The sequence below is a fragment of the Siniperca chuatsi genome, linkage group LG2, assembly GCF_020085105.1.
Source record: "Siniperca chuatsi isolate FFG_IHB_CAS linkage group LG2, ASM2008510v1, whole genome shotgun sequence".
Lineage (NCBI taxonomy): Eukaryota > Metazoa > Chordata > Actinopteri > Centrarchiformes > Sinipercidae > Siniperca > Siniperca chuatsi.
In genome coordinates this window covers 32,946,431-33,523,146 of record NC_058043.1, presented here as the reverse complement: position 1 = coordinate 33,523,146, position 576,716 = coordinate 32,946,431, and the positions used below count along the sequence as shown (strand labels likewise).

The following is a 576,716-nucleotide window of genomic DNA, read 5'->3' as shown; positions in this document are numbered from 1 at the left end:
TTGGAGTTTTATTGCTGTTTTTCAGAGGCAGAAATAATATCAATGGATGAGTTAAGTTAGTGGACAGAGCCAAAGAACTAAATGTGTAAACTCAAAATAAGTCAAATGAATAAAAAATTAACTGTCTGATATTTTTCATTATGTATAATGCATTAAAAGGTCAATGGGGAAACCTTGCGAGAATAGTGTAGGTCGAGTGTGAGCTAATGCTGCGTTCATGTCATATTGTACCGAGTTTAATTACAAGCGGCCAAATAGGAAAAACTGTTCATGTCAGCCTCCTGGTTGTAATTCCAAGCCTGACCATCAGGAATTTGAGCTATGATATCTCCCACACGGCAAAAAGAACTACAGAAATCGACAAACTCATCACAAAACAGCTGCAAAGCCATTATCGCTGGCAGTTACATCCAAATAAAATCCAGTATGTCTAATGCAGTTGAGTATGGTAATTAACGTTTACCTGGTGTGACTACAAAGCTAGCAGTGGGGGTAATCATCAGGTATTAATGCAGGAATGGTCCCCATTTCATAAAGGTTTCCGTCCTGTACTCATTGTCTGTTAACTTATGATAATATAAATACCAGAAATGAACTGTCACCAATTAGGAATCTCTTGCAATCACTGGAAAACAGCATGGCTATTTTTTTCTGTTAGCAGTGAGTGTGCTTGCTTCACATTCTTTTTTGCTTGGCTTCATGAGTGTTGACAGAAAAATTGTGGCTCCTTCTGTTATTTAACCACAACCAATGAGATTACCTCTGCCCCAAAGAAATGTTGTATGACTTCCGTTCTGCTCACACACACTTACACACATAATTTGCCATAAATGTCTACCTTCCCACACTCACTCTCTCTCTCTCTCTCTCTCTCTCATAAATTGCACTCTGTGTCACTCTGTAACCTTCCCAGACAACACCTGTGTGTATGAATCATGTACACGTGCTGCCAAATACCAATTAAGTTGATCCATGCTGCCAATCAGATCACCCGGGTGAGGCAGGCATTGGCTGGACGGGCATGACCCTTTTCCCAGTCTGGGTTTTGTAATGAGTCAGCAGCTGTGGTAAGGTACCGGAGCTCACGGGAACAGGAAATGAGTGTATGTGAACATTTCTGTACATAACTACACAGTTGTAGCTCACGCTGACTTGCTTGTCAATCCTCAGCCCATTAGTGGTCATACAACTTTTTGGACTTGACAGGTGTATGTGTGCAGGAGTGCTGAATGAGCTTTATCTCCAATGCATCTGTTCAGGCCTGTTTGGTTTGACATTTCAGATGAGTCTATAGTGCTGTTTGGAAAAGGGCACATAAATGTGCAACAGTTTACTTGGTCAAGTTACAAGCTGATTTATTGTTGTGTTGCAAATATTAATATTTGTTTTGTTTTCATTTTAATTTCAAATTCTTGTTACAGATTGCATATGCATATGTGACAAAGAAGAAGAAGAGGCAAATTAAACTATACTCAAAACCATTTTTTCCCCTAATCTGATTGTGTGGGTTTATTCTTCAGTTAAACCTCTAACTTGGTCTAAGATGGCTTATAGATGCTGCAGTAGTCCTGAAACAGATCAGGGTACTGCATTAGTTTTTTTTTTTTTTTTTTTTGCCATTTGGGGGCTGAAGTACTACAACTGACAGACAGCTCTAACATAACATCTTATGAGGTTGTTCATGTGATAGCAAACAGTTCCTTATTTACACATCCAGCAGACACATTGCCATTTATTTGGAGTTCTGTGTCTGGTCATCTGATGAATGTAAATCCAATATAGTTGTGAAGTGGGATGCGCTACTGGTTTTTCCTCATTCTGTATTCCCATGTTGTCTGTAAATAATATTGTCAGTGTTTCTTAACATAGAAACACGGGACTCTCCCGGATAATGTCATACATAACGTCATATAGGTTTCAACGCAAGTTTTAATTCTTTCAACTTGTTTCCAAGAAATCATGGTTTGTCCATCATCTTGGCTTGGTGGACGGCTCTAAATACTTCAATGCCCATGAATCTCCAAGCTCCAAACCAAGCCAGTCACAGATGCGAATCAGTGCGGTAGTTTGTGTTTTGAATTTGTGAACAAAACACAGTGACATTGATGAATTCATTCAAAACGTATCCAGGATTCAAAGTGAACTGATTTCAGATGCAGATTGTATTGTCAGTTTTCTCAACAGCGTAAGCTTCCACCCACCGTTAGCAGCACATGTATCCAAATTTTAGTGGTGGTGATTGGATGTTTCTTCCCTGAATGCACCTTGGTAGTTGTCGTTAACTTCTTCACTGAAGCTTTTTATGTACACAGGCTTGTAGCTTTGACTTTTTAATCAAACTAGCAGATATTTTCTAACCCAGGTGTTCAATCTTTTGTATTGATGATTTAACTGGGAGAGGTTTATACCGTTCCAAGCCGTAGAAATGCTCCAACTGTGAGTCACTTAACATTGTCTATGGAAAAAATATTGGGACTATTACTTCTGGAACCAACTCCTCCTACTTAGAATATATTTGCTCTCCTTTTAGCTTTGTTTTGGTCGCCTCCAACTTACAAGAAAAATATCTGGGTTTTTAGTTGATGTTCGTCTTTCTTCACTAGCCAGTGGTTAACTTTGTCTTAAGTACCGTACAGTAGGTTTAAGAGAACTCTTTTTTGGGGCTGAAAACAGCTGCCTGCTGTGGCATGAAACAGTTTTGATGAGATCGGTGAGAGTGAACCTTATAGTAAATGTGTCATAAAACTAAAACAATAAGCTAAAAAGACTAAAAAGCTTCACAGAGCTTGTAATGACCTTTTTCACAATGCATTTGATTCCTGTCACTTGATTCATTGTTAATATAAAGCATTCTGATTAGAGTAGGTTTAAGTTTTAAAGACATTTTCTGTTGCTCAGCTATACACAGGCCATATATGAAGACTCGTAAGATTTATTTATTATCCCCCCAGCATCTGGTTGAAACATCAGTTAGATCAATTTAAAACACACTGCAATGCATGATCAATCCATCAATCGCTTTTTAATACACCTATGTTGATTTTATATATACCATCAAGTAGCCCAACATTTTAGAACATGCACTGGTGAACTATTAGATCTCTGTTTTCACATCCACGGTTACTTCTATAATCCTACTTTCAATAAACCAGCCTGGTAGCATCAATACCCCAGTATCAGAGAGACAATGAATAGCACTTTGCATTAAAGGTAGGGTATGCGATTCTGGAGAAATCCAATACAATGACAAATACCATGATACAGAGTGAACAACCGCCCAGCAAGTAATGTAACTGACATTAGTTAGGTTGTGGGTGAGCTTAGCTAGGTTGTGTGCCTACAGTTGCTGCTGCAAAGATAACAGCCAGAGAGGACGAGACGGTTTCCCAGAGCACACTTCACCTTTAGGAGCGCCATACATTTTCAATTGCTCTGTGATTCGGATTTGTTTACATTGTGGAGACCCTAACCCTGTCCTACAAAACAGATCAAGGTCCAGAGATTTCTGTGAATTGTGAAAAGCAAAGGCATAACTGAAGACAATTGTCAATGAGAGACAGCACATAAGGCAATGATTTGTCTTCCATATTTGGAACATTTTCTCCACTCTTGTTACCATCTCTAATCTGATAAAATGAATAAGACTACTCTTGAAGAGACTACAATTAACAAATCTCAATGTGAGTTTCACCTAAATGTTATTTGAGCTTTTTAAGATTGATAATAGTGAAAACATGTTCTCCAAGTGGACACGCCAAAACTACTTATGTTGACTGAGTTGAAAAGCTGAGCAGATATATTAGCAGAGTGGTGCTCAGAAAGAGACTTAGGCATCACAGCGTTATTCTGTCATGGTCATTTCCTGCTTCCTCCTGCTGCTGTTTGCCTGAGAATGAGTCTGGTTTCATCTGTCAATAATATGTGGAATCTCAGATGCTTATGCTCTGTTAAAGGCTGATGGTGTAATTTTTTTCCTATCAGCAATAATTCCCCTGAAGAGATAAAAACCAACAGTGAATTTATAATACTAACAAGTGTAATCAAAGCCTGAAATAGCTGATGCCTCTGTGCCATTTTGATGTGATTAAATTTTTCACTTTATTATCAGTATATTATCTGAAATTTGTCTTGCGTCCCAAGGTGTACACTGTTTCACATATGTAACAAAACCATTTAACCAAAACAGCAATACAAATACTACAAACATATATTACATTATATATTACATATTATATTATATTACATCAGACATTACAAATGAGTAGCTGCATAGTCGTCGGACACAGTCAAAAACATTTACCTCCAACAAAAACTGTTCTGTTAGCATTGTGACTTGTTCAAATCCTTGTACCCCATCATAAACTCCAACTTAGAATTCATACCATTAATGTTTTTATTTCAGTGAAGGATATCCTCCAGATTATAATGCAATTATGTCTAATTTTCAAACATTCACATATCCAGACATCTAATCTTCATCTTCCCAACCATTTTACAAGTAGAGGTTACATGGGCATATTCTCATTTTTAAGAATATTCCATCTTTCTTAAAGCTGCATTAATTTATTTTTTTGGCCACTTAGGGTCAGTGCAACAAGCTGTAAACACAACATCATATTATCACCTTATTAAGTTGATATGACAAACCTGTTGTCACAAACTGTTGCCTAAATACACATTCAGCAGACACAAAGCAACATTAGCATTCATTTAGAGTTGTGTTTCTGTCCACCTGATAAATATGTCTTTGTTGTGAATTCCTGTGTTTTTGTCCATGCTCATACTGTATAAATTATCTTGTGCTCAGGTGTCTCTTGAAAAAGAGATTTTGATCGTATTCAAACTCAGTGACCTGATATTTTACTTTATATAATGAGCTATGTACTGATGTTATCTGATCTTGAATGTATGGACAGACACATATTAACTACATAACCCTTCAGTTTTAAAGAAGAAATGAATGGCTTAGTTTGTTGAGTCACTTTACAGCCCACAGAGTTACAAATATAACAGTGACTCAATCACTGGCCTTTTGTTTTCAGTTCTGTTTCAAGAGAGAGGATATTGTAGAAACACCAAGTCAATTGAAAGACAATGACATTTATGTTGATGAGTTTTTAGCTACGCTAGCAGCATGACTCTAGGGATGGCATTGTCGGTTGGTCCACCACCACAGTCGTGACTTTTTTTTCCCCTCTGGTTTCCATGGTAGTGCACATCCCACTGGCTTGTAGAGCAAAGGAAACAAACAAAGCGGTAGTGAGTATATTTGTTTGTAGCCTCATAGTAAAAACAATACTAACAAGTTTGACTTTGTATATAGCCATATACTGTACTATGGTTAAATAGAAAACATTTCAGCTAGGCATAAAGGCTCCTTTCTTGAGTAAGAGAAGCTCAGAGATCACCCAAGAACCATCTATAACTGACACCAATAATTACACCACATTGAAGACAGCAATTCTACTGATAATAATTACAGCCTAAAAACCACAATTGTACAATGGAGGATTTAGATTTTCATTTAGACCCCAGATAGCAGAACAACTATGGCTAACCCCCAACTGGCTCACGACTGAAGTTGGTCTCTCAGCCAGTGAGAGCAAGAGTGAAGGATGGACACATGAGAGTTCTCCCAGCTGATGTGACCTGTCACATATTTCAAATCCACTGCCTCTGTTGATAAACACATCATGCTTTTACAAAACCAGCAGGTCATTGTGGAACCTGTGCAGATCACTTCCAGGGAGACCTCTTGCTAGTTGCTGAGGCCATAGTACCAACAATTTACAAAAGCATCTGTAAATGGATTTGCCCCACCCATGGCATTTTGTCCACCTAAATTCCAAATCAAGATAGGAAATGTCTGGGAGACTGAGGCATTGGTGGACTCAGCAAGATTCATTAGTCCAGATTTTCAATCTTAACCCTAGTAGTTCCCTGGGTTGTTACTGAGTACATCCATATAAGTAGGATAATAGGACTGTTAAAGAAATCATACATTTCATCTGCATGGTTAATTTAATTTAATTTTACCTTTATTTAACAAGATAAGTCAACTGAGAACCAATTCTCATTTACAATGATGACCTGACCAAGAGGCAGCGACCAAGAGTCAAGTCGATGCAAGACATTAAAACACAGATACAGCTAGTGCAAGAAAACAATATTAGACAAAATTAAAACATCACAATATATACAACAACAGTGATCTGTGTTCCAAGGAAGTAATTTCAAAAGCAGGTGCAGTGATCAGAAACTAATGGAATGTATGGAATGACGGTGTGGATTTTTAACATCTTTTGCAAATCATTCCAGTCACTATGAGCGACAAACTGGAATGCATGACAGACTGCAGGTGCAGACTTTAGGAATTACCATACTAATGATTTTGCTGGAACGTAAATTATGTTTACTGTTGGAGATATTGAGTAATGAACGGAGATATGGAGGGGTTTTGCCAACGATAGTTGTAGAAATGAACTGATACCAGTGGATCTGTCATCTGGTATGGAACGATGGCCAGTTGACTAGAGAGCAGAGAGCACAGGTTACAGTGTTGAAAGGGGCACCGATGACAATGCGAATGGCCGTATGGTACTTGATGTCCAGTTTATTGAGAGGATTTTTGGAGGCAAACCTGTACATTAAGTCGCCATAATCCAAGATTAGGAGAACTGTCATTTTAACCAAGGTGTGCTTTGCAGAGTGGGTGAAAGATGCTTTATTACGGTACACAAAACCTATTCTTATTCTGACTTTGGAGAGCAGCGTGTTGATGTGCGTTTGAAAGGAGAATGAACTGTTGAGCCAGTTGGCCAGGTATTTATTCGAGTTCTGACCCATCCAGAGAGGAGATTTTGAGGTGGCAGGCGACTTGAGATAAGTTCCGATTGAAGACCATGCATTTTGTTTTATTAGTATTTAGGAGGATGAAGGTGAAGGTTGGAGAAGGCATAATGGATACTATTGAAGCTGTGTTGCAGGGAAGTCACGGCAGTGTTCAGGGAAGGAGTTGTGTACAAAATGGTGTCATCAGCATACAGGTGGATGTGAACGCTACCAGCACCATGAGCAACGTTATTTATGTAGATCTTGAATAGCATTGGACCTAGTAACCCCTGAGTAACTCCCACGGACAGGGACAGTGGGTCAGATAGGAAACCCTCAGCTCTCACAGATTGTACATGTCCGGAGAAGTAGCTGTTGAACCATGCCAGACATTCCTCTGTGAATCCTATGTCTTTGGGCCTGCAAGCAAGATGTGATGATCCACAGAATCAAAGACAAGGCCTTATGCCACATCTAGACAGTATTCTTTTCATGTTGATGGCACATATGATGTCATCAACAGTTTAAGTGATGCAGAGACACACCCATGGCCGGTTCCAAAGCCAGACTGCATGCCGGTGAGAATACTGTGAGACTCCAGGTGGTGGGTGAGCTGTTTATTGACCAGTTTCTCAAAGACTTTGGAAAGGCAAGGCAAGATGGATATAGGTCTGTAACAGTTTAGGTCTAATTTGTTTAGTGGGATGACAGCAGAAGATTTCCAGTCCTGGGGGAATTCATAGGTCTACAGGGACAGGTTGAACAGAAAAGTGATGGGAGCTTAGATAATATGAGTTGCTAACTTAAAAAAGAAAGGGTCTAGATCATACAGGCCTGATGATTTAAAAGGATCCAGTCTGACCAGTCAAGTGTTGTTGAACTTGCTGTTTATGTGTAATTATGCTCATTGGTCTCAGGTAGCATCTTGCTACCTTCCTGGCTAACAATGCCAGTAAAGTCTGTTCAAACCAGACCTGTGACGCAAGCAAGTGACGCAATTTCTGACATATCTGTAGTTTAAATTAAAATTTAAAATTTGATTTAAATTAACAGCAATATGTTGAGGGTAAACTTTTCAGCTTTTGCAGTGACTGATTCATAAAAAGTCAGTTTTTTCTGTCTTTACACTATGTTCTTATGAGCAGCTATTGAATATACTCTACATGCATGTCAGTGGTCAGTGCAACTTCATTCATTAATTCAAGAGAAGAATATTAAATTAATATTAAATTTGAACAACTCATCCATCTGCAGACCATAGCAACTGTGTTCCTCTCTATAGTCATGCAAGGTCATTTGGAAGCCATGGTGCGTGTCAGCATGTGTGTGTGGGTATTAACCCCAATACATCAGGAGGTGAAAATGATTTAAAACAGACATATGTTGTGCTTCTGTCTTACTCCCTGTGTTTTGGCATTTCATCTTTAAAAAGTGTGTGAAACTTACAGTACAAGACACCTCATTTACATATTATTTATAGCTGTCTGTCATTATTTACGATAGGTCCAGTTCTAGTCTTGACTAATATTGCTTATAACCATTAATTAATGTTTAAATTACTGCTACATTGATTCAAACAGCTTGAAATGTGCAAACGTTGGGAGTGAATCGCAGAAAAATATAAGCTTCAGTGTAATGCAATCTCCAATATGGCATTTGCATTTGTCTTTCTGTCTATCAGTCCTCCTGTGAGTGGGAAACCTTAGTCTGTACATATATACTTTCACTCAGACACACAGAAAACGAAGAATCGTCACTGTGTGTCAGCTGTGTGAGCTGTGCCCTATAGACCCCCCATTCCTTCCACTCTCATGGAATCCTGTCACCCATACCAGGCCCCAGCTCGCTGTGTATACATATTAATGGATATTAGTGCATATTCACAAACAAATTTGCAAGTCAGTTGACAGATAGGGACTCTGGGATCTTTGGGCCCCCTGGGGGAGCAGTTACCCAGTTTGGCCTTTTGGTGTATGCACTGTAGATTCATATTCGATTTAGAAATTGCAATTGCAGCCATGCCAATGTTCCTCCTACAGTTTAAAGTCATGCAAGTTTGAATTGGAAACTCTACATTGCCTGTAGGTGTGAGTGTGAAGTTGTTTGTTGCTCCATATGTGTTAGCCTAGACAACCTGTCCTGGGTGAAAGCTGCCTCTTACTCAACGTGTGCTGGAATGGACCCCAGCCCTCTGCGGCCCTGAACAGGATAAACGCTTTAGAAAATAAATGGATGGAACACTTGTAAGTCATTGAGTCATTACACCTGGGTCCTCACTTTAAGTATGGCTTACACTTAACGCAGCATGGCTGTCAAATAAAAGACACAGGGCCTGAACTGCCTTTTAGACAAAAGTAAACAGCATGTGCCCCAGTAGTGACCCACATACCCTGAAGTGGTAATTTGAATCTTTATTTTGAAACTTTTGCAGATGTACATTTGTACTCATATAGCAGACTGTTCTTTCAGAGCTGAGTTTACAACAACCACTTTTCAGAGATCTGCCCACATAGTTGCAAGCTTTTGAGTCACGTGATTTCTGGTAGCGTTGTCTCACAGCTTGGTCTGAAACTCTGAAACTCCAAAAACAGATGGTCTGGGGGGGAAAATGGTCTTGACCTATTGTTTGCGCTCTGCTGAAGTATAGTCCAATCATGTGTCATATTTACTGGGTTAGGTGGGATTGACAGACTACTCCGCCAATGACTGATGTGCACAGGATACACAAACAGGATGCACGGTTCTCTGTGCTGTCTGGCTATCCCTGAGCAGTGCCTGTGGCAGGACGCATTGAAGAAAATCTGCAGTAGATAACCAGTTAACTTACTGCAGATTTGATTAGGTTTTCAGGCCTGTGGTAGGCTTGGGGGGCTCAGCGGTGAATGCTGGTGGGGAGAGGCGCCGGAATGGGCACCAGAGCTGGAGCCGGGCGAACAGGCAATGGAACCAGGCTCATCAGCCTCCTAGTGAATACGGCTGGACTGGACCGAACACAGCCTCCGAGACTGACCATTTTGACGACAGGTAATACAGTACCATGCCACGTTCACTGGGAGGCTGCTGAGCCCGGTCCCGCTGCCTGCTCGCCTGTAGGCTGACAATTACATGCTTGCTGCCGCTGGCTGACAGATAAGCAGTGCACTGGCAAACTAAAATGGTGCGGACTCCTTGTAGCTGTCATGACTTTTTTTTCAGATTGTCTGTTTCAGACCAGAGCTGCAAGACAACACAGCACAATGGCTGACTACACATTAACATATTTAGTCTGTATCACCCAGGACTTGAACTCACAACCTTAGACAACAAGGGCAAGTCATGATCTTGCTGAGCTACCTGCCAAACAAGAAGCCAGTTGTTAGTTTGGTGTCAATTGAGCAAAAAATGTGAGAGGAAGCACAATTATGAGTTAATAATTAAAATCAGGTGTGTCACCAAAACATGGCATGTTGTGATCTCATTGTTCACTCAGGTCTTGAAGTCACAACTTTTGTCACCAATGGCATGTTGTGATCATGTTGAACTACTCACAGAAATAGGAAAATTACATTTATTTTTACGAAGACTGATTGCTCCATAAATGACAAACTGATGTTTAAAGATGCTCTATTTCCATTGACTGCAATTGTTTGCATGAAGATAGAATTCAAAATGCTGTCAAAAAATTCAGTTTTTGAGATGCAATTCTGAAATTTACCACACTACATCCACCATAACTACAAAATGTTGTAATTTTTTTCATAAACATCTGAGATTTATTTTATCAAGAATTTGCAGTAGATGTTTACCGAACTGTTTACGGTAATACATTTTGATGCACTGTGGGCTCAATTTTTAAAATTTCAAAAATTTGAGTAAAAAATGTAGGAGGGGAAAGGTTTAATTAGTTTTACAGTTTTTGAGAAAAACAGAGTGATGGACTACATAATTCCTGGCAGCTCAAAGCATGTGAACTATTCTGCTCAACTGGACCTACATTTTGGTGAAAGTTGCAAAATGGTAGCACGTATGACTGACTTGTTGTGAATTTTCAAAGTTTTAAACTTTTGACGGTTGCTGTAGCACACCATCAGGACTATTGGCCCACAATTCCTCTTGAGGATGTTTGGCATAGGACTGGACCTACGTGCAAAATTGCTGCCCGTCTGCCCGTTTTTTTTTTCAGTCTATCAAAACATTATGCAAGCCTTCAAAGCATAGTTTCAACCTTTGGCCTCTTGGCATCTCATACAGGCTTTCTTTCACTGATATCCTCAACATTTCTCAAAACTAAAACATGTGGTTCTCCAATGGGACTGATGCATCTTATAGCGCCACAGTCAGGTTAATATTGGAGTAAATGTATGGCCGGAGCAGTTCCTCTGAGTGTCTAATATTGTAGCGGATGGTTTGACATTGGAGTTAATTTAAAGCCTGGTGCGTCTCATACAGACGCCAAAGGGTACCTTGTGAGACGCCAAGGGGCGTGACAAAATGTTGGTATTTGATGACCTGGGAATGAGAATGTGTTGAAATATGGCATGATATTCATCCCATACAGAAAAAGCTGCATTGGCATATTATCCATATTATGACTTCCTTAAAGGGACAGTTCACCACAAAATCAAAAATACATATTTTTCCTCTTACCTGTAGTGCTATTTATACATCTAGATTGTTTTGGTGTAAGTTCCCGAGTTTGGAGATATCGGCCGCAGAGATGTCTGCATTTTTTGAATATAATTGGACGATATGGCACTCGGCTTGTGGTGCTCAAAGTGCCAAAAAAATACATTTGAAAAATTCAACAGCAATGTCTCTTTCCAGAAATCGTGACCCGTTTAATCTACAGATTTGTTGTGAGCAGTTTCATTTAGGAACTATTTTCTTTTTTTTCCTATTGAGAAACACACAAGCAGAGTATTTTTATAATAATAATAATAAAATCCAAAATATACAAAACATAAAACAAGATAAAATAATTTCAACAAATACCATCAGTTAAGAAAAAGCCATAAGATAAAGTAAGTGAGTTTTAAGAAAATATTTAAAAGATGATACTGAGTTTGCCTGCCTGAGATCTCCAGGCAGGGAGTTCCACAGCTGCGGGGCCCGGACAGCAAAGGCCAGGTCTTCTTTAGGGACAAGTTGAGATTTTGGAACCATTAGTAGGGCCCTGCCGGAGGATGTCAAGCAGCGATCAGGCTCATAGGGAGTTAGCAGATCACAGATATAGACAGCAGCCTGACCATTCAAGGCTTTAAAAACAAGCAGTAAAATCTTAAAACCAATTCTAAGACTCACAGGTAACCAGCGAAGGGCAGCAAGGATTGTTGTGATGTAGTCGCTTCTCTTAGAACATGTTAAAAGCCTGGCAGCAGCGTTTCGTATAAGCTGCAGTCTATGGATGTTTCACCTGCTGATACCAGAATAATGTGGGTTGCAATAGTCGAGTCTGGTGGAGATAAAAACATGGATGACTATTTCTAGAACTGCAAATGAAAGGAATGACCTGATCTTGGTTAAATGATCCGATATGAAATCTGAATCCACCTCAATGTCTCTACAGTAATGTTGCATAACAGCTCAGTATGATATATGTTATGATATAACACTTAAAGGGACACAAAAATAGTAAGGTTTAATCAGGAACTTTTCATAAGAAAGTGTTCAGTATGAAGATTCATATGAACCATTAGACACTAGTTCAAGAATATAGTAGCAGTCTGTTAGTTAGTCCGTAGTAACACACTTGATTCAGAGTGAGTCATCAAGAATTACTTGATAGCTCCTGATTTCTATTCTACTGATTCATTACTTCCAAATTTATTTACCTTATTGTAATGTTCCCATAAGTTTTTCTTTTTTTATTGGTTACAAACAACATGTCATTGTGATGAAAAAATAGCCAAGAGACAGAAAGTAACACAGTAAAACTTGACATAGCAATGACAAAGTGTGTCATAAAAGTACAATGAAGAGTATTTATATTAAATACTTAGCGGTGTGTCAAAGGAATAGTTTGACGTATTGGGAAATACGAGTCAGATGAGAAGATTGATGCTACTCTCATGTCTCTACGCCAAATAATGAAGCTTCCAGGAGCCAATTAGCTTAGCTTAGCATAAATACTCAAAGAAGGGGAAACAGCTAGCTTGGCTCTGTCAAAAGTTAAAAGAAATCTTCCTTCCAGCACCTCTAAAGCTCACTAATTAACACCTCATATCCCGTTTGTTTAGACAACTCTGACATTAATTTTGACTCAATTCATTCTGATCTCAGCTGACTGCCTGGACTATAAAACTCTACATAACACCCATAACTGAATAGTTATTGATTATGGCTTAAAGTCTTAGAGTGATTAACGCCTCTGTTGCAAACACTTCCTTCCTCATAGTGACTGAGCACTGACTGCAGCTCATGAGAGTTATGAAGGTTAAAATAGCTCTGTTATTCATCACACCCTGAGTTGATTGTAGGCAGGATCTGACTCAGGAAAAGTCTGGATAAAATACCAAAACCCATTACTGTGTATGGCCCATGCTGAGATGGGATCACTGACATATTTAATGTTATCCAGAAAAATGACTTAGTGTCTGCCTACTTTTTACTGTATAATAGCACAGAAAGGCGTTGCATTTATGAAAGAAATAAATGGAGCACCCGAAGGAAACCCACGCTAACACCGGGAGAACATGCAAACTCCACACAGAAAGGCCCTGCCCCAGCCAGGATTCAAATCCAGGACCTTCTTGCTGTGAGGTGACAGTGCCAGCCACTGCCTTGTGAGCCTTGTGAGCTCTTTTAAAGTCACATTGACGTTAATGCAGTCACATTCAATATTACAGATGGCTAACCTTGCCCAAAAGTATATTGTGTAGTTCACTCCATTTTTCTAGACAGGGGTGGTAATTAAAATAAAATTGTTTGTTAAATGTTCCTGTTTAAAGCTGCTTTAACAAACACCATTTCCCATTATTGAACCTTCGTAGTTTAAACGTCACCTGCACAAAATAATGGGTGAGTTGAGTGGTCGTTGTTAGTCTAGACATGCTATAATATCACAAGAACACAGATGACCTAAAGGTAAAGAAATTTTAAATGGTAAATGGACTGTACTTGTTTAGTGCCTTTCTAGTCTTCTGACCACTCAAAGCGCTTCACACACTACATATTGCATTCACTCCATTCATATACTGGTGGCAGAACTGCTCATCGGTACAAAGAAACAAACACTCACACACTGAAGGTGTTTCCTTTAGCGCCATCAGCAGGTAAAAGTTTTCACTTAAGCTGTTATTATATTCCAACATCTACTTTATGGATTGGCACAAAATTGGGTACAGATATCCATGGTGCACAGATAATGTAACCTGCTGACTTTTCCTCTAGTGCCATCATGAGGTTGACATTTTAGTTCTTTATTAAAATATCTCAACATCTTTTGGGTTGGATTGCTGTGAAATTTGCTACACACATTCATGGTCACCAGAGACTGAATTGTAATAACTTTGACCTCCTGACTTTTCATCTAGTGCCATCATCAGGTCAAAATTTCTGTTTGTCCAATACTTTGGTTTATGACCAAATACCTGGAAACCTCAGGACATTCCCATCAACCTCAGCTGTACTTTGTGTTTAGTACTAATTAGCAAAATGCTAATATGCTATTAGCAACAAGTAAACATTATACATGCTAAACATCAACATGCTAACGTTATCATTGTAAGCATGTTATTATGCTGATTATTTAGCTCACAGCCTGACAGAGCTGCTAGCATGGCTGTAGACTCTTAGTCTTCTTTGTTGCCAACAATTAACTGTTCTTCAATTTTGTTAAGCTCACACAGGTTGCAACTTCTAATAGCAAGTGCTGTATTTTATCTGAATATGGATAGTAAACCCCAGGAACACCTTTCACTTTTTCAGAAAGACATATAAAAGAAACCCTCAATGAGAGATTGCATTTAGAGAAGCTAGTGGAATGGTGGCTAAAAGGAAGAGGCGTCAAGGCTTTGGCTCCAGTGCATAGACTGTATATAAAGATGGACGACGCATCTCCACTTTCTCCCACTATACAAAAATTAAGCCAAAACATCCCGGATACGGGAGGTGCCATCTTGTGCTGGTGACATCATTTGGTGAGTCTGCACAGTAGTGATCGGGGTTGGAGCCGCGGTATCACGGTCCAGCTGTCAATCATGACGTGTAACCCCCCTTTTTTTTAGCATCAAATAACTAATTAAAACCAAACAAAACCAATCGTCGTGATAAGAATGACCTAAAATGACCTAAAAATGTATTTGACATGTACTTTGATTTTTTAGTTTGGCTCATGTCCCTTCCGCTAACATTGAGGGAACTGGGTTTATGACCTATTCTTCAGCCAGCCACCGGGGGTGATCAAGATGTTTTGGCTTCACTTTTGGGGAGCTGTCATGTTGTCCATCTTTATATATAGTCTATGCTCCAGTGTTGCCAACTTTGTGACTTTGTCACTAGATTTAGTGACTTTTCAGACCCTCTTAGCAGCTTTATTTCTAAAAAACGACTAGCGACAAATTTAGCAACTTATTCAGACCATCAGGGAAAAGGCGAGAAATATATTCAAATATATTATATTATAATTCATTCCCATGCATGCTGCGGCTCTTCTGCCAACAGTGTCTCTCTTCCTCTCCTCTTGCGCTGTGCGCAGGCAGTCAGTGTGTGGCGTGTGGGGCAGCTTCACTCTTTCTCTCCGGATCTCTGGATTAGGACGTTATAGCTTGTAAATATTTAAATAGTTCGTTTGTGCTTCTCTGCTCTCTTTGTAGATTTTTTAATTTATTTTTGGACTTTTTTACTTCAAATGTCCCCATAGTGAGTTTGTGATTATTTGGCCAAAGATCCTGGCCTCTATCTACCTTCTACATGTCTTAAATTAAGGTGATCTCTCCCTCACTGCTCTAACCTTAATTCAAATGAATGCTTGATGATGTCATCAACATGCAAATGAGCGTATGGCGTCATCTGGTGACTTTTAGAGACTTTTGGAACTAGTGCTAGCTACTTTCATTGGAAAAGAGTTGGCAACACTGTTTGGCTCCTTATAAAATCTGTTGGTAAACGCTCTCCATCACATTACACAATAGAAATAAATATAGTGATTAGTGCAGCTTTAAGAAGAGTGATTTTACCCACAGCAAGTTTTCTTTAAGAGCCAAATTTAGACTCGCCACATACTGAGATTTGAGTATAGCTGATCTATGTGCTACAGAAAAATTTTTTTGCAGATGAATATTTTATATTCTCATCCCACCTGTGAATTTCATTTGAATCTGAATGCACCTCAACATTACCACACTACAATATACCAAAATCTAATAGATTTGAATCAACAGTTTTTTGACATCGAACATGAGTATGAGTTTCAAATTGGTAGAATGTGTTGTAGGATTGTTGTACAGTGTTCATTCCCCAATGACTAATATGACTCATTTTGAAAAGCTGGTGGATCTCAGCTTTAAAGAGCCATGTTTCAGGACATAGTTTTTGTATGATTTTCATGCCTCAGCAAGACCAATCTTGTGATAAATACCTTGACTCTGAGTAATCTGTGTCTGTGTGAGCCTTAGTATGACTACATATTATTTATAAATAGGCTACACTATATGCCCTTACATTTAATGTTACTGTAAATGTGACCTTAGTGTATAGTCTGGTCCAATCAAGGATAGATCACTATGGTCAAGTCCACACAGGTTCTAACTAGTGACTTTATAGAGTCAAACAAAGGACGTGCTGCGAAGGTCTGGTGGGCCCCATACCAAGTGTTTTGGTAAGATCATTTCCCTATGAAACTATGTGAAATGGGGACTCTAATTGCAGTCCATGCATTCCCATTCTTTTCAAGGTAACTTGTGAAAGACATTCCCCAACCAGCGATGCACTCCAGGGCTATGTACCCTGGTGGGAAGAGAACCACCATTGTGACCCTGAAAACCCAGGGTTAAACCTGAAGTGACCTCGCTAACCCCAAATCCTGCTTTGTAGTACAGGCCTCAGACATTGTCACATCTGTGTGTTTTCTGTCAAAATACCACTGGGCTCTAGAGTAAGATGCAGGCTGAGGTTTGAATTGAACAATTCTTGGCCTGCAGTGACTTTTACGCAGGGCCAGCTGGAAACTTGATGACAAGCTGGAAGTTAACTTAACATTTAACATCAACCGTTAGAAGTTGATGTCACCCACAGCAATATACAGCGGAGTGATCCCCAGTGAAAAAAGCCCTAGCATTTTTTTGTTATAGTTAGAAGATACCATATGAATGCCAAAAGAAGGAAATGTTTATCCTGCTTCTTTGGAAGAAACAACAAATTCAATTCAACAAAGTGGTGTGGGGTGTGTGTGTGTGTGTGTGTGTGTGTGTGTGTGTGTGTGGGGGGTGTTAATTATTTGTGAAAGACATTCCCCAACCAGCGATGCACTCCAGGCTTATGTACCCTGGTAAGAAGAGAACCACCGTTGTGACCCTGAAAGCCCAGGGTTAAACCTGAAGTGACCTGCAAATCCTGCTTTGTAGTACAGGCCTCAGACATTGTTACATCTGTGTGTTTTCTGTCAAAATACCACTGGGCTCTAGAGTAAGATTGAATCGCAGAAACAATAGCTTGAGACCACTGTTTGCTTTCCATTTTAAGCATGTCATATGGACATTTGTAACGTTTCTTGTGGCGACAAAACCGGCTATTTTAACCCAACTCATGATTTTCCTAAGTCTAACCAAGTGGTTTTGGTGCCTAGATCTAACCAGACCTTAACCGCAACGTCCCCTTCTACGGAGGCAGTTTCTCCTACACGCTTGGAAGGGCAGGGTGATGTGAGCGGTATTCAAATGGTTGTAAACTGCAATTTCACCGCTAGATGCCACTAAATCCTACACACTGCTCCTATAAGTGATTGTATAAAAGTGTGTAATGTGAACAGGCTTGGACAGGGAGTCTAGTTTTAGATCTTTTGCAATTTTGCAATGAAGTGTTCAAGGGCAGGGTTTTTGTCCTGTGAAAAACCCGCATCTGGGTGTGTTTTAGACAACAGACACGTATAGCCGGATTAACCCACTACGGGGCCCTGCCACAAAAATTAACTATGGGGTCCCAATGATTCCCCATTTCCCCCTCTCTGCATTTTGTATGTTACATGTCAGCTTCAAGTACTCATCAACTACAGAGCACACAGCAGACACATGAAAACTTCACAACATTTTGCACAAAGCCACAAACCAGAAAACCACCTGGTGTTTGTTTTAAACACAACCATCAGCATGGAGCTTCGCACATTGGCACGATCGCAATTACTTAATTGTGTAGGTTTGTGGGTGGGCGCGTGCGTTAATGGAGCCTGCTGCAAGAACCATGCAAGTGGCCGGACAGGGCCCCAAAACTACATAATATGACCCGCTTTTAGGGTCTTTGTGTTTTATTTTGTGCATATTCAAAAACAATGCAGTATAATGCAATTTGCTGTTGATCAAATTACCAAAAACCAACTGACAGACAGTGAACCTAGGGCCTTTTTTAGCCCCCTGGGACCCTAGGACAGTTGCCTGCTTTGTCCTGAATGGTAATCAAACCTTGCAAATACTATTAAAGCTTTTATTTAAATAACCTCCTCTCCGTTTGGTCCACGCAGACCTCTGATCTGATAACTTCAAATGAATGAACAACATTGAAATAACAATGATGCTGGCCTGTTTGTCATTTGGTTGTGGAACCCCTGCAACTCCCTCGCGGCCCCCTGGCAGGTTTCTGAACCATGGCTTGGGAACCGCTGTGACAGACTGTCCCTGAAGAAGGGCGACCTCAGTCCTCTGGCATCATTGAAGCCCTGCCTCCAGCTAGTGGTACTCTGCAGGCTCAGCTGCATCAAAGCATCTACAAATAACCAGAGCAAAGTGGAATAATTTTGTTTTCAAAATAAAAGCATAAAAGAAGTACAAATAGTAAAAATGTAAAGTCAATTTTTTAGTGAAATGAATGCATTTCACATACATAAAATCAAAGTAGCGAACAATGATTGTCATATGAATAACCAAATAATAAAAAGAGGATTTGTCTTTTCTGGAATTATAATAGAATTACTGAAAAACTAAACTATTGCTTCTTGAACAGGTGATGAATCAGGCAGAAGAGAACAAAAACGTTTGCAGTGAAGGGACCATTTTGTATTAATTATCTATATTTGATTTCACTTTGGTGCTTTGTATTAATTGTTCTTTGCTTTAATCATACTGAGTTAGAAACCTGAGTATGTGATGGGAATGTCACCAGTTCGATTGTCTGTATAGATGGAGAAAATAAAACTGAACAATGTTTACTCTCCCTAAACAGTGTTTTGGTTTTGTGTCTGTAATATGTGACTGTACTGTAAGTAAACTAGCCACAGTTTCAAACTCAGCTAGCAGAGAGATTTGTCTTTGTAGCAAAATCTGGGCACTGGATGATAAAATCGAATACCATATGCTAATTTACATTTTATGAGGCCAGCCTTATAGGTAGTTAACACTGAGGCTGAAGCAAAAAAAGCTAAGTCTAATTTAAATATAACTCTATAGATAGCTGCTATGGTAGGCTACATTATTTGGTCATGGCATTAAGGTCAGCAGTTGCTAACTGGGACAGCTCCTTTATTTTGAAAGCTGCATGAGGAAGTCTGCTGCTGCTGCAGCTGACTTGTGTCTGAGCTGTCAGCTCGCAACAAAACCGGCTGAGGGACGCAGAGGCGCAGCAGCGCAGCTCTGCACGCGCTGGGATGTTTTATCAGGACTCTTAACTTCAGAGAGAAACACAGAAGCAAACCGGCGAACGCTTTGGACGTTCATTTTTTTTATTTATTGAATTTTTTTTTTATTGAAATTTCTAATGTTTCATGTGTGATGGCTAATGTGTCATCGGTTGATGTAGGAGTTTTGTTTCTTATCATGGTGACAGCATCTTTGGCAAACGGTGAGTAGTACAGTGATGATATTTTTTTATCATGGGGCTTTAATACAAAAATAGTGTTCACACAGACCAGTTGTTATGCACATAATGATAGCACAAATACTACATGGATGACTAAACAAATGGTGATGGAGAAGCCTAACAGATGAATCAAGCAATTCATGCAATTAGCCTGTTATCTATAATTAGTTAACAGTGGGCAGTAAAGAGCTGTTACTGCCATTCTGTTATAGCATTCAGAAGGATACTGTGGAAATAATCAGCACTCAAGGAGTTAAAATTATAAGGCACTATAGGATCACAATTCACATTACTAACACCTCACAGAACCAACATAACAGTAAAATTGTGAAAGTCTAGTAGGTGTTAGGATTAGTGCTGCAACTCACTATTATTTTCATTATGTATTTATCTAGCCATTTTTCTCAAATAACTGATTAATCATTGAGTCGAGACAATGTAAAGATAATGACAAACGCTCATCTCAGGTAAACAGAGCCCAAAGTGATGCCTTAGAACAGATCGATAACCCACAGATTATTCATTTACAATGATGTGTAACTGACAATACAAGCCTTTCATCACACCGGAGTCATGACCTGCGAATGTTTGGTATATTTACTGTTTAAATTACTTAAAACAGTTAATCCATAATTGAAACTGTCATCAGATAATTCATTGCCAGTTAACTAGTCTACCAATCAGATCAGCACTTTGCTTGGAACAGAAATTGCAGCCAGTGTTGATATTACACTGAGTTTGTAATGTCATTATCATTTGTACTAAAAAGACACACTATATGTCCCCACAGGGGTGTAGACCTGGTTTACGTTCAGAAATGCTATTTCAGGCCAAAGATATGAAAGGAAGCTTTCAAACGCTTCTCAAATTGCTGTGACCCTGCAGGTTCCTCATCCAGCAAAGATGTGAGCCAGAGGAGGGAGGTGGAAGCGGTCAAGCTGAGCACACTCCTGCCCGGCGGTGTGGACGGCCACGCCGGTGAAGCGAAGCCCTGCTCTGCCTGTGACCCACCGGGGGCACGAAGGCGTGCAAAGAGATGCACATGTTACACTTACAAAGACAAGGAGTGTGTGTATTACTGCCACCTGGACATCATCTGGATTAACACACCAGAGTAAGAGTCATTATCCAAATATTCTCAGTTTGCCTCAGTTTTTAAGTGAGTCATTTTAGATTCAATATGGCTGCAGTACTTTTATGTTACTATGATGCCCCTATAGGGACTTTACACTATGTCTGTGCTGTCCATGAGTACATAATGACATCACTGTGCATCATGGTATTACTGTATTGCTCATGTACTTCCACCAGTATCACTTTAAAGTTTACTGCATCTTAGAGGCTAGTGTCATGTCACGATCTCTCACACGTTTGCTGTACGCTGTACTCATACTGTAGTCTTTAATCATAGACTTTACAGTTGAGACTTTCAGCTTCAGTCTTTTATTATCTGAACATTGTATGTGCTGGAAAGCTATCACCATTGGTACAGGTACACTGTAGGAGGCACAAATATGTGCGTTATGGAGAAAAGAAAGCCCTGAGCTTTGTGCTAAAGGAACACTCATTTTAAGCCATGAAAGGCCTTTGTGAAAACTGGGCTGCAAAACAAACCAGGATTTTTCTCATATGTCAGTATTTCCTGTGACTTTGTGAACTGTAAAGATTTGATGTAATCCAAAGTGGTCTAGACTTTGAGCTCTCAGGTATTTTAATTCCACTGAGGATTTTTGACAGTGGCAAACAGGCAGCAGGGGGGTTCAACCTTTCGGAGACGTTTTGATTACTGACTAGCCTTAGAAATGTAGACAGAAGGAACCCTTTGCAAATTAACAGAATTCCTTTTTTTCCTGCAGCCAATTTAAAATTTATTTTAAACAAAAAGTCTGATAATAGGGAAGGTTCTTCATTCTATTATACCAAAACCAACACCCCTCAGGAGGGTCTGACTAGCCAAGAACACTATTTACCTCATCTGTAGTTCACTCATTCAGCATTCTTGTTTGCATTCCTGTAAATATTTTTCTTTAAAATCAGCTTCACAATCTTCAAATGTGAAACCTCAAAATCTTGCACTTGACTTGCTACAGGTTGGAAAGTCCTTTTTAATTTCTTTTTGATCTCTGGCATGTAAAAAAAACCCAACAAAAGCTAATCACCTGCTTTGGAAGATGCCAACAGATGCCTGTCTACAGCATAAAGTAGATTAGTTGACAGATTAATCTGTTCTTTTGTTGACTCCAAACACTGGGCCTCAAGGCGGCTCTAGTTTAATTGGGTTCTCGAAGAGTGTGTAAACACTTTCAGCCAGTCTCAGTTTAGGAAGATGTTAAAAAGTTAGAGTGGGGCATGATATCAGGTCATCCATCTCCTATCAGTTCTTTGATTACAAAGCCTTTGACTGAGGTGTGGCCACAAGTGCAACAGAGTTAAAGTTTTCAGCCTGCAGAGAGCAGTGCAGCAACAGTTTTGTGCTCCTACAAGCACATGCAGAACATTGGAATTAAGCTGAAAATTGGCTGGGTGCAACCTTATAGATTTATCTTCCCTTGGTACCCAAAAGTTATACCATGTGGAGTGAATCAAGCTGCAGCAGGAAGGTATTTATTCTGCTGTCACTTGGTGTGCAAATTTATTGCAGATATTGATTGCTAATGGGTCACAGAAGGTCGACAGCTCCTGCTTAGACTTAGCGTGAAACCAAATTAGTATATTTTTCCACTTCAGTTTTTTGAAAAGTTGAAAATGTACTTGCATGGTGGACAGAGGGACCCGGTCCACCATATGGTAAATGGACTGTACTTATATAGCGCCTTTCTAGTCTTCTCTGACTACTCAAAGCGCTTCAACTACAAATCACATTCACCCCATTCATACACTGATGGCAGGTGCCAACTGCTCATCAGTTGAAAGAAAGTAATGCACTCACACACACTCACACACCGAAGGCACAGCCCTCGGGAGCAATTTGGGGTTCAGTGTTTTGCTCAAGGACACTTCGACATGTGGGCTGGGGGAAGCCGGGATCGAACCGCCGCCACTAAGCCACAGTCACCCCTCATGCCCCATATGAGCAGTATAATGCAGCCCATACGTGCTCTGTGTAATGACGGACTCAAATGCACGACTCAGAAACAGGATGGTGGAAACGTAACAGTCTTTACGTTTGGTAAACAGGTGATCAGTCAGAGACAGGAAAACAAATGCAGTGAGGAGTAGGCTAAGGCGAGGTCAGGGAAAACAGGCAAAAGCTAAAAAAAAACAAAAACAGGAATATACTAAGCACAGGGAAATAAGGCTGGAATGCTAGACAGAGTGAGGGAAACACACAAACTAAATACTCAAGTGAGGGGAGATAACAAGACACAGGTGCAACTAATAATGGTGGGGCAGAAAATCAGCCAGGTGGAAAGAACACAAGGTCAGGAAGTGAAGTGATCTGCAATGAGAGGAGAGGTGAGTAACAAAGTAAAACAGGACATACTGAATGAATAAATGACTTAGGAAACAGGGCGGAATGTATCACTCTGCACCTGTTCACTTTTTAACTTGTTTGAGTTCTCAGCTTTCATCTGAGCTATAATTCCACAATTCCATGTTTATTGGAAATGAATTCCATTTTTACTTGAATTGAAAAGTATTTCTAACCATTTGGCCTCAATAGTCACCCTTTGACGTTAGAATTTAGGCTTTACAGTGATACAGCGTTAACCTCCACCTCAAGTCGAAAGGTAAAGCTCAAACATAAGGGTCAAATACAGACATGATTTCAGATGTGTAGCTTACTAGCAGCTGGTGATCACAAATCTTTAGCTGCGATTGAAGCTTTTGTTAGTAGAGGATGAATTGAAAAAGGGTTAGATTTGCTGCACTCAAGACTCTGGGTGCAGGTTACCTAAAATGACAGTAAAAAGTAAATGGTTTCAGGTTTGCACACACTATATATATATATATAATCAGAAAATGTCTTGCCCTGTCTCATCTCCTCATTTACAGTAATATATTGATTGAAACCCCTTTGGCTTAGATTGTTGTCTTTACTAACCATTTACTGTTTAGTGGAGGTTGAAAAATAGTTGGACATTGGCGTTTCAGAATAATGGGCCATTGGAACAATGGGCAGTACCAGACCATCTGGGATTATCTTACTGGACCTTGAGAAGTGGTGTGGTCCAAAAACAACAGGTGGTACGACATGGTTTTTAGTTCACTGTGAAGTTCAGTAGTTTGTTCCATTTTTCATAACTTGTTCTTTATAGCAATTTACAGCCATGTGGAGAGAAGATAACAAGACTCGAGTGCAGGGTCAGTGTGATGAACTCACCACGTGCATGTTGTGTGCATGCTGTGAGAGCAGCAAAGCACACAAGCTGCATGTCTGAAATGAAAGAAAAACTGGTTTGTTGGATGTTATTTTTGTGGTTTTGGTCATCATTCCTTCTGGTAATGATAGCATTGTGCTCACCAAGTTAACTGCAGAGATCTGGGAACGTGGTGGCAGCGCCACAACAAAGTCCGGCGGGGCAAGAGACACGAGCAGCCGATCCGATAAGTTGTAAACAAACTTAGTGTTATCGAAGTGTTATCATAACAGATAAAATTGATGACCAAAAATATGAAAAGAAGACCCAAGTTGTAATAAACTGGAATTATCCTTTAACCTGTTTCTCATTCTAGTATTTTCTAGCTCTCTTTATGCATGAAAGCTGCTTGGTCATGCTGTTCAGTACAGACACTGACTAACATCACTGCCTCTATGTTTTTCCTAACCTTGAAATGCCCTTTAGTTTGGTATTTTCACGTCCTGCCCAGCACGCATGGTGTAAAAGTGTGGGGCGCTCAGAGTGAGCTGTAGACAGAAGGTTTTTTATAGACAAGCATCACACAGTGTGTGAATATGCCAGACCACCAGGGCTGGGGGCAACTGTCTTGAGTGATAATAATGCCAGCTCTCAATATGCAATGAAATGTATTTTTTATGCTGTAATGATTGTAAAAAAGAGACAGCCTGACCTGATCAAAGTTACCGGGCATCATCAAACATGAATTTACTGGTTTAAATCATTTTAAAACCTTGAACCTTTACAACTTTTACCTTTTCCTGCCATCTGCCAAAGTAACCTTGTGTAAAAGGGAATGTTGATTTGCTTACTTTAAATCTACTAATGTAATGAATTTAAAATAAACTGACTTACCAGTTTAGTAGGTACACCTTTACAATCTATACAATCCAACAACAGTTCTCTAATAAATATAAATACCTGTGCGAAGCTTATGTTAAATTGTTGTAGACACTATTTTTGAAGTGGTTAAATATGATAATTTTGGTCTCGATCTGCTCTGTGCAGCTTGACGCAGCTTCCGTCAAAAAATAGACTAGGCGCGTATTTTCGGGGCCGCTTCTGAAACGCACCGCGACACATCTGGTGGAATCGCAAGCATTGTCTAGAGTGGCCGCGATCAGCTCTGGTGGAATCAAGTCGTTATTCTGAATGATGTTTCCTGTGTTCTGCCCCCATCTTGTATCCAAATGGTGGTGGACAAAATATTAGAAACACCTCTCAGTATAATGCAGCCCTTTATACCACTGCCACTGACAACAGCCCTCTAAAAAGCACTATAGAGTCAAAATTTCTCCCTGACGCAGTATCAGAAATGAACATTAAAGCCTTGTAAAGAAGTATACCCTTGCCTTAGGGCTGTACAGGTGAAGTATAATATCAAGTCTAATGTACAGGGGTTCCTACTGTATCTGTCTGGTCACTCAGTGCACTATATGTGTGTGTCTTTTCTTAGGCACACTGTACCATATGGTATGTCCAGTTACCACGGTTCCCTGCGTAAAAGGCGCTCCACTGGGAATGAGCGTGGGAGGAGGGGGGCAGTGGCCCAGCGCTGTGTGTGTGCACAACAGACTGACTCTGACTGCAGCAGCTTCTGCATGGACAGGTAACTGTACCACAACAAAAAAATACGACATTCAGTGGAAATTTGTCATAAATAATACAAAAATGTTCTTTTTAAGGAGATGCCAATAGTGAACATGTCTTCAACCCATAACACCATAGCTTCTGAAAACACACATATTGAATTGATCAAATCAAAAATTAAAACCACCGCTCCAAATCAGTGCACAAGGTATATTTACCTGTAGGTAACTATCACAACAATGCTTATCCTGCATTACCGGTTAAAGGAGTTTTTCAAGTCTATCTTTATACAATATTGACATGGCCATATGTGCACTGAAAGAGTTACTGGCCACTGTAATCGTTTCTCTTGTCCATACTGGCCATGAAGTGGGGGACAGTCTTCAGCCATTGACTCTTTCAATGTGTTATGGGCATGAGAGTATTGTATAAAGACAGATGTTAAAAAATCTTTCATGTGTGAAACTAACCCTAACCATTAGTTAAACAAAATATAAACACTTTCAAAATTGGACAAAGATTTAAACATATTGGAGGAAAAGCTGTTGGTTCATGGTGGTCTTTACCATTTTGTGAATTATGGCTAAATTAGCAACACCTAATTTTATGTGTCCTTAAGTGTCTCTGTGTATTTTCTTTCCCATCAGGCAGAGGAGGCCACCCCTAGCAGCGTCTGAAATAGACAAGAGGACAGCAACTCTGCACAGTGGGCCTGCTATGAAATGAACATATAAGTGCCATGCTCATAATCCGAAAGGTGGACATACGTTGTCTTTACACAAGGCATCCCCTTATTTGGAAAAGTAGCATGTATATCTACTTTTCTGTAGATGGCTCAGTGCGTTGTCATCAGACTGATGGATGAATAATCGCGAAACTGCTTGCACAAACAATGAACGCAAGGGGTACCAGCTGTGTCTGTTCTGCAGGTGTGGACATTGCTTTTCATTATCCTGTCACAATTGAGGATGGTTTTCATAGCCAGTTTGTGTCGACCATGAAAGACTTTGGTTGAGCATGTTGCTCACACATGTGCATGTTGTGTGATGTGGAGGCTGCTGCCATCTGACTCCACCACCTCAACCCATATTGTTGAAACATCACCACAATCACATAACTGTGTTTTCTCCACAGGGACAATATTTAACCTGCCTCTCTACATCAGCATACGCTCACAAGCAGTAACTCAGCATTATTTTTTAAAACTCACAATTTGTCACAGTCACTGAAACATTCAACATATTATTTTGATTATTATGTTGTTCCCTTATGAATGGGGTTAGTTTAATCAGTAATTGTTGAAAGCACACATCAATATTTCAGTGAATGAATGAATCCATTTCAAAGCCTTGTGTATATTAAAATGTGTTCCAATGCATAAATTATATTTTTGTACAATACCTATATGTACAATAAAGGTGTATAATAGCATGTTGTATATAAAATTGTATATGTGATCATGCTAATCAACAGTCCTCTGTGGTAAAGAACCTAGTCAGCTAATACAGTACATGGGCCACCAACTAATTCCCCAATTAACCTACCATCTGCACAGGAAAGATGTTAAGAATGACAGACAGCTAGAACAAGTGGTTTATTGTAAGTTGGGCATTTCTGCCTATCAAAGTTTTCTCCAGAAAAGCACCAACACATTATTCAGTTTCAGTCTAACAAAAGGAAGACATGGATTCCTTGCTTTATATCTGAAATATTCTGATGCACATCTGACTTTATTTAAGCATATTTAAAATGAAATTGTTACCCATTTAATGTGACAGAGAGAATAGTAAAGAATTTCTTCTTTTCAGACCAGACTACAGGCTCCGTTTGCATTTACAATATACTGAATTCATATCAGGAGAACACTGAATTAGGCTAGCCTTGAGCCTACAGTGGTGTAAAAAAGTGTTTGTCCCCTTCCTGATATCTTATTTTTTTGCATGTTTGTCACACTTAAATGTTTGAGCATGAACTGCCTTTTTAAGGTCATGCCACAGCATCGCAATAGGATTCAGGTCAGACTTTGACTAGGCCACTCCAAAGTCTTGATTTTGTTCTGGGGTCTCTGAATGGCTAAAGAAGAACAAAATGAAGACTTTGGAGTGGCCTACTCAAAGTCTGACCTGAATCTTATTGAGATGCTGTGGCATGACCTTAAAAAGGCAGTTCATGCTTGAAAACCCTCCAATGTGGCTGAATTACAACAATTCTGCAAAGATGAGTGGGCCAAAATTCCTCCACAGCGCTGTAAAAGACTCATTGCAAGTTATCGCAAATGCTTGATTGCAGTTGTTGCTGCTAAGGGTGGCCCAATCAGTTATTAGGTTTAGGAGGTAATCACTATTTCACACAGGGCCATGTAGGTTTGGATTTTGTTTTCCCTTAATAATAACAACCTTCATTTAAAAACTGCATTTTGTGTTTACTTGTGTTATCTTTGACTAATATTTAAATTTGTTTGATGATCTGAAACATTTAAGTGTGACAAACATGCAAACACTTTTTCACCCCACTGTATATTTGTCCTGATTCAAGCCAGCGTGTCAGCACACCATGCTTATTGCATTGCACAGTGCTGTCAGGCACATTTTATCCATAATGTCATCCTGGATTTCAGTAATTGAAATATGCAGATATGTAGGTTGACACTAATGATGATATAGTTGTTTATATATTGTATCTGCTTAAGGACTTATGTCTCTACACTATGCAAAGATCAAACTATCTATTGAAACTACACTCTATTGTATATGTTGAATACTCCCAGCCAAGTCAACATTAATACAGAATAGTATGCATATAAACTCTAGGAAGGCCATATATACAAAGGGCTTGAAATCACCAACCAGCAGCTTATTATAGATCATAGTATTACCTGTAGCTCAAGCCTATAGGGCAGATTTACTACACAAAGTATATCATATTGATCCAATCTGCCCTGTGTCCCAAGGAATTCCGTTCATATTAGACGATTGTGCAACGCATGATTTCAAGTCTTTGGCATTGTTCACTGCATTCACTGCACATTGCAGGAAGTAGTGTGCTCTTTCTGAAGCAAGGCAGAAAGCAAGGGAGTGTAGGTTGGGGTGATGGATGGATGTGTAGCACATCCAACTTTACAGCAGAAGGCCGAAGAAGAGTTTACATTCTGTTACAATCCAACAGTTAATGTTTAACTTTTTAAATGTAACTACAATAACAATAATAATAATAATAATAATAATAATAATATTATATCTTTTACTTGCCTAACCCTGGCCATACCAGGCTGTGGAGGTTGGGGTGGTAGGGCCTGTAGCGCATCTGACTTTCTTGCAGGAGACCAGAGTTTGTGTCCTGTCACAATCGAACTTTGGTTTTTAAGTGTATCCACAATCTTTCCCTAACCTTAACCAAGTGTTTAGTTGCCTAACCTTAATCATGGTTTATTTGTCATAACCACAATCGTAGACATATCATGGTTGCCATGCGCAGATGTTGAAGAAAGAAATAATTTTAAATATGTTAGTAATGGACACAATAACATAATCCATGACTTTGCAGAATTGTTCAATATCAACGTTCTGTTTTGTTGTTATGTTCAGCATGGCAGAGGCTTGTGTCTTCAAGAAATATCAAGCAGTTCATTCTCATTTTCTGTTGGTAAACATTCTGGGACTGTTGCCAACAAAGAAGAAAACAAATCAAGAATTTTCCACATAAATTCTCAAGTACTCACTTTGCCCACAAGTGCTTATAATGACACACCAGAAACGTTTGAGTAACAACGGTAGATGAAATCATTATGTGAATAAAACAATTTTTGTGGTTTTTCCTGATATTCTCTGGAGGACCATCTTAAACCAAATAACATGTTAAGACACATGGGAATCAGTCCTGGATAAATTATAATCAAGTTGAGACTTCTTGAGTTTTTTTCATTACCTTTTCATCTTCTAATAACACTTGGTATGAGTCATGCTTTTGAAGGTATAATGAAAGTGGGATTGTTTGTTGTCAGGAATGTGCCGGAAAGAAACTCAAACATAAACACAGTGCAGTTTTCCTGTAGAACACTGCATTTGACGCTCCTGCTGGGAATTGAACCTCAATAATTTTTCAGTACAGGCCGAACTGTGTTTGCAGTTATTGCTGTATTGAAAACTACAAAGTAATGAAAGTTGGTACTTAATGCTGAATCTTATTCTTAGATATGTTACTTATTCTTTGATTAGATATTGCCCCACTTTGATCACTATTTTGTTAAATTTTATACTGTATATACACAAAATAGTTTTAAGGTTGTTCTCATAAAGACAACTAGTGATACATTTGAGAAGTTTGGTGTATTTAGTGAAATTTTTGTAGAAAAACATGTTTATACTCAGCAAAGTAAGGTAGTGGAAATAACTTGTTTGCAGGTTCATAAAGTATACAGTATGATGAGCCTCTACCATCAGCAGTCAGTGCTGTTGTTTTTGGCTGGAGAAACAATTTCTATCATGACAATGAGTGATGACTGGAAGAAGCTAAAGGGATTTTAGCTGTGCACTCAGTCTCACCTGGATAAACTCACATCACTGTATGTTCTTCAACATACACAAAATATAATCAAGGTAAAGAAATATATTTTATAACTGAAATGTCCTTGATGTTATGCATGCCAAGAAATGGAAATCATTATTTTTCTCAGACTGTTTATATTGATTTTGGAACCAGACCTCCTTATGCAATGAGCTGCATGTGCAACTGAACAACACAAAATATCACATCTGGATTGTCTGTCAAAGAAGACACGAAAGTCTCCGCTCTAATTCTGTCTCGTCATAGGCTAGTGGCCCCACTCTGCCTTTTCCGCTGCTACTGCAGACATGTTAGCAGAGTAACTTAACTTTCCATTTCTGACTTTTCTACCAGGTAATTGGGAATATTTTTACTAAATGTTCAAAAATAAAAGAAACATGATAAGGACATGACTTTTCTTGTGGACATTCAACATATTGGATGTGTCATGGACATGACTGAATTACGAATCCAAGCCATCACTATTTTTGTATTGGGGGGTCACCACATGAAATGGGTACAGGTAAATTCTTCCAGGGCAGGGCTGGGTCTCAGCCAAACATTTCTGAAAATCCTCCCAGATTAAAAACCTGATCACAGTTGTCCTAAAAGACATGTCAAACTCAAGGCACAATTTTTTGTGTGATTTTCTATTAATAGCCCATAGGCTACTGGCCCGATTCCACAACAATCCCCAGCAACATTCTGCTTTCTAAACCAACCGGCCTTCTGCTGAAAATGTAAGTGTTACAAAACAGCAGAACAAGTGGGGTCTGTGCGAGATGTTGCCATGGTTACCCTTTTAAAAAAACAGTGCTCTGACGACTCAACGATCAATCACTCACTCACTCACTCATTCACTCACTTAAAAAAACAGCAGCTCAGCTCATTAAAACTTTTTAAATTAAATAAAATGGCTAAAAGAAAATAAAGAAAAGTTGATACTGAAAACAGGGGGTTCCAAGGTAGATGGGAGATTGAATACCTGTTTACCTACAACAGGGATGAACCACTTTGTCTTGTTTTGGGGGGACGATGTAGCTGTGATATAACGAGGCATTATGAAACAAAACACTTTTAAAGAGGACTCTTTCGGCACAGCAGGGCAAAAGCTGAGTGATGCTGCAGTGAACGCCAGTTTCATAGTGGCAGAAGAAATTGCCAAATCAGGCTGACCATTTACTGAGCCTTGTATGCTTAAAGTTTGGGACATAGTGTACCCAAAAAAAAAAAGAAAGCATTCGCAAACGTCAGCCTAAGGAGGAATACAGTAGCTGATTGAGTGGATGAGTTAGCCACAGATCTTCAAGACCAGCTCTCTATATATACAGTGGTGTGAAAAAGTGTTTGCCTCCTTCCTGATTTCTTATTTTTTTGCACGTTTGTCACACTTAAATGTTTCAGATCATCAAACAAATTTAAATATTATTCAAAAATAACACAAGTAAACAAAAAAATTTTAAATAAAGGTTGTTATTTTAAATAAAGGTTGTTATTATTAAGGGAAAACAAAATCCAAACCACATGGCCCTGTGTGAAATAGTGATTACCCCCTAAACCTAATAACTGGTTGGGCCACCCTTAGCAGTAACAACTGCAATCAAGCGTTTGCAATAAGTTGCAATGAGTCTTTTACAGCACTGTGGAGGAATTTTGGCCCACTCATCTTTGCAGAATTGTTGTAATTCAGCCACATTGGAGTGTTTTTTCGAGCATGCACTGACTTTTTAAGGTCATGCCACAGTATCTCAAAAAGTTTCAGGTCAGGACTTTGAGTAGGCCACTCCAAAGTCTTCATTTTGTTCTTCAGCCATTCAGAGGTGGACTTGCTGGTGTGTTTTGGATCATTGTCCTGCTGCAGAACCCAAGTTTGCTTCAGCTTGAGATCACAAACAGATGTCCGGACATTCTCCTTAAGGAGTTTTTGGTAGACAGCAGAATTCATGGTTCCATTTATCACAGCAAGTCTTCTAGGTCCTGAAGCAGCAGAACAGCCCCAGACCATCACACTACCACCACCGTATTTTACTGTTGGTGTGATGTTCTTTTTGTGAAATGCGGTGTTACTTTTACGCCAGATGTAATGGGACACACACCTTCCAAAAAGTTCAACTTTAGTCTCGTCAGTCCACAGAGTATTTCCCAAAAGTCTTGGGGATCATCAAGATGTTTTCTGGCAAAAATGAGACGAGCCTTAATGTTCTTTTTGCTCAGCAGTGGTTTTCGTCTCGGAACTCTGCCATGCAGGCCATTTTTGCCTAGTCTCTTTCTTATGGTGGAGTCATGAACACTGACCTTAACTGAGGCAAGTGAGGCCTTCACTTCGTTGGATGTTGTTGTGGGGTCTTTTGTGACCTCTTGGATGAGTCGTCGCTGCGCTCTTGGAGTAATTTTGGTCGGCCGGCCACTCCTGGGAAGGTTCACCACTGTTCCATGTTTTCGCCATTTGTGGCTAATGGCTCTCACTGTGGTTCGCTGGAGTCCCAAATCTTTAGAAATGGCTTTATAACCTTTTCCAGACTGATAGATCTCAATTACTTTCTTTCTCATTTGTTCCTGAATTTCTTTGGATCTCGGCATGATGTCTTGCTTTTGAAGATCTTTTGGTCTACTTCACTTTGTCAGGCAGGTCCTATTTAAGTGATTTCTTGATTGAGAACAGGTGTTGCAGTAATCAGGCCTGGGTGTGGCTAGAGAAATTTAACTCAGGTGTGATAAACCACAGTTAAGTTATGTTTTAACAGGTGGGGCAATTACTTTTTCACACAGGGCCATGTAGGTTTGGATTGTGTGTTTCCTTAATAATAACAACCTTCATTTAAAAACTGCATTTTGTGTTTACTTGTTTTATCTTTGACTAATATTAAAATATTTTTGGATGATCTGAAACATTTAAGTGTGACAAACATGCAAAAAAAAAAGAAATCAGGAAAGGGGAACACACTTTTTCACACCACTGTATATATTTTATTTAAAATTTAGAATAATTAGCTTGTTACACAATAACTGTATCAAGTGTAAGGTTAATGGGAGTTTACTCATCCAGACTACATGTGTTTTGTGGACTTGGAGAAGGCTTACGACCATGTCTCCCAGGGCCATTGCTACGAGCCATCCGGCCCTTATATAACTGGAGTAAGAGCTGTGTCCAAATTCTCGGCAGGTAGTCAAATATGTTTTCAGTGGATGTCCGACAGGGTTGTCCCTTGTCATTGATTCTGTTTGTGATTTTCACAAATGTCTCTGTTCTTTGCAGATGATATGGTTCTGTTGGCTAAGCTATGCTTATGTTAGGAAAAGAGATCATATCTTTCTAATATTAACTTCTCTGCACTGACTCCCTGCAAAATTTAGAATAGCATTTAAAATCCTTCTCCTCATATACAAAGCTCTTAATGGTCTGGCACCATCGTATCACCAGCTGGGAAGAGTTCCCAGTGGCCAGCTTTTATGTCCTGACAGTCAGGTCGCGAAAATGCAGCAAATAAAGTGAATACAATGCGGGACAGCTACGTTTACTCAGAACTAAGTAGTAAAACTAAGTAGTAAAAAAAAAGTGTCGTATACCATAGTATTTCAGTTGGCAGCACATTTTCTATGGGCGCGCATTGTGCATCTACATGAAAGTGCAGACTGATTATTATGCTACTCCTAGGAGTGGTAAATACCTGAAATTAACAGTTGAATTGAGACGGAGGCTTCAAAAAAAAAAAAAAAAAACGGTCAGTGTGGGATAACTGCCACGAGTGGCTATTAACTGATTATCTCTTTTCAGCTTCTCAACCTACAATAAGAGTTATGGCAGAACCACTTTATCATAATGATTAAAAAGTTCAATACCTCAGGGTGCTTGCACCCCTTCATTACTCAAACAAAACACTAAACTGAATATAAAACGTAATTGATGATAAAAACCACAGGTTTGGCTTACTAGAGCCACAAGTGTATAGCGCAATAGTCCCACCAACATGGAGGGAGCACACAAAGCACCATAATCTCAAAATGTGGAGGCAGCCTGCAGTCTTGCACACCTGCTTCCCATTAGCCTTCTTATTAGTTTGTGACTCTCACCTGATTGCATAATGCCTCTACATGGGTGCTGCTGCAATTTTACATAAACATAATGTAAGAAAGCAAGTCCTGGACATTAAAATGTCTGAAAGCCGAACAACATAGGAAACCCTGCATTGTCCCTGGTAATGATGATACTGAAGTGTTAAAGTTGCCACCGGCCACAGTTCTCCTGCCTGGTCTGAGCCCATCCTGCAGTCTGATTTGCCCCCCGGACCACAAACAACAACCGCAGGTGTGTCTTAATACATAATATTACTCAGTTTGTTCATTCAGTGGCAGCTGATAACTGCCCATTTATTTATTATTTCAAATACAGTGTTGCTGGAATATGTGTTTAAAATTGGATGGAGCATTTTGTTATTTTTGCCATCAAAAAGTTTTTTTTCTTATTAAATGCATTTTCCATAAAAAGGTACACCACCTAAAAGTATTTGACTAATGATAAAATGGCACTTCAGTCAGATTACAGGCTAGAATGACTTTCTTAGACATTGTTTAAATATAGTTTAAAAAAAGAAAAAAGTATACACTCAGTGACCACTTTATTAGGTATACCTGTAAAATCTAATGCAATACAATACAACAGCTTTGCCATCAGTTCTACCTTTACAAGTGATGATGTTCTTGATTGATACTGTCAGAGGTATTCATTTAACTACATGATTATTATTGAGATTGTAGTTTGCAGTGGGGTGTTCCAAACACAAGGGGGGAAAGAATATTACTAAACTATGAACATCAGTGTTGTGTCAGCACCATATGATGGGTGTTCCCAACATTGAGAAATTTATAATAGGTTGTATGAACTGATCTGGACTGAGACTTTTGTTTTCTATTGCCCGTGATAAACTGAAAGTTAAGAGACCGAAGTGGAAAAGGAACAAACGAAGAAATGGTCGGCGATAAGGTCAATACTGTCGTGTTTTACTGCTTTCCTCCATTATTGTTGCTATGACTTGCTTGTGTTGTGGTGGCTACAAGCTTCTCCGTGATAGCCACAACCAGCTGTAGGCCTGGCCTACAGTAAAACATTCTCAGCAACAGTGAAAGACTACTTTGAGGACAAGCAGGGGATTTGGGCATGAAAACACAACACACAATTTTCATTAGTCAAACAAATTGAGAGGAATTTTCAATAATTGCTTTGCACTCACATTGCTTTGCACGCACACTTGTTAAAAAATTAAAAATAAAATTGAAACATTGCCCTGCCACTGTGATTGAACAAGCACAAATATAATGAAACCATTTTTTACTCCTGTGTTTTTAGTGTGGAAAACTCCCAAATCTGCAGTCAGGAAAGATGCGGATAATTTATTGTGACTGGTGTGGTGGATCATTGTCATTACATCATTATCATTCCTTGAGCATAACACTAGCCCCGAGGGACCACCATCTCATATGACATCTAAACACTTCAGGTTGTGGCGCCGTTGTGATGAAGAGTCTTGCTTTAAGAGTGAAGAGAGGTGAGCAAAATGAATAATAAATAATAAATCTCTACACTGCTCTTTCAAAACATGCAGACATCAGTCAGTTGATCTATTATTGTTACAGGTCCCACAGTTGGTGCCACAGAAACAAAAGAGAAGTCTGTAAAATATAGATAAGGTTTAGCAGCAATGAAGACATGGCCTGTTCAGTTTGTCATCCAGATTGCATTGGGGGTGTGGGCGGAAGTTTTACCGAGACAACCCGAGTGGCAACTGCTCCCATGCCAAGAGTTCCACCTGGGTGCTGCTAACATTTACCATTCCTCTTCACACAATACATATGAAAAATAAAATAATGTGATTGTCACCTATATTAGGGATGATATTAGACCCTGGAAATCAAAGAAAATGACTAAGCTAACTTAAACAACAAGCTAATTAAAAACAAAAATAGTCGCACAATTTTGTGGTATACCACACACATACACTCGCCCACAAACAAAAGTGGCTACAGTTAGTTAGTAATTCAATTTAAAAATATTCCGTTAAGCTGTGTGAACTCTCAATAACATACAAAAATATCAAAACACACAAACCTATAGGATACCCAAAATCTGATGGCATGTTATTAACGTAACCTGTTGTGTGGGTGTCATACAGGGAAACAGGGAATAGGACCCAAAGGCAGATTTAGAGGCAGAGCAGACACAGTTTATTATAAAGGAAAGGCTTACACAGATAGTCAGGCAGGCAGAGGTCCAAATTGGGAAGGCAGTCCAAGACAAGCAAACAAATTCGACAAGGAGCAGGCAAGGTAGAAAATCCCAAAATCCATGCAAGGTCAAAAAGGAACAGAAGAAAAATCCAAGCTGAGTATAAGGGAAACCACATGCAATGTGCAAATGACAAACTGACACTGAACAAAGGAAAAACTTGGACTAAATACACTTAGGTAGGGGAGACAACAAGACACAGGTGCAATTAATTAGGGCGGGGCAAAAAAATCAAAACTGATGGGAAAAGCAAACAAAGACAGGAAGTAAAACAAAGACATGCGAGGAGAGGAGAACATTTCAAAATGTAAGGCACTGAGTGGGGAGGCGTGCACGACCGTCAGGGACATGGGATGTGTGTGCTGTGCTCAGTGGCGACGCAAGGTTGTCCGATGCTGCAGATAGGGAGGGGGAACCAGCGGCACCTCCACAGGAGACGCTGCAGACTCCTGTGTTACCCTCCACACAAGATTTTCCACTGGAGCAGTCTCGTGACGACACACTCTGCCTTCGACCAAGTGATAAAAATTGATGGTCATGTGGTGCGCCCTGACGCAGCCCAGTCATATCCACACTTTTCAGTGATCAGGGACAGACTGCAGGGACAGACTGCCATCGGGAAATAGTTTTCCAGGCATCTCATTACGCCTCGATGGCCGGGCATATGGGGTGTAGTAAAACACTAGACCAGATAATGGCCCGAATCTATTGGCCTGGGATTTGGGGAGACGTTCACCATTGGTGTGCGTCTTGCCCCAAATGTCAGATGGTTAACCAACCAGCCATCCCGAGAGCGCCTTTGCACCCATTACCATTGATGGAGGTCCCATTTGAACACCTCATCGGGCCATATTACCGGAGCACACGTGGATATCGCTTTGTGCTAGTGTTAGTGGACTACGCAACCCAATATCCTGAAGCAGTGCCATTGCGCACCATCTCTGCAAAGAGTGTGGCGCAGGCACTGTTTCAGGTCAACTCCCGAGTCGGGATCCTGAAAGAGATCCTGACTCACCAGGGCACCTCATTCATGTTACGCACACTGAGAGATCTTTATGGATTATTGGGCATCAAGTCGATTCGAACCAGTGTATACCATCCTCCGACCGATGGGCTCGTTCAGCATCTGAACAAAACTTTGAAGTCCATGATCCATAAATTTGTGCACGAGGATGAGCGCAATTGGGATAGGTGGCTAGATCCTCTGTTGTTTGCTGTGCGGGAGGTACTCCAGGCCTCCACGGGATTTTCTCCCTTTGAGCTGCTGTTTGGCAGAAACCCACAGGGGGTCTTGGACCTAGTTAGAGAAAACTGGGAGGTTGGTCCAAGCCCCAGTAAAAACAAAGTTCAGCACGTCCTGGACCTGAGAGCAAAACTCCACACGTTAGGGCAGTTGTCAAGGGAGAATTTGCTCCAGACTCAGGAGCGTCAACAACGCCTGTACAACAGAGGGGCTAGATTAAGACAATTCTGGGAGATAAAGTGCTTGTATTGCTCCCTTCGTCTAGCTCCAAATTACTCGCCAGGTGGCAAGGACCCTGAAGGAGTCTGATAGGGGAGGGGCAATGCAGATCTTCCACCTCAACCTCCTAAAAGCATGGACAGAGGCAGAGCCTGTTGCTCTGGTGACAACGGTGAGTGAGAGAGATGAGTTTGGGCCTGAGGTTTCAAAATCGGCCAGTGCCGCCTTGCTCCCTTTTGACAACCATCTCACACTGTCTCAGAAAACAGATGTTGCCGAGTTGCAACAGCGTTTTGCCGACGTGTTCTCTCCCCTTCCAGGTCGCAACAACCTCATAGTGCATCACATTGAGACTCACCCGGGAGTGACGGTGCGTTCACTGCCCAACTGGTTGCCTGGGCACAGATGGAAAATGGTTCAGGAAGAATTAAAGGCCATGCTGATGATGGGGGTAATAGAGTCCAACACTGCCTGGTGTAGCCCCATCGTTCTTGTAGGCAAGAAGGATGGGACCATACTGATCTGTGTGGACTACCGCAAAGTGAATGATGTGTCACGATTTGATGCCTATCCAATGCCTTGGGTCAATGAGCTCCTGGATCGGTTAGGCACTGCTCATTTTTTCACAACGCTAGATTTGACCAAGGGCTCCTGGCAGATTCCCTTGTCTCCAGGGTATAAGGGAAAGACGACCTTCTCCATACGGGTTGTACCAATTTACCACACTTTACCCAATTTTCCACCTTCCAACGTCTCATGGACCGAGTGCTGTGTCCGCACGCTGCATATGCGGCCGCCTACCTAGATGACCTTATCATCCACAGTGACAGCTGGGTGGAGCATATGCGGCGGGTGGCTGCGGTGCTCGGGTCATTGAGGCAGGCCGGTCTCACCGCCAACCCGTTTAGATGGAGGGAGGTACGGTATCTGGGGTACTATTTGGGTGGAGGGCAGGTGCGCCCCCAGGTAGACAAGACGGCTGCAATTGCCGCCTGCCCGAAGCCCAAGTCAAAAAAAGAGGTGAGGTCATTCCTGGGGCTGGCCAGCTATTACCGCCGATTCATTCCCAACTTTGCAGAGCTGACCAGTCCCTTGACCAATCTCACCCGGTGAGGTGTCTCTGATCCGTTCCAGTGGACGGAGCGGTGCCAACTGGCGTTTGAGAGGGTAAAACAAGCCCTCTGTGGGGAGCCTCTCCTCCACACAGCTAACTTTTCTCTCCCTTTTGTTCTGCAGACTGATGCATCGAACAGAGGAGTGGGGGCTGTTTTGTCCCAGCAGGTGCAGGGTGTTGGCCACCCTGTTGTATACATCAGCCAGAAGCTGTCAGAGAGGGAGCCCAGGTACAGTACAATCGAAAAAGAGTGCCTGGGTAGTCGAGGCCCTGTGGTATTACCTCCACCTCCAGTGGCTCCACCGCATGAAGGATGTCAACGCCCGGATCACCCGGTGGTATCTGGCTCTCCAGCCTTTTCATTTCAAAGTGATCCATAGGCCGGGGGGAGTAGGTTAGGCTGGATGGCTCGCCAGCCTAAGTTGGGCGGTGGGGATGGGTAGCTGTCAGTTGCAGAGGGAGAGGTGGTGGAGTGGCTCAGGTGAGCAGCATCAGGGAGAGGTAATTGGCACAGCTGAACCCGGTTAACTAATTATGCTCTCCCTAAATACAGTAGCATACTGGACACAATGGGGGAGAAGCAGAGGCAGTTGGGTGCTGACGGAAAGATTGCATGTGGAGAAAAAGAAATAAATAAAGAATATAAACTGAAAATGTGGTCTCAGCATGTGTCTCAGGGCCAAGGGAACTCATGGTAGCACGATTCCGCTACAACCGGTGCATGTAGGCGTTGATGTCAAGGGGACAACAAGAAAGGGTGTCTTCAGTTTGGCTTGTATCTTGTTTCAAAGCAGAAGTCTGAAAGCTTCCCTACCCAACGATGGCCCACTGCATTCAGCTTAGCAGTGCTCATCATGTAAGTCAGGGGATTGTTATCAGTATGGACGAAGAACACAGGTAGTTCCTAAATTTGTCACATACTGCCCACTTCAAGGTCAGGAACTCAAGCTTGCCACTGTGAAGACGGTAACTTTGCTCTGCTGGTGTTAGTGTGCGGGACCGATCGGCCTCATCTTTCCATCCTGGTTTTGGTAGAGGACTGCTCTGAGGCCCTGATAAGAGGCATCGGTGTGGAGTATGAAGGGATGGTCGAAGTCTGGGTACACTAGTACTGGTGGGTTGGTTTTGATGTCTATGAAGCACTCAAGGATCTGCTGGTGCTCATTGTTCCACTCTACTGGGGTGCGTCAAGGCAGTTGAGGGCCCTTTGTTTTTCCCCTTGTAGGCTTGGGTTGTGGTGAACTGGACTTCACCTGGAGCAGCTGATATGGCAGTCTGGCTATGCATGAGAAATCTTGCACGTATGCTCGGTAATAGCTCAGGAAACCCAGCAGCCTCCTAACACCCCTACTGTCAGTGGAGTCTTCTCTTTCAACACCTGCACTGCCTCCACATCTTTTGGATCCATCCCCACCCCGTCTGCAGACACCAGTCGACCAACATACCTTACCTCCTTTCAAACTAATTCACACTTTTCTGGCCTCAACTGGGGCAGGACTTGGAATACATGGCCCAGAACCTCGACATGCTCTTCAAAGGACCTGGAGAAGCAGAGGACATCGTCTAGATAAGGGATGCAACACTCATCCCTCAGTGTTTCAAGCATTTACTCCATGTTTCTTTGGAAGGCTGTTGGCAGATTCGACAACCTGAAGGGTATTCTGACCCATTCATTTAAACCCTAAGGGGTTGTGAAGGCATTCAGGTGCCTGGAACCCTCAGCAATGACGCCTTGGTGATAGGCTTTGCCCTTGTCAAAGATGGAAAACCAGTAGCCTCCAAGCAAGTCAATCAAGTCCTGTATGCGGGGGAGGGGGTGTTTGTCACAGGCACAGTCTTTTTGTTGAGCAGTCAATCCCCTCTCTTCAGATGTCAAATGTCACTGCTGTCACAGGCAAACGCTGCAGATCATGTCAATGATGCTTACTTGTGAGCCAGAGTCAAATAGCACTGTTGCTGCATAACTGCTGATGAAACATTTGAGCAGATTGTTATTTCATCTTTATTAGTGAGCATGTCCTTGAAAGCACCTGGCTTAACAATCCTCAGCACACCTCAGATAACCTCTGTCTCTTTGAAGTCCTCCCTGACTCCCTCGTCTATCTGTTTGCAGATACTGCTACATGTGACGTCAATGAATTTCATTTCGTCTGTATCCTGTGAGACTAAGAGAATCACTATCCATAAACTTTCAATAACCAAAAAATACTTAATCAGTTTGCCTTAAGGAAAAATAACCAGCTGCTCTATCCTACCCAGACTGCTCCTGAGAGAGTGAAACGGTGCATGGAAGGTGAATTCGATAGACCTCGTGCTGTCCTGTGTATTATCTGGTTGTTTTAACTGCAATTTTCAAAGCAAAGTCTACAGAGGAGGTCAGTCTCGGTAAAGTGTCTGTTATGTTGATTAGCACTTTTTGAAAGACACTGATGGTTAGATTTCATGACCCTTTGCTTGTTTTACATTTGCACAGAATCACCATGCAATTCTTATTCTGCCAGGAGAGACATAACCAGTTTATTGTTCATTCCATCCAAGGAGTCAGCATTTCTGTGTCGAGTTAAAGTGGTGTAAATCATTGCTACTGGCATGAGTTGAAACAATTTATAATACAATAAAGACTGAAACCAAACTCTGTGACACATTATTCCTCTTTTCTTTTCTTTTTTTTTTGCTTGCCGTGCTCCTGCACAGTTGTGTCACAGCCTGCAAAGTAAGGAACTCACAGGAGACTGCAGCTCTGACTTCACTGTGCACACAGCTTTCCAATTACATTTGACTTGGAAATCCAACCCAGCTGTGGTCTTAACAACATAAGCCTCTGACTGGTGGAGAGGCAACAGTGGAGAGATAAGACGGGAAGTCAGAGACAGGTTAGAGATGCAGAAAAAGTAACTTGATGCGAGATACAGTCTTGTGTTTTTGGTGTCTTTATTAGAACATTAGGACTCTCTTCTCAGAATGCCAGTATTTACAATTGGACAATCTACCATCATGAACCATCACTCTTCTCAACATTTGAGCTGAATATTGTATTGTGCTGCAGTGTTGGGTAAGTTAATTGAAACATACAATCAATTACTGATTTCCTATTACTCAACAGCAAAACCAATTAGTTACATTACTTACATTGCTATGTATTACTCAGCCCAGCTCCGTCAAATGTGCCTTCCAACAACTCCAAAGCCTCCACATCAACACGTTGGATCTCCTGTATTTAGAAATAAAAACGAGACATAGTGGTTTAAAGGTCGTGTTGTGCTTGAAACAGACTAGTTTGTACAAGGTGTCGTCCAACCACGTTTGAAGGCAAAAGTGTTTGTAGCTGCTCCAAATGAACAGCAGATCTAACTGCAGGGTTCCTACAGCTTAAGGCAAGTTAGACTTAAATACTTTTAAAGACTTTTTTAATGCCAATAACCAAAATTGATGAAAAATAAAAGAACATTTGACTTGTACGCTTGGTGTTTGTCACCATGTTCAGACACCACAGTAACTCTGCTTTTTGTGTAGGCATATACCCGAATGTTGTTTCGAGATATGTTGCTGCTGACCCTGGTGCTGGTATCATAGAGGGGGGTGGAGGCGTGGCGGAGACGAGGGTAGAAGAGAACTGGGAAATACCTGACGTTTGTTGGTGTGTTTTCTTGGCAATTTTATGTTTCTCACTCTGCATGTGGGATTCCACTGCCTTCATTCCCATCGTGCTGAGTTTGAAAAACCTTTTGCATAAAATACACACCAAGCCTCGTATGTATTGCCTTGTACCGGTTTCCGCCATGCCGCGAAATCTTGGTTAAATAGCCAATTTTCATTGAATTTGCACTTCCCCATGTCGTCCAGGATACAGTGACAGCTAACTTGCAGACAGTGGATCCTCTGCTCTGAGCATCCCGACTGGAAACAAAACATGTGTTGTTGGTTCTGCTATCCTGATCTGCGTGACGTTAATGCGAGAGGCATCGGTAAATTATTTAAAAAAAAATAGATGTTACCAATTATTTTTAGATTTTACAATGCAACTTCAAAAAATAACGATTCATAAAATCCTACTTCCCATGTCTTAGCATTTTTAAGACTTTTGAAAGATTTAAGCCATTTTAGTGCCAATTAAGGCCTTATTTTTAGATTCATGAATTAAATGCCTTTTAAGACTTTTTAAGGATGTGCAGGAACCCAGAATTATTAAACCTGAGATTAGTGTGTAACCATTAAGGCTGAGTCCTTACCACACCCTTTGCTGCATGTCATCCCCTCTTTCTCTTCTGCCTTTCCTGTCTCTCTCTGAAGCTGTCACTATTCAATAAAGGCAAAAAAGCCCCCCCCCAAAAAAAAAGATTAGTGTTGTGTTGTTCACGAATGACTTGTTAAAAGAAAAAATCTTTTGTGTGAATGAAGTGAACGAAATCACTTCCTGAAGCGATCTGTTTATTTCTCAGTCGTTTCAGTTGAGCTCTCAGTCAGTTGCGAGAAAAAGTGCAGGGATCATTCACTCACTAAGTGAGTGATTCAAGTCAATTGTTCGCAGGAGGAATGGGGTGTGTTCAAGACAGCAAATGCACAGCTGCAATGGTTCAACAACATTGGTCTTAGACTGCAATCCAGACATATGACATAATCTAGACTGATATTATATGTAAAGGCTAACATTTAATGTTACTGTGCACAGTGCCGCGTGTGCGCACACACACACGTTAGGCCTACTGTTTTGAAAAGAGGATTTATAGAATAAAATTTTGTATCTAGTACCTTCAGTACGGTGTAGTCCCTCATTCGTCCAGGAGTGTTCCATCGTAGAAATGGTTTCAGTCGTTTCGGGAGCCAAAATGTCTTGATTCTGAAAACAGTGTCCAGATGACTACGACTGAAACCTTTTCTACGATAGTACCTTCAGTGTTTGTTTATTGAGTTTATGGAGTGGTTGCATTGTTGTGTTGCTTGCCTGAGACAAAATGGTGACACAGTATGAGAGATGGGATAATATCATAGACGGTTCCTAAAGGCAAGTTAGATTTAAGACTTTTTAAGACTTTTTTTAGGCAATTACAAACAACATGTTTTGTCATTTATTTTGGAGGACTTGGGAGATGACTTTTACTATTATTCAGATCTAAACAGTAGGTTCAAAATTTGCATATCATATCTTCTGAAACTTTAAATTCTTGATTATGATTTTTCTTTAAACCTCTCACTTCGACAGAGTATTGCCTGCTGGTTTCACAGCTGCAACAAACATTCCTGCAGGCAAGCTCTCTATTGCTTCATATTTGTTTTGTTTCTTATAAGACTTAGTTCAAAAAAAGTAATTTTCTTCAGTAATCCATGTTGCTAATTCTTCTTTGTCATTTCATTTTGTCATTTCAACTCCTTCACTATAGTATGTGTAACACGTATGATTTAAAGTGTTGGTTTGAGATCTTTTCTCAGGTCGCTCTGGGAGTGAATGAACCAAGGCTAATGTTCTTAGTTTGCCAAATACTCAACTGGCCAACAACATATGAGAAACAGCATATAGGAAAATAACAAACTAAAATAATAAATCAGAACCCAAATGGTAAACCAGTATTTTTTTCTCTCAGTTAGTCAAATTCAGTATATTGTCTTTCAGTTTACTACCCGGTGTAGTGTATGTCTGTAGGCTTTAAGCCTTGAGCTCTTATCTGTATCCTTGTCTCCTGGTGGGATGATTGAAGAAGCCTGGATGCTGCTCCACACCCTGCATGGGTGACTAGAGATCGCTGGCTCAATCAAAATCCAAAAACACAAAAAACAATCTGCATACAGAGGAATAGAATCAAATGCTGTACAGTATTTCTCTTCATATCTTTCATGTATCCTTATGTACAGTAAATGACCTATTTTCACTGCAGTACACAATAGTATTATTACATCTGCATAGAATAGTCAATATTAACATGCCAATATATATTCTTAGCACGACTCAGTTACACATGAACTTAATTCTCAATAGGATCTATCAATTATACCTAACAGGCATTATTTGAAATACCACAGTTAGTGAGCAACATATTCACACATTCAACACCATTTCACAATCCAAACTCTTCATTCGGGCATTAAGCCTCAAAACTATCTCTCAGAGTTACCTCTCGGCTGAAAATATTCTCCCACGTGTAGCCCAATAAACCCACACCACTTACCTAGCCCTGTTTGCATACATGTAGCCACAAAGTCACAATTACATTCATAAATCTTAACTCACATTACATTCATCTCCGATTGTTTTTTTTTGTTTGTTTTGTTAGTTATGATAAATACTCTTAGACGAATTAAATAATGGCATCATATAACTTCTCCCCTTGCCATATCTTCACAGACGATATGCTAACTGTTAGCAAGCTACATCAACAACTCACCGGAGATTCCACACAGACTGTATGAATAGAAAAGGGCTGTGGCATCAATGAAAAATTGCTTCATCAGAAGTCTATTTGGATAACTACAAAATAAAAAAAAACTCCTCAATAACTGTTCATTTGCAAAAGGGAATTCTAAAGTGGGATAGCTCCTGATGTTCTGTTTTCGCTCGAAGTCTAGAGGCTTGAACTAAAACATTTCACACAAGAGCAACCCTCTGGCATTAAATATGCAACTTTCAGTGGGATCGCAATGTACTCTACAAGTCCATTAATCTATGGGGCCCACTGACATTTTTCTGACTTTCTGTGTTTGAGAAATGACTGGACTCGAACACGTGGTGATTGTTTTTAAAGTTGAAGGTGATGAGAACAGACTACAGACAGGCTACTGTGACAAATGGCTGCTCTGGGTCTCCAAAGGAAGTCATTCATCTATCAAAGACCATCATGTGGGAGGCAGAACACAGCAAGCCAGAGATGAACTTGTTAAAGTAAACGTTCCTTATTTCACTGAATGTTTTACCTTGTCTTGTCTTCCTTAGTTAGGATGTGTCTCTGCTTTCTATCTCTGACAGTAGAGAGATATTCTCCCAATTTATAATCTCTTTTTAGGGTCAGATAACATTCTGATCTACTTTGGCTTTTAGTTTCTTTTTTCCAATGGTCCAAATAGGTTTCTTTACATTGTGTTATAATTTGGTTGACTCTGATTGGTGTTTGGAAAGCAGTGTTGTTATGAGACTCGTCCGAGTATGTCTGAGAGGGGGCAGTTAGTCTCAGCACCAACTGACATCGGGGACTCTTCTGGGCTCAGCTCTTGGGTTTGGAGGGCTTTGGAATGGAGGGTGTCTAGAGGGCTGGATTTAAGGTGATTAAAAAATTAGAGCACTCTCTTTTGAATGTTAATCATCAGTGGGTATCTCCCTAACTCTGCTTTACATGCATTTGTTGGTGTTTTGTGTATGCTCTCTTACCTCCTGCTCTCTCTCTCTCTCAACCCAACACGGCAGCGGCAGATGGCCGACACCCAGAGCCTGGTTCTGCTCGAGTTTTCTGCCATTGTCGCCAAGTGCTTGCTCATGATGGGAATTGTTGGCTCTCTGTAAATGATATTATACAGAGTACGGTCTAGAACTGCTCTATATGATAAGTGCAATGAGATAACTTCTGTCATGAATTGGCACTATATAAATAAAATTGAATTGAATTGAAAAATTAAACTTCCATCAGCAAACAACAGACATAGGTAGTACGTACTAACTACTGTAGACTACAATACAGATTACGTAGGTTACTGGTACTTTTATTGAGATATTTCAACAAAACAAGATAAGAAGAAAATTTATAATATTCCACTACATTTATCTGACAGCTATATGAGTTAATGTTACTTTCCAGATACAGAATTGACTGGGAGAGGGGGCAAGGTGGGCTGCGTAGACGCTCTATGGTTAGCTGGCCTAAACTTTCCAGAAAATTCAGTTTTATACCAAGATTTGCCTGACAGAACCTTTCACAACTACATTTGATGACTACATGTCAATTGTCCATTTTGATTAGTATAGCATCTAAGTCACCAAACAAATATGTTAAAGAAGCAAAGCGTCTGTTAATAACCCCCAAAAGAATGAAGACAGGTCAGATGGAGTCCGATCAGATATCTAATGCTACCCTGCTAATTGACATTCAGTCCTTGATTTATCATCTTGACAAACAAGACCAAAAACTTGAAGAAATAAAGGCCAAGTTAAAAGAAAACTGTGCATTGCACATTACATTGAGTGGAGGAGATGCTCAAAACTTTGTCGCCGCTGACAAAGGAGAATGATGAATTGAAGGAGAGAACCTGAGAGATACAAAAGACGATGGAATCTGAGAATCAATTGATTCAAAGAGAGGAAGGGAGAAAACACAAGAGAGGATGTCATCCACCTCCTTTGCCGAATTGTACCACATCTGATGCCAAAAATGAAGGATGTTGTGGACACTGTTCACAGAAGTCATTGTGCACTTCACCAAACACATTCACGGCACAAGGTGTGTGGGAAGCTGCAGATCTGCTTTGTGGAAGATTTGACCAAGGAGGACAAACTTGCCGAGACATACTGGCCCACAACTGAGAAGGCAAGAAAAGCAGGGAAGAAGGCCGGCTTCAGAGGTCCACTCGCCTTTGTGGATGGCAAACGAGCAATCTGTTTGCTATTATGCTAACCATTAAAAGCAGCTAGTTAAAAACAGTCCAGTGCATAGCACTCAATTTAAGAAATGTTTCATGTGGCTAAAATGTTCAGTTCTATTTTTAAATTTAAAGTGGCTCTAATTTTATTTTATCCTTAAAAAATCTACTTTTGTTTATTTTATTAAATACTAATGATCTTCAGGATAAGAACAAAAGAAAAGATATTTTTCTATATTACAAGGGTCAGAATGCTCATATTAATTTTCTTCAAGAAACACATTCGACTACTGATGAAAAATTTTGGATTAATCAGTGGGGTAACAAAATTTATTTCAATCACAGTACTTCAAGATCAGCTGTTGTAGCAAATTTACCTGTAGTTACCCTGTCACTAAATGTAACAAGGGGAGAACTACCACCGCATATATATCTAACTTACTCTGTAACTACAGAGAATTATCGGAGAACAGTTTGTTTCGATTTTACTTGCCTCAAAACATGGAAGAAAAAACTAACTGCACATGTTGCTGTCAGAAGTGTATATTAACCAGATACTATAGTATATGCGTTGTGATTCATACCTTGTGTTTTATCTTGCTATATTTGTATTTAATTCCTGGGATGAAAGGAGGCCGTGCACATGCAGAGCTGAAAAAAGATAAGCTTGCACATTGAGGAGCTGTAATGCTGGTCGAACACAATTGTCAGGAAGAAGACTTTTAACATTTTAACAACTTCAAAATTGCGGTTCCACCAAAACACAAGTGAGTGACATCTAGGGTGGGTGAATTCCGTCCACCGATGGCAGGCGGAGCCACGAGGCCATAAACGAGCATCCAGTAATGAAGTTTGCTGGTGAGGTGAACGACACTAAGACAGTCTTCAGAGGCCGACAGTAGGCCTATCGATGACAATACACTGTCTCCGGGACCTTTGTTCTGAAGTAAATGCACAGATGTACCCTGTAGTTATTTTAAGTAGGCTTTGAAACAAAATCACATCAGATTTATATTAAGTGATGCAGAAGTCATTACTCCATTTTCCCTGAAATGTCCAGATTTTTGTTCAGTTTTATGGTCATACTGTACCCAGTACTAGTAATAGAATAGGTACCCAGTAGTTAAATAATAACTACAGTATAAATTCTCTCTAAATTCCCCCCAAAGCAAGCATAGACTGGTTGTGAGCTGTAATCTAAAGCATTACCCATTTCACTTTAACATATCTCATTAAAATCAAGAAATGTTCCTCATTATAATATGATAAGATGGTATGTTGGTATCCATTGGACACTTTTAATGAGAAATGTTGACTCGCATATACATATAGAAGTTATTCCCACAAAGAAAACCACACTCAATCTGACTTGAGATAACAAGTCAAACTAAAAAAAAATTGTATTTACTCCATACAATAGTAACAAAATAATAACATGTTAGCCCTGTCTTATATTCTGAGCCTGGGATCTACATCAATAAGCCTGCTATTCCTAAATCAGGAATGTGTTAGACAAACAGTTACAAACACAGACTGCACACACAGCTCATTTATAAAAAAGGGAACATTTCCATATCTCAGGCAGGAGGTGCATCAGGACACTGTAAACCATTCAAAACGTTGTTTTCACAAGTGGAAAGTGATTGCAGATGTCCCACCTTGTTTACCATGTCTAGTGATGAAGGCCAGAGGTGAGCAGCAGAGCCGGGACTGGTATCACTGGAAGCTAAGGAAGCAGCTCTCTCAGCGGAAACACACTCAACACACAGGGTAGCATGCAGACTAAGAAGAGACATTTATAATCTGCTTTTCCACCAACCCAGGTGTTTGATTTTTATTTTTCGCATTGTTTGAAAACAAGATATCCGGTATTTAAAAAAACTAGCAAGTTAATTGCTGAGTAAATTATCACACTTTGACAGCTCAGTCTCTTTATTTCATTTTCAAGAGTATTAGTTCAAAGGGTCAGTCGACCAAAATCACAAAAAAGTCAAATTTCCAACTTACCTCTACTGGTGCTGCTGTAGCTGTGCAGTTATACTATATGGCCTAAAAGTATGTGGATGCCCAAACATTACATACAGTACATATGACTGTTGAACATGTGATTCAAAAACCATGGGCATTACCTCCTAAGTCCTGAGCTTTGATTCTGTATGTATTATTAATTTCTCTAAGATATTTGGGATTAGAAGGACCTGATAAGCATTGTCTTTGAACAGGAAGTAGTTTTTGAAAAAAAAAGTCCTCATATGGGGACAATGGGTTTATTTTACTGTATAACACACAGTGTATAACACCAGTGTGCAAAAAAGTATAAAACTGGTTATTTCAATGACTGAACATGGTTTCTGCAAAAACAAAATTGCAAACAATGTAACACATCTAAAAGCCTTGTGATTTGTTCAATGTTTTGTGACTCTGTAGAAATCTTCCTTGCTCCATACTCCAAACTATTTTTTTAGGAATATCCTAGACTGTAGGAACAGTCTGTCACACCTATTGGCCTGTGTGAAATGCTGCAAAACACAGGAACACTATATGTCACACACCGCACAGGCGGTGCAATGCATTGGGTTTTCAGGTTGACCATCTCTGAAAGATGTTTAGAAAAAGTTGTGTGGACTGAGACATGGAGTACTGGAGTTACCTGATGTTTTGTGCCGTGTTGCGAAAGGTGTGCATTCTCTTCCTGCACATGTTCGACATCAGTGTTACACTTGCTCGAGTATTCCTGAGTCACTGTCATGAGAAGTTCAAGGAACTGCAATATGCCTTGTCTTGGTGTACCACATTCAGTGTTGTCTTGGCAGTACAGTAGCCACTTGTTAGCTAAAGCGAGATCAGTAAAGTGCATCAGCATCCGAATTGTCCACTTGGTTGGGACGCTCATTTGGTAGTAAGTCATCATCCTATCTACTGAGTCAACCCCACCCACTTGGAGTTGTACTCGCGCACAATACTTGGTCGTGTGACAGTCACATATTGTTTGTCTTTCTTGGACCATCGCTGACAGGTGTCTTCTGGCTATTCAGCATGAACAGTGGAAAGCATCAAAACTGGTTTGTTGTCATACCACTTCACTACACATACCTTCCCATCTCTCCTAGTAACTGATGCTGAGGCACCTCTTCCTTGCTGTTTCATGGTTTGGTGACTTGGTAGCTTCTGCAGTGCTTTGATGACCCTCTTCATTACTGTACCAGTCAGGGGTACACCTGGTTCTCCAGCATTTGATCCACAGCTTTCATGGTTGTGAAGAACCGATTACAATATACTTTTGTACCAGGATGCAGAGTTTTAGCCAGACGTGCGATAACCAAGGCTCCCAAACCCAGTCCCTCTTCACACTTCAAAGTCCAGCACAATGCCACCTGCCGAAGTCAGCACAAAGTTCTTCATGCCAAGTGGATTGGGTTTTAGTGGCACATACTGTTGAAATGGACATGCTCCTGTAAATGGGATCATCTGCTCATCAATTGACAAACATTCAGGTCGAGTCTGAAGCAAGCCTTTGTGAATGCGATACATAAAAGGCCTCGTTAGTTTTCCTCTTCTGAAATGTCACTATCAATGACTACTTTTAGATGTTTCCTCAGTTTGAAAAATCTGTCACGCTTGATTTTGTCACTAATGGCAGGGATTTGTGAGGTATTGGACCAGAACTTCCTAATTTGTGGGTAAGGCACACAAGACATCAAAACTGATGCACCAAAAAATGGATTAATCTCATCAACTGAAGTGTTGAGAGAGCTACCACTGTTAGCTAGTGACATAGCATTTGTGCAGTTAGCAATGAGTTTCATCAACACTGTGTCGATATACTGCTCCACATAGTCCAGTGGCTGCCAATCTTGTCTGAAGTCTAGAGTAAATGCAGCAGACTTCCAGCGCTGTCAGCACATTTACCATGCTGATGTCCTCTGGATCTCTGCTCATGGTGACTGTAATCATGTTTAGATGTACAGTATATGGATGGAATTGTGGCTCACTGTCACTATTATCACTGCTCTGCTGATCAGATCCTGATGAATCAGGTGGAATATAATCTTCATCACTTAGTTGTTCCCCACCAGGATCATTTCTCTAACTCCAATAACTCCAAACTTTTTGTTTTCAAACTTGTAGTCTTCAGCCCCAAATGATGCTGACTCACGTGACATCACTTGAGGCAGTTTATCTTGGAAATAACATTGAAAATAACATTTTTCACATATGCAGTGGTCCTCCTTCAAGACCTGTAAACAGACTTTGAAGTATATAAACAGTGGAGTTCCCCTTTAATCTGCTGTCATAACACCCTCCACTCTTTTCAATTCTTTCCACAAGATGTTGGAACCTGGCAGCCACAAGAGCATTAGTTAGGGTGGCCACTGATTTCAGGTGATAAGGCCTGAGTCCCAGTTGACGTTCTAATTCATCCCGAAGGTGTTAAAGCTCTGCTTTGTGGAAGAGGGCATTGTCATGTTGAAATAGGAAAGGGCCTTCCTCAAACTGTTGCTACAAAGTTGGAACCACATTATTGTCTAAAATATCATTGTGCGTAAAATGATCAGGATTAAGGGGCTCACCCCAAACCACGAAAAACCATGAAAAACAGTCATAGACCATTATCTCACTTTTCATTTGGCACTTTGCATTCAGGCAAGTAGCGTTCGAACCCAGATTTGTCCATCACACTCCAAGATCCAGACAGACAACATGTTTCCGCAAGTCCAATAGCAGAGTGCTTTACAACAACCCAGCCTATGACTGGCATTGCAGACTTTCATCTTAGGTTTCTGTGCCACTGCTTGGAAGTAGAAACCAATGTCTTGACATTCTGAATATACAGTTCTTGTGCTGACATTCCTATCCGAGGTAGTTTGGATCTTGGTAGTGAGTGTTGCAATGGAGGACAGATGTTTTTTACGTGCTCGTACTTCAGTACTCGGCAGTCCCATTCAGTGAACTTGTGTGGCCTACTGAGCTGAGCAATACTGTTGTTGTCTGTGTGCAGTAGTGGCTTTAAATGTAGATCAAGTTCAGCTTCTCATTAGTTCCTATATGAAACTCCACTCTATCAGGTAACACTGGCTTATTCTTATTCTAAGTCTTATTGTTGCACATGAATTACCCTTGTTTGCTAATTTAGGAATCTTATCAGGTCAGTTCACCCGGATCACAATGACAAAAATTATGGCTGGTAATATGAGGTCGAAAATTGTTCAATGAAAAATGTATACAGTGACGTCTGTGGATCATTGAAGGTAATTGGGAGAGAGACATTGCTGTTGAAATGTCATTTCAGTGCTGTGTGCACCACGTATAAAATTCACCTCCATTGTACTGAGATGGGAGCAAAAGTAAGGCTGTGTATTGTTTGATCATTTTTGATACGATATGTATTAATTATGATTTGAATCTGCATTAATACATTTTTCTTTGCTCACTTTGGGGCTGTACTCCACAAAAGGCTGTAAATCACACATATGAAGTGTTGGAGAATTTGGGGAGTCATAAAAGGTTTAGGGGTGTAATAGAATTTATGGTAATGGGTCTAATAATTGTTTGTTGTAGAGAAGGCCTCAGGCTCTCCTACAGCCCTGTGATTATGTTGTTATGGGTCAACAGGAGCCAGCTGTCTGAATTTGTAGATAAGGTGTGCCTTGGGAGTAATCTGTTGAACTCTTTCTGTTCTGATTAGGTTACACACACTGATGTATCTCTAAGTTCTGTGTTGGCTGTGCCCTGTGTACAGGCTGCCGCATTGTTTCTCTGTTGACAGATTTGTTTGTAATACACATATATTCAAGTAACACCAAGTGGGGCCCATCGAGTTATTCCTTTAATCAATTAATTAATTAATCAAGTATTATGGCCTTATTAAGTTGACATTGCTAATGTCTTAGAAGAAAAATGCTTAAACATTAGAGTTTGCATTTTTGTAATCAATAGCAAATAAATTCAAGTTCTCTCACAAAGAGCAACAGCTGTTGGATATGTTTGTTATAGATCTTTTTAATTCAAGTGTTGCAGCAATATTACTGCTTTCTGGCACACATACTAGTGTCTGGCCTTCAAACTGTGATTAATATGTGAATACTGCTAAAGCACAATTAGTCATAGATTGTCTATACTGCCAAACCCACTATAACTATAAACCCACACAATTTATGGATTTATTTTCATTCCTCTTGGGGGTGAATAATGTTGCTCTTGTAGTCTCGTGGAGGCAAACAATATCATTGTATGATTAATCAGCAGTTTAGAATGTCTTGATTTGTAGTTTCACTGGTGGAAGACAAATGCTGAGTGTCAGTGTGTCACTTTCTTAACATAGCACTGTTGCGTGTCTTGTTTGATATAATTATCAAACACTTGAGATGATCAGCAGGTTCCAATCCTTTGACTCATAAATTCATCACTCAGCGTTGGTTCCAGGTCTGTGAGCTGTGGCACGCAATCTAGTCTGAGGAGAGAGTGAACCAAAAACACCACCACCACCACCTCAGCACACACAAACAATCATACCTATTATGTGACTGTTGTTGTCTCTCCCATTCTCCCGTTGCCTGAGGCTAATCATGTCTTCTCATGCTCCATGGCAAATCAGAACAAGGACTTACACTGCAATACACCTATTTACAGTTTATTCCCCCTCAGGACAGCACACTGGTTGTTTGTCACTCACATTGTGACTCAGGATGTATGGTATGTCTCATTCAAAGAAAAAAAAAAACAGAGACAGTAACACATACTGAATGCGTAGTGTGAGTAACTGTGAACTCTCACAGCACAAAAAATACAACTCATCCAAAATAATAACATATAGACAATTTATAGACAAGATGGTAAATAAAGGACAAAAACCTGACCAAAAAAAGTTACTAACAATATGAAAACAAATATTTCCCATTATGCACTGGTTAACACAATGGACATGCAAAGTTTAAGGATTTTGTTTAACTTCTAAGAACAAATTCTGTTGTGTATTACATAGCCTATTATAAACAGTGCTGCATTAATATCAGGGTATTTGAAGATTGGTTGTGAGGCTGTGGAGGCAGTGAGTGAAACTGTCCTTCTGCTGTACACTTGCACTGCCACCTTGTGGCCATTCACCAACTACATGGCCTGAATTCCCACTCAAACTATACAGGACATAACGTCAAACAATCCTCCTGTAGAATCCCACACAGTTGAATTACACCTTGGGTTTTATCTTCATAGCTCTGGTCCTCGGTTCTATTGTTATATTATACTCACCAAAATTAACTCCTGAGATCTGGGAACGTGGTGACATCACTAAAACTAGGGCAATGACACAAGTCGATCAGACAGGTTGTAAACAAACCTAAAAGGTTAGCCAATAGACACTTACTTGGAAGAGAAAACAAAAGCAAATGATCAAATTATTACCCAGATTGCTCATTGTAAACATAAATCACCCATAACTTACCAATGTCATGCTTCAACTTTACTGTACTTACCTTGGCTGTGCGCAGTTTTCCTGTGAAATGAGGAATTATTACTGACTTTCAGCTGCTTGTTAGCTGCAACCAGCAGCTCTATAGCTCGGTACACATACATTTCCCCACCCTTTGGCGGCCACAGTTTTCGCCCTAGGAGGCTGAAATTTGGCATGGAGGTTAAGTGTTTTGTGTGTGAAGGTATGTTAATGCAAGTTGACGTAAAAGAGGCGTGGCAGTGGGAGTGGCCTATAGCAAAAAGGCACATAACTTCCAAATGAATTCACAGACTTGCACAAGATTTTGTAGAAAGGTTGGTCATGAGCCAAAGGACAGCTGATTAACTCTTCATGCAAATAATTGGTAAAAAGGGGGTGTAGCAATGGGCGTGGTCTGTAACAAAAAGGGACAGAACTTCTAAACGGATTCACGGAACATGGCCAAATTTTGTAGAAAGACACACACACACACACACACACACACACACACACACACACACACACACACACACACACACAGATAGACAGACATACACATATACACACAGACACTTTCATTAGTAATGGTTTGGCCGGCCCCTATACTTTAGCCACGTCATAACTCATTCATAACTCATACATAACAAAGAGTAGTTTTTCTTTCTTCGGCCAAATATACAGTATAAAAGGAATTTCACTTTCAAACAAGTACACAGTATTTTGCATAATGCATGTACAAGTAGCTGCATTAATGCATATGGTGGCAGCTATTGCGAATTTGCGCTTGTTTACAACCTGTGTTGTCTCACCGCTTGTGTTTTTTGCCCCGTTGGACGCCTTTTTAAAGAAGCTTCCGCATTCTGAGATGTTAGCAAGCTCTTTAGTGAGTTCAATGTTCTCATAAATGATTAATCCGATGGCTGCAGTTACGAAAATAAAACCCAAGTTGCAATGAACTGTAGTTTTCCTCACATATTTTTTTTACAGTTTGCCTGAAATTTGCTTTTCAGTTACATTATTTGAAATGTTTATGATATGGAACTTGCTGTGTTTGTGGCTAGCAGTGAACCACCCACAACACTAGCTGTCAAGGTGAGGCCAGTGGCTACAGAGCACAAAAGCCACAGCACCAGCTATGGTATGAACAGTCAAACACAAAATAACCAAAGACAGCAGACAAGACTCCAAAATAACATCAGTGTTGCTTTGTGTACACACAGTAGTGGTGCTTGCCCTCTGCTTTTTTCAGCACCTTTACAAATGCAGGTTACCACTGCCTCTGGTGAGGAAAGGGGGAAGGGCTAAATACACTTTCTGTCTTAAATGTGTTTTTCTTTGGATTTAAGACCTAGGATACAATGTTTGACAAGAATTTAAAAACTGTCCTAAAGGCAGGTTATGAAGATGTCAATTACATCCATATCGTCGATCATCCAGGAGACTAATTTCTTGAGATCAGATCATCCAGAGGTTAGCATGTTACAGTACCATCTGCATGGCTGAGACCTGCAGGTGAGGCTCTTTGGCATCTTGTCAACATGTTTTCTTTGTCCTTAGCAGATCTGATGTCATCTCTTTAAAAGGCTGTTAATAGCTTTGATTTCATCAGTTGACAGAGGAGAAAGATTGTAGCCTCTCAGCTCAGGTTTTCCTGCAAACAAACAAAAAGACACACATCATAGTCACCTTTCAGAAGACGCCTGGGAGGAAATTCAATCTAGTGACAAACCAGTTTTGACTTCTAAGGACATATTGTTCACAAAATAGTAGCAACTGAAATGTTTCCACTTGCATTGGATTTGATTGTGACTGAGACCTTTTTCCAAAAATAACATTAAGGATTTTCCCTTTTTAACTGCTTTACCAGAAGAAGAATTATTGAGTTGAAACCCCTCCCTGTTTATTCCTCCAAGTCTAGAGCTATCTTACTGAACCCAGACTGGGCTCGGTTTCCACTCCCTCTTCCAACAACTGAACCACTGGGAGACATTCAGAGTTTAACGACACATCAGCATCTATCGGCGATCTATCAGAAAACTGTATTTTCAGTACAAACACAAGTTACTGGTGACAAGCCACTCTTCCAGTGTAGGCTGCAGATATATTTCAGACATGATGACAGTGGTTCTCTACTTGTTTTTCCTCTCAGCTTTCACAGGCCCAAAGTGTCAGGAATGTCCAAGTGAATACAAAGCATAAATTAGCTAAATGTTGCAAGTGGCCAACTGAACAGCCAAAATACTCTTCATACCTTGCATCTCATTGAGACGATTGACTTTTGCTTTCAGTCCTTTGCGAAGGTCGTTTATCTCCTTGTCCAGCTGCTCTTGGTCTACAGATGAGAAACAAATATCAAAGAGTTTAGGATGATCTCATATGGAGCTACAATATGTGTACAACAAATCTATTTATATTCAAATTTATAGTGGAAATCTATCCAATACATTTAGATTTTATTAACTGGAATTTTTTACCTCTCTGAATCATCTCTCTTGTCTTCACTTTGGGAAATTTGATGAACATGCTTCCAAAGCAAACCTTCACTTTCTCTGCAAATGACAGCAGTGTTTAGTATCATTTCGAGTACAGCGACGTCAACAACCAGTATGACAACTATACGCCTGACTCATATCCAAATACTAAACTGTTGTATCCACTGTGAAATCACTGGGAGAATTGTTTTCATAACCTAAGCCAATGTGTCCATGATATTACTGTTTGAATGTTTGAGCAAAGATGTGTTGTTACCACTGTGACTGAAACAGAACACACTGAAACGGCCACATTGCCAACATTCTGTCATGAAGGGTCACCCACCTGAATCTGACATTTCATGTTTCAGTGCATTCAGTGCCTCTCTGTTCCTGTTTCTCTTTGTGTCCAGGTCCACTATCTGAAACAACAGAGAACATTAGTTCTCAACATTACACATTAAGTGATGCTGCAACATCGCTTTGCTTCTTCATTATGGAATGTGAAAAGGTAAAGACAAGCTAATATCAAATTTCAACTATTTGGATTGGTGAGTAAAACATAATTAGAGTCATAGACAACAGCCATGTTTAACAGGTATACATAAGTTTTAGAATATAAATATGCAATATCATAGTGTTTCAGGGGGAAAAATCACTGTAATATTGCCATGGGGACTGTGTCAGCTTGCATTATTTTAAATGTCTGTTACTATTGTATATCACTGCAATATACTGAATGACCATCAATAGAAACTCATGTACTGCACATCATAGTACAATACAACATTCCTGTATTAAATATCACCTTAATGAAGAACTGTGTCAACTTTGAGGCTGTAGCTTGCGATGCATTTTATTCTATGGTGTTTCTGGTATTCGTGCTGCTTCATATTAAGTAACTGAGGTGGACAAATTATTAGAAACAGTTTCAATGTAATGCAGTCCAAGAAAGTTTCAAGCCCCATTTCCAGGTTAGCTTCTGTTACACCAGCTTCCATTGCTCCAAGTAATGTCATTTCTCACTAATGGCTTCTTTCATCAAACTTTCTGTAAAACTAAAATAGAATTCTGTGGCTTTCTGCCCATATTCTGAGCTAAATATGCATCTACTGCTGTACTGGTTAATTTGAACAACTGTTGTTGTCAACAGCAGGTCAACCCAAACAGCTGTCTACAAACCATTCATAGAGTTGGGACTCACTTTTTTCGACATTATATCCTTGTCTTCAACACAACACTCAACCAGAGTAGTAAAATAGGTAGCACCCAGTCCCAGCTGTCAGATCTCTACACCCAGAAGGTATAACACCCAGCACCCTTCACACCCCTTCATTACTCATTCCGCATGTAATTTGCATTTTTCTATTTATTGTACAGCCATTCTTACCATATTTTTTCTGTTATTACCAATTTGATCAATATGTTTTCTTACTTGTGAGCCATATCAAGGACACATTCCAATCGCTTTGTAATTGTCAATAAAGGTTATCTGATTCTGATTCACAGAGCTTGTGTGGCTGAGGCTCGAGGGGCATGTTTGTTAAATGCTAAGAAAATAATTGTCTTTTTATATTTGTTTAATGACGAAGTACTTTTTCTATCCAGTATAATAGCAGTTCACTATACATAGATATGGTACCGAGCTATGTTAGAATATGGACAGTATTATGTCTCAGATTGCAGAGATTGCCTTCCGTGAGAAATTCCATTTTCTGGCTGAGGCTAGTTGAACAGAGGTTAGCCTACAGCCTCAAAAACACGAAAACAACTAAATAGTAACGTTAGCTAGTCTTCATTAAAAACTGAACATTTTAAGCAAGTTAACGTTAGTATTAACTTACTTGCTTAACGTTATTTTTACAGTATCTACTGTTGGGCTGTAGTGCTTTGTTTAATGTCTTATGTTCTTATGGTCAGTGCATGTCGTAATTTTAATGTTTTCAACACAGATCCCATACACGATAAAGTCAATAAACTGGAAATGTAGCTAAAATAGACTGGCTGTGAACCACGACTACACAATTTAGCTAGTTAGCTTGTTGCTAACATTCTCAATTCCAGTTCCGTTAACGTGAGCTGATACATCGATCCTGGTGGCCGTGCTCTGCACATTATTAAGAGCTTATTGTTAGTGGCTACTCTTGTAAATCTTTAGTTACCTGTTGTTTAGCGGCGAGGACATCCTCAGCTGCCTCCTCAACTTCTGTCAAATAATCCAAAACACGCTGGGATACAGCGTCCATGGTAGCTGTGTCGCTATGAAAACACGTCCGGTCTGAAACAACGACTGGAAACAGAAAGGACTGCCAGGGAGCCGCACAATAATAATTCCTCAAACACTCCCTATGTAGACGTGTCTTCCATGAGTTTATTTGGATTTATTAGAACAAACACTCCCCTACATGGATTTATGGTTTTGAAATTGACCATTTAAGCATCTAAGGAAGATATACCAGCGAGACTAGGCCTACTGTACAGAAGTACTTCTTTGACATCATTAAAAAAAATGAAAACCATTAAAACCTGGCAAATCTGCAGACCTAATTGTGAATTTGTTTGCTCAGTATTTTAGCAACTTAGTTTCTCTGCCACTTACATTTTGTGAAGTGGACATTTTTGGACACATTTACTCAATATGTAATTTAGAAAGGTGTAGGCTACACAAAGCACTTTGAAAGTTTCTGTCTCCTTAATGCAGCCTTCAAAATATCATTCTGTGTATCCCAAAGTGCAGTTATCTAATAACACACACGTTTGTTTCACTGTCCCCATGGAGGACAGTCATTGACAAAATTCTTTCCCTATCCCCTTATCCTAACCTTAACTATCACAACTGGCTAACCTTAACCCTTACCCTAACCTTAACCTAATCATAACCTGTACCCTAAAACCAAGTCTTAACCCTCAAAAAGCAGTCTCTACCCATGGGGGCCTCAATTTTTGTCCCCACAGTGACACAAGTCCCCATGAGTTAGTGTGCATTCAGGTTAAAGTCCCCACCAGGATATAAGAACATGAAACACACAAACACACACACAAATATCCATATACTGTATATTACTGCCATGAATGTTCACCTCCACCCCTCAGATTTCCCTTGCAAAAAACATATAGGCTAATATCACATGAAACAGCTTTTCACGTAATAAATTCACATGTAGGCACATGGTTTTCGGAAATATATTTCACATATGAAAACATAAATTTCAAGTAATTTTTTGAAAAATTTGTTTTATTTAATTGGCATTTCCCCCCTAGTACGATCAGGTCATCAGGTTTAATTGTGAGGATGGTGTGTTTCTGCTAATGTGTGGTATGTAGTTTATGTGTCTGCTGGGTCCTGGATGCTTTATACAGCCATCACAGACAATCAGTCATTTAATATTGACAGGTGTAATTATTCATATGAATAATTACACCTGTCAATTATAATTGTTTTGTAAACTTTAATAACTTTTATGCACTTATTTTGTTGACAAACCAAAACAGAACCACTAGTAAAACTAGCGGTGTGTTGAAACATCTTGCATACAAATATATGTGCTGGCAAAGGCTTACTGGGTTGATTTTAATCATAAACTTAAAAAAAAAACTTATATAAATATCCACATGCTCATAAGATTTATGTATGATCAATAATGCATGTAAACATCCACTGTTGCATTAAATGGGACCTATTATGTTTTCCTTATTTTCTGTCATATATATAATGTTACAATGTCGGATGTTCATATTAAACATGGCCAAAGTTTCAAATAATGAGGTAAATATATGTAAAAGTAATCCCTGTGAGCAAAAAGCTCAGGCTTCAGACTGCTCTGAATACTAGATTTCCAATAGTCATCTCCTCATGATCTGCTGTAGGCACAGCACGCCCATGAAGTACAGGGACCACTCTGTTCAGGACTGCTCTTCAAGTTTTTGGAGATTGTTCAGTATGTCACGCAGAAAGTGCTTTTTCGGTTGTGAAGGAAAGTTAGTTAGTTTCTTGATAGACAGATCAAATCAAATCAAGTTAATTTATAAAGCACATTTAAAAACAACCAAAGTTGACCAAAGTGCTGGTTTTACTTGTTGCTAAAGTAACCACTAACCATTGTAAACTATAGCTGCCGTTAGCTAGTTAGGCGTGCAGCTAGCGGTCCTATTAGCTAGCTGACTCTTTCCGGACTGGAAGCTCGGAGCAGTGGGGGAGTGTTAAGCTAATAGGATTGCTAGTTGCACAGCAAACTGACCTAACTAGCTAACGGCAGCCACAGTTAGCAGCAGTTAGTGGTTACTTTAAAGCTATTTGTCCATCAGGAAACTCCGTAAATCACAGAGAGTTGAGGCAGAGCAGCCGGAGGACATCAGAGGGAAACCAGAAAATATTTTTTCCAGAAAATATGATCCAGTTTCACCAAAATCAGTGAATAAAGTTTAAAAGTCTCCACTCCGGCGGCTTCTATAGTTTTTCCAACCTAATTCTTGTCTCATTTGTGGTCTGCTAAACCAACCTGTTCTCATTCCCAGGGCGTCAAATATCGACCAAAACCTTGGTATTTGATGCCCTGGGAATGAGAACGGGCTGGATAAACATTCAATTCATCAAATTCAGTACCCCATATTGCTATTTTCCAAGCTAATTTACTGTAGCTGTCATATGCCGTCGAGCACACCAGCAAGAGGTGTTCATCTCACAAGCACTTGGTGCTGCCCCTGAGTAGGCTTCATGGAAGCTGGCCAATCAGAAGAAAGTGGGCTTTTAGAGAGGGGGCCTTAAAGAGACAGGAGCTAAAATGGCTAGTTTCAGACAGAGGATGAACTGAGGGGCTGCATAAAGGGCCAGTATAAGATAAATAAGGACTTTTTTGAACTATGAATCATGCAATGCTACTCCAGTGGAGTCCCAGAATAAAAAATATTGAGCTGGAAATGAGCATAATAGGTCCCCTTTAACTTATTTGACAGCATTGGATTAAACACAATAATGTAACTATAACGAGCAGAGAACAAAAAAATCTGCAAAACATAACATCCCCTATAGTGAAAAAATACATTTACAATCTTGCTACACTTTCTGTCAACCTGTTCAAATAAGGAAAAATCACTGAAAATATCCATTCATAATAAAATGGCATACAGATACAGACTTACAGTACTCAAGTTACTGTTATGTAACAAATTCAACCTGTTTCAGTCTGTTTGGTTTGTTTATAGGATAATTTTTGGACCCAGGTAAATTGTCCATTGTTGCAGTGACAGCATCTGGTTTTATTTCCTGTTCCTTGAGCTCAGCTGTTCTCCTCCTCTCAGTTCCTCCTCTTCTACACTCAGAACCATTCTGTCTTTTATCTGATGCACCTTGTTGTCTTTCTACTCCACCTCTTCTCTGCTCTGAGCCACTCCTCTTCCTAAACCCTCCTGTCCTGTAGTCCAACACATCCCTGCATGCTCCCAAGCGGTCCCTCACAGCCCCGACACTAGAGTCTCTGGCAGTGGAATGAGGCTTCGTGTTAATACCTTGAACAAGGTTGCGGATGTTGCCTGAGGCTTGCATTCTCCTCAGGTGGCTGTTGGTCCTCACAGGGCTGCTGAACCTCTGAGCTCGGGATGCTGAGCTCCTGTCTGAGGAGTGCACCCGGCTCTCGCTGTAGCTCCTTTTGGGGAGCGATGTGGGGCCCCTGCACTCCAGCATGGGACTCAGTCTGGACTGACGGGAGTGGCTGTGGGAGGAGCGGCAGCACGACGTGCTACAGGTGGAGTAGCGGATACGGCAGAGAGTGCAGGCACAGCCAGAGAGCAGGGCAGTGTGACTGGCCAGAGAGGAGAGGAAGGTGAGGGGGAAGGCACGCTGACACTGGAGGATACACTTTGGAGAGCTGAGACGTGACGAGGCAGCAGAAGGTGACCTGTGGCAGCTGGATATAACATCTGACCCTGCGGACTTCCCACTCTCCTCCTGGACACTCTGAATCTGGCGCCACTCCAGCTGCAGCAGTCTCTCCAGGTACCTTTCCAAAGGGCCAACAGGCCTTGGCCGAGGGGCACCCCGGCCCTCCATGTTGTAGAAGACAGCCAGCTGACTGAGGCTCCAGGAGTTAAAAGGTGGAGGGAGGAAGTCTGGGAAGTCAAACCCACCATGGTGGCGTCCTCTGGGCCTGTGGCTGCGAGAGGAGCAGTCTTCAGGCTCGAGGACCTCAGGCCTTAGTTCGAGCTGTGGAGGAACCTGGCCAGAGGGCGACACAGGAAGTCTCTCTGACTCAGACAAGTCAGTGTCACTGTCACCTTCTCCATGGCCACTCAGACTTCCTACCTCTGGGTTTGGTGACAGTCTCTCCAGCAGATCAGGACTTGAATCAGACAGGCGGTGGCAGGGAAAGGCTGGTGTGCGTCTGCTCCCTCTGAAACCTGTGTGCTTGTGTTCTCTGCGGCTGTAGTGCTGAGCAGCGAGCTGCACCTTTGGCTCCCTCCTGTCCTCTGCAGGGGACAGTGGATGGGATTTTGACTCTGAGGTTCCCTGAGTACTAGAGGGAAAAGTACATTATATTATCTTCGCATCGAGGCAGCGCAGAATGGCTTGAAATTTGCACAAACATCTCACCTGTGTTGAGAAGCATTGCGTTTGGTCGAGGGGGCGTTAGCCTTGTGCTTTCTTCTTTGCTGCAGCCTCTGTGATTACAGAGACACTATTAAGACTGCACACATGTTCTACTTATCAATAATACATGTTTATTCTTTAAACACATCATTACTTCACACTAATGCTACAACTTTTTCATTGTCGATTAATCTGACAATCTTTTTGTTTTATTAATCGATGAATCGCTTCATCTATGAATAGTCTGAAAATTGTGAAAAATGCCCATCGCAATTTCCCAGAGCTCAAGGTGACATCGTCAAATGACTTGTTTTGTCCTACCCAAAGTTCAAAATCCAAACATATTCAATTTAGAGTGAAATAAAACCATGAAAATCACACATCTGAGAAGCTCTAATCAGCAAATGTTTGGCAAACAGCAAATTTCTGCTTGAATACCAGATATAATATATAATAATCAATTATCAAAATGGTTGGCAATTAATTTTCAGTGATTGTCTAATCGATTTATTGACTCTTCGTTTCAGTTCTTCACAATTACCTTCTCATTATTATTTTCTTGACTTGGGACCGTGCACTGCGGATGCTGTGACTTCCTTTGTGACTGCCGCCTACCCATTTTGTTGCTTGAAAAAAGAGAAAAAATATTAAATATTAAACATAACCAATTACTCCAATAACACTGCAATATAGAACCAATAATATATCCCGTGACACTGTTTGCAGTGCCGACATGACGGCTGTCTTTGGTAATTACACATATGAAGCACAAATGCACAGCGTTCAGAGATCAAAGTGCGGATACTCGAACAACAAGAATCTCCGCGTGCAACTGGAAAAAGCGTTACGGAGACACTAGAGCATCTCTGTCTCCACCATTTCTTACTGAATAAAAAATAATATCTCACGCTACCTGGCCACATTAGGCCTGTTGTTCATCCACAACGCCTTCTTCTTCCATTCCCTCTCCCTGATGGAGATCCTCTCCAGGCATTGTTGTGGCACTCGCTCCTGCAGCACTGTGCCCATCCCAGCTTACAGAAGGCACCAATGAAAAGGGCGAGTGGGCTGTTCACGCGAAACACGGTGGTGTGATCATAATGAGTGTGGGCCGAAACGATCGAAAAGCTCCCCTTTCTTATAAAAATATCTCGGTGTGACTAACGCTTCAGCTGCCGTCCAAAAGGCGCAGTGCGGGTCCGTACATGATGCTCTACCTGTTCATCTTACAGGGATGCGAGGACGAGCGGTAATGATGAGAATAAACAGATCAAATAACAGCCTGTCAATTCATATATTTACACATAGGTATGGACATGTAGGCAGATTATGAGTATGTGTGTTTTTGTGCATGTGCTGTATGTAGCTACACAGGCTATAGAACAAGTGAAATAAGTAGGTTAATACAAATTTCAGGAAAAAAATATCAGAACGTTATTCTTATTATTCTTAGGCCTGATTTTCTTTCATTTATTGTTACTTTCAATGGTGGAAGAAGTACTCGGATCTTTTTCTTAAGTAAAAGTAGCAATACCACAGTGTAGAAATACTCTGTTACATGTAAAAGTCCTACATTCAAAATTTTACTTAAGTTAAAGTACAAAAGTTTTATCATCAAAATATACTTAAAGTAGGCAGCTGCCATACCTTGGAATCAGGTTTGTTTTTAAATAAATAAATAAAAAAGTTTTGTTTTTCTTTTTATAATAATTTGCAATCATAAGTCAATACTCTTACTCTAGGATGTTTTATTTGTTTTCCAGTCCAGAAAAGCAACCCTACATCATTTTTGAACCACAACTGTGCAATTGGGCTCTAAAAATACTAAAAATTACTTTGGGCCCTCTGCAGTCTACTCAGTGGTCAGACTTAATAGGTTTAAACTGGGATTTGCCTGTCCACAGTATGTTCAGCTGCTGTTCTGTGATCTAATTCCAATAGTGCTAACCCTGGACTAACCTACTATTTCTATTTTGAAGTTTTAAGAATAGCTTTGCTAAAGCAACATGCCTGTTAATTCCAACTTGTTAGAGGCATTATTGTGCACTTGACACTGAAACAGGAACCTGTTTCTATTTAAATCTGCACAGATTTTAAATGCTTAGCTTCCAATTTCTCTTACCAAAGACTGCTGATTTCTTATATTCTTATTTTGCTCAGAGGATCTTTGTCTCTTTCTGCCCTTTTACTTCTCAGTCTGGTTGAACCATTATACATTGTTTTCTTCTCCATTTACAAAACATTACTTTTTTTTGCAAACCCTTCATACAAAATAACATATATTTGTAAAGAGGACTTTCTACAACCTAAAAGCATGAGAGAGCCATCAACACATATGCCTTGCCAGTCATCAGATACCCCACTGGTATAATAAACTGGTCAAAGGAGGAGACAGAGACCACTGATATCAAGACAAGAAGCTCTTCACAATGCATGGAGGGTTTCACCCCAAATTCAGCACCCTGAGACTGTACACTAAGCGGAACAAGGGAGGAGCAGTCTTGAAAAGGTTATAAAGCCATTTCTAAAGCTTTGCGACTCCAGCGAACCACAGTGAGAGCCATTATCCACAAATGGCGAAAACATGGAACAGTGGTGAACCTTCCTAGGAGTGTCCGGCCAACCAAAATTACCCCAAGAGCGCAGCGACAACTCATCCAAGAGGTCACAAAAGACCCCACAACAACATCCAAAGAACTGCAGGCCTCACTTGCCTCAGTTAAGATCAAGACGAAAACCACTGCTGAGCAAAAAGAACATTAAGGCTCGTCTCATTTTTGCCAGAAAACATCTTGATGATTCCCAAAACTTTTCGGAAAATACTTTGTGGAATGATGAGACAAAAGTTTAACCTTTTGGCAGGTGTGTGTCCCATTACATCTGGGGATGTTTTGGTGCTTAAGGACCTGGAAGATTTGCTGTGATAAATGGAACCATGAATTCTGCTGTCTACCAAAAACTCCTAAAGGAGAATGTCCGGCTACCTGTTCCTGACCTCAAGCTGAAGCGAACTTGGGTTCTGCAGCAGGACAATGATCCAAAACACACCAGCAAGTCCACCTCTGAATGGCTAAAGAAGAACAAAATGAAGACTGAATGACCTGAATCCTATTGAGATGCTGTGGCATGACCTTAAAAAGGCAGTTCATGCTCGAAAACCCTCCAATGTGGCTGAATTACAACAATTCTGCAAAGATGAGTGGGCCAAAATTCCTCCACAGCGCTGTAAAAGACTCATTGCAAGTTATCGCAAACGCTTGATTGCAGTTGTTGCTGCTAAGGGTGGCCCAACCAGTTATTAGGTTTAGGGGGCAATCACTATTTCACACAGGGCCATGTAGGTTTGGATTTTGTTTTCCCTTAATAATAACAACCTTCATTTAAAAACTGCATTTTGTGTTTACTTGTGTTATCTTTGACTAATATTTATATTTGTTTGATGATCTGAAACATTTAAGTGTGGCAAAAAAATAAGAAATCAGGAAGGGGGCAAACACTTTTTCACACCATTGTATAGTGTATGGGAGCAGCAAACAGGTGAGCCATCTCACTTCCTTCTTATTTCTGCTGAGAGTTCCACGTGTGCAGTACCGATCGGGCACAATGTTTTTGGATGCAGCGACACTGCCAATCATATCTTTCACAAATCAACGTTTTCTCATGTGAGCTTTTCAAAACATCTGGCTACTGACAGTCACAAGTAGGAAGTGCTCTACTGAAAATATGTCTCTGTCAACCCCTAAAGGACATTTGACAATGAAAACCATCAGTTTAACCCTGCCTAGACTGGCAAGTATTGGTTTATTTTACCGCCATCTCCAAACGCCTGCTATTTTTTATTACATTCATTTGCATTTGGCATTACCAAAAACTTAAAAAAAAAGGTTTTAAATAGGCTGCTGAAAATGTCTGGCCCATCTACATTTCCTGGTTTTAAAATGCCTAGTGTACAGGAACATCTGCCATGAATATCTGCTGGAAGTCCCAAGGTCAAAATGGAAGATACCTCCTAAGGTCGTTGAGAAGGATCGAGCTAAGATCCTGTGGGACTTCCAGATCCAGACTGACAAACTGGTGATGACTAACCAACCTGACATTGTGTTGATTGACAAACAGCAGACGAAGGCAGTGGTGATACATGTAGCAATCCCAAGCGAGAGCAAGAAGAAGGAACACTAGAAAAGATGTGGAGTATATAACAGTTATATGTCTGTAGTCTCATTTGATGCTGGATTATAAACCTTCAAACATGCAACAAGGTCATGGTTCAAAGGTCAGTATCTCAAAGCAGGAGCCAAGAAGAATCTTCATACTGACATATCTTACTCTCCAGGTCGCAGCCTTTCCAACGATGTATCTGGTTTAGCTCCAATACAGTATATGAAATTAAGCTGCCTTTTTTTTTCAGCCAGAAACAGGAATCAAATGCGCCAAGTCCACTCACAATTCCCTACTTACGCGTAGCAGCATCCATAGCAACTGCTATAGCAACGATCTGAGACCTGAGAGAATCTTTGTAATAACTAACAAAACTAAGGAGCACATAAGGAGCAAATAAAATGCACATTTCAAGCTACAAATGTTATCAAAACGCAATTTAATGCAGAAACTATCTTAAAATACTCGGCAGAAGTGTGTAAAGGAGGTGCTGCTGCTGGCCATCCTGGCCCGAGTGTCTGTGTTGGCGGAGGGGAAGATCATATTTGACAGACACAACAATACAAATCCGTCTACCAGACACCCACATAAATAGGCTCAGCCCATCATCCATGATTTAATACTGCTCCTCATCATCACAACAAATGCTTGCTAGTACATAATGTTAGAAAACTACAAAAATACAGTGCGCCTTTATGACAACGGTAATTTACTCACCATTAGTAGGACACTTGAGTGATATTTATGGATGGAGGATGTCCATAACGACAAAAGGACAAAGCCAACCACGACAAACTCTTCTGACTAAAACCCCTGACGGACACCATCAAGAATGCATGGAAGACATTTTATCATCCCCACAGAGACGTGGCTGTAGATGAAAGAATGGTCGCCTCAAAGGCTAAAACTGGGATGACGCAGTACATGAAGGCAAAACCCACAAAGTGGGGATTCAAGCTGTTTGTCTTGGCTGACTCAAGGAATGGCTACACAGTGAAATTTTTCATTTACACCGGGAAAAGCAACATCCCCTCTGGACAGGGCCTGTCCTATGATGTTGTGATGTCCCTGGTGCACCCAGGTTACCATGGCACAGGCTACCACAGTTACATGGACAATTTTTATTCCAGTCCCAAGCTTCAGGGCTCTCCATGAGCAAAGATTTGCTGCCTGTGGGACCTATAGGGAGAACTGCAAGGACTGCCCTAGGGGAGAACTGCAAGGACTGCCCTAGGACAGAAGTCACAAGGAAGTCAAGAAAGAGGCTCCATAAGATGGATCCGGGATGGCCCCCTCATCTATGTGAAATGGATGGAGACGAGGGAAGTATCAGTCTGCTCCACACTTCATACACCACACTCCGGTAAAACTGTGCAGAGGAGGGTGAAACAACGAGATGGCTCCTGGACAAAGGTATCAATCCCCTGTCCCACACCAGTTACAGAGGACAATAAACACATGGGTGGAATTGATCGATCAGACCAGCTCATTCAGTATTACTCTGCACAACACAAAACCATGCGTTGGTACAGAAACCTGTTCTATCATTTTCTGGACATTGCCACCACCAACGGCTTCATTCTCCACAAGGAACTCTGTCTTGCCAAGAAAACAAACCCATGGCACACAGAGCTTTCATGGAGGAGCTGAATGCTGAGCTCTGTGGCAAGCCTCTCCACACAGCTCCTACCCAGGCACCTGCAGGTCATCTTAATGTACCTACTGCTGATGTCCATGCAGCAAGTCCCTGCGGAAAAGCCACCGTGGGTTGCAGGAGATGTGAACATTGCCAAAGCCAAGGCAAGCAAAAGGACACACCGTGGAAATGCAGGGAGTGTGACGTTGTCCTCTGCATGCAGCTGGACAGACACTGTTTTTCAGCGTGGCATGACAGTTGAAACATGCCAACATTATGTAAATATTGTAAATAGTGTGTTTTTTCTGTGTTTTTTATACATAGTAAATATTTAGTTTGAGGAAAAAAAACTCTAATGCTAAATTTTCATGTGCACACATTTCATGTCATTATTCAGTCCCATTTTATCTCAGTCCCTCTAACATTTGGTGAAAGTGAAACACTTGTAATAAAAAATAATAATTTTAGACATTTATTATGCATTTATCTACTATTTTATTCAGATATTCCACTACTTTTGTGAACCTAAGACTTTGGTTAACCCATTTCAAGCACCAAAACATTTTGTCCACATGAGTAATGGTATGTTTTCACAAGAGATTTGAAGAATTTCAGAAATCAGACCTTTCACCTTTAGGGCCAAATTATCTCTTTACACAATGCTCTAGGACATGTGGTGCCTCATTATACAGAGAACTGAGGTTCTTCTGCACATTTTGATTTAAAACATATGGGTATCATGTTATGCAAGTGCCTTTAAAAGGTGAATTTCAGAAGATATATAAAATCGAGAAAATGCCTTCAGACCTCAGAGGGTTAACAGACATAGCTCTCTCTCACATTCACAATGCATAATTTTGCATGTTAGCCTAATGCGCATTTTGTGCAGTGAAAATGCCTCTTCCATTGGCACATATTTTGTACCATGGACAGAGAGCAGAGGTCTAATTATCCTTAGTCATTTGTTTACAGACAGAAAATAGACATGCATTGAATTACATGCTAATTTCTAGTAGGCTAACCAAGAGGTGTTCAAAACACAGAAAAACAAAAGGTAAATTTGGCACAAAATAAGCAAATTTATTGTAGTTTCAATCTACTAAGGCCCAAACACGGAGGCTGATTTCAGTCTTCAATAAAATGTTTGAATTCATTCGGTTCTAGAAAAGGAACAAACAAGTTCATTCTCTGACACTCGTAGTCACTGACGGGCCTATTATGGACCTATCAGAGGTCTGTTTTCTCCTCATAGACCAATAGGCCTGAATGAGTGCAGTAGAAGGGACTCTGCTGAAACAACGCTCTTGCCCACATCTGCAGCTGTACACTGATTGACTGTAATAGTGTGGTGTAAACTGGTCCACAGGCTTTCAGGGACAGAGGGATCAGAGAATTCTAAGGTTGTATATTACAGGCTGCCAAAATAGCTTCATTACATAACACATGTGTATGTATAGGCATGTAAAACAATCACCTTTAAAGGATGAGGCTGGCGTTATGCTAGATTTTACGTGTTAGTTCATCTTTCTGACTTTCCACCCATGTCTGTGGCAACCAGTGGCTCTTACTGCAGAATGGGTTAAAAATGAGTCACATATATAGTTTCATTTTGTTTTGACCTTATTCTGATCTTAGATGCCTTTTAGTCCAATGCAGAAAATACACAGTTTCTTTACAATTCAGACAAGAGGCACACAGGGCAAGAAAAGGAAATACAAATCTCTTTGTGGTAGTTTAGGTGTTGTCACTTCCTGTTTTATTTTGTAGTGTGTTCATTCGCTGGTGTTTCTTGTGGTTTTTACTTCCTGTCTTTGTTTTCCTTCCAGTTTTGATTGTTGGTCCTTCCTTCATTGTTTGCACCTGTGTCATGTTGTCTCACCTCCCCTAGGGTATTTAGTCTGGGTCTCTTTCTTTGTTCAGTGTTGGATCATCGTTGTACACATGGTGTTGTTCATGCTGAGTATTGTTACCGTGAGTTTGTATTGGCTTCTTTGTTCTCCCTTGGACCTTGGCTGGATCCTGGAGTTTTGTATTTTGCCTGCTCCCTTGTGAACTGTTTGCCACCTTGGACTCACTCCCCTATTTCCACCACTGGCAGCTGGTAACCTATCTGCCTTTTGTCTGTTCATTACCTGTCTGCCTACCGGTCTGCCTGTACTTGCCTGCATATCACCACCCAATAAACACTGTAGTCATCCGGCTACTTCACCCTGATACCGCTTCCTGTTCATCTGCTTTTGGGTCCACATACCACTACACAGCATCATACGACACTTTTACTTACCCAATGTCCATCTTTGTTGGACTCCTTGTTCATGACACCAATTTGTTGAAGAAAAACTTTGAATATAAACAGTTGAATAAGAGAATAACTCGATGAGCCCCAGTTGGCGTCCATATATACATGAATATTTGGATTTATTATAAACAAATCTGTCGACACAGCAGCAATGTGGCAGCGTGTACACAGGGCACAACCTACACAATACTTAACTTTGCATCCAAAAGGTACACTTCTTATACCAGAACAGTGGGTGGTGGTTTACAGGTTACATCATCTATAGCTGAGACAAAAAAAAGAGACTGTCTCCGTCCCAAGTTATCAGTATAAAAAGAACAGACACTTCTATCTTATGTTAGGAACATTTACTGCCCCATAACCCAAAACAGCATAATCACAGGGCCCGAGGCCTCATTTGTGAAACCATTCTTTAGTCAAAGTGTCACCCATAAAGCCCTCAGTCACCCAAGTTTCTCCCACAGACACTGATAAACAAACAAAGGACATTATTAGCTATTACCTAGCTTAGCATTCCAGTATTTTGAATCTTAGCAAAGTGAGGATTACATAACATCCGTATATGTTCGAGGCGCACCCTGGAACTAGTATACTAGTATTCGATTTATACCATGGCCACTAGCCACCTATCAATAAAATCATTGTTAACACATACAGCAAATAACAATTATGCATGTGGTACATTGATTGGCCAATCAGTACCACCATTCTACACTGATAGTGTACTATTCACTCTTTATTAACACTGTCTTTGCTTAAAGGGTCAGTTCAAGCAAGTCTCACACATACACGCATTACGTTTTTTATCAACATAATTAATTGAACGTATCAGTAAAATGTGCTGTAACTGGCGAGCTAACCGGTAATTAAGTCAGTCACAATAGCTCCCAGAGATTCTCTCTATTTTCTCTCTACTGTTCTGTTTACTCTCCCCTGACATTTTGTTCACCATTTCACTCAATAAAAAGCTATTGAATAAGGAAAATAAAGATCTCCTTTACCTGGTTGTTAACGAGACAACAAATTCACACAGTTTATTCAAAAGATGTATTTGTACCATCGACTCCTGTCTCATAATTGTCTGCATGCCTCTGTTGTGGAGCAGTTAATATTCTGACCAAGGAGGTTAAATAAAAGTGGATGGTGACACACGGCTAATAAGATATGATAGCTTCCTCTGTTGCTATTATGAGCTCTCCGACTCTCCATCCTATTATAAAGGTCAGCACTGTCAAGATGGCTTGCTGTTGGATAACAAAGCACTGTGTCTCAATTTGCAGGTCAAAACACTTCACTAAATTCAAAATGAATTGAAAGCAGAGCACGTGAATTTGCACACCAAATATATTAAATATTAAAAATAATTGTGCAGATTTACTTTGCCCCGTGAGTGAATCCACTAATTGCAGCGATTCTATTGGAATGAAAAGTTGGTGTGACGAGGCCTTAATATAGAAAAAGTCAGGAGTGACATGAAGCACGAGGCACAACATGTATACTTTATTAACATAACTGAAACCACCATCTTTCCCTGAATTCCCTTACCTTTACCAAAGTGGTTTTGTTGCTAAAACCTGACCACATGCAGGACTCGAGATGCAAATCCCTGACTCTGGTGTCAAAGTCCTGCACTCTGTATGCCTGCCATCCACCCTGACCACCTCCCTGTCAATTTGTACTTGGATGCTTTGGCAAAAAATTTTTCAAAACTTTCATGCCAATAAAGCCTTTAAACTGAATTGAAAAAGAGTAAAGATCCCCATGAACATTTTATGCAGACAAAAACATGTTTGTCCCTTCTGTGCACACACAATTGCTGTTCAAGCTGCCTCAGTTTATCAAATCTAAAATTGTAATGGACACCAGACAGAAAACATTTTACTTATACATTAACAAAAACACAAAGGGGCTTCACCATAATTTGACTGCAGCATACTGATAATTTCATGAAGTGTGATCATTTTTACTCACTACATACAACAATATACAGCAGTTATCAGGGATAGTACTTGGTATAAAGACAGTTTCAAATATACTGTAGCTGCCGTCCATTCATTCATTAATTTCCTCACCTATCATCCTCTAATTAAACTTAAACACTTCAGAATACAACTGAATTGAGGTGGCAACTACTGGATTATGGTCTAACTTTTTACAGGTAAACTGGCCTCTGGCATTACAGTATAGACTGAACAGAACAAAATGCTCAATTTTCATTTAGTATAAATTAGAATAAACAGAAACTGGTGACATTTGGATCAGATATTTAGTAATACAACTGTGCCTGAGACTGTGTGTGAGGCCAAACCCAAAAACACTTCAACCTACCACACTGATCTCTAAAACTGAAACATAATCTAAGTTATTTTTTGTTATAATCGTTGTGGAATTAGGCTAAAAACAAAGACTAAACTCCAAACACAAAGCTGTTCAACCTATGACCTGAAGATTTATAACAGACCTGCACATACAATCAAATAACTAAAATTCAACCGTTCTGTTAAATGAGCTTGGCAATAACGTCTTTCAAAGATAAATTCTGGTGGGTGACTGACAAAAGCAGAATTATATTGAAAATATTAGCTGTTGTAGCCTTTTTATGTAGAGGATGTCCACAGAAGCCATGGTGAAGTTACTGTTGCTCAGTTTACAGGTCCTGATGAAGGTTTAGAAGGCAGTGGGGCCCAGACGCATGTTAGAAACAACAATGAGAATTCATATCGGGAAGAAATCAACAACCTTGCAGAGTGGTGGTAAGAGAACAACCTACTGCTCAACGTCAGCAAAACCAAGGAGCTGATTGTTGATTTTTGGAAAAAGACTTCAACCCTGTCTACATCAGTGGAGCTAAGGTGGAGCAAGTGAACACTTTTAGGTTCCTGGGAATCAGCATCACAGGGAACCTGTCATGGACATCACACATCTCCACGTTGGTAGAGAAAGCTCAGAAATGACTATTTCTTCAGGAAACTTACAGTTCTCCTCCAGACACGTTTTAAAGTTTGTAAAAATACTCTGCTATGATTAATATTTCGTTTAATAAGAAAAAACTCTGAAAAGGGGCTGGAACCACATCTACTCTTTCTCCCTCATTGAGAAATTCTGGAACTATGAATGCCCAGAAACTTTCACGATGCTAACTTGCTCTCTGTACTGCCAAGTCCGCTCTGCGCCGGAGGTTTCAGGTTTCTTTGCCAGTGGCATTGTGATTGGCGTTCGGATTTGTGATGTACCAAATCTAGCCCGGAGTACGTTTGAATCTCAGATTTTAGGAAAGTGTACAGATATACCCCCCTTAAGTAAAGAACAGTGAAAATACCTCTCTGGTGACACACTTTACACAGATTCAAGTAAGTAAAGTCAAGGTCTGACATTTTAGGAGACATAAACATAAGAAAAACACATTTTTGAGTGGAGGGCTACTTTAAGAAGGCAAAATCCCCGTGCCAAGTTCTTGTCAACTTTTACAGAGGAGCAATAGAAAGCATCCTGACTGGAAACATTACAAACTGGCATGGGATGTGCACAGCCCAGGACCGGAGGGCTCTGCACTACCCTCATTCCCACTATAAAAGTGTCTTCTATTTGCACCATAATTTAAAACACTCATATTAAACTGATATTACACATGTTGTATATATTTTTTGTATGTATATGTATGTATGTACATAACTGTATATAGTCCTTGTAAATATAATTTAGATTTCCTTTTTATTAGTTTATTAGTGCTACATTTATATAGTTTGTTCTATTGTATTGTTTATATTCTATTCTATTTTAAATAGGCTATATGAATATCTGTTTATACATTTTCTGTGTGTGTAGCATGGATGGGGCTACAACTGTATTTCATTCTGCAATCCTATTGTATAACAAATAAAAAACCTTGAATCCTTGAATAGTGATGGAAGTATGGAAGTTAGAAGTGAAGGGGGAGAGGGAGGGACACCAAGGGAAACTTGGAGGAAAGTGAGGAACAATTGAGGAGAGAAAAGAAATAGAGAACTGATGAAACAGGTTAAGGTGCAAGCTGTGGGTTAAAGAGCACATAAATGCAGGCCAATGGGAAACACCAGACAGATACAAAATGACAATTTAATAATAGAAAAGAGAAATCTAGAGACATTCATAACAGGACAGCTGGAGTGGAGTCTAAAACTCAAAAGATTCAGTTAATAGTAAAAGCAGCAGTTCACCCTCTTGGACTCGACTGACTTAGGAAGAGGTTAGAGAAAATCTTCAGACAGGAACCATGTGGTTAATACTTTTTATGGTAGAGAGACTCCAGTGGAATGCAAGATCTCTCATAGCAAATGGGCAGGGGTTCAAGCATTTTACCGATGATCTAGCAATAAAGCCAGATGTGATGTGTGTATAAGATACATGGTTAAAACCACATTTGGATTTTGTAATATAGGGCATTGTCATCACACAGCAAGACAGGGAGAAAGGGAATGGTGGAGGGTGTGCTACACTTGTTAAACAAGGTGTACCTTACAGAGTACTGGGAAAAGGTGAAGGTCAGGAATATGCTGTGGTGGAGGTGTAGTGTAGGGAAAGAGATGGTGATCATAAACATAATCCATGTAGAAGGTTAGAGTTGGACAAATTGCTGGACGTTCATGGTCAGGATAGACAGAATAATATAATGTGGAGACTTTAATTTCCACAATTCACTTTGGAGTGGGGGGCACATTGATGTCAATGGTCAAGTGGTAGAAGCTCTCAGAGGAAAGACAGTTGGTATGTCTGAATGATGGGAGGGGTACTAGAGTACCCTGACCCTGGCTTCTAATACTTTGGCTATAAAGTGTAACTGTGAGATATGGGTAGAGTCTTGCAATGGGAGTGATCACTATCCAATTATTACAACAGTGGATATTGAAGTAGAAGTATCAGAGCAAAGAGGGGGAAGGCAGATTGGGATATGTTTGAGGAAATCAGTGAAGAAAGAATGGCAGCAATTGATGAAAGTCAGGATGTTCACAACTTGAATGAGAATTTTTGTGCAAGAATCCCTGAGGCAGCATCAGAGTAAATTCCAAAAAGTAGAGGGAAGATGAAGAGGAAAGCAGTTCCATGGTGGACAGACATGTGTAGTAGGACTGTAAGTGACAGGAAGAGAGCCTCTAGACTTCTAAAGAGAACACATAATTATGACAATTTAGTTGCATACAAGAGAGCCCAGGCTGTAGCAATAAGAACAACAAGACAAGCAAAGAGAGCAAGTTTTTGTAGTGAAGTAGGGAGTACTACTCCAGTAGAATATGTGTGGAGTATGATTAAGAGGATGTAACAGAAGGGAATGTAGGAGGGAGAGTATTCAACTGTACAAGGACTTTATGATATATAGACCTATTCAAGTAAGGATTGGAAACGAAATATCAAGTCGATTTGTCGAGGAAAAAGGGATTCCACAAGGGAGTGTAATAAGTCCATTTATCTTTTCAGTAATGATCAAGTTTGAGTGAGTGAGTTTTTTTCTAAAATACAACTAGATCTCTTTTTGCAGATGATGGGGCACTATGGAAAAGAGAAAGGAATATCTTGCACATTAATGGAAGGATTCAGGAATCTAGTAATAAAGTTGAACAGTGGGCATACAACTGGGGATTAAAATTTTCAGTTGAGAAAATTAATACAGTAGTTTTCACTAGGAGAAGAGTTCTCCCTGACATGGGTCTGCAGATGTATGGAAGAGCATCGGAGAGGGTGAAAGTTTTTAGATTTTTAGGAATTCTTTTTGAGTTAACATAGGTTGATCATAATAGTAAAATAGTGAAAAATTGTCAGAAGTGGTGCAATGGGGAGCAAACTTCTCTCCATTAAAAACTTTCTATGTAGCAATTTGGTCTGTGCTTGATTACGGTAGTGTAGTCTATGGCTCAGCCTTAAAAACTCTTTTTGAAAAGCTTAATAAGACAATATTGTGGAGCCCCATCCCAGCCCTGCAAGTCCTGGTGGGAAAAATGACACTAGATATTAGAAGGAAGCAGTTACTGACCAAATACTGGGCTAACTTCGAAGGACATGAAGAACAACACCCCCCATAAAGTGGTATGTGCTGGGAACAAGGCAGAGGACAAAGAGCAAGCTTTTGGTGGGTTGGCAAAAGATATGCAGAGGACTTGAGGTTATTAATATCGAGCTGAGCCCAACACTAGGTATTCTAGAGGCTGAACCATGGACACACTCAACACCACTGACAGATATGTACTTGCTGGAGATGAAGAAAGCAGAGAGAGGGAAAGTCGATTCTTTTCAGTTCATGTTAGAGAGCACTACTTCCAGTATGTACAAATATATACCAATGGTCAAAAGATCCAGAATATCAGACAACTAGCTTCTTTTTCAGTTTCAGAAAGAAAAGTTGTTGGAACACATGTAAGTCTGAAGAAATGAGGCGGTGGTCAGGTTAGCAAGACAAGCTCTACAGAGTACCATTAGGCAAATCAGAGGTCAAGGGAATAGTTTGGAGTAAAGCAAAGTAGCAGAGTGGAAAGAGCAGTGGAACACTGAAATAAGGCTAAGGTTTCTGTACAATTTAAATAATAAAGTCAAATCATCATTTAGAAACATAAGTAGGTCAAGAGAAGAACAGAATAAAACGTGGCCATTCCAATTTAAATGGCACACTTAAGATAATAGGAAAGGATCCACCTGGTCATTGTGAGCATTGCCAAGTTGAGGAGTCTTCATGTAATCATGGATTGTAATAAGTATGTTCATACTTATTACAATCCATGATTACATGAAGAAAGGCAACATTTGCAAGAAGATCTCAAGAAGGCTGGAATTCAGAATCTTCACTGTCAAGTGGACCAGGCAGTAGAATTGTCTTTGATTTTATCAGACATACAGGATTAAAGGTTCAGTAGAGCTGCTTTTCCACCAGAAACTTTTATCCCCAGGAACTACTTTTCAAGGAACCAAAAAAGTTCTTCAGCCCATTGTTGTGTGCTTTTCCACCACAGTCTAAAGACCTGGGAAGAATTTAGAACTTTGACCCTTTCACAGTGTGTTTTCAGTTCGAGAAAGTTAATTGTAACATTTTGGTCACCTAAATGTGTCTTGTTCAGTGTTTCGTTGTAATAAAAGACACTAAGGAGTCGGCTGTAAATTTGTGGAAATTGTCTTGTCAAAAACAATGAGGTGGTTTCTCAAGCACAAACACTTGACCAACAGGTGCTGGTCTATTCCTAAGGTCTGTTGACTTATGAAGGGGGATAAGTGAACCATACTTATTACTACCACATTCATTGTTAAATGATCTTGATAGGTACTGTCTTGTAACTTGCTGAGTATATTCACATTAAACACTATTCATCTCATCTTTCTGCAACCTAATAAGGGCCTCTCCAACACGGTGAATGCCATTGACGCCTCCTCAGATCCTTTACCAGGACCAGGCTGGAAGGGATGAGTCATTTCTCCCTCCCTCAGGGACGATGGAAGAGCTGCTTTCACCTGGGCAGAGATAGAACTCACAATATGGGTTAGCTGCCTACAATAGGCCACTATGGCCTCATCTACAAGAATCTGGTCTGTATGTTTTCCTTTATACAGATCTTGTCCCATGGGCATAACTCTTCCTGTCAAAACTTCATGTGGTGACAAGTGGTGTCTGCCCCTCATATTCATTAACACGAGACAAGAAACCCAATCTAATTGTGTCTCTTCCATCCGTTTCGAAAGCTTGTTTTTCAACATCCCATTAGCTCTATTAATGGCACCCCCACTCTGTGGATGATAGGCACAATGGTGTGTCCTGTCATACCTGTTTTCTCTGCCAAAAATGAGATTGTATTGTTTACAAAGTGAGCACCGTTATCGGATGACAAGTTTTCTGGAATTCCCCACCTTTCCTGTAATAGCAGTTGATCTGCATGTTTACATGGAAAAGCTTCAACCCATTTAGAAAACAAATCAACCACAACTAGACAATACTTATCCTCTAGCTGGTCCCCTTCAGACACCCTCTGGGTCACAATGACCATGTTCCTCCATGCAAACTTTTCTGCAGGACTCGCCATAGCTTGGATGTCTTTGAGGGACATGTGTGGATCAAAAGATGTCTGCACCACAGCACATCAAGATGTATCTGTGTAAGTGAATGTGACTCAGATGAGTCAGCAGCAGATTTAGCAGCAGAATCTGCAAAGGCATTTCCTTTTGACACAGCATCTGCAACCTTAACATCTGCTTGGCACTTACAAACAGCCACCTGAGATGGAAGCAAGATGGCTTCAAGAATACTTTTAACGAGATGATGATGCTGGATAGATGTGCACTGTGACGTAAGGAAGCCTCTATTCTTCCACAGAGTACCGAAATCATGCACAACTCCAAAAGCATATCTATTATCAGTGTAGACAGTGACAGATTTCCCAGCTGCAAGAATATATGCTCACGTTAGAGCAAAAAGTTCTATGAGCACTCAACAAGCAGTTGAAAGAATGGATGGTGACTCCCTCCCTGTAGTTCACCTTTTGACTTATGACTAGATCAGTGTCACAACAGTGTTGGAATTTACAACGTTTAATGGGGCCCCCACTTGTGTAGGTGCGATCAATTAATTATGGAATTATCAAAGATAATCATCAATAATTAATAAAGTTCTCAGGGGCACCACTCTTCTTAAAGAGAAATGATAGCTAATTAATTGATTGAGTCTCATAAAATACATTAAACTATCAATTTGGAACTCAGATTAATAATTAAATTAATTGTTACGAATTACAGACAGGAGGGAGACACCGAGGGTGATAGGAATTAACTTTATTTAAGGACAGCCAGGAGTAGAGAGGGTTTGGATAGGGGAAGTGGTTTTGGGAAGTCACTGGAGGTAGGCCGAGACAGGGGAACCACTGGAGAAGCCACAGGAGACTGGTGAAGTCACGGAGGACTAGAGAAGCCACGGGACACACTGGAAACAGGGGAAAGTACTGGAAATCATCGTAACTAACACCGTTGGTATATTGGCGGTAGAGTCCTGTATGCGAACAAGGTCGGACACTGAGTGAAGTGGAGTGTCTTTATACTGGCTGTGATTGGGGCTGATTGAGAGCAGGAATGTAACTGAGAGCAGGTGTGGGTGATTACAGGCTGGTGAGGCCATGACTGGCCAGGCTGTGACATTAATAACTATAACCAGAATTACCACCAATAGCTAGTAGATTGATGGATATGGAGTTCAACATAGCGGAGGTTGGCAAATTACTCACTCTTGTGCAACATTAAAGAAGCCAGCATAATTATACACAAGCATATATTTAAAAGATAAACAAAGCAAAAACACGCAATATTAAGACTAACTCTAAAAACTACAGAATACAGGGTGTATGTGTGTGTGCGTGCAGGTCTGGGTGCGCGCCAAAAGGAATGTGTGTATGTTTCTTTGTTCTGCCTCTGTATGTCTCGCGTGCACAAGCATGAACCCACATGGTCAGAAACAAAGGAACATCTGAAGAGGGAGCTTTAAAGTTTCTCTCCGCTGGGTGTGTGGTTATGTTTGAGTCAAATTAGTGGTGTATGTGTATGATCTGTTTAGGATAACGGTGCCAAGATAAAAGGAGTTTGTTAGCATGCAAAGACTAACACCAACTTAGCATGAGGCTCTGCACCTAGCACTCTCCTCCTGATAAACAGTGGCAGGATTTAAGGCTTGCGCAGGGAGTCATGATCTTTGTGATGGGTGGTTCCTGTCTCCAAATGGTCTGTCTACAGACACATTGCCAGGTGATGGGCGTGATGTCCTTTGTTTGCCATCCCATGCTTCTGACACTGTGGTAGTGCAATTTCTAGCGCAGTGACCCATTTGACCACACTTCTAACAGGCATCACTTTCTTCTCTGCTGTTGGAGAGGAAGTTCCTGCCTCGCCCTCGTCCACGGCCCTTTGATTCTGCCTCCTCCTCTAATGCTGTCAGCTGGAGCACACTAGGCCAGTTGAAGCATCTGAAGCTTCTCAGCTGTTGCATTGGATTTCTTCATTTGTTGATTTCTGAAAGCTGTTAGCTGAGTTTGGTAAGCAGAGGCATTTGCAAAATTCCATGGAACAGCTGAGTCCCAATTAGCAGGCTTGACTTTTCCCCAGGAAAGAGCCATTTTGGTTACACAGATATGTTCCAGTTCCACTGAAGTAGGTCTGCACTGTACCACCATCTTCTCCAGGGCACACTTTCTTATTGTTAATTGGCTCTGGAAGTTTGTCAATAATAGCCTGTTCTGTTATCTTCCATGGTCTGTAAACATGTTGAACACCTCCAGCTCCAAGAGGACATTCTATCACTGGGGCAAGAAATGGGCTTGCCAAAACAACTAAATATGATTCTTCTTGTGCAGTTGCAGGCGAAGGGTCCGATATTAGAGCTGACATTGCAGGTTGGTAAATAGTTCCTGCCCTAGTTGTACCTGGGCCACAGTTAAAACGTGATTTTATTCTGCATTGTTACTGGACTCCATGCAGTAGTGGTAAGGCACGATGTTTCTTGAGGTGTCCACGTAGATATCTTTGAGGCTTGATCCAGCCATTTTTCAAGGCAGACAGTAACCCACTTTTTTTAACAACAATACACACAAATAACAATTTTTAATACACACATAAGCCGACTTCAAAATATCAGCTGGTCCTTCTAAAAGATCGAATGAGTTCCAAACTCACCCAGTACTTTTTATCGACCACGCTGAATGGCTCCAGAGGTCAGGGGCTACTGACACTCTCTCTTTGTGTACTTTCAGACCAGAAATTAGGCTACTTTTAGGCCAGGGAATACCGTCCCTGCTTGTTTTTAGGCGAATTCCTCTAGAATTCCCTTTAACTAAGCTTAGATCAACACACAAAACCACTTCAACCACTTCAGTGCATGCTTTAAATTATCCCATACATTTTCTATACAAATTTAGGAAAAATATACAAACACAATTTCCACACAATTAACATGCCAGTTTAACCCTCTAAATGTTATTTTAAAGTTGAGGCGACTTACTGCTGTCCCGTTCCTCAAAAGGATGACCTTCAGGCAGACAAAAAAAGAGACAAAACACAGAAGAGTTGAAGTAAATAATTGTAATTTAATGCAAGAACCATCCAAGGTGTATGTCCCCAAATACTTTCGGAAAAAACATTTTCTAGTGTTTCAAGACAAAGAACCCCACTGTGACTGGCTCTCAGCCCGAAGATAACACTTTCATCCAATTAGGAAAGGCCAAGTGTATAACATGCTCTGATCATGCAGTGTCCTTGCACTGATGTAGTCCAAGCTCATGTACAAGAACATCTGGCTTCACTCAAGAGATGTCTTCTTGCTACTGTGCAGGGGCCCCAACTTAGACATTCCAAGAGCATGACCAGAGACAGACAAAGGCACATGAGTTTCAGTTATGAATATTGCAAGAAGCTGTTACCACCGATATCATATCTTTGTTTTAGTTTTTTGTAAGATAATAATTATAATAATAATAATAAACTTTATTTATAGAGCACTTATCAAAACAAAGTGCCTCACAGAGATAGAAATATACTACATGAAGGGCAAAACCAAAGTGAGAGATAACAATAAATTAAAAACCAATAAAATAAACAGACAGCTCAGATAAGATCAAGATATGCTTTCTGATTAAAAATGCATGTCTTTTTGAAAAGAGACTTAAAAGAATACATTGACTCAGACAACCAAATTTCTTCGAGCAGGTCGTTCCAGAGCCTCGGGGCCCTGATGGCAAAAGCTCTGTCCCCCTTAGTTTTCATCCTGGACTCAGGAAGAGACAGAAGATCTGCCTGAAGATCTCAATGTCGTGGTACAGCTGTACCATTCCTAGTGTCTCTGTCTGTTTGTCCCCTGTTGGTTCCTCTCCTGTGTTTGTCTGTATGTGTTTGTGTGCTGGCAGGGTGCGGCCTCCGGCGAACTTCCAATCAGAGACTGACACATTCTGACCTGCTATTCATCTGCTGCTGATCACCTGCTCTCCATCCACCAATCAACATCTTGCAGTATATCTACCCGGCTCTTCTCACCAGTCTTCGCTAGATTGTCTGTTTACCCAAGTGGTACGAAGTCTCGGCCTCTGACTAGCTTCAGAAAGATTTTCCTGCATGTTTTCTGAAACCCTGGCTAACTCTCTGACTCCTTGTGTTCAGGTTCATTCCTCCAACCGACACCTGCCTCCAAGTTACTCACCGGCTCTCCAGAAATATCTTGGCACAGTTCCACCGCTGCTCCATCTCGGCCTACTGTCCTTGCTCCACCTGCCTGTTCTCACCAGTCTCTTGCCAGCCAGCTGTCCTCGCCCAGTCCACCTTCTCACGGCAGTTGCTTCCACACACCTGGTACCCTTAGTGCTTAAAATAAACCAAACTAACCACTCACTCTGTGTCAGTTGTGCTTTTTGGGTCCAACCTCTGTGTACTGTAACACTCAAACTACGTAAAGGTTCATAAGGGATTAAAAAGGTCTAAAATATAATCTGGAGCCAAGTCATGAAGAGCCTTAAAAGTAATCAATAAGATCTTAAAATCAATCCTAAAACAGAGAGCCAATGTAAAGAGGCTAAAACAGGTATGATGTGATCGTACCTCTTGGTCCTGGTTAAAAGCCTAGCAGCTGAGTTCTGTACAGTCTGCAGTTGCTTCAAAGTTGTTGTTTTGTTGTTGTTTTTTTTATTCAAGTGAAAAGTTACAATAATCAAGGTGTGAAGAGAAAAGCATGTACAAAAGTTCCATCACTAAAACTTAAAATAAATTGTATTTTTGCAATGTTTCTGAGGTGATTAAAAACATGATTGGAGCTGACAGCTACAACAGGAGGTGGTGCAGAGTTCAGCTGCAGGTAAAACTTACCTGACAGACTGACCTGAAGCTGTCTGACTGCTAGGAAACCCAAATGCGAGGGAGGATGAATGGGGGAGCTGACAAACGATCACAGGAGGGGACAAATAAAGGGAACATTGTTCTAAAATAGGCCACCTCTGAATTAGCCGTTCATATTGTATATCTGTGTTTACAAATTAACTGGTGACAGTAGAAATCCAGCTAATCTGAGTTTCCCTAAAAACGTGTGAAAAAAACAAATTTAATTATTAAATGCAGAGATATAGTTTGTCTCTGAAACATACAGAAAATCTAATATCCCAAATATGAATTATGCATCACAAATACTTGCTCAAACTTGCCAAGAGCTTCAACTTTCTCAACTAATGACCCCTCAAAACCCTCAAAGACACACATATAAAAGTATTACTTGTGAAATATTTGTTTCACTTCCACTGCAGTACAGCAGTTCACAGGCTTGCTGCCATGTGTAATCTTCCAAAGTGAAGCAATAGTGTGTTTTACAAATTAACAAATATTTCTCTTTATGATGCCTGAGGCTGTTGACATGAAGGTATCAGCTTGATCTGCAGGACTGGTGCTTATCCATCTTCTAGAAGATTGGAATCTCGCTTCAAAGAGAAGCTCAGTGCTTCCTATCATTACTGATGAGTTATAAACCTATAATTAAGACAAATTATGTTTATTAATAACCTGCATGGGAGCGGTTGAGAACTTAATGACTTAATATGGAGGTAGGATCAGTGAGGGGACGTCTGTGAAGACATGATAATTTAAGGAGACAGCCTGCATGCGCTCACTGTGACAATGAACAGCATGGAGCAGGTGTTGAACTTCCTGAACACAGATTTTCAGCATGCTTGTGAATGGGCTGTCACCCTCCCGTTTGCACTTTGACACATGCATTGGTGTGCAAAAGTGTTTGCCCCCTTCCTGATTTCTTATTTCTTGCATGTTTGTCACACTTAAATGTTTCAGATCATCAAACTAATTTAAATATTAGTCAAAGATAACACAAGTAAACACAAAATACAGTTTTTAAATGAAGGTTGTTATTATTAAGGGAAAACAAAATCCAAACCACATGGCCCTGTGTGAAAAAATGATTGCCCCCTAAACCTAATAACTGGTTGGGCCACCCTTAGCAGTAACAACTGCAATCAAGCATTTGCGATAACTTGCAATGAGTCTTTTACAGCGCTGTGGAGGAATTTTGGCCCACTCATCTTTGCAGAATTGTTGTAATTCAGCCACATTGGAGGGTTTTCGAGCATGAACTGCCTTTTTAAGGTCATACCACAGCATCTCAATAGGATTTAGGTCAGGACTTTGACTAGGCCACTCCAAAGTCTTCATTTTGTTTGTAGGTCATGCCATAGCTGCCAGTATTTCCTCACTGGACGCTGATCGGTGCAAACGAACCGTGGCGCAGACACAAGTGCATAGCTTGAAGCCTGGCGAGAGGGATTATCGTGATATCTTGCTCTCGCAAGTCCAGCTGCCTAGCAAGGTTAAGTAAACAAGGCAGCTTGCTCTAGCTGGGGCTCCTTGCAACGTGATGCCATCACCCCCAGCCATGAACTTCCAACAACCACAGCTGCCCACTTCCAGCTACTGCTGCAGCTTGCTCCAGCTAGGGCTCATGGCACCAGGATGCCAGGGTCTTCCGTCTCCCAGTCCCTGCAGCTCTCATCAGCTGGAGCTTTCCTCACCAGGATGCCAGTGCCCATCTTTCCTCCACAGCCCTTGCAATAGCACTTTCCTTCCATACTTAACTCTGGTCTTCCTTCACAACCTATTCCAGCCCAGCAGACAACCATTAGCTACATCACCCGTCTACAGCCAGTCCTCCCATTCATCATCCTAACTTTTATCTCCCGTCCTTCTTCAGTTCCCACCAGTCTACGCCAACAGATCATAGCCCATTTTGTGACAGCCATCAAAACATGTACTATCAAAGTTTACACTAGCGGCTTTAGCATCTCTAAACTCCTAACCGGCAGCCCAGGTCTAACCTCCAGCTATCCTCTAATAACTTCGCTTCTCAGAGGCCTTCTTCGTCAAGAGCCAGCTCAAGTCCTCGCCACCTTCCTCTTACTGCTGACCATCTGCTCTGGATATAACATCCCAATGTTGCTCAAACTGTAGAAGTCATGTCTCTCTTGCTTTCGGTTTCCTCAGATGCTCTGGATTCACTGCCTCTACCCTTCACTTCGACCCCGCCGTCACACCTGCATTTCCGACTCGTCTAATTTCTCAGATAAAACCATTGTATTTACTTAAAGCGAACCAAAACCAACCAATCCAGTCAGCTTACACCTTACTTTTACTTCAAAGTCCAATCACTGCTGAATCCTTTCGAGACCCTGAATCCTTTTCAAACTTCTTGCAATTCCCGAAATCCCAGCATAACCATGACAGATTCTCTCTGAGTCTGAAAAAGTGATTCTCGTTCCACCAGCACTTTTGTCACATATCCCCTTGTCCGGTATTTCTCCCATCCAGTACTCTGGTGTTCACGCCTTCAGAATCATAGCTGCCACCTTGGCTTCCGCAATGGCACCCCTGAGCACTTAATCAAAAAATCATGGACCATTGGTCCTCTCAAGCATACGCTACATTCGTTCAGATCTCAAAGATCTCAGACCCGCTCAATCTTGTCTCAAGTAACTGGAAGCTTTTGGGGGTTCGTCGTGCCTGGATGCTACGGCCCATGAAGCTTTCCCACACAAAGCAATAGACAGAAGAAGTACAAGAGTTCAAGCTTCACTCATAAACTTTAGTTTTCATCAATGAATCACATCTGTTGATGGTGTGGTCCTTGCTAGTGAAAGCGCAGGTAAACAGCGGGAGTAACTATGACAACATGGTAACTTCAACCCTATCACCTGGCAGAATGTTGACACTGGAAGATTTTGGATCACGTTCAGTGACTACATTTTTTTCATTTCTTTTTTATAGATTTTACAACATACATGAACAAAAGGTCAACAGTATACTTTTTGACCCATATCTAATACAGATCAATTAATCAAACAGTTCAAAAACTAAATAAATGTAACAGAGAAAAAAGGGATTGTCTATGCGAGCCAGAAAACATATTTACAAAAAAATTTGACATTCCTTTTTTTCCCTTTCCTGTCTCTCAGGCTTCAGGGCACAAATATTAAGAAGGGTGACCATATAGCATCACATTTATCCAGAGACCCTATATTAATGTAAATGACTTTCAAGTTTGGCAATTGGTGGAGTTGTATTATCTCTCCATTTACAGGAAATCAACTTTTTGGAAACAGCATAAACTATAGCCAGCCACTTATATTGGGAGTGTCACTGGACGTAAACTTCTTTAATTTCAAACTATTGCCTCTCAATGCCACTCAGATTTGTAACTTCAACATACAGTATTGTCAGTCACAATGATTCCCAGCACAAACACACCTGTACCTGTTTTGGTGCTAATTTGTGGTGAACCACTGCTTGATGTGATGCAAGGTTGGGTATTCCACCCTTGTTAATTATTTCTCTTGTAGGTCCTCTCAGTAGTAGTTCTGTTTTCATGTCTGCTTGCTGCTGAGGGCACCTCAACTTGCCTCTAATTGGCTGATGATTGAGATGAGCCCTTGGCCATCATACCCTCTGCTGTCAGCGGAGCTGTGATCTAGAACTGGGTACCATCAGGCTCTATCATGACGTCTTTTTTTATCAGTTTTCTCTCAGTCACTGTGCTAGCAGAGGCTTCAGGAAAGTGACAGTTCTTTCATCGGCCTCCTGGCAGGAAACAGGCGGAGGGCCTCTGCTTCACATCTATCTCAGTTTGCCGTGATGTAGCGTTCCTCCCCAGACAGACCCTTTGACTGATGGGGACAGCTCAGTAATTTTCCTGTTGTCTTAATCATCAGGGTACGTAAAGACATAATTAGCTTCATTGCTTTCAGACGAACGGCAAGCTTTAGTTTAGACTGTAACACTCACAACAAACATCTCACTTTTTAACTTAAGGAGATTTAAGGATTCTCTTTGATAAACACGTTTGGAGGCACATCTCATTGTTGTAGATTAGATGATTGGAAGTACTTTATTCAGTGCAGCACTCATTTGTAAGTCTGTTCACCTGCAAGGTTCCTTCTCTCAGCACATTCAATATAAAGACATTAATTTAGTTTCAAAGTGAAGCTATAGGCAGGTGATGATAGAAGAGATAAAACATTTGCCCTGTAATTCGGATCATTTATGTCATTAAAGCCAGCCTGCACCAGGTGCAGATGTGAACCGTGACCTTGATCTCTCGTAACAGTCCTCTACCAACTTCACTATCATCTTCATTCCCAAACAACTGTAAGATTTTTAGCCATTTGTACTATTTGCTTTTAGATTGTTGTTAACACTGAAATAACACTATTCTGTGTACCGAACAACAGCTCCAGAACATTTTCACACGTTTCAAAATAGCTAGTTTTATACAGCCTGTAATTGTGACAGAAGATAATCTACTCGTTTAATGAACATGGAAGTCATCAAAATTTAAAGTTCAAAGGCTTTTCCAGAGACTGACCGGCGCTGATGACTCCACTTCCTCCTCACCCCATCCTCTCTCTCCACCCTTGCAGTGCATGGAGTTTCAACTGGCGTGGGTAGCCCAATTAAGCTTTATTTAATATTTAACATGAATTGCGTATTTGATTTAATGTTAGTTATTATATAAGCTGTAACAAATTCATCCTTTAACTGCTTGGTGCTGTTTTAAAGCTCTTCTGTCCTCTCTCTCTATTCCTTCACTTCTCTCGCCATGCACATGTAAAACAATCCTCTTCCATATTTTTATCATTTGTGAAGCTAATCACTGTGAAACTATACATTTGACCCAAATATTGTTTATTTTTTGTTTGTTTCTTTATATTTTGTCAATCAAATGTGTGATTTGTTGAAGCTTATTACCTGTGTTCATGAATCAACTAAATAGGTTGTCCTTTCTCTTTTCTTTCAGTCATGACGATGCTGAGACACACACTTTCTGCCCCCTCTGCCTATAGGCAATTCTCATGTTTGTGACAATCCTACAAGAGATGACCATTTTTATGCCTATGCAGTGCAATTAATTAAATAATGTGAAGTGATCACAATGGCTGAAGCTTCAGATTTCTGTATTTTTTTTCAATACTAATTGTTCTGTCTTGACATGATGTAGCTTATTTTAGAATACAGAAAATTAACTTTTTGGAGTTATGGACATATCAAACACGCTGAATGGTTATTTCACAAAGCAGGGTTAAGAAGACAGACAGATCACTGGGAAAAAGATGCAGCTATTTTGATGATAATGATGTGAGTCCCTAAAACAAATATTGTCTTGACATATACTTTTTCAAATTGAGAATTGGTTTAAGTTTAAATTTGATTTAATACATTTTAATTTAGAAGATATTAAACGCTTTTTAAGTAATCTGGCTAATTTGCTAATCCTGCTTTGTGGAATACCCATGAGATATCTGAATCTGTTGTGAATTTGGCATACACTTACTGAAGACATTTGTAATTATAATCAGTCTTGCCAATTTGATTGTTTTTTATTAACTGTAGGTTATTTCAGTCTACAACATGCAACTGTAAGCACCAGTGTTAAAAATTTTACTTTAATACATTTTAATTTTTACAAACTGAAATTGTATACACATAACATGTTTTTACACAGCAAGTTGTAATTGCACATGAATTCATCAACACAAGAATCCATTGAAACACGCTTTGACATATCTTTTGTGTCAGAATAACACATCTCTGTGTGGACCTATTTGACAAAATAGAAGAACAAACATATAAATTGTATAAAATCTGACACTCTTGCCACCAGCCACATGCAGATTTTTACTTGAGGAATGTATCCTTGAGTACTTCAAAGAGATGACCCCAACCCTCTGCCGGCTCTTTCAGGCCTAACTGACTGATGCTGGCCCACACCAAAGTAACAAAGAAAATTGGTCTGTGTCAGAAAACCAAGGCCAAGATGTCCATGGTGGTGTTCCAGGGGTTCCTGAGAGAGTGCCCAAGCGTGAATCCCAAAACTGCTGGGTAAGTGTCTATCGTCATTTGTAGAGTTCATGGCTGGAGAGATGAGCGCCAAAACTGTCCATTATGAATTTCTACATATGGCCAAGTCCATCTTTCCATTTGGACAGTTTAACCCTCTCTGGCAAAGTATGTCTCTCTCCAAGGTGCTGAAACAGATTCTGTTCTCTCTATTTTAGGATGTTCTCCTCTCAGAACAACTAAAGGTTGAGGTTAAAATTCTTTGGGTACTTCTCAGCGTTCGTGGCTTTGATCTATGGCCACCACCCTGGTGTCATCAACATGACCGTTGTTGAAGTATGGCAGGTCAAGAAGGAACGCCAAGTATGGAAATACAGGGCTCAGGTGTGAAACATTCAATTGCACTGCCTTGTTTATATTCACATGTAAATGTTGTACTGTAGATGTCTGTTCTGAGGTTGAGCTGTCTCCCCAGTTCACTTAAAAAATGGCATTCGAAAATTGTTACAATTTATTAGCAGACAATACTCCATAAGACAAACTAGAATTTTTTTCTGAAAGGTTAAAGTGTTATGATGCCTCAATATACCTGGCTCTGGACCTCTAAATATATCAAGTATTTGTGCATCTTTCAGGCTACAGAGTGCAGGACACACTAAGAAGATATGTATCGAGTGGAAGTAAAGCAATATGCTTCATTATCCTGTCAAAATGATGTAGGTTACATAAAGCTAATAACACAAGAAATCAAGTGACTGTGTTACTGGGATAATTGTGTTGATGGTACAGTACGTGTGTGACATTTTCACAGTAAATAAACCAAAATCTACCAATTCGTATGTATGTTGTATCATGACAGTAGCAGAAATGAAGAATGATAAGTATTTCTATTGAAATACAAAACACTAACAGGCACTAAAAGTTTTCTAACTATCAACCAAACTGCAGCAGCGATTCTCGCCAAAATCCTCAGGCAGCAAGGAATAGTATACACATAATAACAGGCTAACCATAAATAATAATAAAATTTTATTTATAGAGCACTTATCAAAACAAAGTACAAAGTGCTTCACAGAGAGAGAAATAAAATACCACAGTGAATGATAAATACATAAAAACAATAAAATAAACAGACAGCTCAGGTAAGATCAGGATCTGCTTTCAGATAAAAATGTGTTTTGAGAAGAGACTTAAAAGAAGACACTGACTCAGACAACCTAATTTCTTCAGGCAAGTTGTTCCAGAACCTCGGGGCCCTGATGGCAAAAGCTCTGTCCCCCTTAGTTTTCATCCTGGACTCAGGAACAGACAGAAGACCCTTACCCCAAGATCTCAAACTACGTAAAGGTTCATAAGGGATTAAAAGGTCTGAAATATAGTCTGGAGCCAGGCCACAAAGAGCCTTAAAAGTAATCAATAAGATCTTAAAATCAATCCTGAAACAAACAGAGAGCCAATGCAGAGGCTAAAACAGGCGTGATGTGATCGTACCTCTTGGTCCTGGTTAAAAGCCTAGCAGCTGAGAGTTGTACAGTCTGCAGTTGTTTCAAAGTTTTTTGATTAAGAAAAGTGAACAAACTGTTACAATAATCAAGGCGTGAGGAGATAAAAGCATGTACAACAGTTTCTGCATCTCTAAAATTTGGTGATATGTTGCTCAAAACAACTGCTATCAACCAGGACACCAAGATTTCTTTCAACAGGCTTGACATGTTGTGACAGGAAGCCAGTAGATGGCAGTATTTGTTTAGTGATGTGTTAGGGCCCAATGACAAGGATTTCTGTTTCATTTGAGTTGAGCTGAAGAAAATTTATTGACATCAAGTTTTTTAGGTCAGACAGGCAGTCCTGCAGAGAACTCAGCATTGCGTTGTCCCAGGTATCAGTGAGCTATCATCCAAATAAATGTCAATTTGGGAGGGCTGGGATTTGCATGGGAGTCTTCGGTTATATTGAGACATAACATTGAATTAAATGCAGATGGATGTGCTTTCCTTAAATTTATTCACTGCTTGGCAGTCTTTTGACCAAATGTAATTTTTATCCTTTTAGTATAGATTCTGGGGACATTTTTGTGGCCTTTTGTGACATCAAAGGTCAATAGTGTACTATGAAAAAGTTCAACACTGATTGTTAAACCTCAGGTTCATACCTCAGGAACAACTGCAATGAGTATTTCACTTTTTCTCAACCATCCACAAATGCTACATTAATTTATCTGCTCTCCTGCATTACCAGCAATTTAAAGAATTTCACCGCTGAACAATCAGCTTTGGTCCTAATCTGCACTGAGATGTGACTGAGTATAAAAACATCATCTAATTATTAACACAAACAGGCAAGACAGTTCTCTACTGCTGTTTCATCAGTACTGTGTGTGTGTGTGTGTGTGTGTGTGTGTGTGTGTGTGTGTGCAGACACTGTGGTTGGATAACTGTTTCGGATTGTGTGGTCGTGTGTGCCTGTGTGTGCACGCATGCAGTTACTGTGTTTCCATCATTCTCTTGTCTTTTCTTTTTTGATACACAAGGGGGAGGCACTCTACCATATATCAGCTGCCTCTCAGGCTCGTGCTTCTTTATCAAAAACAGCAGCGATACCCACGTCCAACAACTAGTTAAAGATTCAGTACACCCAAATCACAAAAACACATGTTTTCAATATTTTCTCACCCACCTTGAGTGATATCTTGCTATGCAGATAATTTTTATGTGATTTGGGATTTGCTTAGGTTTTGAGATATCTGACTTTACATTTCTTATTTCCTAACCAAGTTTCCAATTGTTGAACAGTACTTGTGACACCCTGAAAGGGCTAAGGTGATCCAAATAAAATTTCAGGTCAGTGTGTCATGGGCGGCTGTGGCTTGGTAGAGCGGGTCGTCCACCACTCAGAAGGTCAAGACATTGAACCTCAAATTCCTTTGGTGTGTGAGTGTGTGTGACTGATCAGTTAGTTTCTTTGTACTGATGAACAGTTGGCACCTGTCATGAATGTGTGTGAATAGGGTGAATGTGATATGTAGCGCTTTGAGTAGTCGGAAAGACTAGAAAGGCGTTATACAAGTACAGTCCATTTACCATCTGTCAGAAGATCCTGAGAGACTTTGCTTCGGAACAAAATGTGCAGTTTTGGATTAAAATGGGAAGATGGCTGGCTAGTGATAACTGACTGACCTTTGTATTTGAACAATAACACTAACTGGATGGCATAATATTGTATCTTTACGAGTGAAGCAGCTCTTAAAGATGGTCTCCGAAGAGACAACTTTAAAGGGGCAGTCCACAGATTTTTCACATAAAGGTAATTTACTTGTCATGAAGAATGCTCAGCCTGTGAAAACAGATGTATAATTAAAGTGTGAAAGTTAATTCATGATCTTGGAAATAGTAGTTTGACAAAACAGTCCCAAGTCAAGGTCCACATACTAGCCTTTTCTGGAGCTTTCAATTGTGTCACATGAACTTCATCAGCAGAAAGAATTAGCTGAATTGTCATTTAAATTTATTTTATTAACTTTAAGCCAACACTGATGAGAAGTCCTAAAACTGCTAGTTGATATCATAACTTACTGAGCTCACGTCAAAAGATCCAACTCCACGACAACTGAATTCCATCTGCTGATGGAGACCATATGATATGACTGAAAGCTCAGAAAAAGCTAGTGAACTGACCTTGAATTGGGATTGTTTTTACAAAAAACAGTAACACTGATGATGTCATCAGGGTTATTTGGGCTTTGAGACAGATTTATAACAGAAAGCCTGCATTGCAAAACTGAAGGCATGGAGTTTGTAGGATTTGTTTATCAGAAAAGGAGCATGTAACAAAAAAAAATGCTATTGGGTACATTATGGGAAATTTAGGATCCAAGAAGTTTAAACATATGAGGGACTAAAAGTCAGGACATCTCTGTCTTTCTTCTTGGATTTGACCAAGTCTGTTTCTTGTGAGTACTGGATTACTGCAGTCCACCTTTAAGTGAAAAAATCACTGCCAGACTTCCTTTAAATGTCTTCCACTTGTCAAGTTTAGGTTACAAAGTGAACATGTCTGAGAAATGTATTGTGTGAAAAGTGTTTTTTTCATGCTAATTTTCTGAGCAGTGAGATTAATGAATCAGGGCTAAACTCGTGTTGTTGTGAGGAGGATGGTCTATACTCTGCAGTGTGGCCAGAAACTCCACATATCCATCATGCAGATTATATTTATAACTTGTGTGTGTATGTTTCTGTCCTGATTGGCTGAGAGCTCTCCAGTGGGGTCGCTGTTGTATATCCAGGCATCTGAGTGTATTTTCACACCAAACCTACACAAACCTCCACACTGCTGGAGATACACTGGCTATAAATACACACCAGGTCCTGCATCAGCGTTCCTGGAATAAACTGAAACACCTGCCTCCCAACCCAACAAACACACACACACACACACACACACACACACACACCTCTTTCTCTCTCTCTCTCTTTCTCACTCACTCACACACACACACACACACACACACACACACACACACACACACTCTCTCTCTCTCTCTCTCTCTCACTCACTCACACACACACACACACACACACACACACACACACACAGAGAGAGATACAGAGAGTCTTGTAATTAACTATCTTCAGCTTTAAAAGAAAATCTTAAGTCAGCAAACATACATACAAGCATATGGTTTCATTGCTTCTCTTCAGTTTAGTCAACAATGTGTCTCATTTGAAATCTGCCAAAGAAGAAATTCTCTCTAGTAACTAATTTTCATCTTCTTCCACAGCAGGTGAACAAATCCTTGCCAGCGTGTAAATTAGCAATTCTCACACAGCTGAAGTGCGAAAGTCAGTGACGATGGGAACTCACAAAGTTTATATGTGTGAGTAAAAAAGGGCATTATTTTGTGCTATATGTGTTTGTATGTGTTCCAAGTGTTTATGTGTTGGCATCCTTTGACTTTCTGCCCAAATCCTGGTCCAGGCCGGCCAAGTTCACCTTGGCACAGGGCAAGGGATGGCATGGCTGGCAGTCACTGGCAGCACCACAAGGTATAAAAATAATATACAGCCCAGTTAATAAAAATCCCAGGACGCTGCCAGGGGTTCAGATCAACGACTTACGTAATCCCATCCAGATGGAGAGCCAAGGGGAATGGAGGCAGGGTTGGGGGGGGGCAAGGACAACAAAGCCTGAAAATTCTTTTACTGAAATGAGATGAGGCAGTGAGAACTTCTTTCCTAAAACTGCTGAGCAAAACTCTTTGTAAGTTGCAGCCTAAAGGTGTACTCCACCAATTTTACACATCAAGGTCAGTTTACTAGTCATAAGGAGTACTACTCAGCCTGTGAAAGTGAGTTGTATACTGTCTGTATACTGACTGTTCTGTGGCTCTGGAGGAATTTAGTCAAGTCTGAGAAAATAAACCTGTTGATGTTGTTATCTCAGTTTGGACTTGGAGACTATTGGAGACAAATGTACAACAGAAAGCCTGTGTTACAAACTAGGGATGTCAAGTCCAAAAAACATGGTTCTTTATCAGGCAGGGAGAGTCTAACGAAAGATGCTATCAATTTGCATTATGGGAAGGATTTCAGGATTTTTGAAGCTTGAGCCATACTAGAGGCTAAAATTCAGCATACCTAGACACTGATGGTAGTATGTTTACTGATTCTGTTCAATGAAATGGTCAATGATACACAGCCATAGCCCACTTTATTGTCAAAATAGCAGTATGGGAGAAGTGCATTTTTGTATGGACAAGTACATTTTTGAGCACATTTTACCATAAAAGACACATAATAGGCCCTTGCAAAAAAGATACATACATTTTGATCCATAATAAAAGGTGCAAAGGTACAGTTACTAAGTCAAGAGTACAACATTTTGGAAAGTACACTTGTTTGCTTACCGGGAGTTCACCTAGATAGGAAAATTGATAACAATTTCATCTTTCATTTAATTTCTCTGTGGAACATACAGAGGAAGTTCCTGACATTTTTAGCCGAGCTTAGCACAAACACTAGAAGTAGAGAGGAACAGCTAGCTGTTAACAGCTACTTCTGTCAAAGCAAGGTGTCCCCAACAAAACAGTCTTTTTTGCATCTTGTATGTGTGTGTTTAACACGTAGAAATAGACAATAAGACATTGTAGCTTGAGCAGTTAGCTTATGCATTAAGATCAAAAACACTGCACACTTCTGTAACTCTGAACAAAACCTTTGTAATTATTGGATGTATTAGTGGCTAGCTTTCTAGCTTCAAATGTACAACGTATAAACAAGACGTTTTTGAAATTGTTGGAAGGTATATTTTTCCATTTTGGTGGAGAACAGAATTCAACAAGACCTGGACATGTTTAGCCTATGTTAGCACAAACACCAACAGAAGTGGGAAACTATTTCCCCTTTGAATACTTTTTTCTGTAGTTGGAGTCAGGGCTTAGGTCAGTTTATGGTTAGCCGTTACAGAGATGACTGTTGGGTTCAGGTTAAGGTAACGAGAAACATAAATCAATTGGGAAATACAAAACACCAGACCTATCTCACTATGGGTTACATAGATCAAATTGATAACAACCTTCTCTGCTGATTCTGTTTAAGATGGAAACAAAGCATATTTCCCAAAATGTTGAGTGTTTGTGTGAAATGAAACAGCTTGAGTTGGTCTGCCATTTGAAAGTTTGACAAAGTAAGCTTTATTTATATAGCACTTTTCAAAACAGCTTCACATTTAATAAAAATGCATAATAGTACACAGTATGAAAACAGCAAGTAAAATAAAATTTGTTTAACGAAAATAGATGCTCAACAATAAAAGCAATATAACAAGCAAAGCAATGTATAATAGTACTCAGAAATGCACAATAGTACATCGCATAAAACAGCAAGTGAAAACTACAATTTATAAAATGGAAACAGATACTCGACGATAAAAGCAATATAACAAATGAAATTAAAAGACAAATTAAACCAATAGGAATTGCAAGAAGCAAACTTATAAAAACACCAGCCTATACAAGTGTAACACACCCACCCACTGTCTCTTTTTTTGTGTGTTTTAGTTGGTAACATAATGTAATGCCAGATTTGTGGAATGCTTCAATGCTCAGAAGGAGTGCAACAAAGAGAAAAATTGAAAATCCTCCACGGTGCCATCAAATTTGAAATGAAACGTCCTCCAGCAGCAATAACCAAACAGCAGAAAATAGTAAACCAATAAAAACAGCTGCAATTAGAAACCACTGACATTATTCAATGAATAGATTACCTGTTAATTTACAGCATCTACATTATAGAAGAATGGTACATACTGTAGAGAACGATAGAGAGTATTTCTGTACTGTTCCACACTTGATTTTTGAACTTATGAATGAAATGTTCATGAGTTGCGGATGCTTGGCAGAGCATCTGATAGTGACTCTGAATTGTGCTTGAAAAATTGTGGCATTACAGTGAGAGATGTTGTTTCTGTTAAACCAATATTCAAATTTGACCACACAGTGTAAGTTCTTTTTGGATGAAGAAACATGGCTGCCATCAGCCAATTGCCCATTAACTCCCAGCATCACTATAATTCTTCTATATACAGTATAGCCAGTCCTCTTGAAACAATGCAGCTGCTAGAATTGAACCAGCACTAACCTTTCAAATTCCATATGTTACGGCCTAGGGGATTCTTCTGGGCCAACACGAGCAGATACTACGGGCTCTCTCCGACAGTAACCAAGCCATGGTCACCCAGATCACGCAGCTAACTCATCAGGTATCCAGACTCACAACTCAGCTCTCCTCGACAGTTTTGACCGCACCATCTTCTCTGACTACCCCTGCTAATCCACCGGCGACATCACCACCCCTCCGGGAATCTTACGCCTCCGACCCGGAACCTTTCATCGGAGATGTCACTAGATGTCGGGGTTTCCTGCTGCAATGTTCTCTGGTCTTCTGCCAGCGCCCCGTCACATTTGCTTCAGATCAATCTAAGGTAAATTACATTGTGGGACTATTAAGAGACAGAGCATTAGCCTGGGCAGAAGCCACACATGCTAGTCAACCCCTATCGTCGTTTTCCTTGGCTGAGTTTTTGGAAAGGATGAGGAAGATGTTTGATCATCCAGATGCCAGTGGGAACGCGGGGAAGCGACTTTTATGGATCCGACAGGGAGACCGCAGCGTGGCAGATTATTCTGTGGAGTTTCGCAGCCTGGCCGCAGATTCAGGCTGGAACGGGGAGGCACTAATCAGTGTGTTTGTAAAAGGACTGAGTGAAACTATGAAGGATGAACTGGCCGCTCGGGAGGAACCCACCGGTTTAGATGCGTTGGTCTCGCTGTGCATTCGAATGGACAACCGCATATGCGAGCGGCGTCAGGAGCGGATCAGCCGTCTGCACACCCATCCCTCACGCAACACGGCTACTACAACGCGCCTGGGAACAGGGTCGCCCAGTCCGACCGCAGCTTCAGATCTGCAGACCTATGCAACTAGACTGGACCCATCTGATGCCAGCCGAGCGTCGCCATAGACGCGCTGTGGGGGAGTGTCTGTACTGCGGTAACAAGGGTCACTTCCTGGCAACGTGTTCATTGAGGCCAAAACATTAGGCTCACCAGTCGCAGTGGGGGTTCTGGTGAGCCAAGACAACCCCCGTAACCAGGGCCCGCCTAGACTAAAAATCCCGGCCACCCTCTACAACCAAAGAGGGTCACTCCCCTTGTTAGCCCTCATCGACTCCGGAGCAGAGGGTAATTTCCTGGACACCGAGTTGGCTCGACAGGCTGGTCTCCTCACTGAAGCTCTGGACGTTCCACGCAACACTGAGGCACTGGATGGCAGACTTCTGGCTCAAGTTACCCACCGTACTGTTCCTGTGTCCTTAGTGCTATCCGGAAATCACAGAGAAAAGATCCAGTTCCAACTCATCTCGTCCCCCAACACACCTAGGCTTCCCCTGGTTACATTGCCACAATCCACACATTGACTGGGCCAACAGAAGAATCATGGGTTGGAGCCCATTCTGTCTCTCCACCTGCCTGCAATCTGCTCGGTCACCTCCAGAGGTCAGTACTCCACCGCTCAGTCCGGAACCCCTGGATCTGTCTCCAATTCCTAAAGAGTATCATGACCTAAGCGAGGTGTTCAGTAAGGACCTAGCCCTGTCCTTACTACTGCATCGTCCTTATGACTGTGCCATCGACCTCCTCCCTGGAGCCCCGCTTCCATCTACCCGGTTGTACAACCTTTTCTCGACCCGCGAGGGAGGCTTCTTCGTGACAAAGAAGGAGAAGACACTATGTCCCTGCATTGACTACAGAGGCCTCAATCAAATCACCATTAAAAATAAATACCCTTTGCCACTTATTAACTCCGCTTTTGAACCCCTTCAGGGGGCTACGGTCTTCACAAAACTGGATCTCCGAAACACCTATCACTTGGTGCGTATTAGGGAGGGGGATGAGTGGAAGACGGCTTTCAACACCCCCTTGGGTCATTTTGAGTACCTAGTGATGCCTTTCGGACTAACGGACGCCCCAGCTGTCTTACAGGCACTTGTGAATGACGTACTAAGGGACTTTCTGAATCGCTTTGTCTTCGTTTACTTAGACGACATTCTCATCTTCTCTCGGGACAAAGCCAGTCATGTTCTCCATGTCCTTCAAAGGCTTCTGGAAAATTGGTTATTTGTCAAAGCAGAAAAGTGCGAGTTTCATGTCAGTTCTGTGAGTTTTCTTGGCTACATCCTTGAGAGTGGGCAAATGAGGACAGATCCAGCCAAGACTCAAGCGGTAGTTGATTGGCCTACACCTACTACCCAGAAGCAGCTGCAGCGGTTCTTGGGGTTTGTTAACTTTTATCGGGGGTTCATTCGGGATTACAGTCGGGTGTCAGCTCCTCTTACGAGACTCACCTCTACCAAAATCCCTTTCTGGACCCCCGAAGCACACACAGCCTTGGCCCAACTCAAAGCCCTCTTCATCTCGGCTCCCATTCTAGTGCAACCCGATCCTGTACGACAGTTTACGGTGGAGGTAGATGCCTCGGATGTAGGTGTTGGATCGGTACTCTCAGCGCTCCTCCACCAACCAGAAACTCCACCCGTGCGCCTTCTTCTCCCGACATCTCTCCCCGGCTGAACGAAACTATGACATCGGGAATAGAGAACTCCTGGCAGTCAAGTTAGCCTTGGAAGAATGGCGGCACTGGTTGGAGGGAGCTGAACAACCATTCATCGTGTGGACAGACCATAAAAATCTGGAATACATCCAAACGGCTAAGAGACTGAACTCCCATCAAGCACGTTGGGCCCTGTTCTTCGGCCGTTTCAATTTCACCCTCACTTACCGTCTCGGATCTAAGAACACTAAACCCGACGCACTTTCCCGTCAACACCATACCCTGGATAGCACCCCCGAACCCGATAGTGTTCTTCTGTCCGCCTGCGTTGTGGCCGCTGTCACCTGGGAAATTGAGTCTGTAGTTAGGGTGGCCCAGTGTGACCAGCCAGACCCCGGGAATGGGCCCTCTAATCGCCTGTTTGTCCCTAACTCAGCTCGTTCCCAGGTGCTTCAGTGGGGCACAACTCTCGCTTCACCTGCCACCCTGGGGTGACCCGCACCCTCTCCTTGCTTAAGATACATTTTTGGAGGACCACCATGGAGGCTGACATCTGAGCCTTTGTAGCTGCGTGTTGCACCTGTGCTCGGAAAGGCCTCTCATCGACCACCGGCTGGCTTGCTCCGACCTCTCCCCATCCCCAGCCGTCCGTGGTCTCACATAACATTAGACTTTACTGGGTTACCGCCTTCACAAGGTAACACCACCATTCTAACCATCGTAGACCGTTTTTCTAAGGCAGTCCACTTTGTGGCACTAGCTAAACTTCCCTCGGCTCGGGAGACAGCCGATATCCTGGTGCAACACGTGTTCCGTCTCTATGGCATGTCTTTGGACATAGTTTCTGACCGGGGGCCCCAGTTCATTTCTCAAGTCTGGAAGACTTTTTGCCTAGAACTGGGAGCCACCGTCAGTCTCTCCTCCGGGTTTCATCCACAAACCAATGGCCAGACAGAAAGGGCAAACCAGAACCTTGAGGCAGTCCTACGTTGTGTGGCAGCCACAAACCCTTCAGCCTGGAGCTCCCAACTCGCCTGGGTCGAGTATGCTCATAATTCTCTAACAGAGAACTAGTTCTGCTTCTGGTCTTTCTCCTTTTGAGGCATCTTTAGGATACCAGCCCCCCCCCCGTTCCCATCCCAGGAGAGTGAGCTTGCTGTTCTCTCAGTCCAACACCACATCCAGCGTTGCCATAAAGTATGGAGAGAGACTCGAACTGCACTGTGCCGGTCGGGGGACAGGAACCGTCAAATCGTGGATCGGCATAGGACCCCTACACCAGCATACGAACCAGGTCAGAAAGTTTGGTTATCTTCCAAGAACATTCCGTTGTGAACAGAGTCCAGAAAATTGTCCCCCCATTACATTGGGCCATTCATCATTGAACGCATCATTAATCCCTCTGCAGTGAAACTCAAACTACCCCGCTCTATTAGAGTTCATCCCACTTTTCACGTGTCGCAAATAAAACCAGTCTCTGTTAGCACTCTGTGCCTACGTAACGGCACCTACTTCGAACTCAGATAAGTGTTTGATAAGCGGGCAGATAAGTGGTTCTTGTTTTTTTCCTTGTGGTAACTCAGTGCTGTCTCTGTCACAGAGTTACTCTCTGCCGGTGATCTCAGCCTCAGTCTGTCCTCAGATCTCTGCAAGTCTGTTCCTACACCGACTGCCACGTTACCCTCGCCAGCTGCCTTGTCTGCTTGGCCAACCTCACCTCCGGAGAATGCTGTCTATCGGGTCCAACCTCCAGTCTTCACGGGTCCGCCGCCTGGCCGGTTCAGCTCACTCCACTCCGCCCGCCAGTCCAGAGCCTACTTTCCCTGTCTCCATCTGTAACGTCACCACTTCTTCCTCGACCTGGACCGGTCGAGTCCTCGGGGCGACGATGAACTACGGCAGACTTCGTGCACAGATATTTGCACTGTACAATAAAGACTGTTGCAAATATACCCAGCTCTGTTCCGTGTTTTCTGCATTTGGGGCTCAGTGATCGTGCAATACGACAAAATCTTTGTCATCATACCTGTCAAGTTCTGTTAGCTTAATATGATTTGCTTTTTCTGCCATTTGGAATTTTTGGGAAAACCTATTTTTGTTAACTTCTCTTAGACTGACGGATCAGGTCATCCTCAATTTAGCACTTCAGCAAGTCTGAGAAAATAACTCTGATGATGTTGTTATCTCAGTTTGGACTTGGAGACTATTGCATACAGACTTTGTACTGATCTTCTCATCAATGATCAACTCTTGACAAGAAGGCTAATAAGCATAGGCCTATTTCTCAAAATGTCAAACTATTTCTTTAAAGCAAGACTATGTAATTTTTCCTCTTAAAAATGAAAAGTTAGTTAGTTAGTTATAAAACACACCTTTACTCACTTTAATACTCTCAGGAGATTTGCTGCTATAGTCTTACTTACTCTGGTATGACCAGTAGTGTATGGTAGCTAATGTTAGCAAACTTTAGACATATTGCTGTGTAACTGACAATGAGTAAGTTTGATGACTATATGACTCTTCTCTACTTGTTGTACCATTACCCTATGTTTTACCATTATGCTGTAATTGTCACTTACAGTGGCTTTCATTCAGTAAAAGTTACATAGTGTCGCTTTAGGAGTAAAATCCAAGTGAGCAACTGCTCTGTCCAGAGAAGATGGATTCATCAAGATTGGAGCTTTTGCCTCTCCTGTCCCTTTGGTTTTCTTTAGTATATTGTAAAAAAAATCACACATCATCCACGCAAATCTTGGTTGGCAAAATGGGTTGTATGCAGTATACTGATGACATTTCTGGGAGAAGAGAATAATGTAAACCTTTGAAGTTGTCAATCTAAAGTTTGATTCTTTTCCATCCCAACATTCTTGAAGTCCACATTGCCTACTGCTACTGGAGAGCACTGTAGCGCCACGACATCTCATGATGAACAAACTATTTATATATAACATGTATTTTTTTGTCTGAACTCTGTATTTGAGTATTTGCATCTGTATTAGCATGCACATATTTGAATGGTATTACTGTATTTTTAAAGAGTTCTTTCATGATTACACTGGATCAACTTTATCTCAATTAATTTAAATTCCCTTCAAATACAACTAGTTTGCATAAGAAAAAGATATTTTGAGGAAAAAAACAGAGAATATTTATGTCTGTCCTTTTAATATCACAGATGAATTAACTGAGTTTTCTGTGGGTTTGTTACTATGTACAACCTCTTTCACATTATACGCAATAATTTGATTCATTCTTAATGTAAAAATATTGGGTGCAGCTTTAAAATATAAGTCCTGTTGAGAAAAGCTGCTTGTCAGATTTACTAACATTTTGTCAGACTGTGACTCTGACTGGCTCATCATTTGAAGTCCAAAGACTTGAAATTATTCAATTGTTTTGAATGTGCTAGCTAGAAATATTTAGTTGGCAGACAGCTAAGGTTGGAAAAGGAAGAGGTGTTCAGGAGTGGAGACAGGGACAGATTTAGGGAGTCAAAAAGTGGCTTAGCAAGGTGGTGAGAGAAGCTAAACGAGTGTACTTTGAGAAACTCCAACACCAGTTCTCAGCCAATGGCTCTGCTTCTGTGTGGAAGGGGCTCAGACAGATAACCAACTACAAACAAGCTCTCTGTGTGTGCCTGACTCCATCTGTAGGTGGATCACAGACTTCCTGTCCAACAGGTGGCAGCATGTGAGGCTGGGGAAAAATGTTTCTGATTCCTGGACCATCAGCACCGGTTACCCCCAAGACTGCGTTCTTTCTCCTCTGCTCTTCTCCCTATATACCAACAGCTGAACCTCCTGTCCACCACCAAATCTTATGATGTAATAAATTACTGATGTTAAAAATACTTATTCTCAGCTTGCACACTTACACACACTCTTTCCCACATGTAGCCTGAACCAATTACTGAGAGCGAAGACGTTCAGACACATCAGACATGTGCGTCAGCCACCTTTTCGGCAGCCTGGATTTAACATGACTGATCCAAAGTCTCTCCTCCATTAAAGAGCAGGTGTTTCCCTTCCCAGTGCTCCCACTGTGTCACATTGAAAAGCTTTCACAGCTGTTTGTTCCCGTCTCTTCCACATTATAAATCCCCTCTGTCACACCTGCATGGTGTGACAGAGGGGACTAAAGAAATGGGTTATACACGTGGTGTATTCAGCCGTTTGTTATAGAGAGATCTTACCTGCATACTTGCCTGGTGAAAAGCAGTAGTTACATAATCTAAAGTTAGGCCGAGTCTGTCGAGAGACAGTCAGCGTCAGAGAAGGCAAGGTTAACCAAAGTCTCTGGAGCAGCAATACTTATTTTAGAGTGCAGAGTTATAAAATATGTGGTAACAGTAATTTGGTAAGACAGAAACATAGAAAGTGGCGTATATTTCAATACCCATTGTAATATTTGAGCAGTTTCTTCTGTAATACATGAAAGATGAATATATTTACTAGAATGATTAGGAGAAACTCACCATCCTGTGTCTATTTTGTGCTTCAATACTTTATTGAAAACATGTTTTCTAAATAAGAACAATTAAATTACATCACTAACCCTCTGGTGGGAGCTCCTCTGGCCTGCAGATTTATTATTTTTCCATTTCAACAGCTCTGTATCATTGAATGGAAAACAGAGTTTAAATGATCCATCTGACCTGAGGCCAATTCTGCTCTCATAGCCAAATTGAACAACATAAACATATTGTCATAACAGACTAATATAGTAAAAAATATGGTTTCATTGCTGTTTGAACTTTTCATAATTGATAATGATTTGAATCTCCTCACCCAAGGAAATCAGGGTTTTATTTCACACAGCTCTTACACTCTTTGATGGGAACAATCATGAGGAATTAAGCTTTTCTCCAACATTAAGACACTTTTGATGGATGACCTATTTTTTGTGGCTTTCCAAGGAATTGCAACAAAAACGGAAACAGGCTATCAGTTCGACAATGCAGTGTTTCTGATCAATTTGTAGCTTGCTCCTTTGCAGATGCAAGGATAAGGAGAAGTTAACCAGTTTCTACACTTCTTGGTAGCAGGACACAATGGCTAATTGCCATTGTGGAAAAAACAGAAGCTTTGTATTTAGCCATATTTTGGCAGCAAATTTTTTAAGCGTTTGGAACATACTGAACATGAGGATCATGGTGGAGAAGTGGATTAAGCTTCTATGGATGTTTTGTTACTTTTTGTGACTCTGGGTCACCATTGGATTCTATTGTAGCATCTGTGAATCCAAGCTGATTGCAGCTGCTGTTCTCCACGAAATGAGCAACCTACAAACGTTTTGCAGTTTTGGTGATGTATTCTTTTTATGGTCACATTTCTTTGCAATATTATTTCACTAGCCAAGAAGGATACGCTGGGTTTCCTCAATCAGCAGACATTATCATATTTTCTCTCAGAAATCTTTTCAGCCTGATTCATGTCTCTACAGTATAATTCTCCTCCTTTCTGCTGATACTGTGCAAAGAACGTTGAGCTGTCAGCCTCGGCCTGAGCCAAGCCTTGCATGGATCTCCAGAGGCCTGCTGAAGAAACAGCAGCCAAGCATTCCTGGCTTGCATGATAACTGCTGATGAAACGCTCTGCCTTTGTGCCACTTAGGGACAGTGGTAAAAATACTTCCCATCCCATCATCACTCCCTCCTCAGTGCATGTTGCAATAAAACTTGCTCTTGACTGAAAGTGGAGCTCTCTCTGAAGTGAGCTGTCATTGTGTCCCATCAACATGGTTCAGAGAGCAAGATTGCACAAACAACTAGGTCAGTTGATGGAGCTAAATTTACTGTACAAATTATTTGTTTCTATTTATGACCTGTGTAAAGCCACGCTGTGTGAGTGAGCAAATACACATTTTCACCAATGCATGCAATGCAAACATGATTAGTCAAACTGACAGTAAAAAAAGCCAATGCGTTTTGGAGGTTTTTAAAAAAAAAAGCTAAATGTAGTTATTCCTGCTAATTTGCAGTCAACATTGACTTGTAGTTACGTGGTCCTTGTTTTTTGGGGGGACGAGGATGATGGTGGAGGATTTGAAGCAGGCTGGCACATGGCATGTCTCCAGTGAGGTGTTAAAGATGTCCGTGAACACCAGCGACAGCTGATTAGCACAGCACAGTACTTCAGAGTGGATGGAGAGACAGAGTCTGGCCCGGCTGCTTTGCGGGGGTTCTGCCTCCTGAACAGTCTGTTGACATCCTTCTCCAGGATGGAGAGAGTCATTGTTGTGGGAGGGGAGGGGGGAGCCTCTGAGGTGGGCAATTGTAGAAAGGCCTAGGCCCCTGCTGAGGTGGGGGAGGTGGAGCTGGAGCTGGAGCTGGAGCTGGTGGATGGAGTCACGGGGGATGGTGTCAGGACTGTCCCATTGTCTCTCAAAGCGACAGTTGAACTCATTCAGTTGGTTGGCCAGGCACAAGCGCTTAATGGGGTGGGCGGCTTTTGGTTTGTAGTTGGTGATCGGTCTGAGCCCCTTCCAGACAGAAGCAGAGTCGTTGGCTGAGAACTGGTGTTTCTTAGAGTACACTCGTTTAGCTTCCACCTCCTTGCTAAGCCTGTACTTTGACGCCCTAAACCGGTCCCTGTCTCCAATCCTGAACACCTCTTCCTTTTCCAAACTTAGCTGTCTGAGTTTAGCTGTGAACCAGGGTTTGTCATTGTTATAACTCATCCTGGTGCGTGATGGTACAAAGCAGTCCTCGCAGAAGCTGATGGATGATGTCACAGCCACTGTGAACTCATCCAGACTGTTGGTAGCAGTCCTGAAAACATCCCAGTCAGTACAGTCCAAGCACACCTGATGGTCGTCCATAGCTTCACTGGTCCACTGCCTTGATGTCCTCACAACAGGTTTACAAAGCTAATTTCTGCCTGTATGCAGGAATCAGGTGGACCATGACGTGGTCAGAGTGTCCCAGTGCAGTGCGGGGGACGGCATGATAGGCACTGCTTACTGTAGTATAACAGTGGTCCAGAATATTCTCCTCTCTGGTCGGGCATTTAATAAACTGTCTGTATTTGGGGAGTTCATGGTTGAGATTTCCTTTGTTAAAGTCATCAAGCACAATAACTAAGGAGTCCGGGTTTGTCCGCTCCGCACACAGTATCTGGTCAGCGAGCATGCACTGTGCCTGTTGCATGTTGGCCTGCAGTGGAATGTAAACACCGACCAGAATGAATGAAACAAACTCACATGGGGAGTAGAAAGGTTTACAGTTTATAAATAAATATTCCAGATCAGGAGAACAGTGCTGTTGAATTACTGTCACATCGTTACACCAGCCACTGTTGATGTAAAAACAGATACCTCCACCTTTCGTTTTGCTGGAAAGCTCCGGTACTATTTGCAGGTATGTAAATGAGGTAATATGCATACATTTGGTGCAAAATTGGCCCCTTTCCATGCAAATGAGCCTCATTGAAAAACAAAGTCAAATTCACAAACACCAGTGCTAATAGCCACACACAGTTTGAATGAAATTATTAGCGTCTTCAGAGAGTTGACGGTAACTGAAGTGCATTGTGTCATGCTACGACTTTTTCAGTGATCATGGCAGCAGTGATTGTAGCCAAGCAAGCAATAGCGCATCACAGTACATCATATGCGCACAGGTGGCAAAGAAAGAGTAGGCTAAATAGACTAACTGATATTCACCATGAGGGAATGAAACTGTAAAACAACATAAAACCTGCTGCTATGTGAGATATGGAGACGATGGTTACGCACTGTAACAGTCCAGCATAGAGCAGAGTAGGAGAGACAACAGCTCTCCGTGCGCTTAACCATTTCATGTGAAATGCTACTTCAGTACACCTTAAGAACAAATATTACTGGGACGACTACAGAGAATTGCAGTTGAACATGTAATAGATAACAATAGCAAATTGCACTCAGCTGCAAAACTTGATGGGCGTGTTTGCGCTGTAATATAATTAGCGCGATATCTTTTGTGAATCGTACCTTGAGATGGTGCAGATAGCAGTTGCAAATGCGCAATTCATGGTGCTATTAGCGACTGCAAATAATTATTTGTGAATTTGCCCCTCAGAGTTTTGTCTAGCATTGTCTAGCACAAATCATGGGTCCAGGTGTGGTGATGGTAAGTATCTAAACTGTCAGTGACGAATAACAACGTCAGCCTCAAGGTGTCAAACTTATACAGTAGTGTGTTCAAAACTATATTAATATTTTAATATAAGATGGCTGGACTAGTCTGATGTTAGGCACTTGGAAATGTACAGTAGCAAACTATATTATTCACTATATGGGCCACCGTCATTGCAGGAGTATAAATTTAATTAAAATTTTAGTCAAAACAAATGCCAAGGAGTTATTGATTTCTTAGCAGAAATTAATTTTGATTTCAGCCAACTAAGTTGCTAAATCAGTATACTTCTCTGGCACTGCAGTTGTTTGGTGACAACTGTCCATTACAGCAGCAAATCCAGAAATCCTGTGCCACAGCTTAGGGCTAAACCCAGACAAGCTGTTGACTTGAAGTGTAGTGTAGCAGTCTGGACAAAATGTTCTTGGCTTTTTTCTGCTCCCCTTGCTCCTCTCACTGGCTGGCAGGAGAACACTTTGTTTTGGTGGATAATTAAGCCTTTTGCATGCTGTATATGCGTGTGTATGTATGTATGTTTGGACCCCAGGTCAGTCGATGGCTGCAGTGCCATTAACCAACCTGGGGGTTTCTCCAAATCAGCATTGTACTTGCTTTTGTGTCTGCGTGTGCATGTGTGTGTGCCTATAGGCCAGCACTCTCCAAAAAAACATCTGTTTTGAAGTGAAAATGATTCTATCAAGTTTAGATGTTTCCAGTTCTCCATTGTTTCAGGAATTTCCTAGACATGAATGTCAGTATCTTCAAACAAGAGAAAAACCTAAATAAAGCCTTGATCACACCAGAAAGTGGTTGTATATATTATCTTATTTCATCTCATTAGTTTCTCATTTTATCTCATTCTACTTCATTGTAGCATAGCTTAATTTTTATGTTTTTATGCTAAGACTCACATGTTCAACTGTACTACTGAATTCTCAACTGTATTCTTACCTCTGTATCTCTTTAAATAAGGGCCCTGTATCTGTTCCTTAACTATTTACTGCAGTATATGTGCTGGTGTGTTGTTTTATGTGATTTAAATGCGGTATCATCCATCAAGTTATCATAAATGCCCATCCTGTGTTGGTGTTGACATGCAGTGAGAAAACAGCTTAATAAAGGATATACCACATGCCTGGTTGGAAGCTGTGAGTTTACAAAGCCTTAAATACCACGGTTGGACTGCGGTCAGCTGCTGGATGATTTCAGTGCACATATCTGTGGACACAGGCCTTGCTTAGAGCAGTTTTTTGGATTGGAAAATGGTCTGAAAAATGCATGAATCGAGCCATGCTGCTGTGATGTGTTCTTACTGTTTATTTGCTTGGCAGAGCCCATGAAGCCGACCTCATTTTCAATGCTCCATATTTAACCAGAGATGTTTCTCCAACTCACCTAGGGCTTTTCTGACCCAGCACTCCACCACACTTTTAGCACGTGTTTATTATTGAGATGAAATGTATCATGGTTCCTGTCTGTTTGCGGATCTTTAATGGGTCTCAGATGATGAAGAATCTAGTTTGATGTGGGATAGAATACTATATATATATGATAGTATATTGTGCAAGCCGAGGGCTACATGTGTGTTTAGAAAAGTATACAAGGCTGTATTGTAAACCTACACCACAACATTAGTTGCTGGGTAGGGATTCAATCCTTCAACCACTCAGCCTGCAGAGTCCAGCATGAGGAGCGAAAAAAGTTCTGGGAAGTCCAAATAGGCGTGAGTTAATTTAACATCTCTGCACATAAATACGAGCCTTCAGGACATAAAGCCATTTGCAGCCTTTCTCTGGAAGCAGTTTGTCAGAACCTTGAGGAGGCCAAGGAAAGGAGGGACAACATTTGTTGTCAATTTAGCTCTGCTCTCAGATGAAAGCAGCCTGGTGGATTTATGGCACCTCAGCACAGGCAGCCATGTGCTGGAGGTATGCTGCATCATGTGGATGTGAATACTGTGCAGGCTTACACTGTCACGGCTTCCTATTTCACATCTGAGCTGTGCATGGAGTGTGGCTCTGCAATAAGTTACCTGTCCTCTGTCCAGACTGACTCAACTGCCTCTCCCAGTCTGATGTGTCATCTGGGAGACTCATTCAGTGCTTGTCTCTGTTTCAGCACAAAGTCTGTGAATCCATTTAAAGATGACGACAAAGGTGGTTGCAGCCAAACTATGCAGATTACATTATGATTTATAGTGAAAATGTGAAGCTGCTTCAAAGAAACATGCCAGCAGAAATATTAGTTGATATTTGGGCGTAGGTTTATAACATAACTAGGATGAAACCTTCGGCTTTGTACAGGCAACTCACAAACACAGATTGTGCTCTCTTCTCTTTAGTCTTACTGATGTGAAGCCACTAGGCCAGCATACTGAAGTTAATTCGGAGTCACAAGAATAGAACTAAATTGATTAAGATCAACAGTAAAAGAATGACGCTGCTTTCTGATTCCATAATGCATACTAATTGTCACAGTGTACTATTTTTGCAGAATCTGCTTATAATTAGTATGAACTATGTTAATTTGCATGTTCTATAATGTAGCTGCTCATGAACGTTTAAGTTAATCTCCAAAGGACATTTGTCAGCTTGCCATTAAATTTTGTTTAATAAATTATTGTTGCATTTTATTGCATTTCTGTAAGGATGACACCTGTCTTGTTTTTAGTAATCATATGGCTGTATGACATCAATCTAAACACTTCATTAAAACAACCTGCAGATGTTCAGGTCAGGCAAGGATATGATTTGGACCATTTTAGAACATATATATTTGGTGATTAAGGCTATTCTACACACACACACACACACACACACACACACATATATATATATATATATATATATATATATATATATATATATATATATATATATACACACACACATATATATACACACACACACCTAATGCTGCAACATGTGTATTATATGTTTTATATGTTGGACATTGGCAGCTCCCACAGAAATCACAGTCACAGGTGGTACATCATTTCATTTTGGTCAGATGTTCACACCCTTATTTGCAGGGCCGGTTTTAGGCATATGCAAGCTAGGGAGTCGCATAGAGCTCCACCAGCTGGACGGGCGGCAAAAAGGAGGAAGAAGAACTTTGTTGTAATTAATTTCAGATGCCCAATCAACTTTAAAAGTCTGTCAGTGACATACAATGTGCACATTTTAAAACCAGCCACTACTCACGCTGCCCTGAACATGTGATGCAGAGGAGTCTACAGACATGAACAGTTTATGTTGGGATACAGAAAAATTGAATATGGACAATCCATTTTTATTCTGAGGGTGAATTATTTTGGGATGTACAGACATGTGTGTGCATCGTCTGTGGAAAAAGTAACGTTTAAGACATTGAAAATGTGTTGTCATGCATTAACTGGTAAATAAAGTTGTTTCAAACAGGCATTCAGCCATCACTTCTTTTGAGGGCATGAGACTGGAAGAGGACTGTGGCAATAGACACACCACACATTAGATCTAAAACTTGTCTACAAAACCCTTCATAGAAAGACAAGTGATATTACAGTTTGTCTCTTTCATCTAGCTAGAGATACTTCAATCATCCAGCCAGAAAGTAGGAGATTCCTAAATCATCTGGCGTATAATTTCAGAACACATTTAAGATGAAACACACTGGATGTGGCAGCCACTAAGAAACTTACAATTGTTGCAATTAAAGGACCAGTTACTAATCAAAAAACAGAATGTTGTTGCTGTGGAAGTCACAATAATCCACAGTGTGGTTTGAATTGAATGTTTAATGTTGGAAATCTCTCTGCATTGCATAACCTGATTATGCATTCCTGTGTGCAGACCATGATTGTTTGTGTGTGTGTGTTAATTAGTAACACAGAGCTGCTATATCTGCTGCCTTGAGCCTTTATTTAATGTGTTTGCTGCATTTAAAATAATGACTCTTACATTCTTGGTACATTGGAGGCTTTATGTGAATGTTTAAAATGGCCAGTCCTCAGATGTCAGCGGACCTCAAGCTGAGACAGAGCCAGGGGCCCGCGTTCATTTCAATCAGGCCTGTAATCACTCACAAGCAGCAGCAGAGAACAATGAAATCCAAAATTACATTCTGGCCTGTAAGAAGTTCACCAGAATCCAAGATCCTGCACTTTATCACCGACACTTTGTCCTCCGAGTCCTCTCTAACGTATTTAGGCTCATTCAAGATGCATGCACACATGCACACATCATGTATCAGCATTTCTTGTTCCACATATGTTTGCACTTAAAACCTCTGTGCTTTCCCTTCTCCTGGCTTCTGATTCCAGCCATTTGTACCCCCACCCCCTTGTGACTTTACCGGTTTGTCACAGTTCCATCAAGTCCACCTTTTTTCTACCAATAAACAGGCAGCACTACATTCTGGGGGTTATGGGAAATTAACTAAAGTTTGCTGAATGCTAAAAATATTTCAGCATTTACATCATTTGATCTCTTATTAAATTTTACTAATAAGATTTTATCTCATTGATATCAGTTTCACTGTTAACTTTCCACAGTAATATCAGAGCTAATATACAGCTAATGCAAACCAGCCTTTCCTACTGCTGCTTCATATTAAAGCGACGGCTGTATAGGTCTATCGTGAAAGCAGCCTATTACGACCCATATTTATGTTTATTGTTTGGCCATAGCAATTATGATGGGAGCAAAGGAGAAAGTCAGGTGACATTGTATAAAGAGTGCTAATGTCTATGTTGGGAGGTGGTTGGGTCAAACAAACACGTGGCTTTCAGCCACGAGACCGGGGTCCGTGTCCCGTGTGAAACCAAGTCAATGTTGACTTATTTAAAGTTTTAAGTGATAACGTTACGTTGTTGACTTACGTCACATGACGTATGCAACTTATTTTATCCCAAACCACGATCTTTTCCTAAACCTAACCAAGTAGTTTTGTTGTCTAAACCTAACCAAACTGCGACCGTTTCACAACATTAATCACGTGCTTAAGTGGTACGCCTGTCGCTGGTACTTTCCAATGGTCATACTGTGTGTCGTTTTGGCCGTCATTGACGATCAACCTATTCTGTCGTTTAGGTATGAAGATGTGTTGTGTATTTGTTTGTGAGGCTAGCACTCATTGTGATCGTTCAATCAAAAATGCGTAAGAAAATAAGATAAGTCATTTTGTCACAGCACTGATAGTCAAAACTACAAAAATAAGACCCAAATTGTGATAAACTGGAAGGTCTGTTATTTAGTTAACTCAACGGTGCAACATCCACGAGGGACATGCCCACCACCCCCACACACACTTTTTTTAATCCAGCAAAAAGCTGTGGTAGCTCTCTAGTGTCCGATTTTCTAATGCTGGGTCCACTCGATTAGTCTACATATACGGCGGGTCACCGATATGCTTATTTGACATTAATTTGATGGCACTGGCTGATTTGGGAATGAGTAGCAGGTGAGGAGTGGGCGGACTAGGCCAAGTAACTGCAGAGCTAAAGAGAGAGAGAGTGGAAACGTGTGTGTAGATGGGTGGGACAGTCAGGTGATGGGGAAATGAGGGAAAGGGGTTGTTGCAGGGCAGGAGGGAGTGGCTGAATGTGGGAGTGAGATAACTGGGACAGGAGAAAAAGTCAAAGGGCATCTGGTGGACAGGACGAGAATGGCAATGAATGTGTTTGAGGAAGTGGGAATGTGGCTGAAGAGAGGGACCGAGGAGCAAACTGTGACAGAAATCAAGTGGACCCAGTCTCGCACTGTGAGTCACAGACAGTAAATAGAGTGGTAACGTTACTGGTAGAGTTTTACAATACAAAAATAAAAAAAATTAAGCATAGCCAACAGCAAGTTTGATGCTTTTCTTTAAAAGAAAGAAAGGAGACTTGAGTGGGTTGATGAAAAGGGAGTAAATACATAGAATGTTTTTCTAATTTTTATATTTTTAAAAAGGGTAGTAAAAAAATTAAAAAATCTGAGTTACAGTGAGAAGGTACAATCATAATGTACTCCTCATAATAAAGAGTACTAGACACATTCATTTACAATGATCTTGATAAAACTATTGACAGTGTGTGACTTAAAATATATGTATAAAATATATACAGTATATGTTTCATATTTTGATACATTTCTTATATGTTGTGATTGAAGTTGCAAATGGAACAATATCTGTTTATAGGGCCATAAATAATGTGCCATTGATCTACCAGTCCTATTCTAGTATAGCTTATGTCCTTAATTGAATATCACAGCATGTGATGTTCAGTAGGGTTCTGGGTTAAACATGCAGAGAGACAGCTTTTTCTGGCAAAATTAATAAACTATGCATGATTGTTGGGTCTCTGTAAATAATAATATAAAGAGTTTGGTCTAGACCTGCTCTATAGGACAAGTGCAATGAGATAACTTCTGTTATGAATTGGTGCTATATAAATAAAATTGTATTGAATTGAATGACAGCCATCTTAATCATAATGTGTTGCTTTTAAGTAGCTGAGAATATGATAAAAGCATGTAGAAAATGATATTCAAATCTTGTTTTTTTCTGGTGTGACACATCACAAATCTATCAAATCTCCTTATTATATACCCCCCACACTTTTAAAACCAATGCTAGAGTCTTGAACTAACTGCATAGTCAGAGAGAGAGAACATACAGTATATATCAAAAGGATCAGAAATCTTAAGGACCACTAAGCTATTATCCAAAAATATTAAATCCACACTCTGCCACCTCACTGTCAAAATTTTCCCACTTGTGAACGTATTGGGTGTGGTCCCGGGGTCAGTAGCAATATTCACGATTTATTAATGACTGTCACATTAGGCCTATGCCTGGATGGTGTGAGATTTTACTAGACTATGTTTTCTGTTATGATTTGATTAGCTAAACTAAGCATGTTACTAAACATAATTCGACATCTACAACTGTGTACAAATATGTATCTAAAGCCCTTCTCATGTCAGTGGACGCACTAAATATCTTCAGGTGGCGCAAAATAAAACTCACACACTTCAGCACCACTGCTGGAAAAAATCCTAGAGGAAACACTGAATAGATAAAGTTGACTACCTGAACTAGGTTGCAGGCTTTTGTCTTTACACCATCATTAACAATTATTATTAACAATAAATTGTAAAGTGAAATGAATGATTTAAAAAAATTACTAAAAGTATAAATGCACAAAAACTAAGCAAATACAATCATAGATTCACAGTGTCAAATCTAGCTTAAAATGAACCGGCTGCTGGCTGTTCTAGCCAACACACCTCGACTACCACCCTACCACTAAAAGATTCAGTGCCGGTACACATACAACAACCCGTCATGATCACATTTCCAACAAGAAAACACATCTGCTAATGTTGGGTCAACATAAACAACAGTTCGTTTTCTTGTAAATTGCTTCTAAATTGTTCCGGTGTGTTTGTGCCATAAACTTAATATACAGTCAATGATTTGAGCCCAGCACAGACCAGTGGGTTTTAATCCGTGCTGGAGGGAACCTCGCTGCCTTTCCAAAACTGTTTATTTACTGCTGGCTAATGTCAACTTCTGCTGCAGCTAACTCTCTGATATCGAGTGCTGTGGATTTATTGATGTCATTTACACCGGGCAAGGAAGAATGATGAATGACTACACCAAAATTCCAAACATTTTGTGGTTGGCTGACACATTACCAGCATATTTGTGATTGGTTTTCATAACCACTATTAAACTTGTTGTTTCCAGCCTTAGAAACACAGTTCCTTCTGTTACACTGTCAAAAATCAATTTTACATGTTTTAATCAGTAAACTGACATGTTTACGTAAATGAATGCTTACATCATACCTAAGGTTTCCATGGTGAAACATACACAGGGCGACACACTATCCCATAGTACACAGTACACTACACACACTGTTTTCTACCAAACAGAGTCTGACGAGCCAGCCGGTCTGTCTCCCGTGTAACGTCACCACACAGACCAACATAAACCCACTTTGGATGTAGTTTTTAAAGCAGTGATTCATAATGGTCACAGATTAAGTTGGATAGGCGGTCCCCAGTCGCGGGGCTGACTGGATGAATAAAGGGGGAACAGTAGAGTGGTTCTCTGCTGGGACAGAGAGTCTAGTCTGGTGGAAGACGGCCCCGCAGGGTTTGATATCAGCGGTAGCGGGGGGACGATCCCACCGCTCAGGCTCAAACAAACATTGGGTTGATCTTGGAGTTGCATAACAAACCTCCATCTGTTTCCTGAAAGGGCATCTGTGCATTTAAACCAAATATGTGACTGTATAGTATGTGTTGGGGAAAACCATAGGTCTGTACATGTATATGTATGTGTATTGTACATCTACTTTGAGAAAGGTTTTACCAGTATACAATTTCATCTGCACTTGAATGTTAATGATCATTATTAGCTGGAAACCTTTACTTATCCAAAAATGTCTTTCTGGCATTCTGTGGGTGGATGTGACACTACGTTGTATCTAGCTCTTTGAATACTTCCATGGCACAGTCAGAAGCTCTGGAGGCGTCCTTTTGCTGTTGCCAGTCACTACAGTCAGTCACTAAACTAGCTTAACTAAAGATATTAGCTAATGATGCTAATGCTGGTAGCTAACTAAAGTAGAAAACCTTGGAGAAACAGGCTGGAACACAACAACAACTTCAAACAACCATGGACACTGGAAGTCAGTCAGAGCTGTGGGTGCTGATAAATTCTATAATGACGTCATGCTAAATGCTGGGCGACATTCATGGTTGTTGCTTTTATTTGAATGGCCGGGATAAATTTGATCTAATAGTTATTAACAACAATTTACAACTGTTTGAGAGCATTTTACACTACACAACAGCCACAGCAACTACACAGGCAACCACACTGAACTAATACATGAGAACTGGTAAAGCGAGTCATCACAGGGTTGGCAGTTCGATCCCCACCTACTCCTGTCCACATGTCGAAGTGTCCTTGGGCAAGACACTGATCCCCAAATTGCTCCTCATGGGGAGCCAGCATCCTGCGGGACATCGGTATGTGAGTGTGAGCATGAATGGGTGAATGAGCGGCAAAAACCTTGTATAGCGCTTTGGAAAAAAGCACTGTATAAATGTAGCAATTAACCATTTACCATTTAACTGCAAGGAGAGGAAGAGGGAGTGAGATGGCGCCTGGGCGCGGGCGAGAGATGTGATCCATGACCAGATTACCAGTGGAAAGTGGAAGACATTATATACCTTTTAAACTTTTTTTTAAATAAATTGATGGTTTTTATAACGGCTGATTTTAGGGGGTGCTTCAGCACCCTCACCGTCCCTACTTACAAGAGACCCGAAGAAAGGCCTGACTGTTTTCATCCAATAGAGATAAAGCTTAAGTGATAGAGTGCATTGTGCACTCAGAGTTGTCCATTTTCAGCTTGGGGTGCTCACTTGGCTATTCCATTAACACCAGGCACACCAAGTGGATAAAAAGTGAGGTGCCCAGGACACATAAGTACCTTTAACCCTTTACAAGCAATTGGAAAAAAGGCTGCCAAAAAGGCATCCAGTGTGGTTGCCTTGTTGGCTGGTCCCTGAGTTAATTTAATAAGAGTGCAAATCTTGCTTATGGGACTGTGATTCTTTCCAAAATGATAGATTTGTCATGTGTCACACGAGGGTTTTTACAAACTTTGTCTTGAATATTAATCTCAAATTTGACAAATACACGTCACATTGTAGAGTTGTCACACTCCTTAATAAAGGGAAAGGGGGTTCTTATATGCACAATTACCACTAAATTCTCCTCACTATAGATGAGGTCAGGTGATTTATTCATAAACCATGACAGACAGTGACACTTTGAAATCAAGTTACAACACCTTTCAGATTTAAAGTCTTCTGTCCTTCACTGCAATGTACTGCGCTTAGTTTGTAAGTGACTGAATAAAGGTGGCCCTGATTGGTTAATGCCCATTGTAGCATAGCTTGCAGCTACCAAAACTCTTTGGCCATGCTAGAACACCCAAGCAGAAGACAAAACTGTTTTATGGATGAAAAATAAACAGACAACTGCAATTCATAGAACCTCACTACTTGTGGAGCAAAAAATGTTTGGCCTTAGGGTGGCACCAGAGGAAAGGTCATATTGTTACCTAAAGAGTTATCCTCTGCACAGTATCAGTCTCAGTTTTATACTTCTGTGTTAAGGGGTTAAGCTGTACCTTTGTATCTCTGTGGGAAGGCTCTGAAGCTACACCGTAGGCTACACTGTAGCTGATGTGTGCTTCCTCAAAAATGTAACTACATGTACTTTGGCAGTGACGGGGATACCATGTGGGGAACACATAAGAACTGTGACTGGTCAGCTTGGGCTTGGATTACACTGCAAACCTTATGCTCACCGCGATCCGCCGCTCTATATGAATGAATGAAAATAAACACAGCGATCTCAACTCAACTTTATATAGCACTTTAACCACAACACAGCTGATCCAAAGTGCTTTACAGCACACAAACACAAGAGAAGAAAAGTCAGAGTGATATAATAATAATAATAACAACAATAATAGTAATATTAAGGTGAAATACCTGAGCTGGTTAAGTTAGGCACAGTTAAAGGCTAGTGAATAAAAGTGTGTTTTAAGGTGACTCTTGAAAGTCTCAATAGTGGGGGAGAATGGGATGGTGGGACGAAAAGCATTCCATAGTTTTGGGGCAGCGATAGAGAAGGCCCTGTCTCCATAACACTTAGTCCTGGTCAGAAGATATCAGTTCTCTCACAGTGTGGGGACAGGAGTTCTGTAATGAAAGAGGGAGCACACCCATTTAACACTTTGTAGACAAACATCAGGATTTTAAAATTAATCCTGTAGCTAACAGGCAGCCAGTGTAGGGAGGCAAGAATGGGAGTAATGTTCTCCTTCTTTTTTGACCTTGTTAAAACTCTTGCTGCTGCATTTGCTGCACTAGTTGGAGACAGGATAAACAAAACTTGATTCTGTTAATAAATCTCAACCATTGTGGAACTGGGCGCACATGCACAAACATCCATTTGCATACTGATACTTCTGCGAGGTTCTTGCGAGGTTCTCTAACAGCACTAGAGCTGCTGTCATTACGCACTGCTATGGCTATTTATAGCACCCATACCACTAATTCATGACATGAATCTTTAAACCATCATCGTTGTGCTATCTCAGTCATCATTATTAAATGTTAGAAAGATGATTAATTAAGATAATTCACGAGGAAATTATGGCTCAAATGTAAATAAAAAGAATACTTAAATTCATCAATAATAAATAATTTAAGTTTATAAATGCACTTTTGATTGACATTTTACAAAAAGTTGTGTCGACTACAAAAATAATAACACATTTAGTGAAACAACCCAAACAAACAATGTTTTGCTATAAGGTTACCGTCACCAGATATCCCAGCTAAAACCGTGTGTACGCCTAGTCTGAAGTATGTGTGGTACTTCATTACCACACATATACCAGTTTATGTGTGGGAAAAGGTGTATGCATGGTTTTTGTGTGGACACATTGTTTATACATTTGGCCCCAGGACTGGAAAATGTATTGCATGTCCTCCATGTAACCCATTCAGCAAAGCAGAAATCTCAAAAACAGTCGAACAGACATTTGATTTTTGCACTTTATCAATATGAAATTTATCTTCAGTTGTATCCTACATTTTCTCTAACAAACCCACAGAAAAGGAAAAAAAGGACTAATCTAGCGAGCTTATCTTTAACCTTGCATCTGAATTAATGTTTAATTTATTGTTAAGAGATTTTCTTCCAGCTTTAACCTAAATATGAATTTCCATTGCAAAAAATGGACTCAAAGAACATGAGGGTGATCTCATAATACATCACTTATTATATCTCAACAGAGTCCAGCCAACATTACGTAAGAGAAGCTAGACCCACAGACTAATACACTCTCTATGTGAGTGGATATTATGGCTTGTTTTACCGTCAGCCTTTCATGTCAGGCTTTTTGAAGAACAGTGTTGCAGTGCAGTGTTCTGTTGCAGTGAGCTTGGCTGACTCACCTCACCCATCACAAGATGGAGAGCTGATACATATATACTGTATGTGGCTTCAACCTTTGATCCAAGTCCACTTTAAGCCATATTTCCCAGACCTCTTGTAATTTTCTTTGAATCGATCAACAAACGTCTGTTAGAAACGGGTGGGATTTTTTAAACGAAGAGTTGGGGAAAGGATGTACTAACAGGCAAATCGTCATCTTAAAATCTATTGTGTTTATGTTAAATAATAAAGCTAAGTTATGTGATATAAGGCCATGTGACAGAACTGAAAGAGGGAATAAAGCTGTGTATATCATGAACCCTCCAGCTATTAGTGTGATCTACACTGTAGAGGAGATATTTCCCTCTGGTCTTCATAAGCACTCATTATATTTAGTTTTTCTATAGTGATCACAGTGTTTCAGACTATTGGTGGTCTAATATTGTTCACAATTACCACACACGGTCCACTGACACTAGGTCATATGATCTAACCAGGAAAACACCTGCTTTGTTTAAAGTTAAGTAGTGGTCTTAGACAAAGCCCTGAGTGTTTTCACATGTTGAATTTCATCATGATGGGATCACACCTGTCAAGATAACTTCAATGGAAATATGGAGATAAGTACTATTAGCTCACACTAAAACATGAGTCTCACAGCAGCGTGAGAAACTTGACATGCCACTGACTTTGTTTATGAATGAAATGTGTTGCTTTCCTGGATGTGTTGGAGTTTTGAGATTTCCCCAGACAACAGCATACCTGCCACCTTCACCTCTATATCCTACCATTTCACCTTCATATTCACTTGTTCCATTACTCCTTTGCAATATTTAAAGCTGCATCAGTATTTATATATGAACAATGGGTCAGATGACTAATGTGAAAGGTGTCGCTCGTCTTGACAAAATCCACAGAGAATGATCGCCCAACTCTGTAGTCCCCGTCAGCTACACAGAACATTTTAGCTCATTGTTTTGGTTTTAGAACACCCAACTTTATTGTTTTGGTTCACTCTTACCACTTTCTTCAACTTTGTTTCCAGCAGCAGCAGCAGGCAGCTTTATTCAGTGAAAAAGCTCTGATAAACCCACTGTACACTACATGCCCGACCTCCGATTGGCGTAATTCAGGAGTCATTACCGCAGACGTGAATAACAATCTTACTGTATTTACACTTATCCTTAGCCAGCAGTTTTAAGTAGGATTCAAGGCCCCAGGAATACATTTGACAATGGTTACTGGTGTCAGGGTTTTGGGTTAGGTTCAGGGTTAACTTTACGTTTCTCAAAATGGAGCTACCAATAATCAGAGTTGGTTTCTCAGCAGGTGTGTCGCTGAGTGGGGAGAACTTGTTAGAAACGTGAACAGGTCAGTGGTGAACCATGGGCTTCTGCTTAGGGCTATGCTTCCTTTCGGACAGTTACCCAGCCTCCCTGATTTCCTGGCTGCTAGGGAGCTACTGGGGGACAGCTAACAGGAGTTACCTCTGGTCGGTCCATACCGGCTACTGGGGACCAGCTAACTACAGCAGCTAATGATTGATTTCCCATGGTGTCGAACTGCGTTTCCAATTCACTAAGCCTCGCCTCCAATGCTACAAATAAACTTACAGAGTTAACTGCTCTGCGTTAACTTGCTTCATGCTCCTGTTAGCATGTGAAGTTAGCTGGCAGGCTTTGTGTGTGGCAGCCGTTTGCGCTAAACTTTGTTGCAGAGATCTAACAGGCCTTTGCAGCGCTGCAGTAGATCAGGAGACTTTGGTTCTGCTGCGTGTTTCTGCTCCGAGCAGATTACACGGTGAAGCCAGGAGGAGAGAGTTCAGGTGGGTATCTGCTGGTGAGCATACCACGCTGAGAGGGGGACAGCCGCAGCTGTCTGCCACAGTGAAAGATTCCAGGAGAAAGAGAGACAGAACAAAGCATCGCTGACCTTTTTATTGACCTGGTGATATCCAGGTCACAGGTCAGACTGGCTAATGCTGCATTCAATGGCTCTCAGGACTGTGGGATAAAAGAGAATGCAGTCTCCTAACAAAGGTTCAGTTAACAATCACCCAAATGAATCAATTCATCTGTGGAGTCCCAACACTTGACCAGAAGTTAGAACTGGAACAAATTTTGAGTTCAACAAACTCTGAAAGCCAACATGGCTCCATCACACCCAGCTAAGTGGTGGTGTGTGAAGATGTTATCACCCCGCTGTCTGCTGAATGGAGAAAGACAGACCCACTCTAGCCAAGTCGCTACATGGGATCGAGAATGCCATGAAAATTCCCGAGAGCTCCTGGGAGCTCGACACGAGAGAGAAAAACATATCAGCTGGCCAAGCTGTGACATGGGGCGCATCCGAGAATGCCCGAGAGTGGACCACACATGAGAATCGACCTGCGTGGCCACACCTACCTCCATCAAAGAACTCCAAAGATCCCTGGGTTTTGCCAACTTTTATTGTCGGTTCATTCAAGGATACAGTAGTATAGTCCAACCTCTGACTGATCTCCTCCGCAACAAGCCCAAGTCTCTGTCCTGGCCACCCGCTGCCCATGAGGCCTTCACAACCTTGAAGGAAGCATTCACCAGTGCACCGCTCCAGGTTCACCATGATCCAGAACGACCATTCCTGGTAGAGGTGGATGGCTCTACCACCGAAGTAGGAGCGGTGCTGTCACAATCCCAGGGCACCCCGGCCAAACTCCATCCATGTGCCTACTTTTCCCGGAAACTCAGCCTGGCGGAAAGAAACTATGACATCGGTAACCGGGAACTCCTAGCCATCAAACTGGCCCTGGAAGAGTGGAGGCATTGGCTGGAGGGTGCTAAACATCCCTTCACAGTACTCACTGATCACAAGAACTTGGAGTACCTCCGGGAAGCCAAACGGTTGAACCCCCGTCAAGCTTGTTGGGCCCTCTTCTTCACTCGTTTTAACTTTCACATCTCCTATCGCCCTGGCTCCCAGAACGGTAAAGCAGACGCCCTCTCCCAGTTACATGCCCCAGACAAACTCCCTGACGAACCTGAAACCATTCTCCCCAAACAAATCATCGTGAACCCCATCCAGTGGTCCGAGACGTCTCAGCGTTCCTCCAATGCCTCCACCAACGCTCCACCAGGCTGTCCCCCAAACCGAGAGTATGTCCCCAGAACCTACCGCCCTAGTCCATTCTTCCCACACATCTCTGGGCACTGGTCACCCTAGCGCCAATGAAACCCTCTCACTGCTACAAGACCGTTTCTGGTGGCCAAATATGGCCAGGGAAGTGCGAAGGTACGTGCAGGGCTGTCAGGAATGCGCCATCACAAAAAGTCCATGCCAGTAAAGTCCATGCCTTTCATCCAGTAAACTCTGTCCACTGCCCACTCCCAATCGACCTTGGCCGCTTCCGACAACTACACTTGTATCCTGGTGGTCATGGACAGGTCCTGCCGACTACTCCCCCTCAGAGGACTACCCATGGCCATGGAAACCGCAGAACTACTGTTTAATCACTTCTTCAGGTATTACGGTATCCCTGAGGACATCATGTCCGACAAAGGGTCCCAGTTTATCTCACGAGTATGGAAGGCATTCTTTTCACTCCTCGGTGTGACTGTCAGCCTTTCGTCCAGTTACCACCCACAAACAAATGGACAGACAGAAAGGAAAATTCAAGAAATTGTGCGCTTCCTGCGTACCTTCTGCCATGACTGCCAGGACTCTTGGAACCAGTTCCTGGGTTGGGCCGAGTACGCTCAGAACTCCCTACATCAGCCTACCACTGGACTCACTCCCTTCCAGTGCGTAGTTGGTTACCAACCCCCTTTCTTCCCATGGTCGGGGGAACCTTCAGAGGTGCCCGCGGTCAACTACTGGTTCCGAGAGAGTGAGAGGGTCTGGGATGCAGCCCACCATCAACTGCAACAAGCGCTCTGCAGGCGCAGACTAACAGCCGACCACAGATGATCTACTGCTCCTGAGTAGCAACTGGGTCAGAAGGTCTGGCTGTCCACCAGAGACATCAGGATGCGCCTGCCCTGCAGAAAGCTAATATTGCTAAAAAGAAATAGGAAAAGCCAAAAATTGCTTAAGACCCAAAATTGAATAAACCAGAACTTTCCTTTAAGGCTAAAGCGTGAAGTTGGCTAACTGTGAAAAACAACAATGTTATAATAATCTTGTATAATATACATCTACATCATTCGTTTATTTTAGTGACTGATGCAGGAAATAAACTGTCCACTCAGCATACCAAGTTTAGGCTGCAAAAATACAGCGTTTATTTATATCACTCCCTAATTTCAGGCCTCATTTGTCAAACTTTGGAAGTGAACATCCAGATACTGCCTCTTGTTTACTCAGAGCTCTGTACCGTAGGTCTGCTAAGAAAATGTACATGTTTACTCTTGAAATGCCCACAGCTGCACACACACAAACTATAGTGGGCAGAATTACTCATTGAACTGTGTCATTAATGTTTGGTTATACTTCTGTGCTACCCAAGAGTCCTTTCTAAGACTAAGGACATTGTGGTGTGTGTGTGTGTGTGTGTGTGTGTGCCTGTGTGTGTTTGTGTGCAAATGTCATTTTTAGACACTGGTTAAATCCCATTGCTGTATTCTTGAAATAAAATTCCATTAAAAAGCCTCCCTTTCCAGGAAAGCAGCACAAATGGTAATCATAACAATGATAGAGAGGAAAAACTTTACATAAAACATGTGGGATGTTTGCCTTATTTTCTCTCGCCTCTATTTTATAGCGTTGAAACTGCAACATGTGTGTCTAATGTTTAATGGAAGATGAAAACATCAAAGGCCCAGTTTTAATTCTACAAATAACAAGCTAAGCAAAAAGCTCCCTCTGAGGAAAACAAATAGCATTCTCACAGAGAAACATAGCATAATCTCATGGGTTGTACCGCTGTTCCCACTTGACTTAATTTCTACAGAAACATGTAGCATGTCATGTATTAATATCTGGCTCAGATTCTGATCCTACAAATAATCTTTTATACACACACACAGACTGGACATCACTGCAGAAGAAACACACAAATTAAATCACTCTCATAAATCAGAGTCACATTACCCAGCACCACTTACAGGCCTCTACAACACATTTCAGCCTTATGTGGCATTTCTCTCTCATTCCAACCGTCCATGAAATTTGTTTCCCATTAAAGCTAAGTGTGATCAGGGGACTGTGCTCGTTCTCGCTTTCGTTGGTGCATTTCTCCCTCCCTTTGACCTGTGGCTTCCTCCAGAGAATCAGGCTGGGGCCTAGAGAGAAAAACACAAACATCATTACCATGATGGTCCAAGTCCTGGAGTGAACTTTGAGGAAAAAGAGCTCCTTTCTTCTCAGTGATTATTAATCTGCAGGGACATTTAAAGACACCCCACAACCTAGGAAACGAAAGCTTTGCACCTTAGAATATATTAATATCCTGCTGGGCCTCATGAAGGAGGGAATGTGGTGACGGCAGAGTAAGGAACAATGATTTCATTACATCTAAAGAGGTTAATGTTTTCAGTCCCACACGCTATTTTTTTAGTCTATTAGATAGCAGGATATCTTCCGAGAGTAAGAAGGAAGCTGACAAAAAATAAGGGGAGATAAAAAATTACATGCAACAAAAGTATCCGGCCAGGATGTTGCAATTACATGGTCACCACCTTCAACACCCAGGCCACCAGAATGCCTCAGTTAACTGGTTATATTACATAAGATTTACTTAACAGATTTCAGTAAACTTTGGTGGAAATTCCAGCCACAGGATAAGCAACAAGGTGGCAGGTTTATGGTGTGGATCCAAAGCAATATTGCCATCATGGGGCCATTTCTACAGCACTTGTGGCTCACAACTGAGGCCAACAAGTCCAAATTAAATAATGAGATGTGTTGTATGTCTTTGCTGTTATGGTTACAGTAATAAACATGTGGTTAAGGTTATGGAATGTGGTTATACATTTAAAAAACAACGCTGACTGACGGGCAGAAATGGGAAACAAACAGCGGTCACCTGTATTAAAGTCCAATGTTTTGTTTTTGATGTTTCTGATGATTTGATTGTCCTCCCAAGAAAAACAACAATATCAGCCATTTCAGCAAATGACCCAAAACAACATATGTTTATGTTAAGTGACAGCACCCTCAAGAGCTGTCTCCAGTGGTGGAAAGCAATTCCAATGTTAACTGAAGTTTTGCTTCTATTTCTATCCCTTTCTTTCTTTGTTGCCGAACGTGGTTTCTTGCCCTCAGGTACTTCTTCAGCTTCTTATGCTGGACTGAGGGCAGACTGGACGCTACAGTGACTCACTATCGCTTCTTGAGGTACAAAGTGGTATTACAAGACAGGACGTGCTGGGGATAGCTGGTTAACATGCTAACTTCAGTAGATATCTCTGCAAAACAATACATAGATGTCTTTGACATAACGTCAAAATGTTAATTAATTTTTGAATGTTTTAAACTAAAATTCTCACATAGAATACATTGGAATTGTGTTGCCTTGACTGTGTATGCACTCTGAGTGCTGTCTAGTTTGACTTAGTAGGAGGGAAGAAGTTCTGCTGTATATGTCTGCATAAGAAGTTTCTATGGATATGTACAGCTGTGAAATAAAACAGAACACAGATACAAGTAGTCATATGGGGCGGCTGTGGCTCAGGAGGCTTATGTCGAAGTGTCCTTGGGCAAAACAATCAACCCCAAATTGCTCCCGATGATTGGCCAGTACCCTGCATGGTAGCTTGCTGCTATCAGTGTGTGTGAGTGAATGAGCGTCAAAAACCTTGTGGTGCTTTGAATAAAAGCACCACAGAAATGTAGCCATTTACCACTTATATTGTTGGGATCTGGTAGGGCAGGTTTGCAAATATTAGCAAATACTGAATATATGTATTAATAATAATAAAATTATCAATATTATCAAAATTATTAAAATACCAAAATGGAGGACACACGCTACTTGTCCTCAAGATGGCATGGAGCATAGCTAGGCTAGGCTACCACGCTATCTGGGTTGTTTGAGATGTACATGAAGCGTGTGTGTGTGTGTTTGGGTTAGTAAAAGAGAAAGAAGGGCACACAAAGCAAAGTACAAGAGAATCCTAAATGCCACAGAACCCTTTATCACACAAGAACTTGGTAGCAAACTTGCATTCGGCAGCCGCGTTACTGGACTTTGGTTTGGTAATGCACAGTTATTTCCACGCGAAAACTAACAGCGAGTAGAGACTTTTACCCAGGGATTTTCAAAGGTCAACACTGAGTGTCCCCTGTAGCAACCAACGTCACAATGGAAAGACAGTAACGGTGCACTCTGAGTTTATAGGCTTGATGACGCCCTGGCTGCAGTCCGGAGCTTCCTGCGCTCCTGTGGCGGCTTGTCCAATAGGAATCCAAGGTTTGGGTTCAACTTAAATCTCACACTCAGGTATGAATTAATGAACCTGAGGGGATTTGGCGCCATTCGCCGTTCAGGTCTTTGTTTTCACATTCAGGCCAACTTTTCAGGCTTTACGTTTTACATACAGGCTGCTCTTTGTTTCCCCACGCATGGTGAGGCCCAACAATATGATCCGTTGCTAATATAAAAACATTGACTATAGCTAGTTTAAAGGCCAACGCAAGTGCTTTAAATTACCCTGGCTGATTAGACTTCTAGTCAGGTGGAGGTTGATTGGAGCTACACTGTGAATTCAGTGATGTCACCAAACTCTATATAATAACAATGATAACTGTGTGCCAGTCAGGTGTAGTCTGTACACGCCCACACAGTCCTGAGGAGAGGTCTAATTAAGCAACAACTGAAAACACCGGTCTGGTCTAACAGCTTGCAGGGGCTGTAGGAAGTTTTATTTCTCCCTTATCCATTATAATCACTTTACAAAATTGTAATTTTGATACAATTTTAATTATTAATTTTCTTTCTGGGTCCTCAACAGTTTACGTATATACAAAGTTCAGCTGTATAATTTTCTCAAGAACCTCTTTTGGTATGAAGGGCAGTGTAGTTGAAATACTTGCAGCCATTCCCCGCACTGATCTATCGCTCCCTTATGGCTGCCAGCCCTAAGAGGTCGCAGCGTGAATGATGACCAGGGAGACTCTTTATACCTGATGGCCTTTGTACAGCAGTCCGCCACCTCTGACCCTGACTCTGACTTTAACAACACTCAGCCCCTCTCTGGTAAGTGTTATAACCTTGTTTTTGTCTCAGGGCAGCAGCCAGCCTCCCTCTCTCTACTGCTCCGCCAGCCTGCACCTCTTTTACTGAGTTACACAACCTTGTTATTCACACAACTCTCAATGCCCTTGTTTTTGTGCTGTGCTGCTGTGAATGTTCACTATGACTACAGTATTTTGGTGACCAGCAGAACCAATGTGGATCCACCTAAACATTCACTCATGAATACAGTGTGTGTACATTCCTGTTCAGCTACCCATATGAGGACAAACTGTCCAAACTGAGATAAATATATGAGTAAATTGTCTGAACCTCCCTACTGCAAACACTAGTTTAGGCTCAGGACTTGGGGTTAGGGTTACTGAGAGATTGTATTCAAGTGTTGACCACTGGCAGTAGAAATAAAAGTTTCAGTACAACTTTCTTCTATGTTGAGCATCACCCCATGTTAGTCTTACATAGCCAGACTTTTGACTATCAAAGAGTTCAGTCCATACTGTTCTGTAATATGTTCTGTCTGTTTTGACTGGAAACGTTTGTTTGACTGACATTTGAAACAACCAGCCATAGGCCAGTGCTTATGTGACAAATCTGAAACGATGCTACAAGAAGGTCTTAAAAGCTCCACATTCTCATAGTAATATTTTGTCAACTACTCTCCCCAAAAAACCCTCAACAAGTCAACGAGTGTACAGCCGGCTCTGTGAGGCTCTGTACTGTATGGTGCTTTGAGCTAAATGCTAATGTCAGCATGCTAACATGCTGATATTTACCAGGTTTAGCAGGTATAATGTTTAACACAGTCACCACCTTAGTTCCATGTTAGCTTTACTTTGTGTTTTGTAGTAATTAACAAATATTAGCATGTTGAGTCTGATGGGAATGTCACTAGGTATTTGATCATAAACTAAAGCACTGGACAAGATTTGATGATGGTGCTAATGTCATGGGAATTCAGTCAATAGTTGTTGAGATATTTCAGTCTGGCCTAAAGTGGTGGACTGGGCATCCAACTTTTTTTTACTTCTTAAAGGGTAAGGCTCGAATGGTGCTATTCTATAATTTTTCTTATTGTCAACAAATCCCTTGAAACAAAACGGACAATGTGTTACAGTTTTTTACAATCGCTATGACAGTTTTTTCAATACATTTAACAAGTTTCCGAAACTCTTAACACAGTTAGCACAACATCCGTCTTTGTAGGCTATACAATTAACACATTTCTTGTTGCTTTGATACAAAATGCATACAGTTAACACCAATTTAAAATGCTTAAACATCTTTTACACACAAGCTCAACCAAGACCAAAACAAGGTAATTTTACAGTCAAATTTACAAATGCTTTCACACTGTATGTCAGAACAGATAACATCATGTTCTAAACATAACTTATATAGGCTAAAGTCAAAGTGAACAGCTGTTCATATTGTGAATTGAAACACAAATATATTCCCTGTATTTTATTCCATTGCTAATGACAAACAGCTTATTGCAATTATGCAAATATATAAATCACAGCTGAACACTGCCAGGGGCGGATAAGGCATGCCAAAAGATTCTTCCCACGGTGCCTTGCCAGAGAAGATATCAGGTGTGATGTGGATGAGAACATGTGGCCAAATGCAGAAGACCGGGCAGATTAGAAGATTACTGTTTTTTTTTTAATTATAATTCCGGTTCTTTTTCTGTTTGTATATCTTGCAGTAATGTCCTTTTGCAAATAAAGTCTTCACTGCAGCAATTCTGTGTCTGTATTTTTTTTTCATAAACTGTACATTTTATAAAGCTACTCTCATTAATTTTTTGTATTGAATTTCTGCAGCAAAAGAAACAAAATGCATGCATTTACTAAACCCAACAAAACAAAAATGTAGAGAGGCTTCAAAAGAAACTACAATGCAAAACACAATCTGTGATCAATACAATATACTGTCTATTGTATAAGGGCAGACCTGACACATAAAATAATGCAGTTTCTGTAATTTTAGCAGATGATAGTGTTTCTTTTGTCATTGTGCTATGATTGACTAAATGTTCCTGTTGGAAGAGAACATGTGTTAGTGTTTTGAATAATCATTTGATTTTAAAACATGTTTGCAGTGTTTTGTTAGGCATAGTGTATTGTGTTAGTTTATTATTGTATTTTGAAAATTAGTTTTGGGGTTTAGTTAACAATGTGTGATTTTGAGCATGAAATTAACCATTTTGCCAATTGTGTGTTTTAGGTGTGTTGGTGCGTCAAGAGTTTAGGAAAATTGTTAAATGTATCGAAAAAACTGTCATAGCGATTGTAAAAAACTGTAATCCATCTCTCAATACTTTCTGACTTCTCTACCCTGTCTGTGGCATTCAGCTCTAAGCCCATTGGTTTCTACTCAAGAAAACAACTCTCAAATGTAGTTTGTTTTTTCTTTAAAAAAAAAAAAAGGCTAAATGGTAATGAAGGAACATGTCACCCAGTGCAACAGTGTGGCTCATTGGTGTATTTTTAATAGTTTATGGACAACAGTGCTGCTGTTTTTAACTATTAGGTTAAATTATTATTATTAAGGTTTAATTAAACTGTTTACAGCAGTGAACATGGCGGATGAGGGTACACTGGGCAGAGAAACTGTGGTGCAGTGGCTGAATGTCTGGAGCAAGTAAAAAAAAACATCTAATTATGTATCAGTCAACAGGTTTGAACTGTTAGATGTTAATGCACCGCATCGTAAAATGTGGATAAAAAAGGAAGTAGAAAAGGGAAAAGCATTTTTTTTGTGTGATTTTATTTCTCTGCCCAAAAATCTGACATGGCCTGTGTGCCATTGAGGGCTGGCAGTTATGTAAGGAATGTTTCTAAATAATTTTTGAGGACACAAGAGTACAATTATCCTTAGTCATTAATCACTTAAAGCCCATTGTTTACACTGACTCTGTAAACCAAGGCTGCAGCTCAGAAGCAGGGTGTTGTTTTTGACACTGTCAGTGTTTCTCTCTGTGTTTTGTCTCTTCCATTAATCAAAGTGTAAGGTTACTCTGACTCTCTAAATCAAATACAACATGAGCGACTGAAAACTCAACTAGACCTTGACCTTGACTGGATTTGCACTCACAGAACTGTAACAGTCTTAAACTGCAGGCTTGTGTTGATGTAGCATACTGGCATATTGTGGAATGCTGTCTGCAGTGTATGTAGGCGTGTGCTTTCCGCAGCATTTTTACAGCTCCAGCATGACTGTGGACCAATTATTGGCCTTCAGACAGTGTGTTTGGAGAGAAGAGATGGGATGTTACGGAGCTACTCCAGAAGCCGACACAGTGGACACCCATATCAAAGGAAGGGAGAGGAAGCGATTAAGAATTAGGAAATATTTACTAACACTATATTCATGTTCTATGATTATAAATGTCCAATTTAAAATACAGGACTGTGTATATTAATTATTTTATCCATTTTCTGATTTGTAAACTAAGCCGTTTGCAATCTTCTTAAGTCGTTTGAAAATATCCCCCACAGTGATTGTGTCTGACCCGAAGTGGAGAAATGAACATTGGCAATCAAGATTACAGGTTTCCCTGATGTTTTCCTCAGGTAAATACTGCTATCATAAAATGTTAGTTTATGCATAAATACTAAGCTATCTAAAAAGTACACTCTGTTTTACGTTTATCTTTACAGGTACATTTGTTAGAAGTGACCTACAGAGCCCAGTTAAGTAGAAAGCGGTAACGTGTTAGCATATAATATTGGGTGGAAAGTATGATATGAAACAAATAGAATATGTTAAACATTAGTCAAATAATTATTTTTAGTAAAAAGACACCTAATAAACATGATCAAAGTAATAGTATAGTGATGACTTTAATCCTCTATGTACACATTAGTTACATCAGACCAGTGACACTTACCATGAGGCAGAAATACGTATACCTGGAATAGACTTTATCCTGTACCATTTCAACATAAGGTGGAATACTGATCTTACAAAGTAAATTGCTTATGTACTTGAAATACTGCTCAGTATTTTACTTGTCAGACTATTAGCATTGTATTGTATAACTTGTATTGTGATTTGTCAACACCATAATAAAGTTTGACTGTAAACCAGAGAAATGTCTTGTGTTGTTTAGTCACTATTTACTACCTGTAGTAAAGGATTACTAGCTAAACTCTTTCATTGGTTTTTCATAAAACCTTTGTGAGAGAACATGATATATATCTCTAATACCACAGGACCCTTACCACTAAATTTAAAAATGACCAAAACTCTCCTTAAAAATAAGGCATTTTATTCATAGCCAATGCAATGGAAATATACATGGCGAATATATAATGCACAAAGCAGCAAAGTCATAACTTTTATGTAAAAAGTCCAGAACATGTCCTCCATTGGGTTGAAGGGTTTCTTGTATACTGAAGTTGTGTCAGCTGGTATTGGAGCTCTCAGGTCACAGTCGTCATCTTGACATGTCCTGTGGAGACCCAGACTTCATGATGCTGCTGGCCGCTGTGTTGTCTTAAGGCCTTTGCTTGACTGAAGCATGACACCTGCCCAGCAATAACTTCCTCCTCTGATGGCTTCTCAGACTGTGAGGAGAGTCTGGTGGGGCCAGGAACACCTAATCAAACACGAGCTTCATCAGGTCACGCAGATAATCTGTAGAACATGGCAGATTCAGTGTTACTTGTACATTATACGGTCATGATGTTTTATCAGTGCCAACCATGTACGACTGCAGATAAATTTGGTCTTGAATGAAGAAAAAGCATGTAGGTGTGTGGTGATCACAGTACTAATGTCAAGGTGATTACAGTATGACAAGAGGAAACCAAAATGACAGAACATGTGTGCGTAGTTACTGACATTTAAAAAATTTTCTTCTTTAATTCGCTTTCTTTAAGGATCACTCCCAGTGTTGATGTAGCCTGAGGATTTCAACTGCAATGTGAATATATGGTCCACAGACACATAATTTGGGAATAACTATTTCCTGTACTTCCTCATATCTATGTGCCATTACAATGCCAAAAAGTTAAGGTATCAAGAGAATTTGAAGCAATATTTAACATTTGGATACCTACAAACTTTATATTTTAAACAGTAATGAAATAATAAAACTTTGCAGCTAAACATACACATTCAATTTCACTAACCTCTACTTCTGTCGTGATTCTTCAGTGTCTTTGGAAAGTTGAGTGCCAACAGATCTTTGGTCTGGCAGCCAATACTCTGGGAAGGTCTGGCCTGTGAACAAGGTCTAATGGATCCATAAAAATAAATATGTTAGGAAATGGGTCGGGTTGGAGATAGGGTGGTAGGCTAATATTACTATTCCTGTCACTACAATCAACAAAATGTATCTACACAAAATTCAGGAGCTCTGCTTTGCTCGAAGGACTGCATAATTTATTTTTTATCGCAAAATGTGGATCATAACATAGCTACATGTGCAGCTACATTCACAGTTTATACTGCTCACTAGCTCTGCACCGATCGGCACACCTCTGTCCGCCCTGACAGCAGCCACACCACGCGCTCCCTCACTCACACGCTAGTTTACCTGCACACTGCACCTAAAACACTAGTGGTACCTAAAACTAAGACCGCACAAATGGTGAAGTCCTTGCTCTTCAATACAACTGCCAACAAAACTCTCTGTCCTTAAAGTCTGTGTAAAGGAAATTCTGAAAGTTATGAAAACACACTATAAATGTTAGAAATGTATTGCTTAAACATGTTACAAAGACTGTTAACTATGTAGTACTGAATTGTGGAGTAAGACCATTAAACAGTTTTTTACTATTTTTGTGTCCAGGATTTTTTGGGTGGGGCTGAAATCATTGCTCGATGATGCACTGGAACCACAGAGCATGGACCCTCCTCTAACACTATATATTAAGTAGAGCGCATTAGCATCAGTGGTTTGCGCTCAATCGTGAGTTACAGCCCGGGACTTACAGTATTACAAACCAACTAAAATAGTAAGTGATACCATTTGGAGTCACATTACAGTTACAGCATTAGCTACCTCAGTTGCAAACAAACTAATGTTATAACGTGCACATAGCTAGCACACCGTGTTCTTACACACACTGTACACTGGGCACTGGGCTAGCTAGTGGCACAATAGTCATGTTATTAAAATGTTTTTTACTCAGCATTTCAATGATTGGGGAAGGGTCTCGGATCATTGGAATGGATCCTTTCTTCAATATTAATTTGGATAGTTCTCCAGCATCTGTAGCCCCTGATTCTGTATGCACACTGGTGTTGTGCCGAAAAAGGACTGCCTGCTGCCCCCCAACTCAGGATAGCAAAGTCTGGCATTTACCCATTTTGCTATACTTGCATGTCAAGACCTCTACTGAAGGTCCTGAAAAGTTGTACCTTAAACCTGCATTATTTCGAATGGCCAGCAGGTTGGCAACTCCACTGGTTGCAAAAAGAAGTTGTATAGAAGTTCATTTTGTAAATTATTGTTCCATTTAGAGGAAAATAGACGATAAAGCAGAGTATGCTTTAGAGCGGGACTACCTTGTGATTGACAAGTCGCTATGACGGCGATCTGTCAATCAGGATAGAGACGATGCATATCCACTGCACTGTGTACATTTAACTATCCGTGAACTTGTTTTTGGGTTGTCGATGTTTTCGTATAAGAACTTTCACAGTGTTTTTTCAGTTCATGAAAGTTAATGGTAATATTTTGGTTGCCTAAAAATGTCTTATTCAGCATTCGGTTGTATTAAAATACACTCTAAGGAGTCAGCTGTTTAGTTTTTCCGGTAAGTAGATAATGTTTTAAGCCTGTTTTTCCTAGCCAAAATTAGCATCCCAATTAATTGACCTGATGGTCTGTGATCTCAGGTCTGTTCAGTTTGGCTTGACAGCTGCTCAGATCTGGCTGAACCTTCTCAAAATTTAACTACTTTTTCAGAATGGATAGATGTTGTGACGTGCCACAAAACACTGCCAGCATGACAGGTGAATGAAAAAATATGAACTGAAAACAACTGGAGGTGAAAAGAATATGATATACATCCAGCTCACTCTGTGTTAATGTCATAATTCCATTCACACTCATCAAGATGGATATTGATCGGCTGATCCATTTGGTCTCACAGCATAGTGCTCTGTATGACAAACAACATAAAGATTACAAAGACAATGGACTCAAACACAACATCTGGGAAAGTATAGCAGTTGAACTGGCTTGTGACGCTGAGTAGCCTACAAAAGAGGGTTAAACAGTGCATTAGATATATTATAGTAGTTATGCTATGGACATTAGCTTAACGAGTTAAAAATACATCGTTGTGAAAGGTACACCTTATATATAACCTGACCATATAGGACAAACCATGGCGTTACATCAGTGAATGAATGGATGATTGTGTGCTTGTGCGAAGCTTATATTTTCAGTGGAATGCGCAGAATGCAAATATTTGGGTCAAACTTGGTGTGAAAGTTTTGAACACAAAAAACGTCAGCAGATATTCTGCATTTTCGTTTTGTTTTTTTCGTTTCATCCCCAGTGTGAAAAGTTATGTGATAATTAGGTATCTGTTCTGTATAGATTATCTTGATTTTATTGGACCCCTTTATTCACAAATCCTGACAAAGTCAAGTCTCTGAGCCTGCTCTTTGCACATATTGACTGACACTGAACAACAAGATGGCACTGCAGATGGCAGCCTCGGTACTGTGTTCTGTAGTACTTTTTGTGTTTTTGTTTTTTTGTTTAGTTTTCTGCTCTCCCTCTCTGGTCATATTCACCAGGGAGGAACTTCTGAATGTCTAAGACTATTAAATGGTAAAATTTTTTCACTGGTCTTCATCGAACCAGAAGGTTTTACCAAGTTATTAGCCGGAGGAGCAGCAGCTCTCTATAGGATTTGCTGGAGACGCTGACGTGGGAAACGAGCCGGAGCACTCGTTAAACCGCGCCAGCCACCATATTGAACTGCGCTCCCGTCAATACATATAGCAAATGTCCGCTCTCTGGCCAACAAGATGGACTAACTGCTGCTCCTCAACAGAGCAAACTCAGACAGATCTGCCTCTGTCAGCACGTTTGTTTATTTGTGGAAGAACAGTCCAGAGAAAGTCTATTTCTCAGTTTGACGTTTATTAAAGTATTGGAGGATCAAAAGCATCTTGTACATGGATCTTTTCTATTCAGAAAACCACAGCAAGCTGTTAGTCTGTAGCCAACATCCTAGAAAAGAGTACTCTTCTTAACGTTACACAGTGTTTTATAATAGAAATGTGCAGTTATCTGACTGGTTGTAAAAAGAAGGGGGGGAGCCGTGGTTTAGACTTGGCTTTCCCTTGTTGGTGCAAAGGCTGGTCCCAGCCTCTTGGCACACGGTTCCAACCATCTTGAGGTGACAGTGCCTTAGGGGGAGGAACCCTACACTTCCTCTGTCAGTGAGCAACTGCTACGTCTCCTTGTGGTCATAAGTACATAATGTCCTCAGTACATGATGTCCTTTCTGATATTCCTGTTTCTTTGTATAAGTGTAAGTTTGTTGCAACAAATATGCAAATTCTTTCATGTAGACAGTTGGTCTGCAGGAAAATGCCTTAAAGTGTTAAAAACTAACAAAACTAATACTCTGGACCATTGTTATACTGTATTAAAGGACGCCTATTGCTCTGTCCCCCGTGCAGCTTTGGTACTCTCTGATCATTGTTTGGTTCATATTCTTCCGACATACAGGCAGAAACTAAAATCTGCTAAGCCTGTGGTAAGGACTGTGAGGAGATGGACCGATGAGGTAAAGCTGGAATTACATGCCTGCTTTGACTGCACTGATTGGAGTGTTTTTGAGGCTGCATCCACAGACCTGGATGAACTCTCTGACACTTTTACATCTTACATCAATTTTTCTGAGGACATGTATGTGTCGACTAAAACCTTCTGACAATAAACCCTGGTTTACAGCAAAACTCAGGCAGCTTCGTCAAGCCAAGGAGGAGGCCTAAAGAAGTGGGGATAGAATCCTCTACAACCAGGCCAGGTCTCTGATGAAGGAGATCAGTGAAGCCAAGAGGCGCTATACTGAGAAGTTGTAAAACAGGTTTTCATCCGACCTGTGTCAGTGTGGAGAGGCCTGAAGGAAATAACCAGCTACAGGAAACCATCCCCCCACACTATAGAGAATCACCAACTGGCTGACGACCTGAATGTGTTTTACTGTAGGTTTGACATGCCCACATTCACACCCCTCACCCACTCTGACATCAAACAACCACCTACACTCCCTGCCACCCCCTCACTCCTCCTTACTGACCCCCCATCTGCAATGCGAAGAGGATGTGTGTTGGCTCTTTCAGAGACAAAAGATCAGGAAGGCACCAGGACCAGACAGTGTGTCACCCTCCTGCCTGAAAGTCTGTGCTGATCAGCTGGCCCTCATCTTCACACAGATCTTCAACAGATCACTGGAGCTTTGTGAAGTCCCCTCCTGCTTCAAACGCTCCACAATCATTCCGATCCCCAAAAAACCCTCCATCACATGATTAAATGACTACAGGCCCGTCGCCTTGACATCTGTAGTCATGAAGTCCTTTGAAAGACTGGTGTTGACCCACCTGAAGGACATCACAGGACCCCTGCTGGACCCCATGCAGTTTGCCTACCGGGCAAATAGGTCAGTGGATGATGCAGTCAACATGGGACTGCACTACATCCTGCAACACCTCGGATCTCCAGTGACATATGCAAGGATCCTGTTTGTGGACTTCAGCTTGGCGCTCAACACCTTCATCCTTCACACCAAACTCACCCAGCTCACTGTCCCATCTCCCACCTGTCAGTGGATCACAAACTTCCTGACAGACCGGAGGCAGCAGGTGAGGCACCGACTGCACCTCAGGAGACCCGTCTGTCAAACTCCTGAAGTTTGCAGACAACACAACGGTCATCAGCCTCATCCAGGACAGTGACGAGTTTGCATACAGACAGGAGGTTGAACAGCTGGGCCTCTGGTGCGGTCAGAACAACCTGGAGCTGAACACTCTCAAAACTGTGGAGATGACAGTAGACTTCAGGAGAAGCCCCCACAACGCTGCCCCCCACCACCATATCCAACAACACGGTGTCTACTGTGGAAGCCTTCAGGTTTCTGGGATCCACAATCTACCAAGATCTAAAGTGGGCATCCAACATCGACACCATCATCAACAAGGCCCAGCAGAGAAGGTACTTCCTGTGCCAGCTCAGGAAGTTCAACCTGCCTCAGGAGCTGTTGATCCAGTTCTACTCTGCAATAACCTAGTCTGTTCTCGGCACATCCATCACTGTCTGGTTTGGATAAGCTACCAAACAGGACAGAAACAGATTACAATGAACAGTCAGGACTGCAGGAAAGATCATCGGTGCCAGCCTGCCTTCCATTCAGGACTTAAACATGTCCAGTGTCAGGAAACGGGCAAGAAACATCACTGCAGATCCATCACAACCTGTTCCAATTTCTCCCCTCTGGTAGGCACTACAGAGCACTGTATGCCAAAACAACAGACACAAGAACAGTTTCTACCCACAAGCCGTCATTCTGATGAACAGTTAACACCAGTCACATAGTGTCAGGAACAATCCCTGTGCAATAACCCCTGACTACTTAGGGGTAGGAGGGGGAAGCACAATGCAAATTCCACCAAGAATTTTAAAATAATAATAATGTAATAGTAGTGGTAATAATGAATTAATTAATAACGTAATAATAATAGGAATGATAGTGATAGGAATAATAATGATAATAATAGTAATAAGGCTAATAATAACAATTGTAGTAGCAGTTGTCGAGCAGGAACGTGGGGGCAGCAGGTGGCCCACAATCACAGATCCAAACTCTGCAGCTCTGGAGGCAGAAATACCAACTGAAACCGACAAAAAGAGAGAGGAGAGAGACGAGAAAGCATGATTGCCTGATTTTGCAATGTTATGTAGGTGAAAGAAGGCTGTCCTTGAAGTTTGTTTCATGTGGGACTTAAAGGATAAATCCTGATCAAAGATAACTCCGAGGTTCTTTACGGTAGTGCTGGAGGCCAGGGCAATGCCATCTAGAGTAACTATATCTTTGGATAATCTCTCTGTAATAGGATGTGATGGTCAATGGTGTCGAATGCAGCACTAAAATCTAACAAGACAAGTACAGAGACAAGTCCATTGTCTGATGCAATTAAAAGGTAATTTGTAATTTTCTCAAGTGCTGTCCCTCTGCTAGGATCACTCTAAATGCTGACTGAAAATCCTCAAATAAACTATTGTTATTTAGAAAGTCACACAACTGATTGGCGACTGCTTTCTCAAAGATCTTAGAGAGAAAGGAAAGGTTAGATTAGGTATATAGTTGGATAACCTGTTAGCTAAGCAACCTTTTACATGAATCATATTTATTTTAGCACCATTTTCACTCTGTACCATTGTACTAATTTTCTTACTGTTTACAAATGTTACTGTTGTTTTTTGTACTTAAAAATATAAAAAATATATAAAAATCTATATCTACATTGCACATAGTAGCTTAATGTGCACATAGTAGCTTAATGTTTGTCTACCTTGTTGAGCTTGTTGTCCTTGTTTTTAGCCATATTTATGTCTATTTCTGTGTGTGTACATAGAGAGCAATGAAAAACCGGAGTCAAATTCCTTGTATGTGTACACATACCTGGCCAATAAAGCTGATTCTGATTCTTATATTCTATCATCTTTAATTTAGCTGGACAGTATTGTTAAAGGATGTTCTTCCTTTTGCTCATTATTTTTATGTCAGTTTTATTATTTTAAGATGATTTGGGCTGTGATAGCAAGACAAGGACAGTGCTCATCAATTTCCTTGTCTTGCTATGATGGCAGGAAGACTAAAATGGAAACCACTGCTTGAATTGTGCTTGTACACATGGGTACAGAGTACCAGCACATTAGATTTCTGTACAACTGAGTACTGCTACCTATTTCAATCAGGAGAGACTTAAAGAGTAACTTATTAAAATGTATTTCGCATTGTGCACAATAAGAAAGTTGAAGAAATATGAGAGGAGTCTTCGGAGACTAGACCCCATCGTGATGTCATTATTTTAAGGGGGTAGTGATGCCATGAACTGTACAGCAATATCACCCTGATGGAGTCTAAATACTGGTGGTGGTGAAGGGGTGAAGAGCAATGGCTGAAGATCTGGATGAAGCAGGACTTTTGATGAGCTCAGCGGAAGGACCCATGGGCGCTGGATGTGATGAGAACTGGAGGTGAATGGGGTGGAGGAGGGTCGCATCGATCTGACAGCAGAAGAGAAATGAACTGTTTTAAAGCTTGATTGACTGATTTGATTGGGTCAGAGAGGTCATGGCAAAATCTGATTTATTTCCAGTTTTTTATGATTGCTAAGAAACAAAAACTGGTACCTGTGGCACAATTACTGAAACCATTAACTCATGTATCTATTGACCTGGTATGCTATATGCTAACTATAAGCACATCCATTGCTTTACGCTCATTTTAGCAATTCTACAATCCCCTTTTTGCAAAACACTAAAACACAGTTCTCTACATTAAACACATCATTCAAAACTTAAATGTGTTTCTTTTGGAATACCATGCTACTAAACTCACAGAACTGCACTGTGTACTGTACTACTGTATAATACATTTACAGTAGTTCACAGTAACATCAGCATTCATTATATTTGTGAAAATACATGTATGTGTGAGTACTATGACAAACTAGTACTATGTGTAGAAAGAACTACTCATTTGATATTTGTGTGTAGAGTTTTGATGCACAAATGGATAATTTTTACAGTTAAAATAGTTTTGCCGCAGCTGCCGGTTGGGTTGAGAGAGAGAGAGAGAGATTAATTACTCAGAGGCTATTTTCTAATACATGTAGGTACACATGATTAAGTTATTTTAAGTGTTTCCTGCTGAATCAAGTCAGGAGGGGAGGCAAATATATGCAGCTGCTCTGAGATCTAGTTCAGTGCAAAAGCTGCTGGATTACCTTTCTGCTCATACCTCCAAAATCCTCTGTCCATGTATAATCCATTCAGAAACTGGCGTCTGACTTTTTTGATCATTCATTCAGATTCATTCAATTCAATTCAAGTCAGTATGCTTTATTGGCATAAGTGTAACAAAGACAATATTGCCAAAGTGTCAAGTAATAATGAGATGAAAAAATAAACACAAAAGTACAATTCATAAAATCAGGAAAATAGCAGAAAAAGAAAACAAAGAACATTTGCTCTGTGTGTGTGTGGAAGACTGTGTTATTGTGTGTTGATGTTGTTAGTGAGTGCATGTGAGTGTGTGTGTGTGTGTGTATTTGTGGTTATGTTGGTGGTGGTGGTGGTGGTGGTGGTGGTGTGTGTGGAAGACTGTGTTATTGTGTGTTGATGTTGTTAGTGAGTGCATGTGAGTTTGTGTATGTGTGTGTATTTGTGGTTATGTTGGTGGTGGTGTGTGTGTGTTGACGTTGGTGTGTGTTTGTGTGTGTGTTGATGTTGGTATGTGTTTGTGTGTGTATCAGTACCTGGACAGTGGAGGGTCTGGGTGGTTGTGTATTTAGCTCCTACATTAGACACTCAGTATCGGTATAAGAGCAAGGAGTTATTCAAAATGATCAAATAATTAAAGTATTTACAGAATTATAATTGACTAAATTGTTTATAGCAACATATATATAACCTGGTTATAAAATAAACATGTAATCATTAAATAATTTACAAGTCAAATAATATTAGTCAGGTTTTAATAAACCAGATAAATTATGGACCTACCGTTGACTGATATATACAAAATGATAATAATAATAATAATAATAATAATAATAATAATCATCATCATCATCATCATCAATTAAAAAAGAAGTCACATAGTTGTGTTTCTCAGGTTGTACGAGCTGTACTCAGGTCGTGACATGAGGTGATAGATTTTGCTGCAATCAACTCACATTTGAGAATTTCTCCAAGTAAATATGAAATAAAAATTATGTCTGTTATGCGTTCAAATTCAGGGTGTATTTTTATTATATTGGGAAAATGATGTGAGGAAGTGTACTTCGGACTCTACCTCATCTGTTTGTTGATTTATTACTAGCATTATTAGCATTGCTCACACACTCATATTCACATATACTCAATTTTTGTACATGATTCATGCGCACGCATGTGTCATGCTTGCTGCTGGTTTAGAGCACTGGCACTTTTTGTATTCTAATTCAAGCACTGACGGTAACTAAACGGCAACACGCACTGGTCACTCCTGATGCACATCAAAACATGCTGTTGGGACTCCACAGTATTCATTAATTTGGGTGATTGTTAACTTAACTTTTGGTTGGAGACAGCATTCTCTTTTGTCCCACAATCCTGAGAGCCATTGAATGCAGCATTGGCCAGTCTGACCTATGACCTGGATGTCACCAGGTCAATAAAAAAGTCAGCGATCATTTGTTCTCCCTCTTACTCTTGGAAGCCGTGGCTGTCTCCCTCTCAGTGTGGCCTGCTCACCAGCAGACACCCACTTGAACTCTCTCCTCCTGGCTTTGCCGTGTAATCTGCTTGGAGCAGAAACACACAACCGAACTGAAGTCTCCTGATCTACTGCAGCGCTACGAAGGCCTGTTATATCTCTGGAATAAAGTTTAGCAGCAACGGCTATTGCACAAAGCCTGCTAGCTAACTTTAAGAAGCACGAAGCAAGTTAATGCTGTTAGCTAAAGCTGTTAACTCCGTAAGGACAACCACAGGCAGAGCGACCGGCTTCCTCCGATCTCTACAAGCGGACACTGCACAGCAAAAGACGCTTCCATGACGGAACCACAATTCTTCCCAGCTTGGCTCGTCTACAACAGACTGACCGCCAGCAAACAGCAGCAACAAAGCCACCTCTCTTTCCTTCCCACGGACGGGTAACGTAAAAACTAGACATAGCATAGAGTAACAGTGCATATAGCTAAGCAAAGGACTGTTCAGCTTTTGTACATGTGACGTTACTAATGTGTTTTCATTGAGGTTTTATTGTTAGTTTATTTTATGAGACGCAATCAATTAATTGGCATTGGCATTTCTCTTCTTTAAGAAGAGTGGTGCCCCTGAGGACTTTATTCATTAAAGTTATTTATGATTATCTTTGATAATTCTGATAGCCATAATTAATTGATCGCACCTACACAAGTGGGTGCCCCCATTTAACCATTAAAAATCCCAACAATGCACACCCATTGATTTGTATGTAAGCCTGCATATTGGCAGTGTTTTGATGTGCGTCAGCTCACTGGGATACGTCACTTTCCTGTATCTCAGTGTTTCGTGTAAAAAGCAGCAATTGTATCACATTCACTTCCTGGATCAACACAACCCAGCTACTGCATTGCTACTACTTCTGTCTATATGACATGTTTTGTGTGTGCTATGGGTGTCAACTTACACACATCAAATTCTGCGAAGCATTGTGGCTGGTGTGTGTTGCTCTTAAATGTCCACTACTTTCCTGAGACTCCCAACCTCCAAATACGAGGTTCCTTGTCCTTACACATCCCAGTTTTCCTCCTGCACTTACCCTCTTGCTTCCTGTCTCCCGCCTTGGCCTCTCTTTATGGAAGAGGAACAGCAGTGATAGTTGAATCAGCTGGTGTAGTGTGGAACTCTGAAAGTTTTAACTATATTTGCTCTAGCACCCTTAGCCACAGCTGGTTAGCATTAGGAAGGTCTAGGCCTCCAGACCTATTCTCTATCACATTACAAGTACACACACACACACTTGCACACTTGCTTTCTTTCTCTCACTCAGTCTCTGTTTCCTGGAGAAAATCTTCCTTGCGGAACAAAGCAGCACTCTAACTTGTACTGACAACTGCTCAATGTAAACCATCCATCACAGATTCAGCCATAAGATCTGTTTGGCAGGTATAAAGTGGCGTTCACATCATCGCTGAAAAACAGCTTTTGCATGTGCCTCCATCATTATTGTGTGTGTGTTTTTTTGTAACATTTGTAAATACATGTACAATGTGACATACAACAACCATATACAGTATAGTGTACGCAGACAACTCACTACAGTGTATCTTCTCAAAAGTGGTATTCTTTATTTGATGTAACTCGTAAAATCTTTTCTTCTTTACATATAAAAAAAAAAACACCTGGAATATTGATGAGATAATTAAACATTTTTCCAATTAAGTTTCACATGACACAATGCCAGCATCATGAAACAATCTCCAGTGGCAGAATCTTTTAGTTGCTTTGCAAAAATCAGGATTTCACTCAAAAACTGATATACTGATACTTTTTCATAGTGTACTGTAAATTTTAAGTTATTATTTTTCATGCAAAATAATACTTTATATACATGCAAACTAATACTTTATATACATGCAAGCACACTTCAGCTGTTTGTAATGTGAATGGCGGAATTCTACAGTTCGCAACAACTTCGCAATCGTCAAGATGGAGGATAAAATAATTGTTTGTATTATAAACCACTGTGCTGAGTTTTGGTGTTATATATTTCAAACTCATTGATCTGTTACTCAAACAGAACTTCCTGGTTCATATTTCATCATCGCAAGGTAGTTGAAACAACATACCCCAACAAACACAGCCCCTTGTATTGTGAATGTAGTGCTGTTAGAGTAATTAGTCTAAACACCCGGTTAAATCTGATTCATAAAGGCCCTGATATAACCCAAAACGAAAGGCAGGATCGAGAGTGAATGCACATGCGTGTCTTCTTTTAAGTCTCTTCTCAAAACACATTTTTATTGGAAAGCATATCCTGATCTTACCTGAGCTGTCTGCTTATTTTATTGGTTTTTAAGTATTTTATCATTCACTGTGGTATTTTATTTCTCTCTCTGTGAAGCACTTTGTACTTTGTTTTGATAAGTGCTCTATAAATAAAGTTTATCATCATCATCATTATCATTATTATTATTATTATTATTATTAAAGTGTGCTGGCACAAATTTTGGGCCGCATGCGGATGTCTTTGTGGACATGGGCAAATGATGAAATTTATGTCACGAGAACCCTCATGAAAACATAATTTGATTTTAAAGGCATGCTGTGAGTTTTTGTAAACAGACAAAGTTATTGTGCATCTACATTCAGTGTCTCCCACCAGAACAGTGAATATCCTTGAGGCCTAATAAATGTGTTGAATGCTTTTCTTTTCTCATAAAACATTTGCAAAGCCAATTTTTGGAAGAATTAGAAACCTAAGTTGTTTACATCCATGTTTGCTTACTAGCACTCTTCTTCTTCCCTGCCTTTGTTGGCTCATTGCTATGTTTCTTGGTATGTTACTGCCATCAACTGTCAAGAAGTGGAATGGTGTGAAACCATCGGCAGGACTTTGTATCGTATCAACTCTATGCACACGGATACATAGTCGTCCATGAGCGTGTGCGCGAGATTCTAACAAAACATGCACCCACTCACAAAAACATTACTCCATAGTGCTACTAGATGTAAAAAAAACTCCACAGGGTACCTTTAAGCTTGATATTACCTGGCAGGTTGACATGTATTTTGCTCTGTAATCTATTTTGACCTGCCTTGTCAATCCACTATGTGTAGAGTTTTTATGTGAATGTAGCATTTTTCAAGAAATTCTGATGGCATATGTTTTTATATGCATAGAAAAATTTGACATGATCTGAAAATGATCTGTTGATAGTCATATTGACATAATACCAGCAACATTAACCCTTTCACTATAGTTTCAATGTTTATATCTGTAGAATGTCACAGACATGAAAAAAGTATTTTTATTTTTATTTTTACAGTTGAGCACACGCTTCTTTACCTTTTTCTGTCTCAACTAAATATAAATGAAATTTATAATGAAATGACGTTAGTGCTGCGTCTCTTCACAGAAGTTATGTAATATTTGCATCATCATTACTCCATTAGAATCTTTTAAAACAAAGTGAAACAATCTGTCGCCTCCATCTGTTGCCTTTTTTAAGAGCAGAAAGATTTTTATGAGATTTAAAGGTGGGGTATGCGATTCTGGAGAAATCCAATATCATGACAAATACCATGATATAGCGCGAACAATGACACAGCAAGTAATATAACTAACGTTAGCTAGGTTGTGGGTTAGCAAACTGTCCTACAGTTGCTGCTGCGAAGCTAACAGCCAGAGAGGACGAGACGGTTTCCCAGAGCCAGCACAGCAGCTCCAGACAGCGATACTCACAACTCTCCTGCTACTATAGCTAACATCACAACAGCAGCAGATCTTGGCAAACTAGAAAGTAAGCTGAATGTCCGTGGGCAAGTCAAGTCAGTCGTACCTTGAGGAGATATTCTCTGAATTTGACAAAAAGACGTGTATTGGATTCACATACTCCACCTTTAAGGTTTTGTCATGATAAACCTTTTTGTTGTTCAGTTTAAATAAAGGTGAAAATGTCATTAAAAGCCAGTGGCGTGAAAATAATTATAACACATCAGAGTGTAAGGCAGCATTTTACAGTGTGTCAGGGCTGGACTCAAATCTAATGTCTATGGATTTATGAGCATTCCTTCACGCACTGTGAAGAATAAACCCCTGCTTGTTCCCCTCCAGCCCCCATCCAATCCCAACTCCCACCACACACACGCACCCACACAGACACACACACTCTGGTTTCTGTTACATAACAGGAGCCCCAATACCAAACACTCACTTTTAAAGCCAGGGGGTCCCTCTTTCCCAGCAGCACTGCCACTCACTCAAACATGTAATACACATACATGTACCATGGAGAGAGAGAGGAGTGTGTGTGTGTGAGCTTTCCTGCTCGGTCTTCCTGGAAGGAACACACTTCACTCATGAGGTCACACACAAACACAAACACACAGATGTAGACATATAAATGTGCTGTACAAGAGTGCCCCCGTCTCCCTCCCCACTCTCCCTCTCTCCCGCAGTCATACTTCAATGACCTGGATTTCCCTAATGTCACATGTTGTTATGCTCTCCAAATGTCCTTGTGTGTGTGTGAAGTGGACGGACTGATAACAACAATGACAAGTCACACACACACTCACAAACATTTCAGTGTAATCAACACCCAGCAACCTCTATTTTGGTCTTTTATATTAGCTGCAAAAATATTTTCAGGCCCAGGAATGTGAAAGTCACCCCAGAATAAGAAGAGACATATGGTAAAAAAGATGTGTGTGTGTGTGTGTGTGTGTGTGTGTGTGTGTGTGTGTGTGTGTGTGTGTGTGTGTGTGTGTGTGTGTGTGTGTGTGTGGAAGGCTAACAACACCTTATATCTAGAGCTACCAATGTCACCCTGCATTGTGTGCGTACGTGTGTGTGCAAGGTCCAGTGTGTAACTTTTAGGAGGAGCTATTGGCAGATGGAATACAATATTTATAGGTACAAACCCGATTCCAAAAAAGTTGGGACACTGTACAAATTGTAAACAAACAATTGAAAATAAAAAAGGAATGCAATAATTTACAAATCTCATAAACTTATATTTTATTCACAATAGAATATAGATAACGTATCAAATGTTGAAAGTGAGACATTTTGAAATGTCATGCCAAATATTGGCCCATTTTGGATTTCATGAGAGCTACACATTCCAAAAAAGTTGGGACAGGTAGCAATAAGAGGCCGGAAAAGTTAAATGTACATATAAGGAACAGCTGGAGGACCAATTTGCAACTTATTAGATCAATTGGCAACATGATTGGGTATAAAAAGAGCCTCTCAGAGTGGCAGTGTCTCTCAGAAGTCAAGATGGGCAGAGGATCACCAATTCCCCTAATGCTGCGGCGAAACTTAGTGGAGCAATATCAGAAAGGAGTTTCTCAGAGAAAAATTGCAAAGAGTTTGAAGTTATCATCATCTACAGTGCATAATATCATCCAAAGATTCAGAGAATGCTACTGTATGGAAATCACAACATGGGCTCAGGAATACTTCCAGAAAACATTGTCGGTGAACACAATCCACCGTGCCATTCGCCGTTGCCGGCTAAAACTCTATAGGTCAAAAAAGAAGCCATATCTAAACATGATCCAGAAGTGCAGGCATTTTCTCTGGGCCAAGGCTCATTTAAAATGGACTGTGGAAAACTGTTCTGTGGTCAAACAAATCCAAATTTGAAGTTCTTTTTGGAAAACTGGGACGCCATGTCATCCGGACTAAAGAGGACAAGGACAACCCAAGTTGTTAGCAGCGTTCAGTTCAGAAGCCTGCATCTCTGATGGTATGGGGTTGCATGAGTGCGTGTGGCATGGGCAGCTTACACATCTGGAAAGGCACCATCAATGCTGAAAGGTATATCCAAGTTCTAGAACAACATATGCTCCCATCCAGACGTCGTCTCTTTCAGGGAAGACCTTGCATTTTCCAACATGACAATGCCAGGCCACATACTGCATCAATTACAACATCAGGGCTGCGTAGAAGACGGATCCGGGTACTTAAATGGTGGGCCTGCAGTCCAGATCTTTCACCCTTAGAAAACATTTGGCACATCATAAAGAGGAAGATGCGACAAAGAAGACCTAAGACAGTTGAGCAACTAGAAGCCTGTATTAGACAAGAATGGGACAACATTCCTATTCCTAAACTTGAGCAACTTGTCTCCTCCGTCCCCAGACGTTTGCAGACTGTTATAAAAAGAAAAGGGGATGCCACACAGTGGTAAACATGGCCTTGTCCCAACTTTTTTGAGATGTTTTGATGCCATGAAATTTAAAATCAACTTATTTTTCCCTTAAAATGATACATTTTCTCAGTTTAAACATTTGATGTGTCATCTATGTTGTAATCTGAATAAAATATTGAAATTTGAAACTTCCACATCATTGCATTCTGTTTTTATTCACAATTTGTACAGTGTCCCAACTTTTTTGGAATCGGGTTTGTATGTTTTCATTAGTGTGTAATCACCTGAAAATAAGAATCATTGTGTTTTCATTACCATGCCGTTTATATCCACTTCAGCGGAGGCCGCCATGTTGCACCGCCATGTTTCTATAGTAGCCCAGAACAGACAAACCAATCACTGGCTCTAGAATGGTCCGTTCGCGTTTTTTGTGAGTTTTGCGGCCACTGTAGTTTCTCCTACGCGCTTGGAAGGGGAGGGTGAGGTAAGCAGTATTCAAATGATTGCAAACTGCCTTTTTGCAGTCAAAAATCATTGTTGAAGTAATTTTAAAAATGTATTTAAAATTTATTGTGAATATTTTTTTATTATTCAAAGAAAGAATGAAAGTTATGTGGGGTAGCTATATCATAAATGCTCTTTTAGCCTCCAGGCCAAGTACACGTTTGACTGACAGCTGAGCTGACAGGTACACAAGAAACCAAGCAATCAAATTAGCGATGCTAACTGTAGCTCACAAGCTACAAAAAGATCGTGTTTTGTTAGTAGTGGTATTAATGAATGAGGACCACATTTGTATTAGCATCTAAACTGACTTATCTTGACATTTGCAATTAAGTTTTTAAACTGTTCAATGTGCTTCAGATGACGCTAATGATGCTAATTAGCTATCTAGCCTGCCAAATTATTTTAGCAGAACTCTCTTCCTTTGGTGGATGCTCGTAGAAGCAAACCAAGATGCAACACAAGACACGGAATATGTCCATGCTCGCAGATAAGGACACATTAGCTCGAAAGCTGCTGTGCGTTCTAAATCTGGGGCTCTTTTTGTGTTGTGTTGCAGACTACTATACTACTATATGCCATATCAAAGTAAAAGGTGACAATATGTCAATGTCACCTTTTTTTGCAGGTTTAAGTGTTTGCTATGTTTAGGCAACTAAAACAACTTGGTTAAGGTTTTGGAAAGATGGTGGTCATGGTTAAAAGAAACCAATGTTGACTGTTGGTTGGAGACGGGATGGGAACAACAAAGTCAGACACTTTGTACTCCAAACCATCCACCTGACCAACTCCCCAAGTGGTTTAGTGGTGCTATAGCAACATCACGCTAATTCAGAGAAAGACCGGTCATTATTTACATCACCACAACAGGACGCTTGCCAAGAAAACATAGATGTACGTGAAAATGTAGAGCTTTTCTTTTTCGGTTGATGTTCTCATCTATCAAATGCACTCTGGATCAAAAAGCTTGTTTACACTCTTCAAGAACAAACCAAGGCCACGATGCAGAAACATTCCTGCATGTCAACAAGTCATCAGAGGAAAAGACACACACACACCAGGAGACACCAATTAGTTTAATATGGTGTCCTACAGATGCGTATATGGGATGCGTGAATGGACATTACCATTTAGATAGCCGGCCATTTGTGAGGCAGCTAGGTGTTGATCTAGGCTGCCGTGTTTTGGAAATCTCCTCACAGTTATGGTTGATCAGTATTCATTGCAACAGGACAATTTCAAAGAAACCATAGTCTCTGAATGCTAAAAGATCCTATCGGCCCATCTCTTCATAATATCAGCAGATTTATTTCTACCATCTGAATGAATGCTACATTTTCAGCTGTAAAATGTGACAGAGGGAAGCTGTGTTCATATTTGACTTATAAGTCTGGGATGAACAAAGACCATTTCTTCTTAACTCGTATAGGTATGTGTTGTCTTGATTTATCTGCAACATCATTTTCTCAACTCTCGGTGTACCGCAGTTTGTTTTGGAGACAGTCATTCTTTCATATCACATTCCAATGGGACTCCAAAGAAAACCTATCCCCAGACTGGGGATATTTTAAGCAGGTTGTGAGGGACAGTGGCACTAACTGGGGTTTGGGAGTAAAGGCCCCTCTCCCACCCTTCAGCCCAGAGTGGGGGGGGGTCTGTGTCTATCATTGAATATGTGATATTCACCCGCTGCGATCAGTGACTGAAAATGATACTTGCAGTAAATCTTGCAATTTGCATGAGACATAAGGCCCTATTCCCCTGCTTTAAATGAAAAACAATGGCTAAATTGTAAACATAAATTACAAGCCTAGCAAGTTCTTATCTCATCTTCAGACTTAAGCTATTTATTTTTAGTCCCTGTAGAGAGACATTTGTAGCACTCCTGTGAGGCCAGTTAATGTAATTTTTCAAATGCCAGTATGAGTTGTCCCATGTAGCACAAAGTATTACTAATGGATGAGACTGTCCTCATCCATTAGTATCCGCACACAATAACGATGCTAGCATGTTAACACATGCTAACATGCTAGTTGTTGATTAATTTCATAAAAAACAAACATGCCAACCTCATGTTGGCACTAGAGGAAAAGTCAGGGAATTACCAAAGTCAGCATCATCTTCTGGGGACCATGAATGTCTATAAAAAAGTTCACGGTAATCCATTTCAAAGTTGTTGAGATATTTTAGTCTGACCAAAATGATGGACCAACAGACAGACACTGCCATCCATAGAGCCATGCTTCTAGAGTGGCTAAAAAGAAGAGCATCGGTTGTTCAAACACTTGAAACTTTGTCAGAAGCAAAAGAGAAAGTAGGAAAACTGCTATTTGAATCCCAACCTTTAGAAAGAGTTTAACGTTGCTGCTTCACCAGCCAACAAGTGCTCAAGTAAAACATCAAATGTGAAAAAACTGCACCAACAATCAATATTGTGATCTTTTAACCAGGACCTTTTTCTAACCTCAGCCATGAAGTGTTGTTATTTATAAAAGCATCTTCTGATCGGCCACCTGGTTCTGTGTGTGATTATGTTTAGAAAACTAACTTTTACAATGGTATTGACAACTTATGTCATCCTGCCAATAGGAGTGCCACATCAGAAAATGCTCTTATGGGTTAATAACAAATAATCTATTTTGTCTTTTAGGTTGGACCACTGTTGCATGGCTGAATCCAGAGTCTATTCCCAAATTTCCCTGTGGGTCAGTCCATGCCCAGTTGTATTGTCCCGTAAATGTCTGTGTGTGTGCGTGTGTGTGTGTGTGAGAGAGAGTGCACATTAATCATGTGTCCCTTTCATTGTGTGACAGGTGGATCAGCTGTCAGGCATCACACCACCGGACAGGAATCTCACCTTGGCCGTATTCAGATGTCTCACTCTTCTCTTTGTAGCAGCCGAGGCAAACACACAGAGGAGCACACACATAGAAAAACACTTATGACTCACATACTGGTACATACAGTACATAGCAAACACATGCCGTGACTCTCTCTCTCTTCCTATTCCTCACTCTATCCCTACACACTCAGAGGAATCCTGTGCCCAGCCATAAACAACACAGCACCCCATCTACCAGGACATGGTGTGGACTGACATGGAGAATGTGATGAAGAGGTGACCTCCCCAAACAGCCTCTGTGATGTTATAGCCGTGACGCCTGGTTCCTTGACAGGAAGCTGCCATCTGTATCCTATGTTTAGCCTGTTCTCATGTCTTCTGTCACATTCTCATTCATGGGGTGCTAATGTGTGTACTGGAGGGCAAAAACATTTAGGGTGTCATGGGTGACAATGTAGAATATGTTTAAAATTCTCAATTTGAATCCAAAAGCAAAAAGCTAAATAAAAACATTTATTAAAGCATTCTCTCAGAGTCTTATTCTTGTCAAGGTGGAGGCCTGGCACATTGGGACGACCACAGGTCAACTTACTCAAAAGTGAGAACACCAGCACCAAAAGGTTGAGGCTGCACTTAAGCAATGTGGTGCTTTAAACTCAGCTAACATGATGATGTTACAATGGGTGCATCCCAAGTCTCTTAATTGTATCCCGCACTTGCGTCTCCTCCTCCCTCCCACCGGGGTCACATGGGAGAGACGCGAGGAAACAAGGAAATGTGTTTTAAGAGAAATGAGACGTGCTTTCCTCTGAAGCGTCACATGAAGCGACGTCCGTTTCTGATGACGGCGGCAGCTGATCACAGCTGGATGAGCTGTCAGTCAGCTTTAACAGCTGTAGAGAGTTTTGATGCTGTTTGTGTCTGCACACATGTGCTAATACTAATAATGGCACACAGTTATCACTGCCAGAGCAGCAGTGTTTTCTCTCTGTAGCATGTTACCTGTTTAACAAACACCTGCACACGAAGAACAACCTGCATTCTGCATTTATTCTGTGTACTGCGTGCTGCTCGAGGAACAAGAATCATTTCTACTGGCAGAATGCGTTTACATTATTTATTCATTATTTGCATCTGTATTTTATTGATATTCTGATTTTGAATTCCTTATTGAATAACCAAGAATGTGATTGTGGTGTCTTTTGAACATTGGAAATGATTTATTACGGTAAATGTTTCATGGAAAATTGAAGTTATATAACACCGTGTCCTAACTGAATGCATTCGGCCAACAAATTGCGTCGCATCGAGTAACAACATCGGCCACTCTCTGTCCACACTGAATCTGTTAAATATGCGCTGGAGGTGTTAACCACTCAAGAACAAGATGGCTGTTCATTGCTATTTACTTTTGTACTTTTTAAACACAAATCGATCTCCCTCCAGACAGCTGCCCCCTTATTTAGGTTTTTGTAGTGAAGATGTGTCGCTCATGGCCAGTTAGGACACTCCAATAGAAAACTATGCAATCAAACTGATTTTGTCACTGATGCTCACTCGCAACACATGCAATTAGGACAGGTGTAACTCATATCAAACCCGACGCTCAGGAATTATGAGCCTCACATGTGACTGAATGGAAAAGATGATAAATGATTCAAAAGTGTTTCTTTCTGCCAGACAGACTGACTCTCCTAGTCTCTGACTTTAATTGTATCCATAATAAAGGTTAATGGGGGAAATAACATCTATAACATATCATGAAATGAAAAATCTTTCTAATAGATGAAGAAAGTTGTTAGTGGTCCTTTTGTTGTTCAAACCTACAATTAAAAACAGATTTTTAACTAGATGGTGAATCAGAAAATAAATCAAATATGAAAGTTGGGAATGATACACTTGAGTTTAATCTCTTATCTGTCTTCACTCTGGTATGAAACTCCAGTGATGTATCAGATCAGTCTGATCAGCTGCAGCGTCCAATCAATAACTGATATCCAATAAGGGGAGTGTTGGCCAGTAAAGTACTTCAGTATAGTCTGCTCTCATGTCTCCTTGCTTATCGCTCTTCTGTTGTGGTACACCATGGCTGGACCCAAAAGCACGACTAGCACAGAGGGAGTGAAGTAGTTAGTTTCATTTTATTAGGAAGTACAATGAGGAAGCAGGAGTGTGGAGGTAATCGCTGTGAGCCAGTGGACTGGGTGAAGACAGTGAGCTGGCAAGAGACTGGGGACAGCAGGCAGGCGGAGAAAGGACAGTGGGCTGAGGTGGAGCAGTGGAGATCTGAGGTGAGGTCCTCCTGGGAAGCCAGTGGGCAACTTGGAGGCAGGTGACAAGGATATAAACCTGAACATAGGAAGTCAAAGAGTTTCAGATAGAAGTCTGGGTTTCAGATAGCATAAAGGTAATTTTCTAAGAAGGTAAGTGTAAGGGTAGCAGGTGTGTCAGTCTCTGATTGGAAGTTCACTGGAGGCCACGCCCCACAGCGCACACACACACACACACACACACACACACACAGGAGGGGAACCAACAGGGGATAAACAAGCAGAGACACTAGGAATGGTACAGCTGTACCATGCCATCTTCAGAGATCCCTCCTTGCTCCTCGCTCCTCAGAGCACAAATAAGAGACTTGGGATGGCCTTCAAGATGGCGGACCAGAACGACTTCCAGTTCAAGCGAGGAGCGAGGATTGAGGAAATGACAAATAAGAGACTTGGGATGCACCCTATGACTATGCTAAATATCTCAGTTTAGCATGTTAGCATGTTAACATTTGCAAATTAGCACTAAACACAAAGTGGGAATGATAATGGGATGGGAATGTCATTAGTTTTGCAAGTATTTAGTCAGAAACCAAAGTACTGAGCAAAATGAAATTTTGACCTGACGCTAGATGAAAAGTCAGAGGAAGTTATTCCAATTCATCCTGAGGGGAACATAAATGAGTATACCCAATTTCATGGCAATCCATCCAATAGTTGTTGACACATTTAACTATAAAACAAGGAATCTCTGTCTGTATGTATGTCTGTCCTTCGCATATCTCGAGAACCATTTGTCCAATCGACTTCACACACCAAGTCACAGAAAAGTAAGTAGACAGCCAAAACACAGTTGGACCATAGACTCACATGTTTAGTATTAATACTCACGTTTCCCAGTGTCATCAGCAAATCCATGTTGAAATCATAGAAATAAACAAATGAAACTATTCTGTCAAAACACATTTTTCTTACCATCTGCGCATCTCTCCAGCACCAAACGGGAAGACGCAAACCGGGTAGATACCTTAGTAATGGCCGAAAAAACTCCTCAAATACCGTCACATGCACACATACACGAGAGACAGTGAATTAACAGTGTTTTCAGTCGGTGTTTAATTCGGCGTGTATCTGATCCACAACCAGCAGTTATTTTAGTGAGTTACTTTAGTAAGTTCCCACAGTCTTCTCCCACTAAAATAGTTTAGCTAAACAATGGAGATCGGTACGTTGAGGCTACAAAATCCAAAATGTAAAGTTTGTACAGAAATACAGTTTATCTGTATGGATTATATTGATGCCAAATTCACAAGAACACTATCGACATAGGGCGCCTTTTATCTCGTGTTTCTTGAGTTATGTGTTTTTGCGGACACGTATGGAATTGTTAATATGTCATACTTCTTAAAGGGAGTTTGGCGTAATATTTTCCAAGGAGAGCGCAAGGAGTTGAATTCAAACCGCTAATACGGTATGTTTATTTTTATAAAGTTTTGTCACAGCTACAGAAACACTAGGTAACTGCTTAAGTATGAGAAGGTTGTCTGACGTTAACTGCAGTTAGTTATTGGTTTGATTAATGGCTTACAGTTTATATCTCCTGAATGCTTTGTGCTATTGCAACCACATTTGGTGTACATGTGTAGATATGATGTCTGAGTGACCATGATTTAGGCAATCGGCTAGCTGCGAACAGGCATGCGTACCGAATGGCCACGCACTCGGAACGGGCACTGCACTAGTTAGACTCAAAGGCGCAAAAATGTGAACCATTAGGATATATCGTCTGGGAACCATGAATGTCTGTACCATATTTTATGCCAGTGATTCAAATAGATGTTGTGATATTACACAGGATAAGTGAAAACTTTGGTCTGCTGGGAACCATGTCTGCACAATATTTCATGGTGAGCCATTGAATAGTTGTTGAGACATTTCAATCTGGACCAAAGTGGTAGACTGACCAACCGAAAAACTGACATTTCCATCCATAGAAAAAAGATAAGGGAGAAACAAAAGATTCGTTAACATTTTCCACAAAATGTTAGGTTTGAGCAATACAATCTATTTGGTTTTGTTTGTGCATTTGATATGCTAATAAATGGTTCACATGAATATCAATGCATTCAATGGCTTCACTGATAGCTCAGTGTAAGCTCAGTGTAAATGTTCTTCTTACATAAATAGACAAGCAGTTCAACAGCCTTGTTTTCCAGGAAATCAACCAAATTCCTTTGTGGGCACCAGTTTGGGACAGTTGTTGGGCAGTCATTCACCAATGCTAATTGAGCGTGACCACTAGCAGCGCCTTGAGGCACCTCACCATTCCAGACATAAACAGATCCGTGCGATAAAGCGCTTCAGCAAAACACATGATAATAACTACCAAAGCTCCAAAACAGCAGTGCCAGAATGTGGAGCAATACCCAACACCACTCCATAAGCGTAGATTACACTGGAGTCACACACACATTTTTCATTCTTACACACTTTCTGATGCACAGTGTAACAAGAGATAACTTTCATTTGCCAAAGTTGTTGAGCGGTTTGCCATTTGACAGAAGAGAGGGGAGATGAAAGTGTTAATGTAAACAGATCTTATACCCCCAGTCAAATCCACTCTCACACACACCACTACATATACTACATATACATACAAATTAACTGTGGCATTATATCCACCACATCAGCAACACAACGGCAAGCATGATTATCATGGATAATACTGCACTTTAAAACATGTATGTCTGATATGAAAACTTAATTAGTTTTTCTTAATTAACTTTTTTTGCTGATATATTTAGAATGAAAAGGATTTGCAGCATCATCATTTACATTAGGGCCATCAACACAAGCAGTCGGACCATCAAGTTGTAAACTACTTCACAGTTACTTGCCCCAAATAATGTGAATTAGTGAAACAGTGGCGCTGAGGGGAAAATCTATAAGACCTGGGGACCTTTTTTGACATACTTAGATAACACCCAAACTCTGCCCTTGACACAGAAAATGACACCTGACTTCATGAAAATAGCTACATCTTTAGTTTTATTTCTTTATTTCTAGACATTGTGCCTTATACCTATTCCAGATAATCAATGTGATGGGGGGTGGGGACGTCTCATTTTATTACTGTCATTGTTTTTATTTTTATACAGTACTACGTTGGTGTATATTTTCTAACAATGTGGAATATTTCGGCCCAACCCTGGGAACTTTGTTGAAAATCTCCATAAAAAGTTTAAAAATTATTTTTGAAATAATTATTTTTGTGAGTAAAATCTCAGGTTGTAAAACCTATTGGCAGATTGCCAGGGTGGGTTAACCTGACAGTCAGACTGACTTGCCATTTCGTTTAGCTTTTTTCATTCATTCAGCCTGGCATTGTGTTCGTGTTATCCCATTTCTTGTGGGTCTTACCCCAACCAAATAGTAACGAGTGACCTGCCAACGTTACCTTCAGTTGACACTGAAGCTGTGGTAGCATTTGCAGGGGGAGTTATTTTAATGTTTTTATTATGATCGAAGACATTTTAGACTCTCATATTTGTTATTTCTGTAAACTGACTTGTAACAATCGCTACAACTATGTCAATCCTGTTTATCCATACTGGAGAAACAGTCGTAAGTGGGCAAACAATCACACCTATCCACCTTATTCCTAGCCCCATAATACTTTGCGTGAATTATGAAAGAGATTTTTAATTATTCCTGTCACTGAACTGATGTCTGTGAAAGTTAGCTGTATGCTACTTGTGTCTTCACTTCACAAGATATTTTTGGGGAAAAACAATGTGGGGACACAGCCTGTCACACCGTAAAGGTCCCATCCACCTGCAGAATTGTTGCAGATACATTTTTGGCTAATGGATTAATTGATTACATTGAACCCTACACTGAACATTCATAAATGTCAGCACTGAACATAATTAACGTAATTTTGCAGAATATCAAATAAAAAATATCTGTCAGACATAAGACTACTAAAACTTACTGTACAAAGACTAGAAAACTACAAATTAAGCCTGACTTTCATCAACATGCGCAGATTTCTTGGCAGCCAGAAAAAAAGCACATATTCAAAGACTGCTGGGGACCATGATTAGAACTTCTACACTAGTCAACCCCCTACGTCCCACAAGAACATTTTTCATTGACACCTGCCAGTAAACAATTTGTCTTGCTCATTTATGCTGCAATGTCCAGAAAAGGCACTGAGATAAAAAAACAAAAAACAAATGTTGGTGACATAATGTAGTGAGAGATGCGGCCACACAGATTGTAAACTCCCTGGAGAGAGATGGAAGACAACTTTGAACAAGGTGAACTTTGCTGAGCTGTGGCTCTGCACTGAAACCTCTCTGTCAACAGTTTTTGACTTGGAACTATTTCTTCAGTATAAAGTACTTCCAATGAAAGCTTTTGACAGTGAGGTCTGTGGATTATCCTGAGTAACTGGGACATTGTTTCTGCAATTTTTGTGATTTGGATGGAGTGAACCTTGAAGCTCTCACTGCTTCCTACTTGGTCCCAAAGTCAATGTTAGATGCTACAAAATCAGCACTCCACAAGACAGCTCACAATTTCAAAATCACAAAGCAGAAGCATTATAGACTGACAAAACACTCAAAAGTGTGCATGCAGATGGATGTTTAGCAAACACCAAAGGGAATATGAATGATTGTACTTTCCTACTAACAGTTTGCTTTTAAATATAATTACTTAATGTTAATTAGTATTTGACATTGACACCTGTTAATTGATGTCCAATATGTTTACATAAGCAGCAAGTAAAGAGAGGTCACTAGAGATTAGTTGCATGGAAGCATCCAGAAAAATATGAAGTTCATTAATGAGATGTTTCCAAGCAACACTGCTGCATATTGACCTGCTTTTATTTTGAAATATTAATAAATTAATTTTTTACACAGGGAGATTTCATGCCCTACTTCTCTTCCTTCCTTCTCCTTTGTGTTAAGTTTTTGTTAGCGTGTGTGTGCTCAGCTCAGTGCACATTAACACACACACAACCCAGCATTCTTAGAGGATTAGTTTCATTGTTTGTGTCTGTCATGAGTGTGTCACAGTGTTTGCATATGCTCATGTGCACCTACATAAATGTGGATAGATGTTTGTGTGTGTGTTGTGCAGGCATGTGTGTGTGCGAGTCTTTTCCATATTAGAGAACAAAGCACTGTCCATACATTTACATTCATGAGGAAAATCTTCTCAAAGCTACATCAGACATGCGGCAACCATTGTAAACGTGGCCCAGATTTCTATGAGTGTGTATGTGTGTCAGTGTCTGGTTTCCATTTGGGGCTCTGTTTTGACCAAACTAAGCATGACCTGGTGTGGAGGGCATGGGACTTCCAGAGCAGCAGTAGTGAAAGGACCTTTGCAGCCCAGTAAAAAAAAAAAATACTCACTGCCAACAGGAGGCCACAGACTGGTTGACTGAATCTGCATTATCATGTCCTTCACTATGTATTGTATGTTTAAGATGAGTTACTTAGATATTCAGACTGAATGGCCTTTTGGATACTGCTCCATTATCCAATGTGGCACTGATGCTGTGTCACCCAGCGTACTGTTAGCATAAGTTAAGCCAGTTTACAGAAAACTCCAGCCAATACTGACTATATATGATGCTTATGCAAAGGCCTCATATAGGTCACAGCATGATGTCTTTGTCGCCAATTTGCCAATTAAATAGACGATAACACAAGACAACATCCTCCTGATGTAGGAAAATAATAGACAGCAGTAAAACATTTCCACAAAATTAGACTGCTTTGTTTTCCTTTATAAGGACATCTCATTAGCTCTTTCATAACATGGATACCTATTAAAGAAACAGGGTAAAGCTGGGTTTAAAGCTGCGTTACAGTAATTTATTTATTTGGCCACTCGGCAGAAGAACACAACAACCACCTGTAGCCACACAAGTTGCCAAATCAACCAGGACTATAATCTTAAGAACTTTAAAGCAGTATTAATTGATTTTTTGACCACTTGGGGCAGCTTAACAACACAAATACACAACAATATGTTGTAGTTTTGGTTTATTATTATTATTATTATTATTATGGTTTATTTTGTAGTATTCTCTTTCCTGTGTCTTTACTTCCTGTCTGTGTTTTCCCTCCAGTTTTGATTGTTGGTCCTCCCTTGATTGTTGGCACCTGTGTCTTGTTATCTCACCTCCCCTAGGGTATTTAGTCTTGGTCTTTTCTTTGTTCTGGGTCGGATCATTGTTGTACACATGGTGTTGTTCCTGCCAAGCCTTGTCGCAAAGTTGTGTTGTGTTGTGTTGTGTTGTGTTGTGTTGTGTTGTGTTGTGTTGTGTTTGTGTTGTGTTGTCCCGTGAACCTTGTTTGGATTCTTGGATTCTGGATTTTTGGATTTTGGCCTGCTCCTTTGTGAACTGTGTTCCACCTTGGACTCACTCCCCTGTTTTCACCTATGCTAGCCGGTACTTATCTGCATTTTGTCTGCTCATTACCTGTCTGCTCACCTCTGCCTGTTCTTGCTTGCATTCCACCCCACAATAAACACGGAAGTTCCGGCTACTTCACCTTGAGACCGCTTCCTTGTCATCTGCTTTTGGGTCCACATACTTCTCTATTTAGCACCTCGCCATACGACACAATAACATAAGTTTGTGTGGCAAATGCGTTATATATAGCATATATACACATCAGGCTGGCACAGAGCAACATTAGCATTCATTTGAAATTGTGTGTCTGTTCAATAGTCACTCTAACTTGAACTCTTTTTTGACCTTCAAGTCCTGATAAAAACTCTACAAGAGGCTAAAGCTCAGTAGAGCTGCAGAGATGGGTGATAATTTTTTATGGGTTCATTATTACAGAGGTGGAAAATATGAATCACTTTGCTGATTCCGTTCAGTTCATTTTAAAGATTTGATGTCACATATGTAGCTAGTTCATTTTTTTTCTAAGCTAAGCGGTCGCATCATTGTTACGTTCAGTTTGAACTAAGTCTATTGAAGGGTTACGGTTTATAATATAAATAGCTTAGCACTGTCTATTTGCTACAGAGTTATCACATCATTATTGTTTTTTGTGGCTTTGAATAAGCTTTTAAATAGGAAGCAACGCACTGTGAATTACGGCTGAGCTGACAACCGTGCTGTCATTCACCAGTAGGGGTGCTCCACTGCTAAAACCGACTGTAAAAGATTTAGTGGTAAAGATTTGCTCCTCCATGTATTGAACACCTCTAGATAATTGCAAGCAACTCCTTAGACATTACACATAGTCATTTGATATATACATTTTCAGTGAAACTTTAAAAAAGCAAAGAGAAGTAATTGAGACCATCAATCAGTCTGCTATTATTTTACTAAATGGAGGGTTACAGACTGGCTTGCTATGTTTGCAAGCCAGTCTGTTACCTAAGTTAGCTAATGTTGTATTGCTGACACCCTTAGTTGACAATTATTCTCTGTCTAATGTTTTCTTATTAGGAAGAGGCATCAAATACCTTGATAAGGAAAAATTGTTGGATTTAGAAAGGAGTGGAATTGTAAAAGGCCCTGAACTGTGCATGTCTCTCTTTTTTTAAGGAAACCAGGTTTTTCATTTGCATTTCACACAAGTTAACACACTGCTGATCAACATTTCTCAGGAATAGAGTTTGGAGAGTAACACTAACTTAAAGCCAGCTAAATGAGACACTGATGTTGCAATTTGAGCTTTCATTCTTCACACCGAGGTATTGTGTAGCGTAATCTATCCCTTCTCTAATTTAAGGCCTGGGGACAGGAAAGGTAGGACAAGGAAGTAAACCTTGAGTATCAGTCACACAATTGTAAGAAGTTATCACATCTTACAACAGAATACTGGACATCACACAACCTGATCATTTTTCATGACTTGAGAAAGCACAGTATCTTGGAAACACCATTCATCCTGCACATTGCAAATATTACTTGATCACCAAAATACTTTCTGTGTGCTCTTGTAGAATTCCTATTTGATTCACTCCACTCCATTCACACCTTTTACAGTGCAGATAACAAATTTCTTCTTCATCTAGCTAATCTTCCCTCTTTTCTTGTCGCAAGGCAGAGAGACTGTAGTAAAAAAGTAAACTTTGACATATCACATGCGAATTTACAATAATGCTGTCAGAAAAGAAAGACAAGCCCACTCTCATTACTGACAACAAACACAACCCCAAAGTCATCATCTTCAGTTTAAATAATGAAGCCTCAGTTCTCAAATGTCAGGAATTTGCTTTATTTAAGAAATAATCGACTCCATTAGATCCAGTATTACAAATACAGATTCATCAACTCACTGTGATCTGCCAGTGGGTGAGCCTCCATCTACTATGGCATCCTTTAGTTTGACAACAAATGATGAAATTGGTGTCACCATCACCAAATGAAGTCATCCACATTTGCACTAGACCCTGTTCCTACCAGTTTCCTACCTGTTTAAATTCAGCTTCCAATGCATTTCTCATGAAACAACAAGAATAATCAACACATCTCCGCAATTAGGTACTTTCCGCTCTGCTTTTAAAACAGCTCTAGTATAATCGCTCCTTAAGAAGCCTGATCTGGACATTAGCAACCGTACCAAATATAGGCCTATCTCAAATCTTCCTTTTATAAGTAAACTTCTTGAGAAGATTGTATTTGAATAGTTACAAGGTCATCTGAATGCCAATAATGTTTTAGATACATTCCAGTTCAGCTTTCGATCGAACCATAGCACTGAAACTGTTATGGTTTTGGGTTTTTGTTTAGTAATTTCCTGTTTTATTTTGTAATACTGACCTCTCCTCTTGTGTATCATTGTTTTACTTACTGTCTTTGTGTGGTTTTCCCTCCACTTTTGATTATCTGCCCTGCCCTGATTAGTTTCACCTGTGCCTTGTTATCTCCCCTCACCTGAGTGTATTTAGTCTCTCTGTCAGTTGTCAAGTTATTTGTATTTGTTCCCCCCCAGTTCTGCGTTTGATCTTCAGTCCTGCAGGTTTTTCAAGTGCCTCTGTGTTCTCCCCATGTTCCTGTGTTTCCATTTTCTTCTTGGATTCCTTATGGATTAACCTTTGTTGGACCTTTTCGGGGGTTACTCTTTGTCGCACGTTGTTACCTGGACTTTTGTTTATTTCACCAGTCCCTGTGTGTCCTGTCTGCTCTTGGGTCCACCTCCTGAACTGAACTTAACAAAAACCTCTTTATTAAAAGGTAGTTAATGACTTAAGAATTTCAACTGAGTCAAACAATCAAATCAAATCAAATGTATTTATATAGCACGTTTTAAAAACAACTGAAGTTGAAGTGCTGTACAAATTAAAGTCAACAGTACAACACGATAGCGAGTAGAATGGTATCAGAAACAAAAATACACACAAGCACTTACACTGAAAGTGATAAGGCACAATAATTTTAATAAATAGCAATGATAGAATACAAGACAATATCAAAATATGTGTACAAATGTGAAACGGAATAAAATCAATCAGAATAAGATCAATTTATAAAAACTAGTATTTTAAAATACCTAAACCACTATGAGCATCCAAAGGCCATTGGAAACATGTAGGTCTTGAGGTTTGTCTTAAGTGTCAATGGATGGTGAACATTTGATCGTGAGCAGAAGGCAATTCCAAAGCTTTGGAGCTGCCACCGCAAAGGCACGATCTCCCTTACCCACTAGCCTTGATCATGGAACAGTTAAAAACAAATGTTGTGAGTAGGGGCAGATAAGTTCTGAAATGTACAGGGGTGCCAGCCCATGTGTGGCTTTAAAAACAAATAAAAGAACCTTAAAATCAATCCTGTATTTGACAGGTAGCCAGTGCAGGGATGCTACTATCGATGTAATGCTGTCTCTTTTTCTCGCTGCAGCGTTCTGCACCAGCTGCAGGCAAGACAAAGAGTACTGGCCAACACCCAGGTGCAGTGAGTTGCAGTAGTCAGGCCTTCAGGAGATGAATGTGATGGTAACAGTCTTCATATTGTTGAAAGAGAGGATGGACCTAAGTTTGGCAATGTTCCTTAGCTGAAAGTAGCAACCTTTCACCACAGAGTTGATCTGTCAAATTTCAGTGTAGAGTCAAAGATGACACAAAGATTCCTGGCATGGGCATGAAGGTTTGATGTCAATGACCCTAAGTGGCTAGCTATACTCCCTGTGGTGTTGGGGGGGTTCTGTCTTATCATTTAACTGAAGGCAGTTTTTTGCCATCCAGCATTTCACATCCTGGAGGCAGTTAAGGATGGATGTGATGGAGTTGGAAGGTATATTTACATGTCATCTGTGTAACAGTGAAAGGAGACATTGTGCTTGCGGAAGATGGAACCTAACAGGAGCATGTTCAGAGCAAATAAAATAGGCCCTAAAATGGAACTTTGAGGTACTCCACAAGTGATAGCGCCAGTAGAGGAGGAGAGGCTGCCAATCTTAACCAATGTCAAACTGGTCCTTAAGACGGTTTAATAAAATACAATATAGCAGTCCTCTTTTTGTTAGATTTGGGCACTGCATTAGATACGATTGATCATGGCATTTTAATCAATTGACTTGAGAAATGGGTGGGTCTCTATGGCACAGTGCTTGACTAGCTTCGCTCATACTGGTCTGAAAAAAAATTCTTTGTTAGTTTAGGCGACTTTGTGTCACAAACATCAAATATGGCATTCCTTAGGGAAGTATTCTGGGTTCTATTCTCTTTTCTTTGTACATGCTCCCTTTGGAGAACATAATTAATCACCATAATGTCAAATGTCACTGGTATGCGGATGATACACAACTTTACATCTCTGTTTCGCTAGACAAACGTAGTTCCTTAAATGCTCTTTTTACCTGTCTCACTGACATTAACATTTGTAAGAGTAAACATTTTCTAAAAAGAAAACTCAGTGCTTGCCAGCCTGTCCAAGCAAATCAAAACACATGTTACTGATCTGGGAGTGGTTTTAGACTCTGATCTTAATTTTACTAGCCATTTTAACAGGGTCACAAAAACAATTTTTTCATCTGAGAATTTTTTAACTCAAAAAGATGCTGAAATGCTGATACATACTTTTATTACTAGTTGCTTGGTCTCCCTAAAAAGGTCATTAAGAAAATTACAGATGTATTTTGTATTGTATTTTTTCTTTGTTCTTTCTATTGCCTTTGTTATTTATTATTGATATGATATGTCTTGTGAAGCACTTTGGGCTGCATCTTGCATGAAATGTGCTATACAAAAAAGTTATTATTATTATCTCTAAACTCTTATTCCCCTTCTCTCCCTCTCCTCCTGCCTGGCAAAACCACAGTGTGCTTTTATGACTGTAAAATATTGACCCAGGAAAAAGGGGGGCCTCTTTTCCCAAGAGGCCTGCTAGAAAGAATTGGAACAAAGGACAATGGCATCAGCACAATGTGTTGGTCTGTTTGTAAGTATAGCTGCTAGGCTCCAAGTGTAACATAGGGTCACACATGATTACATCTGTCCTGACTGTGAACTCTCTCTATTATCACATTATCATGGAAGACACGCTTTGCCTTACTCCTTGAATGCTCTGATGGAAGATGATTACGAGGCATAGAGGATTTTCAGGTGACATAACACACCCTCTGTTGGCCATAATAATAGTACTCAGCAATTGGTGGCTGAATAAATATCCACACTAATAATAGAAATACAGTGGTGAGAAAGTGTTTGCCTCCTTCCTGATTTCGTATTTTTTTGCATGTTTTTCACACTTAAATGTTTCAGATCATCAAACGAATTTAAATATTAGTCAAAGATAATACAAGTAAACACAAAATGCAGTTTTTAAATGAAGGTTGTTATTATTAAGGGAAAACAAAATCCAAACCTACATGGCCCTGTGTGAAAAAGGGATTGCCCCACCTGTTTAAACATAACTTAACTGTGGTTTATCACACCTGAGTTCAATTTCTCTAGCCACATCCAGGCCTGATTACTGCCACACCTGTTCTCAATCAAGAAATCACTTAAATAGGACCTGCCTGACAAAGTGAAGTAGACCAAAAGATCTTGAAAAGCTAGACATCATGCCGAGATCCAAAGAAATTCAGGAACAAATGAGGAAGAAAGTAATTGAGATCTATCAGTCTGGAAAAGGTTATAAAGCCATTTCTAAAGCTTTGGGACTTCAGCGAATCACAGTGAGAACCATTATCCACAAATGGCGAAAACATGGAACAGTGGTCAACCTCCCCAGGAGTGGCCGGCCGACCAAAATTACCCCAAGAGCGCAGCAACGACTCATGTAAAAGTAAAGAGGTTTTGAAATGAGGCAGACAGGAGGTTTCTGAAAACACTTTTTTTCTACCTATCACAAACATGACCAAGGCAGTTGAAAGAAATTTTAAGAGGATTTATGATTATCAATAAAGACACACAAGTCGAAGCTGGGAACACTTAATAGTGATCCAGGCACTATACGTCTGGTTTGGGTGATATTTCAGGAATGTGAATAGTTTGACCGGTCTGATCAATGGATTGGCCACTGCAGCATGAAGTCGGGTTGCGTTTCTCCAAAAGTTGATTCTGTTTCAACTGTGTGCATTAATAAGAGAGCTGAAGCAGACATTTAAAAGTAACTCAAAAGTTACTTTACCTTGTAACTAATTATTTTTATATGCAGTAATTGGTTAAATAATTCAATTACTTTAGAGAGAAGTAACTATTCAATTTTATTTATATAGTGTCAATTCATAACAGAAGTTATCTCATTGCACTTTATAATATTAATTACAGAGACCCAACAAATCCCAGCATGAGCAAGCATTTGGCAACAGTGGCAAGGAAAAACTTCCTTTTAAGAGAAACCTTGGACAGAACCAGACTCAATGGTGGGCGGCCATCCGTCGCTGCCATGTTAGGTTTTTTTTAAATAGTAGAATAGTAATTGTAGTGTTAATATTAATAAGTTAGTAATAATAGGAATGATGGGAATGACAGCTACAGGAAAAATGTCAGTATTCAACTGTAGTAGCAGTTGTCGAGCAGGAACACGGGGGCAGCAGGTGGCCCACAACCACAGATCCAGTCTCTGCAGCTCCGGAGGCAGAAATACCTGCTGAAAGCGACAGGAGAGAAACGAGACAGCACAAAACTACAGGAGAGAGAAGATGTTGAGTTAGTAACATGCAGTAATGGGATAAAAATACATATAGATGGAGAAGGAGAGAGGAAAGAGGCACGTCATGGGAAGTCTCCTAGCAGTCTAGGCCTATAGCAGCATAACTAAGGGATGGTTCAGGACTCACCCAAGCTAGCCCTAACTATAAGCCTTATGAAAGAGGAAAGTCTTAAGCCTACTCTTAAATGTGGAGATGGTGCCTCCTCCCGAACCCAAACTGGGACCTGATTCCACAGGAGAGGATTTTACAGGGAGCCAGTGCAGAGAAGCTAATATTGGAGAGATATGATCTCTGTTCCTAGTTCTTGTAAGTACACGTGCCGCAGCATTCTGGATCAACTGGAGAGTCTTAAGGGACTTATTCGGGCAGCCGGATAATAAGGAATTGCAGTAGTCCAGCCTAGAAGTAACAAATGCATGCACTAATTTTTCTGCATCATTTTGAGATTGGATGTGCCAGATTTTTTGCAATGTTACGTAGGTGAAAAAAGGCAGTGCTTGAAGTTTGTTTCATGTGGGAGTTAAAGGATAAATCCTGATCAAAGATAACTCTGAGGTTCCTTACAGTGCTGCTGGAGGCCAGGGCAATGCCATCTAGAGTAACTATATCTTTAGATAATGTGTCTCGGAGGTGTTTGGGACCAAGTACAATAACTTCAGTTTTGTCAGAGTTTAACATCAAAAAGTTGCAGGTCATTCAGGTCTTTAGGCTTTAAGGCATGCTTGAAGTTAACTGGTTAGTTTCATCTGGCTTGATCGATAGATATAATTGGGTATCATCTGCATAGCAATGAAATTTTATGGAGTGTTCCCTAATAATATTGCCTAGAGGAAGCATATGTAAGGTGAATAGAATTGGTCCAAGGAGTGAATAGAATCGGTCCAAGCAGGTCCACTAGGAACTGTAACTAATTACTATATTTCAGTAACTTAAAGCATCAGCAGCCCTCAGCTCAATTTACTGCATTTAGAGAGGAATCCTAGTGCAGGAGCGGACTTAACCATTTTGCACCTTTTGTAAGGGGTAAGAGGGGCTTTCACAATTTTTATTTTTTTTTTTGGATACAAAGTTCAGTCTCTCAACCAATTTATTCAGCCAATTTTAATTTAGTTGTGACACTCATTACTTAGAAATAAAAAATTGCAAACAAAAACAAACTTTTCATTCTCCCACTGGGTCCCTGGGTAATCACTCCTACTTTTCCCCCCACTACAATGCCCCTGGTGATATGGTGCATCTATAGTTTACCCATTTGTGTCAATACTGACCCCTTTGATAAGGAGTGCCCTCAAGAGCAGCAAGTGTGACTTCATGCAGAGTAACACTGTATGGGAATAATACATCTGTGAACACCTCCCTGAACCTCAAAACTCAACCAGTTTGATCAGCAAATAGACCTTAAATGACATGACACAGAAACTACAGTTTTAAGAGCAGTTAACTTAACAATTTTCACAAGAAACATGCAGATTTAAGAGTTGTTTTATGGACAAATAGGCATGGCAATGTCGGTCGGTTGGTCGGTCCGCCACTTTGGTCCAGACTGAAATATCTCAACAACTATGGGTTGGATTGGAAAGATATTTTGAAAGGTAACAAAAACACAACGATTCTGATTTTCAGGTGATTATGCACTAATGAAAACATACTTATAAATATATTACATTTCTGCCAATTGCTCCTCCTAAATGTTACACACTGGACCTTTAAGTATTGTTGTGCATCCATCCACACAAACACATTTACATAGACACGTCTTCTCTCAAACCAGGGAACGTCCCTTGACAGCTCATTTACATTCCTTGTGTACTGTTCACCTCATATCCTTTTGCCCCACTTATGTCAGAAGTACAAAGTAAGACCATCTCAAAACACACAGGAGCCAACCTTGGTTGACATAGCATATCTCTGCAGCCTGACATGCCATCACATTAATAAAAGACACTACACCTCCCATGAGACCTCATTAAATCTCTCTGTGCAGACAGAATGGGGCTTTTGCTTTGTACGCTGGACTACACCACTATTTCAGGCAGACGGAGAAAAAAACTGTCCACAGAATAAAGGTCCATTGTGTAATTGCTGCTTTGCTCCAACTCACTGTGTCACTGTTCATCCTTCAAACGCCGACCCTACCACAACAACTCCAATGCCAAATGTTCCTGGTCCACCGGGCCTGGGAATTTGGCAGCCAGTTTACACACTCAAAAATAGAGGTACAGTATTGTAGCCATTTTTCACAGATGCATCATAACAGGCACATAATGGGCCCTCATGAGCGCAGATGTGAACCATTTGATCCAATAAAGAAGTTTCTGATAGTTAACTACAATTTGAACCAGTTCAGCCTCTTCTAAATATACAGTAGCAATCTTCAAGCATTCAGCTGTCACCAATGACTATTTGGCACTGAATATTATTTTGGTAATCTGATGCTAAACCACATTTTCTCTCAAGTTTGAAAGTATTTTGGAGTTATGTTAACATTTAACTTTTAAAAATGTACCTTGAACAGTTTGTACAAATGACATTTTCTCTTGTGTTTGCCAATAGAAAGTCGGTGAGGGATCACATTCTTGTTGCTGCACAAGAGACTCCTACTGGTTGGTGGGGGCACTTGTGTGGAAAGGAGGTAGGATATGGGGGACATGCAATGAGCCTCTGTGCATTATACACCATAGAGGTATCCAGTACATGTACAAACTAATCTTTATCAACAAATTTTCAAAGTTGACTGACTATACTGAATCACCATTGTCACTGATCGATTCAGTGGCAGTGAAGCTCCTCACAGGTGACAGAGCACTGTTGTCAGCTCAGCTGCCATTCAAAGTAGTTTACTTCTTCATTCAAAGCATATTAAAATACCCCGAAATCCACAGAAACAATCATAATCTAATAATCGTAAATAATAAGCTGCTGAGCTATTAACCTCATGTGCAGTGCTTGTACGGGCGCACAGGTTTTGTACTGAACTGAATGTGACAGCTTGGATTAGCAACAGACTGAACGTACTGAACTGAAGACAGTTAGAAGTTAGAATGAACACTGAGCTGTATGAACATGTTTTGTTAAAGTGTACATTTTGTTGACCTGGGATAGATTACTGTACGTTTGAAGGCACAAATGGTAGGGGTTCAACATATTACTTGCAAAACAGTTCCCAAGAAGCATGCTAAAAAGAATTGGAATGAAGGACAATAGCTTCAGCACAATGTGTCGGTCTGTTTAGCTGCCAGGCTCCTCTCAAAGTGTAACATAGGGTCACACATGATTACATCTGTCCTGACTGAACTCTCTCTATTATCGCATTATCATGGAAGACCCACTTTGGCTTACACCTCGAATGATGGAACATAATAACAGCATAGAGGACTTTCACATAACACACCCTCTGCTGGTCATAATAATCGTACTCAGCAACCACTAAGGTAATGTCCACACAAATACAGAGAAATGAGCACATGTAGCCTGATAATCAGACTGAATTGCCATTAAGTTTCACATCATTATTCATTCTGACATCATGTTAATGTTATCCAATTTCTGTTTGGAAATATTTATTATTTTGCCCTAACCAATCAGTAGCAAGTGATGTATCAGTCTCTGCAGTCTCCACCTCAGTCATTTTCAGTCAACACAAAAACTGCTGCTGGCACAGTTAACAAGAAAGACTGAAATATCTCAACAATAACTGGATGGATTGCCATGAAATTCTGTACAGACATTCATGGTCTCCAGAGGATGAATCCTGATGACTCTAGTGATCCCCTGACTTTTCCTGTAATGATGTAATTTCCACTATGATGATGACATTTTGGGTTTTAACTGAAATGTCTCACAATTATTGGATGGATAGCAATGAAATTTGGTACCGATATTCATGGTGCACAGAGGATGTTTCCAAATGGCTTTAGTGATACCCTCACAGGTCAGAAATACTCACTCAACCAGTGAAATATCTCATTGGATGGAATAGTACAAATTTTGCGCAAACGTTCATGCCTCCCAGACGATGTATTATTATTTGGTGACTGACTCCCCGTAAAAAATTGTGGTTTTGGGTGAAATATATTGGTTGAATTGCCATAGAATTTAGTAAGCATATTCATGTGCCTCTCAGAATAAATTGTAATAACTCTGATGATCCTCTGACTTTTACAAAATGTGTCCAGTACTTTGATTTATGACTAAATACCTGTAAAACTAATGACATTACTATCAGCCTCAGCTGTACTTTGTGTTTAGTGCTAGTTTGCAAGCGTTACCATGCTAACCTGCTAAAATAAGATGGTGAACATGGTAAATATTATACCTGCTAAACATCAGCATGTTAGCATTGTCATTGTGAGCATGTTAGCATGCTGACATTAGAATTAAGTTCAAAGCATTACTATACCTAAGTACAGACTTACAGAGCCACTAGCATGACTGATTATTTTTCCAACCAGGGAAAAAGCCATCAGTGAGTACAAGACCAGACATTGCATTGTTGCAAAAGTCAGAATTTCGTGGCAATATATGGGCCTAGAACCGGTCTACATAGTTCAGACACATATAAAACCAGTCAGTGATCTGAGAGATCCGCCTACTCTCCAAGATGGTGGATATATGATTCTGAGGTCAGGGGACCATCAAAAAGAAAGTGAATAAAAATCTTTACTTACATCATTGATTAACAGGGGTACCCTTTCATGGGTACAGGCCCAGCAACAAGCCTTCACACTGTAAAAGGCTTTTTTCTCAGAGTATATGATGCCCTCTGCTACTCTCTGGATGGACTGTCTGGGTTTCCAGCACTGATGAGCAACACACTAACTGGGTTAGGGGAAAAATAGGGCACTCTGGGAAATAAAATAAGATCCTGTTTTGAGTCAAATCAAAGCCCTGGTTCCATGTCAACAAGCACTGTGGGGAGATCAGAAATCAAAAAACGCTATGTTAGAATCACTTAAAACACTCAAAGAACTATAGCAGGTTCTGCATGCCACTTTCTCTGTTTAATGAGCAACTTGTCTCAAAGAGAGAAGCGATTTTTCCAAAAGCAGTAGATGATTTTTCCATTTGTCTCTATTTCCATGTGGACACAGTGAATATGATAGCCAGTGTGCCTATACAGTGTTAGAACGCGCTGCAGTGAAATTGTATAGCTCAGTCAACAGCAAGTAGACGTACCATGATATCCTGGTCTACAGACACAAGCAGTAATCAGATCCCAGTGCTCTCAGCACCACTGACTTTAATGTATTTAACTTCCTCATCTCTGATCAGACTGAATTAAAGTTCACTGTACTCATAGCTATACGAAGCAGACGCAAATTAAGTACTATTAAAGTAATTTGTCATTTTTATCTTGATTCTTTATTAATGTCATTATCATCATTATTATCCTCATTATTAGTTGTTGTTGTTGTTATGTAGTAGTATTACTAGTAATGTTAGTTATTATAATGCTGTACACCACTAATCCTTAAATTGATCTGCAGTGGTTTGGCATATTTGTTAACACACACCACCACTTATGTAAGGAAAAGAGAGAGGGATCATTTCCTGTCTTGGTCTGTGTACAGTATGTGTGTGTTTGAGAGAAAGCAAGAGACGGTGTAAGAGTGGACAAGCTGACAACTTGGATTCAAGCTGCATGTGCTTAAAACAAAACTGGTTCTAGGAATACGCCCGAGGGACTAAGGAGAGCTACAAGGGAAAAATTTACACAAGCACACACACACTTGGCCTTTAGTAAAAGTACACAGTGTTTTTCTCAAAGAGAAGCCCCACTACTGATTTAAGTCCAGTAGCCTCCTGTGTGGAAAAGTAATTTCATTAGGCTCTATAACATTCAAAACATTTTTATTATTGTATTCTTATATTACATGTAGTTTAAAGTCCATATTTTGCCAATGCCCAATAATTCTGTCCATTTAAATCAACAGAAACATGTACAGTAGAATTTTATTACTTAGTTAAATGGAGTTTATAATGCCATTCAGGTGGCTCAAACGAAAAGTGAGAAAATGTGAAAAAGAGGAAAAGTAAAGAAAATGATAAAAGCAATCATGATGCAAAAATCCTGATATAGTTTCAAAACCACATCAAAAGATTTCATAGTTGTACACAGCTATGACAAATAGACCATTTTTCTGAATGCACACATGTCTTATCAGTGTTTTACTATTAGCCTATATATGTTGTTTTTGGATTAATTATTACTGCTGCATTAATATGTTACATTTTACTGCTGTGTTTGTTTTTGTCCTAATGTTAACTACTTTATATACTGTTGGGTAGTTTAATCTACAGCATTGCATCATGGTCTATAAGATCATCATACATTTTTAGTGCCGCTGTCCTGTGAGAACCACGTATCTCTAAAAAGTCAACATTTCATGAGCTCAGAAAAAGAGCCTGTTTTTTCAGCTTTGTGACGATGCATTTTCCAGCTGATCCAAGGGGGGGGTTAAATAGTTTATTTAGTTTAAGAAGTAGGAGAATGTTCTCAACCCATAAAGGAGCACTTAGTTTAGCAGAACATTTCTTCTTTCAAAATCACTAAATTTGGAGAAATGTGGTTTTCACTGGACAAGAAGGGTATGAAAAATTTTTATCTGAAAAGTAACTAGTAACTACAGCTGTCAGACAAATGTAGTGGAGTAAAAAGTACAATATTTGCCTTCAAGATGTAGCGGAGTAGAAGTATAAAGAAGCATAAATGGAAATACTCAAGTACCTCAAATTTGTACTTAAGTACAATACTTGAGTAAATTTACTTAGTTACATTCCACCACTGTTGGTCATTATTGCAGCTAAAGCAGTATTCACTTACCTGTTCACTAAAATACTATTCACTGCCTGGGTTTTGTTACAGTACAGACAGGCAGGGGACACCAAGACGGACCAGAATGTTCTTTATTGAATGACAGCCAGGTATGGTGGGTATGGAGAGAAGGATAGTCTGTAGGAAGGAGATCACCGGAGAAACACAGGAGACTAGAGAAATGAAGTGTTATACCAAATGGCATAGAGAGTCCTAAGTTTGAACAAGATCGGACACATACTGAGGTGAGTGCAGGTCTTTTATACTGGCTGTGATTGGGACTAATGGGAAGCAGGAGTGTAATTGGGAGCAGGTGTGGATGGTGGAGCCTGGCGTATCTGTGACAGGTTTAGCTTGAGACAACCAGCTAAAACATCACACAGCACTGTGATATTCCTAAACAAACAGCTAGATGAAGCTTTAAATGGTAACAACTAATCTTGCAGTCATTCCTATCGCCTTTAAACATGAAAGATAGCCAACTGAAAGTAAAGATTAACTGACTGAGATTGTTTATTGTTTTGATCACTTGGGGACAGCTGAAACAAGCTGACATATTATCACCTCATTATGATATGGCGAACTTGTTAGCAAACAGTTTCTTATTCACGCATCCTACTAATACAAAGCAACATTAGCGTTCATTTGAAGTCGTGTTTCTGGCCACCTGGGTATTGTAAGTCAAATATTCACTCCCCTTTTAGCTCTGTTTTGGTCTCCACCAACCCCTGAGAAAAATATTTGGCTCGTTAGCTACTAAAGGCCTCACAATCTACACAAGCTAGTCGCTAACTTTGTCTGTCTGCCATTTGGTGCCTGACAAGTAGTGTACAGTGCATACAGTTACCAGAGGTTTTTTGGAAAAAACTTCAGCCTGCTGCTGCTGGAAATAAGGTTAATGAGAGTGGTGAGACTGAAGCAAACATACAAACCAAAACAATGAGCCGAAAGACGTTATAAAGCTCTGTAGAGCTGAGGGGAACTGCAGAGTTGGATGATAATTATTTGTGGGTTCATCTCTAAGAGTGACACCTTTCACATTACTTGTAGCCATTTGATCTGTTGTAAGTATAAAAATATTGATTAGAGCAGCTTTAACATTAATAAAATAAAAGATGCTGCTGGATTCTGTTTAACCATCAGGAAGATACAATGTTTGTTTCTGCAAATGCATATAGGCCGTTCAGTACGACTTTACACGACTTTACTTTATTAAAAAAGTAATTAATTAATTTGTCCATTCGTAAATGTTTCACATTATTGTTTCACTTTTATTTAACAACAAAATTGTAATACTTTATATCATAGTTTTTGTTTTCAAAGGTTACTTTTTATTTAGTTTTAGTTTCATTGTGGGGAAAAAAAAACAAATAGTTTCCATTGACGAAATGACAGTTAATACATAATCAAATAGGTAGAGTAAGCTGTATCATTGTTCGGAAACACACTGGCTTTTTCTCAGTTTAAACATGCATATTTTCTAATTGTGATCGATTGGCAGTAACTGTGCTTCCATAAACCTGCTAGGCCAAATGAACTGATATTAATTGCACCAGAAAATATGTCTCCTGTGTTTAGACATAAGGCAGAAGGCCTTCAGTGGTTAGTTCATCGCTTGTTGACACATGGCAGTTTTTAAAGCTTGTAATGGAAAAGAGTATTTATCACTGCTACTGAAATAAGGGCCTGTTGATGGCTGAACGCTCATTGAGAGCCACTGGTATATTCATAAATGCATGGTTCCTGATATCTGCAAGATCAACATGTGTCCTAGATCCCTAGACAGAGCAGCTGCTGTCATGGATGACAGATACTGTACATACCTGAGAAGGCGTAGAGTTTCATAGTGAGAACCACAGTCCTGTAAAGCTCTGGTGTTATTTCTTGAAAGCTGGAGAATGGAGAACATTCCCCACTTGAACATGACTGAAGTTTTGTGTGCATTGCAAGTTTGAGGCAAAACAATTCAATGTCATGCTCTGTAATTACATGACAGGCTTTTGCTGCATTTATTTATCATTATTTATTTTATCTCTGATGTCCAAACCAGTCGAGAACACAGAAATTAGCTGAATATGAGCTCTACTTAGACTACGGGTTATGTTTTTATAGTCGGCCTTCCAAGCATGGAGAACTGCTGCTATCAGATGTCAGCATATTAACCTTTGTCTTTTGAGGCAGATTCCTATATTTGGTTTGGATTAGATTCTCACTCCCAACAAACCATAAACTTATACTGAAGTAAAACGTATGTCTTGTTTGAAAGATACTGTTATCATCTCGCCAAACAAATCAGACTAAAAGAGGAAACAATCTAGAGTTTGGATAAGCTTCTCTAAACTTGTTGGGTGTGAACATGACCTCACTGCAGAGATATCCCGTGTGTTTTCATTCAGATATTTTAAAAACATCCACATTAAGCTGCAGCCCACATGTAACAGGGTTTTGAGGGAAGCTTCCAAATGATTATGATGTCCAGCATGAGCCTGACAACTGTTTATAAAGTGAAGGGGATACATGTATGCATGTAAGTACAGCCTTTGAGCTAATTAGACATTCCTCATTTATCTTTGTCTCACCACATTTCATGAGCCTAAGCTCTGCTTTGTGTTTAGCGATAATTAGGAAATGCTAGCATGCTAACATGCTATACTAAGATGGTGAGCATGGTAAACATTATTCCTGCTGAACATCAGCTTGTTAGCATTGTTGTAAGCATGTTAGCATGCTGACGTTAGCATTCGTTAAAAGCACTACTGTGTCAAAGTACAGCCTCACAGAGATGCTACCGTAGTCTCAGTCTTGTTTATTTGTTTATTACAACATAGGTTTATTACAACTTTATCAACAACTATCAAAGGATCTCAGCTGGCAAGACAGAGCCAACCTCAACTCGGACCAGATCATCCAACACTAGAGTTTTGTCTTAACACTACCAATTTCATGTACAAAACACATTTCTACAAACAAACTAAAAGAACAGCAATGGGGTCACTCATCAACCCCCTTGTTGCTAAAGGTGGGTTCACACATATAGGTGCGGTCCCTGAATGAACCACTGCGAAGATGATACATTGTTTAAATTTTCAAACTGGTCCGGTTTGTGTTCACAACTGCAAAACTCAAATGGTCCAAAAATTGTGAACAAAAGTCTATCCTGGAGGTTTGTTGTCTGATTGCTTATAAGTTTGCCTCGTGTAAGGCGAAACCAAGCAAACAAAGGGCTGAGGAGATTCATCGAACCTATTGCTTTAATAAAGAAGAATAAAAAGGACAATCAACAAAGTGTGAATTTTGAACTGATAAGCCAATGCTGTATGCCATGTCACAAGAAATGCATATGCACTGGCTTCTGTGCATCATTTCCTGTAAATCCCTTGTGCATAGGTACACGATTTGAATCATGTTGGAGAAGTTGAACGGTAACATTCAGAGTGTTTACATGCACTGAAGTAACCAGGTTATTCTGAGAAATGAGATTTGGCAAGCAATCGGAGAACACGTTTACATTCACTGTAGTGACCAGGTTACTGTAAATCTGCATATACATGCAGCAGATCAGTTATCAGCTTTTCACCCTACCACTGACCTTATTTTGGAAGCATGGATTGCTTTGTTTAACTGTGTTAGTGACAGAAGACAATGCTTCCTCACTTTTTGTTTTTTTTAGGTGTGTGTGTCTGTGCCGGAGCAGACAACTATACTATATCTCTCTAACCCTCTGTGTCCCACAAGCACAGCTGTGTGCCTATCTCTGTCTCTCGCTGTCTTTCGGTTCAGCCACTCAGGTCCTCTGGCATGAGTCTATTGTTCCAAAGTACAGGATTAAACCTTTGGTGAGGCAGCTTTTAGCTTTTATGCCCGAGCTGCTGAAACAGTCTGTTGTCTTTTTTAATATTTTATCTAGTTTTAGCTTTTATCTAACTCTATTTCATTATTATTATTATTATTATTATTATTATTATTGCTTTTAATCTTTTTTTCATTGTCATCATTTTTATCTTATTTGGCCTCTCCTCTTCTCTCTCCGTTGTGTGCATGTTGTCCTTGTCTCTCTCTCCCTCTGTGTGTGTTTATTCTTTTCTCCTACCTGTGTGAATGGTGTGCTTGAGCTTTGCTCTTGTGAGTCTATGTAGTCTGTCCTCTTCCAGGTCTCCGTGTTGGAGATCCTTCTGGATCCATTCTTCAGATGTTTACAGTCTAGCTATAATTTTGTCAACCTGATTGTCCACACTGTGATTTATGTTGGTCCTATTCTGTACATGCGACATCTACTGTATGTCTGTCTATCCTGGGAGAGGGATCCTTCCTCAATTGCTCTTCCTGAGGTTTCTGAGGGAGTTTTTCCTTATCCGAATCGAGGGTCTAAGGACATAGGGTGTTGTATGCTGTACAGATTGTGAAGCCCTTTGAGGCAAATTCGTGATTTGTGATATTGGGCTGTATAAATAAAACTGACTTGACAGAAGTAAGTTCAATTAGGAGAGACAAGTGATTGAAGTAAAGATAAAATTTCTAAACACAGATGATGTGTTAATCTTGACAGAGTCTTTGGTACTCAGACTCCGTGAGGAGATTTGTGGTGGTGGTGGGGGGGGTCTGCCCTGAGCAGTGGCAGAATAAATCCCCCAAAGAAGGGACGCAAGCCCTTACTTCGACGCAGCCTGATAGTTCCCCAAGGAATGCTTACTTACATAGTGGGAGTGAAACAGCCACGACTGAATGAACAAGGAGACATAATCTGCTAAGAGATAAAGCATAATGAGGCATGACAAAAGCAGAACATTGGTGGTTACCACAAATAATACCCTTTTTTTGCCTGCAAAGGCTTGGATGCTTGCTTGAATGCTTAGCCTGCAAAGGCTAGACTCCTTGCTTGAATGTTTAGCCTGCAAAGGCATGCTTGCAATGAACAGTCAGCCAGCAAATAGCCATCGGATGGTGGAGACCTTGAATAATGAGCCTAGAGACAGAACCAACAACGAATGGATTTGGCCAGAGAGGTCAGTAAGGTAAGAGGTAAGATAACTGTATAAAGAGTGTGTAGTTAAAAAAAATGGTAAAAGTCATAGGGACTATAGTACAGTTCACTGATAAAAGAATAAGTTACAATGGTGTGCAAAAATGTTTGCCCCCTTCCTGATTTCTTATTTTTTTGCATGTTTGTCACACTTAAATGTTTCACATCATCAAACAAATTTAAATATTAGTCAAAGATAAAACAAGTAAACACAAAATGCAGTTTTTAAATGAAGGTTGTTATTATTAAGGGAAAACTAAATCGAAACCTACATGGCCCTATGTGAAATAGTGATTGGCCCCTGAACCTAATAACTGGTTGGGCCACCCTTAGCTGCAACAACTTCAATCAAGCATTTGCAATAACTTGCAATGAGTCTTTTACAGTGCTGTGGAGGAATTTTGGCCCACCATTGAGTCTGGTTCTGTCCAAGGTTTCTGCCTCTTAAAGGAAGTTTTTCCTTGCCACTGTCGCCAAATGCTTGCTCATGGTGGGATTTGTTGGGTCTCTGTAATTAATATTATAAAGAGTACAGTCTAGACCTGCTCTATAGGAAAAGTGCAATGAGATAAGTTCAACTTTTGTCTCGTCAGTATTTTCCCAAAAGTCTTGGGGATCATCATGATGTTTTGTGGCAAAAATTAGACGAGCCGTGATGTTCTTTTTGCTCAGCAGTGGTTTTCGTCTTGGAACTCTGCCATGCAGGCCATTATTGGCCAGTCTCTTTCTTATTATGGTTACTTTATGTATTTTCTGAAGATACGGTGATATCTCCTATACTTGAAAATACTGTAACTTACCTGATGCTACAACAAGCGTTTTGTTGATTGCAGGATTTATTCTGCTCCCTCAACATAGGAAATACTAAACCAATGACTTTCCAAGGCAGTCGGGCTGAACGCAAGCTAAAGTTTTCTGCCTCTTTGTTTCTACATGCAGTTGCATGGTTTAGGAACACACCCCTCCCTGACACCCACCACGCCAGGGTGGGGCAACAAGTGCAGCAAAATAAAGGTTAGACAACCTGAACCAGCAATCACCAGCTTTATGCTTTAGCTTACCATGGCTGTTAAGGCCTAAGAGATTTTTGCACTTGGATGATTGCAGAGGCTTCTGGGCGCACGTAGGAGGCACAAACCGAGGATGACCAGCGACCAGGTTGTTGGAGAGAAGCTGTTGAAAGACCTTGCATGGCAGCAGAGGTTGCAGCACCTATTCTAAATGAGTGTCCTGAATAATGCTTTGGGGGTATGCTACTTTTCAGAAGCATCTGTTCTAAATGATAGCTAAACCAAGATTTGCACATGGGATTATTGTCAGGGGTTAGGAGTTTGTGAATCCTTGGTGATACGGACAGAAATGAGAATCAGTGCAAGTGATGATCATGGTGCAAGCACTTCCCAATTTGGAGTGTTTGAGGAAAATGCTAAAAAAGTCTGGGTGAAAGGTTATATTTGAAAATGTGACGTCTTTAGCTGGGTCAAATGAATTTGAAGATGCGGTGAATTCCCTGCTCTTTAAAAACCCATAAAATGCTAATAGGATGGGTGGCTGTGACTTGGTGGTAGAGCGGGTCATCCAATCGGAAGGTTGGTAGTTTGATCCCGGCTTCCCCCAGACAACATGTCGAAGTGTCCTTGGGCAAGACACTGAACCCCAAATTGCTCCTGAGGGGTGACTGCTTATAGGTGTTGGGATGGCTTCTGGGCAAAGGCTCTTCAATACCTGGAAGTTAAAACAGGATAAAGCTTCAACAATGATGTTAGCATGACCTGGTACGTGATCGGCTGTGATTATGAAATTGTGCATGACTGATAGCCATGTGATGTGTCTCATGAAAGGCATGATTACTAGACTGGATAAGCGGCCTTTGTTAATATTGCTTACAACTGCTGCATTGTCGCACTGCATTGATATGTGTTTGCGTTTCCAGAACTTTCCCCACAAATGGCAAGCTACTGCTATGGGATATACTTCGTGAACAGCAGAGGAAGCCTTGAGCTTGGGGAAGGGGTAAGACAATTTGCTGGTGAAAACCCACAGAGGGAGCTGTTTCTGTGTAAATCTTTAGGGAGTCAGAGGAAAGAACGAGATCGTTGTAGAAGAAGGTTATGCCCTTCCACTGGTCCAGCAGACGGGACCAGAATTTTAGATCTGAGTGACAGCCTTCATCTACGTTATGCAGATTAGGCACTGAGGAAGCCATATCCAGCAGTCTGGAAATGAACGAGCAACCCTGGGGAATAACATGGATGGCGAAATTTCCAGTGGTATTTAATAGGTTAGTGGGGCAGTGTGTAGGGGTGTGCATTCATGACCAACAGGGACATGGGATATGTGTGCTGTGCTCAGCTGTGATGCGAGGTCGTCCGGCACTGCAGACGGGGAGGAGGAACAGGTGGGGCCTTGGCAAGAGGATTTGCAGACTCCCATGTTACCATCCAGGGAAGATATTCCAATGGAGCAGTCTCATTTTGATACTCCACGCTTTGCCTTCAACCAAATGATAAAGATTGATGGTGCACCCTGATGCACCACAGTCATATCCACACTTTGCTTTGATTAGGGACAGGCTGTACAGAGTGAGTCGAGAGGAAATTACCCACTTGCTGGTACCGACAGGCTGTTGGGAAACAGGCGGGTCATTATAACCCAGTGGCCGGGCAAATGGGGTTTAATAAGACACTAGACCTGATAATGGCCTGATTGTATTGGCCTGGGATTCGGGGAGATGTTCACCGCTGGTGCGCGTCTTGCCCTTATTGCCAGATGGTTAACCAGCCAGCCATCCCGAGAGCGTCTTCGCTCCCATTACCACTTATGGAGATCCCATTTGATCGTATTGGTATGGACCTCATCGGGCCATTTCACCGGACCATACATGGATATCGTTTTGTGTTAGTTCTGGTAGATTATGCAACACGATATCATGAAGCAGTGCCTCTATGCACCATCTCTGCAAAGAACATGGCACAGGCACTGTTTCAGGTCATCTACTGAGTTGGGATCATGAAAGAGATCCAGGGCACCTCATTTGTCACGCACACAGAGAACTTTATGGATTATTGGGCATCTCGATCTTGGGCAATTCAAACCAGTGTTTACCATCCTCAGACTGACGGTCTCGTCGAGCATCTGAATAAAACCTTGAAGTCCATGATCCGTAAATTTGTGCATGAGGATGAGCGTAATTGGGATAGGTGGTTAGATCCTCTGTTTGCAGTGGGAGGTACCCCAGGCCTCCATGGGATTTTCTCCCTTCAAGCTGTTATTCAGCAGGAAACCACGGGGGGTTCTGGACCTAGTTAAAGCTGGGAGGAAGGTCTGAGCAAGAATGAGGTTCAATACGTTCTGGACCTGAGAGCTGGACTATGAGGTTGTGCAGTCTGACAGGGGAGGGGAAATGCAAATTTACCTCCTCATCCTCCTCAAAGCATGGAGAGAGGCAGAGTCTGTTTCTCTGGTGATGACGGTGAAAGACATAGATGAGTTGGGGCCTGAGGTTTTAAAATCCTTATGACAACAATCTCACACCAGCCCAGAGAGCAGATGTTGCCGAGTTGCAACAGCATTTTGCTGATGTGTTCTCTCCCCTGCCAGGCCGCACAAATCTCATAGAGCATCATATACAGACTCACCGTGACGGTACGTTCACGGCCCTGCTGGTTGCCTCAACACAAACAAAAAGTGGTTCAGGAGGAACTAAAGGCCATGTTGGAGATGGGGGTAATCAAGAGTCCAGCATTGCCTGGTTTAGTCCCATCCTGCTTGTGGTCAAGAAGGATGGGACTATACGGTTCTGTGTGGACTATCTCAAGACGAACAACGTCCATCCATCCATCCATCTTCTTCCGCTTATCCGGGGCCGGGTCGCGGGGGCAGCAGTCTAAGCAGGGACTCCCAGACTTCCTTCGCCCCAGACACTTCCTCCAGCTCCTCCGGGGATCCCGAGGCGTTCCCAGGCCAGCCGAGAGACATAGTCCCTCCAGCGTGTCCTGGGTCTTCCCGGGGCCGCCTCCCGGTGGGACATGCCCAGAACACCTCCCGAGGGAGGCGTCCAGGAGGCATCCGGATCAGATGCCCTAGCCACCTCAGCTGGCTCCTCTCGACGTGGAGGAGCAGCGGCTCTACTCGAGCTCCCCGTGTGACTGAGCTCCTCACCCTATCTCTAAGGGAGCGCCCAGCCACTCGGGCGGAGGAAGCCCATTTCGGCCGCTTGTATCCGCGATCTTGTCCTTTCGGTCACTACCCAAAGCTCATGACCATAGGTGAGGGCAGGAGCGTGAGATTGACCGATAAATCGAGAGCTTTGTCTTTCGACTCAGCTCCTTCTTTACCACAACGGTCCGATACAGCGCCCGCATCACTGCAGACGCTGCACCGATCCGCCTGTCAATCTCACGCTCCATCCGTCCCTCACTCGTGAACAAGACCCCGAGATACTTAAACTCCTCCACTTGGGGCAAGGACTCCCCACCCACGCCAAGAGAGCAAACCACCTTTTTCCGGTCAAGAACCATGGCCTCAGATTTGGAAGAGCTGATTCTCATCCCAGCTGCTTCACACTCGGCTGCAAACCGTCCCAGTGCATGCTGCAGGTCCTGGTTTGAAGAAGCCATCAGAACGACATCATCTGCAAACAGCAGAGATGAGATCCTGTGGTTCCCAAACCGGACACCCTCCGCCCCTGACTGCGCCTAGAAATTCTGTCCATATAAATTATGAACAGAACCGGTGACAAAGGGCAGCCCTGGCGGAGTCCAACATGCACCGGGAACAGGTCTGACTTACTGCCGGCAATGTGAACACAGCTCCTGCTCCGGTTATACAGGGACCGGACAGCCCTTAGCAAAGGGCCCCGGACCCCATACTCCCAGAGCACTCCCCACAAAGCGCCCGGGGCACGGTCGAATGCCTTCTCCAGATCCACAAAGCACATGTGGACTGGTTGGGCAAACTCCCATGAACCCTCGAGCACCCGATGGAGAGTATAGAGCTGGTCCAGTGTTCCACGACCGGGACGAAAACCACTCTGCTCCTCCTGAATCCGAGGTTCGACTATCGGACGAATTCTCCTCTCCAGTACCCTGGAATAGACCTTACCGGGAGGCTGAGAAGTGTGATCCTCTGTGATTGGAACACACCCTCCGGTCCCCTTCTTATACAGAGGGACCACCACCCCGGTCTGCCAGTCCAGAGGCACTGTCCCAGACCGCCACGCAATGTTGCAGAGACGTGTCAGCCAAGACAGTCCCACAACATCCAGAGACTTAAGATACTCAGGACGGATCTCATCCACCCCGAAGCCTTGCCACCAAGGAGCTTGCCAACAACCTCAGTGACTTCGGCCAGGGTGATGGATGAGTCCGCCTCCGGGTCCCCAGCCTCCGCTTCCTCTTCGGAAGACGTGACAGCGGGATTGAGGAGATCCTCAAAGTATTCCTTCCACCGTCCGACAACATCCCCAGTCGAGGTCAACAGCTCTCCACCCGCACCGCATACAAGGTGTTGGTGAAGCACTGCTTCCCCCTCCTGAGCCGTCGGACGGTTTGCCAGAATTTCTTTGAGGCCGACCGATAGTCCTCCTCCATGGCCTCTCCGAACCTCTCCCAGTCCTGAGTTTTTGCCTCTGTGACCGCCTCGGGCTGCAGCACGCTTAGCCTGCCGGTACCTGTCAGCTGCCTCGGGAGTCCCACGAGCCAACAAGGCCCGATAGGACTCCTTCTTCAGCCTGACGGCATCCCTTACTTCCGGCGTCCACCACCGTGTTCGGGGATTGCCGCGCGACAGGCACCAGAAACCTTGCGACCACAGCTACGAGCCGCCGCATCGACAATGGAGGTGGAAAACATGGTCCACTCGGACTCAATGTCCCCAACCTCCCCGGGATCTGGGAGAAGCTCTCCCGGAGGTGTGAGTTGTAGACCCTGCTGACAGAGGGCTCCGCCAGACGCTCCCAGCAGACCCTCACGATACGCTTGGGCCTGCCAAGTCTGTCCGGCTTCCTCCCCGCCAGCGGATCCAACTCACCACCAGGTGGTGATCGGTTGACAGCTCCGCCCCTCTCTTCACCCGAGTGTCCAAGACACGCGGCGGAGGTCAGATGATACGACAACAAAGTCGATCATCGACCTCCGCCTAGGGTGTCCTGGTGCCACGTGCACTGATGGACACCCTTGTGCTTGAACATGGTGTTAGTTATGGACAAACTGTAACTAGCACAGAAGTTCAACAACTGAACACCGCTCGGGTTCAGATCAGGGGGCCGTTCCTTCCGATTACCCCTCTCCAGGTGTCACTGTCGCTGCCCACGTGGGCGTTGAAGTCCCCAGTAGAACAACGGAGTCCCCGGGTGGTGCACTGTCTAGTACCCCTCCCAGGGACTCCAAGAAGGCCTGGTACTCTGCACTGCTGTTCGGCCCGTGGCCGCCACAACAGTGAGAGACCTGTCCCCACCCGGAGGCGGAGGGACGCGACCCTCTCGTTCACTGGGGTAAACTCTAACACGTGGCGGCTGAGCTGTGGGGCTATGAGCAGGCCCACACCAGCCCGCCGCCTCTCCCCGCCCGGCAACGCCAGAGAAATGGAGCGTCCAGCCCCTCTCGAGGAGACGGGTTCCAGAGCCCAGGCTGTGCGTGGAGGCGAGGCCGACTATATCTAGCCGGTAACGCTCAACCTCCCGCACAAGCTCAGGCTCCTTCCCCCCAGCGAAGTGACATTCCATGTCCCTAGAGCCAGTTTCTGTGTCCGGAGATCTGGTCGCCGAAGCCCCTGCCTTCGACTGCCGCCCAGATCTCTCTGCACCGGCCCCTTACGGATCCTCCTGCGGGTGGTGGGTCCACGGGAGGACGGCCCCACGTCGCTCCTTCGGGCTGTGCCCGGACGGGGCCCGGCCACCAGGCGCTCGCCGTCGGGCGCCCACCCCAGGCCTGGCTCCAGGGTGGGGCCCCGGTAGCGCCAATCCGGGCGACGTAACTGGCCTTGATTTTAAATAATCCATAAGGGTCTTCTGAACCGCTCTTGGTCTGACCCGTCACCCTGGACCTGTTTGCCATGGGTGACCCTACCAGGGGCATACAGCCCCAGGCAACATAGCTCCCAGGGTCATTCGGGTACTCAAACCCCTCCACCACGTTAAGGTGGCGGTTCAAGGAGGGGACGAACAACGTGTCACGCTTTGATGCCTATCCGATGCTGTGGGTCAAAAAACTCCTGGATCGCTTAGGCACCGCTTATTTTTTCATGACGCTGGATTTGACCAAGGGCTACTGGCAGATTCCCTTGTCTCCAGAGTCTAAGGGAAAAAACTGCTTTCTCCACTCCATATGGTTTGTACCAATTTGTCACACTTCCGTTTGGGTTGTTTGGGGCCCCGGCCACCTTCCAACACCACATGGACATGGAGTGATGCCTACTTTGATGATGCTATCATCCACAGCAACAGCATGTGCGGCAGGTGGCCGCAGTGCTGGAGTCCCTGAGGCAGCCTGGGCTCGCTGCCAACCCGAAGAAGTGTGTGGTTGGTCGGAGGGAGGTACAGTATAAGTATAGACTAATGTCAATTCGCTAGTTGCATGGGATGATGTGTTTCTATTTCCACTTCCTTGAGTGTGCGCTTGTACACTTCAGGTCCCGAGATACAAAAGAGGAGATACAAAGATGGCACTGTTTTACACAAGATGCCACCAACTGAAGATTACCATCGGCGATGTACATCGGCTAGTACAAGCGGCAAGCTCAGCCCCAAACAGGAAAAGGGGAAAAGGGTTAAAGATGTGTATCTATCTACTTACATTGACAACAATAAAAAGGTAAGTTATACAACACTTGCTGGCTGGCAAGCTAGCTGTAGTTGGCTAACTTTGACAACTTGACAGGCTATTCGATTCAGTGTAAAATGTTTTGATGATGTACGATTAAGTGTATGCCTAACTAGAATGATGTCCAATTCCCCACAGTTTCAAACTAAGATTCATCAGGATTAGGATTCAAATAAGCCTAGCTAGCTGACGTTTTGCAACGGGTTGCATAGTAACAATTTCTAACATCAACTAGTAACGTTAGCTAGCTATGTGTGTGTGTAGCATGAAGGTGCCACATCTTTCTTTTCGTTTTGCAACCCTGTGTAGTAAAATGACAACCAAATGACCTAAACCTAACTTTCATGGAAAACCCAGAAACTGGTTGTGACAGCTGCTGTTCTTCACTGTATGTTTAGTGTAATCCATGCACGGTCCAGTTATCTTTATGGTTCATTGGCCAGTGGTAGGTAAGCGCTGATTTTGTACCCTACACCTATGTTATGCATTCAACGTTCACTTGTTCAACGTTCACTGTTTTACTAACACTATATGAAAGTGAGTAAATTGAAACGGGTGATAAAGGCTTATCTATTTGGATGTCCTTAGATTACAATATTGTGTGTGATGCAATTGATTACCTGACATGGTTTAGCCTATTCACATACCTACTATTTTCATTTACTGTGTTGTATTGTAAGTAGAGTCCTAAATGTGAAAACATTTTGTTTTAATGTGTTGATTGTCTTTGATGACTGCTCACCAGGGGACATTTCAGTGGCAGAGTGTTCCTGTGTGGCAATGCAACATTGTGGTTGCAGAGTGCTGTTCCAGACTGCACACTATTTCACACTGACCCTGGCTGCTGCCTGAAAACCAGGCACAAAGAATTCAAAAATGAGTTGCTCAATTGGCTACAATGAAGAGGGGATTGGCAATGGAACCGGTTGCCATCCAGGAGTACTGCAGAGTAAAAAACACAAATTACTGGCCTTGTGGGTTCATCATCCACCCAGATGTCCTGTGGTTAGGGTCATCTCCTGACAGTCTGGTGTTTGACCTGACTGAGAGCCCACCCTTCGGACTACTAGAAATTAAATGTCCCAACGCGAAGAGCTATGTGGATTGTAGCTACTTGAAAATGCAGAGTGGCACATTGAAATTAAAGCAGACTCACAGCTACTACTGCCAGGTGCAAAGCCAGCTCCTACTTACAGGGATGGAGTGGTGTGATTTTGTTGTTTTTGCAGAGGAGGATATTCTCATACAGCGCATCTACAGAGGCTGTGAGGTGGCTAAAACCATCAGGGAGAAGGGAGATTATTTTTAATTTTACATGGCAGTTTGAAGATGGTTCTCTACCACTTTTTGGCATTTAGAGTTCCCATAGACTGATGGGCAGTACATTTTTCTTTGAACAACCACTATACTGATACTTACTGATACTTCATTACAAGTCCTGTATTCAAAACCTTACTTAATTAAAGGTATGTAAGTATAATCAGCAAAATGTATTTAAAGTATCAAAAGTAAAAATAGTCATTGTGAAGTAAAATGTTCCCTGTAGTGTGGCAAAATATTTCAGTGCAGTCAAGCACCACTTGTGTGTCAGGGAAAGCTGAAAACTCTGGTGGAGGGTGAGCTCTGACAGCTTCATGTGAGATCCACAGACGTTGGCTTCCAAGCAAGTTGTATAGGAAGTGCGTCCAGGTGGCAATAATCCTGTTGGCTATGGTGCAGTGAATGCCAAACAGTTCTGCTAGATCCCTGAGAGGCAAGCCCACTGACAGATGCATGAGGAACAGCAGCAGCTCATCTATAGGTGCAAGTTTCTGTGAAAAGAAATAAATGTTAGGCCTAGACACTGTTATACACAGTGGTGGAATGTAACTAAGTACATTTACTCAATGTACTGGGCAAAAATGGCCTGCATGGCAGAGTTCCAAGACGAAAACCACTGCTGAGCAAAAAGAACATTAAGGCTCGTCTCATTTTTGCCAGAAAACATCTTGATGATCCCCAAGACTTTTTGGAAAATACTCTGCGGACTGACAAGACAAAAGTTGAACTTTTTGGAAGGTGTGTCCCCCATTACATCTGGCATAAAGTAACACCGCATTTCAGAAAAAGAACAACAACAAAACAGTAAAATATGATGGTGGTAGTGTGATGTTCTGGGGCTGTTTTGCTGCTTCAGGACCTGGAAGGCTTGCTGTGATAAATGGAACCATGAATTCTGCTGTGTCCCAAAAACTCCTGAAGGAGAATGTCCGGCCATCTATTCGTAACCTCTAGCTGAAGCGAACTTGGGTTCTGCAGCAGGACAATGATCCAAAACACACCAGCAAGAATGACTGAAGAAGAACAAAATGAAGACTTTGGAGAGGCCTAGTCCAAGTCCTGACCTGAATCCTATTGAGATGCTGTGGTATAACCTTAAAAATGCAGTTCATGCTCGAAATCCTTCAATGTGGCTGCATTACAACAATTCTGCAAAGATGAGTGGGCTGAAATTCCTCCACAGCTCTGTAAAAGACTTATTTATCCTAGTTATCGCAAACGCTTGATTGCAATTGTTGCTGCTAAGGGTGGCCCAACCAGTTATTAGGTTTAGGGGCCAATCACTATTTCACACAGGGCCATGTAGGTTTGGATTTTGTTTTCCCTTAATAATAACATTCATTTAAAAACTGTATTTTGTGTTTACTTGTGTTATCTTTGACTAAATATTTGAATTTGTTTGATGATCTGAAACATTTAAGTGTGACAAACATGCAAAAAAAAAAAAAAAAAAAATCAGGAAGGGGGCACACTTTTTCACACCACTGTAAGTACAATTTTGATGGGCTTGTACTTTACTTGAGTATTTCCATTTTATGCTACTTTATACTTCTACTACATTTTGGAAGTCAATATTGTACTTTTCACTCCACTATTTTTTTTGTTAACTTTAGTTTTCAAATGTATGAAAATGAAATGCATTGCAATGCATGAAAATCCTACACTTGGCTATTATTGCTGAAAATTGTCATTTTCTTTTCATTCTGGGGAAGGATCCAGACTTTACTCTGGAAGGGGGCTGTTTGGCTGTTATTCAGGGTATACAATCAATGTAGATAAAACAGAAGCCATGGACATAGATTGTGGAACTCCTCACTCAGTCAAATCCCAGAGTGGGTTTAAATGGCCTAAAGGAGGGATTAAAGAATATATATCACTCATTCCTTACAACAGTTATATGGGGCTAATTGTGACAAAATAATGAAATGTATTAAGAATGACCTGGAGCGCTGGACACCCCTCTCCATATCCCTCACAGGATGAATAGAGAGTGTACCTATGAATGTGAAGATATATTTGGTTCACAATTTCCCAACCACCGGCAGGACTTGGCCATCATCGTTAATCTGGCCCACTGTTTTGGAGGCAATGGTTTCTACCATATCACATCCACTCTGCCGCCAAAGCCGCAGCCTGTCTTCAGCACGCCAGGACTCATGCCGGGGCACACTTGACAATTAAATTTACTGCCACATCCTCGCCACCCGTGCAGCCTTAGCATGCTCCACATGTGGTGCCCTGTCTCATCCAGCATCTTCCTGCTCTAATTCTTCCTGCTCTAAGCAAATTTCCTCTTCACCCCATGCTGCACCAAATGCCAGCTTCTCTCCCTCCTAGGTCACCTTAACTTCACCAAAGTATCATTCTACAAGGGCGAGCCGTTATTTCTCACTATCAATCACTTTCAATCTTCAGTGAATGAACTAACCATTCCATCTCTCTGGAAAGTCCAAGCCATGCCAAACTCCGGGTTTGGTTCAACTTTCTTGCCAAATGGAATGGTATCACCTTCTTCTACAACATACAACTGACTTACCCACACGACATCTATCTGTACACTGACCCTGCTCCTTATGTTGGGTTTGGGGGTTTCTACAATGGAAGATGGTTCGCAGTAGAATTGCCCTGGAGCTCACAAAAGGAATGCTAGGTCGCTTCCTCCGCTCTCTTTGAAATCTACCCCATAATAGCCGCAGCTATTCTGCTGGGCCATGAATGATCCCGCAAGCCCATCCTCATATATTTCAACAACCTTGCAGATGTAAACATAATCGACAAAGTTTGCTCCAACGCCCCATCTATCATACAGTTCATGCATGCCTAACATGGCAATCTGTTAAACACCTATATGTTCTAAGCACAGCTCATGTTCCCGTTCATTCCAGTGCCATCACTGACTCTTCCAGTTTCTCATTTCAGAAGTTCAGAGCCTCGGCCCCTCCCGGGGATATCATCAAAAGCATATCACCATCAACTGTCTCATCTTTCTTGTCAGCTTGGAAGAATTTCCACAACATAACCACCCGTCCTATGATCTTATAACCATGACCTGTTTGGTTACCTACTCCCATATCGTGATGGGCATCAAAACACTTACTATCAAAAGTTTAACCTAGTGGCTAAGGCTTCTCTAAACTCCTAACCTGGCCTCCAGCCATCCTTAGATAACTTCACTTCTCAGAAGACTTCTTTGTCAAGAGCCAGTCCTCGCCACCTTCCTCTAACCACAGACTTGTTGTCAGTCTGCATCCACACCATCCGCTCCAGATACAACATCCCCCATGTTGCTCAAACTGTAGAAGCCTGTTCTCTCTTACTTTTGGTTTCCTCAGACGCTCACGGATTCACCGCCTCTACCCTTCGCTTCAACCCACACCATCACGCCTGCATTTCCAACTTGTTTAATTTCTCAGACAAAGCCATGGTATTTACTTAAAGCGAACCAAAACAAATCAATCCAGTCAGCTTACACCTAACTTTTACATCACAGTCCAATCACAGCAGAATCTTTGAGACCCTTGCAAATTTCCAGAAATCCCAGCAATACCATGACAGATTCTCTCTGAGTCCAGAAAAGTGCCTACTCGTTCCACCAGCACTTTCCACAACGTACTCTCCTTGGCCAGTATTTCTCCTATCCAGTACTCTGGTGGTCACTCCTTCAGAATCGTAGCTGCCACCTCGGCTACCGCAACGGCATCCCCGAGGACTTAATACAATCATGGGCCGTCGGTTCTCTCAAGCATATCACTGCTACATTCAGTCAGATCTCAAAGATCTCAGACCCGCTCAATCTTGTCTCAAGTAACTGGAGGCTTTGGGGGGTCCGTCATGCCCAGGTGCTACGGCAGATTCCCCACTGAAGCTTACCCACAACGCAGCATAGTCTGAAGAAGTACAAGAGTTCAAGCTTTACTCATAATATTTCGTTTTTATTAATAAATCATTTAAATGCATCTGTTGATGGTGTGGTCCTTGCTAGTGAATGGCCACTTGAGGCTGGCTCCAAAAGCAAGTCAATCTCTATAAGCCCCCATGTTAAAATGCACAACTTCACAGCAGAAATAAACATGTTTACAGCCTGGTACAGAAAACAGTTTTGGTCTCAAATACATGGAGAGAATTTAGGCGGAAGACTATAACCAGGTTTTTTAGAACACCACATATAACAGCTAATATTAACCCCCCTGGAACTGTGGGGCACAGGTGGGCAACTATACATATACAGCGGTGTGAAAAAGTGTTTGCCCCCTTCCTGATTTCTTTTTTTTTTTTGCATTGTCACACTTAAATGTTTCAGATCATCAAACAAATTTAAATATTAGTCAAAGATAACACAAGTAAACACAAATGCAGTTTTTAAATGAAGGTTGTTATTATTAAGGGAAAACAAAATCCAAACCTACATGGCCCTGTGTGAAATAGTGATTGCCCCCTAAATCTAATAACTGGTTGGGCAACCCTTAGCAGCAACAACTTCAATCAAGCATTTGCGATAACTTGCAATGAGTCTTTTACAGTGCTGTGGAGGAATTTCAGCCCACTCATCTTTGCAGAATTGTTGTAATTCAGCCACATTGGAGGGTTTTCAAGCATGAACTGAAGGTCGTGCCACAGCATGTCAATAGGATTCAGGTCAGGACTTGGACTAGGCCACTACAAAGTCTTCATTTTGTTCTTCTTCAGCCATTCAGAGGTGGACTTGCTGGTGTGTTTTGGATCATTGTCCTGCTGCAGAACCCAAGTTCGCTTCAGCTAGAGGTCACGAACAGTTGGCCGGACATTCTCCTTCAGGAGTTTTTGGTAGACAGCAGAATTCATGGTTCCATTTATCACAGCAAGTCTTCCAGGTCTTGAAGCAGCAAAACAGCCCCAGACCATCACACTACCACCACCATATTTTACTGTTGGTATGATGTTCTTTTTCTGAAATGCGGTGTTACTTTTACGCCAGATGTAATGGGACACACACCTTCCAAAAAGTTCAACTTTTGTCTCGTCAAGCCACAGAGTATTTTCCCAAAAGTCTTGGGCATCATCAAGATGTTTTCTGGCAAAAATTAGATGAGCCTTAGTGTTCTTTTGGCTCAGCAGTGATTTTCGTCTTGCCCAGTCTCTTTCTTATGGTGGAGTCATGAACACTGACCTTAACTGAGGCAAGTGAGGCCCGCAGTTCTTTGAATGTTGTTGTGGGGTCTTTTGTGACCTCTTGGATGAGTTGTTGCTGCGCTCCTGGGGTAATTTTGGTCAGCCAGCCACTCCTGGGAAGGTTCACCACTGTTCCATGTTTTCGCCATTTGTGGATAATGGCTCTCACTGTGGTTCGCTGGAGTCCCAAAGCTTTAGAAATGGCTTTATAACCTTTTCAGACTGATAGATCTCAAATACTTTCTTTCTCATTTGTTCCTGAATTTCTTTGGATCTCGGCATGATGTCTAGCTTTTGAAGATCTTTTGGTCTACTTCACTTTGTCTGGCAGGTCCTATTTAAGTGATTTCTTGATTGAGTACAGGTTTGGCAGTAATCAGGCCTGGGTGTGGCTAGAGAAATTGAACTCAGGTGTGATAAACCACACTTATGTTTTAACAGGTGGGGCACAACCAGTTATTAGGTTTAGGGGGCAATCACTATTTCACACAGGGCCATGTAGGTTTGGATTTTGTTTTCCCTTAATAATAACAACCTTCATTTAAAAACTGCATTTGTGTTTACTTGTGTTATCTTTGACTAATATTTAAATTTGTTTGATAATCTGAAACATTAAAGTGTGACAAACATGCAAAAAAACACGAAATCAGGAAGGGGGCAGACACTTTTTTTACACCACTGGTGTATAATGATATGAGTACTGTCATAATATGCACTATAATGAGTACCTTGATAATAGGGCAAAATAGTACAAAGGTACATATAGGATCATAATGTCACGCAGTACCAAAGATGGAGGTTATATTATTATTTTATCTCATTTCTTTGGTCTGTACTGTGCCAAAAAGTTCAAATAAAAAATAAGTTAAAAAAAAAGCTTGATATAAAAGGGAAAACCTTCATTTCTTTCAGCAGCATGAGCAAAATTTCTTTTCAGAGCACAATGCTTTAAAATGCAATTTGCTTTGTGCTCAAAATGTGATATATGCGAAATATGGTATGCTTTTTTACCAGGAAGAGATTACTAGGATGAAGCATGACTAGAAACTGCCAGTAGTTTGAAATTGGAACAGTTCAGAGGAAAATGTGTGGAGGATAGGTGGTTGGACTGGCACTACATGTTCCCGTTAACTCTGGTGATTCAGCTTCGATTCCTAACGGATGACATTAAGTTTTCTACTGGAAGCAACATTTTGATTTCCATTTAAAGGGTGTCTCACTTAATCTTGACCAAAGCCTATCCCTGATCAAAATGACTTCAGATTTCATACCGTAAAACCAAAGGTGTGTTACCCGAGAAAGACAGGTGAATATCAAGTTATGCTATTGTCATATTTCAGAGTTGGGGATTCTAATCTTCACATAACTCTTGTTCATAGTGTTTCAGTGTGTAGGCTACTTTAACATTGTGACAAAGTAGGTGAGACTCTCTGGCAGATCTAAATTTGAGATACATATATACAACAGGTCAATGACAAGTTGTTCCAAAGAACAGCTACCATTTTTTTGAAGGATGACTGATTGACAGGTTGGTATCAACTCTGCTTTCGTCATCAGTTGTTTACCTGTGTTTGTTTTGGACTTGCTTATCGATAAACAGCCAGACCTGGGGTCCTGAGGGCACCTTTTGGAACACCGTCTGCCTGCACAAATATTGACCAAAGAGCACAGCCACTATCGTCATCAGCTGCAAGCAGGTCAGTGGCACGAGGTTCGCTGAGGAGAGTCAGGAGTGTGGCATGAAGAATAGAGTGTTGCAACATGTGAGTGTTTACACACTGATAACCAGTGGTGGAAAGTAACTAAAAACATACTCTAGTACTTTACTGATTTCCACTTTTGAGGTACTTATACACTTCTTTAATATTTTAATTTTGTGCTGTTTTATACCTCTACTTCACTATACTTCAGAGTCAAGCCAAGTCTATTTTATTTATAAAAAATTTGCACATTTATTTCAGAGGTCTAAGGCCCTGATTTTTGCTGTGAGAGAGATCTTGTTGCAGTTATTTTCTGTAGGCAGTAAGCGTTTGTAACGCTTACTGCCTACAGAACCTGAACCTGAACCTTACACCCTGGGTGCCGCGCATTTTTGCAGCAGCGCTCTGAGTGCCTCGAGTTGAAAAAACCTCAACTCAGAGCTGACTGTCCAATTAATTAATTGAGAGGCAGGGCTTCTGTGGTGGTGACAACAGAGTTTACAGTTGCTTGGAATTAACAATCATGGAGGACATACTAGTGGTGGCTGTTGCTGAATACCTGAATTTTACCAACCGTAGTTACAATGATTTGAACAGAAAGCAGCAGGCCTGGAGGTAAATTAGTACAGTACTTGAGATTTGTTTTCATTCAACAAAAAAGGCAGTGCGTTGTGCCTAGCGCTCTGTCTGATCGGGCCCTAAGGATATCCTTTGTCCTCAGACTATCTAATCGGAAAAAGAAAGACTTCAAAAGAAAAGGGGGAAAAATGGAGAATATACATACATTACAATGTAGAGTGACATAATAATATAATAGGATAATAAAATATTCTTATTTTCTATTTTATTATATTAATATACAGTAATATTATCAGAATCAGAAATACTTTATTGATCCCCGAAGGGAAACTTATAATAATATTATAAGTTTCAGCCAAAGAGAACCTCAAAACTTCACAGACAAATTGTACTTTCTGCTTTACTATAATTTATCAAATAAATGTATGCAAACTTTAGATGCACTATGACATGTATGTCACGTTTTATAGTTCATGGTGTAGTGTAAAGTTAGTTATTTTCAAAGTTAAGCATCCCCTGTATCAACTACATTTAAATCATGTGGTATTTTAGAATGCAGTTTCTTTAAACACATCAACATGTAAAAAGATATACAAAAAATCTAAAAATACTAAGCAATTTTAATACTTGAATATATTTAAATGTAATACTTTATTCGCTTGTGTATATCATGTAAAGTAAAAATTTTAAATATAAAAGTAAGATTTAGCTAATTCAAGTCATTGGAAATTGAATATAATCTGCTGTATCATCCAAAACCAAGTTTTGATTGTACTCATATCTCCATGAATGAATACCACAATGTCTGGCTTTATATAATAAACATTTCTATCTATGTCATTTCCAGAGACAATAATATAAAGACAGTGCCAGGCAAAATGCTGCCATTCTTTTCAATCCAATTCCATTTTATTTCTATATCACTTTAACAAAGTGTCACAAAGACACTTTATAAACATACATACAATTCAGAATTGTAAACATTACCATTGTCCACAGCATCTATCTTTCTCTTTATCCCACTCTTACTGGCATGGCCCTTTATAGTAACTCTCTCACACTCAGCCATTACCACCCTCATATGTACTTGTCTGATGTGTCTCCTGATGCTCTAGCTCACTCTGGTCTGGAGCCTTGTGGTTGCATCTATCTTAAATTTAATTATTAGAATCAGAATTAAGAATACCATTGTCCACAGCATTTTCCATTCAAAATTTCTTGGGCATGGTAGAACTACTATTTAAAATAGCAAGTACCTTAGATATACTTCAACAATTCTAATCATTTCAATTCTGAACGTCTGACTAAATTGTCAAATTTCATCTCTACCTGCAAAAAAATGCACTAAGACAACGGAACACTTTAGTGTAGCCAGTTGAATTTTCATGGACGTGATGCTGACAGTGACTTGACTCAATGCTTCCTCGTGAAGCCCAGGAATTAGACTGGAGTAGGCTATATCTAGTTTTGTATGTAAAAATATGTACTAGAATACAGAACAATTACAAAATGTCATTTGGGATTTCATGAACATATTGTCTGGCCTTACCATCCCATATTTCACTATAGTTATTAGAAGTATCTTACTTCATATTCATATTCTACTTCATAACGGGTAAATCTTTATCATAGAATCAATATTTTTATTTATTATTCATTTTTTAATAATAATAACACCCTTCTTATTCCATTTTTATTGTAATACCATAATCATATGTTTTCATATATGTAATACCTCTTTACCTTATATGTTATCTTATATGTTATCTTATATGTTTTGTCTATATCTGTCGTATGAAATGTGAAATATAAATAAACTTGACTTGATTTTGTATATTTCCCATTTACAGAGCTAGGGCTGTGTACAGACACCAGATTTTTTTTCAGCGCACACACTGAACGGACAGCTAGTGGACCGTAAGGAGATATTCGCTGAATTTGAAAAAGGCGTCTATTGGATTAGAATCGCATACCCCACTTTTAATTATGTCGGAAATGGTTGCTTGACATTTCTATTGTAATGCTTCACCTGCTGGTAGTCTGTTTGAATGATATGGCGGCTTAATTTAGTCCAACTTTAGCAATTATGGGCTACCCGTATTTATGCAACCACAACGGCATAAATACGGCATCCTCCAGCGGGGTAGCTCAGCCAAAGAGGGCAAATGGGCTGTTGCAATTGTGTACATGCTTATGTAGGTCTGTGTAACAAAAGAACCATAAACAACTTTCTTTATTCATTAGAAAGATTTTTCTCTTCTCTTCTTATGGATAATATTATATTCTGGTAGAGGAGGCAAGTCTGTTGTCTTTCAACAATAAACAATAAATAGGCTAATGGGCTACTTCTAGAATTGTGGAAAACAAAGGTGCTTAACGTATGAAAAATAACCTGACACATCTTCCCACAAGGTACAGTTACATTGATATGGCTTATTTTCTTTAACATGAGTAACACAAACTCACAAGGCCTTTTTTCATGTCTCTGCATGCTGCGTGACGGTAAGCGGAACCTTCAGGTAGTTTAGCTCAGTTTGTGGATGTCTTCACGGATCAGATAACAGCACCACTGTACAGTAAATGTGCCGAAAAGTGTCGAAAAATTAACACGACAAACAAGTAAAAGGTGTTGAGTTAGGGAGAAATATTTTCCTTCTTCTGAACAGAGCTGCTACTGTCACTTGTGATCAAAGCTGCTAATATTTTCTGCAAATCATTCAATTTGACATAGTTTATGAGAAACATTTTTTTGTGCTTTTAATGAATGTTTCCATTGAATGCGAGTTTAATGAAAATTAATTGAGCGGTGAAAGCAGGCTTAAGTTTTTGAATACAATTCTAATAAATAATACTCTAATAATCATGTTAAGAGTGGATTGTTGCATGCCTCTGTGTTGTTTTAAATACCATTTTATCATTCAAGGCAGATAATTAAAGAAAAATTAGCATGAGTTTCCAACCATAATAAACACGACTTTTCTTTGCCAAAAGACTAGTTTCTGTGTAACTGTTTCCGCTTAAGTATAATGATGCACTAGTTTACATCATCATGAGGAATCGTTACATTATCAAATTTAAATTTTTCAAACTAACTCTGCTGTTTCATTGTGTTATTGCATAACTTTTGGCTGTTTGGGATGACTGAAAGTGTTTCCAAGGAATATGCCAGACTGTATTCTCCAAAGAGAACACGCTGCACCAGTAATGCACATTCCTCATATGGAAATCTTTATCATCATTTTTGCCCTTGTGGTATTCTTTTAAATGTAATTGAAGACATAAACTGTTTTGCTGTTCACTGAGTTCTTATGTGGACGAGGGGTTCATTTAAAGCAGGGGCATTCCTATCAGAAACATATGTTACTGTTTAGAAGCTACTTACACTGAAATTGCAGCATTCAACCAGTTATATAAAATTCTGCACGCTGAAGACCTAAAGTCTGTATATGCACAAAAGCATAAGTGTACCCAGTCACAAAAACAAACAGACACTACCTCTTGTGTTCGATGAAACACCAGGAAAGAAACCATAACGTATTGAACAAGGGGCCAGTGTTGGGGAAGCTACTTTGAAACTGTAGCTAGTGAATCTGTAAACCACTCTTGATTGGAAGTAGTTAAGCTACAGTCACACCTTTGTTAAAAGTAGTAAGCTACACTACAAGCTACTCATAAAAAACGCTGTTAAGCAATACAAGGGCATAGGTTTGGTTTTATATTTGGTAAAGAATTTTTTCCGCTGGGCAGCCAAAATGCACGTTTTATTTTATTATTATTATTTTATTAATATAGGAAAGATGAGAAATGTTTGGACTGTCACCAACCATTACCAACAGTGGGTTCATAAAGTTGTTTGGGAAAAATGACATGTCTGAGCAAGAACACCTTATGCCTGAAATCAGCCAGTGCTGCAGCTGGCCTACATTGCATAGTACAGCCTGACGGTTGCTAGATCATTAGGTCAGGTATCCACCATATCTCACTCTTTCACTCCATTAAAAAAGCTCACTCTTTGCAGACAACACACAAACCTGGCAACTATGCATAGATCTTACCGGTAACACTATGAGGACTTTAAAAGTCAAGATCATTTGAGATTGATAAAATATCGGTAGGGACAATTCAGCAGTACCTTAAAATTGATAGGGACACGTCCCAACCATCCATACACAAATCGAAGCCCATGAGGCAATATAATAAACCGATGCACCTTGCATCAACAAATATATGTTTGAACACATCATGTGGCAGACACCCACGTAGCATAAACAGAATTGCCTGTGTGTCCGCTGTTCATGTCTGTTTTGGAGTATATCTGGCCCTTTTGTGTGAGCTGGTCCAGCACCAGCTCCCACCCAGCTGGCCAGCTGTCTGTCCCACTTTCTCTCTGCACTTGCTCGATTTTCTCCTGAATCAGTAGATGTGGAGGTGACAAATCTGTGTGCAATGTGGATGCAGCACAGTCTTTTTTTCCAAGAGAAAATAAAATATTGTGATGTAGAGTTTGGTCATGCTACCCTACTATTTTGGGGGAAAAACAGCTCACTACTGGAAACATTGCATGATTTTGAAAACAGATATGCTAGGGGAGTCCTGGAAGATTAGTGGTTAAGATGCATGCCATAAGTAACAGTCAGATTTTGTGGTTCTACTGCAATACTAATTTGGGCCACACAGTGGTGCTTTGTTTAGATGTGATGGACTACAGCAGTCTTATTTGTCGGAACTCTATGCTAGCTACTGTCCTGTAGCTTCTGCTGACTACATGCTGCTAGCACTGTTCACCCAACACCAGCCCACATGACACATATACAGCATGTGCAATGTCCCTGGTCCGATTCCAGCAAGGGACCTTTGTTGCATGTCATCCACCTCTCTCTATATCTCCATGTTTCCTGTCAAGCTCTTCTTTCAATATCATTAAAATGCTATGAATGCAAAAAAAAAAAAGTAGCTACAAGCTACTGGGAAACAATGTTAAACTTGTTGCGTCGCTACTCACCAACCACTGCCAGAGGCTTTGTGGTGATGGGCTGCTTTCCCTTGCACCATCAGGTGCCCTGACATAGTCCTGTCTAACCTTACTTGGACATTAGACTCATTTTATCCTTGGTTTGGCACCATCATCTCCTTGTAATTGTGCCAAGCAGCTTTTGTAGAGTTACATAGAGTCATTAACCATGCAACAAACTGAACATAAAACAGTTCTTATGTGCATTCTTTTTGTGAGTACACTTCATGTATACATCAGTCACCTGGAGTAAAAATCATCAAATGTATAACTTGACTAGAGTTGAAGTTGTACCTTACAATGGTGCTGAAAGGGGTTGAATGGAGATCAATGCAAACCAGCCAGCAAGGATATCAAAAGTCTCTGACTCATGCAAACACACACACACACACACTTTCACCCTTGAGAAATACCTACACAGACAGCTGACACTGCATGTCAAAATTTCACAGCATACTGAATTCAGTGTCACCATGTTGTGCAACTGTCCCGTCCCTCTGAGCTCCTCTATTTGATGCTTCATTACATAATAGTCAGTGTGATGTCAGAGGGTCCAGTTAGCCTGACCTGCTCACCTTGGCTGCCCATGAATTATCAGATATTTCACAGTCTGGAAATGCATTGCATGTTCCTTGTGATCTTGTGATCTTCCACTGCAAAATGTGCAGTCCAAAATGTATAACACAACACAAACATGTGCTACACCATGGCACGTTTCAGGAGGTGCCTCTGGATTAATAATGCTACTAAAGCTGCAACTACAAACAACTACAACATCTTTAGTGGTAGTTACACATTGAAATATAATTTCCTGTGTAAATCTTGCACATGGAAAAATAATATTATTAATCTTGCATTTGTAGTCTTTTTATAAGATACACAACTGTACCATCTTTTAAAAGCTCTCTTTTCACAATAACAGAAATTTAGTCTACATACTATAGGTACACATTTCCTTTTTAGACTGGTCTCAGGGAAGCTGATATCATTTGCTGTGTAAACTTATGTATCCCAAATGTTTGTATTAGTGTGGACATACATTGGGTGAAGTATGTGCCTTGTGTCATTTGGGTGAACTGACTCTTTAAAGGAGCTATATGTAAGAATTGACCACCTATCGAATTCATACTCCAAGCTAATTGGGAGCAGCATGTCACCAGAAAGGTGTCCACCCCTTCATAAGAAACAAGGAAATGCACAGTGCTTACAATATGTCTTTTTTTCTTTCAACAAACAGCTAACTTAGCAAACATGTCAACACTGTCAGTAACATTATACAATTAGTTACCTTTATAAGCTATCGCTAAATAGCCAACGGTAGCATTAATAGCTGTTTACTTAACAGTACGCGGAACGCGGTTTCTTGCCCTCGGGGCAACGCTACTTCTTCATCCTCTCATGTTGGACTGAGGGCAGACTGGACGCTACAGTGACTCACTATCGCCTCTTGAGGTACCAAATGGTATTATGAGACAGGACAGGGCCGGGGCTAGCTGGTTAGCATGCTAACTTCAGTAGATATCTCTGCAACACGATACATAGACATCTTGGCATAATGTCAAAACTGTTAATTCTTCATATTCTGTTGATAATTTTAGCTAAATTGTGAATGTTTTAAACTAAAATTCTTACATATAGCTCCTTTAAGAGATCAAATTCAAAGATCATCATATATAAAAAGACCACTGATTGGTGTAGCAGAGAGGTCAGAGGTTAATCCAGTGATAGAAAACACTAAAATATACAGTATACACCAGATATCACATACATTATGTGAATGACAGACTGGTTTAAGTCTTTCCTGCATGAGGGAGCTTATTCTCAAAACTGACTTACAGTGGGTGAGCACAGTAGCCTGTAGCCTATAGCGTAGTATACTATAGTAGGATCAGTGTACTGCCTAACAGGGCTTTCAGACCAAAAGCGTAAGTTCGACATTGCATTTTTTTGTTTTTGACAAAAATACCAATTTTTACGTTTTGCCAACACAGTGTCCTATGCTACTGAAAATTATGACTGTTGTCCCGCAGAAGCAAAGGCAGAAGTAGCATGATGTTATTAGAGTGGCGCAAAACGCAGTAGGGAGGACGCCAGGTGGCGGGGTGTACAAAGTGTATGACTTTGACAGCGGAGATTGTTTGCATCTTGTTTCCCACCAAAAGCCAGTGTTGGTTTATTTTAACCATGATTATGATTGTTCCCTAACCTTAACCAAATAGCCTACTTTCTGTGCCTAAATCTCACCAAACCTTAGCCATAGTGACGGCACGTGAAGAAACACTCACATTGGTCATTTTAGTAGGCAATTACAAACAACAACAGCAATTGTCATGTAGTTTGGAGGATTTGTTGGCCTAACACCAGGGACACACAGGAGGAGGAAGTGCCACACTAGGTCATTTCCCCTGCGAGCAGAAGCCTGGCTGTTCACACCAGAAGTGCATTTCTCCGTGCCGGTCAACAAGCGGTTCTGCTCCTCTGCTCTTTTCTAATCACAATAAAGAGCTGATCTTTGTATTATTATTTATAATAACCTCATACATTTATAACTTAAAGCTTTTTATGTGTTCCTGCGGGGCGTCGCTTCTTCTGCAACAATGAAGTTGAAAGGATCGCCTTGTGTGATGATCTGCGAGGAGGGGCAGACTGTCTGCTCGTCTCTCTCGCTCTCTGTTTAGGGACAACTGACAAATATGTTAAAAAACCCAATCACAAACAGCAGTGATACTATTTCTAATAAATATAGTGGATGGGCAGATCTTGATCACTCCAGGAGAACAGGAGGGAGAGGGGCAGAGAAATCAAAAGGGTTGGCAAGCATGGGGTATTATTTATCAGAATCAGATCATTTATATCATATATAATATCAATTTATATCGTTTATAATAGATTACCAGTGTTTTCTTGCCAGATTCGCTCGTGGCATGCAGAAAAAATAGACCAGAAGCCAAAACTATCGCTGCTGAGTACTCAGTCTGAACAGCCCAATCGGTTAACATTTCCCCCTAAAAGGAAGCGGGTAACGCTTCAGGGTGCTTCGCTCACTTCTGCTGTCCCCGCCGTAAGGACACTCCCGCAGGAAAAGAAGCTGCTGCTAGGATCAGTCAATTCCCACTTAAGGGACGGTCTTTGTCTGATATTTTCTGGCAGTTCAATCAAGCTAAAACCCAAGAATTATAACCTCTAAACCACACTGGACAGTTGATCCCATAATGAGACATTCAGTTGAATTGATTCCAAAATATCTGAGGAGTTAACAAAGAGGTTCAACTTTTATTTTTAATATGTGTCACAGAGTTGGCTATTACTGTACTATATTTTTGAACTCAGTTTGTACGTCCTCTATTAGAGCCACAAAGATTATTTTTATTGCTAAACGTTCATGTCATGTGTTAACCACTTTGTCAGTTCTTCTTAGTTTGTCTTTTAACATCTCGCCTTAACTTTCTCCTCCTTTCTCTACACCCAGACTACTCCTACGCAGATATGCAACCTCTACTCTTTAGCAATTGTGTGTCCACTGAGACGTCTGCAGCGTCTATTTTCACTCTTATTCTCTGTCTCGTTGTGCTGCCAGTGGAAGTCATATTCTCTGCTCCTGAAACTACACAGGAAGAGAAGATTTCAGCAGTAAACCGCTGTAAATAGGACCTTACTCAAACTAGCTGGAATCAGAAGTCAGCTGGGGTTTTTTCATCACATTGTGCACTGATGCACTGATGCCAGGAGAAATATCAGGTACACATAGCTGGTGGCCTAAAACCGTATAACTTTTTCTGCCAATATACATTAATATTAATACAGGAAACTCTTAGCAAATATAGGAGAAAGGATACAAGTATAACTCAATTATGATGCTGGCAACAACTTTACACTTCATTATTTTCTTCTCTAAGTGTCCAAATAATGGCACATTTTCTGTGGTTGAAACCCCATTGAAACCAGTGTTGCTGGAACATGTAGGAACTATCGGTAGAAAGAAAATAGTCCCCACATGAAACTGCTCACAACAAATCCAGGTCATGATTTCTGGAAAGAGACATTGCTATGGAGTTTTTCAAATGTATTTTTTTTTTTTTTGGCACTTGCCACAAGCCAAGTTCCATATAGTTCCATTATATTCAAAAAATGCTGACATCTCTACGGCTGATATTTCTAAAACTCAGCAACTCACACCAAAACAATCTAGATGGATAAATTGCTCTACAGGCAAGACAGGTAAGAGGATTTTTTTGTTGTTGTTTGGGGTGAACTGTCCCTTTAAGTTAGATTATTGTGTCATTAATAGTTAACTTTGAAATTCGGGTGGGAGACAATAAGCTTCCATGTTACATTCTGTTTGAATATGGGTTGCTATAATTCGACAGGTTATGCCGTAAATTATGTTGGTGTATAGTGTTTTCAAATCTTGTTCCATGTGCCCCTTTTTAACTTTGAGCACCTGCCCGTCTAAGGGTCTCTGCACGGCCCTGATAATAATAATGAATCAAAATGCAGTGCAATGCAGTAATGACTTGTCAATGTTTAAATGCTGCACTCACAGTGTAATGGATTGTTTGATTGATGATCTCATGAGTTTGACATAAAGTCAGAAGGTTCTGCTGAATAGCAGCTTTATGATGTTCACAACAGCAAATTAGGCTGTTGTGGGAAATTCCTCTGAGTTATAAATGATTTCCTCCTACATGTTGCTACATTATAACACAAAGTGCATTTATAAAGAGGTGTAGTGAGAGCAAGTAATGGAGAATACTGCTAGCTTTGTTTCAAACTTGTTTTATTGGTAGTCAGGAGGAAGTCTTACAAACACACACTCTCACACACACACATACAACCATGTGGTCATATGCGTAATGGTCCACAGATGTGTTCTCAGCCCTTGGCTCTCCGAAGAGGATATCCTGATGACTGCCTAGTGGAGCTGCCAAAGTCTTCACAGAAACACAGCAAAAGAAATAATGCAGAGACAAGGTGCAGATGAGAACATTATTCACAGTTAAAGTGATGTTTGTAGAGAATTTTCCAGACAATGAAATTGGACTTGTTTCTGGTGGAGCCAACATACTGTACATGATGTTATTTCTTGACATGGAGCAGAGTACAATCCAGGGGGAACATCTGCATGCATGTTGGTACAAACTTAAAGGTTTATTAAAAAGTCATTCTTTAACTTGCCATGGTATCCTACATTATGGCACTCACACCAACAATAGAGCTTTTTAAGAGTCAACGGGTTTTTACTTTTTTAACTAAATATTTTAATATACATTTTTGGATTTTACAAGCCTTGGTTCAAAGTCTTCCTGAGATTAGCAGGTAGCAACAAAATCAGTCCAAATTTGTGCAAAATAACAACCCATTCTCAATCCCAGGTAGTCAAATACCGACGTTTTGTCACGCCCTTTGGCGTCTCAAGACAGACGCACAAGGTACCCTTTAGTGTCTGTATGCGGTGCACCAGACTTTCAATTAACTCCAATGTAAAACCATCTGCGGCAATATTAGACGGTCAGAGCAACTGCTCCGGCAGTTTCAATTATTTCTCCTTCGATTCTGAGAAATAAAGTTTTTTGTTGTCAGTTTTGGATTGCGGAAGGCTAGGCTACATTACCCATGATCCTTAGCCACCGCTGCAAGAGGAATCCAGCTCACTGCTAAACCTGAAGTCTGGTGGGAAACGTTCAAATTACTTAATAAAGTACTTATTGTACAATCAATTTACAGTCATAATCAGCCAGACATAGTGTGCCACATAGGTTTTTACATAGGCGTTTTTTGCATGAAATGCTCCCTGATCCAGGGGAAAACTTTTTTTCTCTTCCCATTGGCTGTTTATGGTGTCATTCAGTGACGTCATGTGGAAGCTGTAAACTACAGGGTGTTAGACTCCTGTTTTGGCTAAAATATCTTAAATAAACCACATTTTTACTTTTTTAAACATAGATTATCTTTTGCAGTGTAATTACTAGTTCGACTGTAGTAGATGTTTGATACATCTTTTTACAACCCTATTTACAACATTACTTTGAAAATCGGAAGAACTACAACTGTGGTGCTGATTTGTTTCAAGCTGCATGGCGAGCCTCTTGGGAATTGTAGTTTTTCAAAGGATTGGAAGTTGTAAATGCTGAATTGAGAGTACACTGGGGAGTTTAATGGAATGGTAAACACAGGTGATGTGTTCAAAGCAAATGATGAGGGAGGAGTATGAGCAGCCCATTGTCTCACTGTTTCCTTTCTAACAGGAAACGTGTTTCCCTCTGAAGACTGGTGTGTCTGTGCAGGCTGAGGTACCTCAGGTTGCTTGGCAAGCATATACTGTAGATACACATGCAAGCAGAACACGTGGACACATATTCAGTCACACAAACGTGTCCAAGCTAAACACAATTCCCTTGGACATACAAAGTGCAGAACACACACTCATCACCCCACACTGTATCTTTCCATCTACAGTATAAATGTTTCTGCACAGCTCTTGATAACTGCAGCTCTCTGCAACCCCCAAAGCCAATTAATCAGCCCAGACAATCTGCTCAGTTCTAACTCACTGAACTCAACTCAGACATAAGGCACCTCCTGTCGAGCCATCAGCATGTAACCTTGAGCCTATGTGAACACCATAAAGCCAACGGGAACACTGATATGATACCGCATGTGTACGCACAATATACAGCTCCCTATGTATGGCACTCGATGTTATAGAGCACAGTAATGTTACAGCACACAGTGATTGTAAAGGAGTTTTTCGGATTTTAAAGACCTTGGGCTAAACAGAAGAGTTGTGTTGTGTGAATAATTTGAAAAAAAAAAGTTAACTATGAATAAATCCAACTTTATATGCTCCTCCTGGAAACACATCCAGACAAATCAGTGTTTTTAGCTGTTAGCGTTAGCCTTGAGCTATTCTCACTGCTGTTGTTGCTGCGGTAATGTCAGATGTGTTGCCTCCTTGTTAACACCATTCAAGGAGTGCTTCATTGTACAGTATGTTTGATTTTACCATATATGTATCTTCATGGCAGCACAAAGTTCGTTTCTGACAAATATTTGTTGAAGTTTTGAGGCATGGGAGATACATTTGCTTGCATTGTTAGTCAAAAGATGTGATGCTAGTTGCTATCATTCATTGGCCAACTTGCTGTTGTCTGTATCTAGTGAGACAATCAAATGTTATTGCTGTTTCATATGTAAGGAGCATAAGAAAGTATTGGTTAGCTCTCACTACTGCTAATCATAACTGTGCACATTAGTTCTAACATACAGGCCTTCTCGCCTGTAGTTGTCCCAGAACCTCTTCAGTAACATCATCCTACAGATGAAGTTTGTCTGAGAGTGCAAACAACAAACCAAAAGCTAGACAATTTATAATTTGAAAATATAATTTATATCATACTTTATATATCCTCTTAAGTAACTAAATAGGCTGTAATTTATCTGCTGCTGCATCATCTGAAATTTGTAGAAATAAAAACAGTTTTGAAAAGGCTGGCACTATTCTGTATTTTTCTTGTCGTTAACACATTTTATGAAAAGACTCTGTGTATCCAAATCCTAAACTTTTTCCTCTGTGTTATAGAGCTCCATTGTTGTCCAAAAACTATTAAAATCACATCAATGAGCAATGAGCCACACTGTTACACTGGCATGTTCCTTCATGATCATGAACACACACACTGTAGTTTATTTTGACTCAATCCCACATACACCATCCTGCTGCCCCGAATACTCACTGGAGCCCCAGATGTGGATTAATCTGCAGCTGAAACAAATGCACTATTTCCTGCTGAGTAACATTTGCTAAAAACTACAGTGCCCAGCTGTTTTAGGAAATTACTGAGACTTTTTTAAACTATTAAACTATAAATTTGAAGATTTTTGTCTTCATCTGTAATGAATGGTCTTTAAACACTGTATTGAGAGACGGAATATTACATTGTTGTTTTAGTATTTTCATAGGATTGTAGACAATGATAAATAATAATAATAATAACACCAGCCTCATCCTTTAGGTCTGAACCATTCTGGAGACTTAAGGATGACCTCTGACTTGGACTTGCATGTTTCTTAAGAACATAAACAAATGATGAAGGGATCACCACTACCTTATTCATTATTTTCTTATATTGGGACACCTTGTAATGCATTATCTGTTTCAAGTAGCATTTGCTAATCGTTGGCTACTCAGAAGCCAGCTGAAGCCTGTAGTGGGCGGCTCCCAGTGTAAATGTATGAAATCAAAGCAAATAAGCATGCTCTGCTAATAAAATCAACGTCAATAATAAGGGTGCCTCCTGTGTGTAATGTGTATTATATGTGGAACAATGTTGCTAACAACAACTCTTTTGTGTTAACCACTATATGAAGTAGTTCATGAGCCAAACCAGGTGCGGCCTCCTGTACAGTATGTTTATGTATTTGAGCAGTTCAAGGTAAATGCTTCCACAGTGGGACGGATCATATGGGATGAATTAGCTGTCGCTTCCCCCATCTCCCAGCTCTCTGTGCTCTCAATAATCCCTCTCTCCAAAGTAATGCATGTACACACAGATGCTTACCCCCTACATACTGTACATCATTACCAATGTACAATCTCCTGACCAGATCTCTGAACTAGACCCCATCATCACCTTCATCAATTGCAACATTTGAACAGTCTCCTTATGGAAGGTGACTCAGCAGCTTCCTGCATTTGCAACTTTAGATGCAGCAACAAAGTCTGGTCCTCGTGTGTGTCAGCAGGGGGTCAACAGTGCTGGAGGTCACAACGAAAATTTTGTACACTGATGTGAATCTAAAAGGATGCTATGTTAGCTGTGATTATAGTGACCCACCTGGGACTTGTATACAAACCAGCCCTGGTTAAACAGTATGTGTGGAGTCAGACAGTGTTAGCAGCTAGGCTGTGATCATCAAAACACATGAAAGATGCATCTTGTAGGTCTAAATTTGAAATGAGTTGGTCTCAGGATGAGGTCAGGTCCTTTATTTCACCATGTAGATACAGCAGATAAAGGACAATCACCATGTATTTATACTGTAGATCAACAACTTACCACAGGCACATTCATTTCCTTGGAGAAACTTAGCTTACACGGTTGTTTCTTTTCAGTTTTATTTGTAAATGCATCTTGGATAGAACAAAGAAAATATATATATAATATATTCATATGTACTGAAACATTACGTTATGTACACATTTAGGGTTGACACTAGAAATCTTCACAACCACTGATTTGTTTTAAGATATGGTATCAGAATAGTCTCTGTGTGTTTCCTGGATGCAGCGATGTACACTCCTGCATATTTACATACATTCATAGGATGCGGTAAAACACCTGTGTTCACACAAGCATTAAAAATTCATAAATTGAATGAAAGGAATGATGTACAACGTAGTGTACCCCTGCTTGTTGTCTCTTCACATACATGAATCACACACGGACGGCATTGTCACACCCCTACATATTCACAGCGGGGCGTGGTACACATAGCAAACTATGTTTGAGAACAGTTAGGGCATTAGAACGTGTGATGGCCTCAAAAGGGAAGTTGTGACTACAATTACAGATACATACAGAAGCTCATCCTCCTGATAGTTCAGCACCAAGGTGTGTAGTGTGTCACCTCAACATAACATAACTGCCAGCTGAGGTCAAAGGCGATCAGGGTGTCTCCAGTAACAGATAAAGCAGAGTTGAGGCAGATTTTGTGTCGAGTTGTCAGCAAAATAATAGTTCAAATAATAATAGCAGACTGAGACATTCAGTTCTGTGGCTATGTGCTGACTGACATGGGCCTTATTATGACACCTTTTTAACAGTCACTTTACTTCTTATTAAAATATGGATAACTGAAAAGCCTTTTCCCAAATCATTTGGCTCTCCAGTAAGGATTTTGTGGTACTGTAAGGCCAGAAAAGCAAGAAAAAAATAGAAGACCAGCAAGTACGTACACATGACTTAGCTTAATAAAACAACGAAAAAAGGTCATGTAACACTGATCAGAAGGCCTATTTAACAATCACTGTGCACTTAACCTTTTAGTTGTGTTTCACTTTTGCATTTCTTGTGTTGCTCTGTCATTTTCCTCCTCCCTGTGTCTCAGCAGGTTCACAAAGTTGCTGTAAAATGTGATGAGAGGAGTCCCGGTAGCTTATCGTGAGATTTCCCTTACTTTGTTATGTCCACATATTAGAAGAGGTCTCTTCCTGTGCATCAACGCCAAGTTGAATAATTAAAGGTATTCTTCAACCGTACTGTCAATGAACTGTGGTGCAAGGCAGCAAAAACTAGGACAAAGTTATCAGAGAAACCTCACAGGAGAAACCTCTGTGGACCCCAGGAAGAGTAATGAGGATCCGAATGAACTTCACTCTGACTTCCTAAACATTGCATAAGATCAGGAATGTCCAAGACACTGGCAGCTTTCAGGAAGATAAAAGGCAGTTGTTTTTATCCAGATAGAATGGACATGCAAGGCTATTACCAAAATTATCACATAATCCAGACTGAATGAAAATAAGTTTATCTTATCTTCTGCTGAGGCAGGTGATAAGGACAGAACAAACATAAGGTGTACAACATACCAAAGCACCAACAGCAACAACAATCTTTAGCTGATTACAGGATGGTAACTGTGTTGGTTTACTTTTGTACAATAAATTAGAGCAATCACAGACTGCTGAAACAAAAAGCAAGGCGTGCTTCATCAAGCAAATTTGAATTTGCTTGATGAAAGCGCAAACATTTGTGCACACACCCTTACGTTCACACTCACACCTTGCTCCCACGGCCTATGTCTGATAGTGATGTCAGCATTCCCAGTGATACGAGTGATCCGAGCGGGGCGTCAGTTTGCTGAGCGAACTGTCCGACTGCTTCGTGGAAAACGGTGGACTTTGATGTGTTTTGACAGGTGGTCACTGCGGGCGAACTTCTTCTCACACACTGGACACTGGTAGGGCTTGACACCCGAGTGGGACCGTCGGTGTCGAGACAGCTCGTCCGATCGTGAAAACCTGAAAGGAAGAAGAGGAGATGTTTTATATTTGGCAAAGGCAAATGCAGAAAGTCAAAGGTGTGGACTCATGTGATATGACTTGGACTCGAGTCACGAAGCTGATGACCTTAGACTCGACTTGACAAAATCATAAAAGACTTGCAACTCGACTTTGACTTTAACACTAATGATTCATGACTTCACTTGGACTTTAGCCTTTTGACTGTGAATGACTTGATATCTTTCCAAAACCCAAAGACTAAAATTTATATCATTAAAAAGTGTGTAGCAACTCAACTTTTGTTTTTCCTGACAACGGATATACTTTTAATCAATCAAATCATCACTCATCCTAATATTGAGTGTGGATTGTGTTTTTGTAGTTCAACAAGACAAACAGAGTGGTGAGTCTTCTCCTGTGAAACAATCTAGCTGCGGCACATCAATTTCAGTTGTCAGAATCTCCCAGTTAAACTTTCATTTATATCATATCAATTATTTACTTACTGCAAGCTTGTCATATCTTCTGCTGCTCATTTTCAGGATGGGTTATGACCAAAAACTACGCTGCCACTAAAAACTGAAGTGTTTCTGTCTTCTCAGCCAACAAAAAGTACATAGTGAATAAGGATTCAGTAAGAAATTCAAAACAAGATTCAGATTTAATAAAATGCTATCGAACCCCAATGCACTCCTGATCATTTTGCTTTTGTTCTAAAATGTAGTTTAAAGCCATAAAAACAAATACTTAAAGTAATTTGTTATTTATGTAAATTTACTATACTAACTCTAAGCAGGGCTGCCAACTCTCATGCATTCACTCACGCAATTGACACTTTTCACACGCTCTCATGCCACACATCCATTTTCTCACACAATGAAAAATAAATGTATTTAACTGATAATGTTGCGGTGCGAATCAACTCCACCCAGCTGATGCAACACCAGTGTATGCCGAGACAGTAATCAAGTGGACCCACTTTCACGCTGTGGGTCGCAGATAGTTTGTGACTAGAGTTTTGTGACAGAAAAATAAAAACGTGTCGCCAACAACAGCAAGTTTGATGAATTAATCTCTGTGTCATTGATTAATTGATGTCTTTTACCATCTTAAAATGTTAAGTATGGATACATGAAGGTAAGAAGGATTATGTTCTTATATAAGCCATTAGATTTAAGACAATGAGATGGTGGCCATACAATGTTTTTTTTATATTATTAAAAAAGGGAGTTAAAAAGGCATGTATTTTGAGTTACATTGGCAAGGTATAATCATAATGTATTCATAATAAAGAGTACTAGACACTGGATTTGAACATAACAAAAGCTAACATTCATTTACAGTGATCTTGATAAAAACTATTGACAGTGTGTGACTTCTTAAAATATATATTTCATATTTTGATACATTTCTTATATGTTGTGATTGAAGTTGCAAATGGAACATTATCTGTTGATAGTGCCATAAATAATGTGCCATAGATCTTCGAGTCCTCAACTTCAAAGTATAGCTTACATCCCTAATTGAACACCACAGCATGTGATGTTCAGTAGGGTTCTGGGTTAAACATGCAGAGTATGATGAAAATTTACCACTTTTTTGGCAGAATGATTAAACTAAGCATGATAGCCATCTTAAATATTATCATAAAAGCATGTAGAAATGCTACGAGCCCTTGTGTTATGTTACGCCATTGAGGTGAGTACTACAAATTTGAAAATCAAATCATCAATAGCATCCGTTAACAATATATGTGAACAAAATTCAATCATATCCGCTCATATATTAACCCTCCAGATTCTCCTGAGAGACCCATTTTTCAATGCCAAAAAAAATGACTCCATAAATTCATTAGAAGGCAGGGAAGCTCAGATCCCCAGATACCCTGGTTAGGTTTGGTCTCCCAGTTTAGGCTATGATGTCTGGAGGTTGGCAAGTATGTATCAACCATACTTATTGATTTGGCTTTTCATCTATACATGCTTTAAAATTGTGAATTTGGCTGCTGAACTTTTTAAACAAAATTCCTGGGGGTTAAAGGGTGATAACCCTGACCCCTGCAGTGGGTTATGTCACGGAAGGCCTGCTCATAAGATGCACCAACTTCACCGATACCAAATCTCACTCCAAACTAAACTGAAAAGTTGCCAGCCTTGTCTAAGTGTGAATAAAATTCAAATGACATTAAATTTGGTGATGGGCACATGATGACTTGTTTAACACCCGAAACACAAAGTTTAGGACTTGAACTTGAGTGTTGACTTGGCTTCCTGCTTTCTTACAGTGCAGACGCTTTGCTGCTTGCTCTCGCCTCTGCTTGCATTCTTTTGCTGATAATGTTGTTTTTTCTGCTATAAATTATGAGCTATAAATTATAAATCATTAGAAATGTAATTTATTCAGATAAAGTAAGCTACTGCCATATATTCAGCACTTTTATGACCTCCTCAGTACTATGTGAGTGTGGCCTACCAACAGCACAAGCCTGTACTGCAATGACTGGATACTTAGCTAAAGCTAATTAGCAACAAGATGCCTCCCTTCTCCACAGACGACTTCCACAAACCTCTACAGAAAATTGCAGTGCTGGAAACCAAAATCCACCTGTTAAAAGTGAACATGGAAGTTTAATGGACTATGTGGTAACGACACCACTTTACTAAGGACTCAAAGCAGTGGACAAGAGCATGCTAACACACAGCTAATTAGCACCAACGAGACTACCAAGAAACAGGAGGACTGTGTACCGGGTGATAAATCTAACAGTGATAGTCCTCCCTGGAACTCTCTTGGTGCAAAGCCTAAGAGTAAATCATTTCCCTGGGAAATGGGGGGACGAGTAACAGCAGAGCCCAGCACCCTGAGATTTGTGATGCGATAGGAAGAGTTAGCAACAAACCTCCCCAACAACCAAGTGTGTAACTGCAGAACAAATTTGCTCCACTGTTGCAGGATCTTGGATCTCTGTCTGATGACCTGGATAACCTCTCATCTTCACATAGCACGGTAAGGACTGTGATTAAATCAGAAAATAAAAGGCTACAGGGAAAGCTAACTATCGGGCCTTAAACTCTGATTGTGGGTGATTTTGCTGTGGGTGATTTTGCTGTTCTTACTGCACATGCAAGAAGCATGTGCAGTAAGAACACCAAAATACTCTGCTATCCCAAGGATACGGTCTCTGACTTGACAGAAGGAATCGTGCATATCGTGGCTGAACACCCAAATGTGGAAAATAATATTCTGCGTGCAGGGACCAATAATGTTGTGAAACAACAGTCTGAAATGCTGAAACGAGACTTTACTGATTTGTTGAACGCAGTCAGCTCTTTGGTCAGAGGTGTTTGTCAGTGGCCCTCTACCACCAGTCAGACGAGGAGTTGAGAGATTCAGCAGATTGTTGGCATTAAACATATGGCTCTCAGCTGCAGGCACCGTCCATTCAGTGCACTATATTGACAATTTTAACTTTTTCTGGGACCGCAGACATCTTTTAAGGCAGATGGACTTTGCCTTAACAAGTCAGGAGTAAAATTGTTCATCTTTAACCTATTTTACTTCCTGCGTCACCCATCTGTTCCCTCTGCCAAGGACAAGACACAAGAGTGTAACAGTGTAGCTGTTCTTATCAAGTCTACCCCCAACTTCAGTTTTATGAGCAAAGCTAGAGTGCATAAGAAAGGAGGTGGAGTTGCCATTTTTTTTAATGATTCCCTCCAATGCAAGAATGCGTGAATATGAATATGAATGAATATGTGGTTCTTATCTACAGGCCACCTAAATACTGTGTTAATGACTTTACTGAACTGCCGTCTATAATCTGCATTGACTTTGACTGTGTAGTCATTGTTGATGATTTTAACATCCATGTTGACAACCTCCAGGGCAGAGGGATTAAAAACTGTGTTGTGTTCTTGATAACTATGGACTGACTCGGCATGTGACGGAGCCCACACACAACAAGGGGCACACTCAGGACTTAATCATCTCCAAAGGTCGTAACATTTCTAAGGTTGTGGTGGTTGATGTTGCTCTCTCTGATCATTCATGTGTTTTCTTTGAGAGTGCTATCTCCGTGCACACAAATGTTCAATCAGAGGTAATCAAAAAAAGGTATATCACTGAAAACACCAGTGAAATATTTATTCAGGCTTTGTCTTCCACACCCACCTTCTCTTGGGTCTGAGCTTGTAGATAATTTCAATTCTAAAATTACAAATGTTATTGATGCCATTGCACCCACTAAGGTGAGGGCTGTCTCTGGTAAGAAAAGATCTCTATAGAGAAATGCCACGCTGGTAAGAACAAAAAAAGTGTCAAAAAGCTGAATGCAGGTAGCGAAAAACAAATATCCAGGTTCATTATGACATTAATAAAAAGAGGCTACGCATTTATAATTTAGAATTGAGAAATGCGAGGCGGTCCTTCGTCTCTGACGTCATCGCCAAAAACAATGTTAATGCACATGCCTTGTTTGCTACTGTCAACAGGCTAACAAACCCTCCTGTGTCAGTAGCCTCTGAACTTCTCTCTACCAGGGCCTGCAATGAATTTGCCTCCTTCTTCACTGACAAAATTAAGAAAATTAGACAGGCAGTCAGTGCCTCCATGTCAGGTACAGGATATGTGTTGTCCCTGTGTCCACTTAAAATCAATTAAAATAGCATGACACAATTTGATCCTATTAACCATAAAAACTTGGAGGACATTATACAGCATCTGAAATCATCCTCCTGCTGCCTTGTTATTCTGCCAACAGGCTTTTTCAAAAATGTTTATAATTGCATGGCCTCAGACCTTCTACAAATTGTCAACACATCTCTTCTCTCGGGTGTCTTCCCACAGGCCCTGAAAACTGCAGTCATCAAGCCACTCTTAAAGTCACTACTTTGTGTCTATAGGTTTACACATCCAAGTGGATAAAAATTACACGTGGAGTTCCCCAAGGCTCCATTCTGGGGCCTCTTCTGTCATGCTACCACTGGCTCAGATTATGGAAAACAACAAAATATGTTCCCATAATTACATACATAACAATGTCACATACATAACAATGTTAACAGGGGACTATGGTCCAATACAAGCGCAGAGTAATTGCATTGAACAAATCAGTGATTGGATGTGCCAGAATTTTCTTTAATTAAACAAAGATAAAACTGAAGTCATTGTTTTTGGAGCCAAGGAGGAACGGTTAAAAGTCAGCTCTCAGCTTCAATCAGTAATGTTAAAAACCACAAACCAAGCCAGAAATCTTGGTGTAGTCATGGATTCAAGTCCTTTAATCCTTGATATTTTCTTAAGGTGATAGTAGGCTGACTTTGTAATTTTCTCAATGTGGCTGTTGAAATTCAGGTCTATGTCTCAGCAGGATTTGGAAAAACGTGTCCATGCATTTATCTTCAGTAGACTAAACTACTGTAGCGGTGTCTTTAATGGTCTCTCTAAAAATTCGTTCAGACAGCTGCAGCTGATTCAGAACGCTGCTACTCGAGTCCTCACTAAGACCAAGAAAATGGATCACACCACTCCAGTTCTAAGGTCTTTACACTGGCTTCCTGTCTGTCAAATAATTGATTTCAAGATACTACTGTTGGTTTATAAAAAGTACATTTCTGATCTTCTGCTATATTATGAACCATCCAGACCTCTCAGGTCGTCTGGGACAGGTCTGCTTTCTGTCCCCAGAGTCAAAGCCTAACATGGAGAAGCAGCATTCAGTTTTTATGCACCACATATCTGGAACAAACTCCCAGAAAACTGCAGGTCTGCTGCAACTCTCAGTTCTTTTAAATCAGGGCTGAAGACTTTCCTGTTTGCCGCAACCTTTTATTAAATCAAATAATGATTAACTTCTTACACTGCACTGTAACGTTTACTCTCCTGTCACTCTTTTTAAGTGTATTTAAATGTCTTTTTATATTGCCTTATGTTGCTTTTATGTTTTATGTAAAGCACTTTGAATTGCCTTGTTGTTGAAATGCGCTATACAAATAAACTTGCCTTGCACATCATAGCCAAGACTTGAGACTTACCTGTCACTTGCAAAACAATGACTTTGTCCCACCTTTGCAGAATGTGAATGATAAGAGAAGAAAAGCCCTAATTTATATGTACAGGCTACTTCACTTGTGTCAAACCAGTTACATAACACATCCAGAAACTGTTGTTCTGTTCATGAGGAAACTATTCTTCTTGGCTCTTCACAACAAACAATGACAATGGATCAGAAAACATTCGTCTTTAGATCCCTATGTGTGTTCTAAGGATATTTCACAGCTTGCCAAGTGCCTATATGATACAATCAGAGACAAAAACTTTGATCTTCCCACCGCCCTCACGCTGTTATTTTGTATTGAGTTTTGGCAACTCCCTGTTTTTCCCAACATGTACACAACGGCTGCCGAGGCCAGATATTTCCTCCCCGAGCCCCACAGTGTAATTATCTGTTATGAGCAAGAATGCTTCACATGTTGATACTACAACTCATTTGCCTGTAACTCATTTAGACAAGCAAAACATCACAGCAGGGTTAGCATGCAAGGCATACGCTACTTGGCTGGAACCACAGGGATGACAGCTCTGGGGTTTCTTCCCAGTAACCTAGTTCTCTGAAACTGACTGTCCCCAGCCAGGCTCTGCATCCCAGATGTTGCTCTGCTGACCTGACAAGATGATGAATCGATACAATTGCACCCTGTTATTAAGCAGCAACACATAAGGAGCTGCAGTAAATACCCGTTGTACTCTCAGTCATATGTAGATACAACAAGCTTATATGTAGATACAACAAGGTTACGTCTAACAGCTAAAGTAATGCTACTGTAGTAATAGGCAATGCCATTCCCTAAACAAGTTTATTTGTTGCAAGAAGTAAATATAAAAGATTCTTCATCTGCAATACATTGAAATATTCTGTCATATTGATAGTTAAAAAGTGGGGTATGTCAAGAATAACTATCCTAGTTGGATAGCAAAAATAACACCCTACTAATGAAATAGTGTGGTTAATAAATAATTACATAACTCTATACAGACACATATTTAAATTTCATTTGTATGATATAATATGAAACAAAAAATATTTCTGCTCTGTTCAAAAATGTTATTTGTTCATCGTCATGCATTTGTTTTTCATGCTTGGCTCTTAATGTTACTACCAAAATGAGATGTCTGGATCATATTTAAGAAATACATTATAGGATCATCCTATTATTCTGTCTTATTCATTTACAAAAAAAGAAAAGAAAAAAGAAATCGCTCTCAGACGGGAGCCGGCTCGCGACTGACATATCACTAGTGACCAACAGAAGTGGTACTAAATGAAGAGCCAGTTGGGAGCCAAAAGAACCGGATCTTATTGCTGAGCTGAGCCAAATGATCTGGCTCACTAAAACGAGCCGGAATTCCCATCACTGATAGGCATGATTAAGCAGTTAATACATGGAGACACTACCAATAAAACCATACCAACACCACCCAAAACCTACACCCCATAGTTGATAGTAAAAATGTGAATAAGCAGAGTCTACACAGTGACTTGGGTAGATGGACAGTTATTTGACAGAGGTTTTGACTTTCTGTCCAGTCATATTTTCTGACAAGATGAGTGAATGGGATTGGGATCCCATGAGAACCAACACATATGCTGCATGTGCAGGATATATTTACTGTAATGTGGGGCGGGCAGTCAGCATCATCATCTCAGGATGGAAGTGGGATGAAAATAAAAGAGGCTAATGGCTTAAAACAAAGGCTTCATATAATGCACTGTCTCCCAGTAAATGGTGTGCATCCAAATCCAATCTACAAACTGTTTTACATAGTTTGTAGAGATGGTCTCATTCTGTAAACAGTAACACTATGTACAGTAACACAGACTGCCACTCTGAAGTCTGACCTTCCAACATCTAGTTTGGATCTGTTGCTATGCGAAATGACAAAGTATCAGAGAAACAGACAGGATTTATAATGTTTTTATCCCAACTGAATCAGTTTCTTTCTTTTAAACGGTTTTGTTTTTAGTTCAACGGTTGAATAAATGAATTTACGTCTTCAGATTAAAAAAACATCCCAAAAGGCTACACTGCAGACTGATTTTCAATAGAAAACAGTGTTGGATTGGGTTGGCACATCTGTAGAAGCAGGCAGGAATGAAAATCAGTCGATCCTGCGCAGACCTCTTCTTCTGACATTGAAAGAGATTGAGTAACACAGCCTAAGTTTGACAATATCATGCTCTCTATGAAGCAAAAATATGTACCAGAGACATCGATTGTACTGGACAGTTATAACATTTAGGCATCTTTTAAATCTGCAATCAATGTAAAATTGCGTAGTGAATAGCTCCATGCTAACAATGAAGCAAGTTATTAGCAAAACTGACACAAGGTATGACATGATTGTTCTCAACTAGCAGGGACTACCTACCCTATTCCCATTGGATCAGTGCATGATGGGAGACTGATTTAAAGCTCTATGTGCTCTAAAGCTCTAAGTGGACTCCTACAGGATGTGACAAAGCGAAATTGTAGTGCCACATAGGAAGAGATGCTTTCATATGACTACTGACAACCCTTGGTAGATGCGAAAACGCTGATGATAATGCAAACTTTAAATTGGTAATGGTGTTTAAAATGAACAGAAATGAAAAAGACAATGTTCTTACCCTTCCATTTCCTTAAGCTATCAAGCTCCTCTCCTGTGGAATCAGGTCCCAGTTTGGGTTTGGGAGACACCATCTCCACATTTAAGAGTAGGCTTAAGACTTTCCTCTGCTTTGCTATAAAGCTTATAGTTAGTTATGCTGCTATAGGCCTAAACTGCCGGGAGACTTCCCATAATGCACCTATCTCCTCCCTCTCCCTCTGTATGCATTCTTATCCCATTATGGCATTTTACTAACTCGACATCTTCTTTCTCCCATAGTTTTGTGCTTTCTCATCTCTCTCCTCTCTCCTTCTGTCGCTTTCAGCAGATATTTCTGCCTCAGGAGCTGCAGAGACTGGATCTGTGGTTGTGGGCCACCTGCTGGCCCGGTGTTGCCCTGCTCAACAACTGCTACTACAATTATTATTATTATTAGTCTTATTATTATTACTATTGCTATCATTATTATTACTATTATTATTTTTATTAATATTAATACCACTATCATTGCCATTGCTATTATTTTAAATCTCTATGTGGAATTTGCATTGTGCTACTTTATGTTCTCTTTCCTCCTGCTCTCTCTCTCTTTCTTTCTCTCTCCCCTCTCCTCCACTCTCTCTCAACCCAACTGGTCGGGGCAGATGGCCGCCCACCTTGAGCCTAGGTTCTGCTCGAGGTTTCTGCTTGTTGGAAATTTTTCCTTGCCACTGCCGCCAAGTGCTTGCTTGTTGGCTCTCTGTAAATAATATTATAGAGTACGGTCTAGACCTGCTCTATATGAAAAGTGCAATGAGATAACTTCTGTTATGAATTCAAGTTCTCTTTGTGTGATCTACAGGCACCCTGCAGCACAAACTCTGTTTGCTGGACTGCATTTGTGAATCTGAGCATCTTTCTTTGGGTACCACTACAAAACTAAAAATCACTTCAAGGAAGAAGAGTGAATGAGGATCCCCTGTCGACACTGTGGAGTCCTTCCCCTTACTGGGCACCATCATCACCCAGCACCTCTCACCAAGAAAGCACAGCAGAGGATGTACTTCCTGCGGCAGCTATAGAAATTCAACCTGCCAAGGTCAATGATGGTGCATTTCTACACCGCCATCATTGAGTCCATCCTCACCTCCTCTATCACCATCTGGTACGCTCCTGCCACTGCCAAGGACAAGGGCAAACTGCAGCGTTTCATTCGCTCTGCTGAGAAGGTGAATGGTTGCAATCTACCATCCCTCCAGGACTCTGAGGCGAGCAGGAAAGACTGTGGCTGACCCCTCCCATCCTGGACACAAACATTTTGAGACACTCCCCTCCGGCAGGAGGCTGCGCTCCATCAGGACCAAAACCTCAAGCCACAAAAACTGTTTCTTTCCGCGTCTCCAAATCTGTCTCAATGGGTTACATTAACGCACATTTCTTGTACTATTATCTCTGCACATTGCACATATTCCTCATACTTCATACTGTGATGCAATGTAATAACTGTGATGCTGTGTGCACATTCCTTGGTCAATATTTTGCACCTTCCTGCACAAACTTTACAGCTCTTTCATTATTTTTTCATATTTTAATTGTCAAGTTTTCAATTTTATATTATACTTCTTCACTTTTGTAGTACTTGTTTTCTTCTTTTACTATGTTCATTGTTATGCAAAATATCAAAGCAAATTCCTTGTATGTGAAAACTTACTTGGCAATAGCCCGATTCTGATTCTGATGAGTGCTCACTAAATGATCCCTCCAAAAGGATGTGGCTGTATCAGCTGTGCTCAAGGCCGGATGACCAACTGGGAAAACTGCCCAGGCCCCCGCAGGGGCCCCACAAGCTCCTGGTTCACTGCATTTCACTTGGTTTTTGGTCATTTGTACAGGGGCCCTGTGTTATAACCTATATCTAAGACCTTAATTATATTAGTTTATACTATACACACATGGTGGACATTACAAAATAAATTTGTCGGGGGCAGGGGTCAATAGGGGCCTGACAGCTAATTTTTGCCTGGCGGCCCCCTAACTGTCTAAATCCAGTCCATCCATGGTTATGCTAAGTTAATAATAATAATAAGTTAATAATAATTTTGTTTTAAATTCTACGAATCTTCATGCCATATGACAAAAACAATGGTTACCAACAGTTACTGTAGATGGGTGATGCTAGTGCCCAGCTAGCATTTAACACAGTATTGGTGTTAGCATGGAGCACTGGAGCCATTGATCAACAGTACTGGGGACATGAGAATGGTTCTGGTGTCTATGTTCTCACAGTATTAAGAGCTAAGCTGACCAGCAATGAGAAATTTTGGGAGATTGATCAACTTGGAAGAAACTCTTTGCACTGTAAATTTTGTTGTGTCTGGAGTGATATTTCTATACTTGTACTTGTATATTTGAATATACAGTTCCGCACTCAGTGCCTCCTGTTCCTCCCAGCCTGAGAGGAACCTTGACTGATCCCTCTCTTCCCTTTCATGCAGTGTGGCAGCCGGACGTTCCTAGCCCACAGTCATGGTAACTATTCAACACTTTGTCTTTGTTCGCTCCACTTCCTCACTGCTGCGCCCTTCAAGTGATTGTGTGCAAAACTGAAACAGGCCCTTTTCTCCCCTTCTATCTACTCTTCTCCACCCTCTATGCCACCACCACCAGCAGCACTTTTTCTCCTGTCTTTTCTTTTTTTAAATGTTTTTTTTTTTCTCAGTTACTCTCTGCTGCTCACTCCGTTTGCTTGCTTCTCTCACATTTTTCCCAACTTTTTTTCCTTTGTTTGGCCCCATCGTTTACCCCAGCACATACAGTGAGTTACACACACAAGTTCTCACACACACTTCCATCCAAACTACATCCTGCCTTTTGTGTACAGACAAGAGCTCTTTGTTAGTTGGAACACACAGTCTGGATTACTACTGCACAAATTTCTGCAGCTCCCCTCATGTAATAGGACACACACAGCATTACAAGTATAGTACATGATTGGTGGCAGGTTGCCAGGTTGGTACTATAGTCAAATGGACCAATACAAAGCTTTTAAGGGATATTACTGATCACTCAGTACCTGCATGCAAAAGAAGGGTTTATAAATGATTGAATGTTTAAAAGAGGAGAATCCTCCAAGACTCTGCAAGCTGTGGCAGGTAGAAGCCAAATTGCATAACGGCTTGCTGGTTGGGATAGTTTGTGACATGCACATGTAAATGTAAGCATAGATCAATGTACACTTGCAAGGCACATAAAAAACACACACCATGTGAGTGTGTGTGGAATGTTAAGAGCAGTGGTCCCCAAATGGTCTAGTATTAGGGTTCATATTTCTCCTTATTCATTAAGTAATGGTTTACACACAGGCTAACTTAACACCCATTAAATTTAACTTTATAAAATAAAAATAAAGTCCAATGAAATAATTAGCATAGACTTACAAAGTGTGAGGAGCTGCTGGTATTTTTCCCCACAGTAAACTGCCATTTCAAAGTCTTTGTTAACTCATAAATCATGTTTTTTGCAATAGTTTGTTATAGCACCCATGAGCCTCAGCTGCTGTTGCTATGGAGAAGAAGGCTAGTCAGAAGCGCAAATCATAGCTGTAGCAAATTCAGCTATTTGTCGTTATAACTGGGAACACAACACTTTCACCATAGTTGCTGTGTGTGTTTGTGTTCATGCAAATTGGCTAAAAGGGGGCTTGCAATGGGAGTGGCTTATCGCAAAAAGGTGCATAACTTCCAAATTTGCCAGGGAGGTCAAGTGTGAGATTGTGTGTGTGGGTGAATGCATGGATGCATGCACGTGGTCGCAGCTATAGCGAATTCACGCTTGTGTATATGTCTGTAAGACCATAGTTGGAGGGAGCCTGAGATCTAAGAATTTCATTGCCAACAACTGCTTAACTGTAGTTGTTATTTACATGACAATAAAAGAACTTGAACGTTTGAATTTTCTAACACAATTTCTTTTTTACTGATGATTCAATGAGGGAAATTTCTATGGAAAAAATGAACAAGACATTTACTTCCAGGGAATTCCCTGGACATCAAAACATCCCCCACTTCGCAACTCTATTGCAGCAAAATATTGCTTAAAAACCAACAATATTAAAAGCTTGGAAATAGCAATTACAACTATATTAGGCTTACTCAGGCATACGTTAATAACCAGAACAGGGTTATAACAGTTGGTCTGCTAAAAAAGGATACAGAGCAGAAAACTAATTTTCAACCAAAGCTTTTCACCCAAAGCTAGTCTATGTTTGTCCAAATATCCAGTGAGTTGGCCTATTTGCCTTATCAGTAGGTTTCTTTTGGAAAAACAGTAACAGACACCCACTAGTCACTCTGCAGTAGGGCTGTCACTTTATTTTTTTACCAGTTGAATGAGGAAAAAATGAAAATTGAATTGGCACTATTAGGCATATAGTCACTTGTATAGGCAGTGTATAAGCATCACAGGCTGTGCCTTGTACTACAGTCGGGGGTTCAATAAAATTCACTGACTCTGATCTATTACACATGCCATGTTGCCCTATGAGTAAACAGGAAAATTGTTGCTCTCTTTGTTAACACAATAGAGGAAACTAGCAAGCTGTGCTGAATGGATAATCATGATAATAAACCACCTGAGAAGCATTTTGACTAAAGTAAGGCTGTCACCTGTCAACTTGTCACTCAAGTGAAGCAGTGGAGGCACCACAAATGAACAGAGCCACATCAATTTCACAGCATTGTTTAGGATTGGGCTACATGGGTTGCATTCAAATTCATTTGAACGAATTATGTTCTCACTTGTTCAAACTTCACTTACTTACAAACGACATCCCTACTCTGCAGCAGAAAATTGGAATTAAAAGTGCTGGACCGTAAATTCACTCAAATTCAAAATTATGTGTTTTTTGACAAAGTTGTCTTACACGCACACAATCCTATTGTCCCACTATTCTGAGGACCCACCAGTTAGGAACCACTAGTTAAAAAGAACATGTAGGAGGAAGTCAAACATTGCACTAACTTTAACAGTTTGCGTCAGTCTCATTTAGCTGACCTGACGTCCTCAGGAAAACGGCCAGCTCAACTCTGGGCTCAAGTCACACTCCATCACACACACACTTTCAGAGGGATGAATGTAAAAAGATGCTTCACTTTAATAAGTAACGAAATTGCCTCACTTATGAAGACATCCAAGTTCTCTCTCTGCCTTTCTCCATTACACACAGCAGGTTCCAAATTAGATCTTGCTGCTTTATTCTTAGCATACACAAATACACACACGCACGCACACTCATACTGCCCCAGCAACTGCACAGCTGTCGAGTCTCAACAGGAGGTGCCCATGTTGTGCCCATGTGACTGCAGTCCACATGCTCCGTCCCAGATTTAGTTTACATCTGCAAAAAAAGACACCCCAGCTATTCTTGCACATCCCAGATAGCTCACGCCTGACAAGAAGTGTGATTGTGCAAGCAAACCCGTCTATACAGCCACCACCTCACATCGTTCCAATTAACACTTGGGAGGCTGCATGACACCCATTAAGAGCTTTTCAGCTCCAGGGCTTAGTGAAAAGAAAACAGTATGATTGTTTTTCCTCAGCATTCTATTACAGATCCTTGAGTAACTGTGAGCGTCCTGTCTCGTTGCTGAAGTACACTGCTGGCATTCCACAAACAGAAACCCAGTAAAGCCTCGCTTCCATGGTAATGAACTCTATTATGAATAATGACATTCATGTTGTAGAGCTGTTTTTCTACCTTTGAGTTGCTTGGAGCTTTGGGAGGGTGTGTGTGTGTGTGTGTGTGTGTGGGGGGGGGCTCTCAAGACCCTCAAAGTCCCCTAGCCAGTGCAAACAGATGACCCAAAGTGACAGGTCAGTTCAAGTGTCAGTAAAAATCTGCACCACACTTGGTTCCATTCAGCAACATGACACCATGCACAGCACATAGATGTGCCTCACTGACATATAATTACTGCTGCTTCCAAATAGGCTACTCTAACAAATGGGGGTTAAGCTCTTTTAAATCCTACACATGCATGCTCAAGTCTGCTGTTATTGCTCAGTCCTGCAAATAAACAAACCTTTAAACAGGCTTTATACAACCAGTCAAATATGAGTCAATCTCTAAGACTAATCTGGTAAAATAACAAAAGCATAAACATAAAAAGCTGCAGTGTTCAATTACAGTAATTTTGAATGAGCAGAGAATATTCTGTGAATGTTTGATGCTGCCAGCTAGTGGCTTGTACATATTAAATGTACATAGAGTACCCACCTCCATCCACAGCCCTGCCAGTTGCAGGCGAAAGGCTTCTCCCCCGTGTGCCTCCTCAGGTGGGCCTTCAGGTGGCTGCTCTTGGTGTACATCTTGGAGCAGCCAGGAAAAGTGCATTTGTGCATTTTGATAAGATCCGCCACCGGGTTCTTCTGGAACTTTTGACCTCCAACAAGAATCCCTGATCCCTGGCTGGCTGAGCTCTCCTCAAGCCCAAGAGGCTTGGCAGCAATTGGGACAGGAGCAATGCGTACAAACTTAGAGGAGACGTTAAGGCTGGGGGAGGGCAGGATGTGGGGCACCAGAGCAAAGGTCTGACCTTGGATGTTGACCAGTAGCTGCGCAATTTTAATGTCTGAGGCTGGGGCAGGCTGTTGGGGCTGGGCTACTGAGGTAAGAGGAGCTACTGTGGGCTCCTGCTTGATCTGAAGGGGTTGAATCTGTAGGATGACCGGCATCCCACTACTGTTTGTGCCACTGTCTGCTGATGCCTTCTTGGCCCCTGTGCTGGATTCATGTGTGGGGTTAACTGATGTAGTTTTGGTCTCACTGGAGGCAGCAGTGGCCAGGCCAGCAGTGCTGGCGGTGGGGACAGTTTGGTCTAAACACTTGGCCTCTGGCTCTAGCTTAGGTTCATGGGAGGCCTCCCTGCACCACTCCAGGCCAACTTCTAGACCAAGAGCCTCCTCCAGTCCCACTCCCAACCCCAGACAACCCTCTCGGATCTCCTGCTTCATCGTTACCACCTCCATATTCTCCTCCAGGAATTCTTCGATCTCTTCCAGTGTGGGCTGAAAGGACCCTCCAAGTTGTTCCTCTGTCTCCACATTGGACCAGGTGAGGAAGTCAAAATTTTCTTCCTTTATTGGCTCACGTTTGGAGGGCTCATCCCTCCGTGATTCCCAGAGGAAAGTGGATAATGGTATAGGTGCCACAGACCCTGCCGGCACACTGCTGACACCTCCTAAAGAGGCCTGGGACAGCAGGTGATCCAGGATGCTGTCCTGGCTCTCAGCACTAGAGTTGCTGCCGTAGCTGGAGCTGAGCACCTGGGAGTCTGGGCTGGAACAGGAACGAGGGCTGGACGACTCACTCAAGTCATCCTCTGAAAATGGTGACGGCGTCACCTGGTAGGAGCCCAGGTCTGTCACCATGTCTGACAGCCGGTAGGCGGATGGAGACCCACTGTAAGGAAGAAAAGTCCCCTCGCTAACTGGGGAGTTATCTACCATCCCTGGATAGTGCCAAACGGCTGTCTCCTTGTTGGACTCGGAGTCTGTGTTTAGGATGATTAGTAAGAGAATTATTCCTTGTACTGCTGGGAAAGTTAGGCCAAACAAACCCAGGTCACCAAGGCCACACCTCCCACTCGGGTGAGATAGTGAAACACCTGCCGTTCACTCTGAGGGTGGAAAAAGTAAGCGTCTGGGAAACACTCTTACAATCCAAGGTCTCCAGCCAGGATACAGTATGTCTAAATAGAAAATAAACAGAGAGTGAGGAATCTGTTAATATTAATCCCACATGTGCCTACTGCTCAAATTCAAAAGGACAGAGACTGACTTTAAAGAAAGTGTTAGGTGATTATACAGTATATCTACTGAAAAATGTCTAAGCTGCCATATCTCCTAATGCATTTGTCAGCCTATATGAGATGCTGTCAGTACTTTATACTGTAGGCTACTTTGCTGTGTAAAATCACCATAACCATCATTATGAGGAGAAAATATCCATTTCACAAAACCACATTAGTAAAAGATGTGTGAATAATATATGCACTATTTTCTCACAATACATCATTCCCTAACAAGAAATCACTACAGTGATCCTATAGAAACTTGTTACTTTTTATTTTCTGTGGCATAACCATAACAGAATTTATAGAGACTCTGTGTGGACTGTGAGGATTATACCTGTGGTAGCAGTCAGAAATTAAAAATTCAGTCAATGACAGTTCAGTTTGTTTTCATTTTCTGGTATTACAAGTAGAGCTGCAACAATTAGTTGATTAATCAGTCATTCGAAAAGAAATTAATCTGCAACAATTTGAGACCCAAGCAAAAACACCAAACATTTGATGATTCCAGCCAGGTTCTCAAATGTGAGAATTTGCTGCTTCTTGGTCTTACATTCTAATAAATGTAATATTTTTAGGTTTTGGACTGTTCGTTGGACAAAACAAGACACTTGATGACATCTTGTGCTGAGGGATACTGCGATGGACATTTTTCACGGTTTCTTGTTTTAATGACCAAACGATTAATCAAGAAAATATTCAAAAGATTAGTCGATAATGAAAATAGTTGTTAGTTGCAGCCCTACAAAGTTTTTTGTGAGGACGTTTATATATGTTATGGTTTATTGTCTTTTGTCCTGTGATATTACTGTAATTTTCACACACTGTAGTGTCTTTACTTTACTTTCTTGTATGCTCAGACATCATTCTAGAGTTTTCACATACTGAAAATAGATATCTATGGTATTACTACAGTAGTGATTTTGTCATTCTTTTTTCATTCATTGTTTTACTACATGTTTTTATTAATGCTGCGCATGTGTTGTCAAGTTGGTGAAAATGTTTTCTTAATTGACTTGTGTTTTGTCTATTTGCACGTGTTTTCTTAAGTTGCAGTGGTTAGCTCGCTAAGGCCACCATGGCTTATAGATCAGTAGGCTGTAGTTGCTTTTCATGTGGCACAACAACAATTAGACTAGGCCTATAGGCCAAATAGGTTACTTTCCTGGAAAAGGAGCGTCGGTTAGCCCCCTCCCATCCCACATGCCTTTATCCGCCCCTTTCCAGGGGCCCCTGCATGATCCGAGTGACCGAGAGTAAACCCGGCCAAAAAAAAAAAAAAAAAGTCAACATTCATATGTGAAAACACCGCACGTGGCAGCCGGTAGCAGTGTGTGCTCCGCTGCATGCGTAAATCACTTGTCCTGCTTGTTTGACAATTAGAGATCAATAAATCGGTCATATGGCTGCCTCTGAAGTTGGGAAGACGACGATTTTAGATATCGGTCATCAGAATTATCATTAAAAAGTGCAGGCTGTTGGATTACTGCATGCCTTCCGCGGGGCACATTTTGATTAATTTCACATGTTCATAGAGAGGAAAGCGTGGAAATCATCTCTTATAATGACTGGGTTATACATTCTTATACAGCCGTGGCCTTACAATTATAACTAAACAAATTTAAATATTTGTATTTGCATATGCCTAATAATAATAATTACAATTATAACCATTAACTGTTCAACACCATCAGATTTTGTAGGCAGCATGGCTCGGAGAATTTATAAATCCCGATACATGCGCAGCTGCAAACAGAGACCAAAACTCGTTCAAAATTCATTCATTTAGGCTACATTCCGTTGTTAAACAGCCAGAGCAAAATCCGAACCCCATAAGAGTCCACAGTTTAGGTCTGTGTGCTGTGTTTTCCTGTCCGTCCCCACAGCGGTGCGTAACGCATGAGTAGGCGCGCGTCTCCGCTATCAACGTAAACATGTTTTCGTCCAGCCTGCTGGAGCATATGGCACCGAGCAGATGTACGCGCACTCTGCACCCTGGAGCCCATCATTATATAAAATTAACTTCCAGTCTTACCTTGTTCTCTCAAAGCAAATGTAATCCCAATGCAAAAGGCGCGGGGAGTAATATTTTTATCCGTTGCATCCGACGGGGCAGTCTGTTGCCTGAGCAGGTTTTGCCCTTGAGACTCGCCATGCAGCAGCAGCAGCGTTCAGACTGGACTGAGCGCTTGCTGAGTTGTACTATATGACCGTCACATGACTGTCCGTGTGCGTTACAGGGTTACTGTAGGGAGAAATAAGAGGCTGCTGTTGAAGGCTCGTCCCCGCTCTGCAGCCTCATTGGTGGGTTGTGGTGGGATGGAGGCGGGTCGTCTGGTCTGTCACTTAGAGGATTTGCTGCATGGAACAACATGTGGGACGCCTCGGTGAAGGAAGGAAGCTGAGTTGTAACCTGTTAACATGATAAATAACAATCTCAGGGCATGTAATAGAAGTGGGTCAGTTGGATTCAGGGATATGGAGGGTACAAGCAAGTCAGGTTTTCACAATTTTTCAAAACCTGAATGATACCAGTTTGAATAAACCAAAACACAGTATATGCACCAGATTTCTAGCCTAAATGTTGTATCTTGTTAATGAAATTTTTGATTTATGTGATTGATTTAAGCAGACCTGTTTATAAGTAGCCTAATTTGGGGCAAGTTCAAGTCAAAATAGTTTTATTTGCATCTTCCCAAAACCTGTAAACAGACTTTGGTGTGTAAAATAAGTGGAGTCCCCCTTTAATGCATGGAGCCACTAATTCAATATTCAGGTGTGTGGCTGCATGTGCAAGACCTGCATATCACTGTTGTATTTATTTTTCATTGTTCAGTGATTTTAAACTAGAGACTTCAAACCTTTTACTTTCACGTCTCAAGTCCGAGTCTCCAGCATGTCAAGACACAGCAGAGAAGTCCATGTCAAGACTCAAGTCCTTGTTTTTGTTACGCAAGTCCAATTTGAGTCAAAGTCTCAAGTCTACACCTTCGGCTAAGACACCAAATATACAGTTTCAATGTAACAAAAATAAATTGTCATGAATTACACAATCCCTACATCATGAAATTAATACTTTGCCTCTTCTAACGAACTCTGAAGATAATTTGCCACCAAAAGTCTCCAAAACAACTCATGTCTATAATAGAGTAATATAAGAGAACAGTGTCTATCTGTCTGTCTACAGCCGACTGATAATGGACTTCTCAGGTTGATACTGATATAGATATTTGAGAGTTTCAAAAATTTGACAATGACACTGTTAATGGGCCGACATTTGTTTTTTCACATAAACACACATCATCACCAAAAAGTTTTGATGAGGATGCCTTAACTTTGGTTATTAAAGAGTTGTGACCATGATATTGTACCGAGCGGGACATTTTACAGTGTAAAAACAAACTTGTCGGTGCTCTCTGGTGGAAAAACTGTGTAACACTATTTCTAAATTACCTCAAACATTTGAGAAAACAATCTTAAAATAAGGTCCATTTCATAGCTGTTCTGGTGCTTTCCATCATTTCACATGATCTTCATCAGCAGGTGAGATTTGACCAGTTGTCTTGGATTGCAGATGATCAAATTTCTTAGTTACTGTAAGGAGTGGTACACATGGAAATGAGTGCTGAAAACATATTAGATCTATTCTCAACTGATTAAACCACATCAAATACAGGACAATATATTTCTCACTAATTACTTTAAGTCTTTTGTCAACGGTGGTGTTACAGTAATTAAGTCCATTTATTCTAGTTCATGACTTAAATAAAATTTTGAGGTGACATTTCAGTTTACTCCACTGTATCTGACATCAGTTACTAATTACTATGCAGATTCAGATTTTACATACAAAATATATTATCAGCTTCTTACATGTGATGCATTGTTATAGTTAAATACCCAACAATATACAAAACTAGCTCCGTCACCAATTGCTTGTTTAAACATCAGTGATCGTGATCCAATACTATAATATACTGCATAATATACTTGGCCAAATCAGAGGGAACAGTGCCCTCAGAAAGGTCGTGGCCAAGACAGCGAGGTAATCCAGGCCGGCAAACAGATGATTGATTGAGTCAAATTTGACACCTCCACTTCCACTTACTTCAACATGTCTCTGAGTCTGACCATGCTCTTGAACTGACTCCGGTGTGTGATCTGGACCTTTGGCAAGAGGATCTGTCAAAAATGTGACTTGATTAATCTCACAACAAATTCAAGGTCTTGCCAAAACTCTCAACAAATCTCCCAATGCTGTGTGAACCCAAATTGTTACCTACAATGGCACACAGGGTTCCTTTGCAGATCTGACCATCAGGCAAAGTGATGCTTAAAAGCCCGGAAAAAATAGCACAAATTGCATCTGATCAATGCTAGATGTATTGTGTGGTGGGATATTTGCACTGCCAAAATCTTGTGCTTCTTCCTCCCAGATCCTAGAGGGTTTACTACCTCACAATAGTCCTGATAAAGAATGACACCCACTGAAGATGCTGTATTCTTGAACAACATGTTTCCTTTAATATTTTTCCATCCCGCACATCCTGATGCACATCTTCAGATCGGACAGCATTTTAATTTGCTTGTTGCTCCCACACTGACTTAAACAGCAAGAGAGACCCAATGGTGTTTCTCACAGGAATAAACTGCACAAAACAGTTTATTTCCTGACTCATCCTGGCCAAGGCAAATGGCCAGTGTTTTTCTCTTGTGATCAGTTTGGAGTGTCTGCAGGCCCTGAAAGATCCTCATTTTTTAAGGTATCAATCACAGTGTTGATATCAGATTCTGGAAGCCCAAGAGAGATAAACTTTTCTTTAAGTTTGAAAAGCAGATATGACTTACTTATTATGCATTTCCTGATAGTCTTCAAGGATAGTATATAGTATAGTCTAATAATAGAGGAAGGGAGGAGCAATTTAGCTTGCAATTAAAACAAAGCTAAAATTGTCCTTTGTCTGCATACTCTGGGCAAACCTGTTGTTCACAACTGAACTAACTGGGATCATCTTGCTCATTCATAGGAGCTGCTTGGACTTAGTGAGGCTACAACAGAGGCTATCAAGCTTTCTTCAGAACACTCTTAATGCTTCCTTGACATGTGGGATGTAAATGGAAACTTTTTTGCTTACATTATTGGAAAGAGCATGGCAATGCTTTTCCCCCTTTGATATGAGTTTTCAGAGGAGAGAAAAACTCTATATATCCTCACACTGAACACTGCAGGAGTCAACATGACATGTTAAATCAGTTGCATTTCCCACTGTAGTCACATGAACATCTTTATGGTGAAAAATGTGACACTTAAAGGTTGAAAACCTGCAAAACATTCTACTGCATCCAAGAACACTGCACCTGAAAGATACATTAGACATACAGCTATGAGTCTGCATGTGCGTCACCAGTATTTTGATGCATGTTATCATTTTAGTACGTTCACAGCAGGCAGTACAAAGTAAATTCTTACTTTAATTAAACTTATAACTATCAAAAAAAGAGACAAAACTCTCATCCACTAATGCAGCAAAATACAGTCCATCCAAAAAACTCAACAAAAAGTATTTCCTTGTGTTCCCCTCTCTCTCTGTCTATGTTTTCTTTGTTTGTGTGTGTGTGTGTGTGTGTGTGTGTGTGTGTGTTGGCATGGGCGTGGTCTCCCTTCCTCACTCTCCTGGCTCCCAGCTAGGCTCATCCTGCACACCTGTCTGCAATCAGCTAATCGCCTCTCCCAGTCTGCTCACCTGCCTCTCATCAGCTCATCAGCCTGCAGTATTTCACCCCGGCTCTCCAACCACTCTTCGCCAGATCGTTGCTTCAACCTCAGTGGATCGTCACCCAGCTGCCTGTTTACGGCTGCAGCTACAGCCTGCTAACCTACCTGCCAGCCATCTCCTAGCGCCCATGCTAATACCTGCCAGACACGCTACCCCTCATTTCTCTCTGCCAGCTCCACCATCTCCATACTCACCCTGCCATCAATTCCTCATCCTTAGTTACAATAAAGACTCTTTTCTTATTACTCCACTCTGTCCGTGTCCTGAGTTTGGGTCCTACCTGAGTTCATAACAGACTTACTGAATTTATTCAAGAAAAAGCAGTCATACAGAATTGTTCAAATATTAAAACTTCTCAAACTGCTGAAGACAGATTTGACACATCTTTCTGAAAATACTCTCTTGTGCCTGCCAGATACTTGCTAGGATTATACCATATTAAAGTAAGCAAAAATTAACCCTTAGTCACACACTGGGTAACCAGATGGCCAAATGTAATTTTATTTTCTCTATATGATATCACTTACCTTTTTGTTTGTTTCCAGTAAGGAGGATGAACAATCATATGATGTATGATGATATATGATTTTGAATGTAGGACTTCAACCTGCAACAGTATTTTTACAGTGCAGTATTGCTACTTTTACTTAAAGAAGCATGAATATATACTGTATTTTAGCCACTTGGAGGCAGCAGATCTGTAAACAAGACATTAACATAATATCACCTTGGTAAGTTAGCGAACATGTTGCCTATTTACACATCCAGCAGACACAGAGCAACATTAAAATTTATTTGGAGTCATGTTTCTGGTCAACCTTTTTTTTTTGTATGGGGTTAATTTTGTCCATTAATAAAAATGCAGAGAAATGTGGGATTGCAAACTATCCAACAAAAACTGCAACAGTTACTATCATTCCAAAATATAACAGAGCTACAATGTGAAATGTAAAGAAATGTGATTTGCATCTAAAATCACAGCTTCAGTGTGACTATATCGCCTGTCTCTTGGTTTGAGATTCTTGTTTTTGGTTTGTGAGTCATAGTTTTTCTTTGCACCTCTCAGTTTCTCTGAGTTTGGTCTTTACAGAAAATGGACAAATGTTGTAGAAATGGGGGATGAGCATAAACTGTGATTTGATTGTGGCTCATAAATGTTAAGTAAAGCAGGCAGACTGTAACTCCTGTACTGTTGTGCTAAGATGCTGGTTAAATGGCTGTTTCTGTGCATTCATTAAAAAACACATCTTTTCTTAGCAGTCTGTTCATTGACATTCAAAAATGTCAGGAAAATGGCTATTAGTGTGCATTTGTTAACCATATTGATAAGTTAGAGCTGGATGATGAAACACAGGACTGCTGCCACCCCAGGTGACATAAGGCATGATGAATTCAATTCAGTTCAATTTTATTTATATAGCGCCAATTCGTAACAGAAGTTATCTCATTGCACTTTTCCTATAGAGCAGGTCCAGACCGTACTCTTTATAATATTAATTACAGAGACTCAACAACCCAAGATGAGATGATGACATGTTTTTCTTCCTAGTTACTAGGACCTAGTAAAGAGGGAAAATCTCCTGTTACATTAACCAGTAGCTACACAAAAAGTTTCCTCCATTGAGGCTTGCTTAGTAGACAAAAATATAACTATATCAAATGTAATAATACTTATGTACGGAAACCATAACAGTCCTATGGGCTTTGAAAAACGATTTGACTGCTGAGCCGTTATTAAAATCCTAAACCTGAAGGCAAGAGGACGACTAAAGTGTATTGTTGGAATACTCTGAGCCTTGCAGAAAGCATGCTATCATTCATTGTGTTGTATACCAACAGTTACACTCAGCAGTTTGAAAATGTCCACACTGAACCAGCATTTTTCTACACCTGAAACCAGACCTTTACCTACACGTTCTCCAGACCCCAATACAGGTGTTATTAAGGTGTTCTTACTGTATTTTGATTTTGTCAGACAACTTGATGATCATAAAATAGTGATTTAACCAGCACTTCAGCACAACAGTACAGAAGTTATGGTCTGCCTGGTTAGCTGGTAACATTAGCATTTATGAGCCGCAATCAAATGACAAACAAATGTTCGTTCACAATAAAGAAAAAGAAATAGCTGCATTCTGCTGCTGGAAACGACGCTGATGAGAGTGGACCAAAACAGTAAAGTTGTGGGCCTAAAACCAAAACAATGAGCTGAAAGAGGCTAAAATGTCGGTGACAATTATCTGTGGGTTTGTCACTACGGACGACACCTTTCACCTTACACACAGTCATCTGACCATTGTAAAAATAAAAAAATATTGATTAGAGCAGCTTTAAGTAAAGAATCTGAATCCTACCACTGATTTTCACACTAACGAAACGACCAAATACATTGTTAACAACAGTTCTAAATTTATTAAGATTACAGCTAAAAAGTGAAACAAGCTGTGGAAAACGCAGACTCCAAACTCTATAACTCTCCAAAAAGCTCAAATTACAACTGAGTTTGTGCTGGGGAAAAAATACTACCATGATCAATAAAGATCTCAGACTATAAAGGTTAAATAAGAATTTTTAATGGCCTCTCTGATGGTCTCTCTGTTCACTCTCCTCATCTCATCTGCAATTTCACTGTCCATGTTACTGTCTAATAAACTGGCAATTATGCAAACTCAGACATATTTTCCTAGTGTTCCTGTTCCTTGTACAGAGAGTGCTGGGTTACCTCAGCTGGTCCTGGCAGACAGACACAGTATGTCTTTGCAACATCTCAAATAGCTTTATGATATATAGTTCAATCAGATCTAGTTTATTTTTTGTCTTCTTTTTTTGTAACGGCAAAACGGCAAAACAGAAAACACAAAGTTGTGTTTCAACAATCTCATTACAGCCCTCTGTTTGATGTTTAACCCTAAGTTTATACTTCTGCTTGAGCACTTGCCACAGTCTTTAATTATTTCACTCATCAAATTGATGTTTGGGTCCATTTTCCTTGAACTTGAACTAGAACATTGCAGACAGAGTAGGCTACTAGACGCAAATGCTTCCCAAATTGAGAGACAGTGCATCCAACCATTTTTTTGATTTGCCGTTGTGTTTTCTGTTTTGCCACCGTAACGCACTCTCAATCACAGCATGTGGTGTTGAGGTGTTACAACTGACTCAGGATGGTAGGAAATTATGCAGTTGGCTTATTGTTGATTATTGCAACAATAAATAAACTAAAGACCAGCCTCACACCAATTTCAAATCCTATTTGTGTGTTTACAATTTTTCACAATTGTTTACACACTAAAATTTAAACTTGAAACGCAAATCACTGAAATCTGAAACTCATGTACCAAATCCATAAACCAAGTCTGCAAAATTGCAAGCACAATTTCTGCTTTATACTGAGTTTTCAATTCTAAATCACACTTTTTACAAAGCACTACACACAGTTCTCTACATTAGGCACAACATTCAAAATAAAAATCTCTTGTGTACAAGAGCAACGCCAATCACAATGCCAAGCTTTATTTACTAATTGGCAACACCTTCACTTAGAAATCAGAGCTTTAGCACTATAAAAAGGCCACACATGAGCTCTCCTGTTTCAGAGGAAAGTGGAGGTCAATGGTGAAGCAAGAGCTAGAGGTCAAGGAGTGAGAGGAAGAGGAGGATGAGGACGAGGCAGGACAGTTGTCTCAGATGAGATCAGGGCCACACTGGTTGACTATGTGCTCAACCATGGATTGAGTATGAGAGGCTGGGCAGAGAGTTCAGCCCAACCTGAGCCGCTACACGGTCTACAGCCATTATAAAATGACAGGAACCTGTCGTTATCTGCCTTGTTCTAAAAACAATTCCCAGTACAGCCTGTGGCAGTAGGCCAATTTGCACATTCAATTTAATTGAGTTTTATCCCATAACAATCCAACCATCAGATTACGATGTAAGTATAATCTCAAATGTTTCTGTAATTAAACAGCAAAAATGAACACAGATAAACCCTAGTGCCAAAGTCGTGCCCCTGGTGGTCCGCTGGATAGGGAGGGAGGAAGGGAGGGAGGTGGGGACCGTGCCCACGGCCTATTGCCTGTTCTCCACACCCAGGGATGTGTGGACACGGGAGGGCAGCCGAGAAAACGCACTTGGCCTTGGGACCTCTCTCCATCTGGTTCATAGGCTGGTTATGTCAAAACACCCCACAGGAGAACAAGGCAGATAACCACAGGTTCCCATTAATTTTGTAATGGACAGTATTGGATTTGTATTGTGATATTTATACAAACCATCCGTCAACAGGGAAATAAAAGCCTCTTGTGTATGAGACCGGTCACTTGGGAGCGTTCCAGCCAGCTCACAGCGAGGTCTGTGAGCATGCCTGTGAGCATTTTTGGCTCAGACTGGCCACCCACAATTGGTCTAACACCACCAACCAGTACACCATCCTTGCGGTCCTCTTAAATATGCGTACTGTACTATTCCCCCAAACCACTACAAAGCTGAATAGTAAGTGCCGTGGACAAGTATACCAATGCAAGTGGACCAGCATACTCACTCGCTCTTGACTGACTCCCTGGTGATCAGAGGTGGCTATGGAGTACAAAATATCCATACTCAAGTAGAGGTACAAGTAATTGTCAAAGAAAAAGCTCTGCTAGAAGTCTAAGTATCATCTCAAATGATTTAATTAAGTAACAGATGTAACCTATTATTATACAGCCTTTTCACACATCTTTATCAAGAGAACCCTTAGCCTAATAATTTTAATAATATTATGATACTATATGGACCTAGGTCACTCACTGCTTAGCCAACACTAACGTTAGCTAGTTAACGTTAGAATAGTCAGCTGAAGTTAGGGCAGAATTAGGAACTATGTTAGGCTTCAAAAGCAATGCCAAATAGCTTATGCTAGGCTATTTGGCATAAGCTATTTGGCTGAGGTGCATGCTCACAAACCCAAGCCTAACTGACTGGAGTGCAGGCTGGAGGCTAGCAGGCCGGAAGGCAGGCCGTAGACTAGCAGGCTGCAGGCCGGAGTGAAGGTTGGCTAGCAGGCAGGAATGACAGCTGAGGTACAGGCAGGTTGCTAGCTCGCAGGCCTGAGAGAAGCCTTGTTAATAAATCTCATCACCCATTCAGGTAATGAACTCCACACCTTCTTGTGAGCAGTGGCAAGAGCTGATTGTCTGGAATTTTCACAGGGAGCATTCCTCCAAGTGTCTTTCATTCAAATTAAATCAACAATCAATTCTGAGAGTTCCTCTGAATTAAATTTAATTTATATAGCGCCAATTCATAACAGAAGTTATCTCATTGCACTTTTCCTATAGAGCAGGTCTAGACGTACTCTTTATAATATTATTTACAGAGACCCAACAAATCCCACCATGAGCAAGCACTTGGCGACAGTGGCAAGGAAACACTTCCTTTTAACAGGCAGAAACCTGGAGCAGAACCAGACTCAATGGTGGGCGAGAGAGAGAGAGAGAAGGGGGGTGGGGGAGAGGGAAGCACAATGCAAATACCACCTAGAATTTTAAAATAGTAATAATGTAATGGTAGTGGTAATATTAATATTAATAAGTTAATAATAATAATAATAATAATAATAGGAATGACAGTCATAGGAATAATAATGACAATAATAGTAACAGAGCCAATAACAACAATTGTAGTAGTTGAGCAGGAACACATCGGATCGGCTCTGATATGATTCAAATCCGCATGTACACATAAATCATCCCCTGCCACCCACACGAACAAATCATTTTCTCCGATTTAGAGACCGGCACCGGCATGGACATACCGGCCCCTGTAGGCTATAGTGCAGCTGAAATGATGTCAAACAGCGCAAGCTTTCCAGGTAATTTCTTTATTGTGTGTTGTATTAATGTATGAGTGTTTTCTTTAACGGTTTACTTTAATGATCAGAGAGGCTGCTGTCCGTCATTTTAAACGTTTCCGTAATGTACAGCAAATATGGTGGGACATTTAAGCAGCAAAACTAAAAACTGTAGTTATGAACTTGACAGGACAGAGGAAACTCTCCAGAGGAAACAGACAATATTTAGCTTCTGAAATAGATTTTTAGACAGCTCTGATGGAGCTCAGGATTTATCAGGACGACGGCTGCTTTACTCCAAACTATTTCACTGTATGAACCTGGACTGTGTGCGTGACCTTTTGGATGTGTAGAAGAACGCAGAACATTAAATTAGATCCTCTCTGCCGATCCTGTCGGCGTGTCGGGAGATTTAAATAATCAATGAAGTTCTGCTGCTGTGGCTCGGGCGCATTTACGCACGACCCACTATCTCTTAAGGGAGAGACGCTTCACCCTATTTCACCCACCCACAACCCATCTGTATTAATCAGAATATTCATTTTTGTGACCCGGCCCACCCGCGGATTTTCCGCAGGCCTCGCGGATATAGGCCTAACTGTGATCCGCGCGTCACTACTGGGAATAGTGCTTTTGCTGTCGGAGGATCAACGTTCCGATTTGAAAAGTTTAAAAAGCACTATGTCTCCAAGAAACACGTCCTGTGCCGTGACAGGTGCGTGGACGGCAGAGCAGCCCCTCCTTCCCGCAGCGTTTCAGCACCAGGCAGCAGCAAACCGACGCAGTGACGAGTCAGAAATGATAATAAAATTTAACACTGCTCCTAATATAGCCAAAGAAGAGCTGTCTTTTACTAAATTTAAGTCCATTATAAAACATTTATCTGCACATTTATTCCTGTTTACAATAATTTACAAGTGTTAAGAAATTACCAATGTGTATGGGAACTGACAAACAAAAAGGTAACTTTTAAAATGTATTATTGGGTGCACCTAAATTATGTGCTGGTGCACCTAAATGAAAGGGTTAAGCGCACCAGTGCCACCAATGTAAAAAGTTAGTCTGGAGCCCTGATTAAATGTATTGTTTGCGTATGTTTGAGAGGGGGAATATTGGTTTAAACACCTCTATTGACTCCTGAGCAATAATAACAATACATGTCACTATGAGTGAAACAGATAAAACATGGATACATGGACAACAATACATGTGGAAAAGCAGTTACAAAACAGTAGTTAAATGGTCTTTTAAGCATCTTTTGTAACATTTTGTAGAGGACTAGCTTTTTGCCAGGTGGGAAAAGCCATTCCATAATTTGGTACCCCTAAATCTTATCGAAAATTGGCTTCTGCAAGTGGGAAATTTAGGAGGATGAAGATCTGAAGATTGGTGAGTTTAGTAAGAATAGACCTGTGAATTTGCTTTAAATGTCGAGACTATTGTGATGCCCCCCAGAGCCCTGACTCAGAGAGATCTAAAACCCCCAAGGCCAGAGGGGATGGAGCGCGGGGAATCGGTCCAGTGGTCACCAGCCAGTAAAATGTTTATTTATTGAGATGCCCCTATGGACCTTGTTTTGTTGGGGAAACCAATAGGGAGGTAAAGATCAGGATAAGTAAACATGAAGTGCAATTAGTGGTGTTGCTATTAAGACACTTGAATGGACATTGCAAGTCAAGTGCTCTGAGGTGTAGAGATAGTAAACTCCAGCAAACTTGTGCTTCAAAGCTCTCTCACAAGTGAATAAATTTGAATTATACTCAAAAATAAATTGTGGGGTCCCTGATAACCAATACAAAACAGTTAACAGAAGGAACTGCCTTTTTTCACCTACATAACATTGCAAAAATCAGGCACATCCTGTCTAAAAATGATGCTGAACAACTAGTCCATGCATTTGTTACTTCTAGGCTGGACTATTGCGATTCCTTATTATCCAGCTGCCCGAAAAAGTCCCTTAAAACTCGTGTCTGCGGCACGTGTACTTACAAGAACTAGGAACAGAGATCATATCTCTCCAATATTAGCTTCTCTGCACTGGCTCCCTGTAAAATCACGAATAGAATTTAAAATTCTAGTGAGTACTGTACCATCCCTTAGTTATGCTGCTATAGGCCTAGACTGCCGGGAGACTTCCCATGATGCACCTATTTCCTCTCTCCTCCTCTCCCTCTCCATCTGTAAGCATTTTTATCCCATTACTGCATGTTACTAACTCGACATCTTCTATCTCCCGTAGTTCTGTGCTTTCTCGTCCCTCCCCTTTCTCCTTCTGTCGCTTTCAGCAGGTATTTCTACCTCCGGAGCTGCAGAGACAGGATCTGTGGTTGTGGACCACCTGCTCTCCCCATGTTCCTGCTCGACAACTACTACTACATACTTTATTCATATTAATATTACCACTACCATTACATTATTACTATTTTAAAATTCTAGGTGGAATTTGCATTGTGCCCCACCCTCTCAAAACCTTACACGGCAGCGGTGGATGGCCGCCCACCATTAAGTCGGGTTCTGCCCAAGGTTTCTGCCTGTTAAAAGGAAGTTTTTTCTTGCTCATGGTGGGATTTGTTGGGTCTCTGTAAATAATATTATAAAGAGCATGGTCTAGACCTGCTCTATAGGAAAAATGCAATGAGATAACTTCTGTTATGAATTGGCACTATATAAATAAAATTTAATTGAATTGGTTATCGCCAGTCAACTCAGGTTTCTTAAGCAGGCTCTGACATAATGTTTAACTGCGTATGTAGAATATAGAAACCTGTCATAGGGCATCAGTCAGCTGTCTTCAGGTAATATATCCTTGGAGAGGGTATCGGCTAGGAGCCACAACACACCTTATAAAACTCTACTCTATAGTGTTCCATGGGAGTTTGGGGTTTATAAATACTTCTCCACCTAAGCGCTTGGGTGGTTGTCTAATTTGTGGCACTGTGATGGGCTTTAAGTCTAAAGAATTCACAATGGTAGATGCCTTCACAAAAAGGCTTTGGAAAGGGTCATCTTTTTGTTTGGTTTTTTGCCTTTCAGAGTGGATTGGACACAACAAACAGCAGCCTGCATACCAGAGATGGTTTGTGTTTTTCTTTGGAGAGAAATATTGAGAAATTTTAGCTCTCCAATCACAGCTTCTGCCACCACACACCCAGTACAGTGTTGCCTTTCATGAACTGTTGTTGCAGGCCATTAGCAGCAGCTGCACTAGGAGAATTGCTTTCTGCCATTTCCCCCAGGGAAACTGCGTGAGCACAGACCGGATGGCACTGTGTCTAACAGTCAGTCTAGTTTGACAGAGAGGTTTGAGAGCAGTTAAGGTACCATGATCAGATGTAGCAATCTGATGAAACATCTCTTTCATCATTCTGGAAGCTGTGCATGTCTTTTGTGTAACCAGGTTTACGCAATGTGCTCCACAGTGCACATACAAAACTAACTGTTTCTTTCTAATAAGAGCCTGTGCACCAGACTACTTGTCATCGCCATCATAGGTCTGGATGCATAATGCAGATAGTGGCAAATGTAATCTTCAAAGTACATATAATGCCATGTTTGCAAGACACTCTCCTGTGGTTTCTGTCACTGAATAAAATCCTCATGAGGAATTAAGCCATGATCAACAAATCAAAGACATACTGACTCTTGTTCTTTGCCTGAGAAATCTTGTGTCCCATCAACAACTAAGGCAAACTGAGTGACTGGAAGACATGAATGGTATCAGATATTCCTCTGACGATCGCACTTCTCATTAAGCTTAGTATTTCATTCTGTATGAGAGGACTGGTGTAATCATGCTTGTGAGTCTCCAACCACTTTTGAAAGGCTGTGTCATCTTCTGCTGTGTCTGTAAGATGTTCGGAGGTTTCCCATCTCCTCAACATGACCTCAAAGCTAAACCTTGTTGGGCTACATACTTGATGGAGCCTACAATCTTAAGGTACACATATTGACCAGCCTTTTTCCAATTTCTATAGCCTACACTCACAAAAGCAGGGTTTGACTTGTTAGCACATGGTGCATTTTTTGAATAAACTTTGGCACAGTGGAAACATAAAACACATTTTAAAGTGGCACTGTAGTGAAAATGGGGTTTTATGTGCTGGTCTTTTACTCTATCGGAGTTCCTTTCAAAAGGAACATGATAGGCCTGCTTCATCAATCTGTTCCTTCGAAGAATGTGGTCAGTTGTTGAGACTGCATCAGTATTGTTGACTATGACCATAATAATGATATCCATCTCTTGCTCTTCTGGATGATTATGTCAGTACATTCCGAGCGGGACCACAATAGCCAATGTGAGGGACAAGTCTACAAGGAGATGGTGATGGTGTTGCCAAGCAACAGTAAACATTCTAGCCCTTGAGGCTAATGTTAGCTAGCATACTAGCTACTGTTGACATATATTAAAACTGACAGTTAAAAGCTCACCTCCAGTTCTCTCTGAAGACTTGACAACCCATGTTGACTGCATCTCCCCAACCATTTCCTCACCCAGACTCATGCTCCTGCTCACCAATCCATCAAACAGGTGCATATGAGAAAATAAACTTTGCACCTGACAAAAATGCTGCTTCAATGTAAAGCTCTGTCATGATTAATGCACCATCACAATAATGGAATCCAGTACCAATGGATCTAATATCTGTACTGTGAAAACGTGACTGTATTAGTCATGACAACCTCTGGCCTCTTTAAGCTCTTACACAGACTTTTCAGTGTTGTTGCAATTCCTGCTGGTCACCAACAGAGGTTAATAAAAGTCATGGATTACTCAATGCCTCTGTAAGATACAGTAGGTCTTTGTAAATAGCAATGCAACATACTGTATGATGTAATTTACTTATGTACAGTGCCAAGTTCATATGCTTATCTAAAACTGTAAACACTGGACATTTTGTCATAGGCCAAAGATTTATCTCTGGTCAGATGAGAGAGGGGATGAGTAGAGCCAGGCAGAGAAAGAGTGCTGTTTCCTCACTCTGTCAATACATCCATCAGAGATAGACCAAGAGATAAAAGATGCAATCCAGCCATGGTGACTGAGCTGTGTGGAAATCCAGGTCTCACTTCTGAACCAGGAAATGTAATCTTATCTACAGAAAATACCCACTGGTGCTTTCACAGACACATTCACCTTTAATACCATTTGATTCCTGAAGCTCCAGATATATAGACTAGTTTCTTCACTAGAATACTTTTTAAAGATAACCTAATCCATTATTTTCGAGCCAGAATTCACCAAATATGAGATGGTTATTCTTAACCTGAAAGTAAGTAACTGCTAATGTTCAGCAAGAAACAGAACTAGTTGAAATTAATTAAAAGTTATGTTATGAAAGAAGTTAGTAACCTTGTGCACACTGTCAACTCTAGGCTACCTGATAAAGCAACATTTCAGTCAAACCTTCATCGGACATCTATGACTATGACTGAGATGTTCCTTCCTCAAACTTTATGTTGACACTATTTTCTTTTGCATTACTTCTGTTTGCCACATTTCTGTCTACAAGATGTATATTAGACAATATGCAATTTAACCACTATACATTTTCACAGAAGACATTTTGACATGTCATGTCAGGAAAAGGACAGGAGTAAATTATACAATTAATCATGACTGAATTCCATTTAGCTGCTGTAGCTCCAGGGTCCTGGTATTGTGCATGTTGGCTCACTGTCAATCTGTCATGGCTTACTGGGACACTTGAATATAACAGAGCCATTGATTAATGTTATAAGTAACATCTGTGATTTCCTACTATGACAAATCAAAATGTCTGCTGTGAAAAAGGCCTGTTACATTCCACAAACTGGGTATCAGCTAACAAACTAGTGCTCAGTAAAATAAGATCACATAAAATGGTCCTTGGTACGAGAAAAAACCTCAGTTCCAAATCGTGTAATGATGGTACATCTTCAAGTTGATCAAACTAACTATTTGGGTTTATTATTTTATGTCAGAAAGACATAAACCTCTCCAGTGGAGCTGCTCAGTGACCAACAGATCAGACTATGGTTTTACTGGGCAGCTTTCAGGTGTAAATGTGCAGGACTGTGAGTGTGTCAAATAACTGCCCTCTTGAATCCAAGCGTTTTCAAAGATGGTGTCAGGTGCATGTAGCCAAAATCAACAGTCACATGTCATGAGGCTCTTAAGATGAATTATTTTATTCCATGTGCAAAAGCTGACACAATGTGGCAAAAAGTGAACATTTCGGTCAAAGGACCATCGTAAATGGACTGTACTTACATAGCGCCTTTCTAGTCTTTCTGACTACTCAAAGTGCTGCAACTACATATCACATTCACACACATTCAAACACCGATGGCAGAACTGCTCATCAAAGTAACTAATCATTCACACTCATAAGGCGCAGCCCTCGGGAATAACTTGGGGTTCAGTGTCTTGCCCAAGGACACTTCGACATGTGGGCTGGGGGAAGCCGGGATCGAACAGTCTTGCAATATATGACTTCATATTATTTATGTGTATGGCACTTTTGTGCTCCCAAACACGTTTTGTAAGTAACAGGGCGTTCCTGACTATTGCTCTCAGGGAAACTAGAAAAAAGCAAAACTAGGCCAGCGCTCCAATTACATTTTTTTTATCTTGCCACATGGACATTTCTGGCAAGACACCCTTCTTCAGCGCGTATACTGGCAATTTCACAAACAATAGCCTACACCAGTGGTGTTAATTATAGGTAACTGCAACCAGAACATGTACATCCCAATAGGGGGAGCCACAATCTTTCCAGGCATAGAGTCTCATGGTCTAGGATACTAAAACATGTAAAACATGAGAAACACAACATATATTCATTTCACAAGAAAAAAGTAAATCTCCTCATTCATCCCATTGGGAGTGAGGGTATCAAGGAAGTGTATCCAATACGCCCCCCTTTGGAGAAGGATTTTGTCCCTTTTACCACCTCTCTGTGGCATCTTCACTGTCTCAATGCCCATTTAATGTAATTCACTCAAGCTGTGGTTGTGATTATTAAAGTGCCTAGCCACCGGTGATTTATCATCATGAATACAAATAGAGCACTTATGTTCACAGATCCTGGTTTTAGTGTTTAGTTTTCCCAAAAGAATACAAATTACATGGGCATTTTAACAGGTAAACTACATAATCAGTGTTACATGTGATTCTGCCCCTAATATACATATCACCCATCCGAAGTCTGGTGTGGACATTATTACCCTTAATCACAGAATAGCAGTGTATACAATTATGACATGGAAAAATTCCACTAGGGATCTGAGATTAAAAATGAGTGGGCCTCTTAAGCAAATCTGACTTCAGACCTCTTATAAAATATCTAGGAAGAGTTTGAAATTAACTTACAACTTATTTGAGGGTCACTTTTCAATATGTGCCTGTATCTACTCACTACTTGTTTGACTGACTTAGATATAGGACTGTAGGTGGATACAAATGCAAGACCCTGAGAAGAGCTATCTCTAGAACTAGATTTGAGTAAATCAGACCGCTGAACTTGGCGTACCTTTATTGAGATGGTTGTCCAATAATGTATGAATGGTAGTTAATAATGTATTTTTAATTCATCAGAATTACAAATACAGCTAATCCTCAGTAGCTTGACTATACGGTAGACTTCTTTTTAATGCTGGTGAATGATAACTGCTGAATTGTAGAAAAGTTTCTTTTTCATATACTGTAGTGTGTAGAGAGGTTCCCTCTTTTTTCACCAAAACATCCAAAAAAGAAATGCGTTTCAGATCATAACACAATGTGAATGTGATGGATTCCTTTCTTGAATTCATGAAAGCATAGAACTCTTATAGCATTACCACAACAAATAAAAAATAAACCTGTGTACCTCTAATAACTTTTAATGAATTTAGAATAGGGATTGTGGTTATAAATATAATCTAACTCAACCTCCAGCACAGAGCACACTTGTCAGTAGAGAGAGCGAGAGTTTGCTCTAAATTAGTGTAGTGAAAGTTTTGATAGCAAACATGGTAGAGTGTGCAGTTTTTGGATGTAAACTGGACCCTGGAGCTTCCTTCCAGTATCTACTAACTATCAGTTACAAGCTAACAAACAACAAACAAATAAAAGATGCTAACTAGACTTTCCATTCTGATACGTCTGCTAGTTGGCAATTTTGGTGCTCAACAGACTCATCTGGGTCAAAGATGTATGGTTGGATCTCTCCAATGTTTCCTCTAATCTTGACGTGCACCGCTCTCACCATGGATGTATGTCTCTCACCCACATCCATGCTCTCACCGGCACTGGTCAACCTAACGCCAGGATTCCACCGGGCACGGCTCTATAACATTGCGTCTGCAATCCGGTTTTGTTCCGTCCTTCGAGCTGCTTCATACCCCACCCGGAGTGTTTCAGAAGCAGAGCGGTTTGCCTGCCCGTCATTGTTGACTTGGTCCTTTTTCCTTGCCTTTTGTGCTTCTACCGTGGGTAATTAGCCTACATAGTTAAATGATTTCTATTTTTGTCTGTTTTAGCTGTGTTTTTTGTTTATATATGTCCGGAAGTCTGCACAGGGTGTTTTATTTTTAAAATTGACCGGATTCTCTATGCCGTTTCTATGTCTGACTTCCTCCCCGCTTCATCTCCTCTGTGCAGCTTGACGTGGCTTCCGTCAAAAATAGACTCGCTGCGTATTCACTGTGGAGCAGAGCGGAGAGCCGCGGCGCATTTGGTGGGATCACAAACATTGTCTACAATGGCTGCGATCAGGTCTGGTGGCCAGGTTGCAGCCGTGTCTGGTGGAATCACGGGGTAACACGCAGCGTTGGTGGGCGGGGCATTCAGAGATCCAGAATTTCTCAATGAGGGAGAAAGAGTACTTGCTTCCAGCCCCTTTTCAGAGTTTTTTTTTTTTTTTCTTTTTTATGTGGGAGTATTTTTTACATACTTTAAAACGTGTCTGGAGGGGAATTTTAATTCATTATCTGTGGGGAACATCTAGATATCATCCCCGATGACATCACAAGCAGCTTTAAGAGTGTGGTTCACATTCACACACAAAAGTAGTAACATAATCAAAAGTCAACTATCTCCAGACATTTGCATTTCTGTTATGACTGTCACTGATCTGCAAAAGTTATTTCTGTTGTCATCTGAATGGACATACAACTAGCCGGGATGTCTGTCTTACAGATGTACACTACTCCTGTATATCTGGACACGAGAATGGGCGACAGTGTTGTTCAACAACAATTGTGAATGATATACTTGGCTCTATGAATAAAGAGAATAAAGTGTGTACATGAAAATATTATGGTGTTACTGGTAGACCTTTTGGAGAGACTTGGAGCGAGGTAAGTATGTAATATACTGCATTTATTCAGAGCTGCTCTGTGAAATCCAAGTCAAAACCACCTACATTTACTTGGATTTTGACCTTGGGGTTCAATTTATGCCACTACGCAGATTTAAGCATCATCTAGGTTGGACAACACATTCTAATCCAACACCAGTTAATGAGCCTTGTTAAACTGTGTGTGTGCCTGTGGGCATGCAACTCCAACTATTGTTACCAAGCTCTCGCGCCCAAGCGAATGTAGTGAGGTCAAAAGGTCAAACAGATAGATGGTAGTTTGAGACTCAAGAGGCAACAAGGAAAACAAATCATTATAAAACCCTTATGAGTGCTAGTGCCAGTACATGCTTACATATTATGTCCTTGTGTTAGCTAACTGCTTCTCTCTATGGAAGCCACGTTCTAAATGACTTTCTCGCCATCTACTGGTTCAGAATAGTAGTGTATGAAGGGGCATGGCTGCATATATTTTCCCCGCTTTTTGAGATTTGGGTGACCTGACCCTTTAATACAGGGTGATGGCACTGTTCCTCCACTACAGTCAGAGCTACAGTGCATCCGGAAAGTATTCACCACACTTGACTTTTTCCACATTTTGTTGTTACAGCCTTATTCCAAAATGGATTAAATTCATTATTTTCCTCAAAATTCTACAAACAAACAATACCCCATAATGACAACATGAAAGAAGTGTCTTTGAAATCTTGGCAAATTTAAAACTGAGCTCAGGTGCTTCCTGTTTCCACTGATCATACTTGAGATGTTTCTACAACTTGATAAATTCAATTGATTGGACATGATTTGGAAAGGCACACACCTGTCTGTATAAGTTAACAGTGCACGTCAGAAACCAAGCCAAGAAGTCCAAGGAATTGTCTGTAGACCTCCAGGACAGGACTGTATCGAGGCACAGATCTTGGGCAGGGTACAGAAAAATTTCTGCAGCATTGAAGGTCCCAGTGAGCACAGTGGCCTCCATCATCCGTAAATGGAAGCAGTTTGGAACCACCAGGACTCTTCCGAGAGCTGTGCGTCCGGCCAAACTGAGCGATCAGGGGAGAAGGGCCTTAGTCAGGGAGGTGACCAAGAACCCGATGGTCACTCTGACAGAGCTCCAGTGTTTCTCTATGGAGAGAGGAGAACCTTCCAGAAGAACAAACATCTCTGCAGCACTCCACCAATCAGGCCTGTATGGTAGAGTGGCCAGACAGAAGCCACTCCTCAGTAAAAAGCACATGACAGCCCGCCTGGAGATTGCCAAAAGGCACCTGAAGGACTCTCAGACCATGAGAAACTAAATTCTCTGGTCTGATGAAACAAAGACTGAACTCTTTGGCCTGAATAGCAAGCATCTTGTCTGGAGGAAACCAGGCAGAGGTCCAGAGTGCTCCAGAGCGCTCTGGACCTCAGACTGGGGCGAAGGTTCATCTTCCAACAGGACAACGACTCTAAGCACACAGCCAAGATCAGAAAGGAGTGGTTACGGGACAACTCTGTGAATGTCCTCTAGTGGCCCAGCCAGAGCCCAGACTTGAACCCAATTGAACATCTCTGGAGAGATCTGAAAATGGCTGCGCACCAACGCTCCCCATCCAACCTGATGGAGCTTGAGAGGTCCTGCAAAGAAAAATGGGAGAAACTGCCCAAAAATAGGTGTGCCAAGCTTGTAGCATCATACTCAAAAAGACTTGATGCTGTAATTGGTGCCAAAGGTGCTTCAAAGTATTGAGCAAAGGCTGTGAATACTTATGTACATGTGACTTTTTTGTTTTTAATAAATTTGCAAAGATTTTAAACAAACTTCTTTCACGTTGTCATTATGGGGTATTGTTTGTAGAATTTTGAGGAAAATAATTTAATTAATCCATTTTGGAATAAGGCTGTAACAACAAAATGTGAAAAGCGAAGTGCTGTGAATACTTTCCGGATGCACTATAAATCATTCAATGGCAGACCGGGATGGAGGGAAAGACTAATGGACTTGTTTGTCCCCTTTAGAAAAGTGAAGAAAGGGCAAGTACAGAGTCTTATGGGAAATGTGGTCTAAAAAAGATAGAAAAGCACTTATAATACTGGTGAGAGTTAACAGTGACCAGGTCTAACTAGCATACTTTAATTTTTATAAAAGGCGTCACAATTAACTCTTTAAAATTCTACATTCTCTCTTTTGTCTTGATTCAATTGCATACTTCAAATGAAAACTGATCAGTTCTGGTCTGTACTTTCTGGCACAGTTCATTGTAATTTAGCCATGTCTCAAGCATCAAATTAAAAAAAACTTAAGCCATATTCAAACCAGCCATTTTCTTCAAGCAGATGTAGGCTACCATCTCTCGATCTTATTTTAACACCATATGTAAGTTTCTTATAACAATATACCAACTTATTTCATAAGAAAAGTTTGTTTTAACAAGCCGTCAGTTTAGTGAAATGTCCTAACATGAAAATTTGTTATAAACAAATATCTGTTGTAAAAGCAAGAAAAGTTTGTTATAACAAGACAATTGTCATGGTAGCAGCAATACGCTGCCGTAGAGATGCCACGAGTCTCTGGTACAATGTTCTTTCCAATAAGGTGGTAATTCAGTTGTGGTCAAAGGCTCTGTATGTGCAATGTTTTTACCTTCTCACCTTTTTCCATCAACTGTGCATATTGGATTGAGCCGAAATATACTTTATCCTCTTTACAAGTTCTGAAAATTGTTAGGGTTCAGCCAAGTTGTTTTACGCTATACTAACTACTGTTATATACACTTTGTTTTCTTCATGAATCTTATGGATCGTCACATATTTTGTATCTTGTCAAAATGAAACCACTGCATTTCTCATATAATTAAAGAAAGTGAAATGAAGGCGTCCCCACAAACTGTTCTGATTGTGCTTTGATTCTTTAATTTATCTCTGTGTTTGGCTCTGCCATTCTGTAAACCACAGCTAAATAATAAATAAACAGATAAAATTATTACATTATTAAAGGTAGTAACTCATTACATACTGTATATAAACACAGGAACAGGCATGTTTTCAACATGGACTTACTGCTGCCATAGAAAAATAAATCTAACAAAATGTAGGAAATCAAAATAGCAACAAATAAAGCAGATAACCCGCCGATGGAGGAATGCACAGCGTGAAGTGTCTGTAAGGCAACTGGAGCGTAGACAGCGCACTGTGTGTGCATGAGTGGCAATGTGGCACCATGGAATAGAACAGTGTCTAAACCCACAGAACAGAGGAACAAAGAGCCTCTCGCATGTTTCTTTGACATGAAAATGCTTCTAGGTTTGATTTTGGTACCAACTGGACTTTAGAAATAAACACATAATCTACTGAACAAAGAATCCTCATCTCATCTTCTCAAGGTGCATTATCTGTGGACTCATGTCCACCCCCTCCCCAAACAATATTAACCACATGTCCAAAAAGGCTTTTCGAAGTCCTGGGAAAAGACGAGGCAACCATTTGATGGAATCAAACATCGTACGTATGTTTGCTGATGTAAACTGTGGACAGTGACGAGGTGCCAGTCAGGTTGATCATCGCAGCAGACCTCTGACCTGCAGCTCTGTGGTGGTCACTCCAAGTCCTGAAGGTTGATTGTGCTTCCTGTGAACTGGGAGTTGTCAGAGCCGTTGTCGTCCTCTGTCATCACTGAAGGTTCCTGTGAGAAAACCGTCACAGTTCAGTTATATAAAAACTAACTGAAAACAATATTGCAGAAGTCATCATCCCTCACTCTGCATTCACACCATGTGGAAAAGTTCTACAAGTATACTGTTCACATCAGCTGTCAGGTCAATCAGAGCTTGGCAAAGCAATCTGTTCACTCTAAATTCTCAAATTGAAACGTCATCAACAAGGAAATACATGTTGTATAGTGCATGGGGTTTATACAGTGCATCCAGAAAGTATTCACAGCGCTTCACTTTATCCACATTTTGTTATGTTACAGCCTTATTCCAAAATGGATGAAAGTCATTATTTTCCTCAACATTCTACAAACAAACAATACCCCATAATGACAACATGAAAGAAGTTTGTTTGAAATCTTTGCAAATTTGTTAAAACTAAAAAACGAAAAAAGTACATAAGTATTCACAGCCTTTACTCAATACTTTATTGAAGCACCTTTGGCACCAATTACAGCGTCATGTCTTTTCTAATGCTACAAGCTTGGCACACCTATTTTTGGGCAGTTTCTCCCATTTTTCTTTGCAGGACCTCTCAAGCGCCATCAGGTTGGATGGGGAGAGTCGGTGCACAGCCATTTTCAGATCTCTCCAGAGATGTTCAATCGGGTTCAAGTCTGGGCTCTGGCTGGGCCACTAGAGGACATTAGCAGAGTTGTCCCGTAACCACTCCTTTCTGATCTTGGCTGTGTGTTTAGGGTCGTTGTCCTGTTGGAAGATGAACCTTCGCCCCAGTCTGAGGTCCAGAGTGCTCCGGAGCAGGTTTTCATCAAGGATGTCTCTGTACATTGCTGCATTCATCTTGCCCTCGATCCTAACTAGTCTCCCAGTTCCTGCCGCTGAAAAACATCCCTACAGCATGATGCTGCCACCACCATGCTTCACTGTAGGGATGGTATTGGCCAGGTGATGACGGTGCCTGGTTTCCTCCAGACATGACGCTTGCATTCAGGCCAAAGCAGACCTGGGCATTGTACGGCCCCCGGGCCACATACGGCCCTTTGGTTGAGTCTGACCGGCCCGCGTTTTGTTTTTATTCACGTACGTAATGACGCAATACGTATATCAAGACGCGCACATGATTAGATCCTTGTCACAAGCAAGTGACAAGATGACTTTAGCCCTCAAAAATGTCCGGTTCTGCTAAAAAAAAAAGAAAAAGGTAGATGCCGAATGCAGGCATTTCAACATAAATTGGACTGCTAAGCACTTATTTATTGAAGTCGGAGGTAAAGCTGTGTGTTTAGTTTGCGGGGAGCAGATCGCTGTGTTTAAGGACTATAACTTGAGCCGGCCTTACGAGATGAAACACGCGGAGAAATACAAAAACTTGACTGATGCTGAAAGGGTGCGGACATTGGAAGCTTTGCTAGCTAAGCTGCAAAAGCAGCAAGGCTTTTTTACCAAGCTTCATGCATCCAGGGATGCCGCAACCAAGACCAGTTTTCTGATATCCCACAAAATCGCTAAAAACAGTAAGCCATTCTCGGAGGGGGAATTTGTCAAAGAGTGTTTGGTGGACTCTGCAGCACTAATATGCCCTGACAAAAAAGGAGCATTTGAACAAGTCCCGCTGTCCAGGCGAACCGTGATGAGAAGGATCGAGGAAATTATCCGTGGGATAACGGACTTCAAGATTACGGAGGAGCTGGCAGCAATGCGGTCGATGAAAGGGACGACGACAGGGAGCGATCTGTTTACGGAGGTAAATGCGTGCATAGACACCCTGGGGTTGAGGTGGGACAGACTGGCAGACTGGTGTCACAACGGACAATTGTCCAAATCTTACAGGTAAAAATGTCAGACTTTTTAAACATATGCAAGATAAAGTGACTGAAATTGACGCAGATCAGAAGTTGGTATTTTTGCATTGTATTATACACCAACATGTGTTCTGCAAGTCAGTGCTAAAAATTAACCATGTTATTGATGTTGTTAGTAAAATAGTAAACTTCATCAGGGTACGGGCATTGAATCACAGACAGTTTGTCGCACTTTTAGAGGAGCATGAGTCTGAGCATAGTGACATCGGCTACCACACAGCTGTCAGATGGCTCAGCCTGGGCAAAGTGCTAAAAAGAGTTTGGGACCTGAAAGCAGAGACTCGAGAGTTCTGTGAGAAGAAAGGCAAAGACATCCCAGAGCTCTCAGATGAGGACTGGATGGCAGATTTTGCATTTGCTGTCGATGTGACTGCACTGATGAATGAACTGAACACCAAACTGCAAGGCAAGGGCCTTTTTGTTCATGAAATGCACAGCCTGGTGAAGGCTTTCATGAGAAAGCTGCAGTTTCTTTCAAGCCAATTGGAGAGCAACACTCACTCACATGCAAACCCTGAAAGAAGTCACACCATCAGCTGATCACGTCCGCAGGTACTCATCCATGTTAGGAGCATTGTATGGTGAGTTTTCAAGGCGATTTGAAGATCTCAGAACAATCGAGGATGAAATGCACATGATTTCCTCTCCCTTTACCTGCAGTGTGGATAATGCACCCAGTGATGCACCCTGGAGCTCACTGACCTGCAGTCTGATGCAGTACTGGCAGAAAACTTTAAGTCAGGATCTCTGCTGGATTTCTACTCTTCTCTTAAGGAGGAGACATGCTCAGAAGATGTTGGTTCTCTTTGGCTCTACCTACATATGTGAACAAACATTCTCAATGATGAAGTTTACATAATCCAGGTATAGATGCTCTCTCACTGAGGATCATCTGTCAGCTGTGCTTCGCATCTCCACCTCAAACATTCAACCTGACTTTGATGCACTCGTTAAAGCCCAACAGAGACTAGATTTCTCTCAATGAAGAAGAAAAACTTAAAAACACCAAATTAGGTGGTTAGACTACAAATGTAGGCATGTAAAGGCACCAACTAGAAGTGAACTGGGACACTTTCTTTGGAAGCCTTTTTCTCAAAATTACAGTTCAGTGATGTTCAATGATAGTAACTTTAATATGATGTGTCTTAATGTTTGGAGCACAAAGACAATCTTGTGATGTCCTTAGAATGCTAAGAACCTCTTTCAAACAGTATTTGAAACTCAGAATGTATTTTGGAGTGAATGTGACTGAAAATGTTCACTAATATAAGTAATAAATGGTAAAAAAAAAAAGTGTTAATATTTTGTTTGCCATTAGTTTGGGAAATTTGATTGAATAAAGGAATTGTTTGTAAGGCAACCTCACTTTTTCATTGCTTAATTATAACATATAGCCTACTCATACCAGCTTGTCAAAACAATGCTATTTACTGCTTTTTATAAAGAAATACAATTAATATTTTGGAATTGAGTTCAGCCTTTTGGCCCGGCCCTCTACAATATTTTCTGTTTCTCATGTGGCCCCATGGAAAAAATAATTGCCCACCCCTGGGCCAAAGAGTTCAGTCTTTGTTTCATCAGACCAGAGAATTTAGTTTCTCATGGTCTGAGAGTCCTTCAGGTGCCTTTTGGCAAACTCCAGGCGGGCTGTCATGTGCCTTTTACTGAGGAGTGGCTTCTGTCTGGCCACTCTACCATACAGGCCTGATTGGTGGAGTGCTGCAGAGATGTTTGTTCTTCTGGAAGGTTCTCCTCTCTCCACAGAGAAACACTGGAGCTCTGTCAGTGACCATCGGGTTTTTGGTCACCTCCCTGACTTTGGCCGGGCGGCCAGCTCTAGGAAGAGTCCTGGTGGTTCCAAACTTCTTCCATTTACGGATGATGGAGGCCACTGTGCTCATTGGGACCTTCAATGCTGCAGAAATTTTTCTGTACCCTGCCCCAGATCTGTGCCTCGATATAATCCTGTCTCGGAGGTCTACAGACAATTCCTTGGACTTCTTGGCTTGGTTTCTGACGTGCACTGTTAACTTATACAGACAGGTGTGTGCCTTTCCAAATCATGTCCAATCATCTCAAGTATGATCAGTGGAAACAGGAAGCACCTAAACGCAGTTTTAAATTTGCCAAGATTTCAAAGACACTTCTTTCACATTGTCATTATGCGGTATTGATTGTAGAATTTTGAGGAAAATAATGAATTTTATCCATTTTGGAATAAGGCTGTAACATAACAAAATGTGGAAAAAGCGAAGCGCAGTGAATACTTTCCGGATGCACCGTATGCTTCTTTAAAACAGACTCAAATCTCTAAAAATCTACATTTATCGCTGTCAGTATTCACTTTTATTTCTATTTGTGAATGTAATAAAATGTTTTTAATGTTTAATTTGCTGTAAAATATAACCCCACTGTATCACTAGGTGGAGTTGTGTGACTCTGTGAATAAAAGGCATCAGAAATTGTAGAATTTGAGAAAACTTCTCTCACCTGTAAAATGTTGACGGGCAGGTCGGCAGTGAGCTGAGAGTGGGAGCTGGAGGGCTGAGAGCTCAGCTGGAAGGCCAGGTCGCCATCACTGGCTGGGTCGTCCTGCATGTACACACACTTTGATCAGCATGTCTTTCAACAACAGCTACGTTTTATGCAGTTATTCAATGCAGTCGGTACCATCCCATTTGTAAAATAGTTTTCTCAACATAAATCAAAGAAATATTTTAATGTCAGGTAGTAACGTAATCCAGCGACATCAGATCTACACACAGTGTAGTTGGGAAACAAATTGTATCAGATGTCTGGGGATCTCACCTGCAGCAGCTGAATCTGGACATACTGGGCCCCGGTGACGGGGTCACGCAGAGTCAGGCCCCCGTTGGCTGCTGCAGCTCCTTCACCATAATGAGCCCCAGAGGGAGCCATTGGTGCTGGAGCTGTGGCTACCTTCGCTCCTTTAGTTTTTCTCTGACTGAATCCTGAACTCCCTGGATTAGGCAAAGAGAACACTCACTGTTGTACAGTCACTCTAGTCTCTAGTGTCTGTCTAGTCTGAATGAGGAGCATTAAACAAAAGCCTGAAATTGGTCAATGTGTGTCTTACCAGAGGAGGCTGAAGGACCTCTTTGCTTCTTCTTCTTGGCCAGCTGGATGGCTCTGTAGTCAGTCCTGGCTGAGCCTCCACTCTCCTGAAATACAAAATGGATACACATAAGTTACTACACAAAACAACCAACATTATACAGGCTTTTGAGGTGTAACACCAACTACAGTCAAGCTTATAGCAGATATTTGTGCCATTTCCTAAAATCCGACCCTTTCATACCATTGAATACAAAAAGCAAATGTGCATTACATTTAAAAAAAGAAAAGAGCACTCCACCAATTTAGCATTGCACTATAGCATTGTGAAACTCACCCATGAACAGTTTAAAAAAAAAGGATCAAAATCAATGAAGCAGAACCAGAGATATCATCTTTTTCCATGCATTCCTGTTCCTTTTCAATACATGGCATCTACATTACCCACAGTGCAACTGATACAGGTGTGTTACACTAGTAGTGACTAATGTAGCTTCAAGCCACAAGCTCAATCAGAGATGAGGAGCAGGCCACAGGTCTGGTAAGCTCACTTATTTCTAACTCCACACCTCCATATATTTTTCATTTTCAAACTTGCAGTATTCAGCCCCAATGACACTGACTCAAAGGGCATCACTTGAGGACATTTATCGGATTTCACACAGCTCCCTCTGGAGACACAAAAAGCTTTATACAACTTTCTTCACATATGTAGTAGTACTCCAACACCTATAAACAGACTTCGATGTGTAAAATCGGTGGAGTTCCCCTTTAAACTGTGCTGCATGACCGCATGACCACTCACCAAGAAGCTGCTTGGCGACACAGCGTTGAGTTCCTGGTCTTTTTGTGGGCTGAAGCTGCTGCTGTGACTGGGGAAAACAAACTGGGTGAGGACTTTTCCTCCCTCTTGAGGTCCCAGTACCTCCACACAGCCCAGCAGAGGCCCTGTTCCCCCCTGACCACCCACCTCTACCACCTTTGAGGGTGAGGCCAGCAGCTCGGCAACAGGGGCCACCGCCAGGGAGGCTGTGGGCTCCACGCTCAGGGCACTGGAGGAGCTGAGTGGGTGCTGCAGAGTGTGGTCTACGGAGGCACCAGCACCCTGCATGGTGAGAGCTGTGAGGGTTCCCAGGGCCTCTGGGGTAACCGTCTGCACATCATCCAGATTGAGAGTGCCCTGTGGGGGTAGGACGTCACCCACTGTTCCTTCCAGAACATGGTGAGGGCCCATGTCAGCACTGGCTGCCAGGATAAGAGGGTCCACAGCTTTGGCCAACGTGGTGCTAGTGCCGGTACCGAGTGTGGTGCTGACTGAGGAGGGGTCGATGGTGAGGATGCCTGAGCTGACCAGGGAAAGGTCCATGGTGAAAGTGCCATTAGAACTGCTCCCACCGACAGGAATTCCCACTCCTATGCCAGCAGTGGGCACAGTGCCTCCAGGCACAGCAGAGAAAAGAGAGCTGAGGTCCAAGCTGGTAAGCTGGTCGCCCCCGGCAATACTGGGCCCTGCAACTGTTGTTGGGGTGGAGCTGATGAGCTCGCTGCTGGGGGTCAGGGTGGGTGTGGTCTCCATCTGGCTAAGAACATCTGGGATGGAGGAGAGGGAAAAGTTTGGAGGTTATAGAATAGTAAATATTTTCCCAGAAACGTAGTGGAATAAATTATTTATATTTAGTAAAACTGATTTATACCAACAAAAACAGAGTTTTGTCTAAATTCTCAGCTAAAGTAACATTATAAATACATTGGCTAAAACATGTAAGTTAGTCATACCAGCCAAACATCTTTGAGGAGGTTTTATGGTGTATTTTAAGATTTTTTTTTGCCATTTTGTTTTTGTCTGCAAAGAAAATCTTCCATTCATCTTATCATTAAATTGCACTTGAGACATAAGTGGCCTGTGAGTTGCACCACTCTAGTTAAGGTGGAAGGTTAAGTAGTATTAAACCCCCCCACAGTCAAACAATTCCATTAAATGCATTAAGTTTTTAGGTCATGAGCCAGCGGTGATTGTTACTAACCAGGAGTGAGGTGGTGGTGTTTGAGCATGTGGCTCTTAAGGCTGCTGCGGGAGGAGAAGTGCTTGGAGCAGTTGGCCACAGGACAACGGGTCCTCAGGGTGCTTGCGTCCTGTTTATGCTTCTTGGAGTGGATGTACAGGCTGCTGCGTGCTGAGAACTTGGCATTACAGCCTGAAGAACATACAGGAGACAAATGTCATAACTGATAACCTGTTCAGATAATGTGAAACTACTAGAAGTTAAAATTATTTACTTAACTGCACTGTATTTAATGGAGTGAAAGAAAAAAGAATAACTTCTCTGTGTTCCTTTGTAAAGGATCAAATAGTCTTGTTTAAATAAAAAACAAATAAAAACTAACATGTATAACCACTGACTTTCTCCCAGCAAAAGGTTCTACTCCTAAGTTTTGTTTTTGGTAACTGTACGCACCTTCTGGTATCTTTTGGTCTAGAGAAAGACCAAAGAGGAGATTTATGGATGTAGTGAGAGAGGACATGAAGTTAATTGGTGTGAGTGAAGAGGACGCAGAGGACAGGGTTAGATGGAGGCACATGATTTGCTGTGGCGACCCCTGAAAGGGAACAGCCGAAAGGAAAAGAAGAAGTACGTACCTTCTGCATGGCACTGGAAGGGCTTGGTGCCCAGATGGGTGATACTATGACCCTTGAGGTGCTCTGCCCGGGTGAAGGATTTCCCACAACCCTCCTCTGTACAGACAAAGCGACGGTCATCATCATGTTTCCTGATAAACAAAGAGAAGGATACTGTGGTCAGTGAGACACTCTTCTAACACAAACTCACACATCACTATAGGTACAACGGGTGGACGAACAGAAAGACTACATTAGAAAAAAATGCCTTCAATTTCGATGTAAATATGTCAAAACTGAAATTACACTTAATATGGCAATGGGAACCAAAACTTGCAAAATCATGACAACCTGTTGGTTTTCAACGACCAATACATTTCACCAGTAAAGCAGAACTGCGGCTTGCAGCCGCAAGGTGAAGTTTACTAAAACAAAAAGACGTTAACAGGAATGTTACTTTACACCACAAACATGCAGTGTCAAAACCTACAAGAACTGCATCAACACCACTGTGAAACTACACTAAAACTAAGCTGACTGACTTCTATGACAAGGCATAGTTTTGCAAAACTTATTGTATTTAATACAAAATCTGGTGTGTGGATCACAAAACCTGAAGCCCTGAGTGATGTCAAAAGGTGAAATGTCTAAAGCCAGGATAGCTCTACTCCTTATTACTTATTTTACATTAATTGACAGTACCTGTTGGCGTTCACCCTGTTTATATCGAGGGCAAAGCATCTGTTAATTAGCACTTACCGTTTATGTCGAAGTAACTTAGACATGCTGGTGAAGGACCAGCCACAGCCCTCCGAGTCACAGACAAATGGCCTCTCACCTGGAAACAAGAAACTAGAAGTTTATCTACCAGTACACAGGATCTACAACCTGTATCAGCAAGACATTAGTTGGTAAAGAACCAGGCCTTCTGCTATCACAAAGCTGGCCCACTTTTATCCGGTGCAACCTATGCTGCACGGCCAACCTGCTACAGAGTGGGTTCAGTTTAGAGGATTCAGTCAAGACATATTCTTATTTTCCAGTGACTACTTTTGTAAATATGCAGCATTAACAGCTACTCATCTGAAATCAGTGAACAGAGAACAACACATTCACAGCATCATGTGATTGAGGAATGACTTATTCTTTAAGAAAAAAACAGCCTCAAACGTCTTTGTGGCATGAATACTCACTTGTAGAATTTAAAAAACAATCAGAGCCATTGTTGACTGCCTCTTTACCTTTAGGTCCAGCTAAAGAGCACTAGAGCTGACCACTGGGGTAAGTTATAGCAATATTATTGACCCTCTAATCTAGTATCATCTTACCAGTGTGACTTCTCATATGGATTTTGAGACGACAGGCCTTGTCATATGTCTTGTCGCAGCCTGGGTAGGTGCAGGTGAAGTGGCCCGTTTCCCTGAAGTGAGTGCGATTGTGCGAGAACAGGGCACTGAAGGTGATGAAGGTTTTCTCACAGCCTGCACAGGGCAAAGGGGAACATGCAGAAAGACAATGGTAGACTGAAAAGTACCTTTTGTACCAGGAATATATTAGCACCTGAACTGTATACTAATATATATATATAGCTTACTGTAACAATGGGATTTTAAAGATTAACTTCTCAAAAAAAGTCTGGAAAAAGTTTTTAATTGAAAATCAAATGGGCTTCCCAAACAGCAGCCACTGAGTGCTCCGTCTAGAGAAATCAGGCTCCATAACATAAAATCTTTTGCCTCACTGACCTTGGAATATAGCATTAGACTGATAGAGAATGTAAACATGACTGTGATTTGTAAAGTTTACTTCAATCACCTTACATATCAGCTGCTCCAAATGCTTTGTGCAGCTTTAAACAGGCTATTTGTTGAGGTAATTTGCTTCATATCCAATGTAACCAGTGTGCGGTTGTACAATACCAGACCATCAGTCAACAGCAGGTGGAGTAAATGTATAAGGAAAAAGATGAAATTGTAAAATGATAAATAAAAGCAAAATAAAAAAAATAAACATCAATATTCAGCTTGGGTTACCTGGGAATTCACACTTGTGGGGCCTCTGTGGCTCAAAGTGGACCCTCTGGTGATTGGTGAGTCGTGTAGCACTGCGAAACCTCTCACTGCAGATCTCGCAGATGAAGGCATTATCCTGCTCATGGACTTTGACATGAGCCTTAAGGTTGTAGACTGTGGTGAAACGCCGCCCACAGCCTTCAAACTGACAGGTATGTGGCCGCTGCTTGTCATGGGACTGAAGATGCCGTTTAAGCTTGTAAGAGGTGGCAAAAGCCCAGCCGCAGCCTTCCACGGTGCACTGGTAGGGGCGTGGGTCCTCAGCATGATTCAGGAGGTGAACCTTGAGTTTCTGACGTGTGTCAAATGTACAGGAGCAGGCCGGTTCTGGGCAGCCAAAAGAGGCCACAGTCTCTTTCTTGGACCTGATTAGCGGTACAGACTGGAAGTCCCCATTGTCACAGTCTGCCACAGTGGCTTTGGGGTGCGGGGTGACCAGATCAGCCTCTGTTACAGCACACAGCACCCCCGCCTCTTGCTTGACAATGGGACAGGTATCCAGAGAAGTGCCAAGCTCTGATAATGAGCAGTCATCCACCAGAGCCAGCTCAGAGTCACTCACAGACAAACCAGGCCTGGGCTCTTCCTGCTGGCTGGAGTTGGGCACCGCCAGCGTGCTGATCTTCCCGATGGATTTAGTGCCACTGTCATAGTTGAGAAGAACAATATCCTCATGGTCTTTCATGCCTAGGTGCTCCTTTAAACTGACCATGTCATCCTCTTTGTGTACATATCCCTCTGGTGGGGCAGCGAGAGTCAGTATCCCGTTTTCTATGGTCACTATGATGCTTTGGTTGTTTATTGTGATAGTTCCGGAAAAGGTTTCACTAGCAGGCGGACTTGTGGAGGCCGTGGCCGGGTTTACACTGCCCTGCAGCCCCGCTGAGTTTGAAATTAAGTCCGACGTGTCCATGGCTTCCACGATGCCCGAGTTCCCTGAAATCAAGGCACTGCTCTCCTCAATACGGGAGTGCGACGAAAGCTCCCTGACCACTTTACTTTCATTGTTTTCGGTGCAAATCTGGCCACAAATCTTATCGCCATATTTGTTTGTCAAAACAACGTCTTCGACAATGTGGTGATAGACAGTCTGTTTAACATTGGCTACGGTAGAACTGTCGTTTAGTAAATTGAAAACATGTTCAGTTTTTTTCAAGATCTGAGTATCAAGACAGTTCAAGTTGTCATTAGATTCACAGAGAATAACGTCACTGCTGTTTCCAACCTCCATGGAGCCACCGGGACAAGCTTTAGAGCACTCTGGCTTTGTACCTTTCATTTTATCGCCATTCTCAGATGATACATCCGGTCGGTGTTGGCGTGGCTCGCCGTTGCCATCCTCTTGAACGACATTAAAAACAACATACAATTCCTGGGTGGTTTTGTCTGCCCTATTCGCCGTGTTGAAGCTCCCCGGTGCAGTAGCGTTGGGGGTGGCCAGTGAGGGCTGCTGCTTGAAGGTGCCGTCCCCACGCTGCTGCCGTAAAACTGGAAACGGTAACGTTAACTGCCGCTGCGGTATCGGTTCCTCTTCCCCTTCAAACAGAGGCAGCGCCATTTGCATTACAGTATCACCGCTTTCAACCCCGTATTTCCAGGCAGTCCTAAAGAACTCCTGCGAACCAAGCAGTGCGTTGAGCTCATTTTCTTTCTCCGTATTCACATTATGAAGTCCGACATTCGGTCTATTGCTCGGTAAACTGGTTTTATCTGTTGATTGCGGCTTGCTGACAGGCGAACAATCCGTCCCGCTGCCATTTTCTGCCAGTAGGTGAAACGGTGATGTCCTCGGCCTAGTGTTGTTGTTGTTGTCACTTTGTGGCTCAGGGGACTCCAATAGTCCATCCGCTTCACTTTCGGTGGAAATAAAACGAGGTATCGACCCTGTCGCTGATCGAAGTGTAGACGAAGCGGTTCTCTGTGGGGCGCCATGTTGAGAGTGAATGTTTTGGGCATCAGAAAGCCCCTGGATTTCCATTTTGGTATCCCTGTAGCAGCGACACGGAAAAGGCCCGCCCTTGTAGATGGAGGCGATCCATCCACTACACAGTTTACAACAGCCCGGGTGCTGCCTTCAAGGCCAACATGGAAATTCTACAGTCACAGCCGACCAACCTCGGCGGTTTTGTTTTTATTATTTATTAACAACCAAAGCCTTGTGAAATTGCGAATTTTCAGTATGAAGTTCGGCGATATGACTTAAATGACAGGGTAGGGTTTTTTTTAGACACACAGGACTGACACTTAATAAAGGCATGTAACTTAAACCATAGTAGGCTGATGCCTAAACTAACTTACACGCATAGTGCAGTAGGAGGCCCATCAAACTTTGAGTTAAGAGCTACGTGGAGTACCTGAAGGTAGCAATAGTATTATTTAGTTTAGTTAAACTGAAGTGGATTTTGTGGCAGTGGATCCGAGTTGGATTTGTCATTACCAATGACCAATTATCGATATATCGGTATGATCCATTCTATTAATAATGCTTTAACTTTTAATTGAAATGTGAAGCCAAAACTGTTTTTAATAACTTATGAAATCAACATTTACCGCCCCAGTCAGTGTTTTTTCATTGTATTTCCTCTGAGTGGCAGTGTAGTACTATAAAACAAAAAAATTCTCTTCAGAAGAAACATCATAGATTATCTCCTCCTCGATTAAACCAATATATAAAGAGCATGGCAGCCTCAGGGTTTAGGCAATGCATTCAAGACTCATAGTTAGTATTTCCTTTGGACCCTCCCCTTGACTTAGAAAACATAACTGCAACCAAGTCCCCTCAATATCTCAAAAACTAGCAGTAAGTTATCAATATAATATATAAATGGAATAATTATTTTTACAATAGCTACCAATGCATACATTAGAAGTGGAATTTTATATTTCCAATTTTATGGCAAAAACATTGATGAATATTCCAGCTCCATTCTACAAGGCCCTGATCATACAGGCTGCAGTTTTTTTGCAGTGAGAGGCGTCTTTGTCCAGTTGTTTTCTATAGGCAGTAAGCGTTTTGCGCGCTGCTCATGCGCCCTGGGCATCTCGCGTTTTAGATGCCCAGAGCACCTAGCATTTTTGCAGGAGCGCTTTGAACGCCTCTAGTTGAAAAACTTCAACTCAGAGCAGAAAAGCCCAATGTCATTTGCGCTTTTTTGCCATTGTCCAATCAGATCAAATTTGTGAGTTTACTTAACAGCAAAATCCGGTTAGGCTAAGGACAGGTGTTTCGGTGGTTGCCTAGCAATAATAAAAAAACGCAGCAAGCTGCTCTTTTTTTAAGTTGGCTTCAACAAAAAAAGCGGTACAAAACGTCAGTGCGGTGCACCTCTAAGAAATATTAATGAAAAGGCTGAACATTAATTATAATATTGGCCAACTTTATATGACACATATCTTTTTTTATTTTCTGTTACGATCCAGACTAAAGTAAAAATTACGAATAATAAAACCCTGAGACACACACAGGATTGTTTTCCTCTGCATATGGCACACACTAAAGCTATCATTTGCCACTGTTTGATCCTTTTTTCCATTAATCCTGCAAGGGAAGGCTAAATATAAATTAAAAGGCCCTTCTAAGAGTGCCCTCCCTTCCAAAGAAAAAATACATAATGCTTCATCCCTTATCATTTTTGTACAGTCCCTAACAAAACCCAATAATTACTTACAATTACTGTCAAAATAGTAACAAACTGCACTGTTAGGCACAGACTAGAGATGAGCCTTAAATAATATCTTTATTTGGTTTATAAGCAAAAGCTATAACTAAATTCTGACCAACACAAATGGAGACAAAGATAACAGAGACACATTAAGAGTATCAGAGAGGGACACAATCAAAGGAAGGAAGACACATAATAGTCTGTACATCACTTTAGATGTATTTACATTTTACCTACATGTAGGTTGTATGGAGCACACTAGACTGGGGAGAAGCAGTGAGCAGTATATTGTTTGTCAGTGTAATTAACTAATACTGTACACATTGTATAGAAAGCTCAACATGCTTCATACAAAAATATCCACTAAGTTATGTGACTTTGGGTTGGTGTACTTGTTGATCATAACACACACGCATGCATGTTTTAAACACTGTGATACAAATCTATCCTACTATTCATGTATCTCCTATATGTTTTAGATTATTACATTGGCAGTTCCTTCAAGTATACCGTACACAAAAACAGTAGAAATAGAAAGAATGCTCCTGCACAATACACACGTCAACACATGTAGGAATGTTGTTTGAATTCATTTTCAGATATGAATAATGCTGCATTCACATGGATTCAAGCAGATGGCAGACGGACAACACCTTCTGGATGGCACGGGATTAACAAACAAACAGTCCGACGGAATGGCAGGATAGCAAAACGAAACACCCATGACAATATGTTGATGTCGTATTGTTTAGAAGGAAGAATAAAATATATTAAAATTATTTCTTGTCTGTTATTTTATGTAGCCTAATCCTAGTAATGCATGTAGCTATAAAATGCAGCTTTCTCTTAATATTCTATTGCAAACTTAAAATGAATGTTAAATTCCCTCCAAAATATAAATTCCCTCCAAAACGTAAGGTCATTCATTTATTTCCAATATGGATAGTTTTGTTTATGTTTGTCTGAAAAAGAGACGACAACAACAACAAAAAATTGACAATATAATTATTAGCTTTTTGTTGTCTATATCGCCCATGTTTTGTCCTTGTGTAAGGGAACTATGTAACATCTGGTTGTAAATTCCGTTGCGGAGGACTGCAAACAGTTAAAATATTTAAACTTTTACTGTTACCGTTGCCGGTATTCTCTACTGGCCTCGCTTAATTTTACCGTCCAACTCTCGTCCACTAAAATGAAATCCAGTTTGCCGTCTGCATGAATCCATGTGAATGTAGCATAAAGATACAGATTTTCTGAACAAGTACAATCATTGGCAGCATATCAGCCAAATAAGCATGCAAAATAACATGGATTTCCTGTTTTGTCATATAAAAATAGTCCTGCCTCACACATACTTGTAGGATTATGACAGAAATAAGGCCACATATCCATTTCCCTTCTGATACAATATGACATGCTTAATAATCCAGACAAATCCCGATGACTCCATTCATTATTATTATTAGCTTTACCGACTTCCCCCATTTTCTATTTTTGTGATGCTATCAGGTTAAACCATTCCTCTGGTGTTGTTCGCTAAGCCTACAATAAGTGTCAGAGGTCAGAGACAAAAAGTTTGACCAAACTACACAATATGTGTTTTTAGGAGTGTACATGAGGAAAAGAGCACAACCTGCTATAGTAGCACAAATCTGGGGTTTCTACTCAAGCACTATAGCTCACTTTTGCTTGAATCATTCATGCACACAACAAAGGAATAACAAATGAAACCATAAAAAAAGGATAAATCTGAAAACAAGTCAACATTCATTGCAAATCAGCCTGTTTATACAGTAGCTGATGAGCCCAGACTGACAGCCACAGGATATACAGTATGTAGCGATATATCAAACACCAGAACTGATGAGGGAAAACTGCATACATTTCCAAAAGTAGTCAGCACAGTGCAACTTCCTGAAAACAGTCTGACTTTGACACAGCACTACATACTCACTCTTCGTTTCACTCTTTTTCTTGGTGTCTACTTTGCAGTAAAAAATGAAGAAAAGTAAAGGTGACCCTGACTCCTTCACACATTCTCTGCTACATATGAAATATTCTGGCCTGTGACATGCACACTGACCAGCTCTATTCATTTTAAACAGATACAAGCTCCAGACAGCTTGAGAACCAGGAGGCACCTACCTTATGAATGATTCACCCAAAATGACAGCCCCAGCTGAGATAGTTACAATTTAGAGGAAGAGGGGGTACAGTAGAGCACACAGACATGGTTATGTTCAACAGGGGCTGAAATAATCTGTACCATCTGATATTGTTAAATTGTACAGTGGCTGGAGGAAGTGGAGGCGCTGGAGTGGAGGATATTTCAGTCTGTTCTCCATCCCAAGCTAATTTCACGGCCTTATATATTTCCTGCTTTCAGAAGGTGCTTGGAAGTGCCTCCCTTCATGTCCAAGTGGGATTAGTTTAGACTTGCCGAAGCTCTGTCTCTGAACGTCGACCTTGAAATGTAGGGCATTCACCACCCCTTTACATAAAAACATATTTGAATTTCATGTTCAGCATACAGTAATATACAGCATACATGTTCATGAAGCAATAAAAAGAAGCGGTGTCCACTGGCTCTCAGATGCCTAACCAGGACAGGATTTAATTTCTGCTTCTCTATTTTCAGTTCCCTTTTGTCAAGCCTTTATAATGCCCTGAGAATAAACAAACAAGGAAAGGACATCAGCCTCAGCTGCTGCTGTTTTTCTTCACAACTGATAGAAATCAGTTGCCCATCTACTTCAGGATGTATTACTCTATTACAGCAGACACTCTTATCACTGTGAGCAGGAACAGTGTCACAGAAACTGAAGTTGGGAGGACGGAGCTGTAGACTCGACTTCTACAGGAGAAGTTGTGTTGGCCAAAAAGTCTGTAGTGGTTTGAAATGTTAGAATTGATGACTGAGGAAAAAGTGCTAAACTACATTTGAAGCCTTTGATTTAAATGCAGTTTGTAGGAAACTGAAGAGTCCTGTGTTGCACCTGCAGAGGATGTATTGTGATAGGTGCTGACAAAAATCAGAACCAGAAATGTGAAAAGTGTATTTTCTACACTTCCACTCCAGATCCTGTTGGAGGAATCATCCCCACCAACACTTTTAAAGGAATGTAATCTCTTCTGGTAGGTGTCCCTTTCAATTTACTCTCAACCAACCAACCCTAAAACCATGCAACACACACATACACACACAGAGACACAAACACACACATCCCTTTGCTCAAATCCGTACTGCTCCACTCCCTACCCTCATTTCAGGCATGCATAATGCATTCCTTGGGGGCAGGAGTGATGGTTGTGGTGGTGGTGGACATTGAGGGGGAGTCAGAGGTGGTGGGCAGAGGGGGCCGGGGTTCGATTCCCCGGCTCTTCATGAAGGACAGCAGCTGGTCAGGGATCTCCGCCAGGACGTCCTTTGCCAGTCGAGCCATGCTCAGGACCTGGTTCCCTGACCGATCGATGTAGTCCCGGAAAGGAACGAACTGAATGAAAATAGGAAAAAATGGAAGATGATGATGATGATGACAACGAAATTGGCCAAAATTTGGTATTTGTGAAATTGTTTTACCTAGTGCTTGTTGGTATGCAGTTAGTAATGGCTACTGAAAATCAGTTCGGTATAGTCAAATGACTTCATTTCATCAAATTCAGTTCTGCTTTTATATTCCTGGAAGCAAAGTTTGGATGTTCTTTACTTGCATCTACATCCCTTGTTACTCATGCATCAACACATGTCTTGTGTTCACAGTATGGCAAGCTAGAGCAAGTGCTCAAAAGTATGCCATACCAAAGATTGTTGTAATTTAGAGAAATGGTGTAAAAATGGCATAGGAATACAGCGTTTTAGTTGTGTGTAGTCATGCCATAATCAGCCAATAAAAGCATATCTTACTAAGTAAAAACACGAGTTAAACAGCTAACATTCAATTTGTGCACGGCAAGATAAAGGACCTTTTGATCAGAAATAATCAGAAAATACCCCATCATTTATGACATCATTCTAGATATAGTTGCTCTAGATGGCATTGCCCTGGCCTCCAGCACCAACGTAAGGAACCTCTGCATTATCTTTGATCAGGATTTATCCTTTTAACTTCAAGGACTGCTTTCTTTCACCTACGTAACATTGCAAAAATCAGGCACATCCTTTCTCAAAATGATGCAGAAAAACTAGTCCACGATTTGTTACTTCTAGGCTGTATTATCCGGCTGCCTGAATAAGTCCCTTAAAACTCTCCAGTTAATCTAGAATGCTGCAGCACGTGTACTGACAAGAACTAGGAAAATAGATCATATTTCTCAAATATTAGCTTCTCTGCACTGGCTCCCTGTAAAATCCAGAACAGAATTTAAAATCCTTCTCCTCACCTACAAAGCTCTTAATGGTCAGGCACCATCGTATCTTAAAGAGCTCATAATACCTTATTACCCCACTAGAACACTGCGCTCCCAGAATGCAGGCTTACTTGTGGTTCCTAGAGTCTCCAAAAGTAGAATGGGAGCCAGAGCCTTCAGTTATCAATCTCCTGTGGAATCAGGTCCCAGTTTGGGTTCGGGAGGCAGACACCATCTCCACATTTAAGAGTAGGCTTAAGACTTTCCTCGTTGATAAAACTTATAGTTCGGGCTGGCTTGGGTGAGTCCTGAACCATCCCTTAGTTATGCTGCTATAGGCCTAGACTTCCAGGAGACTTCCCATGATGTACCTCTTTCCTCTCTCCTCCTCTCCCTCTCCATCTGTATACATTTTTATCCCATTATGGCATGTTACTAACTCGACATCTTCTATCTCCCGTAGTTTTGTGCTTTCTCGTCTCTCTCCTTCTGTTGCTTTCACCAGGTATTTCTACCTCCAGAGCTGCAGAGTCTGGATCTGTGGTTGTGGGCTACATGCTGCCCCTGTGTTCCTGCTCGACAACTGCTACTACAGTTGTTGTTATTGGCTTTGTTACTATTATTGTCATTATTATTCCTATAACTATCATTCCTATTATTATTACTTTATTAATATTAATATTACCACTACCATTACATTATTACTACTTTAAAATTCTAGATGGAATTTGCATTGTGCAAAACCTAACATGGCAGTGGCGGCCGCCCACCATTGTCTGGTTCTGCCCAAAGTTTCTGCCTGTTAAAAGGAAGATTTTTCTTGCCACTGTCGCCAAGTGCTTGCTTATGGTGGGATTTGTTGGGTCTCTGTAAATAATATTATAAAGAGTACGGTCTAGACCTGCTCTATAGGAAAAGTGCAATGAGATAACTTCTGTTATGAATTGGCGCTATATAAATAAAATTGAATTCAAACAAATAAATTGAAGGACTGTTGATGACAGCCTAAATCTGCTGAAAATAAATTGTTTTGCTTGAAACAAAATTTCAATAATATGCCAAGAAGAGGATCAGAACATAATTAGTGAAATTGCCATGCTGCAGGTTCCAATTTTGTCTGACATGTCTATGTGGTACAGGTTGAAATTGAATAAAATCAACTCCATGCAGATTTTTGCTGGTCTGATAAACATCAAATCTGTGACTCATGCGGGTTAGAGGGCAGGATGTATGTAGAATATACTTTACCTGGACAATATCTCTCTCAGCAAAGCGTCCCCTGGAGGACACTCTGACCTCATCCCCATCCAGCTCCTCCATAGCTGCAGACAACAAACACAACATTTACCTGTTAGGTAGAGGCATAATATATTGGACATCCTATGTGTACTTTGCTGAACAAATTAGACACACTGCTACAGTATTCATAGGCCATTTATAGGGGGATGGTTCTTGCTTTTCAAAGTGACACAAATCCAAAATAAAAATATATTTAAATATAGCCAGAAGCGGCAATGATTGGGGTCCAAGCAGATTGCGAGAATTTGGATGCTTGTTTCTTATTTGATTCACAAGAAGCAAAACTCTGCTCTGTTGAGGTATATAAATCTGCTTTCAGAAACATTTGATGTAGCTTATGACCTTCCGTGAAGGCGTGTTTCACGTGACAACATTTGTTGCTATTTTGATAAAAATTGATTGGCTTGTATAATTGAAAACTTCTTTAACAACTTAAACGTTCGCTAAAACCACATTTCGTACAAATCCATGCAGCCGATGACGAGATATTAACTTTTTGCATTTGTGGCGCCCCCTAGAGGTGAAGCACAATGCGCTTTAATACATAAGCTTAGTAAAAACTCCTGAACACTTGTCTCAAATTTCAGGTTGATCTCTAAAAAATCGCAAAATTTGACATTTTTTATAGCAGAAGAGAAGACTAGTGGAGCAAAGATGCAGATTAATTAAGATATTAAAATGATGAAAGAATTTTCACTCTAAGACAAGCCATTTTCGAGATAACTGCAAAACGTAACCTTGATTGTTACAGCGCCACCTTGAGGTCAAGGGGTGTCATTTATATGCCTTAGTAGTGGGTGGAATTTGCAACCCACCTGCCAATTTTGCTCAGCCTATAAGTGAAATATTTATATTGTATTCTTTTATTTCTATCCTGGGATGTGAACTGTGTTGTAAGTAATTTTATAGTGTGTATGTGTACAGCTCAGGAGAAGCACTGTCTAGGATGTTCATTTCAAGTCCCTGTCATCTGTCCAGTGCTCGTATAATAATCCTAGTAAACCCATGCTGTATGTGTCACGGATACGCCAGGTTCCACTCTCACCCAGACACAATGCACTCCCTCACCTGAGTTCTAATTACACACCTGGACTCAATCCCACACCTGAAACCTATCGGCATCACCTCCCCAACAGTATAAAGACTCCCCACTCACCTCAGTCAGTGTCCGGTCTTGTTTATACATGGACTCAGTTTCCTGCCAAACCAGACTACGTTGGCCTCCCGCCTGTAACCGTGATATCTTTGTCTCCTATACTCTTAGACCAGGAGACGGGAGTACTCCAGTGTGAGATTCTCCACATCCTGAACTCCCTCACCAACCTAACAAGGACGGTATCCGCACTCCGGTGTGCTTCACCCTTTAACCTACTATTCGTCTCATTGCTGTGTTGTGAAATAATCATCTCTTTCTCCACCTCGGTGTCTCCAGCCTGTCTGTCTGTAACAGTATGTAAGTAGGTATGAAGATCTATTAGTCCACAGCTAGTGTGGTTCATTATTCTATCCCTTCTTTTTTCAAAACTGTTACAAACTAAATCTCAGTTTTCAGTCATTAGTGGATTTCATTATAAATCAACAGCAGAAAAACTTTAGTTGTCTGGCTAACTTGACTCACTTCCAGTGTAAACAAAGTTAATTATGTCTCACAGGAAAAACTTCAGCCATTAAAAGTACATTCATTTTTGCTTTTAATTTATTTCTCTTTTAACAATCCTCCATCTATCAAACAATAACTGAAATAAACCTCCACACTTGTAGACAATACAAGTTCTTTGTCTACTTTTACGATAACAAACATCACTATATAATAATGTGTTAGAATGCACAGAATGCTTTTGTCTTGAGTAAGGTGACCAAAGGAGCAAACTTCTTACAAATCCATGCAGCCCTTTAATAAAGAATAGATGATTCAAACGGTGGTCCGCATTATAAGCATTCTTCTTCATAGTTAAACCTCAACATGATGTCCATGATGTTGCAAACTAAGACCAGAGGGAACACAAGTGCAGACCCAGCTGCTGATAAGCCATGCAACAGTCCTCAGGGACCAACAAAGAGTTCAGACCAAAGACAGGTTGGTGGTCCTTCTGTACCACATCTGTTCCCTGCTGCTCTCTAAGCAGAGGAAGAAACAATAACTTATTCTGTAAACCAACCTCATTAGTGCTTATATAGGCCACATGAAAGAAGGGAAGGTAAACTGACTGGAAAAACATCAGTTCTGCATCAGTCTATTTATAGTTTCTTATCAACAAAGCAATTCAGATGAGCAAGTGGCAAACAATCTGCGGCATTCCCAAGAGGGATCCTTTTCATATTTGAATTTAAAGGGAAATGGAAAGGAAAATATGCTGATGGGAGACTGCTGAGGCTCCACATGGCACACAGAGATGGCAGGTGGTGGTCGGGAGCAGCCGGGGAAAAGAGGAGAAGAAGTCAGGGAGGAATATCATGACATGTCTTCATAAGAGAGGAAATAGTGAAATAGCTGACAGAGATAGACCGGGACAGGATGGACAGAGAAATGAGAGGAGATAGAAAAGAAATAAATTCAGTCAGAAGGTGTGAAAAAAGTGGTAGTGAAGGAGGGTTTGGGTGTGTTGGGTAAATGTTGGCATGTGGGGGGAAATCCACGGAGACATTAAGCCTGATAGAAAACCTCCTGCTGCCCTGAATATCACATGGCAAGTTTGTGTCTGTGTATAATAATAATAAAAAAACTCTATGTATAGAGCACTTATCAAAACAAAGTACAAAGTGCTTCACAAAGAGAGAAATAAAATACCACAAGAGTATAGACTGTCCAGCTCTAATACACATTTACACACACACCCACACACACACAATCACATGTGTTCAGTACATGGTTTGTAGAGGATATGGAGTGACATGGATATTCTTAATGATGAAGAGAGTGAAGAAAAAATGGGATGAAAGATAAACCAATTGTTACATGATCATCAGCCTGTAATTGTAAGATAAATAGTGATAGTTTGGTGTCATCAGCACCCATTATCTAATAGACTAAAATGTATTGTCTCTCTGTATTAAGACCACGTTTCCCATAAACCCTGTTGTTTTTCTTATCATCCCTGAAGAGGTTACACATGTTGAAGGTTGGTACAGATGAAGCCTTGGCTCTTTAACAATCTTTACTTTAAATTGTTCATTAAGGTTGTTGACAAAACAATCACACCCCAACATTCATTTAGTAGATTGTTCTACCAACTGTTACCATGTTTACCATCTTTGTTTAGCCTGTTAGCATGCTAACATTGGCAAATAAGCATTAAACACAAAGTATAGCTGAAGCTGATCGGAATTAGTTTTGCAGGTATTTAGGCAAAAACCAAAGTATTGGACAAAATAAAATTTTGACTGATGATATCACTAGATGAAAAGTCAGAGGGTCACCAAAGTTACAACAATTCATACTGAGGGGGACATGAATGTCTGTACCAAATTTCAATACATCACATAGATGTTCAGATATTTCACTTAAAACCACAAACATCAGCCTCATGGTGGCGCTACAGGAAAAGTAAGGCCAAAAGTCATTATTATACATCATCTGGAAGCCATTAACATCTGTGGAGTCGCAGATGTCTGGAAGATGCAGACAATATGTCTGTTTTGCAGTGATGTTCGGTTTTATATCACAGCAGCCTCTGTCATGACCTGTTCTGCTCCCCAGTTTGTTTTCTTTTGTTTCTTGTTTTTCTGTCTGCTTCCTGTTTTATTTTGTATACTCACCTCTCCTCGTGTTGTGTAGTTTCACTTCCTGTCTTTGTGTTTTTCCCACCAGTTTTGATTGTTTGCCCCACCCTGATTAGTTTCACCTGTGTCTTATTATCTTCCCTCACTTCACGTGTATTTAGTCTTTGTGATTACTTTGTTCCTTCTCAGTTCGCCTTGGTTTTTTGTGCCTACGTTCTAGCCATTTTCCCTGTTTGTTCCATGTGTTTTTGGAATGTTCTCTTGGACCTCCTTGTTAATGGACTTTGTATTTTCTACCTGCACCCTAACGGATTTGTTTGCCTTTATTTGGACTGATTCTATGGTTTTGATCTCTGCCTGCCTGACCATCCATGTAAGCCTTCGTCCATTATTAAATCATTGAACTTCGCCAGCTCTGTCTCTGTGTCTGCGATTGGATCCTATTCCTTGTTTTCCCTGTTGCCCTGTTTTGGCACTGAACGTGACAGTACGAATTGACCAAATATGGACCCAGCAGACTACTCTGATGAACTCTGTGATCTGATTCTTGACCTAGTGTGGTTAAAAGACATTTGGAGGGATGCCACTAGTAATGAGCACAAACAGGCAGCTTTGACAATGGCACGCATGGAGGTGTCCTCTAAGCCCTAGGCACCTGACGTGACAATCTCAAGACTACAGTTTTAGACTCAACATGTATAATACTACTCCAATCATATTAAAACAAGCTCACTACAGTTTGTAAAGGATTGTTTGACAGCAGCCATCAGAGAAATCGGACAGTGAAACTGCTCAAATTGCAAGGGAGCCGACCAAAATTTCGGACATGCCAGAAATCCATCCAATGGTCCGAAAGCCACATTGTTGCTCATTCAAGTGATTAATCATGCATTATGACCCCCCTCCTTCAAACTGCACTTCAAACAACACCCAATCTAGCAGAAATTTGTCCAGATTCTAAAATTAGGCAACCAACTTGGGGCTAAAATTAAGTCCAATCAGTACAGTGTCTGCCTGCCTTAAGACGGTGACACTGATGGGGAGTCAGGAATAGCTTACTGATGGAATATGGTGCTTTATCCAAAGCACTTTACAAGGTTTTTGCCACTCATTCACCCATTTACACACTCACACACCAATGGCAGCGACCTACCATGCAGTATGCTGGCCTGGAGCAATTTGGGGTTCAGTGTCTTGCCCACTGCCTGTCACATCAACCCTGTCTCCTAGAAATTACGTTTTTATATTACTAAAAATCTCAACATGTGGATAGGAGGAGGCTGGGATTGAACTGCCAATGCTGTGATCAGTGGACGACCCGCTCTCCTTCCTAAGCCACAGCCGTCTCTTAGAAATTACGTTTCTATACAACTAATTTGCAACAGCAAATACGTTTTGAGGGAAACAATGCCAACCAAATTATGTTTTCTTTTAACATAATGAGGAATTGTTGTAAATTAATGTAACTGGCAAGTTGCAAAAATGTTGATACTGAGTGTGTGAGTAAAATGTTCACTCTTGCAATACACTATCCACTTGTAGTGACTACAGCATTATTCAACTTTTTTATGGATATGTTTAGACACTGGCACTAATACAGAAAAAGTCAGCAGTGACTTGAGACACAAGATTTTTTATTAACATTTAGCCGAAATCACAAAATTTCCCTAACCTTATCTAAAGTGCTTTTGTTGCCTAAGTCTAACCACAGACAGGAGTCTGTACACGAACCCTGGATTCTGGTGTCACAGTCCTGCACTTGCAACTCCAGCGCAGTACATAAATGTAGTGTTTCATTCACTCAAAGAAATGTTGTCTCTGAATATAATGCAGGCAGCGATTACGTTTGTCACCACAATGTAATTATGAAAACAATTTAGTAATATACAAACATAATTTCTAGGAGACAGGGTTGATGTGACAGGCAGTGAAAAGGTGGACAATGACACAAAGGTGAAGTACTTTGTAACAAATTACAGTAAGGCAGAAAGGAACACACTCAATCACTGCCCATTTGGAGATGAGGCTGTCCCATTTGGACATCCGCTATAGGTTGCGGATACATGCGACAATCTAGATCTCATAGATCCAGATCAACATATAGTGTAGAAACTGTATTGGTGTCCATTCTGTGCTTCTCCTCCTGTCATGCTCTTTCAGTTTCATCATCTCCGCTCTAATTTCTCTTCCTCTGTCACACACAGTGGTTCACCTTTGAGCCCAGCCTTAGCAATGCGCATTGAATAATAGGACCCAAAGAGGGCTATTAATTCGTTCAGCTAGAATAAGTTCCTGCTTTACCTTTCTTCATCTGGTGATTTAACTCAAATCATTTTGCCAATTAACTTTCAGAAAGACACCAACGCATTTCAATAGTGCTCAGATGGTGAGCACATGATGAGGAGTCTCTTTTTTTATTCAGCGGTTCTGTATAGCAGACTGAACTTCACATTACATTAAGAATTGATCAAACTGTCCTGCTGGGAGGATCCAGGGATGAATTCATCAGCTGCCCATTTTTAGAGCATGTCTCTGGAAAAATAACTGAGGTCATCCATCAGTTCCTACAATATAATATTCCTTTAGAAAAAGTGCAATGTAATTTGACATGAAAGTAGGGTTCTAAGATGCGATTGGGCCTTAATGATCTCTTTATGACAATGGGATTCTTCAAGCAGCAAAAAGGTCAAATTAATTACAAATAGTTTGGAATGAGGATTAAAGCTGTCCTGTGGAGTTTTCTTGTAAACAAACAAAAGTTATATTTACATTCAGTGTTACTCACCAAAACACATTGTGTGTATTCTTGAGGTCTAACAAACCTGTCGAGTGCATTTCCTTCTTCATAAAATATTTGCAAAGTTGAGTTTTTAAGTTTTATCTATCCAGCATTGTTTACATCCATGTTTAGTAGCTTGCAGTCTTCTTCTTCACTGCCTTTGCTGGCGCACTGCAGGATATCTTGGTGTGTTACTGCCACCTGTTGATTAGTGGAATTGTGTGAAACCATTGGTAGGACTGTGTATCGCATTACCCACGTGCCCACATGTGTATGTACGTCCTTGTGCGCATGCACAGGGAACTTCTCGTAGAAAAACAGCTCCGTAGTGCTACTAGGGGTCTAAACCTCCACAGGGAACCTTTAATTGTATAAATGAAATCAGGGATAAACTTGGATTACAGCATTAGGAGGAGTATAAAAAAATAGAACTAGCAACAGGACTATTATAGTGGATATGAGCATTTCTGCGATGGGTGATGAGAATGAAAATTACAGCAAATAAATCACCATAAACACTTGTTATCGGTGCTGTCTAGTGAACACTAAAGTAGGTCCCCGTGTAGTCTGCCATGTGAAGGCAGGAATTTATGTATGTATATCTTCGATCTCTGCATAGGTATGATATTTAAAATATAAAAATAATATATCTCGCTCTTTAGCTGCTAAATGTTCCACGATGTTCCCCAGCTTGTCTCTAACTTTGTCTGTCTGCCGGTGCTGAGCAGGTAGCGTAAAGTGAGCTTTTTCCCTGAAAACAGCTGCCTACTGGCTAGAAAGCCAAAACAAGGATAAAAATTATACTAAAGCTCTTCATAAAGCTGAGAGGAACTGCAGAGTTAATGATAATTGAGGTTGATAATTCTGTGTGTTCTTCACTGTGAACAATACCGTTTACATTACACATTTGAGCCCATTTTCCATATCAAAACATTGATTAGTGTAGCTTTTAATCAAAGATAGGGTTTTATTTTGTAGTTCAGCCATTAGTTCTATTGGTTATTAATTTTTAATTGCTGAGACATGGGAACAGATATTGTTGTACAATGATAATATAACTTACAGAACTGATGATCAGAGCTAAAATAAAACCCAAGTTTTAAGAGACTCCAACAGACTGCAGTTTTCCCTAACTAAAACTAAAATAATTTAATTAAAGACATGCTGTTATTGACTGGTTAGTTACATATCAAGCTTGCAGAAATGTTCTCTGTTTGAAAAGAGGAATTTCTCTACACGTTTGGCAGTAAGATGGAAAGGTCTGAAAACACGAGCGAGACTGCCTCTGGCTTTGGGGAAATAGACAAAAAATCCATAAAGTCACAGAGTGTATCTGCCAGGACTCTTACATTCAGTGGAAAATGAACACATTTTGTCAAATATTTAATTACCATCTCACTCATCACAAAAGGAGGATAGAAAACTACAGTATTCTGTCTGTCAGCACAAGCTGAGCAGTATAACTATATATGACAAACCTCTTAACTTTGTACAACTGCCCATCATGACCCTGCAGAGCTCCTGTGTGAAATAAATCGGTTTCATTGCAAGTTAAAATGTCAAGGGAATTATTAAACACCATCATATGACAATCAATATTCTTTTCACATCAAGTCTCTTCTCTCCCATAGACACTGTTCAGTGGAGGAAACATGTGAGGCAATATCTGAGCAGTGTGTACACATCAAATGAGACGAGTTTTGTTGGTTTCCAACATGTAATCCTTTAACAGAGGTTTTTCACTTTAAATAACAAAATGTACCTCTGATTAGTGTGAAAGAGGGCATGTTAAACTATTTGTTCTCTATAAAGCTAAGCAAGAGGAAGCCAGACTTTCTCATCTCCATAGAAACTGATTTGTAAATAGATTTAGGTATGTAATAGACACAGTGTCTGCACATGTCAAAAGTCTTGATTGTAAAGGAACACTAAAGCAGATGTTGTCCATCAATGCTAAATTAAAGGTAAAATCAAATGAAAATGTAATGGTTTAAAACAACCTTATTTCCTTAGTTTTGGCTGTAATTCCTATTGGTTATGATAACATTGTAGTCACCAACGTAATTGCTGAGATCTGGTAACACAGCAACATCGCTACAACAGGGCAAAGGGCTGTCAGACAATCAGACAGGTTTTAAACAAGGCAACAGTTTATGCAGATTATCTAAAAAAAAAGTGAGCACACTTGAAATGCTGGTAATAATCCCTCAGTACATCAATGGAAGCCCATTCAGTTCCACTGTAAATCTAACTTAGCACCTGTATACAGTAGAAAGTCCATTCAAATTTTAAAATGCTCAGTATCACACATCTGTAGATTCACTCATTATTAAGACATTTTCAGTTTATGAGTTAGTACAAGTTGCTAAAGTCTGTAGAGGCCCATTCAGTCCCACTGTATTTATAACACAGCACCTGTATAGCAGCAATGCCACATGTACATACTCTAATTATGATGACATTCACTGTTTGAGTTACTATGAGTTACACAATACTTTAAAGTCTATGGAGACCCATTCAATACCATTGTTTTTATAACTCAGTACCTGTATACAGTAGAAACTGCACTCAAATTTCAAAGTTCTTATTATTTTCACACTTAAATCAGTTGTGAATAAGTTAATTTTATTGATATGTACAATTTATAGCTTAGATACAATAATGCATTAAAGTCTAATGCCAACATATTTTAAAGCCCCCATTCGCTCCCATTCATTCCCATCCAAAACTCAGCCAATACATTAAGGTCAATGAGTGTTCATATGATTGTGAAGTCATCCAAAAATCACGCCAATCAGCATCAGTGCACACAGCAATCACATGCATTTTCTTCAGGAAATGCTTCTCTAGTTAGATACTGTGGCCATGATACAAGAATTACTGTATCTTTTAAGAACACAGTAGTATCAGGAGAGGTCCTCTGATTGGAAATAAGCAAAGAACAGTCTATTTGATTCTGTCTGGAACCAACATGTCGGGGATTTTTTCAGGAGCATCAAATTAACAGATGTCTCTTGAGTTCCTTTTAATATCCTTATTTCTCATGTGGACTTTTCATGCAGGTACCTATTTGCTATTCAGTATTAACAGGTTGTGTTTTCCAGTGAGATGGAGATTTTTCTGTTTTGCAGTACTGTAGCTGACATTTTCTGTCTGTCCATGGCTTACCACAGTCCCCTGGTAAATTATTAAATAGTGTGGATGACTGACTGATATTACAAGCATGTAAGTGGGGGTGGGTGAGGGGGATAAACAGAGGATTTACATATTTATGCCGTGGAAGCTTTGAGAGGCATTAAATGGGCTGAAATTTCCAATTTTCATGTATATTTGAATTATTTTAATAATGCACCAACATGGATGGCAACAAAGACATGTTTTGGCTAAATAGATGATGAAAGCTCTGAAATATATTCGCCAGCTCTAAACTGACCGATATGCACACACACACACACACACACACACACACACACACACACACACTTACCATCAAACTCAGCAGGGCCCACGCCTACTATGATGATAGACATGGGCAGTGAGGCTGCCTGTGGAGAAAACACAGGAGGGGTGTGAGCCAGACTACTGTTCCCCCACTCAAAAAGACACACTGTGCATAACATGCTTGAATGCACAGTATATATACATGCCTGAGTATACTTGGCTGCAATGAGATTAAAATGCTTTTAGATCACTTTCACACTGGGTTCTTTGTTTGTCCAGAGTCCAGGGTTCACTTGTCCCCCCTCAGCCTGACTGAACTGGTCTGTTTTCACACTGGTTGTTTATTGTTGTTCTGATAGTCTGTTGTTCTGCTTTTGTTGTAGTCAACATCTGGGTACGGGCAAAACGTTCATTTTACCAAATTTTTAGATGAACCTCTCCCTGATTCAGACTAAACTGTGGTGTAAAAGCAGTCATAATGTACAAACTATAAGATGTGCTTTTCTACGCCCAGATGCGTTTGGAATTTTAAGGACTTTAAAACCCAAAATTATGTAAATGTTGCATCATTGTATCTGACTGGTTAATCTATGATGACTTTATCGTAAAGGAAACCAAATGTACAAGAGGCAAAATATTTCGAATTTTTGGCTGAAAGGGGCAACTGAATACAGTGAAATTTGATTATTAAGCATACCAATTAAAGGTGCCTTTGGCCGTTTCAATTTAGAACTACCTGTAAGCAGAGATTTCAATGCACCAGTTGCCATACCCAAATTTAGTTTTACATAAATCAGTGGCTGACTACTCTTTTAGCCCCAATGAAACCCCGGTGAAATGATTGTCTTTTTCATAAAAATGTTGCCAAGCAGCTTTGATTCTGTCTCTCATATTCTGTTCTTTCCTTTTCAGTTCTTGTGTTTTGTGTACAGTGTTGTGTCTACTCACATTGACCACAGACTCTTTAGTCTGAGCCATGTCTGAGATGACGCCGTCTGTGATCATCAGCAGCACAAAGTACTGGGAGCCGTCAGTCACTTCTGCAGCACACCTAACATCATAACACAAACACACACACACACAAGTTAACTGATCTGTGTGTGTAGACATAAAGTTCAGAGCAACATCACATTTATGATGTGGTGATACAAAGCGCTTGATTGTCCTGATTTAGTTTGTCCACATTTCCCTCCCTGACGTTGTGCTCCATGTGTTTTCTGTCAGCAACCTCTGCCAGTCCCACCAAGATCTTGAGTTTCTTATGAACAATATAGCCAAAAATGTTTTTGTTATAAATTGTGGCATCCATCCATTATCAATAACTGCTTCTTCTTAGAGGGTCGCGGGGGGCTGGAGCCAGAAGCCTAAAAGAAGTCAGGTGACACCCCAGCGTGGATGGATGGGTCAAACAACAATGGACTTTCACCCGGGAGACTGCGGTCCGTGTCCTGTGTGAAACCAAATGTTGAGTTATTTAAAGTCTAGACTTAGAAGTCACTTACGTCACATGACTTCCTACTACCTAACCAAGTAGTTTCTGAAGGCGTCTCCTACAGACGCTAAAGGGTACCATGTGCGTATGTATAAAACGCGTGACAAAACGTAAGTATTTGATGCTCTGGGAATGAGAACAGGTTTTTATGACCCACTAGAAACGTGTGTCTGTATCTGCAGAGACGCTGCCCTCTGCCTGTATTTCTTCAGTTTCTTATTAGTTTGCTGTGTTCAGGACGTTTGGGCAGCGTCACTGAGCTACACTCACACACAGAGCAAACAGGATGAAGCCTGGCTTCGGCTGCATTCAATGTGGCTCCTTCCTGCAGGGTTGTGTGGAGGTGTGGGCAATTTTATTAGTGCTTTAGAATGTAACCGAAATCAGAAAATAAAGTTTTATTTCTCTGATTTACTGCTTTGTTCTCGCCAATACAACTCGCTCTCTTCATTCATTCTCTAGTGCACTCTCTCTCGCCCGTTGAGACGAGGAGGAGGGGCCAACTTTGAATCGTGTGTTTGCAAACAGCAACCAAAAAATCCTATTTATTCTGCCTTTAAATATTTGCGGAAAAGTTGGTTTGCTGAGGTGCAGGTGTGATTTTATTTGACTTGGGTAACAGTGGTGGGTAATTGTATGTAGGTGATTAGCAAAACTTGGGTCTTTCCTTTTTGTTTTTTTGGTTGGTGGATGAGTAATCTTACCAAGCACAGATAATGGGATCAGAACTCAGGGAGGTTCATATCTGTTAGATGAAGACTGACAACAGTAAACTAAATTATGAACTTATGTGTAACTATGTAACACATAAGCGATTGAGTTTTGCTGTTCACTTGTGGTTTGTGACCAAAAGAACACAAAAATAAGATGGAGCCACAAGTAAACTAGTTGGTTGAAGAGGTGAAGGTGCTCAGTACAGTACAATATGAGTTCCCATCATGCAGTATGGTAGGTGCATCTAGAAAACCAGACAAATAAGCTCAGATTTAGGGAGATAATACCTACAATACTGGGATACTTAAAATTACAAATAATACTCAAATAGTACTGCTGCTATGTTATGTCTGACAGTTAAAGCTATAACATAGATCATCTGATGATCCTGTTCTCAGCTCTCAGTCCTCACTTTGGTAGCTGAGCTAATGTAAGCTAATATCACATTAATGCTACATTTTCACAGATTGAAAGGACAACCTGCTCAGCACTGAATGTTCTGGGGGTCCTGTCAAAATAATGACCTTAAAATATTGAGGTGCTGTACTTATAGCTAAGGAATAATTTACTAATGGTAGCGTTGTCGGTCAGCTTCAACTGTTATCTCACTAGAATGTACGGGGCTAGAAATCAATGTGCGGTATAAATAGTTTATATACAGACAGATGTATCACTCTGAAGAATCGTTGAACAAATGGAGATGTTTGGCAGTGATTCAGAGGTCCAGGAAGGCTAGGTACTGTATCTGGTAAACCTGCCAAATAATATCGCATTGCGCTACTGCAAAAATGTTGAACTAGGCCAAGTTTTTTGACTTATAATCCTTCAAGTTCTCTGTGTCAGCACCCCCACTGTAACAACACAGTGGTTTCACTGAAATGAGAGGGCTGCATGTGATCATGCAGTGCTAATGTCACAAATGAACACAATGTTAGTGTGAAACAAATGGGCTACATATGAGCTTATAAATGGAATATATGTCATGCTCTGCAGGTAATTGTACAATCATCAGATACTCTGATGGTTCTCTGTAGGTTGTTCAGTATGTGGATTGAAATGTTAAGTTTATGTATGCTAAAGAGCAGATGCAGAGCTCTTCCCAGCCAGCACAGGCTTCTTATAAAATAGTCCACATAAAACAGTGTTATATAATAGAGTATTTGTGTGTGTGTGTGTGTGTGTGTGTGTGTGTGTGTGTGTGTGTGTGTGTGTGTGTGTGTGTGTGTGTGTGCAGGTAATGATAGGATGCCAGTAGAGCGAAAGGAGACCTGCTGTCTGACTCACTGTTTGATTGGCTCACACTCTCAGTCTGGCCTGAGGCTGAGAGCAGGCAAAATGGCAAACTGTCTCACTCTCTGCCTGCCTTCCTGTCTGCTGGAATCTTTTCTGTCTGTCCTCTTGCCTGTCTCAACATCCGTCGCTCATGTTTTTCTCTATTTTCCTCTCTCTCTCATTGCACATCTTCCTCTTCCACCCCCTAGCTCTCTCACTCTCTGTCTCTGCAGAGTAATGGGAAAGTGCATCAACAGGTGAAATAGGGGAACAAATTGTGCTGTTACATCTCAAACTAAAGTCTGCCAGAACTGCAGTCTTCCCTGTCACTCCAATTATCCTTTAGCCATTGCCTTTTTCTTTTGTGCACATTTCCATGTCCATAACACATGGAATGAATCCATGTCATCTGCTTTTACATGTAAAGTACAACTGAAACCACGCACTTTTGTTGTAAATGCCTCTGGCACAGGAATGTTCAGCCCTTGATTTAACTTGATTATAGCACCAGTGCAACACTAGATGAATGTGTAATTCATGAAAAAATGAAAAATCTTTTTTTGTCTAGCTTTATTGAAAAGAAAGACTTTTTTAACCCTTCACAATAACAAGACCTTCAGATAACAAAAAAAGCAGCACAACAGGTGCTTTGACTGAGGAGGATGGAGGGTCCCTACTAATGTTAGGCTACCTGTAAACTAATGCTGAAGGATGCTAATGCTACCTGTAAATTTATGCTGAAGGATGCTAATGCTACCTGTAAATTGATGCTGAAGAATGCTAATGCTACAGATAAAGCAGGTCCCAGGAGGACTGATATAACTGAAAGCATGCCTTAGAAACATTTAGAGATCATGGTAAGAAAACATATTGAAAAGATGAGTCAAAGCTGAGCATTTTGGAACTATTCTTAAGGGCAAAACGGATGACACACAATGATGAAAATTAAACTTAAAAGTGAAGACAAGAAAACAGGGAAAGACAGGAGTGTAACTGAAATCATAATATTTTGTGGCTGGATATTTTCAGCATAAAAACATCTTGATTTGCAATTACTGTTGTTGTGGTCTAAATGTGGCAGAGGTCTTCTCATGCCCAAACAACTGTGCCTGATCTGAAATGGATTAGTAAAAAACCGAAGCATAAATTAATTTTCAAAAAACAAGACATCTGATCCAAAAGGGACCCCTTCACTCTTCAGCTGACAGAGTTGGAGAGACGTTACATGGTGCACTTGAATTTTCTAACTGAACTATGACCAGGAAGGCTCACTTTTTATTTCTCTCACTGTATGGAAATGTGATGTTTTCATATCATAGATGATGAACAGAGACATTACTCTTACAGGTAAAACGTGAGTCTCATGTAGGCTGTTATAGGAGTTTAGTGTGGGGCACGTGCTCTGAACTGTACTCTAACTGGGCAGATGCTATAAAGAAAATGTTTCTCATAATTCTAGGTGAGGTGTATTGAAAAAAACCCACCAGTAATAATACTGAGTATCTATAAAAACAAAAAGTATCCATAGATAACAAAAAACAGGAACCACAAGCACATGACAAATTAAACGTACCCGGCCGCTACTGTCCCTACCGAAAAGTAGTATAGTCTGTAAAAACTGTCGAGTCAGAGTCGACTTGGAAAAACCTGATTTGGGTATGCATGCGAGACGGTCAACTGAAAAACGTGGCTAAAACACTTACGTGTCGACAGCCTATTGACACACAGACCTGGGACCTGCATCAATACAAAGGGGCCAAACCCTACTCAATTAGACTGAACATAAGTTAGACCCAACCAAACCTGATTCATGGTTTGACTTTTGGATACTTAACCAAGTGGGCCTATAAAGATCTCTACAATGTAATATCTCTGTCGCCTCAACATAGATCAACATCAACAATAGATCAACATAAAAAAAAACAGATTCCACTTCCTTGAGTGTATAATATGGTAGATTAGATCACAATATAATTTGTAGAGGCCAGCATAGTTTGCAAATCTTTGAGTGCACACTTCAGAGCAATCCTTAAGTGTCCTGCTGTCCACCACACCCGCCCCTGGAGTCACATGATCTTTTTTTAATGGTACACACTCAACTATTGCTGTCAAACTTATTTTGTAACTACAAAGCATTTGGAGAGCACCAGAGAGGGTCACTCAAGTTTTCGACTTGAGCTGCACTTACTACAAGTCTGTAGTTGATTTATTTGAGTCACAAATAAATCAACTACAGACTTGGCTTGAACTCAGTAACAACTTATAAACAGCAAGAATATATTGAAAATTGGTGTGAATATTTGGCCATCCATTCATCCATGCTCCTCACCCTCTAAGCTAAGGAGCTAAGGGGGGTAAGGTGAACATTTCTGCTAAAGCAGTTTTGTTTTCTACAACCTTCTCTAATCCTCTAATGTATCACAGTATGCAGCTGCCAGACACAGGTGTGTGAAGCTGAATCAAAACACAACTGTGTATAATGTTCCCAGATGGGCTTCTACAGGATCTGTACCATAAAAGTTATAGGCTTTGGATTCACAGACTTCAAAGACCTCACCAAAGAGCTCAACAGCAACTATGAACCTTCAGTTCTACCGGACAAGGGTAACTCTTTGGGTTGTGTTTGTGTGTGCATAGGCTGGTCACTTGTTTCCAATAATAACATGAACAGTATTTTCATAGACCATCACAGATAAACAGTTCAGCTTTTCTGCCCACAGACACACAACATGGCTTCAGACAACACACAAGAGCATACAGTATAGACAAAAGTTGGACAAAAAAAGCAGCAAAGGCAATACAATACGTGCAAACACACATTAACTGTTGGAGAGAAGCTGCATTTTTTTCATTGGCTGTTTGCCAAGTTACTGCAAACGGCAAGAGTAGTTTCATGTGGCCGTGTATATTTATGAATATATGGATTATACCATGCATCACCCTCCTTCTGCTCTGTCCTTGTCTTCATTACTACTCTAAACCTCCCACATGGATGACAACAACAAAGAAGAAGTGGATAAAGAGGAGGAGCAGTATGAGGAGCAGTAACAGGAAGTGCTGGACCAAGAAGAGAAGAGAAGGATGAGGAGTTTAACTAAGACGAAAAGGAAGAAGAGGAAGAACCAGAGTAGAAGAAGCAGGGATAGCAGATGGGAGACAATAAGAAATGAGAGGAGGAGAAAGACAACAAGGATGTGGAGGAGGAAGAGGTGTAGAGGGATAACAAGTCAGAGTAAGTAGTGAAGGTATGGATGGAGGATGTTGAAAAGAAAAAGAAGAAAAAGGGAGTGAGGGAAGGATAGTGCATCTGATGATCACAAAGCAAAATCTATCTGGACACATGACAGAAAAAAGTGCGAGGACAGAGAGCCAGGAAAGAAAGTTTCATGCTCTCTCTGAATGGATGAAAGTTTTGCAGCTCTTGAGCCCACAGCTGAACAACACAGCACTGCTACACTCCATTTGATTATGCAACCACAATCACACTTAACTGGGACAGGATATTATTGCTTTACAGTATATGGGGCCTAAAAATAAAATACAATAGCAGGTAATAACCAGCCAAAATCCATTAAAAACTAAACACCGTCTGTGCTCCAAGAAAGTTATATTGGTAAAATTGAATTTGCTTTTAAAAAGAGCTTGTAGGATGATATGCTGCAGTGTTCAGCAGAAAGACAAAGTTTGTTAACTTACTGTATTCCTACATATTTATGTTATTTGAAGCACTGACACTGTGGGTGCATCGTTGTTCAGAAAATAATTGTCAGAAAATAATAAAGTGCACTCAATATGTGACGCATAAGGTTCAAATACTTAATGCGGCAACTGCATAAGCTGTTAAATGTAAGATACAAAGACAAAAGGCTCAAAGACAAAATAAATCATAAAAAGAAAATGCAAAGGAGGCAGGGCAACTTTTGGCTGATGATGTTCCACATCTCGGCACGTCCCTTTACCGTTTCTGTGGAAGTATTTCAATACGTAGTTTTAACACTGACCCAGCTAGCACCGGACTATTGCTGACACGCTTTACATGAATAACTGAGCTAAAGAATGTAAAAGAGCAGCTGAACCTCTCAGGGAAAATAAGTTAAAATTAAAAAAAAAATAGAAGCATCCAAATGCTTTAACTTGTTCTGCATTTAGCAGTGGTGGCTCTGCAAATGACAGAGATGCCAGAGAGGAGGAGCAGAGCAGCAAAGTGGAGTCCAGTGAAAATACCAGTCAATGTTTCACATTTGACAGGTGGGGGAAAACAGGGTTAAAATAATCTAGGTTTGGTTAGCTGTCACGGATGCGCCAGGCTCCAGAGTCTACTAATCATCCACACCTGCACCCTATCACACTCCTGCTCCCCAACAGCTCATAATCACGGCCAGCATATAAACCTCAGCCAGTTGTCCAACCTCATTTGTAACAAGGACTCCCCATGCTACTCATCATAACACTTAGCTCCCTCTCCAGCGATCTCCCCCGAGTCTTTCCTCCAACAGACTTCCCCATCTCCATACCTGCACACCTGTCCTATCTGGCTGTAATCCAATAAAAACTATCTATCTGTCTCCATATCGGTGTCCCCTACCTGTCTGTCCGTAACAGAAGGTCAGACCAAACTGAAAGGATTACAGCCATAAGCTCCGCTGACCGGGACCGGGTGGAGAATCTCCGACGATATCTCTCCACCCATCCACCATCAGCCATTCCAACCATCACTTCTGGCACTTCCTCAGTTACTCCTTCACCACCAATGTATTCTAGCCTTATTGCCCAACTAGCGCCCTTCTCTGGCTCGGCAGAGGACTCCGATGGATTTTTGTTACGGTGTTCTTGGTCATAGAGATGCATCCACACCTGTATCCCAATGAGCGATCCAAGGTAACCTTCCTAATCTCCTTACTCCATGGACCAGCACTCCGCTGGGCAGTATTCATATGGTCATGACAGGAAACAGTCACCCAATCTTTTCACAGTTTCTTAACACACCTCAGGAAAGAGTTCGGCACTCCAGTCGTTAATTCGTCAGCCAGACATCGGTCTACACCCCGACCTGCCAGTCCTCCGCCTGCACCTCTACCAGCCAATCTTCAGCCTTCAGTTCCAGCTCCACAGCCGTCCCAGTTCCAGCGGCATCACTCCCTACTGGATTGCAGCAGCCATCACCCCCTGCTGGATTGCAGCAACCCTCACTCCCTGCTGGATCGCAGCAGCCATCACTCCCTGCCGGACCGCAGCAGCTCCTCGCTCCCAGACACTCTGCCGGACCGCAGCAGCTCCTTGCTCCTGGACTTTCTGCTGGATCGCAGTCGCCTCCTTTCCCAGCTGGATCTCAGCAGCTCCCTGGATTCCCTGCTGGATCGCAGTCGCCTCCTTTCCCGGCTGGATCTCAGCAGCTCCCTGGACTCCCTGCTGGATCGCAGATGCCTCCTTTCCCGGCTGGATTGCAGCAAGTCGCTGAACTATTGGCTGGGTCACAGCTGCAGCCGTACCCTCCTTCTCAGCCGGAGTGGCAGGTTCCGGACTCCCGGACACCACTGGTCCAGCCCGCTCCTCTACCAATCATCCCGTCGCCAACTCCCTATCCTGCTGCCCCATCACCGGCTCCCTGTCCTGGTGCCCCGTCGCCGGCTCATGATCTGGTGTGCTGACCTCCAGAGGGTTCCCGCCTTCGTCGCCAGTTTCCAGAGGGTCCCTGCCTTTGCTGCAGACCTCCAGAGGGTCCCCGCCTTCGCCTCAGGCCTCCAAGGGGTCACAGCCTTCACCGCTGACTTTCCGTCTGGCCACTAGAGGATGTTGATCTTTGTCACGGACCTCATGCGGTGCGGTCAGGTAAAATCAGGATATGCTTTCAGATAAAAATGTCTTTTGAGAAGAGACTTAAACGAAGACACTGACTCACTGGAGGATCCTCTCATAAGAGACATGATGTCTGCGAGTTCAGGCAGGGTAACAGCAGAAAAATTGCTCAACGAATCCCTATGCACATCGAAAAAGGCAGGGTTGGGGGTGATATCAGATCTTATTAACTCCACCTTTCCAGCAAAGTGCAAAAGAAACTTTTCACAATCAGCATCACAATCAGCAGGGGCACAAGGAGAGGCAGGGTTAACTAACTGATCCACAGTCTTAAATAGGAATCTGGGGTTGTGCTGATGGGCAGAAATAAGTGCAGAGAAATGGCATGTTCTTGCATCCTTCACCATCCTATTATAAAGGCGTAATAACTCTTTCATGGCCACAAAGTGGACCTGGAGACCTGATTTCTTCCATCTGCGTTCTGCTCTTCTGCATTTCTTTTTACAGCTTCGAATACCATTTAACCATGGCTGTTTTCTAGTCTTTGAGTTTGTTCTATTTTTTAGAGGAGCTATGAGATCTAAGGTTGAAGAACACAGATAGTTAAAAGAATCAACCAAATCGTTGGTGTTGGAGGAATCGGGAAACACCAAGAATTGAACAGTGTACAGAATTTTGAGGGACTATGCTCATTAAGGACGCGTGTGTACTTAGAGCAGGATAAGACAGTACTAGCAGCCTCTAATTCACAGTTAAAAACAATGCATAGGTGATCGGATACAAACATGTCCCCGATTTCCACAGATGGGGTTTTCAGGCCCAGACTAAAGACTAGGTCTAGGTGTGGCCACGGGAATGAGTTTGGCCAGACACATGTTTTAGAAAATTAAAAGAGTTAGTGATCAGCAGCAAGGGCATTAGAGGAGTCATCAACATGAATATTAAAATCACCACAAAGAACAATTCTATCATAATTTAACACAAGACTGGATAAAAACTCAGGGAGTTCCAACAAGAAGGAACCAGCTGGTTTAGGGGGGTGATAAATAATATTAAATATGACCGGGAGGGGGCCACCAAGTTTAAACATGAGCACTTCAAAGGAGGAAAAATCATTGCAAGCTTTGAGGTTACACTTTAAATGCTTCCTATAGACAGTAACAAGGCCCCCACCACGACCACAATCCATAGGGCGGCTAAAGCAGTCATAATCTGGAGGGCACAATTCAGCCAGCTGACTGTGATCACCAGGACGTAACCAGGATTCAGTTAAAAACATAAAATCTAAATCAGTAGAAGAGATAAAATCATTTAAAATGATGGGTTAGAGCTGAAGTTGAGACCGGAGGTAGGGTTCTGGCCCGGATCTTTATTTAGTTATTATTATTGCTGTGTCGGCTGTTTCTGTTTCGCATTAAGGACCTATCCGAAATTACCACTGGAATGTTAAAAGTAGCACTAGAGGGATCCGGGCTCCAGATAGCAGCACTATGATCAGTCCACAAGGGGGAGTTAGTGACAGCAGAGGGTGCGTGGCTGCTTTTGGTGGGCAGAGAAGAGGAAGAAGAAGAGCAAGGGGAGACAGGTGCTGCAGGTTAGCCGCCAGCATGTGACTACCTGACTTGTTTGGGTGAAGACCATCTTGTGCAAACAAGGAAGAACGATCCCAGAATAAGTTAAAGTTGTGAATAAAACCAACGTCATGGGTGCTGCAGGTAGACTGGAGCCAGGTATGAAGGCTGAGGATCCTGCTAAAACAGCCAATTCCACGACCCAGTGTAGGAATTGGACCTGAAATTAAAGCATGCTTTCCTGTGCTGTTGAGCAGGTCAAAGAGGCGGATGAAGTCTGCTTTCGTCAGCTCAGATTGCTGACGGGTGGTGTCATTGGTGCTGACATGGACTATGATTTTCGTGATAGTCGTCAGGAGTGCAGCCAGAAGTCCGGGGAGTTTTTCGAGGATGTCAAGGGTCGTAGCTCCGGGAAAGCAGCGTGTGACCGCATTAACGAAGCAGATATTCCTCACTATGGAATCTACAACTATCAGTGTAGTTGGGGGGATGAGAGGAGGCAGAGTCGGTGATCGTGGAAACCGCTGAGTTCCATCAGCCATCCCTGGGATAGACGTGGCTGGGGACTGCTGCGGCGAGGGGTCCGGCGTCCTTCTTAGCAGAGGAGTTCTCTGCTGTCTCAGGACGAATGAGACCTCCAGAGCTTCTCCTGATCACGGCCTCTTTCAGTAACTTGCGGCGAGAGGAGGAGGAAGACTTGACCGCTGGAAAAAGGGAGCGTCCCTCCAGCGGAGGAAAGTCTTGCGTATCCAGGTTGTCAAACCTGTTGGCCAGCAGGAGGTCCCAATGTGAAGGTGGAGGAGGTGGGCGCTTTGCACCATGTCTGTCCTTACAGGCTACAGTCCAGTGTTCCGGTTGGTGTGGAGTCGAACTCACCGGAGCCTTCTCACCACCCCTGCCAACGAGTGACTGTGCATCCACTGGGGCTCGGCATGGAGTTGAAGTGTCCATTGCTTTGGACTTTGCACCCATGAGGAGCCACGGATCTTCAGGCTTAGCTGAAACGGCTTTATGCTCCAGGGCGCCAGTGATGATGGAGCCGAGCCACGGAAGAGTGGGATCATTATATAACATTGTACAGGAGTTTGGTGGGCTGGTCTGAGTCAAATGTCTCAGGGTGATTGTTATTCCCAGTCTGCCCCTGTTTATGAGTCCCATTCTAACTGAAGTACATAGAGATCAAAAGCGTTTGTCTTGAGCGAGTCGTCTCTATGTGAAGAGGCACATAGACTTTTGGGAAAATACTCTGTGGACTGACGAGACAAAAGTTGAACTTTTTGGAAGGTGTGTGTCCCATTACATCTGCCGTAAAAGAAGCACCGCATTTCAGAAAAAGAACATCATACCAAGAGTAAAATATGGTAGTGGTAGTGTGATGGTCTGTGGCTGTTTTGCTGCTTCAGGACCTGGAAGACTTGCTGTGATAAATGGAACCAGGAATTCTGCTGTCTACCAAAAACTCCTGAAGGAGAATGTCCGGCCATCTGTTCGTGACCTCAAGCTGAAGCGAACTTGGGTTCTGAAGCAGGACAATGATCCAAAACACACCAGCAAGTCCACCTCTGAATGGCTGAAGAAGAACAAAATGAAGACTTTGGAGTGGCCTAGTCAAAGTCCTGACCTCAATCCTATTGAGATGCTGTGGCATGATCTTAAAAACGCAGTTAATGCTCGAAAACCCTCCAATGTGGCTGAATTACAACAATTCTGGAAAGATAAGTGGGCCGAAATTCCTCCACAGCGCTGTAAAAGACTCATTGCAAGTTATCGCAAATGCTTGATTGCAGTTGTTGCTGCTAAGGGTGGCCCAACCAGTTATTAGGTTTAGGGGGCAATCACTATTTCACACAGGGCCATGTAGGTTTGGATTTTGTTTTCCCTTAATAATAACAACCTTCATTTAAAAACTGCATTTTGTGTTTACTTTTGTTATCTTTGACTAATATTTAAATTTGTTTGATGATCTGAAACATTTAAGTGTGACAAACATGCAAAAAAAAAAAAGAAATCAGGAAGGGGGCAAACGCTTTTTCACACTGCTGCATGTGTGCGTGTATGTATTGTGGGCATGATTATGTGACACATATAGTACACATTTGTCTCTTTCTGTAAGTGTGAGCGTGTGTTTATGTGTGTATCTCTCACCGAGCCACCTGGTTGATAACAGGAGCAAAGTTGGTTGGGCCATACAGCTGAACAGTTCGCAGGCTCTGGAAGTAAGCCTCTAGTACACCATCGATGCCCACACAGTTTGGGTTTTCTGTATTTGAGTTCTGCAAGAGAGAAAATTCAGTTTGTGAAAAAAACATTGAATCTATTGGAAGAAAACCAATAAATGTTTTGTTATGTCTTATCTTCAGAAATATTGGCCATCACTCTTATTGTTATTTAAACCTAGGACTCTAACCAAATCTAATTATCAATACCCATGGTGTATGTGGCAAAAGTTGAGTGAGTATTCACCTCTGACAGCTGACACCATTCTCTAACCTTGACTCACGTACCTTTAAACTATCCTTGAATCCTACCCGAGCAAAGAGCAGATACTCAGCAGCATGACCTGGCCTTATATCTACATTGTATCTGCTCAAGCTAAACTGCATTGGCTGGCCCCACTGGCTTGACAGGCAGTTTCATTTGAATGCCATGGCCCGCTCAGTAGTCTAGCCACCACCAATATTTATCTAGTTCCACTAATCTTAAAATATAGCCACTTATCAACAAATCCTCTGGTATCAGAAACTTTCCACACATCAATCATGTCTCTTAAACCTGTACTGCTGTCAGTCTACACGGTCAGGTGGTCAGGTGGGCACCCTCTCAATAACTGGTGTTTGGTTGAGTTGGAACCACTGTACCTGCACCTACCTACTCACTCAACACATCCCTCCGAAGCAAACTAACAGTATTCAACACTGTTGACTGGCCAGTGTGTACAAATAAAATGATTAGCTAATTATGGTGCACTAAGCATTACTTGCACAGGCCAGTTGAATCCTTTGAGGATGGCATTTTCATGGCAGAAGTTCAACAAACTGTCTGCGGCTGTGGCTTAGGTAGAATGGGTCATTCACCAATCGGAAGGTCAGTGACCTTCGGTTTGATCCCACATGTCGAAGTGTCCTTGGGCAAGACACTGAACCCCAAATTACACCGAAGGGCTGTGCCTTCAGTGTGTGAGTGTGTGTGAATGATTTGTTAGTTTCTTTGGACTGATGAGCAGTTAGCATCTGCCATCAGTGTGTGAATGTGATGTGTAGTGTGTGTGTGAAGCGCTTTGAGTGGTCGGAAGAGTAGAAGAGCGCTATACATGTACAGTCCATTTACCGTTCAGCTGGAGGTTCATTGGCCTGGTTTAATTTTTGTGCTTGCTTTTTGATACACACTCAGTAGCTTACTTTATTGGGAACAACTCTCTAGTACTGGGGTAGTATCCCCCTTTGCCCCAGAACAGCCTGAATTCTTCGCAGCATGGGTTCTACAAGGTGCTGAAAACATTCCTTGGAGATTCTGGTCCATGTTGATATGATAGCCTCACACAGTTCTTGCTGATGTATCGGCTGCAGATTAAAGGAATGCTCAAAATGAACTGGCTTGTGTGACATGTCGTCTGACCATATCGGAGGGCAAAAGTGTTTATAGCTGTTACAAACAGGCACACTTAAAGGGAAGTCTTTATAATTGAAGGTGACAAGCCTTCACTTACAGAGAAGGGTGACACACAATATTGTTTCAATATGGAGAAACCAGCGCACACTTTCAGATACAAAAAGCAACAGAAATAGTTGTGTAAAGAAGGAAAAAAGCGAGCTTGAAAGAGAAGTTCAAACCCTTTTTTTTTAATCACCTCCACACACCTGGGCAATCACTTCCTGAAGTGGATGTGAATGTCAGATTGTCAATTTTGGAAAGTTACAGAAATTGTTGGACGCAGCCCCCCCCAATTAAAACGTTGGGATTGTGTGGGGGTAGGGGGTTTCAGATGCGACCATCCAACAAACATATCTTCCCCATTGTGATTCTGGTCTGAACAACAACTGAACCTCTTGACCACATCTCCATGCTTTTATGCACTGAGATGCTGCCACATGATTGGACAATTAGATATTTTCATTAATGAGCAGCCATAAAGGTATACCTAATTAAGTCGCCACTGAGTGTGTACACCTATAGAGAGCAGACAGACGGAGCAATATCGCCAACCCATGATTCTAGCATGGCTTAAAACTGTCATATATCATCTGAGAATATATTTTTCATGTATGTCTAAAAAGCACATGCGCTTTAAAGTTACATGAATTACATGTGGAATTTCACTTGTGACACATGTAGGTGATAGCTGATAGAAGTTACACTTGTCTGAATCACTCTCTGACACTGGCACTACTTTGTTCTGCCTGAACTACTCAGTTCCTAAGACTATATAATTTAGATAAGCATGGTGTGAATCTGTGAGAAGCTCTTAAATTTCTTTCTTCAGTGAAAAAGAAGATAAATTGCAGGAGAGAAAGATTGCATTTTTCAGGGTAAAAACAATAATTGACTTCTTAACCCTCTTATTTCTAACAAATCCTCAAACACAGTGTCTTCAGATTCTTTTTCATTCCTTGAAATACTTCCCTGATCACTGCTTTGAAAAGCTGCAGGTTAATTCAGAAGCACACTTAAGTTTGTGGCCACAGAAAGTGCACTGGTCTTTCAGGGAACTGACACTAAATCATACTTATGGATTCAATAAAAATAATGGACCAGGTTGCTTACTAGTTTGCAGAAGTCTCATTAACTTTAAAGGTGTGTTCAGACAGAAAGCTAAGCAAATTTTAGCTTTGCGTCATTCAGGCGAATTTGACTGCAATTCTCTCCTGCTATTCATCTTTTAAATACACTACATTTTGTTATTTTCTACTGTGTAGGCTCTTCAGACTCAAAACCTGAATAGAGTTAGTGTACAATGTGAAATAGAGACAGCTGGTGGCTCTGTTATGGTAAAGGCTGCAATGTCTTTGCAAAGTATTACCCATGTTCAGATTGTAGAAAAACATTTCTGTGCTGAATATGAATGATATGATGCCATTTTATTTATCTCTGCATATCACCAGACCACATTCAGCATTTGAAAATCATCAAAGAATGATGAGACATTATCAAAGTACCATATGTCCCTGTTTCTTTTGCAGTGACCTCATGCAGTAGCTGTTGACGGCTAATCGTCTTCTCTTTTTCAAAAGGCAGGTTTACACGCACACTTTTGCAGGCTTTCTGCTATCTCTCTCCAAGTTTACTTTTTAATTATTTCCTCTGAGACCGAAGTTTTCGTTTAATAATATGGATTTCTTTAAAGCATCAAAAACAGATTCAGAAGCCAGTGTTAATTAAGCACTAACACAGAGGAGCTATGCAGTAGAAGCTCCAAGTTAATCAGTGTCAAATAACACTCATGAAAGACAAACAGTCAAGGTACAATGACTCTTAATTTATTGCAAATGGGCTATTTAATTATTATTATTATTACTATTATTATTAACTATTTCATTAGATATGTTCATATGTTGTTTATTAGGAGTTAATATATAGAAGTGCTGCTGGTTAATTAATTATTCTGACCTTTATCTGAACCAGGGATGTGTCTAATTAAAGAGACTTTTGCACAATGCCAGGTTTCCTTTCTCATTTTATAGATATATTTAAGCTTCTGCACAGGTTATCTCACTATAGTCATGATCAGTCCTACTGAAGATAATAAAACTTTCCATTTCATTAACTCTAGTTTGTTCTACGTGCTTCAAGCTGTTTCCAAACAACAGATTCCTAATTAAAGTTGCCTCAGCATGACGCGACGCCGGCATTTGTCACGGTGAGGTGAACTCTAATTGGGAAAGCTGATCGAGCGGCCACTCACATGGAAAGGAGCAAAGTTATACAGTATAAGTGATGAATCCAGACAAGCCAGGTGCTGATGCTCTTGTCCACCACTGACTTCTAACTTGGAGGGAGTTAGGAAGATCATGGGATTTGACAAACCTGATTGAAAACGACAGTTTCAGGTCAGAGGAAAAAAAATTCCAATCCACTAATGATAGACCTGAGGTTAACACCCAAATGAAAAAATCTGGACATATTACCATCTTCTTAAAAAAAAGTCCCACTAATCTTATCCTGCAGCCTTGGAACAGCACTAAATATAATATATACTCTCCTTTTTCATGTTCTTCTCCCACCCACTTTTGTCCTCACTTCCTCTAAAGTAACTGTCCAGGGAGACAGTCGTTTGGAATCCAAGGATAAGACCTTATTTTTTTATTTTGCTGCTTTGCTAATTGCTGTTGTTGCTGACAATGCTAAGCTAAGCACTGCATCATCAAAATGTCTCTCTGTGTTGCTGCCTTATTTTCTTTCGACGCGCAATGTGATTCACAGTGTTTTCTTCCTCCCACCTTTTGTTCCTTTTCTCTGCCTCAGTCTTCCACTTCACAAGACTACTTCACAATGCCTACAGCTTGTGGGTTTATGTAACTTTTCCTTTCATTGACTTAACAAGTTGTCCTGAGTTGAATTGCTGCATGTTGTTCAGTGCATTGTGTCCTTGTGTGCGTGCACGTAAACAAACAAAACAGGGGCCCACACATAAAAACATTGCTCCATAGTGTCATTAATGTGAAACTCCACATGTTACAAGTTCTTGAGGTTACTTTGTCTCAATATGGCCGTGTTTGTATTAAGCAAAAAATAAATGCTTAAAAAGCCCTTTAAAGACTTAAAAATGCCCCAAATACTGTATATGATAACAGTTATTTAAAGGTGCTATTGATTACATCCAGCCACTAGATGACGCACTCCCCCTACCCCCTTGCATTCCATTCCAGTGGTTGCCAAGTTTGTTGCACAACCTGCATATTTCATGGTCGAGTGGAGTGAGACTCCCACTCAGTCATATCAAGTGATGAATCTTTTGTGATAGATTAATTCATTTTGCAACATATAGCTATACATTAGCAGTAGATGTACAGTATGTTACTTTGTGCGGTGGTGTTTCATGTAACTCTATCTATACCGTAAAATGACATTTAAATCATCCTTACACTATACGATGTTAGGTAAATATTTACATTTTAATCCAATCATTTCTTGCTGAAAACAAATCTCATAGCGGGTTATAAAAAACAGCAACAATGGCTACAAGGAGAAAGGACGACTGTATGATCATGTCAGTGTTTCAGATTTTTATATTAACGTGAGTGCTGTAACTGTTGAGCTCAACGCATCTGGCTAATGTTAGACTGCTATATGAGATGAAACCCCTCAATAACAGTCACGTTTTGGGTCTAAACATTATAATGAGCAGATTTGCAGCAGTTCGGAACTTTAATTTACCTTCGACATGACACATTGGTAATTTGGGATCCCACAACCACTCCTTTCTTAAAGAAGAGTGACCGTCTTTTCATACGCGTTAGGTAACTGGATGCAACCGTCACTAATGCTAACATAGCTCCTCAGGTATTGAAGCTGTTATTTTTCTAATTGTGACAATCTAACCGGTGACAACAAATTTGTTAAGGTTTTAAGGACTATGACTGTCGGCAGTTGTTTATTTTGTTTAAATATGCAGAACTGTAATTTTATGGGTTATTGTTGTTCGAACGATTGAGCTAAGTCTGTTTTTTCCACACTAACTGGCAACTATACCATGTGATACCAACGTCGTTACACTATTGGCTCGCAAGCCTTGTTAGAAGCAGGAACCAAACGTCAGACATCTCACACAGAGATGAACAAAACCCGTCAAAATTTTTAAAATGATTAATTCATAATCATAATTTTTTTATTTTTTAGGAAAAGTGCTACTTTTATTCTGCACCTTTTTAAAACTCCGTGGATGTTTGTTTTTTAAATGTTCATCTACATAAAAATGTTATCAATATAACCTTTAATGAAAACATTGTTGAAATGGGATTTTGTTTAAGTGATTGAAACCAGTTTACAGTATTTGAACTGCAGTGTCCAGCACTGTCAGGGGACCTGGGGCATAAATGAGCTGCATGCCCCTATAAATCACAATTCTCTTTATTCACATGATAAATTGAAAATCCAATTTGCACTCTCCTATAAGATCTCTTTTGTTCTCCACCAACTCTTAAGAAAAATATGCTCCACTATGTCAACAAACTAGTTACTAACTATGTCTGTCTAATGTTTGTTTATCAGAGCTTTTTGGTAAAAATAAAAACACCAAAAAAACACACTGCCTTTTGTGGCAATAAAAATAGGGGTTTATGGGAGTTTGGAAAATCAAAACAATAATCCAAAATAGAATAAAATGCTCCGGAGAGATAAGGGGAACTGCACAGTAGAGTCATTATTATCATTTGATCCATTGTTCATACAAAAAAATTGATTAGAGCAGCTTAAGTGGAAAGCACTCAAGTCCAGCAAGTTTCCTCACAGTTGTATTGGTTAACAAAGGGTTTCCCCAAAGGCAATGTCCAACATTAAAGGGTCTCTCACACTAATGTTGGACACAGTTTTTTTTTTCTTGACAGTTTGACTGCATTTTTATTTGGCCAAAGTGAGCCTTGAAGAAAGTCCAAAATGGATGTGGACTCTACATCAGCGGCCAACGAGACCTTTCATCTGACAGATGGACACATTTCACATCCTGGCAGTGATTTAGTCAGAGCTGAAACAAGTCAGCCATAAATAAAACCTTTAAAAAAAAGCCAAGTCAAGTGGCAAACTTGTTTCTCTGCTATTGCAAAAATGTGCTTAACATGTGAAAAGAGATAATCAACTGAAGTTTCTGCTAGTATTCAGTCCAAAAACAGTAGTACCTATTCACTGAATATCACATGTATCAGATCAGATCAGATCAGAAATACTTTATTGATCCCTGTAGGGAAACTCTTTGTTACAGTAGCTCGCCTTTACGTCAGTGCACACAGGAGAACGTACTAGAAAACGATATGATACACTATAAACACTATAAAACAGGTCAGAAATAAATTAAGTATCATGTCGGTATAAGTATAAGATAAACTAAGTGTCGAGTACCAAGTGGGTTTACTGGTTGATGATGAAAGTACAGTATAAATACAATGTAACTAATTATGTAATAAATAATAGTAATAAGCGGAGGTGCATGTACTGTCGAGAGTAATTGAGGTGTATAGTATCAGTAACAATAAATAAGAAAAACTAACAAGGGAAAACTAATAAATGTATGTCTTGCACTTGTATCTAAACAGAGACAACAAAACTACCTTTTCTCTCTCTGTCTCTCAGTGTTTTTAGATCAGTGTCTCTTACCAGTGGGAAGGCGTGGGAGATCTTGCCGTCCGGGGGAAGTTTAGCTCCGAAACCGTATGCTGGGAAGAGTTTGTCACTGTCATAGTCTTGGATAATCTCCCCCACAGCCTTCAGAGCCATGGCGTACGCATTCATCTGGTAGGGACTCATGTAGTGCAGTGAGGTGGGCTGAGACGGGTTACCTGAAGAGGGAAACACCACAACACACACACACACACACACACACAAAGATATCTCATATTATAGAGGGATTAGAAAAACCATGCGGCAACATTAACCTGACCAAGCCAAGGACTTTTTAGAGAATCAAGACATGCAAAGTCTTTCATCTGATTATGGTAATTGAATTAAAGCCATGTTCACTGAAGTCACTGCATGGCACATGAATAAAATAAGTATTTAGTGCGAAACACAGGCATTTTTATAAATTAGGCCATTTACTTACATTCTGAAACCACTTTTCCATACATTCATTCCTGGATACAATGTAATTTCAATGAGTTAAAAATGCACTTCATTAATTCTTAATTTGTATTTGTGAGTTTTATTTATCATTTAATGATTCTGTTGAGATTTAAATTGAATTTTATCTTAATGAGTTATTTTTATTTACCGTTATTTTTATTAATGTTTCCTGTGGAAATTACCTTGCTGCGCATCACCTCTCCTGTACCTGTAAGTTTCCGTAGTCCCCCGTCTGCCCCTCTAGGTACTGTTTTGCATTGCTGAGAGTAAGTTGTGTGGAGAAATGCTGCTTTGCTATTTTATTGTTTTCTTTGGAAATTAAACCGTTTATGTTGTAACCTTAATCCATATTGTTAACTGTTAATACTATTATGTTACCCAGCTGTTTTGTAGATGTTTTCATCTAACTTTCTAGGTGCAATTTGTATTATGGCAGGCCGCCCTTTGTCATGTGACCAATGTAGCGCTGCAGAGATCTTATCATCCATTTCCTAGTGTAAATTCTGTAATTTTGCATGTTTAGGAGCAAAGGTGCAGAAAAACACCAGAAGACAATTAATGAGTTGTATTGTCTTCTGCAGGTATGGGCTTTCCTTTGTTAAATGTTATAATTTTTGTTGTCTCTGTTTAGACACCAAACCCCACGCACCTTTTTACTTTCCCCACCAGGTCACTGTCTTCCCTTTTGTATATTGTTTTTCATGGTGCAGAAAAACATCAGAAGGCCATTAATGGGTTATATTGTCTTCTGCAGGAACAAATAAATACTGGAAAACAATCTCTTGTCGTCCCTTTTTATGCCCTGCCCATATCTGTTACACAGACATGACACAACACAATTTAAGGGAAAAAAACTGGGGTCAAGAGGGCTAAGTATCACAACACAAATGTGCATAAAATAAACGGGAACCTGTGGTTATCTGGCTTGTTCTCTTGTGGGGTGTTTTGGGGTATTGCTTGCTATTCTCAACACTCGTCTATCATGTTTCCAACTTACTCCACGCTCACGTGGATCTCACGAAATATGACAACTACAGTTGCTTGTAAAATAGCGATATGGGGCACTGAATTGGATGAATTTACTATTTATCAGACCACAAATGAGACAAGAATTAGGTTGGAAAAACAATGCATGCTGCCGGAGCGGAGTGTTTCTGGGGACCGGGCCTCATATATTACTGTACATAAGCACACCATTTTTATAACCTTATTTACTGATTTTGGTGAAACTGGTTCATATTTTATGGAAGAAATATTTTCTGGTCTTCCCTCTGATTGTTCTGGACAGAAAGGCAGGAGACACCGATATGTAAGTAAATGGTGGTTTATTAGATTACAGCACGGTAAACTCAGTAATGCAGGTAAGAGGTTAGGTTATGGATTCTTAATGGAATGAATAATGGCCACAGATACTGTCCTTTGTCTTACTAGTCTGCAGATAGTGGATGGGTAGATGGTCGGTGACCGAGTGAACACACGAGGAAGGTAGGTAACTCCCACACAGGCGATGATGCACGGAGACTGGGAAAACACGCTGGAGTAGAATAGGGAAGTCTTTAGAAGTCATGGAGATCCACATGTAGAGTCTTTGGCATTAACAAGACCAGACAACTGACTGAGGTGAGTGGTGTGCTTTTATCCCATTTGTGATGAGGTGCTAATGGGGAGCAGGTGTGTGTAATTAGTACTCTGGTGAGGGGGTGTGCTGTGACTGGCTGACGGTGGAGCCTGGCGTGTCTGTGACAGTACCCCCCACCTCCACGGCCAGCTTCCGAGGGCCGAGGACCCCGTTCGCCGTGGTGGTCGTTCTCTTCCACGGCAAGCAGGTCGATGCGGGTGAGTAGCGTGGAAGGTGTCAAGCAGAGAGGGGTCAAGGATGTCGTGTCTAGGTACCCATGAGTGCTCCTCGTGACCGTAGCCCTCCCAGTCCACCAGGTATTCCAGTAGACCACCACGGCGCCGGGAGTCCAAGATTTTGTTCACCTGATACGTCCTCCGTCCTCCAGGATGAGAGGAAGGGGGGTTTCGGCTGCTGCGCCAGGCTCTGTGGAAACAGGAACAGAAGGGTGGTGAGGTTTGAGGAGTGAAACATGGAAAGTCAGGTGAATTCTGTACTGTGGTGGTAATTGGAGCTGATAAGTGACCGGGCTGATCTGCTTGTTGATGGTGAAGGGAACAATGAATCTGGGACTGAGCTTCTTGCAGGGCAGATGCATTCTGATGTCCTGGGTCAACAGCCAGACCTTGTGACCAGGTTGATAGACTGGAGCAGTGGAGCGTCTCAGGTCGGCCATCATTCTGCGTCTGCATAGTGCTTGTTGTAGCTGATGGTGAGCTGCCCTCTCGCTCTCTATGAACCAGTAGTCGACCTCTGGTACCTCCAATGGTTCTCCTGATCACGGGAAGAGAGGGGGTTGGTAACCGAGTACACATTGGAAGGGAGTGAGTCCAGTGGTAGGTTGGCGGAGGGAGTTCTGGGCGTACTCGGCCTAACCCAGGAACTGGTTCCAAGAGTTTTGGTGGCCATGGTAGAAGGTACTTAGGAATCGACTGATCTCTTGGATCTTCCTCTCTCTATCTGCCCATTCGACTGCGGATGGTATCCAGATGAGAGGCTTACAGTCACACTTAGGAGGGAGAAGAAGGCTTTTCACACTTTTGAAATGAACTGGGGACGAGGGCTTTTGGAGATGGTGCATTCCTGACATTCCTGTACGTACCTTCTCACATCTCTAGCCATGTTTGGCCACCAGAAGCGCTCCCTTACCAGTGAGAGGGTTTCATTGGCCCCTGGGTGGCCAGTGCCCAGAGATGTGTGGGATGAATGGATGAGTGGAGTTCGCTGAGTTCTGCAGACATATTGCAAGCCCAGTGGACAGCCCAGCGGAGCATTGGCAGAGGCATTGGAGGAAGGCACGGAAGTTTCCGACCACTGAATGGGACTCACGTTAACGTGCTCAGGGAGAATAGGCTTCGGTTCCTCATTTGTGTCCTCTGAGGTGTGTAGCCGGGATAAGGCATCTGCCTTCACATTCTTGGGACCAGGACATGCTGAAGTGGAACCGTGTGAAGAACAGCAGCCAGCGAGCTTGGCATCGATTTAACCTTTTTGCGTCTCTTAGGTACTCCAGATTCTTGTGGTCTGTGAGTACCGTAAATGGCACCCTCCAGCCAATGCCTCCACTCTTCCAGGGCCAGTTTTATGGCTAGAAGTTCCCTGTTGACGATGTTGTAGTTCCTCTCCGCTGAGTTTGTGGGAGAAGAAGGCACATGGATGGAGTCTGACTGGATTCCCCTGCTGCTCCGCTCCTACCCCTGTGGTAGAGGCATCTACCTCCACGATGGAGGGCTTCTCTGGATCAGGGTGAATGAGGAGCAGTGCGCTGGTGAATGCTTCCTTCAGGGTGTTGAAGGCTTCTCTGGCAGCTGGTGACCAGGACAGAGACTTGGGCTTTTTATGGAGGAGATTGGTAAGCGGATATGCAATGGAGCTGTAATTTTGGATGAATCTTCTGTAGAAGTTGGTGAATCCAAGAAATCTTTGGAGCTCTTTGATGGTGGATGGAGTGGGCCAGGTCTTTATGGCTTCTACCTTCCCCTCGTCCATTTGGATGCCACTGCTGCTGATGTTATACCCAAGGAACTGCACTGAGGGTTGATGGAAGGAGCACTTCTCGGCTTTGAGGAACAACTGGAACTCTCAGGCGTTTTAGGACCTCTGCAACGTGTTGGCGATGTTTGGCCATGCTCCGGGAGTAGATCAGTATATCATCGATGTAGAACAGGACAAACTTGTGGAGGAACTCCTGGAGCACCTCATGGATGAAATCCTGGAATACGGAGGGGGCGTTGACCAGGCCATAAGGCATAACGCAATATTCGTAGTGTCCAGTAGGGGTCACAAAAGTATGAGGTTGTAAGCGCTGCAGAGGTCCAACTTGGTGAAGACAGTGGCACCGCATAGATGTTCTAGAGCCGCTGGGACGAGGGGAAGAGGATAGCGGAACTTTACTATGATTCTGTTGAGACCCCGGTAGTCGACACAAGGCCGCAAGCCTCCATCCTTTTTGGCCACGAAGATGAAGTTTGAAGCAGCAGGGGAAGTGGAAGAACGGATGTAGCCTTGATGTAATGCCTCCTTGATGTACTCCTCCATGGCCTTCTGCTCAGGGATGGCTAAGAGATATATTTTCTCGTGGGGCACTGGCTCACCCGGACGTAGATCGATAGCACAGTCCCATGGTCGGTGTGGATGGAGCTTGGAAGCTTTCTGTGGGCAGAAAACATCACTGAAGGGGGCATAACACGGCGGTATGTCCACAGACTGTTTTCCCACTGGGGTCTCGATGGAGGTGGAGTGGACAGGAAGCGACTCGGAACGAGACGAGAGGCTGAGGTGTGCGAGGGAAACAGTCTGGGATACAGGTGTCGCCCCACTTCAGGATTTCGCCGAGAAATGATGTGATTGTGCTGCTCCAACCATGGGAGCCCTAGGATCACATCAGCGCTGGAATCCTCCAGAACCAGATGTTGATGTTCCACATGCAATAGTCCGACTTGGAGCATGAATGAACCAGCACTAAACTGGACACGTTTATGTCTGAGGGCTTGACCTGTCATGGAAAGGATGTGGTAGATGGACGGCGTGGTTGTGATTGTTCATTCCATCCGCTGGCAGCCGTGAGAGTCCTAAACTTGAGTGCATACTAATTTATGGATTTAGAACCTTGTTTTAAATGATGTAGTTGCTCACCGGCCAACGAATCACCTGCTGGTATGCCGAACACCTCCTTGAAGTGGGTTATGAAGTTGTTTAGAGACCGAATAACGCGTCCATTTTGTGACCATATTGATTCTGCCCATTGGAGTGCTCGTACGTTTAACTGTGAGATGATAAAAGCCACCTTTGCCATCGTTGGGGTACAAGTGCGGCTGCATCTCCAGGACCAGGGAACACTGTAAAAGGAAGCTGTTGCCGTCCTCCGCCGAGCCAGAAAAGGGCGCTGGTTTGGCCATGGGACTGGCATACACCGGTGGTGAAGGAGTGACTGCGGAAATGACGTGATGGCTGGTGCGGGTGTAGGTGGGTTGGCGGTGAGTAACCGACAATCACCATCCACAAGTTCTTGTAAGGGGTCTGTGGAACTCATGCTGTAGTCCTTCGGTGTAGGTCCGCTCTTCTGTTATGGACAGAAAGGCAGGAGACACCGATATGGGAGCAGATGGTTGTTTGTTGGATTACAACATGGTAAACACAGTAATGCAGGTAAGAGGTTAGGTTATAGATTCTTAGTCTGCAGATAGTGGATGGGTAGATGGTCGGTGACCAAGTGAACACATGAGGAAGGTAGGTAACTCCCACACAGGCAATGATGCGCGGAGACTGGGAAAACACGCTGGAGTAGAATAGGGAATTCTTTAGAAGTCATGGAGATCAACATGTAGAGTCTTTGGCATTAACAAGACCAGACAACTGACTGAGGTGAGTGGTGTGCTTTTATCCCAGTTGTGATGAGGTGCTAATGGGGAGCAGGTGTGTGTGATTAGTACCCTGGTGAGTGAGTGCGATGTGACTGGCTAACGGTGGAGCCTGGCGTGTCTGTGACACTGATGTCCTCCGGCTGCTCTGCCTCAACTCTCTGTGATTCATGGAGTTTGCTGATGGCTTTAACTACTTATTATTAGCAGTTAGCTACTTTAGCTGTGCTGCTAGCTGTCCCATTAGCTGACTGCCTGGACTGGGGGCTTGGAGCCGGGAGCACTGGGGAGTGTCATTGTTTACTCCTGTAGTACAGGTGCTTTGGACTGCCGTTTCTCCAATCTCCCACTCTGGGCAGAGTCAGTTAATGGTTAGCTACTTTAGCAACAAGCGAAGCTATCTGTTCTTCAGTAAACTCCGTAAATCACAGAGTTGAGGCAGAGCAGCTGGAGGACGTCAGAGGGAAAACCAGAAGATATTTTCTCCATAAAGTATGATCCAGATCAGCCACCGTTGTGGCAGAAAGGCATGTATAGTCGATCTATGCACTCTGCTGTTGATCAACCAATAGGTGAAAAGTGAATCCCATGGCACACAGCCCCCCTCATTTGCATAATGAAGCATAAAGTTAAAGTTAAGATAAGTTTGCCTTATCATGTTTGTTTTGAGGTGTCATGTTTTACTCCTTGCAACTGTTGGATCTTGTACGTGTCAACCTGCACATCACAGGCTCATGGACAATAGGTGAAAATTAGCTTTTAGCTATATCTGCTGCAATAAATGTATTGTGCATTTTGTCTGTTAAATAAACTTTTTTTTTTTTTAAATATGTTCCTTTTGGGCTTCCATATCATACCACTGGTGTCACAGATACATTGTCTTATTTGTATGAAATTATACCAAGGTACAATATCACAAATAATTTGACAACCATGTCAAACCATTTTTTAAAATGCTACTCAGATCTGAGAAAATCTGTCATATGTACAGTGACAATCATGTTGTAGAAATATTATGAGGAACAATCCAAATTAAGATCAAGATCAACCCACATCCAGTCCAGTCCATAATTAAAGTAATAACTGACAATCACAAACATAGGTAAAACATTTTCACTGAACAACAGATGTGTGGGCATTTCCTGCATGCACAAAGATATAACGCTGTCCTACCGTTGGATGCTGTGAAGTCTATGGCCACAGTGAAATTGAGTTGTGTCCTGGTGAGAAATTGAGCATATCAGTATCATTCAAAACACATATTAGGAATGTGCCAGTATCTCCAGATGGGAGCACATTTACAACTGTTCAGGCGAGAAACTCATCAACGGCTCACTGCTGTCACTTCTAAAGAACAAGGCAGGGGATCTGCACCATGATTCAAATAATATGGGCTCTTCAAGTCCACAAATTCAAGTGCTGATAGCCAGCGTCTTTACATTTGACTATTTTCATGCTGAAGACTTTCTATGTGTTTCTATGAGTTTTATTCACATCATATATTACTGCGATTACTATTGTATGTATATCTATATATATATATATATATATATATATCTATATATATATATATATATCTATATATATATATATATATATATATATATATATATATATATATATATATATATATATATATATATCTATCTATATATCTATCTATATATATATATATATATATATATATATATATATCTCTATCTATCTATATCTATCTATATATATATATATATATATATCTATATCTATATATATATATATCTATATATCTATATATATATATATATATATATATATATATAAATAATATTTCTATTTCTGTGCATGCTTTGGAAAAACAATCGTAAGCATATTTTAGATTTGTAAATGGCCTTGCAGGGTGCCATTGAAATTGACTTTTAGATCAACTGGCAGAGACTTGAAACTTAGATCACAGAGGACATCACGTCTGCTATTATCATCGTGTATTATGACATTAATATTGTGCTTCAGTTCCATACAACAACAATGCAACTTTGACAACAATCCAAAAAGGCCATAAGGATTTTATGAATCCCGAGGTCATAAGTCCAAGTCCCCCCAATGCACCAGCTACCAGCTACAGCAGTTCACCAACTAGTGAGTAGTCACTAAGACCATAGAGTTACTTTTGTGTCTTTATTATGCAATCAGAATAGGTTTGAGAGAAAAACTTTACATGCTGCAATCAAAAAATGTTTTACTGCAAGTAAAATAACTTTGTGATTACAAATGTATTAATGCGAATCAAAAACTTTTGTGAATCCAAAAGTTTTGTTTGCAAATCCAAAAGTTTTGCTTGCTGTTGAGCTGAATCTCGTGGGCGGGACCTAAGCTGAAAGATGTAAGACACGTCTCTATTGGCCAGTCTTGATTGGAGTGACAGCTTGGCAACATCCACTGTTAGTAAACGAGAGACAGAGTTTTGAAGACCATGGAGAAGACAGAGCAGGAGCAGAGAAGACAGAAAATCAATGTGCAGGTATGTTTACACATAACTTAGATTACTTTTGTTTAAAGATCTGTGATATTGTAATTGGTTAAAAAAATACATATTATTTTGTCAGCCTGTAGCTGCTAGCTTAGCTCAATTACCAAGTCACTCGCTCGTCATAGGTAAGTTACATGCCTAGGCTGCCTATTAGCCTGTATTAGGTTGTGCATGTTGCTACTAGTTAACAGGACTATTTGTGTTCTATGTTCTATGTACAACAATCTAATGTTATGTTTATTGTGATGTGCTGTAGTCATCTTAATGTTATTCACTTTCTCGTCTTAGGCGTCACACTAGCTGAGCGGTCTAGGTTTCCATTCACCTGTTTTTATGCACATTTTCAATTTTAATAATAGCAACTGACGAAAGCATCAGATCTGTGTGGAGCATTAAGGAGACTGTAACCTTCTCACATTAATACATGAAACAAATATTTCCATTGTGTTTTCAATGTTGTTTTTCACTGTGTGAGGTCTGCGCTCACTCAATTATGTCATCTTGTTGCGCCTCCTTGGCGCCAACAACTGCTTTTCTCAATGAACCTACTCCTAATAATCGCATTATGGTAGAAGAGGGAAACAAGCATTCATAGCCAACGCAAGGTATTATGGCCTTTTCCACTCAGTGATAATACTTTCCCTTGTCTTCATGGCAGAATGGAAAACCAACCTGGCAGATCACAGGCCCAGGTAGGCTATTGGCTCATTTCTTCAAATTCATATATACAATACCGCTCAAAAGTTTGGAGTCACCTGCCACAAAAGCTTGATTTGGTGCAGTCAGATGGCTGAGAGGAATACTCTATATTTTTGAATGGTCTTTCATGCTTTCAGGTTGTAGAAACTCTTCTTTACAAATACAGTAGATGTTATTTTGTATGAAGGGTTTGAAAAAATAGTAATGTTTTGTACATGGAGAATGAAACACTGTACAATGATTCAACCAGACTGTCAAGTGAAAGGGCAGAAAGAGACAGATATACCTCTTAAATAAAAATATAAGAAATCAGCAGTCTTTGGTAAGAGAAATTGAAAGCTTAGCATTAAAATCTGTGCAGATTTAAATAGGAACAGGTTCCTGTTTCAGTGTCAAGTGCACAATAATGCCTATAACAAGCTGCAATTAACAGGCGTGTTGCTTTAGCAAAGCTATTCTTAAAACTTCAAAATAGAAATAGTAAGTTAGTCTAGGGTTAGCACTATTGGAATAGGATCATGTAATATCAGCTGAACATACTATGGACTGACAAATCACAGTTTAAACCTATTCAGTCTAACCACTGAGTAGACTGCAGAAGGCCCAAAGTAAAGCAAGCACAGTTGTGGTTCAAAATTATCTAGGATCACTCACGCTCTTCTGGATTGGAAAACTTAAAAAATTTTAAAAAATTTAATAATCGAACAGTATTCTCCCCTGTCATGCAACACTGCGGGGACATTGACTAAAGGAAAGTTTTAATCATTTAATTATTCTAAAACTCTTTCAAATGTAAATAATACATTTGGTAAAAAAAATTATACTGTTTTATCCATAGCCATTATTGAAGGAAAGAAAAACATAAATACTGTATAACAGGTGACTCCAAACTTTTGAGCGGTAGTGTACATTCAATTCAGTTCATTTCAGTTTTATTTATACAGTTCATAACAGAAGTTATCTCATTGCACTTTTCATATAGAGTCTAGACCGTACTCTTTATAATATACATTTGGTCATGGTCTTGTCATTGTGGGAAATAGATAAAACATTACTTGTTTTCCAGTATTGTCCTACAGTATTGTACAGCTTATGCATGACCGGAATCAATTCTTATGGCAGGTCATGCAGAGAGTCAGGGATAGACTTACATCTATCATTAACAGGCAACCCATTGACTTTGAATACCTACACTTTGTTTGCTCTCAGGAGTTGCAGTTTGTTCAAGCTGGGTAGACAATCTACAACAGCTGTCTGAAGTTGTCAACGCTTATCTCTCGCAGAGTATTGTCCCGCCGCTATTGGATGATGTAGCTGTGGTTGAATGGAGTGGGAGTGTGGCGCAACCCCGGCTAAACATAAAAAGTCAAACCCTCTTGAATCTACTCAGTGCTGGCTTATCATTGACTTCTTTGACTGACCTCCATGGGATTTCAAGTTCAACTCTGTAGAGACGGATGCAAGAGCATAACCTCTCTGTCAGGAAATGCTATTCTGGCTTACCAGATGATGTGCTAGATCAGAAGGTTAGGTATATAAAAGGCAAGAATGCCACATGCTGGCTACAGCCTAGAGAAAGGTTATCTACAAGCAATGGGCCATCGAATTTCATGGAGAAAAGTAAAGATGACATTGCAGCATGTGGATGGTGCGGGAATAATTGCCAGGATGGTCCAGCTGTCTTGCATTGCCATACTCTGTTCCCGCTCTCATGTCTCTTCTTCATGGATGGAGTAACTAAAGTGAAATGAGTCATTTAAAAACAAACAAAACACCAACCCATGTTCCCAACAGCTGGGGTGACTAGTAGTGAATGTTTGATCACTACTCTGCTTCAATTCAGTGACATTTTGCTGCTGCTTACCTGCAGTCATTTACAGTTATTTCAGTGGTATAGAAGAGACCTGTTGTAATAAAGAAATAAGTGGAAATTATGCTTGTTTCTAACACACTAAAATGCAACACATCCTCTTAACCTAAACAACAGAATAGGTTGATTGTCAATGACTCCCAAAATGACATATATATGACCGTTCCTCAAAACGACATATATGACCGTTGGAAAGTACCAGCGCAACAAAACTACTTGGTTAGGTTTGAGAAAAAAAAATGTGATTTAGGTTAAAATAAGTTTGACATAAGTAACGTACTGTAAGTCACATTACCAAAATACAACAAGTTGCAGTAATCAAGGCGAGAGGGTATGAAGGCATGGATGACTTCCTTCAGTACAGAGAATAGATCTGAGTTTGGAGATGATGCGGAGCTGCGTGAAGTTTAATTTTAGTACCTGATTGATTTGTTTGTCGAACTTCAATCCTGAATCGAATAAGACTCCAAGGTTTTTTGCATGTGATTTAACAGAGGGGACCAATGGGCCAAGATGAGGAGAGATAATGTTGGTCAAATGCTATGGTCCAAGTAAAATAATTTCAGTTTTATTCTCATTGAGCTGAATAAAGTTTGCAGCCATCCAGGATTTGATGTCCTGAAGACAGTTATTGCAGTCAGTTAAGTTTGTTGTAGTTGTTAGGCTCTAGGGGGAGGTAGATCTGAGTGTCATTCACATAATAGTGGAAAGATATGTTATGGTTTTGAATAATGTAGCCTAGCGGAAGCAAATAGATGGAGAAGAGGATATGGACCAAGTATGGAACCTTGGGGGACACCAAATGAGATGGGGGCTGAGGTAGAAAAAGAGTTGCTAATAGAGACATTGAAAGATCTGTTGGATAAATATGAAGAAAACCATTTCAAGGCAGAACCAGAGACCCCTGCCCATTGGTTTAATCAGTGAATGAGAATCGAATGATCTACTGTGTCAAAGGCTGCAGTTAGATCTAGGAGCAAGAGGATGGAACAGTTCCAGGGAGCTATTGATAATTGAAGGACTGCTGGGGCCAATGGTGCCAATAACTTCTTTGACGAGTTTAGTTGGAATAATGTTGAGAGAACAGGTGGAGATAATATGATGAAGTTCTGTTAAGGTGATTGAGTTCAAGGAATTTAGAACTGCAGTGTTCTCAGAGGATAGACTATTTGCAGATGGAATAATACTAGCTCTGATGTCAAGTATTTTGTTAAGAAATTTTCATATTTAGAGACTGATGTTTCTAAGTAGGAGGTGGGAGTGGAGAATGTGACAAGTTTAACACACTAAAAAGTACCCTGAGATTATGTCAATAAAATCAGATTGCGTATTGAGCCCTAGCATTTTTGACAGCCAACTGGCTGTCATATCCTTCAGAATTTGAAATGAGATCTGCAATTTATTACACTTCCACCTCTGCTCTGCCCTTCTGCATGCTCTCCTTATGTCTCTAGTTTTGTTATTAAGACATGGTGAGGCCAAAGGCTTACGTTTTTTAAGTTTTGACCGGTGCAACAGAGAGACCTGTCAGAGAGATCTGTTAAATAGAGAGACAAGTTCCTCTGTGTTCATATGAGATGGTGCAGTCTTGATACTGGTAATGACTGGAGCATCTCTATAGGCTTCTGCAAACCTAGTGGCAGTAGAAGAGTCATCTGGAGTCATTTAAGAGCAGGGCGGACAGGAGAAGCATGTGACAAATCGAGATCTAAAATTATTGTCCTGTGATCAGGTGAAAATCTTCTATCACCGGGTTAGAGATATAGAGACCTGAGGAGAGAACTAAATCTAGCGTACGGGATTTAATGTGGGTTGGGCCATTAACAGATTGTTGGCGACAAAACGATTCAAGCAAATTTATGAAATCACATATTATGGCTTCGGAGGGACAGCAAATGTCGAGAGAATGAGAATATTGGAGCAATATGACTAAGGAGAGCAGCGAATTCACTGATAAAATGAATACTGTGCTTAGGGGGTCTGTATACCAGAAGCAGAGGACCGGCAGGGTGCCATCTATCACAAAAGCTAAAGATTCAAACGATAAAAAAGGGCCTATAGAAATAATGTAGCACTTGAGAGCATTTTTGTGAATTACAGCAACCCCACCACCTCGTGCATGTAACCTGGGCTGATGAAAGTGAGAGTAGCGTGACAGGGTGTGACAGTCCATGCCCCATTAGTGGTAGGGGATAAATATGGCCAGATGTTGCAGAAATGTCACTTGTAACAGGGACCCTATCAGTGTATTCACGGTGGCAGTGAACATTATTTTGATTATGTGTGTGGATTACCTCATGGTGGCATGGCTTGTCTCAGAGAGTCTGACAGGTATTTTGCGGGTTAACCAATGCATAGTCAATGTTTGCAGAGAGCAGCTTTGTCCCTTGCAGGTTTGGGTGAATTCCGTCTGTACAGTCGGCTACAGTTCCAGAACAGGTCGAAATTGTCAATAAAAAAGTCCAGTTTACTTTGTGCTGCATTGCATTTCCCTTACAGCCAAAAATTACAGGAAAAACAGGAAAAATGGCCACAGCCCTGCCCAAGAGACGGGATTGGACCAGAAATAAAGTGTTTGCCAGTGTCCTTTAGGGCAGAGATGAGTAGTCAGAAGTCCACATGAAGGATTTCTGATTGTTGTTGGCTGACGTCCTTTGATCCCACATGAATGACCAGGTTGGAGCAGTCTGGATGGCGTTCTAGGACTGAAGGCAGTTTATCGGTGAAGTCCAGAACGTGGGCCCCAGGAAGCGATGTGTGTGGGCGCCTTCGGCTCTGATGTTCCTTACAATGGAACTTCCAAGAATCAGTGTTGAGGGACGAAGCTGAGAAGGGGATTGTAGCAGAGGAGGTGGAAGATTGAGCCATGGATGTATCTCGGTGCTCCAAGCATTTTGCTTGGGGAGGCGAGACCACGAATTCCCAGGACATGATGCGGAAGAGGAGCTTGTCACGGTGACTGCAGGGGGGAACAGCGGTGGCAGGATGGGAAACTGCCACTGCAGCAGCGGAGTAACCCAGGGCGGCTGTTGCAGTTGGAGCTAGCGGTGGATTGAGTGGGGAAAATGGAGGCAGCTGCAGGCACCACTCTTCCAGACCTCAGGCCAGTGGCAGAGTGGGGGTCATGGCTGCATCCACGGAGAGATCTGTTGGATGCAGCGGTGCTTCGTCATTTGAAAAACTGAGGGAAGGTGGTGAGACTGCCCGTTGTCCACTCTTCTTGCGGCCCCTGACCACTACCTCAGTCCAGGTAGCTGGGTGATTGGGAGTCGAGCAGGAGGAGGGTCAGGGACGGGTTACTGGATCCCACAGAACGGTGTCGGATATGGCCAAATTCATCGCCAATGTCTTTTTAGCCTGGACAGAGGTCAGTGTCAATGAAACTATCCTTCTTTTTCAGCTGTGAGAGAAAGATATCCTCTTTGAGGTTAGTTATGATTCTGTTCACCTTCTGGAGCAGCTGGCAGTCTTCACAGGGCATTGTATCTGATCCAGATACAATCTGACTTTTGTAAGGGGGAAGAATGTCAGGCACCACAACTGACGCATGCAAGGGAATTCTGGAGTCTTGGAGGGATAAGATTCTGTCTCTGTCTTGGAGCTATAGCTAGCTACTTTGACCGGTGATAGCTAGCAGCAGAATTTGCTAGTGGTACAAATGCAGGAATCTGCGATTGTGAGAAAAGCCAGCAAAGTCCACTCTGAAGAGCAAATTCACAAAAGGATTGCGCACCTTTTGTGGCAGCTAAACCTGCATAAATACGACAAAAAGAAACCGTGTAATTCTCAAAGCACTTGCAAAGGGGGAACTGCACCCCTAACTGTGCTGCCAAGCAAATAGCGTCTTGGTGTTCCGGTGTTATTTGCAGGTACAGTGGTGTGAAAAAGTGTTTGCCCCCTTCCTTTTTTTAGCATGTTTGTCACAGATCATCAAACAAATTTAAATATTAGTCAAAGATAACACAAGTAAACACAAAATGCAGTTTTAAATGAAGGTTGTTATTAGTAAGGGAAAACGAAATCCAAACCTACATGGCCCTGTGTAAAAAAGTTATTGCCCCCTAAACCAAATAACTGGTTGGGCCACCCTTAGCAGCAACAACTGCAATCAAGCATTTGTGATAACTTGCAATGAGTCTTTTACAGTGCTGTGGAGGAATTTTGGCCCACTCATCTTTCCAGAATTGTTGTAATTCAGCCACATTGGAGGGTTTTCGAGCATGAACTGCCTTTTTAAGGTCATGCCACAGCATCTCAATAGGATTCAGGTCAGGACTTGCTGGTGTGTTTTGGATCATTGTCCTGCTGCAGAACCCAAGTTCGCTTCAGCTTGAGGTCACGAACAGATGGCCGGACATTCTCCTTCAGGAGTTTTTGGTAGACAGCAGAATTCCTGGTTCCATTTATCACAGCAAGTCTTTCAGGTCCTGAAGCAGCAAAACAGCCTCAGACCATCACACCACCACCACCATATTTTACTGTTGGTATGATGTTCTTTTTCTGAAATGCGGTGTTTCTTTTACGGCAGATGTAATGGGACACACACCTTCCAAAAAGTTCAACTTTTGTCTCGTCGGTCCACAGAGTATTTTCCCAAAAGTCTTGGGGATCATCAAGAGGTTTTCTGGCAAAAATGAGACAAGCCTTAATGTTCTTTTTGCTCAGAAGTGGATTTCGTCTTGGAACTCTGCCATGCAGGCCATTTTTGCCCAGTCTCTTTCGTATGGTGGAGTCATGAACACTGACCTTAACTGAGGCAAGTGAGGACTGCAGTTCTTTGGATGAGTCGTCGCTGTGCTCTTGGGGTAATTTTGGTTGGCCAGCCACTCCTGGGAAGATCTTTTGGTCTACATCATTTTGTCAGGCACAGGCACAGTTAAAGTAAAATAACAATCACTCCATACCGAGTGAGTCATAGAAAAATAAGACACATCCCTCAGATAGAAACGAATGAAAGAGCAGGGACAGTTTTTACATAATTAGAATAGTTAGACTTAGAATAAGTTCTATTTCAAATCAAACATGTCTTTCCACGAGTGTAAAGTACTGTTCTTGCAACTGTATTTGTAACATTTCTTTTTTTAATTAAATGTTGCTTAACCATGTCATGTGATATGCTACTTCAGTAGGCCTACACCTTAAGAACAAATATTACTGGGACCCCTACAGAATTGAGAACAGAATAGAGATTTAATCATTTAAAAGATGCAAAACAATTGCAACTCACTGTAAACGTTTAGGGGCGTGTTTGTGTTGTAATATCATTAGCGCAATACCTTTTGTAAATCAGATCTTGAGACGGTGCAGATGGCAGTTGCAAATGATGCACAATTCATGGTGCTATCAGCAGTTGCAATTCATTCTTTGTGAATTCGCCCCTGAGTGTAGGGTATCCACAGTTGTGCGACAGTAGAATCCGTTTATGAATTAAACAATAAGAGGTTGTATTTCCAGAAATCGGAGAAAAGCTCAGCGAGGGAATAAACAAACCGTCTTCAGTTTACTGTGTGAGGAACGGGTTGTGACAGCTTGCTGGAAAAAGCATCCATAACTAGAGGTAATTGAATACCAGAGCTCAACTGTATTAGAATGCATCTAACCAACCCCTTTGGGAAAAAAGTATGAATGTTAATTTTAAATCTTATCAGTTTACAAAAATTATCTACAGTATGTCATGAAGTCATTTTGCAGTTCTAAATTGATATAAAATAGAGATGGGAAAAGCTTTGAAGATGATTGTAATAGTTTTTAATTTTTTTCCTTCCATTTCTGCCTTTAAAAGCAAGTAACGCAAATATTTACTTAATAAACTTTTTTTTTTATATTGGATGAATAATTTGCTGTTGGAGAATGTCACTAGGATTAGGATAACTTAAGGTGCACCTGCTGGTTTGAAAAGAAGCCATCTGTCTTGGAAATCATTCATCTTTGGATATTTTGTCCTTAGTAAACTGGATAACTAATAAAAAAAGGAAAGAAAAAAGTCAACAGCTTGCATTTAGACAGTATAGATCTATTGCCACACATTCAATACTCTTGACACACTTTGGGAACAAAATATGTGTGCTTAAGTTCATCAGACATCCCACCTCTGCATGCGTTAAGTCAGATGTGATAGACAATGTCCTTTTTCCTAGCCCTGCTTGCATGAGCTCCAGCTCTGCAGATATGGATGAGGTTGTGTCAGTTTTTGAACCAAGTAAGAAAAATGATAAATCAAGTAGCTTACTTGTATTCATAACTTTTGCTGGTCTGTGGCTTCTGATGGGGTGACTTTGTTTTTTTCCCATTGTGTTTGAAAGATTCAGGGAAGGATCCATATGATTTTTATAACAATGTTAATGTTACAAATCAATTAAAATCAGTCAGTGCTACAGGGATGATTAAGTCATTAAATTTAATGAATTAATTTAATTTAATTTGCAAATCATTGGAATAGGTAGAAACTGTGTATGGTTATTTTTGGAAGAAACATATTTGCAAATGCCTTGAATCACAATGGCATGTGGAAATGTTTAGCAACATTGTGAACACCTGAATGGGTCCTTTTAAAACTCTGCTTTTCTACCCGGCCATCTGAGACTCAACAGTAGGTCTCTCCATACTCGTACTCTGACCCTGTCTAGGATCTTCAGGAATTGCTCAGGTAAACAAAGACATGAAATGCTGAGCAGCTTCAGTTACTGTACGGTGGTCATACTGGAATGGGAGTTAAGGTGCATAACATTGTAATGTGATCATAAAGAGCAAAGCATAAGCCTTATTAACAATTGATTCTGGTTACGGACAAGCTGTACAATACTGTAAAACAATTCGGGAAAACAAGTCATATTTTACTTCTTATTTCCCACAATAACAACACCATGACCAAATGTATATATAAATATGAAGAAATGAGCCAATAGCCTACCTGGGCCTGTGATCTGCCAGCTTGGTTTTCCATTCTGCCATAAAGACAAGGGAAATTATTATCATTGAGTGGAAAAGGCCATAATACTTCACATGTATTTAAGCCATTTTCACCACCAGTAACATCAATAATACCGTGTCACTACACATTCCCTTACTTATAAAGCTAAGAAACCATAAAGCCATATTCCCAAAAGTAATTTCGGTTGGTGGCCCAAAAATCAGCAAAAGAAAATGCGAATGAATGCTTGTTTCCATCCACTACCGTAATGCGATTATTAGATCTGATGTTTTCAGGTGGATGGAAACCCAGACAGCTCAGCTAACATGACACCTAAGACGAGAAAGTGTCTAACGTTAACTAAGCTGGCTACAGGCTGATAAAATAATACAGCACATCACAAACATAACATAAACTAACTGCCCGATCATTGAACACAAATAGTCCTGTTAACTAGTAGCTACATGTACAACATCATGCAGGCTAATAGGCAGACTGGGCATGTAACTCACCTATGATGAGCCAGTGACTAGCTAATTGAGCTAAGCTAGCAGCTACAGGCTGACAAAATAATATGTAGTTATTAACCCATTACAATATCACAGATCATTAAACAAAAGCAATCTACATGCACCAGTTTAAATATAACATTCTTGCTATTACTATAAGACGGAATTTATGCGTAAACATACCTGTGCATTGATTTTCTGTCTTCTCCACTCCCGCTCTGTCTTCTCCATGGACTTCAAAACTCCCTCTCTCGTTTACTCACTATGTTGCCAATCTGTCACTCCAATCAAGACTGGCCAATAGAGACGTGTCTTACATCTTTCAGCGTAGGTCCCGCCCACGAGATTCAGCTCAATAGCAAGCAAAACTTTTGGATTCGCAAACAGAAGTCTTTGATTCACATTAATACATTTGTAATCAAAGTTATTTTACCTGCAACAAAGCATTTTTTGATTGCAGTGTTGATAGTTTTGCTCTCAAACCTATTCTGTTTGATTGCATAATAAAGACACAAAAGTAACTCCATATAGGACTGTAGAACCAAATACTTTGCAGACGCACAGATCCACTTCACAGTTCCACTTTCTGATGTAACCAGACCTTAAAACAAGCAAAAACCCCAGTATAGTCCTTTAATGGCTTCCCATAGACACTGATGAAATATTAGAGACTGAGCTCTCACCCTCCTCTGATGAAGTCGACAAATGTGTATTCTGACTCCACTTTGAAAGACAGCAGAGTAACCTTGAAGATGGAGAGAGAGTGAAAGGGAATAGATTGAGGGAGAAACAAACAAGAAGAGAGTAGAAGACAGAGATTGAAGATCACAAGGAGGTTCATTTCAAACACCATGTGTTTACTGCTCTGACATGTCACTGCTGCTATGACTTATGTCCATGAAACATGTGACAGCTTCTGATGAAACACACTCCGACAGGTCTTACCGTCCCGGAATTGACGTATTTCTTCTTCTTGCCTTTCTTTTTAGGATTCAAAACCTTGACCACATGACAAGAAACAAGAAATTAGTTTATAAAGTATGTCTGAGCAGAAATGTGTAGTCATTCAGTGCATGTCTGAACTCCTGTGGGTGGATGTCGATAATTTATTGTCTTCAGATGAGGGCTAGAATTTACAATACAAGAAATATTACTTAAATGAATAATATATAACACTGTTATATAACTATTGATGTTGTTTTCAGTTCCCAAAACATTGTTACATTTTTGATATCCTTTACACATTCAGGAAAATAAAGTTTCAAAATCATGGATTCCTTTTTAATTATTTGCTGATCAAGTTGCTCAACTTATTCTTTACTATTCTTATATTTTACCTCATAGACATTGAACTGGCTTTGGCCTCTGGACAGTTCTCTGTAGCTGGTGGTGAACTCTCCGATAAAGTCATGACTGGAAGACAGATTGATTGGAATAGACAGATAGACAAGAGAGGGGAAAACAGTTATAGTGCATCAGCAACATAATTAACTATCTGCTTTAACAAAGCAGATGGCTTTATCCAATAAAAAATACCAAGAACACCGGACACTCTTTAGTACTGAAGCGTATAGTGGACTATATTAAAATGATGATGATGTAAATTTGGAAATACCATTACAATACCATTGTAATTTCCCACATATGTATGTGTTATTTGAGTAAAAATGAAAATGAAAATGCAATAATCCAACGTTTATTTTCATTTCCACATACTCGTATTAAAATGAAAATGGAAAAGCTGTTTAACATTTAATTTTCAAAGTCGTACCCCTCAGTACACTGGTCAATTTTCAAATGCAATATAAACAATGTAACCTGATTTTCCATTTATCCAAGCAATAATTAAGACACAAATAAAATTAAAATACAATTTTCTAAATTTAATTTTTTAAAAGACAACGCTGTACAGTGGGCCAAAAGCTATTGCATTTACATTTGCTTGCTCTTTTGAGGTCATAATGAAAATGAAAATGAATGAAAAGTCAGTCCTCTCATTAAGGCGGGTCTTCACTTCACTTCCTCATTCAGTGACTTGGTTCATTAACATTCTACCTACAGGTAGACCTGGTCATGTCTATCATTTTTCCAACCTACTTTAGATGAAACCACGCCTACTTCAGTATGAAGAAAGCCTCGGAGGCATATGACAGATTAATTTACTGTTTATTAGACCCTAAATGAGACAAGTTGGAAAAAGCGATAAACACCACCAGAGTGGAGTGTTCCTAGGGACCGGCCTCACTGATTACTGTACAAAAACATAACTTTATAACTTATATTTACTGATTTTGGTGAAACTCTATTATATTTTATGGAGAAAATATTTTCTGGTTTTATCTCTAATGTCCTCTGGCTGCTCTGCCTCATCTCTCTGTGATTTACGGAGTTTCCTGCTCCTCCGAGACCAAGGGAGGCCACTTTGACAACAGGGAATGTTAATGAACCAAGTCACTGAAGTCACTGAGGATATGATGTCCTAACTAAAGACCCGCCTTGATGAGAGCACTGACAGATTTCATTTTCATTTTGACCCCAAAAGAGTGTGGTGACATGTAAATGCAAATGCAACAGACTGGGGGCGCTGTTTTGCTTATTGCATTTGAATATTTGCCACTGTACAGCAGGTTAAGTCAAATGTATGTGAAAATGAAAATGAAAATTGATGTATTTCATTTTCGTTTTTACTCAAATAACACATACATATGTATGTATATTATAATGCTATTGTGGCATTACATTTCCATTTCCAAGTTTATATTATCATTAATATAGTCTCCTATACACATTCATACTTTAGGTCTTTCAATCACGTAGAGAGAAAATTATTCAAATTTTGTGGTGTTTACAAGAAAAATATAATATTACAGCTGCATTAATTTATTTTTATTCCACCACTTTTTAGCAGCGGAACTAGCCGAAAACACAATATTGTCATTTTATCATCCTCTAAAGTTGGACTAATATGTTAGCAAACAGTTGCCTATAGGCACATCCAGCTGACACAGATATACCATAAGCATTCATTTTTAATCATGTTTCCAGTCCAATATTTACTAACCTTTTAACTCTGTTTTTGGTCTTAACCAACTCCTACGGAAAATATCTGGCTCTTTAGCTGCTTTAATGCTCCACATATGTTCACCAGCTAGTTGCTAACTGTGTCTGTCTGCTGTTTGGTGCCGGGCAGGTAGTGTACAGTGGGTTTATCAGAGCTTTTTGTCTGAGAACAGCTTCCTGCTGTTGTTGGAAGCGAGGTTAATGAGAACGGTGAGACTGAACCCAATCATTCAAGTTGAAGGCCGTAAAACCAAATCAATAAGCTGAAAGATGCTAAAAACTCTCTGCAGAGCTGATGTGAACTGCAGAGTTGGGTGATAATTCTCGGTGGGTGCACTCAAGCTGTAAAGAGATTGAGTGCCAAATGTACTGCAGATGACGCAATAATTTATGTAACAGTAGAAACTCCTCATCAGGCTGCAGAGCTGTTAACTAGGCAGCTGGTCAATGTCTCCCAGTGGCTGCAGGACAACTACTTAACACTGAATCATACCAAAACCGTTTCAATGTGATTTTCATTATTGAGTATAGTGTTGGATAGATTTGCCATCAATATTGACCAAAAGGAAATTGAGGAAGAGAGTGAATTTAAATATCTAGGTGTCATTTGGGATTCTCAAATCAAGTTTGATGTCCATATTAGGAAACTGTCCAAAAACAGATTTCTTTTAGGATTTTTTTTTTTTACTTTTATTTCCGTTCAACCTTAATTGGGTTGTATCATTTACTACACTTCATTCATCCTCATAAAAAGGAGTCAGCATTTCTGTATTCACGCTCCTGGTAGTGAAAGGTATAACCAATGTGTCTGTTTTGGATGAGGTGTAATTGTGTAGAACTTAAGGGAGCAAGTTCTGCACAATTTCACCTCAAACACCAAATATTGTTAATACTAGTTGACTGATAATGTCAAGGGTCATCTATTAATCCTAAAATGCCTAATTCGTAATAAAACAGCATTTGAATTTGAATGTAATTTCACTACTTCCCCACTGCATTGCACTTGATCTCCTCCGGTTGAGAGGATCCCTCAGAGAAAGAGGTTTTCGTGAAATTTTTCACGAACAAAATCCCCTCCAGCATCATCAGACTGCAACTCCCTGCATGCCCTCAGATCATCTCTGCATCTCAATATATCACCACCTGAAGCTGTGTGTGACACTTACGCTGCCTGTGTAATGCTGGTATTTAGAGAGGAATCCTCAAGGAGCAAACAACGAGTTCATCTCCCAACAGGGAAAGACAGAAGATGAAACATAACAAGGGGGGAGGAGAAGAAACATTTACAAAGCAATAACATAGGAGAGATTTAGGTAAAGGAGAGAGAGAACTAAAGCAGGAGAGAAAAGACGAAATAAGTGTAAGCAGATTTGTGATGTTTCTTTATGTAGTTCTTGGTTAATTTTCTAGTGTTGTCATGCATGTGGATGTGGTGCACTGTCCTGTAATCACAAGACCTTTTATATTTTGTATTTTGCACATTGTGTTGGTGTAATAGCAGAATAGAAAAGTGTTTTGGGTAAGCTGATTTATGGGAACCCATTTAGACCCCACAGTCCTTATTGGAAGCCTGTATGTATAAAGAAAAAAAAATAAAAAGCTGAAATACTGTACAGTTAGATGAGCAAGACAGTGGGAGCTCATGACGGTAATGTGAGCTACAAGTGAGATTTCTATCCAGGCTGTACACGAGGGCTGCCTTCATTCAGCTGATTGGATTGGCCTGGGGAGTGTGTTGTCCATTATGAGCAACCTGCTGTAATTGTGTATACCATTCAGACCAATGAGTGTAGTTATTGAGGAGCATTGGTCTAGTAGCTCTCTAGGACTACACTCTTCATGATTAAACTTGTTTATCACCTTATCCCGTCGGAATGGTCTTACTTGACATTTTCTGTGGTAATCAGTGTTGGGTCGGATAGTTCGCTGTCTTACTGGTAGTTTGATGGATGGCTAATATCAGTTTGGTCTCTCTGTGTTAAGTGGACAGAGTGGTCCAGGATGTGCTAGTTCAGCGCAGGGACTGGAGGTGTGGGGAGGCGATTAGCTTCTACCAAGAGAGGGGAAGTGCCTCTCCCAGTAACTCCAAAGTCTAATTTACAGGTTGTGTGTTCTTAGCTGGCTTGCTAACATTAGCTACTGGTAACAACATTCTGGTCAAAGGTGCCCTCATCTTTGCTCGAGCAGTGAAACTTCAGAGCGGATCACGACATAGAACGATAGGTGGAGGTATCTGTTTTTACATCATCAGTGGCTGGTGTAATGACATGACAGTGATTCAACAGCACTGTGGATTTCTCCAGAATCTCATACCCCACCTTTAAGTGAGCATAGACTGTGTTGGGATCATTGTATTCGCTTGGTCTAAACAATGAGTTTAATCTTCTCTGTGTGAAAGACAGTACACTCTCTGTACTCCCTGGCAGAATGATTGCATAAGAGTTTGTTTTGAACATGTCCCTATTTTAAAGTTAAGGCCTGAAATCTCTGATAATGGATTGCTGTCAAGTTCTTTGCCATGATGCCCTGGAAAGACAAAACAGAATTATCTGTAAAACCCTGAAAAAGCAAAAGACTGTGATGACTCTGTCAGACTGATATACTTTTCTGGAACACTGCAAGACAAACATTTACCTTTAGTTTCCTCATGTCTCACACATTGCGATAGAGATTTGGAAGTCTGGGACTGGGGATTTATAAAAATACCACAAGAATTTTACATTTTAAATTTATGTAAAGCAGTAACACAAGGCCAGACAGCCTGAGAAACCCACATGAGGTTTCCACTTCACAAGTCTGTGAGAGGAGCCCCTACAGTAACCCACTGTCAGAGAGAAAGAGAGGCTATGTCAATACTGCGGTCAGCACTCATAGACCCCGACCTCCTGCCCACTCAGCTGCAACCTTTCCACTGCAAGTTGTTTTTGATTTATCAACCAGTGTGTGCCATGGAGGGTGGAGCCCTCCATCTGTTCTAATACCTAATAATAAGACTAAAAGAACTGCCCCCAGACAGAACAAGGTGTGACATTTGATGGATTCAATCTGGAGCTGAAAATGAATTCAAGAAAAAAAAAAAGAACAAAAAAACCAGCATGAGAACTTACCTTCCGTCTCTGTCCCAGTCGTAAACGTCCACCTTGACCGTCCTGAAGGGAGGTGAGATGAGGGAGCGGAGGTGAGACAGACAGAGGTGAAATTCACAGAGAGGAGAGAGTGTGAGGGTGAGAAAGAGATGCGGCAGAGAGACAGAGGAGAGAGATCGACAGAGGGACAGTAAGTAAGTCAGGAAGTAAAGCAACACAAACCAGTTAAAAAAGGGCACCCATTACATGATAATAATGTCAGATTACAACAGATTAATAACCATGCCTGACATAAAAGAGAATTTTATAGGAATATACCAGTATTTTTGGTACTGATCCTTATATGCAATGAAAACAGACACTTATAATATTCTATATATAACCCTAAGTGTTATGTGTACGTCCCTGAGTCTTGTGCTCCATAGCATACACTCCATGACAATACTTGGCATGCTCTTTGTCATAGTAGGCCAATAGCATAATGGAATATTAAATGACTATTAATGCCAATGCCTCCCACTCTCTTCAAGTATCCATCAAGTACTATATGCACAGTAGAATACACATAACATCATGATTATATTTTGCCTACAGCCCCAGAGACTAACCAGCACACTTGTGTTTGATCATCATGGTCCTAAACTAGAATTTTGGCTCTTCTACAAGCCAGGGCCTCTAAATTACGTGCTGATGCAGGACCTGAATTGATGTCTTTATCGTTTCAGTTTACACTATGCAACTAATAAAATTATCACAAACACACAATGAACCTGGGGCTTTTGGGGCCCCAGGGCAGTTGCCAGCTGAAACCGATTTCACTTCCATCACTTTGAACTTAGACAGCTATGCAGGTGCAGCTATGTGTACAGTATGATGCTTAGAATACACTGAATGAAATATTCAACCCCCAAATGTCAAGACATATTTGGTATATCTCCTCTAAAACTTAAAGAAAAAATAAAGTTGGTGTTATTCTATAATTTTTCTTATTGTCAAGAAATCCTATGAAAAGAACAAAACCAACAGTGTGTTCGTCCTTATCTCAATACTTTGTGACTTCCCTTGCCAGTGTAAGTACAATAATTTAGATATTTGTGAGACTGTTGCTGCATTGCCTTTATGTTGGTCTCAATAACACCAGCACTGGCCTGCGACCGAGAGCACAGCCGACTGCTGGCATTATTCTGACCACCACAGAGTCCAACCTCATCCTTACATATTTAGCAGGCTCTGTCATTACTTTATTTATTTTTTTATTTTACTTTTGTCATACTGAAGAAAAACAGTATTTCTAGTAGCAAATCAAGCCTTTAATGATGGGAAACTAACAGTCGCCCAGAAAATGAGCTCTGGTGACTTTGGGCCAAACCTAAATATATAAAGCCTATTAAGTTTTAGAATGCAAATTTCTGATATACATTTACAATTGTTATACTGTATGTTTTGGTTTTTCCCTTTTTGGACATCATGCTTATCCAGTGTAGTTTCTCAGTGTCACATTTACAACCATAATTCCTGAATGCAATATGAACCACATTTAACGCCAAGACGTGTTTAAAACTCCTTAAAACCAACAGGATGAAGATAAGATGATTTCATAATCATAATAATAACATCTACAGTAACCTCTGACCCCTGTGCTGTCCCCTTACCTGTCATAGTCTCCATTACAGAGTGCTCGAACAGGGATGGTAAAAGGCTGCCAAACAGGGTTCAGATTGTTCTTGATCACCTCAGTCTTGTGGCAGATGGTGAACCTGGAAACGCAAAGAGACAGCTCAACATGGTGAAGATGACAATTATAAAAAAAGTTCTTTGCGTTCAATCAGTGGTTTGATCTCCGCTTAGAATGTAATATGTAAAGTTTGCCTAAGTAAAGAATATGTGCATATATGTGTCTAATATTTTTGCTCCTTGGGTGAGTATTCAAAAGGTAGCTCATTCAGACACACAGACAGTCTCTTGAAATACATCTCAACTGAATAAAATATTCAGCATGAAACAGAAACATACATGGTTCACAGAGGGTTTTGATCCTGAACTGTATGTCTGAAATATTGAATGATACAGTATGTACATTATGTCTCAGTGTCAAGAAAATATATTAGCCCTTCTTCCATCTGATGGGCAAGAAGCTTTTAGACGCCTCATGGGACTGGATCCAACAGAGAAATCTGCTCTCAGATTTTCAGTTGCTGTCAGGAACAGCACACTCACCTCAGCTCAAGAGCTAACAGATGGACTATACTATAAAGGATTTACTATAAGTCATTTAACAAACACACACACTTACGTCCCATCTTCGTTGCTGCGGTAGAAGACGAGGAAAGGGTCAGACTTGCCAAAAAAATCTTTTTTATCCAGCTTGTTGGCACAGAGCTGCATGGTGGCTATGTCCTGGAAAAAACAACAACAATTTGTTTTTACACTTTCCATTCTTTTCAAGTAGTTCAGACTTACAGCTGAACTTTGAATTAAACACCATTCACTCATTAGTTCACTTGGACTATGACTAATATTTCATATGCATAGAAGAACCAGATGGGGGGGGGGGGGATATGCACAACTTGGTATCTTTTGTTTGGTGTAAGTAAACAAAATGTTTCACTCCTAAAATAATTTTCTTTCATGATACCATATTAAACCAAAATGCCAGTTTCTGATTGGATGGCAGATGCCCATTAAAATCATATCAGCACACCCCAAACACACTCAGGGTACAATATTTTCAGTTTTCATGTTTAGCCTTCAGATAATTTATGTGTTTATTTTGATTGTTAAAGGGGCACTCCAGTGATTATTGTTAGTTATTATTATAGGTATTACTTCCATTAGGTCATTAAGTTTTAGGATTCACAAGAGACAGATTAAAAAAACAATAATCAAAATCGAGATATCATTAACTAGTATGGGTCGAGCTCCAGAAAACACTGGATCCTGCTTCCCACAATGCAACTTAATAGTGTCTTTTGTTATACCCTCCCTGTCTGGTAACACCAAAGTCTTTCAATCTCCACATCCCCAGTTTGTAACGCAGGCTTTTTTGTTATAAATTTGCATTCTCCAAGCCCAAGCTCAGATAACCTTGATGACATCAACAGGGTTATATCCTCACATTATGAAATTGTTTCACACATTGAGTAGTACTCTCCAAGTTGAGTAAACTGATCTTGATGTAAAAAGTGCCCCTTTCTTAAACTGGTGAAAAACACAGCAACAATACTTGCCTCATGTAAAAAAATTTTTACACTGGTGAAACTAACCTGAGTTAAACTAAGGACACACACACACACAAAAAGTAAAATGATTATAAGTCAGCCTTTCTTGTTTCTTACGGTAAGGGACCTAGTATACGTGCAATAATGCATTCTGAGGAGTCCCCATACACATAGTGGACTTTGACTGTCCTCCATGTTGTCCATTATTTTGTAATATCAGATCGCCTTGTTGTGCATTTATCACACTGACGTTTACAATAATAAAGTCATAAAGAGTTTATATCAGCCTAAATAAATGAATATGAATATAAAACAAGCAACATCATCACGAGATATACAACCCAGAATGACTTAAATTGCTCACACTGCAAAAGTAATGGGTGGAAAATGTTCAATATCTCAAGCAGGAAACCTCCCTTTCAGTTCAGAATGCATAATTAGCTTTTTGCACCTAGCCAGCTGGTCAGAGCCCTGGATTTTAATAAGATGGTGGATAGTTTTGCACAGAAACTGCTGAAGAACAGGTGTCTTCTTCACCAGTCATTTTAAGCTGAGACAGCTTACACTGTTATTGCATGTTTACAGCTGTAAATTTATAATTTATATATCTTTTTTTTTTTTTTAAACACAAACGGGTGTACAGATGGTCTTTTCAGTTTTTTCAGTTTCTTATGTGAAGTTTTGCCTGTACACAGTGCAGGCATCTGAGTCTTTGCACTAATGTAAGATATCTGGATTATATCTAATGTCTGGCATCTTTTAGTGCCATGAACAGTGATGTCCAGGTGCAGTAGAGTGAAGTGTCTCCCTCTGACAGACATCTCAGATAAATCAGGTACACAAAGTAGATACACTGGTTTGTTTTTAAACTTAAAAACGTATAATTGGTGTGAAAAAGTGTTTGCTCCCTTCCTGATTTCTTATTTTTTTTTGCATGTTTGTCACACTTAAATGTTTCAGATCATCAAACTAATTTAAATGTTAGTCAAAGATAACACAAGTAAACACAAAATGCAGTTTTTAAATGAAGGTTGTTATTATTAAGGGAAAACAAAAATGGGAGTATTTTCCCAAAAGTCTTGGGGATCATCAAGATGTTTTCTGGCAAAAAGGAGACGAGCCTTAATGTTCTTTTTGCTCAGAAGTGGTTTTCGTCTTGGAACTTTCCCATACAGGCCATTTTTGCCAAGTCTCTTTCTTATGGTGGAGTCATGAACACTGACCTTAACTGAGGCAAGTGAGGCCTGCAGTTCTTTGGATGAGTCGTCGCTGTGCTCTTGGGGTAATTTTGGTTGGCCAGCCACTCCTGGGAAGGTTCACCACTGTTCCATGTTTTCACCATTTGCGGATAATGGCTCTCACTGTGGTTCGCAGGAGTCCCAAAGCTTTAGAAATGGCTTTATAACCTTTTCCAGACTGACAGATCTCACTTACTTTCTTTCTCATTTGTTCCTGAATTTCTTTGGATCTTGGCATGATGTCTTGCTTTTGAAGATCTTTTGGTCTACATCACTTTTTCAGGCAGGTCCTATTTAAGTCCAGCATAGAGCAGAGTAGGAGAGAAAACAGCTTTCCATGCGCCCAGAGGCATGAGGGAGAGCGCACAGTTAAAGCACCCCAAATAACAATCACTCCATACCAAGTGAGTCATAGAAAAATAAGACACATTCCGCAGATAGAAACAAATGAAAGGGCAGGGGCAGTTTTTAGATAATTAGAATAGTTATAATTAGAATTAGAATAAGTTCTCTTTTAAATCAAATATCTCTTTTCATGAGTGGAAAGTATTGTTCTTGCAACTGCATTTGTAACATTTCTTTTTTTTTTTTAAATCAAACGTTGCTTAACCATGTCATGTGATATGCTACTTTAGTAGGCCTACACCTTAAGAACAAATATTACTGGGACCCCTACAGAATTGAGTACAGAACTGTAGAGTACTGCAGTTCTTTGGATGTTGTTGTGGGGACTCTGAATGGCTGAAACGTTTAAGTGTGACAAACATGCAAAAAAAAAAAGAAATCAGGAAGGGGGCAAACACTTTTTCATACCACTGTATAAATGATATTTAATCCATGAAATAAAACTAACTGAGAATGTTTTTCCAGAGACAGGCCTCATGAACCATAACTAATAAATGTAAATGAAAACATTGAGTTCTGAACCCCTCAAGGACTGCTGTATACTGTCATCACTGCTATATGGCCAGCAGTGTGTGTTGAACCCTCCTCACAGTCATATGCATGATATGGTATGAGGAAGGTTAAACTTAATTCTGTGTATACATTACAGCAAACTGCTTGCCTGTAAAAGTGCATACTGTAATACCATGGTGAGCATGTTTGTGTGTGGTGTATGTGTGCTTGCATGTGCTTCTCTCTTTGATTGGAGTGTCTAATTATTTACCCACTGTGGCAAGAAAAGTGAACCATAAGACTGGATAAATAATTCATGAGCGGCTCTCATCATCACTTTGAAGGAAAAGTACAAATTCACTTTCCTTCCACTTGATGCAGATGACAAAATTATTCTGAAGTCTGTGCGGTAATTTAAATTCACTCTGCAAAGTTAAAAAAGGAAACACACAACGTGACTGTCATGAATTCAGACTGTAGTGCTTAACTTTCTGACCCCTGTCTTGGACTGTTTATATAACCGTGTGTGTGTGTGTGTAAGCCTGGAGAAAGACAGTGTCTTGAGTATGATCTGATACTAACCCGGCAGTTACTGAGCTCCTCGGCTGTGAAGATGATGGTTCCACACTTCTTTCCAGGAATCCCACTGAGAGAGAGAGAGAGAGAGAGAGAGAGAGAGAGAGAGAGGCTGAGGAACAACGGAGGACTACAAAAGCAATAAAGACATGGTAATTTTCTGCCTCAAAGCAAGTATGCGTTGACCAATATTGGTATCAAAAAATGGAATAATACTTGAAAACTAATTAACACAAATGATTAACGACTTGCTCCCACCTTTGATGTTAAAGCTTTTACATAAAGTAAAGTCGGTGCTCAGCATTGTTAATTTTATCTTTTCTACTGAAAACTATGACTGAAGATATTTGTTGACAAACTTTTTTTCACAACAAAAATGACACTAAAACTAAAAAAGTAACCTTTGAGAACAAAAACTATGACAAAATGTTAACATTTTTGTCAACAAATAAAAACTAAATGATGAACTATGACTAATTATGAATATAAAAGAAGCATAATCTTAACGATCTGAATGCATCTGCAGATTATGCTCTGGCTGTTGAAGAAAGAGGAAGTCAAAAATCTTGGTAATTGTATTGAAATTGGATCTGGAAGCCTGAAGTCATTTCTCAAAGGGAGGAATCCCCAGGTACAGCGGGGGGCTCAGTGCTGTTTTCTGCTCTGCCTTTAAGCTGCTGGAAGATGCTTTGTTACTGATTTTGTTCCTGTCCAATATTTAATAACCTGCTTCAAACTAACAGACAAGCTTTCAGGAAACAAAGCAAAGTTTAGCAGCCCAGTCACCAGAATAAAATGTAGCCATTTTACGTTTCTGCAAACCACAGACACATTAAATGTTTACGTTTTAATATGTATAATACATATCATATCGACATTTCTATAATACCTATCATATGGAAAGTGACGTAGTTCAGATGACATCCTCTAGGGCATACTTCCATACCTTGAGGTGGACGGGAGGTAGGTGGCATGATCCATAGTCAGATCGCTTGAGTTGCAAAAGCATCAGAGACTCGTGTTATTTTTTAGTTTTTCAAACCCTGCGAGTTTGAAAATGTTTTTATCTTTATTCCACGTCATGAGAATACAGTGAAAATAGGAAAAGATAGGAGAGATACTGATGAAAATGACGGAGAAGACAGACAGAACTATATGGCACTCGGCTTGTGGTGCTTAATGCACCAAGAAAATACATCTGAAAAACTCTATAACTCTAAAACTCTATAGCAATGTCTCGTTCCAGAAATCATGACCTGGTTACTCAAGATAATCCAGATATTTGTTGTAAGCAGTTTCATTTAGGGACTATTTTCTTTCTACCCATAGTCCTACATGAAACTGCTCACACCAAAACAATCTAGATGTATAAATAGCACTACAGGTAAGAGGGAAAATGTGTGTTTTAATTTTGGGGTGAACTGTCCCTTTAAGTAAATCAAACCAAGCGCAAAACAAATTTTTGCCTTGTTGAAGAGGAACCTGTCTATTTCCTCCAGTTTGTTTCCTGTCCTGTCTCAATCAGAATCAGAATCAGAAATACAGACAAGAGATCAGTCTGAGCTGTCTCACAAACAGGCAGCCCCATTATTTCACGGCAATAGAGCTCACATTCAGAAATGGTACAGATATCTATGGTTCCCAGAGGATGAAGCCTAATAACCTTGGTAATCGCTTGGTGATCCCCTGACTTTTACTCTAGCGTCAAAATTTCTGTTTGTCCAATACTTTGGTTTATGACCAAATACCTGCAAAATTCCATCAGCCTCAGTTATACTTCCAATATTCTATGTTATGTCTATATTCTTCATCATATGGTTTTCCTGCACACCCCCATCTTAATTTTACTTCTTTTTTCAATTATTTCTAAACTTTACTGTGTAAAGTTTTTCACTTCTGTGTAAACAATACATAAATACAATTTTATTCTAATTATCACTATTTGTATATTGCTCTGGTCTTTGATCTACACAGATCCAAAAGCTGAAACTCTTAAGCTGCATCTCGTAAGACACACATGTCAGCATGACAAGTGTTTGGCCCATTTCCCACTTCATGGTCCAGAATAGCTCTGTGTACGAGGGGATTACACGCTGACAGAAAAAAGCTGCATAAGTTTTCAAGTCATGTAAAACATAGAAAAAGAAGCTGGAAAACCTTTATCATCCACTTGATAATTCCCCGTGGGTGGGAGTCACACTCCACCTAACAACACGACACAGCAATTTGTTCCATTCACTTGAAGCTGTGCTGTTGCAAGCAGGCCTCCTGATGCTGCGCTGTGATTAAAATGCCGGATGAGATTCAAGGATGATGCAGTAAACACCTGTGACACATACACAGCCACAAACGCACCCAAACACATGCACACAATCCATAATGAAAGAGAAGGAACCACATTGTGTGCACACACACAATATATTCTCCTTCAGAGGCTGTTTCCTGTAACCTTGAACCATGGGTTTGCCTCAGTCAGTCTATTGTCCATTCCTCAGCCTCTTTTGTGAACACAGTCACGTAACCCATGCTGCATGAGGGCAGGTGCAACTGAAACACCTTCACTTGAAACAAGAATTAATTCCTACACTTCCACTTTCCACAGTGTGGTTTTCTTTTTAATCAATCTTCGCTGTCCCTCCTACTTTAACGAAGAACGCTAACAGTGATGTATGAGCGTCTGCAGGCTGCAATCACTATGATAATGACTTTTGCATGGTCACGTCTGGCGATGGGGATACCTGCAGCATGTCACACTTACACACACACACACACACACACACAATGCCACCCCTTGTCAGAGGGTCCTATTCCCATTCCTACCACAACAGTGCTACTAAAAGCTCAGTGGTGTTAAAGCTGCAGCTACTTGACTGGAGCAGAAACACAGCAGGATGGAAAAAATTGATATAGCAAAGATGAAAAAAATAACTTAAAGGTGGAAGTGATCAAAGAAAGTGTCTGTGTGTGTGTGTGTGTGTGTGTGTGTGTGTGTGTGTGTGTGTGTGTGTGTGTGTGTGTGTGCGTCAAGTCCTTCAGCAGGAGTTTTCCCACACATTTCTTGTCTGTCCTCCTCCCACTGCCTGATGCGGGTCCCCGCTCCCACACATTATACAAGCTCCCACACACACACACACACACACACACAAACACACACACAGTTACGCAACTCTAAACAGACACAGTAATATACAAAAACTGTACAAAAAGCCCCAAACTCTCTGCTTTTGTTTTTTAAATTAAATTATTAATTTAGTAGCAATTATTACAAGTATTACAACTACATGAATTGGGGGACTCACAAGAGGCAAAAATATAATATCCAAAATCGAAGCAGCAGAGACCATCCAGACTTATGTTTACTTTTAGTCCCTAGTATCAGAGTCAAGCTAAAGACACTCAATCTAGAGTTCTGCACAGGCCTACAACTAAGACCTGAACCCAGCCTGTACCTGTGTCTTTAAGACCTGATCTGAAACTGACTTACTGCCAAGTTTGGGACCCAAACCCAAACCAAGGCTATATTTTTGCTATATTTCATTTTTTACTAGCCTGCTGGGCTATAGTGCAACACATACTAAGCACTTCAAGGACTGGCACATTATTTAACACTTGATGCCCACACAAGTAGTTAAGGTACAGAAGTTGGGATGTGATTATCTGGGGAGTGGATGTGATAAATTCCTGCTTTTCTGAAGAGTTGATGTTGACCCTGGGAAATAGAACAGCAGCGTATCCTGACAACATGATGTGCATAAAGACCCTGCATATGTGTGTTACACTTAATGCAATGTATATGCTGCACTCTCTTATGCTGCGTGTCCACTGGGGAGTTTTTGGACGCTAGGGGTCGCGCCGCTCCCTAGCACTGGACACTTGGTAGCTGTGCCACTAGATGTCGCAATAGATGATTGACAAGTGCTCTCCTTCCCTGAAACACAACAGGAAACACTTCTTGGCTGCACCTGATTGGACAAACACTTTCACTCCTGGGCTGTCTGCTCTCGGATTTCAAATCAAACCAACATGGTCGCTCGTTTCCTTCAGTTATCAAGCTCTTCCCCTGTGGAATCACATCCCAATGTGGGTTCGGGAAGCAGACACCATCTCCACATTTAAGAGTAGGCTTAAGACTTTCCTCTTTGATAAAGCTTATAGTTAGGGTTGGCTTGGGTGAGCCCTGAATCTTCCCTTAGTTATGCTATAGGCCTAGGCTGCTGGGAGACGTCCCATGATGCACCTCTTTCCTCTCTCCTTCTCTCCCTCTCCATCTGTATGCATTTTTATCCCATTATGGCAAGTTACTAACTCGACATCTTCTCTCCCCCTGTAGTTCTGTGCTTTCTCTTTTCTCTCCTCTTTCCTTCTTTTGCTTTCAGCAGGTATTTCTGCCTCCGGAGCTGCAGAGACTGGATCTGATCTGAGTTCTTGCTCGACAACTGCTACTACAGTTATTGTTATTGGCTCTGTTACTATTGCTGACATTATTTTTCCTTTAGCTGTCATTCCTATTATTATTAATTTATAATATTAACACTACAATTACAATTCTACTATTTAAAAAAATCCTAAGTGGTATTTGCATTGTGCCTCCCTCAGCCCCGAAATATTGTACTTTTTAATCCACTGTATTTATCTGATGGCTACAAGATTCAGATATTACATTCAAGAGATCACCTAATAACACTGCTGTTGTCAGGTAAAAAAGCTGTATCTCCATAATGTCAACTTTTCAGGAAACTGAAAAAAAGCAGTTTTGAGTATTTTTTCCATTTTTCGTATTTCTACTTTACCTAAATTAAAGAATTTGAGTATCTTTTCCCCCTCTGATGCCCCAAAGAGCATTTAAGTCTATTTCACAAGAAATCTCCGCAACACAATGCTCATCTCACTCTGCTACTGTAGTAAATTAATCAACTGAGAAAACAGTAGTGGAAAATTAGGTTATGTACAGCTGAGTTTTTCAAGATTACATGCATATAATTTCTCTGTGGCCAAGTAAGGCTATCATAAACTTGTGGAGCGTATACAACATAATCCCCACTGGCTCCCATCAGTGAATGTGGGCAGCAAGCCATCGGCCTCCTGACTATGTGTGCAGTGCAGGGGATCCCTGTCAGAACTATATACAGTGGTGTGAAAAAGTGTTTGCCCTCTTCCTCATTTCTTTTTTTTTTGCATGTTTGTCACACCTAAATGTTTCAGATCATCAAACAAAATTAAATATTAGTCAAAGATAACACAAGTAAACACAAAATGCAGTTTTTAAATGAATGTTGTTATTAAGTGAAAACAAAATCCAAACCTACATGGCCCTGTGTGAAATAGTGATTGCCCCATCTGTGGTTTATCCCACCTGAGTTCAATTTCTCTAGCCACACCCAGGCCTGATTACTGTCAGAGCTGTTCTCAATCAAGAAATCACTTAAATAGGACCTGCCTGACAAAGTGAAGTAAAACAGCCAGAAAACATCTTGCTGATCCCCAAGACTTTCTGGTCTTTCATACCAACAGTAAAATATGGCGGTGGTAGTGTGATGGTCTCGGGCTGTTTTGCTGCTTCAGGACCTGGAAGACTTGTTGTGATAAATGAAACCATGAATTCTGCTGTCTACCAAAAACTCCTGAAGGAGAATGTCCGGCCATCTGTTTGTGACCTCAAGCTGAAGCGAACTTGGGTTCGACAGCAGGAGAATGATCCAAAACACACCAGCAAGACCACCTCTGAATGGCTGAAGAAGAACAAAATGAAGACTTTGGAGTGGCCTAGTCAAAGTCCTGACCTGAATCCTATTGAGATGCTGTGGCATGACCTTAAAAAGGCAGTTCATGCTCAAAAACCCCCCAATGTGGCTGAATTACAACAATTCTGCAAAGATGAGTGGGCCAAAATTCCTCCACAGCGCTGTAAAAGACTCATTGCAAGTTATTGCAAATGCTTGATTGCAGTTGTTGCTGCTAAGGGTGGCCCAACCAGTTATTAGGTTTAGGGGGTAATCACTATTTCACACAGTGCCATGTAGGTTTGGATTTTGTTTTCCCTTAATAACAACCTTCATTTAAAAACTGCATTTTGTGTTTACTTGTGTTATTTTTGACTAATATTTAAATTTGTTTGATCTGAAACATTTACAAACATGCAAAAAAATAAGAAATCAGGAAGGGAGCAAACACTTTTTCACACCACTGTATAAATGCATGGACATTCATGTAAATGTAATTCTTTCTGAACACCATGAATCAGTGAAGCGCCTGGATGGCTTCCACTGCTACTTGTAATAGGTGATGTAACAGTATGTCATGTGAGGGTGTCTGACTGCTGTGTGAGATGACTGAAGAAGGATATATTCATGCATGTGTAAGTAGAGGTGGAAAGCAACAAAGTAAAAAGACACAAATACTCTACAGGGGAACTATACTGATTTTACACATGAAAATTAGTTTACGCATCATAAGGAGTACCACTCAACCAGTGAAAACAGTTGTATAATGTCTTCATTAGCTCTGGAGGAGCTTTGTGTCTGAAAATAACCCAAGTGATGTCATCTGGGGTTGTCCCTGCTTGGGCTTGAGGAATCCAAAAAAGGACAACCGGCATTACAAACTGGTTTGTGGTATTTGAAAGATGTAGATATTTACAGACAGGGACCAACAAAAAGACAAAATCAAGCTGCATTATGGGAAATGTTGATCAGTAGTTTTTAGAGCTTTACCCATACTAGGGACTAAAAGTCATGATATCTCGGCCTTTGCTGCACCAATTTTGATGATTATTTTTTTAGATTGTCTCTCACCAGACCTGACTTTATGGAAGACCAACACTAAATGACTTAAGTAACCCTTTAAGTGCAGTTTTACTAGTACTTTGCTTAAATATTTACACTTTGTGAGACTATATACTCCAATACATTTACAGTATCTGACCGCTGAAATTACTAGTTACTTTTAAGGGAAATCTATGGTTTGATTTTTGTAGCTCTTGCCATCATTTCTATTGGTTATTATAACATTGTACACACCAAATTAATTGCTGAGATCTGGGAACACAGAAACACTGCTACAACAAAGTCAGATGGGGCAAAAAGCATGCAACCCTATTCAGGGTTTCTGAGGGGTCTGTGGTTTAATAATACCACATAGAATGCAATAGAAAACAAGCAGGCACGATATGGTCTAGGATTAATTATTATTATACCACCTTCCCAGCAGTATACAGTATAACAATAATTCCTAATGATATAATTAATTATATGACCTAGACACAGATAAACAGCATAAAATTGATGGGTGGATTAACCAATTGAAAATGATTAATTCACTGAAGTTTTTGTTAAAATCCACATTTGCCCATTATGAGACGATGCGCTTCCTAGCTACTGTAGGTAGCAGCAGTCACAGTGCTTCTTATAGGTCTGATGATTCTGACTGAAACTCCAGCTGCAGATACCCTGCTATTGTCAGACAAGAATGTCAACATTGGACAAGAATGTCAACATTGTCAGACAAGAATGTCAACATTGGAATGAAAACATTGGGTTTTCTGCAAAACCCTGGATTATGTTTAATACCAATGTTTTTAAAATGTACTGTACTGGCATTCGACATAAATTGTGAGTGCAATTGTTTAATATGGACATAATTTCTAGGGATACTGGGCTGAAACACAAGAGGTGAGGCAGGAAGCAAGCAAACCTCCAGGTTAGTCAAACTTATGTGACAATGAAGGCGAATGGTAAAAATATTACCCAAACTGTCTTTTATAAACACCAATTTCCTAGTTCAACTTTCTCTTACTCTCCACAACAGGGTGTTCAAGGCACCACCATTTCCGTTTAAAAAAATGCTGTGCTACGTTTTGTCGGGGCTGAACGCGGCCCTGGATACAACGTCGGAGGCGGGCCCCTGTTCATTTCTATGAAAACTGCTCAGTGGCGCATGAAGCCAAAAAAGTTCGACTTCCTAGTATAAAATTATCGGGATCCTCAGCATATGCTTCTACATCATACAGCTCATAGAGCAAGCGCACTAGAGACTCCACCGCCAGTTAGGCCCTCTGCTAACTTGAATGGGGATAAAATTATTTAATTGTGTGGCTCTTCTAGACTTTCTGTTATGGTTTAGTTTAGTCATTGTTAGTCATTTTGTATACTCACCTCTCCTCATGTGTCTTGCAGTTTTATTTCCTGTCTTTGTGTGGTTTTCCCTCCACTTTTGATTATCTACCCTGCCCTGATTAGTTTCACCTGTGCCTTGTTATCTCTCCTCACCTGAGTGTATATAGTCTGTGTGCTTCCCTTGTTTCTTTGTCAGTTCGTCTTTCTTTTATGTCAAGCGTCCTGGCCAATGTTTCCAGCAGTGTTTCTTGGATTTATTCTTTGTTTTTCTTGGAACTCGCCTGGATTTTGGACTTGTTTATTGTTTGTTCCCTTGGACTTGTTTGCCTTTGTTGGATTGCTTCCCTGTTTTGACCACTGCCTGTCTGATATCTGTGTAAGCCTTTTTGTTCATCATTAAATTATTAAAACTGTACCAGCTCTGCCTGTGTATCTGTATTTGGGTCCTACTCATGCTTTCCTGGTAAGAAAAAGAATGAAGGAAAGGAGAAAAGGGATTAAAGTAGGTTATAGCAGTACTTCCCTCTTCTTCTTTCTTCCACTCCAATTAAAGCCTGCACTTGACACAGACATCTCTGCCTCCCTGTCTCTTTTATTCCATTGCTCTCCCTGATAGTAATTAGATAACGAGCCACCCACTACCAAACTAAAAAAAAGCCTATTTATTCATCTGATTATGGGAACATGTCTCTGTGTGTGTGAAGACAAGACAGGATTGCCTTTCCTACCCTGTGAATGAACGAGTAAATTAAGTGAAAGTAGAGCCTTTCGTTAGAGGATCTTCTTAGATCCAAAATTTTAATCTGATTTGAGACAGTCCCATGGAAAACCTACCCAAACCTGATGTGCTTAAATCAATTTCCAAAAAAAGAGATCAGAAAGGGACCTGAGGACAGTCAGACCCTGTCTGAAATAAACCTGGAGCAATAGAGCAGGACCATTAGATTAGATTATATATAACTTGAATCTGGTCTGATTTCGGTCTTGGGTCAGTTAATAGGAACTATGAAGTCCTCTTCCTTGGACTAGAGATTTTTTGTACATCTCAATCTGTAACTGTTTTTTCAGGGGCCCGCCCATCCATCCATTATCTGCTACTTATCTGGGATCAGGTCGCAGAGGCAGCAAGCTAAGGAAGTCTCCGCCCAGTTGAACAGGAAGGTGTTGTAATTATGCCCAATCCACATTGCATCCTATTGATGCAAAGGAGCACTAGTTCTATTCCAAGTTCCTTCTGGATGTCTGAGCTCCTCACCCTAACTCTAAGGGTGAGTCAGCCACCCTGCCAAGGAAACACATGTTGGCCACAGTACACCAAAGGGTGCTGGGGCAATTGCTACTTATTCATTTGGTCCTGGTATAACCAGAATGAGAGCTGTGTCTTGCCAGAAGGTTAAGCATGTTCACAGTGGGCATTGTACTCTGCCAGGGTTGTGCCTTGTCTCCAAGTCTTTTTGTGATTGTCATGGACAAAATTTCAAGGTCCAGTCAGGGAGGGAAGGAAGTCTGGTGTGGTGGCCCTAGGATTATAGCTCTGCCTTTTGCAGATAATGTGGTTCTGCTGGCTTCATCAAGCCAGGTGGTTTGCAGCCTAGTGTAAAACAGCAGGGATGAGGATTGCTCCCTTCGTGTGCAGGAGTGAGCCAATTCCCCAAATATAGAACTTCAAGTATTGTGGGTCTCAGGGACTACTATAAAATAATTGTCAGGCTGCTTGCAGTTTGTGGTAGTTGATAGTTGTGGTAGAAGGGGGAGCTCCTAAATTACAAATGTAATCACAAAAAGGACACTGCATGTAGGGACAGATTGGAGATAAAGGTGAATTTTTTTTAAAGTACATAATTCAAGACAAAGCGTGTCAGCTAGACAGCGTAACACATGAGAATGGGTATAACATGTTCTTTTTAGAAAAATCTTTTCATCCACCAAGATGTAAGTAAGAGAGACAGAGTATCAGATGAGAATATCAGTGGCCTTCTTCATAAAAAGGAGGACAATTCATTATGCATGTTTGTGTTCACCCTCCTGTGAAATGTGATTTTTATGCAGAATGAGAGGAGAGCTTTTTAATTGGCAGTGAGGGGGCACTGTGGGAAATTCTCTTTACAATGGTACTGAAGTGGATTATTGAGGAGTTTTAGAACAGAAAGCAACAGGAAGTGAATGAAAAAACATTTTCAGGTTGCCTTTCTGGAAGCTTTCCAGTTTTGTGCTGGTTTGGCCTACATACAAACACTGAGCGTTCCATGAGAAGAAAACACTTCAAAACACTGGGAAAAAAAATTCTTTTAAATGAAACCAGGTCAGAGTCAGGCAGTTGACAATTCCATAAACATGCATGTAGATTGAGCTGCTGTGTAAAATCCTTTCACTGGATGCTCACTGACACTAACCTTCTGTACTGTATTGCAGTCAAGCGTAGGGGTGTGATCTTTGCACATTTTCATGCGATGATCATTGTGGCCAAAAATATCATTCATAATTTTTTCCTGAAATACTACTAGTCCTGAAAAATAATTACACAATGTTCTGCCTCAATTTAAATTTGTTACACTTAAACACCATAAATACAATAAGGATAGTTGTAGAAAATTTAGGGGGGTTGAATGGGAATGACTTTGAATGTTGAGATGAATGTCCAGGCGAGGAACCAAGTAGGCAGGGATAGGACCTAAACGCAGACGAATAGGCAGAGAAGGTGCAATATAAATAATTTAATGAACCAAAAAATGCTTACACTGGATTCTGGAAGGCAACAAGCACTCAAAACAGGTAAGCAATCCAAAACAGAAACACAAGCCCAATGGTGAGCAGGCAAAATCCAAAAATCCACAGACAGGCAAGGTACAAGGGAAACAATAAACCAGGATGCTTGACAGAGATACAGCAACAAACTGACAACTGAATAAAGGAAGGACACAGACTTAAATAGACTTAGGTTAGGGAGACAGCGAGACACTGATCAAGACACAGGTGAAAACAATCAAAGCAATGAAAGACAGGAAACAAAACTCCCAGACACAAGGGGGAGGGAAAATATTACAAAATAAAACAGGAAATAATAGGACAAAAACCCAAAACCATGACATTGAATGCAGCATGGTATCAATGTTTTCATACATGTTTTAATGGTTAAAATCGTTTTTTGCCACATTAGCAGCAGGTCTCTTGGGATGGCAGTGTTGGTCAATTGGTCCATCACTTTGGTCTAGAGTGAAATATCTCGATAAATATTGGATGGATTGCCATTGAATTTGGTACAGACATTCATGGTTCCCAGACAATCAATCTTGCTGGATCTACTGTATTTACAGTTGTATGCAACAGTTTAGGAACCCCTGACAATTTCCATGATTTTCATTTATAAATATTTGGGTGTTTGGATCAGCAATTTCATTTTGATCTATCAAATAACTGAAGGACACAGTAATATTTCAGTAGTGAAATGAGATTTATTGGATTAACAGAAAATGTGCAATATGCATCAAAACGAAATTAGACAGGTACCCCAACAGAAAAATCACATCAATATTTAGTAGAGCCTCCTTTAGCAGAAATAACAGCCTCTAGACGCTTCCTATAGCCTGTAATGAGTGTCTGGATTCTGGATGAATGTATTTTGGACCATTCCTCCTTACAAAACATCTCCAGTTCAGTTAGGTTTGATGGTTGCCGAGCATGGACAGCCCGCTTCAAATCACCCCACAGATGTTCAATGATATTCAGGTCTGGGGACTGGGATGGCCATTCCAGAACATTGTACTTGTTCCTCTGCATAAAGGCCAGAGTAGATTTTGAGCAGTGTTTTTGGTCGTTGTCTTGTTGAAATATCCAGCCCCGGCGTAACTTCAACTTTGTGACTGATTCCTCAACATTATTCTCAAGAATCTGCTGATATTGAGTGGAATCCATGCAACCCTCAACTTTAACCAGATTCCCAGTACCGGCACTGGCCACACAACCCCACAGCATGATGGAACCTCCACCAAATTTTACTGTGGGTAGCAAGTGTTTTTCTTGGAACGTTGTGTTCTTTTGCCGCCATGCATAACGCCCCTTGTTATGACCAAATAACTCAATCTTTGTTTCATCAGTCCACAGCACCTTATTCCAAAATGAAGCTGGCTTGTCCAAATGTGTGTTTGCATACCTCAAGCGACTCCGTTTGTGGCGTGTGTGCAGAAAAGGCTTCTTTCACATCACTCTCCCATACAGCTTCTCCTTGTGCAAAGTGCACTGAATTGTTGAACGATGCACAGTGACACCATCTGCAGCAAGTTGATGTTGTAGGTCTTTGGAGGTGGTCTGTGGGCTGTTTTTGACCGTTCTCACCATCCTTCGCCTTTGCCTCTCCAATATTTTATGTGGCCTGCCACTTCTGGCCTTAACAAGAACTGTGCCTGTGGTCCTCCATTTCCTCACTATGTTCCTCACAGTGGACACTGACAGCTTATATTTCTGCGATAACTTTTTGTAGCCTCCCCCTAAACCATAATGTAGAACAATCTTTTTTTTCAGGTCATTTGAGAGTTGTTTTGAGGCAAGGGTGCCCAAATTTATGCACCTGTCTAATTTCGTTTTGATGCATATTGCACATTTTCTGTTAATCCAATAAATCTCATTTCACTACTGAAATATTACTGTGTCTTTCAGTTATTTGATAGATCAAAATGAAATTGCTGATCCAAACACCCAAATATTTATAAATGAAAATCATGGAAATTGTCAGGGGTTCCTAAACTTTGCATACAACTGTATGTAGCCCTTTTATCCAAAGCGCTTTACAATTTGCCTCATTCACCCATTCACACACACAATCACACACTAATGGCAGCGAGATACCATGCAAGGTGCTGGCCTAACCATTTGGGGTTCAATGTCTTGCTCACTTTGACATATGGACAGGAAAAGAAAACCACCAACCATGCGATTCATGGACAACCCGCTCTACCTGCTGAGCCACAGCCAACTTTTCATCTAGGGCCATCATCAGGTCAAAATTTCAATTCCCATCAGCCTCAGTTGTGTTGTGTTTAGTACTTATTAGCAATGTTATATATATGCTAATATATGCTACCATTCTGACATGCTAAACTAAGACAGTAACCATGGTAAACATTATACCTGCTAAACATCAGCATGCTTCTTAATTTGCAATTAAAACAAAATCATTAGAAATAATTAGAACACTATGATACATTTTCAGGTTAGATTTTGAGTCTGGACTTCATCAGAAAGTGGCACACAGTACAATCTGTGGCAGTGCAGCATCCACATTGCTATTGTCTTAATAATATGCATGGTGCCATCTCAGATCCAAAGTGAGCAGTCTGGACAGAGCACTGGTTGAAACAGCATCCTATCTAGGTTAGAACCAAAGCCCAGCAAGCAGCTATTAGGTTGCCTTTAATAATAAATGGCCAGTAGGACTGAGGTTGAGTATCTAGGAGGAGCTGTGAAATAGCGAGGAACGCGTTCATCAGTGAGTGGTGCAATCCCTGCCATGCTTATTACCCTCATTACACTCAAGGAAATCGTTAATGGCAACTTGCAGCGAGTGTCAAGACTGAAGTGGAAAAAAATGAGGAGATGTAATTTATGTCCTGATGTAGGAAGCTGGTATTATTTGAGAGAATTTTAAGTCTTGCTCTGGCTCAGCTTATGCTCTATGATTTTAATATAATATCACAGCTGTGTTCTCCTTGCTATTTAGACTGATTCACTGATCAATAAATAATCGATGGACTGTATAGTGTACATGCTAACTGAAGGGTTATGAGAGGTGTCGCCCTGGAGCTGTTGGCTGGATGTGAGGAAACAGAAATAAATCTCCAGAGACACTCTGACCTCCTTTAGCTGCTCTTGTGAAGTACAGAGGGTAGTGATGGAAAGAGTGGCGGAGGGAGATACAGAACATGGTTTCCCACCACTAACCCAGTATGGAGCCACATTGGATCTCCTTCTAACACTCTTCATATACTTTATATGAAATGGTTTTTAAAAACAGCAGAATAATCTGAGCTGGATTATTTGAAATAACTGTTTATTTTTATTTTTATATTGCTTTATGGTCTATCTGCTTTACCACCAGACCATTGTGGGAAGAGGGAGCTACAGGGCATTTATGAACCCCTTGAAAATTGCCTTTGTTAAAAAAAATTATTTATTAAAACTTTTGGAAAAAAGTTTATTTGACATGGTTTATATAAACATCTATTATGAATTTATATAAATTTCAATGGCTATTTTGATGGTTACTCATGTGTCATGTGTCTAAGAAATGAAAAAGAGAAGGTTTAGCTATATTATATCACATTAGCAGAGGTAATAAGATATGACTATGTAGCACTCAGCAATCACATACTTACACTGTTTCAGAATGGACTGATTGTCATTTCCCTGGACTGGAAATTGACACTATAAACTGTCGTTTTGCTGTGACCTACAAAAACAGGCTCACATATTTATTGAGATTGATTTAAATGACTGTTAGCTGTCAGCATCAGGAACATTTTGCTAAAATATACAGTTGTCTGATCATTTATGAGCATTGTGTTTAAGTTTATTTAGCACCATCTTAATTGCCCATGTATGAGCTGCCTCAGCGTTCAGCATTCAGCCTAGCATTCACATGTTGTTGTTCCCTCCTCTGTTTATTCTATACAGTGAATGTGCTGGTTTTTATGTAGTGTCTACTTCATCCATTATGACAGAATTTTTTGTAGCACACATGCAGCCTTCATGCAGTGCAATACCTGCCCTGAAAATGGATAATAATGTAGTGACCCTAAAGCATTGCATTGTTTTTGATACACAGGCCCCTGTGTTTTATGGCTATACAGTCTAAATATCAGGGATCAATGCAAAGTCAGTTTTCAGCTAACTGAAGCATTATCATTATCAAAGCACATCCTTTAACAAACTCCTCCTAGAGAACTGATCCGATTGATTTCAAATTTGAGCAGTGCAATCTAAAGACCTTCGCGATGAAAGTTCTTTAAGTTTGAGTATAAGTTGAACGGCGTGTCTGTGGCGTCAAATTTCCATGTTTCTTCCACTTGCTATTTGAATCCAAGCTGGCCAGATTTCCAATTAGACATGCAAAGCTTACTTCCAATTCCAGTATTTTATTATATTTACTTGTACAAGTACAAGTTCACCAGGGCATGGGCAAGTAGTGTGTGTTTCTATTAAAAGAAATTAAATATACATATAAGTAAACAGCTGTTATCCTTAACAAAGTAGTTTAAACACGCCAGCTCTATTTCTAGGCTACAAAGGAAATATCAATGCAATTATCACAACACCATTGGAAAATACCCGATCCAGAGCAGGTGGCCGGTTAACATAAGCACTGGCAAATAGCTAGCAACATCCTCCATGCCGTGCAGCCTGTACAGCAGTCTGTTGCCCATACCGGGATCCAGTACTGTTGTGTTGGCTAACGCAAGTATCTAGCTAGCTACTGCTCAATAAAAAAGGGAAACATAAATCTGAAAAAAGTTCATTTGGACTCTGTTGAAAAGGCCTAAATAAAATGTCATTTCTTAGTGATGTGATGAGCAATTTGTTTTGGCCAATAACAGATGAGCATGACAAAAAATTGAAGGCCTATATTAAATTGATATGAGATCCCGCCCTAAGGAAGAAGAATTTCAATATTTTTTTTCTAAAGAAGATAAAAAAAATATTTTATAAATTATACTGAGATTTGGTAATGGTTTATTTCAACCAATTACTCATTTTTATATTTTGATCTCCCTCTTGTCTCTCAAAAATAGAGTAGGAGCAACTTCCTCTGCCTCTATGGACCAGCCTCCTCTGGTCAGTATTCACTAAAGGGTTTTACGCAGGTAAAAGAAAAGCGGCACAGCTGAAAATTACGTGTTTTGGCTGATGCAATACGTAGTCTATTTTAAGGTGTTCATGTTCAGAGGCGCAAAATATGGGAAGAGGAAATGGAAATGTATACAAATAGCCACAGACCTGATTTATTAGTTGACCACTTAAGCCGAGGAAACTGTGTGGAACACACAGAGAGAGAGAGAGAGAGAGAGAGAGAGAGAGAGTGCTCAGTTCAGCACCACAACACAAAACATCAGAGCAGCAATGCAAAAGTATGTGATTTTTTGAACAACTTTACCTTTCTCTTTCCCGCAGGTTTTTCCTGCCTATTTTTTCTGACTTTTAATTTTTCACAGAAGCTCAAGTCCAGTGTGATATGATTGAAGCAGCCAGCAATAGTTATTAAGTAGGCTGAGATATTATCTGTTTACAGAAATAAGAAATAATCTAGTCAAGAGTTTTGAAAGTTTTACCAAATATCTCCCATATTGATTTTTCGCATTCAGTCACTGATCTTTTACCGTTGACAATATCATGCTATTTAATCAGTACTTCCTCTTGCGGGATGACTGCAAGCTTGCAGTTCTAAAAGTTTCTTCTCTTTAAACAATATTTAAATTTGAGCAGCAGAAAACACTTTCTTTTACGCTCCCTTGCCTTCCAGACATGCGCAATGCGCATCAAAACAGTCCTACATGAGTTTAAGAAACCCACAGTTGTTGATGAGTTTTTGCTGCTGTTCTCAGAAAGTAAAATGTTATCTCTTAGCACAGTGAACAAGTACCACAAAAAGTATCAAACATTGCACTGTAAAGAGGGACTACAGTGATATCACTCCAGATATAATTCCATATGGGATTACTCTCCTCACATCAAACTGCAAAAAGCTCCTTTTTATGTTTTCACTGAATCATAATGGCCACCTGTCTGGAATGACAAGCTATTTCTAGTCAGCATGTGGTCTTAGTCATGAATAGTCACAGACAAGAAATTATGTTTTGCCCCTTACAGCAACCCTCAGTGTGGAATACATCGGAGATAAAAACAGAGAGAAGAGATGAAGCCACGAACTCTGTCTGTGTGATCAGAAAAAACAGCTCAGATTCAAGGGCTTTCCACTTGGCAAGGTATCTTTTGTTCTGATGTAGGTATAGAGAGAAAGACACAAGAGAGAGAGCCGGGGGAAAGATAAATATTACTTTTCTTGGCAAAGCAGACACTTGAAGGCCCTCCAGGACTCCTGTTTTTCTCTTAAAAAACATTTTTTATTCACTTTCCTGAAACTTTCTTTGATCCCTTAGCAAATTGTCTTCCTTCATTACTCAAAATTTTGGTCTTGCTATTTAGTTCTTCTATGATGACCCATCCCTCTCAATGTTTCAGATACATAGCATCACTCACCCACACACATAGGTACTGATTCCATGAGTGCTAAGGAGCTCAGGCACACACACACATACATACTCCACGGCAGGGAGTTTCAGCGTCGTAGCACCCACTTAACCACACAAGCTGTTTGGAGGTGTAGTCGTAACAGCACTGTGGGAGACTGGCATACAAGCCACATGGAAAACCTGACAGAAGGAAAAAACTGAATGTAACATTTGATGAATGAGATGAAGCTGAGAGATTGGCATGGTGAGAATGTCACCCATTTTAAATGACAGAAAGATACTGCCACCATCTATTGTATGTCTAAGTATATAGTCTGGTGATATTCTATATTTTTGTTATTGTCAAAAAATCCCATGATAATACCCTCACCAACAATGAATGTATTGTACTAACAAGTGTTGTGTGTTTATCAAAAGCTCGATATATCTTATTCCACTGTGCCATAGAGCTCCATTGTTCTCCAAAAACTATAAAAACACATCAATGAGCCACACATGTTCCTTTATTACCATGAACACACACAGTGTATTTATTTTGACTCAGTCCCACATACACCGTCCTGCTGCCCCAAATACTCACTAGAGCACCAACTGAAAACAGTCCCCAACAAATATTATACACTATTTACTCCTGTTAAAAACTAAGGAAATTACAGAGCCAAAGACCAAAACAATGCTGGTTTTGGTCTTTTCACAGGATTTGTTGACAATAAGAGAAATATAGAATAACACCAGACTTATCCTTTAATAAGTAATCCGTAATGTGTGGATTTGGTAACTTCCTGTCCATTCCATGTGGTCCACGCGGAAGACTTGATGGTGAAGCGCGGGGGGAGGGACATAAAGCGATACTGATACTGTGTGAGGTGAATTTGAGTCAAAAATCATACTTCTTCTCTGAGTTGTAACTCATGACTCATAACTTAGACGTGAAACACATATTGATATCATTCAGTGTGACTTACACCTCCCGAGGATATCATTATCTCTGATGTGCATCGATAATAAACATCCACAAATCTGCTTAGAAATCATAGAAAAAAGAGAACTTGTGTGAGAATCAACAGGTTTTTAAGTTCAGTATCAAAGTAATCCAGTGATAGTTGTCTGTATATGCATGGGTACATTGCAAACAGTAACTGCTAATAGCTAATGCCATACTTTAATGGTGCCAGTTTGACAAAATCTAAACAAATATAGGCTAAAAGTAAATGGGGCTCAAAAGAGAATTCCACTAGCTACCTGTAGCTGATATTACAACAGCACATTTGATGAGCTTTTATGGGGTCTTGTTCTCCTGATGGCTTTAATTTTTTCTGTCGTCATATTGGTTCCCAAACATGCCTATATGTTGGTGTTAGCATGTTTCCATCTATCAGATTACCAAAAACAATTCAGATTTACTCCAGTTTCTCCAAAAGTCAAATTTTACACTGAGTTGATTAAAAACAAACAAAACTCAGAGATCCACTTTAAAATACAACGACGTCGCTCCGGACAGGATTTAAATGACAGGAGGACCAGTGAGTTTGCTGAAAAACAGTAGGTAATTGTGGCTGTAATTATTACTGGGGTGGGGATGAAAAATGACCCACATACGTGCTCCGGAAGGGATTAAAGGCACTGACCATCCCAGGTATTGTTAAAATCACCCCACCTCACCTAGAGAAATAAATCCAGTCTAAATGGAGTTTAAGAGTCTACAGCCATGCTAGTGGCTCTGTGAGGCTGTACTTTGGCACAGCGAAATGCTCAGATTAGCATGCTAACTTGCTCACAATGATAATGCTAGCATGTTGATGTTTAGCAAGTATAGTGTTTACCATCTAATTTTAGCGTGTTAGCATGCTTATACTTTGCTAATGAGCACAAAACACAAAACTGAGGCTGATGGGAATGTCATTAGTTTTGCAGGTATTTTGTCATAAACCAAAATAATATTGGACAAAGTAAAATTTTGACCAGATGACCGGCTAGATAAAAAATAAGGGGATCGCAGTTTTTACAATTCATCCTCTGGGGACCATCAATGTCTGTACCAAATTTCAGTCCATTCAATAGTTGTCGAAATATTTCAATAAAAAACCAAAAAAGTGTCAACCTGCTGGTGGCACTAGAGGAAGAGTCAGGGGATCACCAAAATCCTCTGGGGAACTTTAATATTTTAATATTTAATACAGAAAATTTCATGGCAATCCATCAAATAGTTGTTCCAGTTCAATCCAACTTTATTTATAAAGCGCATTTAAAAACAACAGTTGACCAAAGTGCTGTACAATGAAAATATAGCAAAAACCATAAAAACAACACAGTAAAATACAAAGGCCATAAGCAGACCATAAAGTTGTTGAGATATTTCAGTCTAGACCAAAGTGGTCGACTGACATTTTCATCCCAAGAGCCCCACAGCTCGCAAGGCTAAAAATCTGTTATACTGTATTTTTTGAAAAGCACTGCTATACTTTTTTTACAATCCATTTGCTTGTGTTTGCATTGTTTAACAACAAGATGGCACCGCAGATGGCTGCCTTGGTGTGTTGGTGCGCATTGTTTTGTCTTGTTTTGTTTGTAATTCTGTTTTCTACTGTGATACATAAGTGGAATTATTGGACATTCTGGTCAAAGGTGCCCTCACCTTTATCAATGCTGTGAAACGCCAGAGGAGAGGGAAACGTGCCGGTGCACTTGTGTGTCTCCGCCGGCGGGGACTTCACACACCCTTACCAGGAATATTTCTTTCCAACGTGCTGTCTAATAAACTGGATGAAATTCAACTACTGGTGGGGAAAAACAGACTTTTCTTCATTTTCTGTTGTATGCTTCACAGAGACGAGGCTGTGTGGATCGATACCGGACTCTGCGCTGCAGCTGGCAGATTTTCAACTCACGGATCACGACACAGAACTTTCCGGCAATACGAAAGGTGGAGGTATCTGTTTTTAGTGGCTGGTGTAATGATGTGACGGTGATTCAACAGCACTGTTCTCCTGATCTGGAATATTTATTCATGAACTGTAAACCTTTCTACTCCCCATGTGAGTTTGTTTCATTCATTCTGGTCGGTGTTTACATTCCACTGCAGGCCAACATGCAACACGCACAGTGCATGCTCGCTGACCAGATACTGTGTGCGGAGCGGACAAACCCAGAGTCTTTAGTCGTTGTCCTCTGTGCCTTTAACAAAGGTAACCTCAGCCATGAATTCCCCAAATACAGACAGTTTATTAAATGCCCGACCAGAGAGGAGAATATTCTGGACCACTGTTATACTACAGTAAGCAGTGCCTATCATACCGTCCCCCGCACTGCACTGGGACACTCTGGCCACGTCATGGTCCACCTGATTCCTGCATACAGGCAGAAATTAAAGCTGTCTAAACCTGTTGTGAGGACATCAAGGCAGTGGACCAGTGAAGCTATGGAGGATCTTCGAGCGTGCTCGGACTGTACTGACTGGGATGTTTTCAGGACTGCTACCAACACTCTGGATGAGTTCAAAGAGGCTGTGACATCCTACATAAGCATCTGTGAGGACTGCTGTGTACCACCATGCACCAGGGTGAGTTACAACAACGAGAAAAGATAAAGTCAGACAGCTAAGGTTGCAAAAGTAAGAAGCATTTAGTAGGGGGGAAAGGGACAGGTTTAGAGTGTTAAACTAAGGTTTAGCAAAGCGGTGGAAGAAGCTAAATGACTGTACTCTGTAATGTACTCTGAGAAACTCCAACACCAGTTCTCAGTCAACAACTCTGCTTCTGTCTGGAGGGGGCTCAGACAGATCACAATCTACAAACCACACACTCCATTAACTACTTGTGCCTGGCCAACGTACTGAAAATGTTCTTCTGCTTGCTTTGAAAGACAATGGGACAGTCCATCCCCGTGACTCCATCGACCAGCTCCAACCCACCAGCTCAACCTCCCCCACCTCAGCAGGGACCTGAGCCTCTCCACAATTTCCCTCCTCAGACCAGACCAGTCGCCCTGACCTCTGTGGTAATTAAGTCTTTTGAGCCCCCCCCCACCAATGCAACTGGTAGGACGGCCCCGTGGAATCGATACAGATAAGATTAGCATCCCATCTGTCCTGGGAACGCCTCGGGATCCCCTAGGAGTAGATGAAGGACATGACTGGGGAAAAGAACATCTGAGCTACTCTACTTAGCCTGCTGTACAGCTGCACCATGACCCGGATAAGGAGTGGAAAATGGATGGATTGGTTTGTTCTTGGTGAACTTTAACTTTTGTCTCATGTGCCTCCTTGAATGACAGCAGCATGGACTATCCCACCAATCCTTGTACAATGAACACTCATGCCTTATTTTGAGCTTTTATGGCCAAGTTTTCAATGCCACAAATTAAAACATGAATATCATCCAAACTGGAGATACAAGGATAGAGCAATGATGAGGGAACATTCAGCCTCAGTGCCACCTAGTCAGTCAGTTAGTGAGCCTAAATAAAATATGCTGATCACCTGCAGGGTAAATGCCGCTATAAATAGCCCAAGCTGGCAAAAAGCCTCACAGCAAAAACCCTCAAGAACCCCTCAAGAACCCTCCTGTCACTGATACCAGCCGGAGCAGGGCCCGTCGGTAGAAATTGATTCGTTTTCTTTGCCAGCGTCTCCTCACAGCACGGGTGTGACAGGGAAATGGTGGGTGGCATGCTATGGCATCTCCAACTAATTATCTATTTGGACAAAGATCAAACACCCCACTGTGGAAATTATGTTCAATGTTTATGCAAGTCTGAGCATTCAATGTACCAAAAAGAAAGGCCGGGAGAAAAGGGCATGAACAGAAGCATTGGCAAGGTGTAAAAATAGTTTCAGTGACACTGAAAAGTGCCGAACATGACACAGTATATTACAAATGTTCTCTACAGATTCTAATGCTCACATTATTTGTCTCGACAAATCAGACCCAGATTTAAATATTTAAAATTTAAGATTTAAAAATATTTCAGGGGGGCATATTGTTCCATCATCACCACCCACTATTGTTTAAACTTGTGGTTTTACGTGTGTGAACATCTGTTGATTTTTAACTGTCTCCTCATACATACATGACATACTGACAGCTGGATACAGAGCGCCAAGTCAGCCTAGCTGTCAATTTGCAACTAAAAATTCCCTGCGGCCCAAAATGAATTTTCCTTATAGACTGCCATTATAAAAGACAACTTTTAAACTGTAGACAGGACACCTAGAACTGCAAACAAGATCAGCTAGTATGATTATTATTATAAAATAATTAGGATTTTTTAAACCATGCAGGTTTAATATTTGTACAGCTTTCCCAGAGCCTAGAAAAGCTATTTTTATGTGCGTGACATCATCTCAATGTAGAGTCTATGAACCAAAGGGGTACAGACAGAAAGAGAAACACTAACACTAAACACTAATGTATGGAATGGAAGCAAACTAAGGAAACTAAAAAATAAGGAAGAGTCATTACATCCAGGGGCGACTCTTAGTGGTAGAGCAGGTTGTCCACCAATCGGAAGGTCGGTGGTTCGATCCTGGCTTCCCCCAGCCCATGTTGAAGTGTCCTTGGGCAAGACACTAAACCCCCTCCCAGGGGCTGTGCCTTTAGTGTGTGAGTGTGTGTGAATGAGTTACTTTCTTTGAACTGATGAGCAGTTGGCATCTGCCATCAGTGTGTGAATGGGGTGAATGTGATTTGTAGTTGAAGTGCTTTGAGTAGAGGGAAAAGATATATAAGTACAGTCCATTTACCATTTACATCATCATAACACTCTAATGCTCTGCTTGGTGCCAGTTCTATTGAAGCCTATGGGAGATGCATGGAGAAGCACACTAAAACTCAACATATCTGCGTACATGGAGTGAAGTGAAGTGTCCCTTGAAAATATTGAGTTTAGGATTACCAGACAAATGGGATTACAGCCCAGGTGGTGATTTTATCACGGCAGAGATTGCTTCATTCATAACTACGATGCATTATTTTCTGATGATCGAGTTTGTTGTTAAGTTTTTCTAAAAGTTTCTGATAGCTATGAAATGTATGCCTTTGTTGTTTTATAGCTAAGGGTTCATTTATAGCCTACTAATGCACAATTAATAATCAGAGGAGGTTTGTAAACATTTCATTTGAATACGTGATATTCCCATAACAGCCATTGTTAGCCCTGTCAATCATCATAAGCAGCCTCTGGATCGAAATAAAAGGAAGAGAGAAGGAATGATGAATAGGCTACAGATTTAGTTAACAAAATGTATTAATCTCTACATCTCAGTTGTATTCTTTTCTTGATAGGTTTTAAAACTTGTTGGTTGTCCTCATCTACCCTCCACAGTTTGTATTCACTTTTCTCTCTTGCTTCCTGTGTTTTATTATTTATGTGCAAAGACATCATTCAAAATTAAAATTAGTCCTAAATGGTGCACACCACAGTTGGGTGTCTGGTGTCTGAGGGATACAATTTATTGTGCTGTATTGCATTCAGCGTTACCACAACTACTTAGAAAAGTCTGAGTCTGTTATCAGAAGTTTAAGTGATCTGCAGCAACTTCGTTAAAGAGCTGGAGAGACCAGAGAGCAAGAAATTAAAGTTTTATCCAAATTGATATATCCAAGATCTTCTCCTAATTGCACAGAGGGTACAGTTTAATTAAGAGGCTTAAACCCAGTGGTCAGTGATGAGATGTAGAAAACACTCAGAGTGAGGGAGATGTGAATGAGGGGAGTATCGGAACCCACCATGACATATTTAATCTGAATCTTAATCTTATCAGGGCTAAGAGGAGCTCATGATGTGGAACATAATTACAGGAATTTAAGAGGCAGCGGGTTGCCACCATGCTGCTCTGCAGATCTGTGAGGCTGAGGAGAGAGAGAACGAGGACAAAGCAGCTAATAAAAATACCTGTCGACAACGAACATCCCAGACATTTTGAGTCAGACTATTGTACTCTGAAGTGATTTAACTGTCTGTCACAGTGAGTCACTGTAATAACTTTTTGAATGGTTTCAGTCCAGGGCTGCATCATTTAAGTTTTAATCGCAATCTACATGAAAGGGCTGAATAGAACCAAAAGAATGCATTTATTGAGCTGGTCAGTGTCTGTCTAAACTGAACAATGAGATTGGAAATGAAAAAATGATAGCAATTAAAACAACTCCATAATTTTATCATTTACTTTGTAACTGTTCAAAGAAAGTCATTCAAGAACTGTTGAGAACACCAGGCTTGTGTTTTAGGAGGTTGTGGGGATTGGGTGGTGGTGGTGGGGTATCCTGTCACCTTCCTCCTCTGCTGATTTAGCTGAGACCCTCCAGCTCATACATCACAATAAAGCACCCCGACAGCTTGTTCCTGCTGTAAATTGATGTTTGCTGGATTTAATTTATTTTGGGAACGTGACTCTGTCCTCTGTACTGGAGGAGATTTAATTATGTGCGTATGAAATAAATAGGTAGGCCGGGGTAGAAATTCATGGTGGCACATTGACCTATGGATGAGCTCAGAGTTATTAAAACAGAGGGAGAGGAGAGAGAGTGGAAGAAATGAAATGGCCATAGGAAATAATTTCACATCATTTTACTCCATACTGGAAACTAACAGAGCAAATATGTACTCATTGTGAGTGCACTGCTACAGAGTCTCCAGGATCTCTCAGGAGCTGTTAAGGAATGCATTTAAAAATGGTGAAGACCCACAGAAGGCAGTGGAACGTGAGTCGGCTCTGATTTATTTTCTATGGGATGTTAGTGAATCACTTCTCAAGGCATGGTGGGATAGCTGGGACCGAGAAAAGGGAGGGGTCGAGAGTTGAACATGTGTTACTTTATGCAAATTAGGGTGAAATTTCCCTGGAAGCTTCACTGTAATTTGACAAAAAAACAGACAAAAACTTGATTCAATGGAGGACCAGAAAGTCTTGTCTTTATCAGTTGTGTAGCTAACAACTATCCATAAACTACCACAGACACTTATGACGTGCATGAATGGACTACAAGCAAGACAGAAGTTTTGTTCATCTTCACAAGCCCTCAATCACGCCACTCTCTCACAGATCATTTAATGACAACTTCACTTGTCTACTTGGCTACTATACTTTTAACAGACTTTTTACGGACATAATTATGCTTGTTACGATCAGATTTCAATTCGTCTTTAATGCTTTTGGTTGCATTTACACTTAGCTTTTTTGATATCTGATAGCTAGCTATCCAATCCACCCAGGATGCATTGCAAGTGGCTAAGTGTAAATGGGTCCAAAAACGAAGTTCTGTTTGTCTCAAAGTCACGTAATCCGGTGACGAAAGCATAGGTTTCTTTCTAACAATGTTTGCTACAAGCAAGCTAATTACTATTTTTACAAGTCCTTTTTGTTTGTGTCTTTTTATATTGTTTCTTTTCTCTCTTGTCATAATTCCTTTTATGTCTTATGTAAAGCATTTTGACTGGGCTTGTTGCTGAAAGGTGCTTTAAAAATAAACTTGACCCGCCAAGTGAGACGCAAGCATAAACAATGCTGGATTACCAACCAGGCAAAGCAAGCAACTGCCCTGCTGGTCCAGACCTTCAGGGGCCCTGAAGGACCCTGGTTGTCTGTGTGACAATTACTTTGTGGTAATTTGATTAACTGCAAATTAGTTTGCACCACTAAAGCACAATGAATAAATAAAAGCCTCAAATGATAAGGACCTTATGGTGGCTTCTGCATTTTTACCTAATCTTGAGGCCCTGTGTCAAAATCTAGTTTTTATTTTACTTTTATTATTTAAGTGTCTATTTTGCTTACATGGTGCACATTCTAAAACAGATTTGTGTTATAAAATAATCACAAACTAACGGACCAACAAGTCCTCCAAATTAAATGACAAAATATGTTGTTTGTCCATGTCCCCTAGAATGACACATAGAAGCGTCTTCTGATCTGACGCTCCTGTCAGCGGGATGACATCATTTGTCTGCACCTTCACGGTTACAAATCACTTTCGAAAAAAGAATCTGTCTAATGATGTGACAACACTATGGTTAAGGTTTGGTTAGGATTATGTACAAAACAACTTGGTTTTGGTTAGGGAACGATCACTGTTTTGGGTTCAAATAAGTACTTTATTACGGTTAGGGAACCTTCATCTTCATGGTTAAAAGAAAAGGAAACAGGAAATGAACAGCGGTCTCTTGTGTCAAATGCTTTGTTAACCCAGCCATCAACCTCAACCTCCTCCCTCTGAGGTCTTCAACTCCTCCCTCTGTCGCTCTACAACAACGTCACCTGACTTCCTCCTTTGCTCCCGACGGACAAGAGTCATAATTCTGATCGCCGCCAGAGGGCTTTGTCACTTGACCGTAAACGTATGTTGTTTTGGGGCATTTGCTAAGAAGACTGATGCTGTCGCTGCAAACCTGGGGCAAGTAGTATTCCAGTGTGGAGTATATACTGGTTGGTTTCTGGGCAAAATGGGAGGGAATATGTGTCTTGGGGTTCATTAGGAACCCACAGTTCATTTCTGCCACTTGCGGGTTTATCAGGCCCCGACAGCCAAGCTCTACTTTTAGATTATCAAACAGAGCAGCAGGAAATTATGGCAGACTGAAAAGCCACAGATGAAGGTGGAGTGGTATGAAAGCTGGAAACGGACTTTCAGGACGTCTGTCAAGGTTCACTGCCACCCTGAAACAATTTCCCACAGACTCTGCTCCCAAGAGTCCCCACGGCCTTAATTCAAAGCTCATCTCAATTCTAAGGGTCTGTGATGTTGCTCCATCACAAACTACCGCTCTGGCCTGCCTCGCCAAACAGAGTCTCTCACAAAGGAATTCAAGTCTCCTTTCCATGACAACCTCCTCTCCGAACACCTCAAAATAAATACGAGTCAGACATGCACAAGGACGCACAGGCGATCAAAACACAAATTTCCTCCACTGTCGAAACTCATGCAGCTTATCAAAGGCAAAACTACATGCTTTGATGTTACTTTCAGATTTGAATCAGAAGCTTTCACAGAGATGGGAATCGCCAGGTTCCTGTCAGATGAACAGAGGTGATGTTAAACACTGGGTGGGCCAAAAACAGTGGCACCATGGAGTGAAGTGCCAAATCAATGTGAGGGTCTGTTAACAGGCAGGAGTGATAGGGATTGATCAAAGAGCTGAGCTCATGCCAGTTTGCTGAATCAGTGGCACGCTGGATGGGAAAAACATCAAGCATCCATCTACATATGGTTTTTTAATATTTAATAAGACGGACTGCCAATAAAAAGAGATTTACATCTGAGAGGCAAAGCCCTCATTAAGCACAAAAGTTAATAAAGTGTGCCAGCTGATATGTGCACTGCTCATTAATAATTCTTTTGTCAAGCCTCAGATGAATATACTGTGTGAAGTATTTTGCTGAGATTAATGGCACAACTTTGTCAGAAACTGCATTTGAAGACCAAAGTGGAATCAAGTAAAGGGCCGTGTGTCAACAGATATCTGCAGAACCAGACCTCACAGCTCAGGAGCACTGAGAGCAAATCAATTACGGGACTGAAGACCTCCTTCGCAGCCGACAGCAGAGAGAACTTCAGACTCACTGCACTGTAAATACAAACCATGGGGGACAGGCTTGGCTCTCTCCTCACCGTATTCAAACCAATTTAAATTTATAATGTGTGAGGCAGCAGAGGAGACGTTGTTGGAGAGCATAGGAGCCCCAGTTGTGTGTGGTGCCATTAAAAAGAAAGAGGATGGAAAGAAATAATTCAGGCAGCAAAAAAATGACTTCTTCATGTATGTACGTAAGGTTGGAGGCAGTTGGAGAAATAATGAAGAGAAAAATATCAATGCATGCACATGTACATGTGCAATATATAAGCATATAGTGATAAACTGTGAGCCCTGACCCTGCCCTGTCAAAGTCAGTTAGAGAGGTGACTGTCAAAGAGTCACTATATGCTAAACACTGGAATAATAAAACTGTGATGGACAAGCAACCTGTCCTTAGTATTTCACTGACCCTATATATAAAATAGTATAGATAGTCATAAGTGCCCTTCTTCCATCTCCACAGAAACCTACTTTGCTGGTGGACCCGATGATGCTGGTTGCTATGGATACCATTCAATCATTGCAGGTCATGGCTCTCTGAGACATCTCTTGATGTCTGCGGGTGGTATAGTAAAAATAGCAACAGTGAAATTAAACTTGTGGAACTGATTCCATAGGTCTTGTTATCATAGGTTTATATACTTTATATGATTTTTTTATCTGAAATGTACATCTGTTAATTTGTATTATTTGAACATGATTCTAAATCCTATAGAAAAAAATCCACACCATTTCAGCTCACTCACTTTAAAAAAACACCTATTTTCTCAATCTGCTTCTTACTGTAAGCAATGGGGTACTATGTACACAAAATTTTCACCTAAATTCTGATCAGTTTGAGTCAGGCTTGTTGACTACAAGTTTGAAAATGAAAAAAATCTGGGGGTGTGGAGTTAGAAAGAAATGAGCTTGCCAGACCTCTGTAGCCTGCTCCTCATCTCTGCTTGAGGCTCCAAGCTCCAGGCTACATTAGCCGCTACTAGCATAACACACCTGAATCTCTGACTGTACTTCTGGCGGCCAAGTTGCATTGTGGGTAATGTAGGCACCAGGTTTTGACAAGAAAGACGATTGCATGGTATGAAAAAGACGATATGTCTGGTTCGGCTCCATCAGTTTTGATCCTTTTTTTAAAAATTGTCCATCGTCCAATAGTGTCATAGAAGTGCAATGCTAAATTGGTGTAGTACTTTTAATGTTATAGAGAAATGTGTATGATTTGAAACCACGTCATCGTGGTTTTTTAAAGGGACTCATAATCATCAGGTCACTGGAATTTTATCCTCATTTCTATTATTCTATATTATTGGAAGTATTTTCTGAGCTGTCAAGTATGTCTATACCTTGTTTACTGTAAATTTCACTTGATTGATCTGTGTCCTCTTGGAGCAGGAAACTTCACAACTTATGGATTCAATAAACTGGTTTGCTCCTTTTAAAGATTTTATTTTAATTTTATTCACTATTAACTATTTTTCCATGAAAAGGTCTAAAAACTGAAAACAATGAACCTCACTGATCCAGTATCTCACTGTGATCTGCACATTTAGGCAACTTACAGTACATGACTTGTAGAGTGATTTTACATCACACGCTTAAATAAACACTCCATATTTTAATTACTTCGCTGCTGTGCATGAAAATGTCTTCTCTGTACCTTCTATACTGTATCTATGTCCCTGCAGTCCTAGGAATGCATTCTAAAATTGACATTTCAGTGAATGTATGTTTTGGTTTTTTTGTTAAAAAAGAGAGAAGGGATGTCTCAGAATTCAAGTCATTTATCTTGGTGTTCATCAACAACCATGTCAACCCAAGGCAGACATTATGGTCTGTTCGTGTTTGGAAATCCTAAATATCTCACTTAATGCACCTTAATAAGCCTTTTTCCAGTGAGTCTTGGTCATGTGTCAAGTGTCACAGCAGCCACACTACTTTATGCAGAACTTGACTGTGGAGTACATTACCAAAGCGCAGGAGGCGGTTCAGTTTAGGTCAGCAGGTGGGTGATTGCTATTATAGCCGCATCTTTCAGCCCGCGAGTGCTTAAGCTGCCTAAACAGATAAGTGTGCGTCGTGACTCGGTGCTCGATGTGGGTTTCCCTCATAATCCTGTCCTCCACGAGCTAAATGCCACAGGGCTCTCTTCCTCTCCCCACCCAGCATCTGAAAATAGATCCTCGCCGCGGCTCTGATGTCATCTTAAGCACAGGAGAATAGAGCAGCATGGAGGAAACAGCTCACCCAGCTGGATGTTTCAGCAGTACAGAGCATAAAGTACACTCTCAGTTGCCTTGGAAACCCGTCTGCCATTAAAAGAAGATCAATACATTTTTTATAATTTACGTGTCTATGTGTGTGTTTTCAGGTGTATATGCTTTAAACTTAAAACTCTTCCATTCCATCATGTTGTGCCATGGGTATTCTCCTCCTCCTGTAGGTTATCATTCCTGTCAGCATTTCTGATATAAACTGTCTTTTAACTGTCAGATGTTTGTGTGTACATTGTGTACAGCAAACATTCTGATATTGAGTAGATATTGATGTGTTAGTGTGCGCCATCATTGACAGCTTGTGTAAATACAAATCAAAGTTGAGGCAATCTGCAGTCATCTACACAGATGTATGTCTATGAAATCAGAATATGAATATCTTTTTAGTATCCAAAATGTTGTAAATATGCAGATGAGAAGATTAACAGCAATTTCATCTGTGTGTCCAGTCAACGTCCAGAATACATTTGGCCTTGGAAGCAGACGTGCTCACCTGGCACACACACACATTAACACATTTTATACACGTTGGACCTTGTTAGCTAGCAAGCTAGTCACAATATAAGAGTCCGAGAGTTTTCTTCATGTAAAGTGATAACAGTTATTAAATCTGACAACCCGACTATGCAGACAGGACTTGGTCAAGAAATGGATTCAGTGGTAAAGTACAAAATCATGTATTCTATTTCCTTGTGTGTTTGAAGAAATAAGATACAAGATCTTTATCTCATGACATATGGATCTTGTAGCTTATTCAATCAGTGTAACAAGAACTATGTTGTAGGCTGCTGTCAGGTGTGTTAAGAAGAGGCACATGGGGATTTAGGCAAATACTAATATACATTTCAGTATTGCTGAAAGCTTGCAGTAAGCAGTGTAAAAGAGAGTGTCCTTAAGTTTTGTCATTTACAAACATGGCCTTACACACAACTCCTAACATCAGACATTACATTAGAATTATGTAAGAGGTCAGTCAAAATGCCGCCAATGTCTGGCTTTACACCGCTGGCTATTACGACTAGCCATAATGAGAATTATTTGCCTGGTAATTATGAGATTTGACTCTCATAATTACGAGAAAACATTTTCTTATTTTTTTCTTAGGTGAAAGCAATGTGGTTTCTTAGTTTCAAGCCTCAGTTGAAATTTGACAAACAGGTACATTTACCAAAATGTCAGACTGTTCCCTTTAAATCTGGCATTTAACTGTGCCAACTCACTGTCAAAACTTCATGTTTGTTACTGATGTTGAACGAATCCAACTTGTGCATGTGTCCGTCCATCAAGCGTTTTCTGGGTTTGATGTGAATACTGTAGCTGTTTTTATATATCTGGCTGTATACCAAGTGAGAGTTGCAGTCCCTGTCATCGATAACCCCTCTCTGCTCCTGAACACACTTTGCGTCTTAGTAACACAACCCACATCCCTCACATAGCCTCACTTGATGGGACCCAGCCAACAATCCACACCCCACACATACAGAATCCAGCACTGGCATCCAAGGGCATCAGAGCCTCTCCCTCTCATTGACAAGCTGTCTGAATTAGGAAATGCTCCCGCGGGCTTCAACAAAGATAAATGACAGCACGGGAGTAGCAGTCCAATTGGCTTTGACAAACTGAGAGTCTCAGACTGGGAATATGATTTATAGGTGGTTGATCATTACGTATGTGCTTTATGACTCTGAAGAGGAGTTTTCCTTTCACTGTTGAGGTTGTTTATGTTTTCATTTTAGCAGTAGGTTTCCACCAGTCAATTCATTCACATCTCCAATAGAACAAAAGAGAGAGAAAGAGAATCTCTCATCTCTTTCTACCTGTCCTCTGTGAAATAATACCTCAAAAACAACATCATCATGCTTCAAACACACACATGTGGCTGCTCAGCCTGTCGCAATGACCGTCTCATTATAGGCAGAACATGTGGAGGCCCTCCAGGCTCTCAAAACACATAAACCAGAGTCTTGGTGAAATAGTAGCCTCATCTTGTTTCATGTTGTCAGCCTCAGGCAAACACACCGCTTGCTCCTCCGCTCTCTTCAAGCTGGGAAGAGAAGTCTGCCTTTGTCAGACCTGGCAAAGTGATGATGACCGATCGATCAAAGACAGACAGATGACACAAAATTGGATCGCATTTTGTATTCTTACAGTGGTACTTGGTATTGAAGCAAAACGCAATACTTTGAGTGGCAGAGTGGCATTTTAACCTTTAATATCTCCAGGGTAATTCGTACTGTATGTACGCTGCATTTAGCTTCCCAATGAGGAGCTCCAGTTGAAGGGTAAAAGCCCCGCTCAAGGACACCTTAATGATATCTGAACGGGCTGGGGGCTTCCTGTACATTTTCCCAGTCAGCCTGTAGTCCAGAGCCCTCTGACCTCCTGATTGTAAGAGGACGTAATGAGGTCAAGGCACAGCTACAATAAATACAGTATGACTTCCTGCAAGCAGTGCTGTCAATGTCCATAATGACTTCCATACTGACTCCCAAATCAGCATTTCATTCTAATCAATAACAGACTGACAGGTAACCACAGACAAGCTAATCTAGAGATTCCAACATTCATTAATATGACTGACATCACTAACATCTGCAGATAAAATCCTGATACACGAACTGTTGCATATTACTTAGACCTTAAGATAAGAACATATATATTTCAGTTTTTCTGTTCAAATTGGGCAATCTATCCAAAGTTCAAGTGAAAAGGAAAATGTTGTTTCTGATCACAGGGCAGGTGAGTTGATATTCAATTTTAAAGTCTATTCTCATCAGAGTGCAATTATTGCAAGTGATGGCTCAGGATATGGCTTTACATTTGTACTCCAGTTTGTAAAGTTTCTTCCATTAAAATAGCCAAAGTAGACATTTTATTTACTGACTGAACCTTTCTTTTGGGACTTGCATGAAGAGTCATATACCATTGGGCATTAAGGATAAGAAGTGACATTGTCAGTGTTTGTTGAACAAAGATATCAAATTAGAATGAGTCGGCTTCTAACTGAACTTTTTAGCCACGCTAGCGGCAGGTCTCTAGATATGGCAACATCAGTCTGTTGGTCAGTCCACCACTTTGATCCAGACTGAAATATCTCAACAACTATTGGATGGATTGCCATGAAATTCTGTACAGACCTGCATGGGCCCCAGGGGATGTATCCTACTGACTTTGGTTTTGAGTAAAATATCTTGGGATTGCCATGAAATGGCATATATACATACAAATGCATATATGTTACATGTATATTTATACATTTAAAATGTCTATTATAATATCATACTATATTCTATTATTTCAGTTTTAAGTGAAATAATATAAGCCAATTTGATATGACTCAGAATGAAAGTCAGCAGTTTTAGGCTATCGTACTGTGTAGATTTGCAGATACATTTTCAGCTTTGAATAAACAATGAATAAATTAAGTATACTAATGCCATGGTTTGGGGTTTTTGTCCTGTTATTTTCTGTTTTATTTTGGAATATTCTCCCTCCCTCTTGTGTCTGGTAGTTTTGCTTCCTGTTTTTGATTTGCTTTCATTGTTTTCACCTGTGCCAGTTGGATCCACCTGTGTCTCGTTGTCGCTCCTACCTGAGTGTATTTAGTCTGTGTTCTTCCTTCGATCTGTGTCAGATTGTTGTATCTTTGTCAGACACCCTGGTTTCTTGTATGTGTGAGTTCTGGAGTCTTTGTGTCCCTTGTATCTTACCTGTCTGTGGATTTTGGATTTTGCCTGCTCACTGTTGGACTTGCGGTTCTGTTTTGGACTGCTTACCTGCTGAGAGTTGCTTTTGCCCGCAAAACTCAGTGTAAGCCTTTTTGTTAATAAAATTATTGTTCTGCACCAGCTCTACCTGCTAGTCTGCATTTGGGTCCTACTCCTGTTTTCCTGCTTGACACACCATAACAACTAATTGGTTAAATGTATTTCTGTCATTCTTATCTTTAAGGTGCAGCAACGACAACAAGCAAACACAAAATATGGTTGCAGTCATGTGTGCAAGAACTGATTTTTAGTACAGGGGGCTGGCTGCCCTGGAAACATCTGCACATGCGACATCTTAAGTGCACACGCACATTAATGTAGACTAGAAACAACTGACCTATGTAGTACATTTTCTATACAGCAGGATTAACAGTATGATCCATATGATCAATAATATTTAAACCTGCGACAAGCTCAATTGCTGCACACTTGCTGAAAAGAAGAATAATCTTAAATATACAGGCTTAACAACCATGGGCTGATTACCACGTACTTTGTGGTGTCTTATTCAACATGTTAATAATGTACACATTAACCATATTTTTGATACTTGATCTACAACAGAATAATGCATCCACAAGCACTTGAACAGACACTGTTAAAAAATGTCAGTAAATATTTGCTAACGGTTACGGGCGTTATTGGGACATGTGAGCCTGCTGTTGTCCGCGCAGTCTCTTGATGTGGGGAGAGGTTCAAGAGAGTACAAACCATAGGCCTGACTCCACTGACAGGGGAGTCCTTGTCTTGTTTTTCATGTAGACCAGGGATGAGAAATCCAGCTTATAAATATATGATGTCCCAAATAGCAAAACCACACTGAATGTGCTATCACACAATGATGTTTATCTGTCTTCAAAAAGCAGCCAAAACCTGTCCACAGAGCTGAAGGTTAAGTAGCTTTCACTGTTTAGAAAATGTACTCTTAAGTCCTTTTGGCTGGCAGGTTCTCTTATCTTGGACTGTGATGAGGGCTGACATGAATCAGCATTTCTTTGAACTCTCTGACAGTCGCTATTTCTGACTGTTGTGCATCTGGAAAACTCATGAGCAGCAAAGTGTTACTCTGACAACTGGCAACCATGAGCCGTCATGTCATTGTCTGGGGCATAACTGCATATTTAACAAGGTTTTTAATATGATAATTTTTGTATGTATTGCTTATTTCTTCTGTTTTGATAGGTCTGAAAACTATTATAATATGTAGTTAGTGTAAATGTTGCCTCTTTTTTGTTTTGTTTTTTACATGGTGAAATGTTATTTGAAACATAAAATTAAAAAAACAGAAATAAACAAATCGTAACCAACTTTGGTAACCACTGCTGTAGTCTCAGAGGCGTGGTATCTATGGAGCTCGAATGTGCAAAACACACCACCTTCATTGCGCTGCATCATTTGACACCCACAGCACACACCGGACTCGACATACAGACAGAAGACGCAGTCAAGACTCAGTAGCGGGATGTGCCCTTCTCGTGAGAGAATGTGATGAAAATGCTGCGTCATACCAGTTTGAAGCAACTGTTGAGCTTGCAAAGGCAAGGTGGTTTTGCCGCGCACTTGTACGATCACATTAGTGTTCCGTTAACAAATCTGACCTCAGTCCCGAAAAAGCATTTGAAATCACTGTTCCGATGTGACCAATAAATATTGAGCAGAGCGATCACAAACTGTCAATAGCGTATGAGAGCAATGCGGCAGTTTGTAGTCTGGTAGTGTAATATTGTACTAAACAAAGTGAAGGCACGTCGCCAGAAAACTGACTTCTTCTTCTCCAAACACACATCACTGTTTCTATTGGCTGACTGCGCAAATTTACATGTCATTGTTGAAAAACGGTGACCTCTGACCCACGAGTCCTTGAATTTGTCAGTTGTACAGGTTTCAATTGAAGTGAATTGCTTTTAACTCTGCCCTCTTATGTTCATTCATGTAACTAGAGACAAGTGTCTATTTCATCCCTTTGTTTCACTTCATGGATTCCACAATATGAATTTAATACCAAACTTCAGGAATGTTAATACAAATTATGTGATTAATTAATTAATTAATTAATCTACAGTAGCACAAAATGACCTATTTCTGCATTTTGTGGATGACATTAAACAAAGGTTTTGTGTTCAGATCAATGTCTTGCACACACTTCACAGAGAAACCTGCATGCTTCTCTGATATCTGGTCACGTTGCGTGTATGCTGTACTTACGAGAGTGTCCTTTCCAGCCTGCTGCCAGTCGAGCCGATGATTTCCCCCAACGTACAGAACATCTGACCCAGGAAGTCCTTCACGGAGGAGAGGAGACCAGCCAGTTAATACTGCACAACACAGTCCAACAGTACGCATGCAACTCAACATCAGTGCACCATTACCAATACAGGAAAACATGGAAGTTGATATTTTAATACCATTTCTATGTTTGCTTCAGTGGAGACTTACATGGTCGTTGAATGAAAAGTACAAGTTTACATTCTCATTATATAGTTTCATGAGCTTTCATTGATTTACTTTAAAACCATTTCATTTTTATTTTTTGGTATTTTATTTTCTTGTTGCATCTTATCACTCGAACTGACTTACACGCTCCCTACCTTACTCCCTCCCTTACTTACTCACTCATATTTACTCAGTAGTCAAGCTTCCATCCAAATGTAGCACAAAATTTAACCAAATTTCTAGAAAATCAGCAACAGAATATTAAGTAATTAATGCAGGTTTCCATCCACTACTGTTGTGCAAATATCAGTGAGTTGGGCACATCGAGATAAACAGTTGGTTGTGCTAATTTTCTGGTTGGGTCACTAAACCACTGGAGAAGCAGAAGGCACCACAAGATGACGTAATTACAAGTCCAGTCCAGTTAAACCTCAAATGATGGAAAACATTTCTGTTAGTTTCATGTATTATTAATTTGAGGAAGGTTACAGTCTCCTCATCACTCCACACAGATCTGATGTTTTCGTCTCTTCTTTAGAAGCTTCAGTGGATGTTAAAGTCACATGTTTCATGTACGACATTATTTAGTCACTAAGTCTGTTTCTGCTGCACTTTGTTGCATTTGGTTTTTATCGATACATCAACCTTTCCACTCCAGCCAAGCGTAAGAATGTTTTTACGATATTTCGACTTTTTGTCTAATTTCTGGTGTTGTAAATTGAACATTTTTTTATTTCATTCATTGTCTATCATAACAGTAATTGTGCTTTGGCAACACATGTCAAATGTCACGCCAATAAAGCCTATTGATTGAATTGAAAATGTGCATAAAACAGATGGATTCAAATGAACTTACTGACTCACACATACACATCGCACACAGTGAATAACTGAGTGAGTGAATAAGTGGATGCATGAGTCACTTATTCACTCACTCAGTTATTCACTTATTTACTCACTCACATACTCACTCACTCAGTGACTCACTCACACTTAACTAACAAAACTAGATGGGGTGACAGTTAAATGTGCTTAAAACAAACTATAATTATAATATATATATATTATAATTATATATAATGATATAATTATCATTATATATAATGATATTGCACATTTCCCATATTTCATAAACAACTACTAAAATGTAATTTTTCATTTAATGTAATCATAGTTATTTACTAGAGTTTGTGTAATGCATCATTAAGCAATATGTATTCCTATAAGTTGGTCATATCGTATCAAAACATCTTTTTACCATAGATAGGGCAGTAAGAGGAGCTGTCACTAAAATACATTGAAATGAACAGGTGAAAAAGACGTAACATTCTGTCGTGGGATTTTGAGATTACAGTCGTAGTCTCAGAGATGAGCAGATCTACTCACAATCCAGCCCAGATGGTCTATTATCTGTGGTACAGTGTGACTCCCTTCATTTTTATATAAACCAGTTTAGCAGTCACAGAAATACCATGAAAGTTCATCCAGCTGGATGTTTGACTCAATGCGAAGACCTCAGCTCAGTTTGGGAATTGTCCAGCAGATAACAAGAAGGAATGACATAAAGGGGCACAACGGAACGTTAGCCTACCTTCTGCTCATCCAGGTAGGCAGTGAGGAAAGGCAGACACAAGTTAGAGGAAAAGCTGAAAACACACAATGAAAAAACCTAAAGGGTTGGCATAACAAATAAATTCTCGATTTCTTTAAATTTAACTAAACTAAAACTTTTCTCTTTTTTGGTCCTTAGCACACAGTTAAACTATTTATGTATTCCCTAATTTTACAGAAGTAGCAAACATTTCCCAGTTTCCTTACCACATTTCTAATTTTCCAAATGCTTATATGATAATGAGATGGGTGAAAATAGGAGATGTTTGCTGGGAAACAGGGAATAGATAAATCATTAACCATGTGCTAAGACCAAAAAATAGGAGTTTGAAAAATTACACCACCACGAGGTAGTAAAAGATTAGCAGACGAGTAAAATAAAATAAGTTAACTTATTGGAGGTAAAAAAAAAAAAACTTTTCTCTTTTTAACCAACTGATTGGAAGATAAGGGAAACGCTTTATTTCTTTTTACATTACATTTTAATTATTTAGCATTTAGTATTATTTATTCATGTATTGAGTTATATTTTTGACTCATTTGATGATTTTTTTACCGCCTCTTGTCAGTTTCAGCCCTCCATACCAGTTCACATGTCATTATGGAGCATATTAATAGGATTTGTCAAAGGCTGCTTACATGTTTCGAAAGGTTGGAGCTCCTGGTATCCACATTGTACCTGAAATTTAACAAAAAACAGCAGACTTTAGGTGTTTTCCTTTAAAATACAAACTTCAGACATCCAAATAGGAAAAACTCTCCCTATGTACTTCATTTGACAAGCAACACAGACATAATGGCCAGCTCTCCTGGGAATACAAAGATGAAAATCTTGTATGCCAATTAAATAATTAGATATGGTGTACATAGGAGTGATGAGTCAAACGTGATAAAAAAAAATGAATGTATGGATCTAGAGCAGCATTGCTAAATATAGAAATCTGGGATCGATGTGCAGATTGAAGTCACTTCCTATCTGGCAGACGTGTTGCATCTTTTTCTTTCTTAAGGCTACTGTCTCCCCGAGGACTTCCTCTTAGGAGCCGTCACCAGGGGGCTTCTTTGAAAAGGATTCTGTTCATGTTTGACAAAGGAAATCTACTCATGTGTCGAATAACTTTACATAGACATCATGTATTCTTCAGCTCCTCATTTCTCTCTGGATCTCTCCATCTCCCTCTCTGCCCCACTTGTTTGCTGTCAGCGTCTTTCTGAAGTCTACAGAGAGGATGGAGGATGACACTGAGCTCTGCAGAAACCAGCTACAATATTTTCACCTGTTTTCTGATCTCTTTCTCCACTACAGTTACAGAGCCACATATTTAACCTGACAGTAATTAACATCCTCATCAACATAAACATCCTTCTAAGGCTGCCTAAAGTAGATGGAGCATGGAAATACATAAAGAGGTTGTAAAAGGAATTCTTTATTGACTCAATGGAGGAACAGCACTGAGTACTGTACTGGGATAGTTACTTCAACTGTATTATAAAGATGCACTGTGCATCTCAGTAGTATTCGCTTCTCAAGAGAGCAGGCATGCTTAGAGAAGATGAGTGACAAAGCCTCTATATTGTAGTGTTTGTGCTGAAGCCCTGTGGACCGTCTGCTCCCCTGTTAGCCAGGGGTGAAAGCAAAGCTAAGACAATAAAATATGACTTAAAACATTTCAACAGCAGAGTCTTTAAAGTCCGGAACACTTTAAACAATTGGCACAAAACTTCCCCAGTTACTGGTGCTGTTTCATACACTCTACAGCAATTTTAGCATTTCAAAGTGAAACAATAGTTTGTATGAGGGAATGTTGGGAGGACAGTTTGTTTATGTCCCAAACTCCTCTGCCTTGTTCTCCCTTCGCTCCTCTGTCTTTAACAACTGCTTTTCCCCTTTTCCTCATTATTTGTTTTTATTTTTCACTCTTTGCTATTCTTCACCTCTCTATCCAACATGGTCTCCTAAGAATTACATACATAATTATACAACTAATATGCATTTGAAAATACATTTTGTAAGGTGTAATGTTTTTTTTAAGTCAACATAACAAGGAAAGGTTTGGAAGGACCATATCTGCAAACTCTTCAATGCTAAAATGTTTTTACTGAATGTGCAAAATGTTCACTGTCAACATTTTTCATTTGTTTTCCTATAATATCCTGGATTGGTAAAAATGTTGTCAACAAACATAATCCAGGCAGAAATTACATTTCCTCCAAAATGTATTTGGCAAAAAAAATGTGTGGTATTAGTGTGTAGCAAATTAAAGGTTTAAATGCATTAAACTGATCATATCGAATGATCTTAATTTGGTAAAAGGAAGGAGAAGGTTTACACTCACTTCCGGCTATCAGAATAAAATCAGTGTTCATATTAAATAACAGTATTCAACTCAGTAAATTCATTTTACAACAGGGCATCAGTCCTTTATCAGGAAAAAATCTTGATAGTTATTTATAATTAATTAATTTAGTCTCTTAGTTCCATGTTTCAGGCTGCCCTCTCAGTCCCACGAGGCGACTCTGGCCTGAGTCGGATCTCCTCCTCCATAAGCAGGCTGATGAAGTTCGGTTGTGATGGCAACGCGGTGTGAGCGTCTGCCAGCTTTTGGCTGAGTTTAAAGTTTGTTACGGTCCTCGTTAGGACTCTGGTGCCGCAACTGGATGTAGCAACTTCTTTATTCTGGTATCAGCAATTTAAGTTTACTAATAGATTTTCTTTCTTTAAGAATTAAATTGTTGAGTCTATTTCACTCCGTCTCTCCATCTCTCTCTGTTTCTCCTTCTCTGTACCACGTGATTGGTGCGTAGGGCCCAGGGTTTCTTCTTTTCTAACCTTGTTAGATCTCAGAAATGAGATAGATCTCCTTTTAGCAGGCTTTTTTCTTTCAGACTTGTTGGATATCAGTATTTTCCCAACATGTTCTGTGTGCCTTTGGTCCCATAGGGTCAGTTGAGGCCTGTTGGGCCTCAGGATTTAGTCCAGCGTTGTTGCATCGGGGATTGAGATCCACTGTTGATCTGCGGTCTTGGAGAGCACCGGAGAAGACACTAAGAATTGAGTGAACGAGGACAAGAAGTTCCCTCTTGTCTTAAAGTCTTCTGTTAAAAGGGGTGGGGTTGTTTGTGTTCAAGGCAAGAAACTTCACACTGACCATTTCTTATCATAATTCTTTCTGATGGATTAATAAAATTTTAAGTTTAATTCTCACATGTTAAAGCTTTGTCTTATCAGATTAACCTAAGTAATTAACAGACAATTAAATGTCATACATGGTAGGCCTAATATATCTTACGACATCTGCTATTATGACGACACACCAGGCATAGGTTATACACACATATCTGTACCAGTAAATGAAATAGTAAAATAAATCACACAAATTAGATGTCCACATATTTCAGCAATCTTTGATCTCAGGAAGATTTTTTGTCTGTCTGCTTGTCTCTCCTCTCAGGGGTGAAAGGAGAAGGGAGGTCAACAAACACACATGCGTGCTCTGAGGGCTGTGGAATTCAGCAGTTCACTTACAGTTTCTCTTATTACCAGCCATGATAAATTAATTGTCATGTAGATACATATTCACATTTCTTGCTTCATTAGCTATTCAGCACATCATAATAGGGGAATATGTAACATCCAGTAACCTTAGGCATGTTCAATTGATTAATATTAAGGTTAAGACAACAAGAGATCAGTTGAAAATATTCTTGGCAATATGTCATTAGAGTGGCAAGGACTTACACTACTGAAACTATATCCCAAATTATCACACATGCTGTCCCAAATTATTATGGATGTCCTGAAAGAATAGTTTTGTTAATACAGAAAATGGTGATCCATACTTTGTATGACATCATATTAATTTCTTCAAATAAAAAACAATTCTTGTTGACAGGGTATTGCTCTTTGTGGCATCAGCATGACAACGTCAAGTTCCACAGTCTTCTTATATTGTTACTTAATGTAACACATTGATTAATACATTTGATTCTGCATGGCAAAGTCATTTTCTTTATACTTTTGGTCCTGGTTTTCTCTTGATGAAGACCAGAGATCATGAGATGTTCCTTAAAAGAGGCTGGTGTCAGTTTGTGTTATGCACGATCAGGGAGAGTAAGTTGTAATTTAGTAAACTGGCTCAGGTTGTTCATGCTTCGTGAGTTTTTGCAGGCCACCTTAAATCGAAAAATTGTCATTCAAGCCTCATTAGTGACCTGAGTCCGGCAAAAGTCATGAGGTTGCTGGGGAAGGCTTATCAGTTCTCTGGACAGGCCTGGTTTATGACTTAGAAGCCACCTTTCAAAAAAGTCTAATTCTTTTCATTAATAAAGATCCAAAATGTTCATCAGTATCGGGGTTGATCATGCTACAAGTGTATAAATAATATTTGTAGGAGACAGGGTTCCTCTATAACACTCTCTCCACTCCACCTATTCTTTATCTCCTCTACTTTGATGTTTCCCCTCATCCTTCTCTCCTGTTCTCAATGTTTTATGCCTTTTCTGTCCTCAATACTTCACCCCTCGGTCTTGTAGCCCTGTGATGGACAGGTGAGGGTTCTGCATGGTCAGAAAAGAGACCAACACAACGTTGCAGTGGGACAGGTCTGACAACTGTGTGACAAACTCACTCTGCATGAGGAAAAGGTGGGAATGCAGGTTTCAGAATTTTCAGGAAAAAAATCCTGTGCACGCCACCTCTTTTTCTAGTCATGTCGATGGAGTGGGCATAAAATGATGAGTGATTTTGGAAAATAAATATAACTAGTACCCACTAAAATCACTTCAACTGCCTGCTGCTTTCTGGGTTTAATTTTCTCGATTCAGCATTTGTGTGCAAGTGTCGGGTTATAAGACTTTGAAGAGGAAAGTGAAAGCCGGTGACTAATGGAAATAATGGAATTGAGAGAGAATGAGAGCAACCAGCTACATATACCACCAACCGTGGCACTGTAGCTTGCTGAAAAGTGCCAAATGCAGTGCTCTCTGCCATTCAAAACAGTCACTCCATAGCCCCACACACTTTCATTATATCTCTATCCTTGATGTATCACCACTAATCTTCAATCTCTCAGCTCCTCCATTTCTCTCACCCACACACATTTTGTAAAAATCTCCTTCTCCAGCAATGTCAAATTGAGCTCTATGCCTAGCTTGGGTGGGATCAAATGAAATTACCATACAGTAGGATAAGCCTGTGAGCGATGGCCAAATGAGATTTGAGTGCAGAAGAGCAATAGAGCTGCTAAAAAATCTGTTGACCTTGATTTACATGGCAGGCAGCAAGGGAGCTGGAGGGCTTCAAATCAGAAATGAAGGTGAACAATGACAACAGTTTGTGTTTTGATACACTGTCACCTTCATATTTCTTCTTATCCCTCTGTTCCTTCTTTTTTTTGTGCAACCCACACGGTAGGATTCAGATCACACAATGTTAAACTACATGGGTCTTTTGTGAACTGAGATCCACACATTTGAGCTGCACCATCAGAACAATCAGAACCTGCATTAGAGATTTAGGGTGTAGCATCCTTTGTACTGTACCACTCCTGAGATTCTGGTTAAAAAAAATTAAAACACTTGGATTTCCTCCTCTTCATGGTTTTATGCCAAGACATTTACTCATTCTTATAAAACTCAACAGTAAGAGCATTACACCATGCAAAATGTGCAGCAAGGTAAATAAAGCTGGATCATATAATGATCATGGTGGTGAATAGTGTAGTGGAATCACATTAGGTAAGTGTCAGCCAGTGAAAATCAATACTGTAATGGGAGGTTACATTTTCAACACCCATCATGATCTCCCGTGTGTGAAGGCAGAATACATCGAAGAGAGCCTAAACTAGGTCAAAATTAATTTGTTCATACAACATTTTGTGTCATGGTTTTAGGTTTTAGTTTAGTCATTTCCTGTTTTATTTTGGTAAGAGTTCTTCCTCGTGTGTCGCTTGTAACTTCACTTCCTGTCTTTGTGTGTTTCCCTCCAGTTTTGATTGTTTGCGTCGCCTTAACTGGTTTCACCTGTGTCTTGCTGTCTCCCATCCCCAGAGTATTTACTTTGTGTGTTTTCACCGGCTCTGCCTCTGTGTCTGTGTTTGGGTCCAAACCCTTGTGTTTCCTGAGTTCCCTGCTTGACACATAACATTTTGAGGAGTTACTATGGAACAAGTGAAGTAAATTTTAATTATAAAACTCTTAATTAACATTAAATTGCTAATAAGCAGTTCCTGAATAAAGCTAAGTCAATAGATAATAATAAATGATTTGTGAATGTATGAACTGGTACACTATGATGCACCACCTTACTTAGTGGCATTAAACTAGTAACAAACATGTCAGGAATTAAGAATGGAAGTGCATTCTTGGCCTTGGGATCATTATGTGTGACAAGTTAATGTCAACTAGATAGTAAGGTACTCTTACTAGCTTTTTTCTGAGCTTTCAACCACATCTTACAGTCTTCATTAGCAAATGGAGCTGTCTCAGGTGTTATCTGACCTAACTGTGGAACGCCTGTCACGTGATAACAGTTGATTGTACATGGGGTGGGGGGCATGGCCGTACCATTTAGGTCACAGAGGTCCGGACCTCTGTATTTTTTCCGAGGTGTGTGTGTATATAATAGTCGTGAAATAATTGCTGGAAAATAACGTTACTTCAGTACGACAGGCAGCTGAATCCATGTGACATGTGATACAGGTAACTAGAGAATTTCACTAGTAGACTGCTTGTAGTTCATTGCCATTCATCCCCAGACATCATCTGACGAATAGCTCCTGTGTGGTCACGTTACTTTAAACAGTGGCCATCCATCATGATAGCATCTATAGTTTAACTTGAGTGAATGAACTAGTTAGCTAGTCAGCTAACGTTAATTCCATCCATCCAATGGTAGACTGAAACTTTTAACGAAAGTTGAAATACTGTCAATACTTTCTTTCAATTCAGTTTGTGTAAAGTGTTGAAATTCATGTTAAAATGAGGTACCCATGTATATATATATTTATTTTCATTGCAAGATTATCCCAGAGGAGGCCGGTAACATTTACATATTAATATCAATTGACCCTGTGTTTACTTTCTTCACTGTGACAGATGAAAATGAAAAGACTCCGTCAATCAAAGCTCAGCTTTGGGAAGGGACAAGACGAGGAGACTGAGAGAAAATAAAAAAAGGTAAGGAAGATAAGTGAGGAAGAGCAGGTACTGCCCACTGTGCCAAGGACAGGATTAACATTATGTCCCGGTGCTGTTCAACACAAACAAAAACTGACCTGATCCAATTCAAACAATATAATTACCACAGACATGTATATGTTCTTTGATAATTACAGTGGAACCTATAGGCTGAATTTAACAACACAAACACCTAGCAGCGTGGAGTAGTAGTAGTAGTAGTAATAATATATTATTGTATAAATATTATTGTATAACACACTTTTCTTACATTTATGTACTGTTTTGAGATAAATTTATATAATTCAAATCCAAAATGATTCAAACACAAAGATATAATTAGGAGTGTAAGAAAGTGTATATAATTTTATTAAATTACTTTACACTTCAGCAGGAGAGACAGTGGGGAGTCACAGAGAAAGGGACAGGCAGTGAATACAGAGGGTGAGAGAGAACAAAGAGTAGATGGTGCAACCCCTGTCTCTGTTCAAGAATGGTCTATGAAGCCAGCTCTAAATGACCTCTTCAGCCACTCCATTTAGGTCACGTGACGACACCTGAGCTAGTTCCATTTGTTGATGAAGATCATGAGATACAGTTGAAAGTTCTGGAGGAAAACAAACACCTAGTAAGTGGACCATGAGTTGGGATGATTTTGTCACACAATATGTAAGTAACTAGAAAATAATGAGTAGTTATAAGTTTAAAGCAGATAATTAACTAGGAACAAAATTATGCATTTAAATGTTGAAATCTGTTAAGTAATTTATCATTATCTAATACATAGTCCTCCATTCACAATTTTTCAAGAACTACTTATTAGCAAACCATGGGTCTATTTGTGCCAATAAACACCCTTTTGTTCACATCATTGTGAGTAGCATCCACAATACTGGCTTCATCTTAATCATTCTCATCATCATCAGATGGGCTAGACCAGACTCAGGGTCACGTCATTGAAAATAGTTTATGTAAGGAATAAGTAGCGTCAGGTGTTTCCTGATAAGTATTTCCAACAGAACCAAGGCATGATAAACTCTGTTACAGTAATTTTAAACCTAAGGATAGGAAACAACCTTTATAACCTTTTTTACAACCTTAAGGGGTCAAGTCGAACAATAGCGGAGGCAGGACTGGCTAAACATTATCACTAATCACTGAATAATGATAATAACTAAAATAATGTTGTTATATCAAATATTTACTGATTTTATGACAGAACATGAGTCACCTCATTACATGTTACAATCATATGTGGATTATTTCACAATGTATTGACATGGGTGTGTTAAAAGGGCAATCTCAATAAGAATACACCTGTTTTGTGATAAATGTAATGTACAGTCTATATGTGGCCTGGTCAAAATGAGAAAATATAGCTGTATAAGGTTCAAGCTCTGCAAAAAGACAGTTCTGCTCAATCACTGAAGCTACAACTTGGTTATAATTCTAGGTACAATGGGCATTAGTGAAACTTTTTGTGTGCAGCTCAAATGTGCCAACTACTTTGATGTGACCTTAACAACTTGAAGAGAAAGGACACTAATGGCAGGACACATTTTAATTGCTTCATTACAGAGACTCATTAGCTTTTAATGACATTTTAAATGCTTCAAGACAATCGACAGCATTACAAAAATCACATTACTTCATTTGAACATTTTTCACTTCAGCAATTTTTGCCGTATTTGATGTATTTCTCACTACTTTTTGGTGAACATTGTATATTTGCTTTACATTGTAAATGTGGTGGGTTTCAGGATTGTAAAGAAAGCAGCTTATGAATTAATCTAACGGTATGTATCATAATATGAAGGTGGTCATGATGTGATTTACATATTCAGGTTGCATCATGGATGAGGTCCCTCTTATTTGGAAACAGCATTTAACACATTTAAAAACCTAATTACACACCACTGCACGGTATGTTAAGGTCTGATTCGCTCCTTCAGGGTACAGAAACAAAATGTAGAATAGCCTTAATTACATTTGTCTACAATAATCAGTGATTGCAACACCTATGCTCTCAGTATGATGGAATTTACACTATTAGCACTCATGGTTAGGTTTATGTTCTTATCGCTAGTATTTGTTTGATCCTACAGTGGACTGGCCTGGTGGGTCTTTTGATAAGCTCACACTTTTTCAGGTTTAATGGCTGAGACAGCTTCCTTCCTCTATAATGTTCAAAAACAGTTTGGCCTAGTCCAGATACCCATCACTAAGGCATTTGCTCTTTTACTGTCAAAGAACACTGACATTTAGTACAATGCAATAATAGACCTATGACTAGCAGCTAATTCTGGCATTCAAACAATATATTTCTGAACAAAATATCACTGTGGATAACAAGTGACAACACTTCAAATGATGTATTGCTTTTGTTGTCACATTTCATCAGTTCAGTCCATTCATCTCCCATTCCTTATGGAAATAATACACTTGGCTCCACATCCATCTATTGTGATTCAATGGGATAAAAATAACCTTTGTAGAGAGGTGGGAGTTTAATAATTGATTCCCTCTACTGGGATGCTCCCTTTTATTGGAATCCCCTCTCATGACCCGACATCAGGGAGACCACAGCCCTCTCCTGGGACTTAGTACAATCCATATCTGGTCCATACTGGAAACAGACTGAACACCCATTTATTCCTGTTTCTAAGACATTGTTTTCACCATGGGAATGTGAGGCTGTATGTACAATAATGAATTTCAGTGCTAAAAGATGGAAAGGTGACTAATAAAAAGGATATTTCATCAGCATATTATTGACCAAGAACATGCTATAAGGTCATGAGATTATTACATGTTTTAGAGTCATTACTATGAATGTTAATAATGAATCAATGATCAGTTAATGATGAATTAAATAATATATTTACTGACAAAGTTGGCATGGCATTACTTCCTGACATCAGTTCTACCCATGTTGAATTTAGATTGAGTGGGTATATCTGTCCTGTGTGTACTGTGAGTAACAGTGATTAAGTTTTGATATGACAGGCCAGCACAGCATTTTACCTTGATCTGTTGGAGGTTTCTTGATTCACACATTCTTCCTGCAGCTCTTCATCTAACCAGTTCACTGTATTTCCTATTTTATTTGTAATGTCATCCCTAGAATACTGATCTACCAAAGTTCTATCAACAAAATGTTGCAGTGAACAAACTGTCCATACAACTCACCCCTTATCAAAATTATGTGACCACTTTTGTGTTTATTTTGATTAAAAGATCTGCAGAGCATAATATAGTCCTAATAATATAGGTGACCATTACATTCTTTTGCTCCTCACAATTACTGTGGACAGAAATAGTAAATCTAAGCAGCAGACAGGTGGAATGTTAGGCACTCAAACTGTTGCATTCAGGTTGCCTGAGAAGAAAACTTCTGCCCAAACTCTCAAATCTAGTAGTCTGTGGAAGACGAACTGAGTGCTTCTGGTCTTCGTTGCTACTGAACTTCTACTGTATCTTTCAGGTTAGTATTTGGTGAAAATTAGCAATTTCTAGTTCAAAAATAGGCCACAGTTAAAGGCAACAGATTGAGGTGCTGCTAAGATAGCAGCCACCACACTACTGGCATGTAGGGATCACGGTCTTGCAGATGGGTCATTAGGACTGATTATTTTGCACAGCATTATCTGGCTCCTACGTACTTCAGTGCCTTAAAGGAGCTGTATGCGACATTCACTGAGACTAAATGTCGTACTATGCACCAGCATCTCTGACCAAAACAAATGGGCGCTCCATTGAGGAAAAACAGTAATTTTACCTCCTAGATCATCCTAAAACACACTTCATTCAAACTGGACAGAAACAAAATAAAATTCACCTCTTTGTTAGTCTTTCTGCCAAGTGCCGCCAGAGATTTTGGACACCACGAAAGAATATCATATTGGGCCCCCGTAGATTACACATGTAAGCTACATTGCTGTAACAAACCATACCTGCAAAACCCATTTGACAACCCCAGATATTAATAATAAATGTATCTTTGCAGGCTGGAATCTCAACTGTAGTCCGATGTTAATTACCTTGTACGTTGTCTATAATATAGTAATATACAGTATAAAATATCTGAGGGAGTACTTTATGTAATTTGATGCCATTGTCTTTCTGACTATTTGGTTGAAAGTAGCCTACTACAATGCATTGACAGGAATGTGATCATCTAGTCAAGGAAAATCTCACTTGTGGTTAAAATTTAAAATTCTACCTTAAATACATAATAATAATGATGATGATGATAATAATAATTATGATAATAATTAGTTAGATAGTTAACGTTAGAATAGTCAGCAGAAGTTGCAACAGCATTAGGGAACTATGCTTGGCTACAAAATAGCTTATGCTACACTATGTGGCATTGACTGACTGAGTGAGCACCAACTGCTGCAGCCCCTGCAGCAAACATATGTGATTTAGCACATTTGGCGGCATCCGCATCTAGATTATTAATTTTTTTGGCCCGCAACTTCTCTGCACCCTCCCTTCTTTCGTTTTGACAATTGACAAAAATGCCCTCCTTTATAAACAGATGTTTGGCTCTGAGCCACAGTATCTGATACGAGAAAAAGAGGGAGAGGAGATGGGTGGGGCTGGCCCAGTGAGAGATGTGATTGGGCCAGCCTAGTGTCCTTATGGTCTATTCTTATGTAACAAAATACAAAACTACAATTATTAGTTAGTTAATAGTGTCCAAATAAGTCTAAATGAAATAATTCTAACTCAGAATATGTTCCCCATTCTAAAGTGAGATCTTGTTCATAGCTAATTCATGAGTGATTTGACACTTATTAACCCACACAGGTTCCAAATTCTAAAGTTGCCATCTCTTCACACTTCATCCATCCATAATCCATTATTCTCTACTTGCACAGTGCAGTACAATGTAGATCCATACTTACGAACTGCCAGGTCTGTCAACTCTACAGTAACGTTACCTTCGCCTCCAACCTTAGTGATCACCTTACAGTGCTTTTTCATCCTTAAGTTAGTTAACTTCACTTTTCAGTTAGCGTTATCATTTTGATAATAACCGTAGTGTCTTAAATAACCGTTAGCAACGTTAGCTAGTCACTCAGTGTAGCACCAACATTAGCCTGACTTTCACAGCTTAGCTAACATTAGGTTGTTATGGCTCTGCTCGCTTTCGCAAGACGTGTACGTCAGTCACTTTCATTTTTGGCAGCTATTTCAAGCACCGAGTGTAAAAAAAGAGCAATAGCAATCTAATGGTAGCTAAGCTGTGCAAGTCAGGCAAACATTGGTACCACACTAATGTTGGTAACGGTAAATGCTATTAACAACATGTACAAAGCTAACTGTGAACCTGTGTGGGTTAATAAATGTCAAACTACTAGTGAATTAGTTATGAGCAAGACCTCACTATAGAATGGGGAACATATTCTGAGTTAGAAAGATTTAATTTAGAATTATTTGGACACTATTAACACTTGTTGCTTTGTGTTTTGTTACATAAGAATAGACCATATATATTAAGTGTTATTAAGTGAATATAAGGCCCATACTGAGCAAAGCATGTAAGTTGTTCTGCCAAAATTGCACATAAATTGTTTAAAAAAAGCTTTCATCAAGGAAAAACATGGTTTGTATTTCAAAATTATTAACTAATGATCCATCCTCAACATTAGGTATGAACTGTTACCAAATTCACTTCTGGTTGAGCACATTGTGGAACTCCATTACTAATCCAGGGACAATGTTTATTACTTATGTCAAATGTTTTCTGCAAAATGTGCATAAAGCACCTGTAAATGTTGGGTCTCTGTTAATAATATTATAAAGAGTATGATCTAGACCTGCTCTACATGAGAGAACTTCTGTTATGATTTGGTGCTATATAAATAAAACTGAATTGAAAAAAGACTGAATTAAACTGAAACAATTGATTTGATGAAATAATTTTTTCCTTCTTACTGAAGTCAAAGCATACATTCGGTGGGAGTTTTGTATCACAACAGTAACAAGATTTGCTGTCATGTGTGAAGGACAGTGATTCAGGTAGAATAGTTACCAAAGCCAATGATGCACGACATTGCAGGGCTTTGAAAAGAGTGAGAGTGTGTGTGTGTGTTATATTTTGCACTACTTAATAATTTAGCATTAATGATTTACTTTGTCAGGAGATTACGACTCCTCACTAAGCGGGGCGGCTGCTGTCCCAGGGGAGGAAGCTTCAAACTCAACACTCCATGCCATGGAAAACTTGGACTCTTATGCAGGCAGAATAACAATGCAACTGATTTTCTGATTTCTGAATTAATTTCCAGCTCATTCTTTTATCTCATTCAATTTGAATAGCTCTGGGAACACATCATATTTTAAATGAATATTTACAGTCTTGTTTGTTACTCAGGCTTTGCCTTTGTCTCACTGCAGCCCAAAACCTATGATAGTAACACATATTAAGTCTATTCTTCTTCACTAACACAATATCTACTTGTAATTCTAAAGGCCTGGTTACACCAGAAAGTGGCACAACAAAATTCATCCGAGTGTCTTTGCAAAATAGGTGGTGCTAGAAGCTTGGTAACGTAGGGACTACACGCAGGTCTAGTTGGTACTGTACTGTAGCTGGCGAGCTAACGGCTAGCACTAGTAGTAGCACTAGTCTCTGAGCTTCTTTCTCATTTCTCTGTACTGTCCTGGCATTTTGTTCTCAGGATTGTATATCATTTAATTCAATAGAGAGTTATTGAAGATGGGCAGGAAAAGCTATTCGAGCTAGCTAGTTCCCTCTGTCATTTCCTTCAAAGTTCAGCACTGTCAAGATATTTTGTTATTGATCAAAGGCATGAATTTGAACGTCAAAGTTCACCAAAGTTTCACTTGATATGCAAATGTTGCATTGATTTACTTGCCCCTGTGAGCAAATCCACTGATCACAGCAATTTGATTGAAATAATTGAAGGAATCGTACTTAGGCTCTTGTGTTGCTGCAGTAAGAAAGAGAGTTTGGTTTGGTGTTTCTACTCTGAGCAGATTACATGGCACAGGCAGCTGAATGAGTCCAGGAGAAAGAGAATGAGCAATGGCCAGTTGAAGACCTGGTGACATCACAGGTCACAGATCACACTGACCAGAGTTCATACACAGGTATGAAGTCTGCAGGATTGTGGGAGATTGAGTTCAAGTGGCTCATGTTTCACAATAAAAGTTCAGTTTAAGTCACCTTAATAAACGACCCAGTGGTCCCAACAGATTTTGCCAAATGCTGGTGTGACCAGGCCTTAAGGCTGTATTCACACCAAATCAGGCAATTAGCGCAGGGTTGTGCGGTGGTGTGTGTATGTAAATTTGTGCTTCAGAACGTAGCTGCTGTGAAAAAAAATCAGAAAATAACATTTTATTTCTCTGATTCACCATCTCTCTCTCTCTCTCTCTCACACACACACACAAATGGACACAAACCAAAGGAAGCTTCTTGGTATCGTTATTTTGCAGCAAGCCAGACACAGACGTAAAGGTGGCTACACAAAATAAACCAAGCGAGGACACAAATGGGAGAGTATTGTTTGGTCCATGAACCCCGACTGGATGGCACCTGGTTTCAGCAAAATTTCAGGCAGACTGTGGAGCAGTTTGACCGGTCTGATTGGCAGCTTACGTGTGTTGGGATTTACAATGTTTAATGGGGGCACCTACTTGTGTAGGTGCAATCAAGTAATTATGGCTATCAGAATTATCAAAGATAATCTTAATTAATAAAGTCATCAGGGGCACCACTCTTCTTTAAGAAGAGAAATTATTAATTGATTGAGTCTCATAAAATACACTAAACTATCAATTAATAATTAAATTAATAACTGTAACCAAAATTACCACTGAGCTAGTAGGTTGAAGGATATGCTACAGAAACATATAAACTACAGAACAAAGGGTGTGTGTGTGTGTGTGTGTGTGTGTGTGTGTGTGTGTGTGAATATTTATCAGGTAACAGAATGGATTTGTTTAATTTGCTTTACTCTCTGCTAAACTTCTGTTGGTGTAGACGAGTGGTTATCCAGGTCACTTCCCGCCCCCCATCAAATAAAATGTAGGCTAATTGTCTTCCCTGAATAGTAATGCTGATTATTATTCTGTGTTATATCATTAAAAAAGCATGTCATTGAATGCCAAATAACATTTTATTTAACTGGACAGTTGGAGTCAGGCCCGACGCCAGGATGAAGTGACTGAGGGGGCTGGGCGAGGGGGGGCGCAGTAGCTGACCTGGTAGAGCACGCGCTCCATGAACAAGGCTGACCCAGGTTTGAATCCGACCTGTGATCATTTCTGCAATCAGCTGTTTGCGGCTTGCAGCTCTCTCTCCCTCGTTGACTGTCCTTTCACTTCCCTGTCACCTACACACAACAAACAGCGCTGTCCATGGTTCTGAAACAACAGCGACGCTATCCATTGTTCTGAAACAACAGCGGCGCTATCCATTGTTCTGAAACAACAGCTAAGCAATAGTCACATGTATCTCAGCCAATAATTTTGCTGTTTTTTTATTCTATTTTTAAACAGAGGGCGCAAAAAAATACAACTAAAGAGGCTAAGACCCCTCGTGGCATAGTTGGAATATCATTATTATTTCCCTGGGAGCAAAAAAGCCATGTCAATCGAAATTATATTTAGAAGTGTTAAACAAATGCAACGGTTAGAAATTTAACATTCAGGAGGTCATATCAGCTGAGTGAGTAATTGGATGAAATTGAAAATTAAACTTGTCTGTTTTGTTTGCTCTCTGTAAGTCGGTGTCTGTGCTCAGCCAAAAATCCTTTGGGAGGGTAAAGCCTGCACTCTCTTACACTGCTGTTCATTGATGTTTCTGTAGTTCAAGCAACTCCAACAGCTAGCTGATCACGCCAGTCAGTTTCAGGAGTCGAAACCTCCCTGGTCAACTTTCATTCATATCATAACAATCATTTAATAATTAAAGTCAGTGGGCTACACCTGTTGTTTCAGTGTGCCAGATCCATATTGCATATAACCTGCTGCTATGTAAATATAAGTATGGGAGCCTGTATCTGCAGATACCCAATATTAAAGGACTCAGATTAGGATCAGGGCCTGAAAAACTTGCTTGGGACATCCCTAGTATCATTTTAAAAAGGCACAGTAATTTCTGATGCTCTGTCATTTTTAGCAAACATTACTTAAACAGGAGGAAATGTGCATTTGTTGGGGACTATTTTCACCAGCGGATTAATGCACATTTATTGCTCAAGTGAGTATTTCTGGCAGCAGGACGGTGTATGTGGGATTGAGTCAAAATAAACTACAGTGTGTGTGTTCATGGTAATGAACAGTGTGACTCATTAATGTGTTTTTAGTAGTTTTTGTACAACAATGGAGCTGTATGGCACAGAGAAAGAAGATATATCAAGCTTTGGATACACACACAATACTTGTTAGTAGGATCAGTTGGTTTCGGTCTTTACATGACAATAAGAAAAAAATAAAATATCACCAAGCTTAGAGTAAGTAAACTATTCTCTATAAAGCCTTTTTAACAGCTTTTCTTGATGACAAATCTTGGATACTGTTCAATAGTGGCAAGATCTGATTTGAACAAAACTCATTTGATTTGGAGTCTAATTTGTTATTGTTGGGATTTTTTTGCTAAATGCATTTTAATTGTGCTTAACAGTTTTCTTACATAATAATGTCTCCTAGAAAACACAAACCTTCCAAAAACGTACACAACTCACAATTTTCTTTGGTTATCCTTGAGTCTATAATACAATAGGGCGTACTGTACAGAATCAGTTTAACAGGGGTGAAACTGATTTTGTCTACGTTGTTGCTTAGTTACCTTCTGATGAACACAAATTGGACATACCAGTTGACAGTCCTTTTGATTTAACTTTACATCACTGTCTACACTGGACACAAATGTTGAATGTGTAGCTTCCTAATTGACATTTCTAACAAACATATCAATTCAGACTGCACTTTCTTTTGTTATTGACTGAGCATCGGGATTAGTTCAATCAATGCTGCAGCCTAGTGTTGTTGGCGTTCACAGTTATTGACCACACAGTGATGATCGGAGGGGTGAAGAGCAGCTCTGATCAATAGGAGGGATGTGATAGGCTCTTTGGCTTCTGCTCGTACCTGACCCCATGCTGGGTCTCTCCTCTGAACCTCCTGTAGGGCCATCGATCCTCTCTATGGAAAGAACGGAGGTGGTGAAAGTCTAAGTTTTCCCCTACAGTCTGCCTTCATCTACCTGCAGTCTCCTCTTTGAGTGTGAAAGGCAGAGTTTGAAATGGATCAGTAACTACAGAGAAGCTACGCAGATCTGTAAAGAAACCACAACGACACTGTTCTCTTTTCTTTGAATCCTCTGGGATTGGCACAGGCCTCAACAGTCACAAACATAAAAAGATAATAAAAGGTTGCATATAAAGTATACTGTGTTTTTAATGAAGGAAATGCTTATCTAGTGATATGCTCAGTTCATTTTCAACAGTGACACCAAATCAACTTTGTCACTGTTGGTTCATCTATCAGCAGGATATTTCAAAACCGTAAGAGTGGATGAACCAGTGGTGGCTAGGTTGACCTTTAATAAAGAAACAATTATTTCCATTTCAGCAGTGATTCAGAATTCAGATTTCTGCCTCCAGACAATTGTCTTTTTTATCCAAGACTGTGAAACTAACAGAGATGGAAACTTGCTGGAGCAGTTGGGGTTTAACTACCTTGCTCAAGGGCACTGTGGTAATGAGAGAGAAGCAAGCTGAACTCGTTTATTTCCACTGACCCAATTCTCACCTACAAAACTCACAACTTTTAACACTTTTAAACTAAATTGGGTGTCTGCATGTGTTCACACATGTTTACTGGTGCGTATGGTCTGTGCAGTCAAAACGTTTAGGCTGTGTGCAGACGGCTCACGTGGATGAAAAATTTACCTCAGCAGACCCATGTGGATGCTAGCAGCCACGCTGATGCAGAAAATATAATTTCAGGTTAACATTTTATTGGGCCTAATCAAAATTCTCATATTACAATGAGTCATTTCAGATTGTAATGTTCAGATAAATTTATAAACCGTTTTCCAGATGTTCTTTTTGTAATAATTGTGTACATGAAAAAGTGGTTGTGGACCAGTGGGGGGTCACATAAGCTGCAATTCAAACTGTGGCCTGTATTGACCTTATGCATTTCAACAACAATATTTTGTCTTTTAACATTTTATGATCTAACGTACAGCGTGAAGAACTGACAGAGCTGGAAGAAAATGAGAGACAGTCTTCCATAGCAGTCTGACAAACACCGACCACTATTTACGTAGCAGCATTAATTAGATCAGTTCTCCCACGCAGCTCTGGGATCAGCTGGTCATGTTACTGTTACAATAGTGACCGGTCAGAATGTACAAGATAGAAGAAGAAGAAGAAGGTAGATTTATTTATCATTTTACAACACAGGTTTAAAACAAGATTTAGTTGCAGTTCCCTTTTTTGCTACTCACAAAAACAAAAAAAAACAAACGTTATATACAAAAATACGTGTAGATTGGTGAATAAATAGTAAGTCATAGAAATAAAACTATTCTTAATGGTGGAGTGCTGGGGATGAATTTAGCAGTCTTTTTTACCAGCGTATTTGTTCCCCTGGTGGGGATGTGGACATGCTGGTGGAATTTAGGTAAAACAGTTCTGAGGTCTGTTTGATTGAAATCACTAGCTAAAATGAAAACACTATCTGGCTGTTTTGTCATGTGGCTGCTGATGACCTCATACAGATCCTGTAGTGCATTTGCATCTGGAGGAATGTAAACAACAGCAACAAAAACACTGGTGAATTCTCTGGGCAGATAATATGGTTGACATCTTAACAATAAATAATCCAAATCTGGGGAACAATATCCATCCACTTTAACTGCATTTGAACACCAAGCATCATTGATGTAAACAGAGTTCACGTCCTCTCGTCTTACCAGAGTCTTGTGTCTCCCTAACCCTATCCCCTTCCACCAAACCCCTTCTCTCTCTCTCTCTCTCTCTCTCTCTCTCTCTCTCTCTCTCTCTCTCTCTCTCTCTCTCTCTCTCTCTCTCTCTCTCTCTCTCTCTCTCTCTCTCTCTCTCTCTCTCTCTCTCTCTCTCTCTCTCTCTCTCTCTCTCTCTCTCTCTCTCTCTCTCTCTCTCTCTCTCTCTCTCTCTCTCTCTCTCTCTCTCTCTCTCTCTCTCTCTCTCTCTCTCTCTCTCTCTCTCTCTCTCTCTCTCTCTCTCTCTCTCTCTCTCTCTCTCTCTCTCTCTCTCTCTCTCTCTCTCTCTCTCTCTCTCTCTCTCTCTCTCTCTCTCTCTCTCTCTCTCTCTCTCTCTCTCTCTCTCTCTCTCTCTCTCTCTCTCTCTCTCTCTCTCTCTCTCTCTCTCTCTCTCTCTCTCTCTCTCTCTCTCTCTCTCTCTCTCTCTCTCTCAAAACCTAACCCACCATTAAGTCGGGTTCTGCCCAAGGTTTCTGCCTGTTAAAAGGAAGTTTTTCTGCCACTGTCGCCAAGTGCTTGCTCATGGTGGGATTTGTTGAGTCTCTGTAAATAATATTATAAAGAGTAGGGTCTAGACCTGCTCTATAGGAAAAGCACAACGAGATAACTTCTGTTATGAATTGGCGCTATATAAATAAAATTTAATTGAATTGAATAGTTCCGTCAGTGCGGAACACGCTCCACCTGTCGAGTGTAATAGCTTGAACCGGGATGTTGTGCTGCAGCCAGGTCTCAGTAAAGATGAGGGCACAACAGTCTCTGAGTTAGCCTGAGTCTTAATGGATCCATTTTATTTTCCTGCAATCGGACATTAGGTAGAAGTGGGCTGGGTAGTGGAATAGCTTTAGGTCCGACCTGGTTTAGCTTAGTTCTTATGCCACCTCTCTTTCCTTTCTTCCTAGTTCGATCACACCGCTTGCAATGATGTTTGGTCTGGCTGGATCGTAGAATGTTATGGGCAGTGATCATCATCAGCACTGATTTACTGCAAAGTTTGTAGCTACAAGATGGCAATGGTGATGGCAGCACATCTAGACACAGCAGACACACTCCAACCAAAGTTTTTATTTTTAACCGGCTTGGTTTGTGTCATACTCATCAGGAACTGTGAAGTGGGACTTCTACTCAAGACATGACTACACTATCCCCGGATCTTGCTACTATACCACTGGAGCTAGCAAGCACACAATGAGCAGCTAGGCTTCCTTGGTCTATTACACTGCCCTTCAAGTGACGTTGGCGGCAAAGGAAAAGAAAACAAAAGAGAAGTAAGAGAGCGGGTGTACAGGTCAGGCTCCGCAGCGAGCCATACAAATCCCCGCTACCAAGTATCTATTTGGCTAACACTCAGTCTCTCGCCAAGAAAATGGACTATCTCCGACTGCATAAATATACAGGACTCCTGTGCCTTGATTATCACCGAAACCTGGCTACACTCCATGATACCTGATGCAGCACCTGAGCTGGTGAACCGCACGCTACATCGCGGGGATTGGACTATGGATTCGGGTAAGAACAAAGGCTGAGGCCTCTGCATATACACAAACAACAACTGGTGTAAAGACTCTAAAATAATTGAAAGACACTGCTCCCCTTATCTAGAGTATCTCAGGGTCAGATGTAGACCATTCTACTTGCCTAAAGACTTCACTGTTATGATCATCGTGGCTGTGTAAATTCCACCACAAGTAAACGGCAGGCTAGCACTGGACAGCTTCTACCAGTCATAACACAGCAACAGAACAAATATCCAGATGGGGTTTTTATTATTGATGGAGACTTTAATCAGGTTAACCTCAAGACTGTCCTCCCAAAATTTCATCAGTATGTTAATTTTCCCAATACTCTGGACCTTGTCTACTTAAACATCACAGGCGTATACAAAGCCTCCCCCTGCCCCCATTTAGGCCAATCAAACCATTCCTTACTCTAGTTTACAGACCACTTATAACCAGAGTCAGACCATCCATCAAGATGATGCAGACATGGCCCAAGGGTGCTCTCGCTCAGCTCCAGGACTGTTTTGAGTGCACAAACTGGAACAAAACACACATGGAGGAAGTGTAAGCATTGAGGAATATATATCCTTTGTGCTTGCACATATTAACTTTTGTACTAACAATGTGACTGTTAATAAACGCATTCAGACTTTTCCCAACCAGAAGCCCTGGATGGCTAATGAGGTCCAAAGTCTACTGAGAGCATGGGACGCAGGCTGTAGGGCCAGCGAGGCTGCAACATACAGTGTTACCAGGGCCAGTTTGAAAAAAGGCAAAAGGCGCGCTAAAATGGCTCACAAGCAGAAGATCGAGGACCACTTCACAAGTAACAAACCGCGGTGCGGATGGCATGACATCCAGTCCCTTATCAATTTTCGCCAAACAAAAAGAGCACATCCCCCTAATCTGCTGACGCTTCACTAGCAGAGGAGATCAACAGATTCTTTGCCCGCTTTGACAAGAATAACATGGGAACCACAACCACAGCACAGCCCTCAGCCTCTGATCCACCATTCACACTACAGACACCCGACATAAGGTGTGTGCTCTGCAATGTGAACTCTAGGAAAGCAGCCGGCCCTGATGGAATTCTTAGACGAGTGCTGAAAGGCAAGGTTTTCGTCTCAAGGTCCACTGCACTTTATCCAATCCCTGCGCTTCCCTTTCTGATGTTGATGAGTGTATTTCTATCATTAGTAGTACCATAGGTAATACTTGCTTCAGCAATATAGACGAAAAAAATTACAGATTAAAAGAAAAATGTTTGAGGGAGCCTCTAACGGCCACATCTGCACGCGCAACCATTGCTAGGAAGTGTTGGTATTCATGATTTATTATTTGTTTATAACAAAATGATATCATAACAGAAGTGGTCTGAGTGTGGCTGTGTGCTCATACAATATTTCTTTATCCAAAACACAGAGTCACAGTGGAGACTAATCTGGTTAGTTACACAATTAACTTACACACAGTCCAGTTTTCCATGATATATGGGCTTATTATTGTGTAACAAGCTAATTATTCTAAGTTATATTATCAATAAAATATATAGTGCACATAGGTAGGATTCCAGATTTCAGACCAATTCCAGATCTAACCCTAAGCCATAATAAATGTATAGCAAGACCGAGACTTTTGACTTGTATTTTATATAGTCAGCAATAGCAACAGGAAACTAAGAGACGAAACAGGAAATGGAACAAACTAAAAAAGGGGCGGCCCGCATAAAGTCAATATGAAAATCGATTGATTAGGGCCCTCAGGGTCAGCACTGATGTCACTCATCGGGCCAACCGACAGGTCAGACCTCTTTTTAGCCACTGATGCAGAACCGCCTGGTCAGCACGCTAAGTGCCCCAAATCAGACACACCAAAGATGTTGCGTGACCAACAGGTGCACGCCAGGTCTGGCTAAATGCTAAAATGCTCATGGAGGATCCTCCAGCGGTGACTTCTGCATTCACTTAAAAACTTTTACCTTCAGTGAGGTGTGTGAGGCATTCCTGCTGTTTTTCTGCTGACTTATTGTTGTAACTCACTGTACAGATGAGAGCGCCAGCAACTACTACGTTGCAATGTAGCATTGTGTGTGTGTGTGCTACGCTGTGTTTATTTTACTGTTGATTTTATAAGAAGTGTCAGGCTATTTAATTTATGTGGCTTAATAATGCTTGTTTCACCTTCCACGGTGTCTATAGACTTTATTTTATGCATTTATTGTTGGTCATGTTCGTTTAATTGTCTGAGTTTTGTCTTTTCTGGTTCATTCTTGTAAGGCTATAAAGAGGTGGTTGTATATCTATAACTGATAATCAGTTGTATGCTCAGGCTGCAATGTGCCGTCTACAGAAATGGAATTTATTGTTTGTTTGGACATCAGGGCTCGGTGGCGTGATGTTGTTCCACTAGTGTATATTTTGACATTTAATTTATTTTGCGGCCTAAAAATGTTCTTTAATTTAACATCATATATCATCATCAACCTACTTTTTATTTTTACAGTTTTACACAAGGACTTATCCTTTTACTTGAGTAAAGTAAGACTACTTTTACTTGAAAGTAAGAATACTTTTACTTGAGTACAAAATTCTAGTACTCTTTCCATCCCTGGACAAAAAGAGTACATTCACTCTTCGCCCAAAAGACATTCCTACAAAAGGTAGAGACCAAAGTTTTAGGAATGCTGTTTGGTTCTAGAAATGTCCATGCTGGGAAGTCTGAAAAAATCTGCAAAAAGTGTTAAAAAAAAAAAAAAAAAAAAAAAAGGCGGTCACCAAATTGAGTGACTCTACAGCCGGAATGATTTGTAAGGTAAAATTTTACAGCATTTACTTATTTTCTCTGAAAAATGTGTTTTGGGAGTTTTCCAATGGTAAGCTACAGTGGCCCTGAGAGTCAAAACACAACAATGACATTTATTGTCAATGTTGGAAATGGAAATTGATTTGTCAAGGAATAGCTTTTTCAATAAAGCCAAAGGCCTAAACGATTGGCCAGTTAGCCCTCTGAGGGACTTAAGTTAACTTTAACACATGCCCAGAGCATCATCAGTTGCCTGACAGCGAAACAACCAATCACAGCAGCGTAGAGTTTAGAGTGTCCCTCCAGCTGATCCAATGTAGCACCAACCCACCTTAACACATCTATTAAATAAACTCGGAATTGACATGGGTTCTGTCCAATCACAAACAAGAAGTCTTGCCCCACCCTTTCCGTAATCTGAAATGTCATTGTTTTGTGAAATGTCATGTTTTCTGAAATGTTGTTGTGTTTTGACCCTTAGGGCTACCGTAGTAACTCAAAGAGATGCAGAAATTTGTAACAATCTTTTTGATACAAAATAAGAGGAGGTTTGATTGGAGTCATTCCTTGGTATAACAAAGGAAAGAGACAGCAGTGCTGTAGAGGGAAAAGGTGAAGATGTTCCCACTTACACATCAAAGCGAAGGTTCTGCTTCTCTTCAAAGAAGAAATCAAGGACAAACTTCCTCACAAAGTCGGGGTTCAGCGTGTTATCAATCACTTCTGTCCGACCAAACTGGAGGAAAGACAGAGACAAGAGAAACAGAGAGGAAAAGAAAGTCAACACCATGCTGATTAGTCATTTAGTGAGAGGGGAACTCAAACACTGTAGAAGGATAACTCCTGCTGTTGTGTTGCTTGTGGGTTTACAAGTTCTCAACCAGCAAACATTTGAAAGAAAGTGAAGTGTAAATCAGTCTTAAAGGTATAATGAGTAAGATTTTCCTAAAAAAAAAAAAAAAAATCCCTCTCAATCATCACTTATGACCTACTAGAAGTGTGTGGCGGTGTCTGTATCTGCAGAGACGCTGCCCTCTGACTGTATTTTCTTATTTTCTTCCTAGTTGGCTGTGTTCGAGACGTTTCTGGGCATCAACCTTCGGGCAGTGGTGTGTAGCCCCCAGCCGATAACAGCACGCAGGCTGTGAGGTCAAAGATCTATAAAAACATAACCACCAGGTTACATCGCTGTTTCCGTCTCTCTCCTGTGCTCTCTGTGTGTCACGGATGTATCTCCAGTGCTGTCACAGCGCTAAACTATTTCTGATTCTGATTCTGAAAACGAAGTGTGGAGATAGGTCTGGCTATGTGAGACTATGGATATATAACAAGCTGCAGGTCTGTGTGTGTCTATTTGACCGAGGGTGGGGCAGAGCTACACACACACACACACACACACACACACACACACACACAGGCAGAGCAGAGGCAGACAGGATGAAGCGTTGCTTCAGCTGCATCTTCACACACAATCTGGCAGTGGTGGCCTACAGGTTAAAGAAGCGAGCTTGTGACCAGGAGGTCGTCACAGCAGGTAAAATAAGTATTGAACACATCACCATTTTTCTCCGTAAATATATTTCTAAAGGTGCTATTGACATGACATTTTCACCAGATGTTGGTAACAACTCATGAAATCCACACATGCAAAGAAATCAAACCATAGATGTCCATAAATTAAGCTATGTGTTATAATGTTAAATGACACAGGGGAAAAGTATTGAACACATGAAGAAAGGGAGGTGCAAAAAGGCATGGAAAGCCAAGACAATCAGTAATTAGAAAGCAATCCTGCCCCTTGTCAGTGCAAATTAATGTCGGCTGGTTCCATCCCAACTGATGGCCTATAAAAAGGTGTCTCATGACCAAGGTGTCATAGAAGAAACATCTCATGATGCTCTCTCAAGACCTTTGCAGCCTTATTGTTGTAAAACATACTGATGGCATTGGTTACAGAAGGATTTCAAACCTTCTGAATGTTCTGGTGAGCACCGTTGGGGCCATAATCCGGAAGTGGAAAGAACATCATTTCACCATAAACCGGCCACAACCAGGTGCTCCTCGCAAGATTTCTGACAGAGGAGTGAAAAGAATTATCAGAAGAGTTGTTCAAGAGCCAAGGACCACTTGTGGACAGCTTCAGAAGGACCTGGAATTAGCAGGTACAATTGTTTCAAAGAAAACGATAAGTAATGCACTCAGCCGCCGTGGCCTGTATGCACGCTCACCACGCGAGACTCCATTACTGAAGAAAAGGTATGTTGAAGCACGTTTAAAGTTTGCTGCACAACATTTAGACAAGCCTGCGACATACTGGGAGAATATAGTCTGGTCAGATGAGACCAAAACTGAACTCTTTGGATGCCATAATACACACCATGTTTGGAGGAGAAATGGCACTGCCCATCACCCCCAAAACACCACACCGACAGTGAAGTTTGGTGGTGGAAACAACATGGTGTGGGGCTGTTTTTCAGCACACGGTACTGGCAAACTTCATATAATTGAAGGAAGGATGAATGGAAAAATGTACAGAGACATTCTTGATAAAAATCTGCTGCCATCTACCAGGATGATGAAGATGAAACGAGAGTGGACATTTCAGCAAGACAATGATCCCAAACACACAGCCAAGGAAACTCAACTGGTTTCAGAGAAAGAAAAAAAAAAGCTGCTAGAATGGCCCAGCCAATCACCTGACTTCAATCCAATTGAAAATCGATGGATAGAATAGAAGAGGCCCACGGAACCTTCAACATTTGAAGACTGTTTGTGTGGAAGAATGGGCCAAAATCAATGGCCCAATCAATCAGCAATGCATGCAACTCGTTTCTCCATACAGGAGGCGTCTTGAAGCAGTCATTATCAACAAAGGCTTTTGTATTAAGTATTAAATGAATTTCAGTAAACATGTTCAATACTTTTTCCCTGTGTCATTTAACATTATTATACATAACTTAATTTACAGACATCTATGGTTAGATGTCTTTGCATGTGTGGATTTCATGAGTTGTTATCAACATCTGGTGAAAATTTCATGTCAATAGCACCTTTAGAAATATATTTACGGAGAAAAATGGTGACGTATTCAATCCTTTTTTACCTGCTGTAAATCCCCTGGACTGACATGGTAAAATGTGGGTGGGGAAAGTGAAAAAGCAGCGCTTGCCCCTCCCTCTGAGGTTCCCTTCCCAAACCACTCCAGTGGAGCTGCTCAGTGGCTAGCAGAGCAGTCTGTGGTTGTACTGGACAGCTTCCAGCTGTGAATGTGTGTAACTGTATGAATGTGATCAGAGCGTTGCTGCAAAAGAGAGGCTTCCTCTCAGTGAAACTTCCCTGAAAAAAAATTTAAATGTGGCTCCTTCCCGCAGGGTTGTGGGGTGGTGTGGCCATGTTAATTTGTGCTTTAGTAATTGCCGTGAGACAATCAGAAAATAACGTTTTATTTCTCTAAATCACTGCTTTGTTCTCCCAAACGCCGCTCCCTCTCTTCATTCACTCTGTAGCTTGGTCGAGCACCACTGCTCTCTTCCTCTCTCTCTGCTACTCGTTGAGCTGGGGAGGAGGGGCCAACTTTGAATTGTGTATTTACAAACAGCAACTACTCATTCTGTCTTTAACCCAATTAAGGCAGTGCTCAAACTAGTAGATTAGTTATTTAAATGTCTGATTCGATTATCTTACTTGGAGTAAAACTGACCCAGTTACAATTATGCTCAGTCTTTCCATTTGTTGGGTAATGTAAATTACTTAGATTTCTTTGGTTTTGGAAGCTCTCTCTCTCTCGCAACTCTCATCGGATGCAGGGAAAGCTGCCAAGGTTGCTAAATTTTAAAATCTAGCGATGTACACAATCAATTCAATTATCTCATTATCTCAAGATAACAAAAGACGGCTTTGCTGAGCTGATTAATCCTGATCATCAAGGATTGAGGTCAAACTGACTGGCAGAGCTAGATATTACTCTTGATCAACACAATTATTCGATAAAGGTATAACGGGCAGAAACTGGAACCCTGTGTCGGCATCAGGAGGGGTCTGTAGGGGCCAGGCCCCTCTGGCTACACAGCCCCTCACCATAGAATGTGAAAAACATTTTTTGTTTTTTTTATTTCTGTGTACATAATACCTGAACAAAAGAGCAAATCCTTACCACAATGCACAGTGACTTTGATGGCACTAATTCACAACTAGGCCGTTATTTTATTTATACATGCTATTTAATTTGCCAAGATATTTAATATCTCTACTTGAGTTCAAACCATGACACCATATCAAAGAATAGGTTAGCTATAAATGTTCCTCATACCAACACTGAAATGGGGAAGACCAGTTTCTGGTAATATGCACCTTACAGTTTTTTTTATAATCACTAGGACACATTTCTCAATACTTAGGTCACTTTTTCAAAACTCTCCACACAGTGATCACAACAGAAGTCTATGTGGGCTAAACTGTGGACATTTATCATTGCTTTGGCACAAAATGCATTCAATGACGACAATCTTTTCAAATTACATTCATTCTTTTCTCACTTCAACAGCGAAAACTCTGTGTACCTACAGGCCAATTTGCACATTCTTACATTCTTAAACTTAAGTTCAAAACAATAACATAATACAAAACAGCAATTTGCTACATTTCTATAGTAATATTGTAATAAAATATTTTTCGAATCTAAAAATTAAATACTATAAAAACAATTGGACCAACCACAGCTGATTCCCATTGCAGCCAAACACCTACACAGGTGTTACTCTTTCAATTTCATTACCATCTCTACAGAAGGAGACAACTTCGGAACAGTTTTGTATTGTGATGTAAACATGGACCCAGCCAGAGATAGAGAAGTGGCTGAAAGAGGAAGAAGAGTGGCTGGGAGAGGAATACGAATGCGTGGTGGAAGAAGAATAAGAGGAAGATCAAGAGCTGTATTCTCAGATGAGATCAGAGCTACTGGAATCGATCATGTAATAAATCATGGTCTCTCAATGAGAGAGGCCGGTCTGAGAGTGCAGCCAAATCTGCAGCGCTCAGTGCCATCTATTGTTAGAGTTTTCCAGCAAACAGCAGGTAAGTTGTATTCAGCAGGGCATCTGACTGAGTAAATAGAGCAAAGCCTCTTGTGTGTAATTGCTTTTGCATTTCTGCTTAGAACCCAACGGTTACCTCACACAGGAGGGAGAGGTAGGATGTTCACTGATGTGCAGGAAACTGCAGTCACTGATATGGTCATCAGAAACAATGGCATAAAACTCGCTGAGATTGGAGACAGACATTTACATTTACAAATATTCACAGTGTAAGCATAACTATTTCTAGAGTCCTGAAAAAACATCAGGTCAGGATGGAGCAGTTGTACACTGTGCCTTTTGAGAGGCCAGCTCTTCCTCGTTACTAGGTTGCTGTCTCGCCTTGTGTTTTTGCTCTAGCTGGACCAGCAAGCTAATTTCATCAATAAATAACTGAAGTCATCCTGCTGCCTCCTCTGTTGGCATGTCCTTCCCCTGTTGCCACTCTCCTGTACAACCGCGACTGCCAGTGCCTAAACATAACCATAAAAAGTGTAATAAAGCTGTACCGCGGATATTGTAAGTATCAACATTTTTGTGACTTACCAGATATGTTAATTAACACTTTCTCATTACAGTAATTGAAAATGTAATCTGACTTGTGTTACGTTTTGAAAGAAATGTATTTGCTTTTGCAAATTAGTTGTATATAAACGTAATTTCTAGGCGACAGGGTTGGTTTTTATATAACAATTTACTAAATCAGGTCTACTAAACGTATCAAACATACTTTTTACAATACAATGCAATTCACAACAAAATTGAACATTACAATCTTAACAAAAGCTGAGCATTACAGATTTTACCAAGGTAATATTTGTCCCAGAGTGATCACTGGATTTTATAACATTTGACATGTGTTTATTGTCTCCACCCACTGTATATATTTTGTTAGCCCTGAACACACAGCCAAACCAATTAAATCCAGGTGGATTTGATTTGGGGTTTTTTCCAGGTGGAAATAGTATAGAAGGTGGCTCTGTAGGTGGTTAGAGACATTTTAGAGTCTTTAAGCCACATACAGTATACCACTGAAGACCACTGGTCAGTAACCTTTCCAAGCAATCTTGATAACGCGTCACCTGCTGCTCTTTATCAAATATCACACTGTTACTTCTGTTTCTTCCTTTACCATTTTTCCCTACAATATTTAAAACTGAACCACTGAAAAAGTTATAATGAACAGTAGCAATCGGTGCTAACCTCAGTGAAAAATACAATGCATTTCCTGTAATTGCTTAACAATAAAAGCCTCTATGTGATTCACCTATCTAAAGCTTTTAATGTGAAAGTTTCTCTGTGATCACCTCGAAACTCATTTTAACACATGGGCATACAGGACGTAGAAGGATTCTGTGATATCACAACTAGTTTGAAGCCAATTATGGTGCAGTGTGCATCTTACAAAAGTGTGATGTGGAAACTTGAAGCCTTCAGGTCACATACACTGAGAATGGACTTTTCTGTGAAGTAGGAGACATCTTGTGTCCAGCAGTTGAATGTATATTAATCCAAATATATTCCACTTATTTGCATATTCATAGATTGTGAACTGTGTAATTAGGAAGGAGGAGCTGTCATTTTAAGAGGTAATTAAAAGAAAATTGTGGAAAAACCACAATAGAAAAGTATTCCGGGTTGGTGACTCCTGCTTAAGACACTAAATTAACAAAAACAAAAATCTAATCAAATAGACATTAGGCTTGTGTAGAGGAATTAAGACTTAATTTATGAAATTTATGAGGATCAACTCACGGGAGCTCCAGATGTGCCATCCATTTTCCTTGTGTACATGATCTCTCAAGAGCGTGCAGTGGTATTTTTTTAACTCAACTCACTGTCACTTTAAAAAGGATATACAAAATGACAAGAGAAAGGGAAATATTTTTTCTCCTTTTTAAAGAGAGGGAAAGAAATATATATTTTTTTATGCATATGATAGAGAAGCATTTTAATGTCAACTGCTCTTGTAATCCGGGGCAGATATGACTTACCTGTATGTTTATGTCAGGTGGAAAGAGGATCAAACACCCACTTACTGTACTGTACCATACAGACACAGATAAAGCCTCCTCCCCCCTACAGTGTAGCAGTTGTGGGGTGAGCCAGAGCGGCTGTCGTGGACAGAAAAAGACTTCCTGCCACCACTGCTCTGTTGACAGCTGCCAAAACACCCAGCAGTGGCACCTACAGCCCCACTGATCCTTAAAACTCCCTTTGTTTCATATTTACTTGTTAACTGTTCTCCCTGGCTTCACAGTGGAAGAGCAGGGCTCAAGAGACAGGACAGAGAGAGGCTCATCGTATTCCCACTGGATTAAAGATCCTGGAGGAGGGGGTAGACCTCTTGGCTCACTGTTGCATCACAATCTTTTGATCCAGCAGTGGCAGCAGCATACTGGAAGACCATACTGCCTGCTGCCCATAAATAATAATTCAAAACAAGTACCTGCAAGGAGTACGTTTTTCAGAAATGGTTCCAAAAAGCTGTCACTAGTTTGGGGGTTTTTTGTTTTGGTTTGTTTGTTACTTTGAGACAAAGAGGAAAGCAGAGAGCAGGGAAAACACAAGAGACAATAAATGAAACCCACAAGCAAATAAATCTAGTTTTGATAACTATATTACTTACTATAACTACTATTACTATAAGTTCAGCAAAGAAAAGTAGACATGATATATAGTTTCAACATTTTGCAGTGATAACAGGGTGTGCAATTTTCCTTTCTCACAGAAAACAAGGAATGTTGACATGTCAAACATGTGCACAGTAATTAATATTAATAATGGCTGATTTAATTAATACCTTTTGACCTGCGTAGCCCTGCTTTCTTCTGCATTTCCCATGTAAAAAAAAACTACTACTGTTATTGCATTGCTGGCTTGCGATTTGTGTTGTGGTTTTGTGCAGCTGAATGGAGAGCTCCTGTGAAGTGCACTTTGCACACATGTACTGCAATATTCTGTGTTGCTATCACTGAAGTGGTTTTCATAGTCATAAGCTATTACTGAAACGTTGATGATATGAAAATATAAATGCCCAAGTTGTCTAATTTCTCTCTCTGTGTGTAGCTGTACCTGTCTCTCTTTGACAGACTATTTCAATTATTCAATTGTCTATATAATACTAGTCATATTTTTGACATTGTAAATGCAACTCCATGATGTCAGAATGTGGATAGAAAAAGAATTTGGTAAGAAAAAAGCAATAGAACCACTAGCTGTTAAAGACAGAAGATGGAACAGGAGTCAAGTTTCCATCCAAATAGGTCATGATTTATTCGCTAAGTCTGTTTTTATTGCACTTTTGTTACATTTTAGTGTGTGTGTGTGTGTGTGTGTGTGTGTGTGTGTGTGACAGCTCAGCAATGTACACAAGGTTGGTGCGTATATTTCTAGCTAGCTACAGCTAACATTGTACAGTTGGTACATTGGATGTCTGGGGTGAATAAACACGCTCAGCCTCTGACTGATCCCACAACTCACCACTCTGGTTCTTTTTCTTGATTACCTCCAATCTCCCTGCTTTTTCCCTGCTTTGCTTTTGTCTCATAATAATTGTTTAAACTCGCACGGACGTGCCTTCGCCTCAGTTCCTGCCCAGAGCAAATTCTTGTTGTGTCTTTGCATTGACTTTAAATGCAGTTTTTAAAATTTACTTCATGTCAGAATATACCTTTAGAGGGGTAATTCAGCCAACACAACAAGCACAACATACAGCTAAACCATGAAGCATGAACTTCTATTATGTTTGCCATTCTACCACCCTATGAAGAAGAGTATTGCATGTAATATAGATAATGTCTGACTATCTGAATGGGGAGGGTTCCCAAAAGCAACACTGGCCTCAAAGTATATTATCAAACCTTGGTAATATGTGATCATAACCTTCAGTTGATTCATGTGATCATAACAACACATTTACAGTATCAGCTTTTCTTATGTACTGATGTCATTTTTATTCAAAATCAGATTTTTGTTTAGAAAACTACACATGGCCTGATTGAGATAAATACAGCTATAGCTGAGCAGTGTTTTCCTTAATGTGGTTTTTACTGTAGAGAAAATGTAACCATGACCTGAAAGGCTTGTGTGATACCATGTTGGTATGTCTCTGTAAGTCTCTCGCACTTGTTTTACCTGAGAGTGGAAAGTATTTCTTAGTTACTTTTGATGATGCCATTTAAAAAAATTTGATGTTTCAGATTTTTATAATGTACTGCTTGAATAAACAAGATACATGTTAATTAGTCAGGTTTAGAAGTGCTGTCAGACTTTTTTTCCTCTTTGGACAGGGCCAGGCTAGCTGTTTCCCCCTGCCTCCAGACATTACACTAAGCTCGGCTAAACACGTCCTGACTCCAGTTCCGTATTAAACGCACAGGCATGAGATTGATATTGATTTTCTCTCACTCTGAGAAAGAAAGCAAATAAACATATTTCCCAAACTGCTGAACAATTCGTTTAATGCAATCCCCAAACAGACTTATCTAGATTAACATCAGAAATACATAGACAATATGATCCCTTTCAGTTGATTAAATCCCTACAGCCATGTAAAAGCAACAGGAAAGATGTTTTACACCATCAGTCACTAATCTAAAAGAAAAAAGCACACCCCCATTGTACACAATGTTCTAATGTAGGTACCTGGATCACACAATGAGCAACCAACACCAGGATGTTGCAAAGTAATAAACAAAAATACTGAGTGCCCTTGGATATGATCCTATTGTCCTTCCATGCTGCTGAGTTGCGTCACATTCAATCAAACATGACGCAACACAGTAGAGGACCATCTACTGATTTCAGAGGACCCATTCTCTCTCTGGCTGATGAGTTAGTGAAGCTTGGGGGTTTCCGGACAAGACAATGCATTAAATTGCATGCGTGCGTGTGCCTGTGTGCGTGTGCGTGTGTGTGTGTGTGTGTGTGCGCGCCACCCTGTAGCATTGTACTGTGAGCAGGAAAACAGCCTGGCAGCATTGAGGCAATCAAGGGAGTTTTTCTCTCTATTTGAGTCTGCTGCATCTGTAATGAACTGTCTCCAAGTGGAGGAGATAGTAGATGGAGAGAAAGGAGGACAGAGAGACAGATGGAGGAAAAGTGAGTTTGTCCCAATGGATCAGGAATCCAGAAATGTATGTAATACTCACAATGTGGACACAAAATGTCAGTTGAAATGGGGATAGGATCATTATTATTGTTATACCCCAGAAGTTGTTGAAAAAGTAGGTTAGAATGGCTGTGTGCCTCCTGGGGAACAGGTTAGGCTAGCAGTCAGGCACTGTCAGAAATGAGCTAATGAAGCAAGAGGCAGCAGTGTCTGGTGGAAACACTTATCTCAGTAACATATTACAGTAAAACAACTTATTACTTTTCCAGGGCCAGACCAAGCGTTTTGGGGGCCCTAAGCAGGATCTCATAGCACCTTCCACTCCAAATATACAAAACAACAATTAACTACAATTTCTAACATTTAAAATCACTTTTTAAAATAATTAACATTGGTAACAGAGTATTACAAACACCTTGTGTGTTAAACACAAAGTGAATTTTAGGCATGATTGGCGATAAAGTCAATACAGAGATGAAAGTGACTGTGAATCTGCCGGGGATGAAGCAAATTAAGGCGAGAACTCATCAGCAGGAAAAAAACAAAAGTGGAGCTTTTTGAGATCAGTCAGAGCAGAGGCTGAGCTGTCTCTCACACACACACACGCACACACACATATGGTTTGTGTATATATTACTAGCTAGTGTTGGGATCACTGGGACTCCACAGATTAAATTGTTCATTTGTGACTTAGACTGAACTTATTAGGAGACTGTATGCTCTTTTATTCTGTAAACAAAAGAGAGCCATTGAACTCAGTCCCCCACAATCCTCTAGGTATTCACACCTACTGTAGGTTGGAACTTCCCCCATGGACCCAGATTATAGCTACCATTAGTCAGCCTGACGTGATGTCAATAAAAGGGTCATCGAACATTGTTCTCTCTCCTGTTGGCCTCTTCATTGCAGCCGGACAGCAACAGCTGTCCTCCAGCGTGTCCTGCTTGGAGAAGTCACACAGCAGAACCAAACTCTCTGATCTAAAGCAGCACTACAAGGGCCTACGTAAGATTTCTGTAACACAGCTTAGTAAGCGCCAATGGCTACTACACAAAGTCTGCCAACTAACTTTTAGAAGCAACTAAGGAAGTTAGTGCCAAGCTAACTGTAAGGAGAACAGACAGAGCGACTGGCTTCCTCCATCTGCACAATTAATATACTGCACAGCAAGGACTTTTCCCGGAACCACAATTATTTCCAGCCTGGCTAATCCATCATGGAACTGCCAGCAAACGGAGCAGTACACAAAAGCAACTTCTTTCTTTATGGATTGGTAACGTAACCACAGGGCATATAACTGGGTATAACATAGCATAGCAAAGTACATAGCTAAGCACGGGACTGTGTTACTTTCGTGAATGTATATGTATTGATTTGGTTCATTGAGTTTTATTGTTGTGATGTGCTTCCTTCGTTAGGATTTGGTAGCCACATGCTAAGTTGATGTTAGTTAATGTTATGCTTCACACAGACAGTTTGTGCATGCTAACTAACTCTCTTTGGGCACTGGGCACTATTATCCTACACTGATACACATATGCACATATACTCCAGTTTGACCTTTTAACAGAGCCACACTCTTTTCACACATGGCCTTGGCCGCCATTTTGAATGAACTTTCTTTGTCTAATGCCATGCAGCATATCTGGCTCAGCTGCCATTTTGAGTTAGTTCCTTTTGTTTAACATCATATGGCCTTTGCAGCCATTCTGAATTAGTTTCCTTTGTTTAACGTCATGTGGCCTCGCCGCCACTTTGAGTTAATTTTTTTTGTCTGACGACATACAGCATCGGCCTAAGCTGCCATTTTGAATCCAAGCAGCCATTTTGGAACACACACACACATGTTTTGCTTGTGTTTATCTTTTAATAAATACTTTTGATAATTATGTTGGTGACTCTTCTATATAGAACTCCAAATCCTTCAACCTACTAGCTATTAATGGTAGTTTTGGTTATAGTTATTAATTTTGGTTATAGTTATTAATTTAATTATTAATCAGAGTTCCAAATTGATAGTTTAGTATATTTTATGAGACTGAATCAATTAATTGGCTTTAATTTTCTCTTCTTTAAGAGTGGTGCCCCTGAGGACTTTATTTAGTTATTATTTCTGATTATCTTTGATAATTCTGATAGCCATAATTAATTGATTGCACCTACACAATTTGGTGCCACTTTAACCATTAAAATTCCCAACACTAGCTACCTACAGCTAGCTATTGGCACTGTTTAATCACCTTATAATGTTGTTTTGACTATTGTGTGTGCCTTTCCAGTGCTTAATTTGCAAATCAGGAGCACAGAGATGGTGCTATTCCGGTGGGTCAGGGGAGAGAAAAAGTCATTTCCATCTGACATGGAGCCACATTGGCATTCATTTTGAGTCCTGTTTTTGGCCAGCTGATGTAAGTCAAATATCCTCTCTCCTTTAGGTCTCCAACAACTCCCGAGGAAAATATCTAGGGGCTGTAACTGCTAGATGTTCCACTTTCTTCACCAGCTAGTTACAAACTTAATCCATCTGCAGTTTGGTGCTGAGCAGGTAGCACACAGTAGGTCTATTATCTCCTTATAACAAAATTTTGCATTAGTTGCTTTTTCAAATGCCTAAACAGACGTATTTTTACTGGATAAGACATCTAGTGGTGTGTGATTTATTACTGTTGTCTGGAGCAATGGCAGAAGGAGCATGACGTTGTATTAGCACCGCAAAACCTTGTAGAGACGCGATGGGGGGGGGTTATGGGTCAACAAAGCATGTGTTCATATCCTGTTTCCTACCAATAGGCAGGGTTTCTTTAAACCATTCTGCTGACCTTTCCCTAACCTTAACCAAGTTCTTCTTGTGCCTAAAATCTGACCTTTTTTTTATTTATTTTTTATTTTGTAATATTACAGTTGGGTTGTTCAAGTTCCTGTTGCCTGCAGTCTCCTGCATTTGGGTCCGCCTGCTCCGCTCTTCCTAACACAAATGTATTGTTTGTTTTACAAAACTGTGTGCATATCACATTGCAAAAATTGCAAAGGATATACATATTATTAACAATCAGTAACACATAGTGACATGTAAGTTTGAAAAGAGTAGATTATAATAGTTTGCAACTATATACATTTTTAATTTAAAAAAAATATTGATTAGTAGAGCTTTAAGTATTTAAATTATGACCAAAAAATGAACCCAAAGAGTTTACATTATCAGTTTGTTTGGAGGCCCCTGGTGGCTATGAGGCCCTGAGCAGCTGCTTAGTATGTGTATGCCTCAGGCTAGCTCTGTGCTTTTCCCAATGACAAGTAGCGCAGGACATACTATTTCCATAACATTAATTATACACAATCTACAACCAATCTGACATTGCATTTCCAAGCCTTGATTTCCTTTTCTTATAATCAGTTGATGTGGCCTCTATGATATTTCCCAAATATAAAAAGCCACAAAGTTTCTCTAGGTTTATTATTTAATGGCAAGAGGAAGATGCCCTGTGAACATCAACACTCTCCACCTTCCTGGTCATTCACAGAACAAGAAACTGACTGATCCTTTTTTTTTAGAGGGAGAAAAGTTTGAAGTGGCCTATTTTGGAGGTGAAACAGAAGGAATTCTAAGAAAGTACTGCTCCAACAAACTAATAAGTAAAATAATTTCTGAAATGAGCAAAGAGAAAGGAGTACTATATTACATGTTCTGAGTAAAAAGCCCAACACTGACAGAGACGAGAGGTAGAGTAGAGGTTGGTTTCATATAATGGAATATGAGCTGTCTCCATGTCTCTCTCTCTCACACACACTGACAAGACGTATATCGTAAAAAGCTCTGTTTTAGACAGCATCTCCTTTTGTTTAGTAAGTTTTCTGTGCAGTTCTCTGTCACCCACTAAAAAAATCTAGATACTTTGTTTTTGGCAGAGCTGTAATTTTTTTCTTCTCCACATTAATGTGAAAATTTGATTTCTGCTAATTGCATCAAAAATTGCCTCGAGCCAAATCTGCCATTCTGTTCAGACAGCCCACGCACTACAAGCCGGTGACAATATATGTGTTGCAGAAAGGCTGCTTGTTTCCTTTTGCTCATTGACAGACAGCTATACTACTGTCCAAGGAGACAGAAAAGGAGGAAGTGGGCAGCTGAGTGGGACCTGGAACCATATGGAATATCTCCAACTGTGGCTGCACTCCAACCTGGCAACCCAGGCCTGAAGAAAGCTCCTCTGCTCTTCAATCAGTCCGTATTTATAAAAATAAAGAGCAGCAGAAAAAACATTCACAGCCAAACCATGAGCCTCTGATGTTGCTTTAATCAACAGCAAAAGGCCCCGGAAATTCCACAGCAAGAGGAGAAAAGCTTTGGCTCGCTGCTGTGATAGAGAGGCAGTGAGGAAAATAAAGTTTAGGATGCTCCCAGATAAACTTTTATCTTCTCACTGAACCAAGAGGCATTTTATGATATTTTCCAACTGTGATGTCTTTCCTCAGATGGAGGCTTGAGAGTTTATCCTGCACACTTTCTAAATCTGTGATAGGATTACTGCGCTATCGCTCCAAGCAACCTAATATTTTCCCAGCAACTCTCTCTGAAGTTTAAAAAGGTATATTGCCTCCATGAGCACGGCAGAAATCAGTTTTAGTCAATCACTGTCAGTCAAGCTGAAAATGTAAACCCTGCGACCTAGACTAAAAGAGAGCGATAAGGAAATTTGATAAAGTAATGTATGGATTTCGACTATATTTATGCTGTTATGATGTGCATAAAATGTGACACCAGTCGACATTATCCAGCACAACGGTGAACCTGGAACGCATTTAACAAGAACGCACTACAGTTCCAAATCTGGGTTCAAAAGAAAGAGAATCACCACTTGTTTGTGTCGTGACTAGATCGGATATAGTTTTGTCGAGACTGCGAAGCATAGGTTACATAATCCGTGACCTTATTTTTGTAATATTTAAAAGCTGAAGTGCGAAGTGACGCTGGCGTGACCGGGGTCTATACTAATAGAAGTAAGCAGCTGAAGCGAGCTTCCAGCTGTCTCTCAAACTCTCGCGAGAAATTTGCAGTCTTGACAAAACTAGTATCCAATATAGTCACAACCCCCAATATTCACACTTTGGCCGTTTGACCTGTCATTAGGCTTTTCTTTGGAAAACCACAAAAGAGGGTGAGCTGAAAACGTGAAAATTAATAGCTGTATTTCTATGGAAGTTTCTTATATTAAACAAATGCTGCTCCTTATGGCATGTTAACTTTGTTGTAGTGAGGGAAAAGAAAAGGAGAAAGGAGAAGATATAGATGGCAGCAGAGGAGGCATGGAGGTAAATAAGAAATGATCAACTTCCAGCTTCAGAAGGCAGCAGCCTACATTCACCTACAGCTATCTGTCATGTAATCATGTAGACCCATGCTGTTCAAATATGAACAAATATGAAGAGCATGCAATAGTTTACCAAATAATCTCATTTTGACTCTTGTGGACTCAGTGGACAGAGAGGGAGACAGAAGGAGTGAAGGAAGCTGGAGAAAGGGCAGGAGGAAGTGAGTGAATATAGTGGGATTTTTGGAAACTGTGATAGAATGCAATGGAGTAAAAGTCTATCATTACTATTGGCCACCTCATATGGATGGAGTGAATGAAGGTGAAGACAGGGGAGGCACAGGTGACTTGGAGGAGGTGAGTGCAAATAGACACCTTCTTGGAAACCATGACAGAATGCAATAAAGTATTAGACTTTGTTTACTTGGCAATATATTGTCTACATCTACACCAGACTGTTTGGGGATTTGTTCAGGTCTCAATGTCAGTGGCGTGTGGGGCGCCGCCCCTCCCGCAATTCCAATTGTTAAATACATATTTTGATAATAAATCATTTTTGTTATTATTGTGTGTGTGTGTATAAATTTCAGTTGTTACTCTCACATAAATCATACGTGGTTACAGAAATGTGCCTACACTCTTTGTCTGTGTGCTGAAATGCGTACTTTTCTCCACCTGGCGGCGGTATGTGTGTAATTTGTTCGGCTTTTTCTAAATGGTAAATGGACTGTACTTATATAGCGCCTTTCTAGTCTTTTCCGACTACTCAAAGCACTTCAACTATATTTCTGGTGGCCCCTGATTGGTTGACACTGCATGCCAAAAATAACTGGATCTGGGGCGGCCCAAGAACTGTTGCCAGATTGGGCGATTTTCCACCCAGTTGGGCAGGATTATGTCGGGAAAAATGAGCTTGGGTGGGCTGACAACATTTTGTCCTGGTTTGTCAAAGTGTGGACATTTTGTATTATTTTTTTCAATAATTATATTCTTTTCTGGCTAATAATGACATTTTTTTAACCAACCTGGCAACACTGCTCAAGTAGCTAGTAGCTGGTCAACCACCAAAGGCAAGCCTGCCAGCTTTTAGCTGGTCGGACCACCATTAAAGAGTTTCCCCTCAGAGATCAATAAAGTATTTCTGATTCTGATTTCCCACAAATGCTAATCTGAACACACACTTCATTAACAAAATACTATATTTTTTAATTATTTCTATTTTGACATTTTGATATTATATTATTTCTTAATGCCTAAAACAAATGTAGGCTACAACTTAATCTTTTTCTTTTTGTGGGTGCAGTGTGTTTGTAGTCTACATTCAACCAATTATATGTTATTTAACAAGGAATCATTATTGTTTTATTATTAGCAGTAAATAATCCATGCTCACAGCCAAAATACACGGAGCTGCGCAGCTGGACAAGGTCCGCACCCTTGTCAGATGTGGGTAATGGTGTGATCATCACATGCCATTGGACAATGTGTAAATGCAAGTTCAGAAAATAGCTCGGGAACACATGAAGAAGTCCGGAATATTGGGATGCTTTTTATTAAGGCAGTTTTCAAGTAGTACTGGGCTATAAGACTCATTAGAGTAAAGTATCTTTTCATCAATAGAATCTTAAAAATAAATATTACATATTATTATTACTTAAATCGCTGATTCCATTAGTCTTGCCTGACCAACAATCATAATTTGAACACATTTACATCTAAATCTATATACATACACATATAACACACACAAAGAAGAGGAGGGGTTGGGGGGTATATGTGTGTGTTGTGTTATTTTACTATTTGTTGTTTTTCAAAAAGCAGATATCTAAAAGCATAAATTCAGCCTTACACAAGCTAAATCCTTCTCTCTCTGCTGTATCTCTTTTAACCTGCTGCTGCATGTGACTGCAGCCTCATCAGTTTTTTACCAGTTTTAAAACAACTTAATGTTCCCGTTCATTTGTGCGGCTGGCTGCCGGTCAGCATCAGATAGCTGAAATTAAAGTAACATGAAGCAGAGCCATTTACCTGCAAACTGATCCATACTGCTGTATGGGTGCATCGACCACTGCTTTACTTTGTCTGTGTGTGTGATTGTATACAGATCTGCTGAAATCGTCCTCTCCCTGTGAGACTGATTGAGGCTCAGTGAGATCTATGTGTATGTGTTTGGTTCCCCACTGAGGTGAGACTGATTTTCTTTGATAGCACAAAGCACAAATTACTGCAAGACAGAGAGTGAGAGACACTGAGGCAGAGAGGAGAGAGAGAGAGATATGAGGTTTTCTATATGTTTACACAGCCACAGTGTTCCAGGGCCGACGACCCAAAGCATCTCGGATGATTTTCCAATTTATGAATTCCTATATTTGGCTGCTCAGGCTTCACAGAAGGACTTTGTTTTTATCACATTCTGTTCGCTATAAAACACTCTGATCACTGTGACTGCCACAGGACATCTTGCTCCACATCTGCTTATATTCTCTTTAGTTCTGACCTTACTGGAGGAAAGCACAGGCCATTTTTTAAATGTCGGTCTGTTTGGGTTATCACAGATGTGAATGAGAAATGCATTTCATGAGTAAATTCTGGGTTTTTCTGATTCTTCTCCAAAGTTCTGGCCCACACCGACCCATTAGCACTTTTCAATCTGATTAAATCTCTAGCAGGAGTTCGTTAAAGTAAATGACCTAAAAGTGCACAGTACATTCAAAATGGCTGACTTCCTGTTGGGTCTAACGTATGGCTCTTACAAGAGGCTTTTATGTAAATCTTGGGAAGATACATCTGACTCCTAAATTTCGTACATCTAGGTGCAACATACCGCAAAGGCTACTTCGTTGAAGGCTAACTAACCAGTTGCAAGTAGGTGGCGCTATGACTAATATTCAGTATTGGCCATTAGATGTCTTCAGGCCGGGACTCTTATCAAACATCTGAAGTTTGGGGCAGATTTGATTATGTACATTCAAGGAGTGCTAGGAGGAGTACATCAAAGCATAAAACATGTCATTTCCTGTTGCCAGTAGGTGGTGCTATGACTATGAGTGAATTTTGGCTATTAGATGTCTCCAGGGTGGGACTCTTATCAAACATGAAAAGTTTGGGGCAGACGTGACCATGTACACTCAAGTTATAACAACTTCCTTTTTCATGGTGAAACATCCAAATTTGATGCCATGCCACGGACACGCCCTTCGACGAAAACTCAAGCTTTTGATAACTTTTGATCGCAAAGGTCTTTCGCTTGCTCTGCGAAAATGTGAAGATGATCCGATTAATTCTCTAGGAGAAGTTTGTTAAAGTACGGAGCCTGTAAATGGTGAAAAGTGCACATTCAATTAAAAATGGCTGACTTCCTGTTGGGTTTAGGGTATCGCTCCAATAGGCTTTTTTGTATGTCTTGGGGTGATACATGTACCTCCCAAATTTCATACATGTAGGTTAAATGTAGGCCGTGGGCTGCTTTTTTAAAATTTTGTAGGGGGTGCTATGGAGCCATTTTGCTACGCCCATACCCAAGACTCACAAAATACGTAATTTTTTGCCACTTCTGACAAGTGTGCAAAGTTTCGTGAGGTTTTGAGCACCTTTAGTCCCTCAAAAATGCGATTCATTTGGGGCGCAAAGAATAATAATAATAATAATTCCTTGCATTACAATAGGGACCTCGCAGCGGTCGCTGCTTGGGCCCTAGTAAAAATAATAATGTTTATTATAATAAACAACATATAAATTTTGGCCCTTGGCCTGGCATTCTTGACATAATTTGGCCCTTGGGTAAAACTAATTGGGGAACCTTGATGTAAGTGGTAATTTTGCCATTCAATACACACTGCAGGCACTGCTGGGTTAGCGCTTTTGTTTACTGCTTATGCACAGTTCTTATGGCAGGTGGTAGATATCGTTGCAGACCACAATTCTTTTCCTCATATCCTGATTAGGACCACGATAGGAGGGTTGTTGTGTAAGGGTATTCCCAGTGAGCAGTTTATATTTACAGTGCCAGCCACTCAGAATTGCTGCTCACAGCAGCAATTATACTGTATCTGTATCTGATATGACATTTAGGAAACGCAGCATTGTATTAGTTAAAATAATATGTAACAGTATTTCATGCCACAATATATGCAGAGGATTAGCAGAGATCTGAAGTAAGTGTAGTAGGTTTTAAATCATTTCAAGTAAAGCTCATCTGACTTAATATCAAAGAGTATATTAAAGCTTTGTAAAGCTCCACAGTATAATAGTAAAATTGATTTTGAATAAAATCAAAATATTGATAAGTGCTGCTTTAAGAATCAATCAGGTGGAAGTTAAATTAACTCCTGTTTAAGTATAACTTAAACTGTACAGGTTAGCATGATATTGTATTGACCGATAGTGGACTTAAAATATTGCTTTCTACATGTTAACATGTTTATGCTTGTTGAACAGGTGTATTGATCAAGTATTGGCTTTTTACTCACTAAGGTTTTATTGAACATACATTAACGAGCGTAGTTGTCGTCAACTTGAGTAATCTCCACCGTGTGTGTGTGTGTGTGTGTGTGTGTGTGTGTGTGTGTGTGTGTGTGTGTGTGTGTGTGTGTGTGTGCGCTGAGCCCTGACACAGAGAGCAGGTGAGAGGCTGCAGCCTGATAATAAATTACACCAAGTTTTTTGACAAAAGAGATTTCTTTAGTTTATTTATATGATGTATTTGTTGTTCACAATGTAGCATTGTCAGGGAAAAGCGCCAATAGTGAGTTTACTGCGTTCTTTCAGATTTTAATGCGTCAGCAGCATATCTTGGCAAACTAGAAAGTAAGCTGAATGTCCGTGGGCAAGTCATTTAACGTTATCAACTTACAGCTAGGGTAGGTAACGTTGGAGAAACTAGCAAGAGACAGCTAGATTTTTGAAGTATCCCCCCCCTCTTCCTTCGGGCCTCCCTCCAAAGCTACTCCCCAAAAACATTTTCATGCTCAATGAGTGCACGGGCAGAGTGCGCTCAGGTAGGCAGGTAGACAGGCAGGTAGGCCAGCCAATCATTTCATTCGGGGCTTATTACAGGCCTGTGATCTCAACAAATATAACGAAAAATGCTTCTGAAATGAATTACCTACGCTAGTTTTAAGATTTAAAGACATTTCACTCACCTCTCTCCACTCCTTGGTGCCCAGACCTTGCACGTACAGCACCACCACTGAGAAGACAAATATATACATGTTTTAGAATTACATTTTTACACTTTTCAAGTAAAGTAAATTTCAAGACAAATAAAAATCACACATCACGAATGCAGATAATCACAGGTGCAACAACTAAATTGCTTGCAAAAGTGTCCTTCCTTTGATGATCATCCGCTCTCCTATTGCAGTGTTCCTATAAATTTAAAAATGACTAGCATCTACAAAAAAGCTAGTATAACAATGTGTGTACAATTATATTTTGAAAGAGGCATAAAATTCTGTATCCATGAGATATGAATGAGAGCTGCAAAACAAAAGATTAAACTTTGATTGTGCCTGCTGCAAGGAAATTGTTGTTGCTGCAGAACAATAATAAAGTACAGTAAGGGAAAAACCAATTTGAATAATAATTGAAATTAAGTTATTTAATGCATGAGGTGCTAAAAATCTATTGTATCCACAGTTTAAAAAAAAATTAAAAACCACTATCAAGGATTCAGCTACAAAACAGATAATAAATCCCTTCCGGTGCTTAGGAAGTTGACTCATTTATTGAAAACAAAATCATCTCTTTATATCAAGAAAATTGTGGTGTTTTTTGTATGACAGTAAGTGAAACCCTGAACAAAATTTCATTGGTGTCCTGTGGAGCTTTCTTGTAAATAAACAAATGTTATGTTTACATTCAGCGTTACTCACCAACATGCATTGTGTGCATCACTGAGATCTAACAAACGTGTTGAGTGCATTTCCTTCTTTGTAAAACATTTTCAAAGTATTTTAAAGTATTTTAAATCCAGCATTGTTTACCATGTTTACATCAATGTTTGCTATTGCTTGCAGTCTTCATCTTCACTGTCTTTCTGGCGCATTGCTGCATATCTTAGCACAGTGGAATAGTGTGAAACCATTGGTAGGAATGTGTATTGCCCCACCCATGCATGCATGTGCGTCCTCATGCTCATAAAAAAAAACTGCTCCATAACACTGCACCTTTAATCTCACTTTAACCCCAAATAACAGAGTGAAATCTACTTCTACAAAAAAAGGAGTGTAACCTTTCATTGGTGATTTTTGTAGAATATGTAAAAACAATAGTATTTGGCTGCAAGAATATGAGAAGATTTGAAAATCAGGCTGCTTTCTGAAAGTTCCTCCATCAACAGTACAGTACAACACAACCACCTCATAAAATGTTTACACTTAATGTTCTACACGCTTTATGTTTGGTAGGTCATGCCACGTAACTCATTTTACACTGTGACTGGTCATGTGGAGTGCAACCCAACTGTCCAACAAGAACGGTGATATGTAACGATTCTGCCAAACCCCAGGATTATGTTCACTGACAATTTGTTTTTTACATCCAAGGCCAACAATTTTTTAAATCCTGACTTTCAATGATATTGTCATGGTAACTGTGGTATGGTTAAGGTTTGGGAAAGATTATGGTTATGACAAATACTATATGGTTTAGGTACGGCTAGGGTTAGGCAACAAAAACACTTTATTTAGGGAAGATCAAAAAAAAAAAAAAGACTGAATGTGAACTCTGGTCTCCCACAGGAGAATTGGATGCACTACATGCCCATCTACCACCCTGAACCTTGCTTTTTGTTTTGCTACATTGGCACAGAATGTTGGCATGGGACATAAATCGTGAGGTGTGAAACTGTCCATTATGGAGTAATTCTAAGGGAGATCGGGCTGGGACAATGATAGCCTACATAGCTAAACCAAAGACTGTATATAAAGTAAGTAGCCTACTGTATACAGTACATAGCACTATTGTATATAATATATAAACTACAGAAATTCATACTTCATCGGTAAAAAATACATACTGTTACTTTTTTTTTTTTTTTTTTTGGCAGTTCCGTGCAGAAACACCACAAGAGTGATCTCTTAGCACCAAAGATGACCAAAGAGACTAAATTACACAAAACAAGGAATGCCACTTTAAAAAGAGAGGTTATAAAGCATTCAGGAGCAGCATGTGGGCACCATACAGCTCCAGCTTCCACACACACACACACACAGCACAGGAGCTTTTAGCATCGTGCTGTTGTGTTTCAGCTGGCAGCTCAGTTGGCTGTCCAAACACTCAGGCCTCCTCAAGATTAAAAGCAGTGCATCACTTCCATTAAAAACTTCTCCTCTTCCTCCTCCTGCTATCACCCTCCTCCTGGTCTAAAATAAGTTTTAAGAATGAGTATTGTGAGAATATTGTGCAGTTTGCACGATGCAAATCTATTTTTGTTTTCAGATCCACCTGGAGAAAGATCAGCCGATCACACTGAGACTGACAGATTACAGAAAATGATGAATAAGAAACTACATTTAGTTTAGTTCCTCCCTCCCCTCCCCTCCCCTCCCCTCTTCTCATCCTCCTCCCCTCCCCTCCCCCACATCAAAGCAGAGCATGGTAATGGCAGACAGTGTAGAGAAAGCCTCATGTTTCTGCTTCAGTAGGACAGGAGACCAGTCGACCACGACGACCCAGCCACCGCTGGGACCCGTACATCCCGATTCCCTCTGCTCTCCTCTTCAAAGCAGAAAAAACAAGAAAAGAAGGAAGGGAGAGGAAAGAAAAAGAAGGTCAAGCTAAATGAATAAATACTGAAACAGAGAGAAAGAGGCGAGAGGCTGAGAGTTTAGGGACGGTTGGCTAGCTGATTCCATTTGATAGAAAGAGAGAAAGCATTTATGGACACCGACCAGGCTGCGTGTGTGCGTGTGTGCGTGTGTGTGTGTGTGTGTGCGCGTGTGTGTGTGTGTGTAAGGTGCATCCATCATGATCACAAACACATGCACTATGTATGTTCTTTACTTGATGGAGGCCAGCACTCCTAAAACATTTACAGTGTATGTGATGTATGTTGTCAATGCATGTTACATGTTAGCACTATGGGGAAAGTGACGTTTGAGGATATTATACGAGGTGACATCAGCCCTCTCTGGATCGTCACGGCTGTTTAAGAGTGCAGAGGATCAGAGGGTATATAGAACATGGATGTACAGAGTTCTTAACTCTCCAACAATCTTGTTCTCTGTTTAGTAGAGCACATTTTAAGGTGTGGTATCTAGTTGAAAAATGTGTTGTACTCAACCTGAGTGAAGCATTCATGGCACTCGGTTGAAGTGTGTTAGAAGTTTTCTAAGGTAAATATAAATATTTTAACTAGTTTCAGAGGGCTGACTGAACAGTTGAATGACTTTTTGCAATCATTTCTAGCCACGCTAGTGGCATGGCTCGGGGGATGGCAATGTCAGTCCGTCTGTCGGTTGGTCCACCACTTTGGCCCAGACTGAAATATCTCGAACTATTGGATGAATTGCCATGAAATTGTGTACAGGTATTCATGGTGCCCAGAGGATGAATCTAATGACTTTGGTGATCCACGAGTGTTTTTTAGTGAAATGTCTCAAACTATTGGATGGATTGTCATGAAATTTTGGTACATTTATGTCTCCCTAACCACGAATTGTAATGTAATCACTTTGGTGAGCCTCTGACTTTTCCTCTAGTGCCATCATCTGGTCAAACTTTGAATGTGTCCAATACTTTGGTTGATGACCACATACCAAAAACTGACGACATTCTCATCAGCCTCAGTTGTACTTTGTGTTTAGTGCTAATTAGCAAATGTTAGCATGCTAACACAGTAAACTAAGATGGTGAACATGTTACACATTATACCAGCTTAACTATAGCATGTTAGCATTGTCATTGTGAGCATGTTAGCATGCCGATGTTAGCATTTAGCTCAGCCTCGCTGAGTTGATAGCATGACTGTCTTTTTTAATAACATGCTCTACAAATTGGTAGAAATGTCCATTATTGCTGAAGGTATTAGGCTTATTACTAACTACCTTTTAACACAACTGAATATGTCCATGGAATACAAAGTTTTGTGGTTATAAACTCCATGTCAATATGATACATTTGATGTTATTCCTTTGTATACATATTTTTTTAGATGTAGGTTATTCAATGAACATACAGTGATAATCAGGTAAATCCAGGGTGTTACTGCTAATACTGGTGATAATTATTCACAAAGCTAAATTTAAGCAAAATAACAGTTGCAGATACTGACCACTTCACCCTGACCACTGGGTAACTTTTGCTCAAAGCATGTATCCAGACTGAAGTGAAAAGAAAATACTCAAGGGCGAATTCACAAAGAATGAATTACAGCTGCTGATATCACCATGAATTGCGCATCACTTGCAAGCGCTATCTGCACCGTCTCAAGGTCCGATTCACAAAAGATATCGCACTAATGACATTACAGCACCAACACGCCCATCAAGTTTTGCAGCTGAGTGCAATTTGCCATTGTTTTGCGTCTGTTAGATGTTCATCTGCAATTTTCTGTAGGGGTCCCAGTAATATTTGTTCTGAAGGTGTACTGAAGTAGCAGATCACATGACATGGTTAAGCAATGTTTGAGTCAAAAAAAAGTTACAATTGCAGTTGCAAGATTGACTGATTTGATTTGAAAGAGAACTTATTGTAATTCTTATTATAACTATTCTAATGATCTAATATCTCCCCCTGCTCTTTCATTCATTTCTATATTCAGGATGTGTCTTATTTTTCTCTGACTCACTCTGTATGGAGTGATTGTTATTTGGGGGGCTTTAACTGTGCGCTCTCCCTCACGCCTCTGGGCGCATGGAGAGCTGTTGTCTCTCCTACTCTGCTCTATGCTGGACTGTTACAGTGCGTAACCATCGTCTCCGTTTCTCACAGCAGCAGGTTTTATGTTGTTTTACAGTTTCATTCCCTCATGGTGAATATCAGTTAGCCTGTTGTAGCCTACTGCCTCTGTGCCATCTGTGCGCACATGATGTACTGTCATACGCTCTTGCTTCGCCTGGCTACAGTCACTGCTGCCGTGATCACTGGAAAGTCCGGGTGTGACGCCCCTTTATAAATGCGCTTGAGTTACCACCAACTCTCTGAAGACGCTAATAATTTCACTCTAACTGTGTGTGCCTATTACGTTTGTTGCAATGAGGATCTTTTGTGAATTCGCTCCTCAGTTTTCTTGTGTTTGAATACAAGTAAGCAATGGTTTGTAGAATAGCACAAGAAGATCTATTGCTCAAAAAACACACACACAAAGGAGCAGGGCTTATGTAGTTCTACTGAAACTGCACTGCATATTTAATCACTTTTTGTTTGTTTTTATGACTAACAGTCTTTTTTTTCATCCTTTATTCATTTATTTCTTTGGTTTTATTGCTCTCGTCCATAAAAAAAAGATGTTAAGTAAGAATGTCCTTTATTTCACTTTAATGGAGAAAAATCTATGCAGATAAAATTGCACTTTTAACGTTTGGTAGAAGCTCATAATTAAAAAACTGGGTGGTCATTTGAAAAAGAAAAATATTGTTAGTACCCAGAGGAACTAACAAATGCAATATTTTTTTTTTTTTTTTTTTTTTTTTGGAAAATGTTCCTGCAGTTTTAAAAATCAGTGCAAATTATTTTGATGACAGCTCCCACAGTACCAAAGTCCAAATGTCTTTTTTCTTAAGCTGCAATTTTGTGCCAATTCACAAAAGGAAAACTCCATTTTGGAACGGAGTGAGATAATAAGAGTATAAGGAAACCTCTGAAGACTCGAAGACTATTCCCTTTTTCGTAGCATGCAGCCAAGGAGGTATTTTGTTTTGTTTGTCTGTATTTTACTTTGGTAAATTTTATTGTACATGCTGTGCATGCTATTGTTTTAGGTTAAGCTAACATGGTCTTTGTGTGTTTAGTTTTCACAGTGGATTTGGATAGATGCCTTCGAATAAACCAGCAGCAAGAAAGCCACTTGTGTCTGCCTGTGATGGAGGCATATATTAAGCTGCTCAGCACTACTGATTGGTCAAAAATATCCCAACAAGAAAAAAACAGCCAACATGAGCACAATGTCAGACTGAATGAATGATGTACAACAAAATGGCAGGCTACTTTGATTGTGTTTACAATCTTTTTTTTGCATCACTTTTTGCTTGTGCTTCACTTTGTAGCTGTATTTTATTTGCTTCCCCAACCAAATCTAAAGCCAAAGTCAGACCCATATGAGCGTTCCGAAAATGACACATTAAGCATTTTCTGATTTGATCAGTAAGGTATAATAATGTTTAGGCAATTATTTAAGCAACTATTTACTTAAGGTTAGCAAAACAACATTGTCATAGTTCTAACAAGCCAGTGTTGACTGTTGGTAGGAGACAGGATCGGGCTTTTGTCACACCCAACCATTCTCTTCCTACTCCCTAACTTTTCGCTGCCCTAAAAGAACATCACACTATGTGCTGCAACCAGGCAAAGTGGGCAACTGCTTATTGATTAATTGTAACTTCGTTTGGAAATGGGAATATGGTAAATACACTAAACCACAATATTAACTGAAAGGAGATTTAAGGGGGGGGTCTTGCTTTATTACCTAATCTTGGTTTGGAAGAGGGGCCCTGTGTCAAAATGTAGTTTTAAGGTCTTCATTATATTAAATCCTATTTATAAGGCACGTATTTCAAAATTAATTAGCATTTTATGGTTAAGAAGTATTCCAGCCAAAAAAATACTTTACATGAGGCACAGACAGAGGATGTGGGAATTAATAGGCGCCCAACAGCTCATTATTTGCCCAGGACTGCATAGCAGGTTAAGCCAGCCGTGCCTGCTCAGGCACTAAACGCAAACAAGTGCTGTCACTTTTCTGGGTGAATAGTAGACTCCCGTGCATGTTACACCCTCATATGAAGCTCCTCTCTGGCAGGTGAAAAGAAGTGCACAGAGGCTTGATGTGTGGAGGAAACACACATCCTCCACAGGACAACAGTGGGAGCTGACAAAGACTGCAGTGCAGGTGGGACTGCTGGTCATTTCAAATTTGGAGCAAGTGACTAGTTTTGTACTCCAAAGGGTAGAATTCTGCTCTGCTTTTTTCTGAGAGTGTGTAATTAGATGCAGTTACTTGCACATAAAAGGTCAAAAGGGTCAGTTAATTTGGGGATATCTAGAGGAGACCAGCAAGTGCCAAGTGAGGGAGATAAATGTAATTTTAGTGTACTTTTTAAAAAATATATAACACTTTATTTATTTTTATTTTAATGCAGAAACTGGGTATTGAGAACTCATGGAGGGGCATCCTGTAAAGATGAGATTTTATATTTCTGTGCTAAACTTCAAAGCAGCAGTCAATTGACAGTGGTTTGGGTCTTTTTAATGTGGAAGCAAAGTTTTCTCTGATGGATTATCGATGTGAGGAGAAACCCATCACGGGGAGCTTTGCCTGGTCAGTGCTGCCCGCCTAAAGGATGTGAGCAGATGATAGCTGGAATCAAAAATCTAATCTCACATCCAATTCCACAGAGATGAAGGCACAGCCGAAGACCACTGCACTCAGCCAGCAGAGACTGTAAACACAGTCATCCACACTCGGTGCAGGAACAATTCAGTAGGATGCTTTTCTCAGAGAAAGCGGGCATAGTCAACCATCAGGGTATCCTCTGGGTCGCTATCAAACAGCACGTGTATGTAACAGCTAGTCATTTCTTCTACATCTATGTTTATAAAGAAGGGAATTTGGCACTTTCTTGAACTTGCTCTTGATGTTTCACATCAAAGAAATGTGCAGATTGAAGATTTTTTTATTTCTGTAATGCTGAGTTCAGACTACAAAATACTTTTGCCATACAGGATGGTCAGATCAGACAATCACAGCCATAAATTCTTGTCTTGACCTGGCTGAGAGACATGGCAATCATTGGACTCCGACTAATCAGAGCTTGCCGTCTTTCATAACTTGCGTGATGTACACAGGTAATTGGGAAAGAGTTGTCAGGGAAAGAGTTTCACTCTTCCTCCTGGCAGCACCAACAACACCATTCCTCTTTCGCTTTACCATTTTGAATCCCACCTGCAAAGTGCTGATTGGCTAGGCTAACTGAGAGCTGCACTTCCTGGATAAATTAAAGCAGCATTAATTGTCTGGTCACCTGACGAATGTAACAAGTAATATTCACTCTCCTTGTAGCTATTATTTGGTCTCCAACAACAAGGGCATAATCTGGCTCTTTAGCTGCTAAATGCTCCACTATGTTAACTAGCTAGTTGCTAAATTGTAGCGTACAGGGGGTTTATTATCAGAACTTTTTCACTAAAAACAGCTGCCTGCTGCTGCTGCTGGAAGCGAGATTGATGAGAGCGCTGAGATTAAACCAAAACAGTAAAGTTACGAGCCCTAACACCAAAATCATGAGACACTAAATGCTTCATAAAGCTGAGGGGAACTGCACAGTTGGGTGATAAATCTCTGTGGGTACGTCACTACAAGCAACTCCTTCCACATTACACAGTCATTTGATCAATTGCTATTGTTAAAATATTGATTAGTGCAGCTTTAACTTTAAGTTAATGGAAGCATGTCTTCATCTGAATAATTGAACAAGCACAATAAAATCCTGTTCACTTACTTCACATTAAGGTATTATAAGTGGCACGAATTGTGAGTGCATGCTAATAAGCATTATATGATTAACACAGTTAATGGTAGACACTGAACATTTCATAGGACAACTTTATATTTAATTACATGCCATTTAATATATACCATGTCAAGTTTGTCTGATGATATATAGTGTATATTTACTGCTAATGGGTTCTACATATTTAGAATGCTTAACCATGAACTTAAAGTCGTATTCTTTGTTATAACAAATGCAACCACTTTTAAACTCATAAATAGCTCATTTTGGCGGGGTAACATGGCTAGGAATTGGGTACTAAATTATGAATGAGGAACAAGTTGTCTATTTATTTTTGGACAGCCTGTGGGGGAGATCGTGTGAGAGACTGCAGGTGAGTTGGGAGGTGCGCTTAACGGAGAAGAACTAATTGACCAGGCAGGGGAGGTTAGCAGACTCGTAAATAAAACCAGACTTTATAAAATACTGATTAAAAATGTCGGCAATACGCACCATATCTGAGACTATGTCATCCACGCTAAGTGACAAGGGCAGCAGATTAGAAGGTTTAATTTAAAGTTCTCTCACCGTTTTCCTGAATCTTTTTGGGTCAGAGGGAAAACTGTTCTCCAGGTTTGGCCTTTTGAACAGCTTGTGTGGTCTTATTTCTAAGAGCAGTGGGGTTTTTTTTGAAGGAGCACTGAAAGCTCACTGTCAAATCAGGGACTGAATCGATTTTTTATTCTTATTTTCTTGACGGGGCATGCTTGTTAACAATGACATTAAACATTTGCCGCCAATCAGACGGCCTGAGACCTCTAACACAGAGTCAGTTATCAATAAGTCAGATCTGTAAAGAATCAATACAGAATGTTACCATTTATTGATTCTATCAGTTATCTACAGGCAAAGAGCTACCTGTGAACGGGTTCAGTCATTTACCAGTAGCTGTCAATGCTGTGTGACATTATGAGTACGTATCGACCACGTCCTGTTGTGGCCGGACGCCTGGATCAGATAGAGGGGTCTAACCAGGAACATGAAAGAGCTGAGGGTGCATCGTGGCCACAGCGTGTCCAGCTTTCCTCTTTCCCCCGGTGGGGAGGAAAGGTTTGAAGTTCAGGACCCCTCTGACACAATCATTACCCTCCATCATGGTTCTCCACCTCCACCAAGCCCAGGAAGAAAGACTAATCTATGGGATGTGTCAATAAAGGACCCCTGGCCTGTGTGCAGGAGAGTGTGTGTGTGTGATTTTGTTTTTAGCCTACTGTCTCTACTTAACTGTAAGTAAATCCAGAGCATATTCTGTACAAAATCTGCAGATAAATTTCTTTCTGACACTTCAATTCTATTAATACCATTTCACATATGTTTTAATAATCTTATTTTATAGCTGATTATAAAATATAGTTATACATGATCTCCCACATTTTTGTCTAGGGATGGTACCCTTGTAAGTTAATAACACCTATAAAATGACATGCAAAGATGATGTTAATCCTAAAACCAAGTTAAGAGGCAAGACATAAACCAGATAATTGTCAGAATCTTTCATTTAAAGGCTTCTGAAATTTAGTTCATGAATGAGCATCAGCATATTGTAAGATATCCTTAATCCTGACTGATAGCCATAGTAGAAAATCTCCTGTCTGCCTGCCTGCCTGTCATTGTATTTAATCCCATAAAACTCTGAAATGATTGGGATAAATGTTCAGAACAGTTGCTCACAGTTGACATTTACCTTTTTTTCTTGCACATGATGCACCATTTTACAAATTCAGAAAGTTTACTGGAGGTTTTTGGAGTTTTATCATAATGACTGATTGTTAATCAAGATGAGAAAGCGTTGTCTCTAATCTGGAGTCCATGAACCAGATCCAAGTCAAACTAATATTAGATAATTAGGCTTGTATCACAAAGATTGTGAGAGTTTGTTATGGGGCTGTGAGATTAAGGTACTGTAAGGACACACATAAACACCATACTTCTCAGTTTTCAAAAGTGTGAAATCCTGTGAGCTGTTACATCAAATAACTCTCAATTGGTTTTAATAGCTGCAAACAAGTCTCATATAACAAGCATGAGGCCCTAGATGTGCTATGTCCACTTCTCAGGCAGTTTGAGTTTGCAGGTCTTAAACTGTGACTGGTGCCACTTAAATCAGTAGGTTTTGCTGTAACACCACTCCTGGGGGACCCCCAGCATTGCATATTTTCCATCTCTTCCTGCTCCATGCACACCCAGTTAACTAAATCAGGTGTGTTCAGCCAATCAAAGCAGATAGACACCAACTGTTAACCAATTGAAAAATGTCTGATCTAGCTAATCAGGCAAATGGAGAACTATACTTTGAAGGTTTTAGCCAGTTTACTACAAATAATATATATTTTATAATGATTATGCAAAGCTGGATAACCAAGCTGGAAACTAGTTTTTCCTAATTGGTTCAACTTCAGATTCAACATATGGCAATTAGTTTGTGGTTATTTCATTAATTGCTCATTTGTTTGGTAATACTTAGCCACCACTAAAGCAGATTATAAATCAATATACAAGGGGATAGTTCAGGTTTTTTGAAGTGGGGTACTTATCTATAGTCAGTGTATTACCTACAGTAGATAACGGTCGGCACGCCCCCAATTTGGAGAAGCAGAGAGTTGTACCGGCACGGAAGCTAACCAATGCATTGCTATGGACAGGGTCAGCAACAGAATGTGTTTAGCCACGTAAAAGAAGCTCCCTCCTAAAAAATCCTATAACTGTTTAAGTGTACACTACATTTAGAATAATTTTAGCGCTTCAGTACTGATGGGATCAAAACATTGCTAAAAAGATTAGAACAGCATTGACTTCAATTTTGGTTGATGGCTGATAATGAAGCATGAGACTTCACCTGAGGTTCTGGGTATGTACCAGTGGTACTGCAAGTGCTACTGCTGCTTAAGATTAACACTTCATTTCCCAGAGACACTCTGCTTTCTGTCACCCTTATTAGACTAAAGGTTTTAGAAGTAATTTTTTTTTTTTTTTACAATACACAGAGCACCTCTACCTAGAGGGAATTTAAAGTTAGAGAGCACCTGCTTCACACAAGATTTGTTTTGACTTGATTTTTTCTTGTGTCGAGCAAAAATCAGCATAAGCTCACACAGGTTTTTGTCGGGTTGTAGTGTACGACTAATGTTCAAAGAGAATTTCTTTTCTTTTGGTGATAGTAGTGTGTGTGCTTTGACACTGAGATCTGAGGCTCCTTCATTTGTTCTACAGAGATACACAGTCACTGTGGAACACACCACCCAACAGCATTTAAACATACACTTACCATCAAACATCTGAACATCAACCACACAGGCATGCATAGACACACTGATGACAGACACACACACACACAAACCTCGAGCAAATAGGGCACTATAAGCACCAAAAGGCATAGTACTGTCTATTACACACACACACACACACACACTTTAGTCACAACAGTCACTTCATGAACAGTTTTTGTAGTTGCATGTCCATGCAGCATTCACAAACCAATGCTTTTTTGAATGTCCAGCCCATCCAAGTATAAGTCACGTGTATCTGACAGTACAGCTGACCTTTGGCATCATACAGTCTTATATGTCTGAATCATTGATGTTTTAAAAGGAAAAGTCTGGTATTTTTCAACCTGTATGTTGTTGTCATAATTGTGGCCATTCTGTCTATGAGTCATGCTAACTTAGCACTCGCCACCTCCGCTGTAGAGATTCTGGTAACATGAACCCTGACAAAACAACAACTATCAGGGCAAGCAGTGCAAACTTCCTAAAAAAACTTTCCAAAAGAAATTCAGTTTTTGCTATAAATAATAGGTATTGTAGCTAACTGTTCTGATCTAATTCTGGGGCAACTTGTCAGCTATGGGTCATACTATATTTGCACTCATCTAAAAAAGAGGACTGTCTCAATGGCCAACTGCAGCATTGCAACTAAAAAACAACATCTGTAAAACTTTTTAATATCTGCTTTCCCAGAGCTTAGCATGTGTATGACATCATCTCAGGGTAAAGTCTGTTGGATGAGCAGGCGTGGCCAGAGTTGCTCTGGGCAGGGCCATGGAAAGAGACACTAAAGTTGGTCATCTATGCTCTCTCTGTACTGTTCAATTGACAGTTGCAATAAAGTTTAATGCAACAGCCTTTTACCTTCATATAATATATAACACAACATGAAATTGCATTTTTATTTTTTATACAGATCAATTGGAAGACCATCTGGTCTTGCACCTTTTCCTGATTTATCGATGGCATGCCCAATTTCTTCTTCTTTGAAAATTTCTAGCTCCAGATCTTCTTTATGTTTGTTTGGGATATACGGTATAGGTAGTTCATCTAAAAACCTGTTTAGGATTTGTAAATTAATAAAAAATTTTGTATCATACAATTCTTTATAGTAGCCTCTAATTTCTATAGGATCCACAACAACATGCCCATTGGATAAAATGGTTGTGATTGATGTTTTAGTTTCTAATAGTTTAATCTGCCATGCTAATAATTTTCCCCATTTATCACCTTGTTCATAGAATGTTTGCTTTAGTCTCAAAAGACTAGAAGCAGCTCTGAAAGCAGACAACTTATCATATTCAGCTCTCAAAATCAGTAAATCTCAAACTTTTTCCTGAAGTATCTTTATTTTATATTCCAACTGTAATCCCTCCTCATGGGCCTTTTTTGATTTTGAGCCTCTATAACTAATAATATGTCCTCTGAAAAGCTTTAAATGCTTCCTACATGCAGATGTTTGTGTAAGATTAATTTCAAAGAACTCATTTATCCATTTTCCTATATATTTTACAAATTCTTCATCTTGTAACCATTTGTACTGAAAATGCCATCTAGATAGGTCTTTTGTCAATTTTTTATCCACGTATACTAAGCAACATGGCACATGATCCAAGACCACAATATTATCATAAAAGCAGTTATGAATTTGACCATAATTCTGAGGAAATTAAAATATAATCGCTTCGAGAATATGTCTGGAATGTTGATGATCTACTGAATACCTTTAACTCTAAAATGTCAAATGTAATTCATGCCATTGCTGCTGCTAAAATTAAATTGATCGCTAGTAAGCAAAAGGCACCGTGGAGAAACTTTCATTCTGTAAGGGCCCAGAAAAGGGAGTGCCGGAAAGCAGGGCGAAAATTAAACCTTCAGATCCACTTTGAAATCTATAAAGAAAAATAACATATTTACAGCCTGAATTTGAAAACACACACATCTTATTTTCTACCCTTGACAAGTTAACCAACCCTCCAGTCCCAATATCCCCAAAACTATTTTCTATGAGCATGTGCAGTGAGTTTGCATCCTTCTTTAACAACAATATTCAAAGCATCAGATACACTATAAATTCCACAATGCCAAGCAAAAAAGCATCATCACTGCAGCCTTCCAGAAGTAACTTGGTAGGCATGACACAATTTAATCCCATTAACGACACTTGAAGAGTTTATCTCTAATCTCAATTCATCCACCACTTGATGTTTTACCCACTACCTTCCTCAAAACAGCTTTGAGCAGCCTGATGAAATAACTGATAGTCACAGTTAACTCTATATTCTGGCATTTTTTCCAAAGGCTTTAAAAACTGCTTTTAAAACTGCAGTCATTAAGCCTCTTCTAAAGAAGAACAGTCTTGATGCAACAGTACTGAATAACTATCGGCCTATAGTGCAATGAGATTACTTCTGTTATGAATTGGCGCTATATAAATAAAATTGAATTGAATCAAACCTACCGTTTTTAGGTAAAGTCATTGAAAAAGTTGTTCACCAACAACTTATTAATTTAACGTTGAACAATTGCTACGATTACTTTCAAACTGGATTTCGGCCCCATCATAGCACTCATAAAGACTCATAAAGGTTCTAAATGACATTCGCCTGAACAATGACTCAGGCAAAGTCTCTATTTTAGTATTATTGGACCTTAGTGCCGCTTTTGACACTGTGGACCATACAATTCTACTGCAAAGGTTAGAAAATTAGATGGGACTCTCTGGAACTGTCCTTAAGTGGTTCAGGTCATATCTGACATACAGAAAGTACTTTGTCTCAAAACTGTGTGTCCAAGCAGAAGGTCATGACATGTGGGGTTGCACAAGGGTCCATCTTGGGACCTCTTGTTTAACCTCTATATGCTTCCTTTAGACCAAATTATATAGAATAATAAAGTAGCTTACCATAATTATGCAGATGACACCCAAATCTACATTTTACTTACACTGGGTGACTATGGACCTGTTGGATCTTTGTGTAATTGCGTTGAACAAATCAGTGACTGGATTAAGCAAAACTTTCTCCAACTAAACAGAGATAAAACCAAGATAATTGTCTTTGGAACTCAGAAAGAAAGATAGAATATCAGCTCTCAGCTTAGCTCCCTGTCTCTCATACCTAAGAGTCAAGCTAGAAATCTTGGCATTATCTTGAACTCAGATTTAAATTTCAATAGTCCCATCAAATCAGTCACTTCATCTGCTTACTACCATCTAAGAAATATCGCTAGAATCAGAAGAGTAATGTTCAAGCAAGACCTAGAAAAGCTTACCTACACCTTTACTTCCAGTAGACTGGATTACTGCAAAGGTCTGTTCACAGGGCTTTCAAAAAAAGCTCTTCAGCAACTCCAACAAATTCAGAACGCCACCGCTGGGGTCCTCATGAAAACTAGGAAATGTGACCATATTACACCAGTTCTAAAATCCTTGTGGATTGACTGGGCTGGCCTACTGGTTGTCCCAAGAGTTAAAACAAAGCACGGTGCAGCAGCATTCTGTTATCATGCCTCACAGACCTGGAATAACCTCCCATGTACAATTAAAGTCCCCTGCTATTATGTATTGCCCTGCAAATGTTGAGATAGTAAGGAACAGAGGAAAAAAATAGGATAATCTACGTTGGGGCCATACAAATTTAGAAATTTACATTTTCTGATAATAGAGAACCTTGGACTATTAAATAACTTCCCATTCTATCTTTGATTAAATTTTTCACTTGAAATGGGACTGTTTTATGAATATGAGTCATAACTCCTCAGGCGCGGGATGAGAATGATGTTGTGAATACACTACCCTGCCACCTCCTTCTTGTCCTCATCTAAAAGATAAGTTCCTTGTAGAAATACAATTTTGGAGTCTATATCCTTTATTTTATTCACTTTTCTAAGCTGTTGCAGACCAAAATTAAATCCTTATTTAATCCTTGAGACATCTCCAACAAAGAATAGTAGATTACCTTGCATGCAAAATGGAAATAAACTTACTGAGAAGCATGACTAACCCATGTCAGAACCCACATCTAACACACTGAACATGAACAACTCCCCTTTTTCCCAAAAATAAAAATAAAGTTGTCTCCTGTTATTGCTAATGACAGTTCCACACTTAGTGAGGATCAGTCAATCCACTCTTTCCACTAACTAAACAATCTCTGCTGGTATCCATTTTGTGACATCAATTAATGCTCTAAATCTGTACCTCATGACAGTTTTGTATTTAACAGGTGGGACAAAAATATTTAAACCATGCATAAAGTGTATGTTTAAGAGCTCAATGTGTAGTGTTTTTAGTGTGTGTGTTTTTGCATGCGTATGTCTGCCTGTGAATATACGTGTGCATGATATATTTTTGTCCCATATGCTAATTACAACATCAGCATAAAGTGTATGTTTAATAGCTCAGTGCATTTAGTGTGTATGTTTTTGTAGTGTATGCATGTCTGCACATGCAAATATGTGTATATGTGTGAGAGTACTATATAACTGAAAGCACTCCAAAGTGCTAATATATACAAATTTTAAAAATTGGTTAAATACATTTTGTATTAGTCATATGTTTTAGCCACAGACTGTATAAAAGAAGTGGATGTAGCCACCGTGACATCACCCATTAGTTTGTGGACTACCGTTCTGAAGCCTCGAGACTGGCATTTTGGCCGTCACCATCTTGGATTTTTGGAAGTCAGAAGTGACCATATTTGGACGAGAGGGTTCAGCTAACTAGCTTGGTTAGCAAGGTGCAGCCGTAATTTATGTTAACTGTGATATTAATTGGGATACTAATATTGGCTAGCTAAAAACAGGCTTAAAACAAAATGTACTTACCGGAAAAAATTACCAGAACAAAACATTTTTAGGCGACCAAAATGTTATGAACTGAAAACACACTGTGAAAGGGTCCAAGTTCCTACACGAAAACACAGACAGCATCCAAAAACAAATTCACGGCTAGTTAAATGTACACAGTGCAGTGGATATGAATCGCCTCTATCCTGATTGACAGGTTGCGGTGGTAGCAACTTCAATCACAAGGTAGCCCCACCCTAAAGCATACCCTGCTTTATGTTACTCTAAATGTGACCATAATTTACAAAATGAACATCAAGCCGTATTGAAGACTTGAAACTAGCGATTGAGACCATAAACTCTGTAGGAAAGTGTTTACTGAGGTAATAAATCAAGTGAGTAATAGGGTCATTTTCTCATAGAATTCTATACAATCGGACTTCTTTTTGCAACCAGTGGAGTCGCCCCCTGCTGGCCATTAGAAAGAATGCAGGTTTAAGGCACTTCCACATGGGCTTTTGAGACTCGGAGGTTGCCGCTTGGTTTAGCACCATGTTTCAAATTGCCAATTGCCATATTCAAATGCTCTACCATTTAAGTATTTTGTATTTAACTCCCACCGGCGTCCTTGGGAATCTTCTTAATAAACTCTTGTACTTCGGTTATTATCGTAACCATTCCGACGAAGCTCCCTTAACCTCAACTAAGTACTTGTTGTAACCCAAACCATGATCTTTCCCTAAACCTAACCAACTTGTTTTTGTGCCCAAAATTACCAAACCTTAACCATATTATGGTCACATTATAACAGTTATTTTTCAATGTAACGGTTTTGGAAGGCACAGAGAAATTTCTTCTATGTGTCGTTCTAGAAGGCATGGACAAACAACATATTTTGCTGTTTTGCGATTCTAAGATTAGTCAGGAGCAATCAGGTTTTGACAAATGTTAGCAGTAATGTAAAGTACATTATACAATGCTATTAAATTGAATCACATTTTACACATATTAAATAGACTACAATATGCAACATATAACACTGATATGGTCCCAAGATATAGCTAACATAACCACACAAAAAATATTGAGAGATGCACTTGTTGTGCAATAGCATAAACAATGACAAGGATGATGGTAACGACCATGATGAGGATAATAAAAGGATAAACCATGTGAAATCTGTCTACTTACAGTACAGTAACTACTGTAGTCTGTCTCTCTATGTCTCAGTCTCACCAATCACGCAGAAACCTTTCTTGACAGCCATGTTATTTAGTTTCTGTCATCCATTGTCATTTGACAATTGTGCTTTCTTTCTCTGAATCACTTGTTCTCTGTCATTCTCTTTTTCTCCTGTTCTGTCTCTCTCTCTCTCTCTCTCGTCTTTCAAATAGCTCAAAGTGCAGCGCTAACCACAGTAACTCTATGTTGTCCACCACTCACTGCTGCTCATAATGTACCTCATACTGTGTCTCTGTGCATGCGTGTGTATGTGTGTGTAGCCAGCAGTCAATAAGTGTCAATCATCCTGCAGTGATTGTTTGCCCTACTTGGGAACAAAGTTGACTCGAAGTCTGCCAGTTGACCCCTGGGACGCAGCTTTCCATTCACTGGGCTGCTGTATTGTGTCTGCAAACACTCTGGGACACACTTACTGTGTTACTGCTCACTGATGCTTGCTGTGCACTGATAAGGTGCATGAAGTAGTGATTTAATAATGACATGCAGGAAATTGAACACATTCGGTTTGAGAAATGTGTTGTGCGGTGTAAATGGCATTAGGGATGTGAAATCACTTCAGAGCTGAAATTACAAACATGAACTGAACAGCATTGAAAGTTGAATTTGGTTAGAAGAATGAATGAGAAAATGGCAGCAGTTACCTGGATCTGACTTAGAAAAGGTGTCCATGTCTAACAGGTTTCTGCAACAAAAGGAAAGAGATTGTTAGAGACAGAGAGACAGTTGAAAGAGCAAGTTTTTCTGTCTGTGAGGCTAAAATCTCAGATTATTTTGGATACAGCCATATTTAATATACAGTTTCAGTTCAGTTATTGTAATGCACTAGGCTTTGTCAAGACTGGCCCATTAATTAACTTAAACATGACAACGCCATTGAAGTCACAAAGAAGTCACACTTTGACATACAACGGCGCACGTATTGTGTAATTTTCTGTTAGTCTAAAAGACTAGTATGTTGGTTTCTTATATGCTTAATGCAAAAAAAAACAGTATACTATAATGATTAGTATACAGTATATGTATCATACAATTAGTATGTAGTTTGAAATTGGAACACAGCACGTGTGTTCATGCTAACATGTTAGCACATTTGGCTAAAGTAATGCCGAGTTCACATCGTATCATTTAAAACCGTAATTTACAAGCAGCAGAGTGGGAAAAACTGTTCGCGTCAGCTTCCGACTTGCAATTCCAAGTCAGAGAATTTCTTACATCCCACTTGGTGAAAAGAACTACAGACATGTCAACAAACTGTTGGCAGAATGGCTGCAAATGCATCACCGCTGTCAGTTACATCAAAATCAATCGCTGAACCCATCGGCTTTCATCTGACGTCAATTTAGCCTCTGGGTGTAATGGCCAGTGTTTCAGGGCTTCCGGTGTAGCCAGCGGAAATCCGGATAACGGGCTTCCTCTTCCGTGCGCCAGTCATTGTTTACAGTCCGATTAGCAATCTCGGAACCCACTGGCTCTGACAACAATTTGAATGCTGATAAAATTTGAAAAAGCTAATCTCTAGGGTTCCGAGATTAATAAAAAGATGAATCGTCATCAGATGATAGCTGATGGGTTACGAGATTGCATTTCGGCCAATGCGTTCCGCCTCTTCTGCTCTCCACACTGACTGTTTACCTGCTATTCAGACTACAAGCGTAGTAATGAACTGTACAAATACGTAACACAACAAAATAAGCTCATTTAGGCTATTTATCTGGTGTGGCTACAAGGTTGGCAGTGGAGCTCATCATCTTGGAATGATGCATGAACACTCCCAGGTCGGAATAAGGTGTGTTTTTTCTGTTTTTCCCCCATTCTGCTGACATTGCATGAATGCAGCATTATACTAAAACGTTAGCATTATCTCTGGGGTGACCAGATGTCACAGGACACCTGTGGCTCACACTTGAAATTAATCACCACTGCAGTACTAAAGTCTGCTTTTTTCTTTCTTGTACATATGTTTCCATGTACATATAGACATGTGAGGATTGTTTTAGACAGACTTGAAAGAATGTGAACCTATCATTTAATGGATAATTCTGGTTTATTACAACTCTGGCCTTTGTTTACAATTTACAGAAACACGACTTATATTTAGACATCGTATGTTGTTTGTCATTGTTGCTTTTTTATGTATATTTATATACAGATCTATTTTTTCATCTACTTGTATGTATGTAATAGTTCTATATTTATGTTTACCCATCTTTGCTCAACTTTGTTGTTCTTGTTTTTAGCTGTATGTCTAATTCTATCTTTCCTGTAACTTGTTTTTGGAACTGTGTATAAGTACATTGAGAGTCACATTACTTGTATGTGTACACATACATGGCCAATAAAGCTGATTCTGATTCAGATTCTGATTAACTTCATAGTTTCAGCCATCGTTTCTGTCAGTTATAATAACACTATATTCACCAAAGTAATAGCGAATTAAAAACAGCATAAGAATGATGATGCACATCCGTTTTCCACCACATCCATTATTTTCTCATAACAGCCCCCCTGTTGCGTAAAATAATTTTGACATTTAGCATTAACTTATTCCAAGGTTCACAAGTTCACAAACAGGACAATGTAGAAGAAGACTTGTATTCATTTAAGGATGGCAGCCAACAGCTTTGTGACGAAGCTCACATTGAAAGCCATGCCTCCTCTTACAGGATGGACGGGTCAAACGCAGCTGTCCGTGTCCCGTGTGAAACCAAAAGTTAACGTCGACTTATTTTAAGTTACATTACATCACGTGACTTACTGTGACTTACAAACGTAACTTACTTATTTTAACCCAAACCATGGTCTTTTCCTTAAACCTAACCAAACTGTGACCATTTCACATTACCACGTGTTTATTGTTACCATGACAACGAAGGTCCGGTGCTGCTACGCCTGTCGCTAGTACTCTCCAAAAATCGACCTATTCCAACGACCTATTCTTTAGGTATGAAGACGTGTTGGTCTTCCACCAGCCTGCAAGAACAGCTTCATTTCCTTCCCTCCGAGCAATAAAACACTACGTGAGTCAGTCAGTCCTGTGTGTAATTAGTGTAGCGTGGGCACAATTTTAATGTGTTTCTGTTTATTTGTGTCACTGGAATCTCTCAAGTCAGCTCAACCTCCAAGAAAAAGAAAAATTGGAAAGGCATGAGTTAAGGCGCGAACTCTCACTCCCTGGTCAATAATATTGAAGTTGACACATGAGAGGATTTCATGTTTCCTCATTTTGTAGCCGCAGCAAGGGAAATGAATCATACACACAAACACAAAGGGCATCATAACACAGACATTAAATCATTGCCAGGATTACAACCCAATTTCCTTCTAACAACTTGACACATTAGTGAGAATTGACTGTGATAACAAACATAGTTACTGCTCCTCAGCTCTCTGTTGAGCACTGACAGATTGAAACGCTCTTCTCTAGAGGAGTTGTAGCTGTCAGGGAGACGAGGAGCGAGTCAGAGCGACTGCAGGGAGCGGCACAGTGTGCATCCTCACATGTTCATGCTGGTCTGTTCATGTCGACATACAGTGTGTTCATGTTCACGCGAGGGCCTCAGTACAGTAGCCCTCCCCCGCTAATAGAATAGATGAGCTTAAACACAGAAGCATAAGAGCCATTTGGCTTCCTCACACAAACGCTTTTATCCTACAGGGTTCACAAATTTTTGCTGAACAGTTTTCACTTTCTTCCGAAGAAATAGACCCATTAGAGAGTCGAAGTGAAACCGGTATTTTCAGGTTCCGTCCAGAAGTAAGAAAACCTCAAGATCCCACTGAATCCAATATTACTTTTATTACTAAAAATCCATACATGACATACTGTTGAGCAACATAACCTTGCTCAATAGTATGTCATGTGGTCATTTGTCTAGGGAAGGTAAACTTTTAAAATGCAATTTAATATTGTTGTTTATTCAATACGAGTGTGTTCCAAACGGGCATTAACCAGAGCAACTGGGATCTTTTAACCGCTTAAACGAAATTCCACTAACATCCAGCATAAATCTCAAAGATCAGCTTGACTTGGTACCACCAGGATTGAGTTTTTCTGTTTGGATTAACTGACACTTTAACTACATGGTTCAACAGGGTCAAGTTGTGCTGATTTATAAAGCTTGCATATAATTTATTTCAATTCACAACTAAGCTTTTTCTTTATTTATCCAAAACCCAACACAGAACTCCCATTGAAAATGTGCCATGTGAATCTGAGCTGATCTACAAAAACATGTTTGTACTAAATTGGGCATACAGTATTTCTCTGCTTGTTTATTAAATTGTCAGGTGATTACTGGTAAAACCAGATACATAAATATTAATTTATCTATATCTTCAGTTATCAATGTTTTACTGCATGTAAGCATCATGTAGTTGTATATTGGTGCCGTATTGCTGTTATAAATATCGTTACAGATGTGAGCATGTTCCTGTGTGCCTTTGACTGCTGGCTGCTACGTACAGTACATCTGCACGTGTTCCACAATATGCTGACTGGTGAGTGGGTATAAGTGCAATTTGAAATAATACCTGTACGCTGATGATCAAGCTGCTTCTCCATGTAGAATGCCACCAGTGGAATATATTTAATGATTAAATCTCTAACGTTACATCAACGGTACCATACCCTGAAAATGATCCTGACATGAATGATGAGGCTCAGAATTCTGTTTTTCTAGATATATTTTTCAATGATTTCCCACTGAGTTGCCTTGCATTTCTTCTCTTTGGGTGAACTTGTGTATTGAGGGATTTATTAGGGGTTGCTTGTTAGCAGGGGATCCACTCTGATAAGGCGACAACTCCCATGTCTATGAAAAACGAGGGACAATGAACCACTAGAGAGAACATGCTGCTTTTCTACAGAAATACCGAAATAATCACATATACATACGACTAGGACTGCTGTCTTTCTTCTGAAAACTATGAAGGGTTTGGTTTGGTGCTGTACTTTTACTCTGAGAGCAGATGATCTGCTTTGTCTTTGAAGCTTAACTTCTGTGAGAAAGTAATCTCATTTAGGTGGCAAAGATTTTTGCTTGTAATGTGGTCTTGTGCTTGAGACCTCCAGGACATGATATGGGGGAAGTTGGGTATCCAATCAGAACCCTCCCCTGCTGTGATTGACATTCTCCCACTGAGAAGTCCTGGCTCCCTGTGCTCACTGACCTACCTGGCATTTCACTCTGAAAGCACCACCAATGTCACTTTTTAGCATCAGACCACCTACCACACTGTGCAGCCATCACAGCCGCAATGCAGCTCTCAAATGCCTTCAGAGCACCACAATGGAGAACACTAAAAACTAAAATTACATCTACTCCTTCATCCTCATTGAAAACTCCAGAAATACTTTCCATTTCAAAAGTTTAACTGCTACTTCCACTGCATACTGGTGTTGTAAAAACAACAGTTGATTTGGCCCATTTACCACCGTGGTCAGCAGCTGGAGCTGCAGCAGCGGCTGTGACACTTAAAACCCTTAGTGCCTGATTTCTGTCATTTGTGTCAAACATCGTACTCCTTCCCTGAGTCATAACTCAGTCAAATATGAACACACAGACATGATACACATATTTTTAGATTCAGCGTGACTTACACTTTGAGGACTTTTCATTATATCATTATAAACATCAATAAAGTTACAACTCAGCCACATAAGTTACTTATTGTCACTCTAGCACCATGAAACAGTTGTAAACAAACAGTTTAAAGTAGATTGCACATTTAGGACTAACCTACAATTAACACAATAACACATAGAGCAACATAGCTGATTGATAACAATGACTGATATGATTTTCAGCATCTTACTGATACATTACTTTAATATGCTCATCTTTTTTTCTTTACCTGACATAAGTTAGCTTAATTTAGTATCAGGGCAGTCACTGATTGGCATAAAGTGCATTTGACTCTTTTTTTTTTTCTTTTTCTTTTTAAACCCATACCAATTACCATTCACACCATGAGCTCAAAAATGTCATAACTGAATGCAATCTGGGTGAGCCAGAGAGAACTTTGGGGGCACTATTGGGCTCTTTAACAGCCCTAAAGCTTATTATAGATCCAATGACTACATGTAATGTGAAAGTTGTCACTCATAGTGACAAACCCACAGAGAATTATCACCTGACTCTGCAGTTCCCCCCAGCTATACAGAGCATTTTCCTCCCCATTCCTCTACGCATTCTTGTTTCTAGCAGCAGTAGGTAGCAGTGAAAAAGCTCAGAGAAACCCACTGTACAGCAGACAGAAAGTCAGTGACTAAGTTTACTGGTGAACATAGTGGATCATTTAGCAGCTAAAGAGACATATTTTTCTCAGGAGTTGTTGAGACCAAGGAAGAGCCACAATAAGAGTGAATATTGAACATGCATTCATCAGGTGGCCAGAAACACAACTCGCAATAAATGCTAATGTTGCTCTGCGTCTGCTGAATGTGCAAATAATAATAAGTCATTTTGTAACATGTTCACTATAAGAACTTTTGAGGTAATATGTCAGACATTGTGTTTTGCTGACTCGATGTGGCCAAAAAAGCAATAATGCAGCTTTAAATGAATTTGTAGGTTTACAACATTAGTCATATGTCTTATAATCAGTCATGTCTTTCTGTAACTAGGGGCTAATCTTGATTAAGAAATAACACTGCTATTAAATGCTTGCATGAAATCTTATTAAAATTTCTCAAGACCACACATTTTCTAAATTGATAACTGATGAATTAATTACATAAAATGTTCAGTACTAAGATACTGCTATCAGCTACATGTAACCCAAATATCAGTATAACTATTAATTTCCAACAACATACTGTAATGAATATAATCATATTAGCACCCCTAAAATTATAAGGAGTATTGGGGTTAATGGGTGCTTTGCTTGCGCAAGAGGGGAGGTCATTTATTTTCTACTGTCTCATTTAAACAATCATGTGCCAGCTGTAATCACCGCAGACTGCAGGGCGACTGCCATGCTCAGCTTGTCTAATAGGATCTAGAGGAGCAGCGTTTGGGTGGCAGGCAGGCAGGCAGGCAGGCAGCCACTTATATAAGGCAAAAGAAAAACACTACTTCCTTCGATACTCTCTGACTGCCTGTCTAACCCACATACACACTGACACATCATCTGACAGTGCTGTTTACACACACAGATATGCCATGCTTACGCTGCAGCCAAACCTGGGGTCATTTTTAAGGCCGAGCATCCATATTGTCATCGACAAGTGATCAAATCAGATTTGTGTATTTACACAGCAGATTGATTTTCTGTCATCATTTTCTGGACACAGTAACAAGCCTATTTTGTCTATTTCATCATAGAGCTCTGATGAAGGCAAATACTGTAGCTGATAGCCATAAGAGCTGTCTTAATTCTGTCTAATACTGCCTGGAGCCAATCCGATAAAGGCTTCTTACAACTGTAAATCTACACAGCTGCATGTTCCTGGAACTTTCTATACCACTATGTTAGGAGAAATTCCTAGTTTTTTTCCTGTCTGATTATCCTCCAATAGAGCACATGTGGAAAAAGCAATACCTGAAGTCCTCAATTATGTCTTTTACATTTACATGCCATATAAGCAGTCTGACTAGCATCTATACCCCTATGTGGAATTGTAACCCTGTCTCCTAGAAATTATGTTCATACACAACTAATGTGAAATGTCGGCAGTGACTTGAAGCACGAGACAGGACATGTTTACCTTTTTAACATGTAACCAAAAGCACAATCTTCCCCCGACCTTAACCAAAGTGCTTCAGTTGCATAGACCTAACCACAGACGGGATTCCTGAACCCCGGCCTCCGCTGTCACAGTCCTGCGCTTTGTACGTCCACCCTGACCACCTCCATACGACTTCTGTGAGGTGCATAAATGTAGCGCTTCCTTCACAAAAAACAAGACGTGAACATATAGTCCATAGTCCAGGCAGCAATTATGTTTCCCATCGTAATTAGGAAAACAAATTAGTCATATATAAATGTAATTTTTAGGGCACAGGGTTGGGTTTTAAGATCGACTGGATGGTACAAAATTAGAGTGCTGGAACAGTGCTTAATGTGCACAAAAAAACCTATGTTTAGGTGAGGTGGAAAGGTCAAAGTATTGATTAAGAGGAGATGCAATAAAGGCTGATGGAAACATCCTTTTTTGATTAAACTGTGATACTGGGGGACCTGCTTTCACTACTTCTTTTTCTTACTTTAACTGCAGTGTAGACGGAGCATCAGTGCATTACCACCACCCACTGCTACGCGCCTCTGTTCCACCAAGAGAAAAAAAGGCCGGCTCGAAAATTTGCCTCACAGTGGTAGCATCAAAAGAAGACACAGACAGCAATTTGTGCCGCAAAATCCGTGCACTCGACCCAGAGACAGAGATCAATGGGCTGAAAGCAGAAACAGACTGCGCCGATTTTCACCAGGATTGGTTTATTTTTTTCCACAAACAAAAACTTATACCATCAGAATAATGTTAATAATGATCTCGTAAAAAAATCTACATGTAGGAGCTTTAAAGTGTTTACAGTAAAAATACTTCATGTAAACACTCGCTGATTTATTTATTTTTTTTTTGGTCAACTTTTTGGAATTCTTTTTTTATTTGCACAACATTTAGATGGAAAGATATACTCAGGTTAGTCGCCCCACCTGAGTTAGTAATAATAATACCTGATACCTAAATAACAAGTTGTGGTTTTTATAATAAAACTAACTTGACATTTTATTCCTATTCTTAAGTAATAAGAAATCTCTCATTTAATAAATATAAATTAGAACATTGCTGTGCATCAGTTGAGGCTTTCCTCTACATGTACGTTGTAGTTTTCTAGCTGTGATACGCAATGATGGCTCTCCTCTTCTTTTCTTGCGCAATGTGGCGTCAAACAGCCGTCATGTACAGAAGCAGATCTGAGTGGTCGGTTGCAGCTGCCTGCCTGTCTCGACATTAATATACTCATTCTGTGCAGGGACATGAATCTTCCCGCCTCTCCCCTGATTCTCGTTTCCCCTTTTCCACTCGTGTCATTTGAACAGAAACCTATGTGTCAAGCATCTTAACCTGAATGGGGAAAGCAATCCACCTCATTACCACCTGCAGTGGCTTTGAGCTACAGCACGGCATCTGGGCTGTTTGAGGACGAAACCCTTAATGGGAAAAAGAGACGGGAGAGAATAGATCAACTGGGACATTGAGTGCGTAGAGACAGGCTGATTTCTTTTTCCCCCACAGGCAAATCCTCCTCAACAAGCTGACTACTTCGAGATCTAAAATGTGAGTATAAGCAGCAAAGTCACAGAGCAGGAGAGCCTTTTAGAAATAAAGTCACATATTCACCTCCAGATAACCTCCCTTGATAATACACCGACGTTCACGCAATAATGAAACAGTGTGGCTACATGAAAACTCTTCAAATCATCCAAATGTCAAGTATCTGTCAAAACACATCTGAGAGGCACGTCCTCTCAGACAGAGGATGATGAAAGAAGCTGAGTTAGGAGGACCGGGCTGAGTTCAGAGGTTGGCTTGTCGGGAGAGGCAGCAGTTGTTTATATGAGAAGGAATAACAAGATCGCAACAACATCAGAGTTAGAATCCAACTTCAAGATCGTTTCTGTCACCGGAGATGTTTGTTTCATGTAACAGGCTCAGCTGGTAATGCATGTCATCTTGAATCATCGTCAGTGCCATTAGAGAACTCTACGTCTAGTTATATGTCATATTCACAGCAAAATCATTTTTATGTCTACAGAATGCTTACAGTCTGTAAAGTAAATCCGCAATTTGCTGGACAGGACTTTTGAGTAGAGGCTAACATTTGATCAGGAATCCCATTGGTCCCCTGAGACAAGTCAGCCAGTTACCTTGTGTTGTCAGGATTGGGACAGGAAAGGAAAGCCTCATGAATGAATGGAAGCTGGGAGGAATGACAGTTGTTTGTTCAATAATCTGTTTTACATAAATGGGCTTATTCTAAAGTTATGATCCTTAAGATTTTCGTTAAATGAGTATGATTCCCCAAGTGGGATTCAAATTGTGTATCCACACACAGGGGCTACACAGGAAATAATGCATGCACAAAGTGGACATGATGAAGACACAAAAGTAGCCAATAAAGGAGAGTTTGCTGCCCCCGGTGCTTAATAGACCTTTTTCACAGCAGACTTTTTGACTGTGTGTGTAACTGAAAACATCAAAATCAACTGCATTCCATTCAGGTGAGTTAGTTCCAGGGTCCTGGTGTTGTGTGTGCTGGCTCACTGTCACGTCTTACTGGGACACTTGATGGAGCCGAGCCATCATTAGCAAAATTAGTTTCACCTGTGACAAGTCAAAATGTCGGCCATGAAAAAGGTCTATTATGAACAAACTCTAGGACCTGCATTATTAAAATGTACTTTCCATTACCAGCCATAATCACAAATGTCGTCACCTCATCCAAAACTGAAATGTTAAAGATGCATTCATTGATTTTTTTGTTTGTCAGGTTTTTTTTGGCCATTGGAGGGCAGCGGAATAACATATCACCCTACAAAGTTGATAACATGTTAGCAAACTATTTTATATTTACACATCTAGCATATACGGCGCAACATTAGCATTAATGTTGTATTAACATTTCTTCAATTTTTTCTCCCAATAAAAAGGTGTAGAGTCAGCCTTGGAAAGCCCAGACTCCTCCTCCCTTCTCTCGCTCTCGCTCTGTGTCTCTCCTGTATTCACAGCTGATGTCCGGTTGATCTGCAGCGAGGATCGTTCTGGGGCCCACTGAGCCAACCCCATTCTGTCAATGTCAGGGAACTAAAAAAGCCCCTCTCTAACCACTGCGGACTGGCGGGGCCCCGAGAGACTAACGACCAGGAACAGCTTGTCACAATGAGCAGCTTCAGGCTCTATTAGCATATGGACGTGACCCGGGACATGGGAATGCTTTTGTCTGAAGGAACGCAATGGCCATTATTTCCTGGTCTACCAATACTCTGTGCCAGGTGTACTGCCTGGGGGGCTTGGTGGTGGCACCACTGACACTCTTTTTATATTTGAAACTTAAAGCAATATTAACAGATTTTTATTTTGCCACTTAGGGGCATAAGGAAATAATGCAAGCAAAACATAAAATTAAAGCTGGAAAAATTAGTTTTTTGGACACTTCTTGGCAGCAGAACAAGCTAAAAACACAACATTCACATATCATCACCGTATAAAGTTAGTATGGTGAACGTGTTAGCAAACTATTGCTATCTACACATCCAGTAGACACAGAGCAACATGAGCATTCATTTGGAGTCGTGTTTCTGTCCAGCTGACAAGTCAGTACAGACTCTCCTTTTAGCTCTGTTTTAGTCTCCACCATCTCCTGAGGGAAACATCTGACTCTTTAGCAGCTTAATGCTTCACCGTCTAGTGAACAGGTGAACTCTAACTGCGTCTGTCTGATGTTTGGTGCTAGACAGATGTGTACAGTGGGTTTATTTTGGCTTTTTTTTGCCTGAAACAGCTGCCTGCTGCTGGAAACGAGGTTAATGAGAGCGGTGAGACCGGCCATAAAACCAAAGCAAAGAACTGAAAGACGTTCAGACACTCAACAGTTCAGCAATACTGCAGAGTCACATGATAATTCTCCGTGAGTTTATCACTACGAGTATTATCTTCTGCTTTGTATATAACCATCTGAACCATTATAAATATAAAAATAATATTAAGTGCCTCTTTAAAGCCATTGCACACTGAGTTCGAAATGAAATCCCAACGCAAAAATGTGTGTGTAGATTTTGTACAGGAACAATCCACACCAAGTCTGAGACTAATTGCACACCTCTCCAGATTTCTTTCCTTTTCATTTCATGGAACTAGTCAGCAATGAAGTCTCCAAGCTCTCACAGTGATGATGACATTTTGCTTTTCATGCTCCTTAACAAAAGCAAAAGAAAGTATTCGGTTCATCAAATCCTGGCGGGGTGAGTTTCTCTGGCTGCAGGACCATAATGTTTTTATTTGTTTACGGGGATAAATCTTCGTTTGATCTTTGAGCTAAAAGAAGATTTTGTTGTTTTGGTTGACCTCAGTCTCTGGTGATAACTTAAATAATTCCCAAAATAAAATGTGGACCAGGTGGGTTAAGAAACTGTGCCGTCACCTCACCTCTGATCTTGTAACATCCTTTAACGGACATGTGCAAATGCTAATTTCTGACAGAGAAATTTCGTAATTTTATCAGGTATCAGATTCATGATATGAAACAACATATTTATGCTAGAGGCACAGCCTGCAACAAAAGGGCAGTCACTGAATCAACTTTCTCCTTTCAATGTTAACACTGGTAACTAGGATTTAAAAAATCATAAAACTGGTTATCTAGCATAAACTTCTTAAATCGTACTGCATGCTGGTATAATGGCAGTGGGGTGGGGGTGTCATCACATGCTGTATGGAGCCCCCAGAAGGCTTTGGCTTGCCCTGCAGTATTCAGCTTTTAAGTACAAATTATATTCAAGTCTTTCAGGGGGAAAGCACACTTGAGTGATATCCTGAAAATGTACTTAATCTTTATTAATTTTAGTAAGTGTTTGCCTTCTCAGGAGCCCTTAGGGTTCTAACAGATCTGTGTCTATCAGCCTTTAGCCAATGCTTCGGTATCTGACACCAGGACGGAGACATTAATACAGTACAACCTGCTGTCTACCATCAGCTCCCAGCACACCTTCCCTTTTCTAGCCTCTTTTTTGTCCATCTTTTTCCTTTGCTGCATCTCCATCACTTCTGGTATGCTTTGACTTTTAAGACCTGTCCTGACAGACACACAAAGTTTGACCACATTTCAAAATACATTTTTCGTTCTCTTTTACAATGATTTTTATTAAACCTGCATATTTATGGTTTACGCTTCTGATTTATAGCTTCACTGGAAAAAAGATATTCCTATATTGACATATTGTAGGTTTTCTATAAAACATAAAATCATTGATACTTCTGCTGCTCTCACTGAACCTTACAGTTTGTCTGTAATAGTGCTGTTGGCGTACAGTTTCCATGTGCTAATATTAGATCCTGCTTATAAAATTTGTTATAGTATTGTTAAATGATTCCTATCCATTCTTTTCTCTTCCTCTTCAGGCCTTATTAAAATACAGAATCTGTGTCTTTTCTTTCTTGTCAGTTGGTACATTTAATATCCACGCATTCACGTGATCTCAGAGTTGCGCTCTCCGGAGCTCTCCAAGGCACTCAGAATAAATCCTGGTACTGTTGGTTACCGCACCCCACGCACTCCAACACCCACAGCACATGCAAATTCCTCCTTAGGCAAAATAGTTACTCCGTGCACGCTAAAGACACACAATACTGATTACCATGAGGAAAAGTCTAGGATTAACAGAAAATGGCAAGAAACCTCGCACAAGCATATCAGAGCCCCTTAAAAAAAATCCACGACGACAACATTTACTTTAATACTAAGCATCCAGAGATGTGTAAATATGTGACTGCAAAAAGATGAACGACAAGTGAGTATTGGGGAAACGTGTTTGCGGTGCTTACCTGCAGGAAACGGTGATTTCAATCTTAGTCGCAGGTACGGTGGAGTTAAGTGGGTCAAAATCCCCTATTGTCGCCATGGCTGAGAATTTTTTTAATCACTTCTTCTGAATCCTTGAAGTTCTCACTTAAATTAGGCTACAGCACTAATTGTCCTGTAGGTATAATGTATGTTCCATCCACCCGAGAATGAGAGACAGAATGAATCGGCCGGCTCCGGTAATAGTAGTTGTTGCTGCTGCCGGTCGCTGGAGCGCAGTTGAGGGTTAGGAGGCATACCTGAGGATGAGGTTTTCATTCATGGCGAGAGGGGGGAGAGAGAGAGATAAATCGGAGCACAGACGCGGATCCAGAAGCTCCTCTGCTCCTTATTTCTCTCCATCCATCGCCAGGTGGAGGCAGAGACCTCCACAAGTTCTTCTGCTGTGTCTGGGCGCAACTTGTGATCTGTGTATGGCGGGTGATTAATGCCACAGAAGAGCAGGTGGAGGAGAGGCAACAGCAGGGAGAAGAGGCTTTTAAAGGACCTTACAATGTGTTGCTTTTGCATGCTGTTTACTACAATTCATATGTTACATTACTGTGATTTTTTTTAATTTACTATTTTGTTTTCATACCTTGCATATTATCATTGCTTGACTAGTCATGTCAAGTCAACTTTATTTATGTAGCCCCAAATCAAAACTTGCCTTAAAGGGTTCTACAATAGGTACAACACATTACACCCTCTATTCTTAGACCCTCAGTTTGGATTAGGAGAAAATAACTAAAAGAAAATAACTTAAACAGGGAAATTACAATATACTGTAAGTAGATGAAATTCAAACATGTATAACACAGCGCTGACTTCTCAAGTCACTCAACAGTCTTAAAGCAAAGTGACTTCTAAATCTAAATCTCGCCTTTGGCGTGGTGCATTCAGTCAGCTGGAAGTTTGAAGCAGATGATGAATAAGACATTTATGAAGCGGTCCAGAACCCTGAAGCTGAGTTTTTATGAACTGGATGGCATCCACAGTATCAACGTTTTTAGAAATGACATTTTTTAGATTAATTTCTACAGTTACCTTTAGTTGTTAGTGATGGCTGTTGCTGCTGATGAAGAATTCTAGTTGGGTTTTATCTATCAAAATTTCCCTGAGAGGATACTACTGATTTTCTGTGCAGAAAGCTTCCTTACTGACCTCAAAGCTGTTTAATTAATTCAAAGTCGTCCGGCAAGATGGCAGACAAAATGCTAGAAGCTAAAAGAGGAATGGGAGGAGAAGCAGACAAATCAAATGAGAAGCAGAAATATAAGGTGGATAAAGAGTTTGATGAGCAAAACAGGAGAAGCACCAATATATGGAAAAAACAGGGAGCAGAAGCATGAAAAAGAGAAAAGAAGCTGCAAGAAGACTGTGACAAAGAGAGGAAGGGGGAATGTGAAAATACAGGTATAAAGTATAAACTGTGCAAAGAGAAGAAGAAAGTAGAGAGTAAAATAAAGAGGGAAGAGGAGAAGGAAAAGCATAAGAATGAATAGATTGTAAAGTAGTAGGAGGTGCAAGAGAAACTGGATGCAGACAAAGTGGCTGCAAGAATACAAACATTGCAAAAACTTTTAAGGAAATGGCGTTCCAACAATCTGGAAGAATCTTGTTTAGCCTGGCAAGATAGTCATATAAGAAAGCCCTCCATAATGCCAGAGCAGCCTACTACTCATCATTAATAGAGGAAAATAAAAACAACCCCAGGTTTCTTTTCAGCACTGTAGCCAGGCTGACATAGAATCACAGCTCAATTGAGCCATGTATTCCTATAGCCCTCACTAGTAACGACTTCATGAGATTCTTTAATGATAAAATTTACAGAAAAAATTAATCACGTCCTGCCCCCAACTGGTACAGATTTATCGTCAAACACAGGAACCTTAGAAACAGCTGTAAAACCTGATATATATTTTGACTGCTTTGCTCCTCTCAACCGTCTTCAACTAACTTCGACAATTAATTCATCTAAGCCATCAACCTGTCTCTTAGACCCCATTCCAACTAGGTTGCTTAAATTACTTTTACCCTTAGCACTTCTTTACTAGATGCGATCATCTGTCTTTATTAACAGGCTATGTCCCGCAGTCCTTTAAAATAGCTGTAATTAAACCTCTTATTAAAAAGCCCACTCTTGGGTGCCAATCAGTTGTGTGACTTTCTAAATAACAATAGTTTGAGGATTTTCAGTCAGGATTTAGAAATCATCATAGCACAGAGACAGCACTGGTGAAAATTACAAATGATCTTTAAATCAGAAATACTTTATTGCATCAGACAATGGATTTGTCTCTGTACTTGTCTTGTTAGATCTTAGTGCTGCATTCTACACCATTGACCATCACATCCTATTACAGAGACTGGAACATTCAATTGGCATTAAAGGAACCACGCTAAGCTGGTTTAAATCCTATCTATGAGATCAATGTTAGTTTGTACATGTTAACGGTGAGTCCTCTGTGCACACCAGAGGTAGTCACGGAGTTCCACAAGGTTCTGTGCTTGGACCGATGCTATTCCCCTTATATATGCTTCCTTTAGGCAATATAATTAGGAAACATTCCATAAACCTTCATCGTTATGCGGATGATACCCAATTTTATATATATATATATATATATATATATATATATATATATATATATATATATATATATATATATATATATATATATATATATATATATATATATATATATATATATATATATATATATGCGAGATGAAACTAACCAGTTAGCTAAACTTGATGAAACTAACCAGTTAGCTAAACTTCAAGCATGGCTTAAGGACATAAAAACCTGAATGACCTGCAATTTTCTGATGTTAAATTCTGAAAGTTATTGTACTTGGCCCCAAACACCTTCAAGACACATTATCTAAAGATATAGTTACTCTAGAAGGCATTGCCCTGGCCTCCAGCACCACTGTAAAGAACCTTGGAGTTACAGTGATGTGATAAAAGTTTTGCCTCCTTCTTGATTTCTTTTTTGCATGTTTGTCACACTTAAATGTTTCAGATCATCAAACTAATTTAAATATCAGTCAAAGATAACACAAGTAAACACAAAATGCAGTTTTTAAATGAAGGTTGTTATTATTAAGGGAAAACAAAATCTAAACCTACATGGGCCTGTGTGAAATAGTGATTGCCCCCTAAACCTAATAACTGGTTGGGCCACCCTTAGCAGCAACAATTGCAATCAAGCTTTTGTGATAACTTGCAATGAGTCTTTTACAGCGCTGTGGAGGAATTTTGGCCCACTCATCTTTGCAGAATTGTTGTAATTCAGCCACATTGAAGGGTTTTCCCTTCAAATGATTCCATTCATCACAGCAAGTCTTCCAGGTCCTGAAGCAGCAAAACAGCCCCAGACCATCACACTACCACCACCATATTTTACTGTTGGTATGATGTTCTTTTTCTGAAATGCGGTGTTACTTTTATGCCAGATGTAATGGGACACTCACCTTCCAAAAAGTTCAACTTTTGTCTTGACAGTCCACAGAGTATTTTCCCAAAAGTCTTGGGGATCATCAAGATGTTTTCTGGCAAAAATGAGACGAGCCTTAGTGTTCTTTATAACGTAATAATAGTGTGGCTTTATAACTTTTTCCAGACTGATAGATTTCAATTACTTTCTTTCTCATTTGTTCCTGAATTTCTTTGGCTCTCAGCATGAGGTCTAGTTTTTGAAGATCTTTTCATCTACTTCACTTTGTCAGGCAGGTCCTATTTAAGTGATTTCTTGATTGAGAACAGGTGTGGCAGTAATCAGGCCTGGGTGTGGCTAGAGAAATTGAACTCAGGTGTAATAAATCATAGTTATGTTTTAACAGGGGGGGCAATCACCATTTCACACAGGGCCATGTAGGTTTGGATTTTGTTTTCCCTTAATAATAACAACCTTCATTTAAAAACTGCATTTTGTGTTTACTTGTGTTATCTTTGACTAATGTTTAAATTAGTTTGATGATCTGAAACATTTAAGTGTGACAAACATGCAAAAAAATAAGAAATCAGGAAGGGGGCACCACTGTATCTTTGATACTTTGATCTATTGTTTTGTGCAAAAAATACATTTGAAAAACACAACAGCAACATCCTTGTTTCCAGAAATCATCAGAATCAGAATCAGAAAGACTTTATTGATCCCCGAAGGGAAACTCTTTGTTACAGTAGCTTGCCTTTACGTCAGTGCACACAAGAGAAAATACTAGCAAAAAATATAATACAGTACACTATAAAAACAGGTCAGAAAATAAATTAAGTACCAGGTGGGTAGAAGTATAAAATAAAATAAGTGTGAAGTACCAAGTGGGTTTACCGGTTGATGATGATAATACAGTATAATAATACAATGTAATAAAATAAGTAATAAGTAATAAGCAGTGGGGCATGTACTGTCGAGTTAAGTGTAGCTTATTGAGATTATTAAGATATTGCACAGCAGTAATGGAGGTATATAATAATAATGTCAATAAATAGGAAAAACTAACATGGGAAAACTAAATATTGCACGGGAGTAGTACACAGAATATTGCACAATTATTCAAGTATGGCAGAGATGTAATGATCAATGCCCAGTTTAGTGACCTACGGTCATACAGACATACAAGGTCATAGAGGGAGGAGTTAAAGAGTTTGATGGCCACAGGCAGGAATGACTTCCTGTGGCGCTCTGTGGTGCTTTTTGGTGGGATGAGTCTTCCACTGAAGGTGCTCCTTTGCTTGACCAGCACGTCATGGAGCGGGTGGGAGACACTGTCCAAGATGGCATGTAGTTTGGCCAGCATCCTCCTCTCTGACACCACCGCCAGAGAGTGCAACAGCATACAGCAACATCATGACTCGGTTACTCAAGATAATCCACAGACCTTGTTCACAACAAGGTTGCTATTTTCAAATGTACTTTTTTTTGGTGCTTTGAGCACCTCAAGCCGAGTGCCCTTTAGTTCCATTATATTACAAAAGGCAGACATCTCTACGGCCGATATCTCCAAAACTCGGAAACTCGCACCAAAACAATCTAGATGGATAAATAGCACTACAGGTAAGAGGATAAATATGTATTTTTGATTTTGGGGCAAACGGTCCCTTTAACACAGTTGAACTTGCTTTGAATTTGATCAGAACTACAAAGTGGGAATTTGAAACATCCAGTTATATAACTGCTTTATGCAATCACATTACATTTGACACCAAATTCACATTTGCCAAACTGTACTTAGAGCTCTTATATGTGTTAAAAAAGACCACTTAATGTCAGCTCAGCCGCTAAGGGAAGTAGATTATGTAGTGTAAATAGTTAATACATCTCACCATGAATAATAATGAATAAATCAGAAGCACAAGTATAAAGCTACTGAGATTATCTGCTAGCAAGTAAATTCATTGAACAAGAAAGAAATAAGTCACAAATATGTTTTTTTTTCTTTATTCACAATTGCCACCTGCTGCTCAGTTCACCTTTAATGGCGCCTGCCAACAATTAAGAAAACAAAAAACACAAAGTTGAATTACTTAGAAATGCATCAACTGTACAAAGAAAACTCTTTACACAGAGAACATCAATGCAGCATTTTAAAAAGAGATTCTAAAATAAAAATGAATTGTAAAACAAGTAAAACCATTATATGCCACAATTGAGATAAACTTGGAGGATGTAAAACCAGTGAGTAAAAAAGTGACAAATTGAGTGAGAAAATTATTAGGGGGGTATTTGATGTAACTAAGGATGAGGAATTTTCTTACAATTACTATTTTCAGCAATTTCAAAATGACAACAATGCTTTTGCCAGTGTCCTGTGATTGGCTGCTTAACAGCTACAGTAGAAAGTAAAAACAAATTATTTGAAACTTTGAATTAGAAAGAACTTAAATCTTAAAATCTTAAAAAGAAAGCTTAAGACAGGGAGATGAGGCCATGCTTGAAGTCTGACTTCAAAATTATACCACTTAGACAGCCCATGCAGAGAACTGATACATGCGGTCATATGAACCAAATACTAACAAATTCCTTACTGCATCAAGGAAAAAGGGATGAAAATTCAAATGGCTTAAAAGTAGATTAGCAAATGTGTTTTGTGGTACAAACCAAACAGAATTTGGCTTTAAATCTAGCAGAACACCAAATTCTGCCAATTAAAAGCACATTTGAATATTTTGGGAAATGTGCTTATTCAAATTCTTCCTGAGAGTGAGATACCACTTTCATGTCTGTGCATTAAGTACAGAGCTGGAGTCAGGACGTGGTTAGCCTAGCTTAGCATAAAGACTAGAAACAGGGGGGAAACCGCTAACCTGATTACGTCCAATCTGAAAAAAAAAATAACACCTAACACTAAAACTGACTGATCAACACGTATGTTGTTTGTTTAACCCATTCTTAAACAGAAATGTAAAAAGAGACGCTGCTCAGAACTACTGGGCTAACAGATAAACTGTTGTTGGTCAAGAAATAGTTACACCACATAACTTCCCCTAAAATGTCAAATGGTCATTTTTACATTTCTGTTTGCGTATGGCTTCAACAAACTAGGTATAACATGTTAATTAATGAGCTTTCAAGGTGTTGGTATGCATGTTTTTGAACTTTAAACAGAGCTATGCTAGCTATTTCCACCTAGCCTTTATGCTAATCTAGGCTAAACGTGTCCCAGCTCTAGCTCTGTACTGAACACAGAGACATGATATTGGTGTCAATCTCACTATAGGAAAGAAAGTGAATAAATGTATTTAACAAAATTAGAATTATTACTTAAATCAATAAAATCCTCTTCGGCTACAGTCTTTTTCAAAAGCAGAAATGTAAATCTCTCACTAATCTAGGGTGAATGACAAATGAAATCCCATCTCATCAACCTTATCAGGGGTGTCCACAACAGCTTTGTTACTGTACAACAAAAAAAGACTTATAATCTTGCAACCAAGTGAGTGATAAAGGGGAAACTCCAAAAGCTTTATTGCAAAGCTAACACTGCTAATGCTCTACAGTCAGAACTTTCATTAACAGCTGCAAACACCACAAGCTCTTAAAACCATTTAAGAAACAGAAATGCACCTGAAACTAGACCAGAAGTAGAGCTCTGATCCAGTGTTACTGAAGATAAAAAAGGCACAACAAAAGGTCCTGAGGTACAGCAGCCATCAAAACCATTTGGCAACACCGACAAGCTAGTTTCAAATAAAATCTCGCTACAGAATTCTCTCAAGAAAATTAACTTTAAAAGTATAAATCTAGCTAAGAGTAGCCCAGGTAGAATTGTCTGTCCAAGTGTGACCTGAAAGAAGGCGCACATGTTTTTGAACAACAGTTGTGTGATAATAGCTGGGCGGAAATCTCAGCATAGGCAGGAATCACGTGGACCTCGCTTTCCTGGAGTCTGGCGAGAAAGAACATTGAAAAGGCATTCGGTTCACAGATTTGCTACCACAATGCTCAGTGCCTCTTGTGCTACCATGTCAGTGCTACTGAAGAAGAAGAAGAAATGTCAGGATATGGACTCAAGTAGAGGATATGGAGACATTAGATTGGTGAGGTGAAAAGATAGCTTGGATTTGTTTGTTGCTTCATCCCCTGGAATATGATTTTCAAAAACTGCTATGTGAGGCCATTCAGGAACAGTCCCTGTAGATGTTTATTCATCAAAACCTATTTTATAAAGATGAAGAAAATATCACATATAACTTATCTAGGTATAAGGATTGGATCAGATTTTTTTTCAAGACTATCTTCCTCACATGCCATATATATATATGCCGAAAGAGTTGCTGGTTGCTGTAATCATCCCTTCTGTCTGTAATACTGGCTGTAAAGAGATAACTTTGTAGCACAACTGCACTGTAAGAAATAGGGTCCAAAAGTCACATTTCGTTCCGTCTCACCCCCTCTCTATGATGACAGGCTTTTCGCCCAACCTTCAGGTGTGACCATTCTTAACAGCTATAAACATTTTTGCCTTTAGACGTGCTAGAACAACACTTCGTACAAACTAATGTGCATACTTGAGTTGAAGCACACTAAGGCTTTAAGGTTTCAGCGCAAATGGGGCGATGCATCTGGCAGTTTCTGTCACTTTCCGAAACCGACAATCTGTCCACTTCACAAAGTGACTGACCAAGTGTGCGGAGGTGAGAGAGTAGGCAGGATTTGAACTTCTCTCGCAACACCATGAATGCCTTCAACAAGAAACTGTCTGAAAGTGCGCACCCTTATCCCTAATCCACTCTATGACAGCAGGCTTTTTCGCAGCACTTCAAATGTGGTCTTTCAGAACAGGTATAAGCACTTTTGCCTTTAGACGTGGTCAGACATGTCGTATGAACTAGTTTGTTTCATGCATAGTGAATCCTTAACTCCAAAGGGATCTTGCCAAGACTGAAATTCCTAATCAAGTCACAGAATCTGACAGGTCACAGAATATGATATAACACCAGGACAAAACACTGGCACTAACTCAAACTGCTGAAGCCTCATAATAGCTTTGGCTGAACAAGGACTGTAGTGTAGTCGCGCTACGAAGGGATCGCTTCACTGCCAGCATGGACAGAAGGAATTATTACAGCAGCCAGTAAGTCTTTCAACTTTCATATGGCATGTGAGTTTTACATTAAGACAGACTTGAAATATCAACCTTCTCCTTTAAGTCTAGACCCCAAAGCAAGCTCTAAAACTGATTAGATATTCTGATTTCAACCCACTGTGCCAAATTAGAAATCGAAAAAAGCTTGGTGTCATTTCTGTTAGAACCTGCGTGTGCTGTATTGATCTCTTCTTCAAAATCCACCTGAACAAAAGAACTTTCCTCTGTTTGGATCAATTAAGAATGGCAGCACAAAACAAGAGAACTAAAAACATATCGCTTCCTGTACATGGGATGGTCACTGCAAAGGACTCTTCAGGGATTTTTAAAAACTATGAACAGATTAAGGAAGAACAGAGGAAGGAAGGATTCTTGATATTCTGTCTGTAGCAGGTACAGACCCCATGTTCTCAGCCATTTACATTTCACTATCCCTTTTTGATACTGTGGCTGAAACCATTTCCCTCCCTGAATGTGACAGATGAACTCAACATGGATGATAAAAATTCCAGAGAAAAGTTGGAGCAGCACAGAAAAAATTTGGGCGCGTAAGGTGTGAAAACAAAATCAAAGCAAATTCAAGAAAAAACATAAATGCTTCACCCCTGAATTGAGCAGAGATGTTTGGCACTTTATTGTACTGAGTCCAGACATGTTGAATCGACTGTGGATGGATCAATGGAAGCAGAAGGAGTGCCTGAAGTCACATTGAGAGGGTTCAGACGATGGCGTTGGTGCCCCGGAGGCCGACCCCGCGGGCGAACTGCTCCAGCAGACCGGAGATGGCGCCAGAGGGGCTGGGCACCGAGGACTTGAGGCCCACAGTGGAGCTGTAGGCCGCCAGGAAGACTTCCCGCACTGCCTCCAGACGGGCCTGACGCTCAGAGGGGAAGGGACACCTGGAGAGGAGAGAGGAAGTAAAAGGTTAGGGAGGGAAATCCTATTTTTAAAGTGCTATATAAATAATAAGAAACAGAAGGGGAAAAAAAGTCTGCCAAGAAATCAGAAGAGAAGAACAGAATGACGCACGCAGAGGCAGTTTGGATCAACCCCACTTGGGCCACAATGTACTCCTGAATTAACCATCACAGAGCTCACACACTCATCATCACCATCTCTCTGCTTCTCTCCCTTCTTCCTAGTTCCTCTCATTTCCTCCGAATAAAGATGAATAGATGTTATTTGCCTTTTCCAACTGCAAGTGATGCTGGTGAGACACACTCAATTTGGCAGTCAGATCAAGCAGAAATTAAAATGTCCCCCCTGCTGGGAGCTGAGAGTAGGAGGATGTCAGAGGGAGAACCAGTGGAAAATTAATCTCCCTTGATTCTCCTCCTCGTCTATCGCTTGGTTCAGTGGGGGAACAGAGAGCAGAGAGAATAACTGTAGGTTCTCTGACAGGAAACCATATCTGCTGACCGATATTTTTTTTTTTTTTTACATGAACACATACACAAACGTTTCTCTTACATTTGTTTTTTGAAGAATACTGAGAGGATAAGACATACTAAGACATGTACTGAGCGGGACGATATGCAGTTGAAAAAGCACCCTGTCAATGCTCTATGTTGAACAAACACTCTTTTTAAGTTTCCTTAAAACATTTATTTGGCATTTTGTACTGCAGTATTTTGTTACTTGTAGGCCAACATACATGCCGATACTGCACACATGCAAGTACCATCAGTGTAACACAAAACATGATTGTTGATCAGTATGCATGCAATCATGATATAGTTCTTCTCATTTACACATTTTTTTCTGTTTCTCTTGTCAGACAACTGAACAAGTATAAAATAGTAATTTCATCACGGCTCGTATACTTGTTAACCAGGCAGTCATTCCCAAGCTGCTGCACTGCTGACAGAATCATGATTTTATGATCATGTCATTGTCTGGCAACTGTGACTTGTGATTGGCTATAATGACATTTAAAGAGAGTAATCACAGAAAATTAGAGGCAACAAAAGGTTGACTTCTTAATTTTACTGTCACACAGCCTCTGACTGTGACTGGGCAAGCTTACTTCGCCGTTTTGAAAAAGCTCAGTTTTCCCCATATGCACTAAAATACCAGTCAGGTGTTTTTAGATGAATCCACTCTGAAGGCCATTTTAGAAAAGCTCTGTTTTGGGGTGAGAAAATCTCTGACACAGTGTGAGAGCCAAAACAGAGAGATAAAAATGCGTATTTAAATTTAACGGGTTTAATTTACTCTATTCAGGATATATACATACAAGCGTGTAGTAGTACAGTAATGTTAAGCACAGACACAAAGCCTCTGTTACATCTTAATGAGCTGCACACTTGTATTCAAAATGTTTGTAAAATATGAAAAATAACTCTAGACTATACTGGAAATGTAGCTGCTGAAGAACAGACTGCTTTAAATACTCTTCCAGTGGACATTGGAACCATAACAGAGCTGGGTCCAGTGGACATTAGGATGGGCTCTGTGAGGCTGTACTTGAGACAATCAACATGCTGATGTAAAGCAAGTAATACATGGTCGCCATCTTAAGTTAGTATGCTAACATTTGCTAATTAGCACTCACCGAAGTCATTAGGATTCATCCTCTGGGGAACATAAATGTCTGCACTAAATCTGATGGACGAAAGTGGTTGACCAACTGACATTTGAACCATCCCTTAATCCATGCCGCTAGCATGGCTAAAACGTCAAAGACATTTGTCCAGTTAGGTTACAGTACACATATATGCTAGCCGATGCTCTATGGAAAGCAAATCCATCATCCAGACTTTGCTAATCTGATTATGACATTGACACTTGCACCATTTATGGAAACTTTAACTGAGTTCCAACAGAAAGCCTGACAAAAGGGAAAATGGTGGAGGGGTTGGACAGTGTTACTTACATTCGTCCACTGGGTCCTTCATCCTGAAAACTGAAGGGCAGGGGGGAATCGTAGGCAGCAGCAACAGCAGACGAGGTGGAGGAGGCTGAGGCCAGAGGTGGAGCAAAGTGAGCGTGGTCATGGATGCTGCCACAGCCCGAAACTATCTGCCAACTCCCGTACTCTGTAGAGAGGGAGGAACCTGACCGAGTGTAGTCTGCCGCTAACCTGAGAGATAAAAAACAGTGAAGAGATGTCAAAGAATTAAAGACAAAATGACAGACAAAGAAAGAAAGAAAAAGCACAACAGACGGGACCCTACCTGTCTTTAATTTTGTCTACCTGTCAGTTAGTTGTTACCATGCAAGCAAGCAAGGAAGGTGGGAAGGTGAGGAGATAAATCTCCACACCGTCTACTAATCTTAACACTCATATTTAGCTGGCTTTAAATTATCCGTCACAAAGACTGAGTTGGGATGTACAACCCAGATAACCCCACTCTTTTTATGCTATACAGTATGTTTCCATCAGCCTTTATCACATCTTCTGTTTCTGGAAATGTCAACTTTAGGTTTTTCTTTTTATCAAATTCTTGGCGTTTTGACTCACAAACTGAATATTTGAAAAACAGGCTGATTAAAGTGTTTATAAGACCAAATAGCAATGCTTGTATATTGCAATGGCTGTAACATTTTCACTGTCTTTGATGGACTATACAATATCAGTGTCAAAGCAGCATGTTACCTTGAATTGCTTCTTGATTATTGGTATCATTACATAAAAACCAACTCTTTAGGTACGGAACACAGCCAGTAATATTTTGGTAGCCTGGGGAATTTTTAGCTCAGCATGCTGGAGTGATCTGTGTTGATATCAGTAAAAAAAATTAAAAATTGATTGGAGGAGAGAACTCTTCTTTAAGCCCTGACTGACTAAACACAGCAACATGAAGGTACTGTAAGAGAGACATTTTCCCTAAGATGGTCAGGCAAAAAACATCACCTGCAGATGTCAATCAAGCACAGCTGTGCACTCCCACACAGTTCTGATCTGATTAACTGAAGTGGAAACACCTGCGTGGATGTGTTTGGACTACTGCAACAACTGCACACTGAACAGTCACAGTTTATTAGTCCTAATGTATGGTTTAATAATGCAAGAAGGTCTTCATCTTATTTCAGTAATTGCTGGGATAATTCATACACACATAATGTGAACACAGTAAAATATTTGTTTCATATTCAGTGTCAGTGCTGAGCACCGGAGGAATTTTGAGACTTTCTCATTGCCCATGCATGAGCTGCAGTTTTAGGCCACAGGCTAAGTGAGTAAGATGAAGAAGCTCCAGAGCTAAAGCACTGTGCCCCCGGTGATCATCCAAAATTTACATTACTGAAGTTAACTGTGTGTATAAAAGTAAGAGGGACTTGGAATGGCTGATGGAGTTGCATCAACTCACTCACCTTCTCCCAGGGACAGCCAACGGGCTGCTGCCAGTGCGTGTAGCGCCGTGTTCTGATTGGTTGGAGGAGGACGAGCTGGAAGACCTGGCCTCGTTGAGTGGATGGGAGAGGTGCTCGTCCAGAGGGTTCTGTTTATTCCAAACAACCATCTGAGGAGAGGAGGTGGTAGCTTTTCTCCTGAGGAGAGAAAGAATACATCAACAATCCCAGAGGAGGAGGACCATAGTCAGTCAAACTCTGGGGCTAAGGCCCTGTTAAGACGGACATTAGTGCTGCATGAAAAAAAACATAGGACAGTCATTAATTTAAATGAGACCACTGCGTTTGGTACAGAGGGGGTCCGGATACAGAGAGCTCTGGAAAAATGTTGTTTTACCTGGCTCATTTTGCAATAAAATGTCATCTGGAAACACCCTATGTTGGAAAGTCAAGTACAAGCAAGCACACACGCACATTCCAGGTTGATTTTGCAACGTAAACAGTGTATTTTTACTATTAACCTCACAATCATCGAGACTCAGGATAAAATGCCCACTTCCAATGTCCCCCATAAGCCCTAAGCACTGAACCCTCACAGACTTTATTTGACATCATCTGTATCATCACTGTAAGTATCTGAGCGGTGAAGAACAGTATTAATTCATACTGTATGTAATTTAATGAACTGGAGTTTGTTATTTGCTCCCTGTAAAAAAAAAAAAATTGTACTTGCAGATTCCTTCCCTGTTTTGTTTCTTTTTCTTTGTTTCTGATGTGGAATTCCACTGTCATCACCCTTTTAACTTCACAATGCAATGCACTGTGGGTTGTTCCCTTGAGTAAATTCTGCAAAGTTGTGGCTCAAAAAGTCCACCAGAGAGCCCTCAATCACTTGTTGATTTCACAGTGTGACAGCCCTGAACCCTCACACTTACTGAGAGTGTCAAAGCCTGTGAAGTGCTGTTTTCAGCCTCAACACTGAGATAAACATACTGACAAAATTTGAATGGTAAACTTGAAAAGGTATATCTATCAACATTCCAAAACATACAATTAAAAAATATTTAAAAATAAATTAATCCCTGAATTTTGTGAGCCTGTGTGTGTGATACTGACCAGCTGGAGGCCTGGGGTTGGCTGGAGAACAGGTCCACAGTGTCGTGTGTGAGGCTGGAGGGGACGCCCGTCTCCTCAGTGATGAGGGAAAACTCGCTGCTCAGACTGGTCACACTGCCGCGATCTCTCAACTCTGAAACCAAACACACAGCAGTGCTGTTAGTTCAGGTTCCTAACTCCATAGACCTTTTTCACAGCAGACATTGACAAATCATAGCGGGAAACGCACATGTGTACAGTATAGAGAGTTGAAGTGAAACCGGAACTTCTGAGTTCTGTTCCAGAAGTAAGAAAACATCATTCAAAAATTACTTTTTAAGAGAGCATTAATGGATATGGTTGAAACAAAGTTACTATGATGTAAGTACCCCTGCTGCCATGCTTGTAGTTTTTACATGGGAGCTGTAGTTTTTTCTGTGCTAACATAGGAAGCATTGTTTCAATTTCTTATAGCAACTGCTGTAGTGCTGTAGATCATAATTCATTTTTTCATGAAAACATGAAAGAAATGTTGAACGAAAGACGGCATTGAGTTACAGAACCTAGAGGAACAGAGGCTAGACAGGAAGTGGCGTCATGACTGGCTGTCTATTTAATAACATTAATGATGGAGGTCCTGGTATTGTTCGTGCTAGAATACCTTACTGGTAGACCGGTCGCGTAATTACGTTATTGACTTATTGTTCGATATACGGACATGACCTCTACCATTTTTGCTGACCTCGATATTGCCCGTTGTGTTTACATGCCTGTTTGTTTACATAAGAATATCACCAACATTTTAGCCAACATGATGTCAGAATAAACAGCCGGGTTTTCCCTGCCATTATAAGACTTGGGGCGCAGTGCTTAAGCATTATTTCACAGCGTCTATGCCGAATGAACAGAAAAAACTATGCTGAGAACTTTGCGGTCATTTCTGGTCGCGCTGCTTCTGTCCTCTCGTCGTCTGCTCTCTATGTGGAGTTTCACCATGGGTGGGGCTCAGGCAGCTCCTCTCTCCACACACACACACACAGTGTTACCAACTTGCCCACTTTCTCGCTAGATTTAGCAACTTTTCAGACCTGCATCTTTATTTCTAAAAAGTGACAAGTGACTAATTTTGCGACCTATTCAGACCATCATATATTATATTGTCATTCATTCCCATGCATGATGCTCAGTAATCTCAGTCCTCGTCTCTTCTGCCAGCAGTGCCGGGGTCTTGTCTCTCCTCTTGCGCCATGTGAGTGTTCCTATAGCTTGTAAATATGTAAATAGATCATTTGATCTTGTAAAAATAAAAAAAAGTGTTTGTTTGTTTATTGTTTTTCAAACATATTACAGTTTCAGGCCTCAGGCTACATCAATATATAAAATTGTGATATATAAACAAAGGAGAGAGGAGTAAAGGTAATGCAATTTGGTATAAAATAAAAAAGGTTAAGAAACAAAAATATAAATGGAACAAAAGACAAATTACAGTAACAAAACCTAAACAGAAACAAGAAGAAAAAAATGAGGAAAACAAATACATAGTAGTTAGGAAATACTTCTCTCCTTAAAGTATTGTAAAAAAGGGTTCTGTGCTTTATCAAAAAGTGCAGGCTTATGTCTAGTGGTGAATTAAATTTTTTCCAATTTAAGGTTATATAAAACATCCCATTGACGGTACGGTAGTAGAAGGGCCAACTTCCAATTCAACAAAATTGTCAATTCAGCAAATCGTCGCGCTAAGAGTGGTGAGTTTGGTTCTGTAGAGTTGGTAATTTAATATTTTTCGGACGGATGCCAAACAAAGCCATCAAGGGATTAGGATTTAAAGGAGTGTGGAAAATATCTGAAAAACATTTGAAGATTTCCCCCCAAAACTGATCCAGTGTAGGACCGGACCAGAAAGACTGAAAGAGTGAGGCTGGATCTACTGTACAACAAGGACAGGCTGGATCCAAGTCTGGGAAGATTTTGCTCAGACCAGTAGGTCCGATGTACAATTTTAAATTGAATAAGACGATGCCTGGAATTTACAGAGGAGGAGTGAATTCTACTCAGGATTGTGTTCCAGACCTCTTCAGTCAATGACATGTTTAGGTCATTCTCCCAAAGACACTTTAAGGGCACTGAAGGAGGGGCCTGTTTTGTGTTGATGATGTAAATTCTAGAGATGGCACCTTTTATCATTGTATGTTGGTCTAAAATATTTTCAAGAATAGTTGTGGGTGTAGTAGAAGGACAACAAGGTGAGTGTTTCGGAATAAAGCTTCGGATCGAGTTGGGAAGGTTTAATTTTTCCTGAAGTTGGTTAACTGATGCAAAGGTATCATTTATATATACATTTTTAATTTTAATCAAACCCAGCGTTTTCCAGGATTTGAAGGCCCCATCCTGAAAAAGAGGGTGGGAATAGTATATCACATGAAATTGGTGTGGCCATAGAGAGATCTTTTAGCTCCAGTAAAGAATGAAACTGACCAAATTCTCAAAGAGCATTTTACAATAGGGTTATTAGTCTGAGTAGTTTAGGAAGGGAACACAAAAGAGAGGACAAAGGAGCAGGTTTGCTAGAGGCCGCCTCGAAGTCATGCTGCACCCAGTACAAACGGTTTCTAAAGTTGGCAGCCCAACAGTAAGACTGAAAATTGGGTAACGCTAGTCCACCAACTTTTTGGGTCTTCTGGAGGTGTTTTCTGTTTATCTGTTTTGAGTCACTGTTCCAAAGAAAAGATGAAATAGTCCTATCCAAAATCATGAAGAAGGACTTGAGGATGAATATCGACAAACATTAAAATAAATAAAAAAAATTAGGAAGGACGTTAATTTTTATAACATTAGTTTGTCCGATCAAAGAGAGTGGAAGAGATTTCCAGCCTGAGAGCAAAGGCTTGATTCGATCGAGGAATGGACTAAGATTAGATTTGAATAAATCACTGGAGTATTTGAATCGAGTATAGACTATTTTGAGTTGGAAATTTGAGTATTGGGAGTTTAAGGCTGCTGAGTTCAAAGGGAAGAATTCACTTTCAGAGAGGTTGAGTTTGTGCCCCGAAAAGGCACCAAAGGACTTCAACACTGATATGGCATGGGACAACTTGAGACCAGAGGGTTAGCTAACAGGAGAAGGTCATCAGCATATAGGGAAACTTTCTGTTCAAGACCCCTATGGATTATGTCTTGCACTGCCTTATTTCCTCGTAGAGCAGTAGCTAGGGGCTCTATGGCGATGTCATGACAGCGGGCATCCCTCAGGTACCTCGCTGTAACGAGAAATAGTCAGGAGAGATATTGTTGGTTCTCACAGAAGCTTTGGGGGCAGCATATAAAGTTTTTATCCATGTGACAAATTCAGGACAAAATCCAAATTTCTTCAGGGCACAAATGAGATAGTCCCACTCAGCTCGGTCAAAGTGAGACCACCACCTCCGGAATGTCAGACTGAGGCGAGTACAGTATATTAAAAAGGCACCTGATTTTAAAAAAGGAGTGTCTGTTCCTGACAAAGCCAGTCTGATCAGGCAAATTATCTGGTGCAAAGAGTTTTCAAGTCTGGTAGCTAACGGTTTAGCCAAAATCTTGTAATCTGCATTCAGAAGTGAAATTGGGATCTTGTAAATATTTAAAGAGTTTGTTTGATCTTCTCCCTCCCTTTGTAGATTTAAAAAAAAAAAAATCATACTTTTTTACTTCTAATATACAATGTCCCTGTGGTGAGTTTGAGATTATTTGGCTAAAGATTTCTCTATCTCTCTCTTGCTGCAACCAACATAACCCCTATGCTTTCTGCAAATGAATGCAATGGAATGGGATGAAAATGCACTTCTGACAATATCTTTTATTGCAATTATTGCTGGGACAATATATCGTCCAACAAAAGTAGTTATCGTGGCAGGCCTACTTATTGGGACACTTAATGTAACTGAGCCATTGTTATTGTTATTAATTACACCTATGCTTTTCCTGTTATGACATGTCAAAATGTCTGCTGTGAAAAAGCTTTACTTTGCACTCCTGTGCAGTATTAGAGTCTTTAGACACACATTCTGAACATTTTTGTCAGCAGATATTTTCTTCCTTTTCCTCCCCCAGTTGTGCCAGAAGTGTCTATAAATTAAAAAAAAACTTTAACATTTAAAACTTAGCTACATAAAATAAATCTATTGAACAGATTTTAAAAATGGTTTCACTATTCAACATGACAAGTAGAAAAACCTCGATGAAAGAATCTTTTTGGCACTACTCTGACAATAATGTGTGAGCACATTGAATAATGAATAGCCATTACAGCAAAATCCTGGTACATACCAGAAGTAATAAGAAGCTATTTATACCTGTGAAATTGATAAACTATGACATAAAGCAGTATACTGATGCAAATGCAAGACTACTGAAAGTTAAAAGTCTGCAGACTGATGCAAGATGTTTTGGATTCAAGCCATGCAATTTTATAAAGAGATGAAAGCGCTGTGTTATCATCCACAGTCTCAGTGCTTTGTCTCTGCCCCAACACAGTCTGTGCTCGCAGCACTCAGAACCATTGTTATTCCTCACTGCATTTGTCCCGAGGCAAGTGGCAGGAGCTCCCAATGCTGCTACAAGTACGTCACCAAAAAACATTGGTCTGAGGTATTAAATAATGACACATTTAACACTTTTCCTACACAGATGACTATTAACACATGAATGGAGCTCAAAAGGAAAACATGGGGAATATTTAATTGTTTTATAATTATATGTAACAATTATTATAATTGTTACATGATTCCCACAGTCACTGTTATGATAGTACCTGGGCACCAGTACGCAGTTCCATGAAGCATCCTAATTTAATATTTTCCATTAAAATTCACTGAATGTTTTTATGAGAATAAACAAAAACAAAAAAAAACTTTTCGACCTGTATTTAGGATATATCCTAATGAATTATACATAGTTCTTTAAAAATCAATGTAGTATTGCAAAATAGCCCTTTGCAATAAAGTACACTCAGAAAAAAAACCTTCAGAAACCATAAACAGCTGTTTCAAAAAGTTCAGATATGGTTAAGGGTTTTTTCCCCATTGCAAATTATAAAAGTGGAGTTAGAAGAGTTTTTACCGACTGGAACAAAACCTGACAACAAGAAACCCCAGGTGAAATGTAATTTTCTGTACAGTGACACCAACAGGTAGTTGACAGAACAATAGTACTAGCACTTCTCTAATTAAACATAATAAGAATAAGAATAATAATAACAAACTAAATAAAGTTAATTTGTGCTTTAAATGAGCTACATCCATCAATGGTGCCCTTTAAACAGGCCTGTGTGACAAGAGGAATGTATGAGACACACTGACTTACTTAACTGGCAGAGGTCTTCCACAGTGAAATCACTGTCTTTGAAGTGGGAGTTCTTCCTTCTGAAAGAAACAAAAATGATGATGAAATACATTTAATGAAAAACAGAAAGAACAAGAAAGAATATTAGATACTGGAAATTTCACACAGTTAAAATTTGCCTTCAGATAGTGGTTATTCACTGAGTTAGTTGTTTACTAACTGTATGAGTGTTACTATAAGCCTTTAGCAACAGATAACTATAGCTAACTATAGCTTTATAACAAATATTTTGTGTCAAAGGAAAAGCTTCACAAGGAAGGAAAGAAAGAACATAAACGGAGGAACACACCTCTGTTTCTTAACAGCAGAGAACTTCTCTGAGACAATGTGCTTCAAAAAATTGAAGCAAAAAAAGAAAATCTGAGGGAGAAAAAACATTTTGATCAGAAGGCAAACACAGCAATCAAACATAAATCACTTTTAGATCAAGACAACAGCCGAGTAGGTGTCCTAATACATACTCATGACACATGAAACAGTAGTCTGTGAAAAGAGCAACACACTACAGCCAGCTATTACCAGCAGGTACAAAAAAGTGAGCCTAAAGGAACTGTGACTGTATTTAATTCTGTTCTACTGAGACCTCTCTCAGTAGAACAGAACTGTTATTATTGACTGCTGGTGTAAAATAGCTGTTTAATTAAGAAGCCCTCTCTCTTTGATTCTCAACGACTGACACCAAAACGTGATGCTAATGGTGATGATTCAGATCACTGACAACTTTTCTCCAATTAACCTCTAGTGTGCCTGCACTGATACTAGATTTGAGGCCAATACCATATATTGATATTTAAGATGAACAATATATTGATTTTCATTAATGTACATAAACACACAACCCCCTAAATAATTTCTTTAAGATTTGTGACCACGAAATGTATGAGCAGGACATTTTACATTTGATAAATAAACTCGTCAGTGCTCTGTGGTGGACAAACTACAAATGATGTCATATGTGATGGCGAATTTCTGTACTGAAATGTCTCGTCGACATGTACGCCAAGACTGATATACAATATCTGTGATAGGCTCAAATCGACTGATAATAATAGCCATGCTGATGTATCTGTTCTACTTAAAGTATCTCGACATGGCGCAGGGAATTTCTGAGTTTTCACAACCAAATAAAAAAAACTGGGCTTTTTTGTTTAAATCCAATCATCATCATCATTTTATCTTTATTTTTTTATTTTATTTGTAAAGGGACCATGTACAATATTAAACATAAATGTTACCATTTTATGTATTGTACCAGAGTTAGCTTAAAGCTAATTTTCATCTGCAGTCCCTTGGCAGGTCACAATTAAAACATCCACACAGTGATAGAACTGCACTAGACAAAGGCACATAATACAAAGTTACACAGAGTAGTACATCACACACACACACACACACACACACACACACACACCATGTCAGCAACAAGTATATGTTCATATACAAATCATAGAACAAATTAACTTCATTTGGAGATAAACTTACCTCCTCCCCCTTGGAGAGTCGATCTGGCAACATGTGACTGGAAATGGATACAGAAAAATTTACTGCATTACATGCCAGTTGCCACTTATTTATGTAAAAAAACAAACAAAAAAAAACTACTCAACAAAATCCCATGTTGTCCAATAACATTTTTGATATTAATACTAAATAGAATGAGTGCAAGTATTGTGAAAGTTTTAGAGAAGTGTGAAAACTGTTCACTGTTGCTAGACATCACTAGGGCTAAGTGAGAAAAGGGTTTTATTGGAATTAGGGTGAACTGACCCTTTAACTCAGCCGATCAAAGCACAAGTCAAGGACTTCACTGAGGATCATTATGGATATTATAAAACCATGATTTGTTTTTTATTGTTTCCCTTTAACATATCAAGACTACTATTAAAAAAAATGAATAGTTCCTGAAAGTACACGAGGACTGGTGCAGAATCTACTATACTCTCTTGACAGGGATTTTGTAACAGTGATTACAGGTATTACAGGTGCTGCTGACAATGTTTATGGCCATGAAAGAGTACAGACATCAATAGATTACTCCACAAATAACCTGGAGTCCAAATATGATTCAGTTATGAGTGATGAGGTAAAGTGCAGCAGCTACCACACTTTTAGGCACTCCCTCTGGGTCTCTGCTTTATCCAACTCTCTCACCCACACACACACACACACCTTGGCCAATATCCCGAGGGCTTGGGCAAGCCTGCTGATGTATAATTACATGGGCTAGCTGGCAGTGAAGGGGCTTTTTACGAGACTGCCTCTGATGAGCTCAAATTGGAGAGATTGTGCTGGTAATTATGAAAGGAGAACCCCGAGAGAGAGAGAGTGTGTGCGTGACAGAGAGAGAAAATGTGGAGAGTGGGAGGATAAAAGACGTGGTCAAGAGCAAAGCCAGAGCCGTACTATCAGTCTCATGTTGCCCTGGCCTCCTCCTCCCACTGCTCCCTGTGCTTCATTAATCAGTCACTTTTCTATTATGCGTCGCCGACCAAACATGGTGCCTCTCAAACCAGATGTCGCCAAGAACTTGCAAATGCATCTCTAAATTATTTGTGCCGGATAATGCGCTGTGAGTTATGGCTCAGTGTAGTCATGAAATTATGATAGCGATGATGTAAATGATTATTTTTACCCGAAGAGGAACCAGTCGTAAGCGATGGTCAGATACAGGATCTCGGCCGGCTCCAGGCTGGCGTGCACCGCACCATCCTGGGAAAAATGTATGACAAGAGCAAGTCAAACATCTCAAACATCCCATGTTAAATACAATACCATGGGCCAATCATCTACAAGATGTCATGTAGCTCAGCACACCTAAACTGGATTTCTGGTTGGATGTGTGATCTGTGGCTTCAGGAGAAGCTTCCAGTATAAACCAAGTCTTGAGAAAAAGATTACATATTTATAACATAAGGGTTCTATTTTTAATAAAGGCAGTCAATACAGAAGAAACTAATTAAAATGCGTATTTGAAATGGTAAATTAGTTTTATGTGGAGGAGTATGAATGAGGAGGAGTGATGGGGCCAAGGCAGATGGATTCAGTATGGGATTACCAAAGTCACTAATGAATGTTGGAGGGGCCAAATGAGCTGTCGGGTGACTGAGTGCCATGTGGAGAGACACCAGGGGAGAATAAAGAAGATGAAAAGACAGAAAGAGAAGAAAAAGTAAGAACTTACTGCCCACAGAGAGAGCCTGAGGAGGGACACAAACAGAGGCGTCCGGTCCCAGCCTGATATGCAGTGCACCAGGAGGCCACTCTCATCTGAAACAACACACAACATGACCTTCAAGACCAACAGCAACACTGTAAAGTGATCTTTAAAGGATAAGTGCAGTATAAATAGGGTATATAATTTACAACAGAGGAGCAAACCTTGCGTAATATACACCTGAATGGAATTCCTTTTTGTAAAGTACTAAAACAGAAAATTAGATATAATACTGAATGATAAAACTGGGAAGACAGCAGTTATGCAGAATAAACATATTCAGTGTTGCAGTGGTAAATAAAAACATGAGTAAACTATAATCTTCATTCATCCTTCAGTCATCATCCTTTCATAAACTACAAGAAATATGAACAAAAGCCAATTTTCAGAAAAAAGTATTAATTTACAGTATATATAAAAATATCCTTAAAAGGAACCTAACAGAAATTTTCAACTACAAGTATTTATTAGGTTGTACACGCTGACCCACAAATACATACATGGGTAAACTCGAATTAACCTGAACTACAAAAAACTGAAACATTAGACACCTTAAAGCTGCATTCAGCGATGTAAATACAACACTGACAAATGATCCCCTTAGGTTGTTATGGGGAATGTTGCCCACGGGCAATTTTAGCAGTTACGGAGCAACATTTGTGTCCACCAGATGAATGTTAGTCCAATAACAATAAAAATAACATTTCTATTCTGAGTTCATCACTACGACACCTTTTACATTACACTCAGCTGTTGGTATTTTTGGAGAAATTGCAGGAAGAGCAGTAAATCCGTCTGCATTGATCTATAAATGAATAGGAATGATTCTTATGGTATCTGCAGCCAGCTGAAGGCAGCGGGACATATATGTTGATAAATCTGCAGCCTCCGATTTAAGAAGTGCCGCGTCAGAGCATAGTGCTATTGCGCAAGAAGGTTCGATGTGTTTACCTTCATTAAAATCACGCGCAAAGGACAGCAAGCTGCTACACATTCCGCCTGTTAATGAGGGAGACATCGAACTACCGGGGCTCATTAAATCGTGTGCGTCACAGCCTTCTTTTCCAACTTTTGTATTTTTTAAATTCAGCGGTTCATGTTTTATTCTTGAAATGCAGTACGAAGCAAACACTACTGTATCACATTTAAAGATATGATGTAGTCATTTACAACATGAAATACAGTAGAATTATGACTGAAATAGTGCTAGATTGATGCGGCCATATAAACAGCTTCACCAAACTTTTTTTTTTTTTTTTTAAATGATTTGTTGTGAAGAGTAAAAACCCACACAGACTTGCGGTGCTGTGTGTTCATGCCGTGCCGCAGCAACGTAATTTCCTGGAGAAGCCGTTTCTTCATTTGTTGAGCTGTTGTTATCATATGACACTGATTGGCTCAGCTGTTTCAGAGCGCTGAGACCAGTGACGTGACTGGCTGAGTGTTTTAATCACCACACCCTCTGATCTACATTCACCTTCACCCAGCCCTTTTTTTTTTTTTTTTGCCCTTTGTGCTGCTGCACACACATGAACCAAAATAGCAGGTGAGCTTGGAGACGCGCACACAGTCAGCCCATGACGCTTGTTGTTGCACATGCATGATTAAAATAGAAAATTCGAAAAAATCTCAAAATATTGCATAAAAAGTTTTTACGCTTGGCTGAGGTGGAAAAGTTGGTGTATCGATAAAAAGCGACCAAGTGCAATGAAACAGACTTAGCGCATAAATCATGATGTACATGAAGCATGTGACCTAAACGTCCACTGAAGCCTCCGCTCCTCTGAAGAGACGAAAAACAGTGGCAGACAAAATCATCAGATTTGTGTGGAGCAATGAGGGGACTTAACGTTCCTCTAATTAATACATCAAACAAACATAAACGCTATATTACCATCACCTTTTCTACATTGTTTTTCACCGCTTGAGCTTTGACTGGTGCTCATTTAATTACGTCATCTTGTTGCGCTCTCTTCTTCTGCAATGGTTTAATGGCACCCAACTGGAAAAATAGCGCCACCAGATGTTTATCCAGACGAACCAACTCCTAATAATCATGTTAGTGTGTAGGTAAACGTGCATTAATCAGCTTTTTTTGCAGATATTCTCGAAATTCGGTTAAAATTTGCACTACATTTGGATGGAAACCTAGCTATAGTCAGCAGTTTATTATTTACATATTATTATTAATATGTAAATTCTGCTGGGGGTATTAGTATAGTTGTTGCTCTGGGCCATAGCATTGCATAAACATTTGAAATATGTGACTTTAACCACCACCACCTACCATCACTGTTGATGATGTGAAGCAGCAGCTTCAGGTAGTTCTGGGTCTGCTCCACCAGGTCCCACGACTGAACAACACACATATATATGAGAGTAAATATGCTGTTGGTACAACAGAGAAATTAAAGCATTGGTTGCACAATAAGGTTTAAACCAGACCCCGAAAATCATCTTACACTACACTGTCTGGCAGTAGCATACAATATATTCTGTATCAGCTTGTTCTAGCTCTGTTTAACCAAATAAAATAATCAAACCTCTATCTTTTTTATGGTTGCACCATCATTTTATACACATTTCTCCAAAATTCAGCCTCACATATATGGTAGTTTTGGATTCTAAAATAAAATTACTGTATGTGGGTTTGAACAGTGTTTGGCTGCACAGTGTGAGTCAGTGAGGTTTAAACCACACTGTACCTATTAATGTATGTGTGCAGTGCAAGTGGTTATGAATCATGACCAAAGCACTTTGCAGGTTGGACAACAGATGGCACTGACACACCACAAATATTACAGAGCAAAAAACTGTGTCACAGCTGGTAGAGTGTGTACAGCTGAGTACAACAGAGTGAAGAAATTCAATGAAAAGAAAAGAGGTAACCTGGTATTGAGTCCAGTCAATGTTCAAGTTTTGAGTAAAGCACACAGGGATTGTCAAAGGAGCATCCACATAGTCCTGTCAGTGGAGACACAGTGACATCAGATTAATACAACAGAGCCAAGTTACTGTATAAATACAGACTGAACCGACTCAGAACAGTCTCTATACCTGATTCCAGTTGAACACCAGACCCTCTGCTGTGTAGTCTCTGTCTTTGTAGTCCTTAAAAAACTCACACCCTAAAAAAGACACAAAAATATATATATAATCACCGCGCATTCAACAGCCTCGGTCAAGATTTTTAACTGAAGCCATAGAATGTGGCCCTTATCTTCAAAATCCAAGTAATAAACACTTACTACTACTTTATTACTTTGAGGTCCAGCTACAAGCAAACTACATGGAAAATGAAGTCATCTGTTGTCATGTTTTAAATTACTCCTATCTCCAAATGACAGACAATGATTAGAAATGTTGAAGACTTCTGAGAACATCTCCATACTCTTCTTTTCTCAAACTTTCCTAACATGTCTGTGTGAGCTTCCTCTGCCTGCCCTGCGTTCAACTTTAGCCGTTTTCTTACATGGTGGAGAATATTTATTATATTATATTTTATAGTGGACAAACTGTGTTATTATGTTTTTAAGTCCTGTTTCGTGTCATTCAAAATTGTGTCATGTCAGATATGACTGGTATATTAAAAAAAAACACTTTGCCAATAATCTTAGCATCTCTTCTGGTCCATTTAAATTCTATAGTGATGAAACAGTGCATATTAATAATTGCTACTACTACTACTTTCTTTTAAGTGGTAATCTGCAGGATTTTCATGATCATTTTTGGTGATGTCTTTGGCACACAGCTACTGTATGTTTTTTGTAACGGACTTGTCAATTTAAGCTTTTTTGCCTTCTTTTTTTTGTTTAAAAAGGTGGGGTATGCCATTCTGGAGAACTCCAATACCATGACAAATACCATGATAAAGAGCGAACAACAACACAGCAGGTAATATAGCTAATGTTAGCTAGGTTGTGGGTTAGCAAACTGTCCTACAGCTGCTGCTGCGAAGCTAACAGCCAGAAAGACGAGACGGTTTCCCAGAGCAGCACAGCAGCTCCAGACAGCGATACTCACAACTCTCCTGCTACTATAGCTAACATCACAACAACAGCAGATCTTGGCAAACTAGAAAGTAAGCTGAATGTCCGTGGGCAAGTCATTTAACGTTACCTGACACACACATCATGGCTGGAATAGTGTTGTGTGGTTCGGTCCGAGCCACTTTGTTTATTTAGCATTTACAGAGCCAGGGCTGAGTACAAACACCGGGGGTTTTTTCTCAGCGCACACACTGAACGGACAGCTAGTGTACCGTGAGGAGATGAATCCGACGTGGATTAGAATCGCATACCCCACCATTAAGGGGTCTGTTCCAAGAAGCAAGTAAGGTATCTGGATAACAATTTTCCTTTTTTTGTTTTAAAAAGATTTGATAGGGGCTCCAGATTTTACTCAAATAGGCCACTTTTTTTTTTAAACACTTTTTTCTATTTATTCCAATCTAGGAAAATAAAACTCTGTGGAGTATCTTTTGTGTTTTTTGTCTTTGTGAGTCCCAGGGGGGTTGTTTTTGTAGCCACAACACCAAAATTACTGCACAGCCCAACGCTGTTCCTAAAGGCTTCGTTATGCAGACAGAAAACGCAAAGCAGTCAGTGGAGTGTATAGCCTGCCCAATACTGACTGTTGGAGGCTGATTCCAATATAGATATTATGGTGTTTAAAAATCTGTTAATGATATATTGGCTGTTTTGGTTTTTTTTAATAAATGCAACAACAAACAAACAACTTTCATGATAAGGTTTTGTTAAATTTATGTTTTTAAAAAGGTTCTGTAAATGAGATTCTGAAAATTAATAAAGCAGCAAACAACTATTTGCTATATAAAGATATAGTGGAGTAATGGTGTCCTGAGCAGAAGATGACATCACACCCCCTCTGCCTTTGTTGTTATCGCAGCCTCTCTGTCGCACGTGCATGTTAGTGCATGGGAGTCCCTTGTGTGAAACTGTTCGTCTGTGAGGACAGCTGTTTTTTTGTCATCTAATGCGGTGAATTAAGGATTTATTTTGACCAAACCTGAGTTGGTGAATGTTGGATTGTTGTTTATGTAGAGTTTGAATGAAGTGTGTCTGCGAGGTAAAATTATTATTTTTTCCAATGGAGTTTGGTGGCAGGAAAGAGCGCTATAACAGCTTTTTCTGGTTCAACAAAAAGGGATCTTACTGTTTAACAGAAAGGTCAATCTCTATAGGGATAATGTAGTCAGACACTTATGCTGAGATTTCACCGGGCACAGCTCTATAATGTGGCGTCTGCAAGCCGGTTTTGTTCGGTCCTCCAAGCGGCTGCATACCCCACCGGGAGCGTTTCAGATACAGAGCGGTTTGCCTGCCTGATGTTGTTGACTTGGTCCTTTTTCCTTAACTTTTGTGCTTCTACCGTGGGTAAACAGGCTACGTAGTTAAATGGTTTAATTTTTTCTCTGTTGTAGTTGTGTTTTTTGTTGAAATACGATTGGGAATCTGCACAGGGTGTTTTATTTTGAAAATTGACCAGATTCTCTATCCCGTTTCAATGTCTGACAGCCCGTTTGCGGCTGCCGGGTGAGGCGTAGAGCCAGAATATTTCAGTGAATTAAGGGTTTATTTCGACCAAACCAGAGTTGGTGATTGTTGGAACAGTTAATAGACTAACAAAGACGGTTTTGGTGAGTTTTATTTTGTTTCTGTCCAGTTTGAATGAAGTGTGTTTTGCGATGATCTGCAAGGTAAAATTACTGTTTTTTTCAATGTAGTCTGGTGTGCCGTAGAGCCCGTTTGTTTTGGTCAAAGATGCTGGTGCTCTAGTGTGACATTTAGTGGTAGTGAATGTCTCTTACAGCTCCTTTAAAGAATTGTGACCAAGATATGTAATGAGGTGGATTTTTTACAGTGTAAAAATAAACTTGTCAATGCTCTCCAGTGGAATATCTATGCAAGTGTGACACTGTTTCGTTATTACCTCATAGAGATCTTTGGCATTTCTGTACCACAGTCTCGTGTTACTCGTCATACTGCTGAAATATACACCAATAAATATATAACTGCAATAAGCTAATATTGGCTAATAAACAGTATCGGCCTGGGCAATTTATCGGCCTAGCTGTAGTGGAGTGACTGAAAAACCTAACGGTAGTTTTTTACCTGGGTAAGGCACAGAGAGCAAGGTGAAGTCTGCATAGCGTTGGGCCTTGTCCGCCTTCTCAGAGGATGTCACACTGCAGAGACAGAAAGAAAGACGCAAACAGCCAAATGAGTTACATTGTGAGCATTCATGGGCATGTACAGTATTTTAATACACAATCCTTTTACACAATACAGGGCCATTTTATTGGCCAAAATGGCTTATCACAGGTATAGCAGTCTCAGTATATATTTTGGGTCATATGCAAAAAGACACTGCTGGCATTAGGGCTTTATTATACATTTTGTGAAACACCCACTCTTAATTGTTAGTGTGTTCTTGTAATTCGGATTTAAAAGTAATACATTTTATTGAAGTTATTTCAAGAAACATCCATCATTAAACTGCTGTTATAAAGAATAATTGTTCACTGCCTGTTTCCTGCCTTTCTAGCAATAACATTATTCCATGTTATTCCTTATATCCTTCTTTAGTTTGTCCTGGCATGTTACTTGCTCTTTTGATCATTCACTGTGCATTTTCAGTCAAACATCTGTAGTTAAGTATACCCCAAAATAGCACCAGTACCATCTGTTCCACATGTAACCTAACAACTGCATCTACAGTGGAGTAGCCCCTAGAATACCAAGAATGAGGTGACAATGATTACCAAGCTCTATATACATACAGTTTGATTCAATTAAACCAAATCTCAAGCATCCCAGCTTAGACATAATCACAAGCACACTGCATACACCCAGACTCCTAACTCAATTCATGGCATAATCTGCAAAAATCTGAAGACAAACACAAATACACTGAGTCAATAGTCAGATGCCTCCCATAAGGTTTCTTCCTACAAAGTGCAGTGGAAACAATGACCTAAATAACATCCAGAATGTGGATGAACTAGTCCGTGCTGTTCCTTACTTTAGGCCAAACTTAACCTTCTTGTTCTCCACCATCAGGTCACAGATGTAGCGAACCGAGAGGTAACGTAGCAGCTTAATGTCGTGGCCTCGAACCTTGTCAAACAGCTGGGAGTCCCCATTCCTGAGAAGAGGGAACAGAGGGAAGGAGGGAGGGACATAGAGTGTGAAAAAAGTAGAGGAGGACAAAGGAGGAGGAGAATTAATAAGAGAAAGATTGATAGAAAAATTGACTTTCTCTGGGTAGATGTTTGACTTTGATGAGAAGTTCAACAATTGTCTTTCAGTCAGTAACGTATTACTTTTTAACACTTCCATTGAGGTCATTCATTGTTGTCACTAGGGGTGTAAGCGGTACATGTATTTGTCCCAAACCATTCGGTACAGGCCGTTCGGTTCAGTATGAGACTTCCTCGGATCAGTACGCCCTGTGACCCAAACTATTACTGTCAAAATAGTCTATTTATGTCGACTACTTGCACGCACGGAACAGAAATTCTAGAGCGCGAATTTTACCAGGAACGTTTTGGCAGCGCACCAGTTCCTGCTGTAGCATGCTAGTCGGCTTAGCCCAGTTAACCAGGTTAGTCAAGCTCATGTAGTGTTGCTGCCTCCGAATGGTAAACACAAATGAGAGACCAGCGCTGGAGGATCCTCCCATGACATTTAGATCCACTGAATGGGAGCATTACAGTTTTCCGGTTGTTACGATGGGTAACTACGAGTGTCAAACTGTATGCCGACAATGTTCAACTGAAGTCGGGTATGTCTGTGGAAACACTCATTTACAACAGCATCACCCGAATGTGTTAATTATCGGAACGAGACAAAAACAGGCTGGAAGGCGAGTCCTTCTCCCCACAGCATTCAGGCAGCCTCTCACTGCAGATTCGGACCAAGCCAAAGCAATAACTAAAGCTATAGGAATGTTTGTCGCTACAGATACGTGACCATACGCGGCCATAGAGAATACAGAATTTAAGCATATGGTCAAAGTGCTTGAGCCCCGCTACAATGTTCCTTCACGTGTACATTTCTGCATTTCACTTAGTCCGTTGTGCTGCCCTGTATAAACGAGCACAAGCTGCAGCTGTTCAGGAATTATCAACAGGTCAGAATCTTACGATGGAGCATTGCTGACGTTTGTGTTATTTATTTTTTCTTATTGACAATATGACAGTATTTGAGTGCATTAACTGTTACAGCAAGAATCATGGCCAAGGAGTGACTGTTGAATGTTTACATTTTTCAAAATTTTCCTTGCAGTACCGAAAACATACCGAACCGTGACCCTAAAATCGGGGTATATACCGAACCGTGACAACCCCTAGTTGTCACAAGTGATTAGTGTCACACCCTGATTTAGCCAGACCAGTGTCTCATTTCATTGTACACTAATCTAGTTAAAGTGATTTGATTACCTGACTGCACTGTCATCCTCTGGAACCTCCTCAGACTCTGTCCACGTGTCATCAGTGCCCCCTAGAAAAAACATAAGTGTACAAGATGCATATCTTCACTCAAAATGGGGCTCATGACAAGGACTCAAACTCTGTAAATCATTCAAACTTAGAATAATTGTAATTTCAAACATAGCCTACCTTGTTGGTTTTAAGGTTGAAAACAAGTTCAGTTTTAAATATAATATCTTCGCTAGGCAAATTTTAATGCAGATATTAGGGACACAATTGTGCTGGAAATAGGCACTGAATATGAGCAATTGGGAAATTTGTGATTTAACATTTGAAATACATAAAATTACAGACTACTGCTATTACTGTCATCTTAGCCTCCTCTTTTATACTTAAATAATACATTTAGTCATTGAATGTTTATTTTTATAGAGACAAGTATATAGAATGTTATATTAGAGCCCAACCAATGAATCCGCTGCCTGATATCACCTGATTTTAGCTTATCACAGATATATCGGTATTAGCATATATGATGGCCCAAAAGTAACAGGAACTTGCAGTACAGAAACACACAAGATATGTTCGAGGTAGTTTAGACACAGTGTCTCCATTACATAAGTTTGTATGCATTTATGTTTAAAAAACTAATATTGGCTAGTATATTATTACTGAATTTTATAACTCTCAACATCTGTATGTCTTCAGCAATTCAGTATGTGTGAGGCTCTAGGATGCAGTCTACATTCCAAAGCTTGACAGTATACTGATTTCATGTATACTTGAAACTGCAGCCAACATTTCCAAAGGCATACCATGGTGCTTTGCATTTCTAACTTGCTTCAGACAGATTATCTATCAAAATAAACATGTTAGGTTTATTTTTTTGTATCCTTTTATCATCATTTCATCATATTACAGTACGTCCTGGAAAGAAACATTTCTTCGCCAGTCATTTAAAGGAACATTAAGTCCCAATAGGAAAAGTTTGACAGCTGTCTGACAACTGCTGCAACTATTCACACATGAGCACACATGGAACTGAAACGTCCAATGAAAATAAGTCGGCCACAACTTCCCCTGTTTAGGCTAAATTTAAGTGTGTGTGTGTGTGTGTGTGTGTGTGTGTGTGTGTGTGTGTGTGTGTGTGTGTGTGTTGTACCTGAGAAGATGTAGTTGTAGCCTGTGCGTCCATATAGCTCCCCCCATCCTGCCAGAGTGGACGACCGGCAAATATGCTGCAATGAGGAAGAAAGGATACTGGATCAGACAGTGTTGTTTTACTGCTCATACCAGCATGCTGTTACAATAATTAATATCTTGTCACCTGCCCAGCCTAAACATACAGAAAAGAGGTAGTGGCGGCCACAGAAAATCTGATAATTTCATTCTAAGAAGTTGTGACACTTGGAGGTATTTCTTATTTTAGCTCCATAACCAGCCCTGATTGTATCACTGTTACAGTGTGTTTTAGTACAAGTTGCAATGCTGCTACTGTCTTCGAGTACAGTTTCATAATACACTATTCTTCCGATCTGAACTGGGCTATGTTTACTTTTAAGTAACTAAAATATGTTGTTTTAATTTCACATTTTCTGCAGCAGTCATCGTAAGGTTTAAATGTACAGAAAACTCAAAACAGTGCATTTGTAACTAAATAAGTATTGATGGTCTTGCCAATAGCTCTTAACGTGTCATCAGTTGCTGTTAATTGTTCCCATGTCAAAAGAAGGTGTCTTCCCAGCAGCTGTGTAGTAGTGAAAAATGCACCAAGTATTACAGGTGAAATGTACATTTGGCATAATTTGTTCCCATAAAAAATCATATTTCATATTCATTTATTTATATATTTATATATATATATATATATATATATATAGCCAACCAGTCAATTTGTTGTTTACATCCATGTCTGTCCAGACTCATATAAAATAGGTAGCGAATACTTGGAAGGAATTGAATAAAAAAAAAAAAAAAGGTATAAAGTGTATTTTTTGGCTAAATGGAAGTTATCACTATATTGATGATACATATGATTCCAGTGAATATACATTGTTGAACTGATTAATGAAGGATTATCATAGATGTATTGGATAAACAGGTACACATGTACTTCATTACTATGTAAAGATGGATTCTTATAGAGTATAGCTACACAAAATGTCATGCTTTTGTTTTCTCCTGGCATTTTTAGAGCCTCTCTATGAGCTGCAGCTGAAACTAACTCACTCACTCACTCAAAGGATCACGATTAGCTAGGCGTGCTCCAATATGTTGTTTGCAGTCATGTGATTCAATTCAATTTATTTATTTTTCAGTTAAATTTTATTTATATAGTCAGAATCAGAATCAGAAATACTTTATTGATCCCCGTGGGGAAACTCTTTGTTACAGTAGCTTGCCTTTACGTCAGTGCACACAGGAGAAAGTACTAGAAAATGATATGATACACTATAAACACTATAAAACAGGTCAGAAATAAATTAAGTATCATGTCGGTATAAGTATAAGATAAACTAAGTGTCGAGTACCAAGTGGGTTTACCGGTTGATGATGAAAGTACAGTATAAATACAATGTAACTAATTATGTAATAAATAATGGTAATAAGCAGAGGTGCATGTACTGTCGAGAGTAATTGAGGTATATAGTATCAGTAACAATAAATAAGAAAAACTAACAAGGGAAAACTAATATTGCACGGGAGTAGTACACAGAATATTGCACAATTAATATTAATTATGGTGGAGATGTAATGCTCAATGTCCAGTTTAGTGACCTAGGGTCAAACAGACTAACCCTTAGAGGGAGGAGTTAAAGAGTTTGATGGCCACAGGCAGGAATGACTTCCTGTGGCGCTCTGTGGTGCTTTTTGGTGGGATGAGTCTTCCGCTGAAGGTGCTCCTTAGCTTGACCAGCACGTCATGGAGCGGGTGGGAGACACTGTCCAAGATGGCATGTAGTTTGGCCAGCATCCTCCTCTCTGACACCACCGCCAGAGTGTCCAGTTCCACCCCCACAATGTCACTGGCCTTACGGATCAGTTTATGGCCTTACGGATCAGTTTATTATTAGTGCCAATTCATAACAGAAGTTCTCGTATTGCACTTTTCCTATACAGCAGGTCTAAACCATACTCTTTATAATAATATTTACAGAGACAAATCCCACCATGAGCAAGCACTTGGCGACAGTGGCAAGGAAAAACTTCCTTTAAGTGACAGAAACCTCAGGTAGAACCAGACTCAATAATTCCAATGACACTCGAAATTCAGAATGAGGCAAGGCATGTATAGCACATTTCAACAAGGCAATTCAAAGTGCTTTACATAAAACATAAAAGGCATCAAGACAAGGCAGGAAGTGAAAGGCAGAAGGGACGAGATGGAGGAAAGCTTGTACTGTGCTAGTTATTGTTTACTCACTGTGTTGTCTCAGTCAACTTGTGAAATCTGGAATCGCCCAATTCATTCTTAAATTGCAGCTGAAAACCGATTTTTGAGGTCACAATGGCATTTGACCTTTGAGTCAAAAGTGTCCAAATGGCCAAAACAGTGTTTTTCCAAGACATTATTCACAGTGAAGTGAAATCACTTCATCATTGTATCCAATTAAACTTCTGTGTTTATTCTTGAGTTATGGCCAAAAATGTGTTTTGTGAGGTCACAGTAACCTTAAACCACCAAATTCTAATCAGTTCATCCTTGTGTCTAAGTGGACGTTTGTGCCAAATTTGAAGAAATTCCTTCCAGGCGTTCCTGAGATATTGCGTTCACGAGAATGGGATGGACAGACAGACAACCCGAAAACATAAAGCCTCTGGCCATGGCTATCGCTGACAGAGAGGCATAAAACGGCAATTTGCATGACTGATATTTGTATGATTTTTTTTGCCAGAACTGGATACCAAACAAACCAAACTGGTGCACCAGATTTAATGCAGGAGGCAACGCGGCGGCTTCATTGTTAGAATTTCGTTTGCATTGTTACATAACACATCCCTCAACCTCTCTCTGCCTCAAATACACATTGGGCTTTTCTCAATCTGTGTTCTTGTCTGTATTTGCGTTCTTGTGTCCTTGTGAAATGTCATCTTTTGCGGCCAAAGTACCGTCCCAATACAAAAGTTTGCATTTTGCCAAGAACGGTTAAAATTCCCGGAAGTGTTCAACACGCCCATTTTACCGAGGATGCATCGGTTGATAACTTGTATGAACTTGACAGCACAAATATCCCAGCATTCCTTTCGGCATTGAAGTGAAGAGCGGAAAAGAGCAGCCAACAACAAAGTTTTTTATGCTACTTCATCACTAAATTCACTTCAACTGTGTAGATTTCGAATATTGGCAGTTTTACGAAAATTGATGGCGAATTGAAAATGTGCTCCACTGTTTTTGGAGTTGAGAAGCTCCATAAGCGCCTGCGGGGGTAGCTAGCTAGCCAGCCGGCCAGTCACGCTCACAGACCGGTCACAGACCCCTCTTGCCCCACAGTCACACCGACCACTGCAGCCAGTGCAGCAGACGCCTTAACAGTAGTGCACAGAAGCCGTTTTGCCTGTATTTGTCCCACCGTTCCTATCACATCTACCGCATCAAAACAGGAAGAAAGCGGTAAAGTAGTAAAGCCCTCCTCTTGCTTGATTTGATTGGCTGCCTGGGCTTTTGCAAAATGATGACATTGATGAGCAGTGTGACTCCACACCTTGCACTGAAATTTTAACTTTTATGCGCGTCTAAAAACTGCTAGAAAAATGAGAGGAGCGCACGCCAGGTGCGCCATACCACAGGAAAACAATGGTCTTGATGCCGGACACGTTTCTAGCAACGCATCTCTGTGTGATCAGCCCTTAACCCTTGGGATTCCACCGGCAAAGCTGCGTCGCGGCCGCTGGAGCTGATCGCTGCCATTCTAGACAATGCTTGTGATCCCACCTGAAGCGCCGCAGCGCATTTCAGAAGCGTCCCAGAAGCAGCTCTCCCCTCTGCTCCGCGGAGAATACGTGGCGGGTCTATTTTTAACAGAAGCCACGTGAAGCTGCACAAAGCAGATGAACCGGGCAGGAAGTCAGACACAGAAACGGCATAGAGAACACCCTGTGCTTGCTGGGATTCCACCAGGCATGGCTCTATAATGTGGCGTCTGCGAGCCGTTTTTGTTCCGTCCTCCAAGCGGCTTCATACCCCACCGGGAGCATTTTGCCTGACCAACGTTGTTCATTTGTTGATTAGGACCTATTTCCTTGACTTTTGTGCTTGTACCGTGGGTAAGTAGGCTACGTAGTTAAATGGTTTCTATTTTTATCTCTTAGTTGTGGTTTTTGTTCATACATGACTGGGATTCTGCACAGGGTGTCATATTTTGAAAAGTGACCGGATTCTCTATGCCGTTTCTGTGTCTGACTTGCTGCCCAATTCATCTACTCTATGCAGCTTGATGCAGCTTCCGTCAAAAATAGACTTGCCGGAATTCACCACGGAGCACAGCGGAGAGCCACTTCTGAGATTCTTCTGGGACGCACTGCGGCACGTCCGGTGGGATCACAAACATTGTCTAGAATGGCTCCGGTGGAATCCCGGGGTAAGGCAGTCTCATTCCTTTTCATTTTTGCCTTTATTTGTTCACAGTGAAGACAGAACAGGGGACATTGCGATTGCACGGTACACATCTTAGACCACAATGTTATTAGAAAGCCTGTCTTCAGGATTTCTGCATCTCATGGAAATGCTTATACTGCTCTGGTGTTTGGCCATCCATGAGAAAAGTCAGAATAAACATTGTTGTGTAACTTGAAATGCTTTGCACAGCACATCACATGTATACCTATCTACACATCTCAATATTGGAGACAGAAAGAAACAAACACAGTCTCTGTTGAGTCTCTGTTGAAACTGGAATTTACACTGGTAATTCCCGTTACTACTAGTATAGGAATTTACACCAGAAAAAAATAAAGTGAGGATTTTAACACAATGCCTTGACAATTGTCAGCTTGTTTAAAGAGAAAGTTGAATGTAATTGACATTAAACCCTGAGCAGAGACTGCAGTTTTTCCAGCTGAGCAGCAGTACCTTGCCATTGTAGAGGATGACAGGACAGACGAACCTCCCTCTGCAGCGAGCCAGCTTACTCCGGTTCACCAGGTCCTGCAGCTTACTGATCTGCACTGTGCTCTCAAACCTACACATACAAACCACCACATGTTATCCATCAGTCAGTCTACTTAATCATTTTAATTTAATTTAGAACTTCATACAGAAAATGCAATTATAAAACCCTTGACATCACAACAGCACAACAGTCAGTGTTAACTACACACTGTAGAGTCAGCTGAAACAAGCTAACACCGCTGACACCTCCAATAAGATCAATTGTTCTTATTTTCTGTTTTCCTGTGAAAACGATTTGCGCCATTAGTGTTTCCAGGTCGTTTTTGTACAGACTTCTGTCCACAGTAAAACACCTGAACAACATAAAAACGGCTAAATCTCTTCTTCACCCTCTTTTCAGCCAACATCTGGTAAGGAGTGGGACAGACAGCCGTCTGAACAAATCATTATTTCGTGGTCGAGACGTCATCTGACAAAATCAACATAAACACAGGTTAATGATAACAGCTCTGCTGTGTGGTCGGCTATATTGACATTTAAAATACGGGATTACAGAAAAAGTTAGAGACGAAAGTTGTCTTCTCAACTCTGCTGCCACACAACCCCCACCTGTTACACAGCCGATTATCAGCGCTAGACTGGTAATCTGGCATTCCGGGCATTTTCCCGGTGGTCTGACGCATCTTGGGGGCCTGTTATTAGCAATTTTTTTTTTTTTTTTTTTTTACAATGACCGGCCCATAAAGCAGTGGCATTGGCCCATTGGTTAATTTAATAATGACACTAGGCTGCCAGCCCTCCCCCTCTGTTTCTCGTATCAGATGTCGAAACATCTGTGGAAAAAGGAGGGTGTGTTTGTCAATTGTCAAGATGGATAAGCAAAAATGAAAGAAGGGGGGTGTTGTGTGAAGTTGTGGGCAAAAAAAAATTAGAATCTAGATGCGGATGCCGCCAAATGTGCAAAATAACAGATACGTTTGTTGCAGAGGCTGCTACAGCGACAGCGATAGCGTTAGTCGCCATTATGCAGCAACAGGTGGAAGGAGAAGAGGTGGCTGGCCAGATGAGCAGCAGGCGTGTGACAGGGAAGCTGAGGATCTGAGTGAGCAGGAGAGTGTAGCTGAAGTGTAGCAAATAGCATAGCAAAAGCTATTTGGCATTGAGGCATTGTTTTTCTAGCCTAGCATAGATCCCTAATGCTGTTGACACCGGCTGGCTAAGCAGTAAGTGACCTAGGTCCATATTGCATCATAATCAGTGGTGGAAGAAGTGTTCAGATCCTTAAGTAAAAGTAGCAATATCACACTGTGAAAAAACTCCACTACAAGTAAAAGTCCCGCATTCAAAACCTTAAAAGAATGGAAATATTATCAGAAAATGTAATTAAAGTATCAAAAGTACTCATTATGCAGTAAAATGCTCCCTGTCAGTGTTTTACTATTATATATGATGTTTTTGGATTAAAATGACTGCTGCATTAATGTGTATGTTGCATTTTACTGCTGTAGATGTTTAAGGTTGAGCTCATTTTAACTACTTTATATACTGTTGGGTAGTTTAATCTACAGCAATGCATCATGGTCTATAAGAACATATGTTTGTAGGGTCGCTGTCCTATGAGAACCACGTATCTCTACAAAAAATCTACTTTTCAAGAGCTCAGAAAAACAGCTTTACAAACAGCGTTACAAAGCTGAAAACAGCAATTTTCAGCTTTGTAACGATGCATTTTTCAGCTGATCGGGGAGGGAGGGGTTAAATAATTTATTTAGCTTAAGAAGTAGGAACATTTTCTCAACCCATAAAGGAATGCATCATCCTTCAGTTTATCACAAACATTCAAGTTCAAAATCACAAAAAATGTAGTGGAGTAAAAAGTACAATATTTGTACCTCGAATTTGTACTTAAAGGTCCAATGTGTAGGATTTAGCGGCATCCAGCAGTGAAATTGCAGTTTATGACCATTAGAAAGCCGTTCGCATCACCCTTCCCTTCCATGCATGTAGGAGAAACTACGGTGGCTGCGAAACTCGCGAAAAACGCAAACGGCCCAAACTGGAGCCATTCTTTGGTTTGTCCGTTCTGGGCTACTGTAAACATGGCGGTGCAATATGTCGACCTCCGTGGAAGGGGAACCGCTCCCGCTGTAGATAAAAACGGCTTATTCTAAGATAATGAAAACACAATGATTCTTATTTTCAGGTGATTACACACTAATTAAAACATACTTATAAGTATTATATTCCATTTCTGCCAATAGCTCTTCCAAAAAGTTACACACTGGACCTTTAAGTATGGTAAATTAACTCAGTTACGTTCCACCACTGACCATAATATTGTTAAAATGATTAGGCTAAGGGTTCCCTTGATAAAGATGCACGAAAAGGCTGTTACATCTATAGATCTACTGTGCTAAAATATATGCCTGCATATGTATTAGCCTAGTACAGGGAAAAAATTGTTTTAACAAAGATGTCTTGTTTATTTTCAGGCATGATATACAGTATATGTTATGGATAACTGTTATTACTATCTGTGGTGTAATGTAGACTGACACGGAGCCTACTCCAGACCTTTCTCCACCTACAGCATGATCAAACATGCAGAGACTATAACTGTAGTTAAAACTCCCCAAAACAAACAAGCACAGCCTTTTAATTGGCCTATCACATAAACAGGTCTACTACTCCTCTCTGAACGTTAATATAAAACAAAAAGGTGCTCTATTAACTGTGTAAACACTTTATGCAATAGTCATCATCAATATTTGGATACTTGAAATCTGTATGAACGCAAGGATGGTGTACTGGTGGGTGGTGTTCGACCGATTGTGGCTGGCCGGTCTGGGCCAAAAATGCCAGGGCTGATTTTTTGTCCCAGTCCAGCCCTGCCAGTTACTCTGCCGAGTATCAGCCAGTTACACCTCCGTTCAGTGTCCTCCTGCTCTCTGTTACAGTAACTGTGCTTTAATGCAGCCAAATTCAGGATATAGTTGTTCTCATTTACATATTTTTCTGTTTCTGTTGCCAGATGGCTGAACGAGTTTGAAATGGTTATTTGTTCACAGCCCATAAACACTACATGTGCCTAAACACTACCAAGCTGCTGCTTGATAAAATCATTATTTTATAATGTTGCTGTGTATTCAGCTATATTGGTATTTAAAATGAACAATCACAGAGAAAGTTAGAGGTGGCTCAAGGTTGTCTTCTTAACTTTACTGGCACACAGCCCCCGACCCTCACTGGGCTGGCTTACGTCATCATTTTGCAAAAGCTCAGTTTACCCTGTACACACTGAAACATCAAGCCGGCATTTTAATATTTAACAGTTTTGGGAAAGTTCCGTTTTGGGGGGAGAAAACCGCTCTCTTTCCTTTACAGAAAAAGATGCGTTTACAAATTTAACCGGCATAATGTGGACGTACTCTGAATGCTACAAATGAATCAATTATTGGCAGATGACTCAGCAGGCTTTTTACATCAACTTTTCATGTGAACTTATCAAATCAGTTTGGGCTGCAACTAAATATTATTTTTATTATCAGTTAACCTGTTGATTATTTTTTTTAATACCCAATTGTCTAGAAATGTCAGAAGATGGAAACTGTCCATCACAATTTGCAAGAACAGCAGTCTAACATCCAAAGATATTCAATTTATAAAATATACATAAGATATAAAACATGCCATTTATGTATAGATATATCTATATATATGTAGATATAAAACAGAGAAAATAAAAAAAATTCACATTAGAGAAGCTGGAACAAGGGTTGGGAGATATGACCAATTATAACTATCTTATTAATGTCAGAGTTAAGGCCATTGTGAGCAATGCTGCAAATATATTGCAATATTGAATTTTTTATTAGGGCTGCAACTAACGATTATTCTAATTATCGATTAATCTGACAATAATTTTCCCGATTAATGGTTCAGTCTATAAAATGTTGAAAAATTGGGGGGGGGGGTGCCATTTACAATTTCTCCAAGTGCACAATGATGTCTTCAATTCGCTTGTTTTGTCCAACCAACAAACAAAAACCTAAAGATATTACATTTACTGTAGAAGCTGAAACCAGAGAATGTTTGGCATTTTTGCTTGAAAAATGACTGAAACGATTAATCGATAATCAAAACAGTTGCCGATTCATTTTCTGTCGATCAACTACTTGATTATCGACAATTTTTTGCAACTCTAATTTTTATATAATTTTTGCATCAAAGTGATAAAGAACCTGGATTTTTCAGGTATCTAATTCACTGGATAATAATTCACCTCACTTGCCTCAGTTAAGATCAGTGTTCATGACTCCACCATAAGAAAGAGACTGGGCAAAAAAACAGCCCCAGACCGTCACACTACCACCACCATATTTTACTGTTGGTATGATGTTCTTTTTCTGAAATGGCGTGTTACTTTTACGGCAGATGTAATGGGACATACACCTTCCAAAAAGTTCAACTTTTGTCTCGTCAGTCCACAGAGTATTTTCCCAAAAGTCTTGGGGATCATCAAGATGTTTTCTGGCAAAAATGAGACGAGCCTTAATGTTCTTTTTGCTCAGCAGTGGTTTTCATCTTGGAACTCTGCCATGCAGGCCATTTTTGCCCAGTCTCTTTCTTATGGTGGAGTCATGAACACTGACCTTAACTGAGGCAAGTGAGGCCTGCAGTTCTTTGGATGTTGTTGTGGGGTCTCTGAATGGCTGAAGAAGAACAAAATGAAGACTTTGGAGTGGCCTAGCCAAAGTCCTGACCTGAATCCTATTGAGATGCTGTGGCATGACCTTAAAAAGGCAGTTCATGCTCGAAAACCCTCCAATGTGGCTGAATAACAACAATTCTGCAAAGATGAGTGGGCCAAAATTCCTCCACAGCGCTGTAAAAGACTCATTGCAAGTTATCACAAATGCTTGATTGCAGTTGTTGCTGCTAAGGGTGGCCCAACCAGTTATTAGGTTTAGGGGGCAATCACTATTTCACACAGGGCCATGTAGGTTTGGATTTTGTTTTCCCTTAATAATAACAACCTTCATTTAAAAACTGCATTTTGTGTTTACTTGTGTTATCTTTGACTAATATTTAAATTTGTTTGATGATCTGAAACATTTAAGTGTGACAAACATGCAAAAAAATAAGAAATCAGGAAGGGAGCAAACACTTTTTCATACCACTGTGAAACTAATATATATATATAGACTAGCATATAAAATTACACATACAGTAAGAGAGAATCTTAGCCAAATGGTGTTTTTGCTTGATAAAAGGCTTTATATATTTTTGTCAAATAAATTTCTGTCCATCAGCTTATAGATTGAAAAATAGTTTCAACACTACTACATACATGTCATCACAAAAAATACTGCCTAAAAACCCCTTTGTAAATATGTTTATTGTTCATTTTTCAGTTGACCTCAACTCTGTTGCCACTATGAATAATTGAAATGTTATTTCCCAGTTTATTACTTTATATCGTGGGACACATTATGCTGGGAAAAATTCTGTGCACATGGGTGATTTGCCAGACAATGAGCCTTTTTTAATATTGTACATGAAAGCCTTGGTTGTGAATAATGGTTTTGCTCCTATGTTAAACCACATCTTCTATTTTCAGCACTACAGTGGAAAATAGTTCAACTGCATTAATCAGCAGTGAGAAATAAGGATTTGTTGAATCACTGCAAATCATTTCCTGTTACTGGCTACAATGTGACCTCATGTGACAGAACAGTCACTTCACCCCTCTGCTGCATTGATGCGATCAGAGGGGCTGGAGATGGAGGCTGACCTCTGCTCCCTGCACCACACTAAGGTGCACATGATTAAAGGAGTGACACAAACAAACAAGAGGGTAATTGGTAACTGAGTGGACTGGACTTTGTATCGTAAAATGACGGATTGACTGAGTAGTGGAGAGGTACCTGTCTCTCTCGACATCTGTGCATTCATACTCCAGGAAAACTATCTGCCGGGGGTAATGGCCACAAACTTCTCCGTTGGAGTTGTGGATGATACTGTACTTGTAATCTCTGGCAAATAACTCCAAACAACGCATCTCTATCGCCTCCACCTGAAGGGAAACAAAAACAAAAGTTATGCTAGTGGTTTAAAAGGAACCAAATTTTTCATCTGGAAAATGACAGAACTTGGGAATGGGTTTTAGATCAAACTAAATGGATTATTAAACTGGGTCTAGCCACAGAGTCTAGATTCATCCCTATAGTTTGCATTATTAGACACTGATCATTCACATATATTGATATTCCATAATTTATATGGAAGGTATATCCACAAATATAAATCACATCAGGTAGCATTCAAGATCAATGTTGCCTCTAGCTTGATGACCTATTTATTACAATGACCAAATAGGATTTTGTCAGTCATCAGTCATGGATCTACTAAGCCCCTCTAAAGATAAAAGAAACACACTGTACAAGCAGATCTAAAGGTTCTCTGGCAGATAATGGCAAACTTAGATACAGACTCCCATATCTACCAGTAAAGCGAATGTCCCTTACCCATTCAATGTTACTATGCAGTGTGTAAAGATTAACACCAAGTCCTCATGTGTGGCATTTAGGATCATAAACTTTGAAGATGCTGGCACTGTAAGCAGGCACTTGCCCGATATAAGGTAGTTTTACTCTATTTAGCTGTCTACTCTTGAATCACTACATTTCAATGAAAATCTATTAATTTATTGAATTCTTGCTGACTGAGCAATAGCAAGTCGATGATACAATGTAATTTGAGAACTGCGCTGAATATATAGAAAACTAGATTCGATTGGGCAAGAATTAAATACACTTAGCAATGCGGTTTTTCAACAAAATCTCGTCCATTTTAGATATAAATGAAGGCTATGAGTACAGGAGAGGGGTTTCACCAGTAACTAAAAACACGCATGAAAATAGCCCCCGGTCTGAGGTAGAAACCATAAAAACGCCGTAAATGCATGGAAATTAAGTGCGGTTTGGTGGATCAGATATATGCCGAACTGAACAGTGGGTTCTTAAGATTGTTAAGAGGTCATATATCACTACCTACAGTGTATGTTGTTTTGCTGATGTACAAGGTCACTTTAATTTCCTTGATTATGCAAGGCAGTTCTGCTTTTCATCCCCACAAGAGAGAATGACAGATTGTCAAGTAGCTAAAGCACACCGAATGATGACGCCGAATCTTACCCGAGGAGTGACTTCTTTTGCTCTGTACTGCATCTTGGAAAACAAATCTATCAAATCCGCTATTTCCTCGCTCTTTCTGACCGACAGCCTGGAGGCCGTAAAGCCACCGGCCGCGGAGGGGGAGGCGGCCATCATAGCGCCTCGACCTGCGGTGATGGCCTCTAGTCGAACTCGACCTCCTTCAAACACCGCGGATCCTTGTCCTTTGGAACGGGAAGACCGACGAGGCCATCCCTTCCCAGCCAGCTTCTTCCTGACTGCCCGCTTGAGGGGGCCGGAGCCGGGGAGTCGTCCTGAATTCAGGGCACCGGCGAGCTGCTCCACTCTCCAAACACAAGCCGTTAGCCAGCCCGCACAGCCAGCCACTCACACCACGGCGACTGCTGCTACCGGAGTTAGCACGACTAGCTAACAGGCTAGTTCAGCTTCCCAGGCGTAGCTTGGTCGTTTCTACTAACTCAAAACCCTCGTATAACGTTACTCATTTGAGACAATTTCAGACCCTTGTAGTCCTCCACATCACCACTGTTTTGTTTGCGTTTCTGACATCTGGTGAAGTGATGCCCGACTCTCAGCACCACCTTACTGAACTCCGGTCAGCTGGACTCAGGAAATCTCCAGGATCCTTCCCGGCCTGCTCACGTTTAATCAATGTCACGTCTTCATGACTCTTAAATAACCACGACCGTGTCGATAAACGGATTCAAGTTATACAGTAGTCAACCCTGTGGCTGCAGGGTCTCAGTGCTGCATATGTTGTTGTGGAAGAAGTGCTGTGGAGGCTGGTGTTGCAATCTGTGTTCTACAGTCTGAAGGTACAACAGGCGGTAAACAGGAAGCTGACATGGCCACGTGACAGCCCTCGCCCCCTTTAAATGACGTTTGTTGTTGAACGAGGTGTGATGTTTTGGACTGTCTGTAGCCAGTTTGTTTACTCCGAAGATCTTTCCTGGTGCTGCAAACAGGTCTTTCTTGAAATCTTATCTACAAAAGGGAACTCATCCTTGGCGAATTTATCTATAACTTCTATTGTATTTTGTGGCTTACTCAACTCCCCTACTCCCCAATTCCCCTTGTCAAATGTTCAGGCTGTCCTAAACTGATAAGACAAGCAATATATTTAGTTTTCATTCTTTATCGGGAAACACAACTAACAAAATGTGACACAAATCAAAACACCAGTTCATAATTCCCCCCCATAACTTGAGACCTCCAGGACACATACACTGAGTAAGGACTGTATCTTGTGCCCAGCAGTTAAACTTTTAAAACAAATTTCCATATTCATAGATTCTAGATTGTTCAATTAAACAAGAAGGAGAAGGAGTAGATGTGCTTTTAAGACATTTTAATTGGGTAATTCTGTGGGGAAGCATATCAGGCACAAATTATTATTCAAAGCAGAGCGTTTTCATATGTCTTAAAACATGTCTCGAGGGGAACTTTAAATTTGCATTGACTGCATATATTTTACATTTAAATTCAGTGTTATGCAGTCCTGTGTTATAGAATGACAAATAAATGTACCTTGAATAAATATTATCAGTTTAGTCAGTTTAGTAGTTATTATTATATTGGTACTGATGATGATGGAATAACTTAAATAACTTAAAATGAAACAAATAATCTAAAATATTTAAATGCCCAATTCAAATATACAAATAGTCTCCTATTCACTAGTGAGAAAACGAGTCAGATTAATAAAGTATTCTCTAGGGAGTTGATGTTGATCTTTAATAACATCATTAAAAGAGTACTCCACAGATTTAGCATTGCGCTCCTATAACATTGTCAGACTCACGATGGACACTTTTAAAAAAGGATATAGGCCTAAATCGATGCAGCAGAACCAGAGATATCATCTTTTTTATTCCATACATTCCTCTGCCTTGTCAAAACCTAGTGCCTACATTAATATTCAAATATTCAACTATTATGCAATGAAATGAAAACATTTCCCAATTACAAATGACCAAATAACCCTGATGTCCATGGTGGAATCCTCAATCAACTCCACGTTAGGCCAAAAAAGCCACAATTTTAACCAGTAATTTTTAGTGTGTATGGTATTTACACAAATATCAGTCCAGAGGATCAGATCGGTGCAGCCTGGCCTCAGGTTTGGTGATATGAATAAACACACTTTAATTTAAGAATATGCAACATGAAAGCACAACTTCAAATGAAACAATGGTAAATGGACTGTGAAAGCTTTTACTACATATCACCCTATGCTCATCAGTTGAACTAATCATTCACACACAAGTTCAGTGTCTGGACCCAAGGACACTTCGGCGGCTGGGGGAAGCTGGGATCGAACCGCCGACCTTCCAATTGGTAGACGACCCGCTCTACAACTAAGCCACAGTCTCCCGGAAAGTCGTGAACGTCTTAAACGTTGACCCAGGTCCCCTCTTCAGTATTAGAAAATAAAACAGAACCTATTTTATGTCAATTGATATTTAGTGTCGCACATTGCCAATCAATTCTTTTACTAAATCAAATAACCACGTAACAAAACACAGTGGGCTGCGGCTTTCAGGCCAATTTCCTGGGTTTGTAATCCAGCCTTGATTGAGTTGCTGAAGGTCTCCTGGAGCTGGTTATTGTAAGGTAGAGGGTTCTAAATGCTCTTTATTAATGCCAACACTTATTTGGTCAGTGATGTGTAAATGAACCACAGATTTGTTCCGATTTCTGCAACAGCCTATCAAAAATGATCCACAGGCCGTCGGCGTATCTCGGTTGCGCGCACGGAGAGACTGGAGGAGGCACACTGAGAGAGGAGAGAAAGAGGGAGAGAAAGCCTACCCGGAGAGTGAGTGAGAGAGCCACAGCATCCAAAACCAGGCATGGGGGTGTCGGTGTGTGCAGTGTTGGAGGACTGATTTATATTTTTTATACATTTTTCATGCATACTCGGACTTTCGTCGTGTCAAATGTTCCTTTTTGGTCAAGTTTTAATTCTTAAGCATGTCAAAGGCTGCATCCGTGTCTTCCGTCATTTATTTTGGATGTGTCTTCATTTGCGGAGGATTCATCATCATCTCGGGGAAACTCGACGGGCGCATCTCATATCTTCTTTGAAACCTTCTGGGTCTGAAGGCACAGCAGAGCGGACACCTTAGGCGGAGGTGAAGTGCTGAAAGAAGACAATGCTGCTCATCCCGTCCATCACTGGCCGCTGCATTTGGCTCCGTGAGCTCGACTGTCGGCTCTGCTGTGTCTTTACGCGCTGAGAGGAGGAGGACAGGGGAGGCTTTTCCCGTCAGTTGAATCACGCTTCGCTACTGAATTGATTGACTGATCTGAGGGAGGGAGGGAGGGAGGGAGGAGGGGGAGAATTTGGATGTGAGACTAATCCAAAAAAGAGCAGGATCCAGATCTGCTGGTTGGTTGAGCTTCAGGGGACAGGGGAGACCAGCCACTGGACCTTTGGACATTTGTTGCGGAGGAATTTTTTTTAATTTTCTTTTTTTTTTTTAAATCATTTAATTTCATCCTTTCTACCTACGGATAAAGGAGGAAATAAAGGGAGATCAAGAGAAGAGGGAACATCAGGTTGACGCTGCTTTGCGGGGGGGGGGGCTGGGGGGGTGGGAGAGAAAAATGCTGCCTTCGCAAGAAGCCTCCAAAATCTACCATGACAACTACATGCGCAACTCCAGGGCCATCGGGGTTCTGTGGGCAATATTCACCATCTGCTTGGCCATCATCAACGTGGTGGTCTTCATCCAGCCCTACTGGATCGGCGACAGCGTCAACACCCCCCAAGCCGGCTACTTCGGCTTGTTCCACTACTGCGTGGGCAACGGGAACTCCAACCGGGAGCTCTTGTGCCAGGGCAGCTTTTCCGACTTCAGCTCTATCCCTTCGGGAGCCTTCAAGGCGGCCTCCTTCTTTGTGCTGATGTCCATGGTGCTCATCCTCAGCTGCATCGGCTGCTTCGCCCTCTTCTTCTTCTGCAACACCGCCACGGTCTACAAGACGTGCGCCTGGATGCAGCTGCTATGCGGTAAGGATAGAACACTTTGACTGGTTTTGGGGGGTCATCCCAACATTTTTGGTGGGGGATACCGTGAGGAGAGGAGCATCAGTATCCCCACCTCTCTGGCTAGGCTAAGGCTGCACCTTATCTCTTTGTCAGAAATGTCACCATAGCCCAGATCCTTCACAGGATGAGCGCGCGGGGGAGCACATCGCTCATTCTGCGCACGAACACTGCATGGGGGGACCTGTTCCTCATCAGTAGCGCACCCCCCTCTCTTCATGTCTCCTATGGGAGCCCACAGGTACTCCCCCTTCAGAAGAGAGCTGAAATGTGATCTTGCACTTGATGGAAAGATGAAAGAAAATAAGTCACCAAAATGGCATGTGAGGCATGCAGGTGTGTCCTTTGAGAGTTTGGTGACAAACAATTATATCTTAGTCATCAGTCATTATTCCATTGTCACCAGGCATGTTGCCAACATTAAGAGGTTTTGAGGCCTTGTTGGCAGACCCTGGTCTTCCCCAAAACCCCCATCATTTTGACACTGCCTGTTCTTCTTCATCTGGCTGGTTGAAAGAATGTGTAATTGTATGGAATTATGATAATGAAATGCCTTCAGCAGCGTTGCATCAGAGATCACAGCTTCTATTTTGGTTGCCATATCTGCCTACCAGATTAGCCTGCATTATGCATGATCTGCACATGCATTCCAATAATGTATCCCCACTGAGCGCATTCATTCATCTGTGCACAACTGAAACAAACTCCATGTAAAGGTTGTATTGTGTATGTAATTGTGGTGCAATAAGCTGTCAGATAGACACAGCTGAGCAGATTAAAGAGGGACATTGGAATAAAGACTTTCATCAGTGTCATGTGCAATGGAATGGAGTGAGGTTTTGTCAATATTGATAATTTTTCTTAAATCATATTTTGCTTTGGACCTCTCATCTTCCTCTCTACTGTCATAGACATGCAATATGTAGGTTATAAACTCAGTTGTGACAGATTCATGTAGTAGCAGTTACCTGTGTGTGTGTGTGTGTGTGTGTGTGTGTGTGTGTGTGTGTGTGTGTTTTCAATCCCAGGCCGGTATTCTCCCATCACTGAGCGTTGAAACAGATTTCATCAGTTCAGATGGAGCCTACAAGTGTTTCCCGCTAGCTCAGTCGACATCAAAGAATCCCCTGGCGGATTCCTAATCACACAAAGCACTAATTAACTAGACGTGATGCAGATGAAACTGGTCTCAAACGGGTTTAAAAAGGCACCAAGTGTTCGTGGCAAGTGGGAGATGGGTTTTGCCATGTTGAAGATGAGGTTTGATGGCTTTTTGTTGAGTTTTCTCTCTGTACTCAGCAAGATTATTTCACAAATCATTGCTCCAGTGTTCTCACTGACAGGGTCCACAGTACACAGTTGTGTGCGTGTGGAGGGAGGGGGTGGGAGGAGGGTTAATTGGGCATTGGTCTGGAAGGCCTGACATTATCTGGGAGGAGGTATTGATGGCTAGATTATTCCTTCCCACAAGGCAGCTGGAGCCGGGGCTGTGTTGATAGCAGTGGACTTGGAACCTTTAGAAAACATCGACTTTTTCTTGCACTCTCTGGCTCTCTGTGTCCTTAGAGAGAGAGAGGCAAGAAAACAATGACAGCTCGACGCAAAGAGAGGCATGAACGGATAAAGAAATGAAGAGATGGAGGAGAGGGTAAGTGAAAGAGTAGAACTCAAAAATAAAGGACAGTCGTCCAATAGACAGGTTTCCCATTTTCAAACAATCAGGATGTGAGTGCAGCAGGGGGGTAGAAAACATGCTGCCACAATGTCATGATAGCTTAATTAGGCTATGGACATTCTCAGTAGCCTATTGAGAAATGAACTTGCTGGTCACCAGTCAAAATACTGTTTAAAGGTAAATTTATTATTTGTATGCAGCATTTTCAAAACGTTTTACTACACACCCACCTTAGCCTGTCACCTCTGGCTAGCTAACATGACACATTAAATTCCAGTGAGAAACAGCAGCTAGTCGCAATGAGCAATGACAACGCTAACCAAGACTTTACTCACAGTGCTCTACAAGTAGCAAGAAGGTGTAAGTGTCCCTAAAACATCAACCGGCAGCATGGGTTAAAAGCACAGAAGCCCCCCTCACCCAAGTAACGTTAGCATAAAAAATAAAAAGTTGCTGTAGCATGAAGACAAAAGTCACATTAGCATATATTGTGTATAAAATTCCTGCAGTTGTTTTTATTATTTATTTGACAGAGCAGACGATAGGAAAGGGGGGCACAGAGAGAAGGGATGACATACAGCAAAGAGCCGCGGGCTGGATTCGAATCCAGAACGCTGCCGTAAGGACTCAGCCTTGGTACATGGTTTAGCACTGGTACTACCATGGCGCCCCAAATTCCTGCTGTTTGACTGCTGCACATGTTAAGAGCACATTCTGACTCGCTCTCTATGTAGATAAAAACGGATTATTCTAAGGTAATGAAAACACAACGATTTTTATTTTCAGATGATTATACACTAATGAAAACATACTTAGAAATATTATATTCTATTTCTGCCAATATCTCCATGGGATACATTTTTTAAATCAACATAATGAGAAAACATTTTTAATTAAAGTATCTGCAAAGTCATAAAATGTTCATACTGAATCTATCTGCAAAACGTTCACTAACAACATATTTCATATGTTTTCCTACAATGTCCACTTGTGGCAACTAAAACATGATTAACATTATTATGTTTCTGTTTAGGCAACTCAAAGCACTTGGTTAGGGGTTTGGTTAGGGTTAGGGAAAGATGGTAGTCTTAGTTAAATGCACAATGACTTGAAGGACAAGATTGGGCATGTCTACTTTTTCAATATTTAACCAAAACCACAATTTTTACCTAACTTCAGACAAAGTGTTTTAAAAAAAACAGTAAAAGTAAAAGTAGTAAATTAACATAATTTCTAAGAGCTGGGGTTGACAACTGTCAACAAAAAAGGAATAGGGCTCAATTTTATTCTCAGTAAAAACCTAGAACAGTAAACAGTGGGTTATGTGTGTGTATGCATGGTATTCTTCTTTTTTTAACATCAAAATGCTAAACGATTAATAATCATATAAATCAATCATCCTCATTCAGGATGTTCATAGGTTATTTCTGTCCTCTCCCTGTGCCTCTGACCATCGCTACCACCTGTGTACTGCTGCATGTCATGTCATCAGGTGTGTCTTGGGCCATTAGGCAACATTATGAAGGAGAGCTTCCTTTCTGGGGAGTCAATAGGTTCAGTGGTGCCCATCTCATCAATAAAAACTGACTCAGTGTCTCCTCTTGAAGGAGCCAAGGCCACATCTAGGGCAATGCATATGGAACATTTGCAAAGCCTCAAGGGAGTTGAAGTTCAATGACAAAAAAGAAGCAGAAGCCGCGGTTGTAGTTTGACAAAATTATAGTTGTGGATGATGTTACCCGTCTCCCCTTCTCTGAAATCCCTTATTTTGTCTTCATGAGCCAATTACAGCCAATAGCCATTCTAACCGCAAAAGTGATGTTATAATGTTGATGAAGGTGGTGGAGGTATACATTTGCATTTTCTTTACAATATAAAAATATTATCAGTGTTGTGCTGTAAAGCAATCTGCTATCATGCTGTAAACACAAAGCCCTGTCTCCAAGATATTCTGTTTCAAATACTTTTTGAAGAAAACATAATTGCTGTTGTTAATTGGTGATGTTTATTTCCAGTCCAGGAAGTGCTATGTTCTTGACTTGTATTGCACAGCAGTTGTAGTGAGTTGGTAGGATGGTGGGCATACAAAGTGCAGGACTTTGTGTTTCACATGTAGTTAGTTTAAGGCTACAAAAAACACTTTAAATTTAGGTAAACTTTAATTAAATATTGAAAAAGAAAACCCATCCTTTCTAAAATGGATTTTTCAATACTTAACCATGACATCGATTATTCCATCTCAACCATTGAGCAGATTTTTATTGAGCCTGCTTCCACCTGACTCAGTTGGTATCTGTTGGTCTTCTTTACAGCATTGCTTTACAGGATAACACAGAAAATAATTTTTACTTTGTAATGAATTTGCAATTGTATACCACTGATGATAACGTGGTACAAATATCATCTTTAAAGCAGCTCTAATCAATATTTGTATGCGAACAACGGGTCAGATGATCTGTTGCAGGAGGGGTGCAAGGCCCTGTGCGAACCTCACATGGGAGGCCCTGATCACTAACATCAACTAACATCATCAAACAAATTTAAATATCAGTCAAAGATAACACAAGTAAACACAAAATGCAGTTTTTAAATGAAGGTTGTTGTTTTTTAGGGAAAACAAAATCCAAACCTACATGGCCCTGTGTGAAATAGTGATTGCCCCCTAAACCTAATAACTGGTTGGGCCACCCTTAGCAGCAACAACTGCAATCAAGCGTTTATGATAACTTGCAATGAGTCTTTTACAGCGCTGTGGAGGAATTTTGGCCCATTCATCTTTGCAGAATTGTTGTAATTCAGCCACATTGGAGGGTTTTCGAGCATGAACTGCCTTTTTAAGGTCATGCCACAGCATCTCAATAGGATTCAGGTCAGGACTTTGACTAGGCCACTCCAAAGTCTTCATTTTGTTCTTCTTCAGCCATTCAGAGGTGGACTTGCTGGTGTGTTTTGGATCATTGACCTGCTGCAGAACCCAAGTTCGCTGCAGCTTGAGGTCACGAACAGATGGCCGGACATTCTCCTTCAGGAGTTTTTGGTAGACAGCAGAATTCATGGTTCCATTTATCACAGCAAGTCTTCCAGGTCCTGAAGCAGCAAAACAGCCCCAGACCATCACACTACCACCACCATATTTTACTGTTGGTATGATGTTCTTTTTCTGAAATGCGTTGTTACTTTTACGCCAGATGTAATGGGACACACACCTTCCAAAAAGTTCAACTTTTGTCTCGTCATTCAGACAGAGTATTTTCCCAAAAGTCTTGGGGATCATCAAGATGTTTTCTGGCAAAAATGAGACGAGCCTTAATGTTCTTTTTGCTCAGCAGTGGTTTTTGTCTTGGAACTCTGCCATGCAGGCCATTTTTGCCCAGTCTCTTTCTTATGGTGGAGTCATGAACACTGACCTTAACTGAGGCAAGTGAGGCCTGCAGTTCTTTGGATGTTGTTGTGGGGTCTTTTGTGACCTCTTGGATGAGTCGTCACTGCGCTCTTGGAGTAATTTTGGTCGGCCGTCCACTCCTGGAAAGGTTCACCACTGTTCCATGTTTTCGCCATTTGTGGATAATGGCTCTCACTGTGATTCACTGGAGTCCCAAAGCTTTAGAAATGGCTTTATAACCTTTTCCAGACTGATAGATCTCAATTACTTTCTTTCTCATTTGTTCCTGAATTTCTTTGGATCTCCGCATGATGTCTAGTTTTTGAAGATCTTTTGGTCTACTTCACTTTGTCAGGCAGGTCCTATTTAAGTGATTTCTTGATTGAGAACAGGTGTGGCAGTAATCAGGCCTGGGTGTGGCTAGAGAAATTGAACTCAGGTGTGATAAACCACAGTTAAGTTATGTTTTAACAGATGGGGCAATCACTATTTCACACAGGGCCATGTAGGTTTGGATTTTGTTTTCCCTTAATAATAACAACTTTCATTTAAAAACTGCATTTTGTGTTTACTTGTGTTATCTTTGACTAATATTTAAATTTGTTTGATGATCTGAAACATTTATGTGTGACAAACATGCAAAAAAATAAGAAAACACTTTTTCACACCACTGTAAGTCCTTACATTAATGCCTGTTAGCACTGCTGAGTTTTCTCTGCTGACTGCCATCAAGGTTGTATGTATGTAGAAAGATTTCAAATGGGATTCCTCTCGTTTATTTGGAGTGGGTTTTTCCTCTCTCCGCATCCCCTCCTACATTACCTTCTTTACTTCTATCCCCAAACCTACTCCTCTGTCATTTCCCGACACCTTTCTTCTCCATTTCATCCCTTATAAGCATGTCTTCCGCTGTTTCGTTTCCCATTAACACATCGAGTAACAACAGTAGCTTTAGAGGTGTGACACTGAGAACACACTTCTGGTGCATTAGGTTTACACCAGCCAGGCTGAGTAGATATTGGATGGTCTAGTCTAAACCCTGGTCCTTGCCAAAGTGACACCATTTTGCAAAGGCAGCATGCTGTGCAGAGTTATTCTGAGGGAGTATAAATACATACATAATACAGGTATTACTCCAGTCATTATCCTGTAAGAACCGGAGAGTGGATGATGCTGCCTAACATGACATTGTTCATACTGATTTATTGCATCATGCATACAGGGATTATTTGATTTTAACCTTGATTTTGAGTCCAGTCTCAAAACTGTTTCAGTGCCTGGACTGTTTGGGGTCTCTGCCATATATGTTGACTTCTGACTTTTATCAGATTATTCATTGATAATGAAAATAATCATTTGTTGCAGCCCTACCTATGTTAAAACATTTTTTTAAGTGTTTTACTTATGTGCATTGATAACTCAAAATTCAAAGCACTGGGTGATTGGTTGAAGAAGTTGCACAGAGCTTCTCTTCATCATCCTTAAGAATGTCCTTCAATATTATTTTACATTGAGAATATAATGTACGCAGCTATTTGTCTATTTTGTACGGTGGCAGAGAGAGCTCAAGACAAGGCACAATAACTATTTCTTGGCTTTTGCTTGAGTTTTGTTGTCACTGTGAGGTTGCCAGCAACCAGCAGAGACACTGCACCGAAGTGCCAGGCGGATGGATAAACTGTTTGTCAAGAACTAGTTCCAGCACATAATCCCCCTTAAAACCAAAACATGTCATTTTTACATTTCTGTTTATGGAAGGATTAAATAAATAAGATACAGTATAATATGTTAATTAGTAAACTTTAGAGGTGTTCGTAGGTGGATTTTTTAACTTTGAAGAGAGCCAGACTAGTTGTTTTCCCCTGCTTTCAGTCTTTAGGTATGTAGCTAAGCCTAAAGCTACATACCAACGTAGAGTAAGAGTGGTATCAATCTGCTCATCTAGCTTTCAGCAAGTACAGAAGCGCATTGCTATCTCATAATTACAAGATCAGGTTCTTGTAATTTTGAGATCTTTTCTCATAATTATGATATAGTAAGTCAAAATCATGGGATATGGAAGTCATAATTACGAGAGAAGGCCTCCAATTTTTTTTTCTTTGGTGAATAATGTAATGCGCTTCTGTAAGCAAGAGAGTGAATAGGCGTATTTCCCAAAATGTCAAACTATTCCTGTAAGAATACACACACAAATAGATCAAATAAAATCAACTGAAGAAAATACATCCACACAAACACCAATTTGACATTGCATTAGTGGCATAAAGACATATGCTGCAAATACAATAAATACAAGCAAATAGAGTAACGCTAAAAGTAGTACAGAACAACAGAACTGAGTTGCAAAACAGTTAGTAAAAGGCTAATGCTAGGTGTATAACCAACGTCGCCAGTCATATAGGAATCACACAATCGGAATATTAAAAGCAAGTTATTAGTCTGTTTGCTTGTGCTTTCTTATGTTGCAATGCGTTGAACTCTCTCGGCCACTGTCATTTTGGCCTGGACTCAAGGTGGGGCTCAGTCTTTAGTTGAACTCCAAAGGATCTGGTCAGCGAACATTTTTCATCATCATTTATAATTCATTACAAACCTATCATTGAGTTTGTTTAAAGCCACTAAGTTAAAGATTTGAAAATGTCTTACTTTGGTGCCATCTATCAAGAATGGCATAATGGCACCTCCCACCTCCACAAATCTGACACAGGGACTTTTAGACATCACTGGATCATTGAACGAAAACTTATACCATCACAATAATTTGAAAGATGCTATATCACATCTACACAGTTACTTTAAAATAATAACTTGTCATGAATGAGATGTTAAGGACTATGATACAGGTTGAACACCACTGTGACTGTGAATAACTGTGACTGTGAATAACTGTGAGTCCTTCTCTCATTTAGTGTTTGAGCCACACCACACTTCCTGGGCCTTTTTGACAAACTCAGCAAAACCTCCACTTCAAACAGAGCGGAGTGGAGCCCTGAGGCATATATGGCTGGGAAGGGAGTCAGGTTGAGTGCTTCTATGGCTGAGGCTCTGTATGTTTCATGTTACATTGAGCTGGCACTGCAGTCACAGCCACAGCTAACTCTCATTTAGCTCACACTAGCACTTGTGTGCATTTTTTTCCAAAGCATATTATAGATTTTTGTTTCATGAAGTCATTTTCCTAGTATCCTACAACCACCTGAACGCACCAAACCTCACCTCACACTGACACTGTTGATGTGGGCCAAAACCTCAAACAAAACTGATTTTTCCATCAATGTAAATTGCACAAAACTGATGAATAATGATATTAATGTGTATGAACTACATAGACCATAGGACAAACTAGACATCTCCATAAGTAGCAGAAGTGAAATTTTCTGGATGCATTGTTCTGCTTTTCTATACAGTATATGACAAATATACAGTATAACAAAAATGTAATTAAAATCCTACTTCCTCTTTTTATAAAATATCTATATCTATTTATAAGTTTGGAAGCCTATGAAAAACATTTTCTTCCAGTATAAAGTGATCACAACTATTGTAAATAGATATAAACCTTTATTTAATCAGAGAAGTCCCACTGAGATCGAGATCTCATTTTCAAGAGAGAAAATATAAAAATATTGATGTAGAACCACATGTAAGACCAGGGTTTAGTTAGACAGAGGGTTCTTCATAAAGATGAGTTGATACTGAAGTGAGTAAGACATTCATATTAACATTATATATATCAACAGAATATCCCTCTACAGTGGGAATACATGCGACGGGGACGCAGCTGTTTCTTCTCAGTGCTGGCAAATGCCTTACAGAGTCCCGGTTCTGTGGTGTCCGCCTTGGTGGTGGCAGCAATGCAGCCTTTGTGTCTGTGTTGTGTAGGAGAGAAAGCTCTTTCTTCACTGATACACAGGGACAGTGCAGTAAACTTGCTTCCATCTACTGCTAGAGAGACAAGGGGGCTGCAGCAAAGAGGCAGCAAAGTGTTCTGATCTTGATTCTGGATTCACTGCCTCACCTGCTGTCAGCATTCACTCTGGTCTCCTGCTGGAAACATCTGCACAACCAGGGAGGGCCCTACTTTTTAATGTCATTGACCCCCTTTTCACCCCCTTTTCTTTTATCTATGGCATATGTGGTTTTGATGTCATTTATCAACTCTATTTTTTAATTCAGTCTCCTTCTGCCAAACTTGATTTATATTGGTTGATCCTGCAGCGCTAGATTTACATCCAATGCCAACAGTCATTGCTGATGCAGAAACTAGAGTGACTTTTTTGTAGCAAGGTCAAAAGTAAGGCTATGGAGGTCGGGGTGGTGGAGGGGGATGTAATGTATTTGACTTCTTGCATGGAAGTCTGACATACTATGACAAATTAAAAATGAATATTATAATTAATTATTAATTAAAGAATGACATTAGCACTGGACTTTCTAAAATATTGTCATTGAACATTGAAATTATTCTAAATAAAGGGAACATTGTTTCTGGCAAGTTTTTCAAATGTCACCTTAAAAAACACCTCAAAGAGGTGAAACACTTTGATGAGCACTTCAAATGATAATCCATTTATTGTGTTTGATTGGAGATCATACATTTCATTGATGGATATATGCAAACCATTGGTGCAATATACTGTAAGTACATTTACAATTGCTGTACTTATACACACACACATACATATATATGTGTGTATACTCATATACATGTCTTAATGCTAATGCATTGTCAAATAAGTATACATACTATATATACATATCTGGGTATAATGGCACACAATTTCAGTATGTTCATGAAGGCATACATACACACGAAAAGTGACAGTACAGTGATAAAAGTAGTTGTGTGAATAAGAGCCTGAGAGAGAAGTTCAAAAACCAACTTCCCTGCTGATTTTCTCACATCCACCCACCTGGCCAATTACTGCGTGAAGTGGGCGGGATTTTCAATTTTTTAAAGCATGACTGCGATCGTTCCCTAACCTTAACCACGTGTTTTCTATTATAACCATGACGATGAAGGTCCCGTAACCTTAAGGAAGTAATTTTAACCCAAACCAATGATGTTTCCCTAACTTTAACCAAATAGTTATTTTAAACCATTTCAAACCATGATCTTTCCTTAAACGTAACCAAACCGTGATTTATTTTGCAAACTTACTATTTGAGAACTGAATAATCAACTAAAACCACTGGGGTGGATAGCTCCATTAATTGGTACAGCTGCATCATGGAACCATCTTTTCATGAAACTGCCAAAGGTGTGAGCTGCACCACTCATACTTCACTTCACTGTTGTCCTTGTCTCATTGAGTCACAAAAATAAAGCCCCATGAGTCTCTACATCAAATGGTCCGCTATAGGATCTTCCTCTAAAATCTAATACTAGATCTCCATTGGTGATTTAGTGGGACTTTTCTCTTCAGCCTTTCTCGCTGACATCTGCTGTGAGAAGAACAACATGGCGCAAACGCCTTTATTATGGTTTTCATCTTCATCAGTATCTCTACACAAAATATACAGTAATTTAATGATTTAGGAGAGATATGTAGAAGAGGATAGATGGTAAAAATAGTGAAAGAAAGGTGGATGGATGCTAAAAGGCATGAAAGGACAAGCTGGAATGTGAGTTAAGAAGAATTATAATTAAAGAAGTAAAGAAATCCAGCAGATAACAGAAAGGATGGAAGATATGCATGGTGTGTATGTGTGCGTCACCTGCCGAGCCCCTGCTAATGCAGAGCTAATCTCCAATCAGAGGGGAGACTGCCTGGGGTTTCACATCACAGCAGCCTACTCTGCGTACCCGTAATCCTCACTTCTCTCCCTAGAGGCTAAGCTTCGACCAATTATTCTCCATGCCACGCAAAACCCATCATCATTGACAGATCAGACCATCAAGGCTTGGATATGTGCAAGTTATTGTAAAATGGACACTATTTGTATCTGTAACTTCCTTATTACTTTTCTGACCTGAGCATTGCATCATCTACACAATCTGCACAATCTACATATACTATTCTACATCATGAACCATGTCCCTTATTAATTTTCTGTTTGTCTTGTGCAAATTTAGTTAAAACTTGTATTCTTTGATATAGTAGTAAAAAGAATGATAGAAAACCACATGGCCATCTCCTTCAGTATAGACAAAGACAAAACATTTGTCAGAACAAACGGCATCACCTTGGTGAGAGGAATTAACAGGATTTCTGGGAAATGTGGTCCTAATTTTGAGAAAGCCAGCACTAATAATACCACTGATTTGCAGTGTTGGGGAGTAACACATTGCAGTTACATAACTTTTTTCTTTAAAGAATAGTGAACTGCAGTTTAAAATTCAGTAATCACATTACAGTTACTGATCCCAGTAAAACAGTTACTTTTCTGTTGGGTTTGATGGACAGTTGATATCAAATTTGTCTCTTCGTGCTCAGTGGGCAGACTTCTCTGACGTGTTAGCTTGGCACAGGGGCTGGAGTTGAGGCAAAGAAGAGGGGGAATACGGTAATGCCACAGTTGTCTTAGTTACCATGGTGACGGTGGCACATGCAGATGCGGTGGCCAGTAGCTCCCTCAAACTTCGCTACATTTTTGTTTTAATTTATTTTTTCACCTTTATTACTGAAGCATGTATTACCTATGGAAGAACGTATTACCTATGACAAAAATACACACATCAACGTTGGAAAAGGAAGCACAGGGATTGGATTAAGTGCAGCAGACCTTGAGACAATCGCTGCTCACAACATCTTCTGACCATCCAGCCAGATCAGCCAGACTAAACGTCACCACAAGCAGTGCGATCACCCCAGGAAGAGGGGGAAGAGAGCCGGGATAAGAACTAAGCTAACCCAGCTTGGACCTAAGGCTGCTCCACTACCCAGCCTACTTCTGGCTAATGTCCGGTCGCAGGAAAATAAAATGGATGGAATAAGACTCAGGCTAGAGTAAAGTCAATTTTATTGTCCCCGAACAACAAACAAAAAGCATAATATGACCACTTTAAAGTGTGGACAGATGACGCTATAGCAGCTCTACAGGACTGTTTTGAGTGCACAGACTGGCACATGTTCAGAGATGCTGCCACCCAGGAGAACCACATCAATCTTGAGGAATATACATCAGCAGTGACATCATACATCAGCAAATGTGTTGATGATGTGGTGATCATAAAGACAATAAAATTATTCCCCAACCAGAAAGCTGGATGAATGGTGAGGTGAGGGCCCTATTCGGAGCCAAAAAAGCTGCCTTTCGGTCAGGTGACAAGAAAGCTTACAGTACCGCCAGAGCGAGACTGAAAGCTGGCATCAAGGAGGCAAAGCAAAGACATCAGAAGAGACCGGAGAGGAACCTCAACACCAACAACACACAAGATATGTGGCAAGCGATCCGGGCCATCACAGGCTACAAAAGCAGGAGCACCCCCATCATGTGTGAGGCCACGTTGCCAGATGAGCTTAACACATTTTATGCTTTCTTTGATTTCTTCAACAATAAGTCAGGAGATTGTGTCTTGAAGCAGATGGGAACAATCTCCCCCATGAAACTGACTGGCAAACTTAACACTCTGGGCTTGAGTACCACACTCTGCAAATGGATATTGGACTTCCTTATAAACAGACCCCAGACGGTCCGGATTGGCAGTCACACCTCCTCCACTCTAGTGCTCAACACCAGAGCACCCCAGGGCTGTGTGCTCAGCCCCCTCCCGTTCACGCTGTATAACCATGACTGCAGTCCTCGACATGGAGAGAACTCTGTTGTGAAGTTTGCAGACGACACCACCATCATCGGCCGGATTACAAACAACAGTGAGAATTCATATTGAAAGGAAAACAACAATCTTGCAGGGTGGTGCACAGAGGACAACCTACTGCTAAACGTCAGCAAAACCAAGGAGCTGATCGTTGATTTTAGGAAAAAGGAGGCAAAGACACACACCCCTGTCTACATCAGTGGAGCTGAGGTGGAGCAGGTGAACAGTTTTAGGTTCCTGGGAATCAGCATCACAAAGAACCTGACATGGACATCACACATCTCCACCCTGGTAAAGAAAGCTCAGAAACGACTGTATTTCTTAAGGAAACTTAACAAGACAAAATTCCTGTGCCAAGTTCTTGTTAACTTTTACAAAGGAGCAATAGAAAGCATCCTGACTGGAGACATTACAAACTGGCTTGGAATGTGCACGGCCCAGGACCGGAGGGCTCTGCAGCGGGTGATTAAAACTGCTCAGAAGATCATTGGTAGCAACTTACCGAGCATCAATGATATCGGTGAAGTGGGGTGCCTGTGCAGAGCATTTCAGAACATCATACCAATAGTAAAATATGGTTGTGGTAGTGTGATGGTCTGGGGCTGTTTTGCTGCTTCAGGACCTGGAAGACTTGCTGTGATAAATGGAACCATGAATTCTGCTGTCTACCAAAAACTCCTGAAGGAGAATGTCCGGCCATCTGTTCATGACCTCAAGCTGAAGCGAACTTGGGTTCTGCAGTAGAACAATGATCCAAAACACATCAGCAAGTCCACCTCTGAATGGCTGAAGAAGAACAAAATGAAGACTTTGGAGTGGCCTAGCCAAAGTCCTGACCTGAATCCTATTGAGATGCTGTGGCATGACCTTAAAAAGGCAGTTCATGCTCAAAAACCCTCCAATGTGGCTGAATTACAACAATTCTGCAAAGATGAGTGGGCCAAAATTCCTCCACAGCGCTGTAAAAGACTCATTGCAAGTTATCGCAAACGCTTGATTGCAGTTGTTGCTGCTAAGGGTGGCCCAACCAGTTATTAGGTTTAGGGGGCAATCACTATTTCACACCGAGCCATGTAGGTTTGGATTTTGTTTTCCCTTAATAATAACAACCTTCATTTAAAAACTGCATTTTGTGTTTACTTGTGTTATCGTTGACTAATATTTACATTTGTTTGATGATCTGAAACATTTAAGTGTGACAAACGTGCAAAAAAATAAGAAATCAGGAAGGGAGCAAACACTTTTTCACACCACTGTATATAAGTAGCTGTATATAGATTTTTTAATTTTTTATTCTATTCTAATTTTAAATATTTGTATCTATGTTCTGTGTGTGTAACGTGAAGGGGGACTACAACTTTCATTTATTTGTGCAGCCCTGTGTTTTAGAATGACAAATAAATTACCCTTGTACCTTGAACCTTATTTACATGTTGTGTCTTTTCAGCTGCTAGCTAGCCACTGCACTTTGCCTATAGATTCAGGAATCAAGTTGTTGCATGCAGCCATTGGGGCTAAGCTAGCTGTTTTGGTCAGTAAATGCCTCCAAACTCTAGGCTGGCTACTTGTTGTGTGATGTATATGTAGCAGCTTTAGAGTTGTTAGAAGACACAGGACTGGACTGAGTAACAAAAGTAGGCTAATGTAATGAATAATGTAATTAATTACTTTTGATGTTGAATCATTAGTAAAGTAATGTAAGTAATTATTCAAGGAGTATAAGTAACTTGCCCAACACAGCTGATATGTGCTAGAGGCTCAGTTATCAGATCAGTTATCTCAACTCATTAATCATACCAATTATAAATACAGTTATAAATTATACATGTTGCACCTATTGTATGAACTGGTAGCGTTTGTATATTCAAATTTGAAAGACTTTAATGCTTATTTACGTTTATGGATTTTTAACTCTCATTTTCTCCCATTTTGGAAGGACCATTCCCCTCTGCACTGCAGTTTTTGTCACTGCTGTAACTCTGCTGTTGGCCTGGGGAGGAAGTAAATATGTTTTACCCATGGATGTATTAAGGAGAACTGGGTACCACATTCCACCCCATTCATTCATACAGCTGCTCCTTTTCCAGTGATTGTGTATGAGAAAAATGCTTTTTAGGCCAGTGTGTGTCACGTGATGAATGTGGAATTTGCAATACCCCGAGCAGCCACTATAAAAAAAATCACTTCACAACCTAGTTCCGTTCCTGGGGGTTTGGTTCTGCCTCTGTGACACATGGTGTCGCCAGCCATCTTCTCGTCACCTGCCAGCATTAAGCATTATCAGGGAGGTGTGACTTTAAAAAAAAAAAAAAATAAATTGTAAAAGTCACTAGTCCAAAGACAAGGACAAGTTCCATCTGCAAACACAACCAATTGTATCAATTGGAGTGACCAAGCTGGTCATGTGTTTAACCCAGCATCACCTGTGTTCCCTGGAATTAGTTTTCTGACAATTTAGAGTAAAGTTAACTAGTGCAACAGTCAGGAATTAAATTATTCACATGTTTATTTTTTGAATTATTGTTTGTTTGGAAGGAGCGTGTCATGATGTACAGTATGTGTGTGTGTGTGTGTGTGTCTGTGTGTTTGTGTGTGTGTGTGTGTGTGTGCAGTCTAATGGGATTGGAGCTGGGCCTAATGCTCTTGGACCGGGTGCAGATGATAGTTTAATCAACTCTGTGCTCCGCACTGGGGCTTCTCCTGGCCACTGAGCTTTGTGAAGGAGCTCTGCAGTGTGCCAGCAGACTGCAGGACGGCCCGACAGATGCTTGCCTGGTCAGAAACACCAGAGGGACAGCAGCTCTGCACCTGACCAAACGACCATGCCAACACCTAAACTATCACTTCAAGAGAAAAGGATAGAGGGATAAAAATAATGTAAAGAAGCACAGAATTGTGTTGCTTTGATGAATGCTTAACACATGTAGTACCTTTCAAGCACAAAGACAATTCAAAGGAGAGTTTTTAATTTAGATTTAAAAGTGGCAAACATTGGAGTACATTTGAGATCATCAGGAAGTTCCATCAGTGTGCAGCAAGATTCACTGAGTTTGGTTCTGACTGGAAGCACTACCAGCTGATGGCTTCCTAAAGATCTAAAGGGCCTAATTGATTTATATTATTTAAGCATATCATAATAAATTTTGTCCCTAAGGCATATGTGATTTAGAAACTAGCAGCAGCACTTTAAAATCTGCTCTCCAACTAAGTGGAAGTCAGTGGAAAGATTTAAGATCAGGAATAATGCGCTCAGCTCTAATGATTCCTATTAGAACTCCAGCAGCAGGATTGTAAATGTGCTGCAGTTTTCAGATGGTCTTTTTGAGAAATTCAGACCAGAGACTGCAATAGTCCACCCTTCTGGAGATGAAGGCATGAATTAGTTTCTCTGGACATGAAACAGAACTAAGAAACACTGAGTGTCATCTGCATAGCTATTACAAATAGTCTTCCAGGATTTGGCCTAAATGGATCATATAAAGCTTAAAAGAGTACTCCACCGATTGCACTCATATAACATTGTCAGACTCACAATGGACAGATTTCATGTAGCTCCCTCTGTAGCCACAAAAGGCTTAATTCTTTGATGTGTAAAATCAGTGGAGCTCCTCTGATAGAGGCCTCCACATGTCTTGGTAATCTGCTTGTATGCAGAGTGCCAAAATAGAGGGAATGGTTTAGATACTGTGTGATGCATCTTCCACAGTTTTACTGGTCACAGCATGAATGTTGACATCGTAATCAGTGTCTTTCTGTTTGGTGATAGCAGTGGTGTGGTTTTATTCTTTGATGGGGAGGTATTTAGATCAGTCTGAGACTTTTTATTTAATCTCTGAAAAAAGATGTAAACTCATTACACTTACTGACTGATAAAAGATCAGTGGTCAATATGGCGATATTGTTGATTTTCCTGCTTATTATATTAAGGAAAATGACTCTCTAGTATTGTTTATTTCAGAACTGCAAATAAAAAGCGTCTCAAATGAATCTGAAGACTTCTAACACCTGCAGTGTTAGTCCAAGGTGTTTTCTGCCTGCCAGAAGTGCGTTAATAACTCAATAATATAAATAATATCATAGTTTGTGAGTTGAAATTATCAGGGGGATATCGGCAGAGTCTGATGTTATGCTTGGTGGCATCAACAAAAAAAGCATTAGTAATTCTCATTTATATACCTTCTTTGATAGAGACTTATTAAAGGAATTCGATAGAGAGAGACTTAGAGACCTAAGTCCCCAACAACAGTGTTAAAAAAATTAATACCATTACTGAAAACCAAGTCCAGTGTATGTCTTTGTGTAAAGAGTTGGCCCTTTCACATGCCCCACTATATGTTATGTTTTCCTTGTTTTCCTGAGGAACCACTGAGCTGGCTCTGGGAATATCCTTTCCCTCTGATGATGGAAAACAATGTTAACGAAACATATCTCCCCTGAAATGCAACACCCAGGCCCACAGTCACAGCACCACACCACTTACATTAACACATGAGGCTACTTGCTTTGCTGTTCTCACTCCACTCCATCAATTAGTGAGCGAGCAATGAAAGAATGAAAGATAGAGAAATAAGGAAAATGTGAGAAACTGCCACGCCTGCAGCAGGCTGTAGTTATTTAAGTCTAATTAACCTACATTCAGAGAATGCAGAAAATACAATCCTTCAGGATCTCACCCTCTCTCTCTTTCTCTTCTCTTTCCATAGTTATTGTGCTTTTGGCCACAAACTTCTAAGCAGAAATTGGCCTAGTTAGTAATGATTTATTGTTGTTTCAGGGTGGGTTTGGCAGTGACCATAGAATAGTAATTATAAAGGAGAGCAACAAAGAGGTGGAATGGCCACGTACCCGACAGGGGTTTCTCAATATGCTGAAACAAAACACTAGTTGTGCATTTAACACAGTGACGGGGATGACCGTAATGAAACTGTGATAGTAAAAATAAAACGGGGGATTGATGTCAAGATAAACCACAGAAATCATTTTCACATGTAAAGCCATCTGACCAGGGAAGAACTTTTTCTGTTTCATTGTAAACTCTTAGCTGCAGTAATCAATAATTTTAGGTTGACAAAGGGTCAAGTGACTGTATAATGTGAAAGGTGTCACTTGTAGTGACAAACCCACAAAAAATTATCACCCCACTCTGCAGTTTAGCTGAACTCTACAGAGTGAATTTGCCATCTTTGAGCTAATTTTCTTGGTTTTCTGGTGTTGCAACAACATCAGCCTCATTTCCAGCCGCAACAGGCTGTTGTTTTCATCAAGAAAGTTCTCATAAGCTGATTGTATGCTACCTTCTACAGCAGACAGACAAACAACTAGCTGATGAAGAATATTTGAATATCTAGCAGCTCAAGATATTTTTCTCAGTTCATGGAGACCAAAGAAGAGTGAATAATTGACTTAAATTCATCAGGTTGACAGAAACACGACTCCAAATTAATGCTAATGTTGCTCTGTGACTTCTGGATGTGTAAATAAGCAATTGTTTGATAACGAGTCTGTCATACCAACTTTGTATGTTGATGATATTTTAATGTTGTCTTTTCAGCTTGTTTTGCTGCCACCAAGTGGCCAAAAAAATGTATGCAGCTTTAAGGTGCAAAACAGCAAACTGTAATAAATACTTCTCAGCAATGTACTACACTTCACTTCTCAGTTCATACACTAAATTAACAGTGCCATGCTCATTCCAACCCAAGAGTAATTGTGTTACCTCGTTCTATCTCCCCATAAGTGATGATAACCACTTATGACTTTATAATTAAATTCCAGTCCATTGTAGAAGAATAACATTCCTTCGCTCTATGGCAGGCATGGAGAGGCATTTCCTCTCAACACTTGCTGGGAGATAATTACGTCGAGGGCATACAATGACAAATTGTCAATCAGCATCTAATGTATAGCTATTGATTTTGTGGTTTGTTCGATGTGGTTTAAAGAGCGAGGCCTCGGCTTTTAAACTGAAAGCTTTGCTTCAGTGAAACAGACACATTTCTGTTAGAGATATGTCAGAGTATTGATGTCCATCAAGTGTTGGCGTCTTCTTAAATTGAGACAAGTTTCCAGTAGGCTACAGCTCACTGATGGAAGTAGATCTTCTGTACCAACGATACAGTATGGCTTTGGAAGCAGCCTTATTCAGAGACAGCAATATGTATGGAACATCTAAACATTCTAAACAAAGGTTATAAAGTGCTTTACAACATAAGAACACATAGCAATATCAAAGAATAGTGGAACAGTGCTTTACATAAAAATAAAAAAATTAGGACTTAACAGCATAAAACCAGAACAGGCACCCACCACAGTGCAATGCATACAAATATGGCAAAAATAAAACAAGATAAGACAGGCTTTAAACACAGTGGTTCGAATGACTAAGTAAAATAGATAGAATAAGAGGGAGCTGAATTAACTAAAATCTATGGAGTGCCATTTTATTCAATATTAAATAAATAAATAAATTCATAAATATGGCTATGAAATAAATAAATGAGTCAGTATGGTTCAATAAATAAATAAATAGGTTTTTATTTCATTGGACTTTTATTTCATAATGCCACATTTCCATCTGTTATAATCAAACGAAAGAGGCGTGGTTATCTCACAGAGCTGCAAGACCGGACACAGCCTCAGAGACGGAGGCCAGTTTGCAGTTTGACAACAAGACAGGGAATCATCCGATAGCTAATGCTGAGCCGTGATGCTGAACTCGGTTATGTTGTCCCCACTGCCCCGGGACTGAAAACCTCCTTCTTCTGGACTCAGCTTCCAGCACTAGTAATGTACACTGACAGGATTGTTTGATATAGTCCAGTCGAATCAGGAAATTATTTTATGTGTTTGACGTTACAAAGGACAAAATGTAAATCGTGGGTAGTGCACCAGCTAGCTGGTTAGATAACGTCAAACGGCGGTCACCCAGCTTTAGCTACCGCAGTTGGGGACCATCTGGTTTGTCCCTTGCCCCCAACAGTGGGCGTCTGTGGTCCTTGGCCGGTGGACCTTCTGCCTCCGCGTGCCAATCCTCTGTCCCATCAACAACTCCATTTGACTGCATGAGCAAATGACCGATATTTAACTGAGGAGGATGAGCGCTGCTACACGCCCCGAGTTTGTGTAACAAGCAGAGTGTCCACACGTTGCGAACCCGCCTATGTAGGCACAACTTACTATCTGAATAATGCGCACTTTAAATAGCAGGAAAATACTGCGACATTGACTTTAGACCAGGTTTTTGTTGATCAATGGCACAATCGCTTTCTGCTGCCTCAGGATAGCAATGCGCCAACAATGCGCCTGACCACACCTCATTTTAAGATCAACACGGCTATGGGCGCACAGATGGGCGCAAGTACATTTGCTACTTACACAACGTGGGCGCTGGGCATGAAAATTACAACTGCGTCAGTCAGAAACTAGCAATGACACTTGCGCTGTGCTGTGTGCTGCTTTGTGCCGCTTTGCGCCATGTGTAAGTTAGTCTCGTGTTCATTTCTGTTCATTGAGGGGAGATTTGTTTTCTCAGTAGAATCCTTGTTGCTGCCTGGATTAAGAGCTCCCTCAAAGAGCAGAGCCTTTTCCGCTAGATCTAACTGTATAACCATTTTGTATAAATGGTTAGTTCCTTAAGTAGGTGTCTCTGGATGAAATATGGATATATTTATCATTAACCTGGTACACTGTTACTAATTGTCCATTGTCTGCTGCAAATTAAACACACAACTCCTGTGTTGAATGAAATTGATATTAACCACTTTCTAAACTTTCCAAACCACTTCCTAGTGGTAAACTCTGAAATTTCTGAATGTAAAGGTTGACAAGGAATGTCCCAGAACATTATTACAGTTGGTCTCTTTGAGGCTACGGCTGGGAAATCACAATGATGCTATGGTGCATCCTGTGTTTGTGAAGAAGCTGTAGATGCAGACCACACGTTTGCAGGTTGTCTTTTGAAGAAGACCTTTGAAATGAGACAGTTGTAGCAATATGGAAGCAAAATATAGACAAATAGCATTATGAAGATAACATTATTATGACAAGAAGCCTGATAGAGCTAATGCTACTACACACAACAATACTATGGCGATGCACAGCAATATGAAAACATCTAGCTCCTAATATGGAAGGAGCATTATCTATACTCATGGCAATGTTGAGACCATATTCATTTAGTAACAGTAAAGCAGGAATAGCTTGACATATGGCTACAATAAAGCAAAACTTACTGTATATAAACTACTACATGGCACATGAAAACACTGTTACAAGATTATCTGGACACATGGTAACGCTACAAAAACAATATCCAAACACAAAGCAACACTGTCACAAAATAATTCAGACCGATAGAAAACAAACATTGTCTTGATGCCATAATGCCAGCAATGCTCAAGCAACCGGGAACTGTCGCTGAAGTCAACCCAAGAGAACAGCATTACACAAGTGACATGACGCAAGCTAAAATCTTGTTTGAAATGGCTCAAGTCATTTTGCTCTAATGAGCCCTCACTGTTTGTTTTCTGAGGTGACCTGAGACATTTGTGATGCTGACTTGATTCTAATCTGGTGTTTGGTCCGAGGCAGATGATGATACATGAGCGAGCCACTCGGTCTGTCTGCACTCATAGACATGGTTCACTAAACCCACTGAATCCAAACATTACATAAAGACAGTCTATATACAAATTTAATGGGCTATTTTGGGACGCATGCTACTTGGAGAGCATGTTGTGTTCAACCCCCCACAAAATAACAAGGCTGAATAATCCAATTGATGTTCTGTACATCTGTAAAACAAACACCAAGGAAGGTTATAAATACGAATATGCAGTACGTATGTGCATGTGTGGACGTGTATCGTCAGCTCCATCCAACAGGCAGCATTGTGTTTATCTCCTCTCTGACACAGAAGACTCAGAGCTTCTCTCTGGCTCATTAGTGCTTGACATTTGACAAGTGTGTTAGGTGGACCAACATGGATCAGTCTTCCATATGTTACATGACACATTTTTATCACATTTTCCTTTCAGTGTAGATCTGTGGACATTCAGTGGAGTAAAAAGTGCACCATTGATGAAGTATTCAGTCATCAAGGCTTTAAAGAGCACAAACGGGACTCTTCAAATGAGCTGGAAAATCACTCTATGCACTCACTGTTTCATCAAGAACTACAGCACTGACTGCATCAGAGGAAGCTGACAATATAAAGGGCTTCCACTAAAGGTGAATCATGCATTTCCATCATGAACTCCCAGTGACAACGGCAAAGAATTCACTCACCAATTAGCAATACAAAACATTGACTTAATTAAATTGTTTTAGATTTGAAAGTTAAAAGATTATTCACAAATATAATAACATTATTTACATTTGGTTGTCTGTGGTAAATACCCACTTATTTTGAACCACTGTAAAGGTCCTGGGTAGATACCAGTGGCGGCTGGTCGAAAATGTTTCTTAGGCAGGGCTGTGCCAAATCCAGTCAATTTGCAAAAAAAAAAGGGGAAGGTATCAAAAAGGATTACTACTTTGCAGTTAAATATTTAACAATTATTTTATTTCAACATAAAAGAAAGCAGTAAGTAATACCTTGACAAACACATGAGTACATCTTATTTTGGCCACCCACACAGGTGAACACCGTATGATATAAAACATGTAATAGAGCATATTTATTTATTGAGATGCCCCTATGGACCTTGTTTTGTTGGGGAAACCAATAGGGACGTAAAGATCAGGATAAGTAAACATGAAGTGCGATTAGTGGTGTGTAGCGCGACCTTGCTACCGTGAGTTCTCCTGGCTACAAGACAGACGCTGCAGCACAGCTTGCAGGTAACGTATTTTATTATTTGACCGCTCACACACACAATATTCCACAATGAATCATAAGTCTGTTCTAACAGCGCCTCTACCTGCTACACTGGTCCAGACATTTCTCCTATGTAATGAAATCCCAGTGGGTGTGTGTGTGTGTGTGTGTGTGTGTGTGTGTGTGTGTGTGTGTGTCAGTCCTCAGGTCCAGCACGTTACTGAATATAAAGGGGAGAGCATAATTAGTCAATACGACACAGTTGTGACAATCAGCTCTCCCTGACAGTGCTCAGCTGAGCCACTCCCCCACCTCTCCCTCTGCAGCTGACTGCTAACCATGCCCACCTCCACATGGTGTTAAGTTGCTATTCAGACACTTGAATGGATATAAGCATGGGAGTCAAGTGCTCTGAGGTGTAGAGATAGTAAACTCCAGCTAACTTCTTCTTCAAAACTCTCTCAAAAGTGAATTAAATTGAATTATACTCAATTTATAAATAAATTGTGGGGCCCCTTATAACCAATACAAAACAGTTAACAGAAGAAAATACCCAAAATAATAACATAAACAATCTTGTAAATATCAATTGACCTCTCACATGGAATAATTTGAGATTTGTTTAAAAATGTCAACTATGCACATCGCACAAAAACACCACACTTGGTGAACAAACGTACACTACCAGTCAGAGTTTGACTACATCTGCTTGATACTCGGTTATTCATTGTCCATTTGAAGCGCTGTATCGATGGTAATGAACTCGAAAACCCGCCGTTGGATGTTACTATAAGGCAATAGCATGACTGCATCCAGATAGCCAGGCCTCTCTGGTGTAGCAGCTACAAGAGAAGCCTCGCCTACACTGCTGTATGCGAGCACACATATTCTGTTTCCTTTTTGCCAGGATTTTTTTATGTCTTCCTTTTTTGATTGCCAGCTTGTGGTCACTGAGCCTGTACTTGGTTAGGATCTAGATAGATACTAGATCTAGATAGAAAGAGATTTTGTGCTTTTGTGCATTTTCAGCGGTTTCAGACACAACCAGGAGTGCAGTGAGGACAGTTAGAGGCAGGAGACTGAAAACACACATTAAGCTGGGCTGGACATATTCTATATTTTTCTTATTGTTAACAAATTACATGAAAAGACCAAAACCAACAATGTGTCAGTCCATCACTCAATACTTTCTGACTGCTCTGCCCTATCTGTGACAATCACCCCAAAGATGTACAAAAAATACGGTCTCAAATGTATAGGGTTTATAGGGTTTTTTTTTCTTAGTCTCAGTAATTTCCTGAAACAGCTGGACACTGTAGTTTTTGACAAACATTACTCAAACAGGAGGAAATAGTTTGTAATTTCATTATTACTATTACAAGTTAGTAGTCACAAGTAAAAAAAAATATAAGTTAATTTTCCCAAAAGTGTCTTCTTTTAGTTGTCAGAATTCACAAGGAATCAGTGGAGATGTTTTCTGACCAATCAAGTCCTACAGATTTAACAACAAAATACTTTGTCCGTGCCCTCTAGAACCACACAGAAGCATTTTCTGATCTGACGCTCCTATCGACAGGATGACATCATTTGTCTGTCTTCCAAAACTGTTACAAGTCACTCTTGAAAAATAAATCTGTCTTATGATGTGACAACACTATGGTGAAGGTTCGGTTAGGATTATGTACAAAACAACTTGGTAAGGTTTAGGGACAGATCTCGATTTGGGTTAAAATCACTACTTCCTTAAGGTTAGGGGACCTCCGTTGACAAGGTTACAGTAATAAACATGTGGTTAGATTTAGGGAATGATCTTGGCCATGCTTTAAAAACAGCCAACACTGACTGTCGGTTGGAGCTATCCGTCCACCCTGACCTCCGCCCTTACGGCTTTGTCGTTCTATAAAAATATCATCTGACTGTCCTTTGATCCTATCAGAATTCTTACAGCCGCTACAGGGCTTTGTTGCTTGAACGCAAACGTGTTGTCGTTTTTCTTGGGAGGACAGTCGCTTTCTGACAGAATAGCTGCTCAAAGTGTGTTGCCCTGAGTGGTCGCGTGTACTCCCAGCGTACCTATGGGTAAACATGATTAAAACGCATAACCCCAGCATAAATCAAATCCAGATCAACCAGGGTTGAAATCTTAAGAATTATAACTTGTGCTGTGTGTGAGAGCTTATTTTACCATATGGGATAGTAATCAGAAAGCGGAAATGTCAGTATAGTTACCCATCATGCTCTCTCCTACACACCAGGGCATGTGCTGGCATACTCTGTGTGTGTGTGTGTGTGTGTGTGTGTGTGTGTGTGTGTGTGTGTGTGTGTGTGTGTGTGCATGTGTTTCTGTGTTTGTCCTGGCTGTTTGCTGTGTTTTGGCTGTCATTGTGTAAACTGCTGCTGTGTATTCCTTGGACTTTCTCCCATTCATGTGACTCATCTCATCCTCATAACAAACACAAAAAGACACTGATCGTCTTGTTCAGTGTCTTCATGTCTGTTTATTGTCTCACCATCTGAGCAGGGTCTGAGAACTGAAAGGCAGATATATATTTTATCTACTCCAGACCCCTACACCCCAACCCCTCTGTCTCCAGATCCAGCCAGTTGCCACAGCAACCCCACCTCCCTCCCTTCCCTTCCCTTCCCTTCCCTTCCTGCTTTCGAATCCCTCTGTCTTCTCACCCTTATCGCCTTCTCTCTCTCTGTCTCTCTTTCACTGTCTATCCTTCATCTAGTTCTGTAAGCCTCATTTTCCGTCCAGCAGGCTCCCTCCTCCTCCCTCCTTTTTGTCCTCCCCTCCTCACTCATTCTTTCTCTTCCTCATTTATCTGCTCATGCTTTTTTTCTTTATTTCCCCCTCTGTCTTTCTCCCCTCTTCATACTCTAGGACTGTGACTTGCATCTAATGTTTAGCAGTTCGGGAGACCATACACTATGCTGTGTGTATGGGTGTGTGTGTGTGCTCATTCATCTTGAAGGCGTGTTGTGCAGATGGTTGTAGAAGCGCTGCTCGAGGGATAATTGGTAGTATCGACCAGTGCTGCATGGGTCACAGTTGCACTAAATGAGAAGCCCTAATTCTGTCCGGGGCCCTCATTTACAAAACACTGCGTAGGATCCAGACTAAAGTGCACGTGTGCACAAAAGCCAAAAATGGTGTGCAGCAAAAATAAATAAATAAATAAATCTGATTTATAAAACCGTGCTTACGCACACCTGCAGACAACTTTCCCTTTATAAAACACAGTCCACCTGGAAATGTGCGCGCGTGGATCAGCCTCATGTCCAGCCCTCTGCACGCCCACATTCAACCAGAAATTCCCGCTGCTAACAGTCAGAAACCCCAGAGTGGTTAGTAGTATTTGTACGGGGATGGTCTGTAATCAGTGGTACCCCCACCCTGGGAAATCATTTGAAGGTGAACACATTTTGTTATGGGGGTTTTTGTTATGCTTGGTCTGCATTATGATTAGGACTGATAATGAGGATATGGAGTGGAGCGATTGTGCGAGAGCTGTCACTGGCTTTATTTCCAGACTTTGCTCATTTACACAGTCCATACGTGCAGGTGGTGAAGATGTGCCGGGTGAGGTGACCGGAGAAGGCAGAGTGTTCGTGTTCACTGCAGCGATTTTACACACAAAAACTATATAACAACTACAATCGTACTTGATGATATATGCACAATATTAGAAGATATTATTAAAAACTACTAAAGCTCTGTTGTGCAATTCTTTAATGCTATTTGATGTAATCTTGGGTTTCTAAGCGATGAGGATGTATCAGTCGTGTGTGTGATGGTGAGACAGCGCTGATGAAATACTGAGCGGACTTGGATTCTAGTTTTGAGTTGGCTTATATCTCTTCAAATGGAAATGTGCTTAAGGAATAGTTATGCCTCACTACAAGCGCAATTACAAATAACACAGAATGTTTATGATAACGTGGATTCATAATTAACGTTTGATATTTAGTGAAATTAGATGCTTGAGAGGCATCATTATACAATCTGGCTTCAATTCACCACCTCACCATCTGTGTGAGGTGGTGAATACCAAATGGTATTGCCCTCATATTGGGGAGTCAAATAAAATCTCAACATCTTTTAGGCTCTTACTCATGCTTGTTAAGAAATGATACACAAACATGTACTTATACTGACTTAATAACAGGGATATGAGTCACTTAACCATCTTTGTTATACTGGCATAAATCGTAATGACGTAAATTCAGTGTATTTCATATGAAACTGAATTACACTGATGTTTTCTGAAAACATTGTCGATTTTTTTCTTATTTATAACCATTGCATTGTTTTATAAAGACGGGATGTGACTGGACACGAAGCCAATTTTAGAAAGTCAATGCATGGACATGGACATGGACATAAGTGGATGCAAACAGACAGGAATTCATGTGTGTGTTCTGTGTGATATGACTGAAGGCAAAGACGGGTTCTTTTCTTTTAGATGATGAATTTTGCCTAACCTTAGAGGGGAACTCCACGGATTTTTCACATCAAAGTGTGTTTACAGGTGTTGGGGAGAACTACTACATATGTGTGAAGTCTGATAAATTGCCTCCAGGGATGTCACTCAGTGTTGTTTGGGGCTGAAGACTACCTTGCTACCTAAGACTCTCTTACCAGACCTCTGTAGTCCGCTCCCCATCTCTGCTTGAGGCTAGTGGCTCGAGGCAACATTAGCTGCTTCTAGCATAGCATAAGGAGCTGGGGATCGAACCACCGACCCTGTGATCAGTGGACAGCACCCTTACCATTATGGTTAATGTAGGCACCAAAAGACAATATCTGTTCTGCTGCATTGATTTTGATCCTTTTTTTAAACTGTCCATTGTGAGTCTGACACTGTTATGAGAGTACACGTTGGAGTGCAATGTTAAATCGCTGGAACTTATCCATCAAAAACCTCTCTGTGATAACTTGACATAATACCGACAGATGGTCATAATTCACAACTGACGTCTGATGCACTTTTGATTATTTTAGACAATAAACAAGTGTGCGCTGCCTGGTGCTGCCATTTACTGTGGATCGAGAAAAACATGGAAGAAACACATGCGCATGTGATTGACAAGTCGCTACCATGGCGACCTGTCAATCAGGATAGAGGCGATGCATATCCACTGCACTGTGTACGGTTAGCTAACTTGTTTTTGGGTGCTGTCTTTGTATTCGTGTAAGAACTCTGACCCTTTCACGGTGTGTTTTCAGTTCATGAAAGTTAATTGTAACATTTTGGTCGCCTAAAAATGTCTTGTTCAGCGTTCAGTTGTACTAAAAGACACTCTGAGGAGTCGGCTGTTCATTTTTTCCCGGTAAGTACATTTTGTTTAAAGCCTGTTTTTCGCTAGCCAAAATTAGCATCCCAATTAATATCACAGTTAACGTGAATTACGGATGCACCTTGCTAACCTAGCTAGTGCTAGCGTTAGCTGATAACTTAGCGTTTGCTGTGCTCCCCAGCTCCAAATATGTCACTTCAGGTTACTCGTTGCAAAAATCCAAGATGGTGATGGCCAAAATATCAATCTCGAGGCTTCAAACCAATGTGTGACATCACGGTGACTACGTCCACTTCTTTTATACAGGCTATGATTAGAACAGGCAATTCCAAAGGGTCTTAAAGACCCCGCACACCCACATAGGTGTTTTCACTTATTCTGTTTGACTAAACCTCTGCTCAGGTTGAAGGCAGGCTACGCAGCTGGGAATTGCATGAGGTCACAGGCTGAGTGCACCAATAAGAATGATAAAGGTGTAATAGACCTTTTTCACAGCAGACATTTTTGCTTGTCATAGCAGGGAATGCACAAACAACTGCATTCTATTCAGGTGAGCTAGTTTCAGGGCTCTGTTGCTGTGCATGCTGGCTCACTGGCATGACTTACTTGGAACTGAGCCATTGTTAATGAAATTTGTTTCACCTGTGCTTTTCCTGCTGCGAAAACAGTCTGTGTACCAGCCTGGCAGGTGTAACAAAGCTAACAGGAGAGTGATGAAGATGTCAATCAAACACAGTCTGCACACTCCCACACGGACCTGAGAAGAGCTCTAATCACCCAAAATAAGTGAAACCACCTGTGTGGGTGTACCATGGGTGTGCAGGGCCTTTAGGTCAAGCTAAATGCATCCTGGAGGGATCATCTACAACACTGCCATAACTATGCCCTGACCATAAAAGAAAATCATTTTTTTTTATAGAAGTTGGGTCTCTTTTTTTTCTATTTCTTATGATAACATCAAACTCCCCATAAGTAACATCTCAAAGGGACATCTCTAAAAAGTAGTTCTACGAACAGTCTGATGATCAGACATGTTGTAAACAAGCCAACAGTTTATCCCAGTTATCTAAACCCTATTATTTGGATGTCAAACTGAAAGTAACTGCACCTAATATGTGGCTACAAAAGCCATATTGCATGATAACTGTGTGCATATAACTACAGTAAGTACGGAAGGTAAAGGTTGAAGCAGGAAGTGCTAATTTGGACGGCAAATACGCTTTGAAAGAAAAAAACATTTCACCATAGCATGTGTGAGCCTTTTGCTGGGCAGACTGGTGATTTTTTTGCTGAGAGATATAAAATAAAAAGAGAAAAGTAATCAAGTTACAAAGGATCCTAGGGTATACAACACTTACAAGTACTGTGATGTGTTCATATAGTTCATAAGTGCTTATTTATTTTTTGCATGTTAGTGTTTGTGTTTGAGATGGTGGGAACGTGTCTGTGTCTTGAATTAACAGATTCAGTTAAGTCATCTGCTCCACCTCCTCACAGTCTGTCCAACCAAATGGTAATTACTGCCTCTGAAATGCCAAAGTCTTAAGGGCACCTGGGAAATGCAGTTCTTTTCAAAGCTGAGAAAGGAGAGGAAAAAATCGATAACAACTGTTGTGTGTTTCATAGAGAGCTGCAGTGTAGAAATCCCATCAGGAAGACAAAAAGAGCCTGTCAGAGATGGTTCCTGTCAATCATCAAGGCAGCAATTTCTCTTCCTTCTGTTTTTCTGCAAACTATTTTTTTCCTGTTTTGAACGATAGCATCCAGCGCCTGAGGTTCATATCTTTTTGTTTCTCCATTGCACTGTAGCTCGTGGTCTCTTTAAAGACCCACCACTAATCACATGGCTTAATTGAATTGTGTTTGTTTTACTTGCTCATTTTCTGGCAGTGGTGCAATGAGTGTATTGGATTTTCTCATGTTGAGTATGAACTTTGGAAGGGGTGGGGGGGAATAGGGGCATTGGCATTAATAACTCTTCATGTTGTTATGGAGATGCTGGAAAACTCATTTGCGTGTGAGGGCTTTTTTTTATTATCTCTCAGAGGGCTTTTCTGGAATGACTGAGTGCTGATCATTTTCTCAACCCTGGGAAATCTTTCAGCCAATCTTCCATCTGTGGAAAATATTTGGCGAAGTGCTCTTCTCCTTTGCAGCTTTCATCATCCAAAAGCAGAGTCTGTGGAAATCCTTAACTGTTGCAGTCACTCTTAAGCCTAAAAGCATAAAATAACAGTACCCCTTGAAGTTGCAGTGATTATTACACTCCAGAATACAAAAGCATCAGAGGGATAAAACAACACACTGATGATTTTTATATGTAAGAGCCTTTCTGTGATGAGGATAAAATGTTCATTTTGATCTATGGGTGGCATAAAAAAAAGGCCTCAGCATGGTTTCTGTGCCAGTCCACACGTCATGTCCTCTGTGTGTGCGCACTGTGAGCAATCATGTGTACATCACTTGCTATTGCACTCCGGCACTGTAGTTCGTGCTGTGTACAAATCTACAGCAAGCAGACTGCAAAGCCCCCCAGAAGGTAAAAACCAGGTATACCCACAGTTCAAGTTCACTACAGTGTGTTTACTGCTAATTAGCAAATGTTAGCATGTTAAACTAACATTATACCTGCCAAATTTCAGCATCTTTGCATTGCCATTGTGAGCATGTTAGCATGTTGAGCAGCAAGCAGTGCTGTGTCTGTAGACTCATGTTGAAATGTTTCACATAAAGTGACATGGCATGGAACAATGAGACTCTGTCACCGCAGTTTAACCAGCATACATCAAGCTGCATCAAATCAAATTGTCACCCACTGAGGAGCAGATAAAGTAATATCAATATTCCCTGCAGAAAAGAACATTGTTCTGTGTGCAGAATTTACTCTGTAGCCTACATGTACTTAAGTCACTTTTTTGAGTAAATTGTAGGTCAGAGTAGTTTTAATGCAGCATACTTTTGACTCTTATTTGAGTAGATTTTTAGAGAAAAATCATTACTTTTACTCCAAAGCACACTGTAGAAACTGGATGTCATGTTTTCAGTGTGCCAGTGAACAAGGAGTTTTGGAAATCTGAACCAGACCCACAATACCAGAAAACAGGTCTGTGTGCCTGCTCTCTATTTTTGTTTAGTCTGTTTTACCATCTTTTACTTCCTGCATGAGATAATGTGCAATGCTGCTTTTGAAAGCAAAGCAGTTGGGCAGAATCTATGTCTCATTTCTCGAATTAATAAATGTATTTAATTTTAATAGATAAAATTAAATATATAAAACAATATATACCATTATTTACATACTTATATACCTATACACGTATACACCCAGAAAGTAAGAATTCTGTAGTGCATTTTTTGAATTTGCGTTTGGGGGAATTTAAACAGCAGCAACAAGATAGTGTTGATAATATGGTCTGCACCGCTGCAGCGGCGCTTGGCCCTTCTGGTCTGGCTGGGTGGTCAAGATGCCATGGGCACTGATCGCCCCAGGGTCCGCTGCATTTAATCCAATCCCCATGCTTCCTTTTCCAATGCCGATGAGTGTATTTCTGTCAGAGGTAATGCGTGCTTCAGTGATAAGAGCAACGTTTGAAGGAGCCACTGGCCGCCACATTTGCACGCGCCGACATCACCGTGGTATTTTTAATGGCTTTCAGCTCATTGTTTTGGTTTTACGGCCCACAACTTTACTCTTTTGGTTCAATATCACGGCTCTCATCAACCCTGTTTCCAGGCAGCTGTTCTCAGTGGAAAAAGCTCTGATAAACCCACTGTAAGCTACCTGCCTGGCACCATGCAGCAGAAAAAGTTATTGACTTGCCGGTGAACATAGTGAAGCATTTAGCAGCTAAAGAGCCACATAATTTTCTCAGGAGTTGGTGGAGACTAAAACAGAGCTAAACGGAGAGTAGAAATCACACTTATATCGGACTCCAAATGAATGATAATGTTGCTCCATGTCTGCTGAATGTAAAAATAGGCAACACATTAGCCACAACATCTGCTGCCCCTAAGAAGCCAAAAAAAAATTTATTAATTAATGCAGCTTTAAATGACCGTTTTCCAAAGTTGTCACACATTACCCATGCTTGAAGAGTATTAATCTATGATATAAATTACTTTTCTTGTGATCAATCTATTATAAACTGAAGGTAACACCTTGTTCACTCAATTCAACTCAATTTCCCTTGTATTTATCTGAAATAATATTCTCAAAGCAGAGTGCAATATGTAGCCTAGAAACAAAAGGCTATTTGCATTTAACCAATTGAACCGCACTGCAACTTAAAAAAACACATGCAAATAGACAAAACACGAGCAAATTAAGAAAGCATGTTAACCAATTTGACAACACATGCGCAGCATTTAGAAAAAATGCTGCAAAGTGAGATAACACAGCCAAATACAGAACACGTTGCAAATACAGAAAACACAACCAAATTCAGAAATGCACTGCAAGTAGCACAGACAACAACAGAAACTGTTTACAGGGGTCACAAAAAAGATTACAGTTTAGCTCATTTTCCAACACCACTTACAGATAGCCGACTTCAATAACTTCATTGCTGTTGTTTGTTCGTTTGTGGTGCTGTTTTGTTGTCTTTAATAAGCATACTTATGTGCTCTTAGGCGTTCTGATAAATAAAAAATAATGGTGTTCACCTCTACCTTGTCAATACATTAGTGACTGAGTGCAGACAACATCTTCACTGCATTGCCATACTGCAGGTCTGTCCACTTACTGTAACTGTATCATCAGTTCCTCAGAGCCCCTGCAGCTCACTTTGAGAGACTGTGGGGATTTCCTCCTCTTCACTATCCTTACATCACCTGAAACCTAAAGTCCTGTATGTCCCTACACACACTGAGCCTGTGCATCAGCTGAGTTTCATCTGGTCTCTGCACGGCTCTCAACAGTAGCAGTGGTCCAGTAAATGAGGCATTCAGGGACCCATCTGTTAGGGCCAGCCTGGCCTCAGCTGGACCATCTACACACCAGGGAGCATGCACACACACAGTTTCTCCACAGAAGAACAGAATAAAAACATTTATGTGCCAAGTGTGCACAAACTCGAGGCTCTCAAATGTAATGTGGATGTGTATCATCCACACTTTTGGAATGCATTTTAGTTTGTGCAGCAGGAGAAGAAAAAGTGTCTCAAGGCATTATGGTTAACTTGAGCATCAGAGGGAACCAACCTACTGTACAGCTGTCTGTGTGTGTGTGTGTGTGTGTGTGTGTGTGTGTGTGTGTGTGTGTGTGTGTGTGTGTGTGTGTGTATTACAGTAAACTACTGGCAGCTGTAGTTACCAGTATCCTACCGTTATTTTATGGTGTCCCGACCGTAATTTACTTCAACAGTATATTACCATAACATTTATTACAGTATTCTACAGTAGAATGTGAGGTTTACAGTGTAATACTGTAGCTACTCATGCCAGTTATACACTGTATTTCTACAGTGTTGCTGTTTTAATCTACATTAACAGTTTACCTGTATGTATTACAGTAAACTATTAAAGGTTTTTTTTATATAATGGTCCAGTATAGAGATCAAAAAATTTGCTCAGTTTTACATTAAAAATGCATAACCCATAAAATACCTACTGTAGAACAAATGAGACAAGTGTCAGCTTTATGGAAATGGCAATATTGTATGACAAATTAACAGCATTGCATATCAAACATTTTATTTATATAACTCTAAAATATCTTCAAACAAAATGACACTAACCCATATCCTGAATAATATACAGTAATAACATCCTGAGCTCCCAAATGTTATCATGAGTCTGAACATACATAACTGCTTTGCACTACTGTACAAAAACTTTTTTCAATGATACAAAAACAATATAAAGCACTATTAAACAGACTGCAAGTTAACATGACATTTGTAATGCCTTCAAATGTCATTTAATCAGCAGAGGGTGGGCATCCAGTTGACCAGGCTGGCTGGTCTTTTTTCTCTTCTCTTAAAACAGCCTTAAAACAGCATGTATGAGTAAACAAATGATATTGTCTGGAAATCATCTATTATGTCTCAGCTTTAACCTTGGCAACACACTGCTAATATCCTTGTAGTAACCTACATTTTAGAAACACACTTAGGTAGAGCTAAGATATCTTACAAACCAAATAATCTTGCAATGCAATACAATCAATGGGTATTTTGGGACTCAGTAGCCAAAACATCTGCCATCTTCGTTATTTGCATCAATGTCCATTGTTGTGTGCTTAAGATAATATGAAATGCAAGTGGGGTAAATGGGGTTTATTTACCAGGCCAGTCTAACATTAGTGTTCACTGACTTAAGTGTAGATGTACTCAAGAGAAAGCAAATATTCAAATTGCTAAGGACACACTACCTGGAAATGCTCTCTTGTGCCTGCCAGGTGCTTGCTGGGATTATAAGAAATGTATTGTTAATGTAACCCCTGTAGTCTGCTTAGTGGTCACAGGGCAGGGAAATTAATATTTGACCAGTGTCTAGGCTCATAGGGAGGGGTTGAAGATGAGTGAAGGACACAAATCAGTAGCTGGAGCCAGAGGGTAGGTTCAATATGGTGAACTGTGAAATATAAGACTACAATTTAAGACAGAATTACTGCCTCTCAATAAACTATAAAATACCCAATTTAGCACACTCAGTTAGTTTCACAGTAGGCTTAAACATAAACCATATTCATACACAATATTCAAGTATTTAAAACATACTATATAAACCATATGAATATTTTTAAAACTTAGACCACTAATAAACAACCTTTCAATGTCCTTAATTGCCTTTTTAAGAAAGTATTCCTTAAAAAGTTGATATGTTCAGGTTTCCTCAGTTGTTAGTTTATTGAGCAGCAGATCCATTCTTAGTTCTGAGATCAGTAATTGTGCTGGGTCAGTTTTAGTTCCGATAATAAAAAGCAAAGGGAATGTGGGGTTTGTGACAGTCCTACCACACTGCTGTCATCAAAATGAGGGAGTGAAGGAAGAGATGTTTTCCTCCTCGGGAATGAGGGATGATGAGGTTCAACGGTGGTTCATGTCCTTCGTCAAGGACAGAATCCAGAATCCAAGGTCCCAGGCACTTAAGGCGATCTCAAAAACCTGTATAACAACAAGGCTATTACTTTCATACTTTCAACTATACGGCATCTTCTTGTATGAAATGTCTTGTTTTTCTAACATTAATCAGGAATTATGATTTCTAATCGTTTAACCATGAATTATGGGTTTTATCATTTTACCAATACAACTTAAACCATGAATAGTACAGCATTCATTTCTTACACAGCTCACATTTTTATAATTCAATTAAATTTTATTTATATAGCACCAATTCATAACAGAAGTTATCTCATTGCACTTTCCTATAGAGCAGGTCTAGACCGTACTCTTTATAATATTATTTACAGAGACTCAACCACCAATTCCCACCATGACCAAGCACTTGGTGACAGTGGCAAGGAAAAACTTCCTTTTTACAGGCAGAAACCTCGAGCAGAACCAGACTCAATGGTGGGCGGCCATCTGCCGCCGCAGTGTTGGGTTGAGAGAGAGAGAGAGAGAGAGAGAGAGAGAGGGAGGCAGAAAGAGAGAAGGGGGGTGGGGGAGAGGGAAGCACAATGCAAATTCCACCTAGAATTTTAAAATAGTAATTACGTAATGGTAGTGGTAATATAAATATTAATAAAGTAATAATAATAGGAATGATCATAGGTATAATAATGACAATAATAGTAACAGAGCCAATAACAACAACTTTAGTAGCAGTATTTGGCTGTATTTTTACAGCAATTTGTTACAGTGTTGGTGGAGCAAAAAGACAAGTTGTAGTTTTATGGTGTATGATGGTGGTTGGGAGCACACGTCAGTCCAAAATCACCCATAGGTGTTTAGTTGGGCTGATATGTGTTGGAATGTGTGGATGTGTCTATAGTATGTAGTGTAGTATTACAGGGTCACTGTTATGAATATTTTAATACTTCCATCTCCTCTGTCACTGTCCAAGTCTGTCCAATTCAATGTTTTTGTCTTCTTCTTACTTACTCTTAGCCCATCATCTTCTGGCATTTCTTCATCATCAATAATTAATAAACCCTCTGTCTTGTGTTTATGTGTATGTTTGATTAAAGGATTAAGGGCCCTGCACACACACACACACACACACAGGTGTTTTCAGTTATTCTGGCTGATTAGACCACTGCTCAGGTTGAAAGTGGGTGGAAAATCACCTGTGTGGGTTTACCCTGGGCGTGTAGGGCCTTTACAGGATCTTCTACTTCACAGTGGAGATCAGGGATGATCAGTTGTTCCATTGATGACACATCAAAAGGAATGAAAGAAAACACAATATCAGTTCACTGAATTGATTGTTTTCTTTCGTTCCTTTTTAATTATCACAGAGACATAGTGAAGACAAGTTTTATCACATTTTTATAGGATAATTTAACATTTTGGGAAATACGCTTATTTGAGAAGTACAGAGTTGGAGTCAAGATGTTGACCTGAGGCAGGGGGAAATATATAAACACATCCACTTCAAGTACTTCTCAGCAGGGTCACCAGCTATTGAGGTCCTGCAGTTGAGAAATTTTCCACTATTCCAAACACAAGTTGTGTTAAAAAAAAAAAAAAAAAAAAAAAAACTGTACTGAACCCAGAGTTAAGTTTCATCATATACCTTATGGTATATGACATTTATGGATATCAGGAAACTAAAGCGCTGTGTTGGTGGAGAAAGCTACAGAGGAAGAGACCACTGTTTTGGTTCAACTTAGAGCCCACAGAGTTTACAAGGCTTACAAGTGATCATGTTATAAACAATGACGTTTTTATTTTAAAAATTAACTGCAGACACACTTTGAGAAACAGTGTTTTGATTTGTTAAAGAAGGTGTAATTCAAGTAGTTGGGAAATGTAGGCTTCTTATGAATTTGTAACTTATTTCATACATAAAAGAATTAAGGATTGATTTCACGCACGATAGTCTGTATCATCACTGATCCTTACTCAAGGGCAATTAAGCTACTGTTTTTGCATGTCATAGTCAAAAGAAGTGTTTGTCATAGTCACATGAATGATGGCTCATTGTGCGGGGTGATACTCAACTCATATAGAGGGGGAGAGGTATGGACACCTCCAGATGCTAAGTGAGGTTGCATTGGGATGCTACTACTGTTCAGCATGTAAACAACTGAGCTCTAATGTTCTCATTTCACTCTCCAAATAAAAGCAAATATGAGTATTTCCCAAAATGCTGAATTATTTAATTAAAGTTTTAAATACAAGTTTTACAAAGAATGTTGATTTGGTGTAAAATGATGTGACAACAGCTAAGTTTGATTCAGTGGTAGCCTAGCTGAAGAGCCGGCCAGCTGCTGTACATGCTTTCTTTATTTGTTTCTTTTCACGCTCTCTCTCTCTTTCATGTTGGCATGTTCTATCTCTCTATTTCTCTCCCTGTGAGTTCAAGACTTGCCTGTACTGACGAATAGAGAGAACAGACAGGGGAAGAGATTGAGTGATCAGCCTGATACTGGAAATACCACTGCAATAGACTTACAACCCAGAGTGAAATGGAAAAATAATATTCTGTCTTCTCTCCTCTGCCTCCCCTCCTTTCTCTAACTTTCATCTTGTTAACGTCATGTAACCCTCTGCCTGGCCTGCTGTTTTACACCTAAACTGATATTCTCTCCCCACCTGCCTTACCCCCTGTTCCATTTCCCTGACTTTCAATCTTGTTTTGGTCTATGGGTGGTTGTGGCTTGGTGGTAGAGCGAGTCGTCCACCAATCGGAAGGTCGGCGGTTCGATCTCGGCTTCCCCCAGCCCACATGTCAAAGGGCAAGACACTGAACCCCAAATTGCTCCCTTTGGTGTGTGAATGATTAGTTAGTTTCTTTGAACTGATGAGCAGTTAGCATCTACCATCAGTGCGTGAATGTGATATGTGTAGTGTGTGAAGCGCTTTGAGTGGTCGGAAGACTAGAAAGGCGCCTTACAACATGTACAGTCCATTTAAACTCAACCCTCTTCCCGTATTGATTTTCTTTCCTGTGCTGCTTTTCAATGGAACATAACCCCGTCGAGTCTGGTTCTGCCTGAGGTTTCTGCCTCTTAAATTAAGTTTTTCCTTGCCACAAGCGCTTGCTCATGGTGGGGTTTGTTGGGTCTCTGTAAATAATATTATAAAGAGTACGGTCTAGACCTGCTCTACAGGAAAAGTGCAATGAAATCTTCTTCTTTTATGAATTAGATCTATATAAATAAAATTGAATTGAATTGAACCTTGACCCATCGCTCTGCACATTATTTCATGCACTGCCTGACAAAATCTAATATCCCACTAACCAAATGCCATTACACTGATCTGTATGTGACCACCATATCCATCACACCACTTTACTCAAACATTCATTCATCACTCTTTCTACTGACTACACCCGTCCGCTCTTTCTTCTCTCTCTGCCCTCCAGCCGTGTGTTTGGTGCTCGGCTGTATGATCTTCCCCAATGGCTGGGACTCCGAGGTGATCCGGGACATGTGCGGAGAGGACACAGGGAAGTACACCCTGGGCAACTGCTCAGTGCGCTGGGCCTACATCCTGGCTATCATCGGCATCCTGGATGCCCTCATCCTCTCCTTCCTGGCCTTCGTGCTCGGCAACCGGCAGAGCGACTTCCTGCTGGAGGAGCTGAAGTCCGACAACAAAGGTGGAAAATGAACAAAAGCACTTTTTGGTCAAATTGCAAAAAAGCAAAAAATGTGTTTCGTGGCTACAAAATGATACAGTGTGCAAAATTCAGTCATGCATTTAGAGTCTAGTCCTGTCAACTATGAAATGAGAACAGAACAGAAAAATCATCAATGAAACTCAAACAACTGATTCATCGTTTATGACATTTATCAAGTTAAATTACCAAATATTTACTGCTTACAGTTGTAAAAATGTACGATTTACTGCATTTTTCCATTGAATGTCACTGTACTGTAACTTGAATCGCTTTGGGGTTTTCAACTGTTGCTCAGAAAAAATAACTAGTAACTAATAATGAACATTTGTCATTATTTTGTGACATTTTATAGACAAAGTTGAACTGATTAACTGATTTATATCAAAAATAGTAATTATAATAATAGCTTTATTTGTATAGCACATGTTAGTGTAGTAGCACAATATTTGTATAGCACAGTAGATTCATTGATAATCAAGATAGTCAGTAGTTGCAGCCCTGAGCTCAGTATGTAAGGTGTATGCTCAGGGCTCATGAATATTTCCATTTGTTTGAATAGTGCAACCATAAAAAGATGAAGTCTTTGGTTTGAGGATTTCACTCAGCAAGGCTCAGCACACCCGCACAGGTGTTTTCGCTTATCCTGGCTAATTAGACCTCTGGTTGAGGTTGGACGGAGGTCACCAAATGTCATGAACCAATAAGAATGATAAAGTTGTAACCTCTCCCACCCTAACACATTTTACCTCCGTCCTACAAATATTCACTCTGTCTCCCATTCACTTCAACGGAAGTCTGCACAACAAACAAATCAATAGAACAAATCCCAAGTCACGGTTAACTCTTTCACTACTCCCTATATAATAGACATTCAGTAATCCACTCCATAGTGAGCAGTAAACTGAGATTACAGTCTCATCACCATGTGTGAAGTGTCACATGACCATAATGTTGAATCTAACACATCTATAAAATGTGATGCATTGTGGGATTGTTAGCAGACACTAGTGTGCATGTCATGGATACTACTTTCATTTCGTAGTCAGTCTAATCAGGCAAAATAAGTGAAAACGCCTGCGTGGGTGTGTAGGGCCTTTGAGGGGAAATTAAAGGAAAGTGTATGTTTTAATATATACTGTATACAAAACTAAAACATTTCTGTTTTTTTTCCACAAAAAACGGATGATCCCACCAGATTCTGTGACAGTAGAAGTCATCAGGCCTCACAATCTCTGTCACGTGATTCTTTATCACTTCTCATTTCTATCTGTTATTTTGTCAAAAGCCTGATTCAGCTAAAATAATCTCTATACTACAACAGCACAGTCATACTATATTGGGAGCACTGTTAGCTGGTGTACTAGCATATGTGTTTAAACTGACCAGCGCAGCCCAGCCAAAAGCAGAAAACACAGTCGAAAGCAAGCTCAGACCAGCAACCAGCTTCAGCTTCATCAACTCATAGAGGCAGTTTTTTTTTTCCAACAGAGAATCAGACTTAAATAAATGAAAGCAATCAACGAAATACAGCCTATTGTAGAAAGGAAATGAAATAAGTTTTAAAGTTGCTGAATAAAGTCAATTATTGATGCTTTAAAAATTTGCACACATCCTAAATTTAGGGCACATGTTAATTAATTGGTTTGCATGCATTATTCATTTATTCATGCAATGTATGACATGAATAAATTAGCATGTGCACTTTAATTGATCAGAAAAATTATTTCATATTAGCAGTAAAAACAGCATTTTACAAATTTCACTAAGGGCGTAGACATTAAGCAACGTCTTTTGTGTAATGATGGTAAGATGTCTTCGCTAGTGCTGACTAAGCTAACAAACCCCTACAGTCCTCAAACTCACACTGTAATTGCAGTGAATTCTTCAGCTGTGTGGTTGATATGGTTCTAGCTGGTGTGTTACAGTAAATGTTGGTCGCAGCTTTTTCTGTTTATGTCTGCCGTTGTTATGAGAAATATTGCAGCAGCATCAGAGGAGGTGAAGACTGTGTTGAGCTGCCTTAAGAGAAATTAAGAATTAACTCCCTGAATTCCTTTGAGTGTGTGGAGGAAGTTTCCATGGTTACATGTCAGATTCCAGAAGGATGAGGCTGTGGTTTCCTCTCACTACATATGTGTCTGTCTGTTTATGTCTGTCTCTTTCACTGTTTGCATCTCAATCTTTCTCAGTGTCTCTCTATTAGTTCTTTTGTTTTCCTCTTTCTCTCTGTTTCTTTCTCTTTCTTTCTCTCTATCCTTATTCCCTTCTGTCTCTCCGTGTAAAGGATCGTTTGCATCTGTAAGTCTGTAAACCTGAGCAGGTGTCATGCACAAACATTTGCATAGATGCCTGCCATCATACTTGCATGTGACATTAAAGATGATTTTGTTATAGCACCCAACTGCACCCTCTAATCCCCAAATGTCTTCCCAGTTTGCGTTGATTTTGTAACTTTGCACAAAAATTTGTCAGGAAGCAAAAATGTAGAGGCAGCAGAAATGCATACGAAGTCAATCAAACAACATGAACAGAGTTGAGCAGACGTGACTTAGATCTATGCAGCATAAATGTAAAGATGCATCTGCTCGACTTGAAAATGTTTCAACTTGAGTAATAAAATGTGTTTTATCCCGAGCTAAATGTTCAGAGACAGGAGGAGTAAGCTGGGTTTATACTCGACGCAAGAGGTTAATAATAATAATAAATTTCACCTTTGCTCATTACTGAATAGAATACTTACAAACTTTATGTTTTTTCTCTCTATTGTGATAGAGAGCGATGATCGGAGTGAGCAGCTTTGTACTGTAGATTTTTTTATTAGATAAGTCTTTCTGTTACCTTCACTTTCAACAATCTCTACCAGCATCGGAAACTTGTAGGAGAAAACACAAGCAACCAAACACTTGTTGCCTCCAGGCGTCCAAACATGTAGTTAGATTTTTGAGGAGGCACTAGCCGACGTACGTAACCTATTAATGCAGAACTATAAATCCAGCTTAAACTAGAGGCTGTGGCAGAAAATAAGAGCTGGAGTTCCTTTTTTCTTTTTCTGACCTGTCACACACATATATTTGGTGTGTACTGTTTCAACAAATATCCACACTGTGGCTCGAGGAACATGCCTCTTGATTTAAAGTCTAAAATCATAGACTGCAAAAACACTGTAGTGAATTCACACATTCACTAGTCTCCCTAGTCTCAGTCATCAACAGTAAACTCTGCCCTGCACACCCACACAGCTGTTTTCAGGCTGATTAGACCTCTGCTCTGGTGGAAGCTGGTTGGATTTATGCTGGGAATTACACATGATCACTAAACGTTGCGTACTGGTAAGAATGATTACAGTAGAAGCGGTCCCACTTTTACAGGTACAACAAAACCAACAGGAAGCTATGCTTGCTTCAGAGCCGTCATTTTAAAGCAACGTCAATTAAATCCAGCGTGCGCACAGCTGCATCATAATAAATAATAAATAATAAAACTTTATTTATAGAGCACTTATCAAAACAAAGTGCAAAGTGCTTCACAACAAGAGAAATAGAATACCACAGTGAATGATGAAATATAAAGAAATTAAATACATAAAATACACAAAAGCAATAAAATAAACAGCCAGCTCAGGTAAAATCAGGATCTGCTTTCAGATAAAAATGTGTTTTGAGAAGAGACTGACGCTGACTCAGATAACCTAATTTCTTCAGGCAGCTTGTTCCAGAGCCTCGGGGCCCTGATGGCAAAAGCTCTGTCCCCCTTAGTTTCCATCTTGGATCATCTGTCCATTGTTTTGTTATAGCCCTATGGTTATAGGCTACTGCTATATTTTATTATCTCTGTCAGATGATCATAACAGTGTTCATGACAACTTATATATTTACTTTAATTCAATTCACAGCGTGGCATAATGTGACAAGAATGTACAAATGTCATTCAAATTGTCTTTTATTTAACACATACACACACACACACACTCACACACACACACACACAGTATATAGCCTTTATGTATTTTATTGCGTGAAGCACTACAAATGTTTGTATGAAAAGTACTATACCAATAAAGTGACATGCAGTATATTATATATATATGATTGAGGGACATACAGTAGGCCTATATTATATGCAGTACGTGATTGAGTTATATAGGCCTACACACAAACACACTGACAAAGTAAAATTGATCTCAAATGTAGCCCACAGCCCTAACTGCAGATGTCGTCACAGGACTATACTTTTGGAATGATATTTGCAGACTTCTTGTCTTGTTGATATAATAATGTGACGTTAGCAGCTGTTTGCACTTGTAAGCATCATGTCACAATTACAGCAGTTGTATTGGGCGTAGCCGACATAACTGAATGGGTGAAATGTCATTAAGGAATGCGGTTAGAACAGCGCACCTTACGAGGCGCTACACAAACGGTGAAGGGCAGAAAGTTTGATCGTGCATTTGATCATCTTAAATCATTAATACAACTTGTGAATACAAAAGGATCACTTGTGGAGTCCTGCTCCCACCATGGTTTGTATATTCCAGCTGTGTGTCATGCCTCCAGTGTACAACACGTGCCAAAAATACTTCCGCAAAGGATACAGCGGTGTATCCTCGCTCATAGCTCCTCGTGCAGGTCTTTAATGTGTCCTCTACAGGACAGCGTAGCATGTCATAAACCAGAATGTTCAGGAAATGAAGAAGAAACCTAGATGTGCACATGCCAGGTCTTCTGCTATGATTACAGCTATCACACACACACACACACACACACACACACACACACTACTACTACTACTACTGCATCAGTGAAAAACAATTTGGCTACATTCATGCAACCAATGTAATACAATAAAATATTTCTAATAATTATGGCTTTGTTTGTTTGAATGGTAAAATGCAGTGAAATCACTTTGCCACATTTTTAGTATGAGAAAGAAATGTTCCCTTTCCTCCAGCCTTGGGCATCTTGGTTGGTATTTAGAAAGGATTTTGATGGAGCTTTAAATCCCACAGGAGAGGACTACTGAGGGACCACTGATACTACTGTATGCACACTTTAGCCTTTGTATTGATTCAAATGGAATTTGGTTTCTAGGTAAATAAAGGAAAAATATTAATGTTTCTTTTTTTGTCTTTTCTACAGATTTCGCTGTGTCAAGGGTAAGTTCACATTATTGTCGTTGTTATTGTTGTGGCTTGAGTGTGTGGTCTCATGGTTGTGAATGGTCTGTATTGTGTGGTAATGCATGGCCGTGTGTGTGGGTCCAGTGAAAGTACATAATTCACTGAACTGCTAACGCAGAAACACTTAACCTCTAAAATCCTTACCTCATGAAATCTAACACATGGCAACTACTGCTAAACAAAATGGTAGTCAGTCATACCCGGCATGACGGGTGAAAAAGCTGAAGAATAAACAGGATAAGTAAGATAATGACATACACCTTGGCACTTAAGAATAAAACATGTTAACATGTGTCTGAAAACATTAACACAGTTCCTACACACATATACAGTACTGTATAATACATGTGTTACGTGCAAAACACTTACGGAAGCACTCAGAGGCCTGCGTTATGTGTGTGTGAGAAAGAAAAGGCAGCGGGGCTCTATGTCCATGAGCTGAGCCTGTGAGGCAGCACTTACTGTGTCCACTCCACCAAGAAAAGCAACCCAGTCTCGCCAATCTGCATACAAATGACACGGCTTTACACTTTCAAATTTCATGCAGATGATATGCCAAAGTCCAATTTTGCGTGCATATGATACGTCAATCCTTTCCATTCATTTCTGTGGAGCACACATGTGTCCAAATACCACGCATCACCTTAAATGGTCATGATGTTCTTTGCGCAGTCAGCTGTGACATGAGAAAGGACTGGTAAATGGACTGTACTTATATAGCGCCTTTCTAGTCTTTCTGACTACTCAAAGCGCTGCAACTACATATCCCATTCACCCCATTCACACACCGAAGGCACAGCCCTCGGGAGCAATTTGGGAGCAATTTGGGGTTCAGTGTCTTGTCAAAGACACTTCGACATGGGCTGGGGGAAGCCGGGATCGAACCGCCGACCTTCCGATTGGTGGACGACCCGCTCCACCACAGTGGTGTGGTGGATTGGTGCGGTGGACAGAGGATAAGCCATTTTGAAAGGTTTGGCGGATTTGCTTGCAACTGTGTCGTGAATGTAGAAATCATGGCAGAGAATATAAATGATTATTGGGATTATAGTGGAATGGACTGGCAAAATGTTGCATACAAGTGCCAGCGAATGGGTCATGTTGCAGGACAATGCAAAGGATAGGAAAGGTTTGCACGGTGTGGAGGGAATCATGGATTTTCATATAACCATTATCACCTTTGAAATGCAGTGCAAAGTTGTTCACTGTGTGTGTTGAGTCAAGACGTCAGTGGCTCCTTTGCTGCTCAGTTCACACCTCTAAGCTGGACTTTTGGTGGTCAAATGGCAAAATGGCCTTTTCCACACCCAAAGCCTCAAGCTCGGACACCTTCACAATATTTAGGTAAACAAGAAGACCTACATTTAAAAATCCAACATACACTGAATTCCACTAATAATTGGACTTATAGCCATATTTGACTACTAATGCATCAGCTGACCACCTTGACCTGAATAGACTAGCCCATACAGTAGGAATTTAGTTTGAGAGCGGTGGTATAAGCCTTTGACAATCTCTTCAATGTGAGAATATTTGATGCCGACAGCTATGTAAACATTTGACCCAACTAATTTTGGGGTTTTTTTTTAACATATAGTACATGTGGTCTTACTGAGCATATTCTTTAATGTAGGGTAGATTTTGTTGCGACTAAGCACATCTTATGCTTGCCTTCTTGTGTTTAATAATTGCTCATTACATACATTCGGATTACATGCTTTGAGTATGCAAATCATCTGGAATATTTATTTGGGATGAATTCATTTGAAATGATTGAATAATCTAAATATATAAACATTCCACGTCATAATGTTCTGCTCACATCACAATTGCTGTCAATCATCCTTACATTTAATACTGTAATGATACCACTAATGAAGCTTCTTTCCAAACCTCTAACTTCAGCTAGAAGTCAGGTAACGAGGCATTATGCAGACAGACAGACAGAATGACAGACAGACAGACAGGCAGGCAGACAGACAGAATGACTGACAGGCAGACCTGCACCTTGGGGTTTTATTTTTTCAAATTCAAGGTTGAGGACATCAATTAATGTTTATGTTAGCCTACATCATTGCTCACTAATAAAAGAATAACAGAGCCACCACAGCCCTGATACCACCAACAAGCTAAGGTATTTCTAATAATTTGGCAGTGTTCATCTTTTGCATTAATATAAATGTCATTGTAAGCTTCAAGCTTACACTCACAGGTGACAGGTGTGCTAGTAGGGGAGCAGTCCGATTAAACTTACCCTATGGTTCCACATGCAGGTTCAAATTCAGCCAGGCTTTATTCAAACCCACAGAACTTTATTTTACTTTGCAGTCAAGATCCCAAGGATTCCAAAGATACCAAACATGTCAGGCTGAATGTCACAACAACGTTTGTAATGACATCAACCTAATATCACTGAAAACCTCAAAGCAAACATGCTAGTTAGTCATTTTAATGCTAACCGCTTAGCCACGACACAGGCTCACCTTTTTGCAGTAATGTCACTTCAAGCCGCAAAAGATCGGTAAAGAATGTAATAATATCTAGCAAATGCAATTGTAAAACAGTTATCTCATGTCAACACTCATGTCACGTCACCTTAAAACTATTTTTCTGTATTGTTTCCACTTATTGACTGAATAATCACAGTTTAAATGCCACAGTTAAATCATCTTACCTGAAGTCCTGCACTGTAGGGGCTAGCGCAGGCACACTGATCGCTCGTGTTCCCTTGCCGCTGGTGACATCATGACCGTTCAAGGTGATGCGTGGTATTTGGACGCATTTGTCCCACAGAAGTCAATGGAAAGGATTGGCGTATCATATGCATGAAAAATTGGACTTTGGCATATCATCTGCACGAAATTTTAAAGTGTAAAGCCGTGTTATTTGTACGCAGATTGGTGAGACTGGGTTGAAGAAAAGAAGCAGGGAACTTCATATGCAGCCTGAGAGGAGGCATTGCCTTGAGTTTCCATCTACTTGTGTTTATGTGTGCTTTGCAATTAAAAAAAAACTAAATAGAAAGATGAGAATTTTTTTAAAACATATCATTTCAAAAGACTAGGAGACCAAAACATTGCATGATGTGTGCAGACAGAGAAGACAAACAAATTCATGAATATATGAATATTACATAAATGTCATCTTCAGTAGGAGCCAGCCATGAACTGCTACTGAAGTGTTACTGGAGGTCTTTTGATTGTCTTATTACTTTATAATAAGGATACAAAACACATGCTTAAGTAATGCATAACTAATGCATGACTCATGATGATTTAATGCAGGATGAATTTCTGTTGCTCACTATTAAGAAATGATCAAGGGCATTCATCAAACTTCACACAGCTCCCTCTGGAGCCACAAAAAAAAGGCTTTATACAACTTTTTTCATACATGCAGTAGTACTCCCCAAGATCTGGAAACAGACTTTGATGTGTAAAATTGGTGGGGTTCCCCTTTAACTTGCTATTACTTCAGCTGGAATCCACTTACATAGAAAAGAGCATTTCAGACCCATGCACTGGATCAGTCTCTCTAAAAGCCGAACAATACCTGTTCTCATAGAAATATAAAGCTGTTTTTATTAAACTGGTAGTCAGATGCAAACATCTACAATATACATGTCTACGGTGGTCAACAGAAACGATCTCTAGTAATGTTGATAAGTCACAATCAGATGCCTGACATTAACACCTAGTTTTTCTTACTTCAGTACGATGTAAACTGCTGAATGCTGTATGCTTAAACATGTCCGTCCATTCTCCCCTGATCTGTCAACTGGACCTGCTGGATGTTTTTGGTTTTAAGGCACCCTTATCTTCTGTGCTATACTCCACTTTTTTAAACAACAACAACAACAACAAACAAATATCTAATACAATTTAAAAAACCTCGCTTCCTTGTTCATGCATTAAATCATCATGAGTTATGTATTAGTTATGTATTACTAAAGCATGTGATCTGTACCCTTATTATAAAGTGTTACCTGTCACTTTGATGGAAACACACTGATTTCTTTTGACAACTCTTCATTTTATATTTTGCATTTGAATGAAAATATACCATAAGAGGCTCAACTTAGAGCTATAGAATACATTTAGCCTTTCACAAACACAAACCTTTTCAGGAGGAGATCGTGGCTACTGCTTCTATCAAAGTTTCTCTCACACATGAGAAAGGATAATCAACTGACACTTAAGTGTTTTATAATGCATCACAGATATGCATGAACACATAACCATTAGATATAAATAGAAAATTGTAACATGAGCAGACATGACAAGAGTTTCTCTGCTTCATCAGTGTAGATATATTTTCATATACCATACACCATTCATATGTAAAACATTTATAGTCTATGTCTGTATACAGTAGATGCTCAATTAGTAGATAATTAGGCAGGCATCAAGAGGATCACAGGTAATTATTTTTTATAATCATAAGAGACAGATTTTAAAACATAATGGTCAAAATCACAGCAGACCAAGATACAGTATACCAACATTTAGTGTATAGTATAGGAGCCCACACTGCGCATAATGCAACTCAATTATTGGCTGAAAAACATTTTTTCCCATACATAATCAATACAAACAAAATGGCTGTGACACCATTAATATATATTTTTAAATATTTTTTATTAATGTATATATATATTAATATTACAATCAATGACTTATCTTGTCACAATTTGATCCATTAGGTCAAAAAGTCTTGCAAAGCTGTATCAGTAAATTATTTTCATGACATTCATGTGTGCAGGTAGTCAGCTGGCTTGGCCAGAGAGGGACTCTAATGTGTATGCTCAAAAATGTGGAAGACTGAAAACTTTATACCAACCATTTTTGGTGTATGCTCTCAGTAAGCAACTTTCACTGCATATTATCTTAAAGGTGGGGTATGCGATTCTAATCCAATACACTTCTTTTTGTCCAATTCAGCAAATATCTCATCACAGTCCGCTAGCTGTCCCTTCAGTGTGTGCGCTGAAAAAAAATCGGGTGTTTGTATACACAGCCCTGGTTCTGTAAATCAGAAATAAACAACACAACATTATTCCAGCCATTCCATCCATGATTTGTGTGTCAGGTAACGTTAAATGACTTGCCCGCGGACATTCAGCTTACTTTCTAGTTTGCCAAGATCTGCTGTTGTTGTGATGTTAGCTATAGTAGCAGGAGAGCTGTGAGTATCGCTGTCTGGAGCTGCTGTGCTGGCTCTGGGAAACCATCTCCTCCGCACCGTCCTCTCTGCATGTTAGCTTCGCAGCAGCAACTGTAGGACAGTTTGCTAACCCACAACCTAGCTAACATTAGTTACATTACTTGCTTGTTGTTTGCTCTATATCATGGTATTTGTCATGGTATTGGATTTCTCCAGAATTGCATACCCCACCTTTAATACATTGATGGTGTCCTTTCGTTTGGCGCCCACACCTGGTAAACACGCATTTTTCTAACTTTACGCTCCAGTCTGTAATACAGGCTTTCTGTAAAACTGTTGTCTTCAAGTCCAGACCAGCATTATCTTCAAAGACTTGACAGATCCACAGAAGACATTATACAATGAGACTGAACTCCCAAGAAAAAACAGAGCATCAGTCGTGTCAGCAAATGTCCAAAAATTACATTTATTTACGTTCAAGTGTCAAAGCCCTGTAGTGGCTGTAGTAATTATGACTCTTGTCCATTGGGTACAAAGGAGGAAGTCGAGTGATGTTCATGGAGAGAGAGGAGGTCGGGATGGATGAATGGTTCAACAAAATTTTGTTTCCCGTTTCCTACCAATAGTCAACGTTAATTTCTTTTAACCATGACCACGATCGTTCCCTAACCGTAACCAAGTGTTTATTATTGTACCCATGATGATGAAGGTCCCCTAACCTTAACTTAGTAGTAATTTTAACACAAACCACAATGTTTCCGCAAAGACAGCAAGGCATCAACCTCCTCCCACTATTCCCAGTCCTCCTCACAGAACTCAGACCTCACCCGGCCGCTCCAGAAGCGCATGCAGACACACTTCTGACCATCGTGGAGTGAAGGCATTTGAACGGGTGTAACAAGCATAACTCTAACTAAGTTGTTTCTGTACCTAAATATGACCAAACCTCAACCATAGTGTTGTAAGATCAGAAAACGATTTCATTATTGAAACAGCGATGTTGTCCTGTCAATAGTGGCATCCGATCAGAAAACGCTTACATGTGTCATTCTGGAGGGCCTGGACAAACAACGTAGTTTTGTTTAATTTGGAGGACTTGTTGTATACAACAACTACAGTTTTCACAGGCTGAGTAGTACTCTCTATGACTAGCTAACTGATCTTGATGTGCAAAATTGGTGGAATTCGCTTTTAACAAAAGCTGGTATACCTGTGTCGTCGTCGTAACCCCCACCCCCCAAAGTAGTTTTTCCTTGGTTTTTGCTGTGGTCTGAATATCAACCAAGTCTTTGTCTCTGATTTTACTAGTTAACTCCAATACTGGGAGCATTACAGCTTGCACATCTCCAGTAGCTGCTTGTTTAGCAGCTTCAGCTTCAATTCTTCCCCATAGTTTCCAAGGTCTTGTCTTTCCTATAATAATAATAAAATAATAATAAAACTTTATTTATAGAGCACTTATCAAAATGAAGTACAAAGTGCTTCACAACAAGAGAAATAAAATACCACAGTAAATGATGAAATATAAAGAAATAAAATACATAAAATACACAAAAGCAATAAAATAAACAGCCAGTTCAGGTAAAATCAGGATCTGCTTTCAGATAAAAATGTGTTTTGAGAAGAGACTTAAAAGAAGACGCTGACTCAGACAACCTAATTCCTTCAGGCAAGTTATTCCAGAGCCTCGGGGCCCTGATAGCAAAAGCTCTGTCCCCCTTAGTTTTCATCCGGGACTCAGGAATAGACAGAAGACCCTTGCCCGAAGATCTCAAACTACATGAAGGTTCATAAGGGATTACAAGGTCTGAAATATAGTCTGGAGCCAGGCCATGAAGGGCCTTAAAAGTAATCAACAAGATCTTAAAATCAATCCTAAAACAAACAGGGAGCTAATGTAAAGAGGCTAAAACAGGTGGGATGTGGTCGTACTTCTTGGTCCTGTTTAACAGCCTAGCAGCTGAGTTTTGTACAGTCTGCAGTCGTGTCAAAGTTTTTCGATTAAGACAAGTGAACAGGCTGTTACAATAATCGAGGCGTGAGGAGATAAAAGCATGTACAACAGTTTCTGCATCACTAAGATTTATAATAGATCTGATTTTTGCAATGTTTCTGAGGTGATAAAAACATGATGGAACAAGCTTAGTGATATGTTGCTCAAAACATAAATTGCTATCAAACAGAACACCGAGATTTCTTGCAACAGGCTTGATATGTTGTGACAGGTTACCAGTAGATGGCAGTATTTGTTTAGTGATGTGTTGGGGCCCAATGACAAGGATTTCAGTTTTATTTCAGTTGAGCTGAAGAAAATTTATTGACACCCAAATTTTTATGTCAGGCAGGCAGTCCTGCAGAGAACTCAGTGTATTAAGGTCAGTGGGCTTGACAGGGAGGTACAACTGAGTGTCATCCGCATAACAATGAAAAGAAATACCATGTCTGCGGATGACATCACCCACGGGAACCATGTATAAGGAGAACAGTATTGGTCCCAGAATTGAACCTTGAGGCACACCGTACTTGATATGGGAAAAGGATGACATGAAGTTATTAATGCTGACACAGAATTTCCCAGTGAACAGATAAGATGAGAACCAGTCTAGTTCAGCGCCAGATATGCCCACCCAGTGCCTCAGTCTATCTAAAAGAATGCCATGATCAATTGTGTCAACGGCAGCACTTAAGTCCAACAGCACAAGAATTGAACACATGCCTGCGTCTGCATTCATTAAAATGTTGTAGTGCATGATCAGAGAACCCACAAATGCAGAACACAATGTGTAGATTTAAAGATAAGTCAGTGTTTATTTAAACAACAGAGATAACTGAAGATAGCACTTTTCCCGTGTGGTAGCGCCGGAGACATCTACTGTAGCCCTCGGGGAAGTGGCACGTCCGACCCTGGGTGGACTGCGAAGATCCAGGCCCGGGGACTGGGGAGGTGTGTTCTGGTCTGGTCCGGGTGTGGCGATGTGTTGTCCTGGCAGCGGATCCGCAGAGTGGAGTGGACTGGATCCGAGTGGTAGTGGCTCGTGAGGTGTCGCTGGCAGAGTCAGGGAAACAGCTGGCTAGCTGGCAGAGCCGGGGAGACAGCTGGCTAGCAGGCAGAGCTGGGAAGACAGCTGGCAGGATGGCGGTGTAGCCAACAGGACAGGCGAACAGGTTGACAGAGATCCGGGAGGAGAATGTGACTGCGATCACCAGCAAGGAGGGTTTTAAGTGTACAGAGACGATCTGGCACTGGTAGTGTCGAAAAGCCAGGTATTAATGCTGTGGAGACTGATGAGTAATGAGCGTCAGGTGTGCCGGTGATCAGCAGCAAGCGGAAGACCAGGGAGTCAGACCAGGAAACATATACACACACACACAACTTGAGACTAACAGAGGACACACAAGACACACAAGACACACAAGGAGAGGAAAATACACCAGAGCCTGCAGGGGTCGTACGGGCATGGTGGCACAATCAGCATCCCAGTCAGCAAGAAGAGGCTGGAATTTTAAAAGTAGCACTAGAGGGATCCAGGCTCCAAATAACAGCACTGTGATCAGTCCACAAGGGGGAGTTAGTGACAGCAGAGGGTGCGTGGCTGTTTTTGGTGGGCAGAGAAGAGAAAGAAGAAGAGCGAGGGGAAACAGGTGATGTAAATAGTCAACTACGTGAGGAGGACATCACAGGGTGCTGCAGGTTAGCCGCCAGCGTGCGACTACCTGACATGTTTGGGTGAAGACCATCTTGTGCAAACAAGGAAGAACGTGCCCTACATTTAACAATTGCAATTTTTGTGGGGAGCATCATTGCTTCAGCAAGAGCGAGCATTTGGTCATAATGCTGTATGTTAGACCCATCTGTTTTCTTGAATCCTCTGGCTTTCCAGAGCAAACCATACATGTGACAAACACCATAAGCATATGCCAAGTCAGTGCAGATTGTCACTGTTATTTGTCACCTGTAGCCAATTTGCACAATTTCCGTTAATGCAACAAGCTCAGCTACTTTAGCAGAGCACAGCTGAGGACATTGAGCAGATTGGCAGGTCATAGCTTGACCGTTCTGCATCTGTATTACAGCGAACCCTGCTTTCAATCCATCAGTGTCCCTGTAACATGAACCGTTGACAAATAGAATGAGCTCTGAGGTTGGCAGTGGTTCAGTCATCAAATCGGCTCGTAGCTTTACAAAATTTGAAACTTCTGTGTCGCAGTCATGAGGTTCTCCCTTATTGGGTAAAGGTATACTATCTGCAGGATTTGTTGTTTGAAATATCTTGACAGTTACGTCAGGACATTGGAGCAGATAGGAATATGTGTTTATTCTTTGCCCAGTGAGGACAAATTTACCCTGCTCTATCAGGTTGGTTAGCTTATGATGTATATAAATGCAAACATCATAACCCATTGTTATTGGCAGATGCCTTCTCATACATCAAATGAGCTGCTAGCAAGCCCTGATAACAGGGAGGCAATTCCTGCTGTACAGGTGACAAAGCAGTAGAGTAATAGGCAATCGGTTGTTTTTTCGTTCCCACTCCTGTGGCCTGTGTCAAAGCAGCAGTTGCATGTTTCTGTCTGTGAGAGACAAACAAATAAAGTGGCTTGTCATAGTCAGGGAGAGCAAGCATGGGTGTCTGCATCATGACACAACCTTTTCTCAAAGGCTACATGGGCCTTATAGGTCCATTTGAGTTTGGCCTGTAACTTAGTGGCGCCTGCACTTTTCACAAGATGTCGATGAGGTAGGATGATGGCAGTGTAGTCAGGCACCCAATCTGAACTATATCCTGTGATACCCAGGAACTTCAACATGTCTAACAGTTTGGGATTTCACTGCTTTAGAGATGGCCTCCAATTGGGATGGAGAAATATTTTAGTGCCCTCCTTCAACAATCTAGCCAAGTATTCAACCTGTAGTGAACAATACTGAAGTTTCTTTTGGGAGGCCTTTTGCCAATTCTTGCAGGACTTTAATAGTTCCTGTGTCACTGCTCCTCAGAGTCTGAACAAATGAAAAGGTCATCTACATACATTATAACCGTGCTTGTGACTTTGGTAGATAAGTTGGCCAGACTTTCTTTCAATACTTTATTACACTTATTATAACACATGCGGCAAATGTTTAAAACCTTGGGGTAAGCATTTGTACATGAACTGCCGGTCACAATACGTGAAAGCGAACAGGTACTGTGACTCTTTGCTCAGTAGCACACTGAAAAATGACAAACACAAGTCTATGACTGTGAAAAACTTAGAGGAGGGTGGCTTGTTTGTCAACCAGGTGTAAGGATTGGGTACCTACTACTCCTGCCTTGATAAGCCCTCAATTATTGTTCAGTGTCTGGCTTTAGGGGATATTGTGGCACCTCAGGGGTCCTACACCTTTTTCTCAACTTTACCTCAACAGGCTGGGCAGTGGTAACCAAACCTACATCAGTGTTGTGTTGTGACCACAACTGTAAAGAGACTAGCTTTAGCATTTCCTCCATCAGCTTGTTATTTTCTTTGGTGGTCACTGCTTGCTGTTGAGTCTCAGATAATATTATTACCTGTGAGTTAGCAATGGCTGTTACAGATATCATTATTTTGATAAAATTCTTATCATGGTTATGCCATACTTTGGGATTTTCAGTTTTATCCCATTTGACAGACTGTGCCACCTTCACCATAGGTCCTAAATGTTTGGATTCATAATCAGGGTTGAACAACAGTGTTATGTGGGGTGTAGCATTGGGGACTTTAAATTGTTCTTTTAAATACTGGTTTTCCTCTACCCTCAGGGCTGCACCATGCTATTCCAATTATGATTGATGTTGCTGATATCTGGACCCCTGGGAGCAGTTCACTCAGCCATGTACTGTTTTTAGTCTCATCATTTGTATGTAAAAACTGTAATGTGCACTGATCTAGTCTAGCAATGGAGGTTTTGCTTCTGGTATTTGTGCTTTAACAAAAGGCAGCCATTGTTTCACGCTGTCTTGTATAGTCTGCCACATGTTTCCCAACCAGAACACTGTGGATGGTTGTGATGCAATAAGAGGCATCTGGAGAGCTTGTTGATTTAAATAAATGCCATCTTGAGTACACCATACTTGGCAATTTACATAGGGTGTCTCTACCCAATAATCTAATGGGAGTGTCTACTGAGATTAATATTAATATTAACTATTTTTGTCTGTTGTTTATCTATTGTGAGAGTTACTGGCTCTGTGGTGGGAGTCAGCTGCGTTTTTCCCGAAAAATCCAATTGTCTTGACAAATTGTCCAGTCCGTTGGAGATGAGAGGCATCTTGCAGGTTAACACAGGTGTATGTTGCACCTGAATCCACCATCATTGAAGTTGTTTTGCCTTCTATTTGAACCGGGAGCATCGCCTCTTTATCAGCCCCCTTGGAAATCATAGGCAGCTGACTCTCAGACACTCTGGGCATCCCTCATAACCCTGATCAGGGCCCCTGAATGTATTGGACGGCCCACTTTCTGAGGATTGTTGAACACTTGGTTCTCATTTGAGGGCCCCTTTGGCCCCAATATCGCTCATCTCTTTTCAAGTGTCCAGGTCTCCAACACACCCAGCAGAGGGGCTGTCCTGTGGTACCTGAGGGCAGGGCAGGTCTCCTTCCTCTTTCTCCTCTCATACCTTGACCCATCCCTCTCCAGTATCCCTGTCTCAAGAAAAGGTAGCTGTTGGTAGATTGCTGCGGGAGCAGGTGGTGGTGGAGCAGGTGCAGGTGCTGGTGCAGGTTGCTGGGGGGCAGGAGGTGGACTTATCACTGCACCTTGTATTTTCTTTTTTCCAGCCGATAGTTGCTGCTGGACCAGATTCCGTTCCTCATTCTTATCCTGTTCCAGTGCTCTTTGTTCTTGTTTGCGGTGTTTGTTAACTGAATGAGTGATACAACTGCAAAATTGTGCAAGGGGCATGGTGCCAAGCCCCACCACCTCCACCAGCCTGCTTTTGGCAGGTCCTGGAAGTCCCTTTACCATACTGTACCTGTGTTTCATGTGCCTCACCTAACACTTGCTGTCTCAGTTCCACCAGGCTTCTCTCTATCTCTCCCAAACTTATAATTTCAAAATAAGGAATTGAGGTTAATAAGGAATTGAGGAGAGCACAGGTCACTTTCTTTAACCTTTGGCCTCACTACCTATTCTTGTTGGGAAGGGGAGGCACCATGCTCTACCTCCTCCGCCCCATCCTCTACCATCCTACCTGCCTCTTTCCCACTACAAAGGTTTGGCACCTGTGGTGATATGGTGGAGGAGCTGCACAGTTTTTTCTGCCAAGTCTTCCTCGTTCACTTGTTTTTCCTAATAATGTTTATCTGCACGTTTTTATTGAAGCACAAAATTTCTTTCTTTCTTCTTGATACAGCTTTAACACTTGTAATTCTTCTCTCTTTTTCATTCGTTTTGTTGATTTTATAAGGATTTCCATTTCCTCACCCTTTGCAATGTCAAAAGTGTCTCCCTCTGGCCACTGTGTAATCATGTCTTTAGTTCGTTTCTGCCACCTCTTATTTATTTCCTTTATTTTTGTTTCAAGGAGCAGATATTTGGCACAGAGCACATCCTCTGCTGTTCTTGAAGTTGACATTGTCTCTTTTATTTGAGAGTCTTTTTATAATTAATGACAGTATATTATCACGTAGTGGAGTAGAAGCAGAAAACAGCTTATGAAGAAAATATTCAAGTAAACTACAAGCACCCTAAATCTGTACTTAGGTGCAGTAACTGTACTTTAGCTACTGTCTACTACTAGATGTATTTTATTAATTCGCTTCCCCTCTAATTCCTGATCAGGGGTGATGTGCTCCCATCTGGAGCTGTTTTTCCAAAAATATATTGAAAATCCCTTTATAGCTAGAGTTAAATTTTGTCTTGATTTTTATTTTCTACTGATGTAGGCTATTTGTCATTTACTGTAGTTGTACTAATTTTATTTGTAACTATCTCCACAATATCCCTGTGAATAGTATGAGAAGAGTTATTCCCATTAACACTAAAAACACTGCAACTCCTATTCTAGTCTCTTTTTTACATTTTCATTTCCTCTTCTCCTTTCTTCATTTACTATCTCGTTTTTAACCTCGTTTAAGTATCAATAGTCTCATATTTTCTGCCAGTACTGCTGTACAGACTCTATACTGTTCGCTTATAAATTTAATTATAAAACATGTAATAGTATAGGTATTTTATCTGCGCTAAACGAAAATTCATAATATTATCAGAATGCTGTACAATGTCAGTTGCTTATTTTCTCTCTCTGTACCGTTCTCTTCACTGAGACACACAAAAACAGCTTAGTCGCGCACACACACATGGCTCAGTGACCGTTGCTATGCAGAGAGTGAGAGCGCAAAAGGCGGGGGAAAGCACATTTACACACACACACAACTACACAGACATACACAGTGCTGTACACACACACCAACACAGATATGTAGATCTACTTAAAATACAATTATCAACAGCTGTCTTATTTTATCACAGTGTATTTCTACTAATACTAGCGCTATTTGTTTTTAACATATTCAGTAGTGCTTGACTAGAGATCTGCAGTGTTTCAATGGAGGCTTTCACACTCCTCCTCTACTGGTCGCTCCACTGTTCTAGAATTAATCCTTTACAGCTAGAGTTCTAAGCAAGGTAGGCTATAGCGTTACTCTTACACCTCTTTTATATATTTTACAATTTTTACTGCTTCTTAAATCTCAGGTCTTTGCTGCCCAGGGCCTTATTACCAGAACCCAACATCTCTCGAGCGGGAGATCACAGCCCTATAGGTGCTGTCCCAGCTGCTACACCACAGCTACCTGGCCAGATAATCTTTTTAGCCCAGCAAGCTTGTATTCTTCACTCTCTCACTCACTCGCTCACTCTTTTGTGCACATTTGGGAAGTACTCATGTCTCAGCCGCCTCTCATTATTGTGTTCTTTATTGGTGAGCAATAATAAGAGTGGACCCCACAGTGCAATGTCTCCACACAAAAGAAAAGCAAAAGGTTGCTTACCTCTTATTGTGGCCACTTTCTGTGCAAAGACAGTGCCCCGGAGCCTCGACTCCTCGCCGTGGTAGCTTGCCCAATCCAATCCTGTTCGTGACAGCAATTATGTGTTGGAGAGGAATTAGCAACAAGACATGAATTCTTCAGTAACAGACTTTTATTAAAAAGAAACAAAAGCTGAGTCTGTCTGCAGAGTAACTGAAAAAACCTGAAAGAAACCTCACTCTTTCTGTGTTCTGTAACTTCTGTAACTGTAACTTCCTTTTTTTACATAAAATGTTCGTGCAAACCTATTCCCACTTTCTGGGAATCCATTAAACAACATTCCCTATATATCCTATCAAACTGTGTTTTTCTCGTAGGAGGTCAACTGACCTGGAGGATGGAGGATGCATGATCTCATATGTCAGATATCCTTAAAACACTGGTGTGTATGTGATTTTTTTCATATCACACAGTTTCAGTAAGACAGAATAACCAGTTTCAACAGGTTTTGACAATTATGTAAATCATGTAATGGACTGTACTTGTATAGCGCCTTTCTAGTCTTCTGACTACTCAAGCGCTTCACACTACATATCATCTTCATCACATTCATGGCAGGTGCCAACTGCCATGTTCAAAGAAACTAATTAACTAATCATTCACACACACAAGGCACAGCCCTTGAGAGAAAGGACACTTCGACATGTGGACTGGGGAAAGCCGGGATCGAATCGCCGGCCTTCCAATTGGTGGACGACCCGCTCTACCACTAAGCCGCCCAGTCCAGGACCATATATGGGGATTTCAATGTTCTTTGACAAACTTCCAATTTCCATGTGTTACACAAGCCATTGTTCTCTTATATAACTTGTTATTTCCAAAAAGAGCACAGTAAAGGACAAAATAAGGACTAAATGAATTAATTAAATGAAAAGTAGAATCTAATACAGAGTATATTAAAGAATATGGTTATGAAAATATAATATATAACATAACTACACTTTCTTTAGACAGACATTAATGAAAAAGAAATAAACCATGATGATCTAAAACTGCTTCCTCCCTTCAGCTCCATCTTGGCTCCTCTCTACGAATGGATGGAGTAAGACCAACCAGTTTCTCCCATTAGTTTATATGACATGTTGATCCATCTCTGCAGCATGTCACCCTTGCATGCACTTGGATCAGTTACCTCTTTGTGAGAAACTGATGGCTGTCCTCTCCTCTGTCTTGTAAAGGGCAATGTGAACCCCTTTTACCTCTTCTTATGTTTGCATTGTGTTGAATTTGCTCCCTTGTAATAGAAAATGTGTTATTTGTGTTTTATGCCACTAGTGGTGTGAATGAAATATTGGTTAACTTAATTTTATTGAAGATTTTACCAATGTTTACATTAGACTACTTGAAATCTGATCTGTAACTAAAGGAATAGTTTGACATTTTGGGAAATACGTTTATTCGCTTTCTTGTTGAGAGTTAGATGAGAAGATTAATACCACTCTGATGCTTGTCTGTTGAGTATGAAGCTAGTGCCTGCAGGCAATTAGCTAAGCTTAGCATAAAGACTTGAAGCAGGGGGAAACAACTACTTGAAAAATATGCCTGGCAACACCTCAAAAGCTCACTTATTAACATGTTTACATGTACAGATTTAACAAATGGAAAAAACAATCTGAAAAAATGTAAAAACAAAAGTTGTGGCTCTATTCACCAACAGGACTGGAAGTCTCAAACATGAATGCATTCAACCATATCACATGGTCTTCATCAGCAAATGGATTTTGTTGCTGGAGATGGATCTTGATCGTATTTATCAGATCCATCTTCACGACAACTCCACTGGCTGATGAAGACCATGTGATACTGATGAAAGCTAGTAGGTGGACCTCAAGCTGGGATTGTTTTGTCATTAATGTGGACTTTGACAGAGAGAGAAAACCTGACCACATGTTCTAAATACTTACACTGTGACATCATCATCTTGCTTGGCCAGCTGAACAGTGTGGCTCCACAGATATCTGATGTCACTTCCATTCAACATCTCCATGTGGTGTATAATTGCAGTCATTGCCTTTTCTGGGACAATAAAGGTACCTTGTGGAGCTTTTGACCAGTGGTGGCTCTATGTTTTGATGAGTGGGTCACATTTTGTTTGTATCTTGGGCTCTAATAGCAGGCATACAAGGACAGACATTTACGTGCCTGAGCAATTAACTATCTATCTAGTATCTATATGTGAATTTTCTAAGGTGTGAAGTTGGGGCTACATTTAATGGGAATGTGTATTTTACAGTAAATATTTAATTGCGTTAGTGCCCAAATATTCAGAGGATCTTGGGAAAAAAAATTGACAATTGCTTGTGTTTCCGCTCCATCTATTTACAGTTGAGTACATGTCATCTGTTGTTGGATGTGTTTGCTGTGCAGACAGTGTGTCGGGGACTGACACATCTGCCTTATAGATAAAAATTGTATTGACCTGAGTTTTGAATGTTGACTCTTGGCATGTGAAACTTCCTCAAAGGGCTGCTACCACTGGGGTGGTACCAGAAGTTTCAGAGCCTGATATCTCAAACATGTTAGCACATAATAACTGACACTGACCCTTTACATGCTTCTTTAGAGCAGTTTGTAGGAAAGCGTATGTATTTTGGCATCCACCCAGGGCAATGGAGCCAGAGTGACGGGTCATCCAAAACAGATTAATTACACAATAATCCCCAAACTCTGCACCTAACTATCCCCACCCTCCACCCCCATCCCCAACTCCTCTCCCCATCCTCACTCATTCACTTTTGGCAAATCCGATTTTCATTAAATTGGCTTGCGTGGAGGATCAACCATCAGAAAGTGCTACAGCTATTAATATCTTGCTCCACAGGCCTCCATAATCAGCCCCCACCCCCCCAACCCCACCAAACAGGAGGCTCATCCAGAGGCAGCTCTAACTGGGGTTATAATGGAGGGTTAGAATAGCTAATCGGATTACTGCTTGCTTAATTGAGATGCTGAGTTAAATGGTTAAATTGTTATGTCCTTATTGACAGGCCAGTAAGTAGCTCACATCAGGAGTGTCTGTTAGTGTGCTGTTCTGTCTATCTATATGAGGGAAAAACATTAGTACAAGTATTTATTTGATTTATCTTTTCATCTCTTATTGAATCTTAATATATTTTGGATTTCATGTTCAAGCAAATCAACATGACATAAATGTATTCCATTTTGAGCCCCCTGTACATAGTAGGTTATACATTTTAAACAAATAGAAAAAAACGAAAGCTCTCAAGCATAATACTGCATTGAAAGGAGATGTTTAAAGGGAGTCTGGAAAATGTGAGAGAAAATGTATTAGGGTGTGACCTTTCAAGCCAATTGCATGAGTTTGTTTCTTTATGTTTGTTTTTGGTCCCTTTCATTTCCCACATCTCGCCAGCTCACACTGACTCATATGTCAGAGCCCTTCTGCCGCCTCTCTCACTTCCATCTGCAGCCAAATGGAGCAGAGCAGCAGACACGTGTGAAAGTGGGCAATTCTTGGCTAACATGTCAGCCACAACAAAGGTATAAGGCAGGGATAGCCCATGGTGGTTTCTGTGGCTCTGTGGATCTTTGTTTTGGTGTTTTTCTGCGTCCTAGAGGCCAAACATTGTTTAATGCAGCATTAAACAAATGTCACATGACTTTCAAGTAGTTTGTAGCATCTTAGGAACCATGAAAATCAGGTAAAGTAGAGCAATAACCACATTTTTGCATGTAACAACAGAGCAGTGAACATGGAGGAGGTTGATTGTATTGTTCTCTTATTGTTGTTATTTATGTCGATGTGACTGTGATGTTTGAATTGACTTTGGAAAGGAAATGCAAAGACACGTAATGGGAGTTTGAAAATGGAATCAAAACAATGTATGAATCGTGTTGTCCAGAATGTCATTTCAAATGGATCCATGATTTAGTAGTTGATTTAGCTGCATCCTCTTCCTGCTACTGTTTTGTGTCAGCTGTTCCTGGTGTTTAAAAATGCTGTTTGATTAAATCACAAGCCTTGTGTTTGATCAGTCAACAGTGTTCGGTTCTGCAACCTGCACCCAGATAGTTTGACTTTGGAACAAAGATTTCAGATAAATCTGATTCCAGTCCCCAGTAAATGTAAAAATACAAAGCCCTTTATTAATTTATATTTTAACTAATTTCCTTTAATTCACTGTATTATTTATGTATTCTTCAATCATACTTTTGACTTTTTCAAAGTCTAATTATCTGGTTTTGACCCTTTAAAGTCAGCATTATATATTAAATATGCACACAGAGCATGAACGAGTGCTGGCCCTTCCCTCCTGTATCACCCCCTCTTCTCTCTCTCCCCTGACCAGGCATATTTCCCCAAACATGTCAATTTATTTTTCTCAGCTAAGATGCTGCTGCACCCGTCCTGACGTAGTCTCTCTTCTCTCTCTGTTACTCCTCCAGATTGAAATCCGGGACACCAGGGATCCAAGATTTGGAGTCCGGCGGTTCCCCTGAGACCCAAACTTCCTCTCCTTCTCTTCCAGTCCCCTCCCCCTCCCTCCCTCCATCCATCCTCCTCTTGCTACTCCTCTTCTCTCCTAAGCTCTTCAGGTTAAACCCTTGATCTGGGCCTGGAGGCCAAAGCCCAGCAGTTTGTAAAATAGGACTGAAATAGAATCACCTAACAAAGGCAAACTCTGTCTGTTGGAAGAGAAAAAGATCCTGAGAGGAAGTATGACCATCAGCTTTATCAAACTCTGGGATACAATCATTCATAACATACAGTGTTACTGTCTCATAATGTTGTTATAACAAAGATTATGAAGTTATTGATAATGATAATAATGCTTGCAGTAGGAGTATTCTATGAAAATATACATATTTTTATTGAGTGGATTAAAGCTATTTCCAGCTTTAAAAGTTACATTATAAAGTGCATATGTAAAAGCACACAGGTGCTACTTCTGATATAATAAAAAAGAAATGGAAAAAAAAACAAGAACAAGGGAAAAAGATGATTTTGTACAGCCACAGTGTAATTTTGTCTTAAAAAGTCTTTTTCAGGCCAATTTTCAACTGCTCTTTGTATATGACAAGGTCTGATCCCAGGAACTACAAAAATAAAACATGTATGTAAATTAGATGTTTCTATGGAAACAGGGTAAAAAGAGACACTTTTAAGCATTTTTTTGTCCCCATACATGACACATCCTTGTAAGCTGTAAAACCTGTTTGTCAAATCATGAAGAAAAAAGTATGGATTCCACTTGTCTTTTAACCCTGTGTGTAATTTTGAGCCACCCCTCATCCTTCGGTCCACAGTACACTGAGAAAAGAAAAGGCTGAGAGGCAGAGAAATGTCTTTCCTGACTTTTCATTCTGTTTTGTCTTTGTTTTTTTCCGAAGCGTGTTTCCTCCCCCAACTCACTGGTCATGTTCAGTTCTGCTCTAGTCGACTGGGTTTGGTGTGTACGTCCGCCACCACGAAAGGCCCTGCATGCTGCATCTATCTCAGGCTTGCAAAGACGAAGCTTCCTGTATAAGCTCAGCAGGGCTCACACTCCGTTCAGTCCAACAGGTCTGCTGCACTATCCAGGCCCACCAGCTGAAGAGCACTCAGCCTCCATGTTGAGAGGACAGACCCAGCACAGACTTTCATCAAGACAACAGACATCACGCACTGTGCCGCTTCCCTGCTCTGATTCCACACAGGACCCTTTCTATGGAGAGAGATTAGTGCTTTAAAATACATATATTTGAATTTGACAATTCATTTTGAATGGAAGGCACAATTGAATGCAAAGGCTGGAAACAAAGCAAGAATGACCCAAATGTAAGTAAATTAATGTCATTTTACCTTCAACTACAGTTTGAAATGTAATTTTCTTAATTCAGATTGTACTCTGAAAAACACATCTGGAGGGACAAACAGACAATAGACAAGTACAGATCCAGTCCAACAACACTGGGATGTAGTTTCATGCAGGCACCAAGCAGGTGGGGACAAATGCTGCAAGTTTGGTGCAAGGCAACTTTTTGTTATGCAGTTGTTTGGTAGCTTCATGGCTAAAGGTGTATTCACATTACAGTGGAAAAACAAGGGTCTAGTATCTACTACTGTGAATACAGTAATTAACACTCCAGAATACCTGGTGGCGCTGCACTGAACAGCACCACCTACAATGCGAATGTTGCTAGTAGTAAATTGCTACTTTTCAGAGACTCAAACTGTGTTTTTGTAACAAACCTGATAACTGCATCTGATATTTCACCAACCGAATGTCTTTTTTGTCTGGTCTCAATATGAGGCTAATTTAGCATTGTACGGTTCTGGAGATTCAGAAACACAAGTAATTCGTTTTTTGTCCATCTTTAACTGCGATTGGCTGCACCCACAAAGGTCAGCACAGTTTGGCTCAAGTTCAGCAAATTTGAACTTTCATCGCATCCCCGCTCTGCTTGGTGCACCCTCTGGCATCACACCACATACACAATAATGGTGCACGCAAAAGCTGTTATTCCATAATAATGTGAATACACCATAAGAACCAACCTGCCTATATCTGTGCTCATACCCACGAAGACCAAACCTCATTCAAGACCGCTCAAAAATCACACTGTGTATGCATGTGAAAACAACAAAAATCAGCAACTGACAAAAAGAATGGAAACACATTATTGTAGAAGTTAGTATTGACTGAAGACAATCCCCCTGGTCCCTGATGTGTCTGACAAAGCTCAATTTGAGATGAGCAAACTAGCAATTACAGCAGAAGAACCTCTGGTTTCCACAAATTACATTTTGATATCTTGAGGCATATGTACAGATTGGCAATTTATCTCAGGATGATACACAACACACAGGTTCTTTATGATTTTTTGGTAACACGTTATATTAAGGTACACATGTTCACATTAACTAGTTGCTTAGTAGCATGCATATTAGTAGAATATTGGCTCTTTATTAGTCATTATAAAGCACTTAGTAATGCCTTATTCTACATGACCATATTCTACAACTACTAGGCCATTAAGTAAGCGTTTTCCCTTAATAACCTCCTAATTACTGCTTATTGATAGTAAGTAAGGAAGTTGTTGTACATGAATTACGATCTTAATATGCTTTGCTCAGTATGGGCCTTATAAAGGTGGCGGTACCACAAGAATAGTCATTCTCCCTTAATAACACTTAATAAATATGGTCTATTCTTATGCAACAAAACACAAAACTACAAGTGTTAATAGTGTCCAAATAATTCTAAATTAAATCTTTCTAACTCAGAATATGTTCCCCATTCTAAAGTGAGGTCTTGCTCATAACTAATTCACTAGTAGTTTGACATTTATTAACCCACACAGGTTCCCTGTTCCTCTTCACACTTAGTAAATCCATTATTCTCTACTTGCACAACGTAGTGTGATGTATATACGTTTACTTCCTGTCAGTTCTACAGTAACGTTACCTTAGGGATCACCTTACGGTGCTTTTTCATCCTTAAGTAAATTACTTCACTTTTTACAGTTAGCTTTGTACATATTGTTAATATGATTTACCGTATGTTTTTGTATATGGTCTTTTTTATCATTTTTATACACACCTCAGTGTCTTAGATAACCATTAGCGACATTAGCTAGTCACTCAGTGTAGCACCAACTTTAGCCTGACCTTCACAGCTTAGCTAACTTTAGGTTGCTTAGGCTCTGTGCTAGGAAGAGCTGCCAAAAATGAAAGTGACTGACGTACGCCGTCTCGCAGAAGCAAGCAGCTCTTCCAAGCTCCTAACTAACTTAAGGATGAAAAAGCACCGTAAGGTGATCCCTAAGGTAACGTTACTGTAGAGTTGACAGGAAGTAAACGTATATACATCACACTACGTTGTGCAAGTAGAGAATAATGGATTTACTAAGTGTGAAGAGGAACAGGGAACCTGTGTGGGTTAATAAATGTCAAACTACTAGTGAATTAGTTATGAGCAAGACCTCACTATAGAATGGGGAACATATTCTGAGTTAGAAAGATTTAATTTAGAATTATTTGGACACTATTAACACTTGTAGTTTTGTGTTTTGTTGCATAAGAATAGACCATATTTATTAAGTGTTATTAAGGGAGAATGACTATTCTTGTGGTACCGCCACCTTTATAAGGCCCATACTGAGCAAAGCATATTAAGATCGTAATTCATGTACAACAACTTCCTTACTTACTATCAATAAATTATCAGTAAGTTATTAGGGGAAAACGCTTACTAGTAGTTTTATAATATGGTCATGCAGAATAAGGCATTAATACGAGCTTTATAATGACTAATAAAGAGCCAACATGCTAGTAATATGCATGCTACTAAGCAACTAGTCAATGTGAATATGTGTACCTTAATATAAAGTGTTACCAGTTTTTTTATTTATCATTATTTCCATCTATTTCCATCTAAGTATTTCTTTACTAAGTCTTTAGTCCAGGATTTCTCAGCCTTGTCTGATCCATGACACTGCTTTTAGGTCCCAACATTCTCATGACCCCAGCTGCTCAGCTGTCATGTGATTTTTGAGTATGACATACTTCTGTTTTCTATTTTCAAAAGCATGGAGGGACATGGAGATAATCATATATTTCAAACTTGTGTTTTCAGAAATATATCAAATACTCACCAATTCAGTTTGATGGTGTTCTCAGACAGACTACACTGCAAAGCAAGTTCTTTTCTTGCTATCTGGACACATTTACTGGCTCACATTAGCAGCAATAGTCATCATAACTATTCACATTACTGCGCAATGCAAATCTCTTACTTAGTTTAAAATGTTCCCTTCTTGTCATTCATCCATTTTTACGAACCTGAAAGACATGGCATTGTAGAAATGACAAATCAATTTTTTCTTATTGAAATACTGAAACGAGTGCAGTGGGCAGGATTCCACATGGTCCGGTATCTGTTTGAATGACCTTCAAAATATGTATCAAAAGGTTTCTATTTTCTGGCCAAGAGGAGAGGGCTGAGAGTATGTCAAAGATTTAGAAGATTTTCTCAGGACTACAGTCCATCTATTCCAATATAGATGTCTCTCAAATGACCAGTCTGCAGTCTGGTCTCTGACATTTTGTCAAATGAGCACAATCTTTTAAAGATATACTGAGTGATTTCGAGAACTATTGGACAAAAAGACAAACTCACAGTAATCCAGTGCCTGATACCGATCCAGCGTTGGCTAATGTATTAGCAAACAGTTTCCTACTCGCACATGCAGCATGCAACATCTCACTGCTGGTCACCTGAAAAATCCAGTTCAGTATTCATTCTCCTTTTAGCTCTGTTTTGGTCTTCACCAACTCCAGAGTCAAATATTTAGCTCTTTAATTGCCAGACTTTTTTCACTAGTTATTAATAACTTTGTTTGTCTGTTGTTTGGTGCTGGGCAAGTAACGTACACTCGGGTTACGTGACTAAAAGCAACTAGAAGCTGTGTAGAGATGTAGAGTTGTGTGAGGTTTGGTCATTGAAATTTAAGTCCAACACCAGACGTAGATGTATGCAAATGACAGTTTCCACAGTGCAAGTCCATTAAAATTAAAACACATTGCACAACTCTTCTCCAGTACACCAGGCTTTATTTCCAAACATTTTCGACCATCTTACCTTCATCAGGGTGTACTGGAGAAGAGTTGTGCAACGTGTTTTATTTGTATTGGACTTGCATTGAAGCTCACACTGATCTGTGTGTGCGCTCTCAAAGTATGAAATAGTTTCCACAATGCCAACACATTTCATCTCATCATACCTAGTGTGAGTTCTTATGTCCCTGCAGGTAAATCAGTCCTCAACGGAGTTCAGTCAAAATGGGCTCCTATTTAAGTTGTGACAGTCTGAACACAAAAGTTGTTGCAGTCCTGCATCATATTAAGAATTACAGGTGGCAAGCTTTATAACACTCAAGCAACAGTTTTCACATGTGGAAAGTAACTAAGTACAGTTACTCAGGTACTGTACTTAAGTACAATTTTGAGGCACTTGTACTTTACTTGAGTTCCATGTTATGCTACTTCATACTTCTACTTCACTACAATTTGAAAAGGAAATATTGTATTACAACGCATTGGTAAAGATCAACGCAGTGGTTCCAAACCTTTTTGGCTTGTGACCTCTTACAAAAAAGCAGTGTGTTGTTGGGCCTCCTTGTTATGTTCCAGATGTCTATGAGTAATTAGCAGTTACACCAAAGAGACATTTCCCCTCTAAACGTTGTTGATGGTTTCATTTAAATAACTGTCTGAGGCCCAAAGAGGTCAAATTATAAAATATTTCACAAAAAGAATAAAGATTAGAGATAAAGATGAGAGAAAAATAACTTTTTTCTTCGTTCCTCTCCCAGTAATCACCTCACAACCCGCCATTTAGCTTGTGACCTTCTGGAGGGGGCTTGACCCCTGTCTTGGGAACCACTAGACTACAAAGTAGATAAACTAGCTCCACCTCGAGCAGCTACAACAATAAAATGCTGCTTTTACATTGATGCGTCAGTACTCTAATAATGTCATGTATATATCAGTCACAGGGGACATTTTATTGCAGAAGTACTTTTACTGATAATATTTCTGTACTTTTACTTAAGTAGGATTTTGAATGCATGACTTTTACATGTAACAGTATTTTTACATCGTTGTATTGGTACTTTTACTCAAGTAAATTATCTCCACCACTGTCAATATTGTGTAGTCCAAAATATCTGCATTTATGTACTTAAGTACATTGTCATATTTTCATTCATTTGAGGCGCTTTTTTAATTACATCATCTCGTTGTTCTCTTCTTCTACAATGTTTTAACGGCACCTGACTGGAGAATTAACACCACCAGCTGTTTATCTTGATGTTGCCAACTCCTTCACATAACAGTAGTGTATGGAAACGCACATTAATTTGCATTTTGTTTTGCCAATTTTCTGGAAATTCCCATACATTTTTTGCTACATTTGGGTTGAAACTTGTTTGGTGTTTTCACTAGATTGGACTGATTAGACCTCTGTGTGTGGGGTTGTCCACACTGCTTGATTGACATCTCCCTCACTTTCCTGTTGCACCTGTCAGGACGGGGAAATGTACATCTGTACCATTCTTAATGGTAAATTCATGTCATTCCTATCGTAGCCCCACCCACTTCAGCCTGAGCAGAGGTTTAATCAGAAGAACTGAAAACAACTGTGTGGGTGTGGAGCGCCTGTAACATACTGTACATATGCATTGGCATATATGCTAGGCAGGGCTTTTTACTGGAGACACAGGTCTGCTCTGACCCCGGTGTCAATCCTCAAATCACATAATGTTTGGGACAAATCCTTTAAGCAGTTTCAGTAATCTGAACCTAACCCTGATATTGAGATGATTTTCTAAAGGATACACTCTTATTGTTTGGTTATAGCACCAGATTTAACAAACCATTGAAAATGACATATAATAATATAATCTATTAAGCTTTCAATCACATCTCATGGTCTTTTTCCCAAAGGACACGAATGAACTTCCATGCTCAAAACTTGAAAACGACGCTTCCAAGTTGCACTACTGTTAAATAATACAATCTTTCTGTCAGAGTCTGTGCTCATTTCACACAATAATGTGAGACCAATTTTACAACTACAGTCACCACTAGTCTATTTTAGTTGATTATAAGGATTTAGTTCTGCTTTCAAGAATTTTACAAAAGTATTACTGTTGTATTAATAACTGCACAGTGCAGAATTACATTTGGAATTTGTTATGAAATGTTTTTTGTATTACTTACACTGTGTAGTTTGGTTGGTGGGATCATTAGTCCAAACCATGACATTTAAGCTTCATCAGTAGTAGTTAGTTCTTCTGAATGAATCATATGCCAGGGCCGAGCTCACTGAGGACACCTCAACGCAACAAACTGTCTCCTCTCTCAGTGTCTTTTTTATTGTACATCTGCCCACAAATATTTGACTTTCTTCCTCTACACTGTTATTTAGTTGTGCCAAATCAAGATATGGAAACTGTATTTGACCCCTCACTTTCTATTTCAGTGCTTTTCAATGTGTTTCTTTTTTTACATGGTTTTATTTCTATTGCTCTGCTGTTGTTGTAATGTTATTTTCTATGATTATGGGATGCTGTGATGTTTCTCAATATTGAAAAAGGAATGTTTGTGCAGGATTGTCACAGGAGAGTTCAGCATGGCAGCCAGTGTCATACACCATTTTATCACCGTTGGTGTTGTTGTTTTATCAAGAAAATGAATAAACTGACTGACAATTAATATTGTTCTTTTTTACTCTACCTTTTCAGTTTAAATTTTTATTAACACCGTCATGTATTCCATCATATACAAACTCATTCATTCAAATCTCACTGAGCGTTACCTGTTAGAAAAATATCATGACAAAAACCTGCCTGGGTCAATAGAGGAGCAAGTAATCCTTCAACCTTCAGTCTTTGAAATCACCAATACTGCGGCAACTATATGAATAGTTCATATTAACTTGATGTTGGTATTAAACATTTTTTATCCAGTATATTTATTATTTATCATACAAATGATGATTTTCATTGAATATATATTTGTTGATTGCAGAATTCATCACAAAATACACAGGTTGTCTATGGGAAGCCTATCAACTTGAAGATTTACTATTTGTAGTATTAGCATAATATTTATTATTAGTAGTAGTAGTACATTTTTGGCATAGAAACTGACAAATTTAAAGAGGCCAGTAATATCAGTATCATTTAAAACCCTAAAGCTGATCCGTCTGTGTATATTCAACCTCCAGCAAAGATGACAGAGCAACTAGCATTGAGTTTCTGAAGTTTCATCTTGTTATTGGAATGCAGGGAAAATGTCACTGACCAATTAGTGAACATACGGAAGAAATGAAGACATCATGTGGGCAGATGTGACCCAACAAACCTGATCAACATTCCTCAATAGCACAGTATACAGAATACTTTCAACCACCATAAATGCAAAATGTTTAGCATCACGCTGATTATACACACTTTGGCATACATGTGGAAATAATAGCCATGCATTATTTTTGTTTTAATTGCAAATTTCAGCTTTAATAGGCTTTCATGCTTTTTCCACTTTGTTCTTTAAATACAAAATGTTCTTAATATGCAACCTTGTTGGACCCTAGAGAAACTCTAGAGAAATGTCCAACATCTGGTCAATTTTAGGAACAGAGCTCCACCACACTCATTATTCAAAACAGAAATGTCTCCTTTTCTGCTGCCATTTGTGCACACACCAGAGTCACTCCTCATCGCCCCTCCATTCATCCTTGTTACATCCTTATATAAGCAGCAGCAGCAGCAGCAGCTGACCTGCAGCTCATCTTCCTGCTCTTCCCACAGTCTTTACAGGAGACATTACTGCTGGAACATGGAGCCCCAGGGCACATAACACACCCAGCCACTGTGTGTGTGTGTACAAATGAAGGCATATGTATGCATGTGAATGTGTTGTTTGCCTAACTACATTTGTAAGTATGTGTGTCTCTATATGTGTAATATGTGTGTATGTGTTTATGAGACAACAGTGTTCCACTGGTCCCATCTGTTTGCAGGCAGTGAGGCGTTAAGGAGCAACTGTTACTGATCAGTACTATCAGTGTTGACCAAATCCAGCCCAGGACACACAAACACACAGACAGTTGTGGCTCTCACTGATTCCTGTTTTAGGTCATGTAAAGCTGTAAAAAAAAAAAAAATAGTCCATTTTGCTGTTACCCTATTCTAAAAATCCTAAAAATTATATTTTGTCTTGATTTGTTGTAAGACTCAGGTCGTATAATATTCTGGTCCTTTTCATAAAAATCTCTGTCCACACTGAAACACAAAAACAATAGGAATAATCCTTTTTTAGTTGGCAAATAACACAACTGTTAATGTTAAACAGCCAACATCTGCTCAGCAGTGGGACAAACAGTCTGGTTACTCTGCTGGGTCTCAGCTGGTTAAATTGCTGACCCCTCCTACTGTCTGTGACCACCTATACTGTGTTTTATTACAGCCAAACTCATGATTTACATCTTCTCATTCACATATTTTTCTGTCTCTGTTGTCAGACAACTGAACCAGTAAAAAACAGTGACTTGATTTTGATCGTATAAATGCTTCTGTTAACCAGGTGAGCAGGTTCATTTCTCTGCTGCTGCACTGAGATGTCACCAGACAAGACTATCTATGCAAGTGAAACTGACGGAGGAGACGGGTCACAAAGCAGCAAATCCTACAGTAATCTGCCACATACTGTACAGACTATAGCTGCCGTACTACTATCACACATAAACAGTATCCATTCCATCAGTGGATGCCAAAACAAGCTCAGAAAGACGAGAGGCCATTTTAGAAAACACATTAACATGCAACCCAAACCTCATGGAAAGATCTCTGCAAATCTCTCCACCCCTCTGAGTCCATTAGCCCACGCTAGCCAGTGCTATTTATAGCCATGACAGAGCAGCTAAAAGATAGCCGGGGGGTGGCAAGCCGCACGGTACGTCAGAAGAGATTGCCGCTTTCTTTGTTGTGGAGCAGCGTGTCCAGACTGCTGGCTGGATTGGGGATAATAACAGAGATCCTTAGTGATGTGCCTTGCAGTCCTCTCTGCCTCCCACTCTCTCATTTTGTCATCTCTCTGTCTGCCTGTCTTCACAACTCAAAGAAGAGCTGTGACCTCAGAGAGCTGATGTGGCCCTTCAGGTGAGAGTCCAGGGGCCCAGGTAGGATAACACACACCAATTATCAAGGAGGTCTGGATTTGCCACATACGGATTTCTTCATTTTATCAATTAGTGTTAATTTTTTCTTTCAATACAAAATGTATATTTTGTAAATCCCATTTATATCAATGAGAGTAGTCTAAATAATAGAAATACCTCTCTGTGTAACGCAATACGGACATGACAGGACCATTATGGAAAGAGCCACATGTTGAGTCGCATGCACCAGAAGGAGCAGTGGCACCACTGGAAAACAACAGTAACTTTAAAAAGTTGTGATATAAAGGGAGAAAACTGGTTTCTGCTCTCTCAAGGGCTCCATCAGTGATGGATTTGAAAAGTATTTTGCCACTGAAGCCTTAATAAATGACCATTGTGAGTGCGAGGGACACTCACCACTGACAACCCGCTAATAAACTTTCTCATGAACTTCACCATCTACCGTTATTAGACAGGCCTATCAAATTCTGCTGCCTATTTTCTCATGTCCAACAGAGCAAATGCATTGAATGACAGGATGTTAATTTGGGACTCATATTTAATTCTCATTTGCTCACATGCTGTATGTAAAACGTTTTGCTAGATTTTTATTTATTCATCCATGCAGTTGGCATGAATACCTGATGAATGAAAAATAGCACTGAGAGAGAGTCGTGGTCTGTTCATTACTGTGGTTGAATGAGTTTCTTTTATCTCAAGGGGAAAAATCCTTTTTATAGACTTTTTCGAGTCCTGAAATAGAAGATTGGCCTTGTTACTATTATTGTCATTATTATTCCTATGAATATCATTCCTTTTATTATTGCTTTATTAATATAAATTTTACCACTACCATTACATTATTATTATTTTACAATTCTAGGTGGAATTTGCATTGTGCCCCCCCGTTCAACCCCAACTCTGCCTCTTAAAGGAAGTTTTTCCTTGCCACTGTCGCCAAGTGTATGCTCATGGTGGGATTTGTTGGGTCTCTGTAAATAATATTATAAAGAGTACAGTCTAGACCTGCTCTATAGGAAAAGTACAATGAGATAACTTCTGTTATGAATTGGCGCTATATAAATTAAATTGAATTGAATTTAAATTAAATGTTACAGGTCCAGCCTAGAACGATTGCCATTGTGACTTTTATGTAAAAGTGTCAGAGGGGTTTATTCTGATAAAGTGCTTTGAGATGCTGGTTCTCCAGCACAACATCCCAGCCAACTTGGATCCTCACCAGTTTGCATTTAGAACCAACAGACCCACAGAGGATGCCATCTCCACTGCCCTCAAATCAGTTTTCACACACCTTGAATATAACAACACCTATATCAGAATGCTATTTGTTGATTTCAGCACAGCATTCAACACAATCTCCCCCATGAAACTGATTGGCAAACTTAGCACTCTGGGCTTGAGTACCACACTCTGCAACTGGATATTGGACTTCCTTACAAACAGACCCCAGACAGTTCGGACTGGTAGTCACACTTCCTCCACTCCTGTGCTCAACACCAGAGCACCCCAGGGCTGTGTGCTCAGCCCCCTCCCGTTCACGCTGTATAACCATGACTGCAATCCATGACATGGAGAAAACTCTGCTGTGAAGTTTGCAGACGACACCACAAGAATTTATATGAGGAGGAAAGCTCCAATGTTGCAGAGTAATGCACAGAGAACAACCTACTGCTCAACGTCAGCAAAACCAAGGAGCTGATCGCTGATTTTAGGAAAAAGGAGGCAAAGACACACAGCCCTGTCTACATCAATGGAGCTGAGGTGGAGCAGGTGAACAGTTTTAGGTTCCTGGGAAACAGCATCACAGAGAACCTGACATGGACATCACATATCTCCACCCTGGTAAAGAAAGCTCAGAAACGACTGTATTTCTTAAGGAAACTTAATAAGGTAAAATTCCTGTGCCAAGTTCTTGTTAACTTTTACAAAGGAGCAATAGAAAGCATCCTGACTGGAAACATCCCAAACTGGCATACCAACTTACCAAGCGCCAGTGATATCAGTGAGGTGTCTGCACAGAGCCCAAAGGATACTAAAGGACAGCACCCACCCCAGCCACAGCCTGTTCACCCTGCTGCCATCTGGCAAGAGATACAGAAGAATCTGGGGGGGACTACAGCTTGCATTTTGTTGTACAACCCTGTGTTGTATAATGATAAATAAACAAACCTTGAACTTTGAACTTTGAAGTCAAACATCTAAGTAAAGTATCATATCACTTATTGTTTGTTCCAAACCTGCATTTTGTATTTGGGCAAGATTTCTTTTACATCATTGTGTCTCTCTAATGCAAAATATTACAACAAGGTTTTACAAGCCTTTTAATGTCAACATTCTCACTTCGAATCCTCTGTCATCTTGGAAAATCAGGAAACCTAAAACTAAAACTCAACCCTGGCTGAACAATGACACTGTGCTCTTAGGCAATTATGTAGGAAAGCACATAAAAAAGGGAAAAAAGACAGACTTCAAGTCTCATTTGGCATGATGCGAAGTTGTCTTGTTAAGTATCAGCAATCTGTCAAAGCAGCAAGGGTAAAATACAGAAATTCCCACTCTCCCAAAGTACTATTTGACACAATCAACACAGTCCTTAACCCTGCTGCTACTGCCTACTCAGTTCCAACCACAGTCACGTGTGATGAATTTCTAAACTTATTCACAAGTAATATTGATAACATCCGATCTGCAATTTCACCTACTCCCTACAACCCCTCCATCCTCCCTCCTTGCTTGACTGTCCTACGTAAGTTTGAGCCTCTCTCTCTGAGCCTGTCTCTTGCTCATATTAAAGACAGTCTTAGACACTAAGCTGACTATTTACTACTTAAAGTCTCCAAGGATCTACTGATGTCTGTTGACTCTGGTAAATGTGCCATGCTTCTCCTGGACCTTAGTTCCGCCTTTGAAACTGTTGACCATTCTATTCTGCTCGACCATCTTGAGCTTCAGGTCAGTATCAGGGATAGCGCCCTCCAGTGGTTCACCATCTACTAAACACACAGATGTTTTTCTGTCAACAGTGGTAACCTCTTCTCCTCGTCTGCTCCCATTACCTGTGGAGTACCTCAAGGGTTCATTTTGGGGCCCATATTATTTGCCTTTAGGCTCAATCTTCCATAAATACAATATATCCTACCACTGATACGCAGATGACACTCAGCTATACCTCCCATTAGAACCTGGTGAAAATAACAACACAGTTAGGTCCCTCCTTGACTGCCTCCAGGATGTGAAATACTGGATGGCAAAAAATTGTCTTCAGTTAAACAATAATAAGACCAAAGTGGTCTTATTTGGCCCCTCCAACAACAATCGGGGTTTAGCTAATCACCTAGGCACCCTGGCGCCTAACCTTCATGCCTATGCCAGAAATCTTGGTGTCATCTTTGACAAGCAAATTAATACAATTGAGAAAGGTTGCTTTTTACACCAAAGAAATATTGCAAAACTCAAACCGTTCCACTCTCTCAATGACCTTCTCAGCTGGATTATTGTAATGCTCTTTATTTGGGAAATAGCCAGTCATCCTTGTCCCGCTTGCAGTTGATGTAGAATGCAGTTGCCAGACTAGTATGTACCAGGAAGAGAGACAGCATCACACCTGTTCTGGCATCCCTGCATTAGCTACCGGTCAAGTACAGGACTGAGTTTATGGTTCTTTTATTTGTTTTTAAAGCTTTACATGGCGTGACGCCCCAGTACATCTCTGAGCTCCTCTTCCCCTTTCCAACCCCAGATCTCTCAGATCCTCAGACCAGCTGCTCTTGGCTGTAAAACTGGGGTTTAAATGTACCACTTTACAACAAATTATAAAAGCTGTCAACTCAATATGGCCAAACAACCTCAACAAATATGCTTTTAATGTGGTTTGCTGTCATTTTTCTTGACACTGTAACATCAGTGACCATCTAGTGTAAAACCACAGTAAAGCATTTGTTACCAAAAGAATGGTTTTGGATTAGAAACATATCTTTAAATTCTCTTTTGCTTGATGCTAAAACCAAAATAAATTAAGGGCAGCAAAATCAAAATAGTTCGAGGCTAAGGGGTAAGGGTGAGTGTTCCCCCTCTGTAGACACTTTTAAGGCTAAACTCAAGACCCACTTGTTTTCTCAGTGCCCTTAATGGTTTTATGCCTCACTTTTACTCCTCTGTGTTTTAAAATTATCCTTTACCTATTTATTTGTGTATGGGATAGTATTGTATATATATATATGTATACAATTGAACCAACTGCTGATGGATAGGACACACCCATAATGGTTAACCCTGATCATGAAGGATCCCCAGAAGGGAACGATTCCATCCAACTACTGGGCAATAACCTGCCTCTGCACAACATGGAAGCTCCTGTCAGGCATCATAGTGGCTAAGATGAGTAGGCACAAAGGGCTCAATACATGGACAGGGCCCAGAAGGGGATTGGTAGTAATACCAGGGGAGCCAAGCACCAGCTACTGGTCGATAGAGCAATCGCTCAAGACTGCAAGACCAGGCAGACCAACCTGTACACCGCCTGTATTGACTACAAGAAAGCCTACGACTCAATGCCACATACATGGATACTGGAATGCTTGGAAATGTACAAGATCAACAGGACACTAAGAATCTTCATCAAGAACTCAATGGGGCTCTGGAAAACAACTCTAGAAGCCAGGTCACAAGAACACAAGAAGCTCGAAAGATAACAAGGGCTGACAGAGGACCTAATAAAGATGTGGAGAGTAAAAGCAACAGTGGTGGCAGTGGTAATCGGAGCACTGGGTACTGCGCAGAACCCTCAAACTCCCAGGCCTCTGGTAGAGGACGACACATACCACCTCATGGGGGGTGAGAGGGGGATTTTTTGTTGTTGCGTGTATTACTTTTACATGTAACCTCACTTGTCATGATCATGACAGATCAGTGCATAATTACTATGAGCCTGTGTTAGAACAACGAGTCACACTGTCTATCAGGTATACTCGGGATGATAACATGTGCAAGTATCAACAAAATAATGTATTTATAAATAGATGTATTTGGTATCCTCCAGTAGCTGAGAAGGCCAAGCTTTCAAACATGGGAAAATTAGACGTTTAGGTGTGGTAAACATGATTAATTCGATAGAAAGAAATTGGAATAAAGAAAAGAATTAGATAGGAGACATTTAGTGGTGTAGTTTCCCTAAAGATCGCTCTCTTCTTGCTTTGCTCTTCTTTTTCCTCTTCTCTCCTTCTTCTACTTCATCTACTCTACTGCTGTCTTGGTTCGTGAGCTGAGCTCTGTGTTTCCCCGTTCGCCCAGAACTCAGGTGGATCCCTGAGCATGACAAAACATGCTGAAGGCAGGCACCTAGCAAACCTTGCTAGCACTCCTAAGTTGCTGTTTCCAGTCTGAAAGAAATCTGCTCCAGTTTGTGCAAAGTCTGTGTTCTAAAATAGGTAATAAAATATGCGATTATTTGGTTTGTGTTTGAATAATTACGGTCACTGTTTACAAGTCAAGATTTAAGCAACCTCCTAACTGAGACTGAATTTTTATATTATATTAATCATTTCCCTTTTCAAAGGGTGGTGCCCCTGAGGTGAATTTAATGCAAATTAAATTCCGTTGCTCAGCATAAATATGATGATCATTGATCAAATGATCATTTCCGAAAATGCCCAAAATGAGTGCAATCACGCTACATCATTTTAAATACAAATTAATTCATTTACAATACAATAGAAAGGCCCTCAACTGTTTCCATACCTATTTAACAAGGAGACAGTTTTGGTATTGGTGAGCATGTTTCAAATACCCACTGCATTCCACATGGTGTTCCACAGGGTTCAATACTTGGTCCGCTCCTTTTTTCATTATACATGCTTCCACTCAACCAAACTACTGTATACAGCAACATGGTGTAAATTTTCATAGCTATGTGGATGACCCACAGTACTTTATTCTACATGGACTCAAAACTCTGGCAAAGCAGACTCAACCTGAGGCAAAAAGCCTTGGTGTCATCATAGACAAAAATCTAAACCTTAGTAGGCACATTGATTCAATTCAATTTTATTTATATAGTGCCAATTCATAACAGAAGTTATCTCATTGCACTTTTCCTATAGAGCAGGTCTAGACCATACTCTTTATAATATTACTTACAGCGACCCAACATGACTAATGGCATCAGTAAGAATATGGAGAGACTGCATTCTCTTATTATGGACAAAAACTGTGAAACAACCTGCTCCTGTTTTTATATATACTGTGTGTATATATATATATATATATATATATATATATATATATATACAATCTGATGTAAAGCACTGAGCTGTGCTTATAAAAGGTGATTTCCAAATAAAGTTTATTATTATTATAATTCTTATTATTACAGTAACCCTACATTCCAATTTGCAAAGCAATTTAAATGTTGCTTGAAATTTGAAAATATAACTTGCATTGCAGGTTTCCTGCCTCATCAATGATGTGCTGTGGCAGAGAGCTTTGGGAAGGATTTAGACAGCCTCTATTACAAAATAAAAAAAAAACGTAAGTTCAGGTGCAGTTTTCAACCAACAGCAGCACTTCAGAGCTATCATTAACCCGCACACTGTCTCATAATCCGTCCGTGTGTGTGAGTGTATTGTTGGTGTGAAGAATCCTACAGTATTCTGAAATGAACACAGCCAAACACTTCAGAGCAAGAAGAAAAGAAAAAAAGAAGAAAAAACTCAAGAAGAAATATCATAATATTCAATATAAATGATTAGACTCAAACTGGGACCAGAGCAGGGCAGCAGCTTTGGACACTCAGTGGTCTAAAGACTCCTAGAGATCCTTGTGGAGGCATCAGGAGGTCTAAGGGAGTCCCTTGGGTCGTTGGACAAGTTGTAATACTAGTTTTAAGTCTCTGCAGGTCTTTGTGAGTGTCTATGTGGGACTTTGAAACACGAAATCCTCCAATTATCTCTAATTTTACAACCAGACTGTCTGTCTTTGTGTGTTGCTGGCTCTGTCAGAGCTGGTAGACAATGTATAAAGGCCATCTGGAGCAATGAGAATGAAGACTTGCACATGCTGACAGGCCTCAGACCAGCCATCTGCTCTCTGCATTCTCCTCCAGTCAGACAACCTGTCGTCAGCGCCGGAGCTCCCCACCAACATACCTGTTCACTCACTCGCTTCAATTAGTGTCTGTGTGCCTGCCGCCTTCAGGAGGGAGCAAACGGAAACACCAGAAATGTGTTTTTCCACATGCTTTCTGGAACTCATTCAAGCCCATGAGTGTAATCTGGCGCTCAGAGGCAGCTTTCCCAAACTGTTCTGTGGTCTCACCCTGATAGAAACACTGGCATGTTTGGGTGGACGACAAATGCCTTGGAAATGCTTTTTAGGGCACCGACAGTGAGAAGCATGTCTTTGTTGATTCTGAGGAAAGACATAAATTAGCCATAAAAATAAATGAAATTGTTTGCAATGTACATTATTTACAGAGCTGACTGAAAAGTATTAGTAGCTTTGGAAACCACTAATACAGTTAATAATTTATAGCCTATATATGGCTTCATGGACAAATGAATGAGTATGTAGTAGTAAATCAAAAGGAAGGTAAGATATGACATCCAGTGATCCACCAAGACCTACAGCCACCTTTGTATGATTTTTGGAGTGTAAAGAAAATAGAAGTCTGAAAATATGAGAAAACTGCAATACATCCCTGTATTTTAAGATTAGCAATTATAAAGACAGAGAGAATAATCTCAACAACAGTGAACCTTTCTATCGTGTTGCTTACACATACTGAGAAACCAAGTCACATCTCCTCCTTCTTTGCATTATTCACCTGTAGCTCAATGCTTTCCTCTAGTGGATAAAGACAGCACTGATGTTCTATTCTCCAAGACAACAGTTACTGTAAAAAAAAAAAAAAAGTCAAAAAACACAAAAAAAGCTCAGTCAGGAATTTGTTAGGAAAAGCGTAATGAGATAACTTGAATGAATTGGCACTATACAAATAAAATTTAATTGAATGTATTTTAATTGAATTGAGAGGTTATTTATTTTCACCAAATACTTAAACATACCTAATCAATTCTCATATATTTCATTCCATGATAAAATATATCAAGGATTTCTTTGAGGGAAAATTTTGT

General features: G+C 40.3%; 9 protein-coding genes across 13 annotated transcripts in view; 3 read left to right on the top strand and 6 right to left on the bottom strand.

Moving 5' to 3' along the window:
* znf831 (zinc finger protein 831) overlaps positions 1-1,481 on the top strand; it is a 12,599-nt gene extending 11,118 nt beyond the window's left edge. For both annotated transcript variants that reach the window (XM_044166992.1, XM_044167000.1), the window contains exon 4: positions 1-1,481. This exon is cut by the window's left edge and continues 954 nt beyond it. The gene's annotated coding sequence lies outside the window, so the exon portion shown is untranslated.
* An 18,050-nt stretch (positions 1,482-19,531) lies between these two features.
* Positions 19,532-27,173, top strand: LOC122866015 (endothelin-3). The gene is made up of 4 exons (XM_044175117.1): positions 19,532-19,794; positions 20,698-20,926; positions 25,609-25,761; positions 26,390-27,173. Exons 1-4 carry the CDS (start codon positions 19,725-19,727, stop codon positions 26,466-26,468), a joined length of 531 nt encoding a protein of 176 aa, XP_044031052.1. The 5' UTR covers positions 19,532-19,724; the 3' UTR covers positions 26,469-27,173.
* A 27,138-nt stretch (positions 27,174-54,311) lies between these two features.
* Positions 54,312-59,920, bottom strand: pdrg1 (p53 and DNA-damage regulated 1). The gene is made up of 5 exons (XM_044171593.1): positions 59,759-59,920; positions 57,943-58,018; positions 57,600-57,674; positions 57,377-57,457; positions 54,312-56,776 (listed from the first exon to the last, which is right to left on the bottom strand). Exons 1-5 carry the CDS (start codon positions 59,840-59,842, stop codon positions 56,694-56,696), a joined length of 399 nt encoding a protein of 132 aa, XP_044027528.1. The 5' UTR covers positions 59,843-59,920; the 3' UTR covers positions 54,312-56,693.
* A 721-nt stretch (positions 59,921-60,641) lies between these two features.
* On the bottom strand, positions 60,642-65,408 carry LOC122864274. The gene is made up of 4 exons (XM_044171576.1): positions 65,093-65,408; positions 64,721-64,805; positions 64,183-64,250; positions 60,642-64,105 (listed from the first exon to the last, which is right to left on the bottom strand). The coding sequence occupies exons 1-4, from the start codon at positions 65,206-65,208 to the stop codon at positions 62,752-62,754; spliced, it is 1,623 nt and encodes a 540-aa protein (XP_044027511.1). The 5' UTR covers positions 65,209-65,408; the 3' UTR covers positions 60,642-62,751.
* A 145,868-nt stretch (positions 65,409-211,276) lies between these two features.
* klf15 (Kruppel-like factor 15) lies at positions 211,277-232,082 on the bottom strand. The gene is made up of 3 exons (XM_044172004.1): positions 231,821-232,082; positions 228,210-229,683; positions 211,277-213,325 (listed from the first exon to the last, which is right to left on the bottom strand). Exons 2-3 carry the CDS (start codon positions 229,439-229,441, stop codon positions 213,157-213,159), a joined length of 1,401 nt encoding a protein of 466 aa, XP_044027939.1. The 5' UTR covers positions 229,442-229,683; positions 231,821-232,082; the 3' UTR covers positions 211,277-213,156.
* Positions 232,083-253,581: 21,499 nt separating this feature from the next.
* si:dkey-156n14.3 (zinc finger protein ZXDC) lies at positions 253,582-267,556 on the bottom strand. The gene is made up of 10 exons (XM_044166591.1): positions 263,950-267,556; positions 263,245-263,397; positions 262,676-262,754; positions 261,938-262,068; positions 261,324-261,494; positions 260,105-260,889; positions 259,322-259,406; positions 259,033-259,205; positions 258,715-258,816; positions 253,582-254,373 (listed from the first exon to the last, which is right to left on the bottom strand). Exons 1-10 carry the CDS (start codon positions 265,964-265,966, stop codon positions 254,287-254,289), a joined length of 3,783 nt encoding a protein of 1,260 aa, XP_044022526.1. The 5' UTR covers positions 265,967-267,556; the 3' UTR covers positions 253,582-254,286.
* Positions 267,557-267,706: 150 nt separating this feature from the next.
* Positions 267,707-447,824, bottom strand: cpne9 (copine family member IX). Its single transcript, XM_044166604.1, has 20 exons — positions 447,432-447,824; positions 434,530-434,570; positions 416,028-416,074; positions 396,025-396,128; positions 372,542-372,581; positions 370,064-370,143; positions 333,906-333,969; positions 330,264-330,367; positions 329,623-329,727; positions 327,992-328,033; positions 323,162-323,237; positions 322,770-322,823; positions 322,508-322,569; positions 310,501-310,547; positions 303,385-303,566; positions 296,227-296,354; positions 284,185-284,287; positions 283,283-283,340; positions 273,246-273,319; positions 267,707-271,144 (listed from the first exon to the last, which is right to left on the bottom strand). Exons 1-20 carry the CDS (start codon positions 447,506-447,508, stop codon positions 270,917-270,919), a joined length of 1,716 nt encoding a protein of 571 aa, XP_044022539.1. The 5' UTR covers positions 447,509-447,824; the 3' UTR covers positions 267,707-270,916.
* A 5,054-nt stretch (positions 447,825-452,878) lies between these two features.
* mtmr14 (myotubularin related protein 14) lies at positions 452,879-493,009 on the bottom strand. Its single transcript, XM_044215556.1, has 19 exons — positions 491,784-493,009; positions 490,515-490,663; positions 484,549-484,657; positions 479,641-479,716; positions 478,488-478,548; positions 477,068-477,190; positions 476,158-476,231; positions 473,081-473,151; positions 472,913-472,987; positions 472,311-472,377; positions 469,991-470,076; positions 469,442-469,518; positions 468,292-468,328; positions 467,099-467,169; positions 466,771-466,829; positions 461,455-461,587; positions 460,360-460,536; positions 458,918-459,124; positions 452,879-456,941 (listed from the first exon to the last, which is right to left on the bottom strand). The coding sequence occupies exons 1-19, from the start codon at positions 491,916-491,918 to the stop codon at positions 456,761-456,763; spliced, it is 1,968 nt and encodes a 655-aa protein (XP_044071491.1). The 5' UTR covers positions 491,919-493,009; the 3' UTR covers positions 452,879-456,760.
* A 134-nt stretch (positions 493,010-493,143) lies between these two features.
* lhfpl4a (LHFPL tetraspan subfamily member 4a) lies at positions 493,144-559,709 on the top strand. 4 transcript variants are annotated; one of them, XM_044215579.1, is made up of 6 exons: positions 493,144-494,396; positions 494,490-495,798; positions 534,254-534,490; positions 539,647-539,663; positions 554,910-554,942; positions 558,308-559,709. In XM_044215579.1, the coding sequence occupies exons 2-6, from the start codon at positions 495,393-495,395 to the stop codon at positions 558,359-558,361; spliced, it is 747 nt and encodes a 248-aa protein (XP_044071514.1). In that variant the 5' UTR covers positions 493,144-494,396; positions 494,490-495,392; the 3' UTR covers positions 558,362-559,709. The 4 variants fall into 4 exon arrangements, 3 of the variants coding, with proteins under 3 accessions (XP_044071514.1, XP_044071503.1, XP_044071525.1); XM_044215568.1 differs by having other exon boundaries at positions 493,144-495,798; XR_006380033.1 differs by lacking the exon at positions 554,910-554,942 and adding an exon at positions 554,218-554,282 and having other exon boundaries at positions 493,145-495,798.
* Positions 559,710-576,716: the final 17,007 nt, after the last annotated feature.

Excerpts from the sequence above, each read along its gene's own strand:
- LOC122866015 (XM_044175117.1), top strand. The coding sequence starts at position 19,725 with ATGGCTAATGTGTCATCGGTTGATGTAGGAGTTTTGTTTCTTATCATG. Across the intron at positions 19,795-20,697 it reads GACAGCATCTTTGGCAAACG|GTTCCTCATCCAGCAAAGAT; the intron begins GTGAGTAGTACA and ends GTGACCCTGCAG. Across the intron at positions 20,927-25,608 it reads ATCTGGATTAACACACCAGA|GCACACTGTACCATATGGTA; the intron begins GTAAGAGTCATT and ends GTCTTTTCTTAG.
- pdrg1 (XM_044171593.1), bottom strand. The coding sequence starts at position 59,842 with ATGGACGCTGTATCCCAGCGTGTTTTGGATTATTTGACAGAAGTTGAG. Across the intron at positions 57,675-57,942 it reads ACATGAAATGTCAGATTCAG|AGAAAGTGAAGGTTTGCTTT; the intron begins GTGGGTGACCCT and ends TGTCATTTGCAG. Across the intron at positions 56,777-57,376 it reads TCGTCTCAATGAGATGCAAG|GAAAACCTGAGCTGAGAGGC; the intron begins GTATGAAGAGTA and ends GTTTGTTTGCAG.
- LOC122864274 (XM_044171576.1), bottom strand. The coding sequence starts at position 65,208 with ATGGGCACAGTGCTGCAGGAGCGAGTGCCACAACAATGCCTGGAGAGG. Across the intron at positions 64,806-65,092 it reads AACAGGCCTAATGTGGCCAG|CAACAAAATGGGTAGGCGGC; the intron begins GTAGCGTGAGAT and ends TCTTTTTTCAAG. Across the intron at positions 64,106-64,182 it reads CGCAATGCTTCTCAACACAG|TACTCAGGGAACCTCAGAGT; the intron begins GTGAGATGTTTG and ends TTTTCCCTCTAG.
- klf15 (XM_044172004.1), bottom strand. The coding sequence starts at position 229,441 with ATGGTAGATAACTCCCCAGTTAGCGAGGGGACTTTTCTTCCTTACAGT. Across the intron at positions 213,326-228,209 it reads TGGCAGGGCTGTGGATGGAG|GTTTTCACGATCGGACGAGC; the intron begins GTGGGTACTCTA and ends TCTTCCTTTCAG.
- si:dkey-156n14.3 (XM_044166591.1), bottom strand. The coding sequence starts at position 265,966 with ATGGAAATCCAGGGGCTTTCTGATGCCCAAAACATTCACTCTCAACAT. Across the intron at positions 260,890-261,323 it reads ACACCACCACCTCACTCCTG|ATGTTCTTAGCCAGATGGAG; the intron begins GTTAGTAACAAT and ends CCTCCATCCCAG. Across the intron at positions 254,374-258,714 it reads TGCCCGTCAACATTTTACAG|GAACCTTCAGTGATGACAGA; the intron begins GTGAGAGAAGTT and ends GTTTTCTCACAG.
- cpne9 (XM_044166604.1), bottom strand. The coding sequence starts at position 447,508 with ATGGCGACAATAGGGGATTTTGACCCACTTAACTCCACCGTACCTGCG. Across the intron at positions 333,970-370,063 it reads AGGCTGGAAAGGACACTCTC|TGGGATTCCTGGAAAGAAGT; the intron begins GTAAGTACAGCA and ends TCTCTCTCTCAG. Across the intron at positions 329,728-330,263 it reads CGCAGCAACGAAGATGGGAC|GTTCACCATCTGCCACAAGA; the intron begins GTAAGTGTGTGT and ends TTGCGTTTCCAG.
- mtmr14 (XM_044215556.1), bottom strand. The coding sequence starts at position 491,918 with ATGATGGCCGCCTCCCCCTCCGCGGCCGGTGGCTTTACGGCCTCCAGG. Across the intron at positions 490,664-491,783 it reads CAAAAGAAGTCACTCCTCGG|GTGGAGGCGATAGAGATGCG; the intron begins GTAAGATTCGGC and ends GTTTCCCTTCAG. Across the intron at positions 456,942-458,917 it reads GAAGGACCCAGTGGACGAAT|GTGTCCCTTCCCCTCTGAGC; the intron begins GTAAGTAACACT and ends TCTCCTCTCCAG.
- lhfpl4a (XM_044215579.1), top strand. The coding sequence starts at position 495,393 with ATGCTGCCTTCGCAAGAAGCCTCCAAAATCTACCATGACAACTACATG. Across the intron at positions 495,799-534,253 it reads CTGGATGCAGCTGCTATGCG|CCGTGTGTTTGGTGCTCGGC; the intron begins GTAAGGATAGAA and ends TCTGCCCTCCAG. Across the intron at positions 554,943-558,307 it reads CCTCTCTACGAATGGATGGA|ATTGAAATCCGGGACACCAG; the intron begins GTAAGACCAACC and ends TTACTCCTCCAG.